Source organism: Drosophila biarmipes, chromosome 2L (assembly GCF_025231255.1).
Source record: "Drosophila biarmipes strain raj3 chromosome 2L, RU_DBia_V1.1, whole genome shotgun sequence".
NCBI lineage: Eukaryota > Metazoa > Arthropoda > Insecta > Diptera > Drosophilidae > Drosophila > Drosophila biarmipes.
The window spans coordinates 2,096,453-2,661,728 of NC_066612.1; the positions used below are offsets into that span (position 1 = coordinate 2,096,453).

Here is a 565,276-nt window from a genome sequence, read left to right on the forward strand (position 1 = left end):
TGGGCTGGAATGCACTGCCGCCCCCTTCTGGGGCTGTGCGCCGGCCATGTCAAATTTATCACTCTACTCCTTCGGCGGCCACTATAAATTGTTGCCTTTTGCCGCTGAAGATGCTGGCTTTGGCATCCTTTTGGCCCGTCCTTCTTTGGGTCCTGGACAGCACCGCAGGCAACATTATTTGACGTAACCAAAGTAATTTTAATTTTCACCGCAGCACTCGCAAAACATCAGCGCCGGGCCGCCCCAGGGGGCAAGGGCAGGCGGCGGAGCCCACCAAGTGGCACTACAATGCACTCCACGGAGTCGGGGGCGGTGGCACTGTACTGTGGGTTGTGGAGGACTGCAAACTGCAAACCGGGGAGTCTGGTTACTTAAGCATATTGCAAATAGACTGCATAATGAGCTGCGTTTTGCTTTCCAAGACACTCAGGTGGAAATCGTGTGAACGAAGGCTAACGAGAAATGGCTGAAAACGCATTGAACCAAAAGCTGGCTGGGGCTCGCTTATAAAAGTGGGCTTTTGTGAAAGTGAAGAGTTGGAACGGAAATTATAAACAGGACTCTTTCTTTTTTAGCCATAAATAAAAGGGTTCAACCTTATCACCACGAGGTGGAACAATTCGTACACTGATATGGAACATTCCTTAAAAGCACTTAAAAATACTGCTAAGCTGCAGATACTAAGTGATGTTTTAAAAATCATTTGGATAAAATACATACCAAATCACTCCTAGAGATTTTCAGCATTCGGTATACACACATTTGCACTGACATAAACTTGCACAGAAATTTGCATAAATTTAGAATGTATTCTGTATTCAGTAACGCCATAATTTAATTTAGTACCGCAATCAAGTGGTTCAAGCCAAAATCGTTTATTTTTTGCGAGAAATGTTTGGAAATTCGAAATGACAAGCGAGGAGGGCAACAAACACACACGTCCGGATGGGATAGTCCTTCAATTTGGGTGATCTGCTCGTAAATTGGTAGCCAAGGCAAACTCTTTCCCTGTATTCAGTCGTAAAGCCAACGTATGCAAATTTCGAATTCACTTTGTCACACATGCACACAAATAGACAAACACACACACACGCAGACACACACACCCATACACGCAGGGATGTCCTTTTATTCGCACTCACACAGGCGCCCTGGCACATCCTTGTGCATTCATCATCAGCCACATCATCATTTATACATTGTATTTGTCTGCTGTTGTTGCTCTTGTTGCCTGCCGGTGGTCTGCAGTACATAAAACTGCTGACATTTGTTGTTTCCAATTTGGGGCAGTGCATCCCGCCCACCGCCCCTCTTTGGAAGAAAAAACCCGAATTTTCGGTTAGAGCTTAACATTAATTGATTTAGAATTTGTGGAATTGAAATTATGTCGAGTTGACAGTTTGGGGATAAAGTCGCACACAAGCGGGCTGATGAATGTGCTTCATCTAAATGGATGAAGGTTGCGCCGGCGGCACTGAGAATTAACAGGGTGAACGTGGGTATGTAGAGGGATGCCTCCAAAAGAACCATTTTATATGGCATTGAAATTAGGGAGCTGTAAATAATAAATGATTTTAAATGGATTTTAATCGATCCCTGCTTTCATCAAATTTAGTTACGTTCAGATTAAACTAAGGGTACCAGTAATATATGGTAAATATTTTTGGTAATGTAAGGTGTACTGGAAAATATAATAATATTTTACTAAAAATATCTTAATGAGAAACTAAAAATTACAGCTCTACTTTCAATTTTAAAACAACGTAAATTCTTTAAATATTCGTACAGCCAAAAGATATGTATATATTTCTTATCTTTGACTGCTGTATAAAAATCAAAGTAATAGCCATTAAAATAATTTATAACTTTTTACTTAATTACATAGTTTTAATCTTTATTTTATAATTTTTCATCGACTACTGTGACAGGCGTAATAAACTTTCTTTTTTACTTGAGATTTACACATATTTAAAAACCAATTCAAGGGGACTCTCCTTACACAAATTTATGTTTTGGTTCTCTTAACATACATCAGTTTCCTTTTATAATTGAGTTTTCCCCCATTGTGATAGTTCGATATAACCTCTGATTAAGTCCCTGAAACCTGGACAAACACTGGGAATTAGTCCACATTCGTAGCACTACTACTTCGTTGCCGCGGCAAGGCTGGCAGGCAATTCCTCAGTCAAAAGGCCACAAGCTGTGCTAATTAGCGCAGACAAAAGGCTCGGAAAACTGAAACAAGCGCCGCGGAGGCGAAACAAGGAGTTGCCAGGGCCCGAAGACCGGAGAGCCCAGAACAAGCCGGGCCGAAAAGAAAGGCCAGAAATGTGTGGGTTTTTTACGGCCACGGGAGTGTGTGGGGCTGCGATATGGCTGGAACGCGGAGGAAAGCAACAGCGGTAGCAGTAGCAATAATTACAACCGTCGGCACACAAAAGACTTCAGCACAAATACACACTGGCAGGCATATGTATGGACAAAAAGTGGAAACATTACGCATACGCCCCGCTGCACGTCTGAACCGCCGCTGCTTCTTCCGCGGCGACTGCTCCTGTTGTTGTTGCCCAAACAAAAGCCCCAGCGCACAGAGATAAAGAACCCCGTTTCCAACTCGTTTTGGACAATACGTCTGCGAGGAGAAAGCGGAGAAAGCCGGCGTGGCGAAAGGGCGGGGAGCTGCCGCTGCGTGGCACGGATAAAAGCTTATTTACAAAGATTGTGTTAATGCAGCCCGCGGCTATGCAGCACGGACTTTAGTGGCGTCATTTCGGCGTCTCCCTGGCGCAGTTTTCCTTTCTCCCTGCTGCAGACACCGACTGCGGGATGGTGAAAAAATATCCCGATAACAAAGCAACTGGATAAAATATGGACAACAGGCGGGGTAGAGTTACCCAGCTGCATCCAGCGATTCAACGATCGGAAAGCAATTTATTTATTAAATATCCATATCCTAATTAAAATATGCTGGGTCTTTATAATCAACTTAGACTCTGACGGCAGCCACATTTATGAGAACTTATTTACGTACCTCTAATGAGCTTATGCTGAGACTAGGGAAGTAAAGAAGCACATTATATTAGTATTTCTACCTATCAATTCAAAATTCCTAATTGTGATTATTACTATTGTATCTTAACGCTTTCTCACCTCAAATACCCATCATCTCCAAGCGATTTCTTGAAGAAAGGTATGTAACTATGGCCCATATCTGGTATATCTGTATTACATCCTCCATTACACCATTTCCGCTCCCGTGCAATCCCTCACCAACTGTTGGCTGCCGCTTGCATTGTGCGTATAAATTATGCACGAGCAGCAAGGAATCCATAGACGAAATCTGATTTTCCTGAATTTGCATTTGCACCTAGGCAAAAATGCGAGATGCGGCACCAAACCAAAGGCGCAGGGCGTCAACGAATCACGTTCCAGAGACAGAAGCAGAACCAGAACCAGAACCAGTCGTGATATAGTGGGCCGAGGTAGGGACACACCTACACCTGCCGATCCCCATCCCCTCCGGCCGTGGGGATGCCTAAGCTTAAGTGCCATTAGGCACTAGCACCAAAGGCTTTTGGCCGATCCCCCCGGTCGGTTTCGGTTCCAAACCTCTGCCTCGGGGCGTGCTACAAATGTACATAATGCATATTTAAAGAGTTGGCTGGCAAGTGCCAGAAATCGAATATTTTAGCCGGGACTTCTGTGGGGCTCTCGGTAGGCAGCAGTAGTACGTAGTGTGTAGCAGCAATTGCCTGCAGCAGGGGAATCTCCCATTGGGATGCGAAAACCTGGCACTTACGGGCAAATGGCGACGTTCCCCCCTCCCGTCCAGCGCTCCCAGTTCGCTGGATTTTAGCATTAAGTTGAAGGTGGCAAATAGTCAGAGAGATTTAAGGTAGTCGTTCAGTGGGTGGATGTAGATGGAGTATCTTGCCGAACTAAAACCGCCCCACAAGTTATGAAAATGAAACATTTATTGACAAGGCTCTATTAAAAAGTGTCTACAGAAAGTGATATTGGGTGCAAAACATGATTCTTAATGTTTTGCTTTGGTGACGATGCTGAAAAACGATGTATGAAAAACTAAAAAAAAACAAAAATGCAGTGAGTCATATAAAAAAATACAAATATGGCAAAAAAAAAATACAAGATGGCAAAACCTTAAAACGCTGCTCTAAACCGCCCCTGGAGTGCACAGAACTTAATAAATACATAGTTTAATATCTATATTCTAATTCCTAGGATACTTATAAGGAAGGAAATCACCAAATATTTGACTTGAGCTTTGCTTAGTCCACCTTGAATCACTTACGGGTGAAGTGTGTTGTCTCAAAGAAGTTAAGGAGAAGTAGTCATAATCCACTAATGAAAAGGCTTCGGCTAAGGTAGATATCTTACATTTTATTTTATTAATCAAAATAATATTTTTCTAATTTCTTAATATATAAACAGGCTCCAGTGAACTCAATGAAAAAGTATTAAGCGCAATTTCCCAATACTTTACTGATAACCTTCTAAATTTCTGAAACAAAGAGTTTTTTTGTTACAATTTTAATGTGCAAAATAATTTTTTAATAATATATAATATTTATTTTTCTTTTATTTCTTAAGTTTGATAGGGAAGTTCGTCCAACATACTTGGTATATTTAGCATTTTATTAATATAACTTTATAGCGTTTTAAGTTCCAAACCGTGTAACAGATATCTGAGTCTGGTGAGGTATCTTTCCTTATCTCTTAAAAATACATGCGACAGTGAAAAATACATTTCAATTATTTCACTTAACTCATTTGTCATTTCGCAATCAACAGTTAAGGAAAACGCACCTCGGCGGGGGAAATAAAATCAAAGAAAATGTCGCATTGTTCTTTCAGATTGTCTGTCCTGCCAGCCGGAGCATCTTCCTTTCGCCGTCCACTGATGATGTTCGTGCTCGTGTTGGACATGAAAGCCGCATGGGAAAAAATAATGTCCGATGGCCATAAGTTGGCCATAAATTCACACAGATATATGCAGGGTAAGCCGCTTGCAGGACTAACTTCTTTCCTGCCGCTTTTTTCGTGGGCCCGCCACTTGAGTAATTAAATTCAGCATGGGGCGGCTGCGGCGGCGGCGGCCAATGGGCGTGGCATTAACTCTTTTGTGGCTTGACATTTTTGCGGTTAAATGAATTTAAAACGCGCAGTGCAGCGCACAACTTCACAGGTGCCAAATGACAACAACAAATTGCCCGATTGCCTTCGCTCCTGGCCAAAGTGTCCTTCGTCCTTTCCGCTGCTGTCGATGAGGATGTCGACATATGGAAATGCTGATGGATGCATTTTGGGCGCGGCCGGGGATGCGACTGGAATCCGCTGCCCATTGATATGCAAATTGAAAAGACAACTGAAACAACATAACGAGCAGAGGCACACGGAAGCGGAAATGCATTTGTGGATGTGCACGATCGAATATTACAAAGTTCTCGGGCTATACGGGTTTTGATGGCTCTGAACTTTCACATAGAAAATATTTTCCTATGGTCTTGAGGTGGTAAAATATTTGTAGAATGATAACCACTATGGCATTCTGATAGTCGGGGAATCCGAAATTCCCTTTGTGGCTTGTAGCTTCTTTCCACCTTTCCCCATATTTTTTATAGGACACTTTTTCAGTTCGCGTAACCCGCATTCGACCTGCTCTGATGAACTTAAACTGACACGACTGGCATTTAATTTTCGCTGTCTACGTACACGTTGCTCTGCCTATTTTAATGTAATTTATTTGCAGTTGTAATTGTTGTCGCGGAAAAAAGTCAAAATAAAAATAAAAATCGTTTAAAATCGTATGCAAATTGTTTCTTTAATTGAATCATTTAAGGGCAGAGACAGTTTTTAACGGTCGCATTTGACATTTAACATTTATTTTCAATAATTTGCGCTTATCGCTGGGATATAATTAAAATAGGACCATAAAAATCCCAATAAAAGTGAGAAATAAATGTATGAATTATTTAGTTCGAGATTATGGCTTATGTAAGCTTAAAAACTTAAAAACATACCTTTATCAGTACAACACTTCTGTAAAATTTAATAAAAGGTTAAGATCAACTATTTATTTTATGGAGCTAAGAAGAGCGAAAAATCTTTTAATACTGACTGAAAGCCAAGAAGGATTAACCAACAATCTTTTGCTCAGTTAGGGCTTAAACCCTCACAATAAACCCGTATTTTCTACCTTGCCAGCCCTTTTAATTTTCCCCACGCAAGGAAATATAAAAAAGACACACTCTTTTTACTACTCCAACCTGCACAAACTAAAAACACAGAAAAGCAAACTAAAAAGCTTTCCGTCGTCAACTTCCTAGGCGAGTTGACTTTGTGCATGATAAATGCGGTTTTTGATGTGTCCATGTGAGATGCAAAGGATTTGCTGACAATGTGTGCGCAAATTGTGTGCGGCTTTTAGGGAGTGACAAAACAAAACGCGAAATGCTTCATTTGCTGGGAAAACAGGAAAAGGACTTGCTTGACTTCAAATCCAACAACCTAAATAGAAAGTTTGTTCACCTGCCCGCTCAGTTTTCAACGCTCAGGACTGTAAGCTCTGTGAGCTCCAACTTCATTGGAAAATTATTACCTAGCAAAGGTGTTATTTTTGTCACAGCACCTAAAATTAAAGATTTTGATTAATTATTTAAAACTAATTTTAAGAAAATTCTAACTATTTTTGTTCCTTTCCCTTTTTTTAGAAATAACTCTAGTTCGGTAAATTTTTTGAAAGGCACCTGGCAAGCATAGTAAGCCCCTCTGCTCCTGGCACTTGTCCCAAATTTCCTAGCCGAAAATTAACACTTAGGTTCTTACAGATTAAACACAAACTAGGACTGTTGCCAATTGTGTTGCCAAGTGTGTAAGCACGATTAACTTTGACAACGTTTTCGGTTATGATCTACAAACTATCTCTTGAATTCTTGTAGCAACATAATAAATATTTTTATATTAATTAAATATGTTAAGTTTTGATTACAATGTTCACCTTTTTTTTAATATTCCATTTTTGATAGAGATAAATCCTGCCGAACATCTACTTAAATATTTAATGTGAGATATATTAGTAGATTTCCTTGAAAATTTCATTTGGTTCACAATATTTAGATCTGGACACATTTTTCCTGGACTAGGGAGCAAACAATTTTACCCATCCCTGCAGTGGAAAGCCAAGATTTGTCCTTTTTTGCTTGTTTGGATTCGAGCCGCTGGCGTGCCTCTATTGCCTTGCGGAACATGTGAGGAGAAACTCATTCGCGTAGTACCAATTATCGTGATACTAGGGCAGTTGTTGCGCTGGAAGTGGATGCGGATGTGGATGTGGATTCGTTGCACTGTTTCCTGCAGTTGCCTCCGGGGTCCTTGTTCTTGTTGTGATTGGGATTGTCACGGCAACTGCGATGGACACACCATCTCCATCACACACTCGCCAGGGCCATGTGACGGGGGTATGGCGATACGGCGATATGACGATATCGCTGCTCGACAAAATCAGGAGCCCCGCCACCAAAACGCTCGCATACGTGGCTCTGGCTTTTCCGATGCTCCTACTCCCAGTTTTTCCTTTGTTTTCACTGCTTGTACATCCTACGTGATGTTAGAATTTCACTTTTGTTACAACGCGCTGCCAGACAATTGCAACATATTGTTGCGCTTCCTTCGGCGTCTCCCCTTCATTTATGGAAGTGTTTTTCACGTTGTTTTCCTTCGCTGCTTTTTCCGATTTTCCGCTGCTGCTTTGTTCTACATTTTGATGTGCTTGTTGACAGTGGTCGAAGGGAATTGAAACAAAGCAGAGGATGTGTGGGATATGGAATAAGGTGTTATGCTCTTAATTGGAAAGCTAATGGGGTCAATTTCAAGAGAATAATCACACGAAAGATGCTAAAAATATGTGCGTTTTATCACCCTTTTTTAGGTTCTTAATTAATTAATAAAACTATTTACTTTTTGATAATAAATCATTACTTTTTTCAAGCTTTAAACACTTGAAAGCCATTCCGTTAAGATTTAACAATAAATTTGAGCCATTTTAAAACTAACTTTCTAACGTTTTACTTCCTTCCGCTGCACACGCCCAACGACAGGGCTTAAAAGTCCCCTATTCTGGCTTTGGAATTCATTTAAAATTTATTAAAAATAAATTCCTCGTCTGGCATTTTCTGCTTCCTGGTTTTCTATCTATCACTCACTAATCTGTCACGTAAATTCGTAACGTTTTCTTGATGAAAATGAGAATGATGAACCAGCATTTATATTTATTCATTCTGCCCACAAAATATATATATAGATCCATTCTGTTATGTAGGGCAGAAACCGAAAAATAAAGTCTACAGAAGCCAAACAAAGCGGAGGTAGGCAAAAGAGAATCAATTTAATTTTACAATATCCGCTTCATACCTGAAAGCGACGACGTGACCAATTTACCCAAGTAACAAATATTCCTGTGTTATTTATACGGCAGCGAAATCAACATTCTCCCTGTGGTTTTCTGCGCAGAGACAAACCTAATAATACCGAGCATCTGTGTCCTTGTGGTAATAGGCGTTTAGGAATAATTAAGTCATAATTTGATTTCCTTTTTTATGTCCTTTTCGGTTTTGTACATATTATAATGGGCTCCTCCGAAGAAAAAGTTTGCAGGTAATAAAAAATGTTTTTACGTTTTTTGTGAGAAGACGTATTTTCCACCATTAAAATTGACAACCCTTAAAAAGAACGAATTTTCTGCACAACATTTTCCCATTTCACAGTAAAAATAAAATTATTTCCTAAATATATTTATTGTTTTTAATATTTTAAACCAGCAACGCACTCAGCGTAAATTGTAGATACGTGGGTTTTTGTATACCCACGTTGAGACGTCTAGACAGTCTGACCTTTTGTGAGGCGAATAAACCGAAAGTGAAAGAAAACAATAAGTACAATTTTGCCTAGCAAAAAATGAAACATTTTCTGGTGTTTTCTGCAGGGAGGCATAAGAAATCTAGAGTGATTGTTTGTCATAAATCCTGGAGAAATCAATGACTTAAAAAGGTCGATTTGTGACTAAGAAAGATTGGCCATTTTACTTTTTACTATTTTTTTCTTTTTTGGATAAGAAGTGAACTCTGAAGTGTGATTGTAGGCAGGGCAAAAAGAGAAAAACCATTTCTGGGTTGTTCATACAGCAAAATGTTGCTGTCACACACTCCTGAAAAGTCCCTTTCCTCCGGCTCAATTAACATGCATCCAGAAGGACACTTTCCTTCTTTTGTCTGCCCCATCGTCTAATCAGCGCCTTTGTTGGCACTTTCACTTGCATCGCTCTTTTCTGTTCCGGGGATCAGTGGGATGCACTCTGCCAAAGGCAATTTCAATGACTCTTCACTGCACATCCCCGGCAAAGGTGAAATTGCAGACCCATTTGGGGGTTGTTAGCCCGCTCCCCCTTCCACAGACCCTTTTTTTGCCCATTTTGCACCTTCTGCTCCTGACTCGAGCTCGACATTGTCAAAAATTCATAATTGAACACTTTCAGCCATCGACGGAGATGATAGAACGGGAATATGCATGAGGATACTACGTATGTACTTGGATGTGCGGGTTGGCCAAGTGCTTTCGCCGAAGAGCAGTTGGCCAACTGAATGTCTTCGTTGTTAATAATTCAAGAGCTTTTAATGCCATGAATATTCATCAAATTTCGAGCATGATTTGATTTTATTGCGTATTTTCTATGACGCGGCAAAAATCATCCCCATTTTCGGGAAGGGGTTAACCACCGCACTTGCCGCAGGGCGCAAAAGGCAAGAGTACATATAAAGCTCAATATAAACAGCGGTTTAGAGTATCTATTACGACCCTACTTTTCTGAGCCATGTAGCCTTCAACAAGTTGGTTTTAATATGTGCTTTATAAATTGGGATTTCCAACAGTTATTTACAAAATAAATATATTTTTAAATAGTTTTTTGTGCTACCAAAATATGGCAAGTAGAGTTACTATCTAAAACTCGATTTTAATAGGTTCCACAATTTAAATGTCTCTTTCACCTATAAATACGAACACTTTTTTAAAACCGAATAAAGTGACCATAGTGACTTGCAATTAATGTTGTTGAAGAAGAATATTTGATTATGTCAAAAGAGTATTTTAATAATACAAAATAATTAAAGTGTATGTATTTATTTTAATGAATATGTATTTATTTCCGGAGCCGGAGCCATGGCCACACGGCCACGATGCAAAAGTAAAACAAAATCTAGGTCAGACAAACCGAAAAACATTTCTGGAATACAATCAAGTTTCAATGGGTGTAAGGAGGACAACCCACACCCATGTACTGGTTTTTATGGCCACACGTGGCTGTCTGTTTTGTCGTCAACCTGGCCAACAATGTAAGCTCCTATTCGAACCCACCCAAGCCCCTTCCAAAGCATTTTTACATCAAAAGTTTCCATTTTGGCGCATCGTAAATTTGTTCGAAAATGCACCATAAAATATATTGATAGATGCGTTTATCGAGTGGGGTGACTTTGGCTGCCCCCGCGCCTTCATCGATTTTCTGAGTATCCAGATCGTGATAAGCGGAGTACAAAAATGAACCCCTTAACCTCATTCGCGGCTAATCACTCTGATTACCTCGACTATTCGGTTCGGCCCATTAAATGGCTATTTGCTTATCAATGCCGTGTCAGCCTACCGGACTTAGCCCACTTCCTTGCCTGTGACCCTTGACACTCACTCATCAATGGCTCCCGCCAGTTGTTTGGCTTGACAATCCCGAATATTTTGGACTTGGCCACCTAAGCCCATCCAGGCACGAGCTACGTGAGACAGGTCTGAATGTTCGTCAAATCAAATGAAATCAAATGATTTGCCGTGCAGCTGATTTATGCCTAATTTATAGAGCATACTCCAGGGGGCAAGGCCTGACCGGCATGCAAATAAATTTCCAGCAGACCCAATCCAATGAAGACATAAACTCTAACTGACACAGAGCGACGCGGCTCACGAGGCCCCAACGTCACTGAGAGGATTTCCGGGAAAGCGAGAGGAATTGGGGGTAAAAGAGAGCCGATTCAGCCATTAGAGAGAAGCAGCTGAATGCGGAGCGCCGGGAAATGTTGACCAAGTTTGTGCTTGCGGTAGGCCAGGGAAACTCGGCTGCCAACGAAGCCAATAAGTGGAGCAACAGCCAGGACAACTGGGCTAAAAGCCGGCACAGCACTCTTCAGGACTCGCCGTATAAGAGAGCGCAAAAGATTTTCGAAGAGAGCCAGCCATTGGTAAAAATGGTATAAATCTAAAACACTAGCAAATTGACATATATTCTAAGCGGCTTAAGCCGCAGGAATTTATTTGGATATTTTATTACAACCTACATTTATTGTTCAAAGGAAATATGTTTTGAGGAAACCTAAAAATTTTACCCATTTGTTTTTTTTTTAATATTTTAATTTTAGTTATGAATGTTTATATTATTATCCCTATTTATTAAATACATTTCTTACGCATTCTATAAGAGTAGATGCTTTTCTAGATCTTAAATAAAAGTAAATTCCTATTCATCATATGCACAAAATATATTTTACATTCTACATTTTACCAACACTTAAATTCGAACAGTTTAATAGTTTGGGCAGCCATATAAAAAACAGAAACTGTTTAGTAAGGTAATTGTTTGTTTTTCTAAATTCCCAAATAAATATTAACTTGTCAATCAGGCGATATTTGCAAATCTAGTGTGCACTCCCTTTTCGACTATTCCCATGACAATTCAAAAATTAAAAAAGGGGAATTCAACGGATCCGGCTCGAATATCTGCACCCGCCCAAGCAGCATCTATTTCAAATAAAATACAAGAGTCGATGGCTGCGATGATTGGGAGGGGAATGTGGGGTGCAGCAAATCAACAGTGCCAAATTCAATTGCAAATAGTGAAACACATTGTTCTCGTGTCTCACTGTTTCGCTGACAAGTTTTTAGTTTTTATTATTTTTCGCCTCGCTTCGATGGAAGATTGGTGGTGGAAGCGAGGAGGGGGCTCGGCTGGGTGGGCAGAAGCTGAGGAGCTCCGTCGACACTGTGGGAATTTATTGAAAATGCTTCGATTTATGTTTAGTGCGATATTTGCATTTTGGCTGACGAACGGAACGGCGACAAATGCAGCAGAAATATGTTTTCAGCTACAATTGTGTTGGCGCAGGGCGAGGAAAATTCGAGGATTCGACAAGTGGGGGATGTCGGGAAATAATGGAAGGTGGGTAGGGGATATGGCAATGGGAATACGATTGGTGGCGATGACAGGACAGATAGAACCTTGAGCTTACTGTTTCCAAAATAGTATTTGGGTTAGGGATGCGCTTAAAAAAATGTAAAATACTTTAGTAAATAATTATTCTTTAAAATCCGCATGGAAGGGTATCTGTATACCATTTTACAGTTTGAAAAAAGGCAAACGGAGGAGCAGCCCCCATAAAAAGCAATTCGACTTTGCGGCTTTTAGGACTGATTGTAAGAGATGCCGCAAACAAATGAAGTTGTCACCAGTGGCTGCATTCATATAGGCAGACCGCGAAAAGCCGCAAGCGGAAAATCGAGCTGGCGAGTGAGAAAAAATACAAAAACAGAGCGGCGACCTGCAGGCAGTCCCACTAACGAATAGTCTTTAATCTTCTTAAGTGAGAGTGCCCTCGCATCGGGCCCAGCTGCTCGGCCAGCGGACGACTGTCATCGGGAGCGAATGCGAGTTGGTAATAAACCAGGCCAAGGAGCCAACAAGTCAAGGAGCTTTCGCATCCTCCTATTCTGGCATTTTTATGTCCCTCCATCTCCTTCCATCTCCCTAAAACATCCTGGCTTGGGTGGCAGAGCCAGCTTATTGCTTCGATTCAAGGCGAGTTTAAGCATTTGATTGATTACCAAAAGTTTCGAAAATTAACCGGATTTCCATGTGGGAATCATTAGAGTTCAGCTTTGTTTTCCTATCTCATTTCATTGGTATGGTTTTCTGCCACGAATTAGTCAGTCAATACACCTACTCAACTGCTGATTTTGACACACTCTCAGCCTGCGAAGTTCCCTTTCCTATAGAGGTGCTCTGATCTTGGTATAAGACACGGTATACATACCACATGTTCTTTAATTAATTTGAGCACCCCGCATACAACTAATTTACCAATCATTCCGCTGACTTCTGCACAAAAGAGGGGCTACTTCTGATCAACGCGCATTCCATAGGACCTTACCTATCCGACTTTCCCTTTTCCTGGACTCTGTTTCGTCTCGAATGGCGCTCGTTTTGCATGAGGAAGGGCAGTGAATGTAATTACTTTAATGCGACCATTTGCCGCTTTAGTTGCCGCTGCTTTGGCCGAGATAAAGATAAACTTTTGCAATTACAAGAGGCGAAAGTAAACGAAGCTGAATCGAGCAGTCGGCTGGGGGGGTGAAGGCGCAACCCGATAGCATCGAATCGAGTTTACTCCCAGTGCGTTTCCCATTGGCATTGGCTAATTAGCTGAAACACCTCCCCGTCTTTGCTCAACCCCGAGTTAAAGACCAAGCCGGACTTAAATTATGCCCACTTAAATGAACTCCGAAGTGCGGCGACTTTAAAAAGTTCTGGCCAGCTTGCAGGCGTTGAAATTTGCTCTGCTAACATATGCAAAACGAGGAAAAAATCTGGAAAATGCTCCGACTTAGGTGGGTCCGCCTCAGAGAACTTTTGATGACTTTTTGAAAGTTTTACGCTTCACCAGAAGTAAAACGCAAATTACACGGACCAGTACTACTCATGGCCCACAATAACAAGAGCAAGAGCATCAACATCCGGAAGGAGCTGCAGGAAAAGATATAAAGTTGCGACCCTCGCTCGCCCACCTCGTCATAACTTGGTGGTCGAGACTCCGGGACTTTTGACCCCCGGCAAGTGAGTGCAACAAATGAGCCAGAATTGCGACTAATTGGGCCACAGTTCGGAGTGGCTCTGGGAGTAATGGGTCAATAGGTGGGATTAAACTGGAGTAGAGTACAAGTGGGCCAAAATAAACGTGCGGAAAACTTAATTTGTTGGCGGAGCTAGGAGGAGTGGCTGAGTTGTTAGCAAACATTTTGTAAGGTATAATAATGAAATTTTACAATGGGTTTCACATTGATTCCTACTCGTGAGTGGATATCTTTACATACTCAGATTCATTTTCATTTAGTTTTCATGCAGCCCTGCCCAGGGCTGAAAAATGTAGTAAAATTCGCCGTTAATGAACCCAAGCTCAGATACACGTTCTTTCATTCAATATTCCACCGCTGGTCTAAGCCGCAGTCGGAAAAACCAACCGGTATACAGAAGATAAACCCCCACCGCAGAGTCACATGCAAAAATTCGTGGGCATTTCGCCGTTTTTTCTGGCTGCTCCGGCTTCGGCTGCCGCTGACCAACCAAACATTTTGTTTGTGCAAAAATTTTGTGTGATTTCCCCACGGAAATTGATGATGGTGTTTGCTGAGTCGCAAACGTGTTGGCGGAGTTAAGCGGGATGAGTTTGCGGGCCAGAACAGAGCCGTCCCATCGCTGGGCCCACCTACGGTGAATTTGTCATTTCCAGTTCTAAACGTGCGGACAAACACTGAATCAGTCGTGCCCGAGGGCCGGCGGATGGGGTGATCGGGGGATTCAGGGGATATGGGAATCGGGATTCGCAGAGGCCGGCCAGCACAGCCAGGAGATGGAGACGGAGACGGAACACGGAAGCCCCAGTCGGGCTGTGCCTGCTCGATGGCGATTCGCTGTGCGTGGGTCCTAGAGATGATGTCGTGCTGCCAGTTGGAGGAGTTAGGACTGAAATATAATCCCAGAGACCTAATCGATAGGTGTCAATTATTCCTTTCTCATAAGTACATTAAATATTTGAGTGTTATATTAATAAGTTGGCTCTTATATTTTCTTTCATATATTCACTTTTTATTTTCTTCAAATATCAAATAGGGAATTTAATGAGTAATCATAACTTATTTTAAATGCTAACATAAATTATCAATAATATTTTTTTATGTTAATAGTTATTGATGTTTTAATAAAGTCCTATAACTCATTTTAAGTTTTATGCTAGAAGACTAGAAAGAATACTTTTTCTAAGACCATCTGCACTTTACTTTAAAATGGGAATAGATACTTAACAAATACATTTTCGAGATCTCCCCTCGGGGAATTTTAATCATTTTTATAGTCACGATCCGATCACTGTTCAATTGAATCGTGAGTCCCGCTCATATTTGGCCTTTTTGCTGGCTTGGTTGTCAGCAGCCCTGCCGAAGGACCGGAGCCTGAACTCGGCTCGAGGACGAGGACGAGAGCGAGGACAAGAGCACAGTGCGTGTCGCTTTAACAAACCGGAAGTTACATGCGATGTAATGAAAAAGGACAGGGCGGAAGTCGCAGTGGTGCTCCGGCTCCCCACTTCGCCAGGGTTGGCGGTGGGCGAGAGGCGAGGGGCCCGGTTCCGAATCAGAACCACGGACTACGGACTACGGCCCTATCCGAATGAGTTTGCTTTAACGCTGCTGGTATTTATAGACAATTGGTTCGTGATTGTTGACAGCGCTCAGCGTCGCGCTGAACTCTCCACGGACCAGCCATCGGCCGTCGACCATATACCATCTCGACCACTCGAATCGAATTGACTCGGCAGGGCCCGGCTCTGGCCTGGCAATTTTTTGCATGCCCCATAAAAATAGTACGAAATATGGTTGGCCGTGGGCAGGGGCGAGTCGGAATGAGAGTCGGGATCAGATGAGTGGGTTTAAGTGAATGGCTGTGCACTTCAGGCAGGAAATAGCGCGCTGCTTCCCGTTTAGGCAATTGAGTTAGGCCCGACAGCCCAGGGCTAAATCAGGGAAATCTGCCAAGGATTTTGGCTGAATAATTTACATTTTACATGGAAAATAAACCTATTAAAAAATGAGTGGGAAAACGTAATACTTCCGCCTAGAACACACATATTCTCAAAAGAAAAAATGTCAGTTTAACAGCAAAAATTGTTTTAAATTCACAAAACATTAGGTCCCTAACAAAATTGTTGTGCGGTAAAATTTTGGTATAGCTTTGGCCAAATTATGACTGAAACGAATGAGAAAAGTGCGAATAGTTCGCTGGCTAACACCGTGCTAAGCGAAGTGGACTCGATTCTTGCTATAAGCAGCAGTTCCTTGGAGGCCATTTCCCAAACAACCAGTTCAGAATTGAGGCAAATTGTGGCAAGGACCTTGGAGGAAATTCAAGCAGATCCCCAATACGCCGACCTCAATGTAAATGAAATACTGGAAGTGGCTCTGCCCAAAATTAAGAGCGAATTATTGAGCTGTGACACGGTCTACAAGGAGGTTCAGCATATCAAAAAACTACTGGAATCCTATGTTCAGCAAGTGCAGGCAGTGGATCATGATATAGCTGAGATATTCCTGGACTTGCACAACATCTACAGAAGGCTGGAAAAACTCGATGGCAGTGGCAGGAAGCTGAGCAGCCCCAAAAAAGCAAAGTTATTAAAGCATGTCAAAGAGTCTGAGGATTTGCTGAGCCGTTCAAGGCATTATCTCACCAACGATCCCAAGGAGATGAGTGCCAGCCTTGTTGGTCCACCCAAAGAAACCCCTTCGAACTCCAAGGTACGTGCTCGTTTATCAGAATCAGCAAACCCAAATAACGATCGGTGTCAAGGGGGCCTGAGCCCACTTGGACCGCCCTGCGGAGGGAAGTATCGCAAGCTTCACAGGAAAAGTACCGAGAAGTGTATCTTTCTCACCAACATGGTAACGTTCAAGAAATCGGACTATTCCATAAACCTCAATCGCTTCAAGACGTACTTCAGAGATGCCAAGCGGGCATTAAATTTGGACTGTAGTTAAAAGTTAAACTTTTGTAATAATATTTTGAATAAAAAGCTGTACCGCACCACTTATTGTAATAGTATTTTGAATAAAAAGCTTTACCCACTCCTTATTCCTTCATTATATTATATCTTGGATAAACAATGATACCATAAATTCTATTTAGATAAAGGAAAATAAGTAGGGCCTTGCAATTTGTGAAGACCTATCCCTGAGTAAGCACTCAGACATTATCCTGATTACCTCACTTAGCTCGGCACAACCTGCCGACCTCACCGCTTCACATTTTTCAATTGCTGGTCTCACTTGCCCCCCATTTCTTTGTTATTTTTCTGTTTGTTCCCTCAATGGCTTTGTAAACAAGGCAAAGTGCAAATTTATGTGGTAAACCACTTGAAATCGAACATTTTTGCCATCAGAGGAGATGCCCTGAATGCAAAGCTTTGATTGTTGCTTAAAATGTATCTTGAACTGTATCTGTATCTCACTTTTTGCCCTCTCCCCACCCGAATCTGAATGTGAATCCAAATCTGAATCCGAGCCCGCAACTGTTGTGCAAATGTAAACGCTGGCAAAGTGGCAAGTCAGGTGGTTGAATGTTACTCTCTTCCATTCCATTAGCCTCAAGTTAAAGCTTTCGGCTAAGCTGATGATTGTTAAAGTAGGAATTTGCATTCGAACTCGGGTCTAAGGACTCGAAAGTGTGTGAAATGCAGTTTAATATTTGTTCGGCTCGCTTTAATCCTGCACCCATCTCGGTTTGATATATGGAGCAGGCATATATAGCCCCTTGTTATTGTTGAGGCGAAACGGGGTTAATTCGATTATCGTCAATCGGCGTGTGGTACTTCTTAATTGATTTGAGCAAGCGCTGCAAACGAGATTAATTGATGAGTGGGGCAGACCAAAGCCCAAATGGGCAATGCCAAAGCCCCAATCTAAGCGGACAACTCAAATGGTCTATGCCCATTCAGAGCTTCGTCCTGAATTGTGTTGTCCTTTTTCTGCAGCAGCAGGTTGTGTGCACTCAAAATAATAGAACAGTAGAGCGAAAATACAACAAAGGGACAAAACGCAAGCTGGAAACGGAAAACTGAATACTTGGGAGGAGGACTCGAGGATTCGAGGATTCGAGGATTCAAGGATCCTGGGATCCCAGGATCTCTGACTGCTGCAGCCTGTGTAATGGCAGCGTTTACTCAATTTAAGTACGTAGTAAACGTATTTCTTTTATGGCCCCGTAGGTTATTTGTGCATCGCTCTGACTCGCTGGCACGGTCTACATTCTACATTCCACATTCCGGGATGCCAGCGTACTCAGACAAACAATTCAGAAGAGATATATATCCCTGACACAATAAACGAAGTTCGTTTCCTGAGTGGCCATTTTACTGCGAGGCCTTTCAGTTGGAGTGCCCCCTATATCATCCCATCCAGCCATCCAGCCGCCCAGCTACTCAACCCCTATCTTGGGGCCAGAACTAAGCAAATATTCGCACACAAATATGATGAAGTATCGGGGGAACGGGCGTTTGGCTGTTTGTATTCCTGCTTCTGGTTTGCTTTTAATTGCTTTCAAGTAAACAGAATGCCCCTTGGTAAATGGGAACATAAATATAATTGCCAGGTTGGCTCGCATTGCTTTAAAATTTCCACTCTCGAGGCCATATGTGCCAGAGTCAAACATTTGCCTGTCCAGAGCTCTGCTTCCTTCCAAATTCTGGCTTGTTCCATTTGGCTCTGTTTGGCACTGCCGAAGGTGTTGTTTAATTTAATTCCATGATTTGACAGATTACATATTTACCACTCTGATTATTGTGGTCGCTGCTGTGGATGGAGCCTTTGATTTGACTACTAAACTGGTTAACACACTTAACCGGAAACCAAATTAAGCGAAACGGGCTTGGATAGGCTTCATATCAGAATATAAGTAGAGGTTAGTTCCCATTCTTTAAGCATAGTACCGTATTTTATTAAAGTGTATTTTAGATATTTTAAAGTTCTCTTAAAAATGCTAATCTCTTATATTAGGACCCCTTTTGAAAAATTTTAAGCACAAATTTAACCGAAACACGAGTGTATAAAAAGTAGAGGTTAGATTCCATTGAGTACAAATGCCTTTTGAACCATTTAAATCACTGAATTATGTTTGAAAAATGAAATTGTATTTGCGGTGGTATTATTATGGGCATATAATGCAAATCACTTATGTTGCATTGTGCTATTTACATATCCGCCAACCCGCAGTGTGAATGATTTTTTCGCATACCAAGCTTTTGGTGTGGAATCGACTTTCGGAGGGTTGGGTTGGTCAAGTGCCAGCTGCATTAGGCCATAAATTTGCCAAAAAGTAAACAGTAAACATTTTATTGTTGCTCTCCGCCGCCCCAGCCCGCCGACCACCCGACTGTTTTAAATAATTATTTAACATTTTACATTGTTTAGCTCGCGTTTTCCGTGTCGAAATGCGGGCGTGCTCGGTGCAGAGGGGCGGCCTTTGTTTGTTGTAAAGATTTGCACGATTTGCATTTGTGCCAAAACGATTCATGAATGATTCATGTGCGCCAGACCAGAAGCAGATGTCGACAATACTCATCCCACTTCGATTTATGCATCGGGCACGTGCCAACTGTTTGGTGCCGATGACGGTGGAGCTTTAAAGGATTCCGAGTGTCGGCAAGGAGGTGGGAGGATGTGAAATTTTAAATCAATTTAAAGGGACTGAATTTGTTTTATAAATTGTGTTTTTTGGAGAAACTAAGAAACACAGTAGGTTTCCCCAAAACATGATCTTTCTGTCAGCAGCCACTACAGTCAGTACAGTTCCTAATTCCATCGCTAGTCACATAACTAATACCCACATAACATCGAAAAATGCCGGTGAGCTTGTAATATTTTATTTTTTTTCGCATTAACTTAACGTTTTCATAACCAGTTGATAGCCAACCAATCCTTGAAGAAGGGGGAAAAGGTGAAAGGTCACAAGTTACAGCAGCCACCATCTTGCAAAGTAAAACATGGCCTCCATCGGAAGACTTCCCTCATAACAATTGGTCAGAAGATGAAGAAGGATCGGAAACACAGGGCACATGAGGAGAACAAAACCACCTGGTTGAATACCAATGGTCAGACAATAGCCGTGGAGATAAAACACATAAAGAATTTGGGAATGGACATGAACAATTTTTTTAAAACAAAGGCCTGGGAAGTCGACCAGTATCCTGGTAATAGTAGCTCGTCGGAAACCAAAGCTTCGGTTATGGTGAATGTATCGCAGGTTCAGACTGAAGATAAGCCCCTCAGGAAAAAGATTGGCGAATTTGAGATGCTTTTGAATCCACAACTTGTAAATCCCATTGGCAAACGCGTTTTGGAAATGGCCAGGAAATCCCCTAGACAACACAGAGAACACTGTAAAGGCAGGGTTGAGAAGCATAATTTCGGGAAAAGGTCAACCAAATCTTTTCTTAAAACCAACAAAAAGACGCATGCCAAAAAGAGCGCAACAAATCGAGAATATGATGATAAAACTCTATACGAGTCCGAAGTCTTAACGCCTTGGAATGATTTCAGCTCTGATACAGAAAATGATGAGATGCACCGCTCGGAAGATGAGCTCAGCATAGAAAATGAATCGCCAGATTTTTTCTTAGAGGGCAGGGTTGAGAAGCATAATTTCGGGAAAAAGTCAACCAAATCTTTTCTTAAAACCAACAAAAAGATGTATTCCAAAAAGAGCGCAACAAATCGAGAATATGATGATAAAACTCTATACGAGTCCGAAGTCTTAACGCCTTGGAATGATTTCAGCTCTGATACAGAAAATGATGAGATGCACCGCTCGGAAGATGAGCTCAGCATAGAAAATGAATCGCCAGATTTTTTCTTAGAGGGCAGGGTTGAGAAGCATAATTTCGGGAAAAAGTCAACCAAATCTTTTCTTAAAACCAACAAAAAGATGTATTCCAAAAAGAGCGCAACAAATCGAGAATATGATGATACAACTCTATACGAGTCCGAAGTCTTAACGCCTTGGAATGATTTCAGCTCTGATACAGAAAATGATGAGATGCACCGCTCGGAAGATGAGTTCAGCATAGAAAATGAATCGCCAGATTTTTTGTTAGAGGAATCTTATTTTACAGAGAATGAGAAGATTACTTTGGACGAGTTTATAATAGACAATAACTATAACTTTGACTTGAATTTGGGAAACGGTGAAACCAGTCCATCAGAAGAAACCATTCCTCCGGAAGAAGAAACGAAGCCGAAAGATTTTCATTTAAGAAAAGAAGAGGCGGAAATACATGAAAAATCGAACTGCTCTCCATTCGGAAGTGAGTTAGAAAAGCCAAATGAGATCCCAGTTGAGGAACATTCCGAGGCGCCCGCAAGTATTAAAGTCAATAAAAAAACGAAGCCGAAAGATTTTCATTTAAAAAAAGAAGAGGCGGGAATACATGAAAAATCGAACTGCACTCCATCCGGAAGTGAGTTAGAAAAGCCGAATGAGATCCCAGTTGAGGAACATTCCGAGCCACCCGCAAGTTTTAAAGTCAATAGTGATCGCAAACCTTTGGGTCGCCCTGAGCTCCCAATTAGGGGAAATTCCAAGCCGCCCGATAATATTAAACTCGAAACTAAAGTCAATACTGATCGCAAGCCATTTGGATACCCTGGGAATGTAGCCGTTGTTAATCCTACTTCAGGTAAACGTAATCCTCTTAAGAAACGACCAGAAAAAAGGTTTGCTAGACCTGTTACCAATGACAATGGAGGCGACGACATCTATCCATCGCCCCCCTATTTAAGAAGACCCAAGATGGGTAGTAAAATGAGTCAGCCAATAAATACTCATAAAAAACGGAAAAACAGGTTTTGTCGCCAGAGGATACTTGAAAGGCTTCAGGTTCCCACAGAAAGAAGGGGGGATCTTTTGTTTTTGGCATCGAACCAATTTTACATTTACTTAGCAATAATTTTAACGGCCCTTTCTATTTTCATTTATTATAAGACCTATATTGGGCGACCTATCCCTAGGACGCTTTGGCAGAACTTTTTGCTTACTTTTCGAATAACCAAATAAATGTTTTCCAAATTAATAACTATGAAAATGAAAAAAAAAACGTAAACATTGGCTTGGAGATTGATTATATTTTATAGCTTAACTCACTGAATGCACCCTTTAATATGCGGAATTTTTTTATGTTTTAAGGATACTCCAAATGGAGCTAGCTGACACGAAATAGTTGCTCATATCATTTCTCATTTATCAAATGAGGTTCGGAAGCCTTTTGTGGCTGCGTCATGGAATGCCTCAGTGTCTCAGAAACAAGTCATTTAAATATTTAGTACCCAGTCGATTACCCCTGCCTTCTCCTTTCCCAAAATCCCCGATTTGAGATGAAGACGGAGATGGCAGGAACAACAGCCTGCCTTACAGCCAATCGCGCCGGCGAACGCTAGCAAATGCAAATTTAATGGTCTATGAAAAAGGTAGCCGGGCAAATGCTTTTAACCACATCCGCTGCTATTAGTTCACCGTCGGAACCGAAGGAACCGTAGGAACCGTCGGGAAAGCGTTGCTGAACAACAAGAGCGACGGATAACAATGGAAAATGACGCCAGTGGAAATGCGAAAATCAATGCGCATTAGTGGATGGTGTTATTTCATCTTGCTCTGCTGGAGAATTGGCAATATCCCCGGCTAACCCTCGCTTAAATTTTACATTTGCCAAGTGGATGTGGGAATCAAAGAGCACCGCAAGAGCATAGCAGTCGATTTAACTTTGAAATCTGAATATCTGATGGCACAAACTTATACACTAAAGAGCTCATTTCATTTGGAATAAAAGTTATAGGGCGTTTTTATGATGAGTTCTAAACAGAAGTTTAATTTTAATTGAAATAACCATGTAGTTCTCTTTCTTTTAGAAACAGGGATGTTTTAACATTATACTACAAGGTTGTCTTGCAAATCTGGAGAATTATTTTTAATCACAAGGGGATTAGGCAATTTCCAGCGAGGTGTGATACCTACCTCAGCCTTCGCCCACCCCTCAAAGAAGGCGCATAGATGGTTTATAGCCGACATTTGCGGTAAGTGTTCTGCTTATTCCCGCATAGATCGCCGAGCTGACAACTGCCAACGACCGCAGTCAAATATGAGCGATGGGCCGGATCGCCTGGGATTGGATCACACGCCCCCAAAAACAAATGCTGACTGGGCGGAGGACTCTCGTTCGTCAAATGCAATCCGCAGGGGGATTTGGGGCTCTTTCTTTTGGCATTTCCTGCCGTGTCCTGCCACTCGTGCATGCAATCCAAAACACACAGATACAAGCACTCACACACTCGCAGCGGCCAGGACAACCACACACGCACACACAAGCAATGCATTCAAGCGCAAATTAAGCTTGACAAGCAAAAATTAAACTGTGTGTATGTGTGTCCGTGTATCGGTGTGGCAGGGTGTATTCCTGGCATTCGTATCTGGCAGATACATTCGGCTCTCGGTGTGTGTTGTTCGCTCGCCATGCTTGTTGGGCAAAATATAATTTCTTCATGTTCAGTTCATTAAACAGAGCAAACCAACTTGGAAAAGCACTTACCATGAATAGATTTTAAGGGGCCCCAACTGCGATACAGTTGACGGAAAGCCAACGCAGGCGACACAAATAGAAAGCAGGAATAGCAATAGCAATGGCAATAGATATGGAAACGGACCCCCTTTCAAATAAATATGCAAATCGCAAACGGGAACCGTACAAATGAATTTGAAATATCACTGCACTCCTTAATGAACTATTTGTGTTTGTCTGCTTTGCTTTTATTTGTTTTATTCGAAGATGCGGAATTGCTTGCTGCTCAAGTAGATTACGTTTTCAATTTATTAGTTGAAAACAATAAAAGCTGCCAAAATATCCATCTCAGCTTTCTTTCAAGGCAAAAAAGTGGTTTATCGAAAAAATTATAGTATGAAAATAAATAAAAGGTATTGATATAAATTTCCATATACATTTTTAAGCTAACTTTAAAAATATATTAGTAAAACTATGTAATTGTACTGACTTTTTTATAAGCGGTGTTCAATAGCCTTAATCAACCTTATATCCAAAAAAGAGCTTCACTTATCTTTGCCTATTTTAAACAATAGTATAAAATATAACTAGTGCATTGAACTACAGCTAAGCATACAAGATAGCAATACAAAACGCAGTGTCGCTGATTATACATTGGCCCATTGGGTAGGAATGCAGATAAGTCGTTGCCCAAATGAACTGAAAACAAAGGAGGCATAAATCCATCACGCCAGAGGAAAAGGCTCTGCAGTGGGATTTTATCTTCGATATACTTTGGGGTTGGCCGAGGAAATGACAAGGCACAAGCCATTGTACCGAGTTAGAGGCGTCAAATCACTTAAACGCCACCCAAACCATGCCCAAATCTGCGGCAAAAAAATCTGAAAAACCGATTGGCATGGCCGAAAGCAATTCCCCACAATGACAGCCGCAAAATGATGAACACTGTTTTTGGGGTCGGTTGTCAAATCACGGACCGCCGCGTATATATATTTGTGTTTCTTATTATAGCAATTTGATACTGCGTCGCATTAACTTTGACATTCGCATGATTATGGCTCTTGAGGATTTCTCCGCCTTTTCCCCGGCTGTCCATGACTTTTGCACTTTGGCCAAGTTGATGAAATTAATATTAGGCAGAAGTTGCAAGCTCACTCGATGCCTCCTTATCAGGGGCGAGCTATTGATAGGCAAACTCAATGCTGAGTGCATGACTCTGAGGCCGATGACGTGGGATGGTTATTTATGGTTTCTACTCGGAAAGTAGGAAAAATAATGGGGACAAGTATGCTCGAAAAAATGGTATAATAAATCCAAGTACTTAGAAATATTTAGGATAACTTAAGTATGACAGTAAGTATAGCATACTTTTTGGGGTGTTTAATAAATTTTTGATGTGTTCCAAAAATCCCTATTGGTTCGATCTTTTCACCGTTCACCTCCATGCCATTCGCCGGTTCTGAATCGCATTGGCCTGATTCCGCCAAGGCAAACATAAAAATTCTCATCTGGTAATATGCCTCGGTAAATACTCACTAGACAAATGCTATCTATATGCAATCAGCAAATATGTGCTCAAAGGACCTCGGCTCGGCGCTACAAAGCCCATAGCGCAGGCATCTCATCCACAGCATCCGAAGCATCCATCCATCTTTTCAATGCATTATGCAGGCACTTTTGCAGGCAAGTGGAAATTATGTCAAAACAAAACGTGCAAGTCAAGTCACTCGTTAGTCTGAGAGGCATTTCAATTAAAGGCTCGCAATGTGCAAGACGGCGAGGGGCGGAACACATCCAGAAAAATACACAGAAATGAGAGCTCGCAGCACAAAAGTTCAACTAATACGATATGCAACGACAGAGGAGTGAAATGTTCAGTTGGGCGGACCAAAGGGCTGGCAGGGTGGAGGAGCAGCACCCGCCTCAAAGACCTCCGGCTGCTATTTATCAGGAACTCGCAATCTGCGAGTCCCAACGCTGAACGATCACTCTTTAATTAACCGAATATGCTGGCTTTGATGGGTATTTGCGGCATGGTTTGTATGGAGCAGGGGTTATTTGGTTAGAAGGGTATTTCATTTAGTAATAAGTTATAAAGAATAATTTGGTAATATGGCGGGTTCTTTTGGTATTTAAAATATGTTAAACGCATCTAAAAGGATATATAATTGAAAATTTGTTAAAATTTATTATTTTTATATATATATTCATGTATATTTAAAAACTTATTATTGAGCAATAAATAAAATGATCATATCGAGTTAGAAGTGAATGTAGCTATTCATATCTCGTCTATAGAGATATTTATTTAGATGACCATTCTGTTTGACTAAATCTGTTCTTGAGAGATCTTAAGAGATATTATTGGCATTGTCTATTTGGACCCTCGATCGCAAATCTTACGTACATATGTTAAAAAAGTATTTGTAAGATAAAGGGCATGTGCGTTCGCGTACGCGTTATTGCAATTTCTGCAGAATCCTCGTCTCGATCTGCATTTGAAACTGAAAGAAAGAAATTTCTTTCAGTTTTTCTGCGCATATGTCTGGGCAGCATTTGTAAGGATTTTCCATGTCTTCCTTTCTTTTGCGATGTGGGTGTGCATGTGGCCGTGTGTGTGCTTTGCGAGTCGACTTCATTCACTCAAAAAAAGTTAATTCATAAATCGCACAAAGCGCGCTGATACGAAAGACGCACACATGGCAACCCTTATAGCTCAGAGCCCCCATGCAAAATGCATTTCACCCCTGTCTCCTGTTCAAATAAAAGATTTCTATCAGGTGGCTCTTCTGGCGCATAAAAGTACTTAAATTTGCTTGACTTTTGGACAGATCTGGGCGGTTAGGATGCCATCGTGAGGCCTGGGATGAGATGGGGCGTGGTCGCTCAGTTGTTTCGCCGCGTTATGCGCAATTTCTAAGGCAGCTCACGACCCTCGCAAGTTGTTTAATTTTTCACCCCTCGCCGAGCACGGCAATGGAAGCGTTTTATTTGCGAATGCGTTTAGCGAGATTGCCGTGCTTCGATATGGGATATGGTTACTAAATCGGAAATGTATAGACGCGGGGATCTCGGCGACTTTATCGAGGGTTGCCGCAAGGAAATTTGGCTGTAAGCGGTTTTTGGATGACCTCAATCTTTAGTGTGATATCTGTGAATGAGTGTCCCTCTTTTCGTTAAAAATGTTTTTTAACCTATTCCGAAACCTCTTTTGTGGTGTCCCAAAATAGTTTTGAAAAAATATATTTAATCGGTGATATATACGAGTATTTAAAATTTAAGAAAAAGTAAAGTTGGTTTAATAACATAAAGGAGTACAAGAGAGATTTAAAAAAATATTAAAACGAGAAAGAGGGAACCGCCAGAGCGCACATGAGTTTTTGTGCAACTTGGAACATTAAGTGCACCTGGAGCCGAACATTACGATTGACCCACGTTGACCCCACCTGCCGGCAGTCAGCCATGAAATTGAACGCCTCCCTGGCGGCATTTTCAATCAGAGGGCGCGGCCAAAAGGGCTGTGGCTAAACACCCGTGAAATGGTGACAAAACCCGCCTCAACTCCGCCGAATGCACTCGGCTCACGGAGCACATGTGACTTTATCAAGTTCTGTAAACTGCTTATTTCTCACCACTTCAGAGGCATCTCAAGTGCCATCCATTGGATAGGGGGGATTTTAGAAGGGCTTTGGGGGCCTAGTGGGGCGGTGGGCGGTGTGCTGCGGGCGGTCGGCGTGCCGAAGTGACGCATCGACAACAACAACGACTCTTCAAGCAGACAACAAAATGGCGCAAACGCTTCCTTTTGTTGGGCGCAAAACTTAAGGCTTAAGCCTTTCTGGAGAGCCCGATGCCTGAGGAGGCAGTACGTGATTTTATCAAAGGGAAAGCGAAATGGGGCCCTGAGCCACCCACTGAACCCCCACCCACCGTGAACGCCACCCCCTCGACGCCCCTGGGCTGCGTCAAAATATGCCGCAATCAAGCTGCAAAACATTTTCATTTATATTTAAATACAAAAAACGCAGAAGAAAAGGCAGCAGCAACAGCAGCAGCAGCAGGGGATTCGGCAATACGGATTTCGGAATGGAAAAGCGGGTGAAAGTTGGGTGAAAGTGGGGGGAGACTGGCGGGCAAAGGAAACGGAAACGCGTTTTCGATTATGTTTAGCCGCTTTTCGGGCAGCTTATCGACGCCCACGCATATGGGCCGTCCTCCCTGCATTCCATATTTATTGCGGACCATGATTTATTATAATTTTATGCATGAATCTCGTTCCGACAGAGCTGTGCGTGTGTGGGCGTCGTGTGCATAGTGGGCGTGGATCCACTCCAGGTGAAACAAGGCTGCTCGATTACGTATCACACTGTCTATCAAAGTGTTGACTCACTCGACCTCTTTTCCAGTGAATTACTCAGTCGCCGAGCAGCAATTCAATCAAACATAGCTATTGGAACATGGCCCAAAAATAAATGCAAAATTTTTGTTATATTTCTGTATTGTTCTGACAAAAGTTAACTTGACATTGAGAAAACGCCCTTAGTATATAATTAAAAAAAAAGGTTTTTTTGAATACCAAATTTTGAATGGTAAAAAATTCATCGAGCAATGATTTCAATTTATGCAGATTCCTGAAATATCCGATTCACCTACTCTTATATTCGAGACTGATGAAATGCCGGCTGGAAAGCTCGGACAAACCATTTGAATGAATGGAAATTGGTCGATGGGTTTCACTCAAAGAGGGAAAATTGGTGCATCATTTAGGGGCCATATGCAGTGCATGAATATTTCAAACGGCCAAAACCGTTTGGCCAAAGTGAAAGGAGAAAAGCGAAAGCGAAACGGCCTACGGATTATCACACTCAATAGTGCCGTTCCGTTCCATCCCAGCCCGATTTCCCCCCTTCCCTCGTGAGTCGCCGACTCACTTTAATGCTCTTCTTGTTGTTGCCGGACGGACCGTCTGCTCATTAATTCATACGATGGCACTTTGCTTCATTGGCAATTCAATTGCAAACGCACAGGAGACACCGGCAAGGAGCAGGGGGGGCAGAGGTTAAGTGCCAACTTGCTCACGTATTTCCCCGGGCCACCCATCGACCTCAATTGACCCCCACCCACGGTCCGCCGAAATGACCATTTTGTTTATGCATGCATAATTGCTTATTTCTGACCGCCATGCGTACACATGCACATCTTGTGATACAAATTTAAGCAATTTAGCGGAACCAGAAAGTAGTAAAATCGTAATTGATTTAATATACACTTTGACCGTTAAGGAAAACCCACCGCGAGTCCGACGAGTTCGTGCCGGTATAATCATGCCTTAACATCTATGAGAACTTTTGACCTAAGGACCAAGGACTTGCTATAAGTAGCCTAGTTTTCAATATGTAATTATACAAATCGTTATAGGTTTTAAAAGAATTCATTTTATCAAAGAATTTCAGACAACGAAAAAAGAAAAAAGACAGATCCTCGTGCATAAATGATTATATGAAACAGAAGAGTCCCGAAAATATAGTTGTTCTCAGACCACTGTTGTAAGAACCATTTCTTGGGAACATTCTCCGACCACAAAAACACTTAATCAATTTCCATTAGAATCAGCGGCACTCAATCTATTCCTCCTTGTGTACATATTATTTAGCAACCTCACACTCGGCACCTCCCACTATTGGCGCATTCCCCATAAATAACCAAAAATAAATATAAATTATCCAACATTAGTTTGGGAACTACAATGGGAAACTGGAAATAGCCGAAGTAAACAGAAGCAGGCGGGGTGGAAAAACAACAGTTCCGTTGACTAATTAGAGGGCATTAGTCACCGCTGGCCGACCGGCAGTTCATTGCCAAATCGAATGTAAAGCCTGCCGATAAGAAACTGGATGGTATTGCAGGGCCTGTAATTCAATTTCGATGAATGGGCTCCAAAAGATACTACAGTAGGTGGTGGAAATGGGGGCGGGGCGCGATTATGAATGATAAGCAAAGAAAATGCACACAATTACGACAATTGCTCATACGACCGGCCACGCCCACAGCCGGAGCGCCCAAATCAAATCCGCCGGAGCCGCAGTAACTAACGGTTGCAATTTAGGAAATTCAATTATGTCCCCACGACCAGACCAAATCGGACAACTTTGTCAATTCCTCGGTCGGCAGTGAAGCGTGCTGGCAGCGGATGAGCCGAAGGATGTGCCGGGTGGCTCGGTGGTTGGGTGGTTTCGTGGTGTTTTCGGCTGGTTCGGCGGGTCAATTGTGCCGGCCGAGGTCCTTCTGCCCACATTGCATGTAATCAAACAGTTTGCGTAGCAATTTTCGATTATCGTTTGACTGATTTCGTGTTAAATCAATTAAGACGTTGCCATCAACGTTCCCACATTGAGCCGTCCGTCCCTCCGTCCATCGTGCTCCGTGGACCCCAAACCGTATATTGAATTCCGTGCCGTGCGCCTATTTATCTAATGTCCTGTCTGCCGACATCCGCATATCCGCACAAACGCAAGGACGCACAATCCAGCTGTCTTGAGCCGCTGCCTTATTGATTTCTGGGCAAAGACAAAGCCAACACAAACTCTCAGGATAGATAGATATTATACTTCTTCTGGTGGGGGGTTCCTTCACTCTCCCCTTTGATTTGGGGACCAGAAATTTGCAATTTTAAATTTATGAAAAATGTTTTGCTTTACTTTTCCGCCAGTCTTGCCAGCTGCCAACTGCAGAAGTTTTTGTGACCAAAAGTAAAGTTTGTCAAAACAAAAAAAAATACCGAAAAATAAAACGGAAACTTTGCTCTGCTTCATTTTGTAGCCGCATAAACACTTTGAAATAGACCAAACTCCGAGTATCGTGGGCGGGGATAGAGGCTGGAAAACTTTGCTCTCCGTAAATGGTCGTTAACAAGCCGAAAAGATTGCAACTGGAAATTTAAATTGAAAATATTTCACCGTTGGAAATACTTGTTTTCCTTTGCCACTTTCTTGCCGAAGTGTGCTGCTCACTTGAGTTGCAAGAAATAAAACTAATGAATTTGGGATGACAAAGTTGATTTAAGGGTTTTCTAATGTCGCAATGTTTTGTAAAAATATTAAAATGCTTGCTCAAGCTTGGGAAGCATTTATTTATGTATTTACCCTAATATTATTAATGTACTCAATTAAAACAATCGAAAATGGTGCGGCTAATTAAGACCTTCACCTTCCCAACAAATGACCATCCACTTGTGGCATGTCAATAAGCTATTTGATGCAGGCTTCGCTTAGTTTCGGAAACATCGCCTCAATGATTTCGTGTTAAATTAATTAAACCCAATGCGTGTCCACGGAGCATTTGGCCAGTGGGTCCGATAGCGAAGTTTGCCGAATTAAATCAGCCATAAATCGGAAGGTCCTTGTAATTGGCCACGACAATATTACGCGGCTCTTTGCGGACCATTCCCACCTTGAGTTCTATATCGGGTTTCAAGTTGCTGGGACTTACATCCCACTTTTCGCAAAAAAAATCTATCAAATGTGCATTACCATTTTATCAAAGAATACCAGTTTATTTATTAGGAAAAACATGTAGAGCATTCAGTAAATTAGGCTTACATTTACCTGCAGGATTATCCAATTTAATAATTTATGCATTCATCTCAATACCGTGTGAAAAACTACTAAAGCTATTTTAAGTTCGAATTGCAATTAAAATTAATTAAGATTGTCGTAAACAAAAAAGTAACCTACTTTTTTGCAGCTCGCCAAACAGAGTATTCTATTTAATTAACTGTGGTTTCACTGCTACAGCTAAAATGGCTCGATTTTGGAAAGTAAACACGTTTAATTGATAAATGGCGATATTTATTTTTGGTCTGGTTAATATAAAATCGGTTTTTAGGATGCGTGCGGTCGACTATCTCCGAGCTGGCCATCCTCATATTTTTGCAAGCCGCTCTCTTGATTGTTTGCTTATTTGCAGCAGCTGTTCAAATTTCTATACCGCGCCGAACGCTTTTTCCATTTGCCCAAACACTCGGCGCACACACTCACCGTTGCCACCATGAATTTTTATAGTTTTCCCAGCCATTGGCGAGTAATTAAATTTAACGCTTAAAACAACAGCGCAAAAAGTGGAGGAATTGACCACGCAAACAGAAAACAGAACTGCAAATGCAATTGTTAACGGCGGCCGCCAGTTGGTTTTGCAAATCGTTTGACAGGCCAGAGGGAAAAAATTGAAAAAACGTATAAATATAGCGGGTATATAGAATAAATATTCTGCGGTCGTGTTTCGCATTGCAAACAAATGATGCGTACAGCGAAAGTATAAGCCGGCTGGCTCCTGGCCTGGGTGAAGGTGGCCCGGTGTTTTTGGATTTAAATTGCTTGTGAATTACGTGCTAAATGCATTCGGTCCGTAGTCTGCAAAGCCTTTCAAAGTTGCGGTCACCGCGAAATGATTATTAATACTATTTGCCCTTTTGTGCGGTGTTTTTGCAGCGCGATTGCCATTAATATTTATTGCAGCTGTCGCCTTTCGACTAAGGGAGCTTACCACTTTGCATTGCCTTAATGACGGGCGTTGCGGTTAATTGGAATTAGCCGCATTAGCGGATTTTCAAAAACGTCATTACAATCAATTGACACTTAATGCGGTTTGGGAATATGAAAAGGCGCTGAATTGGTGGAATGATTTGAAAATTAATTAATCATGCTAAAAATAAAATATAAAATGAAATGTCAAACAGGAACAGATACAAATGGGTTTATCGAGGAAGTTGTCTAACAATTTTTATCAAGTCACTTAAAAAGTGTATAAAAGTATGCAACTAAATATTTGGAGTTACAAAGTTATAACGACTTATTCCAAAATCGAAAATATTTTTTTCTGCTGCATACTTTTAGGCTCATTTTTAAATTGATTTTAAATTTGTTATATCTTCAATATTCATGTTACAATCAGCTACTTAATTAAGAGAGAAAAGTATGGCTTTAATGACCTTAACTTTTTTTATCTGTCCCCAAAATACGAATATTCCAGATTGGTAACGACGGTTCTTTCGGATTGCCGTCTTCCTCCGCTGCGCACTGTCTGCTCGAATTGGTCAAACAATTGCCGCTTTTATTGCACTGCATAAAAATCATTAATTACAACAAGTCTGAATGAAATTTAAATGTCGAAAAAGGAAAAAGCCAAGCAAGCACAAGGAAGAAAGCGGATGACACAAACGACAGGTCGGTGAAAGGGGAAGGAGATGGGTACGAAACACAAATATTGAAGGGCAAATTGAATTTTCATATGCGCAGCGCAAAAGGTAAAATGCGTGTGGGCGTGGCACGGGGTCCTCACACAGGGTCCGAGGCTGGGTGTTATTTTATTCCGGTTTTTATTTTTATTTTCGTGGAGCACAGCACTTTGTGATGGCCCCCTCAAAGCGCCACACTCTCCGCACGGAGAGACTCTCATACTTGCACCTTCAACAGTTTTATTTTATGGTGGGTGGCGGTGGGCCACAGCATTTTTGCTTTTTATGTTCAACAGATTTTCGTGTTAGTATGTGAAACATGCTGATTCCCAGTGATTACAATTGTTGTATTCCTGGACCTAGACCGGCATACCACACCACCTCCCTACCTCCCCACCTTGCATCCAATCCTCGATTTTCCTCGCTGGGTGGCAAAAAGCACAGCACATACAGATACAGATAAATAAAAAGAACAACAAACAGTGAGTTTGGCGTGTGGGTGTAGCAGGCACTGCGAAATTTTCGCACACGAAACCCTGGCAAAATGGAACCAAAAATATTATTGGAAGGGAACCCACCAGAACTATATGATATCCTGTAGATAAAAAAATCCAATCAATTTCTGATACCAAGGATTTTTTCTTTGACTTTATGATTCTATCAGATAAATGGGAATTCAGAGGTCCTATTTATTTACTACATTATCAGCAGTCTCCCGAAGCCGTGTTCGATTTGAGTGCAGTGTACAACAGCCTTTGAGCTGCCCATTGAAAACTACTCAGTTTTCTACAAATAAATATTTTTCCTCTACCATTAACTGGTTTACGAACTAATATACCCCATTTCCCCTCACCTAAGAGGTACCTGAACAAAAAGAGAAAGTTTTTTACGCCGCTCGTTACAATTTTCGTGATGTTCTGCTGACAACTCAACAGAGATCAAGTTATTATATCCGTGTGTGTGGGCTGGTGCAGATATAGCTATGGCTATATATAGATATGCGTAGGGACCAAGTGGCAGAGGGATAATAGAGGGGGATTTTGACGCGGTTCAGGTGGGTTCGGGTCGAGATCGAGCCAGAGCCGGAGCCGGAGCCAGAGCCAGAGACAGTGACCATTGCCGTCCCCTCCCCGCACCGTTGACAATTAAGGTGAATGAATATTTTAATATTGGCAAACAGATTACACATGTGGGCAATGTGCACGGGCAGCCGTGACTCGTATGTCCTCCGACGGATGGAACTGTGGAAATGCGGCAATGGTTGGATGCGGAGTGCGGGAAATACGGGCGAAGGACCAAGGGCTCTTCGAGTAATGGCGTAAAATTTAATTCAATTGAATTGTTGGCACAATGCATCAAAAGCACGTGAAACGACGCATTCGATCAGGTTTTAAAAAATATATTTTTATTATTCACTTTGCCGGCATCAGCAGATATCCAATATATAAGGTATATGCGCGCGGTGGAATGCGATTTCTGTCTTTAATTATGGTTTCACTTTATTTACTCCATTCTCGAATATGTCCATTATTAAACGAGGGCAATACTGACGTGGCGGTTTCTCCGTTTTAAGAGAACAATGATCATTAAAAATGGGATAAGAAAATGTACCCAAAACTTAAAACGAATGGGGACTTCCCACCTCTGGACTTCCGGCCAGGACTTTAAGATCCTCTCCGAATATTTTCTGGTGCCCATCGAATACTAGCCCTGGAATTATGAAAATATCCTTGTCAAAAGCAGGACTGCCTGGCGGGGAGTCCTTTCGAGCCTTCGACAGTTGAGGAAGGAACCCATCGACGACGATGCTGTCGATGCTGATACTGGGACGGAAGTTGCTTTTCAGGGGACGTTAGGAGGTGTGTGTGAAGGGGCAGTGTTCAGCTGGCAGATTAATTTGCACAGAGAAAGAGTGAAGGGGAACGTGCCGAATTTCTAATCAAAATTGCCGCAAAACAGCAGTTGCAGCAGGCAAAAACGGATTGTTTCGGGACTGCACTTTCCAAAAAGTGTGAGGAGGGGCGTGTATCTACATGGTCGCGTGTGTAAGCGTTTGAGGGGAAATCAAAAGCGCTTCGGTTGGCACTAAAACTTGATGGAAATCGATTTTAATTACAAAGTCAATGCGCGTAATTGCTTTGCACCTAGCTCAAGTGGGGCAGCACTTTGATATGATTTTTCCTGCCACTGGACACCGATCGGATTGGTACTAACGAAATGAATTAAAGGCGTAAAAAAAAGGAAGGATGTAAATCATTTAAGGATTGCCTTTGAACCAAATTTGCAAATGTTTTAAGGCATTGGGGGAAAAATAGCATAGGTGCAATCATTATTTCGCTCGCCAATTAATGCTAAACAAGGTAATTGTTTGTATTGAACCCGGTAGCAAATTGATTGCCATAAATTCCAAAGGCAACAGGGCGAATACGCGATATACGCAGCTCCAAAAATTCTGCAATGGGAAAGCACTGAACTGTAAAGGAATTTAAAGCGGTTGTGGTGGCACAATTGGGCTAATAGCACGCATAGTCCACATAAATGGGGTAGCCAAATGTACAGCAGATTAATTGCAGCTTTGCCATTGAAAGTAAGGGTCGAAAGGATATAGGTAAAGCCAAGCTAAACTATTTAACAACTGATAGACAGAAAACAATATATAAAAATACAACATTTTTTTTTTATTTTAACAATTTAAAAACGTTCAATATAATATATAGGTATAAATTTTTAAGTAGGGTTAAATTTGTGAAAACATCAACAAAAAGTTCATATAAGCTTCTGCATTGCAAAAGGCGTCTGCAGCAGTCTTGATTTAAATGAAATTTAACTTTCCGCATATTAAAAAAGTTTCGCATTTTTCATCCGAAATAAGGAAAGTTTTTCGTTTTTTTCGTTCATTGCCTTGCTGGGTGTACATTCTGTAGTGATTTTTATTCCCATAGAGAAACGTCATGACTTTCGTTCGGTTTGAATTAGAGGCGCAGATTTCGATACGAATTTACTTACTTTTGTAAAGCTAAATATAATCGAAAAATGTACTTTGAACTGAGTAGAGTGTTTGTGGCGCAGCAGATGAAGAAAATAAATGTTTGTTAATAAACGTTGTTAATAAAAAATCATAATTTAGACAAAAGAAAATATCCATTGTAGTAATTGTAATTGTAATATGAGGTGTCATTCTTATCAAATTCATATTCTTTTAGTTAATATTCAAAAAGAGAGTATCCATTGAGGAATATTTCTTTTTTGTCACTGCTGGGAAAACTTTGAAAGAAATTACTAATTTTTGTTTCGCAAGAGACGCTTAAATTCAAAATAGCATTGCACCCCGTTGTGTATCTTTGGTTTTCAGCAAAGTTTGCCGAAGCTTTCCAAATGTGAGGCGAAACTAAAGGAACATTTTCCAGCCACTTGCCAAACTGCAGAGCAGTTGGCTCCGGGATTCCCCTTCTGCAGAATCTCCGGTCTGTGCGTTATATTTTATGTTGAATTATGGCGCCTATTGTGTTCGGCTGTGTGTGGATATCTTCTTCGGGGGCGTGCCATTTGCAACGTGTTTTATTTACAGACGAGGGCGTGCAAAAAATTAGCACTACCAGTGGGAGTCGTGGGTGGGTGGGGCTAGGACCAAGGAAACTTGGGAGGGTGGGGAAACGCAGGCCAAGCCAAATGGCTCTGCTCAGGTAGAGGTAAACTAACCAAGTCTGCCGAGAGGCTGTGGTTCCTCCGCTCTGCTCGAACTTGCTTATGAAGATTTATGTGATGTTGTTCTTGCACCGCTGCCTGCGCCAGACAACAACAAAAATAAGCAAAATAAACAAAAAACGAGGGAAAAATCTATCGGCAAGAAAGCACAAAAACTATGGCAAAGCAGCCGTGAAGACGTGAGTGTTGAGCAAATTTCTTGTGGCAGACTTTTTGCTCAATTTCCCTGCTTCGTATTTATTTTCGGTTTTCGGATGAGCATGCAAAATAGGGAAAACGAAGTCGTCTTATTGGCAAATGCATTTGCCACAGTGGGGATTTTAAATTTGTTTCGATTCACCAAACAACCGTTTGTCGAAAAATTTCAAAAATAATTTTCCGATGTATTGTAAAACAAATTAATTATACAAAATCGTAAACAGTTGGGCCTAACAACTCTTTTTATATCAACTCAAATTTCAAATGCTTAAAAATTAAATATTAATTTACTTATTTTAATTATTTACAATTTAATATATAGGTATTTTGTTATTAACTCAAAAATGATAGGTTTTGATTGTGTTCTTTGGGTTTCAGATAAAGCTACGCACACCTACTTATATCATAAAATATTTTATGGTTACCCAAAACGCATTCGGGCTAACACATTTCCACCCATTAAGTGACTGTAAACACCATAAACATTGTCTGATCAAAGGAACAATCAATGAAATGGCCTGGGCCACTTCCCACTGTGCCCGGCGATATCAATTGCAATAAATTCCGAGTCATAAACATGCCCCCAGCCTTGGCTGAGTGCTCCGGCTCTGGCTCTGGTTAGGTGGCCCTCGAAACGGAAACCTGATCGCACTTTTTGTTGGCCCTTTCACACGGAAGTGATTTGCGCTTTTGCCGTTCCCGTTGCCATTTCCATTGCCACTTTCGCCAGCTTTCCGCCTTATTCTTTTCTTGGCTTTTGATAAATCAAATGCGCTGTTGATGTCAACGATGCGTCGCCGTCATTGAGCTCCGCTTCGAGCACAACTCATTGTCGGAGGAGCAAAAAGGAGCCATTGGATCCGGGGACTCCGGGGTTCCCGGGGATCCAGGAGCAGGACCAAGGAGCAGAGGAAGCGGCGCCAAATTGAAGCTCTCATTGGAGCCGCCCGTTGTATTGGCACTCGAAAGCGTGCGATAAGGAAGTCAAATTGTATGGCAGCCCTCAACAATGGGCCGCACACTCCGGCGTTTAGTGCAGCCAAGGAAGAAGGCATTAGCCCCGGCACACGCTCCAGTGCTCGAGTGCACTCGCATCCTGCCACTCCGCCCCCGGGTTTCAAGTCCAGCTGGTAGCCATTTTCAATATCCCTTAACAGGGGACTGCAAGGATGAGAGCCTCTGCCGTCCTCACTACATAACTCCCTCAGCGCCCAAAAGATATGAAGGAAGGAGAAGAATTTGTAATATTAAGCTTATAGATTGTTAACTGGTTTTTAAAATAGGTACACTTTTTTTTCGTTTTATTATTTATTTAATAATTTAATTTTATTAAAATTTAAATAATCTCTTTAACGAACGAATTCGAAATTGTTGCTTTTATAGCTTCTTTTCAGCGAGGAGAAAGAAGGGATCCAAGAAGAGGTTCTAGTGCCCAGTAGGAAACACTAAATCATGGCCGAAAATGTTTGCACTCAAAACGGTTTGTCTCGATTTCCGATGTTTGCGTCATAAATCTACCACTGACTGGCACTTTATTAATTCACGATTAGAGCGGAGAAAGAGGAAGTTGTGCACCGATTGTAATTAACTGCCAAACTAGAATCGATGTCCGCCGTGCCGCCTTGGTGCGCTTTATTCAGCCACCACCCAGATGCACACGACTCGATACGTAAATCATTTTAAATGGCTTTTTGAGCATTCGTAAATGGTCCGAAGCTCTCCCCAGACATATCTGCCCTGCCATCCGACCCTGTCCCTCCCGTCCTGTTATGTCCACTATCACAGCGAATATCTATCAGGCTTTGTTTATTTCAGCGTTTGTTTAGTTCGGCATAATTCAGAAGTCACTACCACATAAAATATACCTTGAGTTGATATACAGACTTCTATATAAAAGAAAGGCTTGGAAGCAAATGATGAATTTGGCGGTAATTGTTGCCTTCACGTTGTAACACTTGGATGTCACAATGTAGCATGAATCAAATTATTTTGGAGCACCACGAGCGTAGGCGGATACGTGATATAATATGCATATAATTATAAAATTAAAATGTGTGCCAAAGTGAGCCAAGTACACACGTTGAAAGCAGTGTCTCACACTTCCTGGAGCAAAACCGAACCACACTTACATGAAGGGGAAAGATGTTTTCCTAGGGGCGTGGACGTGTGGGTGACATAAATTTATTTCCGCCACGCACGCGAGCAAGCAAATTAAATTGCAAATCATGATTAGCTTTTACGCGGAGAAAGCAGCAACAAATCATAGGCTTTGCTAGTGAAAAAGATCCAACAAGATTTTCACACAAAGTACATACAGCTACACAAAGGTTTGCTTTCAATGATTAAATGCCAAACAAAGATATTTTTCGGATTTACATTTACTTAAAACATATACTTGACATAGAGTGTTGTATCTAATACAATTCTCGCAATAAAATACTTATTTATTTATTTATATATTTCAGAAGAAATCAAAGGCTTCTTGGCATTTACTACTGAGGTATAGTATGATCAGATATTCATTTTTCACTTGTATTTATCCTCCACCTCAGGATGAGCTATCTAAATTCTTATCTAAAAAGGTTAACAATTTTACTTTCATCTTAAGCTTACAAATTTCAGATATACCGATGAGCCCAGCCTAAAGCAAAGTTGGTTGAAATTCATAAACAGGTGCTTTTGACGTGCTTCCACCTTACTCCTCTTTTCCTCAGTCTACTAATCAGAACTTATACAAATAATACAAATACATTCCGAATGAATGTCGGCTGGGCAAATTAACATGAAAAAAGCAGCTCGAATGCCTGGCAAAAACTTTCCCCAAATTGAATTAGCGGACACACAAATTTCGGGTCCTGCCCCATTCGCCGAGAGTTGGCCAGATCTTCAGAAGTTGCTACGTCCAAATGGCCGCCGTTCTCAACCTCGGCAAATATTTACCCAGAACCCACTGCCTCTCGGCCTCAGCACTGCTACCTTCGGCCAGCACACGTCTCAGGTAGGGAAAGCATTCTAATTCTATTCAAATCAGGGCCCAGAGCCGGCTCATCTCCGTCTCCAGCCCTATCTGCTGTTCGGGGCATCTTCCGAGCACATTAACATGGGCTGAGCGGCTTTTTGGATATTTTGTTTGCACTCTGTGTCCAGTTATTGAATTCCACTTGTTTAGCCTTATTTTGTTTTTGGCCCTGCTGCCGTTGTGGCTGTAGTGGGTATTGTTGTTTTTGGGGCTGAGTAAACGTTGCAAAAAACTTTTGCGTGTTAACAACATTTTTCAATATAAGTTGGCAAACTTTTTGCGCCCTAGAAGCACCCGCACACGCCCTCATGGAGCCTCCACATGTTTGCCAAAGCCAAAAGTAAAAGTCTATGGAGGCAGCAAGTCAAGGATGTCAGGAGGTCGACTTCCATCCTGAGTCCTGAGTCCTGAGTCCTGAGCCCTTCGTCCTGCTGCCGAGTGTTTGTCTGTCTGTGTGCGCTGCAAGTGGCAGCTAAGATGATCAAATAAAGAAAAACTCTCAAGGGGGTTTTAGTTAAAGAAAATAGAGAAAGGAAAGTAACGCAACGATTCTCTATCTGCGCTCCAGTGCACGAATATCTCTCCCCTTTCAGGTGAAACTTTCGCTTGATGAATTGAATTGTTGACATACGAACGAGCGGCAAAACAGGAGGAAATTGTGTTTATTCAGTCATGTTACACAGGTTACACGGGGTTGCGCCACCTACGCCTACTCCTAATGTGGCCTGATTTTGGCCATGAAATATGTAGTGCCTGCGTACATATACAGTCAGAAAATACTGATAATGTAATTTGGTTCTTTTGAAGTTCAAATATTTTATTCATTTTTGCAACTTTGAAATGTAGACTTAAGCACTGGTATTTTCGCACGGGAAGGATTATACTATTATTGGTGATTGATAGCAATATTTCGAAATTAGAGTTGCCTAATCTATCCTTTTTCGCTGTGGTTAAGCTAAAGTCTTTAACATGTTAACAAAGAATTTCAAATAATTAATACTAAGGTAAAGACACCAACATTTAAAATGACATGCTCTTATTATAAATCGGAAAAGTATAAATTAAATAAAAACGGAAAGAACATATTTTTAGGCTTGTGAGAATGTTTTTATCAAGAAGTACATAGTCATGCTTGCGTCTTGCTGTACTATGCATTTGCTTATCTAGATACTTGTTTGCAATCCCAATTTAATGTACTAAAAGCCAATAGGAACACCGCTTAGTAGCCATTAACATCATTTCTGTAAATAGTGCCCCCTAGGAGCGGCCACCCAACTCCCACAATATTTACCTGCAGTCACTCGAAGCTGTCACAACTTTGCCAGCACATAATCTACCCACTTACAAGCCATACAAATTCCAAAAAATGAGTCAGTGGAGAGGGCTCCTGGACCAACCGCCCAACAAATTGTCTGATGAAGTGCACTTTGCGCCAGGAGTCGCAGTGCTGGGACGAGGATGTTTGCCGGCTGCCCGGAAAAGTAGACTACAAAATATGCTTAAATATGCATTATGCTCTTATGGACCGAACTCCAAATACACGAAACGCTTTCGTGGTCAGTGATGCCTTTTAATCTGGCTTTTTTGAAGGTCAAGGTACTGACTGTGTAGGGTTTTTTTAATGTCTGTCTATCTCTTAAGAAGAACCTTATACATTTATTGCCATAGTCGATGTTTCAAGGCAAGAACTTTTGTTGGTTGACCTAGCATTGTGATTTATCAATCAGTAATCCGGCAGAGAATACGGCTTTGGGATCATAGCATGTAGCCATAGCTACAGTTGGTATCACTGAATGGAGCCGAGCCTGGGAAATCCAAGGGAAAGGGCGAGCAAAAACGGAGTGGAGTGGAGAAAACTCAACTCAAACTCGACTCGATTGCATGTAATGGCACTTAAGCTTACAAACCGGCTGGCTGTGTGTGTTTCAGGCACAGGTGCAAATGTAAATGCATCAAATCTGAATTGGGTGGGGTCACGGACGGAGCGGGGAGGGGCATGGGGGCTAGGGATATGGTACAACCCATGATATTGGACCCAGAGCAGAAACAGGTTCTGAACTCGCCCTGGACTTGCGAGCAGACGAAGCCCTGCGATTTCGTTCTGTTAAAAAGCATTTTCAATTTTCCCCGACACACACAGGCACGCAGTTTTTGCCAACTTCTGGTTCTTTTACTAATATGCCGTGCCATACGATTTCCATTTCCCCAACCATTCTCGACTTTGAAAGCATTTTGCATCGGCAAAATGCAAAACAAAAATTGTGAAAGAAAATTGCAAAGGAAAAAACCGTTGCCAATTGAAGTCCGGCCTGAACTCTCCAGCGTTGTCTTTGTGACCATTGCACTGGGAAACATGAATCCCTACGAAAGCAGAGATTCAGTGAGAACTTAAAAATTAATTGGATTTACAAACCCAAAATACTAATTTCATATAGACTCTCTATTCATCAGCTTACCGGGCGATTGTGTTAAAAAAGACGAAACTTTTTCCTAGTTTTTGTCTGTGTATTTAAGCACTGAGCTTGCCCTTCTTCCACACATTTGAATTTAAATGATATTGATATTGCAACAAAGAACCGATTACTGCTGCTGTATCCCCGGTTATTGGCTTACTCTGTGCCCCAGGACATGACCACGCCATGTGATTAGCAAGGACGTCATGTGGCCAACTTAAAGTCCGACAGGGACACCGGTTAACGCTAAATGAAGCGTTAAAAAATTTAATGTTGGTTAAAAAATTTAATTAAAAACAAAGCTTTCTAAATTTGTAAAAATGCTTTATAAAATAAAGGAGTACAATTTAGAGATTTATTATGTAAGTAAATTAAGATTTAAACACTTTAAAATAACCTTCAGTTAGAAATAGATGTTGCTAATGAAAATTATGAATCGCTATTTCCGAGCTCATCGACCATCCTGCGGTGCTCAGGACCTCTCGACACCCACTCTGCGTCCTTGTAACCACTGCGGCCTCCACTCGTTCGGCGTGTGTGGGTGCTTTGTTATTTTAAGGCATCGTTTTGTTGCATGCAATATTTACACTAACAGTTGTGAAAGTTTGCCAACATGTTGAGCATATTGCGTTCTGCACACATCGGCGCACACATCCACAAATACACCTGCCGGTGGGAAGCCGGAACTTTGGGCGTTCTCCATCTAAATGTTTATCCAGGCGCGGTTGTGTTTGTTTTCGGAAGCGGTCGCCACTGCTGCCCGGCGCAATGCAAATTGCTAGATTTTTTTCAGCCACTATAGGACGAGCAAATATTTTATCGGGGTATACGGCAAATTTATAACTAATTGAATGCTTGAGGTTAGGTCAAGTGGTAATACTCCTATTTGTTACAAATAGATAATACAATAACAGATCTTAGCTAAATATAGAAACTGGTTTTTGAGTAGGCTATTCCAATCATAACTGAAAGAAAAAGGTATGACACAGATCCTAACTGGTTTGTTTTGTTAATTAGGCCAGACAAGAGACTCAATCTCAATTGGAATGGCCTCAGAGTTTACTGGACCGGAATGTTCTACATTGTGTATCCAATCACTTTGCTGACCTCTCGGACGACACTTTCACCCCGAAACAAGAGCCGTCTCTGGCCGAGACACTCCATTATTCCCAGTGAGTACTTCACGCAGGAAACACATAACCTCAGAAGCTGGGAGCATCCACTAAATCGTTTCGGACACTTTAGCCCTCCGACGGGATGACCCCCAAAAAACGCGCCGGAAGAAGGAAGGTGAAGTCGTGCGCTCAGCCCGTAATACCCCGATGGTATGGGGGTGTTTGGGTGGGGTGCTGGTCGCAATTCCACGTATCCGATTCTCCAATTCTATTCCATATGTTTGCACAGACAATTCGGACGGGTGAGCCAGAGGTTGGAGTGGGGGCTGATGTCCTGTGAATTCGATCCCCCGAATCTGAAACTGGGCAGTGCAGCTGGGAGTTTTTCCTCGACCCAACCATCTAACACTCTCTTCAGAAGCAACTACTTGTTTCGGAAACAAGCGAACGTAATGCCAAATTTTTAAGAACTCGACTATTAAATACTTGGGAAATAAATTCAAGAAAATATTGGTATATGATAGGAAGTTTAAATAAAATAACAAAACGTTCTAGAACAATGCTTATATTTTATACTCTTAACGTATGCCAGCAATACCACTTTCTAGTCTGAGGATAGGACTTCCTTACTTTAATATTCCCCTACAATATACCATTTCCTGGGTACAAAAGAAGCGACAAGAACAGGCACAGAGAGATGGCTGCTATTTTCATTTGACCAAAACGTGTTTGGAAAATTAAAACTTGCTCGTAGTCGGAGATAGTGCGGGCATTGAAACCGAAAGTAGAGCAACTTTTTCGGGGTCTCGGGTTGCGTTGCAGAAATAAATACTTCGGTTTGGGCGCTCTGCGAATGCAACTCCCATTGTTTGTTATCATAAACAATAAAACTTATTTTGACAAGTTTGAGAAATGAAACCAGCCAAGGAACGGACACCGGACAAGGAAAGCCCACTGGAACCTGTTACTCTTATTAGTTGGGCTTGTTCTCCGGCCATTTTCAATAATATCACGCATACGCATGGCAGGACGTGAGTGAGTTCGGGGCAGGGGCGGAGCATAAAAGTTTCATAATTTGCATGGCATGCATGGTGGCGCCATCTGCCGCCGCCGTTTGTCATAATGCTGCTGTCCAAACAACTCCAAAGTGCCGACCGTGATTAATTTTGCATCGTGGAGCGGCGGAACAGCTGCTCCATCGCCAGCAAGACACAAACGGTCCGAGGGCAAGGCAAAAACTAATATTTAACTTCCTGCTATCCTGCAAACCCACACAAACCCAAATTTTATTAAAAAATCTATTATTTGTTTGGCCTATAAAATGGGAAACTTTAACCTTCGCTGGAAACAATATAAATGTTGGGGGAACCCTCCTAAAAAGAATATTACAACTGGCAGAGGTTCTTGATTCTTACCCTAATTTTCCTAGCAAAAGCATAGTATCACCAATTCTATTTGTGAAGTTATAAAGTGGAACTAATGATCCCAAATAAATTCCCACATATTTTAATTACTATAAATACATAAGCAAACTACAATTCCAAATCAAATATTTCGCACCTCGATAAAAAATACTTGCACTCACAGAATGGGAAATAATATTTTCATTAGGGGTGCCTTTATTTTTGTAGAGCCATTGCCCCATTTGGGCAGTTCGTAGAGTCGCCCCTGGTAGTTTTTCGCCCTCGTGTTTGCGAAATGGGAAAGGTTCTGGCACGGCAGCGTTGGCGACTCAACGGCCACTCAGTGAGAGAATTATTCACGCAATGCCCGGCATTTTTACGCCGGTCCTCCGCCTCGTAAATTTTTTAGCCAAATATTGAATGGTTGTTGGCAAGCAAAAAACGAATGAAGGACGACGGGTTTTTATTGGTGGATTTGTAAGGAAAAAGTTGCAGTACAAAAAACTATGAATATCGAAATTGGATAGGAGAATAGTGAGACTCTTACTTTTTAAACGTTCGTTGAGAGAGACTGTATACTTTAACTATAATTTTAAGCTTAATACCTTTTATTATTCCAAGGAAAGTTCAATGCAATCAACGAAATGCAATATTTGCCTCAAAAAAGGGCATTTTATTTGCATTAATCACCGAACTCGAACCACTTTTATTTTCACAAATGCCGCTTATAAAAACTGGCTGTTGATGCTTTCGTAGATTTTTTCATTGCGAAGTGGCGAATATAATTAATAGCGCCAGCTGGCAGCGGAACGAACATGTAGTAAATAAAATTGTTCTGCTCTTTAAAGGTCCAACAACATTGATCCCCCTGCCCTCAGCTCCCGATGTTCGAACCGTTCATTCATGGCATCTTTTCACGCTCGATAAATGCATTTGTGCATATAAATTGCTTATTTATTGTTTGGCGACAGCAAATTTTCCCCAGCGCCCATCAGCAGGGGGAGCAATTTTTTTTAATTGCCCTGGAAACTGGCGACGAATAGAGCGGCGAATGGAACCGAGCCCGGGACGGCTTAGGCCCGGAGTCACGCAGTCACAGGAAATTGTATCTAAATTCAATTTGTGACTACCCCACGCACATGTGTGTGCTTTTGGTCCTGGAGCGAGGGTCCTGGGAGCTGGCTGCTGGCTGCCGGGTCCTCCAACCTCTGTCCCGGCATTAGCCGGCGAGTGCCGAGAGCATAGAGCCCCACATTAAAAGTACGTGTCAAATTAAATTCTCCTGCTGCAGAAACAATTGAATATCGTGCCGTGTTCCGTCATCAGAGGTTTCGTCTCCCCGGCCCTCGAACGCAATCCGTGGCGTTTAGACGGCTAGTGGGTTTGTGTGCTGCCTGATTTTATTTTAGCCGGGCTAAATGCCAGAGATTTATGTTTATGGTTGCGGCACGTCACTCGCTCCCCTCCTCGTGTGAGTAGGTGTATTCACTTCCTGTGCGGGTGTCTCGCAAGACCCTCGGGTCTGTCGAGTTCAATTCGCATTGGGTCGCAGTTTTACTTGGATTTATGGAGCATAATTCAGGGGAGCTTTCATTATTCTAATGGTTTTGAAATTTAATATTTGAAAATTAAATCAGAAGAGAGAATTCTGGGAAAAATCTCAAAATGATGATGATTATTCCTATGTGAAGTTCAAAGTCACGAACAGTACTTTCTTGAACGCTAGCCCTTATGTAGGATATTCTTAGTATATTGTTACTGCCAATAAAGGTTAAATGTTCTATTTCATGTTCTGGATGAAAGCTAAAGCCCAAATTATAACCAAATACTTTTTAAAATAACCTCAGAAACTCTCCTCTAAAAGCTTTCAACTTTTGTTTCCAATTTAAAGTGCGACTACTCGAGTTGTCGCAGCCCTTGAATGTCCCAGCTTTTCCGAATCTCAGCCGGTGCTCTCTTTAAGCGGTTTCGAGTGGCCGAAGTGAATGTATTTTTGACAAGTCCTTGCTTGGAAAATACGTTTGCCGATTCCTGATTCCTGGTTCCCGATGACGGAGATGCTCCGCATCCTGCTCCTCGCAGCCCGTCACTCCGTCTGCGGCGAACGTGCCGAACTTTTGTTCGAAAAGTTGTTGATAGATAGTAAACGGGGCCAGGGGACGGGGTCAGGGGTCAGTCGGGAGTAGGGAGTCGGGAGTCGTCGGCGCCACACCAGGTGACATGGGTAATTATCGAGACAATGCTCGCGTCCTTCGTCCTTCGGAGCTCCGGCCCTGCTCCTTCTGGCTCTGCTGTACGTTGTTTTTTGCTGTTTGGCCCGGCCAGGAAGTGCAGTAAATTGTGCGACACAAAAATAGTACCTCCAGCAGGACAATGGCGTCGCAAAATGCGCCATGCAGCGCAGCCCGGGAAAGGAGGTTGGGTGGCTGGGTGGATAGTGGGAGCCAGGCGGCAAGGAGCTGTCCAGAGGACATTCAATATGGGGTGCACTGCGCACAACAGACGCTTGTCAACGGCAGACGTGACTAGACGACAACAACATCGGCGACAAGAACAACAGGAGCGGCAAGACAAAACCCACATATGAGGACATCGGGACTCGGGGTTGGGGTTTACGATGGGACGGGTTGGGCAGTGGGGCCTCGTGGGTTAAGCCAGGGCAATTGCGCATTAAAGTGCTCTAAGCCAGCTGATTCGACTCGACGACGGCCCTACACGAGATAAACGGGTGCAGGGGATGAAGCGGAGTAGGGGCTTCCAAGAAAATATATTTCCTTAGTTGCCCTAGCTAATTTCAAAATTAACTCCTTTAAGAGTTTAACTCCCTACATCTCAGTATTGACTTTCCAAAGAGATGGGAAATGACTTTCCTATGTAATTGAAGACAAATGCGGAAAATGACAGAAAATCTGTAATTAGTTTGAATGGGGGATGAACGGATTATACAAATGAAATGGGGTGCAACAAAGGGATTACTTGGAGGCGTTCAATTACAAGAAACCTTAAACTCAAGAGCATTATTACATTAAAACATCCTTCATACGCTACTCAAATGTCAAATTAGTTTCGAAAATCCTTAGGTGAACTTACAAGTTGAAAGTAATTGAATCCATTAAAGCTCGTTAATGCAGCAATCAGGAAAATGGTTATCAATAAATTTCTAATAATCAAATAACTGAAGCATGAATAATGCACTCCGAGCATTTAAAGTGTTTGGGAGACTGAAAGTTGGCGAAGGTCTGTTGTTCCAAATGGGTGGAATGGCGCGATTTTGGCCTTTGTAATAGCGCGTTGATGCAGAAGATGAATAAAGACAAATGGACGGGCGTTGTCTGAGATTTTAAGCGATTTTTCTTAGTACTTTACTTAAACTCATAGACTCAAAAATATAGTGCAAGTTAAAAATACTAAGCAATTTTCGTTTAATTTTGACTAGCTACTCCCTTTCCTTGGTAAGGTATTTACTATAAACCAAATCAAAATCAAAATCAGTATGGCCAATTATCTTAGTAGATGCATTTAGGTGAGGTCAGTAAGGTTCTATTGGCCATTTTAAAGCCTTTTTAAATTTATTGATCACAATCTAGGCATATAAATGGGTTTTTTTTAATGAAAAGATATGATAGCCCATAAAAGAGGCTTACAAAAATACCTGACAAGGCCGCGTCCCCTCAAGGGGGTTACACTGTATGTACTTTGTACGTACATACATATATGTTTAATGTTGTTTGCGTAGGAAAGTCAATTTAAGCCTGTTTGTGTACTGGCATTTCTCTGTTGTCCCCATATCAAAATCGTAAGCCGATTATAAAGGCAATTTCTATATCATACTCATGTCCCTTACGAGTATGTGTGCACATATTTATGTTTATGTTGTGTGTTGCCCTCCACATATGAACTCTGGCTTCTGTCAGTTTTTATTTTTATTATTCCTGAATTCGGCCTTCCAAAACTGAACACTGAGGGCAAAGCTCTAATTTCCAGTTGCCTTGTTAACATGCTAAATGATTTTTAATGCCAATTTATGAAGAACTGAGTAGGAATTGTAAAGTAACTTTATCTGGCGGGAAATAAACAGGTATTCAAACGAATGTAGTTATCTGAGGCTACAGTGGAAAAACATAGTCAAAGGTTCTTGTTGTATAGAGCTTAAGTTTAGCAATCCGTAGTAGGTACTTTTCATTTAAAATATTTAAGAAAAACGACGAGTTTACAAGATCTTCTTGATATTAGGTTGCCTGCTGAGAAGCTTCGAAATCTGAAATATCTTAACAATGTATGCACGGCACAATGTATTCATAATTATAAAGATCCCAAAATGAGACAAATAGCTCGCTTTGGGGAAGACTGCTCCAGAGTTTTCGCCGTCAGCCATGTCAATGGCGCCACAAAATATGCAGCTTGGACTGATAAGCGGCGAAAATTCCAAAGAGACGACTCCAGGACTACTACTTCTCCAGGAGGATGAGGACGAGAAGGACGAGGACCATTTATAACAAAGCGAGCTGACAGAAAGTGTGCTGAGAGGAGGAGCCTCCTCCTCCTGCTGCTTTTGTGATGCAGGAATTAATGCACCAGACGTGTCGCAGCAGGGGAAGAAGGGGCTGAATTGGAGCTCCTGTCACACACAAAGGACACTGGCTGCCTGCCGGGGCAGAGGGAGGAGCAGGAAGGGGCCCCCACACAAAACAAACGATGTGGTTGCAAATTAGTAGTAAACCACCAACTACATCAAGCGTGAGAGATCCAGGGCTGCAGTGGCTCGGATCCCCAGGATTCCCTGATTCCATGATGCCAGGATCCCAGGAGGGAAGTGGAATAAGTCAGCCAGCCAGTCGGGCGGGAAGAACGCTGCAGCTGGGATCATCAGCACCACCCACGCCGATGAAAGCACGCACACTTAGGACCAAAGGATGCCACGACTAGGACCGGGAAAGGAACTCCACCAGGACGAGGCAGCGGGGAAGGGGGCCGCACACACAAATAGAATTATTCTGTGCGTCCTGCAAACGGATGCATGACAGACAGGAGACGAGGAGCGACTCCAGCAGCCAACTTGAAGGAGTAAGCCGTAAATATCAAGTCTCGATTGCCAGGTCTCACTTTATACACCCTACTGAAATCAATTGGGGGATAAGGTTATAAAGTTGGTAATCAAATTTATTATAAATTCAATGGATAGGTTTGCTTTTCCATTTTTAAAATGGAAAAAAAAGGGGAGACCACTTAACAAATCTTTGGTTTTAAAAAGAAATTGCTTCAGTAATACTCACAGCAAAAAATTATACAAAAAATCCAGGGTATCTCAGACAGCAATGCAACTCCAACCTCTCGGTTCCTCGTAAAGTGAGATGGTCGGTGCTCGAATTCTTGGTGCAACTGCTTTCAGTAGGCAGGAGTTGGCGGGCAGGATAACGTGTGACAAGGCCGCAGGATCCTCGACGAGCGAGTGCGACAGAGCTGGGACCATGTGAGTGTGCAGAGCAGGAAGTACCGGATGTCACCGGATGTGGACCTAGCCGTGTGTGTGTGTGCGAGTTCCATGTCGTGTGACTTTGGTCATGGTTATGACTCCTGGCTCCTTCTCAGGTGTGTGCCTCCGGACTCCTGCCCTTCATGCCTTCGTTTGGATCCCATTCCCACACCTTTTCACACCGGACACGGATTGTCCCTTTGTTCAGCCGCGCTGTCAGTTAAATCCAACAGGATGTGTGGAGCTGTAATAATTTGCAAACTTAGGATCAGTTTGGTTACTTAACGGCTGATAATTACATGAACTAGAGGCTTAGGGCTTATCATGAAGTAATATTTTTATGAATTACTAGAACATAATACCAAGAGAATACTATAGTATTTAAGAAAAATATCTAATGCTCTTTAATATCTAGTACATGCCTCTGGAATTGATTAGAACATCCCATGGCGTCTCGATTTCCACAGCGTATATATTGAGCGGTTTAAAAGCTATCAGCACGACTCAAAACAATAATTAATTAATTATAGGAAATGAAATGCCGCAAAGTTTCTCACCTAGCGAGCGAATTTCCAAAATTCCAATTTCCCACGCCCCGCAAAAATTTCGGCAAATTGCCAAGTGCCACCTGTGTGTGAGTGTGCAGCCCTCTTCCCCCGCTTTCTCTATTATTTTGTCAAATGTATATTTATTACCGGAAATGTAAAACAACACTGTTGGGAGGAAGGCGGCGGGGATGTGGATGAGGACGGTGCTGGCGATGGAGACACGTGAATTGCGACCGAAATGACAACGGTGGCAACAGATGCCAAATGAGGTGGGTTGGTGGTTCGATCGGCGGGTGGAACAGAAACAGAACCTAGAACTCCACCCACTGGCTGCTCTGCCATGGACAGTTTTAATGGGAAATGAATTTAATTGATTTTCGCGTGGCATTTTGTTATTACAACCTAAATGAGATTTCCGTCTCTGAACAAATAATTGTCCTTGCGTTCAATGGGCTTCAAATATTAAAAAATGTATGTGCTTAAATTGGATAGGGTGAGAAAAAACAGCACACTTTTGTTTTGATTGAAAAGAAAATTTAAAAAACCGAGCTTGAAACAACAATGGCTCTGTCAAGCTATACGCTCGAGTATTTATTTGTAAAACCTTATGATGAATACGAATATTAAATGTTTAATATTTTTGCGTTCCAGTACTATTAAATTATGGGATCAAAAACTATTGATTTGGTTTTATTTTTATCTTATTTAATTTTTTCAAGGGAATAGCACTTTAAGTTCCCTCCTCGGAAACCAGAAATTCCATTACAATTTCGGAATGGGCCTGGTGGGGCGAAGCAGCCATCTCCATTTCCGTGTTTTGCTTATTTGTTCAAACAGATGTTGCATTTATAACCAGTTGCCGTTGTTGTTGGCCCTGTTATTTGTTTCAATGTGGTCGCCATTGGTTAGGTTTAGTTTTTGTTGCGAAATGTTTATTTCGGCAAAGGTTCTGGTGGCATAGATTGGTGTCCAATTTGGCGCAAGACTGGTCCACGGTGAATTGACGGGGCGTGGATCCACAGACACGAAACCGCGGAAAATATTTGAAAATTTGCATACTAATGTTGATTAATTTTTTGCCAGCTTGGCGTGCTTACAATCTTATCATGTTTGAAATTACATACAGATTTTTAGCGAACAAATTTAGTAAACAAATATAATTTTTAAGCGAAGAAAGGAAAGAAAAATGTCGGAAATCGCAGATACTTTTTCCCTGCAACATAGACAATTTGCGAGTTCAAATTAACCCTAAAAAGTCCACCTTTAAATGGTATGCAAATAAGTGAGCATATGCAAACTCTATGTAATTAAAATCTAACAATTTGGAATAAATGAACAGCAAACCACGAGAACCTCGCCACTGCCAGAAGTGGTTTACGCGGGGCTGGTATCAGTGTTAAATTTCGACGGCCACCGCAGCCTATTTATAAACATTTACCCCAATTTAACGCACATCCTACGAGGCGAGGGATCCAGATGTACATGTATATATGTATGGCTATTGGCATTTTGGCGTTTTGGCCAGGGGCTGCACATCCGCTTGTGGTGGACCGCAAACGCTGCGGCTGCTCGGCCGCGCCCATGGCTCAACCAATGGATTGTCTTTGTTGCCGTCACCGTCGCCAAAAAACAAAAATGTCAATTACCACGGGCAATCACATTTATCAGACCATCAAAACCATCATTTTTACTGCCTCTACGGCTCCCCGCTGTTCGTTTCGTAATTAAAGGTGGGGTAATCCCGTAGAAAAAGCGTTTGTGTGTCACTTAAATCAGTTCAGCGTGCTTAAAAAGTTAATACAAAGAAATATTGACGTCGCACACTAAAGGCCGTAAATATACTCCCACCAGGGTTTGTCCTTTTCAATCTCCCGCTGTTGTAAATTGTAGCTTGCCCACCGAAAATTGCAATGTACGCGAACATTTTGTAACTTAATTAAATACAACTTTTAGGTGAACTTATAAAGAACTTATAAGTATAAACTCTCTTATAAATCTATAATAATACTTAACACATGGTTTAAGTTTATGTATAAAAGATACTTTTTATGTATAAAAGATACTATTTCCTAAATTTTTTCTAATTTTGCTACATCAATTTCTGTTCTTTCCCCACATCACCTAGTTTTATCAGGATCTCTGGTGGTTGCAAAAGGACAATCAGCGCATTAAAAGCAACCGAATGCCGGGCACAATGCAAACAGCAACGGGCCTGCAAGTCCTGTGTGCTCTGAGCACTATGAAAATTCAATTACTTTATTTTGCTGTATCCTCATCCGATTTTCGCCACCCGCCCATATGTTTGTGCGCCACCTACCGGCCACAAAACAAACACACCGCCCACCCACTTCCGCCCGCCGGACTCGCACACAGACGCGCTGCACCTGTCAGTTACTCTAAACACCAAGCATTTCCAACCTTTTTTCTACACGCTCGCGAAATTACATAGAAATTTTCACCCGCTGCCGAAAGAAATGGCAAAGAGAGCATTTGAAAGGGGCAAGGGAAAAAACGGAAAAAGGACACGAAAAAAGGATACCCTTCCCCGGCCCAGTTCGCAACTTGTGCCCATTGCACACATTTGCGGCTCTTCGCATGAGCGCGCAACTTTACTTGCCAAAAACTCCCAAGAACACACCGAATTTTTTGTTAGTCTCCTCGGTTCCGTTTGCCTTTCCCTGGTCCATTTCTATGCTGGCGTGCTTTTAGCTGGAAATCTCCTTTTTGGCCAGGTTATCTGCGAGCTGGAGTGCGAATGAGTCAGCCAGAACAGCTGCTGGGGATGGGAGCGTGAGCAGAGGAATTGTACGGGTAGATAATGTGTTCAGCGATTACCAAAACTTGGCTACTGCAGATACCTGCTATCCTTAGGATGCAGTGGGTCCAAGAAAAGTTATCTTTATTTCTAAAAGAGTAGGGTGGCGCCTCATTTTTGTTTTGTATTAACAACTGATTGGATTTCTTGAGGAAATTTTTATGAATTAATATAAATATTTATATTAATTATTCCAAGTCTGTGTTGCCTTGACCCTATAAATTATAAATATAATTAGTTAGTCAACAAAAAGTATTAGAAATGTGAAATGCCCTAAATGATTTTATAAGCTAACCTTAACTCACAAGATTAGCAAGAAGAATTTGGCATTATTAACTTGCTTTTTGCGGAACTGCAACCTCTGTTTTTTAGTAACACTTAGTGCGCTACAATTAAATAAAACTACTCAGGGCTGCTCTCCTTGCACTGCCATCCCCAATTGCGGATTAGTTTGGGGCTCTGTATCTCCTTTTTGCTGCATGGCTGCGGGTTTTTCGGCAAGACAAATGCATTTGTGAGCGTAGGCAAGAAACGCGGTCTCGGTCGGGGGCGAATCGGAGCCTGGTCGGTGCTTTTTGCCTTTTAGTTAAATAGAACTCTATTTGGAGACTGCGAGATGCTACCGCCTCATGTGCGAGTTTACTCTAGGATCGCAGTTTGCCCAAGTTTTTGGCACTCGGACTGATTGGCAACATGTCAGCCCTCGCAACAAGCTAAGGCAAAGAAAGATATTTCAAAATCGTTTCGACTCGCTGGAGAATCGGCTTAACTAATTGCATTTGAGCGGAGCGAACTTTTACTGTTTTCGATTTCACTCAAGGATGGTCTCATCTTCATGACGCACTCGTTCTTGAAGTCATGTACTTGGGGCTTGGCTTTCTCTATCTACTGCTGTTGGTCGAAGGAAACAATGAAAATAAGCGTGAGTTCACAAATTACAAAAGAAAAACCCTAATTCCAAACATTTGCAAATGGCATTTTGTATTTTTTTAGTCAGGTGCAAGAAGCGCTTCAGCGTTGATTGCCAACTTAAGAAAATAAAGTGGTTCTACAATCCCACGGCGGTTATGTGTATGCAGAGACTGACTTGTCGCCACGGCTTTTCCTATCGAACGGACTGCGAACGCAGTTGCATTGACCCTCGCAAAAGGGAGAGCGTAGAACCAGGTAAGACGCTTGCGGAAATTCAAAAGATATTGGATCAGCTCAACGAAAGACACAAGAACAAGACGCATAAAGTAACGAAGCCTCCAAGGCAAACTAAGCCAACCAAGGCAACCAAGACAACCGCCAAGAAAACAAAGCCACCCAAGCGTCCACCAATTGCTTCCAAAACAGTTTCTACATTTTTCCAACCGTTTACAACTCCAGTTCCTGAAATGATTATTGTAGAGAACCTTTATGCTTCTGTGGCCCCGGAAGAACTAACAATACAGGACCCACTTGAAAAGTTGGACCCCAATAAGTCAAAATCCCTGCCCAGCAGCGTTACCCCAAAGACTACTAAGATCAGTGAGCAACCCAATGAAAAAGCCCCAGATACCCCAAGCATCCAGAAGAAAACTACGAAATACAAAAGAATTTCCCCAGCTACTCCTCGAACTACTACGCGGAGGAAGAGCCTTCTAGATCGTATTATTGAGAAGCCAAAAAATATATACGATAAATTAACAAAATGGGGTAATAAGGGATAAAAAACAATTGATTCACCTCCAAGATATTAACAAATAAATGCCGCAAAACCTCAATCACTTATGTTAATGGCAGAATTACCTGTAGGAAACGATATATCGGGTCGGTAAAGGCAAGAATGATAGGGGTATATTATCTACATGATACTTTCAAGCTTCAGCAAAGAGTCAAAAGCAATTGGCAATTGCAGCCTTTCAGTTGATCTCTTGTCTTTCCCAGAAAGGTGCTTTGCATACACTGCAAAAGAAGCTATAAAATGAGTTCCTTTCTGGTCGTGAAAAGCCACAAAACTTAATTATGAAGCATTTATAGCGTGAAATAAACCTCCTGTTGCCTCTCAGGATAATTACGGAACGCGGAGCAACAACAACAACACCGAGGGGAGGAGGACAAAACAAAAAATGTCGCCCGGCAACAACAAATAACCGCAACTACTTAGCAACATTATACACTTCCGTGCCAGCATCAGGATCTGAAAAACCCACCCAAAACGTAATTATTGTTGCGGTAAATGCCAGGCCCCCACTGCCACGCCCCCGCCCTCGACCGCAGACCAGGCTTTTTAATTTCTTTATACAAAAAAAGGTAAAAGAGAAGCGAAACACACTATCAACTCAATAATACCCTGTACGGATTTTTAATTAAAATACTGATAAAATAAACGGTTAAAATACATACTTTGAAGCAAGATATTCCATCAAATATACCAGTCTTCAAAAATATAATTACATTTGAAGAAGAGCTTTTGAATGCATATATGTTATCCCAAATAACTAATCTATGAAATTCCAGAAGAAAAACGGTTTATAAAAAGCTTATGCATTATGAACAGAATATTTTTGTAAAGTCCAAAGAAATTACATATTTTGCATAACATTTTAATATTTATTTTATGCCCTAAAAAAGCAGTGTTTTGCTTTCCAAACCGAAGATATAAAACATGTTCATCCTTTATGACTCAACCGTTTCAGGAAAACTAAACAATTGGTCAAAGAAGAACTTTAACCGAAGATGTTGTGGATTGCTAGCTTTGGTTGTTAGCTCTAGGAGTCCGTCCGTCGTCTGCACTTCTTGATTTGGCTGAGTAAATTTAAAATTTGACAAAAAAAATGATTTTAACACAATTAGTAGCGTTTTCAAAGATCCGATATACCTCCACATTAAGCGGTACGAAAAGAGAGTCGGAAAGACAAACGGACTGAGTGGGTGCCATGGAGTGGGTGCGAAAGAGAGGTGTGTATGTCAGCGTGCCGCGAAAATTAATCCATTTGCTGTGACAATGACTTTTATGCGGTTTCCAGCAACGCGACGGTGGCCGCCGCCATCCGGATTCGCCGTCGCCATCGCCATTGCCGGCCAGGAAGCCACTACGCCCAGTTGGCCAGTTGGCAAAGTCAAGCCGCAGGCAGAATGCGGGCCAGGGTGAAAACTTGGTGGGAAATAGGCAAAGGCAAAGGAAAGCCGGGAAAAAATCAGCTGGGTCGCTTCACAATGCTGCGCGACATGTAAATATTTGGCGACATTTATAAAAAATGTTTTCGGACAGCCCCGGGCTCCTCTTTTCGACCGAACGCGAAGCCTTATCAAAGCAATTATCTCTAAGATGGCTCGCCGTCAACCTGCCCCGCCCACTCCCTTGGCCAACAGCTATATTGCACAGTGGTACAAACAGTTAAATATAGGTATAACTTTAAGGGTTTCCAAAAATTTTAAATAATAATAGAAATAATTAATCTCTACTTTACTTTCCTTAAAAGTAACCATTTTTAAAGTGGCAGAGAAATGAAATCCGTAGGTAAGTAATGAGGGACTCCATTTTAAAAAATGTTTTTTGGTATTTAATATTTATATTTTTTTTAATAATTACTATTTGAAGTTCTGCCTAACTGGTTGGATTAAAAATTGAATTTAATTTTATAAACGTTTTTTTCTTAAATACAACTCAAATTTTTGCTCACCTTTTGACCACTGCTCATCGCTGACAATGACAGTGACCGTCGTCCGCTTTTGTGAATTCGACCCTCCGTCGCCGGTTCGCCGCCGCCTTTGTTTGATTTGGAACAGTAACGGAGACAAAGTACATAACATTTCTCTTGATTTGCTCTATCTCTTTCCCGGCCACCATTTCTGCGGCGGATTTGGCAAATGCCGAAAATTGTCAAATGTTGCGGTCAATTTGTGGGGTCAACGAGAAGTGGAGCGAAGCGAGGTTATTTAATAGTGGTTGGCGAGGACCGGGAAACCCTAATCCTTTCTCTTTTGGATATTCCGAGTGCGCTTGAATTGTGTTTCCAGTTAATCAAGGTGATAGAGGAAGTGTGTTACGCTTAAATTATAGGATTACAGAATGAAAGAAAGGGGCATTCACAACTCCATAAAATGTTTCAGTAAGGCAGCAGCACTTTCCTGGTACTTATCAAATTTATTGGCAGACTTAGGATTAAAACAAGATCTTTTAAATTCTTTTCACTTAAAATACAACAGATTATTTACATGAGCTCTTGTTGTTGCTAGGTATGGATCAGCCGAAGATGTTTTGCTTGATGGCAGCCCAAATTCCCCGACCCCGTTTCGGGGTCAGCTCGTTTTCGATTTCCTTGTTGTATTGCTCTCGGAGAAGAGGGTCCATGGGTCCCCAGTTCTTCTTGGGCGTGAAGGCTCCACGGATCTTCGCACCCACAGTTTTGCCAGGATCGCGGATGATTGCCACGATCATCCAAATGGGCAGTTGAAGAATGCCAAAGGCGGTGATCATCCAGCCAATGCCTAAAAATTAAAAATTAGTTTTATAAGGTCCTTTAATTTTTAAGACAAAAACTTACTATAGGCCCAGCTCGGGTAGACAATGTTGTTGTAGGTCAGGGGCTCGTAGGTCGCATAGAAGTAGATCAGAATAACCGTCATGATCAGCGGGGTAAAGATGCTCCAGCAGAGCCTCCAGTAGAGACCCACTTTGCGATTCAGCATGAACTCAATGTCCTTGCAGAGGCGATCCGTGCCATAAATCCAACCTATGGTGTACAGCTCGGCGATTCCGAGGACTAAAGCAATCATCGAGGCGCCAAAAAAGTCCACCAGAGTGAGCATGTACTGGCCACCCTGAAAACACAAAGAGTGTTTAGAACAACATTTAGGATATTGGAGTTTCGACACCCTACCGGCGTTATGTACATCAGACCGATGAAAAAGCTGACCACCGCTATGAGCAGCGAGCACTGCCACTGCTTGAAGTTGGGGAACCGATCCCGAATGGCGGTCACCGAGCAGGAGGTCATGGCAATATTCGATCCTATGCCCAGGACGAAGAGCATCAGGAAGAACAGGACCGAGAAGATCTGTGGCAGCTGCTTGAACTTGGCAATGGCGTCGGGATAGGAGATGAAGGCCAATCCGGCGCCTCCCTTCACCACCGATCCAATATCATCAGTTCCAATCTCGTGGGCCAGATGACCGAGGATGCCGAAGATCGTAAATCCCGCCAGCAGGGAGGTCATGGTGTCCAGACCCGTGACAATGGCCGCATCTCGATGGACATTATGGCCGAACTTGTTGAACGAGGAGTACATGATGATGTTGCCGAAACAGACGGACAGCGAGTAGAAGCACTGGGTCACAGCTGCATACCACACTTTAGGGTCCAGGATCTTGCCCCATTGGGGCTTTATGAAGTAGTAGATGCCGTCTAGGGAGCCAGGCAAAGTGACGGCCCTCACCAAAAGAACTCCCATGATGACGTACGGGAAGAGGGCCAGGAAGTAGGAGGCCTTCCCCGAGCTCTTGACTCCGCGCCGAATGATAAAGAACACACAGGCCCAGGCCACAAAGAGCCCCAGGACCAGCTCCCAATTGGGCAGGCCAATCCCATCCTCAATATTAGGTTTCTCGTGCAGCACTTCCTTACTAGATGGGGAGGCATATTAGTAAGTTAGCAGAGATATCACGGGGTATACACCACCACCAATTAAGTACATTCAGACAAAACCATCACCGATTTTATGTTCAAGCGGATGTGACACTTTCTTCGAAGTTAACCAACTGACTGAGGTCTTAAGTTTTGAATCATACAAAAATTCTTATTAAAGCCAAAACATTTTAATCTACAGTTACAGCCTTGCAGGTTTTCCTCAAAATTACTCATACGCCACCAGAGCCGGAAAGAGCTTGGGCCAAAAAATCTCAAATTTCTATTCTTAGCACCTTGTTTATTTCGTTAAATATTTTTTAAAAATAAAATAGGTGAATGTGATGAAATGCAGATAATTTTCGATCACAGCCAACTCAACGTATGAGTGATAAGGGGACATTATCAATAAATATGTTTAGGCGAGAGTTGGCCGTTAAAAATGTGCATACAATAAAACTGGCTACCAATAAAAAATTTTCCTAGGACCGTGGAACCCCACACTAGTCATAAGTGAACTTCCCAGTGAGTGTCACAACCGCGTAGTTCCAGACTTATAGCACTTACACAAAGTACCATTCCGAACTGGTGATGACCCGATCGTTTTGCGATTTCATTGTGTAATTTTGAGCTCGCCGATCGTCGCTCTCCGCCTGAGACCAATTTCCCGCTTCGGGGGCTGAGCTAATGCAGAGGCTACCCCACTCCGCTCGGCATGTGGCCCAGGGCAGTGGGTCGCGGAATGATTCAATGAAATATCGGCCAATTATCGCCACGAGGGCGGCATAGTAAGTGCTCAGCATGAACACCTGGAACGCCTGGCCGGCTCCAACACCTTTTCCAATCGATTACAAACGAGTTACGGGAAGAAAGAGTTTAAGCACAAATCAAATGAGATAGAAGAGAGTTGTGAGAGCATTCAGATAGTTCGGGGGATGATTATGGGATGATGGGGAAAGAAGGCCTCAAACATGTAGTGGGTTTGTTAGTGATAAGTGGTTCAGTGGGGATAATCTTGTATGGGACTTGCGGGCAGTTAAGGATTTTCTTGATATCATTCAGTTAGGATGAATATTTTTATAACTATTATATCTGGGGTTTCATTTCGAAACTAGAAAGTTAGCAGGTTCGTTTGATTTTATTTTATGGGTTTATTAATTACTTTTATTAATTCATTCTAATACTACAAGGAGCAAAGACTAACACTTAAGTTGGAATCTTATCATTGCCGTGCCCATGTGCACTCACATAATTCAAGTTTAGGTCAAGGCCGGACATTGTCGTGATTGAGTGACTCAATCGGAAATTGGATGCAGATATCGACGCTGGTGATGGCTGTCAATTGAACTGACCAGCGGATGGGAATGGAATCACTTTCTGTTTGGCTGTTGCAATCGCATCGCCCTATTGCAGAGCCACTGGCCCACAATTGATGGCAATGGCAGTGGCCAACGGGCGCCATAATTGCCGGCCCAGGCAGGGGATGCGGGCACTCATTCAATTAGTCGCGTAATAAAGCGGACGTTCCGCGCCTTTGTCGGCCGGGCTCGGGCCATAAACTTGAGTACGCCGCTGTGATTTCGAGTTGCGAGGACCGCGATAAGATTACCCACAGTGCACAATCACCCACACACAACACCACCGACCAGCGAATAACATGCGGCTGCAGCACCACCAACCCATCTACAATCCACAATCCACGACGGGAACAACCACAGAACGAGAACAAACCACTTACAGAAAATACAGCTCCGCGGATGCCACGGGCTGCTGCTGGGGCAGCCTCGCCAACTCCGTGTCCCCGGAAATGGGAGTGACCAGCTGGGAGGTGTTGCCCAGACTGGAGGCCACGCAGAAGGACTGCCACTCCGGCTGGCACTCCGACCAGGGCAACGGCGACCGGAACGAGTCGTACAGATAGCGCAGGGTTATGCCCATTATGGCCACGTAGTAGGTGGTCACCATGGATATGGATATCACCTGGCCGATCCCGACACCTATGGATGCGGTCGCGAATTCGGGACGGGCAGGCGGGTTGATGAACAGAATGACGATGTACTTTCTTCAGTTCGCCGAGGTCATGCTCTTGGTTATAGGGGCTATAGGGGCAACTTAAAGGTTGTCTGAGACCTTATAAAATATTTTGGTAGTTAATATATTTTTAATGGACCACTTATACTCTTGCAGCTTATAAAAAAATATGACATGGGCCTTTGGAATTATTGAATTATATGTTTTAATATTTTAAGACCTTCTATAAAAGTATATATTAGAAATGTTTGTAGATATCTATACATTTTTCTATCGCTTGATTCGTCTGAATTTTTTAAATTTGTATTAACTTTTACTTGTATTAACTTTTCCCCCGAAGAGCATGACAACTTCGAACCTACAATAATGAAAACACGGACGCTTACCTTTCATGGCCGGGCACAAATCGAACACCTTTACCGAGCCGCGACTGGAAAACTGGCCAATTACCATTTCCAGATAGTAAATCGGTTTGCCAATCAGGAACAGCACAATGAGATACGGAATGAGGAAGGCGCCCCCGCCATTATCCAGGGCGGTGAAGGGGAAGCGCCACACGTTGCCCAGGCCCACGGACATGGCGATGCAGGACATGAGGAACTCCACGCCCTTGCCCCAGGTGGCACGCTCCTCGGGCAATTTGCCGCCCGCCTCCTGGTCGTCGGCATTATCTCGCAGGGCGGGATTGTTGGCCTGTGGGACGATGATTAGTTGGTTCATGGATTATGTGGGAAGCGCTTGCAGGCGGAGCATACCGAGATCTCCACTGTGCTGGCCGTGCTGCGTCCGTCGTCGCCCACGAAGGCTGGATTTTGGTGGTTCCTATGCGACGCTTCCATATTGTCGGTGCAAATCCAGCTGGAATTATGCGTTCTGTTAGCAGCGAGTTTTGGACCTCAACTAAGTGGGCTCTCGGCGGGATGTTCTTTGTTGAGGCCGTATAACTGACAATCAGACTAACCCCACTGATCTTGCAGATAAGAAATGATGTCACTGTCACGAGCCAGATAAATTAGATGCTTAGACGGTACTGAGAGGGGGTCGCTGCAGTGCCCTTTAGATACTGAATTATGGCATTCGTCTGGCCTTGATAAGATCTGGAAAGTTAATCCCCAGGAAAGATTGCATGTGGTAAAAGATACCATTCAACAATGTTTCTTCGGTTGTGGAAGAGCAGGAATAAATGCTTAACAAAGGAAACAAAAATAGTAGCAGTCAGTCCAACCGTAAAATAGCTACCAACTCAGACTGTAAATTTGCTTAGAAACTACTTTCTTTGATTTCCCAGGGAAATAAATATTTATAAGATACCAAGACTAAAGATAATGACTTTTATTTGCCGAATCATTTCACATTTACACCTTGTTGGATTTACTGCGCGGAGCTGTTAATTGGTGTGGGTGATAAAGCTGCTATGAGTTTATATTTTATATTTGTTTGGCCACATTCGTGTGCACACAAGATACAGGTATGCCTGACTTGGCGAACCGGTTGACAGCAGGGCGAAATATTGACACGTCTCGTTTGCACTTATGCACAATTATTAATTTGCTGTTAGGTGGCACGTTTTCGATCGCAATTTGGCTTTTCAATTAATACGACTGTAGTTGCCCAAAACATGTCTCAATTCATTAGAACATTTCTGCAAGTATTCAGTACTATGTGCTTTGATTGATCTGTTCTAAATACATTTCGTCACATATTGTGCAAATAAATAAAACGGTTGCCAATTACTTAACGAACTGTTGGGCCAAACGTTTGTCGGTAAATGGAAAACAGAATTTATTTGCAGATGCACAATATCACTTAGAACAACAATGTGGACAGAATGATGAATTGCGTTTAGATAACAGCATTTTAGCGAGCCAAATTAACTTTTATGATTGGCAACAGCAAGAAGAGGCTAGTCCATAAATAAAACACATTGACAGCGGGCAATAATGCAGTTTACAAGGGTTGCATCTTGGTGATAAACAATAAAAATTCCTCTTATAAAAATGACAAAACTAAGTCAGTGAGCAAGGGGACTCCAACAATACCCTTTGAATACCTGGAATAATTATTTATGATTGACGTCTGGGTCCGCAATAAAACATTTGCATTTATTTCGATTTTATTGTGCTCATTATCAAACTGGTTTGGGATTCTGCTTAAAAATATTCTGTTCTTAATGGCAGGCCTCGAGACAAAAAGTGATTTCCCCGTCAGATGAGTCAGACCATCAGAACTCTATTCTGTTGACTTTTTACTTCTTTAAGCAAAACACAGGGAATGGTGGAAGTGACGTCAGAGAGCCGTATTGGTTATAAGCAGTTATTTCTGGTTGGATCTTAATTCAAGAGATTTTGAGACGAAAAGCTGAAGGAATCAAAAAGCAGCCAGCCCAATGATTTGGTTATTTTCCTGTACTTAAGTTATTGTTTCGACTATCTGTTCGTTATTATTTTCCTCCATGGTAAAACGTTTTGCGCCCACATTCAAATGAATGATGGTACAAAACCAATTCAAATTTACCCAGTTCGGATCCCAGACACTTCAATCGACTACCGTCAGGGCATTAGCATGCAAAAACGTGTTTTTATATGGCCAACTTGTTGCGCTCACTGCCAAAACAAACGGACGGTAACGATCGATAGACGAATCACCTTTAAATATGTATGCATTCAGTGTTATGATTTTGTTACCCACGTTGCGTATACGTCATTGTGGAAGCGGTGGCAACGGTGGAAAGGTCAAACGAAGTTGTGCAAATGCAGGTATTACGATCAAACAATGCCGCCAATTGTTGCAGGTAAACAGTTATAAGTAATTTAATTATCATAAAATGTTTTTCAGATACTAATTGGCGCTATAATAACTAAAGTTTGATTGCTATTTATGAGTAGTTCATCATCAACATATTATACCATGGGTTTATATACCTTTTAAGACATGTTTATAAATTTATTGTTCATTTGAACTTGGCTACTGCAAATTTTTTGCATCTTTTATTTTTAGATCTCCGGTTTCTAGACTCGAAGCCACTTTATTTGCATGATCTCCGCTTCCTTGAACTAATTGATGGCGACTTACCCGGTTTTGTTTCAGCGGCTTCTTATGCCCGATATTCTTCTTGCTGGGCTTAACACCTTCACTTCGCTTCAGTTCACCAGGCGACAATTGAGGTTTTTAATGCTGATTTGCAGGTGTTGCTGCTGGCAGTTGGCAGTTGGTTGTTGTTGATGTTGATGTTGGTAAGGTACCAGGCGGCTTTAACTGCTTTGAACTGCTTTGGCTGGAGTTGTGCTTGTTCGTTTAAGAAACTCTTTGCCCAAACCAAGGTTGTATGTTTTACAAATGCTAAAAGTACTCGGTGTTTTACTGCTATTGTTTTGGCGACTCCCCGATTTCAACTGATGGGCGTTTAAAAACACACGATTTTTGGTAAAACTCCGAGCCGAGAGGGTCGCATCCGAGAAACCCGTTATTATTGCAAGAGCCTTTTGCCGCGAAACGCGTTTTCCGATCGATCATGGGGACGAAATCCAAAAAGCCAAAAAGCCAAGCCGAGTGCCAGCAGCCAACTGAATGAGCCAGGGCAAGGTTTCGATGGTTTTATTGTGAACTTGACTCTAGAGCCGCAGTTAGAGCCAGCTATATAGGTGAAAGCTCAGCCTACGGTTTTGGGGCCACTGGGTTCGGGTCTTTGATAGGCGATCTACGCGGCAATTGGTTGTTGGCCTTGCTATTTCGATCATTGGTTCGTGTCTAGAACACTTGATTAATTTAATAATTTAATTTACATTTTGAAACCTTTTTGTTCAGATACTATTTTGAATTGCTGTACTAAAATTTTAATTTTAAATTTAAATTTTGTTTTTACGCAATAAATTCTAAAAATTTCATTGCGTTTACTGAGCAACACATATATAAGAACGTACTATTTTGATGGAATCAGTTTGCACTTTAATGAAGAAGATGTTCAAGAAAACTCTAAAACCAATGTGGGGCAATGTAATTATTAAAAGTGTAAAATATTTACATTTTTTAAGAATACTTAAAAACGTTTTAAAGTGGTTTCAATGCCAGGATCTGGGAACTCCAACTTTAAGCGCCGGACTGTAGCTTTCTTCGAGCCCTGGGCTATGCACTTACACTTTTCTCATTACGCACACCAAATATACACATAGAGCCATTGTTCTTTTCGGGGGAAGGCGGTGGCACGGGGGCAGCAGCTAAGCAAAACAACACAAATTGTTATGATAAAAGTTTTTATCAAGTTTCGCTTCGTTTTTGTGTGTCGTCATCGTCTTGGAGCTGGTCCTAGTCTGGTTTTGGCCATGCCAAGCCGTTGATTTCCCCCATAAGATAGGAGAAGCGAAGGAGAGCGAGCAAGTTCTCCGTTGGCTAGCTGGAAAATGCATAAAACAAAGCCCCCGGGGCATTTGGTCCGAGAAGGTGGTGTGTGTGTGACGGGGTGGTTTGTCTCATAAAATGTTAACTACTTGCAAAAATACTGCTAACTGGTAAAACTTTAAGCCAAAAATCATTAAGTCTGCAAAGAGCATTTTGCCGATGTGCCGGAGAGCGAGACGATGGACCAGGGATTGGGCAGAAGAAGTTGGCTTGTTTTATGCTAGAAAATTGGTTGCATGGCCATTTTGCGGCTTTCTCCGGGCCACTGTGGATTTTCCACATCCAGACGCCCTTCCCAGACTCGATGCAGCAGCCAGGGCTCTTCAGTGGGTCTCGGCTCTTGTCATTATGACTGGGACCTTGGGAGTGACAAAACTGGATCAACTGGCCAACTGTCCAGTCCTCGGAGCCCAACAAATGGCTGTCGCTATGTGTGATCTCCCCCAGTCTCACCCTGGCTCACAACTTTTTAATTGCAATTAAAAACTAAGCAAAAGTCCTGGCTAAGAAATTGTTAAGTCTCTGGCCAGTTGCTGTTGTTGTTTCCAAATTAAATGACGGTGGCCGAGACCGAAAAACTTGCAGATTGCTATTTTTGCTCTAGCTATTTTTTAAATATTGCAACGCCAAGAAAAAGTTGTTGGAACAATCAAGGGTTAAAGTTGAAGAAGGCCAAGGCAGAAAATAACACCAAAAGTAAGCAATTTAAAGTACATTTATTATAGAAGGTCGTCACAAGGTATCAATATTTGTATATGAGAATACAAAACAAAAAGACTTTGGAAGTATTGATTACAAATATGCACAGCAATACTATAATTTGAAATAGGACAGCAATATTTTCCCAACATTTATTTTTCCTTATAAGCATTATACGGATAAGTGTAAGGATATGTTCCATTAAATATTTATTTATATTATACATTATTAAAATACATTTGACACACTTATTATTTTTCCATTGACTAGATTAAAGTTATTTAATCCCTTATTTCTATATTTGTTATATTTCTTTATAAGTAACATGATATAAAATATGATAACACATAATAGCTAAATTTCATTATACACGTTGTACGTTAGAGCAAGCCCCTTTTGATCCCCCTTTGTGGCAAACGCTTAGCACCGAAAGAGCTGAAAAAGTTTCGCTTAAAATTTTTCGACACATTTGAATGTATTTTCTCTGGAGCCCCGGCTCCAACTGTTCAACTTTCTTTGCCGGCAGAGGCTGCAGCAGCATCCTGGATATCCATGTCCGACCGCCTCAAAGGCTCCTTTCGGCTTTTGTGGCCTGGCCAGAAATCATTTCAGTCCTCCGAATCTGAATCTGAGCCTGACTCGACTCCGGCTACTCACATGTTATGTGCAAGGTAATCTCCTTTATTACTGCGGCAACTTTTGCGAGGAGAAATGGGGACGGGGGTGTCGGGCATAAAACAGGATTTCCAGAAGCTCCGCCATCGTTGTCGTTTACAACTTTTGCATAACAGGCACTGGGACAAACTGTGAGCATTACGCAAATGTTTATTTGCGGGCTCAAAAAGCCACGGAGCCATAAAACAAAGTTTTCCTCAAATTATATATTGGACAAATCCCATAAATGTTCCGAGCGGAGCGCTAATTGAAAATGATTCTGGGCCACTTATTTCTGTAGTTCCTTTTTTGGGTGCCATTAAACGTAAATAGCTTGGTAGAAGGGGATGTTTCGCCTCTTAAATGGTTTTTTAAACGAATTTAAACCTACATTAAATCGCATATGCAGGAAAAGTTCGGAAAACTTAAAGAAAACACTCTTTTTTACCAAAGAGGAAATTTTTTTAATCGATAAATATAGGTGGACTCTGTGCCACCTCACTTTCCGTTGAATTCTTATGTTCGTCTTTTTCAATTCGAATTCTTTTTCATCCTCTTATAACTTTTTTTCTTCCTGTCATTTATCTTTAATTGCTCTGTAAGCATACGACTCTGAAGTTAAGCACTTTTCCTTTTTTAATTCATATATAAAATTGTTTTTTTTAATAATATCCTGTTCTATCCTAGCAATTTAAAATATCTACTAAAAATATAAAACTTCATTCCAGTTGTATTATAAATTTCATGAAACAAATAAAGCTTCATTCATTCAAATACTTTAAATTAATAAGACTACCAGCATTCGTCAAAGAAGACATAATGTCATAATTCAGACGACCACAAGCAGCTGGCCACAAAAAATATTAGAGGATAATAAGCACTGCATCAAAAGCGCCCGCGGCTTTCGGAGGAGCAGTAAAAGTGGCAGGCGGAGATGCAGCAGAAAGCCGCCATTTTTCTGGCTTGTTTGACAATTGTTGCGGTGGCAGAATGGAGCATGGAGCATGCAACTCGGAACATGGCCGCCATTCATCGTCCGTTCGTGCGGAGCGCCAGCCGGAAGCTGCACCAGATGCTGGACGTGACCATGACAACGATTCTGGCGAGGCACTGGGAGAAATGGGTCCCAGACGTACGACCTCTAAAACTCAAATCTAAGGTACTAAAGAAACAATTTTTCATATTCTTTTTATTTTAAAGAAATATGGATTTTATTAAGAAATTAACGATTTTGTTATTAATGGACAATCTCAGAAATGGTTTATCCAATATATAGCGCATACGCAGTGTTGCACACCATGATTTCCCACTAGGGAACCATTCCCATTTTTCTATATAGTTTACTTATGAGCTATAGCTATCATATAAGTTTTCCCCCGAATAAACAAAATTCCCCCAGTGCACCTCCGCCTGGGAACCAGAGCCGCCGAACCACTAATGCTGTGCTAGTTGTTATAGCTGTTGTTCGACTCAAAGAGGCATGCAACGCAAGTTGTTATAGTTAGCTGACTCTTGTGGTGCGTGCAGTTCGCAAGTTTGCCGCTGCGAGATGGCGGTTCCTCGAATGCCCGGCGACCAGCTTTGTCAAACGAATTCGAGATATATCGGGGGATACACACCCATAATTTGCCACCTCCTTCCCTGACGCATACCCCTGCAACTCCTCGACACTCGCCACCGAAATTTGAAAGGATTCCCTAAGACAAGGCGGGGGTTTTTGCTTTTTTTGGCTGCTTCCTTTTTAAGGCTGCCTTTCGTTTAATTGTTTTCGGCACGTTGAGTGCGAAAATGGAAATGTGTCTGAAAGGCGTTCAAGTTGTCAAGGGTTAAGGCGCTGGGCGAAATCCGAGCTCGCTCCGATGCATCGCCAGACTTTTGTCCTCTGCCGCCTTTGATGGGGCGCGCCTAATTAGCAGCGGGCCAAAACAAATTGCTTGTTAATTAAATAACGTAGGAACATGAAAAGGATTTCGCCTTTTTGTCGTTTCTTTCACGCAAACTGATTCAAGTGGCATCGAACCCATTGACAGGCACTCGAGGCTCCACTGGAACGGGAGTGAAATCGTTTTGAAGCCGGCTAAACGATGGGAATCCGTCTTGAAAATCATTTATTGCCCGACGATGGTAATGGGAAAATCGAAAAAAGGTAAGGCACACTTTGCCTATGTTTATTTTTAAGGCTTCTTGATTGATTGCATGGGAGTGCCAAGTCAAGATACAAGTTCAAGTGGACATTCCAAAACAGCTTTTTATTTTTAGAAATTATTATTATGTATGTATACATTTATATTTTAGGGATTAAAAAGGGCTATTCTTTAAAACATACAAATTTAAAGGGGGAATTTAGCTTTCTATTATTAAATTTAACTCGTTAAAAATAACTGATTCATTTGATTCTTAAGGTACTTCTATAAAATGAAGTATACGCAGTGTGTAACCAACAATTTTCCTGAACTGTAAATGGGAAACGGAGTTCCAAAATGTCGTTTAAAGAGTCTTGGGTAAAGCGTTTCTAATTATATTTTTGCCAAGTCAAAGGGAAAACTTCTGCCCCTCGCCTGGAAAAGACAGCAAGGTCTGCGTTTGAGTGACCAACTTCCGCTGCCCCTGCGAAAATCAGAACTGCAAACCGATAAACTGCACTGCCCGTCTGCCAACTGGCTTTCGAATGCCCCATCGAGTGGCTTGTGTTTCGGTCGCCTGCGATGGCAATTTTATGTCAGCTGCAGTGCAATATGCAAAAGGAGGCGGTGGCCCGAAATTTCGTAAACGTCCATTGTCGCGGGTCATTAGAGACACGCGATGCCTGCAACTAGTGCGAGGAAATCGTGGCTTCGAAAGCAAAGGAGTGGCCTGGGGGCAGAGAGCCAGGGGCGGGAAAATGCGAAAAAGCAGACCGCAATTTACGGCCAGGAAAATGCGTAGGAAAAGCGGAGGTAAGGGGATACCAATGGGGGTCAAAAATGGCTCATTAATCGGGGTGTGTAGTGCCCCGAAATGGACGTAAATAGGAATTACTTCAATTATAACTTCCATTACCATAACCATTTTCTAAATAAGTGTATACAGCAGTTTACAAATTTTTAAATGTAAATTCAGATAATCTGAAATTGGAAGTTGAACACTTCTGGTATGCTGATTAAATTGAATAGCATCAATAGTTCTGGAAAAAAATATGCAGATTGGAAAAAGTAAATGATTTTATTCTAATTTGATTACAAAATTATGAATTATAAATAATTCATAAAATTGGTGTCTAATATATTCTCCAAGAATTAAATTCAAATGTATTAAGGCTGTTCTTTATAATAGTATTTTTCCATCAGTTCTCCTGCTCGGAATCGAACAACAAAGGATCCCACAATGGGGAAAAATAAGTGCTGCCTCAGATAGTGGCCCCGTAGTTATAAATATTCGATCTGGTTCCATTTCCCGGCAAAACCCCCGCTCTGAGCCACAATACGAGCGTAAGACGCCCTCACTCAACGCCTTTGTTGCACACATCTGTCGCTGTCGTTGCCATGCGGGTTGTGCTGTTATTGCCATTTGCGATGTTGTGGCTGAGAAGCAGCAGGTGCACGGATCTAAACGGTTTGCTATTCACTTTGGCCTAATGCGTGCATGGATGTTGGGCGGGGGGCACGGGACTCAATTCAAAAATACTTAACAAACATTTATTTGAATTTTTCCTCTGCGTCTTCTTTTATTATTTGCAGCTCGCAGTGCGCTCGCAGTTGTTGTAATAAAAATGCAAATAACTCGAACTCGAATGGGTTTTGGCTAGTCGTATGCAAAGTGCCAAGAGCTACGGAAATATCTCTCCCTGCGTATTTTCGGTTTCGCTCTCCAGCATGCACATAATTTTAATGCCAATTCAATTTAATGGTTCATTTCATATGAAAATTGTAAAAAGTCATTGCTGCTGCGGCCGGCAAAAAAAGGGGAGAAACGAAACCCGTTCGAAGTTTCTTCGAATATTTGGTTGCCGCTGCTGTAAATATGGTTGTTGCTGGCACTTTGGCATTTTGTCATGCGTGATTTTTGGGCTGCTGGTTCGGGAGAAAGGTGAGGGTTTTTTCGGGGCTGCGTAGTTTCCTCCATTGTGCTGGTGCATCCTGGGGCCACAACAAATGTTTTGCCTTCTCATATACTTTCTATTTATTTTTATTTAACTCTCCCTAGGGTGCATTTGTGGCTTTAAGTGGGGCAAAGTTCATGGCGGAGAAATAGTTCAAAGCCAAGTCTTTTTAATAAGTATAGGAAAGCTCTATAAAAAATGTTTATGAGTTGTGTTATTTTGGAAATACAATTTATTATCTTGTTGAATACAATTTTCTTAGGGTACTTACCACTTCGAGTCAAAAAATCACCTCCTAATTTTTCCCGCAGTCACGTAATAAATATGCGGACATGCATTTGCATTTTGATTCACCCACAGCATTCAATGCTGGTATTTATGTGTATATAGCCCTTTTCACATCGATCTAAAATCACTCATACATGTATTTCTATTATAGATAAAAGTCCTTGAATGAGAAACGCCCACCCACCCACATCCTCCCACTTCTTTTTGACATATTTGATTTCTTTTTGCATTTATTTGATTTCCATGCCAAATTATATTCAATTATTGTTGCTATGGCAGCGATGTTGGCTCTGACATGTCAAACAGGCATCCTGTAGATAAAGAGTAGCATGGAAGGCAGAAGGAATATAAGTTTTCTCGTGAGATGAACAATAATAGCCTATAATTACAAGTATTGATACTTTCATTGGTATTTTAGTAAAAATAAAAAATCTTTTTGCTTAAATAAAAAACATTTTATTTGCTTATTACCTATTTTACGTTAAAGTAAGCTAAGTTGAATAATATTTCTCGTGCGCTTACTAACCATAACCATGTGCTTAGAGAAAATTAATTTGCCAGACTGCATTGTTAATTTTCTTTGAGCAAATCACTTGTAAAGTGTTCTTTGCACAGAACTTTGTTGGGTTGAATTTTCCAATTTGGTGCAGCCAAACAAACGTTACCCACATTCACTCACTACCCGAGCCCCCTCCATACGCATGTTTTCAGAAAGTTTTTCACTTTTTTGCCAAAAATTCCGGAATGGTCCTGTTTTCTGGGAGTCACCAGCGGTACCGTCACTGCCGTTGCTGGGGTTTCTCAGCAATCTGAATGGTGCATTCTTTTCGCTTTTCGCCTTGCGGGTCTCTGAGGAGGGGACCCAGATCAAAACATCTGGAAACTACATTTCGCTGGTAGTGATTGCGGCATCAAAGCTTTTTTTTTGGAATATGGCCAATCAAAATAAAAACTCAGTGACAGGAGAAGAGGATTCCGTGGAAGCTAGGGTGTGCACAGCCTCCCGACTTGTGAAAAATATTACCTATTTTAAAATGCTAGTTTTGTAAAAAAATAACTTTAATGTACCCGAGAGCAGGAGCGTCTCTGAGTGAATTGATACCCTGCCCCTGGGGCTTAATTCGCCATTTCAATTCTTTTTGATGCACAAAACCCGCTGTTTCACTGCGGCCTTAAAACTTTAAATGGCCTAAGTAGGGAATGGCTGCGAAATATGCGCCGGGCTAATGGATTCTTTTTTCTCTACCCACTTTTATTTTATTTTGGATGGGCTGGCATGGCGGTATTGGGAGCTCGTTGTTGTTGGGGACTAATGGAAGCTCCGACGACGACCTTAAAAATGTAAATAAATGTTTCTCTCGTTTTGTTGTTCACGAGTTGGCTGGCTACCTTGTGCTTAACCCCTTGAAGCCCGCACATCGCCGGCACACAAACACACACCTATTCGTATCACCCCAGGGGCCGCGGGTAGTGGGTTTCGTTTGGCCGCTTTTAATGCCGCGTAAATTTTGCAGGATAATCCAATAAAGAGATTTTCGTTGTGGCTGTTGCCGTAGGGTGCACCCAAAAAATCGCTAAAAAAAGCGAAAACATTTTCACTGGGACACGACCAGCTAACAAAAAAAGTCCTGTCTGTGTGTGCAAAACAATTGAGGCGACTCTCGACGACGGAATTTACAAAAGGGTGGAGGAAAGTGATTTCAGCACCACGGAATGGCTGCTTCAATTTGGGTTTTAGTGGCCTTCCAAATTTGTAATTGCTTTAAAAGGAAAAAAATTCCCTATTGAATAATTATCAAAAAATTATTTACTCTTTTATTCGTGCCTTGCTGTTTTTTTACATTTCTAATTTGAATTACATTAAAGGGTCATAAACTTAATTAACTCTTTTGAAGTTAAGTAAACTAATTATTTATTTAGTACAATTAAAGTAAAATCTCTTTCTCTCATTTAGGATCACAAATAATCGTTTATTTCCTCAGCACTACAGATTTTTTAAATTGACCTGAAAAGGCCCCTGAGTGCACTTCACGTCCACTCGAGTCCCATCCACTGTCAGAAAACTACTTTAAAGTCCACACACATAAATAGTCATGCGGAAAACCAGCAACAAGCACATCAACAAAAATGGGAAAAATCGAAAAAATACATAAAGGAAGCATCGTTTGCACACAAATTGTTTTAAACAACTGAAACGCATTGAGGCGAAAGTACGTCAATATTCATACTATTCATATGCACAGTTAGGCAGGCGAAAAACTACCTTAGTTCAAGACAAAGAGATGCAAACGTTGATCTATCGAATTTCTGCTTCGGGTTTTAATAATTAAAGTTAATTCACTGGAAGCGATTGGAAACAATTTGCTTAATTGATGAAAAATGCCAAGTTTTATTGTTATCGCATGATTTTGTTTACTTGGCGGTGGAGGTTAAATTGTAAACTGAAGTACACAGCTTGCATCACATTTAATTATTACTTGGCCAGTCAACTATTTGTATTGGCTCCCAGCTAACTGACAGTCACGAATTGCACTTAGGCTACAGCTCAGTCACACCTAAACTAAAGTCAAACGCCAGGAGCAAGACCCACTCGCTTTTCCCATTTCATTTCGCATTTCCGCTGGAGAAATCGTACAGTTGCCGATTTCCAAGACAAAACAAATAGCAAACGAAGCGTGTTGAGCGAAAATTCCTGGCGTTCTCCGGGGGAAAAGCGAAAGAAATCAATAAATTTCAAAGGAAATAATTAAGCAAGTAATTGACTTGGATTTCTTTTAGGAATTCCTCCATAAATCTCCTCCAGCTAAGCCAGCTCAGAGCGTATGGAACCTAAAATACGAGGGGGGCATCCTCGCATCCTTGTTAGTTATATGGTGTTTGTGTGAGCAGGCCAAAAAGGATTTCCAGATTAAGCATGTGGGGAAGTGGCACACCGAGTTTCAGAAATATATGACCACTTCTTTAATTACCTTAATATGTAGATTTTTTATCACAAGTCGTAAGGAGTACAATTAGGGGAATTTTAGATTTGAAAAAACATCAAATAATAAAAATGATAATGTTTTTTTAATTAAAGAGTTCGATTTTAGGTATTACTACATCATATAATTTTTAAAACATTTTCTAATGTCTGTCATATTTTTCCAAGCATGGAGGACTTGTATTAAAAAGCATGGATTAAGTTTCGAATGTGTTACTAACTCGGTCATCTTTAGTGTTATTTAATAAAAGGTATAATATTTTTGATGGTCCAGGCTTGGAACCTAGACCTATGACCCGCACTGTAACTATCTGTAAGTTCGTTCGTATGTAACCAGCTGCAATTGCATCTTGGGTGGGCGGCGGAAATGGGGATGGCAGCATCTATTTTACAGTTTCAACACGCCGGGAATGCGCCACACTTACACTTGCCACTAGCTGCTGGCATTCCTTTCAGGGTCCGTGTGTGTGTGTTCTGGGACAGGGATATGGGATATGTATGGGCGGGAGCCCGGGATATAAATAGACAGTATAGGACCCAACGCCTCCGATCCCAAAGACGTCGCCCGAAATTAAAGCCAAAGGCATTTCGGCAAATATGTTTGTTTGGTCAAAGCCGAAAGCCATGGAATATTTGCACACTTTCGCCAGTGTGCGGGTGAGTGGGCCAGTTCCTGACAAGTGTTGATTGTTTGGTCAGAAAGAATTTCCGTTGCAGTCACGGAAAGCGTTTGACTTTCCTCGAGCGGGCTTTAATTGCCACAATTAGGTGTGCAATAAAACACTATTATAATGTATTATACTATAGACTTCTTTACTCAAGAGATGAAGCTGTATTTTTCAATGTTTTAAAACATGAAAATTAACCATGTTCCATTTTACAGTCAAAGCAGTACCTATAAAGTCAATGAATGTTGCGGCTCTTGTTTGAGTTTGTGCTTCACGTGCCGCCCTGGTCAAGAGCCCCACAAATATTACGAAACTCACAAAGGCTTTCAAGTGCTTTGGCATCGTATGTTTATCGCTTGTATTTTTAACGTTTTATATTTTTGGCAGTAGTGCTTCTAAGTTGTGGAACCTGTGAAAACTACGGCAAAATTGTGTGTTTAATTGGGCTCATAAAAGGTAATGAGTACCCAGGGGAACCCGTATGGATCCCGAGCAGCCAGAATCCTTTGCCATATCTTGTCTGCTCTGCCAAATTGTAATTTATACTGGAACACAGGGCTCCGACACCGCCGGCTGGAGCTTAACTTTTACAGTACATCAATAAATTACATTATCCTTAATTTCCCGCGTTTTTCCGGTCAACACAGCACCAGCGACAGCAGCGACATTTAACCCGCCCGCAGCTCTCTGGTCATCGGCTCCTGCTGAGCCAGCAGGGCGAAAATTCCTCGGAGTGGGAGGGCCAGAACTTCACGGGGGAGCAGCCTTTAAGGGGAATTGCAGAAATTAAGTAAAATAAGTTTCATTAAACAGCATTCAGAGAGCACAATGGGGAAAGGAAGGGAAAAGGGTTAAGTCTTGTACTCAACAATCAGGCTTTACTCTTTAAGTTTCTTACTGAAGAATTAGCGCTGACAACAAAATGCTTTGTGTCTAGCCATTGGTCTTAGAACACTCCTATTCAGTTTGAAAAAGATTTAAATTCTCTACATTTTTATAAAATATTTTAAAAATTAAATATACAGTATTTTTTTTATGTTTTAGGTGTATTGCATTGTCTAGGCATATAGATGTTTTTCCTGTGAAATTCTGCTGAAACAGACCTCTTTATTTCATAGTTGGCCATGTCCAGGCCAAGAGCGTCCGTAGTTATGTAAATGGTTGGTTGTCGGTTTACAGCCAATCCGCCAGTAGGGCCATTCTCCCTGACCATTTCGCGATTGTCGAATATTGAATGAATTTCGGGCCCTAGCTCGATTACTTAGCACATAATTTCATTGAGTTGTCTGCGAACATGGGAATGTGTGCATAAGTCCATTCAATTGAATCGGGGATTTGGTATGAATAGTTGGGTGGGATGATGGTGGGTGTAGCTAGCAAACCTTAATTAAGCGACGATGTATTGCGTTTATCTGATGTTGTGGTGTCCGCTTGCTCAGTGGGCCCTTATTGAATATTGGACCAATCGGAAACTCGGACGCTCCTTCAATGCAGGCTGATTTCGGGCTAATGAGTTTATGTTTGCTACCCTGCATTTACGGTGAGGCCCATGGAACTCGACTCAGAACGTAAGCTAGTTGAAAATGTGATTGAATGCCGGCAGGCTCTTCGACTTGTCAAGGAAGGACACCTGTTAACGAGGTTACTATAGAACTTTTATCATCAAAATATATATTAGATATATTTTATAAATAAGAAGATAAATAATATAAACCCTCTTTTTTGCATTGCATTGTAGTTACTGACAAACCAAAATTTCCCTTGCGTTTTCATGACCTTCAGCAGTAAGAATAAAAAACTCCCGATAAAAAATCAATCCCTGAGTTTTAACAAGAAATTAAAAACACTAAAAAAGTCCTTTTGATGGAAATTCTTTATGCGCAAAAGGCAGAAATGTAATATTGCTTTCTGTAAATCTCCTTCCCACCCGGAAAACATACAAAGGCCTGATTGTGTCCTTTGTCCTTGTGAATTTGACTTTTTTATTTTAATGCCGACAACGAAATCAAAATCAACTTGTTATCGATGTCTGCCATTGTGAAATTTCTTTTTGGGGACTGGGGCTCGATGGCATTGTTGCTGGGGCCTTTCGAGGTGGCCGTCCTGGCCCTTCTGCTCATGCTGCCGTTGTCATTCGTCAACGTTTCGCGTGGTTGACTTTTCGGGTTAAATTAATTAAGCGTGTGCGTTTTTATTGTTGATTGAATACCCCGGCATGGGCGTGGCCACCCGAACCGCCCCTCGCAATAACCTTTTTGTATTATGATCAACAGGATGTATTGACTTCTCGGCTAAGTTGGTGGGGCTTGGGCAAAGAACATTGTAATACTCAGTTGAATTTGGCTTGGGAAACTTGGGTATACTCACTGAAAAAAATGGAGTGCTGAAAACAAATATGTGCCTATTAAATTCAGATTAGGCGGTTTTAAAAATATTTCAATCAATGTATTTTTTGTAATAGATGCTAAACATATTTAAATTTAGTCCGAAATCTTTGGATCAAATAGGTTTATTTATCCGTGCAATGATGCAAGTCTAAGTAATTAGGTCACTAAAGGGTTTCTTTAGTTTATTTCAGAAACATAAATTGGGTCTGACTACCTTGCAAGTTGCACTGTTCGCTAGAACGTTAGTTTCGAATAAATAAAATTAGCAAAACCCGTGCAAACATCGCGTTCAAGCCCAGCTAGTTTTATGGCCAAAAAGGCAAACGCAATACATAACCACACCGAACTGGAAATTGCGAAATTAAAACTACCGCATCGCAGGCAGAAAGGACAGCCAGTACTGCGCTGGCGTTTGTTTTTTCAGTGCGAATATTTGACTGCAGCAGAAGTTTGGCATAAAATTTACTAATTTTATAATGTGGCAGGCAGACATTTATTTCGACGCTAATTACAAACATTTAAACTTTTAATTAGTTTTCAAACAAGCAGCGCAAAAATGCAAAACGAACGCAGCGAAAGCCGGGCTAAAGAAAATTCCCCATCGGAAGTGGAAAGCGGTATGATACATACATACATGCGGCGAACTTCTGCAGATCTCTGAACTTATTATTGTTGTTTCTGATTGGGTGGAACGAGGGTTGGGGTTGGGGGCTGGGTATGCAAATGCCAATGTATTTCTATGGCGAATGGAGAGCCAGTCACTGCTCATTCATAGTGGCAAGAGCAAAACAAACAAATAAAAGGGAAGATAATGGAAATAAAAATAAGCATGAAAACACCATAAACAAATCCCGGCTCTGATTGCCACTCAAACTAAAATGGAAATTGGCTACAAGTAAATGGCCATAAGCAGCTACCAAAATGCTGGAGAGATGGCAGGCAAATGGCGTAATGAAGTACAGAGGGGAGTGAAATAAAAAAGTTTTCAGTTTCTGAACCGTCAAAAGTCAGATAAACTGATTCCCCACTTGCCGCAGGCTCAGCTCCCCTATTTTCGACTGCCCATCAAACTAATTGAACACGTAAATAGATGGGGATGACAAACAAGTTCTGAGAATAGGGGCAACTTATGGAAAACGAAAGTGTCTGGGGAGAATATTCACAAGAAAGAGGCAAGGAATATGTTCTGGTATATGTATAATTTAATTTATTTACAGACCACCAAAATATTTCAATACATTGCTTTGACCAATTTCTGATTTAATATCCTATCGAATTCATTACATATGCCGGCCAATTACAGGAATAAATTCGGGGGAAGCCACCCAAAATCTCGAATGGAATGGATATGAATATTTAATGGGGATTTTCGGTGGCACCACCTGACCGCAGATTCCCTGGGCCACAAGTCATGAAAGTATTAATGCCGTTTTAAGTACTTCCGCTGCGAAAACTAAACACACCGCATAGAGAATGTACGTATGCATATGGATGTGAGCAAGTAAGCGAGATAGCGAAAAATGCAAAGCGCACTAATTCTAACTGCAGCATAAATTAAAGCTCTCATGAATAATAATTCAAGGCAGCCGGCCGAGGGAAATAACCTACGGCAGCAGCAAAAACAACTGGAAAAGCAGGAAAAGCAGACGCACAGTATCAAAGAGCCACTTGAGTAAATGCGTCTGTCGTGTGTTCTCGATTACACATTTCACCCGCAAAACCCCTGAATTAGTAAGGTAATGAGATACATAATAAATTACCCGAATCGACACTCCTGAATATTAATTGAGTATTAAAATAATAATACCTACAAACATTATTAACGAGAATTATTTCCATTAATGAGAAATAATCTGATACTGAGTTACGACATTGATATGATCTAACTCTTATCTAAGGTCTAAGAAAGGGATGCTTAATATTGTACCCTTAAAAGAATACTTTTTTATGATATGTTTCTGTGATATCCAATTGAAATAAATTTAAAAATACTATTTTTTATATATTGTGAGAATAAATTAAATGTGTACACGCTGATAAGACTTCTAATTTATTGCCAAAGCCTTTTTTAGATTGTTTTCTCCATCAAACCAAGTAGTTACTTGGATGCATATTTTAACATGCTATCCGATAACCGCAAGACACAAACTAAATATTTGATGTGCAATTCCAATTTTGTAGCTGCCAGCGATTGCAGGAACATGGCTCACTTTTGTGTCTCCGCTTGTGTCGCAAAAAGCCAACAAAATTTTATAGCTGTTGTCATTATTTCATGTGCAGTGCCACATAGTCACGCCCCCGCCAGACCCCTCTCACGCCCCAGCCCCACCCCTGACCTTTTGCCCTGGCTCAGAAAACCCAGCCAAGCCCCCCACCGCCCACCTACACACGTTGATCATACGCAGTGTTGTGCTTAAAAATTTCAAATGCATGGCACTTTGGTTCAGAGACAGCGGCATGGCATCGCATCTCGTGCTCCCTCAGACAGCAAGTGGAAAACATTAACAACACCAACAAGGACACTTTTCCGTGTCTGCCGCCATTGTTGGTGCTGCTGCTGCTGGCTGTTGGTTTTTCTATGCGATTTTCATTTTCATATTTATTTATATGTTTTTACGCTGGCTAAACTATGAGTACAAGTGCACACTTGTCTGGCGCCGAAAAAGGGTGCCAGCCCGGCACTCTCAGTGGGCTGAGGTCGGATTGGGCTTAACGCTCCGCTTGCAAGGGCCTGGAGGCAGGGGTTCCAGTAACCCCTAGTCTCCTCCAGGCTCCTCCCATCCCCTCCAGGGTCGCCAAACTCTCTCCAATTGTCTGTGCATTTATTTAAATGCAGTGTTTGGCTAGCCAATTTAATGGCGAGTCATTAGTTCTTGTCTGCAGCCAGTTGGGCCCTGGGTAAAATGTTGAAAAACATACTGCTTTTAGTTTTAGGAAGCCTAACAGGGGAATTATTTAAAGAGTCATTAAAACGACTTTAAGGACCTTTTCTCGTCTGTAAGTTAAAAATTTTAAATACAAACCTTTTTTTAATGCTTTCTTACAACAATTTTTTAGAAACTTCAATCAACGGTTCCCTAATCCCTGCCATTTTCCTTAATATTCTTACTTCTTTAATAATACTGCCTCACCTCGATCGGGATCTGAAGTTCTCCTTACTTTGTTCTCCACCCCGGCCGTAAAGTTAATCATAGGGCGCTTAAAATTACAAATCACCGCCATCAGCCATCGGGCGCCAAGGACACTGCGATGCTGGCCGCGGCTGCAAGGATAATAACAGACAACCTGCTGCACAAGATGGAATCCCCCTCCCTTCGAACGAGCCCTCTTAACTGTGACCATTTAACGGTAATTATTGCAACACTGTGGCACATTGTAAGTGCTCGAGCGGGAACTTTTCATTCGGCTCGGCCAGTTTGATGGTCACCACATGGCCAGCAGCCAATTGGCCCACCTGGGCCGGCATAAATTTCCGGCTCAGCATTTTACTTAATCCCGTCTATTTTGCGAAAGGATTATCAAGGCAACTTTTTAATTCGCCGCCCAAGTGGCCGGGCAGCAGCGGCGCCATCAGTCGTGATGTCAGCAGTTTTGTGCGGTGGCCTTTTAATGGGTCTCCGGTCTTTCACTCAACCTGCCAGTCCCCGCGGTGCCCATCACGATTTTCAGGCGGAATCGCCGAGGCTCCTTTTAATGCCCATTGAGGGCCCATTTGATGCGTGGCCAACTGAGCGTGCCGGGAACTTGCCAACTTCGCCACCGGGCGAGAAGATAATAATTTGAAATGATGGATTAAAGTAGCCGTTAAATTGAAGGAGGTAAGCTAAATAGAAGGGCGGCTTTGCGGTCCTTGGCGATTGCAAAGTACGAATAGGGAGCGAAATATGCCTGTCAAATAAATCAGTACAATCTTGTCTTTAATCAACGGATGGTACATACATTTTGTTAAGAAATTATTTGGGCATTCGAAGTATCTTATCTACGCCAGTTTTAAATATATAACTTCGACTATATAGAGCACCCTCGCTTAAAATAACAATTAAAATCTAGAATATTTTTAAAATGAACCACAATCGCAGAAAAAATTAAATTTTTGTCCCTCGCTAATAAAAAACGATTGTTATAGAATAAGAGAGAATTCTGCCATAAATTCAAAGAGGTTAAAATTATCCAAGTTAAAATTATCCAAGAAGTGCAGTTTTTGGCTATAAAGCTGGAAGTTCGGAAAAATTGAAGATGAAAATGGGTCAAAATTTGACCCATTTTTTTAATGGAGAATTCTGCAACAAATTCATAGAGGTATCCCACGTCAAGATAGGTTTCCAAATACCCAAGTTATGGTATCTGGAAGTGGAGTTTTTGGCTATAAAGCTTGAAGTACGACAAAATCAAACATGAAAATGGGTCAAAATTTTGACCCTCGCCAATTGAAAAATAATTGATGTATAATAATACAGAATTCTGCCACAAATTCATAGAGGTATCCCACGTCAAGACAGGTTTCCAAATACCCAAGGTATGGTATCTGGAAGTGGAGTTTTTGGCTATAAAGCTGGAACTACGACAAAATCGAACATGAAAATGGGTCAAAATTTTGACCCTCGCTAATAGGAAAATGACTGAAGTATAATAATAAAGAATTCTGCCACAAATTCATAGAGGTATCCCACGTCAAGATAGGTTTCCAAATACCCAAGTTATGGTATCTGGAAGTGGAGTTTTTGGCTATAAAGCTTGAAGTACGACAAAATCAAACATGAAAATGGGTCAAAATTTTGACCCTCGCCAATTGAAAAATAATTGATGTATAATAATAGAGAATTCTGCCACAAATTCATAGAGGTATCCCACGTCAAGACAGGTTTCCAAATACCCAAGGTATGGTATCTGGAAGTGGAGTTTTTGGCTATAAAGCTGGAACTACGACAAAATCGAACATGAAAATGGGTCAAAATTTTGACCCTCGCTAATAGGAAAATGACTGAAGTATAATAATAAAGAATTCTGCCACAAATTCATAGAGGTATCCCACGTCAAGATAGGTTTCCAAATACCCAAGTTATGGTATCTGGAAGTGGAGTTTTTGGCTATAAAGCTGGAACTACGACAAAATCGAACATGAAAATGGGTCAAAATTTTGACCCTCGCTAATAAGAAAACGATTGATATATAATAATAGAGAACTCTGCCACAAATTCATAGAGGTATCCCACGTCAAGACAGGTTTCCAAATACCCAAGGTATGGTATCTGGAAGTGGAGTTTTTGGCTATAAAGCTGGAACTACGACAAAATCGAACATGAAAATGGGTCAAAATTTTGACCCTCGCTAATAAGAAAACGATTGATATATAATAATAGAGAACTCTGCCACAAATTCATAGAGGTATCCCACGTCAAGATAGGTTTCCAAATACCCAAGTTATGGTATCTGGAAGTGGAGTTTTTGGCTATAAAGCTGGAAGTACGACAAAATCGAACATGAAAATGGGTCAAAATTTTGACCCTCGCTAATAGGAAAATGACTGAAGTATAATAATAGAGAATTCTGCCACAAATTCATAGAGGTATCCCACGTCAAGATAGGTTTCCAAATACCCAAGTTATGGTATCTGGAAGTCGAGTTTTTGACTATAAAGCTGGAAGTACGACAAAATCGAACATGAAAATGGGTCAAAATTTTGACCCTCGCTGATAAGAAAATGATTGATGTATAATAATAGAGAATTCTGCCACAAATTCATAGAGGTATCCCACGTCAAGATAGGTTTCCAAATACCCAAGTTATGGTATATGGAAGTGGAGTTTTTGGCTTTAAAGCTGGAAGTACGACAAAATCGAACATGAAAATGGGTCAAAATTTTGACCCTCGCTAATAGGAAAATGACTGAAGTATAATAATAGAGAATTCTGCCACAAATTCATAGAGGTATCCCACGTCAAGATAGGTTTCCAAATACCCAAGTTATGGTATCTGGAAGTCGAGTTTTTGACTATAAAGCTGGAAGTACGACAAAATCGAACATGAAAATGGGTCAAAATTTTGACCCTCGCTGATAAGAAAATGATTGATGTATAATAATAGAGAATTCTGCCACAAATTCATAGAGGTATCCCACGTCAAGATAGGTTTCCAAATACCCAAGGTATGGTATCTGGAAGTGGAGTTTTTGGCTATAAAGCTTGAAGTACGACAAAATCGAACATGAAAATGGGTCAAAATATTGACCTTCGCTAATACGAAAACGATTGATGTATAATAATAGAGAATTCTGCAACCAATTCATAGAGGTGTCCCACGTCAAGATAGGTTTCCAAATACCCAAGTTATGGTATCTGGAAGTGGAGTTTTTGGCTATAAAGCTAGAAGTACGACAAAATCGAACATGAAAATGGGATCAAAATATTGACCCTCGCTAATAAGAATACGATTAATGTATAATAATAGAGAATTTTGCCACAAATTCATAGAGGTATCCCACGTCAAGATAGGTTTCCAAATATCCAAGTTATGGTATCTGGAAATGCAGTTTTAAAAGTGCCATTTTGTGTCCTTTCTGAAACCGGTTGGATTGATTAAAAGTCACAAGCAAGAAAATTTGTTAAGAATTTGGTCTTCTTTTAAAAAAGAAATTTGAATAGTTTTTGTTTTGAGTTCCACCATATACTCAAATGGTATGCCACTTCTAAATCAAGATTCAATTGCCCAGGCTATGAAGTTCAGGAGTGTACACACATCCTCGTATTCCTCATTGCCATTGACTTCAGCCCGAGTTCCTCTCGGTACACAGCATTATTCAAAATGATGGACTTAAGTAGCCGTTAAATTGAAGTGGGTAGAGAAAATAACAGAGCCGAAATGGGGGAAGATAAATGTTTGCTTATGCCGGCGCGTGTGTTTGCGTGGCTTAAGTTTAATACGCCATTCAATCACTTTCTGCACCGCAGCCCCAACAACTGGCAGCCGTATCCTGTCGATGTCCTTCTTTTTCAATATTGTCGTTTGCATTTGCAGGCGAAGAGAATCCAGAATCCAGAGAAACGAGCGCGTCATTATCCTTTCACGCAAACAAAAACGACGGACCTCATTCTCGCACTTCTTTGGCCGGATCCTGGCACCCGTATCCTGGCCAGCGACTCCTCATTTTAAGTCTTTTGTCTGGGCATTTATTTATTTATTTATTGTCATGCTTGTTTATTGTTTCGCCTTTGATTGGCTTCGGCTTTGCTCTCCACTTGCTTTTCTGACCCATGCTCCATCCTTATGGCAAAGGATATGTGCAGTCGCTTAAACATGCTGAAATTTATTAGATTTATGCCGCAATGAGTGTCTCTGAGAGATAAGTACTGTCCTGCTGTCAAAACAAAAAAAGGCAAATTAAGGCAAATAATAAGATTTCTGCCTGTGCTTTTCAGTATATGGAAGTTACAAGTTCCACTTAACTGCAGTACCTCGTTATGTGTAGTCTGCTTTTCTGGGTTTCCAAGGGATTTCGGATTATTGACTTTCTCAGATTTATGTCCTTATGCTCAAATGATTGTTTATTGTTATCCCGTTCATGCCCCTAAAAAGCTGACAAAGGCCGAAAATCCCAAAAACCATCCTCAAACAGCGTCTGCAAAAATGGTAATCAAGTAATACTTCTAAATTCAATCAAATCCATTTTTTATTGCGGGGGCACTCCAAATTCTGGCTGAATACTTTTACTTTTGGTAATTATTTGCAGATTTCCCCGCCTGCACGAAATGCTTTTGAATACGAAACAAATATGTATTTATACCCGGAAATCACATATTTCCGGTGAGCTCTCGGCCGTTCGACGTGCTATTAATGAGCAGCACAATTAAATTTCACTCTCAAAATTACTCGAAAGGATGAACAATAATTTGATGGACGCAGAGTAGACTAGTCGATGCTCTTTCTGCGAAGTTCAATTGTAAAATTGATCAGTTACTCCCAGAAGCAGTGAGTGTAATAAATTGTGTTGTCACATTGGGTAGATTTATTTTGTACTTTACCAAACTCAACAGATTATATCTTCAAAATTTCGGCTGCCCCACGAATACCCGTCATTCTCTATGTATTAAGTGGAATTTATGCAGAATTCAGATTGAACCTACGTGAGCGGATGCGTGCGTTTGTGTGAGGTCCTTTATTTTCCCATGGCATAATATAAAACATCCTGTTGTTGCCCCTCACATGCCTATTGTCATAAATAACCCGTCCTGAAGGTATGTTTGCGCTTGCGTTTGCCAGTGTGTGAGCTCGTCTGGACGGGTTTTGTACACTTTTGTGACTGGCTTAAATTTGTTGCGTTATTTGCGTCATTTCCGAGGCAAATCAAAAATGGGGAAAATGCGAAGGCCAGACAATGTATAGCAAAATAAAAAATAAATATATGGGGTGGAGGAAGAGAGCGACCGTGTGTGGGCGGGCTATGTGTAAAGTGTGTGCTTAATCAGCCAATCAATTTCATATACATATTTTAACACTTGAATGCGCTGGTAAAGAATAAAATTCCAATGCCGCTTGAGTTGAGCCCTCGGGCGGAACAAAATGCCTACCGAAACATTCCGCAGAATACAATAAGCATTGAACTCACAATGCGAAATAGTTCAGTATTATATGGTTATTCGGCGGGCACTCAAATGAATATATTACGCTTCAATTTTTAATTATAGGGAATTAACCTTTTACTTAAATTATTTAAAATTATTTATTAGGTTTGAACAACAACGGGGACGCGAATAATAAATGCGATACATGTTTCCAAGGAAAACTAAATTAAACCCAAATTCTTTAGATTTGGAGAGTGTGATAAATTTTAGTTCTCCATAATGTTCCTGAAAATCCTTTTATAAGCTGTTAAATATTGCTTGCCATCATCAAGTTGCTTAAGTGATTTCAGCTTCGGAAATTTGCCGGTCCGCAGCAGGCTAATATACCTACAGAGATGTTGGCTGCCTCACATGTGAGGACTGAAAAAAGACGTTCCCATAAAGTCAGGCTGCTTAGTGGCGCTTCGGAGGGACCCTGTGGGGCCTGCTAAAGTGCAGCCACTTAGTAGGGCTCCATAGTTGCAGCTGGCATCGCCTAAAACATCGAACGTTAACGTATTTATGGCTGCACTCAGCCTGACAGGCGCCAAACTGCATCGCCCTGCGAAGTGGGTGGCGATGGCAGTTTAAGCCAACGTAACTAAAAGGACGTCTTAAATTTCCATCGCCATGGCGCTCCATTTGGGGCAATTATGTACCGTTTCCTGACTTTGCAGCCCAGCAGGGCGAAAATACATTTGTATTCAATGTTCTTTCATTCGTTTCGCTTCGGTTTTATTTTTACAATTTTCGTAACATTTCCGCCTTTTTGCATTCAATTTAATTTAACATAAACATTTATATGCTTATATTATTATCCAACGCACACGCAGGCTGCGCAGCTGCTGCTGTGCACTGTGCAGAAGGGTTTCATGCTTCAAGTGAGCATACGTAGCGTATACGTAATGTGCAATTTTGTAGCGGACTGAAGGGGTTAATGCAGTTAAAGGGGCCACGAGGGGTAGGTAGTGGGGGCTCACCCCCGGGTTTATGAGGGGAAAAGTATTCACTATAAATTTTGTGTGCGCACCACTTGCAACAACAACGGGCGAACGAGGACGGGAACAACTGCAACAACAACTTAAATCTTAAGTAGCTCAACTTGTTTATTTATCGAGGCAGAAGTTAATGCGGCGGGGGCTGTGGGGGGCGGTTGCATGCTGGTTGGTTGCAAAAATGCAGCAATGAGTCAACTTATTGTTGCTGTCGCCCCACCATTATTTACAGCTGTAATTGCAGGTGCACTTCGTACCGGCGGCTTAAATATTTAAAGGCAACTCGCACGGCACGTTTAATAGAAAACTTCATTTGGGAAAAATGCAGAATACTGTATTACTATTAACCAAAAGAGGGAAAACATTATGAAAATGAAGGAGAGAAGCTCAAACGAAACTTTCAAAACAAATTGTGGCGCCCGGCATATAAAACCGCATGCGATAGCACATTCAAGATAGATACAAGCTGATATGGATACAGGCGACATGATGTGGCCAACCCACACAACCCCTGGGGATGCGAATGAAAGGCTGGGGAGCTGCAGCATCCGAGGCAGTGCTTTTAATTTTCCAAACACGTGCGAGCGGCGTAAACAACAAAACAAGTCCGACATATCAGAGGACAAATAAGCTGAATTTGTTTTGACATCCCTCCTTTTTTGCTGTGGTCTCTACTATGCCCAGTGCTTTCCAGCGGCCAAAGTTGATTGTCCTTAGCCGGAACACTCTCTTCACAAGGGTAAAGATTTAAAAATATTTCAAAAATAGTTGTGCAAGTCTTGAATATAAATATAATGACTTCTAGAGGGTATCTCATCGTTGGTAGAGCCATCTCCCCTTTTGCTGTCTGCATGCTTAGTTTTTAAGTTTTGGCACGCTTCACTTAATGCAATTATTAGGGGAACAGCACAACATCACAGAAGTTTCCCCCTCTTGCGTGCTACGAAAGTCCTCAGCCGATAGACTCCATATTGCAGGGCGGACAGGAAGACAGCCGCCAAAGTTACCATTGACACCGTGACCAGCACCATCGTCGGTTTTTCAAAGTCCAGAAATGTGTATATATAGGAGTTCCCGTTGCTGGAACAAAAATTAAGTCAATATTTTCTTAAAGGAAGCGAGCAACTTCAGTTCCTACTAGTTTAGACCACCCAGCTCATAGTAGGTTAGAGCGAATAGTCCATAGGAAAAACCAAATATCATGGGATACACAAAATGCAGCAGGCGGGCGGGCTGCGCCACTATAAAGTGGTCGACGGTGAAGAGAATCGGGGGCAGAAGGTGTATAAATATGTTGTAGAAATCTGAAACTCGGGTCGGATTAATTGGCATCCGATCGTCGGGATAAATGGCTGTCCAATAGGTAATTGCGATCAAATACTCAATTGTTAAAGTGGTCCAATAGCAGGCCCAATAGGTCTTGACCACGCAACCAGGGGGATCTAGGTGAGATTGGAGCTTAGGATTAAAGTTCAATTATACATTCAAGCTCTAAAAGCTTTATTAAAAAATTCTTATTGCTATAAACTTTAACTAATACAGACTCACTCCACGATTCCGGCTTGCAGTGATAGGCAGTCACCAGTATGGCTCCTGTAAGGCTGGTGATGCCGCACAGGATAAATCCCCAGTTGGTCAAGTAGATGAAAACAGTTCCGCTACGGTAGTACAGAATAATATAGGTGACCAAGCCCGCGTTAAAAAATCCGCCCAGCAACCACCGATAGGCCAAGAAAATAGAAGATTTGGGCTTTGTTTGCCACTACAAATAAATTTGTTATAAAATAACTCGATCGAAAAGTGTGGTTAACCAACTTGGGATCGTAAAAAATCTGAGGGAGTGGGATGACCTAGCCCGAATCTGCGGCAGCGGAACTCTTCCCTCAGAGTCAAGGGTTCCTGAAGATAGCCGGCTGACTCTGGCTCCTTGCCACCGAACATACGATACATTTATAAAAATATTTTGTGTTTAATACTGCAAATCAACTGGAAATTAACACAGAAGTGACTGTTAGTTCAAGGCCCTTATGCGCCCGGGCTTCCGGCGGCAATTAACCCATGGCGCATTCCCCTGGACTTCTTATCTCGCAGAGCACGCGGCCTGCCCTGCATAATTAACAGATATATCCGATTCGGTCGGGGACCCCGGTGCGTGCGATTCGGTGGGGTCTCTCCGGTCGGGGGATCCCCTCACCTCTCGCTTCACGCAAATTACGACATGTGGCTGACATCATTTTCCTTCCTCAGCCATTCAAAGATTACGGCGGGTGACGGCAGGACGAAGGACGAGGAAGGAGGGGCAGGATGTCGTTTTGAGCCAAGCAGACACTTTTAATTGAGAGACACTTGGCTGAGCTGTAGCGTGCAATTAAAATGCCATTACATGTGAAAATAAAGCAGCAGCCAGCACAGTGTGATGGGAAATTATAAAAGTGAACAACAAGAAAGAAGTTTAAAAAAAAAATATAATCTTAAAAATATTTTAAAAGTAACATGAGCTTACTCAATTAAAAGTATTTTATAAACTCAAGTTACTTATTTTGAGTGAAATATGTAACGTATTTAACAACAACCTAATTTAAATAAAAGGAGACATATCTTAACCACTGTGCCGCTTTGCATAGTAAATTACGAGGCAAGGATTTGAGATTCCTTCCAGCTTTCTGCGGAGATGTGGACCCCAGGGAGTTCTTTCTGTGTGAGGAAAAAGAGTGTTTGTCTGGGAGTCTAAGTAGTTAACACCCCTGGGGTTTTCTTGGGGAGAAATCCGTTTTCCGTCGTCCAGACTCTTTCTACATTTCTTCGACAAACTAGTGTTTGCTATCTCGAACAAATCACATCAATAGATTCATATACTCGTATAAATTTGTCATTGACAAGAGGCCCTTGCCCACCTTGCGGCCATTTAGTATGCAAATTTTGAACGTTCACTCGGTTGAGTTTCCCAGAAAATTTCCATCAGTTCGTCGATTTGTCTGTTCTGATTTTATTTTGCTAGTTCTCTTTTTTCCAATTGATTAGCTGATTTCCACATCAATCGAAAGATATATTTTAGGATGTGAGGACAGGAAATTGTTTTGAAAGGCTTGCAATGCTCGATGGATTTTGGATCAAAGACAAAAAGGGACAATTATTGTGGAAACTATTCCTATAAGACTCCAAAGGGAAAGGTATAAAATTGTGTTGATTGATCAGTTAAATATTTGGATTTTTTCCTCTATGCAGATCTTTTTCTTGGCTTACAAACATGTTAAAACAATCGATGTTCCTTTGTTTTAAGTACCAGAATAAAACACCACTGAGTTACTTACTATCGCCGTCGACACATGGGCTTTTGGTGGGAAATAGTACGCAGATTGTGATCGGAGCATTCCTCAAAGTCAAGCCGGGGAAGTGAGGGCTCAATTGAGCTGTGCATGAGCTCGGGGAAAATTAAATTTGCAAACGGCAGGCCCATTGGCGTGCCCCACTTTCCTCGCCCAAGGAGTCAACTCTTTGGCACTCTGCCATCAAGTTGCGCTTTAAAAGTGCGTGCCAGCAGGGTGGCTCGGGGCAGCGGGTGTTGGCAGGGTGTCGGTGTCAAGGGTTAAGTGTTTTAAAGTGAGCCGCCATTCAGGCCATTTCTATGTTATCGCAATTTACCAACCACTCCTGCCGCCCCAGGAGGCGATACCTCACGTGTCATTATCTTAATTTAAGGCAGTCCTGGCCCCGAACCCTCCTGGCCGCCCCGCTGATGGAGCTTCTTTCAGCTCCCATATCTCTTACTTGAATACACAATTATGTGGCATGGGCGTGTGCCAGCGCCGGAGCTTCGCATGTGGCGGGGTGGCTTAAAATTAAATTTCTCATGCTTAGAGTCCCAGGACCTGGGCCGTTGCTCATTATTATATAGTCACGTGGCAGGGGCTGGAAGACGCATAGAAGTACGGACACGACACGGTCGGTGGCTCGTTACTGCGCGGCCATATCACGACTTGAGATTCGTCGAGGGCCCTCCCAGTTCTGGAGCATCACTCAAGCCGGGTAAACTAACTATGTGATAAAGAGCACAAAAGCGGAAGGGGTGCAAAAGTCCTCGGAGAGAAATGAACTTGCAAAAAGGTAACTCGGTCGATCTCAAAAAAAAACGGAGAGGGGTAGATTCTTTATAAAATATTTGTAATACCCTGCCATCAAATAAGTAACAATTGAAGCCAACAAAAATAGTGGGAAATTAAAAATAAGGAATCCAGTTTGTTATCTATGTTCAGGGTAGTTAGAAGAAAACCTAAGGGTATCTTCTTATAATATTTACCAAAAAATACCTACCGGAAGAGGTTATTTATGAAACCATTTTTAATCTTTTTTACAAAATGGTTACGCTAGCCCTAAAATATGAGTGATACCCAATTATATTTGTAATATAATATGGCAAATTCCCATTATACCTCTGCCTCCCAAGAGTTAAAGGGTATCTTCCGCTTCCTTGCCTGTTGTCTGCTCGTTTTTTGCTTTGTTTTGATGTTATTAGACTCTAGGGAATACCACATGCAATTTGCAATCTTTCCTTCTTGCCACCACAGTTCGTATATATTTAGTGTGTAAATCAAATGAGCATATAAGCATTTATATATACTTGGCCAGGGAGTTCGGTGAGCTCGTTTTTGAGTGGGTGGCATAATGAGGACGGTGGCCATAGCTTATACATCCGTTCTATAAAATAATATCAACTTGTGATTGCATTTTAATTTAAATGTAGTGCATTTTGCCAGAGAAATCAACAAAAGCAACACAACTTATGTGTCACGTTCGTGCTAAACCAAATACAAGGCCGTATAAATATACGCAATCCTGTGGAAAACATAATATAATTTTGTATTGATAATCTGCGTGCAAATGTTTTCTTTTTTTATAAAAACACTCTTATTTTTTGGTCAACTATTCATCAAATGGTAAAAACAGCAAAAAAACATTTCATTAAAAAAGTGGATTGCAAAAAACTGCATTAATAAGCTAATCAAATATAATTTTCAAATAATATGAATCAATTCCGTTTCAACTTTAATTCCGCTTAACAGAACTTGTTGATTTTCCAAGAAATGCATTTAAAAGGTCCGCAATTTAATTATTACCCAAGAAAGCGTGAACACAACACGCCAACTTGGCGATGCTCTTTTCTGGGCCTCTGCGGAAATCATTGCATGCCCAATGCATCTGAATCCGAATCTGAATGCATATTGAAAATGTGCATAAATGCTGGCCGGGCTGGAATGGAATGGAATGGAATGGAGGGGCGGGCAATGGGCAGGGGTGGTGACAATGCCGTCTGCTCGGTATTTATGCAACGCGCACACCCACAATCAATTATGCAATATGAAAAGCCAAGGCTTGTCCGAGGAAAACGAAAAATCGAAAAGCATTTGCGGCAATTTCTCAATTCGAAGTGAAGGCAGCTGGCAGGGGGGCTGGTGGTTGGCCCAGAGGCGTCGAAGGGACCCCCTTCGAGGGCAGGCACTGTCAGGGCAGACGGCATCGTAACCGGACCCCCGGGCTGCACGGACGTCTGCATTGCGCCATGCAAACTCGAGCTGCGGCAGCAACAACTCATTTTTCCCATTTTGTATTATTGACAAAGAGGGGACGACTGTCGACTGCCTACTGCCGACTGCTGACTGCCGATTTTCATTGAATATTTTTCGGCCTCGAAACGAGGGCCTGGAGAGGCCTTTTGGAGGCCCGGCCGTCCCCACTCGGAGTCACGGCTTCCAGACTGAGTCGGGAGTTTGTGCCGGGGGCTAGCAAACAGTTTGCACCACCAACAATGCTCGAGACTCTCCAGCCCGACATTCTGCTGACCTCAATATTTGTTCAACTTTTCAGCAACAATTTTCCTATGCGATTTTGGCCCTCTCAGCCCGAAGCAGCCCGCCCACCCACTGGCTGTCATAAATGCCTGCAGTTTTGGCAGTTTGTGCAGTGAAAGTGATTTTCGGATGGGTTCAGTTGGTTTATTGCTTTGATTTGCTGTTGCTAAACTTCTGGGGCTGGGGCTGGGGCTGGGGCTGGGGCTGTCGGTGTGGCTATGGCTTTGGCTTTGGCGTTTTGGCCAGCAATCAGTGCCGGCAAATCAAATTTCATGCCTCAAACAACGATCCACTGGCCGAGCTAAAGGAAGATGGCCAGGTTAAAGAAAGGGTTGGCCACTCCCAGGGTTCCCTGGCCCCGGGGACTCACCCACACTCGGGCCAGGAGGCGGCACACCAGCAGGCCCTGGCACACGGGGCCCACACACAGGATCCCGAGGAGGCGCAGGCCGTGGGCGTGGCTGCTGTCCAGGACCAGCTGACAGATGGCCGAGGAGAAGCAGACGAACATCACGAAGTTGGACACCAGCACCAGGGTGCTAATGAAGGCCAACTTGCAGCGCTGCCGGGAAATATAAGCAGTTTGACCAGCACAAAGACAAAGAGCAATCGCTTCTTACGGGCACCAGGAGAGCCAAATTAAACGGCAACAGCAGGGCCAGGTGGTGCCTGAACAGGACCTCAAAGAACTGCCAGCTGGATGACCTGAGGACCTCGTGCCAACTCTGATGGGATCCCGAGGCCACGTTTTCTTCAAAGACCAGGGGGACATAGTAGAAGGTGTTCACCGGTCCATCGGAGTTAATCGAAGCTGTGCTGATAAAGTTTTAGCTTAAGGGATCGGTATAAGGGCAATGGAACCCACCCTGAGCTAGGTGCTTGAACATGTTGATCACATAGTACAGCATAAAGTTGTGCATGATGAGCAGCAGGGCGTCCTTCTTCAGCGGATTTATGGAGCGCTGATAAGCAGATATCTCAGATTAATTTCGAAGGATTTAACAACCATTTCATAGCTTACAAAAACCAGGAAGATCTGGTAGAGAAATATAATGCACGTCACTATAAGCTCGTGCACATCAGCCATTTTAGCTCACTCTCCTAGAAACTGTTGCTAATTTTGAATAGATTCACCGAAACTAAATGTCCAATTGCTAGACAATAAACTCGTGGGCTTCTAAGAAATTATACAACAAAATATAAAATTAGAAATGAAAATAAACAAATGCCCTTGGTTCACTAAGAGCAGCCTGAGCAAATATGTGTGCCCGAAGTCAAAGGTAAATTACACTATTACTGCTTGAGTTAATTCAAAATGGCCTGGCCAGTTTCCTGATGTCCCTGAAATGTTTCCCTTTTATTTGCAGTATCTCTGGCAATGGCAGGGCCGTTCATCAGGCTGCAAGAACAACTTGACCGAAGGGGTCACCTCAATTATTATGCTTATAATTAAGAGTATCCGGCCGCAGGTATTCTCAGACAGGCTCACATCCTAATGGCCTACAATTACCAATTAACAGATTATTGCATTGACCGAAGTGCTTGATGGAGGGCAGGTGGGCGGAGCCGAGGCCGAGGACCTGCCATAGTCGAGGCAAAACAAAATAATTCAATTTAAATTTCCAGCATGTGCAAATAATGTAAAACATTTCTGCACATTTTAAGTGCTGCTGCAAATTGACTGTCAGTCAGGCAAAGCGGCCACAAACATCAGAGGCTGCAGCGACAACGGCAACAACTTTCGAACAACTACAGCAACGGCAATGAGAGTTGCGAAAACAACGACCGCACAATGGCAACTGCAAGGGAATTTTCGCATATTATACAAACAATAAACATTGTTAATTAATTTACTTCAACTCGAACGAGAACTGCACTTTGGCTTTGGCTCACTCCAGCGAAACGGATGACTTTAAGCTGCTCTGTGTGGCCGAGCTGCGCAAGCAGGTATTCCCAAATGTGTGTCTTTTACTAATATTTAAAGTATGTGCCACACTTTAAGGTACTCATAAATAACCTGGTAGTTGACCAACCATAAATATTTCCAGAAAACTCAACTCAAAACTCCATCTCTTTCAAATATTAAAAATAAATTTGAAATAATATTCGCACTCCAAAAACTCCGCCTACGAAAACCATTTGCAGAACAACCACCGGGGCTCTCGTGGAATTCACTTTTAACGCTTATATGATATGGCGCTTACTTTGGGCTTTTGATAACTTGTGGCATATTTCAGGAGAACTGACTATAATAATGCCTCATGCAAGCGGTATCATTATAAATAATGACTCTGATTAAATATGATGTAATCCTTTGCCAGTGCTGCCATTTCGGGAATTTTTTTAAACGCTGCAAACTTAATTAAACATTAATCATAGGCGGCTGGCGGGGAAACCCGGGCTGAAGGACGAGATAAGGCGATTGGAGGTTGGAACAGACAAGTGCATTAATTAACGGCGCGCTGTCCCTGGTAACTGGCCATAAAGGATTTGCGTTATTAATTGAACGATTTTCGGATCAATATTCTACAATTCTCCCGGGGAACTGCGCACTTTCAGGCCGCTCCATCCGGCTCACTTTATTTTCAGTAATTTGTTCCTTTTGGGCCATTTAGGAATAACTGTCACGTACGTCTGGCCTGCCCACACTTACCATTTCATCAAAGGAAATCGAGCTTGAATTGATTTCGCACACATCTGCCTCCTCCTCGCCAAAAACACACCTTGGCCTGGCCCTAATGTGTGTCATTTGGCCGGCAGTTATCTTAGGGCCAAATGCACAAAGGGGCGGTAATTTTCCGAACATTTCCTATTGCCAAAAAAAACAATGGGCCCCGAGCTTTCTTCTTTTCGGATTTGCTTTCTTGTTAGCTAAGTGAATTTTTATTTGCCATAGCTTTTAGTAAATGTCCATTAAATTTATTCGATTGGCAGACTTTATTAGTGGTGTGTATTTGATTTAGAATTTTTATTTTTTAGACATATTAAAAAGGTAACAATGGTGAAATGTGAACTATACATTATTTGACTGTAATCATTTCTCGAAAATATAGCAGCTCGCAATCTCACTGGTATGTGAATTAAATTGAAAGTGACCCCCAACTGAGTCGAAATTCGGAAAAAATATGGCAGGGCTACAATTTCCGCTGGGAGGCCGCGTTGAAATACACATATCAGCTGCATCTTCAATCAGCGGGAGCAACAAGTTACTGCCGAAAACCAAACCAAGGACTCCAACTCGACCCGTGCATCCATTTCAATTTCACTCGCAGCAGAAGCGAAAAAACCGCGAAAACTGAGACTCATTTACACATTTATGTGGGAAAACGTCAACTCCTGAGTAATTTATGCACACAACGGCATTTAAATGCCTTTTATTTCCTCCTTTTTTCGAACAAGGCTCGTCAGTGTTTCGGGTTCACTTTCATTTTTCACTGCGCAATGTCCCTGTGAGTAAGAGAAATGAGCTGTAATGGGTGCCAAAAGCCAACGACAGGGAAAAGGAGACAGGAGGCCACCAGACAATTTATGCGAGCTCGGGGAATTGTTTCGAAAATTGACAAATTATGGTCGTAAGTGCTGCGATTAGTCGGCTCCCTTCGTTTGCTTTTTTCGCCAACTGTCCCAAGGTTGTCTCCCCAAAACCACAATAATATGCATTGTATACCTACATTCAGAGAAACGGAAGCGGGGCTATAGCATCCGCTGCGTGTTATTAATAATTCAATTTAGCCGTCTCACAACAGGCGCCGGGTCAGAGAACCCTGGGAAGGCTTCGAACACGCAACTGCGATACCTCGACTCCAATCTTCCGCCGAGCAAACCCCATTACCATTTAGCAGTTGCCCGCTCCACCTACCTTTCCACGGTGGTTAGCTCATTATCTATTCATGCAAGTTAAGTGCGAAAGCTCATATGGGGGAATAATAAATGGAATTTTGTCCACGAGCTGGTACAATTGCATAAACAGTCACACGTGCCATGCTGAACCACAAACTATAAACGGTTTACCTCATGTTGCTCTTAGGTCGAACCTTTGAAATTGTAGTCCCAGGTACTTTGTACCCCAATTCTACATTCAGTTACCCTTTCCCAAATGAATTCAACTATTACAGTTGCCAAAATAATATTTTTATTTCGAAAACGACGACGCTCTTTTGAAAGTAAGAACCACAATTTACAGACCGAAAAGGGGCATGACACTGGATACTGGATATTGCTTCAACAGCGTTTGCAGACGCGACGGCGCTTGTGGCGTTCGTTATGGGTAACCTTGCAGGCCTGTGGAAAAAGAAGCCATATAAAATCTTATCGAGGACACCTCAAAATCGATTACCATGCGGCGGTAGCGATCCTTCTTCTCCTCCGGCAGCCTGGACCAGGCCTTGGCGGCCTCCATGATCAGCTCCTGGGGCTTCAGGCCGCAGTGCTTCTTGCGGAAGGAGCGCACGAAGTTCAGGTAACCATTATTGGTCACCGGGCCGGGCTTGCTGCACTTGGGCCTGGAGCCACACTTGTTCTCCCGCTTGGCGCAAGCCGACTTCCTGGGCCTCGCACAAGCCGGTTTCCTGGGCTTGGCGCAAGCCGCCCTCTTGCGCGGCGTGGCACAGGACTTCCTGGGCCTCGCACAGGACTTCATCGGCTTGGCACAGGACTTCTCGGACCTGGGCTTCCTGCCCATGGGATGGTTGCACATGTCACTGGACCTCTGGGGGTCTTCTTCATCAACACACATGGCGTGGTCCTGCAAGGCGCCATCAGCCATATCGCGATAGCTATTCTTCTCCTTCTGGCTCATCTTCTTCCAGGTTCGGGCACACTCCTCGGCGAACTGCATCCAGCTCATGGGGTTGGTCTGCTGGCGCAGTTGACGCATGTAGTTCAGAAAACCATTGGTCGCCCACGACCCCACACTCATGCTCTCGCTTTCCCTGGCTTCGTCTGCCATCTTGAGGTTCAAACTCGATCAGCGTATCAAAATAGGTTCGTATAAGTCTTAGAAAATTATAGAAATTTTCACGAAACCTGCAAGGTAAAAGGAAAAAAGTTAACCAGGGGTTACATAAAACAGTGTAAAACTTCCCGAGAAAAAAGAATTTCTAACGAGTGGTTTATTAGGGACTAACTTGTGCCCAGTTGTTTGCATTGTCCACTATTATATGCGATAAGATTAGTTTGACCTGCCCGCAAGCCAACTGGCCGCCCAGAAGCCGCAGAGTTGTGTCCTGTCGAAAAGTCACTTAATCAGCGAGCAACGAGGAACCCGAGCCCGAGGTTGAAGCCGGACGGAACCAGAAGTGGAGCCTCATCCCATCTCCACCCAGAGGTCCGTAGACCTGAACTGCAGCCGACAGGCGGTTGCAACTGCAACAAAGCCCATAATTAATATCACTTTACAGTTGCAAACTGCCGCACGACAGCCGACAGTTTAGTCACCATGTGTGGGGCACAAGGAAGTGGAAGTGTCGGCTGTGGCCCAAGACCAAGGGGTATTACGAACTGTTTATTTAATTGTCGGGCAAAGTTCCAAGGCCCTTACGGTTTTGTTGTGCAAATTAGTCAGCCCAGGATGGACAAGGGTATGCAGTTAATCTACGAAAAATCGCCATTTCCTAGCGGTTATCACTAAGCGATGGCAGGGATAGGGATAAAACATACAAATCTAGAGGTTAGGATGCATTTACAGTAAACAGAGGTTAAATTTCCTTGAATTTTACATTCCTTAATTAATCAAAGAATACCCATTCAGTAATAAATCCATTTTAAAGCCGAGAAACCGATAAGCTATTCCCCAGATATTTTCATCTAATCTTCAGCTCTTATTAATGACCGCCCGAGTCTCCTCCCAGCTGAGTACTGTGCCCCAAAAATATTAATTCGAAATATTAATTTTGAATCGTAATGGTTATGCATAAATTCCCATTTATAACCAGCTGTGCCATTGGACTGTCTGCGGAGGTCCTTGCTCGTATACTCCCTGAGCCACCACAGTATGACCCCTTTGTACAGGCCTCATTTGTGGCGAATTATGCTGCTACTGCCTTTGCATGCGAACTCCGAATTCATCTTGTGGTCAAATATGAGGGAACAGGAGGAATTCTGTGGAATATTAAATGGCATTATCCGCAGGCTCCCCAGAGCTTATCCTCAAACTAAAAATACTTTCTTTCCCGAGCTCTTCATATTGAATCAGGATAAACCATTTTGATTAAGTGCTAAAATGGCAAAATGGCAAAGCGTCCATAAAAGCCGAAGGGAAGCAGGTGAAACTAAGTAAGGATCGACGGGAGCCGAGGGCGTCGAGTGATTATCATTAGCCGGCAGAGTAGTCGCCATTTAGCACGCACAACGAGATGCACGACAGCAACATCAGCAGCAGCGGCAGCAGCAGTTGCAACAATGTTTGAGTAATTGTTTGCCGTTGCAGCAGCAGCAGCAGCAAGAGGCAGCAACTGCAGATGCAACAAAATTTGCATGCAAACAGAAGGGGGTTCCCGGCCCCACTTGACCCCCCTGCTGCCCCCTGGCCGCACACGTAGCTGAACGGTGGCAACAACTGCAGCAGTAATTGCAACAAACAATTAGCGTCACTTGGATTTATGTTTACGAGCGGCTGCCTCGACGTTTTCGGCCACAATGACAGTGCCCCGTGTGCCTGCTGCCCCTTTATGGTTGTCATCGGGCCAAAAAGTTGATCAATCAGGACGTGTAATTTATTTACGAAAGAATCTCGAGTGCCCCTCTGGATTAACTCCGCAGATCTTTCTTCTTCGAGCTCCGCGCACTATGATTTATGTAATTGCCCGTTGCTTGCAGCCGAGTGTAGTTGCAGCATGTAAATGACGTCATTACAAGGCGTGGGGCGTGGCTAGGTGGTCGCCTGTCGACGGGCTGCCCCCGGCATTAGTTTAGAGCCAGATAGGAGGGCCCGGCCACAGCCACAGCCACAGCCATCCGACATCTAGACAAACACGCGGGCCGCCAAAACGGGCGTGGCCGGCGAGTTTCCGTTTCGACTTGCAACACTTTTGTGCAACACGCCCCACGACCTCGCGTTCGACATTGACTTACTGCGCGAGGAGTAGTCCTACCTTGCCTTTAAATTGGGTACTTGAAATTTAAATCTATTGAAATTTAGGAGCTTTGTGCAGAAATCTACAGCCGACTTTCTGTACACAAAATTTTCAAGGAAATCTTAATTCTTATACGCCAGTTTCTTTAAACACAAATTTTAAAACAGATAGGTCAAGGCTTACTACAAAAAAAAAACTTTGAAAATTTGCGTTTCTTCAACAAAATATAAATTTTGTGAACAAAGATCAAGAAAAATAAAGATCCGCGTAACCTTTACACAAAATCTTGTCGAATAATTCTTCATATGTTTAGTATTTTATTTCACTTACCTTTTCTCGTCGTTATTTTATTAAAAAGAAAACTCTTTTTCACTGAAAATTTTGAAGAGTAAACTGAAAATACCACTACAAATTTTACTGAGAGTTTTGGATGCGAACTGTTTGTGAGCTACACCAAGTTACTACTGAAGTTCCGCCGAGCTGGCTGCCAGATCAAGGCACTACTTCAAAGGCCAGGCCAACTAGATGGGGCAAATTTAGATTTGATCGAATGGCGCCGGCGGATTCGAGTCCTGGGAAACATCCTGCTTTTCCTGGGGTCCACCCCCGTGTTTCCTCGTGCTAAGTTTCCTCCAAGGCGGCATAAATTATGTGAAACCATTTTTATTCCCACTACTCTTTGCGGTTTATTAAAATTTTCCAGCCGCCGGCCAAGGAATTTTCGGGGTGAAAGGGCTTGGGGATTCCGATTGCTTGGACATGTGTGAGGTTTTCTATTATCTGCAAAGTGTTATGATTTATTATGTGCGGGTTCGAGTTGTTGGTGTGGCCATAAATTGCGACCCTTTCGCAGTCTGCGCCTTTAGCGCCGCTTCATCTTTGGTCTCTGCCTTCGCCAGCAGCAGTTAAGTCAATTAATTGGCCCTAGATTTATTAGTTTTTACCCCTCTCGCCCTTATCATGGGTGCCGTGATTTATAGTTTCCGGGAATGCGAAAACAACAAAGGAAAATGCCCCGACTTTGACTTTGGCACGCACGCAGGATGAGTAGTCCAGGTCCAGGTGACAGAGGGGCTCCGCCGCGGCATTTGCATATAAATAGATACGTCAGCCAAAATATGAGCCATATGAGCCGGGTCCTACACAACCTCTACTTTGTTCCCGTCTGCCCGCGGTGAAAATGCCTCCGTCGCGTGTCGCCGCGATAAACACGAATTCAAGTTCTCGGCTCGGACATTTTCCATTAAATTAGTCTTAGTGTCAGGCTCTGACACCAAGACTGATGTGCCGAGGGGCGGGTAAGACACTCATTGTCGCCTAATGGCACGGTACTGAATTATTTACTAGGTCATACGTACAAAAAGTATCTGTGTCCGGATCTTGCGAAACAAACTGTCAAAACTCTGGCATTTAGCTTTCAAGGATATCAGGAGGTTTCGGAGTTGTTGGGGGTAGAAATATAACATTTTGTAGTCCCCAGAGAATGTAAAATACTTTGGGCACCCACAAATATCTTTAAAATAACATATTGCAAGAAAAATCGTTTACCTTAACCGGCTTTCTAAGACACATAACCGTTTTTCTTTTCTTGGGAACCTATCAAGAACCTATCAAGAAATATTTTCCATTTTCTTTATAGTTTTTACTGATTAATTGCAGTTTTTCCTATTTGTATTGGGAATAGTATGATTTTTTTCCTCCTATTTAAAGAAGCAGACAAAATGGCTTTTAATATTTTTTAAATAGAGTGGAAGCCCACATTGCATTGTCTTCAAAAGTAATGTAGGCCCTGCGACTTGTTTCGCATATTTCCTGTTATCCCTTCTTGTGGTATCGATCAGAAATTCCATTTTGTAAACGTGCTTTAAATAAGAAGACCTCTGTAATGCCTTCCACAGAGCCATGCAAATACTCCCCACCCAAGCCGCCCAAGACGAAGAAAGGAAGACGAATTGAATTCCTCACCAGTCATGTTGACAAATTCGGCTGTAGGCCAAGTCCTGCACTCAAGTGCAAGGATCCGCATGTGTGAGTGTCGGCACTGGCACCCCGATTATCATCGCTGCCAGTTCCCATCTTCCTATTTTCCCGCCAGCCCATCCGAACTCACCCGCCTTCCATCACCGGGCCACCGGTGTAATAACTTAAAATCCCATAATAAAGCTACTTACTGCCTCGTCGTCGGCGATGTCCTCGTTGCCCTAACAATAACTATTTTTCTTTGGATTTGTCCTGGCCTGGGCCTGGGCCTGGGATCTGGTATCTGGGATGTGGGATGTGGCTCGAATTGAGTTCCAGAGGCTTTCTGCCACCGCAAATGTGCAAGTCAAGTGCATACGTCACTGGTTCCATTCAGCATTCGGCAGAGCCGTACCTAAGGTCTAAGTGCACGGCATCCATTTCGGTTTGATTTTATTCTTCTCGTTGCCGCACTCTTGTTAGTTACTTTTCTGTCTATAAAAAATATCCTGCCAAGCGACTGGATTAAGATTGAATTTTTCTTGCTTTTGGTTTGATTTTTTAGCCTCTTTTTATTTTTATCAGCTCTTCTGCTGAAGCAGAAATTTTTATCTGGTCTTCGTCAGGTGAGGAGTCGTTTAGATATCCCACACAAAAGGCTGCTAAAAATATTTTCATGTTGAAATAGAAATATTTCTCCATTGAAAATGGAAACGTTTTGCCATTGTGTTTGGCCTGTGTGTGTGGGTGTGTATCTGTGTGTATGCAACCGGATGTTGTACAGTTATTGGAATGTCTCTTCATTTCCACCACCCGTTCTCAAGTATCCCTAGAAACGACGTCGACAATGGACTATTAGTTGGCATTTTTCTAGTATTTTCGTCGTCCTCGTCCTGCTCGTCGTCGACAGGAAATGGTAAACTGATTTCTCTTATTAATTTCAGTTGGCAATTTGTGCAGATAAATCAGCGCAGTTGTTAGTGCCACGTTGGTATTTCCACCCCACCTCCACTCTGACTCCTTTGTACCCCAAGCCAATTCAATTCCCCTGAAAAGTAAGCTAAGCAATTGCTCGCATATTTGTTAAGAATAAGCATTCCGGAATTTTTCAAGTAAATTAACCTTTGCCTGGCACTCGTCCAACCGGAGAAATGAATGGGGATTTGGGGTGATTTTGGGGGATTGCTGGCAGCAGGACCTCCCATACTGGTCATGATGTGGCATTGAAGTCGTAAATGGAATTTTCAACTAGTGCATACAGCTCAGTGCTTAATAAGCAGCAGTTCTATAAGCCATGGCTTTTCGAGCTTTATAGAGTCGAAATGTTGTGCAACGAAGCTCCTTTCTCATCACGTGGCCGCGTGGAGAAGTATGCCGATTGCAACGATATTTTTAATGGTTTCAATTAAGCTGAATGGCCGATTCGAGGCATTATAACAACATTAACAATAATAACAGCAGCGACGTGACTTTTGTGCAAATTGTTAACGTCGCGCTCCTCGCGACTTTGTTGTTGTTGCCCCTGCTGTTGCGCTAAATATTTTAATTAAAGAAATAATTACATTAAATGCATTTCCTACATAACACGTGGATCGCGCTGACAACGCCCACAAGCAGTGCGCATTTTTTTAAAACTTCATTAAGCGAATTTATTGCAAGCAGGCATCGGCGGCCGGCGGACAGTTTTTCGAACAGAATGCAATTTAAATCCGACGCACACGCACCCACAAAAAAATATAAAATCGAATAAAAGTGCAACAAATGAATGTGCAAGTGTCACTTTTGGGTCATCAATGAATTGCGCACCTTCGGCATTTTCCGCGTTTAATTATTTCAATAAAATCAGCATACGAAAATAATCATCAGAGAAACAAGCTTCGAACAAATTATAAGAGGGGCCTCGAAACGCGGTTAACACAATTATAATTTCAATTTGCACGCTCGAACACGGCGTTGCATAATCGAGCCGAAGACCAAAGCATTGGGGCTTAACGAGTGCACGTTCTATAATGAACTGGGGAAGTTTAACCCACAATAAGTGGGGCTTTCAACTTGATTCAATGCTATGCCTTATATTTAAAGCATTTTTCCTAGTGAGCTGTGCCAGGGATCCATCCTACAAAATGGAAAGAGGCTAGACACTCGCTTTGATTCAAGATTGTAAAAAGTTCCCAGGCTTCCTTGTTGCTGTTGTTGCTGTATTCTCGTTTCCATTTGCCGTGGCATATTTAATAACAGCGCATTAAGATGCGACACATTTGCAGTCAAGTCAACAAATTGCCGCCAGCAATGCCACCCCGTGCCGCGCCAACTCGCACCACCCGCGCCACCCAACCACCGCCCCATTTTCGCAACACCCATTTGGCCCCCACTCCAAAATCTTGACGACGTGCGCGCTTTAATCTTGTTTAAAAATGCGCAGCTGTAACAACAACGACAGCGACGAGAAATGCGTGCTGGTGTGCTAAGGTGAACTGACTCGCAGGCCCAAAAGGAAGCCCTTTTCGAGGTCGACGGCTTACATGCTCTTTCCAATTTAACATATTTAACACATTTTTAACATAACTTTTAGCCACTTTGTAAATGGTATTATCATGAAATCCAGAAATTTAATAAATTTAAATTCAGAAATCCAGAATTACTAAAATTTATGTATCTATTTACCAAATAATGGATGATCGAAATTATTATAAAGTATTAAAAATTGCAAAATCAATATATAAATATTAAGCATGATCTTGAACTCCAAATAAAATGATTATAATAATCATTATGTATATATATCCTTTAAACAATCTAATATTTACTACGTAAAATTGTAAAAACATATTAGTACCAAACTGCTTCTAAAACCTTCCTAACCATCCTATAGAGTACCTCAAACTGAGGTGTGCAGAAGGTGCTGTGTGGTTTTGGGAGGCAAAATGCTGGCTGTATTTAGGCGGACGTCTTGTCAAATCTGCGCTGTGAAGCATTCTAATGAGAAGTGCTCTGCTCCAAGTTTTCTGGCTCGCCTTCGTTACAAGGCCCCAAAAAACCAGAAAAAAGAAAACAACAAAGCTGGGCTATCACAGCCACATAATCAAAGGGCGTTGGGCATGGCAGCCACTTTGCCTGCCTTTTTATGCTCACCTTGGAATTTCATGTTTCCTTTTCTTTTTGCGCAGCGCTCTTCTCTGTCTTTTTACGTGCTGTATATAATTTCATATTTTTTAAGATAATTACGTCGATAAGTTGGAAAAAGGTAATGCATGCCGGTAAATAAACCAAAATGGGGATGCCTGGCCCAAGGGTGAAGGTAAAATCGTAAAGGAATAGAAGGGGGTCGTTAAAGAGAAACACAAAAGAGGAGCTTACCAAGTCTCAATAGCCTCAGACGCAGACTTCCACAGAAAGCTTGACAGTTAAAAATAAAATTAACAAATTCAACCTTTATTTAAATATATTTATTTAATTTTGCAAATAAAATTAAAGCTTTAAAATTAAAATTTTAACTTCTTGACTTTAACAGACATTTATTAATTTTTTCCTTACATATTTTTTGGACAGTTTGGGTAATGCAATGTAGATCTCGTTAGATACATATTAGCAAATATCTGGGCCAACATTTTGTATTAACAACAGGCAATTGCCTCTGCTTGCTAAAGTTAATCTAAAAAGGTTACTAGGGAAACTCAACGCCAAGCATTTAGTTCGACAAAAAGGTAACGCGGTTTGTATAAGGTCAGCAAATAATAATGTCTATAAAGAGAGCGATAGCTACCCCTAATTTATTTCACCAAAAATACTTTTTCTGTCTCCCGAATGTATTTCCATGAAAATCCTGTCATCATCCATCCAACTTAATTAGTCTGCCCCATGTCATTGGTGGCACGCACGCCCTCTGGTCGATTTAATCAATAGCTCCAATTATGCGTGCATCGAATATTGCAATTTAGAATGCGGAATAGTTGCTACTGGTCGCAGGATCAGCGGGGAAAACCTCAGCAGCATTTAGCAGCGATGCATAAATCATAGCATACTTAACAGGGCAAACACGCACGCACGCACACCGATGCACCGGCGAACATGGAGGCTGTTCTGTGCGGAGGATACACACCATAGAGCACCATATAGTGTGTATCCGCATCCAGAACGTCCAGCTGGCTCGCGGTTGTTTTGATTTTGTTTGCAACCTTTAATTAGAAATATTGCCACATACTAAATGAGTCGAAAAGTGCGGCCGCGCAAAAGGGGCCGAGCTCGTGGGGTGGAATAACAAATTACATATTGAAAAACGGAATAATAATTATGAGGATGGCATTGAGTGCTGAGAGAGGGAGACCGAAGGTGAGTTAATGCCGGAAAATGCAGTTAACCGCATTCGTACATTTATCTATTCATTTATGCGCAAAATTAACTAATTTAAGTGACATGAAATATTTCGGTTATCATTCGGTTTCCATTGACGAGCGGGCAAACAAAGCTTTATTATCGCATTGATGATGCTGGCAGTGCATTGAATTAGCCACCAATCGAGTTATAATTGAGTTAGTCGGCATTTCTAAATGGCGCTGGCAGGAAATTATACTATTGATCTGATTAGACCAAACAAACGCTTTCGAAAATAATTAATCCAGCAATAATATAATAATCAGTGCTGCTCTAAACAAAAGTTAGTTAATTGAATTGCGCAACTAAACACTAAACAGCTCTGAAAACTTTATCACCACTCGGAATATCCGCTGCCCTCACGCAAATTAAGACGGGATTCCTCCATGAACCGAAGCTCCCGCAGGGACTCCTCCAGCCGAGCTGGGATAAATCTCTTGAGTCTGGCAGTAAATCAAATACAAAATACTGGCACGTGCCGAAAGTCTGCGCGATAACTAGTCACTCGGAGGTGGAGGGAAATTCCTGGCCCCTCTGAACCTGGATGCCAAGAAAAAGTTGGCAGTTCCAAAGGTTAGAGAACTTATGACAAAGCAGTTCGCCAATCCAATTGATAAATTTTTAAACTTAAATATTGTGTAGGTCGGTCACCGCTCCTTGGCCTAGGTCCCATCACTTTGTGTGTCAGCATCGATTATGGGTACGTGTATTTCAGGCCATAAATCACGGGGCAAGGCCAAGATCTCGCCTCGGCTATTGTCTGCCACTCTAATCGCATTAAAACCTAAACGGCAAAATCTTTACTACGTGTTCTTGTTAACTTTTCCTCGGACCGGCACTGCCATCAGGCCATAAGACAACTGCTCGGTGAATTATCCTCTGGGTGCTGACACTTGGCTAAGCCATAAATACTCGAGAAACCGGTTAGCGCTATTGTTATTTCACCTCGGGGACACTCATAAAACTGAGCGAAATGCGATTTCAAATACTTGAAATAAAAAAGAGCTTCTCAGTACTTTCCATTATAATTATAGTCCGTACAAAATTTATTTATTATCCAAATTTCAAGACATATTTGCCCCTAGTCTCTGAAAATTAGGTCAGGTAATTACAAAAAATGCAGAAGTTTAGTACATATCCTATTACATTAATTATATTGTCAGAATTTCCCTAGCCTATTTTATTTATTAATACTTAAAGTATAAAGAGTATTCTGATATGTTCTCTATAAATTTTATATAAATACCTCTATTTGAAATACGGGAAATAATATAGCCTTTTTAAAATGTTTACATTTCATTAAAAGAAAACATATACTCTATATTCTACACTTACTTTATAACTCAGGAGACATACCTATATTATTTAAGACAACAACTTATGTTAGTACTATGTTAGTCCATTAACATCTTTAACTTTTGAAAATGCAGTGCTGAAAAAAAGCACAAACTAAAAGCAAACTGGTGAACCGTATAAAGTTTTTGGCTGCCGAATAGGGCGCAAATTTAATTTAAATTTGTTTCGCTCTCATCGCATTTGTCACAGTTTTGTCAGACAGTTGATGCGGACGTTGAATGGATTTCTTTTTCATTGCCGGACATTTTGCTCCTTGTTGCTGCTGTTGCTGTTTGGCCCGGGTTTTGTTACCAAACTCCCTTTTCATTTTTCCGTTTTCGGGGACCGAGCTGGGTGCCTTGTGGGTTAAGAACTTTGAACTTGTGCTGTAACTTTTTCGACGCTGGGGCTGGATGTGACAACATTTGATTGCTCATGAAATCGATCGATTGTGGAAACGTGTTGATTGTATTGTTGTGAGCTCAAACCCAAAGGTCAAAAGTTTTCAATTCTCTCGTAAAAGTTGCTCTGTCTCCTTTACTGTGGCATATAAAATGAAGTGTCCTCGTTACTGTTGGCTTTTCCGAAAATCATTTAAATACATCTCGGTATCCGCAACGCATTAAAATTGCATGCCGAGGTCCCAGAAGTCAAAAGATGTACGTTCGGGCTGGTAAACCCACATTTGTTTGACTAGATATCAGCTTAAAAGTCGGACACTTCGTGATTAATACGTCAATATGGCTGGAGAAAGAGAGTTGACTTTGCTTTCCAATCATATCGATATGCGACTCGGCACATGATGGATGTAAGTGACCAATCATTTGGCCAGAACCGCGTCCCATTCCCCCTAATTAGAGTCAAACCCGAATGGATATTGGGAAAGCTTTTGTCACATTTTGGATGAGACTGATGGATCGCTTGTTGATTGTTTGACCAAAGGATTTTCCATATTTGATTTTTACTTACTCGAGCTCATCGCTCATTTCGTTCTATAACGAATAACGGACTAGAAGAATCAATTAAAAAATTCCTCATTCCTGGCATTCATAAAAAATGGTTTAGATTACAAAGGTTGCAATCTATTATCTTCCATTTATGCCAGGGTATTTTCCAATTTATTAAAAAATAAATGATTGCTCAAACACATTGCTTTAAAATTAAAGACTGTTTTTATTAAAATGTTGCATGTAAACTTCCGACTTAATGACCAGTTGTTGGGCCATTCTTTCTGCTAATAAACTTTTATTGTAAATTGGCTGCTAAACCATAAATCGCAAATGCGGAAAACAATTTTTGCAACTGTCGTAATATGCAAATAATTCGGTTAACATGTTATTCTATTTGATTGCACATATTTTAATTTGCATAAACATGGTGGAGGGCTGGGCCTTGGAGTCGGGATGAGTAGGGGGTCCCCTTTCGCTATCTACTTACTGCCTCAATGCTCCAGTGCACGGCGCTGCGTGACACGCAAATCCGACACGTAAAATAATAAGCGGAAATGTTGAAAAATTCAAAGCGCTTCCGCACTTCCGCCTGCCTTCGTCCTATAGTCCTGTCATCCTGGCAAAATGAGCACGGCACCTGAAGTCTGAGTGCCATTATCGCATTGATGTTTTGCCGAAAAGTCAAGATTTGTGCGCATTAATGGCCACGATTGAATTTTCAATATCTCAGGCACGTGACTGTCGCGGTCGCATCGATTTCATTGAAACCTGACGTGCTCAACATGTTTAATTGCATCTGGGGAACGGCTGGCGATGGCGACAGCGATGGTGATGGTGACTGTGATGGGTAAATGGCAAATAGATGGGCATGGCATGGGGCTGAGAAGCTAATGCCAATATTGAACTCCGCTGAGAGCGCGAGTTTTCGGGGCGAGCATAGAGGCTGTAGGCCATAAATTCGCACAGCAATAACAGACAAAGTCGAGATAGCAGAGCGTCCATAAACGCTAAAAACTGTAGGATGGGTCTACAAAAAGTACCCTACTTTCAAAGTACCCCTAAAAATGTTTTTTGACTTTTTTCAAATATTTAGAAAATACTAGTTAAGGGTTCTCTTCCCAAAAATTGACTCGACTTTTGGTGTGAATTAATTCAGGAATAAGATAGGGAATATAGGGAACTATAACCATTCGCATATCTTTTCGGTCCCTGGCTGAGCCTCCGCACATCATACGTTAGGCGGAGATTAATAGCCGCACTGAGTGCTTGGCACCTATCAAATTCAATCAGAGGCATTCATCAATTTTCAATTTGGCATTTGCTGGACGGAGGACGCAGGCCGAGGGCCGCAAGAGCGAGCCGAGGAAAACTACGGAAACAGAAAGTTGGCTTGGGTTCGAATCCTCGGCTGACGGTGGCGGCATCGAGGCCAGACATCAAAGGCAAGCCCGAAGGAGCGCAAAAAGTGCTGGAAAATATGAAAAATCGTCGCTGACCGCAGAGCAAACACACACTCGGGCACAGACGCCCGAACACGAGCATAGATTGGGGAAATTGATTCAATGTCATAAATTAGATTTGAAATACTGAAAAGCTTTGCCGACGCCTCGCACAATTCTCGACGCCCGGGAAGGGGGCCATAAAAATGTGTGCGAAACTCGCTTTTGTCGTTTGACATTTCTGCTGGGAATCGAGTCGCGGGGTAAACGCAATGAAGCACCACAAAATAAAGTAAATTATATTTACGTGTATTTTGCATAGCAATTGCGCTGTGATTTTGTGCACCCTGCCCGCTCTTCCCGGCCACGCGGCGTATGCGCAATATTTCTGTTTACACGACACTGCCAAAACAGTTCGATGGCTGCGACGCGTGCCTAATAAATGATGTACAATCAATTAATTTGCGGCCTGTTTACCGAGCGACTTAGAATCGCTGCACCGAGGGTGCTGTTTTGAGGGAAGCGGGGGCAAACACCAAAGTAGCCTTCAAAAAATTATGCTCAATTTGGCAGCAAATGTTGACGGCAGTTGCTCCCGGCATTTATCACACTTGATAGGCAAAGTGTTTTTGTTAATGATGCCCTGTCGGCTGTCATTGCGGGAAGAGCCATTTATTCCGCTTACGGATTGGAATCTGCAAACGAATTTCGTGGGAATAAATTACCATGTATTTAATTAGATAAAATAAACAGGAGAAACTAAGAATTTAGCTTAGTGTTAAGGTAGATAATAAGCGACACATTTAAAAGCACTTAAAAATATACTCAATCGACATATGATTTCCCATATCCCAAAAACACCCAAGACCAATCTAAATATTTGGCCAGCAAACAAAGCGATGAAGATGTCAAAGCGAAAAGAGTTGAAGGATCTGAGACCCGAAAATTCACCTCTTACTCCACATTCAGCGGGCTCCTCGCATAACCCAGCGTTTTTATGACTGCAGTAACTTTGCGCCATAAAATAGGATTTCCTACTGAGCCTATTCACAACTTTTCGCATTAGACTTAAGCGCAAAGCCCGCTGCCAGTCCGCTCCATGCCCCCCTTCCTCATATATCTCCCCTTTCGACCCCCTATTTCGCTTTTGGCTGTTTTTTCGGTGGGAAGCGCGAAGCGTTCGCCTTTTGGCCAGCACAGCACCCAGGGCAATAAAAAACCTATACACATGTGAAATGTGAAATGCTGGCGGGATTTATGGATGCGACGCCTTTCGCTGGGCTGTTTGTTTCCTCTTTTTACCCTGCTGTTGCGCTTTTTTCCCCATTTTTAATAACCAGTCAGACAAACCAACAAAGCCAAAAAACCAACACCCAGCTCCCGGCGTTCATCAGCTTTGCGGTTTTTAAAATAATAAAAAGAAAACACACATTTAAGAAATAATATTTGAAGTGTGTTCAGAAATAGGTGCACTGCAAAAAGCTTCACCAGATGTAAGAATGTAAAAATGTTTTTGAAATCTCCTGTAAATATTATATTTTTCACATCTGTTTTTAGCACTGTTTGATTTACTACTGTAATCATTTTCTTACACCTCTTTCAAGTTTTTGTTTTAGTTCAGCAAACGCAGCTGTGCTGAATTTACAGCCCGGCTTATGGAGTCCTTAATTATTTGGTATTAACTGATTTTCAGTACATAAACGGGGCACTCTCGTATAACCATTATAATAAAAAATGTAGGTTTTTGTTAGTGTACATTTAGGATTACGGCCCCATTCTCACCTTTATGGGCGTCCAAAAACAGCGCGGCATTTTAATTAAATAAAATTCGTGCGAAAACAATTTGAAGAAATAAATATTTTATGCTTCGAGGCGAGGAAAATAAAAACTCCAAACAGTTGAAACGTGTTGTGACCAGCAAATTGAGCGAGAGCCCGGTTAGGAAATCAAAGGCTTTAACCCCAGATATCCTTTTAAACATTGCCAGGAGATGGGCCAACAAAACGGCAACAACAGCCACTGAAACGAAGGGGAAGGCAGGCAAATAAATCAATTCAGATAATATCGTGCGTGTGGCCCTTACCCGTTTTATAATAAAAATGCTTTATATGTTTTGATGGCGGGCCCTGCCGCTTGGCAACTTCCGCTTTTCCCCCCTTGCCACTGCTGGCCTTCAAGAAAATCCCAATAAATTGAAAAACAAAATCATTCAATTCAATGGCAGCAAATCAGGCGAGTAGGCTTGGCATTCGAAAAAGGGTTTGGTTGGGGAATTGGGCGTGGAGCAAATAAGACATCAGCGCTTTAGGGTTTCTGCCTCAGTACTGCCAAAAGAATAATGCGGAAATATATGCAAGATATTTGTTTAAGTACTTGAAGATACATTACCGAAAAAGGGCGTATGTTATTAGTTGTACAGCATAAATAATATTTAGGGAACCCTTAAATTTAAATTAAACATTCATATATCAAGACTGTTTCCCAGAAACTTGGTTTTAAGAAATTTAGTCAAATATATGTTTAAAATATTATATATTAAATATTCAATTTTTTACTTTACATATCTAATATTTAGAAACCTCTCCAAAGCCGTCAAAGTCATTTTTCATGATTGCTTGTTGCTTAAGTATGTGCAAAGTATAAATGTGAGAAACTTATCCTTCATAACAATAATATAATAAATTATTAATTTTTTAAATATCCATTAAATTTTATGTTTTTATTTAACAGTATTCCTTGCATACTTTCTTACCTCCATTTTATTTTTAAAAGCGACAATCTCATCTTCTGCCTGACTGCCATTTGAAAACCTTGTACTTATGTTGAAAATTCCTTTCTAATTTAAAATTCCACAACAGGTTGCTGCAAACTTTTCCCCTTTTTTGTGAGTTTTCCAGCTTTAGGCCGCTGCGTAATGAGAGGTGAAGTCATAAATTAGGGGCAAGTTCGAGAGGCTGTCACAACTTTGACCTTCGTAGACTCCCCAGATTTAATTTAGTTTTAAGCCCCGAAAACGGTAGATGCCCCGGGTGCAAAGGTCATTGTTGTTGGCATAGTGCTTGCTGTTTGTTGTTGGCATTGTGGAAGTTTTCAACTTTGCCATAAAGTTAAGTGGCGAACATTTTAGGCGCTGTCGAAAACAACAAAGAAACTAATTGACTTGGATTAACGCTTTGTGTGTGTGAGAGATGGTGTTGCTGCCACTTCCTCCATAAATCTTTCAGCGCAAACTTTGGACACTAGACAATTTCGTCTCAAGGTTGTCGCGTGGTCGCCATCCCGGCAAGGCCTCGATTCGCTGGCCTTGCCAATATTGCGCATACGCCATGTGTGCCGAGCTGACTATGAGCTTTAACTGCGATCCGAGAAATCCGAGCAGAAAATCAATAGGCAAACCAGCGCACTGACCACGCCCCAAACGGCAACGCCTTACGGACAGCGTCTTCCGCTGATTCCAGCAAACGTTGGCAAAAATTTATTGTGTGTGAAAATGTGTTGACTTCACTCAAAAGTTGCCAGCCCAATGCCAAGTTGGATTTATGTACACACAACACCCCCTTCTGCCCACTTCTATCTGTGCTGTTTGGTCAAGTTGGCGTGTGTGGCTCCTTCACTTCCCCAAACACCCCGATCCGCCCCCATACAACGCACATGCATTGCACTCGCCTCTCCAGTTTCCCTGGATTTATTGCCCGCCTTTGATGTACTCACTTCTCCGCATGGCTGTCTCCATCCGCTGACTGGGCAGAGTTTGGCCCCCAAAGAACGCTTTAAGCCGAATTCGGACCATTTCGAGCCATTTTTATCAAACAAATGATGTAAATGCGGAACTTGAGCTGGGAAACTGTCGCCCGTCGGCTATTAAAAATCACTTTGAGCAGTCGGGCGCAAGGCAACAATTCACTCATGAAAAAATTATGATAAATTGTAGTTTAATCTGCAGGAAATTATGCAAATGCTAGCAATGAAACAAAGGGGCATTAGCGGTAGAGGAAACTAAGCGCGGAATACTCTTTCTAACTTAGAGTCATAAATATAAGTAATAAATACAAATATAAATGGAAAAGGTATATTAAATTTAGCATATGCTTAAAATTAAAGAGTAAAAAAACACTTACTTTTTTACCTAAATATATTCTTTTGTCTTCAATTTTATATGTTTCACCTTAGTATTTTTTATAGTTAACTTTGTGCTATATTTCTATACAAAGAAGAACTTAATTCAAAAATGGTTTCACATAAAACATGCCCCATGAATATAAGAGTATTTCCTCCACAAAAAACGGGTATATGTCCAGCCCCAAAAAGGAAATGTATAAAATGTCAGCGGTCTGCGAAAAGGGTTACCCACAGAGAAGCCCGGACTTAGTCTCATTATTTGAATTTTTCATTTATCATTCCGGATTGATGTAAATGTAATGAAAATTGGATTATGCCGTAATCATTAGGCCAAACCCGTTTCCCAAAACTGGCGCTTAGGTAACAACAAAAAATAGGAAGCGAAATTAAAGGAGCTTGAGGATAGAATGTACTTAAAGAACAGACGACGACGTATTACGTACATTTCGCTGATTTATGGGCTGACCACAGGACACCACAAGGAGCTTTCCTCGCGACTGGCCGGTCTGTCAATAAATCAAGCCCCCAAATGAGGGCCCCGAAAACTGCCGACCAACTGTGCGGCAGGGCGAAAATCTAATTGTAAAGTTTTCAAAAGCGGGACAAGAATTAGTAAACTCCAACAGGCCGCGTCGTCATTATAAACGCAGCGGGGTCCCCGGATCCAGAACGAACCCACAACAAAACCGACAGACGTCGCCGGAGCCACAAAACCACCGCCAGGACCTCCTGCACCCGCTAATCCTGTCCACCACTTCCAAATCCTTGCCCCCTGTCTCGGCCTCCCTCGACCCCTGGTTTGTTTTTCGCCCGTTTGCCTAGCCGCCTTCGGTCTAATTTTAAAGCCATAAATTTGATGGCCTTTTGAGCGCTTAAAGTGTTCTCGGCAATGTCGAATATTTGATATAACAATTATATAAATGCCGCCTGCTTATATGCATCACTGGGCAAGCCGAAGCCGATGTCGAGGCATAAGTCGAAGTCAAGGCCCGGAAAGCAGGAGAAGTCAAGGCTCAAGGGGCCGTCTCCTTAGCCGCCGTCTCAAGAAGAGATAATAGCTGCGGGCATAGAAAAACATGGCCAATTCCTCTAGAACATTTTTATTATATTTTATAAGTCCATCAATGGGAGAGGGAAGTGGAACGGAGTTCAGGGCTGAACAAAAATGTTCTAGCGAGCGAATATGGTATTGAAAATATTAAACGTTCTCTAAAAGAAGTAGAGATAAAAGTAGGATTGAAAAAAAATTACATTCGCTACAAAAATTGAAGAAGAATAAATATATTGATAATGAACAATATTATTTAATATTTATACGATTCAATAAAATGTTATAAAGTGCTCAAAAAGAAATAATTAATTATTATTTATTAAGTTTTTTAAAATTTGAGTAAAAGTGGTTGCAAATATTATAGTCAAATTTATGTAAAAAGTTGGGTTGACTAAAATATAAATTCAGTTTGCTATCTCGAATTTATAAGATATTTCTTTGTGGTTTCTACCATATGATACTTAAAGAGATGTAAATGTGTATGATGGCGTTTTCTTTATGGGATTCCAATACTTTTTTATTAGATATTTTATTTCCATATCAAAAGCGATATAAATTGGAGCGACGGGACTTCCTCTATGGGATACCAATACGATTCTGCAGCCCTGAGAATTGGAGCGGGAATGCGTTAGTCGTGTCCTTGGTAGCCGCCTGCTAAAAATGCGCAGCACAACAAATCCCCAAATCCCCGCTAGCAAATTTATTTTAATTCACTTTTGGACCTGCCTGTCGCTCAGCCCTGTTCCGTTTCGCCTCGTATTCCCCTCTGTTTTTTCGGTACTTGTATACTTTTTCTTTTTTGGTTTTGGCATTGCCAATTTCCTGAGCCCCAAACTGCCACGGCCTTTTGCTGCCCACATCTTGGCCTGACACTGGGCGACATTGAAATGAGCACTTTAGGCAAATAAGCCGAGGGCCAGGGGGAGTTGCTCCGGAATCGGGGATTTGGGGATTGGGGAATCGAGGAGTACCCTGCCCACCCAGCGAACTAAACACCAAAAACAGAAGTCGTCACTGATATCAAATGTATTTTTATGCTCTTTTGATTTTTATGACCACAGCGGCGCAGAGGATCTGCGGGCACTTGATAAGTGAGCTGGGGAATTGTGCTGGCCCCATGGCGAGGGCGATTACCCTGACCCACTGGGCAGCGGGAATAGTTTTACTCCGGGGCTACTTAAAATTAAACAAATTACTGCGCCTCCGACGGCATTGTGTAGCTTATCCGAATGCCTGTCGTCGATTTGTCCCCCTTGTCAGCGATGTTTTTGGGGATATTCCAGTGGCATTTTCTCGTCGGCAGGCGCGTGCTGGAATTAAATGTGCCGTGAAATAAATCCAGCGACGACAAACCCAGAGAGACTGGGCCAAAAGCGCTGCCAAATGTCCTTCACAGCGACTGAATGTCCCTCTGACTGTCTGAATGCCAGGCTGTGTGTGTGTGTCATTAATAGAAACAAAAAGTGAATTGAATCCGAAACCAAACAGCCCAGAGTCGGGGAATTGCTAACAAGCCGAGGCTCCCGGGGGCGGAAAACAAAGATGGAAAACAAAGGAGATGTTCGTACAAGGAGCATAACAATTATGGCCGGCCCGGAACAAAACCGTTCTTTAATGGGGATTAAATCCAAGGAAATTATTCAGCAGATGCTCCAGGATGTGCTGGCAACACAAAACATTTTAACAACGAATAATAATCATGCAATGAGGCAGTTATTATCCCGCGAGGCCATTGTATCGAACAACATCGCTCTCAGTTCGAGTTTAAATATTTACAGAAGGGAAACTAATTCAATTTTCAATTACTATCAATTACGGAATATTTTGTGTTTCGTATGAGATATTAAAGTCTGCTTTCCCTGCTGTAGAAATATCTCATATTAACTCAATGGACACATTACAACAACGTCTGCGATAAGTTGTCTGGCCAACCACCGAGCCAGGGATCCGGCGAACCCTCAAGAATACCTTCCCATCACATCCACTTAACCCATGAGTCCTGGCCAACCGCACGGCGAGCAGCTGGAATCCTTGGCAACAAATGCCGAGGAATTCGGGCAGCCGCAAGGACAACAACATTTATACGGGGCCAAGTGTGTGAGTGTGCGTGTGTATCTGTGTGCGCTTCCTGTGGGCTCCCTCTGCCTTATTTATCTCAACACAAAGATGACATTTGTGTTGAAACAGGCAAATTAGTATTTATTGCCTTTTGCTGCTGCTGACATATTATTTTATTTGTTTAATTAATTTACCAAAAAATGACCACAAAGCAAAACCATCATCCCCCATGTGTGTGTAGGTGTGGGAGTGTGTTTGTGTGGCTCTTCTTCTTCTTTCCTCAGCGCTCTTATGTCATATGGCATATGGCATTCGTAATAAATAAGCAACAGATAACCGAAAAGAACAATTAAAAGAGAGCCAAAACTTCGGGGCTCGTAAATTCTGGGCCGTAGTTTGAGTTGATTTAATGGCTTTCCCCTGCCCTCCCCTTTTCTCACACTTCATCACAGTCGCACACCCCACTCTCCAGGCCACCCCCCACACACACACTGAAGCAGAGTGTGTCCACATAATTAAATCAACTAAATATTTAAGGGGACATTTGTTTGCGCCCCTCGTCCATCGTCCTTTATCCATCGACTCGGATTTTTATTACATTCCAGCGACATTAAGTGGACTTGGGTGGCGGCATTCCAGCAGTTCCTCCCCCATAAATTAACCATCGCCGGCACAAAATTATATTAAGTAAATCATGTGGAGCCAAGGCTTCTGGGGTTTCCTGTTTTGCTCAAGAACTGGGTTTTGTTTCGGGCGAGTTTTGGGTTCCCTCGATCTGAATCACTCGTTAATAATTAAGTGTGTTTGTGGCAATATTAAAGAGAGGTTGTTATCAAAAAATAATTATATCAATCTGGTTGGTAATTATATCAAATGGTTGGTGGTAAGCCTTTGTATCCCACCAAGTGAGTTATGAAGCACTTAAGCAAATACCTCTAAAAGTTTTAAATATCATAGCATACTTTTCGGGGATCTGCGGTAACTTTACTTCACTCCAAGTAATCCTTTTTCAGGGACCTCGACCGCCATAACTAATCGCATCTAAGTGAAAACGAGCGCTTTATATATGGGGGCGTGACTTCTGCCGGATTCCAGGGCGTGGCAGCCATGTCAATTCTCCGGAGCCACTTGCAACTTTGTCACTTTATGGGTCACAAGCGTTTGACTGCATTCGCTGGTGGGTTTCGGTGGCTTGTTGCCTTCTGTTATTGTTATGGCCAGTGTTGCTTGCTGCTCGCGCTGTCCATAATAAAGCAAACATATGACAAGCAAGCAACGAGGGAATTCTTGGGCGAATCGCCAGTGTTTTGCCCGGCAGGCAAGAGCCGGACGAGCAGCCAATAAAGTCGAGGGAAGCCGAACAAAGTCATGAAAAATGTTGCCAAAAAAAATAAACAACAGTCGGGCAAAGGGCCGGGATCTCGGTGGGAATGCCACAACGAGGCGGGAATGTATCTCGGTGTTATTATTATTTTTACTGCAAGGCATTCGCATAAAGGACATAATCATATTTTTCATCAAAGTCAGCAGCAGCGATAAAAACTACAGACACACTCGCTCATACACACAGCTCGCTCATCCTTTTCCACCCGGAGCATATCTATTCTGCAGTTGCTGTCAACATTTTTCATATCATAAACACTTTTAGTGTTGATATTACCAACAATAACTTTTCCCCCCGCACACACACGCTCGCTCCAAGGATATTTGGCATGGGCGACACGCCCACCCGTCGTGTGGCTGCGAAGGTTCATCCTTTCCCGCCTCGAATTTGGGTTTCCGTGCCCCTGACGCGACTCTTGGCCCAGATATCGCAGCCCGAGTGGTGGCCCTGCATGGAAGTAAGCCAAGTTGCGGCTGAGTTCACGCCTGGGACTGGACGACTCTTTAAGAAATTGACAAGGACTTGTAGATCAACCTCCGGTGCATCTTTAGATGTTCAGCAAAAGACTATAGAAATCCTTTTATTTTAAACATTCTTTGAAAAAGATTGGAAGGAGGAAAATATAGAGTAAATGGATTTATAGTAAACTAAATATTAACTGAAAATAAGGATGCTTTTTGTTTTTATATAGCTTCAGTACCATTTGAGGCTACCTTAGTGCAAACTAAAAGCCTTAAGCCAATTTAAAAGATTTAATTAAGGGTCTCTTACAAAAATAGTAATAGGTACCGAAGTGCAGTTGAGATACAAAGACATAACACTTAAGCACAGTAATAACTAAGTGAAATACCCTTAAAGCAAAGACAACGAATTGGCCTTGTAGCTGTTAAATTTCTTTATTTCTGCTCGTGTACCTTTTTTATTTTTATCCTTGGCTTCACGTGCTGTGATGCGGTAACTTTATTTTTTCCGCAGTCAAAGTGAGATACTCTTTTGTGAATTGAGTCCAGAGCAAACTCAATAAGCATTTCAAAATAAACATTGTTATATATTTCACTGACCTTTTTATAACACCAAAAAAATTATAAAGTTCGGCATTAGAGTTGATCGATTTTAAGCTCTCCTATTAATACATATTTTTAATAAGCAGTCTAAAATATATTTTTTTTTTTTTGGGACTGTGATAGTAATGAAATGGCAGACAGTTTTTCAATTTTCTTATCAGTCAATATTAGTTTTGTAAACACAAAACTTTTACTCTGTGGTATTTGAAAAAGCTGTGATAAGTTATAAAGTTTTTTACATTATTAGGAAATAGTGAATACGTTTTTTATTTATTTTATTTTTTTTATGTTAGTTTTAATATAGGTTATTTTAAATAGGGCATATAAGTCGGTCCTGTTCACAGAAATTTCCACATCCCCGCGAATTCTTTTTTATTTAGTGTTTGTTCTCGTACTTTTCATTGTGCTTTTTTCTGGTTTTAGAGAGATAATTACGAAAAATGTTTTGCGTGCCGCGTTCATTGCGCGATGGGCCGGGCATAATTATGACTTCTTTCGGGCGGTTGGGGGTTTATTTCCCACAGGACGCGAGGGGGCAATAAAGGGTTAGTGTGCGGCGCACTCCGCTCTTTACAGTTCAACACAATTTTTTTGCTTCCGCTTGCTTCGTTCCGCCGCTTGCTTTTTATGTGTGGCGCGTGTGTTTTGGGTTGAATTTGTAGCTCCATTTCGAGGAGCAGTCCACGTAGATAAGACATTAAAAAGTGGCAGCTACCGCAGAAGGAGCAACTTAGCAAACGGCACAGATAAGTAGGGAAAATGAGAAGGGCCCGGGCACCGAGGGCAGGGGACAATTGTCAACCTTTTGTAAGCCGGCTGTGCGGCGGAAATCAAGGTTTATGCAAATTTTCAATTTGCTAAGCAAATAGCTCTGCCTGAATCGATTTGTGCTGAATGGACAAACACATGTTGCTGCCCCGACCCGCCCTGGCCAAACTGCAGTTCCACTCCGGAGTTATCCCCCCTGAAACTATCCTTTGCAGGCTTCAGTTCGGGCTCCATCGCCCCTTCTATGCAGCAGTCCAGTCCCCTGCCGATGCGGATCGCCGTCCCTACCTTTGATGGCTTGCCAAACAGTTGGAATATGATTTTTGCAATTTTCGCATGAACTCAACCAAAAAATTAAACTTGACTACACTGCACAAATTGTAAAGTTTTTAATACGTTCGGGGGCGAACGTTTCCCCCTGGCGAGGAGGCAGTTGCTCCTGTCATGCTTGTCAATCTGTGCGCCAGTCAATGGGAGGAAAAAATGTGTGGCTCCTCCACTCCTGCCACTCCGATTCGTTCATATTTGCAGCGCTCCTGTGTTTCTGTGTGCGTTAAACTTTTTCAGCCTGCAAAATATTTGAAAATTATTTTAATTAAGGCATTTTAATTAACACATACACGAGCCCACACACAAGTTTCCCTCCCCCTCTGCTATTGCGTTGGTATATTTGTTTTCCCTTCACTCTTTTTTTGCATAAATTGTTAGGGGGAGTCGACTTGGCAACATCTCACCATGCCGCATGTTGACACAGAATTTAAATTTATTTTTCTTGTTGTTTGCGTGATTATTTTCACAGCCCATTTAAGTAAATCGAGGTATATGCGTTATTCGGCAGTGTTTGTTGTAGGGATGTTAAAGGAGGTTTGGAATCGCTTTTACAGAATTTTTTATTCGTCTCAGACTGCTTAGGATTAAAAAAAGAATATTTCAGATAATATTGATTAATGTATATTCCTTTTAATAAATACGAGGGATACCAAAGAGTGTAACAGTAAGTCCACTTAACCCTTAGCCAAGTTTTTGCTATCAAAATATTAACAGATTAACAGAAAAAATGGCTATGGTAATTATGAAAATAGTTGAATGTAAATAATAATATCACACAGTAAAAACTAGAGGTGGTTTTAGTAAAAATCAATGCGAACACCTGTTTCACACCACAGTATTCCAGCTCGAGATGATTTTTTAAGAACTCCCTTTTTTCGCTGTTATATAACCTACTGCTCGGCAGCCATTAGTTCAACTCGGCTAGGTCGGCGAGACCGAGGCCTCTCGGGGCGACTGTAATTTATCGACGTGTTTCTATGTAACTGGTTTTGCGCCCTATACATATACGTATATGTATATACTTTTGGCCAAACACGAGCGCTTAGCCATAAATTGTTGCGTTGAGCGACGCACGGAAAAGCGGGAAAGAACGGTATAAAAAATATAGAAGCAGCTTCGGAAAAGCCGAAAAACTCAAAACAGAAAAGCATGTGGAAGGAGGCCGTTGCGCTTAATTTCATTTCATGCAGCGCTGCGCTTCCAACGACATCGAGGCGACTCCGCTGGGGTCAAGTTGAAAGTGTAGGCCGAGATTTATGACCCTGCCAGGGGGAGGCCGCCCACGGGCCGCCTTCTCGGCGATTGGGCTGACAAATTTGCAAAATTTGTGCGGTCAAGTCGCGGGTTAATTGAGTTCAAATATGCAATTACATATGCATTTGTTTACGGCGATTATTGCGGCCTGTCGGATGGTGCAATAAATCAAATAATACAGCCCTGATGTTTTAATTAAAATGGCCAGCTGATGAAAAAATGAGCTGGCATACTTTTCCGCGCCCCTGCTCATTAATTTAGCTAACAAAAAGTGCGGTTGGTTTTTAATTAAAAGCCACTAAAAAGCACCGGCATTACAATTCGAGTTATAATAAAAGCCAAATGCTTCAATTATGGCTGTTTGACCTTCGCCCGAGGGATCGCGAAATATGTTTCTATCCGCCACCTTTTTGCACGACGACGTGCGAAGTCATTTGAATGCTAAAAACAAAAACCAATATTAACTTTGAAACTTCCCTCTCGCTCGCGCTGCTAATTGCGTTGACAATGCCGGCACAAAGAGGTCAGAGGGCAAAAATAAGGAGAGCGAACAAAGAAGGCGGCCGGGGCGTGGCTCGCCCTCTGCTAATGAACATCGATTTGGCCTCAGCTGCTCGGAAAACGCTTTTCCCGTAATCGAAATCGGAATTTAAATTGACTCATTAAAACGGAGCAAAAAGCGGGTCGCGCGACAATTAAACAAACGCCCCTCGCCATTCGCTATTCGCCACTCTCCACTCGCCCCATCCGCCGAGTCCCTGCCACACAATCCGGCAAAACCCCCGTCCAGAACTTCGATTCCCTTCTTAGCGCCCCCGCAATCCCCGACACGGGGTCATTAGTTAATTTGGCAAAGCGGCTTCCCTGTGGTAATACTCTGCCGGTGGCTTGGCCTGCAAGTGTTATAACGCTATAACGTCGGGAAGTTCGATAATTGACAAAGAAAGCATCCGGCGGGGAGAGTTGGGATTACCAGTACTTCCCCCGGTCCGAGGGGAATTAATGATACCGAGCGGTATGGAAGTCACTTTTTTTACAATTGTATTTTTTTGTTTAAAACGGATGGGATAATGGCTTTGAAAATATAAATATTTGTACAGGCTGGTAGCCTTAATCTGAATTCTGTTATATTGATAAGTTCCTGAGCCACTTGTAAGGCTTTTCTAGGGATAAGGATACTTAGGGAGATTTCAATATGTTCCAAAAATAAGTCACATAAACTATATTTTAGTGTCCGTTTAGTTTCCTATAAATACCTTAAAACCCAATACAATGTTGAATGCATTTACTTCTTATTATACTATAATAGTAAACATCATTTTTCTTGACTAAGCATACATAAAACTAATTTTTAGAGGATCTCCTGGTGGTTTTTTACAACTCCTGCAGTCCAAATCGTCTTACTATTCCCACTGTCTCACAGCAAACTCTCCAACACAATCATCCCATACTATCCTTAACGGGTCCAAGCTTCTCGGACCACTGACGTCAGTCCGTCACTCCTGCCATGTATTGTGATGCCTATCAAAATTTGGCCACTGTCAAGGACGAGCTTGGTGCCCGTCCAGTAATTTATGATTACCGCCCCCTGAAGGACCCCTCCGCCACTTTTCGTTGCCTTGGTGCGGTGCGTGCCCAGCCGCAATCTGCGGGAGCTATTAGATTTTATTGAGCCGCTGATTTACACAATGCGCTTCAATTCAATTCTCTGGTCGCCTTCGTGGCCCCTGGTGCGGGAAATTAAGCCGGGAAACTCTGGGGCGCGGTGCTAATCGCTAATGGAGGGAAAACTGTAAACGGGAATTTAATTTTCACACATAGTCGGTGTGGTAAAATCGATATGTATCGGTCGAGAACAACAAAAGCATAAATCACGCTCATATTTTCTTTCAATTTTTCCCTTGCTTTTTCTATTAAAGGTTTTTTGTTCTCTCCCCTAGAGGCAATCCATTTATTTACATTTTCTGACCTCGGGGCAATGGTTTTTCCTTGCTTGGCTTTTTCCTTTCTTTTTCCTCAATATTATTGTTGTGTCTGGGTAATTTCTGACACGTGTGAAGAGATATTTATTAGACGATGACATGAAAGCAAATACCAAACAAACAGCCAGGGCATTTTAGGAGTGTTCAAAAGGCACTTGACCGGAAATTCTATAGGTACTTGTAGTACTCACCAGGGATCTGCCTCAAAAAGGTTAATTATTCAAAGTTTATTAATTGCATTATATCATTATAGAGGAATTTCCGGATTTTTTCAACATTAAAAAGGGATAATAATTAATATATTATGACTTACCTTGAGTTCTACACCATATAAGTATATTATTAATTAACTGTCCGCCACTCAATAATGATACCATTATGTTTTCCCCGCCATATAATTAAATGACTGGCTTAAGTTCTTTGTCACAGTTCGAGTTGTGAATAAAGGTTTAGCCGAAGGAATTCAATATAAAATTCCTGCACCCTATTCAGCCTGTCGATTCAACTTAGATCCAAGGTTCCCTTCGGTGAATGGGCCTCCACCACCCACGTACAACTTTGATTTACTAATGAGCCAAGTCCAGCGGAGGGGAAAACAAGGGACGGCAGCATATGAAATTTTAAGTAGTTTTTTCGCCTGGCACTTGCGGTTTGTCTTGCGGGTGTTGGGAATTGTGGTTGCCATGTGGACCGCAGGAACTGGCTGCGCATCCCAGTTTGAGTGGCGATTTAAATTGGCCAACTGGGGCTGCAAAGGATTGCGGACATGTGTCCGCAAAAAAGTGCAAATTAAAATGGAAACCAAGCGAAGTGGTCTCAACTTCCAAATTGGATTCCGAACCAAAATAAGTTTGCGCCGCAAAGGGTTCGCCCAATAATTAATTAACTCTCGTGGCTTTTTTGTAGTTGATCTATATTTACTTTTCGCCCTTTGTTTACATTCCAAATACGCAATTAGTTTTTTTCGCACTATCCTCCGACTTAGCTAAACATATTTATTGATATTTATGCTTAATTCTGTTAGCCTAGCACAGTTTAAACTCTTTCATTTTCTATGATCTATTTTAGCTTAGGTCTAGCGCTTTCCACTCCAAACATTCAACTTCAGTGTTTACTTTAGCTCTAAGCAGGACCATTGGCCGATCAAGACGGCATCTCAAACATAAACCTTGATAAATTTACAATCATCCATTTATTTTATATACAACAACGAAGGGTTTCCGGGTCTGATTAGGGTTCTCTTTATACAATTTACCTATATGTTATGCCACGAATATATCTTATATACAAGTACTCCTATGATACTTACTTCTCGTTCTCGAAATATTTTAGCTACAACATATTTAGCTACTAAATGGTTTGAGTCTTTTTGAAGTTTCCTTAAATTAGAGTGAGTGGTTTAACTGTGTTGTAGAGTGTTTTCGTTTCACTTTTTCCCTTTCCATTCTTTATTCGAAACGAAGACTATTTTTAAGAATCATTTATATGTAAGTTTCCATATCTTTGTCGGGTTTTGCAATTCTTTGAAAATGCTACGCATCGGGGAAAGGTTTCTTGAAGTCAGTTTTGAAATAAACAATGAATGATATTGATATATTTTCTTCCTTTTCGGTTGATATAACAAGGGATATGCTATTAAACCAGCAGATATGACGGGTTTCCTTTAGTTTTTATCGCTTTCTCGGACATTACCTTCCACTTAATATCTAGATTATGTATGCACAGCACCTTAACGAGAAGAAGACAGACCTGGTGCAGTTTTCAAATTCATAAAATCTTTAATTAAATTTTAGAAAGAAATACCGTAAATTATTTAAAAGATTTAAAGTTTATTCTCAAGTTAAAAGCATATTTTTCACCGTTTAAATAGAGTGAAAAAGTAAATAATCCAGCTGATAAAATAAATTCATTTCAATATTTAAATGAATGAGAAAACTGCCACAGACCTGTCCGACATAGATTTATACTCCTACACAATAAACACATATATCCGCCACTTGGGAATCCGGACTTAGACACAGCTCTCGGGCACTCGCTGCGTCATCAGGCAGTCCTTTATGGCATTTATGTTGATGTTGTCGTCCAGATCCTGCGAGGAGTTGCACGAGGTGGTGGCCGTCGTGGTGGACCCCACCGCGCCCAACACGCTGCCGGCGCTGCCCATCAGGAGACTCGAGCCGGAGTGGTGGGCGGCGGACTGCTGGTGGTGCGGGTGGTGGTGGTGCTGCTGCTGCTGGTGGTGGTGCCGGTTCAGGGTGGCGGTGTGGCTGGCCCCGCCTGCCGAACCACCGCCCCCCGGTGGGTGGTGCAGCCGTCCGCTGGCGTACGCATTCATGATGTAACCCCCACCGCTTCCCAGTCCCGGTGGCAAGGTGCCCACTCCGCTGCTGTGCACCGGCTGCAGGTGGGCCGCCAAGGTGGCCGTCGAGGAGAGGGAGGTGGGCGACCCGATGACCGTGCCGCCCATTCCGACCATCCCCACGCCCATGCCCATGCCCATTCCCATGCCCAACGGCTTGCCGAGGCCGCCCAGGATGCTGCTGCTGGGCGAGATTACGGTGCTGCTGCACCCGCCACCCACCGCTGCCACCGCCGCCAGGAGCTGCGCCCGCTGCGCGTTGATCTGATTGTAGGTGACAGTTGCATTCACCGCATCGCCGGACAGCATCGTCGTCGTCACCTGGAAGGCAGAGCAGATGGAGACAACGGTACACTCAGAATCATGGTTTAATTCTATGATAAACATATATAAAAAATGTAGTTTAATAAATGTTATGTTATGTAAATTATCAAACAATATTTTAGAACCATTTCAGTTTTCGTTATAAGATTAATTATATTATTTATATAGTTATTTTTTTTTAAATATTCCCTTAATATTTTTTGTGAGTGTAAACCATTCTTGCATCGGAAGTCATTCGCCTGAAAGCAATTTTTCTCTACTACTCTAGAGTTTTCCAGGCGAACAAAATCAAATTCATAAGTTTGCAGCTACCTGAACAATTTTATGCTCCTACAAAAATGTAACTTCTCTTTTAAAACATCCTTTTACCAATTTAAAAATTTGGTACGCCATAACTTAATTGATATAACGAGATACAAAATGTGTTATGAGAGGGGGAAATAAATAGGCATTTTTCTTTATCACGGTTTTTCAATAAAGGCGTATCGATTTTAATATTTCGCCGTTAAATTAAAAACACAATCTTGTTCTGCCGATTCTCCGCTGTTTGCCATGCAGTGATGTTTGGAACTGCCCCTCCCGGCCGCGCCTCCGCAATCCAATTAGCTCAGATGATTATACCGAAATGCTCGAATTTTGGCTGGAACATCTAAAATGCTGCCGACCAATACTTTGTTATTTGCCCGTTTTTATTTTGCCGGCTGGCAAAGCGAAATGGAATTCTAATTGAAATCTCAATGCAATTTCCAGGTGATGGCAATGGGTTGCGTATTCGGGGACTGGGGAGTGATGGGGCGCTGCGAGCCGGCATGTTCGGCTGTTATGGCTGGCAATATTTAAAATTATTTAATTAACGAATTGAGTTATGCTGCGATTGCCCGCTGGCCGGCCTCGCCGCCCAGCCAACCGCATTTTAAGCCTGCCCGGAATGGTAATTTAAATGTAATTGAAATCTGCGCAGCAAATCCCATTTACAGGCCGAAACAGAACGGCAACAGAAATTCCCTTTCAGCCCCAAACGCCATGTCCGATTTGGGCTCGGAATCGGAATCGGAATCGGATACTTTGTTATCTGGGGGCTCCGAGTGCAGTGCGGGTGGAAAAAACCGCAGCGCTGCCTGATTCCCAACTACTTCTGTTTTTTCAGCATTGCAAATTGGTTGGGAGCCGTCGGGGGGCTGGGAGTCCGCTTTCGGGGCTAATGTTTTTGGCCAGATTAGTGATATGCATACATATATTCGTGGACTGGCAGTCAATTGGTCATGGCCGATGCATATGGCCGCTTCCCGGCTCTAATCTCGTTCGCACAGCTTATGGTAATGGCTTTCGGGGATCTCGGCCGTTGTCAGCGCATAAAGCAGATATATACACATACCCAATATACATGCATATATCTCTGAATATTCAAATGGGCCGTGCGGGGGAGGGCCATAAATAAATTCTAATTGCGAACTTAATGAAATGAAAACAAATGTGTTTTGGCCGACACTCTAATCTCGAATGAATGGCCGGCAAAAAAGCGTATGCAAAAAATATGCAAAAATGTAAAATAAAGTCGGCGTGGTAATAAAATTTATTATATGGAAGGCAATGCCTTGTTTGGGATTTAATTTTTGTGGGAATAATTTACTAAATGATTCAAGAGCTGCCGGGGATCAAGAGAAATCTATTTACTGAATTAAATGAACTTTGGGCATGCCGAATGAAATGCATTTAGATAGATTGGAATCCGGCTTTCCTTGCACCGACCAACCAGCTGCATTGCACACTTCGGCACACCTGTTGCCACTTTAAGAGCCGCCCCATCCATCAGATGGCTGCGAAAAAAGGAAATCTAAAAAATACTTCTCCACGGATTTGGCCATCCAACACGGAAGTTTCGTGCTCAGTACAGATGCAGAGGAAAAATTGATTGATTACGGCCCTCTGAACATGATATATTGTGTTTTAAAAATCTCGCAATTACCTCAGGCCCCACACACAGGCTGCCTGAGGATGAATCCTCCGATTTAGCCAATGGATTTTTATTTATAACCTGAGTGGCAGGGCAAAGAGTGGGAATTTCGAAGGAGCCGTGACAGTTTAAAAGCTTTTTTTAATACGTTCGGGGTGTTGGGGGCGTTTGGGATGGCTTCCGAGGGACTGAGAGGGTGGAGGGCCAACTGCCGGTTGCCAGGGACTCTGATTCTGTTTAGCAATTTGACAATTTGAGTAGTTGATTGCTTTCAGTGCACCGACCAGATTGCCAAGACAAAGGGACAACGGACCACGAAGGCTGGGCCATTGTAGCCCAGTTAATACGAACCGCAACTGACAACTGACAGACGTTAAACGCTCCGACCGGGCTGGCTCGGATTGGATTCATGGACTTTCCGGCAGTCCTGGCCATCCGGACCACCTTTCTCCTCCGAGCGAGACACTCACAGACGGACTGACGGGCGGACTGTTTGCAACAAACCTTGCCAAATCAAATTGCATTACGGAAGTGAGGCAAAGCACTAACGGCAAACGACTTTGTCCAACATTCATTTGCTCTCGCCTTTCCCACAGGAACGGAGGCCCGAGGCGACACGTTTTAATTATTTCACAATCCATCAAAAGTGATGAGAGCCCGGTGCGATTTTCAGTCAATGGATAGTCTTGTCGAAGGTCGAGTGGGATTTCTTTAATCTAAACTTACTTGATGAATAGTACGTTCGTCGTACAATTTCTGGGGATTAAAAATGATTGAGTACCATTTTAACCAATAAAAAAAGATAACCGTGAATAATATTCCTGTTCTATTAAACATTTAAGTTGTTTATTGATAAGTTATACCCATAAGAGCCTACTGAAATTGGAGAAGCTACTGCTATTAGGATTTATATATTTTGGGATAACTTATGATTATTAAGATTGGAAATACCTTAAAATTTAGAGAATTGTAGTTCGAGGCCTTCTTTTGATGTTTTTTAAACGCGGGAAAAACATTGAGTCAATAAATTTTAAATAGGATCTATGACAATTTGACCAACCCTCATATAATGCTTAGCTATGATCTGTAAAAATTTGTGTGTCAAAATCATGTGTAATATAATTTTAAATACAACCCCTTATATTAAGTTTCTCAAAGTAAAAGTGATCTATTACTATTATTTTATTTTATCACAATCCAACACATTAAAGTTTTTAAAAACATTTTATGGGTCATACGGTAAGGCATTTTGTCTCCCTCCAAACACAGTTCAATCCCCGCACTGGGTCTGCCCTGCTCATTTGAGTACTTACATTGCCGTTGGGTGACCACTTGGACACGCCGCCTCCCGCCGCCGCTGCGGCTGATGCAAACTGATGGCCATCTGCGGCAGAGGCTGACTGCGCCGCCCCCGCTGCTCCCGCCAAACCCGATCCTGGTCCGCCCGCCGCTGCGGTGGCCACCGAGGACACCACCGCCGTGGAGGTGCTGCTCCCCGTGGCGGTGCCGGCGGTGGTGCTGCCCACATTGGAGGCGTTGCTGCCGCTGCTGCCCGCGCTGCTGCCGCCGACTGCTTGATTGAAATTTATTGATGAGCAGCCGCGTTTCGGGGTCGTGGCGTGTGTTAGATTGGCGGGTGGCGTCGTTAAAAATATTTACGATTAAAAGAAAATTGCATTGGTTGATTGGATTGGATTGGTTTCGGGTTGGTTTCGGTTCGGCATCCGTCGTATTGTTGTTGTGTTGATGAGATTGATTACGATTGCGGGTCGGGTCGCCAAGAACAATGGGTGTGCAGATAGCGGATTGCCATTGCGATTGCGATTGCGGAACACATGAAAGTAAATGTCGGAAAAGTGGCCATAAAATTTGATTAAAGTTTAATGCTCGAAGTGCACACTATAAAAAGCAGCTATATTCCCGGTTACTTCGGCGGACACTTGACTCGCGCGGTGACATTAAAAAGCGAAACCGAAATTGAGCTATTCGCCCCAGCTGGCCCTGCACTGGGGAAAATGTAGTGAAAGCTTCAGGGGAAAATATATTGCTAGAAAATAAAAAATCTATTAAGACTTAATGACTTACTAAAATCTAAAAATAGTGTTAAAACATGTATAATGGGATCTAAAAATAAAATAATGCAAAAGGTTCCAAAACATTTCCCCTTGTATCTTATAGAACCTTCTTTACACACCCTCCACAAGTCAAGTGCGCCCAGAGTGTCAGGAACTGTTTATAATCTTACCATATTGCGATGGTATTACGTCGGGATCACGTTCGTCCTCAACCAAATCCTCTGATGATTTCGTTTTTATGTCCGTGTGCTGCCAGCGCGGCTTCTCCAGGTTCCCGCCCTGCGAGGGAAGCGTCCAACGAGGAAGTAATACGTACATTAATTGCTCGAAAATCGTCAGGGAATGTGGGCGGCGGGAATGGTGGGTGGGTTTCGGAGTGGGACTCAATGCCGACTCACCTTGAAGACATCGCTGGGCTGGGCGGTCACTCCGGCGGCGGTGGCCTTGCTGCCGTGATGACGATTCCTCCGCAAATTGTGCACAAATGTCACCACGAATATTCGTATCGCGATGGCCACACCAATAATTATGATGGTCAGGACACTGCCGACAATCACCGGCGACAATGTGAGCGTTACATCGTCGTCTGTTTGGTGTTATTCGCGTAATTACAGGTTGACAATCGGCGTTCATAAATCATCATCGGGTTTTAGATAGATTGCCATCAGGCCGTCGCCCATCGCAGTGGTGCCGCATATATCCACACATCAAATTGATTGCCGATGGAAGTGGCAGTTAAGGCATTCGGTTCCATCCGTGGGCGGAGCGTTAAATTTGTCGACATTTGACGGTTTTATTTTTAGCCAAGGAAATTCACATGAAAATGAGACGAGAAGAGCAGAGAGCGCACGTATGCCATGAGTTGTGTGTGGTTTGCATTGAAGGCGTTAGAAGGAGCGATTTATGATTAATTGGTTAGGAAGACAGTGGGCACATCACCACACAAATCAGTGTTTTCATGAGGTATGTTTCCGCTCTTGGGGTTAGTAGGTAGTATTCTAGACTAAAATCGAACATTCTAAAAAAGGAACATATATTCCTGAAGAAGAGAATATCAATCGTATATTCCAGAGGCTTGGTAGTATATATCGCAAGCTGTCCCACTGTTCCAGTTCATGTACGATCCGCCCAAGTCAAAAAGTAATTTTACACATATTTTACGCCATCGCAGGATGACAGCAGGCAGCCTTGGTATGGGGATGCGGATGGGGATGTGCCCTCCAGGCTGGCATGTTGATTGGAGTAAGTACTGCAGATGACTGGCGGAGGAGCCCACCTGTCAAGTGTCACAGGCAGTGGGGCCACGTGGACGCGGGCTTTCGGGGTCGGGCCTGGATTTTGGGATGGAGGCCTATGGCCTGCATGCGATTAATGCAGGCAGGAAAGTCAGTGACTAGGCCAAAGAAGCCGATATAATTCTCCGCATACAGCGTCCGTCAGACGAAAGCTGCCCCCTGCTCACTTGTCAGAAGCACAGGCCCCACCCACGTCCAATCCCGGCATCCAAGGCATCATCCATCCATCAATCAAGGCAAAGGCAAATGTGCTGCTCGTTTTTGGCGGCGCCATCTGGCGGCTGGTAGTGCCACTCACCTGTCTTGTAAGCTGTTGAGCCAATTATGAAATCGGGCAGCAGATAAGCGGCGCTGCGGCCCTTCTGGTTGTACGAGTAGATGCGCAGCCGCAGCGAATTGTTCTCCTGGACCATCATCGAGGTCAGCGTGTCCAGGTTCTCCAGCGAGAAGAGGGCCTCCTCGGCGTTGCTCAAATTGAATCTGTGGGATCAGGACAAAAGGGTTATTGGCAGCAGGAGTGGGAGGGCGGCTCGAGATGATTGCGAATTAAATCAAACGAAATGGCCGGGAAATCAACGGCATTAAGCCCTTAATCAAATGTGCGTGATGGGGGGGCAAAGCCAATGCCGCAAATGCTTTCTGGCAGCCCTTTTCCTTTGGCATTTTTACGGTTTTTCGCTGGCATGTTTTCCTAACCCCACCCCAGCCCACATAGCGAACCCCCTCATAAGATATTCGCTCTTTCCAATCATGACCTCAATTTGAATTTGATGCCCTTGCCAACGAATGCGGCTTTGAGTTGTCTGCCCCGGCAATCCTTTGCTCGCAAACTTCTGAAATATTAGGGTTCTGTGTCTATATATATTTTTGCCAAACATTCGAACATTGATGACGATGTTTGCTGCGTTTTCTTTTCCCGCTTCAGTTTCCCTCCGTTTTCTTTGTCCCGTTTTGACGATGTCTTTGTTTTTAATAACAAAATGTTTATTTGGTTTGCAGAGCAAGCCCGGAAAATATTTGGCATGAATTTATGCGAGGGAAAAACGATCCGAGGACAACCCTCGCATAATGTTATGTGCGCATATGAATTTGATTTCCCCATTTACCATAAACATGTATACGCATTTAATATCCACTATGAATGCAATGGCTTGAGGACCCATTTAAAGACAAACACACAGTGCCCAAGAGCGAGCAGTTTCACGCCTAATTACACACCTACATGGAGTGCTTTGTACATATCTTATTAGGTGAGAGCACTTGAAATACATTTGCCGGAGCCCGGGTCCCCGCCTCTCGACCGAACTATTGTGGAATAAAATCATGCTGGCACATCTGTCTTCGTGGGGTGTCAGGACCAGACATCTTCCTGCGACTGCGGGGTGCGAAGGTGTTCGGCCAAACATGACCATGCATACATAATTATAGGCCCTCCAGCCCGGCCAGGGATTTAAATCGATTATTGTCGGGAATAAGTGGTTGCTCTCGGCGCCGATTATCGAATAAGGTAGTACATAAATTTCACTCTTATGCTGCCTTCTTCTGGACAAGTTATAATAATAATAATAATTTATTCAGCAAACTTAACAAAGTTAGCTAAAGACTAATATTTAGTATTTCTAGAGCCCTAGCAACTTTTCATAGCAAAAGTAAAGCTTCCAAATTAATATCAAATGTTTTCAAATCCAAGAATAAATATAATTAGATAATAGGATAAACAGAAAACCAAAAAAACAGGAAAGAAAACAGATTATTAAGAACTAAAATAAATATACCTTTAAAGCCAGGAGTGAGAAGTACAACCTTACAGCTAATTTAATAAATCAGAAAGCAACGACTTAAAATATAATGCGATTAGAAATCAGTTTAAAATTCCCAACTCAGCAACCCAAACATGTAATTTCCCATGTTCTATTTGATTAAAGCTAGAGCTATTTCCATGGCCCGCCGGAGGGTTAAAGTTTGGGCACAGGCATGAATGCGAAATGTGCTTTCCCGAAACGATATGGAGCCATTTGTTTGACATATGTTCCATATCTGGGCTCCGGGTCAACTTGGACCGGACATAAGCGGCTTAAAAGCAGGCCCCCGAGCGGAAGTGCGGGGCCCAGGCTCGGCCCCTGGCAGCTGTAGTTATAGTTGATTAATATGCTTACCTGGTGATGCCGGTGCGTGTTGAAAACATTTCCAGCACAAATATTTGCGGCAGGCCGCCGTCATAGCCGGGAACGCACTGTATGTCAACACTCAGCTCAGTGCGGTTGAAGACGGTGCAGTTGCTGACGGCATTCGGCAGGGCTGGATTCGAAATCGGAACCAGAATGGGATTTGCAGTCCGCACACATTCGCATCCAGGAATCAGATTTATGTTGGTCCCCGTTACGCAGGAAATTAACAGGCAGCAGCATCGGAAAAAGTCAAAGAGTGGGCATGAGCAGTGGATCTTTTTGGCGAGTGCCATCCCAGTCCCCGAGACCCCGAAATGCACAATGGTCCAAAACTCCGGTTTGCCTGGTTTTCGGTTTTTGGGCACGACCCTCTGTCCTCTGTCTGTTCGCTTTTCCGGTGGCTCTGCCCTCCGGTTCGGAGTGGCAAGTTCAGAGCACTCTGAGGGCCAGTGTTTGCATGCGGCATTAACATGTTAAGGTCAAATTGCACGTAATGAAGCAGCAGCAAACAGAACCGATGGGATAGGAAGAGCCCGGAGCAGCCTGTCGGCGTCTGCACATACGGGGATTTTACTGACATAAGAAAGCCCCGAACGGTGCAGTTTGCTTTTCTACTGCGAAGAAATGTGATGCAATCCCTTGGGATTATCAACAAAAAAAATAATTTGTAATTTGCCCTGTAAACAATTGACCTCAGTGAAAAGGTAAAAATACGTTTTATTAAATCTCTATTAATATTTAGGACTCTCTGGCTTTATGGCACTTCCTAACCTTCTGCTAACTTTCTAAAATTATTTTAAAAGACCATGCCAACCTGAGGAAGATAGTATCTACAGCTTAACAATATTTTATGAATTTGCATATCAAATCAAATTAAGGGAGCCTTGCCTTTTCATAATGACTTTGATTAGCTTGGCAAGGCCACTACAATAAGATATTATAATTTTTATTTTCAATTAGTTTAAATACTTAAGTGTGACTCGAAGAAAACATATTAAGACTAAAAACTGCTAATATTATTTATTTTTTATTATTGTATCTAATTGTATAAAGATGGTATTTAAAAATTCCTACCATCAAGACTAGGCGAAAGCTCTTTAAAAATGTATAGATTTTCGGTTTTCTTAGAAAACTAGTACCCTAAATATTGAGATACCCGCGTACCCGCCGATTGTGGACCATTGACAATTGGTCTGTTCTTCCCCCTGACCGTGGATACTCACCGGCCAGGACCACCTGGAAGAGGCAGGGGTGCTGCTGGGTGCCCACCTCGTTGGAGGCCCAGCACGACAGTGTGCCATAATCCTGCAAATACATATTTATTTATTATTTAAAATGCGGCTCTTGCTTAATTGCCCGGAGCTGACTTCGGTCTCCGCTGTGGACACTCTATATATATTTCGAGGGGGTGGAGCCGGCGTGTTTACCTGATCTGTGACCGGTGTGTACTTTAAAATGCTGCGGCTGCCGTTCACGCTGAAGCGCTCGCTGCCCACGTCCAGAGTTTCGCCCGAGTTGTTGAATTTCCAGCGAAAAGTCCTGCAAAATGTTTGTGCACATGTGTGAGTAAGTTGCGTTGACATTTTGACAGAAGTGTGTGTGTGCAGGAGGCAGGTCGCAGGACGAGTGACATCGGCGAAAAGGACAGGTAAAATGGGTATCGGGAAACGGGGAGCGGAGCACAGGAACCGGCGAGTGAAACATGTTTGCGAAGTTTTCCATTTTTAAAATAGCTTGTTAAAATATTAAAGGTTAAGCGCAGGAAGGCGCGAGCCCAGTCCGCGGACGGAAACTCACACATTTGAAAGCCTTTTAAAAGGTTAATTATCTCTGGCATATTCGGTCGGACGCTTTCGCATCTTGGCAGCGCAAAAATAAACGTAAATCAATAAAAACAGAAATCCATTTAAAATCGACGGCGGGAAGGAAGGTAAGTGAAATCAATAAAAGGCCGAAAATATGCCCGCCGACGAACAGAAAAACTGGATGTCAACAACAATGCCAATATCTTTGATTTATTTCTGGTAATTAATCTTTCGAATTTTTTTACTGAACCATTCGTTAAGGCAAAATCCCGAAGAGTTCGAGTGTTTTTAAATATATGGGAAATACAACTTTTAAAGGGCAGAGGGAGATGCGTTCTTTGTTCTGGCAAAATTTTACCGGCTTGAACTCGTCGGTTTTGGTTGACTCTCAGTAAGCATCTTACCTCTCTTGCTTAATGACTACAAAAAGGATTCATTCGTCTGAAACATATACATTTTAATACATTTTGAAATCAAATAACAATAATCTAAACTTGTTGTGCTGAACTTTTATGTGGAAATTTTTTCTCGACGTAACTTGAGTTCTCCGTGTAATTTCTGCAACAGTTTTGATTAAATTTTAATACATTAACATTCTGTGGTAATACATTTTTTTCTTCCTTGCTTGTCAGGCGTTTAAATGCTGATAAATTAACTTGTCGCCCCGAAGTCCTTCCCCTTGGGGGCCCAGCACCTAAAAGCTCGCAGCAGCTTTTTAACGCTCACGCTACAGCTTCAGCCAGTTTTCCTCCGATATTTTCCAGCTTTTCCAGCAGCAGCCACAACAATTACACGGCGCCGCAGCTGCCTTGGCCGCGGCCTCGCATATTTTCCGCCGGCTAATGATTAATTATTTTAGCATAAAGCGTCAGCACAAGACGCAGCGCAACACAACGGAGCGTTGGAAAAAAATTGAAATTAAATACAAGACAAGACATGGACGGGGGCAGTTCGAGACGGAATGTGAGGGGGTCGGCCCGAGGCCCTCAGACATCTCGGACTGAGCCAGAGTGGCAGCTGGCCGGGCCTCGGTGGTGTGGGCTCATTAAAAAAACATTAAAGTGCGCCACATTCCCGCTGTCCGACGACCAAATCCCAGCTTCAGCGAATGCGATTGCGATGGGTATGGGCATGGGCATGGGCATGGCAGAGCCGGTTGCACATTTAAAATGAATTAAAATCAACAATTTAAAGTCCGGGAAAAGAAATTACAGAAAGAACGACAAACAAAAAACAAACCGGATAAAAGAGAAAATCCCAAGAAGTGAATGCCGAACAAAAAACAAAAAATTGTTAAATTTTCTCACATTTCCTACAAAATAAACAGCATTTTCCGCTACGCACACACGCGCACTCCGGCACACACAATCACAATCATTTGTCAATTTTACAAACTTCCCTTCAACAGGAAACCGGAAGCAATCGCCTACAACACAGCAAAAACCTTCGGAGGGCTGAGTGGGGTGGGAAATGAGGGGAGGGGCCCAGGATACGGTGGATAAGCTTTTCCGATTTTTTTTGTTTGAACTTACCGCGGCGGCGGATCGGCTTGAATCTCGCACACAACCTCCACAGTCTCGTCCTTGGAGGCTCCAATTAATATCACGCGGTCGGAGTGCTTGCAAATGGGCGTGTCTGTAATGAGAAGATTAAGAAAGTCAGTAGGGGAAAAATGCCTCGAGATTATGTTATTTAAAAGGACTTTTCCAGACGAAACCTTATGGTATCGACTACTGCTAATTCGATATATAAGTACATTATATTTGGAGAGCTCTTTATTTTAAGATGAGAAAGAAAATAAAAAATGATTCGGGTAATTTCATTGAAGGACATTGGAAAAAGAAATGTCTGAAGATAATTTTATGAAAAGGTAATTTTTTTAAACAAAAAGAAATGAAAGTTAATATTTTAAAAAGTATTTACCATCAAAGGACAACTCATAAAACAATGAAGATCAACTATAGAATTTAATGTAATGCCTCCCTTAATATTCACCTTTAAAACTCATTTTATTTTAAAGGTAAACATTGGGGTTCCAATCGCTTATCCCTGTGACAAAAGCCTATAAGCATCATTCAAATAAGCTCGTAAAATACTCCTAGCCTATAAATTTTATATAAATCCAATTCGTGCGATTCGAATCCCCTGGAGCCTTGTCTTTGCCAAAAACCACACTCTTTTACTTTATGTCGAGCATTTCCGCTCTCCGACACCTGTTGAATGACAGGTCGGATACCCTATCAGCGGTAGGACATTAAAATGTCCTGAAAATCGTTTGGGAAATGAGCCGAAGTGTTTGGTTTCAGTGGGCGTGACAGGTGAAAAACGCACAAAAGTGATTTAGACAGCGGGGTCCCAAGAACGGAAGAGCGACGCCTTCGCATCGGCCTGTCAGGAAAAGCGCTCGAGAGGTGGGAAAATTCCAGGCGGAAAAGCCGGCTGAGTGGAGAGCCCCTTTTCTCGTTTACGGGAAATTAATTAATGTGGCAACATGATTTAGTACTTCCCAGGTAAATAGGCGTTCCATAAATGTTAAAGGATTATTAGCTGACGGCACACGTGGCGTATGCGTAATTTGCTGTCGTCGCAGGACTGACTTTGCCTTCCTCTTCCGCTCCCCGTTTTCCCATTTTGCCACTTTCTCACACATCCGCTCGCACATTTTTGAAGGCAGCTTGAATTTCTGATGAATTGTTTATCTTCAAAAATGTACACAAAAACCAAGGGGCGTAATTAATTAGCCGGAAAATTACGCCCAATTCGGGTATCCTGCTAATTTTGTTGTTCCCAACTTCGGTGTTATTCATTTAAAGGGCGGCGTTGGGTGAAAAGTATGTGGAGTGATTACTTAGTCGCTTTGCTAATTAAGCTGTACTCGAGCGGCAAGAGGAAAGTTAGCATACTGAGAACTGACCGAAATTATGTGGCAAACTCAATGAAAGCCTTTGTGGGATATTCCCTTGACTCAACAAGTAGTGCCTTCTGCGAACTTTCTTTCTCGACATAAAAGCCAATAGCTATTTAGCCAAATTAAGCCGCATTAAGATTTCTATTTTATCTATGACTTCCCAAAGTCCCTTTTAATTATTTGAACCGAATATGATGTAACTCGTGTAATGATTAATTATAACCGTATGCCTGTAAGGTCTCGGCTGAGACTCGTCAGCCAAGTTATGCATTCAACTGACTTGGGAACTGCGCTCATGTGGCTCAATCAGCACGGAATTTAATCCTAAATTTATAAGGCACTGTGGAAAATTTTACTAAATAATAGGAAATATTTTCGCAGGGTTTTTTTTCAGTTTTTATTACTTAAAATTAATAATTTTAGCCAATAAAATTTTAGAGAAAATTAAAAGTAAGATCCTTCTACATGAATGTTACATAGAGACCGAACAATATGATACAAATGAAAACAAATAAAGCTAAATTTTTCAAGGAAAACACAGTAAAAATTAATACAATTTCTAGATTAGATATGGGGCTTAATTAAGGTAAATATAAATATTCCAAAAAATTTAAACAAACTTTTAATATATTCTATTGAGCCTAGAGAAATTGAGAACAATATCTTATTTATTTTATACATACATGCCCCCACTTTAGAAAGAATTTAATCTGCCAGAACCCAAGATTTATGAATTATATTTTGCAGTGCCGAAAGTGCAGAGGAGACAGTGGCAGTTGGAAAATCCAGCCCTGGGATGGCGGCACACTCCATTTAATTTATGGCCCGCAGCAATGCGCCTGTCAAAACATGAGTGTCTGTGCGCAGTACTTGAGTTGGAGCTGCAATTTGTATGGCTCAGAAGCGGAGAAAAAGCATTGGTATAGCCACACAGCCAGATAGCTACATGTGTATCGCTCAGCAGCGGAATCCAGCCAGACTAAGCCAGTACCAGGAGCAGTACCAGTACCCCCGGCTCATTACGACCATCCTCATCACCATCATCATCCAACTACTGCTCCTCATCAGAGCGGCGTCTCTGTCAAATTGCCTTAATTCGGGGATGGATGTTCGAGAAGGGATGGGGTTGCGGGATTCGGCTTCATAAGTTGCGCGGCAGCAACTTTTCGCGGGCTGTTAAATTGAAGCATAATTCCGCCTGCAGTTGCAGCTGCCATGAAATATGGCCAAAGCCAACGCATGTGGCAAGCATATGAAATTCGCCACAGCGCTCCAGACAAGCGAAGAAGCCAAGCAAAAATGTTGTATTTATGCAAAAAGCGGAATGAGAAATATATATTTTTATTTTTTACCCAGCCTTGACGTGCAACTGCGCCAAGACTGCCGCTCTGAGTTGTAAAATGAAAACGGACGGAGTACACAGTACAAAAACAGGAAAAAAAGCGGGAAAAATGGAGGAAAAATATATAAATAAAAGCAGCCCCGGAGAAGAAAAAGGCAAATTGCAATACATCAAATGAGTCGTGGAAGTTGGGAGAAAAGGGGGCTTAGTCGGGGTATGACAACTGCGACGGCTGCAGCCTGACTTTATGATAAGAAACCAGAGAACAGACGAGCTCCACTCCGAGTGGCACGGAACGAAGGGGCATGAATGCGATGCAGCACTCCCAGATAGATGATGCATTCAAACAAAGTGCCGCTTGCCGCTTGGCAAATTTATGCTTAAAATCGCTGATGCATCACAGTCTCTGTTTAAAGGATTCGCCGGGAGGGGGAAGGATCCGCAAGGACTACTACTCACATTTCACCCGCAGTGGCAGCTGATTGCTGACCGTCTCGCCCTCGTCGTTGATGGCACTGCACGCATAGTTCCCGGCATAGTGCTTCGTAATCTTCTGGAGCACCAGGCTCTGGTTCGAACGGATGACCCGGGCGGACGTATTGTGCTCCAGATGGATGCCCTGGAAATTATGATAGGGCATGTGTAATATTGTACCAAAAAGTAGTTACAAGCGGGCATGATTTCTGGTTAAAGTGTCAACAGTTTTCTGGCATTGTGGCTTGAGAATAAGTATGAATAAGACGAACTTTAGAAATATACCTAGCCGAACCGTAACCAACGGTTAAGCTTTAAATCAATCTGATAAATATACTACCTACAAACTAGGGATTTTTTTTATAAATAACCGGCGGCTATCTCTAAATTAAGTACCAGTTATTCTTAAGCTTCAACAATACATTCTCGCATGTGTATATCGAATTCCCCATTAGCGTAATTGCACACCCTTCAACTGAATTTGAAAGGGCTGTTGAAACAATTACCAAGTGGCCAATCTACGATGCACTAAACAGAATTTCCCTGTTAGCTACTACACAGGGTCTATTGTTTTGAATTTCGAAATCTGTAAATCTATACGTATAACTGAACTAATGCAGCTGCCCAACTATAATCCGTTCTAAAACCACTCGGGTTCGAATTTCAATTTGCCAAAATCCGCTAAGCGCATCCGAAAGGCAAAAATTCCCCCACACACTCGTGCCAACATGGTATCCCAGTGGAGGGGAAGTGGGCTGAGGATGTGGAGGCGGGATGTGGGCACGGGATGTGGATTGTGGGATGGGAACTTGGCCTGAGTGATTGCCAAGCGACTGCGGATTGCAGTTGAGCGACGGCGAAATCAATGCCGCAAATCCCAAAACTATTTTACCCAAAATGGCACCGCCCAGACCCCACTCCTTGGCAAAGAGGCCACGAGAATCGAAATGAGCAAATGCAGATCCATGCATCAGGACATCGTCGGCGGCGGCGCCTAACGGAGGAGCAGCCACCTCAACGCATACGCAACCTGCCATGTTATTGACACTTAACCAGGACCCATTGCCAGGAGCCGGGGGGCCAGGGAGCCAGCCAAGCAGATGCCTTTCGGGGACGGGATGGCATGGTATGCCATTCGGTGGTTTGGGCCGGATCTGCCGCATCTGCCCGCCTGGCCCACTCCTGGACGAACTGGAAATCGAGCTGCGACCTACATTATGCAACCACAACAGTTTCCGCCATTGAGGATTCGATTGTACGTGACACTCGAAGTAAACATCGTCGCCTTCCTTGATATCATCCGGTGTCAAAGTAGAGCCCAGGCGTAACGTCACCAGGGGAGGATCTGCAAAGAGGAGCGGAAGACCAAGTTAATTAGGCATTCAATGGGGTGAGCAGAAAGCAAGGGGTAATAAAAAGGTAATATATACCTAGCCCTGAAAGAAAAAAACATATTTCTAAAAAAAATAGTGTACGCTATTATTAACCTTATTTTTCTATTGCTTAAATATGTAATTAATAAGTTTTTGTAATTGGTTTGCTTAAGATTGAATTATTTTTCAAGGCCTACTTCAATTTTTTTCCCCATTTGTAGTTTCCCAGAAAACACCTCTTATTGATGTTTTCTTTTGTTCATTGGTTACTAATAATCATAGCCATTTATTTAGCACTTAAAAAACTAAATGGATTGTATTTCTTAACCAAGTCCGAAATCCTTTGGGTACCCATCCCCCAAACATGCTGTATTTCTCCGCTTTGCAACCGACTTGTCATCGCCACCAAATCCCGCGCACTGTCGTGATCAAGCTTATTTAATAGTTTTTGCAAATATGAGCGATTTAGAGCAATAAGTGGGACAAAGTGAAGCATCAGCCGGGAGTTATGAGGACAAGGCAACGACATCCCGCCCATCGACCGCTGTTTGCCAACATGTGTTGCCGCTTAAGTCGTTTGAATTTGCTTAACGAGCCACAAACTTTGCGACAAACAGAGGACCGAAAGCGCCAAGGACCCCAGGACTAGGAGCAGGAAAGGAGCAGGACCAGGACCAGCACCAGGACCAGAAATAGGAGCCGTATCGGGACAAGGACAAAAACAGGGAAAGCCGGGTGGAAACTGGGGGACGTGCACGTGCCAACCTTAATATTGTTGAGTTATTGGCGGCCAAAAACCAAACGCCGACAGTCAAGAGTTGGCCAGAACGGAACTCCAGCTCGAGCCCAATACCAAACCCAAAACCAAACACCAAGCCAAAGCCGAAAAGTTCCCTTCCGCCCTGCTGGAAACTTTAGAATGGCCTGGAAAACTTTTGCCCCGGTGCTTGGGTGGCACTTTCCTCGCCGCCCACTTGTGTAGTCTCCCGTTTTCCCCAGATTTCCCACTTTCTCGGCCGGCGTCTGCCAATCAGGCAAAGTGCCCAAAGGGCTGTGAAAACTCTTTCGCTGGAAAAGTCGCGTCGCGCATTTCCGCACACATGTTGCAGGCCATTTTTGTGATTATCATTTACCGTTCCAGCAAGGATACCGTCGCCCTCTAACCCCTTAGCCCCTTCCGCCCACCAACCCATTTCTTGGCCCAAAACGACCATCGATCGATGGCGGAACGGAAGTCAACGGTTGCGCAGAATTTATGTGCCGGCGAAGGCTGTTGTATTACGGCAACTGCCTAGCGGGATTTGCCAAGTCTACAAATATTAAAGATGTTTTGGCCAGGAAACTCAGGAAACTTTTTCGCTGCCTATAGGTCGTAGTCAAAAGCAGTAACCATAATTTAAAGTCGCAATATTCACGTTAAAATTTTATTTTGCACCAAAAATTGGCTACATTTGAATATGTTTTACACGTAAAAAAATTAAATATTACTACAAATTTCAAATGTCACCTACATTTCAGGTAAAGTCGCAAATTTTATATTTGAAAACTATCCAATACCGACATTAGTTTTATAAATTTGGAATAAATATGTTATTAAATATGTCAACCCTAGGCATTTTATTGAAAATGTGTTTTAGGCAAGCAGGCCTTGATTTCACCTCCTTTAAAAGCAGTAAACATAATAGGCTATGAGCATTTGCAAAGCTGACACTACGAAAAATGAAAACTTCCCTCATTCAGTGTGATTACTTCCAACAGTGCACATCGGTGAAAAAAAGGAACAAATTCTTACAAAACTAAAACAAATTTTAAAATAATAAAATCAGTGAGTCCAAATGTAAATATTGTGAGATGCCTCCTAAAAAGAAGTGCGCAAAGACACATGATGATTATGATGTGATACAGCTGCCTGGCGAAATAAAAGGCGGAGGTTGCAGGACCACATCGTCCACAGCGGAACTAGGACGTCGGCAAATGCCAGGTGGAAAACAGGCGATTGCCACGGCTACCGGTACCCCGGAATCCTATGCAAGGTCCAGACGTTGCGGTTCAACAAGAAGCTCTGTTAAGGAAAACTCGGTTTCGGGCCGTTCCTGTACCCAAAAACCCTCGGATAGTTATGCCAGGCCAGCTTCATCTGCAATGTCCACCTCATCGAGGCGCTCAAGCTCAAGACTTGGCAGCTTAGCAAGAAACTCGAAATATATTAATCAAAATTCGACTAAGGGAGAACCCTTAGAAGATTTTGTCAGGCCAGATTCACCTGCAATGTCCACCTCAACGAGACGCTCAGGCTTAAAACGTTGTGGTTCAGCAAGGAACTTGGTTAATAATAAAGGAAATTCAGTAACTGGACGTACCGGTACCCCGGAACCCTCGAAAAATTTCGCCAAGACAGTTTCGCCAGCAGAGTCCACCTCATCGAGGCTTTCAAGATCAAAACGTAGCGGCACAGCAAGAAATTTGTATAACAAAGGAAATTCGGTTAAAGGACGTGCGGGTACCCTAGAACCCTCGGAAAATTATGCCAAGCCGCAAGCTTCACCTGCCCAGTCGAAATCATCGATACGTTCAGGGGCTATACGTAGCGGTGCAGTAAGAAATCAGAACAATTCGGGTAAGTGCCGCATTACGGAAACTATTACCCCAGATCTCTCAGGCAACTATGCCTGGCAATATTCAAGAGCTTTGCAAGATCCTACACATGATGGAGTCAATAAAATCGATGGATCGTACCCGGCTTCACCTTCAAAGTCTACCTCATCGAGGCGTTCAAGACGTTGCGGTTCAGTAAGAAACGTGGCTAGCAAAAAAAAATCAGTTAAGGGGCGTACCGGTACCCCGGAACCCACGGAAAATTATGCCAAGTCGATTTCATCGATACGTTCGGGTTCTATACGTGGCGGTTCGGCAAGCAGCTTAAATAACAAAGTAAATAGACGTACCGGCACCCCAGAGCCCTCGCAAAATTTTGCCAAGCCAGCTTCACCTGAGATGTCCACCAAGTCTAAACGTTTGGGTTCAAAGCGTTGCAGTTCGGCAAGAAACTTAGGTAATGAAAATTCGACTAGGGGACGCACGCGTACTCCAGAACCCTCGGAAAATTACGCCAAGAAAGTTTTGCCTGCAAAGTCCACCTCATCAAGAATTTCAAGTCCAAAACGTAGGGGCTCAGCAAGGAATTTGGGTACTAAAGAAAATTCGCTAAGGGGACGTACCGGCACCCCAGAGCCCTCGGAAAATTATGCCAAGCCGTCTTCACCTGCGAAGTCCATTTCTTCGATGCGTTCAGGTTCAATAAGTAGCGGTAGAACAAAAAACTTGGATTTTTTTAAAGAAAATTCGACTAGGGGACGTACCGGTACCCCAGAGCCCTCAGAAAATTTTGCGCAGCGAGCTTCACCTGCACAGTCCACCCTAGCAATACGTTCCGGTTTTAGACGTTGCGGCTCATCAAAAAACTTGGATTATTGTAAGGAAAATTCGACTAGGGGACGTACCGGTACCCCGGGGCCCTCAGAAAATTTTGCGCAGCGAGCTTCACCTGCACAGTCCACCCTAGCAATACGTTCCGGTTCTAGACGTTGCGGCTCATCAAAAAACTTGGATTATAGTAAGGAAAATTCGACTAGGGGACGTACCGGTACCCCAGAGCCCTCAGAAAATTTTGCGCAGCGAGCTTCACCTGCACAGTCCACCCTAGCAATACGTTCCGGTTCTAGACGTTGCGGCTCATCAAAAAACTTGGATTATAGTAATGAAAATTCGACTAGGGGACGTACCGGTACCCCAGAGCCCTCAGAAAATTTTGCGCAGCGAGCTTCACCTGCACAGTCCACCCTATCAATACCTTCCGGTTCTAGACGTTGCGGCTCATCAAAAAACTTGGATTATTGTATGGAAAATTCGACTAGGGGACGTACCGGTACCCCGGGGCCCTCAGAAAATTTTGCACAGCGAGCTTCACCTGCACAGTCCACCCTATCAATACGCTCCGGTTCTAGAGATTGCGGCTCATCAAAAAACTTGGATTATTGTAAGGAAAATTCGACTAGGGGACGTACCGGTACCCCGGGGCCCTCAGAAAATTTTGCGCAGCGAGCTTCACCTGCACAGTCCACCCTAGCAATACGTTCCGGTTCTAGACGTTGCGGCTCATCAAAAAACTTGGATTATAGTAAGGAAAATTTGACTAGGGGACATACAGGTACCCCCGAACTCTCGGAAAATTATGCCACACCAGCTGCACTCACAAGGTCCACCTCATCCAGGCTTTCAGGTTCAAAAAGAACCTCGGATAATAAAGAAAACTTGTTTAAAGGACGTTCCGCAAACGCTGGTACCCTTGAGCCCTCGGACGATTGGGATCAGAACACTCAGAAACATGGAACGACTGGCTCAACCAATACATCGCTTCTAAGAGCAAAAACCCATGAAATCATTTCACCAAAGAGAGCCAAGCCCAATAAAGAAATAAAGAAATTGGAGGATCAGTCAGATGAAAAAAGTGTACCCTTCGTAAGGGTGGCACAGGAGATAACAAGTTGGAGCATAAATCCTCAGAACAGTTTTCCGACGGAGAAAAAGAATATGCCCTTCATTGAAACGCAAAATGCGATCCCAAAGAATAGCATGGACGGAAACTATCAGGATCCGGAGAATCATTCAGGGATGATCAAAAAGTCAAGTCAAGGTACAGTCGGCACAGTCCCAAATTATCATCCGGCGGAGCAGAATACTCCGGGCTACTCTATGACCTTCACGAAGGTTGCACAGGAGATAATATCGGGTATACATTCCGAGAGCATTTTTCCGACGGACGAAAATAAAAGGGATCAGAGTTCGAAGAATACCTTAATAAGGGTGGACAAGTCATGTCAGAATAGAGACAATACAGTCTGGAATAATCATCAAGAGTATCCCCATAACTCGGCCTTCAACTCTCAAATCAAATCGCAACCCTTTTCTATGGGCAATAACACCGGTGCGAATATGGCGGTAATGGGGGGTAAGCCTGGCACTAGCGTTATAAGACAGGAACAACCTCATCCAAATACAGCCCCAATTACCCAAAATGCCATATATGAACCTTTGAATTTATTGAAACATAATATTCCTAATAACGCTACTCTCCAAATAAATCCTGCATTTAAAGACAGTAATTTTGCTAACTTTCCAGAACGGATTCCCAGATTTGTCTTTGATGGCAATACTATAAATAATACCTTCAATCAATATGAAAATAACTTATTAGGTAACGGATATAATGACGAAGAACAAAAGAACAGACGAATTGATGCTGATCTGGCCCTGATTTTCGAAGGTCTCGATTCACAGTCCTTCCAAGAAGAAACCTCAGTAGAGGGGAATAATCAAGAACAACTTTCAGTTGACGCCAAAGCAAATTTAGACGAAGTGGATGCACGTCTTCAGGCAGAACTGGACGCTCTTCCCATGGTGGAGATTGAGGCTGAGACTGAGCCCCCAAAAACTGAGGCTGCTGTTAGGATTCCTCAGAACACAGTTTATCCAATGCAGAGTCAGCAATTCCATCCTCCACGCCCTGTAGCACCCATTAACCAGATGGCTTACTATAATTCCATGCAGGCTGCAAGGCCCACCGGCTTTCCAATGGTTAATCCCGTGGCCACCACCTCGCATCGCACACTGGCCCAGGTTCCGATAGTCACGCGACTGAAGGGTGCCCAGGGTCAGGATATCTCGGTCAAGTATACGACCGGACCCGATGGACTCATCACAAATGTGCAGATGGACCCGCCTCCGATGGGCTCGGATCAGTCGAAGGGAATGGCAAAGAGCTTTACGGCCCTGGAACTCCACCAGATACTGCAGAGTGGTCAGCCATACTTGCCCATGACGAGCAATGGCTGCCCGGGAGCTATGCTCAAGGAACCACTGATGATTAGGGATGCTCCAGCAGTGTTCCCAGCCGAACAGGCGGTGGAAGACGAGGAGGTGGACTACGAGGAGATCGGAGTGGCGGATACCTTTGCTGCCTACTGGCCCAGCAAGCTGAAGGTGGGCCGTGCCCATCCTGATCCCGTGGTGGAAACGGCTACCTTGTCTTCGGTGGAACTGCCTGATATTACTTACCAACTGGGACTGCCCGCGAAGACCACCGAGTGCCTGAGTGCCCTGCAACTGGAGGCGGTGGTCTATGCCTGCCAGGCCCACGAGCAGATCCTGCCCAGCGGCGAGCGGGCGGGCTTCCTCTTGGGCGATGGAGCCGGTGTGGGCAAGGGTCGCACCATTGCGGGCATCATCTATGACAACTACCTGAAGGGCAGGCGTCGTGCCCTTTGGATTTCCGTGTCCAATGACCTAAAGTTCGATGCGGAGAGGGATCTCTCAGACATTGGAGCCCACGAGAAGGTACGCGTGGTGCCCATCAGCAAGTTCAAGTACAGTCGCATTGACTCGGAGGAAAACGAGAACTTCCGCAGGGGTGTGATATTCTGCACTTACACAGCTCTGATTGGCGAATCCCTGACTGCCAACTCCAAGTACAAGACTCGACTACGCCAGTTGGTCAACTGGCTGGGCAAGAAGTTCGATGGAGTGATTGTGTTCGATGAGTGCCACAAGGCTAAGAACCTCAGTCTGATGAACGTGGGCAAGTCCACCAAGACAGGAACCACTGTGCTGGAGCTGCAGAAGCTGCTGCCCAACGCCAGAGTAGTCTATGCCTCGGCCACGGGAGCCAGCGAGCCCAGGAATATGGCCTACATGGTGAGATTGGGTCTCTGGGGTCCTGGGACATCCTACCCCGAGTTCTACGAGTTTGTCAATGCTGTCGAGAAGCGGGGCATTGGAGCCATGGAAATCGTGGCCATGGATATGAAGCTGAGGGGCACCTACATAGCTCGTCAGCTGAGCTTCAAGGATGTTAGCTTTCGCATCGAGGAGGTGCCCATGGCCAAGGACTTCCGCAAAAGCTACAACTTGGCGGCGGAGCTCTGGGCCGAGATCAACAAGAAGTTCCAGAGGGCCTGCCGCCTGATGTGCATCGAAAACCGGGTCCAGAAGATAATCACCTGCCAATTCTGGTGCGCCCACCAGCGTTTCTTCAAGAACCTGTGCATCGCCTCCAAGGTCAACCATGTGGTCAAGATGACGCGCCAGGCCACGCGAATGGGCAAGGCGGTGGTCATCGGGCTCCAATCCACTGGGGAATCACGCACCCTGGAGCATCTGGAGCGACATCATGGCAAGCTTAATACTTTTGTGTCCACCTCCAAGATGATCATCCAGTCGTTTGTGGAGAAACACTTCCCAGCGCCCAAGCGCGACTCCTTTCACCATCTTCTGAACACTGGAGAGTTCGAGCCGGAAGCCCGATCCCGACCACCAAGAGCCAAGAAGGCCAAGATGAATCCCGACTGGTTCGACGACGACATGGATGCCGAGGCGGGGGAGAGTGACATCGAGATGTACGAGAGCAGCTGGGGGGCAGACGATGAGCGTACCAAATCGGGACGAAAGCGCCGAGGTCGCCCACCCAAGGCGGACAAGGGTAAGTAGATATGTCCTGTTTTATATTCCAGATAATAACTAATAATCCTAAACAGTGGAGAAGATCACCATGCAAGAGCGCATTCTGCAGCACCTTTGCAATAATATGCGGGCCCAGGATAACGATGGCGAACCCACCTACACCTTCGACAATACCAAGCCCCAGAAGGCCAACATCACCGAGCGGGATGTGGAACGTTGCATCAGCTCACGGGAACTGCTGCTGGAGAAGATCGAGATGCTGGGCAAGAAGATGCCGCCCAACACTCTGGACAAACTAATCTCGGAACTGGGGGGAACCAACCTGGTGGCCGAAATGACAGGTCGTCGTGGCAGAGTGGTGCGAACCGAGTACGATGGCTACAAATATGAGCCTCGTTGCGAGAACGACTCGTCGATGGACTTGGTGAACTACCGGGAGAAGCAGCGCTTCATGGAGGGCAGTAAGCACGTGGCCATCATCTCGGAGGCGGCCTCCAGTGGCATTTCCCTGCAGAGCGACAAGAGGGTCTCCAACCAGAGGCGTCGGCTGCACATCACACTGGAACTGCCGTGGAGTGCGGATCGAGCCATCCAGCAGTTCGGACGCACTCATCGTTCCAATCAGGTAAATTCTCCCGAATACGTATTCGTGATCACGGATCTGGCAGGTGAGCGGCGTTTCGCCTCCACGGTGGCCAAAAGGCTGGAGAGCCTGGGGGCCCTGACCCAGGGAGACCGTCGGGCCACCGATGCCCGGGATCTCTCGCAGTTCAACATCGACAACAGCATCGGGCGCAGTGCCCTGGAGAGTGTGATGCAGCAGCTGACCAGGGAGAAGCCCCTGGATCCATCTGAAGTACCCCAATCCTACAAGGGGGACTTCCTCTTCGATTGCAGTGCGTCCATGGCCGGCGTGGGAATGCTCAACGTTCGCGAGGAGAACAAACTGAAGGTGTTCAGCGTGGAGAAGGATAGTAACAACATATCCAAGTTCCTCAACCGCATCCTCGGCTGCCGTGTTGAAATTCAAAATGCCCTGTTCAAATTCTTCCTGGACAAGATGTACTCGCTGATCATGCAAATGAAGCGCACGGGACGCTTCGATCTGGGCATCCTCGACCTGGATGCCCACGGGGCCAGTGTGAAATCTATCAAGCGGGTGAAATTCATTAGGAAGCATGCCACAGGAACTGCGGCCACTGAGCTGCACACTGTGACCGTGGAACGGGGCATGTCCTTTGAAACAGCCCTCGCCAAGTGAGTATGATTTTATAATCTCAGAAGAATACAATTTCCTTGTCACCTTTACTTAATCTTTATCTATATATCTCAAGCATAATTTCGTCAAGAGCAATTCTTCTCGAATAAGTCATATAAGAAGTCTTGCATCCCCATCTCCTTTCTCACTATAAAATCCGAGGAAATTTGTATCTTTATTTTAAGAACGTTTGCAAATCTCGAAAGTATATCTTACTAAGCTATTTAACCCTTTAGATACCGAAAGGAGGGCCAGCACGAGCACGATGGCTTCTACGTTCTCCAGCAATTGCGGCACAACAAGAACTCCTCCATTTTGTGCCTGCAGGCTCAGTCGAATTCCTCGGATGCAACGTCCGGAAAGATAAATCTACAAATCTATCGACCCAACACTGGTCCCCAAGTGCGTTTGGAGACGCTCAGCTCGATTTCATCGCGCTATGTCAAGGTGGAACCGGAGAAAGCCCAGGAGTTCTGGCTGCAGCAGTACGACTTTTGCTTGAACAAGTGCTCCCATGTCTACTGGAGTCGGATCTGCCCGTATCCGACGAGCTGCGAGGTGGGACTGCGGGTGCGCACCTATCACGTGCTTTCCGGCCTGATGCTGCCCATTTGGGACCGGATCGAGCTGATCATCGAGAAGAGCAACCAGAAGATCCAGATCATACGCGTGAAGACCGATGTGAACACCAAGATTGTGGGCACGGTGGTGCCGCATGCCGTCTACGACGCCCTGGTGGCCGATTTGTCCTCGGACTCCATCATGGAGGTGGAGGACCATTAAAATGACACCGCCCCTGTAATATTTACGGTTCAACGCACAATCGCCGCAGTAGCAGCAGCAGCAGAGCGCGCTTCTATTGCCACTTTAAAAATATCAACTCGAATTGTGGCGCTCAAAGCAATACATGTGTGGCGTAAGCTTTCGCTTTTTCCAAATGCCAGGCACGCTCCACCAGCGCCAGCACCGAGGAGGATATGCCCCACCATCCAGGAGGAGCAGCCCGCCGAGGTTCCCGGCCATAAACAATGGCCACAAAAGCACATGCGGCAAGACACTTACAGCTCGTCTGCGTGCGTATGTGATTCATATGTATTGTCTGCAGTGCTGCGGGGTCTGCCACACAAACACTGAGAAAAATAAATGCACACTAACTAAACTAATTTGTATTCCTTTTGAATAGGTGAGGGAGCTAGCCGTGACTTGGGCATAAATCTAATAAGTGATAAAATGGGTAAGCTTGGAAGTAACGTTAGCAAGACCTTGTAGCACTTTTAATATTATTGAATATATTTTTAAAAAACAATTTTATATCTTTATAGTAAATAAATTTGTTATTCAACATCAATAAAATTGGGGCTAAATAATTAATAATTTTTTTTTGAGAGGGTATTTTTTGTAATTGTAATGCGGTTTTGCCTAGCGCTTTTCAAAGTTTTACCTTTCTTTCTTAATAAAAATACTGAAAAATTGACTGTGCTTTCTATGGGGCTTTCTGTGTAATAACTTAGTGCAATTCTCTCAGTGCCATTTCTTTTCCAGCTCCGCCCCCTTGGGGGAATCTGAACAGCGTCTGTGATTGCATTCCATGTTTTGTCTTGTTTCCATTGCTAGGAGACCAATTAAGGCTGCCCCTCTCGGTTACATTATAAATTTTAAAACGAGTCGGTCGCTTACACTGTGGCACACATGCGAGATATAAACAAAATTATACAATGGCAGTTTCGAAGGGGGGATAGGGATTTCGGGTCTGAGATGGGCGACCCGTGGCATAAAGCATGACCAAATGGCCTTCACAAATGTCGTGCCTAAGGAGCCAAACGCAGTTGGCATAATAACTCACGCGTGATGCAGATATTGTATTCCAACAGCACTCGCAACAAAAACAAAGACATAAAGATGCCGGAGCATATAAACTCGGTCTGTACCTAAATTAGAGCAAACCGGAATTTATCTGCTCACATGAAGTGGGGATGAGGATGACTTAAAAGAAGTTATGAGTAGCATTCCTTCAAATTTAAATTCGAAAATTTCCCTGTTATATTGTACTTAAATAAAACAAACAAATTTTTCCTTTCTTTATTAATCAAAAAGAAATCAGCAAGTCATTCATTTTTTTTTGTACATTTTCTTCATCCTTGGTTTTTGCCATTATTTCGTGAGCTCTTTGAAGCTAGAATTTGTGTAAAATTAAAAAGACTATTAGTGAGATTTTTCCAGGGAAAAACACCTTGTGCCCACCACAACATAAGAATTTTCCCGAAAAAACAAACATTGGGTGCACACTCATGTGTGTGTGGCTACGTGCCGATCATAAAGTTTATTTGCGCCAACGTGGCAACAAAAACAACACCGAGCGAAGCACCGTCAATTGCTCTAACGTGAGCAAAAACAAACAAATAAAAAATAATATTCTAAAACATAAAATATGAGCCCGGGAAGTATGTGTGGGGCATAAAAAATATAATCATGTTACGCCTATATACACACATCTGAGCGCGAGTTTTGTTGGGCGTAGCCAAAATATTTTCCCAGATTGAAGTAACGAAAATATTCATATTTTAAGAAATGAAAAGCAAAGAAATGCTATTACGTGATGCCCTTGGAAACGGGAAGGGAAAATGCGAGGGCGAGGGGATGGAAAATTTTGGCCCCGGCCAACATGGCGTATACGTAACGCAATCGAATGAGTAGAATTTCCCCGTCCAACACTTTTGTTTTCAACTTTACGATGTCCGCAGTTCCTTCCTGATGGTTATGCCATACGAATTGGGCTGGCTTAAAGCGGGATTTACAATTATTGTGAGATTTTTCACGAAACTTGCAGGTGAAAAACCATTTCGAATCCCCACTTTGGGGCTACTTTGTGAAAGTTATTTTTTATTTATTTTTATTGAAACGGGGCCGCAGCTAAAGTCCTTCATTTAATTTAAGCGACTGCCATACATTTTGTTAGCCCACATATTTCATTTGTGCCTGGGAGCCCTCCGCTTTCGCAGCGCCACACAGTGTTTTGGCCCCTTGGCAAATTATTCACAATTTGTCATTTGTCTTTGATTTATTTGCATTTTAAAGGCTTTCAACGGCAGCGATGGCGATGGCGACATCGCCGCCGTAATAAATTTCAGCCTGGTCTTGTTCGGGGCCCGGACTGTCTACCTTTTGGTAGCTGTCGGCAAACGCCGGGCCCTTCCCTTTCTCTCCTCCCGGCTCTTCCTGCGGGAAGGACCGTCTTGCCCAGCCCCATTTCCATTTCACTCATACTTTAGACTTAAGCACAATTTGTAATACTTACAAACGACATTCAATTTCCACATGGTCTCCAAATACAGGCCATTCACATTTGGATTTTCCGCACGGCATGTTATCGATTTGCCATCGTCGTCTGTGGTCGGCACAAAGCTCAGCTCGGAGCGTGTCGAGTTCTTTGATATGTCGTCCTGCAAGAAATAAGACGACAAGGAAAAAGTGCACAGAAAATATAAGAAAATGTTTCTGCATTAATTAAGTTTTCCCCAACCGAACGGAGAGCCGCCCACCGGTTTTCCTGCGACTCTCGTCGAGACCTTGCCTCGAGGCAAAGTTTCCTTTCTTTGTGTTTTCTTCGCTTTTTTTGGTTGCAAATTTGTCGAAATATTTTATGTTTGCAATTTAAAATTTATTGGTATGTTTGCTCGGGCTTTATGTGTGCCACGTGTGGGTTGCTGTGTGTGTGTTCTCGGGGTATTATAAATTTAATGGCAGACAGGGACACCAACAAAAGGCGTCACACAATTAGTCGAGCCATATAGTTGGTATGGCCATAAAGTGTTTTACCCCGATTCCTCGCCATGTGTCTCGCTTTGTTAGCAGTTTACACATTGCTCAGAGCGCTCCAAGGCAGGGCCTTTCAGAGAAATGTGATTTGGCGCCGGGCTTATCAGGGGATGGGGGTGTTAAAGTGGTGGCAGTTAGCGGGAGTATAAATCCTTGTCTTTAGGGGCGAAATATGATCGATTGGATTTTAGTCGAAACGGTAGTGGGTCATTGCGGATGGCTGGAAATAAGGGGTTAAGGAGCGACCACTCGGACGATAGATAAAATTATAAATTAATAATATATAGAAAAAATAAATTTAAAAAATAACAATAGGGTAAAGCACTAGAGTGTTGGAATTACGGGTAAATATTAAATTAGGTGCGTAAAAGTATGCACTGAATAATGTTTGGCTCTTATATAAAATATATTGTTGCATACTTTTAGACACCTAAATTTATATTAAATTGATATCAAGCAGGGTTTTATTTTATAGTTAAAAGCTTTCAAGCGGCGTAGGAATAAATTATAAATAAATGGAAGCCGTATACAGGATTTTATTTTGAACAGTCACCGCAGAGGATTTTCTTTACTCAACGCTCTAGGCCTAGGCTATTTCAATTCGCAGGCTAAACTTCTCAATTAGACCGTCTGCGGAGCTTTGATTAATGCCGTTGCCTTCCCTGGCTAAAGCACTCCGCCTGAGCCCACGCCCACCCACAACGTGGCCAAAAGGGGAGGCAGACACAGACATATATTAGAAACCCCAAAGTAGGGTACGAAAAGGCATGTAAAACATGTGGGATGGCAAGACCGAGGACATCATACAAGGACCGGGGCGGCAGGAGAGGACCTATGCCGCATTACGGCAACTTTATGCTACATGAAAACTACTGAAAAACATTTCCGGTCTTTAAAAAACATTGGTCGGTGCCGAGACCCAGGAGCTGGCCAAAACGGCAAAGCAATCAGCGTGTATGCATATAAGCGGATAGACATGGACATAAACAACGGGCCAGCGGACCAAAGAGGCCGGGTCGGGATATAGGGATACAGCTAACCAGGACTCCACTGGAGGTCCCGACACACAAAAATGAATTGCAACAAAATTGCGCCAAAACTCCCATAAATTTGTCCAAAGTTGAGGAGAAAAAAGTGAAAAAGGAAAACAACAAACAGAATAACTAGGTTATAGCACCTTTATTTCGGGATACCCTTACTGCAATAAAACCAATAATGGTGAGACTCCTTATATTTATTGCCCTATTTAATATTTATTAAAACAATTATTGAATATTTTTAAAATTAAATGTATAAACTCAAAAGATTAGTGTAATAAATAAAATGAAATAATAGAAGTAGTTCCTAAAAGTAGAGAAATTAATATTAAAAGTTAAAGAAGCAATTCAAGTTAAAGAAATGAGTTTAATAAGGATATCTTATACTAAATGACCTATGAAAACTGCAAACCTGGTCTTAAAAGAATTCCTAAATATACAAGTATTAGATCTTATAGGTAGGGTGATAACTAAATCAGGCTTTTTGCAGACTTTGCAGACTGCCTTTGAACGGGTGAAAAAAAGGAAATGTGGGTGGGCCAAAGCGAAATGCAAAGCGGACTGGAATCGTTTGTGTATTGTGGAGTTTATATCACATTATCTGTGTTTATTCTAACCGAGTTGTGGGATTGGCCGGGGGCACTGGACTAGGACCCAGCTGCGAGTGTGAACCACGCCCAGGGACAACAAGTGGGTGGATTCCTCGTACTCACTCGTTCTGGTTCTGGTGCTGTCTGTCTCTGTACTACACTATATCTACGTAGGTGCCAGGGATGGGGAAGGTGGGTGGGTCAGGAGTTACGAGCTCCGTTTGTTTGGCATGACTGTGCAAACACAATAAGTTATCGAGCTGAACGTGAGTCAGTCAACAGGAGCAGCAGCATGGAGCCAGCCAAGCCAACTAGCTGCGTCAATTGCGGTCACTCCACTCCATGGAAGCCCCGTGCCGTACCCTATGTACCATATATATACCCACCTTTGTGCGTCGTAATTGCCGTTTTCCCTTGTACCAGGTGATGATGGCATTCGGCCGAGAGCCGGAGGACTCGCAGGACACTTCGTAGCGGCGATCGGCAATCATCGAGCTGGGCGGCTCCAGGATTTTCACCACCAGCGGCTTCACTGTAATTGGACAGGCAGAACATTCAATTCAATGCAATTGTAATTAAAACTGTTTACCATAATATTTCATGGTCTCATAATTGCAGTTCGTTTTGTACGGCAATCATTTCGGACCCCCCATTCAGGCCTGTTTACTGGGGCCTGTGTGTTTATGTGTTTGTTGGCCAGTATCAACAACAATTTGTGTCTATTACGACTCGACAGCTCTCAAGTGCTGCACTTCCTGGCAGGATTATGACTTTGTCCGGCCTTCCGATGCCGTGTCTACTGCTCGTTGATACCGGGCTCCTTGAGCTCCTGGCCCATTGTACTGTTCACGGAGGATGGACTGTGGAGTGGAACGAGGCCACGGCTCTCTAGGAGCACGGAAACTCGAGGGCCTGACATTCGAGAGTTGACGCCCCCCATCGACAATGCTGTTCTCCCCAGTTAGCATATAATTATTTAATGGCCCTTATAATGCTGCATTTAACATTATGGCGAGTGTGCGTTGGCCGGAAAGCCGGGCTAAAGGGTTGCTTGTTTGAAGTTCTGACAAGTCTTCCTCACAAAAAAATTTAATTTTGCTTTTCAACAGTAAATTTTATATTTTTAAAGCTTTAAAGAAGAATATTTAAAATCTACTCTTAAAAGATCCTGTATAAACTTAGACATTTGTTATATTGCTTTAATCCAGATATTCAAATATCAAGAGTTCAATTAAAGTAAGAAAAAAATGAAGCTTGCTAAAATTTTTAAAATCCTATTTACCAAATTTCTTAAATCAAGCTTAAGCAATTAAGATATCTAGAAATAATTTTGTATTTGAAATTAGTTGGCTCTTTTTGCTTAGTTCCAGTTTTTTATATTTTTTTGGATCATCCCTAGATTTTACAAAACCTATAATTAGGAGGAGGTCTTTTGAAGGTTTTCGTAATCAAAACACCTTTTATAAATTCTATATTTTTATTGGTCACCTATCAATATTATAACATCTTAAAGTCATGACTCATGATATCCCAGTTCCCTTTATTTTTGGGCTTCCTATTCTTTCCCCCTTCTGTAATAGATGAGATTCATTTTTCTGAAAACACACCTCAGTCATTCTGTCCTCTTTCCTTGAGGACTTAAGTATCTTACTGGCCTGTGGTTTCAATTCAGTCCACCAGACCTTCGACAAATGTATTAGGGCCATGGGTACGGAGGCTCCACATTCCAATCAACGCTACTTACAGTGCATATCCAGTATGAAGCTTTTCTCCTTGGGCTTATCTAATTGCGTATTCAGTGCCTGACATGTGAATACGGAATTCAAATCGTTGCGCTGCACCGATGGCCACAACAGACGGTTCTCGATAACATCGCCGGAATTGTGCTCGTTTTGATTGTCGACAAGCAGTCCATTTACGAGCCAACGGACCTGCGGTTGCGGCCGACCTATAGGGATCCAAAAAAAAGCGAAAAACCGAAAAAATGGAGTTAGTAAAATGGTAGTAAAAACGAAAAATGGTGCAAATTAAAAAGTCAAGCTTGAAAAAATACCACAAGGCAAGCCGAGGCAGGGCCGAAAGTAGTGAAACCCAAAGCAGACTTTGTGATATTTTCATTTGCAGCACTTTTCCTTGTGCGATGTTTTCCTTGCTTTTGCTTTTTTGCCGGTCAAAGCTTTTAAGGAAATTAACAGGAAATTGTCTAGCCGAGCATACGGATATGGCCAGTGTGAGTGAGTGTGTGCAGTGCAGGGCTATTGGGGTTAAGTTCGTCCTTTGTAGTCAGTCAGCTCAACTTACCGCCCACCACACGACAAGTGATAACGATATCGTCGCCCTCCTGCTTGGGCCCCAATTGGGAGCCGTTCAGCTGACGACCCCAGCGGTCCATGATGATTGGCTGCTCCGGAAGTACTAAAGACAAACACAGGAAGTAGGCAAAAACAAACACACACAGGCAGAGAGATAGATTCGTTTTTCGATGACACTCGTGAATGCGATTCAAATGTCCCACAGTCCTCGTGCGGGGCAATACTCACTTATTACTGACAAATTGAAGCGGAAACTTTGCGTTTGACTGGTGCGAAAATCCACACGACAGCGGTAAATACCCTGATCATGGCGCTTGACATCCTGCAAAAATGGTAGGTTATTACTTGCGGTTCTGAGCTCTGTGATGCAGGTGGCTAGGTAAATGGGAAATTAGCATGCACACACATTGGCCCAGAATACCATATAATTTTCAATTATTGCATGACACTTGAGCTCTTGTGGTTTTCACTCGAGTGCGTTTTAAAACGTTGCTTCTGTGTCACTTCTCCTCAAGAGTCCTTGTGTGATTGTGCAGAATCTGTGTAGTTTTCTATAAATAGGATTTTTCGGGATTGTTCTTTTGGGCTCTTGGCTCCTTCCACTCGAATTTATTCACTTATTTAATAATTCAATTGGGCGAGGCAGGATTTGTAACATTATTATGACATTTTCTGGTTGAACATTGCTCAAAGGCTCAAATCAATCATGTTAATTCGCTTCTAAAATGCTTTTGATTTATTGCTAACATTTTTGTGGATAAAAGGTAGGTACAAATTCAAAAAATACACGGGATTTCCCTGTTTTAAAATATTTAACTCATCATGAGTAATATTCTATATTAATGACAAACTTAGTTCAGGTCTGTCGCCCAATCAAAATAATTTTGGTTCATTTGGCATGATCTTCCGAGGGTCTTTGACCTGCTCTACTAAAGCTCTTTGACAACCTGCTCTTTGAAGTGATATCCATGATATGGGGCGTATCCTTTTGCGACATCCACTCCCAGATACTCGACTCCTGCATTCGCTTGCCACTCATAAACAGCGTCAAGTTAATTGGCTCGCAATTGAAACGCAATTAAAATTAATTTATAAGCTCAGCACCCCCCAAAAGCCCCACCCAGTGCAATTTCAGCACATAACTCATAAGTAATATTTTTACTAGACTCCAAGAGCGTTTTCACCTGGCGGATGTACAACTGCCGCCCCTTCGTGTGCATTTCACATTCATTTCAGAATGCAGCTCGTTAACGAGAACCCCCTGTTTATTGCTTAACTCACTTAAGACCTTAACTAAGTTGGCCTTTAAAAAGTCAAATGCCAGGGCAGGGAAACCCAAGGCGAAGAACTGGAGTAGCAAACACGTTGCATAAGTACGAAGTACGAGCTGCGAAGTACGATGGTATGTATCTATGTATTGCATGACAGAAACGCTAAATCAAGTTATCTGTAAACATGCAAGACATTAATAAACATTTCGCGTGCGCCAGGCAATTTAACAACTTTTGATATCTAAATTTGTTTTCCACATTCCACATTCAGTTTCCTCGGCTCTTCTTAGCCATGTTTTCGCCATTGCTGCTTCCGCTATTGGGTTTTCTGTTTTTAGCCAATTTTCCCGCTTTTTTTGATGTTTTTCTGGTACGCAGTTGGGATTTTCATTTTCATTAAATGTATAACACTCATCGCTTCATTGGATTTGTATCGCAAATTGCATTTGTCGGGGGAAAAAAAGGAATTTAAAAGCTAAATATAAAAGTTTCACCACCGATTTAAATTATTTTAGGCCCACCTGTTTAAATAGGATAGTTTGTGCTATTTTATATACCGCCTTTTTTGCAACATTTTGTATGTATTCATTTAAAATGTGCATTCATGCAAAAGTTTTTTATACAGATAGAAATAGGCATGGCCAGTGGCCCAAAAAAGACTGCGGAGAATGCATCTTTTCAGGTGCATTTCGATTGAATGCATTATTTAATTCCAGGTAATTTGAAATGTTAAATCCGCGCATTTATTTCATTATCCTTCGCCGCACCCCCAGCCAAAATTAATGGATGCTATGGATCCGGGATCCCCACGGGGTAAATCTCACCTTAATTTCCAAGGTTGCTGGCTGCGAGTCAAAGTGGAACTTGGCACGTGAGCCAAAAACCTCCGGGGCTGACCAATGTCGGGGCTGGTTGAGGCTCTCCTTATCGCGCACATCGAAGCTGGGGAAACACAGAGATGGGGAACACACAAAAACATTAAATAACATGAAGCCTTGAAAAATATACCGCCCGCCCATGCCCCATTAATATTTAATGTGGGCGGCTGCCTCGCGAATTAAATCAAGCCCCAAAATTTCGTCCAGCTCGGAAATTAATGAAATCCATAGCCAATATAATTCAGCCACCCCCCACACTCTTTCGCACCGTACGCCTCTGAACTTTTTGCACGAAAATTAGCGTAATTTATTTTGGTTTGCTCATTAGGCGGGGTGGAAAATTCAGTGGTGGCGTGAAGGGGGGCTTTTGTGTGTGTGAAGCCTTGCCAAATGCAATTTATGCGCTGCAGATACGAATTATTTTTTGTTTGCCTTTTAGGCATTTTATTTCTCAAATTGTTCTGCGCATTTAAGCCAGCACTGCATTTAATGGCCTAAGTTTATACTTGCCGAGAGTTTCGAACTTTCCAAGAGCTTTGGGTATTTAAAAGACAATATACTTGGGCATGAAAGCCGGGCAGAGATAACGCAAAATGCAAATAAAAAATGCAAAGTTTAGATTGGCTGCTTTTCTTAATTAAAGTATTTTTAAAGTTGGTGAGGCAAACAAATAAACAGATAAATAAGTGCCAACACCAGAGCCCGAAGGCTGAAAATCCCTCTCATTTGCAGTGATGTATTAATTGTGATTTTATCCACTTAAAGCCAATGACTTTAATGGCAGACAATTAAAATACCAGAAATATTTGCACCTTTACATGGTTTACGCTGAATTTAATTTCATTAAAGCGCACTCCGTCAATTAACATTTTTTCGTTCTGACGGATGCCTGAATTTGAAACCAGACTGAGGTCTCTCAATCAGAGGAGGTGCTTTTCAGCCACTCCGCTGCTGTCTCTCCTCAATGGCACGGCTCTTTCACTTTCCAACAAATTGTTGCTGTTGCAGCCACTTTCGAATGTTGCCGCGGCAGCCGAGGGTTAAGCGCCCTTTTGTATGCAACACACAATAATTTATGCGGGAAGCCGTCGAACTTGCACTCGTTGCAAATGCAACAACTTAATTGCCGCACGGCCAGCAGCCAGTCGACTGAAGTGGAGGGGAATGCTGGTATATAACCCAAATTTTACTCCTCTTATTTTGGTTTTTTTGTGCTCCTTTGCGACGCCGTTTTAATTAAAACCTAAAAAACAGTTGCACTTCGCCTAAATGGCAGCAGCAGCAGCAGCAGAAAGCGAAATTGCGGAGGCACTCGCTCCAACTTAATAATGGTTCTCGGGGATCCGGAGCCTATGCAGCAACTGTTTATGGCTAAATAATACGCAACGAACTCGGCTGCCAGCGAACGCGACTGCATGCAAATTGAGTGTAATAAAAGTGCACCGCCGGCCCAAGGAGGCAGGACTAAAGAGGAAGAGGCTCGCAGGATGGCGGCACAGGAAATAAAGTGCACTGACTGATTGAATTTGGAAATACCCTGAAGGCAAATCGAGTTGGCCTTACTGCAAGCGGCAGAACCAGCAAACTCCATTTATGTGGGCTAAGAGTAAAGGATGTTGCAGGGATTTTATTAAATCCTGTGGTTTTCAAACTGCAAAAAATGTTAAGGTCGAACAGTAAATGTCACTACCAGCCGTAATATATTTTATATATTTTAGAACCTTTAAAAAACGAATAGAGGAGCTTAATATATAACCTGTGTTGATTTTCTTTTATTTAAAAAATAATATTATAATAATAAATATTGGTTAAACTCAATATTTTGAATTACTTTAAAAATTATTTGACTTAGAAAACTTTGATATAAATAATATAATTCTAAAAACATTAGCTGTGCGTGGTTCTTTTGGCTCAAATCCCTTCCTAACTATTGCCAACTGCAATATTCTCAAGCTTTTCCGCACACCCCGAGATACCCTAGGCGAGGGCAAAAGCAATTATGTAGAGGAAAAAATCTTTGGTTGACAACCAAAGGGCGCAACGTGGCGTGAAAACGCCGTGAATGCAATTAGAAGCTAACACAGTGCAGGCTTTCCCAGCCGAGGGCCGTCAATTACGGCCATTTTATAGGGGACCCGGCTTCGGCTGACCCGAGCGGTGTGATCTGACCTGCGTTTACTTGGCCATTCGCCTGTAATTTAATCTTCGCAGCCCGTCGCCGCTCGACTTGAATATTTTCGCCCTGCCCCGGCCACATAATTCCTGTGGTTTGTCATGGCCCCAGGTTAATCACTCCAAATTAGGTAAACATAATTAAGTTAATACCCGGGCGCAGACAGAGGGAAAACAAAAGTCAAACAAAAAAAAAAGGGCGGGAGGGAGAAAAAAAACAGGTGGGGTGGCTAAGCTAAATCACACATCCTGCCAACGCACACACGCAAGGCAAACACACGAGGACACGGGAAATCATAGCATACTTATGTGCGTTGGCGCCCCAAACAATTTAAAAAAGGTAGCAACTCTCGAGACTGCCGTTTGCATTTAATTATATGGGCGCCCGGGCCGAGACAATGGACCAATTGAGAACGGGGAGACCAGTGAGCCCAGGGATACCCCGGGGGGACTCACCTATAGAGCGGAATGCCGGCATTATCGCGGAACCAGAGCACCATATACACATTATCCAGTGGCTCCGTGATGGGGCAGGGCAGCGACACTGATTTCCCCTCGACGGCCTCGATGTCCTTCGTTTTCACTGCGGTTCGAATCGGGTTCCGGGCAAATTATGTTGTCACGGTTTGGTCAGCATCATGAAAATAGAAAATAAATGCGTAAAATTTGTTAATTAAATGTTCCATTTCTGTGCATGCGTGGCTGGCCGGCAGCCCGGCAGCCCGGCTGGCGAGCAAAGCTTTTAGCAATTAAATGTTGATGGTGGCTTAATTCCTACGTAATTACAAATGCGTAAATTTGAGCCGTCCTTTACTTTACGGCCCCCGCTCCCCCCGAACATTGCGCACCCATTGGCTTAGCAACTGCCTGCGGGCGCCGTGTTTATTTATTATGCATGTGCAAATGCGTGCACCAGGGGTTTTTTTCTCTCTTTGGGCTCGACAGGCTTTTAGACCCTTTTATAGGATCAAAACTTGCAAAGCTTAACAGGCAATGTTAAAGTTTATGCCGGGCGAAAAACAACATGCATGGCATTAAAGCAAATACAGCTCCTATTATGGTAATTAATTCGGTTTTGCAATATATCCTTTTCTATATTTTAATATCATTTCTCTGTTACATACATTACGTTTTAGGAACTGCTTGACGCATCTCTGCACTTATTTATCCCGCCTAGTCAGCTGAAATTTAATTGTCTCTCCCTTAAAGTCCCCTATTTTATGGCTCTATGCGTCGTTTTTAGCTGCAACAACCTTTTGGCATTGAATCAAGCCGCGCAACAACAATAGCTGTCACATGTGCTGCGGCTTTTGCCACATCTCTTGCTGCTACTGCCGCTGTCCCGCGTCATCTCATATCAAATGTGTATAGATAAAAGTGTGTATAAATATAAATAAAAATGTCTGCGCTGAAAATATTTCGCATCATATCAAAAGCAAAAGGGGCCATAAAAAATCGCTGTAACATCCTTCAAAACGCCCTCTCCAGCCCCCTAAGCCTACCCCTTCGCGTTTCTCTTTCGGTTTCCCGTTGACTTTATGTGTAAATATGAAAAAATGTCATTTTATTGCCACAATGCGTCGAAATTTTGTGAAAATTTATTGCGCATACGCAACGTTGTACAATAAATATGCGCTTAAATGCCCTCCAAATGTATGGGTATGTGTAGGGGTGGGGGTGTTCGCATGTCAGTGTGTGAGAGTGTGCTTTATGCCTTCCCTGTTTGCTTAGCACTGCCGCCTTTGTGGACAAAGGCTGCCTCACAGCCTCGCAACAGCAGCGATTCGAACAAAAAGCACTCGAAAATCGAAAAACATGCGGCCCGTCTGTGGGATGAAGAATGCCAACGCCTCTGGCAAATTGCTGGCGATTCTTTGCCATATTTCTGGCAGATTTTTGTGCAAAAAAACGTAGCCAGCCTTGCAGAATTTAATATTTAAAATAAGCTGGAAATTGTTTTGGCCATTCAGAAGCACTCGCAAAAGTTTTATATTTTTTATTGTATTAATATTTAAAGTTTCATCAATTTCCTATTAGACTGCATAGCCCCATTACATTTTTAAGACCACTTAATATTTTAGCACTATTTAAAAATAATGTTATTTCAGTTTTGGATTAAATATAACGCCTCTTAACATTTTACGAACCAAAAAATTTATATTTAAATTTAAATTAAAAATTACTTCAATAATAGGTCTATGATTTCTGTGATGCCTTATACAAAAAAATCTCATCTCTTAGAATTTAAGAAACAAAATCCAAATAAGAAACTTAAGAATACAAGTAGTAGCTGCCAAATATTTCCCACAGTAATCCCACGAATTTCCCTGAAATAAGCAACACACATTCGAAGTTAAACCATTTACTTCCAATAAAATCTGCCATTTGAGGGGAAATCCATCACCTTTCGTGACATCCATTAGTCTGGCAATCCCAGCTCCTTGGATTCCAATGCAGTTTCTGGGCGATGCTGATGGTGCATCAAAGGAATGGCAAGGCGAGATGCATAACGTTGGCTGCATTGCTAAACGACTGGAAACTGAAAACCGGAGACCCAACCCTTCCCTGGCAATTTTGAAAATTGTCTACTCTGCTCGGCTGTCGCCCCTTTTGGCTGCATTTTTGTGTCGCCTTTGGTTTTGGCCTTCACTTAACTAAGGCAGCCAGCCCGACAGCTCGTGCATGTTAAAAGCTATTTAAATATGCTCTCTTTGAATGCCTTGATTGGCTTACTTGGGCTCTCGCACTCGCTCTCGCATCTCGGGATGCCATTCCTCCTCGCCTGACCTCCGACCTCTTCTCCACATCTGTGACCTCCCCACCCCGCCTTTGACCGGGCTGCGTTTGCTTTCGCATTTGCCTTTGGCCCGCCTTGACTTGGCTGCTGACAAAAATGGAAAGAAAGCCAAATGAAATAACAACGAACATAGATGGCGATGTGAAGTGCTGGAGCTGCATAACCTTTTTGCATGAATTAACCCCATAACGACCAATGAGCACTGACGGCTTAAGTGATTTTGCCTATCGAGATCAAAGAAGGCGATTATCGCAGCCGTTTTGGGAAAGTTTGCAACCATGCGAAGAGCTGAAAGCAAACTCTCAAAGCCATCGCTTGAATTTTTTATGGCAGTTTTTATATATTTTCCCAGTTTAATATTGAAACTAGCAACCAAACTTTACAGTCATTATATTTTTTATGCAAAAAAAGAACCATTTAAAGAGATTCTAAAGTGGTGCGAAAATATAAAACAAAGATATAGATAAAATCATTTAATATTTCATTGAGCCTAGTGCTTAGACCTGTCCAATTACCCTGTTTCAGTGCATTTAGCGAACCCATCTCTCGCCAGCAAAGTCTGGCTAGTCTAGGGTTAAGCTAACCTCAATCAGTATCAGCTACCGCACACACAGATACACACAGGCACACCAGACGCAACAGCCACCACAAGCCACGCCCCATCGCATACCAGACCGCCCCGCCCACGCCGCCTGCCCGGCCACGCCCACTGGTAACACCCGCACTCAGAAGCTTTCTGGTGATGCAATTTCAAATGCAAAACTTTAATGGAATTTTGCGTTGGCTGTGTGCATGTGTGACAATAGTTTTGCACAACTTGACGCTCTCGCAACTTTTATGTCAAATGCATTTTGCACATATTTTGTTGCGTATTTCGAAGTGCAGGGGCGGTGGGCGGTGCTCCGGGCACGAGGATTAACTTCATGTCAGCCTGTCTAATTGATATTTAACAAGAGGTCTCTAGCCGCCCAGTTATTCCTAGTCGCAGACATAATTGTCGAAGGACCTCGAGGCCCGCAATTACCTTTAATGGTAAACTTAACCATGACGCAACTGCTGGCGCTGCTTACTCCACAGCTCCGCAGGACGAGCATTATATATTTTTTTGGTGACATTAACACGTCACCAGACCGAGGCACTGCGGGAAGGCAGGTAATTGTTTGCACTGGCATTTTTCGATTAATCGTCGGCCTCATTAGCGGTGAAAATTTTTATGATGACCCATGGGGCTTAAGGGCGATTGCAGTGCGAGACGGGGAGTGAGCATGAGATTTATATCCCAGCGCAATATCCGTAGGTCGGGGCGCCAGGGCTTTAGTGAATGCCACATGAGCTCTGGTAATTTTCAGAAATCAAGCAGCTAAGTCCCTTAAATGAATATGAAGAATTTAATTCCATAACTGTACAAAGTCATTGTTAAAATACCACTTAAAGCTGATTTTTCAGACTTTAAAAATCGTAATAAGATATTTTACACAATTATTAAAGTTTATATTTATTTAATTAAAAAGATTAGTATTTTTATTTTTAAGTCTAGTTTAGTATAGTAGTTTTTGTGAATTGGAGTAATCTGCTAAGCGCCTTAAATAAATATAAATAATTTAAAAACAATAATTTATAAAATATTTAAATGATTTAAAAACGTAATTTTTGTTGTAAAGAAATGTTTAAAGAAAGCCAATATTTATTTTAAATATAATCTAATTTTCATAAAATTATGTATCTATTTCATTTATTTTATCTATGGGATGGTTATTAAATATTGTTTAAAGAGGATGTTGTAGAACTGGAACTATTCCCAAATTCTATCAGGTTTTTCCACAGCCCAATGAGGTATTTCAGACCATTACTGTGTGTTTGTACACCAGTTGACTTTTTGAGCCGGTTTTCTGTCTGGTTCCCGTGGTCGGCATTATAAAAATTACGAGTTTTATGGTGGGGCATTAAGTTCGCTGCTGGAAATTAACGTATATCGTGTGGGTCCCGTGGTCGGGCAGTCAGTGGCAGGCAGTTTCGCAAACCACCAATCCCTCTCCCTCTGTGCGGCAGTGGTTATTCATTCTGCCTTTTTCATTGAGTTGGATTATCTGAAGGGATTTCGCTGATATTCACTCTTTCATGGCTCTTATTGTCGGTGACCCACTATCTTTCATCCGTATCAAGCTATTTGGCAAAACTAAAATACGAGGCAATAAAAAGATGAACAGACAGCCAGACAGCAGCAAGATGGAATAAAAAGGTTTTGCTTCTATTATATTATATTTAAAATTTAATCAAATTGAAATTTAGCCAGGACAAAGGATAACGACAAATTGGCAGACAGCCAACGTGAAATAGAATTTAAATAAAATTGGCAAGGCAAAGAGTGGCAAAAAACAACGCGCTGACCGGCAGCTAAAAATATTCAAATCTAATGATATTTTGGCATAAAATTCAATTAAATTTTACCAAAAACCTGTCATTGCATTTGGTACCAGAAATCAAAGTTACTCTAGGGGTATTTTATTGAGACCAGCAATTTTTGTAGTACCTAAACCACACATCACAATTGAATAACATTTTCGTTCCGAAGCTTTGATTAGCAGAGAAATAAAAAGAACCGGTTTCATAGCTGAGTTTATGTGATTTGATTTTTATTTAATTGAAAGCCAACAATTCTCTGTTGTGAAATGAAATGACAATATTTTTGCCGATTTATTACGAAAGGAAAAGGACTCAAAAAGCCAATTGCCCTTTGGCTTAGAGCAGATATAAGGCCATAATCATGAAGAATCTTCACCAGGGGAGAACTGACAGAAAGCAAATGGGATAAGGGTGTTCTGTGGAAAAGTACCCAAGGTGGATATGACGGCAGCAATTCCAGTTGCAGTTGTAGCCAAATCACTTGTGGCAAAATTCAAAATGGAATCACTGCCAATCGGTGTGTCTTGGGTCTGCCAAAATCAATACAGGCAACGGGGGCAGCATCTGCATAAACAGCATCGCCAGGAGCAACAGAGGCAATCGGGAGCAAACAACTAGGCCCAGTTTTATAATAAAGTAACAGAAATCTGTTGGATGGCCTCCACTATCCCCAGCCCCTGGCTTTTTGACCTGACCTGGACCTGGACCTGAACCCCCTCTGAAACTGCAACTTTGAAACAAGGCTTTGGGGTTTCCTGTTGTTGGATAGTTGTGGGCAAATCAAGTCACTTGTCTGCAGGGGCGACAGGGGCTCTTTCAATTTCATGCTAAACGCTATGGCAATGGGGCTCTTTTCTGGCCCGAGGAGGTGGAGAGGTGCGGCGGAGAAAGTTCAAAGGTGTTGACCATGTTGAGGGCAAAAAAGCATAGCGAATATTGAATTTGTTTTAAATGGCAGGCATAATGAGACGACAGGAGCTGGGAGAAAAAGTTTCCGTTGTCTAGTTTTCCCCACGAACAGCCGGGCAGCAGAGTCCTGGGGTTCAGAGAGGTCCTGGTTGTGGCCAGGACGAAGAATTTATGGCTCCTGGGGGGGCTTTAAATGATACCAAAATTTAAATATAATTTGTTTAGTTGACTTTTGTCATGTGAATCGGAAATGGGAAAGATTAAATCTCTGATGGCAAATTTATTGGAAGTTGGGGAAAGATTATTCAACAGTTACAATTTTCTCAGCCTAAAATCGTTTATAAATGGCGACATTAATTATGTCTAAAAAAAAGAAAAATAAAGTACCAAAATAAATGCCTTAAATAAAGTCTTACGACTTTAAAGCCTAACAAACTACGAGGTTCAGCTTAAAATATTCCTGGCTTAAATTCCAATTAAAACTGAAAACTTGCATCAAAGATTTTTTTAAGAAGACTCCTAATATCCTTTGTTTATTGCCGCAACATAAATTTTTTCGAAAGCCTTTTTGGTAAATTATTTCCAAAATATCTTGAACAAGATAAGCTGCGACTTTTCCTCGAATTCTCTTGGCATCACCCAGCCCAGATATCAGTGGTGGATTTTTAACTGGGCCAATACAAATTTTGCGTTCACTGCGCCCCGTATGAGGGCAATAAAGTTTTACGAAACAAACTTAAGTCATCATCTGCCCGAGCTCGTATTCCATCTCAGTCGGGCTTTGGAGCAAAGTCTTTAAGCTGGTCGTCCTGGCTGAGGGAAAATCGACTTAATAACCCAGGCCACCTGCGACCTGTGCCCCAAGGAGAGGTTGTGGAATGGGCCAGAGATTTACATACTAACATACTACAGTGGTGAGCCACAGAATTCACCCAGCTCATAATCTTAAATCTAGGCAATATGATGAGTGAAAGAGAAAGGCCGCAGGAGCGGAGAAGGAGAAGGCGAGAGAGGGTGGCTTGAAAACTATGGGAGTTCGGGATCCTGGAAGGAGAAAAACGAGGCTTTCGGCCCGGCTCTGCTCCTTTTGCCAAACTCACACACATAATGATATGCAAATGTGCATGAATAAGTGTGCTGAAGTGTGCCAAGTGAGCAGACTAACACTTATCCGGCTCACACACACGCAGAGGTGCACAGAGAAAAATAAGATCCATTAAATTAGTTTGTCAAAAAATGTCCGTACGTAAATATAACTAATAAATAGCAAAAAACATTGATTATTATATTATTATTTCATCCATTTTAATACTTTAATATTTAATTTTATATCTCTGATTTTATCCATTTATCTATTTAGATTAAGTTATATCTTTTGGGATACTTTAAGTTATTCTAAAATTTTTTCTGTTCGGTATATTAGCGAGTTCGAAGTCAGGTAACTTAGAAATCCTAAAATTTTTCAGCAGATTTCTGTACGTAATGTACACTAATATTTTTCCCCGTGCACCCACAACATCAAAGCGAAGTCGAAGGCCAAGTCAGCTAGTTAGCAGCTAGTGGAATAGGAAAAGGAACTCCTCCATTGGGTTCGACGTTAATGAAATGTGCAAATGTACCAATTGACCAAACCTCCGGCCCCGAACCACCCGGCCAGGAACCACCCCGACCACAGCCCAGCCAAAGCCAATAGCCTCAAGACGCTCATTTAGTCATTTGCATATTAAAAGCTTTTGTCGCACAAAAGGTTAAATCAAAAGATAAAGCGTAATAATTTTTTGCGCCTTTTGGCTTCCTTTGGTTTTTCTGGCCCGGCTTGGCCCGGTCCTTCGTCCTGTTCCGATCCTGGCCCAGCCACGCCCCCTCCGCCCCAGCCCCCTGTAGTTGTTAACATGCGAATGGAGTCGCGTGGGTGTAGATTGGCTGCAGGGGTGAGATGCGGCTGATGAGATTGGTGGTGTCGGCATGTGCGTGTCGATAAAATATTTCGCTTTGACGCTATGTAAACACTTTTGTGGCATTTCTGTGGAGTTTTTTGTGCGGGCCAGCGCCAGTTATGATTGAAGTACAAATGCGAAAGAGCTGGGGGAATGCGGGCTTTATGGCGGGGGAAAAAGTGGCAGAAATGCGAATCAGAGCACATTTGATGTAGTTGGCAGTTGATTGAGTATATGTGGGTTGAGTTGTTTTTTATGGAGCCAAATTGCATTGAAATATTTCGGGAAATAACTGAGAGTTCTGGCAAGCCAGAGGTTTAAGGGACACAGTTTAAAGTGCTGGTTTGTCAATTTTGAAAATCCGTACGGAAAACTGGATAAAATTTGAAATTAATTTGGATATTCCTTATATGTGTGTAGGCATACTAAAAACATCACTTGTCCTCTTTGGATAGTTTATGCCACTTTAATAGTCATTAAGCGTTATTGTTGCTCACTATTTAACAAGTGAATATGAATCAGTACACACTTTGTCATTCAATAGTAACACGTAACTCATGGGTTATTTCTATAGACCCATCTGTCAAACTGATATTTAGTGCGGGCTTCGCGCCCAGCATAATCTCTCAACGCGGTCAATGTTTTATGTACAATTTGTATCGATTTACTTGGTGTTTTTATGGGCCAATATGAAGGCAACTGGGCTTTTGGAATATTACGAGTACTGTCCACAATGGCTGTGTGTTAAATCTGGCGATGATCTGGGCAGACTTAAAATGCCACAACAATTGCAGACAGCTGCTGCCTCGAAATGCTTAGCTCGGCATAACACAGCGATTGTCAGCACAGGATCCGTACAAATATAAATACGTAGCGGCTTCCATATACTTATATCCCATATCCATTCCCTATGTGTGCACACACTCCCCGCTCTTATGGCCATAAAGTTCAATAGCGCACCATAGACCCACCCACAGGATTTCTGCCGGCAGCTGTGCGAGCTGACATGATGAGCGATTTTAACACTTGTGCGGCGGTACTATATGTTTAAAGGGGCCGGGCAGAAGTATTGCAAATATTCAACCTACTTTCCTGCGCGACCTTACCACGCCAGCAGGCAGCGCACTAGCATCGAAAAGAAAAGCGACAGCAAACACCGATGTGTAGTTATTATGATGGCTTTTGTCCCCCGAACGGCTTATGGCAGGAGGCCAGTGTGGGAAATGCTGCGAAAAAGCCACGCTACACCCGTTCCTATGTGTGCCATTATAAAGGGGGAGGGAAATGCTCTTTCAGTTGGATGGGTATGCTAGTCTATGGAAGCCTATGTCTCATTCACCAAGAGAAAATTTAATACAGGATTTTTAAAACATGTTTTTATAGAGAACAACAAGTGGAAAATCATCTGCATTTTGTATAAAAATGTCTTACTTTGCCAAGACAAACACATATTTTGGCCTGATGACACGTTCTTGTTTTTTAATAAACTAAGCTTCTTATTTAAGTGCATAAAACCTAACTAAATTAAATTAAATTATATGTACAAGCAAGTATCATAATACCTTCCTGTTTTTCTTAAAACGGAATTAGAAAAGATCTTGAACATATTTTCGGTGTTTTTATCATTGCTTCCTCAGCTTGTTTAGGAATTCCTTACTACCCGTCTGCGGTGCTGGGTGCTTATCAAATAATAACAAAAATATAAACGCTTCTATTTTATTGTTATGTGTCAGCAATGTTGTTGCTGGCTGTCGCCGATGCCACCGCTGCTCCTGCGGAGTCGAAAGCCACATAACCAACTGGCAATGACATTTGACAGCCCACACACACATCGCACACACATCCTTACGCACACACAGATGCGAATAAGGACATGTTTACATTTCCAACGGGGAACCAGCGCATACATATAGCACATACATGATAAACAACAATAGCGAAAAAATGAAACCAAACCGTCGTAAAAAAAGATAACAAGTTATGTTTTTTTGCTGTTCGAGTCCTTGGGGATATCCTTCTCAGTGGGCCAATGCCGCGCTGCTCCGAGCGTTGATTTGTTTAGCCCTGCTGGAGCCGCGTATTTGCTCGGAGGACTCCCCGAACACAATTACTTTTAATTTATTTGCGAGCCTTAAATGCGTGCAGGAAATCCTTTTAAAAACTCCCACATCCCCACGCTCGCCGGCAAAAATATAAGCGGAGTGTAATTTAAATTTAATTAACTGTGGAAGCTCTGGGGACAGGGCAAATAATTATAATATACTTAAACTTTAAAGCCAACGCTGAGTGCAGAGCCGTAAAAGAAAGAGTGAAAGAGTGAAATTATATCGTAAAGAAGAGGGTCATCTGCATCTGCTCCATCTTCATCCGAGATCGTAATTGAATCAGCATTAGCCGCTCACAGCCCCCCCAGCTCGTTTATCCCGTACATGTGCTGCTGGCCAAGCAGGATATAATATAGTTGAGAGGTCACGACACTAAAGCCAAACTAGCCGGCACTCTCGCACACATGAGACAGCGACTAACGAGGTCAATTGTAAGTTATTTCCTCTCCACCATCAGCACACAGGATATCACATAAAGGAGCGGCAGCATAGAAGGCAGGCGACAACAGAAAAACAAACGCAAGGATGTGAGGAGCAAGCTGAGGTCCAGACCAGGAAATAGCCCGGCATGAATATCATTAATGGCTAAAGAGCGTTAAAGGTCATTGTTCCTGTTAGCCTTCCGCTTTGCCAAGGGGCAGCAGTCGAGTAGAAGAGCTTAGCCCAGGGAGAAAAAAACTAACTCATTATTATGATTCCTTTCCGGGCTCAGAGATGCTCTGCCAGGATATACGTAGGTGTGGACTAGGCTTAGAGCATACCCTTATGACATCTGCAAGGAGTTACAGAGAAGTGGAACTGCATTTGCATGGCACCCAACAAGCAGTGCTTAAAAAGGATGTACAATTTACAGGATCTTAAATCTTAAACTTCCGAACTTACTAAGCTAAACATAACGTTTCACGCTCCCCTAGACCACAATCTTTAAGTCCTGTCTTCATAAATTCATCTGCTCAAGATCATGACTCAGAACTTCTAAGCTTTTGTGATCCACATACAGTGCTCCAAACAAATCCATTTTCATAAAACAATTTGCACTCTGATGGAGCAATTCTCATTTAAAATACCATCAGAAAAGTGCATTTTAAATTTGCGAAAAACAAAAAAATTAAATGAAGCCTCATGCAAAACTGTGAGTAGAGTGAAATTGTGTCACCTAATTTCACAACAGCTCTTGGCTACGCATCATTGCACAGGACAAATATCACACATACGCCTCGTCTGACAAATTGTTAGAGTTTGTTAGAGGGAGAGAGTGCCACGGAGTGGGAAGGAGCCGGCACGAGGAACCTGAGCTGCAGAACAACAAGAGCAGCATTTGCATGGAATATGAGTTGCAGTTGCACTGTTCCTGCTGTTATTTTACTTCACACGAAAAATGAAATTTCACCTTCCTCTGTCGCTCAGACCAGACGAGGGATATAATTGTATGCATATTTAATAATTCATAACTTTTTCTAGATCACCAGAAATATGAATATTCAGCCAGAACAGGAGTTGACGCAAAGTAGGGTAGAACAAAGGCGAAGTACAGTAGTCATCATAAGTAAGAGACCAAAAGTTATAAGGTATTTGATAGGGAAACAATTAATGTGTCTAAAAGTATGCAACAATAAATTTCTCAATCTGAAACCCAATGATTTAATACTTTTTTCTACAATTAGAGAGTTTGCTGTATACTTTTATCATACTTGCTTTTTTGACTTTCCTGGAACTTCGTGGCAGCCTAATTTTCGTCACCCCTACTTCCCCCTCCCCCGGTGACAGATCCTTTTAAAAGTTTCCCTGTCGTCAACATTGTCGCTGCTCTTCTAGCCATATCTGCAGCCACTATAAAACTATACTATTATTTCATTCTTTTTGAGTTTCAATTGTTTAAATTTGGGTCAATGTGTGCGCTCCTGCTCCCATAGAGGGAGAAATGGAAAGCGGCTGACTGACAGAGATTCCTCTTAGCTTTTGTCTCCGGGCGCCAAACAAACGAGCAACAAAAGGACAAACGGAAGGACAATGGCAACCGAAACATTCCACATACGTGCTTTGTGTATATCAGTGCCAGGTTGAGTCCTACTCAGAGTTGTATGGGAAAAAATGAATAAAACCCACAACGACAAATTTTATTTTATGCAAAATAGTTATGTGTGTGCGCGCCGTGGTACAATATAAAATTTTGTTGTAAATGTTGCACGTTTTTGAGTGGGTTTTTTCATATACCTTTTTTAGTTCGGTTTTTGTTGCTGCTGATATATTGATTTTTGCATTTTTAGGTCGCACGATGTGGGCGGTAAAGTTAGGCGGAGGTGCTGTGTGCGCCACACACGTTTAATGAACACAGATTTATGATACGAGTCACCAAACTTGGCTCCAACACGAATATCCTGGCCAGGGAATTTGGGTTAAGGTGGCCGCCGCTCAGCCCAATTTCGCTTTAAAAATCTTCAAGAGTTTCGCCTTCCTTGCAGCTAATCTAGGGCTTTCAATTTAAATGTCTATCTTATATAATACATTTATTTGTGTACTTCTGCGCTGGCCAATTCAGTTGCTTTGATCTTGAGGCCCCCGTAAAATTTGTCTACAAAACGCCCGTGGTGCTCCTGACCCCATCTATAAGCCGCATAACCCCAAGCGTTGCCTGCTTGCCAGCCTCACAACTCAGCTCTAAGTGAACTTTAAAGCGTAAAAAGGCGGGAGCAGCAACTCTGGTAAACATTAAATAAATTTTTAATAAAGTTTTGCCCTAGAAATTGTTATTTTTAGCTGCAGACGCGGGCAGTGTCAGCGGGAGTAGTTGCGGGAGCAGATAAAATATGACATTTATAGCTGCCTGAATACGTAAAAGTTGAACGCACCCCGAGAGCCTGGAGAGCCGGCAGAGCCAACAGCAAACTGAGTTTTATGTGGCTTATGTAACCCAGCGGGCGGGCGGCAGAATTTGATTGTGGTTGAATATATTATGCAGATATATACACTTTTCAGCGCGCTGCTGGGATGGATTGAGCCAAGTTTGTTTTACGACAAGGTGCAGTAATACGATGATGTATCCCCTGCCAATAGAGAGATGTAACTGGTGTGCGGGGGCATGGGGCGGGGAAATCCGAATCATCGCCTTCAATGCATATTCAGGTGAAGCTACTTATTTGCATAGCCAAGCTCGATCCACGCTTACATAAACATACCCATTGGGCGGGAATCCTGTGAAGTTTTATTAAATTTTTGCCGCCTTGGAAACCCGGCACTTGGATATGTAAATTACACATGAACAAACAGCAGGCATATTATTCGAAGCTTGCAGTCACACAGAGAGAGAAAATCATCTGTGTTCTGTCAAAAACAATGAACGCAACACACTGGAAAAATAGTTCCAAAAATATACTAATAAACTGCAAAATTAAAACCTATCCATCCTTAAAAAAACCTTATAAGCAACAAGATTAAAAAAGCCTTTTAAAACTAGTTTGTAATAAATTTATATACTTTTATTACATTTTTAATCATTTCGAAACATGCTTCAAATTATTTATTTCAATATTTCATCATTAACCTCTTTGTATTTTTTCTCTAAGCGCACACACTGGTAGAGACCTAGCGACAAAGGACATTTATGCCAACACCTTCTAATCAAGCAAAGAGCTTAAAATAAAGTAAAGCCAAAAAGAATGAAATGAAAGATATTATGAAATTTCAAACACACCCTCAGACACATTACCCACACACACTCAAAATACGAAAATAGCAAAAGGCACAAAGGATTTGTGTGTGGGCTGGGGCGGTGGTGTGTGTGTGAACATGTGTGCCAGCTCGGCAAAATGGCAGCCCTTTTTGGCCAAAGCCGAGCACCAAGACAGAGGCAGAGCCAGCGACGGTATAAATATATACAAAGCACACATAACTGTCAACCTATCCTTATCCTATCCCTGCCCTACACGTATGGAACACCCCCAGCAGATCCCATCCTTTCGGTGCGTGTTTGTTAATGAAATGTTTGCCTTTCGCATTTAGTTACGCTACGTTAGACACTTTTGCTTATTAGTGCAAAGCGCAATTTAAACGCTGGCCAAGAAGACAAGAAATAGCACGCTGCCCCTGGCCAAATACGAATTGGAATACCCTAAAAGGATCTTTATCACCTATAGTAAATATACCATATAGGGTTCCTTATACTTAAAACTATTTTATACGAATTTATTAAGTCTTAATTTTATTTATACATTTATATTTTAAATGAATTTGTAAAAGAAAAAATGTTGTATCCTTTCTCATAATATGGGCATATTGCTCTGCAGTTTTTTATAAATTTTTAAAAAGATATTCATAAAGCCCGCAGTAAACAGTAAACAGGGTTATTTATATAAAATATCCGGATCTTAAATCAGGGATTCCTATTTTTACTGAAGAGTATATTTATACATAGCCAACGTTTAGGCGCCGACAGGCGACATCAGCAGCGAAGAAGAGGACGGAGACAATGTCCTTGTATTATGTTACGACAAAAGCCAAAGGCTCTTGTTCATTTCTCCGCTCCTTCTTCACCAACTTTCTCGACTTTTCTCCTTGTTATTCCGACCAGGGTTCAAGGTTATGGACATGTGAGGCCTTGAGTTCGTATTTTTTGCTTGTAGATTTGGCGCAGTGCGATAATTTCCCAGGGTTTCCAAAGAGTTGTGTGTGTATGTGCTCGTTTTTGGGCAATTAAAAATTAAATTGCGCATACATCACGTACAAAAAGGCAGCACAGGAAGGAATGAGACGACGAGCCTGGCAATGACTTTTAAAGTTTAATTGGATTTTGATGGTAGCTTTGGGTGTTCCGAACAATAAAACTGCGCAAGGCATTCAAAGTAATATTTGGTAAAGTGAGTAAACACAAAAGGCAGATAGCAAAATAGTTTATATTCAAGCAGGCAGAAAGGAAATGGAAAATTCATAATTCCACAACTATTAGATCGTAATCTATTGAGGGGAAAAATCAAAGAATTTATTTCAAATGTGGAAGCACGGAAGCAAAAGGGTTTTCAGCTGAGCAAGACACAGGAAATATTTTAAAATAAATTCAGCTAAGTTCGTTGAACTATAGGAATTTCTATGAATACCAAAGGGTATGTTTACTAACCTCTTAATAAATAAGCGCCCACTCCTCAATACAAACTTAATCCCAGATCTTCCGCTGAATCTCCCCCTTCGATTTTCACCTCTATAAGACCTCAGGCCACCTTGGCAATTTCAAGTTTCCTTGGAGGTGGCACTAAAAACGTCTAAACGTCGTTGGTTGCTCGGCTAAGCCGCAGCAGGTCGGAAACACCTGGACTGGCCCATAACCACAACAACCTCTTGGAGCCACCCAGCCAAGCAGCCCGCCCTGTAGTTTATTTAAATTAAACCTTTTTTCACACAGGCATCCGCTCGGCTAGCTTTCCTTCGGTGTATTTTGTTCGCTTTTTTTCAATTAACTTTCTAGGCCAGCCGCAAAACAGCAACGAAATACAAGCAACTAGACAAGCAGCTGTTGATGATAATGATGATGACGACGCTGTTGGCGACGACCGAGAAGAAGTCCAACAAATTGCAAAATCCCCTCCAAGCCAGCCACATCACACCAAGCGTAACACCACGGGCCGGGGCAAACATCTTCGAGCCCTCTGGGCAGGTGGGTTCAACTTGACTATGTACTCGGTGCGTATACTTAACGTAAAACCCTAAACCACTAAAACCACCAAAGGAAAACACGAGGCAACATCACAGCCAGCCAACCAGTATCGTCATCATCATCTAGAGCAATAGCAGTTCGGTTTGCGTGGTTTACTGGCCAACGTAGCGTTTTATTTAAACTGCAGTTAATTTTCACTAAAACATTTTAATTGTATTTTTGCAATCTGTCTCTTACAAGTTTTCCACAGGGTCATTCAGTGTGGATGGAAGACCAAGTGGTAGCAAAAAGCTGAAGGGGCGACAGCAGTCAAGGCACACAGACGAGCACACTGGACAAAGGTTAAGGGTCTCAAGTCAAATGGAATACAGAGGTGTTCTTTAAATAATTTACTTCTATCGCAGATAGAATTAAATCACTAGAGTTACGAATTAATTTACAAAGGTGTCTAAAAGTTGGCAAAACAAAAAAAATAACCTATTTCAGAGGGGTTCTAACAGATAAAAAATGCAGCATACTTTTAGGCATTTAAAAAAAATTCTGAAAAACACTAGTCATTTCAGTTGAGTAAAAATAAAGTGTAGTTCTTTGACCTTTCTTTCTCCACTTTAGTCAAGTTTTCACCCACCTTAGCCCACTGTAAGTGCTTTTTTCGGTTAAGACCAACACCCTGAGGTCTGAGGCCGCAATGGCCAAAGCCACTACCATTTTTAATGCAATAAAAGTCAACTTAAAATATGCAAATTACGGTAGTTTCGAAAAATTTGTGCAGGCTTCGTTGGAACCGCGCTCAGAGGACGGGAGCAACGAAATGGGAGGGTCTGAATCGCAGACCGAGGCTTATACTAAACTCCTTGCTAGTCCACTTCTGTGGCAGTCTGTTGTCATTAACATTTCTCTGGGCCATGGACTTTTAATTGTGTCTACGACTGTGTCTGTGTCTGCCACTGGGTTTTTTGGCCGGGCTGGATCCGTGACCTCAGGCCGTGTCACTTGGGGTGTCCTTTAGCAGTTGGCCCAAGACATTAATGTATATTAGTGTCGCAATAAATTAAAAGCATTTTGCTGTTTCATAGTTACCAGCGCCCCAGCCACACTTAAATCTAATTGCAACGAAGCAGAGCTCTGGAGAAAATGGCATTTAAATGGCCACAACAAGGAGCCTAATCAAATGCTAAAACTCGTTTATGCCAAATCTTTTAATGAGCCAGATGTATACGAAGTACACCTTATGGCAGGGGAATATTGTTCTTTTGAAAATTACGCCTATCAATAAAAAAGGGGTGGCCAATCAACCGAGGGTCACCAACTTTTCACGCTTTCCTAAGCTGCTTAGCCGGGCGAAGGTGTCAAGTTTAGAAATCAATTACTTCAGACTATGCAAATGTACCCACCTCTTCTTTGCCCTCTTTCTTGGCCTTCTAAACAAACTTTTAACGGTGTGGCTTAGACAGCTAAGCAACTGAACTGGAACGGTTTGAAGACCTTTGACGGTTAAATCGATATCTCAGATAGCCCAAATTGATAATGGTTCAAATTATTTTCACGTTGAATGGAATTACAAGGCTTTTCAAAACACTTTTAAAAGTCATTTTAGGTGTCTAATTGTGAATTTGTTATTCGGCCTTCCAAATAAATTCATTGTATTTATGACCTTAAAATATAATTTTGCATATTTTTGGACACCTTAAAAGAAATTTAAAAGCTCAATTAAACTATCCTCATATGCTTCCTTTGATCTTATAATCCGAAGTTGAGCATTTCGTCTCGTCTTTCTAATGTTTAAATATGCTGTTGCATACTTGAGAATTGTGTGAATTCAAAACCCCAGAGATTCGGTGTGGATCCCTCGTTTTATTGAACTCTATTGAACTAGTATCAGATGCTCCCTTTGATCTTTTAATTCGATGTTAAATATTTAGCTGAACAAACATTGCTCGAGCAAAGCTTTGCCGGCACTTCCTGAATAAAACTCGAATGCCCCATTACAAACACATGCCGCAAATGAATGTTTGTGGGGCACATTCAAAGCATATTTTTGAGGCTCCCGGCGCGTGTTTTGCCCGACTTCACAACTTAAATTACGCGGCGAGCACACGCACACAGGCACCCCAAAAGTTTCCTCCCATTCCACGGGAGTTTCATAGCCTTTGATTGATGAAGAGGCAATTCGTTGGCGGAGTCTCGTCGGCCACGCCAGTGTTAAACACTAATGGCAGCTCAAATTAGATTACAGAAGACTCGTTTTGGAGTGCCGAGCATGACCAACGCATTTGCAAGCACTTCCCTACCCTCCTTCCCGAAGCTGGCACTTGTATTTTATGGCGAACATTTTTTCTGCTGCCATTTATTTAAACTATTCTTGCTCAATTCCGGTAATTCGACAAAAGTGAACCCCGCCCGAAAATTCAGCTGGTATCAGAAATCAGCTCATAAAAATCGCACAAAAAGACATAAATAAGATTTATTGTTATAGTGTTCCACCCACCTCTCTCACGGGTTTCAATTGCCATTACGTATACGCAGCGTGTGCGTCCAAATGTCCAGTAACTGCTGCCCCAGCTGTCTGGGCTCTTATACTGGTGTTAAATTTCACGTAAAAATTGCACTAAAAATTAAATATAAATATTTGCTTAGGGCCATTAAAATACCCTTAAAGCAAGTTGTTTAAGTTGTTAATCAAGTTGGGCGAAACTTTTAAGCGGAACTCTCATAGTTCAGCGAGTTACTAACTTACTGTCAATCTTTGGAAACGGTTTAACAAGTTGGTTAAAAAGTTCTCAACGAGTTACTCTACTTTAACCACTTAATAAATCCATGAGCCTGAAAAACTGAAGCGCATCAGTGCTTCGTGGTAAAAAGTGAAATGTTTTTGGATTTTGTTTTGATATCGTGCCAAAGTCAAAACACGAACCGAAATCCTTTATTATGCAGATAGCTGGCCGAGGTTTGGGTGCCCCAAGGAATTTCATGGTTACAAATAGTTAATGTACAGTTAATTATTACATAATCACTGGCCAACACGAAATGAGGCGGAGTGCCCCGATCTGGGCAGCGAAAAGCAGAGCTGGCCTATGGTCAAGTCAAGTACATTGACTCGGTGTATGAATTTATTTGTGTTTCTCATATTTATATTGTTTTATTTCTTCCCATCCCCCCACATTGTCGTATGTTTGCTGCCCATAAATATTAATTATAAAACACGATATCCATTATATAGTTCTTCAGGCACGAAATCATCATCATCATCAGCAGTGGCAACAAACTGAAGGGGTTGTTCGTAGGGGCCGGCAACATTTCCTTTTCCAGGTACTCAATTTGAGTATAAAACTTTTATATAACCTGAAGTCGAGGTAAATTACCTAGTGCTGAACCCTTAAATAGGCTAAGCTCGGAATTGTATGGCTAACAATGTTGGTCCTATTTTTAAATTGCCTTTCGCGGCAGAGAATTCAAAGTATTTTTATTTATTCATCAATGAAATCAAGTCCTAAACGTAAATGTTTCTGGGCGCGGGTAAACGTTGATTGAATTTCTCGGTAAGGTGTAATGGATTTAGGCGTCTAATAAATTTCTGTTGAAGTCATTAAACGGCGGACAATACTATTGTGAGCCCCTCGGGTATGTGAAGGGTACGGCTTGATTGATTTTCTTCAACCACTAATTATTTGTCTTATGTTTTTTAATTCCTTGAAGTTTTTAAATTAAGGATAACGTATTTTTCTTGTACTTCATTAAATTTTGTCCAGCTGAAGCATTTACTCTTTGCCAAGACTTTACCAAGCAAAAATAATATGCTCAATTTTGCTTGTTGCTCTAGCCATTCCTTCTTGGCCACCAGCTTTTCTCCCTTCTCCCCATTTTCTGTGTATTGTGTAATAATAACATAAAATAATTTATGGCAAATGAAAGTCACAAAAATGCGAAGCCAGGCGGCAAGGCAACGGAACCAAAGTTGGTTTCATGGGCCATTCACCAGCCAGTTTTCCCTGCCCCTCTGACTTTCGTAAACCCTTTGCCAAGGCGACTCTTTAGAAATTGGTGAGGTATATTTTTAGGCGAACTAAGACACACAAATACAACCAAAACGGACGCCTGGCCAGGACATGTAAACTTTCATTTTCTCCCCGCTTTTTGGACAAAATTGTGCCCCGAAAATGTCGAGAGAAGGTGAAAGGAGGATGCACGGTGCATGTTTTTCTTGTATCAGGGCTTTTGTGATCTTCCGTCTAGCCTCCCTGCCACGCCCCTCGGTACAACGCCTTTGTCGCCGAAAATCCCTTTTTTTGGAATTTTAGTCAAGGCTTTGTTTTAAAAGCTTTTGTAGCGCATGCTTTGAATTTTTTTTGCCTCGGCTGCTGCTGCATTTTGATGTTCGGCGAAAATTGCGCGACAAAATTCACAAAGGAGCCAAAAATGCAGCAAATGCCCACCCTCATGGAAGCCACCCCATTAGTAGCCACAAAGCCGGGGAATTCGTAGATAAGGGTTCTAAAATTTCACTTTGTCTTAGTATCTTTCTGGGAATCTTCAGAATTTACCGGACACAAAGGTAAACGAATCCCTGCTAAAATATTTACGCCGCCCTCGTATTGAGAGTGACAAAAATAGAAAGTTCGCCCCCTTATTCTTAATTAATTAAAGCCGCAGATTCGTGGGCGTGCTTAAATCCCATCTGTGCTTCTCCTCACCTGTCAACCTGCTGTCAATTCATCCCTTCGAGTAATTAGAAATTCTACGACAACTTTTCCCCACCCCCAAACCGTAAAATTTCCACTCAACGGGTTTGTCACTCACTCAAACTCAAACAATTTAATTGCAGAAAGTATTTTTACCATAAAGCCCAATTTGTGCTTGGTGAGACAAAATGCCTGGAAGTGTTTTGGTTTAGCTTAGCTTTCAGTTTGGGCGGAGTATTAAGTTTCAACAAATTAATTGAAAAATTTAGAAAATTTAGAAAATTGTATAAACTAATATAAGCTATTTTAGCTGTTTCTTTTCTGCATATTAATATGGTAGTGCCTTATTATTAAAGATTTAAAAATATAAATAGCAACAAATAATCAAGGGTATTCTAAAAATGTTTATTTTAAATTCACCTAAACAAAGTGTCGCAAAGTATGCTACAATATATGCAAAGGTAAGAAATCGTGTACTTTTTCACTTTTCTCTGGCAAGATTGTTGCATCTAACGTCATAACATCCGTAAGTAAACCACTACAACTTGAAGTCAACCAAAAAACAGAATTTCAATTTGCAGCCACACAAAGCGATTTTGGCGGTGGAAGGGTTAATCCTTCATCCCGCTCGGGGACACGTTTTCCGGGCGTAACAAAAAGCGTCAATCGCCAGTTCCTTCGCGTGTTTGTTTTCGCAAAAGTGTTCGTTTTTTTCATATTTTTTGTTGGCCAAAACGTGTTGCTAGCCACAAAGTTTGCCAACCGAAAGTGCGGCAAAGGTGCGATGCTCTGCGATGCGATGACTGGCCCCGTCGTCCACATTCTTTTCCGGGATCCCGGTCCCCGGAGCATTTGGTAACTGCTGCACTCAACACGTTGACAAGCTTTCGGGAAATCGTTGGCGGGAAGTTAAGGAGATGGACATTCGTCAGTTAGTCACTGTGTCAGTCGAGTTTGCCAGTCCGTTGCATACTTATGGCCGCCTGTTTAGCCGGAATGCATTAGCTGGGTGGGGAAAAGTGGGGAGAAGGAGGAAAAACCAGAGGATTTTCCCAGCCAGCTTCTTAAAGATTTATTGCGCCTGTCGTTGTTGTTGGCCACTTTCGGGTAGGTTCCGTGTGATAAAATGCTTGACACTTTTCTAAACGGCCAAAACTTTTTGACTGCCAAGAGATTGTCCCTCAGCCCGTTCCCTGCCTTTGCTCCTGTACTTTTTAATGCTCCATAATGCTTGTTCTCCCCCTGTCCCCGTGCCAAACCAAACTCCGGTATATCTTATCCCTTTCCCAGGTCCACAGCCTTTGCAGTTTGTTGACACTGTCTGGCTTAGAGAGCGCATAAAGTGGAAATGATTTACGCAGTTCACCTTGTTTTTGTCCAGGGTGCGTGTGTGTTCCTGCTCCTACATCCTGTGGGCATAATAAATAGCCCCGGCTTTTGCCCCGGCAGTTTTGTCAAATAGCTCTTCGCAGCTCAAAACACCTGAAAGCTGTTTTCTCCCTTTTTTGCTCGGCTGGCCCAAGACTTTGCCGAAGAATCTCCATGAAGAGAGCTTAGCTGGGCTCGGGTGACAACTGCAAAAATCTTGGGAATAAACTTTTCAATCAACAGCGCAAGTTAGCAAGGCTTTGATTTGTGGCGGTCTGTTCTCTCTGCTTTCCTACTTGATAGTTAAAGTTTCAAGTGTTTTATAAGCACTACAATCAAGTATGATTTGGTTTATTAACATTTCACTTGTCATGAAAAGTTCATAAGGATCTGTTAGAACGTTTTTCTCAAAGTAAGATGTAATAAGAACTCAAATGGTTTGAAAAGGGTTAATTTGCAAATGAAAAGTTAACACAACGTTGATTTCGCGGCAAATTCGCTTTGACAAAACCTTTTCTACTGAAAATTTAGCCTGAATATAAGAAATTATAATCACTTACAACTTACTTATAGACCAAAATATGTTTCTGAAAATCAGTTTATCGACCATTGGTAAAGACCATAGTTAAATTTCCCTTAAAACCCATCACTTTTTCTTTGAATTCTAGTACCCTTCGATTTATTAATTCCTAGAAATAAAATATGAATCAAATATGTCCAAACTTGCAGCATCGCTTTACATTAGCTGAGATCGCATTGCTTTAGGGTACGTGTTTTTGACTGCCACCTTGCTTGAACCCTGTTCAAAATTCTATAAGCATTTGCTTGGGTGCTAATGGACAGTTTAGAGAGGCAGCCAAACGAGAAGCTACTCGTTCTGTGGCACTACGCTGCCTGCAGAACTTACAGCGGAGCGGAATGAAATCATAAATGCCAGGACACGTGCCAGGACAACGTGCCTCCAGTTGCAACGAGGTGTTAAAGTTTTTCCCACCCAAAATGCAAGTATTTTTTCTCCTTTCCAGACTTTTTGGCAACTCCCGGCGAGGTGGCAGTCGCGAGTGGTGCCGCATTCCGAATGCAAGTTAGTTAAATATTTAAATTTATTTATTGGACTCTCCAGCCTGGACCCCGAGTGCAGCCACAGCCATTTAAAATAATCAAAAAAAGCGAGGGATAGAGGTGGACTTACCGTGTGAATCCTTCGAGGATGCGCCCCCACTCCCGGATCCTCCTCCGCCAGGACCCATGCTGCTCGATCCGCCGGACATTCCTACGCCGGAAGTGGAATGCAGGCGCGCTAATGTGAGCGGCATTAGCAGTGCCATCGCCAGGAGCAGGGCCATAAAAATTTTCCACATTGTTAACGTGGCCATTTGACTTTTATTGCACTTCATTTCCCCCCTTCTCCTGTCTCTCTCTATATATATATATTTCTTATAATTTTCCTTTCTGCTTTCACCCTTCGCCGGTTGTTGATTTTAATTTGATGTGACTTAAGTTGGATTTGGTTTGCAGATTTGGCGCTGCAGTTTTTCTTTCTTCTCCGCGCCGACCTCTCCAGTTTCTCGTCCTCCTAATGGAAGCACATTTTCGATTTTCTCAACGGTCTCCGCTTTCCCCGTGGCAGCAGCTGCAATTGAGGAAAAAAGAAAGGAAGGCAGGGGGTGAATCCATTGGTTCCATTGGTTTGAGTATTGAAAAGTTTTTAGTTTGGAGGCTAGTTAAAAAGTTGAACAAGTTTCTTTTGCTCTTTTATTCCACTCCGATTTTATATATACCTATATATTTGATTCTTTTTTTTTCGGTAAAGTCAAGTTGAAGCCGCAATTATCGAGTTGTAAGGCGACGCGCCCCGTTAAGACCTCACACAGATGTTCATGTTCACAGGGCTGGGGGAGGGGTTTTGGGGCTGGGGTTGGGGTTGGAAAACTCAATTTCGGGCAGGAAAGTTTCTCAAAGAGAGATGAGCAAGTTCGTCACCTTGCCGGAAAGTTTGGCCCTTTTGAGGGGTGAATCAAAAGGTGGTTTGACAACATTAGTCATGGAATTTAAGGAGAGTAATTATTGAAGCGAGAGGTTGGAATGGAATAATAAAATATTTCGGAAGCGAAAGTTTTAATTTTGTTGGTGGCTTGCATAATGAGCAGAACTTGGTTATTCTTTGGGATTACGCGATATAACACATACAATATGGTTTATGCAAGGTAATTACAATACTAAAATGTGAGCAGCTTTGGCGTAGGATATGATAGAACAATAAGTTACTCTCTTAACTAATCCCCGTGGGGATTATGAGGATTAATGAATATGAATAATGTGATATATGCTTGAAGAATGGTTTTTAGTTAGTTGAGTTAAATTAAAATAAACTAGGTAACTACTGAACTATTTTTTTTAATTTCTCATAAAATGTAATTCCTTGTGTTGTTCTTTCTCTGTTACCTTTAAAATTTAAGTAAAAATGAAACAAACACGTCACTCTTCACAAACCAATTTATTAAAACAGTTTACTGAAGTTAAAGATAAGGCACTGAAGCAAACACAAAAAGTTACCATTTCCGTTCATCAACCCTACCCTTGCCCAACCCCTAAATCTTCCCCCTAACCATCCATAGATTGCCAGCGAACGATAAAATTCGCCATAAGCAATATTCAACAAAGGACGGGAAATATTGTATTTTACCTTAAAAAACAGAATAACTGACATAAAATAAAAGGTAAAAAAATTGGCACACGAGTGGAGAACAAAAGGGCATCTCGTGTATCTCACTTTCGGGAAAAATGTCCCCAGAAAATAATAATGATTTGCAAATAAATAAAGGAGAAATGGGTATGAAAACTTAGAGGTGAGGCGAGAGAACAAAATGCTGACAAAGGAGGAAAAGGCACCGCCAATAAACAGACACAAAAGGTAGCCAAGATACAAAAAATGGACGAAGATGGAGAAGATGTTAACCCTGGGCTGGCATAGACAAAAAAAAGGCAAATCAATAGGCTACAAGGCGCAGGGAAAGTATCAACACAAAGTTGGGTACAAATTTTCCAGCTTCTGGCCCAAGGACTCCCACACTTGGTTTCCTGGTCCTCCGACTCCACCTCCTCCTCCAACCGCCATTGTCATTTTGTCAACGTGTCCGTCGAGTGTCGTCAACTTGGAAAAGGAGTGGAGATAGAGGGGCACCTGCCCTTAATAATGATAAGAGTGTAAGACAGCGCAATAAGCGACCAGAAATATGGCCAAGAGATAAGCAACAAGGGGACGCGAAACTGCCGGAAAGGTGCCAATGTGAGGCAATATAATAATAATAACAAAGGACCTTAAAGCGAAGCCCCACCCCTCGGCGGGAAAATAATAATGATAAAACTAATGGTCCGGCTGGCAATTATAAAAAAACAAATTTTCTTTTACAGTATGCACCACAAAAAACGGCTGGAAATATATAAACTGTGAGGGGGCTCAACTTGAACTACACTTGAGCAATTTGCGCACAGTCGAGTGCGCACATTAACCCACACAAAGAACGCGCACATACACTTCAGAGCAGGCAACAAAAACAACAATGCAGCAATGGCAGAACCAACATGGCGTACAGTGAGCGGAAACGGAAACGTCGGCCGGCCGAGCTAGCGACCAGCAACCAACAACCAGCAACAGAACCATCCGACCAATAGACAAACATCGAGGGGCGGGCTGGGGAGCAGGGGGAGGCATGGGGAAACCGAAAACAAAACAAAAAACATTTCCAGAACTTTGAGTCCGAATAATGTACTCCCTAGGTAGCAAACTATTTTGAAATTGCATGGAACGCGAGATTCATGTGCAAACCTCCAGATACTTGATTTCATGATTAAGAAAAAATATTCACAAATTAGTATCAGTAGTAAGAATAGTTAAAATTAGTTATATTTAATAGTGAAGTTATAAAAATAATCACTGGTATAAAAATAGGATCTTTTAAAAGCTTTTCTACAAACATTTAATATTTGAGCAACATAAAAGTTGGAAATCAAACATTAGTTTTGATGGAAAAATGTTATTTTTAAAATGAATATTAAAGATGGTTAAACTAATAAAATGGATTCTTGAACAACTCACAACATATTTCGAATATCAAATATTTTTATATATTTATTTAACCTTAGAGGGTTCAATTTTTAATTGGTGCTCTATTTTAGATTTTTAATAGATAATATTATGTGGAAGATCTTTTGATTTTAGAACTCAGGATAAAGACCTAAGCCCAGTAAGTCGAAGGGAATATTAAGCATACGAAACGTTGGCGTGAGAATGTAGGGATACGTTTGATAGACACATTTTATTGCATGCAGTCGTCGTCAGTGGCCTGTCGTTGCTGCCATTCAGTGGCAGACTGACTGGGGAACCGAAGTGCCCGTGGCAAGGATCTTCTGCAGTGAGGCCGGGACTCATACACAATAGTTGTGGCACTTTTTCCCCTCCAAGCCCTGCCGCCTCCCCGCCTGTCAATGGCTGCCCGGGCACTTCCTGACCCTCGATTGCCCGCTCACTTTGTGTCTGGCTCGAATGCCTGTTGTAGTTTATTATTCCCGCCAGCCTCATTCTTTTCTATTTGGTCTAAATAAATTTTTATCATGTGCAAAGGGCCGTGGAGAACAAACAATCTCAAACGGACTCTGGCCAGTCCGTCACTCCAATCTGCCATGCACTTGCTACCTCATTCCGACCGCCAGTCACTCATTCGGTTATTCATTCATTCATTCACTCACTTCCTTCCACATCCCCATTACCATGCCAATCCCCATTTCCCATCTCTATCCGCAGGACTCAGCCTGTTTCGCCTGTTTCTTATGGCCTTTGTGGTTATTGAAGCGATCATTTGGAACATGCACAGAATTTTTTCGTTTTTTCCCTCAGTCTCCCCAGTTCCCTTGAAAAGTTATTAATGGCCAAAACGTTTAATATGCGAAAAATTTAAGAAATTGCCTTCGTATTATGACATTAATGGAGGCGCGAACACTACGATTGGCGAAATATCTGATTTTTAGTGTCGTTGAGATTAATGCCTTCGAGTGCAAGTACATTTACACGTACAAATAAATCTGTAACCAAACATATGTGTGTTGAGACAAGCCATGGTTGACACATGGCCAACACTTAAGCCACTGGCTTTATGCCTCAGCGACCGTTGAAATTTATGTCCTCGCACAGGAAATATCTTTTCGTGTATTTCGTATTTCCCCACACACTCGCACATTTATGTATGGACATTTATGGTTTATATGACTTGTGGTCAGCCAAATGCCATCAAGTTGGTTTCGAGGCTCTGGCCTAGTTCGATTAACTTTGATGGTCGAGTTAGTGATAAATATTAACAATGTTTTCGGGCTACTAAGGAAGTACTAAAAGAACATGTATATGCCCTATTAGAATGGAATATTTTTGTACAAAAGGATTTTATTGCTTTCGTATTCCGCTTAGTATATGCAATTTAAGAAAGCTAAAAGAAATTATTAAACATAAACATAAAATAGCCTTCTAAATATGAATGTAGCTCGTAAATGAAATACAATTATTCCCAGATTGTACACTGATATAAAATAATATTATTTAATTTCCTATATCTAACAAAAATTGTTACCTCAACAGATAAATTCCCACTGATCAAATATTTTACCACATTTTATTTTTCCTCTTGATGAGGTATAAAGCGAAGGGAAAAATCAAGAGATGGATTTACGCAAGGCAAAGGCAAAGGCTGCTGCAAAGCCTTCCATATACAAATCAAACAGATGCCTCCTCGAGGAGGGACAGAAAGTCAGAATTAGGGCTGGGAAGACTCCTTCTATGTTTTCCTTCCCTTTGTCAAACATCACCCACCCGATGGCTGTTTCAATAAACTTATGCAAATATTCAATTTGGGGAAGTTTTTTTTGACAAATGATAAGGCCAAACAAAAGGCAGCCAGACAAATAAAGTTTTCACACCCGAAAAAAGGCGAATGAATAAGGGATAAGGAAAGAGATATCCGGCGGTTTGCTCAGCAAAATTAAAATGGGAAGCGCACACATGTACAAACATATATATGGGGATATAGGGGACTAGAAGCGGAAGCGGAAATGCAGAGTTCTAAGCAACTTTTCACCGGGGTTCTCCATCATCTGAGGCACCCACCAATCAAGCTAAACAACTTATTCCTGGCTCACAGAGCACCAATACCCTCTGTCCCTCTGCGAAAGTAAACCGAAGTAAATTTCAATTTAACCTTCATCGAGCAAAACTCATTTATATTTATAAATTCGCCGACAAGGCAGCCGAAAAAAAGAAATAAAATAAAAACAGAGCCATGGAGACTGAGAACGAGACGGAATATGTAACGAGTATAAATAAATGCCGGGCGGAGGGCAAGGGGAGGGAAAACACAATAAATAAAAATGCGTGTGTCTGTAGTGGCATAATAAAATTGCACCAAAAGCAGCCACAATCCAGGAAGAAAATTCAGAGCGGCCCGGAAAAAAGATAGAGGGAAAGGTTAAGGACGAGGAAGCGAATAATAAAAGCGAGGCAAGCCCACACGGCAAGGCGGCCAAAAGGGATAAAAATCCATCAAACTTGCAAATAAGCCACAGGACGAGAAAGATGAGTTTCAGACTCGTAGGACACATATAGAGTAGCCCAAAATGGAGGTCGTGCTGATCCCTCTCGGGGAATTCCCCTGGCCAAAGGCGGACATTGGCATCGTAAAAGGCAAAATATGGCGCAAAATAATGTTTCATTTCGGTAAAATAACACACTCATCATTGAATATACAATATAAATGCAATGAGCAGGTCGGAGCCGGTACTCCACATCCACCTTTAATGGCAGTCCCGGGCCAAAACACTAAAACTGCCAGCCATTTCATTTAACCGCCTAAATTCCACGATTATTTTCACCCATTTATACAGTTTATTCAGAATTCACATTTCGATAATTGTTTATTTACGTAGCCCCTGCGAGGATTAAATAACACCAATCAAATATTAATGGATTTCATTAAAAATAGACCAAATGCCAAAAGTCAAAAGGGTAATCTATCAATAATGATATTTCGGTAAATATGAAATTTAAAATACCTTTTAGGCGTATTATTTCCTCCGCAAATCAATCAATTTAAACAATGCCAGACCACCTATCCAATTGCCATCCCTTGCCAACGACTTCAATTGCATTTTCTTTTCCAGGAACTAAGCCGAACTCCCAAGGGGCTTCGCTACCCACTTAAACATCTCCAACAAAAGGTGAAAATTGTTTTGGAATCATCGCAGCCGCAGACTTTTACCCATCCCCGCCATAAAAGGAAACCCAGAAAACCTCAGAGCAGACATCTGTTTGCGTCTTTTGGCGCGTTTTCGTGCCATGTCAGGTTTGTTTGCTGTTTCTTAATATACAATTTTTTATGCCATTTCATTCTGTTATTGTTCAGATCGATTACGGCTACAAGTGCCAGATACTTGAGCGTGAAATTCGGAGGAGAACGCACGTGTCTACCAGCCGCCCTTTATTCATGTTGCCGTTGCTGTTTTCGTTTGGATAGTCTGTCATTAGGAAGATTGATTTCAAAAGCGTGGAAAATTTTCCCCAAAGCAGCTTTTGTTGTGTGGAAAGCAGCCACACGCAAAGGAGCCCGTGCTTCCTGCTAAATTACGTTAAATTTGTGGGTTTGTTATATCACACGATTACCTTACATTCGGAAAAAGCTAGTTTTACTATTGGATTTATTCCTGCGATTATTTTCGACTGCATAATAAAGCTGGCTGCTTTATTCTTTGTACTTAAACAGAAGTAAACCTAATTTATTAATCCTATTAAGCTTTGTATTCCATAAACTTATAAATGATGTAATAGAGTCATTTTAAATAAATAATGTGTGTGCTATTTACAACATTATTTTTAATTTATTCGGGTAATTTACTGCAAAAGTCAGCACAAGTAAAATGTAAGGATTTACATTTCAATTTGCATTACTGCAGAACCTTGCAGAAGGCAAATAAAAACTTTCTTAATGCGCACATTAAAAAAATGATGAAATTGCATAAAACTTAACTCACTCCTGGCACTCCTGGGCAACGCAGAGCTGCGGGGGCTTTGAAGGACCAAAGGGTTGGGCCGGGAGGGTAAAAAGTACATTAAAATCACATTAACCCGTCAACGGTTAAGGTTGGGTATGCGTAACTTTTGTTTATACGTTTCGGCTTAATGCCTTTTTGAAGTAAGCACAACACACTCTCGTGGAAAATATGTGCTCCTGATAAGCCCCAGGCATACGAAGGTATAGCGCAGCACTGTCAACTAACCCCTAAGTGCGTATCCCTTTGGGGAAATGTATCTCTAGGTTTTTCTGTTTCTATTGGACCCATTGCACGTAATTGACTTTTCGCCATAAATTTGTGCTCTCCCAAATGCAGGCGACCCCTCCCTTCTGGCAGCTCAATTAGCCATTAAGCTTTGGAAATTGTCAAAAATGTTTCTGGGGGGTGGTGGTGGCAGTGCCCAGAGAGCCAATCAAAAATTCAGCCTACGCATTTGTATCTCTCCGTTTGTATCTCTACATTTGTATCTGCCTGTGGCAGCGGACAGCCCGAACTCCGGTCGAAATCCACACACCCCTCCGCTCTTATCTCCCTTTTTGGGGTAGTCGTGCGTGTCCATTTGGCTGTTGACTCATTTGCATATTTTAATTGTCCAAAAATGAGAGGGAATTTCGTTAAATCACTGCAGCAGGACTTAAATATTAACTTGGCCAGCAGTTTGTAATTTCTCACTCTTTCGCTTCCACTTACCGAACTAATTTATTTATTTTCCCCGAAACTAAGCAGTAAATGTACTTGTCCTTGAAGGAGGTGTAGGCGAAAGGCCTGAAGTCTTCACTTTCCCCTAATGAAAGACGGCATGCAAATTTAATAAACAGGCGAAAGGCATGAACATTTCGGTCTTCTCCAGGTGGAAGGTTCACAAGTTGGGCTAAAGCTGTTTTTGTCAGTCCCCCATTACTTAGTAAGACAAAGTTAAACTTTATTTCTAGGTCATAGTAAATTATTTTCAACATATTTTGTTTGAAAGAATTATATCTTTTGCTTTAATACGATAGTAATAAAGTATAAGGAAATAATAAAAGCTTAGAATTTCCACCAAAATATTTAAATAATAATAATTTTAACTTGTATATCAAATAAAAAATGTAAATAACAAAAAAATAGATTTTTTGATTTTATCACATAATGATCAGAACTCCTAGCTGCTACACAAAGTCTTTTCCGGCCTGCAATATTTTCATTTTTCCCACTTTATTTTGCATTGCTAGACAAAGGAATGGAATGAAAAAAGATGAGCAAGGAGAGACTGGTAAAAAACAAGTAAATAAACTTTAGGCAAAGTTTTTGGCAACTTTCTGGCAGTCAGTTGGCGCATTTTAAGTTACGGCAATCGGCACGGCCCAGTGGCGTCGCGGAAAACCGGAGAGGGGGCTCAGATCACGGGGGAATACAAGTTGCGAGCGGCGGGGCAAAGTGAGGAGGCGGCAAAAATGAAAAACTGGCGCATCGAGACAAGAGCTTAAAACCGCGAATTCCCCAACTTCCACACTGAGAAAAGCCCTGGCCAGCAAAAGAAGGTCAAAGGCCACCAAGGAAAAATACAAAAATCAATACCAAAAATGTAACAAATTTAAATGAATTTTGGTTAAGCAAATTATTATGATATACTTCAATATCTAAAAATATCAGCATAATGTTCTTTTCTTTTTGTTACTAACCAGCTAAATACAATTTTGATTATTGAAGGAATTGAACTTTAAGCCATACAAACTGGTATCTAATGTTACAGAAAAGAACAACCGGGAAACAACCTATCATATATAAATTCCTTCTAACTATCCTGGTGTCACTTTCCACCAAGCTGGTAAAAAGAATGCAGCAGGATAGCCAGTTTAATTAATTAATTCATGGAAAGTTACAGGAAACTTAATTCCACCCAGGGTTTTTCTCTCTCTGCAGCAACTGCGGGGGCGGGTGGCAATTTCAACTTCCAGCCGGGCAGGCAAAGTTTCAGGCAAAAAGTCACTCTTAAAGAGCAAAAAGTGGGCTTGTCGTCCTGGCCAACTTACCTGGCGAGCAATTTAAATTTGTCCCACTCAGGATAATCCTTTATTGCACTGGCTGTTACTATTTGCGCTGCGGCTGCTGTCGCCCGTTATTGTTGCTACTGTTGCCGGACCTGTGTCACGCACCAGAAGGCGGTTGTGGGTTAAGCCAACTTTGCACTGACCACGTGACCATCAAAACACAAACAAACTCACACACACTCACCGGGCGGCACGAACACCACGACCACAACGAAGACACTGGGGCACTTGCGAATACTTAGTTGCTGGCTCTAATGCGTGCCCCAAACGAGAACAGGGCAATTAAGCCGCCTAAAAGGAGCCCAAGTGGAGCGTTTTGTGTGTGCAACATGATTTTCGTTCCTATTTTCTGGCTCTCGCAATGCGAAACAGAGCACGCCAAGCTATTTATGCAGTTTTTGCACCACCCCGCAAATATTCTAATTAGCTCCTATTGATTTCGATAATTGGTGGTCCTTTGGCGGTACGAAATTTAGATGTACTCATTCGCGACCCTGCGACCCGAACCCGAGAACTTCGCTAATTCGATGGCTGCCGCGGCGAGCGTCAGCATCCCTGCAAACACGTTCGAAACAGTCCGACGGCTGAGCTTCAACTGAACTCGGACGGCCAGCTCAGGGCCCCACAGGCCCCACAGTCCCCCTCCGGAGGTCGGCGGCCCGAAGTCTGGGCCTCGGCTGCCGAGCCCCACGACGACCCCGTTCCGAGCGGCAGGACAAGAGCCGAGCGCCTCGAAGGATAGCACGAGCGGAAGCCCACGAGCATCCAAAAGTAAAGAGCTGAATTAAGAGAAGGCCGATACCATCCTCAGCTCTCTGTGCCGCAAGTCAGTAAAAATTAAGAAATAATAATATTAATTCCAGAATTTTATAAGGCTTCGAGACAAATTAGATAATTATTAAAAAACGAACACTGTACACAATGTAAAGGATTTGGATATTACTAGATACTTTTTACAAAATGATGTTATATTGTGTAGAAGAATTCAAATTTATCTCTGTTTTCTAATCTCTAAATTGAAAATTAATATTGATGTTTTTGGAATACAAATAAAATGTAAAATGTAATATGTACTATGTACTATACCAATAAAATCCAAAATGAAATATGGACTATACCTTAAATTTTCGATTTTATTTGTGGTACCCTTTATACAGCATTTTTTATTTTCAATTTACACAAGAGCTTAACTCTTTCAAACTTTGAATTACTTTATATTGACCTAAAAAAATGTTTTAAGTTAAACTGCTTTACTTTACTAATTTTGATAAGCTGATCAGGTTTTGTTTTCTCCTAATTTCTTACAAGAGATGGAGAAGTTCCTAACTCTATTGGTGTTATTATCCTTATCTGTTCTATCTCCTTTGTCAAATGATCGGCAATTGTGAGAATTCGCAAATTGTTAAGCAAACAGAGTTGGCTGAATTTGAGGCACAATAAGAGTAACTTGTTTGGTCAGCAAGAAAATATACTCTCTTAAGACTATAGATTGTGAACTTTCTCTTACAGCAAAGGTCTTATACTTACCTCAACTTTGGTATAAATGTGGTTGAGGTCTTGACTTAGTGGAGCCTCAAGCCACTGTGTAGGATGTTAAGTAGAAAACAACTTCGTTACAAAATTGTAATATTTTGAATATTTAAACTATATATATTGTGAAAACGTCCGATTCGGTTATAAGAATGGATTCTATTATTCTTATGAGGTTTAAAACACACATGCTTAGGAAAGCTTTCTTATTATTTCTAAAAATATTTACAATATTTAATGAAGATTTTTTCTTTCAATACTTCTAGATACTTTTTGTTGAGACTGCCAGTCCAGCCAAATCGATTCCTCCGCACCTCTGTCCAGCGAGCCAGCAATTACAGAGCAAACCCAATCAAAGCTACGGACTGTCAGCTAATTAACTCCAGATTTAACCCATCCCCGAGGAGTCCTCCGCTCAATCGTTCCGCCCACTCCTATCACCTCCGAGCCCCGGCAGCCCCCAGCTGCAATCACTCAAAGTAAAAATTGCCATCGAGCTGCGCACAAACTCATGCAAGACGCGTAAAAAATGGCAAGCGAGAAGGGCAGACGGCAAATGAAACCCGAAAATGAATTGCAGCAAAATGCTCAAACACACTCTGCGAAATTGACTTAAATAAATAAATGGCATAAAAACAAAGACAAAACACATGCACACAGCGCAGAACAGCAAGAAAGTGAATCGAGGAGCGGGGGACAACGGCGTGTCCTAGAAACAAAGTGCATTCCCAGCAGGAAAATTGGGTGGCGCATCGAGGGGGAGGGCTGGTCTTCCCGGCTTGTTGCAACATTTTCATTTCATTTTATTCAGTTCAGTCAATGCCGGGCAGCATTCGAATGCAACAACTGCAGGAGTGCAGCAAAGACAACGCTTAGTAGCTCATCCATTTTCATTTGTGTTAAGCAAAAGGCAAGGACATGGCCGAGTTGCCGAGGAATCTCTGTCCCTGTCCGCGCGCGAAGTAAAAGCGTTGGCATTACTCAGCAAATACTTGTTTGCGTGCTGTCTTGACAAAAAGTCTATAACCCCCACCCCCTTGGAGGACCGCCCGGGAAAACCCCCCCGGAAAAACCCCCCTGGAAAAACCCCCTGCATTCCGCCATCTTTCCCCCGGGCTGCTCGTTAGCACAGCTGCCAAGAGAATTTATCTTACTCCCTCGAATGCAACTCGATTTTATTTTATTTGTGCCCTCATTGTTTCTGTTTGGCATATTGGACGTATTGTTAGCCCCACAATGATCGATGCAAATTGATGCGTATTGTTAATGGAATTTTCCTCCATGCGCCGAGCAGTGTATGCAAAAGTATGCAACACAAATTGGGCGGAAAACAAAGCAAGTCAGGAATGGGAAATGTCACAGAGTGTCGCTGAGGTCTCGAGGAAATTTTGAATTGCAGCAGTTAGTTTTCCGACTGGAACAGTAGGTCAAGGTCATGGTTCTGATCTATATGTATATATTATCTTATAACTTAAACCTCCGATTTGAACACACTTAACATGTTTATATAATGTACAAAAGTCTCAAATTTATATGTTTAACGAAGCGAACCTCCCTTGACCTTTCTCCTACCTCTCTCGTTCCCAAGAAAAAACACCCTAAGGATGCCAAAAAGGTAGAGGAAAAAATGTCATAAATAAGAACGTTTGCAATTTGTTTATATTAAAATTGAGAGTCAAAAAGCATCCCAAGGTGGAGGGCGGCGTTCTTGTATCCTGTGCCCAGATTCCCATTGCATTTGGCTCTGCCAACTGCTCCATTCCGCCGCTGCTCCGTTGCCTCAGTATCGCCTGCTGTTTTGTGAATTATGCGCCTTCCGTTGCATGCGGCGGCATTTCCCAGCCCGAGCCCAGGGGCAGGCCAGTACACTGAGAGAAATCAAAAACAAAATATATATACATGCTAAAAAATATCCAATACAGATAATATTAAAAGTATCATGAATGTTAGGCATTCCTATTAAAATATATTTTACTATATTATGTGTTACATTACCATGTTGGACATTTTTTTGTATAAGTGATTTAAGGTATTCATATGTTTATTACATAATCTTATCTTATTATTATAATCTTATTATATAATTTAAAGGGAAACTGCTCTTGTAAATATTTTAAAAGTGTTACTCTTTCTGCTTCAAAATTATCAACTTATTTTCCATCCTTCTAGCTCCTGTTTCTCCCAGTGCTGCTGTAGCTATTGCCGTTTCCAAGGCCCAAGTCCAAATAATGGCTTGACGCGCCCGGCTGCATATTTTTAAAGTCAGCGTAGCTGCAGAGTGTGTGAGCCAACGGGGAGGGGGAGCGGCGCATCGAGTTGGGGAGGAAAGCCGTCCGCCCACACTAACTGCGCTCGTTTCTGTAATAAAAATGTCATAAATCTTGATTCCTTGAACTCTAAACCGAGAAGCGTGCGATAGCGACACAGGAACAGCACGGCGCAGAGCAGGACATCGCCGCGTCCTCGGAGAAGTGCCACTGGGTGGGCAATATAACTGTCTATTTATGCTCGCCTTGCATATGAAGTACATTTTATTTGTTTTTATTTATCTTCACTCGCCTGCGATGCTTTGTTGTGCCCACTCTGCGGAGCAAGTAGCTCTGCCTAGATAATTGATTTATTTGACTAGCTAAGTGGGAATAAGATCTGGTTAGGCGGGCTGGGAAGTGCACACCAAGAAGGGGATTCAACCCTTTAAAGTCCCGGAAATAATAGTAATTTTTGCAATACCTCCCTGGCAACTCTCTTAGAATGCCACATCCCAAAAGTAATAAAACTTGACAGCACTTCAGGTCGTCGTATTTTTTTTCCAATCTTATCGCTTTTAAACATTGTCAAGCTTAAACATATAACTTAAACGGATTTTACACATTTTTCTCAACTTATTCGTTAGACACTGGCATTGAATTCATATTAAAAATAATAAATTACTCATTAAACATAAACAATTCTTCGTCCTTTTAAGGTGATTGTCTGTTTTCGTGTGCGTGTGTGGCAGGATTGTCTTATCACAAATGAACATCACTAAAACACGGTTAACCTAAATTTGATTCGTCGTCCGTTATTGTAAGGTTAGCTTAACATTTAAAATAATTTAATTAAAGTTATCTTTAAGTTTAACATCGTTTTCGTTAGTTCTTTAATCAAAATATGTGATCTGTCAATTACTAAATATCTTCCATCCTATGGTTGTTGAATTGGTTTTAAATTAAGAAATTATCACAAATGGTTTTGTTTTCAAGTTTTGCTTTAAAATTATTTCCAATTAGTCAAGATTTAAGTAAGCCCAATAAAAATGGTCGATTTTTATGGTTTGTCCAATGGCAATCACCAGTGATCCATGTCACGGATTCGCTCCACTGGGGGATTACTGTAAGAAAGGACGTATTCAGTTATTAATATTTATGAAATACATTTTAAAAATTTTTTTAAAAAGTAAAGAGATTTAGAGATTAGAGATTTTTTCTACAAACTCAGAGAGGTATCCCACTTCTTAATCGGAATCCAAATAGCGAAGATATGAAATCTAGAGTAGCAGTTTTGGGATCCCACTGAAAGTCCTTGGAAACCCCAAAAAATGTAACATGAAAACAGGCTAATAATCTAAAATTTTGCCTATCGTTTAAAACAAAAATATAAATGTACATTATTAGAGATTTTTTATACAAACTCAAATACCGATGTTATGAAATCTAGAGTAGCAGTTTTGGGATCCCACTGAAAGTCCTTGGAAAGAAAGAACTTAACATGAAAACAGGCTAAAATATCGACTATGGCTCAAAATACAAATTTTTATGTATATTGTTAGATATTTTTTCTACAAACTCAGAGAGGTATCCCACTCCTTAATTGGAATCCAAATACCGAAGTTATGAAATCTAGGGGAGCACTTTTAGGACCCCATACTGAAAGTCCTTGGAAACCCCAAAAAATTTAACATGAAAACAGGCTAAAATTTCGATCATCGCTTAAAATACATATTTTAATGTAAATTGTTAGAAATTTTTTCTACAAACTCAGAGAGGTATCCCACTTTGAAATCGGAATTCTAGTACTAAAGTTATGAAATCTATAAAACCAGTTTTGGGATCCCATACTGAAAGTCCTAGAAAGTCCTAAAAAGTGCATAATGAAATAAGCTAAAATTTTGCCCATCGTTTAAAACAAAAATATAAATGTACATTATTAGAGATTTTTTATACAAACTCAGAGAGGTATCCCACTTCTTAATCGGAATTCAAATACCGAAGTTATGAAATCTAGAGTAGCAGTTTTGGGATCCCACTGAAAGTCCTTGGAAACCCCAAAGAACTTAACATGAAAACAGGCTAAAATATCGACTATGGCTCAAAATACAAATTTTTATGTATATTGTTAGATATTTTTTCTACAAACTCAGAGAGGTATCCCACTCCTTAATTGGAATCCAAATACCGAAGTTATGAAATCTAGGGGAGCACTTTTAGGACCCCATACTGAAAGTCCTTGGAAACCCCAAAAAATTTAACATGAAAACAGGCTAAAATTTCGACCATCGGTCAAAATAAAAATTTTGATGTATATTATTAGAGATTTCTTCCACAAACTTTTAGAGGTATCCCACTTTGAAATCGGAATTCTAGTACTTATGTTATGAAATCTATAAAACCAGTTTTGGGATCCTAGTCCTAGGAAGTCCTGAAAAATTCATTATGTATAAAGCTAAAATTTTGACCATCGTTTAAAACAAAAATATGAGTGTATATTATTGGAGATTTTTTATACAAACTCAGAGAGGTATCCCACTTCTTAATCAGAATCCAAATACCGAAGTCATGAAATCTAGAGTAGCACTTTTGAGACCCGATACTGAAAGTCCTTGGAAACACCAAAAAATTTAACATGAAAACAGGCTAAAATTTCGACCATCGCTTCAAATACGTATTTTAATGTATTTTGTTAGAGATTTTTTTACAAACTCAGAGAGGTATCCCACTTCTTAATCGGAATCAAAATAACGAAGCTATGAAATCTGGAGTAGCAGTTTTGGGATCCCATACTGAAAGTCCTTGGAAACCCCAAAAAATGTAACACAAAAAACGGCTAAAATTTCAACCATCGCTCAAAATAAAAATTTTGATGTATATTTTAGAGATTTTTTCCAAAAACTTTTAGAGGTATCCCACTTTGAAATCGGAATTCTAGTACTTAAGTTATGAAATCTATAAAACCAGTTTTGGGATCCTAGTCCTAGGAAGTCCTGAAAAATGCATAATGTATAAAGCTAAAATTTTGAACATCGTTTAAAACAAAAATATGAGTGTATTTTATTGTATATTTTTTATAGAAACTCAGAGAGGTATCCCACTTCTTAATCAGAATCCAAATACCGAAGTTATGAAATCTAGAGATGCAATTTTGGGACCCCATACTGAACGTCCTTGGAAAAAACAAAAAATTTAACATGAAAACAGGCTAAAATTTCGACTTTCCTTTAAAATATAAATTTGAATGTAAACTATTAGATATTTTTTCTACAAACTTATAGAGGTATCCCACAATAAAATCCGGATCCTATTACGCAAGTTATTAAATCTAGAAGAGCCTTTTTGAGTTCACATTGTGAGAGCTTTGAAAATATAAAACACCTGCCAAAATCTGGTCATAAGGCTCGAGATAAAAAATAAAATAGGAGCAAACACAGGCTGAAAAATGTTGTTTTGTAAACTGATGTTATTGGTAGGAACTAACACGCAATAATTTTTGTAGTTTCTTTTCTGGTTTTTTAAGGCATTAGAAAAATGTATGTTTTCGTCGGTTATTAATGAAAACGTGATTTTATGTAAAACTGGTAACTTACGGCAGCATTCGCGCCAAAGCATGCTTGTGCAGCGGGGAGATTTGCACGGCCGCCGAGGCGATGCTGGATCCCGAGTCCTGCGACATGGTGCGCTGCATGTGGTGCATGGGGTGCTGCTGCACCACAGGGCCGCCCACGAACTGCAACTGCTGCTGGTGGTGGTGCTGATGATGCTGCTGCAGCGGATGCTGATGCAGCGAATGCGAGTGCTGCTGCTGCGTCATTTGCTGCGACCTTCGGAAGGGATAGCGCCAGGGACTCTTCGGTGCATCCGACTGGAATCCCTTGTTCTCCACTCCCCCGCTGCTTGACACTCCAGCAGGACTATCTCGTCGCGGTGCCGTGCCCGGCTGCAGGTCCCGAGCCTTCGAGCTGAGGCGTCGCAGGATGCGGGAGCCCAGTCCCGGGGGATCCTCCAAGCTGCGACTGTTGCGCGGCTTGCGGTACCGCACATCACTGGACTCCTCCAGGATGACATGGCGATCGTATGGGGTGCCGTAGTACACCTCCAGCACCGTGGAGAAGGTGTGCGGCCACACCAGGTCGATAATGGAGATCAGAACACCCGCAATGAAGCAGAGAATGCCTGAGAAATATAACATATATAAATAATGTGTGAGTAATCTTCGCCGTTGGTAGTTTAATTTCCTAAAAATATATTGCAGTATTACTTTAAATTGGCAACTATACCAAGGAAATTGCAGAAAACTTTCAAAATAACAACTTATAATACTGTTTTAAGCAATGTTCACCTTTATTAAAATTGGTTTATTGCATAGAATTGACTGATTAATAAATTTAATATTTCTTTGGTAATTTTTCAGAAAAACTTTACGATTTACTTCATGTCAATAAGTTGGTTTCCATTAAGCAACACCTACAAGCTGAAATTGATACATTTGATAGCCACTTGCTCACCTGCCACCAAAACCAGCCAGTAGCACCAGCCGAAGTGGAACTCCAGGCGTCCGCCCTCGAGGTAAATGCACAAAGGTCGCTTTGGGAGCAGGCAATGATAGCCCACCGTGGTGCAGACCAGCAGGGCCCCGGTCAGGGCCTTCATATAGGCCCCGTACCGGGGCACGGCTATCAGCAGCAGGTTCATCAGGAGCCACGAGGCGAGCGAGGCCCAGAGCATGATGCTGGCAAAGTATCCGGCGGCCCGGTACTGTCCACCCCAGGAAAATCCCTCGCGGCCCAAACTGAAGTACTCGGCCACGGTCAAAATGGGAAAGGGCAGTCCGCGCTGCAGGGCGTGGCGGTAGTTGGCGCTCATGTCGTTGGCCCCCTCCCAGGTGAAGCGCTCGTTGTAGTCAATGTCCGGTGGGGTCCAGTTGCCAATGGGAATCGCTGTTGATACAGTAAATATAATAAAAAACAACTTAATATCATAAACCGAACAGTTGAAACTATGGGATAAAATGAAATGTAATCGAAACTGTATAACAAGTATGTTGTTTTTTATGGGGAAATATTGAAGAAATACAACATACTAAGGGTGTTTTAGGTATTCAAGTTAACAGCCTTTGTTTATATTTTATATCCTTATTTTTAATATATATTTTTGTTATTTCTTTATTTATTTTGTTGTTTAAAATCACTGAAAATAAATCATTTTTTAAGTAGTGTACAAGATTTTCGTTTTATAAATCGCTTTTATCTACAATCCAAAATCTGCCTTTTGTTCTTGCTCTGTAAAACAAAAAATGCACCCAAAAGCACTCAGACTCGCTCACTTGACGATCACTAGGCGATGTAAACGTGTCTGAAGTCGAGTCGGGCCTAAGCCATTTGATAGGCAGAACCTTTTTTATGGATCGGACAAATGCCAACTGGCAACACCTTCGAATTGCACTCGATCACCTAACCTTCACGGCAATTACGGGCAGAAAAACTGGCAAAAAATGGCAAAAATAAAACGATCACTTCCTGTGGCAGGCGGAAGTGTTTGGCTGCAGTTGCGCCTGGCTCGCGCCACACTGCGTATGCGTAATATGCTGATTTCCAGCCGCTCCTCTCACTCGGCTGGCAATTCATTGTCAATGGCTTAGGCGCGCTAACCTTACACAAGCCGCAAGACTCGAGTGAGCGGCTCAAAAAGTGCAGCAAATCGCATAATAAATGTGCAACAAGTGCCTGCACTTTTCCTTCGTTTTTTGTGTTTGCATATTTTATTAAGATTCGTCAAAACACTTTTCCGGTTAACAGCGCACGCGCTTTTGGCCCGGTTTGCATTTTGTTTATTTGCTTTGCCCACTCCTCGGGCAAGTTTAAAAGTTTGAAAGAGAGTGAGCGAGAAAAAACGCTCGGCAAATAGGCAAACTCATTTGCATAATTTATAGACAACTTTGCACACCTCTCGAGCGGCCAAACAACTTAACCATCCGATTCCGCATTGGTTAATTCCATTAAAAAATACAACGAGCTAAAGGTATGTAGAATTGTATGACGCATGTGGACATTAGGAACGAACTTTGACTAATCGACATTTGTTTGGAATTTTTTGTGAATGGAGGAGAAACTCAAGAGTGGTTTCCTTTCCGAAATCCATAAGACACTAAAAGGAACACAATGCAAATTGAAGTCTCTGCCCACCATAATCGGCTATATTGGCGACTTTAAATTCTAAAAGCTTTTTAACATTTATGCATACAAAATCATTAATCTCTTATTTTCGCTTTGCTTTGAACAGCTAAAAGGGGTCTTCATCGGCAAGAAATTAAAAATGATATATGATTTGTAAGGCACGGAGCTGATCACGTTGCCACGGAGTCTGGCACCGAGTGACAAAATATGCAAATAATCCTAAAATCGATAGATAAATAAATAAAGTCTCCAGACCAAAGCGAACTTAAAAGCTGTTCAGGAATTTTTAATTAAAAGCTTAAGAATTAATCTTTGAAAATCAATAAAGGCTATGACAAAAATGTTGTTATAAAAAATCAGGAAAATATGGCTAGAGAATAAAGCGTTAAAATAAGGAAAAAATCAGGTAGGCCAGCGTTACAGAATCTTAAGGTTAACTAATGATATTATTAGTTAATATTCAATTTTTGTAACTTCCCTAAATTTGTTATAAATGCCAGAAACGGACTATATATACAAATATTCCCACGCTCCATACTATTTTAAGGCTTTACCCAACAGAATGACTCATGGGAGCGACGTAAGCCGGCAAGCGGTCTGAATCTATGCCCAAAATTGGCTACCCGCAGTCGAGTAAGCTTACAAATTACAAACTCAGCGCCACGGAAAAAATGTAAATAAATTACATAAATCGTCAAAAGTTGTCATATAATATATGCTTTGGGGCCTGGCCTTCGACTCGGGACAAGGTTTTGGCCTGGCCTCCGGTTTCCCCCCGCATCGCGATTAAAACTGCACCGAAAATGGCAACCCCGACCTAAGCCAAGTCCACCAGTCCACCAGTCCACGAGTCCACATAGTCTATAAGTCTACGCACCGTCTACGCACTTTGTGGATCGATGTGGACGGCGGAGTCATTAAACTGACAATCGTTATGATTTCCCACTTGGTGGTGACCGGACTGACTTGTTTCTCCGCGGGTCTCGTGAACGTGGAAATGCTGCGAGTTGAACCGGTTCAATTCACTTTGACCATTTGAAATGGTAATTGCTGAGCTCTTTTGATTTAAACGTGGCTTATGGCCGAAGTGATACAGATCTAACAACTCTAACAAAGGTGGAAGTAAGAGTCGGTTGCTTTGGAAAAATACAAGCAATAAAATGCTAGATTGGGCAAGGGGCTAATAAAATATTTGCAATCACTGGTGCACCCTAGATAAATTAGTTTTGGGGCAACCGAGAAATAAAGGAAGGGAAAATCAACTAATTTTAGCTAGCTAAAGCTTAATAGTTCTTCTAGTTAAAGCATTGAACAATTAACCGAAAATTGCTTTAAAAATATATATAATATTTCCGTTTAGTATTTTCTTTAACGACCATTACATTTTTTTAAATAAATATTTTAAATTTAAATTGATAACTGCTAAAACCTTATCATAGTATAGTATAATTTACCATCTTGGTTCACTGGCTAACATATGATAATTACCCTCGCTAAAGCTTTCAATAACTATTAAAAGTGTTATAATATAAATCCTTAGTAATTTGGATTAATACTGTTATTATAACCTTTGTAGCAAAATATTTATTTTGTAAATTTCGGCCATTTTAATTGCAAGTTTTTAAGTTTTATTAATGATCCGGAAAATTTTTTTAGCTAAAACCCACATATTTAATGGTATTTTTAGCTATTTTTTTCATTCCCATAACTAAGTATCATTAAACCACTTGGTTCATTAACAACTTACAATGCCCCATTGTTGCTAGCGCCCAGAACGAAAATAAACTTCCGCAAACTTCAAACTTCTTCCACGGATCCCAAAGTTGTTGTATCGAAAATAAAGCGTTAAAGCAACAATAGCAACATTAAAAAATTACCATATCTACGCATACGAAATTGATGTTTCCCTACGCGATACTCGAGACGGATGACGATGATGTTGGGTAGCTCGCGCTTAAGTACGGGCATCCGCAGCAGCAGCAACAAAAAGATAAATAAATTTAACCATTTTTATGCCTTTTCATAATTTTAAGTGATGATTATGCTGATTTTCGTGTTTACTTTGCAGCGAGAGGAGGAGAGAAGTGTGGTGTTGATGGGGCTGAAAACAATTTGGCAGCAGTAGCGGCTGGCGAAGAGGAAAACCTAAATTAATCATGACTTTACAATAGACAAAGGCACACGACACACGAAAACCCACAGCAAAGAGACAATGAGTGAGCCGAACTGACACTTTTTGACCAAATTGTTTACTCCTCAAACCCCCACTGTCTGCAAAGGCAAATGAATGTTCCATTTCTGTCATTTTTGTAGACTGAACAACGCTAGACAAGTAGACCATGTCCATCTCCATTAAGAAATAACGAGAAATATGTATAAAAGATGTTCACAAATTAATTATTTTAGAAACAGAATGGACGCAGTAATTTGAGAGCTTGATGGGCAGTGACATATAAAAGGGTAGGTATCTGGGTTACAGGCCTCTATTCTTCTATTCTAACATTTGAATGGCCATATCTTGTTGTTCTCTCACGTTTCCAATCGGTTGCAAACTATTGAATGCATTGTTAATTATAATAAAGCCAATCACAATTATATGCAACACCTGGCACCCTTAGTTCCCAACCACTTCCCATGATGGCTAGGCTAAACGCCGCAGTTAATTGAGCTTACTGCACACACCCACACTATATATAAGTTATGAACACATATCAATAAAATACATCGTAACCTATTCAAAAGAGTTGAATGAATGCCAGACCGCAACGAGAAATATGCAATGCAAATGGAAGTGCACAAAAGTCATAATGATACACAATTAAGTGCACAAAAGTCACCGCAGATTGGCCCAAAAAGATCACAAAAAGAGGCTTTAACGAAAAGTAAGTAATCATCATTGTAAAGAGATCATCATGATGGGGCTGAATAAAGCAGCGGCACTCAAATTTTGACACCCGAATTTGACATTTGCCTGACTTTGATTTGGCAATGGAAAACGCTTCGGATCACAATTGAAAAACCACACGAGAAGTAACTTAAAACCATACTCATAACGAGTGCAACAATTAAGTTGTCAGGCCAAAGACTAAGCCGTACACGTCCAATCCAACTACCACTCACCCATTGACATGCGCAATTATCATATTCAAAATCGAAATTCATACCAGGAAAAAGCGTACGGCAAGCAAGAAATACTCGTAGAGCAGCAGCTGTCAACTTGAGGCAGCGTTTGCCCTTTTACCATCGAACACAAACGCCCACCCTCTGGGGGGGATACATATACACCCGACCAACAATGAAAACACGTGAATCACTTTTGGCAAGCGTCATTCACTGCACTTTCGAGGGGTTGTGTTTGGTTGGCTGGGAAAACGCTACCGAATAAAACACTCTCACGATTCGGGGAAAGGGCAGGGGCAGCACTCCACAAATCTGTATTAGTCAAAACCAATATGGCAACCGACATAATGCCCACAGCCAACAGCTGAAGAGGCGGCAGGGCAAATATATATTAATGCATACACATATGTGTATTCCCAGAGTATCTGCACACAGCTCTTCATGTGTTTTACACTAAGAAAAAAGTTTGTTATATTTGGTATATAATATTCTGAAAATAGATTATTAAGATATTCATATAGCTAATGCTATGTGTTATAAAGCTCAGCTAAAAGTACAATTTTTCTTTGGCTTGTAACTATGTTTTAAGTTTTTTTCACAGGGCATCTCATGAATATGTACACTGCTTGTGTGGCGGCACAGAAAGGGCATAGCTTATCGTTATGTTTTACAAAGCTCAGATAGAACCAACATTTTTCTTTGGCTTGTAAACATGTTATAGGTTATTTTCACGGGGCAACCCATGAATGTGTACACTGTTCGTGTGGCGGCACAGAAAGGGTGATATATTTTATCGTAGAGTTATCCTTATAACTCGTTTTATATATGCATTTTTACTGGGATTAAACTAATTTATCTTTACCATAAGTAAATTAAATTAAGGGCATAGGAAGCCAAAATCCCCAGATGTTATATCAAAGACCGAACGTTTTATAAATCCAATTAGCCTACTGCCAGAGCCACTTGCTCTGCAAATGCTTAGATTTCAATGCACAAATCGGTTGCCCTCGAAGGGCAACATAAACTTTAATCTCCCAATACGGCAAACAAAAAATTATTGCGACTGGGCCAAACAACTCCGACTTGGCTTCGAGTTCAGCTTGGTAAGTGGGGGGCCAGAGGATGGGGCTTGATGGGATTGGATGGTTCGCTCGGATTATTCGAGCTCGAGCTGACTTGGAACTGGCATTCCGATTGATTCAGCTGGGGTCTAAGGTAGCCCCGGCTCGAGCACAAAAGCATTTCACCTTTTCGATGAGCCCGAGTAGTGAGTAGTGAGTGAAGCAAGCAAACAATCAAACAAGCCGGCGAATATATGTTTGGATAGATATATAAACATATGTGTGTCGGGAGGCCTCCTCGAGGAGCATTTGCCAGCGGAATCGAATATTTCCGCAGGTGTCGAGCTGAGCGCGAGTCGAGTGGCATTTCAATTTGTTGTTGCCATTGTTGCCGCTGCCGCTGCCGTTGCTTTTGGCCACTATTGTTGCCAAGAATCGTGACATGCAACTTGACTTGGCACTTGGCAGGAGCCAACAAACAAAGCGGCAGCAACAGCCGCCGCTGACGTCACCGCCCACACTGCGTTTTGATTTTGATAGTCAAACAAAAGCGAACGGCTCCGAAAACTATCGCCAAAAGATCTAAGCCAAAGTTTTGAAATCAATTAGCCGGTAGTTGAGCCCTAAAATGCAAGTGCTTCCAAAAAGCGCAGAGATTTTAATTAAAATTTATTCATGCAGGCAGCACTGAAATCTTAAATGAAAATTGCTCAATTGTTTCGTCGACGTTCGTTTTTATCTCCCATCGGGGTTTGCCTCGAAAAACGGGGGCGTGCACGACACTGCCTTTAAAAAATAAAATTCAACATAAAAAACTTTGACGATCGGGTATTATTTTGCCTAACGAATTTAAAACGCTGTTGGACATGCATAAACATATGCAAAATCTACACAAAAGCTATTCAATCAGTGGATCTGGGAAAGGCTGGGAAAAAGTTTATTGATGGGCAGATATATATTTTATAAGAAGCATTTGAAAGACTTCAAATAATTGAATAGTATTTTACCTTTTTTTTTATTTGTTAGGAAAGACTGCTTAACTTTTTGAGATACTGATAGATCCTAGGTTGATGATAATTCATATCTTTTCAGCCTTCTGCGCGAGTGACTAGTCTTAAATATATTTCTGAGGCATATTTTCGATGAGCTCCCGTATTTATGAGAACTCAAAAAAGTATCTAAAACTTAAAATCCCTCAGGGCACCGGAGACGCCGATATAATCAAAGATGACAACCCATTCACCCGTGGCAGAAGTGCCTACTTGTCGGCGGATTGGAGGGGATTGGATCGCATTGGCTCCGATGGGCTGGGGCTGGGGTTGGGACCGAGATAGGGATTGGATTGGATTGGATTGGATTGGAGTGGCAAACTTACCCGTCAGCGTCACATTGACGTGCATGAGGCCAATGTGGGTGCCGATGCGCGCTGGGAGCTTCTCGCGTGAGAAGGCTTTGTACGGCGCGATGATGGTTGCATGTGCCACATGCCACGCGGAGCCCAGCCGGGTGACTGTCGGATAGAGACGTGAGACGTTAGCGATTCCCAGGTTGGATGCAAATCAACTGCAATACTGTGCTAATTGAAGGTCACCATACTCACTTAGTATGACTAGGCCCACGAAGAGGCTCAGTGTGACGGTCGAAAACGTTGTGAACTTCTGTGAACGAGAAGATATTCGAAAAACATTTAAATCAAAGTTAAATAAATGCCAAGCCAGTGCTCCAATAGAGCCAACAAGCCGATGGAGACCAACAGACGGGAAAAAAGGGCGCGCCCATTGAAAACGGGTTCGCTCATGGGTCTCTCATTAGAGGCTTGTATGTACATTGGCTATAAGATTTATCTGACTTCTGTTGGAAACGTGCCGGCGATTACGGCGATGCCGAGCAGTTGGCACAATTCAATTAAAAAGTCCAGCTGGCAACAGCGTGAGAAAATTTATACGAGTCTGACTAGCCTATGATACGGCCATAAATACACAATTGCTTTGCATACAGTAAAGTGTATTTACTCAATTGATCTAACGATCCTTTTCGACATTTATGAGCCATAATTTACATCATATTTAATTTAAATTTGCCTATAAAAGTCAAAGCGATGAAAGTTGGGCACTAAAGCTTTAAGTCAACATTAATTTAGGTTTAACTTTGTATATAATAGGCCGGACACATTAGATAAAATAATTCTTAAAAATGAAAAGGAAAGAACTGATTATATAAAATCGATGTATCTTAATCAATTTAAGATGGATAGCAAGCTATTTCTAAATTGGTTTCCAAACATTTTCAAAATCGAACGACTCACCTGTTTTCTCACACCCGGGAAGATGACTAAAAACGCCACATAGAATGTGGCAAATAGTACTGAGACGGCTACTATGGAGACATCTCCGGTGACGGGCGTTCGATTTGAGAAGGAATATAGCGTTGGTCCCCCATCGTCTCGAAACGCGTCGAACCAGCCTTTCATGCTGGTCGCTGTTGCTGATGTCGGGGCTTGGGATCTAAAAAAATATATAAAAAATAAGACATCACATAATACAGGTATAAAAACGCCGAATTAATATGATGGATATGTTTTGCAAGAGCACTCAATTAAAAAGATTTGCATTGCAAAATCATGCGAAACTCGGCGCAACTGATCTCATCGCATCTGCAGATACCATGTATCCGCAATTCGTGACTAAGCTTTTAGGTAGCAGATACTTCGACGTCAAGTGACAGGCAGGCAGCTCAATGCGAAATTAGTTTGGTAAACAGCGGAAAAATGCAAATATTTTTTAAAGTGCATTGGCAGTGTGGAACGATGAGCACCCGGAAATGTAAAAATCAAAATAGACAAGTAAGCTACACGAGATACGTTCTTCTTGAAAACTGAAACAAAGGAACTTAATTTGGCCGCTCTACAAAATTTTGTTTGAAGCTCAGAAAAGTGAGCAAACCAGAAACGAGACCTAGAACCGGATCCAAAGGCAAACAAATTAACAATAAAATGCTACGTCGAGATCCCGAGATGCCATGTGGGGGGCTTGAACAATTAAGAAACCGAAACAGCAACTGAAACCGGCGAGACCATCATCAGCTTGGCCTGCTGACTTCTGCTTCTGAAGCAATGACGTAGGCAAAAGTTATAATTAAGTGCCGATAAAATTGAATGACTTAAGCACAATGGCAACGCGATCATGGCGATTTTGTAAATACCCTAGCAGGAGGTGACTTTAAAATGCTAATGACAGTCTTACCGAGTGGCACAAGCGTCACGAATCAATCGAAATATTTTTTTTAAATATTTTAATTGGTTTTAAAATATGCATTTTCAACTCAAGAGATTTAGGAAATATTTTACTTCATTTTCATAATATTATATTTTATTTCTTTTTTCATTCAATCTAAAGTAAGCCTCTGAAATTTTTAATATCTTTGGGTATATCCCCTTGTATCTTCACGAATCTCGGGTTTTCCCGAGTCGTTAATGTATCATCATATTCCGTAGATGATCTCCAGTGGTTTGAGCGTTAATAGTACCCTCATTATACCTCTTGACTGAAGGAGTATGGGAATCGCGCATACGCAACGTGTTACGTGCAGCGGCACGCGGATGTAAGTTGGAACCACAGACATTGAGCTCACCCTCTAGGCACTTCAGCTGGGTTTTCCCACTCAGCACGGGTTCTGGGTTGTGAAAGTTGAGTGGCCCCAGGGGCAAGAAAAGAATTATACAAAGATCGCTGCCTCTGGGCTATCAAGTTGGCCAGTTCCGCAATGATTTTATTGTTCCTATTTTTAAATTCGTTTGCTAGACCATTATTCCTTCATTAGCAGGCGTTTGTTGCGGCTACAAATCATACAACATTGGTTTTACGATTCGGTCCCATTCATCAAGTCCTAAAGTTCACTTACCAAACTTGTCAAGAAGAAACCGGCATACAAAATAATTGTTATTAACTTTTCGTGTTCACTTTGTTGTATTTTTGTTATTTATTTTTTGTAATCCAATTTCGATGTCCAATTTATGGCTTCGAGTTAGCCGCTAAGCCAAATCTAAACAATCAAGAAATTTGCATTTTTGATTAATGAATAAAATAATGAAGCCAGGCGCAAATTTTACACACAGATCGATTAGGCCGTTGAAATATTTTGCTGAAAAGTATTCTTGTCTTCACAGCTGCAGACAAGTATTTTATAATTTGATTTTAAACGGTTTGATTCGTTATAAGTATATTTTATTTTAGTTATTCTTATTGTTATTTTTCAGCATATGTTATATTTTATAACTTGTTTGGTTTATTTGAAATGCATTTTTTGATTTAGTTTATTTGTTTAATAAATTGAGGTCTTTGATTTTTTAAGATTTTTTATTTGTTAATTTATATTATTCTATATTAAGTTAAGAATTTTTATTACTTATCTTATTTTATATTGCTTTTATAAGAAAAGAGAGCACAAACAAATAAAACAAAACATATATCTGTTTAAATTCACCTGAGCCTTTTCAAAAATCATATTTTTTCCCCATACCCTGCTTTCCTTTTTTTTTTAATAAAATTTAACTTGTTGTAAATTTTCCTAATTGTTATAAATATTTGCCGCCATTCCTCGGACGACATAAAATGTTTTTCCTAGCAGTTGCAATTTGCTGTTGCCGACTGGCCAGTTGCACCCCCATCGAGTCGACGGTTCTCGCTTTTGCTGCTGCTGGCAGGCAACCGGTTTAACTAGTCAAGTCCGCCGCCGCCAGACTTTGCACATAAATTGCATTTTATTTTTAAAAACCCGGTAATAAATTGTTTCATTTATAATTAGAATTTTTCGCCAAGCTGACAGCCCGTAAAAGCCAAGTCGGCGCATGTGGACTAGGTGCGAATACTACTCGGCATCATAGTATTTGAAAATCGATTTGGGGGAGTTCTCGACGCCTTTGTTGTGTGTTCGATACCTCGATACTGCTGGTTGACCTTCGCATATTTTTCGGACAGGAATTTGTAAGGCGCTATGATTCGCGTCGGTTTATTAGCTCAATCGCCTGCAAAAACAATAAACGTCGACGGCGACGTCGACGGCGCCGTCGCCGATGGACTTGGCACCAAAACGTAAGGCGCGACGCATTGCATGTGGAAATCGCCGAGCACATTACGTTATTACGTTACAAGCGCAAGACAAAAGCGACAGCCAACAACAATCGGACAATGGGAAAAACAGACGTTACTGTTACAAAACGAAACGGAAAATATGCGGCGAAGCAGCACACAAAAGCTGCCGGCGAACAGTGGAAATGGTGTTTGAGTTGTGGTATCACAATGCAGATGTAAGATGATTTATAGTATTTCCTTTTACAGTACATATTTTATCGAATAATATTTAACTTTATTTATTTATTTTTATTAGTCGAGAATATTTATCTATTCTCCATTTTTTAACTTCTAACCTTTAAAATAAATATTCCACCTTCAATCAAATAATATTTAAAATAGGAGCTTGCTCTATAAACGTCCCTAAAATAATTTGCTGGTAACTAATACATTTTTTAAAAAACAATTTTGACGTTTTTTGTGGCAGTTTAAAGTTCAACTCGGCTTACATGACGTATGATTAATATTGGATACCCAAAATTTACATATGGGTGCGTAAATGATTTTTCATCTAATTTCCAAATTAATTTATTAATAGGTTGAAACGTATTATTAATGTTAATTATAAAAAATATAATATCTAGAATCAGAACAAGTGATATTTAGATTTCGCGGCCCACTGTGCAGCAACGCCCCACAAAGCAAGTGACGCAGCAGCAGCATCCAAGTACCGTATGCACCCCACTTGCTGTGCGTACTCTCACTCTCACCTGCTCTCTTTCCAGCCCCACCCTCCTCCCTCCTGCTCCACTATCCCCCACTCTCTCACTCTCCGGCAAACAAGACTGCAGCTTTTATTTTCAAGTCCAACGAAAGTGAAATTGCTGCCGCTCCCCTGTCCGCTCACTACCGCTGTCGCTCTCTCTCCGCGCCTCCCTTTCTCGCTTACACCTTTACCGGTGTGTTGAGGAAATGAAGCAAACATGAAATTGACATAATCAACACGCAGCTGGAAACTCTGCAAATGTCTTTTGACGAGACAGGGACGGCAAGAGGGCCCCAAGAGCTACAACAACAGGTTTCGGTGTCGCCTTGCTGCTTTTGCTTTCGGTGCTCTTGTTGTATTGTAATGCACAGAGAGAAAAAGCTACACGTTTTTTTGTTCCTTTTATTGTTTAATTTGATACACGTGCCTTAAAAATATATAAGAATTTTTTAACTATATATATTGTTTAACTTTAGCTAATAACAGAAAAGTTAAAAAAAAATAATACATTGTTAGATTTTTGTATATATCACTTTCGAAAAGATCTGTTTACCCCGAATTTAAATTCTAAGGAGTTTTAACTACAAATCTAAATAACAAAATGGTATTTTAAATGAAAAATTAAAAAAAATTCCCTATTTAGAAGAGGTGTTTGGAAAAGCTATCCGCCCTATTACCATCTTTCATCGTAAAAAATATTTGTATTCAATCTTAATACAAAAAGTATCTTAACAATGTTTAATCTTTTAAAGTAAACATTTTTCCCTGTTTATAACTTTGTTGTTGCTGCAGGCGGCGTGTGTTCAATGAGCGCTGGTGCGTGTAAATATGTAAGAGTTGCCTTCAACCGGCTTTTTGGTGCAATTTTTTTTTCCTTTTTTCTGTTAGCTGTAGTTTGTGTTTTTATTTTGCGCTGGTCAGTTTGACGTTGAATCATCTGGCCATATAGGAAATGAAACGCCAGATGAAGTAATCCCAGCTGCCTGACATGGAAATTACAGAGTCAAAACGCATCTCTAAAATCAACCTGATGCACACACGTCATACAAATTCGTCGACAAGCAAAAGGGCGGGCGAGAAAAGCCCAAGGGGGGAAATGGGGAGGGATATACCGAAATTTGTATATCCTTTTGGTGGCCTTTGACCTTTTATGTGACAGCTCAACTACATAGTTATAGGAAATTAAAAAAAAATCTTTTTCAAAATCAAAAAATATCTCTAAAAAAATAATTTCGTGCCAATAGATAAATATAGTTTATTCAAATAAACGCTTTATGCTGATCAAGAATGTAAATATTTATTTTAAGGACTGTATTATTTACTAAAGCGAAACTGATATCGAAATTAATGTACCCCCTGTTAGGGTATTAAAAGCAGGGTGTTGATGTGCATTAGAAATTACCAACACGATTTTCCCGCCACCACCCACACACACTCGCCCCTCACACACACACTCTTATGTAATGGCGGCTCTCTTCAGAAGTTTGAGAGTTCTTTTTGTGCTTCATTAATTTTTATTTTTGAATTTCGGTTTATTTTAGGTTTTGGCAATCGTTTTGATGGATCTCTGACACTTATGGTTGGCTAAGGAAATAAATTATTTATGATCCCATTGTTCAGCATTCTATTTTTGCTTGATGAGTGGACAGAATTATACAATTATTTCTTTCCACATTTTTGTTGGTTATTTTCCATTAAATTTTTGGTGCTTGTTGTTAATATTATTATTTTTATCACATTTTTGTTTGGTTTACAAATTATTTATTTAATTTTTCCCTCAACAATGATGGCGAAACTTGAATTTGCATTGCCTCAGAGAAACTTATTTATTTTAATTATTTGCAAGGTTTAGTGCACCGAATATTTCGCACTTCGGCTGGGCAAATATCAAATTGCAACATTTAATAGCAGCCCAGTTGATTTACTTTTTTACGTTTATGGCCAAAATTTGCTGGCTTTAATTATATTTTATGAGCCCACTTTGCTTGTTTTATATTTTATTATTATTTATGCCGAAACCCACGAGGAGCAGGGCCTAAATGCAAATAACCAGATGAGCTTCAAACTTTACACCGTTATTCGCGTTAGTATAACGCGGCTTTTGCGGTTTCTTTTTGTTTTGGCCAACTTATTTCGGCTGATTTTCGATTTTTGATTTTTCTCCACTTTTACGAGCACGGGGGTTTTGTGCATGGCATAACACACACCAAACAAAAGCAGACAAATAAAAACACAATGCGATTTCGTCTTCGCTGCCCGTTTTTTCTGTTTGCCACTGACTTGAGCTGCGCATGCGCGGCGGCTACTCACGAATTGCGTCCGCTTCGAAAGCTTGTCGTCGAATAACTGATCGCTGGAGAGCGCCGAGCGCGCGACCAAACCTCCCCAAGCCGCGCGAAGAGAGGGCGGGAGAGAAAAAGCTCGGAGACAGGAGCTTTTGCCCCACCGCTAATTGCAGGCTTAAGTGAGTGCGAATTTACGGAGCAGTCAAGTGGGGAAGTCGGAAATTCAGAAAACCTCAGATCCGACAGGCAACTGGAGACACTGCTATACCAGGGCTATTCCTGATCAGGGACCTTGTCGGCTCTAGGCTGCCACACTTTCGAAACTGGTTCATCTTGGGCCTGGCCCCACACCACATAAACAATCGAGCTGCAAATTATTACTTTAATCAGCCGGGCGTGAGTAGCCAAGCACCTGTCACGAGGGGAAAAACTACACAGCTGCGGGCGACATAATATTAGTGTTCGCAATATGTTAAAAAACGAGGTATTGTAGATATTTTAAGATTTACTTGATTTAGAAAGAGCTTAGAAAAACCTTTTTCTTTCTTAAGTGTTGAATATTTCCCAAATTTAATTACTATTTATTTTGTACTTCAAACAATTTGAAAATCGATATTCTTACTTCAAAGGTATTTTAAAACAGGTGAAAATACACATTTTGTATACTTAAATGTATCTAAATTCATTTTCATAAACCTATATAATACAGAATTTGTCTCTTACAATTTAAGAACAGTTAAAATACATATTTATACATTTAAAATCATCCTCAATGATTCTTTATAAAAATGTATATATTTTTCAGCTGTCTTATAAATGTATATCAAAACAAAATGGTTTAATTTGTTATACGTTTAATTAAATAATTTATTTTATTTAATTTTACTTTCATGTATTTCTTTTTTAAGCCAAAACGTAAGCATTTAAAAGAAGAAAAACACATATTTTTAGCCATACCTTTAGTGGGATAATTTTATATCCCATTTGCCGGATTACGCAAGAAGCTTTTAAGTATTTCTGTAAACAAATATTAGGTGCTAAAATTAAATAACTTTTGGCTTCGAAATAAAAATAAAAATCCACAATCCGCAACATTCCACCTAGCAAGCCCCCACACCTATACTAACTTTTTAAGCTATTTGCAGCTGAGCAGCTGCTGATACTGCTAATCGAATTAGCATCGAGACCCGGCTGGTAATTAATATTTAATTTGCTAATTGAATTTTTACTAGCGACTACCGTGCCACGCACCGACGCCAGGCCAAAGCACCAAGTTAGCCTCCGTGATCTCTGTTTATGTCCAGTCAATCCACTCCGGCGGCGATCCCGTCTCGGGGATCTTGACAGTTGCAAATTTGGCTGGTCAACACCGAAACCACTTCTCTTCTCAGCTGCATTTTTATGATGTGTCAAATTAGCCATAAAACACACAAGCACAGAAGAACAAATATTGGTTGCTGGTTCAGTAATAAAAGGAACGTTATAGCATAATCAAGACTCTATCAAATCTCTTTAATAAAATTGCACATCAATTTTTAAAAGATGTGTAACGTTTTATTATTTTTATTCGTTAGGAGAATTCATAAGAATTCAGTAATACTTTAAGAGGAAGATTATAGCATAAAATACTCATAAAATATTCAAAGATTTGTATACCTTAAGGAAATAAACATTTTCTTAACTTATAAAATATTTCTTTAAAACCACTAAATATCTAATAAACTTCCGCTTTGCCTCCCAATGATTCACGGCTACCATAAACCACCTCTTTCAACTGCTCTCACAATAAATTCGGTCGCATGCTTACTCAGCTCAAGTTCGTCGCCAAAGTCTTTTGTTCTAGCGCCATTTATATGCAAACCCCTCACCTTGGTGGGCGATAAAACCAGAAAATCTGAAAACATGCCCCACAGCATCCCGGACCAGTGGTTAGCCGACCACTGACCACAAATTAAATTAACGAAAATTCGCCAAGCAAGGTCAGACCAAAACGGTCAACGACTGCAGCTGCTCGGGCATCGAAATGCCCTTTTGCGAACGGCGAAAATTCTTGTTCGCAGGCGGTTTATAAAAATTAAACAGCAATAAAAGCGAGGCAAAATTAAAATTAATCACTTGGCAAAAGAAGGGAGCTGCTGAGCTACGCAAAAGCAGCTACCGTTTGGGAGAGCAAAACCGAAAGATACGGATGTATATCAAGTTGAAGTTAGAACGCCTAGATCGAGGACGGTCGTTGGTCCCTGGGCCAAAGAATCGCCCAGCAAAAAAAACTACGAATGAAGTACGTGTCCCACATCAGGAATGCAGGCCAGTCGTACTTTATATGAATGTTTTCGGAACTCGACTCAGTTTCTGCGAAGCCTGCGCTAAAAGCATTCATAACTCAACTGCCAGCTTTCAGCGGCAGAAACGCCGGCGGTTCGTAAGCCCCGAAAAGGGAAAGGGCAGTGTAATGGAAAATTATACTGCACCCATGCTTAAAATGAATATAAAGCGGGTTGCTGATGCTCTCGTACTTTGCAATCGCCCCAAGTTCAAGGTCGCTGGATTCCGCTGTTCAGGGCGATGAGAGTGCACTAAGTGCGATTGTTTGTCTGCCGATGGAATGGTAATTGAAGTGTGATTATAATGGAAGACCCAATGAATGCGATGGCAAATGAGCGGATCGCTTTGGTTAATTATTCCCAAGATTTATGGGACCTGTGGGTAAGCCGAGATTATGAAAAACTTGATTGAAATACACTAAATACAGTGAAATAAATATTGTCGAAAATTTTGGCGACTTGGTATTTGAACGGTATATTTTTTAAACATAACATAGAATATTTTATTTTTTATTTTCTGTAATTTTAAAGTATCACTACATTTTCTGATATTTAAATTATTTACTTTATGCTGCAAAAAAGCTTTGTGAAAACCCCAAACTCCCCTCCGCTTTCATGCTCCCAAAGGTTTTCCCATGTAAAGCAGACTATGCGTCACTGAAAATGAGCTAAAACCAAATAAGGAAGTAATCAACTTGAATGTCAATTACACTCACAAACGCACTCGCAGTAATAAATTAATCGCGTTGCGCATACGCCATGTAAGCCGGCCAGTCTCCGAAACTCAATTCAGCCGATTCACTCGCCTTGATTTCAGCCCGACAAACTATAAACAAGCGAGAGCGACAAAAAAGATACATACGTTACGCACAAATTAAATTCGTGAAGTTCAACATCAGAAATTCCAGCAGAAACAGTGGCTAACGAATTACGCGGCCTGCATACCGCCTTTCAGCCCCCGAATTCCCCTTTTTTTGGTTTTTGGATTTTGGATTTTTGGTTTTTTGCCTTTTATTTTTGGTCCGACCACTCGCAACCGGGAAGGTCAAGTGCACGCGCCAAATGTGTTTTATATTGTTTTTCACATTAGTCTCGGCTTTTTGTTTAATTAATTTTTAATATAATTTTTTTCGGTGGCTTGTACTTTGTTGTTTGACGAGCGCGTTGATGGTGTGACAGGCGGCACACACAACTTGGGTGGTTCTGGAGGCTAATCGTGGCAGTTGATGGAAAGGGGCACTTCTCGGACCTTGATGGAGGAGCCGAGCAAGAGATTTTTATGTATTTAAAAACAGAGGGGCTAATTATTATCGGGTTTCTTATGGCCTGAGTCTATTTTAATCATGGTATTGGATTAAAAGATATTAAATTATGTTATTATCATAATAAAAAACATGTTTTTAAATTTTTAACTCTTCCCTTTTTAACACATTGTTCACTTAATCATCTTGTTATTATTGTTTTTTTAAGCTTAACACCCTTTATATTTACATTTAAATATGATTGAATTTCTGAAATACTCAAGCATTTTAAACACAACTTTTCTTAAAAAATATCTTTACCTGATTAATTTTAATATTTTTAAAAACTTCGTTTCAAATCAGAGAGTAGTAAAATCATTAGATTCCTTTATCGATTCGATTTTCCCATATCCACTGACCTCGGTGCGCTACACTTGCTACTAGTTCACAGAACCTCAATAAAATAATTACATAGCACCCATTGACCGCCACACTCATTGTTATCGAATGCTTAAAATCGAATTTAATTACTTCCACCCACTAACAACTTCCGAGGCACACTTCGCGCGGAAGCCTTGGCTGTGGGTTTAATAATAAGCCAGCCGGTATAAAGATCCATTGGAAACGCCACATACCCGCCTGTATGGAAATATATTGACAAACTGGAGTTTTATTGTCAATCATTGTCAATCAGCCACCGAACAGGGGCCACCCAGAAAGAAACCTGCGAATTCGACACTGAGTCTTCGAGAGACCGCTGGCAAACCTTTAAAGTTCAGTCAACTGACAGACACAAGAGACTTAATCACCTGCTCTTCTGGAGGGCTTATAGAGCGATACCGATCGGCTATCATATTTTATCAAAACCGCTGAAAGGCACAAGGAAGTGGAAACAGGCCGAGTCACAACAGAGCCCCAATTGAATCAAATTATGTGTGTTTAGTGCCCAAAATCCAGCCTGATCCAATACGAGACCGCTTCGGAGTCGTGGCTCGTGTCTCGAGGTTAGCCTTGCCCATGGCACACAAAGTTGAAAATTGATTTTGGCTTATATTTTAGGTCTCTCGTCAGGTTCAAAACTATTAGCGCCCGCATGCAAAAAAAGAAAAAGCAGGGCCCAATAGAGCAATCAAAATTGGAACAATGTGCATGAGCGAAAAACAAACAAGCTTGCGAGAAATACAGCAGGGAATATTTCCACAGGGATATTTCTAAGTTATTTTAAAATTTTCTAATATTAGTAGATATTTTATTTCAGTTGTGGATATTACAAAACAAGAGAATCAGTTAAAAAAGGTTTTTAATTGCTTTTCTAAATATTTTATCGATATAATTACAACAGATGCTTACATTTTGGTTTTAGTAATATTCGGTTTTATTTAATATTCTATAAACTAGAAATATTCCATAAATAAGTAATATTTTATAATGTCATGAAGGTATACAACATTTAGAATAACTTATAATTTGATTTTAGATATATAACATTCTCCATTTTTTAAAGGCTAGAGTTATTTTAATGGCATTAATTAATTATGTACATCATTAATATTTGGTTTTATTTATCATTCCTAATTTCGGTTACTAAAAATTTATACTATGCCTTTGAAGAGCCCCCGCTACAACTATTTTAATTACCCTAATAATATATCTTTTTGTTATTATTACAATGGTCAAGAAGCTATTTAGTTGTAGTGCCCCACGAAAGCCCATTAGAATGTGATTCATTGTGTGCGCATAGGTCAGGTGTCATTGGCTCAGCAGTGTGATTTACGACTATGTGCCGCACTGTAGCCGCTGTTGTCAGCAGTGTTGTTGCTGCCGTTGTCGTGCGTTGCTCTCTGACAGTTTACTCTCTACTGGTTTTGCTTTTTCGTGTACCCAACGGGGGCCACTTGAGATTTGATTTTGATCGATTTTGGCAAAGAAAAATACAGAGACAGCAACAATCAGAGACAGGCAATCGTTGCTTAATGCGAACTCAGCCTCGGGCCGGAGTTAATGTTTTAATTAGCACAACTTGGCCAATCTGAGGCCGCTTTGGGGCGCAGAAACAAGCTGCAGCGTGCCACGCCCATCCGAGCACATCGAAAGGGGGCTGTGGGTGGGCGAAGAAAACACATAATTTGTATTATAAATATGCGCCACATCAAAAGCGCATTCACAGCTCAAGCATTGGCAACTCGACAAAAGAAAACCCCTCCCCCACTCGCAGCCACTCAGCTACTGTCATTGTCAGACAATCGCTAGTTGGTTCTTGAACTCGGCTTTTGAACCGAGCTCCCCAGCTCCGCGGCTAATCGCGGCCACTCGTCTCGCGCTGGGATCTTGACATGAGGAAGCCATTTGGTCGCCACAAGTACAGTAATGACTGTAATTAGTCGAAGCCGAAAAGTGTCCGGCCCAGGGAGAGGCAGAATTTTGAGCACATACCTAATATGCTTAGTAGTTCTAATGTCCAACGGACAGTTTTCATGTCACACGATTATAGGAAATTTCATTATGTCACATTACCTAGGCGTTCTCGGAAATAAAAAGTTTAAATTAAACTCATTTATGTACCTTAACCATTAGAAATAAAAATGTAAGGAACTTATAAGTTCGTAAAGCCACTAGAAAGTGTAGATACATTGTAAACATTGTGATAAAACACTTAGAAACAATTTCGGAAAGTGCTTAAGAACTAAAAATAGATACAATTTTAACGTTATTAATTTAATAAAACATATTTAAATTATATTAAATTGAAAACAATTGTGGGGAACAACCAATATAATTTACAATATTTTTAAGTGTATATCCCATTTATCCCAATTTAAGCTAATGATAAAATAAAATTTGAAAAATTCCAAACGCATTTTTTACATTTGTTTTATGTTTATGTTGTTATCAATTGTTTTTATAATTTTCAAATATATTTAAATACAAATATATTTATTTACAAGCAAACAAGTTCAAGAAAATGGAAACAAAAAGATTTATTTATTTTAACTTAAATAATTTGAATAGAGTTATACCAATCATCCAACTTGGGCGGCCATTTATGGGCAACGACTTGCACTCGGCAAAGGTCCTTGAATTGCTCGCATAATGACCACATTCCGAGTACCTGATAGCCACCTTTGTTCTGTCAATCCGAGCATCGGCGCACACTTGTGTAGCTGCACTCACAAGCATGGGCATTTATCTACGAATTGCAGTTGCAGGTACACTTTATCGATTGAAACAAAAGACTTGAACAAAAAACTTGTTTCACTTGCCGCCGACGACTGCTGAGTTTATTTTTTGTGCTTTTCCAGTCGACTTGGGGACCTCCATGCAAAAAGTGAAAATATTATGCAACGATCTCCGTCGCCCTCTTTCACTCCACCTCACCTTGGGCGCCACAAGTCCAGCAAATGCATTTTCTCAATTTTTCGCTAATTGCAATTAATTTCGTTTGTCGTTTCGCCTTCATTGTTGCATTACTATAACTCAGCCGTTCTTGGCCCCAGCGCAGTTGTGTATGTAGACTATTTGCAATTATTCAATTAAACATGACATGACTTCGACTCGCACTCGAACTGGATAGCACTGGCATTGTTTTAGTCTCAGCTTAATTTCCATTTATTAATTATGCGAATTATGTGATCCAGTGCCGCCGGTTTTCTCTCGCGGAAAGCAATTAAAAAATTGTAAGGCAGCAAAAACCTCAAGATCAATCCGATCGTGAGCGATTGTTTCGGGGCGGACGGATGTTTGGAGTGCGTGTTTCTTGATCTTGATTAGCTGGGCATTTAATAACAATGAATTTCCAGCAACAACAGCGGCCACTCGCACAACAACAGCCAATTATCAAGGTCGCGGATGAGTTGGCTATTGTAAATATTTACATAGCTCGCGGCCCTCCTCCGTGGACCGTCAAGGTCGAATTGTGGCAGAAGGGTTTCATCGAGCGTTGTGTTGGACTAGTGTAAGGCAAACACTTGACTACACGTTCTACGGAGTCAAGACCCCCGGGGCCTTGGACTTCTAATTGATGGGAGAGAAAGTTACAAGACTTGAAAATAATATGAACAAATCTAGAGGTTACGAGGAATACCTTGATTCTTTTTCGGTTCTTAATGACTGACTGTTGATTAATGGGTATTGTTGATAATGTAATTGTAGCAACCAAAAAGTTAAGAGCTTTTTCAAGGAATGTGGAGTTTAGGGGCAGACTATATTGTATTTAAAATTCCAAAAACCATCTTGAAATAATATATAAAAAATGAACCTTTTTCATAATACCTAAAACCTTAAAATTGTCTCCACGGAGGAGGACTTTATTGTATTTAAAATTCCAAAGACTATCCTGAAATAATATATATAAAATGTAGCTATTTTTAATACCTAAAACCCTAAAATTACGTTGATTTAAAAACTCATAAGCAACTTAATTAATAACCGATTCTTCGCCACTTCCCCCTGCTGAAAGACTAACTCAACAATAGACACAATTTAAAGAACCGAAATGAAACAAATTGGAACCATTTGTTTGATCAGCATAATCGAGAGTTGTTTGTGTGCACAACTCAATTAATCTCCAAACATTATTCAAGTTCAAGTTTATTAACCTTAGGTTCAAAAGTGCAAACAGCAAACAGATTAATAGATTTCGAAGCGGTTTTTCACGCTCGAAGGTCGAACGATTTCTGTTCTCTGCTTTTGGCGGATTCTTCAAAGCGCCCAGAAGACTGGCACAATTGTGTGCAATAATTGGTATAGAAAAGCATTAATGGCAAAGTTCAGATAGCTCAAGCTAGGAAGGAATTTAAGAGTGAAAATTAAATTAAAGAGCATCAATCTGTTGGATTTTCAGGGCAACCATGAAGAGGGAATTTTCCTTAATTCAATGAATGATGTGAAACTGCTTTTAAAAAATATTAAAATAAATAGAAAGAATGCTATTAAAAGGAAAGAAACTTTTAAACATTTTAGAACATCTCTTAAATTATTTTTTAGTGTATTTAATAATTTACATTCTGAGAGCATAATGCAATACCAAACGGACAAACATAATGGATTACCATATGAATGGGCGGGCGGATTTCTACAAAAGGCGGAGAGCCAAACGAAGAAAAAAGTATTACAATAAGGCAAACATAAAAAAATCAAAATACCTACTATGATTAGCCGGAGTTCCCGCCTCGAGGGGCATTCGAGCGTGCCTTGTGAAGGTTATCGCAGTCCATGGGGCTGGGCCTGGCGATTATTAAAGAGCATTAATTGGAACATCGCTGGAGCGTTGGACAGCGGGAAGTTAATATTATTATTATATATTTATTGCGGAAGGTCGCTGCGCCGATGGGAGGCGGTTGAGTTTGGCTGCGTTTCTGGCCGCCAGCTGTGAGCTCAATTATCTGTGAAGAGCAGCTGTCTAATCTGCATCGTGATTGCTGCATTTACTTTGTATATACACGGTTATATGGCGAAAAGTTCAGGGTCATTGTGGGTTAAACACCTGCGTTTTCCATGCACCCGCCAAGGCAGCTTGTAATTTGAAGACCTCGCGTGCGTCTAATTAATAATTAGTGAGTTGTAATGAAGAATGCAGTTCTCTGCTCTGAAAATGCAATATCACTGAACAGTAAAAATAAAACATTTTAAATTTGTCGGGCTGTGCGGCTGCCTTTACATGGTTGATGTCTAGGCTAGCCGCACAATAGGTGTTTTTTGGCATTTTGATGCTGTGCACTTTTGGCCATACTAAACAGCTGGCAAATATTTTGCAAATTGAAAATATTCGTATATTTTAGTAAAATTGCTGATAAAACTGCAGTTAAGCCATGGAAATTGCGGACACCTACTACAGTAAGGACGAATACGTGGAGACGGCAAGTAATCCCAGTTTCTCCTCATGGGGACTCAAAGTTTCCCCGAGATGACCTCATCGTGACCAAAACTTTTGTTTACAGGCCTCCGGCAACAAAGTCAGTCGGCACACGGTGCTCTGCGGCTCCCAGAACATCGTGCTCAACGGCAAGGTGATCGTCCAGAGCGGCGCCATCATCCGTGGCGATCTGGCCAACGTCCGCACGGGAAGGTTCTGCGTGATCGGCAGGGACTCCGTCATCCGGCCGCCCTATAAGCAGTTCAGCAAGGGCATCGCCTTCTTCCCCATGCACATCGGAGACCATGTTTTCGTGGGCGAGGGAGCCGTCGTCTCGGCGGCCACCATCGGGTCCTGTGTTTACATCGGCAAGAATGCCATTATTGTAAGCCACACGTCAAAACTGATCTTATTTATGCTCATGCTTTGACTTCATCTCATTTCAGGGTCGCCGCTGTGTTCTCAAAGACTGCTGTGTGATCGAGGATGGAGCTGTCCTGCCACCGGAGACTACGGTGTCCAGCTACATGCGGTACACGGCCAAGGGAACCATCGAGGGCGGCCAGGGGAACCCGTACTTCGTGCCCGCCGCCATGCAGGACGAGATGATCAACTACACAAAGTCATTCTATGAGCACTTCGTGCGAGCTCCAGCACCGGCCAGCTGAAAACTATAGGTACTACTTTTGATGGCATAGATATTATAGATATGAGTAATAATTACATTACCCCCCTCTCAAATGCATATTCCTATGTGGGAACCCCCTTAGGATGTTGTTTAACATTCGTCCAAGCGGCAAATTAGTTTTTATACATATTTATAGTTGGTTTAATCAGATAAAATGAATAACTGCCTTCTCACATTTCTCACAATATCACTGGAAATCCAGATTCTCAAATCTTACACTTTTGTTTGATGCTTTTCTGTTTCCTACTACACTTTAATGTAGATTTTTATTACAATATTTTATTTAAGTAACACACAAAGAGCTTTTGATTCTCGTAGCTTTGAGTACTTCAGCACTCTTTCTCATCTGATTCGCAAATATCGCTAATCTTCGAGTTGATGGAGTAGAATTCGGTGGCCCTTCTGCTCGGTTCATAGTAATCGTATACAACCACCGAGGATGGTTTCTGGTCGGCCACCGAATGCGTCCTGTGGGCCTCGATAGGAATGGATTTGCTGTCGTCCCTCGACAGATTCTCGAAGTAGACAACCACCACGGAGTCGCCATCCTTGGTCTCCACCAACTGCAAAGAGAGTAATACAAATGTTACTTATACTTAGAAGTGAAATACGTTTAGTTAGTCCCACAACTTACCCGCACACGCTCGACCTCTCGGATTTCCTTGAAGCTTTCCTCATAGGCAGTGTACCCGGAGGGCAGGGAAACCTCCAGTATGGCCATGTTCGACTCGTTGGCGTGGTCCTCCTCCACGTAGTCCACGCAAACGCTCAACTCGAGTTTGTCCTTCAAAGTCTTTGGCAAGACGGTGGTCTCAACCTTGAAACTTGGCTTCGGCTCCTTCTCCACCACATTATACTGACAGCTAATCTGGACGAGGGCAGCGCCTGAGCCCTTGGCCTCGAACTCCAAGGAATTGGTGCCCAGCGGGAACTCAACAGTTTGGAGCACCAGCCCATTCTCCCCCGACATAGATAGTCTCTGGGTCTTTTCGCGCTTGCCCCTATTGGAAACGGTCACCTCCCAATTGGCTGCCTGATAGCCCATCTTTTTGGCGAACTTAGTCAGGGCGGTAAGACCCACCACTGTGACCTGGCTGGACGCAAATCCTCCCAAACTGTTACGCTGGGCCACCAGCCAGCGTACTGTACTCAAAGCAGTGTCGGCCGTCTCCTGCTCTGATTCCAGGAGAGAAAGCAGGGCGTAAGAGGTGATCTCCACATCATGGCTCCCACCCAAACTGGAGGCGGTCCACCAAGTGCGGTCCATCTCGTTTTGTGCCAGAGATTCTAGGCTGGCCACCAGTTTGCCGGCTCCTGGAGCCTTGGCCCTTTGCAGAGCATAGATAGCTATGAACCGGGGCAGCAGCACTACGGATTCCGCCGTATTTGAACTGAGGAAGGACACAGCTTTGTCGATGGCCGCCTGGTCGGGTCTCTCTTCCTCCAGCAGAGCCAAGAGGCAACTTGCGGTGATGGTCAGAGGAGATCGCTGGGAGCCATAGAAGATTTCTCCCTCATCCCGAAAGCTTCCATTTTCCGCCTGGCGGCTGAGGAGGAACTCGTAGCCCCGGGTCAGAAGCTTCTCGTCCACATCAACGATATGCTTGATCTTGCTGAATGTACGCAGCACATAAGCTGTTAGCCAGGTGGATCCCACGCGTTCCGAATCCCCGGTTCTCCACACCTGGTGTCCGAAGGAGCTGAAGCTGCCGTTGTCGTGGCGATAGCGCAACATATTCTGACAGCCAATTGATAGGTTCCTCTTGATGCGAGTGTCCAAAGCAGGCGTCAGTTTCTTGATGCTCTTCAGGTAATCCCAGACCAGATAGTTGGGCACCAGATTCGACATGGTCTGCTCCCCGCAGCCGATGGGCAATCGCAGAAGGTTGTCCAGGTTCTTCTCCACAGGACCTAGGAGACCACCCACCAGTCCGAACTCCACGCGCTCCGAACCGGGAACCACTTCATCGGGAACTTTCAAGTCGAAAGTGTTCTTGTATTCACCCGCCTCTTTGAGACTGACGAAGAAGGCCCTGTTCCAGTACTGGGTGATTCCCTCGGGAATCACCTTGAGCGTTTTGTGCACAGTATCACCAGCCAGCGGTGAGATGGCCTTGAATTTCAGTAGAATATTGCCAATGACCTTGGGTCGGATCAGGAATGAGGCGCCCCTTGCTGCGTCCGAGCCCACCTGGATTCTCAGCGAACGCTTTTGGTCGCCAATAACCTCATCCGAGGCATCCACAAAGTCGTACTCGTCGTCCTCATTGTACAGGGTCAGTTCAACGTCCAGATTCTTCGACAAATAGTTAAAGACCAGGACTGGCACGCTGAGCACCTCTCCGTGTTTCACGGAGAAGGGCAGGCGAACGGAGACGAAGAATGGCTGGAATGTCCTGATCCTCACCTGCTCATCGGTGACACCCAATCCCTTCACGGGATGCAGCGAAAAGCCGGTGAGCACCCAGTTGGTGATCGTCTCGGGTATGGTCTTCACCCACTTGAAGACCGCCTCCTCCGTGCTATCAATGTCGTCGAAAATCCAGGTCTCACGAAAGTTCCTTCGCACAGGAGGGGGTAAGGCTACCGGACCATCAAGTGCCTCTGCTGACATGATCATCATGTCCTCCTCGCCACTGAGTTCTAAAAACGTACACCTTCGCATGTGGCAAGGAAAGGGGCCATTGTAGAAATAGGCATTGGTCATCGTCACCACGTCACTGGACACTCGGGGTAAGCCGATGTTTAGTATCCGCCGGAAAGTGGGAGTCCGCCAGTCCCAGGAGCGCTTGTCCCAGTCGTTGTTGCTGCCCAGCAGGAGCACACTCTGATCGACGGCCAGCAGGCCGACAAAGGACTTTGGCGGCGTCTTTATCACCAGCTCAACTTCGCTACCTGGCTTCACCTCCTCGGGAGCCTCGATTTCGATCCTGTTCTGCAGCTCCATCTCCACGGAGAATGTCACCTCCGCATAGTGGAATTCTCCAGTCTCGTCCACGTAGTAGAAGAACAGACAACCGTGCGGAGCAGTAAGAAAAGTTGGCTTCAGGGTGATGTTGACGGTGTTCTGGGGCTCGACCAGCTCGACTCGCTTCGTTTCCAGGACGTTTTCGCGTCCGAAGATGTTGTACACAAAGTAATTCAGAGGACGACTGGAGTCGAGGGTTACTTGATACTCCCGATTCATTTTTAGCCTGCAAGACAAGCGAGGACCTACTCTTTTGAATACTCTTTTTATACGGATAGTTACTTACACCGTAGAGTCCTTGGACAACTGCACTTTAGCCTCGAACCACTCCTTCTCCCTTCTTAATGACCTGGAAGGTTCAATCTGGGATTCCCTAGGGGTGTAAGTATCGTAGAGCACGCACGTCTCGCCGTCGAACTCCAGCGCCATTCTATAGTAACTTCTAAACCGGGCGACGTCGGGCAAACTGGGAAGAGTCACCTTGAAAACCGCCACTCCCAACTCGTTCAAATGGCTCTCGAAGGTCAACGTTTTCCCCTCAATCTTGGGAAGTTCTGACTCAGAATACCGCATCCGATGGCTGCGCTTATTTCGAATTCCCTCGGTATACGTTGCCTTCAGATTAAAAAGGGGGTGTTAGTAAGCCAAGGGAGTCCTTGAAGGATAGTCATCACACCTTCACCACCGACTTGGTGTCCGTAACCGGAGTGCCATCCAAGAACGTAATCGTGCAGGCTACTTCGTGTTCCTTGTCGGGCTCGAACCGGAAACTGGGATGGTCGAGGGTGGACATCTTATAACGATAGGCATACAGTTGGATATCACACGATTCGCTGATCCTCACGCCGGTGAACTCCTCCTTGACGGTGGCCGTAACCCGGCCATAATACGTTTTTTTCCCGTCCGTCACAGCCCTGGCAAGCTGCCTCAGATCCATGGTGAGCTTGGCCGTGCCCCGGACCATGTCGGCGGTGCCAATAACCGAGTCTCCCTGCGGGAAGTACTCGCGCACCCTCGTGCCATCCGATGTCACAATGATTCGGGGTTCTAGCAGGTTTACATTTACCAAAACAGTGCCGCTTACAGGCTGTCCATAGGTATAGCTGTGGGGTTAACCTCGTATTAGAACCACCTGGTAAAAGCTAGCTCAGGGGCTTACTTACCTGGCCTTCACGTAAACGTTTAGCTCTCCATCTTTCGCGGAAACTTGCTTCGTGGCCTCCAATTTAACCGAGTACTTTGGCAGGACGTACTTTTCCACCTTGAACGTGCTCTTATCGCACCCACGGCTATTATAGCAGAACCAATCTTCGCCTGACTGCTGCTCGCCATTCTGAACCAGCAAGGACCAAGTTCCCTGTGTGGCAAGCTCGGAGAGCTCCAATTTCCCAGTGAAAACTCCACTGGCGGTCTTGATGTGCTTCTCCTCCTTGATGCGACTCCCTTTGGAGTCCTCGAACCAGATCACCACTTCGTCCACCGCTGTTTCCGGCAGCAAGTCCTCGTTGAGAAATATCACTCGGTAGTTGATCGTATCGCCGGGCTTGTACGTGCCCTTGTCGGTCTGGATTCGGATGAACGGCTTGAAATACATCCATGACAACTTCATGGAGTCCTTGAACTCCAGCCCCTTGACACCCTCGGCGACCAGACTATAGTCACCCTGCTCCAGGGGCGGCAGCTTAAAGGTGATCTGCCGGAACTCAGCGCAACTGGCCAACTCAACGGTCTGGAATTCCTCGAATGAGGGCCCTAGGATGCCCACTTTCAAGGCAACTGGCTCCGAGATGTGATGAACAGCCACGGCCACGTTGTAATCTCGATGGGAGTGGATGGCGCCTGAACCCACAACGGTGTACTTGGGACTAGGGAAATACATTATTATTACTTTTCGTACTGGTTAAAATATTTGTAAAGTGTATATTTAATCTCGTCAAATCTTATATTACCTATTTTCAAGTAATTAACTATTTCACTACTACTTGATACTTCCGATCATATAAAATATTGAAAATTGTCTTACCCCCTAGTCTTCGGCAGTGTATTAAATGGCACCATGATGAATCTGCAGGGGAAGTCAAATTGTAGGAATGTCTTATTCCAACGTGACTTCAGCTGGCGGTGGTCAGGTTCATTCTACGGGTCTCTCATTGCATCGGTGCCAAAAATGAGTCAGACGCAATCGTAAGAACAGATAAACAATTCATTTTTTGGTACTGGCAGTGTGAGTGAGTTTATAGCCGCTTGTACTTATGCACGGGGCAGAAGATTAATAAATTCAGTAGTAGCAGACTGGCAGGTTTCAATGCTAGTAACGATACAATAAACAGAAGAGGCTTACCGATTCCACAAAAAGTAATCGGGGTTATTAATGAAATAAACATATATATTAGATATTCTATAAGTAAGAACAGGCTGTTTGGCAGTTAATCTATCAGTCCCGTTTCGCAGTCGTAGGCCTCGTGGTCGGACTCGAAGATGGGGAAGCTCATGCCGGTGCGCCGGGCGATCACAGAGGCCACTTCCTCGGAGTTGTTCTCCTTGCGAGGCAGTATGTTGCGGTCCAGCAGCAGCACTGTGGCCGTGTTCCGGCAGTTGGAAACGGTGGCCGTGATGTGGAGCGGCGTCTGCTTGCCCTCCGATTCGGCATTTACATCGGCGCCGAATTGCAGCAGTAGATGGGCACAGTCCGCGTTGTTCCACTTGCAGGCGGAGTGCAGCGGTGTCCAGCCCAGCTCCGTGCGGGCATTGGGATCGGCCCTGTATTGCAGCAGCAACTTGGCCATGTCCACGAAGTTGTTGTAGGCTGCCCGATGGAGTGGGGTGTACCCATCGTTGTCCCTGGCGTTCACGGTGTCCGCATCCAGGCTCAGGATCTCGCGCACCTCGTTGATCCGGTTCTCATTGACCGCCCACAGGATCATGCGCTCAATGCTGGCTAAGTGGGGGCAAAGCACACATCATCCAGGAACATACGCATATGTTACCATCCCACGGGGGAATCACTCACATTGCGGGTCCTTGTCCTCCTCGATCAGCTCGTCGGCATCGTCGTCCCAGCCGCTCACGAACATCCCGCGGGGTACTTTGGCGTGGCGCAGCTTCTCCACTTGGGACTTCTCGTCATCTGAGTCGTAGTCCCCCATTACGAGGCTATAATTCAATAATTTGGCTTAGAATTTTAGGATTGGTTTGTTTTCTTTTCCTAGAGTGACCTTTTCTGGACCGCTAAAAAAATACTTTCGCTCATATGAAAAGTACTAAATATACCGTAGGTATACAGCCCAGTTCAGGAAAATAGTAACATTTATACATATTTTTCAACAAAATTTTTTAAAACCTTCAAATTCATAAATTGTTTAAAAGGTACTTTTCGCATCTATGTTAAGTTGATCATTTAAATTTGGTGAATATAGCCATCTTTAAAACAAAAAAAACTTTTGTTGACTAGGCATTTTTGTGTTGGCAGTGAAAGGTCACTCTACCACCCACACATACTGCACTACATTTGGAAAACATCGCGAGTCGCGAGGAAAACAACTGCTTCCAACTTTGTTTACGTTCTCCAAAACCCTCGAAGCCATGTCGAATCCGCAGGAGGAGCTGCTGCCGCCCAGCGCCGAGGACGACGAGCTGACCCTGCCGCGGGCCAGCATCAACAAGATCATCAAGGAGCTGGTGCCCACGGTGCGGGTGGCCAACGAGAGTCGCGAACTCATCCTGAACTGCTGCTCCGAGTTCATCCACCTGATCAGCTCGGAGGCCAACGAGGTGTGCAACCTGCGCAACAAGAAGACGATCAACGCGGAGCACGTCCTGGAGGCGCTGGAGCGGCTGGGCTTCCACGACTACAAGCAGGAGGCGGAGGCCGTCCTGCACGACTGCAAGGAGGTGGCCGCCAAGCGAAGGCGGCAGAGCACGCGCCTGGAGAACCTGGGCATTCCCGAGGAGGAGCTGCTGCGCCAGCAACAGGAGCTGTTCGCCAAGGCACGCGAGGAGCAGGCGCGCGAGGAGCAGCAGCAGTGGATGAGCATGCAGGCGGCGGCCATGGTGCAGCGACCGCCGCAGGCCGACGGCTCCGTGGCGAGCAAACCAAGTGAGGACGACGAGGACGAGGACGACGACGACTACTAGTAGAAGCGTGTGTCTTTCTATGAGCTTAGTGTAGTTTTAATCTTAAAATATATGCCATAAGTTCAACTGTCAGCCATCATTAAGTCTCGATCTTGGCTTTCTCCCAAGGCAGTCCGTTTTAATCATATAATATATTGCCGTAAGTTCCACTATCAGCTTATCCCGGCCAGATTCTGCGGCTCCTCCGCCTCATTGTCCACTCGCTTGGCATTCAGCTGCAACTCCACCAGTCTGGGCAGTCCCTGTGGGGCGTTAAAGGTGCCCGGCACGTATTTGCCCAAGATCTCCGTGTGCTCCTTCCAGAACTGCGAGGAAATCAGATCCTCGTGCAGCGGCACCACCGCCTGCCTGCTCTTGTCACCCACAGTGACTCGCTTCCTGAGCAGGATCGTGCCCTTTCTGTACATGGCCGGCAGGGTGTTGTAGTTTATGCCAAACTCCTGGAAGAGCAGCTCGTTCTTGTCCGCCGAGAAGGTGCCTCGCAGCTTCTCCTCCGCCTGCTGGTTCGTCAGACCCCTCTCCAAGACCAGTTTCCAAAAGGCGGTGTTGTAGAGGTTGTTGACATGCACATCCGCTTGCCGCCAGCTGAGATAGTCCCTGAGGTTCTGCTCCGAGGGATACAGGACCACCCGGCCGTCGAAACAGGGCGCGTAGGCCAGGGGAATGTTCATCCACTTGGACCACTGCATCACGTAGCTGGTGGAGAACAGGCTGGTGACGTAGGTCAGCAGTTTGGCGGATCGTCGCTTGAAGGCAGTCGTCTCCTTGCGGAACACAAAGGAGTACTCGTCACTCTGGCCGTAAGCCAGGACAATATCCCGGAACTCCTGCATCACAGTCGTGGCGGCCGCGTTCATCACATTGAGGGCTGTGGGAGGGGATTTACAGAATCAATATGTGCAGGAATTATGGAAAAATAAGGTACCATTCTCATCGTTGGGCTTCTCGAAGTCGTGCGCCTTGGAGAACTTGTGGAACTTTTTGCCGTCGATCCGTATGACTATCCACACATTGGGCAATATGCTGTCGTCCTGCTCGAAGGATTTGACGTACTCGAATCTGCTGCAGGCCATGCTGCGTTGGGGGACCTCCTGGACAAGGGCACGATTCAATAAATTACCGAATTTGATAAAAGTTCGAAGAAACCGCATTTAAAAGTTTTTTTTTAAACCCATGAGTTTGTCAACAGCTGTTCGCTGTTATTAATTAACAGCACTGTTAACTAACGCGTCACAGCGAAGTGATTTTTGTAGATGTGATGGGAACATTTAACAGCTTTCAACAGTTATTACATAAAAAACTGTATAAAAACCAAAAGTTTTAGCAAATGCTTAGTATCGACTTCTGTAATTAATCTACATGGAAAAGCGCACAATTTGGTCTTTCCGAAGTCACCTTTTTCCGCATCCATTTTCCCGCCAAATCACGGTGACCTCTTACGTTACAACGTTACGTTTCTGGCACTTACGTTCGCGGTGAAAACATCACGGTATAAATATTTATTTTTACTCAGATATTTTGATTTTTTCCCATCACCTCGCTCAACAGAAAATAAAGTGGAAATTTGGAAACTATGAGCGTGAATTACGAACAAAGTGCGGCGGATGAGCAGTTCGCGAGGGCGCACAAGGCAGTCAGTCTGTCGGACGACGAGGAGGAGGGCGAGGGCCCGGCGGAGATCACATCCCTGCAAGAAGATGGACCACCTGCCGCCAAGCGGGCCCGGGAGTTCTACGAGGAGCCGGGCGGGAAAGGTGAAGGAGGAGCCAGTGGCGATGGAAGTGAGCCGGATGAGCAGGAGCAGCCGGAGGCGGAGGCTGCCGGAGGAGCGGCGAACACACATGTGGTGGCCCACCACTACAACGAGCTGAAGGAGGCCGGCCGCAAGGACCGCCAGAAGTCGAAGATCTTCTTCATGCGCAACTTCAACAACTGGATCAAGAGCCAGCTGATCAACGAGTACATGTCGCAGATCAAGGACCAGAAGCGCATGGGCGATGCTCTGCGGGTGCTGGACATGTGCTGCGGCAAGGGCGGCGACCTGCTCAAGTGGGAGAAGGCGGCCATCTCGCACCTCATCTGCACGGACATCGCAGAGGTGTCCGTGGAGCAGTGCCAGCGGCGGTACCAGGACATCCTGCAGCGCGCCGAGAAGTCCAAGTTCGCCAATAAGTTCACCGCCGAGTTCTTTGCCTGCGATTCCACGTTGGTGCGCCTGAGGGAGCGCTACAAGGACCCCTCGCTGCAGCTGAATCTCGTGTCCTGCCAGTTTGCCTTTCACTATTGCTTCGAGTCCATGGCGCAGGCGGATTGCATGATGCGCAATGCAGCCGAGTGTCTGAAGCCGGGTGGCTTCTTCATAGCCACCATGCCGGATGCCTACGAGATCGTGCGGAGGCTAAGGGCAGCTGGCCCGGATGCCACTCGCTTCGGCAACGATGTCTACAGCATCGAGTTTGACTGCGAAACGGATCCGCTGCCCTTCTTCGGGGCTAAGTATCAGTTTCACCTGGAGGGCGTCGTAGACTGCCCCGAGTTCCTGGTGCACTTCCCCACGCTTGTAAAGCTGGGCAGGAAGTACGGCCTGCAGCTGATCAGGAAGTCCACATTCGCGGACTACTACAAGGAGAGCCTGCCCCATGGTCGGCATCTCCTGCAGCGCATGTCCGGTCTGGAGACGGTGCAGGCACAGCGCTGTGAAAATGATGAGCAGTTCGCGCACGTGAAGAACTTCCAGGGAGCACAGCGCGGAAGGCCTCTGGGCACCCTCTCCAAGTCGGAATGGGAAGCAGCAAGTAAGCAGTCCATAACGCTTTTCTGAACATCCAAACCTAAATGTATACTCATTTCCAGCTCTTTATCTGGTTTGTGCCTTCAAGAAATGCAAAAACACGTGGGACACCAATGGCAAACCTTTGTTTGAATTCGACGACTGAATATTGCCAAAAACTTGAGCATCATAGGTTATTTTTCTGTACGCGTGGCCCAACATTTTTAAAATCTATATTATACTCGAAAGCATGAACAGATTATTGCTGGCTGAAAAGTTTAGCTCGTAAGTGGAATTTGTAAGGTACGTTCGTTTTGTGTTCATAGGATTCAATTTATATTTACTATTCAATTTTACAACATCCAAAAACTTGATTGTTCATTTTAGCTTAAATATAACAAATAACAAGATCAACACTGGATTTATTGAAGGAACTTGACAAGAAGTTTTTATATTCAAAAAACCTACGAATACGTCTAATAATCCAAGTTTATTCTTAGAAAATATCTTAATTCACTACATCTTTCGTTTTGCCTAGTTTGTTGTGTCGTCTGTGAACCGTAGTTAGAGAGCAGTTGTAAAATATTTTAAATATTTTCTTAATGCAAATGCAGGATTGGAAAAACAGATATGAATTTCAAAACGCTTTGAAAAAACACATTTTTCAAGAAGCCTTAAGATATAGTTTGTTAAAATAAAGTAACTAATCTGGTATTCAAAATCTAATTTAACTAGGGGCATTTAATAAATTGTACTTTGACAATTAAAACACTATTTTTTATTTCGAACATTAATGTGTTTTAGTGAATACTAGGACATCGACTTAAAATAGCTTAATAGACTTTCAAAATCGGTTACAAATTCTTTTTTAAAACCTTAAATAAATTGCTGATGTTAAACACACAAATATAAACGAAATATGCAGGCCATGATCGTTTTTTATTATAAATAAAAAATCTAGGGTTTAAAGTAACCCTTTAAGTGACCCTCGTTGGGGCGGCCTTTCGGTGCGCCCTCGTCGAAAGCTTTGATAAGAAGGCTTTGGCCGAGTTCGAAACTGGAAGCCAGGTGGCAAGGAGCTTCGGGGAACGAAGCTCCGGGCTGAGAGAGCGCACAGCTGTTGCTTTCACAGCGACGGCGCCTTTGAAGGACATCGGGCAAAGGTTAGTCCTGACGTTTACGTTGCCGGGTCGCTGGCAGGCACGACCCAACCTGTTCAGTTGTGCTCCGGAGCGACCCCAGAGAGTCGAAGGCGGCGAGGAGGAGCGTGTCGTGCCAGGCGCCCGATGCATCAATGAATTATTGTAGCTGAAGTGTAAATAAATATTTGATAACGGGCCGAAAGTATGGGTGGTGCGGCCTGGTTCGGTTCCCTGGCTGGGGAGGGGGTGGCACTGGAGCAAATAACGGCATAAATTACGCCATTGATTGGTTTCGAAGCGTTTTGCAAACTTTATATTGGCCCAATCAGTTAGCTCTTCCTTTCATTATCGCTCGGGGCTCGGGGCTCGGCGGCCGGGACTCGGGGCCCACTCCTTGGCCTTCTCTCGGCCACTCTTGCCAACTTCTTGTCAGATAATTTCATTATTTAAAGTTTTGCTCATAAAAATCAACTTTGTGTGTAAAGTTTAAATTTGTTTTGCACATACTGATGCACAAACAAGGCGGGCAGGCGGCGGCCAGGCACGTGTACGCTGTGGACGGGTTCTGGGAGGTGGGAGCTGGGAGCTGGGATCCGGGATGGGTGGCCCTCCTCCGTCTCCCCTCCGCCTTTGTTTAAAGTAGAGCGTGCGTATTTATATGGCAAACAACAGAGCCAGGGCTGCCCTGCCCGAGCTGTTTACGTTTACACACACGGCTTGCCCTGAGCCACCTCCCCGCCGCCTCCCGCCCCGACCACCCTAACCAGCCGAGCGTCAACCCACCGCTTTTGGCCAGGTCCTTCGCCACTCCGCATGTCCTTCGCCACGACTCGCTTTGCACTGATTGGCCCTAATGAATCTTTTTGTTACCTTCTCCATGCGGCCGCCTGCGCATTGTACCATGCGGTCTATGTAAATTAGTTCACTTTTAACCCAAACATTGGGGAACACCAGAATACCACCCCCGCCAGCCAGCAAATTAACGTTTTAAACTTTCCTGCCACTTTCATGAAATTATAAGTTTGATGGCCTCAAAGAAGATATCGGATTTCGGGAAATTAGTTTAATCTTTTGATATTGTTAGTTTGAGGGTCAGCGAAGTGGCTTTGGGCGTTCATTAGTTGAAATTAACAAAATTTACAAGTTTTGCCTTGAAAAACATGCGCTATGTATTTCAGAAAAATACTAATTACTATGAAAATTAATTTTAATTTGAATTTTTTAAATGATATTTGCATTCGTGGATGATTTTTGTAGAGTTCAAAGAAAAGAATTCGTTGTAATTTGCAAATGGTACAGCTTTATTTGGAATATTATTTAAAAAACCGCGATAAGCGGAGTGCTCTTCAGAGTTGCATCCTTTCATAGGTGCACTCGTACTTGGACTTGGCCAGCTTCAGAAAGCGATCCATCATGCAGTGAGCTACCACTCCCTGACGATCCAAATATCTTTTGAGGACGTCGTTGAACTCAGCTTTGGTTGAGGCTGGAGCCCTCGCATGGTGTTGAGCATTTTGAAGGCATCTCGGGACATTAGCTGATCGAATTTCGCTATCTCAGTTGTAGACACTCCGGTATTCGGGATTGCCACTGTAGCGCCCATTACAAAGTATCATTTTCTTGTAGTTGCAACGGAAATTCAAAAGAAACTTTATCTTCGTTTCGGTATCGGCGATTGACAACCCAACGAGATTGTCGTTTATGAATTTTCCAAAGTTTGAATTGCTTGCCAACTTTTTTATGACTTTTTCACCGACATCCAAGGCTTTTCTTGTTAAAGTGTCTGCCAAAGAAAGTCGATCATCCTCAACGCCTTCGAGAAAATCGCGGACTTTTCCTTGTCCGCCTCAGTAGCCAATCCTCTGGCTAGGCCCTTTGAGAGAAAATGCATTAAGTAACTTCTTTATTATTTTGTATACTTATAATGAGTTCCTACCAGCAAAGCCAAAGCCAGAGCAGTCAGCAGGGAAGAACGCATCTTGTTTGGTGATTGAAGACGTACTATAACTAGCTGGACCGATTTCCGCTCTTTTTATAGCTCCCATGCTTACAAAGTTTTTCCAACGTAGTGGAAATCGTTTTTCATGTTAAAAATCGGTCTTCAATGCCAAAGACTGTGTTTCTTCATCCACATCATTTCATATTTACGAGTGTACGAGTACAAAGCTTATCTCATACAGTGATTTTCTTTTATTATTTCTTGGCATTATATTATCACTTCCCCTTGTAGGAAACAGAATTTCAATTATTATTATTATATTATTATTAATAAATACGTCTTTTTACAACTTTTCAGTTGAATAAAAATGTGGATCCCTAGGGATCCCAAGACTACGAAAAATGTTACCTGTATACTAATTTTGAGGTCGCATGCTCAAAAGTATGCTTTACAAAATTTCTCTTATAGCTCCCACCCAAATCCTTTAACCGCTGCTGATCGTAGCATACTTTTTGACGTCTCTTGGAGAGTTTTGCGTTTTTTAAACCCTTTAAGAGCTAATAAAATATGGAAGCCTCGAAAGGGTTAAGGCCTGTGGCGCGATGGTTGGCCACGTTGTGTTGAGTAATGTGCATACGTGACTGCAATGTGTTCGTGTGGAAGGACCTGCGTCAGTGTGTTGGTGCCGCTGGGCACTGACAAAACGCAGGTAGGAAATGTAAGGCCCCGCAGTACGTATACGCAGTGTGTACAAACAGAAAACATGCCGCAATGTTTGTTTTGTAAGCCTGTCGAGGCAAGCGAGCGAATAAGTGTCTGTGTCGCTCTCTCTCTCTCCCCTCTCCTCTCTGCGTCCTCTCCCCAGCAGATCATGAAATGCATGTGTGTTCGTAGTTGTGTGCGTGCCTTTTGACGGCGCGGCTGTGTGTGTGCGTGTGCGTGTGCGGCTTGTGTTTATTCAACCGCATGAAACAATGTGAAAAACGCATGCCAGGCGTGCGACAGTGTTGGTGGCTCTGTGTGAATGGCTGCGAGCATGTCTGCGTGCGCCTTCTGCTATGCTAAACTTTTTACAAGGATTGCCCCCGGAGCTGGTTGGCTTGGTTAACGCAACAATTTAACACAAAAACCGAAAAAAGAAGGTAAAACGAGCCCAAAGTAGAAAGAATATGCAGAAAAAAAGCAGGGAGAAAATGAAACGTTCCACACATACATCTGTGCATACCGCCCATACACGTGTATGCCCAAGGACTTAGCGGCGCCCATTGAAAGGATGTGAAGATGATGAGCTGCAGCTCATCGCCTGGTAATCTTTTGTGGTTCTTTCCTGGCCAAAGAGAAACTTGAACTCTGCCCGAGTGTTGCCACATTCTCCGTGGCAGTCACTCCTGCCTCGGTTGGCTGCGTTTGTGCAGCACGGCAGTCGGCCTGCTCCTTCGCCCTGCCTAAGGTCGAATGTTGGCTCGGTAATTACATTTATTTCTGGCTTTGGCAGGGTTTTGCAAAAATATTCTATGCATACACCTTTCAAATAAAATGTCAAGTCTTTGTGCGTGATACAAAAGGGGGAGCCTGTTATTTATTTGTTTTATTTCAACGTAAAGTTCTTCCGGAAGATTTACAACAGGCTTTCGAAATATGAATAATGTCAATTCATAAAAATAAAATATCATATCCGTATGGTCTGTGTAAATGGTTTAAGCAGGTCATTTACTTCTTGGATATCTAAAATATTTTATTATCCAGTATACTTTTCGTTTACAACGATATGAATGTTTAAAAAGTTTAAATCTTTTGTATACATTTATATTTCGATCTAAAACTTGCAGAAGACTTCTAAAACGATTTCCTACAATGCCATATATCGACCCTGCTATTCTCATTCCCCGAGCCAAGCTATAAACATTTCTCGGAAATAGAACAAGATTAACTCAGTGATATGAAAAGCTTTTTCGATAGTTCCCTTACTGAAGTAACAGCCTTCATTATTGATCGCTGTTCACAAGCCAGTTCAATCAATTTCATCACTTTTCACTCCCCATATTTGGCGACTTGTGTTTGCCAACTTATTGTTGGAAGGATTCGCCTTAATCAGAGCACATTCCGACCCAATTGACTTCGGAATCAGTTGCAAAGCCAAACAACAAATGAATATTATAACCACTTTCGACAGAGCCCATAACCCGGCCCCTAACCCGTGCCCTTGTATTCACGCATCTGGAAATTATTTAATCCGTTCAACAGCTTCGTTTACCATTTATTCCCTGGCAGCCTTCAAGACAGTGCATTTCAGCAAGCCCGCATTCCGCATGCAGATATAAATATTTGAGTAATTGATTTCCCCAGTCGACCTGCGAACGGTGTAGGTTGCCAGCTCTTGGCTCGAATACTTTTGGGCCAGGCAAATACCCGGGCTACTGCTGACCGCAGAATCCTTCGACTTGAGCGGACAGTTGAGGTTGTCAAACTAATTGCACAATTGCCAATGATTTATTCAGTTGGCAATTAAGGTGCCAACTAACGGTGTGGCGACGGCCATATCGATTCGAAAATATTCAATAAGCCCCGAGCCTTGATAAGCTCATCTAACATGCACACGGCCATCCTGGGGGTAAGTTTGTTTTTAGAGCTGAGTGGGCGGGGGGAGGTTTTTCAGGGTTTCTTTTTCGGCGGAGGGAGGGGTACGGGCAGATTTAAGGGGATCAAGCTCAAGGCGTGGCGGTTGGGCATTAGGTGTTTCGTACACGACAACCGGGCTGGCAACCAAACAAAGGTCAACTCGACAAGTGAGTTAAATGACAAGGACCTCACCTTGCCGGGCTTCCTTGGCCCGTGCGTGTTTGCATGTTCGACTCGGCGGGCCAGGCGACCCGACCCCAAAAATGAAACTCAACTTTGGCTTCGAATGTGGCGTGCAGCCGTTATGGCCTTTCGCTTTCAAAACAAAGCCCCCGACTTTCCTGTTTCCTGGTGCCGTGGCTCCCCCCGGTAGTTGCCCTTGGCCAATTGCGAGTGAATTTTGATGTTTTGACTGGCCGTTCCTGGGGCCATTTGACAACTCTATAAAACCGGTGTCCTTAAACCCGCCCTCGTCCTTGCCCAGGCTCTGTGGGCTCTAACCACCCCCCGTCATAATGGCCGTAATTGCCCGGAGAGTTTCGCGACTTTCGACTTGGCCACCAAACTGAAAAAGCGAAACTTCAAAGACCCGACTTGGCAACTGGAAGTGGAAAAGCGGCAGCACGAGCTTTGCCTCGGAAAAGCTCCTGGCCGCCAAGCTTTCGTCCTGGCGAGGCGAGCATGTAAATGTCAGTCATGGAGTTCCAGTCGTCGGATACATGTGGAACACAACGAGCACTGGAGCAGCCTCTCGCGTCCCATCCCCCGAGCACAGTGCGAAAAAGTCTGTACAAAAAATAGACACCACACGAAAAAACGGAGCCCCCCGTGCATATAATAATACTACCCGACAAAAAATGGTATAGCCACACGGCGAACGCGGAGAAACCTGCAAAAAATGAGGTGTTAAACGGAATTACGGTGCGGTATTCGAAAGAGTGAAGTGTGCCGAGGCCGAAAACTGGGCCTGAAGTGAAATCTAACGAATACATTAATTATTCAGGGCTGCCCCAGCCACCAGCTTACTAGTTTGATAAGAAATTTAACGAAAATCTCACGGAGTATCTGCACATGCACGGTACAAAAGATGGTATAGCTATAGGGTAGCGCCAACCGCAAAAACGAAAATCAAACAAAGTTGACAAAAAGCTCACGCCCCTCTCTCACGTCCTTTTGGTTTTCGCGTATTATTTGGTGAAAGTGCAACAAACACGTAGAAAAGGAGAAAGGAGAAAGGGAGAGGAGCAGAGAGCAGTGGCAGAGCAGGTCCTGCAAAGGAATTGCCGTCATTAGGGGATTACGGATTTATCGGGATCCGTTCTCATTAAAATGGGTTTAGGCCCATGCCGAAGTGCTGAGCTGCATTTGTGCATGGGATTATCGATTGTAATGCGCAGTCATCAAATTATGTTTGAACAACGCCGCCGCAACAGCGACAGCAGCCAGGACAACAACAGCACCGCCAGCAGGGGCAGCCACAAACACTGAATTGGCCCGAACCCTTTTGGCCCCCCTCGAACTCCACGCACGCCGCCCACGCCCCTGGCCGGCCGAAGGGAGCAGCGAAAAGAAGGAGCGTCTTATGAAACAATTGGAGCACCGGCCAAAGGAGCAAGGGAGCAGCCAAAGACAGGGACACAAGCGACGGCAAAGGCCAGGGCGGAGGCCGAGCGGGAGCAGCGGCCCAGGAGACGACAACAACAACATCGCATTTTTAAACGGCAATACGCAAAGTAAGTGAAGTGTGAAGTGCGCGAGAGGGCGATGGCGAGGTGTGGAGTGCCGCACAGGGGAGCGGGGGTACACTGTGAGAAGCAGGGTGTCCCAGGGATATCTCGAAAGTGAATTTAATGTCTCTTAGTTTCTCGGTTGGTGGAGGGGAAAGGAAGAAATAAAATAATTAAATAGAATTAAATAGAATTAAAGTACCTAGATACTTATAGGATATAAATTCGCTTTTAGAAATGGATTACTATAATGTTTATCCTCGTATGGGCAATAATCATATAAAGTTATGGTGATATATTCGTTAAAAACAATCGCTTACTGAAGGACAAATATATATATAAGCTATATGCTATACTTTAATGATCTTACCATAAATATAACAAGAATTTAAAAATTTTTATCTTAAAAAATGTAAAACTTGGTGGAGAAAAGGTAGATTCATACATACCTTTTTGTAACCCCACGTTGTAAGCTCTTTAATAGTCATTCGTCAATAGTCATTTTCTACACCCTTCGCGCACCCGTAGCACCCAAAACAGTACAAAGCTAATTAGAGAACCGATCATTGTCTAGGATATTTTTTGCCTTGTGTAGCGGAGGTGAGCAGGTGAGGCAGCCAAGTGAAGTGAAGCATTTGTCGCATTTTGTGCAGAATTCCCGGCGTAATTAATGTTTTGAGTCTGTGCGCGTGCAGGGGGGTTTGTAAACTAGGTCACTAGGAAGTTAGCCCTTAGCGCCCGTCCCCCTCGAGTTCCTCTTCAGCGGCAACTCTGCGTCAGAGGTGTCAACTCGCCAAATCTGCAACCGCACCTTAGTTAAGTAAGCCAACCCCTGGTCGCGCCGCTGAACCACCCACTAAGCACGCCACCCCAACCCCAAAACACCGCCATGATTAACGCGCCTCAGTGCGATTAACTGGCAAACAAATTTGGAGTGGTTGCGGCGGTGTGTGTTTGCGCCAGCCCACAGCATTTCCATTCAATAACCCACGGTGCTCGTATGCAAACACTGGAAAAAGGTTGTGGAAAAAAAATTCACCGCATTTGGGCAGGAAAAAATGTCATTCATCAACCAACCAACGCTGAGCGTAAAGCGTTTCAAAGAAGGCAAAAAACTATATTTGATTTTTGACTTGCATCTCATTCATCATCCACTTAAAGTCAAACAATGACCCAGAAACACGTATACGCAATGTTGTCCGCTGGTTGGATATTTTATACACAAAAGTAATAAAAACTATCTCAAACTTATAGCTAGGGTTGTCTTATGATTAAAAAATATTTATACAAAATGATTATTTTTCTTTTATGATTGTGGTTTTAAAAATAGATTATAAAAAATAAGATATATCTGATAAATAGTATTTTATACAGAATGAGATGTATCTGATAGATAGCCTTGGTTTAAGCGGTCGTATACGTAATTTAACTCCCTTACAAGCAGATTCAATCAGGGCCTTCACATAACCTCAGAACTAGGCTGGAATTAAATATTTTTAGAACCATAATAAATTATAAAACGTGCTGACGATAAAAGGCATGTTACAATTCATACTTTAAAGTATTTTTTGTTGCCCCTATATCTTTATACCGCTGTGAGCAGGCGAGTGTGTACCTCGCACACGCAGGACAGCAGAGATAAAGAGGCTTCCCCCCACATAAAAGTTCTTTCTTTTTTATAGAAAAAAGAATCGGTGGCAGGAGTTTAGAACACTGCCAAAGGGGCTGCGGACAGAAGAGGCGGGGGTGTGGCGAGTGAAAGCCATAAAACTCAGGCGCCGAAGCGCAAAATGCCCTTGCCAGTAGGAGAAAAAGTGGAAATCAACAACAAAATCAGGACAACCCAAAAAAACCGAGGGCACAACGGCGAATAAATAGAAACTGCTTATTTATTTATTTGTTTCGACAAATCTCAATTGAAACAAAGCTTAAAAGCTTTGGAATCAAAACTTAAATAGAAACCGCACAGACAGCCAGACGAATAAAACCGAGAACGATAGAGCGTGAGACAAAGAGACAATTACTATTAAATCCAAGTTCAATTCGGTCGGCAAACAATTGAATTTGTTGCAGATTTGATTTGGCTTCATGTGGCTTGCGATAACTATTTTCCGGGATTAGTGCGGATTGCCCTGGCCGCAATTTGCTTCCTAATGAGATTTGCTTAATTAAAACAAAATTCTTTCACCGAGTTTAAATGTTAGGGAAAATTGAATTCGTGTTTCTGCGGCTTAGGTGGTTAGGTGGAGGCTCATAAAAAGCATTCGGCTTGTGTTTTTTATGTATTTATTCCGTTTGATTAGTCAGCAAGGTCGAATCGAACCTGACCTAAGCTAATGCAAACGGACATTTTCGGGCAGTAACATTTACATTCGAAAAACCAGGCCACTTTATACCAATACTGTCTTTGGATATCTTCCGTTCTTTCTCTAGAATGCATAGTTTACTACCATAAATTAGTTCATATTTATCACATAGCATATGAAAAGGCAGTTTTATTTAAAACGGATGACTAATAAGCTCAAGCCAAAATAAAAATACCAAAACTGTGTATTAAAGACGCATGAAACTCATTTCAATTTTAATAATGGATTTGCTGGCCTGCCAGCTTATTCGGCTCCAAGTTTGTTTATTTTCTTTGGAAATGTTTGCATACATTAAGACGAACACAAAAACAGGCTTTGCCAACAATCTCTTAAACCTTTAAAACGTTATACGCATATACTTATGTACGAACAAATGAGGGAAAATCTCAAGCCTAATCCGGCATCAAGCTACAACCGGAAGCACAACCCAAAAGTATGCAACGAAAATACAACTTATAATGCACGCATTTTATGGAGTGGATTATAAGGACTGGATGCTTATTGTTACGATATTTGGCAGGATTTATTGTCAGGAAACCATTGAGTTTGCTAATCATATAGTGGCCAGAGGAGTTTTTAGCACAAAATGCTTTAGATAAAGAGCTTGCATACCATGATGGCTGCATAAATTCTATTTGTGACATATAATAGTATTACTAAACAAATGAACATAATGCTTCAACTACATAGACAAAGAATATAAACATAGATTTTAAATCTTGTCATCTACTTTACATTTTTATTTTATACAAACATGGTTAAATATTTTATTTTTTTTTAATTTTATTGACTTTATTTTTATAAAATTTCAAAATCTGCACTTTTAAATAATATCTAAATCTTTCACTTTGTTTTTTTTATATACCTCATATACAGAAATATCTTGAAGTGAATATATTTATATTTATAACCATAGAACACATCTGGTGTTCTCCATTTTTTATTTCATTTTAATAAAATATAAAATGACGAATTGGTTCCGTATAGTATACCCCACCTGCAAAAATTCGTCGAAGTGTATACTACGTTTATTTGTTTTCGCTGACCTTATATCTGATAGACCTCTATATCCTGTAAAAAAATATAAAAAATATAAAATTTTCCTGCATTAAATCAAATATACTTAATCTGCAGCAATCCAAAGAAGTGCATCATATTTTTAGGTCCTTCCGCTAACCTTTATTTTTTAAGGAACCAATTTTATGTTAAATAAAATGTCGCAGACATGTTCTAAATCTTCAAATATAAATCATACTTTTTATTACGGAATCCCCCACCGTATCGAGTATACCCATCTGCAGGAACACACCGAAGTGTATAAATTGCTTACGTTTGCCCATGTAGTCATAAAAATTGCTTTGGCACATAAAACGAAGCTTGACGCTCGCTTTTGGTTTTGGTTTGGTTTCATTTCGCCCCTCGCCGTTTTTGTTTCGAAGGTTGCCGTCGCCGGTGGGCTTGTTTTTTGCGGGGTCCTTCTTATATTTCTGATTCTATTTGTATTGCTGTTTGTATTTGTATTCCCCGATTTGTATTTTGTGCGCTCGCCAATTCGGTAATCACATTTCAAGCGTTTTATTCGATGCCCCCGTCCCCACTGCGAGGACGAATCCGAATCCGAATCCGAATCCCATTGCGATACTGATTGTGGTCCTTTCTTGCAGGATATGACAAGTGATGGTGCTGTTACGTTTTGGATATTTTTGCTTTGTTTGATCGCCTCGCCGCACCTGAAAGGGGGCGTGGCCGGGAGGCCCGATGAGCTGCACATCGGCGGCATCTTTCCGATAGCCGGCAAGGGAGGATGGCAGGGCGGGCAGGCGTGCATGCCTGCCGCAAGACTGGCGTTGGATGATGTCAACAAGCAGCCGAATCTGCTGCCGGGCTTCAAGCTCATCCTGCACAGCAATGACAGCGAGGTGAGTCCTGGCAACCCACACCACACCATCATTATGAAAGCGCACTGAAAAAAATGTTAAACAAGTGAATTTTTAATATTCTTATAATATTGCTATAGAAAATTAATTTCTATTAATGTCTTATAAGCTCCTAAACTATGTAACTATAAGGTTTACTTACTTACCTACTTACCTACTCATTCGTTTGATTTTGAAGTATTTCCAAGGGCAGGAAATAAAAGGAGTTGGATAGTTATTTGAATATTTGAAATCCTTTAGTGCGATAAACCATTTTTAAGAGGATGTTTGTTAATTTTAATCTTAAGTTTAAGTGTTTTTTATGTTATATTTTCCTCAACTGGCAGGCTTAGTTTTAAATGAAAATTAAGGATAAATTTTAACCTTTTCAGAAACTAATCATATCATATTAGAAGATAAAATGTATGGGGTTAATGAATCAATTATATTTGAACATTATTGATAAATGCGCTCCAAGCGGCATCCTTTTATCCTGTAAAGCATAATTAGAACCCTGTCTTTTTAGAGCATTTTTCCTCTGTGCAGCAGTGAGTTTGAAACGCGATAAGCCCTACTTATATGCAGCACGGCAGGCTCCTCTGGTGTCCTGTCACATACCCTTGGGTGCCACTTATTTTGTTTCGTTTTGTTTCTGTTCACTGATGACTGGAGTGCTGGCTGAGCTCTGGCATTCATTAGCATATTTCTCCAGGGGCTCCTGGGTTGGGGTCTGCCCTGTTAACAAAGGACAAACAGTTTTATTGTGCCGCATTAAAGGGTATTGCCACGCATGTGTTCCACAAATTGAATTCGCCGCACAATCCAGCAATCCAACAATCCAGCAATCCAACAATCCACCACACCAGCAATCCGCCGTGTCCGACAATATTTGGCAATGTCTCGGGCTTAATGACCGCCCATAAATTGTAATTGAGGTTCGGCTGAAGCACGTTCGATACGTTGCCAGCAGCAATTATATCGGTAGAGTTCGGTTAATCGGGTTTTTATGTGCGTGATTTGTAATTGATAAAAGGTATTTAACATCAAGAAAAATGTGTGTGTATATCCGGACAAGGTCACCCCATAAATGTCGCTTAATGGTCATTAAATCGTAAAGAGTTCGGATTATTCTTGTAGTAGATATTGGTGGCACTGCAATGCTGGGATTGTAATTTGTTGGATATGAATTTATTGCTCAATGCATTTCGTTAATAAAAAAATACCTATGGGGTAAAGTTTTCCATGAGAGTTCTTAGTGAGAAGTTTTCGTATTATTAATACACTAATTTTGCACTCTATTTTTAAATACCAAGTATTGTTTTGCAGTTGAAGAGCAAGTATTGTAAGGGTACCAGTTATGTATCCGACAATTTTTTATAAAGTGAAAAACACCAACAGTAATCTGAGCAAATGTATCTAAACACCCAGCAACGAATCAACTTCAAAAAGTATCCATTTCAGTGGATTGTCTAACTTTTGTTAGTCAATAGAAGAGGCTATTAAACAAATACGCGCCGTCCCAACAGCCATGTATCACAATAATGGCCAGTAACCGACGTAGTTTCCGGTTTTCAGTTCCCAGTTCCCAACCAACTGGCGCTATCAATGCCCCTCGGCGCGTCCTAGTGCCATATAGAAAAACTGAACTATTTTTATTCATTTTCATATTTTGCACATATTTTTTCGCATTTCGGTGGGCTTTCCATTTTAAGGGTCTGCGGTACAGTTGTTGCGGTTTCGACTTTAGGTTTCGGCGGCCGTTTGGCCCCGCCTATTTATAAGCGCGAACCTCATTAGTTTTAAGTGAGCGAAAGCTTAACTACTTGTTTTGAGTTTTGAATGAGGTCACTTTGCCCCGGCCCAAGCCGTGGCTCATCATTTGAGTTATTTTTATTCAAGGCTGCCAGGAGGGACAGACACTATGGTATACTATATCCTAGGACCTAGGCCACACACACACCACACGCCCATTTACGAGGCAGATACGGACGTACAGATAGGGACGGAGCCGGAGAGGTAAGCCCAGTCCGAGTCCTGTCCCTGCCCATATCTGAACCTCTGGTCTGGTCTGGTTAGTTCAGCTCAGTTCGCTTCGCTGGACTGGGCCCAGGCGCGCTATGTTTGTGGCTTAGGCAAACAGCTTCCGTTAAATGCTGCATAATTAGTTGCCATCTCCAGGTCCCGCAGTGGAACCAAAGGCACCTACCCAGCGCCCAGCGCCCATCCCCATCCTCGTTCACGTCACTTGGCAAGCGACAAGGGGCAAAGGTCGCACGCAATGTTTGCCTTTGCCGCTGCCTTTTGCTTGACCTACTTTGATGTGTGAAATGTCCCAAAGAAGCCTGCACAAAGCACAGAAAAAGGACATAAACAAGGCGGGATGGTTATCCCCTGGAAGCCGAAGCCTCTAACGCCCTTCCGGTGGCCTCAGAGATGTCAGGAAATCACTACCTTAGCTCCCAGGGATTACCGAAATATTGCATCGATTTTTTAAGTGCTGAAAAGTGTAACAGCCGAACTGGCGTAGCTGACACTTTATTTTAGTTTAAGTGCCTTTACCTGTACCGCTTGGACGGGTTTAAATAGCTGTCAAAACTTCAGCTAAATAAACAGGAAATTAGTTATGGTATGAATGGTGGGAGTGGGTGCTGCGAAAACGTTTTTGTTTTTCTTTAATTAAGCCTGGTAGAAAAGAAATAGTTTTCTTTTATTAGCTGGCTATTTTTATATTGAACGAGAAGCAATTGTATTTTTAAAAAAAGAAAAAACAATGTAGTACCATTTTCAGTAACAATTTAAAGCTATTTATGTAATACTGACACTCGATGTGTCGTTTTTGAACAATTTATACACTTTCTAAAGGAAAACATCCATTATCATTACGGCGTATAAGTCCTTATATCAAAAGGCCTTTAATCTTCAGTAGTGAAAGTCCTATAAAACTTCATTAATTTCTTACTAACCCGTAGGATTTTGTTTTGAAAGAAAGTAAACTAAAGATAAGAGGATAGAGCCACCATTTTATAAATTTATAAATTAAATCAAGATGGGCTTGTCATAATGCCTTTAAAATTATACCCATAATTATTTTGACTTGTGATTCTTATCAGTAGATCAGGTTTTGATTATAAAAGCAGTTTATAATTATTTATTTTTTTAAGGCTGCAATTACTAGTAAAATTTATTTAGTTTCCCATAAGTTTAGTATACCTTCTGCTAGGGGAGAACAAAAGCGAAACTATTAAACTAGAGCGAGCGCTTATAATGTGGCATGCCTCGAGACCTAAGCCCCACACCTAAGTAGATGGGGGAGTACGTACAGGATAATACTTATGCATAAACAGGGACTGGACATGAAAAGCAGAGGAAAAAAAAACAATTAGAATGGTTGTTTACACGCAAACCGAGTAAGAAATATGAAAATTGTCGTCAGAAGCAGGAAGACACGGGGGTCTGGGAAAAATGGAAAGGAAACGACAAGCAGCGAAAACGAGTTTGCCATGTAAATGAATGAATGGAGGAATGTATAACTGAATGAGTGAATCATTTATATGGTCAGCGTGGATACACGTATGTATATGTCCCAACTTCAGCCCCCACATGAGGGTGGAAGCGCCCAAGGGCACACCTTCTTGAATAATTCATTGTCATGAATGAATCTTGTTTAATTGATAAATGCCGTGGCAGGGGGATTAATAAAAAGAAAATATGGAAAAATATCGCCCAGGTGGAGACATAAATTAGCAAGGGATTGGGTATGGAAATAAGGTAAAGTAGATTACTAAAAATGGTATAAAAAATCAAGCAATAAAAACCGTATCTACTTATTAATAAATATTTTGAATTAACATTAAACAGAATTCTCGACCCTTATAAGTTACTGAAATAAATAAGTATTTATATTAGAAATAAAATGTATCTTAAGAACCGATAACCCATCAAATCAAGTGTCCTTTTCGGTCATTAAATTCAATTGCACAGCCACACCAACGCCTCAAATGCCGCGCGTGAATCACAAAGCAAATTAATCATTTCGATAATTATCTTCGAATGAAGACAGACACATAAATTACAGGAAATTCGCTATTAATAACTCCTCAAGGGTCCTTGCTTAGCATAAGCATAATCAATACTTCCCGTCGGCCATCGAGCGAGGCCAAAATATGTATATGAATATTTGTCGAGGAGTGACGGGCAATATAATTTTCTTGGCAACTGGCTAATTCCACTTCCCTAACCCCCCACCATTCCATTTCCCATCGGCAGTGCGAGCCCGGCTTGGGCGCCAGCGTGATGTACAATCTGCTCTACAACAGACCGCAAAAGCTGATGCTGTTGGCTGGATGCAGCACGGTCTGCACAACTGTGGCCGAGGCTGCCAAAATGTGGAATCTAATTGTGGTAAGTGGCCGTTGCATAATGCTAGCGCACAAGACCAAGGCATTCGTTTTCTCCGAATACCTTTCGCAGCTCTGCTACGGGGCCTCGAGTCCGGCTCTGTCGGATCGCAAACGGTTTCCCACTCTGTTCCGCACCCATCCGTCGGCCACGGTGCACAACCCCACACGCATCAAGCTGATGAAGAAGTTCGGCTGGTCCCGGGTGGCCATCCTGCAGCAGGCCGAGGAGGTCTTTATATCGGTATGTGATAGATAATCCATCCCAAGATATGTACTGATTGCATTACCCCTTGAACAGACCGTGGAGGATCTCGAGAATCGATGCATGGAGGCTGGCGTTGAAATCGTAACTAGACAATCATTTCTTTCCGATCCAACAGACGCCGTGCGCAACTTGCGACGCCAGGATGCACGCATCATCGTGGGACTCTTCTACGTGGTGGCCGCCAGACGGGTTCTCTGCGAGATGTACAAGCAGCAGCTCTATGGTCGGGCCCATGTATGGTTCTTCATTGGTGAGTTCCAAAAACTCTCACTTAAATGATATTGCTTCCAAAATAAAAAATATTTGAGAGGAAATGTTCTTGAAATCAAGACGAAAGAACTCTTGGAATTACTTTTGAAATGATCTTAAACAACAAGAATTCATTAGAAACCACTGAGGTTCTTGTATCTAATATGTGTTTAACTTTTTCCTTAGGCTGGTACGAAGACAATTGGTACGAGGTCAACCTTAAGGCAGAGGGCATCACCTGCACTGTGGAGCAAATGCGGATAGCTGCCGAGGGACATCTGACGACAGAGGCTCTCATGTGGAATCAGAACAATCAGACAACTATATCCGGAATGACCGCAGAGGAATTTCGGTGAGTTCAAAAACCAAAACAATTATTGGGAAATATTCTAAATATAATTAACTATTTCCTACAGACACCGACTGAATCAGGCGTTAATCGAGGAGGGCTACGACATCAATCACGATCGCTATCCGGAGGGTTACCAAGAGGCCCCCCTAGCCTACGATGCCGTATGGAGCGTGGCTCTAGCTTTCAACAAGACTATGGATCGATTGACGAGCGCCAAGAAGTCGCTGAGAGACTTCACCTATACGGACAAGGAAATTGCCGATGAAATCTACGCCGCCATGAACTCCACACAATTTCTGGGAGTCTCAGTAAGCTTGTGAAATCAATAAGATTTCAAAAAAATTTGTAAAATATCCCGGTTCTTAGGGAGTGGTGGCCTTCAGCTCTCAGGGCGATCGTATTGCTCTCACTCAGATCGAGCAAATGGTGGACGGGAAGTACGAGAAGTTGGGCTACTACGACACCCAGTTGGATAACCTATCCTGGTTGAACACTGAACAGTGGATTGGCGGCAAGGTAAGCACAAAAGAGAGCGTTGGATTATCATTCAACACATTATTGTCAGTAAAATGTCTGACGAAGAGCAAAAACAAGAAAAATCTAGGGATGCTTCAACTGGTACCGAAAAGATTAAAAAACCCTCTAAGGATGGAGCTAGTACTGAAAGACCCTCAGTTACTTTTCATCAAAGAGAAGACGAAACCAAAGAGCCGCCATCTTCTTCTATAAGTCTGAAACCAGGTCCCAAAGTAGCGCCAAAACCGAAGAAGTCGTCGATAAGTAGATCAAGTTCCCAAGATGGAAATTACGAAGTATCTGCAGACGCATATGAAAAGCCATTTTTTAAAGCATCTGCTAAAAAAGCTATTGGAAAAGAGGCAGTATCCCAAGGAGATGCAGATGAAAAACCAGGGTTTTCCAGATCATTCGAAAAGGGAACTATAGGAGGTCTGACAATTACAGAAGGTGAGCCAAGCAGTAAAAAAGGGATTGAAGAGGAACATTCGGTGACATTAGTAGAGTCTGTACCCGGGAAAGTTCTTCTTACAGAAGCGGAAACTGAAAAGCCCCTAACTTCAAGCGGTAGAGTAGATGAAAACCCCCCAACAAGGCGAGTTCGAGAGCCATTTGATTCATTTAATAGGGAAGAATACTTGTCTGGTTTGATAGATTACGATCGCTCATCAGAAGATAAGCCTGAGAAAAGGCAGAACTGGGAGCCAGACAGTATTCTTCGGCGACGTCTTCCCAACAATCACGAGCTTAACTCAAGTTCAAGTCTTTACGGCGAGGAGGAAGACATTGATTCAGTTGGATCTGCCACCATGCGAGGCAGCTATCGAGATCGATCCCAGAAGGCCGACGACGAAGCTGTCCTCCTAGCTGAAGTAATCAATATGGGGAAGTTAAAGGAGCTGAAGGACGAGCGTGACTCAAGTACAGGGTTTCTTAAGCAACCTAGGGTGGATAGAACCATCGATGAGATAAAAGGTTCCAAAACCACAGGAACGAGTAAACGTCATGTTGAAGAAGTTAAATACAAGGAGAACTCAAGTGATGATGATAGTACTGGGCCAGTAAGAAACAAAGCCACCATTACGAAATTGTTTTGTCTTACTCAGAGAAGGGTGGAAGACAAGGAAATTCCCAAGGAAGATGAAGAACCGAAAGAAAAGGAAGAGAAGAAACCTCCTCCGGAACCAGAAGTGCAGTTGGCGGCAAAGAAACCCTGGAGTTTCCCTATAACAGAGACATTTTCTGATATTCCTGGAGAGGATCAGCCACTGCGAGAAAACCAAAAGGTTAAATTAGGGAGAAGAAATAAGAAGTTCAGGGCTATAGGAATCAATACGGATATAAGCAGAAAACCCGCAAGAATGAAGGTCCCTACTGATGCTACGGAAAACGACATGGGAGTTTACCATGACCATGGAAGACTGCGAGATATAGGCCAAGTTACTGATAGACTGTCCAAGAATCGGAAAAACTATAAACATAAGACTGAACCAGATGATAATCCCATTGATGTAGGACCCTCCGATGATCGGAAAAGGGATATTGGAGTTAATACTAAGGTCCTACCGAAATCCAAAACTCCACTCATATCCGCTATGCACACTCGTAATGGAGGACAACTAAGGGACGTTGGAACTAACACAGATAAGCCCTTTTTGCCTATGGACGATGGAACCAAGGTTATCTACATGGAGCCCATTAAGTCTGACGCAAAGAAACTGAATAAACTAATTGTGGACCCACCACAGGACAAAGGACCCTACAAGATGCCCACAAAGGAAGAAAGGAGAGCTTATTACGAGGGCTGTGAATATCATTTCCCAGGCAGAACTGGATGGCGACGACTTTTCTACAATGGAAAATATGAAATACGCCGCTTTAGGCACTGGGTTTATACCCTGATCTTTGCCATACTATACATTTCATTTGTCCTGCTTTTTTCGATGGCCTGGTTCGATTATGTCACAGATGAAGCTCCCAGAAAGGCTCCGAATAAAAAGATGACTCAACCAACTATTACTTTCGCTCCCATTGGACCTCGAACTAATCCCAAAACAATCGCCTTCGATCCACGAAATGATACTGAGGTGATGGAAAAGTACGCTGGTATAATGGCTCTCTTGGAAAAATATGGTGACTCTGGACATAACCCTCGGTTTGGAACTTGCACCGCCTCCGAAAAGTTTGGTTATTCTAGTGGTAAACCGTGTGTTTTCCTTAAGGTGAACCGCATTATTGGTTTCAGGACCGAACCATACACAAGTTCCGATGAGCTCGTTAATGCCAAACTTGATGAGAGCGACTTTGCGGCTTTGAAGAGCCTTCTAGAGAACAGCACCTCAAAGGAAAATCGCCAGAACCGTACCTGGATTACTTGCCGAACAGGTACAGACAAAAGTGTTGAGATTGAATTTCATCCTGAACCAGCTTTAAGAACGGAATACACAGATATTGAGGAAAAAATAGAGTTTGTCATGGACAAAGGAAAGAAATCTTTCTTCAGCCCAACTAATGTTAATCGAATAGTGGCTCTTCAGATCAAAAACCTAAGGGCAAACGAACGAGTCCACGTGAATTGCAAAATGTGGGCTCACAATATCCATCATAAGCAACAGGGTCATGGTCAAGTGTCTTTCTATGTTTTATTGGCTACTGATAAAAACCGGAAAAGGGTGGAGAAAGTTCTCAGGCACCATGATTCATTGTAAAGAATGTTTGACAATTGTGTAAATAAAATATAAAAAATACAATGTTATTAGTTATACTTTAATAATTCATGGTTATATTCCTAACTCTAGGTTCCTCAAGATCGCACAATAGTCACTCATGTTCTACGCACCGTATCCTTGCCATTGTTTGTGTGCATGTGCACCATCTCCAGTTGCGGCATCTTTGTTGCCTTCGCCTTGATCATCTTTAATATATGGAATAAGCATAGAAGGTAGATCATTGCTAGGTCCGTAGAACCCAGTGATTACTCAGTTTTTTACAATTCCAGAGTAATACAATCCTCGCACCCCGTCTGCAATACTATCATGTTGTTCGGTGTCATCATCTGTCTAATATCTGTCATCTTACTGGGCATCGACGGGCGCTTCGTCAGCCCCGAGGAGTATCCAAAGGTGAGAGTTTTTGCCTTCGACTTAGGGAACCCATTAACCCATTAACCCCTTTCCCTTTCTCCCCATCAGATATGTCAAGCTCGAGCTTGGTTACTATCCACCGGTTTTACACTAGCATACGGCGCTATGTTCAGCAAGGTCTGGCGTGTGCACCGATTTACAACAAAAGCAAAAACTGACCCGAAGGTGGGATCGTCTTAAATGTATCATAAAGGTTTAGTTAACCCATCTCGTATTTGCAGAAAAAAGTGGAACCTTGGAAGCTATACACCATGGTTTCGGGACTCTTATCAATAGATTTAGTGATATTACTCTCATGGCAGATCTTTGATCCGCTGCAGCGTTATCTCGAAACATTCCCACTCGAAGATCCAGTATCTACTACTGATGATATTAAAATACGTCCAGAGCTTGAGCATTGTGAAAGTCAACGCAACTCCATGTGGTTGGGTAGGTCTTACATATAAATCTTTAAGAGCCGAACTAATAGTAATATTACTTGTGTTTTCAGGTCTCGTCTACGGCTTCAAGGGGCTGATCCTGGTGTTCGGCCTGTTCTTGGCCTACGAGACACGATCCATTAAAGTGAAACAGATCAACGATTCGCGTTATGTGGGCATGAGCATCTATAACGTGGTGGTTCTCTGTCTGATAACAGCTCCGGTGGGCATGGTCATTGCATCGCAGCAGGACGCGTCCTTCGCCTTCGTTGCTCTAGCTGTGATATTCTGTTGTTTCCTAAGCATGCTGCTGATATTTGTGCCAAAGGTTGGTCCTTATTCATCACTCGACTATAAATAGTCTGACTTATCTTTCCTTGTACAGGTCATTGAGGTCATACGTCATCCCAAGGATAAGGCCGAGTCGAAATACAATCCCGATTCGGCCATATCAAAGGAGGATGAAGAACGCTATCAGAAACTTGTTACCGAAAACGAGGAATTGCAACGATTAATAACACAGGTAAGTGTAAGGAACTCAGTCATATCTCTCATATAAAACTTGAATCTATAGCGAACTGTATATTTTATATTTTCATATCTTTTTTCGAGTCTCAATCTAAGAGAACTTTGGCCTTATCATAGTTTGAACAAAAGTAAAAGAGTAATATTTCCATTGACCCCAGTGGAAATCATGTAGAGAATACGTTTCGCCTTCTTTGTAATACAGTCCATAAGCGAGCTATAATAACAAGTATTTATAATTAGGACTTTCTTGTAAGTTATTTTAAGTGAGCTTACCTTGACAAACAAGAGTGAAACCACCAACCACCGCCATGCTCCGCTGCGCAATCTTTCAAAGGTCGAGAACTTTTTATCTTTGTGGTTCTTAAGGGAGTCTCCCGCCGTTCCAAAGAATTTTCCCACCCTTTCCAACTTATACAAATCTTTTTCACTGCCTATCTTGAAATCATCATAGTTAGCATAAAAGGTGTCGCCATCGATATGCTTTAATTGAGTGAAAAGATCGTGTAGTTGCTCTGTGATCATAAGATGATCTGCAGGCCGATAAAGAATTCTCCTTGGATATATCCAAAGCTGGCCTTATAATAAGTACAGAATTGGTTGAAATTAACACTTACAGCAAGTCGTCTTTGAATGACTGTCCAACTTGTTGCCTCCAGTTTGCATTGGGTTACTTGGAAAGGTTCTTCCCCTGGTTACCTTATTTGAGATATTCCATTTGGACTACCACTAGGACAAGTGCCTGGATTCTGAGGGTTAATTTTTTTATCGCCAAGATCTATTTATGCTTTTGAGCCTTCTAAACAAACAATAAAAAACAATTTCATTATGTTGAGCATGCGAACAGAAAGACTTTAGATTGTGTACTAATGTACATGTACTTGATAACGAGTTTTGTCTGGGTTCACATGGACAATAGCTGACAAAGGTGTCAAGAAGATTAGGTCCCATCTTATATGTAATATATTTTTGGTTCATGATTAGAGGCCGATGCACGAATATTACAATGTGCACAGTAGACTCTGGACATGATTAAGTTCTGTATAATTTTTAACTTAGTCATTGAAACAAACTAAATGCTTTTTCTACAGAGTTTTCTAAATTTTATTGTTCCAAGGGTTTCTTACTTGATTTGCAATTTTCAATTTCAACTTAACATTATTAACGGTCAAAATGTGTGATCGCTTTTTTGAGTGTAGTAAATGCAATTCACTGACTAAAATTTAAATGTTCCCCTTTCAGAAGGAGGAGAAGATACGAGTCCTGCGACAACGGCTGGTGGAGCGGGGCGACGCCAAGGGCACAGAACTGAATGGTGCAACAGGTGCCGCCTCCGCCTCCGCCGCCGTCGCGTCAACTTCGCAGCCCGCTTCCCTCATCAACTCATCCGCACATGCCACACCTGCAGCCACACTCGCAATCACACAAGGTGAGTAGGTCCACACAGACTTCTAAAATTCCCATTAGCCAATCGCATGTACTCGGTATTAGCATCGTTGGTTAGCTTGCCGTTCATAATCGTAATCGTTCTCAATTTCAATTAGAAATTTTAGCTATTTTCGTGGGCATTGACACAATTGATTAGGAACAACAGTATGAATGGAGTTCAAAGGTTATTTGTTTTTGTAAATGCTATGTGAATGCACTGTCGCACTTCTTATCTTGAAAGCAAATGCAACCTATCAGTTTATGTATCTCAAAGTGTGCTACTACTTTATACACCTGTGATAATTTTGATATTACTGTTTATAGCACATTTTTAATAGTCGTTAATCTCCCTAAAATTTCAAAAATTTCTAACTCTGAATACATTTATCTTCCAGATACTCATGAGCATCGTACATGAAAAAACTTGTCAATTTCCTTTGCGTGATAGGTGAATTATACAGAAAACATGAAATGCAAATAACGAAGCGAACGGAAGATGGATTTAATAAAGCGCGTACTTAATAAACTTTGTATCAACTTTAAGCTGAGCTAAATAAGTGAATTGGTAGCAGCAATTTTGTAGAATAATGAAATATGTATTGTACCTTAAACGTGTTTAGAATTAATATTAAAACGAAATACTTTTAACTTAAAACCAAACCGGAAAACAAAACCAAATCGACATTAGCATCTGAACTAAGCGAATTGTTAGGCTTTAAAGTTGAAACATGAAAACCAAAAACCTAGTAAGTCAAGAGAATACCTAAGAAATCATGTTAAAGTTAGTAATTTTTAAACGCAAGAAGGGAAAACCTCTGTTGTTTTTAGTAAATACTGTTCTTGTTTCTTTCTAAGCCTATGTTGCTCAGTCCTGTCTCCTAGAGCTCCTTAAAATAGATCTGCATAGATGAAAACCCTTTAATGGCGGCCTTCTCCATTCTTCTCACTTTTGATTTACGTGTCTTTTCCGAACCAGGTCGCGGCAATACAACCAAACTCCTAGACTCCGGGAATCAAACTACGGAACGCTGTCCCTCTAGACAGGATATCCGGTTTGGTTCCCACCATGTTAGCTAAGTTAGCTTTAGGCACTTTGTATAGGATCCCCTGTGTGTGTGTGACGTGTAAGTGTGCACTCGACAAAGTTTTAATAGTTTACATTTCAGCAAATCGTAAATAGCACAAATCGAATGAAACTCTAGCAAATATTAGATAATGAAAGGATATGTATACAGTTAGCTTAGACTAGAGTAGCATCAAATGTTAATATATTACGTATTATGGGTGGGTTAAGTGCTCAAGAAACGTTTTAATTTTTATGTACTGTTACACATAGACAAATTAAATGGTAATGAGAAATTTTTGAACCTACTGTAAGTTCTAAAATTGCATTTATAAAGTATATATATTATACACAGGAAATGGGAGGAGACCGAGCATAATTGAGGGCGTCGTTATATAGGAATTGACTTTGTTTAAACTAAAGCTAAACTGAAACCTATTGACAAATTGATTAACTCACTTGCATAACACACATTCTACGTATCACTCAACCCACTCACCCTTCAACGATACGGAACCGTTTAGATTCAGTCACTCTCGCATTCAATTAAACACTATAGGTAAAAATCCATCACGAAAAGTGCTATAAGAAACACACATAGACAACATCAAATTCCTACGAAATGAAAGACTTTAAAATCTAAGCCGTTGAATAAATGCAAACCAAGCAAATGAAATGAATACTATACACTCGATAAACAATGATTATATATAAATATTGAAGTATATGAAATTTACACTTGGCAAAGAACATCTCTAGTACATTGATATTTGTTAAGGATCGTTGGAATTTGTAGTTTAATCGGATTGTACTTCACATACGACTAGGGAACGCTCTTAGGGTAGCCGTGTAACTCGAGATCATGTATATTGTATATAGAGCATTAGCTGCGCCTCCTGACACCACAGAAGAATTACAGCCACGACAGCAACCAAATCTACAAGTGCAACAGGTGACCGACCTTTGTTCTCGGATCCGAATCAATTATTTGCTTTGTCCTCGAATCACAGCCGAAAGAAGAACTCCTAGTCACGTAAGACACAGTTTAGCCAAGCTAATTGTTGTATAAATACGAGTAAATAGAAGCAAAGTAAAGTAAATCCAGATTTATTTCAATGAACACGCAAGAAGCGGACTTCTACTGTTAGTGACAAATTAAATATGAACCACAAAATGGTAGCAATATGCAGGAAAACAAAAGGTCAAAGTAATGAAAACTCGGTATGTTCTTATGAATGTAACATTAACGAATTAATTTAAAGTTTAATAAAGCGGAATAAATGAGAATTTTACTGAATAAAAAACACAAAACAGAATCGAACAAAAATCTCAGTTTTCTCGAGAGGGCCGTACTATGCTGGGAATATATTGTGATACATTATGACACTTTTAATGCACTTCTATTTATAAGGCACAGGTAATATGTTTAAATTACAAGTTCATTTGCTTTTAAATTTTCGGACTTCATAACTTCCACAAGTTTTGTTTCTTGAAATGCAAATCGCTCTTAAAAGCAAACATTTCACATTTGCGCCCACTCGTGCTGCATATTAAATGAGGGAATCAATAACCTTTATTCATTAAATCAGCGTTTGAATTCTTTATGCAATTTCAATAAGCATTACTTTTGGATTATTTAAAAGTTTGATGATAAGAAATAAGGATGCATAATTACAGAAAGTATTATATTTCGGATCCATTCGTGTTGGTTTACCCACTTCAAAGCACTTATTGACCCATTAGTGGTCGAGTTCACCGCTCGGTTAATTTATTCCAGCCTTATAGGCGGGGATCAGGGTATTTTTAAGGTATTACCAAGTACATTCCACAGCATCTTCCTTCCGCTTATGTTGCTAATTTTAAGCCCCGGCCCCGTATCCATTAACACCACAGCTGGGACTCGGTATAACAGATTATAACACTAGGGATCTCCGATCTTGATCTCTGAGTGCTAAGCTTTAAGCTCGCTCTTCTGGCATCCAAGCCAACATATTAAGCCCGACGTCGAGCCAAGCTCTTGCAGTTAGCGCACTCAACTCGACTCGAACGGAGGTCCCAAGGAAACAGTTGAGATCCCAGAAAACCAGGCTGCAAACCGAAATTCCACAATGAACCCCCTGGGAGTAGTGAGTCTGGGCCTGATCTTGTGCCTGGCCGGGGCCCAAGCCAAGCTGGAGGAGAAGTTCTCGTGGAAGCAGCTGGCCTTCGATTGGCCCACCCCGGAGGCCGAGGCGGAGGCCAAGACGAATGGCCACTACATCGAGGAGAACAACCTGCCACTGGGCGTGGAGCGCTGGCAAAACAGAATCTTTGTCACTGTGCCAAGGTGAGTTACCCCATATTCACAGCCGAAAAACGATTGCCTCTTGTTAGCTTTTCTTATTTTCATTAAATATTTACCTTTTTTGTTGGCTTCGATAGTAATTAAATGTCAGGCTAGACTTGCAAAATCATCGAGCGTCAAGAGGGGAAACCGGTTTCCCCGCTGGCTAGTTAACTCTAGCATTTTTTTCCCTTGTGTCTGTCTATTTTGCATTTCAAATAGTGGTTTCTAAATGCAAATCCGAGCATTAGGTTAATTAAAATTTAATAAGAGAAAACACACACGACCGGAAAATTCTATGGAAAATAACTGATCCATTGAGGCAGAACTTTTTGAAAACTAGTAAACAAAATCTCTGTGTGACGTCATCTCTTCTGGGGATTTACGTACGATGCGCTTCATAACGAAAAAGACCCGAACCAAATTTACAATTTCGGGAGATACAGATGAGTAATCAAATAATAAAAATAACAAACAACTCTTATCGCTTACGCACATGCCAAAGGTTTTAAAAACTTTTCAATTATAGATTTCTTTTTAATACAATGTTTGTATAATACTACCTTCTATAAATAATTATTTGAATAAATTATTTCAGGAATAGTAAGGTACTAATACCCCGGGAAGTTTCTGAGGAAATGGCCAGTAATTAACTAAGCACAGCAATTGATTAACGAGAAATGTTCTATAGAGATAGGCCCTAATTGTAACTCAATGGTTAACTTTTATACAATGTCCGATCAGTTTTTATTATAGCAGAGGTATTAAAAATCTAGTTTATAAAAGTTTAATTTAAACTAGTTGAGTTAGGAATGATTGCCAATTCCTTTTGAATTAGTTAAGATAAGTCTCTGTAGGTAATGAAATTGAAATAGAGTTCTTTAATAGAACTTATAACTTAAAAAATTTAGTTATTTCCTTTCCTAATTTAGTTATCCTTATAAATTTTAGATGGAAGGCTGGTGTTGCCGCCACCCTCAACTACATCGATCTCAACTCGACGGAGAAGTCGCCAAAACTGCACCCGTATCCCAGCTGGGAGGCCAACAAGCTGCCCATCGATGTGAAGCCCCAGGAACAGAAGACTCCATCGGGCGGACGTCTGGATGCTGACAAGGCTCAGGATGCCGGCATTCAGCTGAAGGACAACTCCACCATCATTTCCACCTTCCGCATCCAAGTGGACGTTTGCGATCGCCTGTGGGTCCTCGATACCGGTTTGGCCGACATCCTGGGCAGTCCCCAGCAGATCACACCGAACTCTATCCTGGTCTTCGACCTGAAAACCGACACCTTGGTGCGTCGCTTCACCATTCCTGATGACCAGAAGAAGGAGGACTCGTTCTTTGCCAATATTGTAAGTGAACAAAAGCTGAGGCTTTGAATTCCAAACTAAGAAACTTATTTCCTTCCTAGGTTGTGGATGCCGACCGCTCGGAGTGCCAGGATGCCTTCGCCTATGTCCCCGACCTGGGTGCCTACGGTGTGATTGTCTACTCCTTGAGGAACGACAAGTCCTACCGCGTCAAGCACAACTTTTTCCACTTTGACCCTCTTCAGGGCGATTTCAATGTGGGCGGCGTGAACTTCCAGTGGACGGACGGCGTCTTTGGCCTCGCAGTGGGTCCCATGAACCCGGATCACTCCAAGGACATCTACTTCCATGCCCTGGCCAGCACCAAGGAGTTCAAGGTCTCCAACCGAGTGCTGCAGAACGAATCGCACGTGACCGGCGGCGATTCGTACTACGACTTTAAGTACGTGGGTGACCGTGGCATGAATGGTCAGTCCACCGCCGAGGTCTTTGACCCCGAGACCGGCGTCATCTTCTACACGCAGGTGAACAAAGACGCCATCGCCTGCTGGAACATCAAGCGTCCCTACACTCCGGACACCCAGGGACTGATCGACTCCGATTCGCACACTCTGGTCTTCCCGAACGACTTGAAGATCGACAACGAGGGCACTGTCTGGGTGCTGTCCGACAAGATGCCCACGTATTTGTACAAGGAACTCGATCCCTCGGCCGTCAACTATCGCATTTTGACGGGCCAGAACCGCGATCTCATCAAGGGTACACCATGCGAAATGTGAGCAGTTGGACATTCGAATCGACATGCTGTTCGTGAAGCGGTGCATTTTTGTATTTACAATATGAAATTATTGTTTGTTAGTAAGTCGGCTTAATAAACTATTTGAAATGTGATTGCTTGATTGGGTGTTTCATGGTGGGCTTAAGCTAGAGGTCGGATTTCAGGAGGTTGCCTCCCAGTTGCACCTTCTCGCCGGGCTTGAAGGCGGGCATGCCGAGGTAGGGGCAAGTGGAGCAGCGGAAGGCGTCGCCCAGATAGCACTGTTTGAACGAGAAATCCAATATAAAGGGAAAGGCTAGGTATGTTATATAATCTTACATTGCCGCAGCTCGACTTGGCGTTCTCGGTGGCCTTCTGGCTCTGCTTTTCAGTCTCCAACTCCTCGGCCAAGCCGCAGGAGCAGTTCTTGCAGGCCTTGCGCTTTCCGGTGGTGCTGCAGACACGCAGGCCAGCCGGATCCGGCTTCTGTTTGTCCTCCTCGTCCAGCAGCTCCTCCTCGTCGATCAGCTCCTCGTCATCGCCGCTGATCTTCCACACATTCACGGCACTGGCGTTCTTCTTGGCAAAGGACAGCCTGGCCGAGGATCCCGTCTCGTAGCCGGGCTTCTCGGCGGTCAGGGCATCCTGTGAGTCCTCGCGGCAGTTGATGAACCCGGATAGCTTCACCTCCTGCAGCAGACTGCTCGCCGGCCCGATGTAGGACACCAAGTGGAGTTTGCCACTGGGTTTGAGCATGTGCAGCAGCTTTACGTAATTGTCCGTCAGCTGGGCGCATTCGATCACAATCAGGTCGAAACTGGAGTTGGCATAGGAGGCTGGAAAAGCAAACAATCCATTAAATTGACCCAATTCTGCTGACTCACCGGCTAGACAAAAAGAAAAACAGACAACTTACAAAACGACAGGCGGTGCACATTTTCCAGGGCCACCTCGCCGCCGGTAGCTGCTTTCAGGGCCTCCAAGCGCTTGTCCAGGTCGGCGCTATCCGTCCATATGTACAGGGATTTCTGCAGGCCCTTGAATTGCTCCATTTTCTCTGGGTTTCTAGAATATTTTTAAAGTTCAAGCACCGCACCGACCGATTTTTGATTTCACAATTTAGATATGGCAAGGTGGTTATCGGCGGTATCGATTAGCCAGTCAATCGAATAGGTGATATTCAGTGATCAGTGACTTTTCACTGCTCTGTTCCTCTAAACTGCTACTAATTGAATATCAATATTGCGCATGGCGGTTCCTCCAATGTGTGCCAAGTTCTATTTAATTTATGGTATTGTGTAAGTGCTTGCACCTACCACTTAACTATTAGGCCACGTTTACTAGCATTTGCCTTTAAGTTCCAAGGCCCTTAATATTCAGGCATGTGCGTATTCCCACGTCCTGTTTTAAAAATGCACGGGTCAGTCGATACGAGGTCAGTAGCTCTGGTCTGGAATTTTAAATGGAATCGATATCTTGCAGGGCTAATAGAAAAATCGATGACAGACGTTTGTCCTGACTTGATATAGTGATGAAGAGATAAAAAGATGTCATTTTTAGTGAGTTACTTCACATGTACAAAACTGTGTACCAAAAACTACTTTGCTCACAAAAAATTCAAATTCCTAGCCAGCCTGGCTACAAAAAAGTCAGATGGCCACTGCTAGCCAAGCCCACCGGCAGTGTTGAGCAACCCCCACCGTATCGCCGGTAGCCAGCGACTATCGTAAATAAGCGCCTATCGGACTATCGATACAACATCAACATCCTCAGTCGCTTTTTTAGTTGTAGCATATTATAAATATAACCCGAGCTCTATTTGCGGCGTTAAACAGAAGCCAGCCGCTAAGACCGCTAGTCGCTAGTCAAGATCAGCCGATTAGGGAGTATGTGCGATTAGTGGGCACCGCAGTAGCCAAGTCCAGAGCCCGGAGCAGCGGCAGCAACAACAACAAAGCCAATCCGCGACTAAGAGGAAGAGAGTGCGTGAGAGAAACGACAGCTGCTCTGCGTGTGTGTGGGTGCTCGCAGCAGGATAACAAAATACAAAACAGCAACAACAACGAGCAGTGTCCAAAGTGCCAAACGAATTTGCCAAATAACCGAGAAACCGAAAACGGAAAACCAGAGTCGCCTAAGCAAATAAGCCGAATGCAAGAGACATGTGCATAAATGAAGAGCTACAGCCAATTTAATTTAAACGCCGCCGCCCCGCCCGCCATTGCCTACGACAGTGCAGTTGTGAATCCCAACGGCTCGCCGCTCGATCCCCTCCAGCAACAGCAGCACCAGCCGCAGCAGCAGCAACAGCAGCGCCAGGACATGCCGCACTTCGGGCTTCCGGGTCCTCAGCCGCCGCCGCCGACGTCGCAGCAGCAGCAGCTGCAAGTGCACCACCAGCAGCAACAGCAGCACCAGCAGCAGCAACAAATGCAGATGTCCTTGCTACCCGGCCCCTACCGGCCGCACATCGAGGAGAAGAAGCTGACGCGCGACGCCATGGAGAAGTACATGCGCGAGCGCAACGACATGGTCATAGTGATCCTGCATGCCAAGGTACGGGTAACCCACGGGGCAGAGCACTTCCAAACTAAGTGAGCCTTGGATCTCGAGAGGTGGATTGTGTGGGGATTGTTTTTATTGCAAAGACAGCTGCTATATTAAACTACAATAAGTTGTGAACAGGTAAATAGGTAATCCTCAGGCCATTTAATCCTTTGAAAACCACTTAGGAGTTTTACATAGAGAGGTCCTTTGTTTTAGTCTTTCTTCAGGGAAAAATTATAATTAATTCAGAACTATTTTGTCTTTTTTAAACATAAATCATAATAAATGTATAGTAGTGCCTTCATGTAAAGTTGGAAGCCTAGATAGACTAAAGTATTATTTTTTAATTTCTTATCAGGACATAAAATGAAAAAACGTACAATTTAAGGACACCAGATCAGACAGTAAAATTGCGAATGGAATCATGAACTCAACTATCTTAACAGGACATAAAACCCCATCATTATAAACCCTTCTTCCTTATAGTGCTAGTTCAATTTCTATAATCCTTCCAGGCCAATTTTATTTTTCAAAATTAAACTAACTAATCGGTCTATCCGACCCCACAAACCGCACTCCCCTTCAGAGGTGCTAGTGTTTCTATTGTCCACTTTAAAGTGTTACATTTTTGCGGTTTCTGACCAAGGCGGACGGAAAAAATGGAATAAAATTGTCGCGGTTGCTTTTGGCGGTGGCGATCTTCAAGCGGCGACTGCCGCCAAATGCGAATCCTTCACACTCGACTGCCCGCAAATTGAGCAACGCGAGCCCGGTCCAGTCCGCGATGAAAATAATTGAAATTAATTACAGAAAATTAACAAAGCTGCATTGCTTGCGGTTTTGATATGATTTGCCGATAATCTGGACGCCAATTTGTGCTAATTGAATTTCCCTGCATTGTCTGTGTGTGTATTCCAGGTGGCCCAGAAGTCCTACGGCAACGAGAAGCGCTTCTTCTGCCCGCCGCCGTGCATTTACCTCTTCGGGAGCGGCTGGCGTCGGCGGTACGAGGAGATGTTGCAGCAGGGCGAGGGCGAGCAGGGGGCGCAGCTGTGCGCCTTCATCGGAATCGGGAGCAGCGACCAGGACATGCAGCAGTTGGATCTCAATGGCAAGCAGTACTGTGCGGCCAAGACGCTCTTCATCTCCGACTCGGACAAGCGAAAGCACTTCATGCTGTCGGTGAAGATGTTCTACGGCAATGGCCACGACATCGGGGTCTTCAACTCGAAGCGCATCAAGGTGATATCGAAGCCGTCCAAGAAAAAACAGTCGCTGAAGAATGCCGACCTGTGCATAGCCAGCGGCACCAATGTTGCCCTCTTCAATCGCCTGCGTTCCCAGACCGTCTCCACCCGCTATCTGCACGTGGAGAACGGACACTTCCATGCCTCGTCGACGCAATGGGGTGCCTTCACGATACACCTGTTGGATGACAACGAGTCCGAGTCGGAGGAGTTTCAGGTGCGCGACGGCTACATTCATTACGGAGCCACGGTCAAGCTGGTGTGCTCCGTGACGGGCATGGCGCTGCCTCGTCTGATCATCCGGAAGGTGGACAAGCAGATGGCCTTGCTAGAGGCCGACGATCCTGTCTCCCAGCTGCACAAGTGTGCCTTCTACATGAAGGACACGGACCGCATGTATCTCTGCCTCTCGCAGGAGAAGATAATCCAGTTCCAGGCGACGCCCTGCCCCAAGGAGCCCAACAAGGAGATGATCAATGACGGCGCCTGCTGGACCATCATCTCCACGGACAAGGCCGAGTACCAGTTCTACGAGGGCATGGGTCCTGTGGCGTAAGTTGAGCTCATCTACCCGTCAAACTATAGGTTTTCATGGAAGCTTTCCATTTTAGTTCGCCAGTCACTCCAGTGCCAATTGTAAATTCCCTGAATCTCAATGGCGGCGGCGATGTGGCCATGCTAGAGCTCAGTGGCGACAACTTTACGCCGCATCTGCAGGTGTGGTTCGGCGACGTGGAGGCGGAGACCATGTACCGCTGCACGGAGACGCTGCTTTGCGTGGTGCCCGAGATTTCCCAGTTCCGCGGCGAATGGCTTTGGGTGCGTTTCAAATGGAAATTCACTTAGTACCCACTATAAATTGGATTTTTATATCCTTCGCAGGTCCGACAACCCACACAGGTGCCCATTTCGCTGGTGCGCAATGACGGCATTATTTATGCCACCGGTCTGACCTTCACATATACACCTGAGCCGGGTCCGCGGCCCCATTGCAACACCCAGGCCGAGGATGTGATGCGGACGCGACAGAACAACAACAATAACAACATCACTAGCATTAGCAACAATAACAACAGCAACAATGCGGGATCCCCGGCCGACGGCAGTATGCAACAACAGCAGCCGCAGCAGCAGCATCAGGCGCTGCCCTCCATCTCAGAAGTGCAATGGAATAGTCATGGTAGCGGCTTGTCCTGAGTGCAGGACTATTGCATCGCACACATATGTATCCTAAGTTATTTATAGTTTTTACTGGAGACCTTAGTTTGTAGATTGACAATTTTTCTCATACTGATTTTCCACCTCTCATGACGCGAACCAAAATGTGTGCCCCTCCTCTCTAAAGTGAATCATCCTTTGCATATGTATCTAGTGCTAGTTTGGAACCAATAGATTTGTAAATGCAACATATAACTCTGTACATAACTCGAAACAAAAGCTCACTGACATATATATTATATATTTGTATGTGCATGAATATATACATCTACACAGAACATGTAATGCTAGTTAAATATACAATTGATGTAAGTTTATAGAAGATTTTTAGCTGCGGTTGAAATATTCATGATTTTCTTTGCCACGAATTTCCAAAGCCTGCCAAAGGGAAAAAGTACTTCGAAATACACCAGAAAACGCGAGCCTAGCAAGTAGCCATGCTACACAAAAACATTCCACTTCGCCCTTAAACTTCTTACAAAGTCCAAGACAAAGTCAAAGGGAAACTTTTTCTGTAAATAAGGTTTTGTTGGATTTTTTTAGTTAGCCAAATCTTTGGAAATTCGTAGCACGAAAAGCCAGAAATAATATTTTGTAAAAATCGCCACAAGACAAAACTGCGGTTTATTTAAGTGTAAGCGAAAGGCCCGACATGAATAAAAAAAGAAGGAAATCCGAAATTATGACAAAGAAAAAGAAAACCAAATCATGTCAGCTTATGTTTTTGATTTAGCGTGGTTATTCCTGTCCACCAATTTCGGTTGGACTGAGGGGGAGGATTGGTGGCCTTAAATTGCTGTGGGAATCCGGCCCAGTATCGTGTGAATATTTTTAAACAAAACAAGTGCAGCTCTTCCCACGATGCCCTGCCGCAACCCCCTTGGCGGTGCTGGGCCGACTTTAATTATAGTTTGGTCTGGAATTGCTGAACGCCACGTTAAGAAGCAAATACATAGATATATAACACTACTATTGTTTCCGCTTTGGCCAGGTTAAGGAGCAGAATTTTCTCACAGCCCAAAAAGACGGCGCTGGGCGGCTGTGAGAAATTTTACTGCCTTTGTTGAATATTTATGCACTCGGTTGCTGCCGTCTTTACAGATTTACAAATTAAGATTCGCAGTTTTGAATTAATTATCGCCCACTTCCGCTCGGCGGAATCAGAAGGTGAGCGCCCAGCGCCGGCCAAGAAACGTAAACACTCATCTCGCAGTTGGTGGACACATTCTTATCAGAGGCAGCCAATGGGAACTTGGTTGCAACCCCTAAGATTTTACTGCAGCGCGAGCGATGGGAACGAAAGACTCAAACGACGAACTCGGGTTGCGTGAGGAAAACTGGAGATGGAATGGAAAAACCACCACCAAAAGTTCAGAGGCTCGTCTGGCAATTGGAAGTGCAACCTCTTAAGGTCGTCGCCGTCTTATAAGAAGCTGAATATGAAATTAGTTAGGAATTTTTAATGTACAATTCCCCCGACCGCCCTCCTCGCCCGTCGTTTGGACAGGTGAGTGCGATGATTGCGGTCGTTTTTAGAAAGGGGGGAGACAGCAATTTCTAAAAAGTTCTCAGGACTGCTACACAACTTCGTAGCCACTACTAAAAAAGTTAATTATCTTGAAAAATCTAAGTCTGCCCGCTGTCTTCAGCCGTTTGCTGCCTGCCGACCGCTGCCGTTTTTCACACGCTGGGGAAAAATGGAAATTCTCGCAAAATACAATGCGTGGGAGATCGCTGGCGTGGGAGTCAGCCAAGGAAATCAAGGGAAACTATATGTGCAAGCCCTATATAAATTTGTATTCACAAGACTTTGGACACGTACTCCGATTTATGGCCAGGTGCGAAACCCAAAGCCGTAGGTCAAGATTGGTTTATCGATCGCAAACGTTATTGACGATCCGGAACAAGTATTGCCAGTCCCTGATTTTATAAACATTAAATTACACATATATTAGTCTATGGATTAATATATATGTTATTTAAAATTACAGATTATATTATTGAATAATTTAGTTTTTTGCTTAATTGCTAGGAAGTCAGCCGATTCGTCAAATATTCAGTTGTTGCATTGCTTTGGGTAAAAAATTTTAAATAAATAAAAAGAAATTAACAATATTTTGTTTATCAATCTTAATGATCTTCTAAGTGCATAGGTTGCTACTCATAACTAAAATAATAAAAATTTTTAAGATACATTTATTGACCGAAGTCTCTTGTACCAGTTGATACAAGTATCATAATTTTATTTATTGAAGAAAGTATCTTAAAGATTTTCTATATTTAAAAGATAAAACCTAAAACAAACCATATCGTTTTATTTAATTTGAAGGCAGTATTTGTGTGAAAATTGCCCCTAATATCTTCATGATTCTCCTTTTCAAATAATAAATATTTATCTTCTGAGATTATTCCATAACTCGAAACTCTTTGCATCCCCAATGCTAAAAATTAATAAAGATTTCCATTGCTCCTAACCATCCCATTAAAAATGCAAGATTAATTGTATATAATTTATTAAATAATTGAACATTTCTATGTATTTGATACAAAACGTCATCAGTACAGATATGCAGTTAGGATATACAAAGAGACAGATGCAAAATGCGTAGATACAAATGCTTATCTATGGATATGCAAGACCTTTTCTTCATACAGAACATTGTATTTAATAATTTAACCGGAATGTGCCATAAGAATACCTAAGTGAGTAATTGCAAAATTTATACAAAAAACGAATACTAAAAACAAAACAAGAGTGGTAAATTGGTTTGGTATAATCGATAGCTGGAACAAGACCAAAACTGGAATGGATTCTCAGAAAGGGGGAATGCAATTAGAGCGAAGGGTGGTGGGCGTAGGGAATGACTTACGACTATAAAGTACTAGGCTTGTATAAGTTATTGCAATCGTATTTTATAATTATTATAAATATTTGCGGTAATCGTAGGTTTTACTAGTTGGCTCGGATGGTTCGATTTTTGTTCATATTGGTCAACATCAACGAGATATATGAAGTCAGCAGATCGTCCATCTTGTAGCCGAGCGACGTTTCGCATAACAGTTTCGAGCCCCTCACCAGATTTCCGATGGTCATGTGGAAGTACGTATTGCCCGAGGACCAATTCGAGATGCGTGTGAACGGGTGCGTGACCAAAATGTCCTATAAATAAACATTAATTTAATATATATGAGTACCTTTATATTAAACAATCATAAAACTTTATGTTCCTAAAATAATAATTTTTATAGGGTTAAATATATGCGATCTTACCTTGGTCACTGGATGGATGAGACTCACGCCGTGTTTGTTAATGGCTATTAATAGCATTTCGGGATAATTCGGTTCGGTGGTTTGTTTCACCTCAAAGAAAGCGGAGCCAAAAGTTGGCCATCTGTTTGAAGAATGAAATATGTAAGGAAACATTTGTACTAATTTAAACCTATTGGTACCCACCTATATACAATCTTCAAGAAGGCCACCTTGGCATCTTCGGAAGTCATGCCGCCGTCCTGGTTGTAGGAGGCCACAATCGATCGTTTCCATTCGCTAGTGCTCTGCATTTTCATGATATCCGATGGAATAAGTTCCCTCAGCATTTGCCTAAAGAATATCACATAGTTAACCGAAGTCTGTAGTAGAAATACCAATCTTAACTTACGGTATGGCCTGTAGCTCTTGTTTGTTTTCACCAAATCGAACGCGGAATACGAGGGCAGCCAGCTTGGCCGCCTCCTCCCGGGAACACTTGTGGTAGCCGCGCAACAGCTTGGGCAACTCCTGGTGATAGTGGAAGATGAGATCGGCGTTGCGATCCTTGCCTGGCACTGTGTTCGTCCACAGCTTCTTCATGAAGAAGACCTGGTAGGTGAACTGCGGGTTGGCTCCATCTCGTATGGGCCGCGCCTTTTTAATCCAGTCGGTCAGATGGCGAACAAAGTCGAAGAAGAAATCACCCTCGGGCACCGAGATGACCTTGTCGGCAATCTTCACAAACAGGGAGAAGCCCTCGCTGGTGCGTAGGGATAGGCGTTGCGAGATGTTGTTGCAGAAGTCCTTGGCCCGCGTGGAGCTGTCCACCTCGAAGGCCTCGTCCGTGTCGTCCGGAAAGTAGACCTTGTGGAAGATCTGCGTGGTCTTGTGCTGTATGGCCTCCACTTCCACCTGGTGCGGCGGATACTTGCGTTGTCCATGGCGAATGGTCTTCTGCAGGCGATGCATTGAATCCTGCAATAATAATTAAAGATTGAGTTAAATAAATCTAGTTAAATTTGTTCAGATAGATTACCTGAGAGATGGGATGACGCCGGGTGCGCAGGAACAAGAGCAGTTCCTTGAGCAAAGCCTGCGAGCAGGCAAACAGTCCCGTGGCCAACCACATTAGCTCCCAACCCCTCTCCTCAGACATCCGGTTGCGGTTGTCCGTCAGCTGCTTCATCAGCTGGCAGTAGATCTCATCCCGCAAAATCTCATGCTTGAGCGGTCCGTCAAATATGTGGTCCGTGATCTCGTTGCCCATCCGCGGCCGCTTGGAGGGCAGATCCCCCATGTACTTCAGTATGGCGGCAAAGGCGAAGCAGGCCTCCTCGGCGAACTCCTCTTTGCTTTGCAACTTGCGTAGCAGGGGTGCCTTGATGGGATCCCGGGCGTAGCGCCACAGCTCCTCACTGCGTTTCGAGCTTAGGGTGAGGGTTTTCGACATTGTTCGTTTTGGCGGTAAACGGAAGTGATCCAGGGCGTATTCCATCAACGTATGCGGTCGATCCCTTGGCTCCACAGCCCCACCATTGGAAGCCATACTCAGGCGTCGCCCATGGTGAGCCTCCTCGATGTTAAACAGGGCCAAAATATCCTGCGGCGGTTTGCTCAGCGTGGGCAGAACATAGACGGTTTCGGCAGGAAAGTCACCACGTTCCTGGGATCGATCGCAGCGTCCAATGCACCAGCCATTGTTTAGTACGGATTCCCCGCAAGACTCGTCCTCTAATATGATAAGGTCGCCTTTGAAAAATGACAGGAAACTCGTTCCATCCGAAGGAGCACGATAGTCCTGCAGGGCTATAACAAATTTCGAGCTGAAGATATGAATAAAATGGTTAATTAGATAGGTTTTTGATATAGTATCTCTTAACCACTCACCGCTTTTTCAAACCATCCAGGAAGTACACAACTAGATCTCGAATATCCTCAGCATTGGGACTCTGGAACGTGAACTCCTCGCCTCGAACAGTGGACAGACTGAAGGTCTGAGTGAACACTTTGTTGGTCTTCTGACTGGAGACGGCAGTGATCTCGGGGAAGCTTAGCTCCAGCAGGACCTGCTCCTGATCGTCCACCACATAGACGCCCGTCCAGTTGACCGCTATGATGACGTCGTTCTTGGGTAAATTCGGACCTGAGTTGCGATAGGCCTCGTAGAAACGGGAGAAGAGCAGGGGCCACTTGTACTTGGCATAGCTGACGATATCCTCCTTGATCTTCAGCGGCGCAATCTTGTCCTTGACGTAGTAGGATTTCTTATAGGCCTGCAGGACCAAAGCGGCCCAACGTTCGATGGCCTTGTCCACGCCACTGAGGCAAAAGTCGGGTATAAAGTTTGGCAGAAGAGTAAACAGCCTCTCCATCGACATATCGGTGGAGTACTCGATAAAGTACTGCTGCGCAGCAATCATGGCCAGGTCCTCCTCCTTGTCGCAGCGATACTCGCCAAACTTGACACCCCTGACCACCTGCTGGTAAATGAGGTTGGTAGCCACCTGATCGTGGGTGGGCTCATGCCAGGGGGCGAAGATCTCCTTGCGGAAGAACAGACGCCAAGGGGCATTCCGTTCCTGGGCGCCCTGCTCCTTGGCATACTGCTCACACTGCGAGATGGCGTCCATCACATGGTCGCCGCCACTGCCCAAGGAGCTGACCTTGTCGAACAAAGCTATGTACAGTGAAAATCCAAACTGATCTTTGAGCGATATCTTATCCGACAGTTGGTTGCACAGCTCGCGGGCCGTCGTGGCGGAATCGGCCAACAGAGTCTTGGTGTTGCCATCCATAAACGTAATGGGCAGCATGATTGGCTTCTTCGACTTGGTCGCCTGCAGCTCCAGCCACGAGGGCGGTTGATTCCGGGTGCCATTGTTGAAGGTTCGCTTCAGTCGCTCCTCGCAGTACGGCGCATATCCCGGAGGACCCTCGCGGATGAAGGCTCTCAGATAGTTGACAAACTTCTCCGACGGAGCAAAGCAACCCACACACAGGGAGAGCAGAATCCAACCCCTGGCATGCGAAGACTTTAGGGGATTGTTTGTCAGCTGCTTGCAGATCTGGCAGTATATCTCGTCCCGCAGCTCAGCCCGAAGGATGCCATGGCCAATGATAAAGTGCAGCTTCTCAAGATTGGAGGTGGGACGTGATTGCAACCAAGATTGGTAGCTATCCGCCGTGTACTCATCGTCCTGCAGACGCCGACGCACATCTTCGCCCAGTTTGTTCTTTCGCTTAAGTGTTAGGGATACGAGTTTGTGGCGGATCGAGCGAGGCTTTTGCTTCAGGAAAGCATCGGGATCCAGGCCCATCAGCTGAGCCTCTTGGAATTCCTGTAAGAGTAAGCGAAATATGTAACTTTGAACTTAGTATGGCATTCAAATAATCTCAACCCACCTTACTCCTGATGAAATTGCGTCCCAGGGTGGCCGTCACCTTGGACATGACGGAAGTTGTGTCCATTCGATCCATGGTGTGATACTTTGGCTCGGGCATATCACCTGTGAACCTGAGAATAGTGATCCACAAGGCCTGGGCGGCAAGTTGATCGCCTTGCGTGTGAAGCGGAAGTAGAGGATGCTTTAAAGCCTTCTTCGCATACTGATGATTTACATTGCCCTGGAAGTAGGTGGCGGCGAACTTCTGGAACTTGAACTCCGACAGATCCTCCTCATCCTCGGAGATATGAATGGGTGCAATAATATCTTCCTGGTTGACGTTTTGCGCATGGGGCAAATCATTGAACACGGAGGTTTCCCTTCCACCATGCGGTGTTGGCGCATCGCTACTGGAATCGGGTAGAAAGTCGAACATGGCCTCCACCAGTTTGCCATCATCCACCGGCTCCTCCTGTTTGCGGGCCGCATCATTTATAATATTCATGTTGACCTCAACCCGCCGGCGATTCTCCAATTGCTCCTGAATCTCCCGACGCTCCAGCTCGTGCAAACGATCCCGGTAATGCTGCTCGGCAATTTCCCGGGCATGCTTGTTGCCTCGATGCAACAGCTCCTGCTCCTCCAGCTTGCGCAGCTGAAGCACTTCGGCGAACTGTTTGTGCTCCAAGCGCAGTTTTCGGTAGCGACGCATGGCAATCATTCGTCGCACATGGGACTGGATCTTGATGACAGCCCACATCTTGTGACCATACTCCCGTCTCACCAAGTAGCCCCGGGCATGGGCCTGGAGACCGACAATGTGACCCCTTAGGTGGCGGAAGCGATGTGACAGGACCCGGGAACGAATCAAGGCCTGCAAACGCATGTATCCCACTCGCATGTTCCTATAGCGCTTGCGCTGGGCATAGCCCTTCCAGAATCTCTGCACGGTGATGGCAGCGGCTCGCAGTCTCAGGAACCGTCGTCGGTACACCCATCCCCGGATGCTGCGCTGTAGGATGAGAATCTTCCGCGTCAGTACTCGATCCCGCTCTTGCTCCAGGAACAGATCGTGTGCGTCCTTCAAGAAGACCTTGGTGTGGCCCAGCTGATAGTCGGACTTTCCCAGAACCACAGCACATATCCTCGAAGTGGCCGCCTGGCAATCAGTGCGATGTGCTGGCGGCACTCCAGGTATCAGGAAGCGATAGCGCTCCACGAACTCACGGAAGCCATGTCGGATGGGGTATCCAGCTCGACGAATGCGGATCGTCTCCATCATGCCCGAGTATCGCAACTGACGGCAGCACAAACCACGATCGAACATCATGGGCTTCTTCAGCTCGTTCGGCTTGATGCAACGAATGAAGAATGGCTGGCAACTGCAGAGCGTCTTCATCAGAGCGTCAAGCGATTTCCGGAACTGAGTGGAGAGCGTGGGCGTTCGCTTCCTCGTCTCAGCACCCATTTCAATGTCCTGAGCAAAGATTTGACGGAGGAACTTGTTGCCACTCTGGCTAACCAAATGAAGAAGGTCGGGACTGAAGGTATCCCGGTTTTTGTCCAGGAATCCACGCGTGTCATAGAACACAACGCCGGCAAAGTGGTTCAGACCAAAGCTAGTGTTGATATCCGACTTGGGCTTCAGATAGTTCTTGTGCGCTCCATGGGTTTTGTGCAGTTTGGCCAGCATCGTTTGATCCGTGCCCTTGGGAAACCGGGCCTCCTCATCAATTAGAGCCATGATATTCAGCTGCTTGATAGCTATCAGATCGAGAGCATCCTGGTTGTCCACGAACTCGATGTGCTGCCAGTTGATGGCCTCGTGGTTGTACTCCTCCTGCTCTAGCTTGAAAATGTGCTGCACGAAGAACTGCTGCAGATTCTCATTGGCGTAGTTGATGCAAAACTGCTCGAAGCTGTTCTGATCGAAGTTCTCAAAACCAAAGATGTCGAGGACTCCAATAGCATTCCTAGAAGTGCCGCGCGGCTTGAAGATGGCCGTGTTGATCTTGCGAACGATGTGCACAAACATTCGTCCGTAAATTCCCTTTACGAAGGCATCCCGCACATCCACCGATTGATCTCGCGACAGGGTGGACACCACAGTCTCTCCATGAGCAAAGAGCGTTCGCCGCGTTAGGGCATCAATCAGAGGCTGAATGGGCAAACCTAGAAGCCCCGCCACACGCTCCACATTTATGTGTTCCGGTATCTCGGTGGCATCTAGGTTATCCACCACAGTCGCCTTGTACTTGATGTTGCCGCAGTGGAGCAGGGCAGCCAGAAGCTTAATGATCTCCCAGATTTCCTGATCGGAGAAGAGCAAGACCTTCATGGCGGATCGTATGTCGGAGAACTCGGCGGCGTCGTCACGTCCCTCGCAGGTTATGCTATTGCCACCAGTCAGATATCTGTAAATAGTTTAATATTAATATAAATTCCAAGTAGTATCAGTTTGTGTGAACTAGCTTACTTATAATCAGCTGCCATGCCAAGATCCAGGCGACTCTTCTCCTCCGCCGAAAGTCCCGCCAAAATGCAGTAAAAGACATGATAATTGCGTTCGCTGTGATTTTGGGACACGATTCGTGACTTCTCCAGCAGGTATTGTTCGATTTTGGCGCCTTCGATCACGCCATTGGCGCTAAAGTGAATGTCTATGTATTTGCCAAACCTGTATAGAGAAGCATTTAGTTAATAGAAGATCAGGTGATGAATTATGACTATAGTATTTACCGCGATGAGTTGTCATTGCGTATGGTCTTGGCATTTCCGAATGCTTCTAGAATCGGATTTGCCTCGAGAATTTGCTGCTCTATCCATGAGTGCTTGCCGCTAATCGCAGCCAGATACTGCAGGATCAGCTTTGTGCTCTCGGTTTTCCCCGCTCCTGACTCTCCAGAAATCACGATGCACTGATCCTGGCGATATCGTTTCATGTGCGCATAGGCATTGTCCCCGATCGCAAAGATGTGCGGCGGGAGCTCGCCGATTTTACGCTCCTTGTAGAGCTTGATCTGATCGGCCGTGTAGATGGGCAGGATCTGGTAGGGATTGACGGCAACCAATATGGAGCCGGTGTATGTCTGAAAGTAAGGAGAACCAAAGCGTTTTTGTTATAAAATATACTTAATAAATTAACTCTTATTATGTTAATTCTAAAATTATTCTTGTCAAACTTAGAAATACATAATTTTCTGGCCTTCATTTAGAATTCATTTGAGTAGAGCAAGATAACGAATATGGGTATCAATAACTGAAAACAGCTCAATATTGAATTACCAAGATAAGAATTTATATCTAAACTTCAATGAGTTATTGCCCAGCATAATTGAATCTTAACGAAGCTTCTTTTTAATGAAATTAGTTCGGTAAAATTTCAGGGAATTGTTTTTAAATGATGTTTAAAGATAGATACAAGTATGGTATTTGAATTTGAAGTTTGTCTTTGACAATAACTAATGTAGTTACTATAGTATACTCACGTAGATCAGATTCTCCTTGTACCGAATGAGCAGGTTCCGCAGGATGCCCGCCTCGTGCAGATCACCCAGGGATATCATGTCCTCCACTCCCTGGACGGAGGACGCGTGCATGGCCTTGATGCGGCGCTCCGGCGCCAGCCACACCTCGTCGCCATCGTCATCGCGCACCTGGATGCGACGACCCTCCGCGGAGACGACACGTGCTCCAATGGCCACATCGAATTCTCGCCCCGAGGCGGGCTCTATCCAGATGTAGTCACCCTGTCGATTAGAGGCGTAATTACAATTTTCCAATTTTTGACCATTTTTGCTATTTTACGATTTAACAATTTGACATTCGGGTATTTACGAGGCTGCCGCATTCGGTTGCCATGGACATGGGGGCCACAAAGACCGTGTGCTGTTCCCTGTAAGACTCACTTGAGCGGAACGCAACGAAAATGTGATACCAGGGACAGACATGAGCAGTGCACAGTGGTGGGCGGAAATATGTAGGTGAGCAGGAGGCATTACCAAGGTTTTGCAACAGAACAAGGCTAAGATCAAGGTAGGTATTACGACTTTAATGAAAAGCAACCATGGGAAAGGTATTTAATTACGAAATAATTATAAGAAATTAACAAATACCCGAAGTTTTAGGATTCGTATTTTAATTTATAAAGGAACTAAGAATAGATCAATGTAGTTTTTTTAGTTTTAGTCATTATTATGACTAGATTCCAGGGAATAGAACCTCAGAAGTTGCCAAACAGTTTGAAGAACCTGTTGCATTGGGCAACCTGTTGTTACACCCTCTGCTACTTTTCCAACCACCACTGTGCGAGAGTAATGGGAGTTGAAGTGAGGCATGGCGAGGAACTTCCGCTTTTTGCCCCTGTTGGTCGGTGTGGGGCTCATGGCAGGGGGGAAAGTGAGATAGATGGAGTGGCCGGATAAGGAGTGATACGCCCACTGCTCGCTGGCTAATAGGGAATGAAATACTTACACGTGTTACAATCACCATGTTCGTCGTCCTTCATTTACCGATCCTGGGTTGGCATCCAGAGACAAAGGCCCGTTCCTCTTCGCTGCCGCCGCCTCTCGAATTACTCTGCTGTTCCAAAAGAAAAACCAGTGGAAGAGTTGGCCATGAGCAACAATAACAAAATACGAGTTAGCGCCTGCGGCAAATAAAACCGGCTTGGCAGAAAAGAAAAAATTAAGGTGAAGTTTACGGTAAATTGAAAGAATTCACAACTTGTCGCTGTCTTCGTTTGTGGTCCGTCGTCTCTTTGTTGTTCTTGTCGCTATCACAGCGCTTTCCTAGCTCGAGGTAAACGTCTTTCTTTCCTCGATTCGGCCAACTTGAGTCTCAATCCAAAGTGGCAACTCATTAGGCAAACAAAAACAACAACGAATTAGTCACCCGTCTTAAATACACATCCATAAAATCATACTTTCGATACTTCTTTCTTCTCTCCTAGAAACTGGGGAAACCAAAAGCTACCCAAAACAATCCCCTACGTGACCGAAGATCTTATAGACCTCTAAACCTTTAGACATGCAAAAAAGGCCATCGAGCTATTTTCACTTTTCAACTTCAGTCGCCCCGAACAATCGATTCGATACGAGAACCAGCCGAAAAAGAGGCTCTAACCGAAATCGAAGGTCTCAATGAGCTGTGTTTGTTATGCAAATCAATTGTTTTCATTGAAAAAATTTACTTTCATTACCTTTTAGGCATGACAGCAATTTAACTATATTTTCGATTTAGGCAGTAGAAAACAGCACCATCTGCAGTTGGAAAGGTGTTGACATTGACGAATTCTCACCATTAAATGCATTTTTTTGTGAAAATAGCAAGCTTTGGAAACTACAACTACCAAATATTTGTAATTTTTAATGAAACATGTACAACTTGTTAATACAAAAAGATCAAATTTAAATCTTAATTTTTACCAAGCACCGAACACAAGCCGGCGAGTTTAGCCGGTAAAATGGTGCCTGACTATCATGGAGTAAAAGAAAGTTAACTACCCATGCTGACTAATTTTTAATCGAGACTATTTTTAACCCCACGAAATCAAGTTTTAAGATGGTCTATAATCAATCCAATTTATCTTTATAAAAGATGCATTTGATCAGCCGAAACCCGCAGGAATTCTCATCTAATCAACATGTAGATCGGCTTTTAACTCAACTGCTTCATTTTCCGAGCCAGCTATGAATCAGAGTTTCAAACTGGCGTCATTTCCCAGTCGGTTACCATCGAAACCGCCTTTTGAATTGGACACCCCATCCATCATTTAACACATGGACTAACGGCCGCCGCCGCGGAGTATGGTATCAGCGGTAGTGTAAGGTAGTGTAGTATAGTTACTCATTTGGAGGCGGCTCTCCGCTTCCTCTCCATCACCATCGTAATTGCAACATGCCAGACAAAAAAGCAGCAACAGCAACAGCAAGAGCAACCAAATTTAGTGGCACACGGCGGCACGTATACTAGCACACATACCAGTCTGGTTACGCTCCGCCGGTCAAAATACGAGTCCAATGCATGTGGGGAACCCAACTACCCGCGATCCTCACTCAAACAGAGCAACACACTGTACTATATAGCAACCTGAATTGTTGGCCAGAGTTCAAGCAGTTATCTGGTACATACAAAGGTGGAATATTAAGTAATATTGCCCAATACTAGTTGTCTCCTTATCTATTTGATAGTATAAGTCTTCTAAAGCCATGAATAAAGTGGGTTCTACTTGGAATAACTCAGGAAAACCAGGAAATGGTATGGTTTTTTGAATGATAAAAGTAATATTTCATGGTCGTTCTGCTTAGTTGTTTAAAAATGGTTAAATGTCTTAATTCTTAGTAGGCTTCTTACAAGTATAATTCCCTGACTGTCTTTCAACCACATGATAAAATTCGGTTCCACTTGAAATAACTCTGTAAAACTCGGAAGTAATTACGGATTATTTAAATATGATTTCAGAACAAAAACGAGTGATATAAATCATAATAAATCAATTTAATTATTTTCAAAGTTTTAATAACTGGTATTTTTATAAAAATATAATCTTCTCTATTCCATATATGATGTATCAGATATTCCAAGGTCTAACTGAATGGTTCTCCAATTCAAGAGACCACTTTGGCTAAACACAGTCATAGCCGAATTATTTAAAAATGATTGCTTAATGCCCATTCAGCTGTTATCGTAGCTCGCCGGAGTGCAGGCAGAGATAAGTAAAAAACATTAAACAAGGTGTAAATGCGAGGGGAGAGGCAGACATGACCGAAAACGATTAAGAATCGTAAGAATCGGGCGCAGAGCGTCTAAGAATTTCCGTCTCTGCAGATTTCGCCTCGGATAGTGCCTCCAATGACACACGATTGGCACGTATCTAAGTGCATATATCTGCCAGATACAAGTGAGTGACTGCGAGTGCGTTTCGAGGGGAGTGAGTGGAGTTGTGAGCGATCCAAAAGTTCATCGGGAGTCATTAGTGAAAGTTCGTGTGTGGCTGCCACGTACAATTACGGTTTATGTTTATGCCTTCCACTCTACATAAAGACACATATCTACTACATATACTCGTATGTTTCTCGCTAATACGAATTGTTCAATGTACCCTCTTTTTGTTCACTTTGACTTTGACACTTGACACCATGTCGTTGTCATTTTTTGAGCAATCTGTGGTATAACAGCAGTACAATGTGTAGTAGGGAGGTTCGTCTGAGTCGACACACACGAACTGATAACCTAATCTGAGTTTCATTCAGATAGTTCAATGGTTTTATTTATTGGGGTTATTGGACATGCTTATTTTTAGCATAATTATTTTATGGGACTAGTGATTTAGTATTCCATGTATGAAAAGTAATGTTTACATTGCAGGAAAAGGAGTTGTATAAGTGATCAACCATCAAAAATAAAAATTGAAATTACATTTTATTACCTCCAATTATTTTTTTAACAATTTATTTTACAAAACAATGCATACTTTCAATGCAATCTTTTTCTATCCACAATTTTTCCATTGACCACAAAATTCTTTTTCGCAAAGCTTGATATCTTTTCACACAATTTGTTTCTGGTTTTACAACTCGAAATCTTCTAAAAAACTAACGACTCACCGACAACAGCAAAAAACTGGGCAAAGTATTATGTTCATTTTTTATTATGTATTTAGAGAAGACCTTAAAAAGTTTCACCAAACAAACAGAAAGTCGCTGCGTGCGCGAAAGCCCCAGCAACAGCAACAAAAACCACAACAGCAGCAACAGCAACACAACATTAGTGGAACCCAACAACCCAAATGGAAACGCAAAGGTTCGGCTGGGAGAGGAGACACAAAACCGGCTAATGAAAAGCGTTTATTTGAAAAAGGGTTTTCCAATTGTCCACACACTAAATGTCCCGTTGTGCAACAGCAAAAACAACAAACCGGACAAACAAGTGTGCCTGCGGAGTGTTGTTATTGTCAATTCGAGAATTCTTGACCGCTGCACAGGGAGAAAATTTGAAACTATGTGACAAGGTGATCGAAAGTCAGTGTTGATATTAAAACAATGTTTTAAAAAATAAATAAAAAAAATTAGCAGGAAAAGAAAAAAATATGTTTTTAAAGTCCCACAAATAAAAATAATAAGCGAAATATAAAAATTAACAAATACAAAAGATTAGTTTTTGCTCCAAAAAACATTTATCGTTTCACTTTTTTAACAATTATCAAAAATAACAGTTTTATAAAAAAGTTTTTCTAATTTTTTGAGCGTACTTAAAAATGGAACTTAATCTTTTTCTACGAAAACACATATATGAGTTTTATCCACATTTCATAGCTTTTCTCACAATAATAATCTTATAGATTAATTTGCAATCATATCACATAGTCAGAAATCTTTAATTGAGGTATCAAGATGAAACGAACGTAAAAGTGAAAGTTAGACATTTCACAAATCAAAAAGATTTTAAGTTTGTATACAAATACAAAGGCAAATCCAAGGCACTTCCGCTTCACATGCATCTCATTTCTCTCAGTGTGGCAGCCTGGTTCAAGCTCAAGGAGAGAGAACTTGGAAGAGAGAGCGCTGCGGCGAGGGGGTGGAAAGGGGCACGGCACGGCACGGGCACCCATGAATGTGTTGCACTGTGAGCCGCTCTTCACGCATCTGCCCTCTCGCTCGCGCCGCCGTTCTTCGGCAGGTGTACCTGTACCTGTGTGCGGCCGTGTGTGAGTGCGAGAGAGTGGGGCTGCGCTGGTAGTTGGCCGTGTGCATGTTAGTACCGTTCTAGCCAACGAAACCTGAAGCGTAGCTATTTAATTTGGTCAGTCGCCTAAAGCAATAAAAATGCAATGCAGCCACGTCTTCGCCTCGTTCTAGACCCGAGCGGAGGCCTCTGAAAACGGCCATAAAATCGATGATTCCCAAGCTGCGATGCTGTGACCCTTGTCATTTCGTTTTCCCTTGCTGGCTTTTCCAGCCCCAACACACACTCACACACACACACGGTCTGGCAGGGTTAATGCACTCTTTTCATTTCCAATCACTCTCTACCTTAATTGTGGCCTCAGAATTGGCACTCTTCGCGTTTTTCGCAGCCGAACCGAACCGAGCCGCGGGATTCAGCCAGAAGTTGCCGTTCAATTAACACTCCTTTCGGGCCACTGGAAAGCGGGATATTCTTTTCGAAAACAGGTTACATAAATAGGTCACGCACCAGCAATCGCTGGAAATCGCAGCGCGCGCCGAGGTCCGCTTTTCCGCACAGGGCGCCGAGCAACAGGTCAATCGCACGCACTACAGGCTCCTGGCCATCTCGGCCCTTTACCACTTGCTTATTGGCCGCGGCGATCGGAGGCGAATCAAGTCGAATCAAGTCGAACTTTGCGCGAGAAAACAGCCGAAAACGATCGTATTTGGGGCAGTGTGGCCAGGCAACTGTCTGTTGGTTAGCCAGGGAAGAGTTTGTATTTTATTCAAAATGTTCAAGGCGGTCACTCTGAATAGTCGATTCCAAGTGAAAATGGTCTATCGATTATATTCTGGGCCATCTCTAATTGCTGGTTGCCGCGTTAATTCAAATTACTTTCATTTTATTTTCCCAAAATAACAAAAATATGCAGCTGAGTTCGAAGTCCTCTATTAACTCATTAGAAAGCTTTATTGTGTATTTAAATTCTGTTGCTAAACCAGGCAAAAAGTTGTCAATTACACCTAAATCAGATGTTTGTGCTTTATTATTTAGTTATTAAAAACCAATTAAGCATTGTTGGGCTAATACTAAGGTAAACAAAAACTGTATTATAATGGGCCTGCATTGAATAAAATATTTAGTGCATTCGAGCTGATAGCAGCCATGAGGTTTCTCCTGTGGACCTGGGTCCTTTTGATTGGCGAGTCCCACGAGTACGTGCGCCTCACCAATCTCAAGTGCGAGAGCTTTGACAAGAGCTACATGGACTTCCCCGAGTGCCGACTGAAGGTCCTCGGAAGGGGCATTATAGCCGCCAACGTGCATGTGAAAGTCCTGAAGTTACCACTGAACCGGATGGTAACCAGATTTGCCACCTATCGGAAACTCAACGGCTACCACCCGTTTCTATTCAATGTTTCCAAAGAGCTCTGTTGGTCACTGAAGCACCCAAATCGCCTGGATGTCTTCTACTGGTTCTACACCGCTTTTATGCCGTACTCCAACCTGAATCATACTTGTCCCTTCAATGTGAGTAGTTTTAACCTTGTTGATCTCTAGTTCTTGTTTTAAATAATGTACACGATTTAGAATGATATTTACGTGAGGAACTGCACCTTGAACGATGGCATGTTTGTGAAGGTTCCATTGCCAAAGGGAACCTACAAGCTCACACTCAATATGGACGACGGCAACGAGACGTGGGTTTCCATTATATCAATATACTTTGATATTGATGTGGACTAAACAGCGAAACTATACTATACAATTATTCTAAGACTTGTGATGGTTAATCTATAAGATGTGACGTACTATGATAATGGGTTAAATTTAATTTACAATAAAAAGAACGTCGTATAAACTTAATGCAATAGATTTAAAATATTTTCTGTATGAAGTACCTTTTCTACTACTGTCCTTATTCACGCGGGAACTCAAATGGGTTTTCTTTTTAAGGCCTTTAAAGTTGTATTTTAAAGGAATCTCTTCAGTATATCAGCATTAGTTTTCAAGCTATCTATATATATTTAAAAAACTAACCATTTTCTTTATGTTTTTACGTTTGAATATTTCCCAAGACCTTTAAAATTCGATAGAAAAGAGTTCGGAATTTCAGTGCTGGAAAGCGAGGCGTCAGTTTGAACTGTCAGAAGGCGAAAGTGGATTTTCTACTATATTTTGCTTAATTAACACAAAAAATAAAATATTGCGTGTCCATTAAAACAAAAAGAGAGAAGGAAAATCTAAAAATTAAAACAGCTCGTAAGAAAACCATTAAATTAAAATACAAATATTTCCTCAAAATTGTATTTAATTTTATTGAAATTTGTAATTTTTTTTAATGCTGAGCTCACTACAACCTAAGAGTTTCAAATCTCGATATAAAACCACACTCAAGCTCTACTCTACTACCACAAAACCACTGCTTTCAAAAGCACTGCCGCGTTATCAGCGGCATGGCGTTATCACCGGCGTTTGCAAAGGCAGAAAACCGGTGGCGTGTCTCCGTTTTATCAATAGTTAATGTTTATTGAAATTATTTCTCTTGGGTTTAGGTGGTCAGAGTAGGCGCCTCCGCGGTCGGGCAGCAGATACAAAATGTGTTCTCGCGTGTCTCGTGTCTTTACAATGTGTATAAGAATATGAAGGGGTGTGTGAGGTGTGCTCGGGCTCGCTGGGCAGCTCCGGCGGCAGTTAGCAGAACTTCCACCGGTTGCCGCACTCGTTGCACATGACGAAGGTGGTCATGGGCTCGTCGGCGGAGCGGGTCTGCAGCTGGTTGTAGGTGCAGTTGCGCTTCTTGCACTTGGCGCACTTGAGGAGATCGGTCTTGGTGCCCTGCACGGTGGCCAGCTGGGCGTCGTTGATGGCCTCCTTGACGAACTTCTCGCGCAGCTTCTTCATCTCGTCGCTGGCCATCTCCTCGGGCGTCATCTTGGCCAGCTGCTTGGCAGTCACGGCGCCGCACATGAAGTTGCCCCGCAGGCCGGGGTTCTTCGGGTCCTTCAGGTTGGCCACGCGCGACCTGATGCGGTTCTTGTACTTCATGTCGGTGTTCTTGAACTCCGAGTAGATGGCGTCCTCCAGCTCGGCGGCCATCTCCTCGGGCTCCCCGCACCCCTCGGGCACTTCGCCGATCTTCAGGGCGGCCGCCAGCATCTCGCGGCACTTGATGCGCACCGCATCCGTCATGCCGCCGGAGGGAAACGATGACTGTGAGGAGGACGAGGAGGCCTTCTTCTCCTTGTCCTTGGAGGAGCTGCTGCCGCCGCCGCTGCTGGACTTGTCCTTGCCCGAGGCCGACGACGAGGACGACTTGGCGGCGCTCGAGGACTTGGCGGCACTGCTGTTGTTGGAGGAGCCCTCCTTGGCGGAGCTGTGGTTGGGCGTCGTGGGCGCCGGGCTGGCCAGGAAGCGCTTCCAGTTCTTGATCAGGGTCTTGGCCAGGGCGATCACCTCGTCGTCCTTGCTGCTCTTGCGCAGCTCGTTCACCGTCATGCCGATCCGCGTCTTGGTCAGGATGTCCAGGTTGATGTTCAGCGTCTGCAGGGCCTTCAGCAGGTCCAGGGCCTGCTCCTGTCCCTGTTCAATGGATAGCGTGATATAATGCCTGGCTGGCCCACCTGGTTAACCCCCAACTCACTGTCCCGTCGCTGGCCATCGAAATCTTGCTCATCTTCTTCTGGATCCGAAACACTTCCTCCTCCACGCTCATGTTGGGCAGCTGTATCTCTGGGGGCAGAGGTTAGGTTAGCTGTCGTCGGCAATCGGCTGTGTTGTTTACTCTGCTGGTGTCACCGTCTGCGGGTGGCCAGCGAGCTATTACCTCTTTTCCCTCCAATAAAAGTTGTTTACTATTTTTTTCGTTTCTGTATTCGCAGAACGAGTTGGGAGAATAGCCCTAACGCGTTTTGGTGGGACCGCACGGAGGCTTGTCGGGAAATACCAGCCGGACGGCGGCCCTTCCAGCATATTTTAACAGCGTTGGAAATCGCTGGAAAGCAGCGCCACTGTGGCGGAAAGGGGAACTGGTTCGGGAAAGAGGAGCGCCGTTGGGATTTCTGGCATGTTGTCCCGGATTTGGCGGGGCTTGTGGGCCTGGGAAACTGGGAGTGAGTTGTGAATATTCCGGACTGGTTAATTAAAAAAACATCTCTACTAAAAAAACAGACTGGCGAAACAAGTGTTTCGGCGGAGTCGCCGCGCCGCTGCTAGATTTTAATGCATCTCAACAGCGCTGTTAAAATTTAAAAAGTGTTTAGAGAGACCAGACCGAAAGAAGAGGAAAACACCGAATTTTAGTGTTGTCGTTTGCGAAAATCCCCGATTTTAGTTTTCCTTTTTGCGCCCTGCTCCTCGTTTTCCTTCCTTCTTTTCTTCTTCTTTTCGTTTTGCGTTTGCGCGGAGTGCTTTCTTGCCGTTTAATTTGTGAAATAACTTAAAATAACTTCAAAGTGGTTCTAAAATAAAGGGATCTCGCAGGAATCTCGCGGAAGTACAAGGTAAGCGTGGGGAACTTCAGTTTGCTATTATTTTTAGAAATTCGGAGACGAAATTCGTTTCTAAGGAAAAAAAGTTAAAAAGTTGTGTGGAAAGATTGCAATCCCATTAAAAGTTGTAATTGCTTAATTAAAAGTGTCAAAAATGTGTTTCTTCTTGATATTTTAAGGATATTAGGTAAAAACTAGACCATTTAATGTTCTCTTCTGGGTATTAGGCCCAATAAAAAAGGATTGTTAGCCTTCAGGCACATAAAAATCAAAATGCCTTTAAAAGTAGCTTATAATTTCCATTAAGAATTTTCCATTTCCCAGAAAAATCTTTGCAAGTTTCTTTTGAGTCCATTCGTTTGGCGTCCATTTTTCGCTTTCCTTTTTCTAGTCACCGTTATGTTTATGGTTGTCGAAGCGCCAAATTATCTGAGGCACGCTTTCGAACAAGTTGGCAGTCCCAAAGTTTTCCTATTCCTTTTGAATTAAATTCTACTTTATCTTCGCTGGCAAAAAGAAAATCCAAACGTGAAAATGTATAAATGTTTAATTTCAGAATCTATTTGTGAAAAATCATATCATATCATATACCCAATAGGTATAAAAATAAGACAACAAAAGTGGTAGGGATAAAATGAATTGTTTTAAAATTTATCAGTTGATCAAGAATATGCTGTTTAAAATTACTAAGAACGTTAGAGATTGTTATTTAGTTTAAGTTTTTTAGCAATTCGTTGGTGAAGATAAAATCGTGTTTAATTTGAGAATCCATTTATGAAAAGTATTTACTTAGGAGGTATACAAATTACACAAAAAGTAGTGGTAATAATAAATGTTTCTTTGAAGTTCTACTTATTGTGCTAAAAATACAGAAAATGCTGTTTAAAATTCCCCTAAAAGATGCCGACTGTAATTTACTTTAAATATAAAAACAGATCATCTAGATTAAAGCGCGCCTTTTGAGTTCTCGAAATTTCTCTTGTTTTTACTTCACTAATTCTCCAAATTTGTTGGGCCTACGTCCTTAATTTTCATCATTTTTCTCTTTAATTTTAATTTTTACATATAATTTTTTTTTGCTTTGGCTTGTGATTTTGTTTAGTACAACGTATTTGTTATATTGTTAAAAACTCGAAACTTCTTTTATTTCTTTTTGTCCTTTGTTATTCTCCTTTTTTGGCATTCTGACGTTGATTTTCATCTGTTTTAGTTGTTGTTTTCTTTCAGTGCTTTTTTCTTTGGCGTGTAATTCATTCTTCTTTTTAGTACAAGGTATATTACTACGTTAAAAGCATATTAGTACGTTAAAAAATGTATTCTTAGAAAAGCATTCTCTTAGAAAAAACGTATTCAAAGAAATATAAAACAAAAAATAGTGGATCTTTACTAGATATTCCAAAACGGTTTCTATATTTGCGCCAATTTTCGCTTCCCGCCGTTTTCCTGTGCCTTTAATTTTCTATTTTTTTCCTTTACTTATTTTTATAACTTTTACATTTCTAAATTAATTTCAATTTTAAACAGCAGAAATGCTGCAATGTAATAATGCTACATTGGTCTCCAATGAAATTTAAAAGGCTCAGAATGTTTCCCAAACCTTAGGACTCCTACCACTCGCTTCAAATTACACACCCCGAGAATTATAGTTTTCCACTCTTGCTCTTCGGCCCAATTCCCATTAAATCCCCAATTCCAAGTGCTTTTTGTTTCTTTATTTTATCAAATAAATTTTCTGGTTTTATGTTTAAACGAGTTGCTCAACATTTGGTTGCTGTTGAATGGTTTGTTTCTTTGGGTCAAAATACAATACAATATTTCAAAAAATGTCGTATTCATCTACGGGTTCCTTCCCTTCCTTACTTCGCTGCTACTCTTTTGTTTTGTGTGTTTTGTTCGCCGTCATAAAATTGAGTTTACCAAGTACGAATATATATCTCCTATAATTTATACAGTTTCTAGTTAATAGAAGCAAACGATCTTACAGGGATCTTCGTACTATCGTTCCTAGGAGTGGTTCCTATCATCTGGCTTCCTCCGGCCTCCGCCAACTGTAAATCTACTTATTAAGGGTTTATAATTTGCTCCAATAGTTAATCGGTATTTTGTTTTATTTCTTTAATAATGCTTAAATTAATATTGTTTTTTTTTTGTATTTCAGTGTGTGTGTGTTCAGTTAGGTTTGTATAATTAAAAGTAGTATATATGACGCATAGGTTGCTTTATAATTATTAAATTTAAATGTTTAATTATAGAACTTGCATCGAAGAAACACATTACAAAGGTTTTAACACTTACTACTCTTTCGGCTTGGGTTTCTCTTTCCAACTACTGATTTTAATATTTGCCCACTTGTTTTTCTTTATTTTAAATAAAAGTTAACATAGTAAAAATAATAAAACGTACATTTCGCTACGAAAATGTGAGTCGTAATAGAACAAAAAGTCATATGAGTAATGAAAATGCTTTACTGTTCTCGCGGCGAAAACAAACTATTGTAATGTAGTGTATTTTGCTTCTTTTATCGAAGAATTTGTCAGGCCGTGATGTTGCATATTATATATTTATCTTTAGCTTTCGTTTTATTCGCCTTGTTCACTGGTAGCGACTGCAATTGGTTTTCTCTTAGATAGGATGATTTTGATTAAGTGATTGGTAATAACATAAAAAAACAACTTTACATCTGGATTTGGTTGATGCAATAAAACAATCTCTATGTCCGCCCATGCCGCTTTTTATATAGAAAATCTCGAAACGAATCTCGTCGACTGGTGAACAGACACTAGATGTAAAATCCCTAACGAGGATGACTTAGCCTGACTCTGACTAGTTCACACGAGGTCACTTGCTTGATCGCGATTTTATCGGGTAAAATCTGATTAGTTGGCCACGCATAAACTAAATTGCTTGTCGTGTGTTCTGGTCATATATTCAAATATGTTTATATAATTTATTATCAATTTTTGCTTAGCTTTGTTGGTTGGTATTTTTGTTGCTTTTGGCTTATATGGCGGCTACAATTGTTTCATCTTCGGTTCCCCTCTTGGTTTTGTTGTTAAAAAGTTTCTTGTCTGTGATATACGTAATTTATAAGATTTCATTTTGGTAACTTGCTGATCTCCTCTTCTCTATCCCATCAGTCACCAAAACTGCAGTTTGAGGAGCGACCTCCTGCCCGAATCCTCTCGTGACTTAAGCCAGCGTGGGGAACTGACGCTCATCGTTCACCTTGGGAGCCGTGTTCTGTTGTCGCTCGAAGCGCTTGTTCTGTCCTGGGCCGCTGTTGTTCTGATTGTTGTTCTGGTTGTTGCCCGGACCGCGACGCTCGATGGGCGGCCTCTGGTTCTGGGCGGACGGAGCACCGCCCTCGTTATTATGCTGCTCCTGCCGGCCAGACTGACCATCCCGTGGGCCACCGCGGTTTCCGCCCTCGCGGTTGTTTCCGCCTTCACGGTTGCCGCCCTCGCGGTTGCCTCCCTCGCTGCGTGGTCCGCCGAATCCGCCACCTGGTCGAGGACCTCCACGGCCACCACGTCCTCCGAAGCCTCCGGGTCCACCGCGACGACCGTCGTTGAAGTTGAACTGGATGTCCAGAACGCGCTGCTGCCGGCCCACGCGCTGAGGATACAGGGCGGGATCGTATTCGAGCTCCTCTTCGCTGTCGTTCTCCTTCTTTTTGTTGCTAGTCAAGACGACCATTTTCTTCCATTGTGTGGTGTCCTCGCCTGAAGGTAAAAGTATTGTTAGCTTTGGTTTTTATGATTTATAAAGAGGGTTAGTCTGGTCATTTAGGATAATCATGTTTAATTATAGTAGATTTTAGAGAATAAAGTGGATTAGTCTGTCCCTTGAGAATAGGTTGTGAAATTTAACTTGCTGAATTTAGCTTAACATGAATATTATAGATAGCAATTGACTTCCTCATAGCTGTCATAATTGATTATCCCAAAACTGTAATAAAGGGAGACTACTCCAGTTTAAAAAATGTTTAAATTATATCTAAATTCAAATGGTAAGCCATTGGTTTCCATTGCCCACACACCTTCTCCAGCCTTGCGGATGTTGAAGGTTGGCTTGATGCGTTGTCCCTGCTGTGCCTTCCACTCGTCCAGGGTCAGCTCCTTGGCCTCCTCCTCGGCGGCAGCCTGCGCCTCGGTCTGTGCCTCAGTGCCCGACTCGTCGGCCTTGGCTCCCTCGGCAGTGCTCACATTGGTCTCGCTTTCGTTCTTGTTCACATCGTCGATAGCCTCTTTGACCGATCCCCAGTTGTGGGAACCAGCTCCATCCCGCTTGTCAATTGATTTCACACCTGAAGTTGATGAAAATTACAATATTTATTAATGATTTGTATTATGTTTATTTACAGCGAAGCCAGAAGTAAGGAAAAGCTGAGCTATCTCGAAAGTAACCAAAGCGGTCAAGCTATAAGTATGTAAGCATATCCTTAATGTATACTATTTATCTAATTCAAATTTATTTCCTCACAGGGAGCTCAAGGAGATTGTTTTATTTCTTGACTAAATCGGTGAGCAAAGATCGTAATTTAAGTCACATTTCCGGATCATTCTATTATGAATAACATACTTAGGGACTTGACCTAGAGTGTGTCTATTTGCTTTTAGTTTTATGGTAACCTGTACTCTTAATGGACTCCAATGCACACACTATTTTTCTATGCGTAGCCCCTATCAATACGACGCTAATTGGGTCAATTGTAGTCGGGAATCACCTTGCCCGTTGAAGTCTAACCACGTTGGGCCTTTCACTGCCCTCGCATGGTGACAGATAAGCCGACAGCACCCGTTCGCTGTAATCAGATTCAGGGGGGGAACTGTTCCCCATTTGTGCCTGCAAAGGCCTCCTACAAGCACTTGCGTTAGACGGGAATGCCGCCATGAAGATGGGCAAACTATTTTTAACACATTTTCTTTTTCGATTTGTGTGCTGTAGTGCTTCTTCTGTTCGGTTGCTGCCGATGTGATTATTATAATTTTGGATATTCCAAAAATGAAACAGTCTGAGAGGCAGTGAATAACGAAAAATGCGAGGAAGCTGATTTTATTTGGTGGAAGGAAGTGTGATGTGAAGCTAGCGGGTTGTTGATTTCTGTCTGACCATTAGTATTGATTCGACTGATCCACCACGTGAGCGACAGACTTCCTGGGTTGTTTCCCTGTAGCCCACATGTTTATGGGGGTTTGTTGTGCCACAAATGGTTTACACCCTGCCATGCAACATTTAATCTAGGATTGCCCAATATTTTCTCAAAGTTGCTTATTAGATTTATGAGTATCAAATTATTTTTTTGAGCGTTTATGTACCGATTGTTTAATAATAGATGAATTCTTAAATACCCCTGCTCTTAAGAGCAGCAAGCTCATTGAATACCAAAAATATGCAACTTTTTAATGATTATATTAAGTACGATGGCCATAGCAAAGAAAATACTTCTAAAAATGCATAATAATCGATCATGATTAGTTTTATATGATTATATTTCAAGATTTTAGTGCCCATTTAAGGAAAAGTTCCCTCAAATTATTAGAAATCCATTTGCTTCAAGTAACATAATTATTATTCTGGATTATTGGTTAATATCAATTGAGTTAAAGAAATTTCTAAGCAATATTGGCTGAAGACGTCTATATTTTCACATGTATATAAACAAAAGCGTGATTATGGTTTGCGTGTAAACTTTGGATGGAATGTGTTTTTCCTGCCTGCTGAGTTCGCTTTTCTGGTTGTCATGGAGCGTTGTTTTTGTTTTATTTCTTAATTTTTCTTTCGGGTGGGCGGGCTTGCTCATTTTGTGGTTATGTGTGCCGTGCCCCATGATGGTTTAAATTAAAGTTTTTTAAATCTCACATTTAGAACAAATGACAGTTTTATACCATAAATATCTTAGATATTGTCTAGGATTATAGTTTAATCTTAAAAATATCAAAATGATATTTATTGAGGTAATAAACATTTAAATTTATGGTTCAGTCGGTGGGATATGAATACCTTAATACCTGATTTACCTGTAATCTAGTTAATTCTGACGTTGTTTAATTTAAATCCTATCTTTCTGATTTGTAATAGAAACCTAGACTTATAGAGGGTAAACTACTTATTTTATTCTACAACCTATGTGTAACCAAAAGCATTAGATTATTCTGTAAAAAACGCCTATTGTTTCTCTGTTAGCAGATGGATATATCTTCTGGTTTGGTCCACTCACCGGTTCTATCGGAGCCCGACTGGCGGTCGAACTCGCGCTTCCTGTTCTGGCCATCGTAGTTCCTGTTCTGGCGCTGCGGGCGATCTCCTCCAGCACCGCCTTGGCCGCCTGGACCGCGGTAGGGACGCGACTGCTGCTGGCCATCGGGAGCTCCTCCGTTCTCGCGGACGTTGCGGCGGTTGTTGCGCTGCTCGCGGGACTCCACATTGTTGCCATTGCCGTTCTGCTGGCGGAAGTTGACGCTGCGCTGCTGACCCTGTCCACCTTGACCCTGTCCTTGACCGCTGCCGAACTCACGTGTTCGGTTGGCGCCACCTGGCCGTGGAGCACCCTGCTGCTGTTTGTTGTTGAACTGTGGTTTGTCGGCACTTGGGGCAAACTTCTTGCCATCGGTCTTGCTCAAGGCGTTGTTCGGCTTGTTCTCCTTCTCGGCCTGGTTCGGTTTCTTGGCATTGGGTCCGCCGAGCTGGGATCCTGCGGCCGCCTTGTTGTTGTTGTTGCTCACCTTGGCGCTCGTTTTGGTGGCCGCTGCACCAGCTGACGGCTGCTTCTTCTTGCCAGCGGCGGCTGCTGCGGCAGAGGCAGCGGCGGCCGTCGGCGCCACAAGATTATCTAATGGATCGCTGACATCGTCGTCCATGAACAAGAGTTCATAACGATTTTTACCGGCGCTGTCCATGATTTTATGGATGGGTGTGTTGTTTGTTTTCACTTTCGCTAGCTGGCTGCCCTTCTTTTCTTGCCCGTTTTCCTGCCAAAGAGAATTTGAACACACAGTTTTTAGGGGGAATTGATTGATTTTCCTTTTTCGCCCGCGCCTCACACCCTGTCGAGATTTCCGAGGTTTTCTTTGGTATTTTTGTGTGACAAACTGTGATGAAATGGGTTGGATTTTCCGGTAACTTGTGATTTATACTGAGGGGAACTCGACTGACTCGAATTTTCGCAATTTTTTCGAGCCCTTTGGGGGGATTTTTCTTACTTTTCTGCTGGCTGTTTGGTGGCTGCTGCTCTCTAACCTTAATTTTCAGCGTTTCTTCTTCGCCTCGCTGCTAGTATTACCTACCCACACTGGCGCACGCGATTCCTCACGCACATGGGCCAGTTCACGCAGACAGGGGCGCCCACATGTGTTCTTGGTATACATAGAAAAACAGAAACTCACGTTTTTCCACGCGATTCGGGTGAATGGTCAGGTTCCCTTCGAATGGCAGCTGTGTTTAGTGGCCTCTAGCTTTGGCGGGCTCAGGTTTTCAGTTTGAAAAACTCATGTCATCGGCGGGTAGGTCTGTAATGAAAGCGGTAAGGGTGTTATAAAGTCGGTGAGCATATTACATGAGTTAAAAAAAACGTTTTGGCTTTGGTTTCTTCAGCACGAGCTGTGTTTAGCACTAAGCATTCTTACTGATTGGGCGCCACTTTCATCTTTTGCTGACAGTTCTCTAAAAAGTAATTTAAATTTGTAAAGTATAGGATTTTATATATTGTAGAGGGAACAACAACAATAAAAATAAAAAGGGTTGTTAGATCACTAAATCTAAGTAACATGCTGAATATTTAGTAAGATAATACATCATTTCATATTTTTAAGAAGCACCTTAGACAACCCTTACATGTGAGAGTGTTCATAAGTACAATTCATATTAATTATTAATTGTTATATTTTTTCAGCCTATTTAAAATCCAACAATATGTCAGACTGGGGAGATGAGGTAGGTATGAACTCAAACAACAATTTTAATAATACTAAACTGAGTTTGTTTTAGTCCTCTGAGCCAATCACCACCACTACCAAGGAAGTGTCCGGTTGGAGCGATGATGAGGACACTGGCAAGAACTCCAGTGGAGGTGTTGGCGGCAGGGGAGGCGGCTATAACAAGGGAGGAGATCGGGATGGAGACGGCGATGGAGGTGGTTACCGCGGAGGTCGCCGTGAAGGAGGTGGCGGCGGGGGATTCCGAGGTCGTCGCGACGACAACGAGGACGGTAAGTACATTTTCTGAATTGCCACTTGGATTTAAATATTAAAACTAAGACCAAGAGCTCATAAAAATTGGTAATTTATGTCTCTGTTTAACTCTGTGTTTGTGCAATGTTTTGTCATGTAGTTTGTTTTCTCGTTTTGTGTTCCCGAATTCGAACAACTTGGTGGGTTTGCCCACTGTAGCTATAGAGCTGCCACCGATCCCGTCCAGCTTGGATAAGGATGTGGTGGGCGACTTCATCGATCAGCTGGATCTGGTTAAGTACACAAGCAGCCTGGCAAGCATTCGGGAATTACGTAACTATTTGTTGAAGGCCTTCAAGGATTTGGTGAACAAAGAGTGGGTTTCCCTGGAAAAACTTGATCAAGAAAAGCGTGCTCAAAAAGCGCTTCAAATACGCGAGACAAAGGCCATGATGGATCGCTTCATAGAGAACATGGATCGATTGCTCATCGACCCTCAAGGCGCACAGGAGCCAAATGTTTTAAGACAGTTTCAGGACATAAGTGTAGATTGGAGAGCAAACATGTCGCAAGTCGAACTGAATTCGCCCCAGTTTGTGATGCCCCAACCGTCGGAGATCAGGGCAAGAAGACCTGATGGCGGTCGACCAAGAGGAGCAACAGAAACAGTCGAGATTGGGCTTGCATCCCAGGAGCTGCAACAGTTTGAGAATATTTCTCCGAATCCGCTGTCTGCTGGCGGTGCTGGACAATCGGAAGAAGAACGGAGCCGAAGGGCTGATCTTACATATGGCGCTTCCAGATTCCGCCACTGGTTGAGTGAGGAGTACATCGTTCGCCACGAAATAAGAAAAGTATCTTTTCACAGTCCCCGCGAGTTGCGTCACACTTTGTCTTGGCCCAATCTCCCCAAGCCGGTTTGGGAGGGCAACGCGAGGTGTCAAAATGCAATCGGCATTTTTGTCGCACTTCCCAGGACAATGTTGGTAGCTACTGTTGAGACTGATGGAAGCAGGGCGGACAACTCTAGCATTGTGCAGGCCAGTAGCTTGGTGAACATGGCACGACAAAATCGGTCCCAGAATCAGAATACACCCGTCAGTCGCTACGAATCGAATCAGGGAACCCCCTTATCCGCAGCTGGACTCTCCGACAGGGTAGCTATGCGTGCCTCGAGCACGCCACTTGGACAAAACAGCGACCAAGGGTATTTTAATCAAATTACTAGTAATATCCTTTCTTTTCTTACCATCTGTGGGTGCTCCGATGCTCCTTCTGCCAACACGCGGTAGTTTATCAAGGGGGGAAATCTCGAACATTTAAAATTTACAAAAAATATACAAAATTTAGGTGATCACCGAAATTTTGAATACACACATTGAGGTGTTTTATTTTGGCAGTTTGATTATTGATATTTTTGTTTGTCCTCGAAATGAACCTGGCATGCTCTTCTATATCTCTGTCCTTTTACTGCTCCTTGCTTCACTTTCCAATGGTACATAAGCTTAGTAATATGCGTTTCACAGCTTGTCATTTATACGCAATCTGACCTACGATGATGGGGCCATTCCATTGTCGGTACCAGGAGGAGCAGCATCGACGCCTATTGCACCATCGCTCCCAGTACAACATTCATTGGAGTTGGAACTGGAGAGCGGCACCTTGGTGCTGCCGACGGATGGCGATGAAACCGCCGCAATGGGACAGGCTGGTGTATCAGTAGGGCGTTCTCGACTCGGAGGCACACCATCATTGACTCCCTTTCCGTCGTTCCAACCCAGACTGCCGGTGATCGACGAGGAGCACCATCGTCCCCTTACCCTCACCAGAGTTTCACGAGAGCTGCAGATGACATTGCAACCGGAGGAAGAAGCCAACGGGGTCGTATTGGAGGAACCTGCGGCAGCTCTAGAGGTTGCTTTGCCAGTTGCACTGCCAGTGACGCCTCCTTTGAGTCCGCGAAACTGGACTTGTGTTTTCCGCCCTCGGGATGACTTGGTTAACTATGTCGAAGGGCCAGCTCCCAGACGAGCAGCCCGGGGCCGTCGTCCCGGGCGTCCCCGGGCACGAGCCCCTCCTCGCACTGTTGCAGTCCCCACTCCGCCATCGACACCAGAACCACCAATCCGGAACGATGAAGCAATGCGAAGCAATCGCCATATTGCCACTATTTTTATGTCCGACTTCCTGCAGAATGCTGCTGGAGTAGTGGACCCTTCACGCCTGACGGAGGTGGCGCCACCTCCACTCGAAATAAAGTCTCCTGGACTACCACAGATAGAAGCAGGCGTATCAGCAACCAACTCAATGGAGTTGGCTCAGAATCTGCAAAAGTTGTCCGATTCTGGGGCCAGTATGCCATCGAAAGCTGTTTTCCAGGATCTTGCAGAGGCTCCTTTGGATATTTCTCTTAATGCTCAAGATCAGTTGGCTCCGTTTGATTCGACTGCTACCTTATTACCTTCGATAAATTCTACTCCCATCGCTCAGGATCCAAATAAGATTATAGGACCTACGAATGCACCTCAAATGAAATCCGAAATGGTGGACAAGTCTAACCTGTTGAAAACGTCGGAACAACTTAAGTCATTGGAAAATACATCGCTACAACTTATGACCATGGAAAATACATCGGCACATCTAATGACAGTGCCGATGGTAAATACATCAGACCAACTTATGCCGATGGAAAATACGTCAGTACAACTAATGCCCATGGATGTTGAGGACGCCCCGCTGCAAATTTCGAGCACATTGGCTGATATTAGCGATCATGCTTATGTGACTGATGTGCAGGTACTGCCAATGCTGGAGATTCAATCTATTAATATCGCTAGCATGGATGTCGATGCTAGCCGAAAAAAGATGGATTCCACAGCAACATCAACAGAATGTCCTGGAACGCAAAGCGAGCCCATAACAGCAACGCAAAATCCACTACATCGGGTGTCGATTGAGGACTTGGCTTTTATTTCGCAACACGCTAGTATACTGCGCCTAATGGTGGATCGTCACAAGCAACTCAGTGTGGAGGGCAAGTCGCGGTTGCTGTTCAGTCAGGAAGGCTCGTTTAGTTACTATACCATGCCTGCTGTTAAAGTCTACGATCCTAAGATCATTATAAACATGGACAAGGACAAGATTCGCCTTGTCCATGGCTTGTTTGACGTCCTCATCAGACAGCCTCAGGTGGATATGCAGAATGCACCTTTTATTCGTAATCGAAGGGATGCGGTGATCACATGCCGCTTTTTACTTGAGCTGAAGACAGCCAATTTCATAAATCTCAGTTCCGATGGGAGATTCTTTTCCCTTCGTTAAAGGGACAAGCAAAACATTTAACTTGGAAGTATAATAATAGTTTTTAAGTTATGAAAATCGTTTTTGATTTAGAGAAACTATTTTTAATACCATAATGAAAAGTTTTTGGTTTATAAAAATCTCGAAAGAAGAGAGTTTAACAGTAAATAACTGAAAATAATTATACATTTTTTATTTCCCCTGAAAATTGATTTTAATTTAATTTCATCTTTAAGTGGACATTTTAATTTATTTAAATGTCGAACGAAATTATATTTTATTTGATTTAAGCAAAGTCAGTAATCTGAAACTTTTAATTTATAATCTAATTTTGTTATTAAATAAATGTTAAAATAAAATTCACCAAAATTGAAGTGCTTTCTTATTTAATTCTAGAATTTAGACCAACTGTATTGCGTTTACCAATTTATATATTATGATTATGGTCAGGAAATGTTGATGTTATGCTATTCCATAAACAAATAATCACTTTTTATTTAGGCGGGGAACATCGTGGAGGTCGCTTCAATCGGGAGCGTGGCGAAAGAGGAGAGCGTGGAGAACGCGGCGAGAAAGGCGAAGGCGGTTTTGAGAGGCGCCGTCGCAACGATGATGATGTGAACAACAACAATGAAGTCGGCGAAAATGGCGACAAGCCGCGTGAATTTTATATTCCGCCGGAGCCGACTAACGACGAAGCGGAGATCTTCAGCAGTGGCATCACTTCGGGCATTAACTTCTCCAAGTATGACAACATTCCCGTGAAGGTAACAATATAATCACCAAATCTGAAACCTATATGAAGTCTAACGGCCGCTTTATATTGCTTAGGTGAGCGGCGAAAATGTGCCCAGGGCCATTAAGAACTTTGAGCACGCCGAATTGCGCGGCATTGTCGGAGAGAACGTGACCAAATCGGGTTACAAGGTTCCGACGCCAATCCAGAAGGTATCTATACCGGTGATAGCTGCCGGTCGTGATTTGATGGCTTGTGCCCAGACTGGCTCGGGAAAAACGGCTGCTTTCCTGTTGCCGATCCTCAGCAAATTGTTGGATGATCCCCAGGACTTGGAGATTGGAAAGCCGCAGGCCGTGATCGTATCCCCGACTCGGGAGCTGGCCATTCAGATCTTCAGCGAGGCGAGGAAGTTTGCCTACGGTTCTTATCTGAAGATCAGCATTGTTTACGGTGGCACCTCGTTCAAGCATCAGAACGAGTGCATTACCAAGGGCTGCCATGTCCTGATCGCCACTCCGGGACGTCTGATGGACTTTGTGGAGCGTACTTTCATTACCTTCAACGACACTCGGTTTGTTGTGCTGGACGAGGCCGATCGCATGTTGGACATGGGTTTCTCGGAAACCATGCGCAAATTCATGAACCACCCGACAATGCGGCCGGAGCACCAAACTCTGATGTTCTCGGCCACTTTCCCAGAGGAAATCCAGCGCCTGGCGGGAGAGTTTTTGAAGAACTATATCTTCGTTACTATCGGCGTGGTTGGAGGAGCCTGTTCCGATGTTTCGCAGACCATTTACGAGGTTAACAAGTTCGCTAAGCGAAACAAGCTGATGGTGGGTCCGATGCTCCGAAAACTTTAGTAATAGTTTTTAATATCCTGGTTTCTTCTGATATTCTAGGAAATCCTTCACGAGCAAGCAGATGGTACTATCGTCTTTGTGGAGACAAAGCGTGGGGCTGACTTCTTGGCTTCGTTCTTGTCGGAAACAGAATTTCCCACCACTTCGATCCATGGCGATCGTCTCCAGAGCCAACGCGAGCAGGCCTTGCGTGACTTCAAAAACGGTTCAATGAAGGTTATCATTGCCACTTCGGTGGCTTCTCGTGGTCTTGGTAGGAGCTGCTGAAGCCTAATTTACTGACCTGTTATTTAACACATTTTTGCCTTGCTAGATATCAAGAACATCAAGCATGTGATCAACTTTGATATGCCCAACAATATCGATGATTATGTGCATCGCATTGGACGCACTGGCCGTGTCGGCAATAATGGTCGTGCCACCTCGTTCTTTGATCCTGACCAGGACCGCGCACTCGCTGGAGACTTGATTAAGATCCTTGAGGGAGCTAATCAGACTGTTCCGGCCTTCCTGCGTGATATCGGCGGCGGCGGTGTTGGTTGTGGGGGCTACTCCAACAAGAAGTTTGGTGGCGTGGATGTCCGTGGAGGCGTGAGTTTACCCACAGAACTTTTTACCATATGAAATTACTGATCTATGATTCTTATACACAGGGAAGTACTTTCTCCGACATAACCAACGCCGAGGATAACGAGGATTGGGACTAAGACACTCAAACTTGAGTAGTAGATGTTAAGATGATTTAACCTAACGAATTAAGTTTGACCGAGTCCACCACGCGTTAACATTCGAATGGTATAGGCGATATATAATAACTATATAGTAGCCTTAACGTTATAAAAGTGCATCTCAAGAGAATTTGCGTACGAATTAATATTTAATTTTCCTATGCGACGTATTACCTAAATAAGAATACATTTCATTAAAAGAAAGTTCCAAAAAGTAGCTTTTTTTATTTATTTGTTTATACAAGGGTTTCAAAGGTTATCTGCATAGTAAAAAAGTAATTATAAATTAAATTGACAGGAGAGATTTGGAAATTTTTAGTAGATTTACAGTCTGTAATTGCAAGGTTTTCAGCATAGTGTAGAAAAGTGGATACAAATGAAATAGGAGAGATTTGAACATTGAGTATTGTAAGAAGCTATACGGTTTATAATTTAAAGATGTTTATGGTTAGGAAAAATAATGGATACTTGTTAGCTTTACTGCTTATAATAACTGAAGGGTGTTCCTGGCATGTAAAAATTAATGGATTCTTAGCATATCCCTTTAGCTCCTTACACCGGTCATAATAATGTGTTTGTTTATATGTACTTTGCTCTTCCTTCGTGCTTCACTGTTTGTTGTTTGCCTTGCCGTCTGTGGGCTCTCTCGCTCTCCGTGGAAGCCGGCTTTTTGAACGATGCCTCGCCCTGCGTGTAACAGGCCTCCCCCAAAAACGCAATCCGACCCACAAATGTTGCCCTTTTGCGTTTGCTGTCTTTGCAGAACAAAATCAATAACTGAGAAACCCACCACGCTGCTGCTCTTCGAGTTGGGTTTTCACTCCCGCAGCCAAGTGAAAGACATTTCAGTCTGTGACGGCATTTCCCAGCGAGCAAACACCTTTTCGACGCGCGTTTCCCATGACATATTTCCAAATAGAAGGAAAAAGTAATGTTGTTTAACTGTTTTTAAATAAAACAAGTAGTTGGCTTTCCCTGCTAAGTGTTTCGTGCTGAAAAAAATACATTTATTTGGCCTTCTGGCTAGTGTTTACTTAAGCCGTGCTCTTGTTGTCTCGAAGATTGTTTAACCTAAATGCAAGAAACGATTATGAAATAAGAAAACCATTGAGCTTCTTTTTGCTTTTCACAAAGGTTACTCCGTTCACTCTCGATGGAGGCTACTTGTCTGGAAAAGCTACTTGGCGGTTCTGCGTTTTGAAAACGCATTTGGGATCACTCCTGGGGTTGTGCGTAGTGTCTGAACCCACCCTTTGTAACTTGGTCATGCACCAACACAGACCAACCCACTTTTACAAGACGTCCATAAAACAACAAAACAGAAAGGTCTTTCAAGCCGGCACCGTCTTGGTTTTAATACTTTAACCAGCGAATGGCGTGCTACTAGGTTTTGCCTCGAATCACGCACCGAATTGGAGCATTTCCTTCGATTAAGTAATTCGTAATTGTGGCCAAAACCCTTGCTTCCTATTGCGTTGCCTACTTATTCGCGTCGCCTGATTAATTTAAATTCAATTCAACATTGTTTATGTGTAAGAAAGCTAGAAGTGAGATCGACTGCTTATTCGGAAACGATTTCACCTGATTAACTTAGGGAGTAACTGTGGTACGCTGTAAGTGTGCCGGCAGAGGCTAAGCAGCACTATTCCCCATGCCCGCTTACTGATGTTGATTCACTTGAACATAGTTTATGAGCATGCCGAAAGTGAGATCGAGTGCTTATTTGTAACCGATTTTTCCTTAATATTTTAAAGAGTAACTGTGGTACGCTGTACGTGTGCCGGCAGACTTAATTAATTATAGGTTTTAAGTAAACATGCTAAAAGTGAGATCGAGTACCAATTTCTAAACGGAAACACTGAACGCGTCGCAGCGAAGACAAATAAAATATCAATCAGCTGGAACTAATAAAATATAAAACAAATCAAAGGCGAATTTTGGCACAGCATGAGCCAAAGTTTTAAAAGTCCAATGCACGGCGGAGGCGGCGAAGGCGATGCAGCTTCCCTCTCGGAGCGTCAGTCCTCGGAGGATGTGCCGGACTCCACGACAACAACGACGGCGACTACAACAGCCGGCGACGCTGGCGGCGGCGGTGGAGGAGCTCCAAGGGATGGCGGCGAGGATGATTTCACCGATGACAACAATTTCGAATCAAATTTGCGACGTCGCAAAGGAAAAATAATATCCTGTGCCAAGGAGACCATCGAAAATGGTGAGTGCCAAGAGCAGCACAACAAAACCATCCCACCTTCCGATTCCCCTCGATTTTTGTGAATCGTCGTGTATGTGCCCCGCCAGTCTTTCTATTTCCGTAGGATTGGCAAGTCTATCCGTATGAATATTTGGGTGCTGTTTGAGTTCAGCTCTCCACGGCAGAGACGTGTGAAAAACAAACTTTTAACCAGCTCATTTGTCTCGTAGATAAACAAGAGGAAATTTCAGGTTGAGAATAGTAAAGAGGAGGAGCAAAAGCACTGGTAATTGTGAAAACTTCTCCAGGATACCAAATTTTGTAAAACTTGATAGCACCATGTTAGAAATTTGAAATTGTAAAGACGTTTTCTTGTTGGAGTGGGGATAAAGCCAGATAATTGGAAATTATAATGTCGAGATATACGCTTCATGATCTATAATCTAATATTTTATGTCGGAACTATTTGTTAAATAATAATAACATTCCTCAGTCGTGTACATAAACTCCCTAACTTCTTTAAATATTTACAAAGCAGTTAAAATATAACTGTGTCAATATAGTCATCATTATTATCCACTAAGTTTCAAGTTCAAATCGATTTTAAATTCTCTATTCGCCTGGGCTTGTCTGCCCTCGTGACTGACAACCAAGTTTTTTAATGGGCTGCGTTTTCGCACGACCCGAGCAACTATCCAATTACGCTGAAATTACTTTCAGATTGCCGCACTTCCTGTCAGCAATAGACAAATAAAAGAAACTTTTCCATGCATTTCCCTCCGAAGGCGGTGTGTTGTGTGTGCTGACGGAGGGTGCAGGAGGCCCTCTGCCATTGTCCCAGGCGGGTCCTTTGTGCAGCGGAGCTATTGAAAAGCGTCGTCGCGTCTGAAGGAAGGCGCTATTTGAGTTATTTATGCGGAAGATGACAAAGGAAATGCACTTCGAGCTTTGCATGTCCTGACGGGTATTCCCCATTGGATTACTCTTTAATTGATGGGGCGCCCTGCTGGCTAATTTTGCACTTGCCTATCCTAGCCCCAAATCGATTGTCTTTTCCTCTCCCCTTCCACAAACCCCACAAATGGATTAACTGGCTCAAGTGCTGGTCTGTATTGTCCCACATATGAAGAGTCCTGCCACTTGGCTGGGCCTATGTTTACTCACGACGACTTCCTTGAGGGTGGTTAATTAAATTCATTAGCTTTTATGGGTCAAGGTTGTGCTGCGTGTGTGTGCTGTATGTGCTGTATGTGCTGTCTAGATGGGATTGATGGCCAAAAGACATTTGCTATTACAAAGAGAATGGTATCGTGCTACAATATGGCTTGGTATTGAAGGGGTTGGTTTTTATACTGTCGTGACTTGTAGGATCCATTTGATGGAGGTTTTTGGGGGTTACTATTGTGAAATATGAATATTAGTAAGCAATTTCTATATTTTTTCCATATTTGTGAGTTGTTTATTATAATTCTCTGTTAAACACCGGGTAATCTTCCAGTTTACAGATTATAATAACATTTTGGCTTTTATTTGTGTGAGGAAACGATGTGTGTGAAGACTGCTGGTGTACACTGTACATGTGCCGGCAGAGACTGAGCAGATCTACTCCCTAAGACTACTTAGACTACTTATTTATATAAATGGTAAACACTGTCTGGTATTTAATCCCGAAATGTATTTTGCCTTTACATTTTAAACTTATGCAATCTTCAATCTTGTGAAACATTCCCAGCAATTTGCCGCCCCAACAAAAGTACTGCTTCCGCTGAATTTCTAATAGAATTCCACGGTCTCCCACTTCGTTAGCTGTGAAAATTGCACAACAAATTTAGCAGCGTGTTGTGGCGTTTTTCGCGCTAAGCTTATGTAGAGGGTCTGTCTCTACCTATCGCCCCCATCCTGCTGACCCGATTGGCCACCCACTTGGCTCTCATCGAGGGTGTTTCCAGGAAGTGCGCGGATTTACGTGTTGCCAAAATGTCAGACATGACTTTTAAACTTTACTGGCAATCTGGTACGGGCGAGTGACGTGGCCAACTTACTCACGCTTCTCCCACATCGCCAACGACCAGCCCCCCTCCCCCAGCAATTTTCCATTAGCAGTCAACCCCTTTTCCCGTGGAAAACTAGAAAACTGCATTGCGTGCGTTAGGAATTAGAAGAAAATTTGGCGAGCAGCGCTGGGAAAAGCCAATCGATATTCGCTGGGTCGACTTCGCTGTGCATAACGTCTGCTAATGGAATTGAATCATTCTCGTACTCCCATCAGATCCCATATCCACGGCTGGCTTTTGTGCGACGGCCCCTTTCTTTGCTCGGGGGTTTTGAACCTCCTCCGTTGTCTAACTGTCTCTGTTTGCATTCCCATTTTTGTTTGCCTTTGTTGAGGATTGTTTTGTTGTCATTTTTATTTGCGTTGGCTTCAGGGCATAGCCTGCGAATTTGTTGGCCCGGCTGCCATCGGCATTGACAGCTCCGCTGAATGTTCGGGGGCTTGTAGGTGGTTTCGTATTGATGCGCCATGATTCTGACAGTTAACCCCTTTTATGGCATTGTTGTCGGGGGTTCAAGTGGGAAATAAATTTGCCCTAGCCCGCAGTCGTTTTCGAATTATTCTGCGATGTTTATTATTTATTGCAGCCTATGAATAAATAAAAGTTACCATGGAACATACAAGCGTCTAGTTCGGTTCGTTTTTAGTTTTTAAAATGATGTATATGCTTTCTATCAGTTCCTTTGTTTTGTTTTATGGTTAGAAAATCAGCTTAAGTTTACTGACAGACTAAGAGACTAAATAAGTATCGATATTAACTTTTAACATAATAGATGTTCAACAGGTTCCTATTTTAAGGACCCAGCAGTACTGTAATCTTAAAGACAATTTTTTAAATTCCAAAATAATGTCTGCTTGAAGGTCAAAATAACAAATCTGGTTTTGAGTTGAAAACATTCCCCTTTTATATTCAGTTGAAATACATTTTTTTCTGGGTATTGCCTGAATCTATTTATTTTTCATTTCCCAAGGCATTATGTATGATATCGTTTTCAATGTTGCTTAAGTAAGCATTAGGAAGATTGGGTTCTTTTCCATATCCCACATCGTATGTGTATCGCGAGCCAAGCAGCTTCAATCAAACAAAGCCCAGCGAAATGTTTGTATAGTCGACTTTTTTCCGAGATTTTTCCCTCAACTTTGTTTTTATATTAATGTTTTCTGTAAGGAAGCTTACGGCCTAGTAAGGAGCCCACACATAAAGCCAGGGATATAAAAGCTTTATTTGTGTCAGATTTGCAGTTTTCTTTTTGGTCTCTTGTAAGAGAAAGGCTAAGGGGGTATAAAGACATTGCCTGTGCTACTTTGCAGCTGCACTTGAATTTTGTGGGATATTCAAAAAGAGGTCGTTTTAAGTCCAACGATGGCAAATTGAACTATTACTTTGCCTTTTACTTCGTCGCTGAACTTTGTCGAAAACGGAAAACTGATTTCTAAAATCAAAAATTTAATGGCGCCTTCATTGTTTGTGTTGCATACTTTATGGCGCGCAAGTGCGCATTGCAGCTGCATTTCCTTTTCTTCCGTTTCCTCTGAAAAATTAATGGCTGTCCTCAAGTACATGAAGAGAAAATTGAGTGCTTAGGAAATGTGACCCACTTTTTTTTGATAAATAAAACTATAAATCAAAATGGTTTTCATATTTAAAGATATGTGAGCTTAGGGTATGGTTTTTACTACCTATTGTGAACATTATTTCAATACAAAAGATCAAAAATATTATAGTTTATGAACTTCGCAGCTTGAATAACCGCACGAAAGACTTGTGAAACTGCTTATCGAGCAAATCTCCCCTTGTAGCGTTTTTTTTAAACCCAGTTCTGTGGGGCTAAGCCACAATTCAGCGGCAAATCTTGATATGTAAATGCGTGGCAAGTTGTGTGCACTTGCGGCCATTGGGTTACACACGAGTGTATCCTCCGCACAGCAACCTGATTCTCCTTGCGCCAATCTCGCCTGCCGGCTGTCTGAATTTTCCTGCCCTGCCCCTGTGCAGGTTTCAGACAGCCGGATGTTTCTGGGTATATTCCCATCCGTTGCATAGTTACAATATGCTTGCGAAATCCTGCCTAAAACGCTGGCTGACTGACAGCTGATGTGGGATATTTGCAGGCAAAGGAGCTGAGGTTGCACTCACCGGCAATCCAGCCACATTTCGGTTTGCATTTGATGTTTTAAATTGTTAAAGTCATCCTGGGGAAACAGCTTCGTTGCTTTTCCGTGCTGTGTTGGCATTGAGAGCAGCTTAATTTCCGTGGAAATCCCGCCTCGTCAGTTGGTTGTCTGGCGAAACGGGTACATTTTCATTTGCGTATGTGTGCGCCAGTCTGGCTTATAGCTTTGATTGGCTGCTAATCTGATTGGTTTTGCCCACGCTTTCCACCTTTAACCTCTGACATACTGCCACACATCCAATTATTCAAAGCGCAAAAAGCTGAAAAGTTTTAGAGAATATTTAAATACGGATATGCTTCCATGGGAAAATGTAAAATAATTAAAGGTGACACAGAAATCGAAAGAGCACCTTTTAGATGCCTAAAAGTATGCAATGAATAAAGATTTTAATGGGTTTGTTGGTCTTGTAAGTCTAAAATATATTCTTGCATACTTTTAGTCACATTAAAATTGAATATACAAAGGGATTTTAAAATCCTATTTTTCTTTGTCTTTAAGGTATTATAAGTAAGTCTTGGGCTATAAATACTATATGGATATTTATTCAAATGCTTAAAAGGTTTTCGTTTCACTGAGAGTCTTTAGTTCGTGGAGTACTTTTTACAATTTTCCGTATCGTAAATCTACTTGTGTTAACTGTGTGCAACATTCCTCGGCTCTCAAACTAGATTTGGAGCACTGACCTGAGTTCCGCACAAGCAAAGTCCGATTGCAGACAGTCTGAAAATGCCAAAAGAGATGTAGTAACTGAGGAGAGTTACCACACTTAGGTGGTTCGAATGAAAAGCCTCTACTATCTGCCAATCTTGCCTGCATTCCCGATGCGCACAACATTGTTGTCTTGATGATGCTCATGTCCGGATGGCCTAGCCGAAAGCGTAACCCGCTTTGCAGGAAACAATAGCCAGTGCACAAAACCCAATTCCAAGGGAAAGGAAGTCCTGCTCCTGCTCCCCAACGGCGACTCCATCCTGGCAGACTTTACTATCACCTCTTCGACCGACGTGCTTCTGCCCAAGTTTAGTTGAATCGCCAACGGCATTGCTCTTCGTTTGCTACTCAGCCAAAAAATTGCCCCCGAAAAAGAAAATGAATACAAAAACAATCTGGGTGTGCTCTTTGTATTTATATTGCATGTGCTTGGTTTTCGCCACGGGTCTTGGCTTGGGTCCAACCTACAGAGCTGTAGGAACCTTTCAGAGGATACACTGCCCGCCAATTGATCCACAACTTTAAATTGATACCGTAAAAATATAATGTTGCAGAAGGCGTTAAATTTAAATAGTATGGATAAGTCCATATCATGAATGTAATTAGGTCTTGCTTAAAAATTGTCTAACGTGGACACCTTAAAAACAAATAAGTAAATATAAAATCTAACATTTTATGCCTGGGAAGGATAGTACTTTTTTTCGCTCTGTGTATATATACATATTTACGAAAGTCGTGCCGCAAGTGCACTCTGAAATTCTGCCGAAAACGACAAAAATAGAAATTGAAAAATCAATGAGGCCAAGTTGAAGTTGAATGTGTTTACTGTCTAGAGGAGAACTTTATTAGATGCGGTTCCCGACTATAAGAAGCCCTTAATATGGGCATAAGCTAAAATGAGGACGCTATTTATGTATTCGGCCTTGGAAATGGTGTTATCTTTTTTAAGTACTTTATGTTTACTACCCCTAAAAAGCCGGTCTGGAAAAAGCAAGGTCAGCTTTTTGCCCAAATAAGTATGCTTCTATTTTTAAACATTTCGCTTACATTAAGGAGTGCTGCAACTAAAGGTGGTCATAAATAACCTTTGACATTGCTTCTGTTGGCGATTGAAAATGTTTTCATATAAATCACAATTCGCGCCGCGTTTATGCAACATTTCTGCAACAAAATATATTTTAATTCAATGCTCTTTCCACTACATTAAATTGATGCTGTTTTTATCAGGATTTCCTTTACGTATTTGTTGTACGAGTATAAAATATGTATCATATACTGAATGTTTTTTGAACGATTGGCTGGAAATTGTGCCCCGTTGATGTGAGCATTTTAGTTATTTAATTTACATCAGCGTAAAATCAATTTCCGTTTACTCGGGCTATGCAGCAGAACTGGCGAAGGAGCGGAAAATTGCTGTCAGAGTCAGGCAAGTCATAATGTTTATTTAATAAAATGACGGATAGTTGCGGACAGTTATGGGGCTTCCCTATAATGGAAACCTGAGACGAGTTTAGTCAAGAGCTAGGCTGCTCCTGGCATACATAACTTTCCCATTTCAAGTGGGAACATACAATATTCGGAAATATAGTTGTCTAGTACGAAATTTAATTTCCTGGAAAAGCATGATATGATGGTTAAAATATAGAAAGAAACTTTGTTGATTTGGGACCATTTATCTCTAAGTAGAAAATGTGTATTAAAAATAAAATATTTATGATCAAAATCTCTACATCTTGTACTAACGAAGTACCACTGTAGACAAAGAATATTAGTTCTGTATAATCCTCCGGTCATCAGTCGGTCCTTAAGTGCTGTTTCTTTGCGTGTTCTTGTTAAACATCTTGTTTGCAGAGTTCCTGTTTAGCAGATGTCCAAGTACCAGTAAATCAATTAAGTTTATATATACTGTAAGTAAATATATGATCGTATCATAGATTTCCACTGGTTTACCTTAAGTGCTTGTGCTGGGGTCAAGGATTCCCTGCGGTTTTCCTGTTCGCCTCTTCGGATAAGCCCCTCTTGTCGGTTTAAATGGTTTGCATATAGAAGAGGGCGTATGTCTGGTTCGTAACACATACGTGTGTGCCACTAATGAGGCAAAATGTGCTTTCGGGTACGAAATCCGTCCTATTTCTACGGCTCTGCATTGATGAAACTATGCTAGCCAAGCTTTACTCGCCTCAAACCGTGATTTCTTGGTCGTTAAAAGTGGTGATCAATCATGTTTACCCATTTCACTGCCACTTTTCGTTTTTTCACATAAACGAGGCTGAAACAACAAGCCAGACACGAAAATTTATGCCCGATGAGTAGTACAGCAATTAATCAAAAATCTCCGTTTCAAGGGTTATTAGTCATTTAAAAGGCGGGATTGATGATTTTTTAAAGGATTTTTGAAAGAAAGGGAAAAGGTGAAAAGTTTTGTTAATTAGTCAAGTAGAAATTAAAAAAAAAAGGAATCCATACTTTTTGCAAGGATAATTGACTTCTAAAGCTAAAAAGCATAACACTAAAATATTAATAAACACATGTGCTTTCTTAAAATTTAAAATTTCACTTTCCGTTGACTGTTTCCTAGCTTTAAACTGGGAACCAACCACATGACAAAATGTAGACATGACAGCAACTGGCAGACTTAGGCCACATTACGTATACGCCATGGGAGCCAGAAAATTATGGCTGACGCGCACATTGAGGATTTCGCTGGCTTTAAACTTAATTACCAACGTTTAACATTTTTCAGCCTCAAGTAAATTTAAACCAATTAAAAATATTAAAGCTGCGACGAGTTTTTGTAGTGGCCTGCTTATAAAAGCCATTAAAATGTTGCATATTATCCTGACAGCCTGTCCGTTCTCGTGTGTATGTGGCTGGGTCTTTCGCGTTATAACATGGCATCGCTGCCAACTAGACAGTGTTCGACATGGGGTGGGCATGGGAGTTTTCCTCCCCTTGTCCTTGGCTTTTCCTGGCTGTCTGGCTTACTGCCTGCTCGCCTGTTGTTATCTCGCACCTTGCGTTTCCCTCCTTGTTCGACTCTGCCCTGACCTAAGTGGATTTTCATTATAGACATAAGCAAGATTTATGATTTAATTTGCGCACATAACTCGTAATTATGTCCGCAGGAATTTACTTTTTGACAGCACTTCTAACCTATTAAAGAAGTGATTGGAATGGTTGGGAACCAGAATATAAAGAAATTAAAAAGGGTGATAAAATATTATATATCAAGATATAGTAAATATTATATGTGTTCTTCTTAATACATTCTTCATTGCTTATTATAAAAATAATCTTTAAAAATCTAAAAGTTGCAGAAAGAATTTTCCTCACTTGTGGAAATTAAATACTGGAATCCCTTCTAAGAGCGGCCTTCACAGTTGTCACTTGAGACTCAAGGGGATGGGAAAAGTGAGTTGTAAACTTTTCAAATTGTCGCCGTTGGCCCTCATTAACTTTTTCCTCGGCCAACTGAGCAGAACACAAGTTCTTTCATCTGATATCCCCAAGCAGTTTTAGTTAAGGTCTACGCTTAGAACTTGTCACTTGTCTATTTCATTTATATAATATTTACGCTGCTTATGGGATTAAAGCCTAAATGCTATTTTGCTTGCCTCTAAACATTTTGATTTTCAATTGGTCGCTTTCAATTATATATGCAGATTCAATCAATATAGTCAGAGCTCGCTCAAGAACTCGTTTAGCTCGAGAGCCCGTAACGTTCAGCGCCATTTTTCCAATTTCCCCCCAGTCCTTTTTGCTGGGCATTTTGACAGTTTGAGTGGTTTTGGTTGTCAGTTATAGCATTTGAGGGAAAAAAGACTGGAAAAGCTTGTCTATGAAGAGAATCCCTTTGCATTAAAAATTATCGCTGACTGAAAAGTATCGAGATGTAGATGATATGGGTTATGATTTCAGAGCATTCGTGTTATTGCTAAGCGTTGGTAAAATATTTATTTAGTTTGAAATCATCCCACACACTGTGCTGGCGATTAAATAGCACTAGACTGACCACTTTCACTTAACATGATTAAAACTCAATTAAAGACTTGGCACTATAATGCCCTTAAGCCACTCGCACACATGGGCACGTCGAAGATAAAGTTCCTCCGCTTTGGTGCCATATATCCTGGCGCTTGTGTCCCATACACAAATGCAATTAATTTATGCTGACCAAGCTTGGGTCCTTGAATGTTCCCAGTGTCCTGTCTGTCAGCCACTTCGGCAGCAAAAGTTGCAGATAAGCTGTGGAGGGGGAGGACTCCTGGATACGATTAAGAGGAATCGAGTTTGGGGTACATTAATCACTGCCAGGTCTGAGTGCATCAATAAAATTGTGTCCCTACATATATGCAGGCCATTGTAAAGGATCACAATACAGCCAAAAAATGCGGCAGAAAGTGCAACTTTCGGTTGACCGGGTTTAATGCACTCGTGTGTAAAATTCCCACTGTTAAATATTTTATATCAAAAGGTTCTTAGCAAGGATGCGTATGTCAGGCATATTAACTCCATTTAAGCGAGAGTCATTAAGAGCCATTTGAAGCGGGGTGGAATATGCAATTAAACTGAACAATAAAGAGACTGAATACGAGTCATTAAGCATCTGCCTGCAGTCCCATCGTCATAACAATTAGAGTGGTTACTGCAGAGGATATTTCGATGTGTTGCGTTTCCCCTGTGATAATTGAGCTCTGAGTTATGGGCAAACAAAAGCGAATGTCCTGGTTCCATTCCTTGGGTTTAACCTACTTGATTTTGCATACTGTGCGTGTGGCGGCTGAAAATGGGAAGTACCAAAATAAGTCCACTTTAATACCGTATTGTTTAAGTTTAAAGGTTTAATATTTAGTTGTATTTGTGTAAGTATTCTATTCACTACACTATAGCATACTGTGCGTGTGGCAAAAGTGAATGGGCAGATCTTTTATGTTTCTAAGAAAAATCCCCTTTGCTTACGTTGGCTTATATTCGGTAGGGTGCACCAGCATTTTGTCACCTTGGACGTGGGTGACTTCATCGGGATACAATAAGCCAAACCCACTTGTCTTTCTCGAACATCTCACATGAAGCTGGACGTCGTGTCAACTGGCCAAGTGTTTACTCCCGCAAACGGGCTACCTGACTTGACTCGCCGATGATTGGATGATGATGGTGGTGGAGACAGGATGTCCTCCTCTATCGATGGTGCAGCTGAATTGACGGAGTGGCCCATCATCAAAATTACATCATCTAATTTCAATTAGACGCAATTCAAGCCCGAGTCAATTAAGTCCAGCATTTAGCGGAGAGTGTTGAAGGTTTGCTAATGAGCTTTTCTAGATCCTCTCGTCGGGTTCCCCCGTCACCGGCAAGGTTAATTAAAACATAAACTGTTTTAACTGAATGCTCGTTGGGAATAAGTGGACGGACGGAGACAGGCTGCAGCCATCAGACACGAATCTGCTGATTAAATTTGAGCCATCACACTCCTTCAGCCCGCTTATGCAACAAATTATGCGTTGCTGTGGTTCGGTCTGAGTTCTGGTTTCATTTTGGCGCCCAACGGGGGGCGTGCTGGTGTGGGCGTGGTCCGCCCCAAAGCCGATTTCATTAATTATTCAACGCACAGTTCGCCCCTTTAGGGCCCCACGGCTGCTGATTTAACAGCCGAAAGCATTAGCTGGCACTTTCCTCCTCCAAGAGGAGTCGAGTTGAATCGAGTCGAGTCGTCCTCGTCCTCGGTGTCAACTTAAGCATGTGCGGACTGTATAATGAATTGTGTAGTTCAAGCTGATGGAGGGAATTTCTGCTGTTCTGTTCCTGATGTCGTGTATTACTCACCGAAATTGCTCTGAATTGGATTGGATTAGGATGTGTGGCTCGATTGCACTTTCCCTGCTTTGGTTGCCGAAAATGAATTGGTATTATTTGTTTGTTTATTAACTTAGGGAATTATTATGGGAAGTCTATAAGAAGATGTTATTATTTTTAGTATGTTACTTTTTAATTAAATTTACAAAATGATGTTAAGGGTTCATAAACCCTCTACTTTATGTTGTGCTAAGAGCACATTTATCTGATATTCGATTAGGCTCACATACTTCATAGTTTCTGAGAGGAAGCTTTTTATAAAACCTTTTCACGTAATCCAAAAGGGTTAACTCACATCCGTGGAATAATAGGGCCAACATTAAATGAACCCGTAGATTGCTTTATATCTTATTTGTTGGTATTTTATACCGATAAAATTTACTTGGGGAAAAAGAAAGAAAAACAATATTTGCAATATTTCGTATTTATTATTTTAATTATTTAAAAATAATGTTATTTTTATAATACTCGTATCTTGACCACCTCGTTTTTATAAACAACCCATTGTTGTTACCTATGTATATAAGCATATGCCATCCTAGACCGACAATAAAGTGTTTTCAGCCCTTGGCTAGGTTTTTATTACTCACCAGCTTTAGATTTATCCATAATCCCTCGGGGTATAAAAATACGATGCACAACGCGTGTCCTTTCCCCAGAGTTCCTTCTTCTCCATCCTGATCCATTCTTTTGTCACAGTTTTATGGGCAAAGCGTGAGGGTTCCCGTGGCCAAACACATTTGTGTGTTTTGCATATCAAAATGGCAATCGCACACCGGTTACATTGATTGCGTATGAGTTTATAATCCTCCGGGCCCCGACGCCGTTCCAGGTTTTGGGCCAGAGATTTGCGATGGAATTTACCACAGACTAATTCACAGCTCATTTGCCATGCAACAGCACCGAAATCGATCTATTCGCTGCTGGTTGAGGCATGGACTCTACGATGTTACTGCTTTATTTATGGAATTAATTACGAAATTCCACATTACGTGATTTATTCAGCTGCCCAAGTATGCACACATCGGTTCGAGCTGCTGTTGCGGTTTGTTCTTGTCGTGTATAATTAGTTTTGTAAATGTATCGACACACAGAGAGATATTCTAAATATATTTACAATTCGTTGGCTCTAAGCTCTTTCGCTCTTCGTGGGCACCCTAATTAGGTTCGCCTTTGTTTCCAAGCTATAGAATTAAGTTTGTTACATAAATATCTAAATATTATGATGAGTCGGGTGGAGTGGCTTACGATGTGTAATTAATGATGAGAAATTTCGCTTGTGCAAAAGCAGGCTAAATAAGTCATTACCGAATTGCGGTCTATTTTAGTTGACGAAAGCTCTCTGGGCATTAGGGGGATTTTGAGTGTTCTAAGGTTGCCTGTTTAAGAATTCAATTTTGAATAAGAGTTTTTATGGTGATTAAGGACTTATGAAAATATCATTTGTTATTGCTTTTTATGGAGTATAATAAGCCATGTATTGGAAGGAAATAATTGGGCTAACTTCTTATTTAAATAATGTATTTGAAATGTCAATTACATTAGAAACTTAAAGAAAGGTGGGGAAACGTTGGAACTTATTTAACAAAATTTTATTATAACTAATTTTTAAGATTCCACCTCGTCCTTTGGTACTTAGAATACACAAATCGTTTTTTTCTGACCTTCCCAAGTACTTATTTACAACCTTATCGCCTTAATGGCGAAACACATTCTGAGTCCCGGTAATGAGCTTGGTGAACTTAAACGAACCATTTTTATTATTCTTATCAAGTGAAAACATTGGCAACGAACCAACCCAGCACTTGAGGTCACTGCAAGTGGCATTTGTCATTAGCCAAATTTGAAGTGAAAGCTGTTGATAGTCACAAGGACCTGAACGGTGGCAGGAAGTCCTCGCCCGCTATCAATTTTAGCGCAGCGCTGGCTTTTCATTTTTCCTCGCTGCAGTTTTGTCTGCCCATGGAAAAATCACTTTTGCGCTGGTGCAAATAAGTTCATAATTAATTACCACCCAGCGAACCTCTACCAAGTTTTCGTTGAACTTTATTGCCAACAAACTTTGGCAGCAATCGTCACCGCCACCTTGTACTAAGAGCCAGTTATTACATTTTAAAAATAATACTGTGGGTGATGGTATAAAATAAGTTTTTTCTGGGAGTATTTCTTGTACAATTCACTTTATAGTGGTCTTTCTGTGTAACTAACACGAACTTTTTTAGTTTGACCCATTCATTAAAACAGTTTTACCTGATTTTAGTCATTGTTTTAGTGGCTGTTTTTTGGTCAAAGGCGGCTTTTCTCTTGACATTCTGTGATTCCTGGTAAAGGAGAAGTCCAAGTTTCTTGGATGTGTTTTCCCTTCACCCGTTGGCTTTTGGCTTGGTTGCTGTTGCAACCTTTTCTAATTAAAAGTTCTGGTAAATGTTTTTTGTTTATGCTTGAACCATGTCAGGTTAGCTTATTTGTGGTTTGTATTTTGTTTTTCCTTTGAGCCGCTCTGGTATGCATCTGCTTTGTTCCTCTGGGTTATTTTACTGCAAGTATGCCTTCAAGGAGCATTCCATTGCGGTTATTGGTATTTCTTGACATTTCAATTTAAAATCTGATTTATAACAAGAATATCATTATAAAACGCACACTTGAAATAAATACAAAGGGGGAAATGCATTGTTGTTGGAATCATTGAGTTAAATGGTATCTCAAAACCTTTCTTAAACTTCTTCCAGCTTCCCGCCAATTACGACGCAAAGTGCCCTACGCCGGCCATTTGATGACGCCTCGACGCCTCTGGCTCAATAAAATTCCCACACAATGTGACGTGGTTATTGAATTTCCCGAGGATGCGCCAGACGAGGCGCTCCGCTGGCTCCTGGCCCGCATCCGCTCCCAACCGCCGGCTGGTCTGGGTCTCCTGGTCCAGGTCAAGGCCCACGAGAGCACGCGAAGGAATGCCTTCTATGTCAGTGCTCCGGTTAATGTGTAAGTGAAATCCTCTGCCTAAAGTAACTTTAATTAAAATGTTTTTTATAACGTTGTTCTTTATATGAACGTTATAACATGTAAAACTATATATAATTCATGTAAGCCCAAAGCGCTACTTTATAAATCACTACTCTTAGTCTTTTTAGAGCCGCCGAGGAAGCCCGCCTGCCCAAGCGTTTACGACCGGATTTGGGCGGTGCTCTGAGGGAGTTTACCACCCGCGAGAGTCATTGCTTTCAGCAGTTGCGCGGCGACGTGGGTAGCACAGCACTTTTCACCTCCCAGGAGCGACAGTGGCTGGTCCTTCAGGTGCTACAGGGTCTAAGAGCCGGCTGCAGTGACATCGATGCCCTACATGGGAGGGCGGCCGTCGCCGAGGGTCAGAGCATCGTGGCCGCCTGGCAGGAGTCCGGCCTGATCACACAGGTCTTCCCGCTGCACGAGCCCAGTTCGCTGACCCAGCTCCAGACGCACTGGGTTAAGCAGATATTCGCCCCGCAACCCTTGGGTACGTAAGATTCTTCCAAAGAAGAACGAAGATTTAAATATAATGTGATATATTACAATAGGGGTGGTTTTCTCGAGTGCCAGCTAACATTCTGTCGAAAAACTAAAAACCTAAAGTCCTAGATATCATCTGTCGCTGATTCCTGAATCCCAAACATTATATGTGTATTGGCACTCGAGAAAATTGCACTAAAACATCCTTTTAAAGCGTACATAAACAAAACAAATTTCCTATATTTATTTTTCCAGCTGAATGCACCACTTCAGCTTTGTGTACGATATCCTGAGGCCTAACAATATTCTCTTTTCAGATGACATTGCTGCCTATTTCGGCGTAAAGGTTGCCTTGTACTTTGCCTGGCTGGGCCATTACACCTGCGCTCTGGGCGTTCCCGCTGTTTTTGGCACTATTCTCTACTTCATTCTGTGGGGCAAGGGACAAACGGCCCAGGACATGGGACACGTGCTGTTCTCCCTGTTCAACGTGGCCTGGGCTTCACTGTATCTGGAAGCCTGGAAGCGTTATTCCGTGGAGTTGGCCTTTCGGTGGGGCACTTTATCAACGCCGCCGGAGCTGCTGGAACCACCGAGACCCTTGTATAAGGTAGGAGAACAGAAGTTATTGACAATTTGTTTGATTAATCGTATATCTGGGATCGCTGCTTCAGGGTCCTTTGGAGGAGAACAATGTGACGGGTCGTTTGGAGCCAAAGGAGGCGCCGGCTTGGCAGCGTCGCGCGTTTCGCTATCTGGTCAGCTTTCCCATTATCGGATGTTGCCTGTGCGTGGTCTTCGCTGTGATGTTCCTCATGTTGCGCTTTCAGGTGAGCAGGGCCAAATTTATCAATGTTTTTTATGACTTAATACGTGTGTGTGTGTAGAACTAACCCGGGAAACCCTTGCAAATATAAAGTTTCATGGAAAAAACTTACGCTTTATATAATGTGTTTAAACTGACTGAATAAATAGGATTTTTTTAAATTATGGAATGGTAATTAAAAATGTAAAACAAAGTTTATATTTCTCCAAATAATTCATAAAAATAAATGAAGAGAATATTTAATTTTTTTCTCAAACTAAATCTAGTATTTATTCCTAGTGTAGAAAATGTCATTATTATATTAATATGATTTTATGGGCCATCAAAATGTATTTCAAGTGCCTGACAAATCCATAAAGCTTTATGATTATTTGCAAGGGTATATGCAAAGCACTTTCCGATCACGGCATTCGTGCGGAAACCGAAGTCGTACCACAGTGCGTATAATTAATATTGTTTTCACGTTAAGCGATATACCAATTTGCGTGTGCGCGTGTGTGGGTGTTCGTGTGTAGCCTGCTTATCGGTATTTGTTGATTTTCCGTTATTTTTCTTCACGCTTTTCGGGAATCAGCTGAACACACTCACACACGCGCGCATTTTGAAACTGCCTTGCACACACGCACACTAACACTGGTTCGGTTTCCGGTTGCAACTGCTCCTACTTCCGGTTCCTGAACGCACTATTTTTCTAAGTTGGTTTTCTTTTCGCCTGCGGGTTATTTTCTCAAACAAAACCATAAAAGAGTTAGGGCCAAAGTAAAATAAGTTTATCACTCATCACACATCATTGAATTGTTTCTACAATTTCTTTTTCGTTTCCGCTTTGGTTTCTTTCTATTTTGCTTTCTTCTTTTTTGTATACTTCACAGGATTGGCTGGATCACCATAACATACCTGACAAAGGAATTGCTCAATGCATGTATAATTTGCACAAGGTTCTTATTCATTTTTAACTTGCATTTAAATTATTTAGTATTGTTGAACCAAAAATCCACGAGTTTGTGTTGTAGTCGTCATCTGCAATCATTGGGATGGGTTCTTAAAAAAATAATAAGTAGTTCTTAAATTACTTTAGTCTTCATCATACGTATGCCAGTTAGTTAACCACATTCATCAGCTCATTTAACTTGTTACTAAAATTTATTTATATCAAAAAGCAGGTCAATTAATTATATAAAGAACTAGTTTCTTAACCTCAACTGGTTTCTTAAATGGTTGCCATAGAAAAGCCTTGCAGTCTATATTCTGTATTTGATCAAAACATTTTCACAAAGGGAATTGTTACGGTTTTCCTCTTCCCGGCACTGTTAACAAAGCGTTTTTTTCATTAAAACTTTTTTTCACACATATGCACTTCGGTCGAAGTATTTTTGCAATGGCTTGGGGCCATCATTTTGCATACGCAATTTTTGTTCTCCCTTTTCCAACCCAAGCTGACGTTAATTAAAATGCTCAGCTGGCGAAAAATAAACTGCCTTTGGGAAACTGAAGATAGAAACGAAAGTGAAACGCGTACTGGAAAAGTGACGACGTTGATAAAATACTAAAAAACTTTGGTTGACATTAGCAAATTTTACGCATAATTGAAAGCGTAAAACTATAGCAACGCTATAAAGTGAATAAAAATAATGATCAAACATTCTTAGAATCTTAGAAGTAGTAATCTACCATATATTTTGAAACTCGTTTATAAGCCTAGTTGAAATCCTTTGGAGACCACATTTCTGAAGGAATCATCTGAGTAAAAATGAATGGTTCCAATTAGTCTTTGAATATTAAACATCTATTCATTAGGAACGAGTTAAATAGTTTTTATTCGATCAAGTACCAGGTTCGATATAAAGTATTTGCTAACCATTTCTATAGAAGCTCTGACCTTTGCCCCCTTGCATACATTTCTCTTTCATCTGCTCCAAGTCATTAAAAAAGTTAAAAAGCTGCCAACGCAGTGGACAGGCTTCACATCACTAATCTGAGAATGGACCATTTAGTAGTTGTTGTTTGGCTGTTGGCTACCATTCGGTGTTTGCAGGTAGTTCATGTGGCTAAATGCGCACCTGGAGCCAGGGGACAATGGCATTTTTGGCTCGGTTCGCCCCTCTTTAGTGCTCAACCGAGCACCTAAATGTTGTCGCAATGAAGCGTACACTGGAGATGGGGCATCAAGGGTACGGGCTTGTACGTGTGCTCTAGTGCGGTTATCGTGGTATTTGTCAAAAGCAGACTTTTGCGGTTAAAGGACTTGGTTACCTGAAGGATGTGGGGTACACAAACATAATATTGAATGTATCAAATGGGTTGGGAAACTACAACCCCTTTATTTTTAACAACTTTACAGTAGGATACAGGAACCTAGGGAACATATGACAACTGAACACAAAAATAATATTAGATACATAAAATGATTTGAGAAACTCTCAGTAGGATACAATTAAATTGCATACAAAGTTAATGTGTTAAACAGCCTCTGGGGGAAAAGTTAACAATTAAATTTTACCAGCTACCAAATTAATTACCTGGTTGAAAGTGCGGTTAATTAAGTTTGCGAAAATTGTGCAACACAATAAAAAGCAGGATCTTTTGTTCTGCAGTTCAACAAAAGCCCGTAAAATGGAGCAATGACGTATAACATTTTAAAACTGAGGCGGACCAAAATCCAGAATCCAGATCGTCGCCAAAAGTGTTGTTAATCCTCGGAAATCATTCGTAATGTAATCAAATGGCGTAAACACTCAATACGCCTTTCATTAGCAGGGAAGAGCGGGGATCCAAGGGCACGAGGTCAGTGGCGGAATGAATAATAATGACAGGTTAATTAAGGAAAACTCTGGCAGGGGTAGCTGAAATTGATGGAAAACTCGAGTGAGAGTGGGTAGTGCTGATTAATTTCGATGTTTACACTCGGGTTGTGTGTGTCAGCTAATGAGAAGCTATTTACAATAAATGTGTTAAAACTATGTGTTTTATTTTTACCATCCGCACAGGACTGGTGGGACTCCAAGTTGCCGGAGGACAGTGTTTTGTGCTGTCTGAGTGTCATACCAAAAGTCCTGCTGGCAGGAGCCATTACCTTGATGGACGAGGCCTACTTCAAGCTGGCCGTTTGGCTAAATGATCGGGGTAATATGGGAAAAACTAGTTATAAACTAGTAGCTAAATTAACCTGTTGATTTTATACGCAGAAAACTATCGCCTGCAGTCGAAATACGAGAACCATCTGATAGCCAAAGTGGCGCTTTTCCAGTTTGTGAACTCCTTCTTATCCCTCTTCTATATAGCATTTTATTTGAGGGATGAGGAGAAGCTCAAAGAGGTGAGTTTTTCAGGAGTACTACAAAATATTATGGTTATAATAATATTAACTTATATATTTAGCAACTGGCTGGTCTGCTCATCTCCCGCCAAATCATTGGAAACCTGCGCGAGTCGGCACTCCCCTACTTCGTTGAGCAATGGAAGCTGGCCAAGCTGAGCTTCAATATGTGGGGTGCCCTTAGCCCTACCCAAAATGTGACCCGCAGCCTGGCCGAGGAGCTGGCCACCGCAGAGGCGGAACTAAAAGCAGAGGCCACTGGCACACCCACCAAAACCCATCAGCCGGAGTCGTCGAGTAAGAGGAATATTGGTCAGGCCGAAATAGAGAGCTCGTTGTACAAGGTGACTGACGCACTTCAAGTGCCCGAGTTCTTTATTGACTTTTGGACTTTCTTTTTTCTACCAGTATGATGGCACTTTTTCGGACCATTTGGAGATGCTCGTTCAAATGGGCTATGTGGTGCTCTTCTCGGCCGCCTTTCCCCTGGCTGGAGTTTGTGCTCTGATTAATAACCTGATGGAGATTCGCTCGGATGCCTTTAAGCTGGCCCATGTTCATCAGCGTCCGTTTGGGCAGCGAGTGGCCAACATTGGCACCTGGCAAAATGCCCTGAGCATCCTGTCGCTCGCCGCCGTCATCGTGAATTGCGCTCTGATTGGCCTCTCTGGACAGGTGTCGAGGCTGTGGCCAGGATTGACCACCGCGCAGACAATCATTTTGATTGTCACCCTCGAGGTGAGTTCAGTAGAAGGAGTGCCTAATCAAGAGAGATCACCTAGCTCCGGTGCTTCACTCAGAAAGAAAACTGTTCTTAACTTTCAAGACCAATTTACTCTCAAGTTCTTAACAAAGGAAATATAATGTGTGCAAGACTCCTTTTTTCTCGATAAGCAAATTAGAGAGCACTTTAATCATTATTTTAAAGTCGCTATACGTAAAAAAAACAAATTTGAGAAGAGTTTGGTCTTGATTTCAAGAACCATTCTCCTCGAATAAATAAGAAGAGCTGAAGTGTTCCTGGTTTGCTAGACTTCTTTTCCCTCGAATAACTAAATCGACTGTATTTAAAAATTTGGGAACACTTTCTTCTTGATATTAAGAACTATTCTTCTCGAAAAAAATAAGATGGCGAAATCTTAAATCTAGATTTTCACAAGTTCTCTTGGTTGGTGTGTTAATGAAACACTTGGTTTTCCACAGCACATAATGCTGGGTCTGCGGCAGGCACTCACTTGGCTCCTGCCGGAGTTGCCCTCGTGGCTGGCGGCGGAAATCGCACGCGCCGAGCATTGCCGCCGGGAAATGCAGTGCAAGGGCACCTCGCCACGGCCCACACCACCTACCCCGCAGTCGACCACGTCCACGCAGCCGGAACAGGAGGGTCCCGGCGGACTGCAAATGGAGAGCGGGGCGAACACCACCCGAGATCAGTCCATGGAGAGTCAGGTGGCCGAGGATTTGCTGCTCTATGGACAGGAGTTCGCTGGCTATGGCCGTAATATCGAGGCGGATGTTAATATTTATGAGAACCGTGATTCGTCACCCGACTCGCCTCCCTCACAGGTGTGTAAATACACCGAGGAGCTTTAATTTACATATGCATTTACGTTCTGTACTTCACTTTTCAGACAAGCACCATACTGATAAGACCGCTGCATGAGTCAACACCGCCGCATGGAGGAGCCTCCCTGACCAGTCTGCATCAGGACGGTAATGGCGGGTGAGTTCCACTTCCATTAAAATAATAAAACCGAAGTGTGGCTCTGGACAACTTAAGTATTTCGCTCACGCCAAGGTGCCGGGGGGACCTCTAATGGTCACCCATCGTCCCATGAACTTAATAACCATGCACTCAAAGTCTCCATTTCACCAGAAAGTTATGAACAATTTCTTTTACAAACTCTTTCTAATTACTTAACACATCAGCTTTTTTATTTTTATATTATACCCAAATCGTTTTGGCTCCTTTCAATTAAGCTAAATAAAATTGTTCTTTGATAGAGCCTATCAGAGTTGTGTTAGAAAATCGAAAATTTGTATACCGGAAATTCCGCCATATCTCGGATATTCAGTGCGAAATTTAACCACTTTCCCTGGTAACAACCCAAAAACGCAACAACGCCAGAAGCTACAAAGCGGGTAAATTATGGTTATGGTTAGATAGTTGTTGGTTAGATAGATCGATGTGTATTTTCGAAAACTGTTATAGATGCTTTCCATGCTGTAATATTCAGGATCCAATGCTGACTTCGGTACATCCGAATTTTCCATTAGATCTGCTTTCTTTCTGTATGTTGACCTTTCCGAGCCTATACAAAATTGTGCAATGAAAACTTCTATAAATTGGCCAAACTGCTCTGTCCTAGTTGATGTACCCTATGTAATAATAATATTGCTATCTATTTTCCACCGCTCTTACACACTTTTTTACATTTTGTACTTTTTTCTCTCTCTTCCGCTTTATGTGTGGCACACAGAGCTTCCGCCAGCACGCTAGCGCTGAACTCGGCCTTATACGCAGCCCGCATGCAGTCCATGCATATTCAAGAAATACCGCCCTTCCGAAAGAAGTCTACCGACTCGGCCGAGCACACCGGCAGCAGCGCCAGCAGCAGTCCCCAGCGAACCACGATGCGACAGCTGTCGGCGCAGAGGGATCCCCAGCAGACGATCCCCGAGATACCACCGTTCAAGACGCGCAAGATATCTGCGGAGAGCGCCATGCATCTGAATATGAGCGTAAGATCCCTGGGGGAAAGACTTTATAATCGTATACCTCCCTACAAAGCAGGAGTTTTCCCCTTTCACAAAAGTTTCCCTAGTCAAATGACGTACTGCGTCTGTAGCTACTCTATGTACTTTGTGTGTCCGTAGACTCTTGCATCAACTTTCTAAAGCCTCGATACTGGTCGTCTTACTAGTAGTCTGTAGTGCTCCCAAATCACCGCTCTACTTGACTTCCTAACAATTCAAACAATAAACACATGGGAATTTTCAATACAACATAACAGATTACAAGAAAAAATGTTTTAAGGGATCTTTGATGATATTTTGACAATAATATTGTACTTGTATTTAGTTAGTTCCAAAATCTCTTGTACGATAATGATAGTAACATAAAATTTTAGGGATTTCTAAAGTTATTTTATGTATGCATTTTGATGGCTATTTTATATCATGGTCATAAGAAGTAAAGAAGATTTCTTAGTTATGATCTTAGACGTCCCAGTGGAGTTAAAATACAGTCAGCATTGGAATATATGTAAAGTGAAAGAACCAGCTTTTTGAATAGTTTTCATCTCATTAGACATTAGGGATATACTTTTGAAGAACATAGGAAAATATACTAAAGCACTGCCCTAGTCTTTATGCCACTACTTACCAAACCGAATCGCAAATAAAATACTCACCTAACCTAAATCCCCGCTCGAATTTTGCCGTTTAAAGGACAAGCTACACATAAAACTTCATGCACCAGAATGGATGTCACGTTTAAAAGTCAACGACAATGCAAATCTGCATAGAAGCATAGATTGTATCTCAAAGGTAGTGAAGAGAAACATACCTACTATATATAAGCATATATCAAAACGGATGTTTGTTACTCGATGTGTGTTGTTGGTGTTTTCCTCTTGGAAATCGCAGGCTCCGTAGAAATGTATTAATAGTAGAAATCATACTGTTGAAACCTTGTTAATAAATCGCTTTTATTGGATCCGATGTTGGGGTGGGGAGAACAAAATACCAAATTTGATTGGGCATGGCAGAAGCTTTCATACACACAACCCCACGCTGGCTTCTACTATATATCACTCACAAATTCAATCACTAACCAATGGCATGGATTTCTAGCATCATACACGAATCCTAGTTTAACCCCTCATAAGCTTTTGGTGTCTATATCTCTTAAGTTTTATCATATTTTCGTAGAATTAAAACACTAATGTTATCGGTTTATTTCTGATAAATCTCAAGGAACTCGGAAAAACGGCAGATACAGCGGATGTTCTGAAGCCAGCCCCGTCCTGGTGCAATGTGGCCATGAGGCCGGGAGCACCTGGCAACAATTTGGCCACCCCACCAGCCTCCCAGCACCAGCAGCAAATAGTGGCCTCATCATCCTCGTCCTCCGGCGGTGGCGGCAGTGTCTTTAGTCCCAGTGGCGCAGGACCCACTGTAGCATCCGGCGTTGGGATCAGTAATTCCCAGTCAAGACCCAGTGTGGGTGCACTATCGAACTCCTCATCCAGTTCATCCCATAAACAGCAACTGAAGCAGCAGGCCAAGGAGGAGAAGCAGCAGGCGAAGGAGGAAAAGCAGCAGGCCAAGGAGGAGAAGAAGCGGGAAAGGGAGGAGGAGAAAGAAAGGGAGAAGGAAAGGGAAAAAGAGAAAAAGGAAGAAAAAAATAAGGACGCCCAGGGAGCAGCGGCATCATCCTCTACAGCCACTACTGATGACGAAGCTAAGGGTAAGATAAATATACGGGGTGTCACAAAAATCTCTAGGGGTGTGAAATCACTCCTGAATGTCATTTTAGGTGTCTAAAAGTATGCAACAGTATGTTTAAAGCACAGAGGAACGATGAACTCATTCAGAAAGACAGCTGTCCTTTGCTCGCTGCATACTTTTAGGACCTTAGCATTACATTCAAGATTTAATTAATATGAATATATGAGCTGGTTGAGCTGGATGAGTAGTAATGTTTACAAGCGTTAGAGCAGAAACTGGGCGGGGAAAAACCTTATCTTCCTTAAACAGCTTTCTCCGAACAATGTTTGTTTCTTCCTTGCTTTTCAGCTGCTGAATTGGCCGCCAAGAAATCGCGTCTTAAGCAAAAACTGGTGAAGAGTGCGAGGTCCGTGGCCATTTTTTCACTTAAGCTAAAGGAGCGCAGGCAGCGGGAGGCGGAGAAGGCAGCCACCATAGCAGTGGAGCATGCCAAGGTATGCCAAAGCAGATAATAAATTCAACTGAAACTGAATCCGAATTCCTCCTTTTCAGGCTCTGGCCAAGCTTCCGATGCCGCAGCCCGTGGGCGGCGAACTGTCCCTAATACCCATCGAACACCTCATTCAAATCGAGGATATCATTCCTGCGATGAAAGCGGCGAGCTCCTCGGCAGCACCCACATCCTCCAGCCAAGCCGGCCCATCGACGTATCACCATCAGCAGCAGCAGCAGCAGCATTACCATCCACCTTCAAATGCACATCCGCACACGGATAATTAGGCTTCTAACTATTAAGATTGATAACCACCCTGTCGCACACTTTGTAAATAGTTTTCTATGCACCCGCCCCCATCTAGCCGAGATTTTATCAAAGTTACTGATGATATATGAGCAAATTTGCTGAATGTGTGTCTTGTCCAGAGTTGGAAGCAACTAATTAAACTATACATATAGTGGTTATCGTATAGCGAAATTAAGTCACTCAATTAACTAATACGAACAGGTTTTTCGTATATCATTTATCAGGTTTTGTATGCAAGGAGTTCAATTGAAAATGTTGATGGCAAAAGGGAAACCGGGTACTACATCCACAGAAATCGTAGTCAGCATACAAAACGATAAGTTTTAAGAGTTGTGAAACGAATTTTGGTTTAGCGTTTTAGCTGTTAATGTGTTTTTGGTAGTCATTGTTGCTTAGCGTTAGCCGTAAAAACCAATTTGTTACTTGAAAAGTGTTGAAAAAGTTGCATTTGCATTTATGTTGCCAGTGAACGAATATTGAATAATTACGAATATTGATTAAACGAACACAATCAAACACTCTCACACGAGAATCAAAAGCAGACAACACAACGACACGCATAACTGTGAGATAATATCGTCCATTGTTCCTTCCATATACAAGGATATCGCCTTCGCACTCGCTTTTAGCTATGGTACAACAGATCGTATTCGGATAGAGAACTATTACTAATTGCAGCTTGCTGTCAGCGGAGAACTACTCATTCTTTGCTGCAAATAGTTTCCTCGTTTTACTATGTATTGTGCTAGCTTGATCCAAAACAAAAGGAAAGAATTTCACCCGCTATCGACAGTCTAGTCAGAAGCTCTACACTTTACCATAGATGCACCCTAACACAAAGGATATTTGTAAATATACTGTAGCCCATAAGTGTAATTTAAATGAGGTATACAAACTATACTGATGTAATGATTATATGTGCTCTTGTGTTGAATGAATTCAAAGTAAAGACATTCATTAAAAGAGAAGTGATTTAACTGCTTATTGGGTGCTTAACTTGACTGAAGAACTGTGGGAATATTGAGGAGAATACTTTTGGGATGATACATTATTTTCTAGGGGGTGCATTGTAATAGATGCCACTTTCAAGGATTTAGGGATATGATTAAGGATTGGTTAGAACTATATAGATGCGTTTTCTTATCATGGCTGATTTATAGATTTTTTTATTTTATTATATTCAGATGAAAACCATATATATTAAGCACCGACTTTTGGAACTATACTGTACATACGTTTTTACTTTTTTTGTATGATTGCAAAGAGCAAATAATTATTTAAAGAACTTTATTTCAAAAAATGAAAACAACAGTTTTTTTTTGCTTCTTGTCATTGCTATAAAAATTCCTTTCCCTTTACAACCTTTATATCATTCCTTGTAACACTCATGTAGAACTGTGAAATATGTAAGTCTTGTCCACGTCGCAGATAGAGCACTCACTTTAATTAACAGGGTCAAGGATAATGGATGGTTTGGGGTCAGCTGCGAAACTTTTCCAGAACTGATTGCACTTGCCTCCGTCTGGCTGTGGTTTAATCATTACGTTTAAATCGGATAGAACCACTGCCCTCACCACAGACAGCACTCGATGGGTACAAGTGTTCCAGCGTACGATTTCATTCGCCTGTGGCGACTCTTTTTTTTGCAACAACATTTTTCATTTTGTTTTATAGCCAGGCTTAACGAATGCTGGACACGGGTCAAGTCGAGCTCGACACACATGGGTCTCTCGCAATTCCACGTACAGATCTCCAACCTCGGACCCCATGCCTCGTCCATCGTCATCGCCATCAACACTTGTCATTGTTGCAGGTGAGCTGCCTGTAACTGATTTCACTGGGCTGATAAAATTTCTGAGCCGGGCAGTCGCTGGCCATTTGCCTGCTTGACAAACGCACTCCTCACGTACGGCTAATTAACGCGCGTTTTAAGGCCTCGCTCCCGTAATCCCCAGTCCTCCTAGCCCCAGCCCCCACTGCGGTATCGCAGCTCCCCATCTGGCTAAGGTAGCTCCTCCTTTGTCCCAAAAGGCACGAGTCGCATTACGAGTGCATTATGGTGAGGGGCTGGCCAGAGTGTCGAACCTACAGATGAAGTGGCGTATGTCTTATAAGTTCAAGTACTGGTAGAATCAATTATTTATCAGGCCTGTTCTGATCTTGATTTTCCAGCAGTTTTGTTCTTTTCAATTGGTCTATGGATCAGTTTTATAGGGGATAAAAACTTTTGGGTATCGTCATATATGTTATAGATATAGTACAATTCAAATATTTATAATAATTACATTTTTTGGCAATCTTTAATTCGTTATTTATTTAAATAATGCACAGTGGGGGACCGAAAACTGGAATTATTCACAGAAATCCCTTTTAAATGATATAAATATATATTTTTTTTAAAGTCAAAGAGTTATAAGTACTTAAGACCAAGAGAAACCTAACAAATGTTGATACTATCTTTGATCAGTTCAGAAAAAAAGATGTACTATCAAATCATACTATTAAATAAGAGTAGTTGCAAGGAGTTGGTTTTCCCATTATTTTCGAACATCGTTTAAAATGTTGATAATTTTTTATTAGTACAGTATTTAGTATCTTAAAAAAGTGTAGTTCCATTTCATGGAATAGAGATTAGGTGGCATTCAAAGCAGTTCAAGAATTTTAAACCCTAGAAAAGTGTTTTTAAATTCCTTTCAACATGAAGTATTTCAAAGTGGACTTTATTTATTGTATTTACGGATATAACAATGCTTGCCAAATAATCCAAGCCCATTTACAATGCGAATTTGCTGAAAACACATATTAAAATAAAACTAAACAAACGAAAAAACCTCAAGAAGAGGTTACCAATCAAAATGTCCGACTTAAAACCAATCTGCGCAACACCCAAACGAGAAGTAACACCGAAATAATGGCACAGAGGCGGTCTGAGGAAAGAGGTAGTTATGTAGGAAACCATAACGAGCTGAAGTTGCTATATGTACTTGTGTTCAGCGGAGATCGCGAAGGTTGGCCAGATGATGATGATGGTGGGGCTGGGGCTGGGGATGGGGATGAAACAGAAAACAGACAACGCTTTATGGGCGATATTACCGTAAGATAATGGTCGAAACAGGCAGAGCCAAGACTTTTTGGGGCGTTGTCGAGAGATACAGGTTGGTGAAATCTCTGGGGACTTGGATGCGGAGTCTGGGTCTCTGGGCACCTGACCCGAAAATGTTTCACATTGCGCGAGTTACAGTTAAACGCCATCTTTTCCATTGAAATGTGGCTGTGGCTTTTTCTGAAGATCTCTTGTTACGGCGAGAAAGCAAGGTGCCGAAGGGCTTGGGGAGCTGGGATCCCCAGTCCCATCCAGTAGCCGGCAATTTGTTTGTCCGAAATGGCTGGTCGGGCCATTAATATGGCCACAAAGACATGGGGAGAAAAGTCGGCGGAGGATGCCCTCGAAATAAAATAAAATGAAACGAAAGAAACGGCCACGCCTCGGGGGCGCAACGGTAAATGGCCCCCAAGACGGGGCTTTGGGGAGTCGCCTCTTTCAACCGACATTTTTGGGTAGTTTAGTCGAGAGTGGCGATTGCCTGACCCATGGTTTATTCACCTGTGCTCATAGCCACCGTGAGGCTAAATTAAAATTTAAATTGCTATAACACTCGCTTGTTGCTGTTCGTTGTTGTTTATCTTAATGAAACTTTTTAAATCACTTTTAAGAGCGTCGGTCGGCTTGTCGGTTTGTCGGTTTTTTCGGTCGCTCGGCGGCGACTATTAAAGCTACCTATAAAGCTCACACTCTCTCGGATCGCTTTGATTTAAATGCATTTAATTTTGAGGCATGTGAAAATTAATTACATTTAATTAGCCTGGCCCTCGTACCGTTCAGTTGCCGTTGCCTGCTTTTAATGGTTTGATAATTTCAATTTTCGTTTAACCAATACTGAAAACACCCGGTAACGTGGAAACTAATAAAACTTTTAACTCCTGCTCATCCAGTAGCTCCGGCTTTATGGCCCCTTCCCAAAAAACACCGAAAAGTAGAGAGTAGAACGATCTTGAGTTTGCATTTGGGAAGGTCGCACGACTCTTTAATTGAATTTCAAACGAAATGTACTTCGGCATCGGCGGGTCGGTTTCTTTTTCATAGCTCACCGAGTTAAACGGAAGCAATGTTCTATTTTGTTTCTGTTTTATAAGTATTTAAATCCCAGTTCACCGCAAACCAATCTGCGAGACTGCGTTTTAATTTGTATCCAACTCAATTAAGGTCAAGACCTAGGGTGGCAGACTTCCCAATCTAGACCAAGGAAATCTGCTTCCAGGAGAATCTGAGAAAAAGGTAAAGGTATTTATTTGGGCATGTCAATCAAGAAATTTCTATTACCTTCGATTGGGGTTGGTACTATCATTGATCTTTAAAATTGTCTAGATCTTTAAAATTAGTCTAGATCTTATAATTTAAACTAAATCTCCATTTCCTCTAATACTACTTTAACTAGAGACTTGTATATCCTAAGATTCTTAAGGAATGCATTTATAAAACTTAATAAATGGTATAGAGTCTATCCTTTATTTTGGAAGATCATGCCCAAGATTCTTTCATTAGTAGTATAAAAACGAATTCTCCTTTCGTATAACACTATTTTCGGATCTTGAATAACACAAAAGTAACATGAAAGTAAACAAAGTTCTTTCCATTAGCTCAGTTTAAAGAGCCAAGCTGTATATTACTGTGCTTAAAAAACTATAAAGTCGTTTCGTTCATTATAATGTTCTATTAGAACTCTCCATAAATTCGCCACTCAGACACCTGTCATTCGCCATAAAGAGACGATTCTATTCTGAACGAGCCATGTGACACACAGAAAAGCTCGCCCCTAGGGTTAATGTCTATCATCTGACTTTTGCCGAATGACAATTACTTTTTGTACTCGAACCACTCGAAATGGAACTTGTTTGAGTGGAGGAGCCAACACCAAGAATGCTTTGATGTGTAATTAAAGTAAATTTAATTAAACAGCAAGCGGTGAACAGTAAGTGCCAGTCCAGTGCCTCCTAGATCTCATCTAGTGACAATATTTATGGCACAGTTTGGCATTCGTATAGCCAAAACGTGGTCCATCCAACCGGAGGGGACTAGATTTTTGAGATCGCCAGGAGCGCCAAGATCTCTTCATTTGCGGCACGCTGAAAACTGTCAACAATTTTGATGAAAATAATTGGCCAGCAGCTGTGGGCGAGGACGGCTCCAACTATGGGCTACTGGGGGCGATAAAATGCGTACGTGTTCATAAATATTGTCAATTAGCGAGGGGCCAGCGATCGATGATGGGCAGAAGATGTAGCAGAACCGCAAGGAGCCGGAGACAGGGCTAATTGCGAGCAGCAAAACCGCAAAACTGGAAACAAGTTACGCAACAATCATCAATGGGGATTGAGTTACATTTACGATCGCTGAGTTGGAGCTGGAGTGGCGGCGGCCGGGTTGATTGATCAAACGGTGACAATATGGCACTTACGGGTGCAATCAAAACGAGGATGGATCGGACCGATGCGCCCGCAATACGCGATCGAGGGATCTCTGAGAGGCCACAGCTCCCAGCTCCCAGCCCCATCCCCATCCTCATGCTCATCCGATCATTATTTTATAAAGCGTGCTGACTGCATAGCAAAGCGTGGCCATTGCCCGAATGCCGCCTGATTAGCCCCCGGCTAGGAGGCTATGGCTCCCAATTGGTTTTTAGCTCCGATTGATGGGCACCTCGGGCTGCCACACATAACATTCCTCCCCCCGGACATTTTCGGTCTCGGCAGTTAATCCTTGAGTTAATTAAATTAATTAAACGTTGCGATTGCTGCTTGGGGATTTGAATGGCGCTAGGGAGCTCACAGGGTCGGTGGGTAAATTATTGGTATGGGAGTGCATAAAACTGAATGGAGTGTTTCCTAATTTATTGGGTCACAATGAAACAGGAAAAAAGTTAAGAGATATAAGGAAGACCCTTTGATATGTAGGTCAGTAGTAATGGGAGTTGAGCTGCTGGAATATGGGAAAATATTTCTAGGTTTTAGTTTTTTAGAACCGATCTTTTTATAATATAAGGTACTTTTTGGTTATATTGATAGATCATATAATAGAAACCAAAAGAAAATATGCCGAACATTAACATTTCTGAAAGCCAGCCCCATAAATGCACCCCACCTGGGGGACGGCTTTAGTTCCGGCTACTCAGGCGGCAAAAACGTATTAAATAACTAAGTCAAATAACAGAACCATAAAAGAGACCCGAAGACAACCGCTTCTGAGAGCTGAAGATGGGTGTTAATCAATTATACGTCACTGGAAGTTCGGAATTCGAAGCTCGGAGCCTGCGACAATGGCCCAGCTTTGTGCCCAAACAGACCGTGGCTGTGTTTTTGCCCAGAGAAACGGTAGCTTTTCGATCAAATGAAATATTGCTACACAATATTCGAAGATATGCTGTGCTTTTTTAATTTTATGGGCTGCTAATGAAAACGTCGATTGCATTGTTCGGCCAAGAGAGGGCCGTAAAACATGAATAAATAAATTTGAGACTCGTGACATTTGTAAAATATTTTAGCGGCCCCATAAACCCAATTTCACAGCTACTAGTGCGAGCACACTGGGACCACCATCGACCTGGGAAAAGAGATATATATTCGTGACGATGAGTGCCGGTTAATTGCGGCACAGGCCCGAAGATCGAAGAATGAGGCAGGACTGCGATTTTGCAGAGGCCTTTTGTCGGTTCCGCATTTTCTGAGCCAGGCGCCCGCTGATTGACGGCGAAAATGTAACCGTCACTGGCTACATATGAGCAGCAGCGACTTGAAGAAACTGACTGACAGACAGATCTCGGCTCCTCCGGATGTGGAGCCGTGAGGATGTTGACGTTTAACTGTGTCGCTAATTGGGCGGTTTCAGCTGGCTTTTTGTTGGTCCGCTCCCCTCGTGCCAGTCGTCCGCCTCCCCAACCTTTTGACAAATGACAATCAGCCGTGAGACGCCGTCCACATCCACGTCCGCCAGACAGAGGCTGACTTCCTCTGGAGGTTCGCGGAGCCTGCTCCAGCGGTTCAATAGGAATGTAGGTCGCATTAAACAGCACTAATTAATGTCGAAACGCTGGGCTCATAGCATTAGCTGTTTCAGCTCATTAAAATGGCTAAGTAAATGTGTTTTATTGGAAAAATGACGGCTTCTAACGGGGCAAGACATATATCAAATATTCGGAATGTTTAAAAGTAATAAATATTTTTCCAGTTTTATAAATTCCCTCTATGCATTGCTTAAAAAATCATCTTAACAAAAAAATGAATATCTTTCTTAAGATTCCAAGTCCTGACAAAGGATGCTATTAGTGATAGCTTAAAAAACGATGAGTCCTAACTTGATAGCGTAAAGAAATTTGCCCAAATTAGTTATTTTTAAGGGTTATTTTTAAGTCTACTTAGCAGCTTTCAAAACAATGTGTATAAGTAACTATGTCCCCCAACTTACTGGAGGAATCCTCTCCCTTCACTTATGAACTACTTACCTAACTTATTCATGCGAACTTCTACAAAGAATTTGCGACAGCATATTTCGCTAAGCGGTTTCCAGAAATAACCAAAAGCAAAAACCTTTTCCTTTCATCAGGCTGTGGCCTCCTCTGAACCCGGCTCTCTTATGATTGACATGAAAATGCCTAAAGTTTACCTTAAAACAATGATAGAAATGTGGACTAGATGCCTGCGCCCGACGCCAGAGTCACTTTTGCTCGGAGACCTGGTCTTCGTCTGGGGTCTATAACCCAGAGTTATCCAGCACCTGCTGTTGTGCTGTCCCCCGTCTGGTTCATTACACGAAATCTCGGCTTCTGGCTAAAACATTTCTTAATAAATATTATAAAATGGAAGCTGTCGGTGGCGGTAAGAAAAAAAAACACCTTACAGCAAAAATCGTTTACAAGAAAAGCAATTAAACAAAAAAGACAATGCGCTGACTGAGAAACGCAGCTAAAGACCCTAAAAAATGTCAACTGTCTTTGTTTTTTATGCCGCTTTTCGAAGCTGCTGTCGTCTGTGATTCCAAGTCGGATTCGGATCCAATCCCCGTGCAAGCTGGCATCCATGGGCTACACAGACCGAAACCGAGCTGGAGTGGCCTCCTGGCCAGGCGGTCCAGGCCTGTCATAAAACAATTAAGTTTAATTTTGTCACCGTGCCCGGGCCTGGGCCCCAAGTAGCACCCATATCCCGGTCTCGGCCGCAGTCTCTGGCAATTAACGCATGTTTCATAGTTGTTATTGCCGCTGTGGCCCAGGTAATTGTGCACCTGTTGCCGCCTTTTGTTACAGGCGAAGGGGTGGAGGGACCACTTCTAAACAGTCCACTACTATGATTTTCATTGAGAATTGCTCCTTTGTAATGGTGTATAAAGCCATAAAGCACCACAAAATAGTATACTTGACTAGTCTTTATTACAATCGATTTAATTTGATATCCTAACATTTCATTAATTGTTTTCATTCATAACAATGTAGTCAGGGATTACGAAAACGACGAAAAAAGCACAAATTTCTAGATCTATTTTAATAAAATTTAAATAATGATATTTTTTTTACTTAAATATCTACTAAGATTCCATTTCTATTCTAAAAATAGAAAAAAAAACCTGTAAACTATCTTTTATACCATTTATAACAATATAATTGCTTAGCAACATAAGAACAGCGCATTTTTATCATGTAAATAATTAGTAAAGCTTCTTTTATAATTCCTTAATAAAAATTTATTTTAAAAACTCAGGAAATTTAAAAGATGCCTTGGTTTGTGCTGACATTTAACATAGTAGAGCCGGGGATTGCCTAGATCTTCCTTTCCCCAGGGGAAAGACTTCCTAACCATAGCTCGGTGCAACTGCGGCCACCTATTAACTTTTTACGATCCTTTTTAGTTGGGTGTTTTTTATCATTTGTTGATAATAATTATGGTCATTTGTGATAATTGTGGGCTATTGTGTCATGTCTCGCAGGAGCCGGAGTTTTATTTCTCTTTTTTCGTCTGTCTTGACGCGCACTTAGTAATAATTGTCATTAAGATAATTAGTTGACTGGTGCGGAATGCCGCTGGCCCCTGGTCTTTGGAGGAGTTTTCAGTTTATTAAATGAAAAGCTATGACGAAACACGGAGGCAGTGGCGATCCACAGATTTACGATGCCAGATTAGAGAGCGTTTAGCCTGAGAAAGTGAAAATCCTTTTCGGAAAAGGTCGTAAAACGCGGGCCACCGGCATACCCGCAGATCGTAAAAGTGGCAGCAACGATTTGATAATACCCCTTTAATTGTGTGAAAATTGGGGAAATTATGAAACAGATCATCACTCTTCTTCAAGATTCATTCCGAGAACCGCCAAATGGAGGGGACAACCGAGAGAGAGGCAAGACAACTTCCTGATGGATGGCGATTCGAAAGCCATAAATCGCGATTGAAGTGCTCGTTCATCTTATCGCGATTGAGCCGAGCACCACCCAAATAGTTTCCACAAAGAACTCTCATAATTAAATTATGCAAATCTCGCACTCTCCGTTCGTCGGCGCCATCAAAGACGGCCATAAACCACCAAAATCGAGTGAGGTCCAAAAATATAGTTTGCTTTTTTGGCAGCTAGTGGCTTTGACTGACTTTGGGCGTATTCCTTTCAGCAGATATGGCAGCTATAGAGACTTGTTAGCCTGTCACATCGTTAAAGGTTTGATTGATTTTGCTCACCTGGGCGGTCGCCACGAGATCTTAATGAGTAAATAATGTAGCGCATTTAAATGTGTGGCGGGACCACTGAGGTTTATTGCCAAAAATTGTTTGCTTTGTTTTTGAAAAGGCTGCACTGAAAGAAATCGCGTAGGGGCCAATGATTATTTAATATTAAATTTAATTTGAAATATATATGATCTATTGCCTTTATGAGCGACAGATGGACTTGAAAAATACAGAATCTATCAGTATTTCGATCATTTAAATAGCTAGTCTTATAAGAAGGAACCTTTTTCTTTTTCAGCTATTTTATAAAACAATTAAAATATTTCAAAGAAAATTAAATGCACTATTTAATGGTATATTTTGTGTCACAAAATTTAAAAAATTACAAAAAAAATTCTATATCTTTTTTTATTCTTCTAGTTTATAAACTAGTTTCTTAACATGTTAATGTTAAAGAGAAATGTAATGCACTTTTTTGGCAATATTTTTTGGGTCTTTAAAGATCAACCTGGTTATGCTCCTTTTCCAGTGCCTTTCCTAGCTTAATCTATCCTCAAATTTGTATTAAATCGTTCAATTTCGAACACACGGGCAACAACAACGGCAGCCACAGACAACACAGCAAACAACCTGTTCGCGTTGGCGACAACTTTGCATTCCCCCTGACGAGGAGTCATTTATTGCCCGTTGGGTTCGGTTTTGGATTTGGTCTGGGTTGTTGTTCCTCTGAAAGATTTATCACTATGCTCCACACAATTTCTCAATAAGCAGATCGGTCGGCGCTCTCGCTCGCACCCCAATCGCCATCCCGCTCGCCCATGGGATTCCAATGAAATGTGTTTTCGAATAAAAATGGTCCATGCGATGCGATCGAATTTAAATTGAAAAATTTGATTTTAATTCTTGCATTTGAAATGTGTTTTCATTAACATAATTAACGTCCGATTAAATGTTTAGTGTCGCCCCCTCTCGCTTTCCGCCCCAGGCTCCCTCTATAAGGTCTACTAGTTTGTTTTTCGGCTGAATTGGTGTAAAAATAAAATAAATTACACTTTAAGAGCAAGGAAAGTTCCCTTTGAAGACGTTGACAGCTATTCGTCAGTCCATTAAACTTGGGTTTTTCAGGTGGGTTCGTGTTTTTAGGATGCACTAAAAGTCAAACGATCTCGGGCGTGTTCGTTTCCTCACTTTCGAGTGTCTTTCGATCTGGGGGGTCCGTTGGGGGGCACTCAAGATGTTGAACGGGGTCGAGGGGCCGCCCCCCTGATTTATGCTTGTGGCTCATTTATATTGAAATTTGATATATTCGAGCGCACGCGGTTCATTTTGCAAAAGCCGCCGTCCCCACTTGGTATTTTATATTCGAATTAATTGAAATGATTGTGATCTACAACATCGCATTCGTGTATATAGTGAGCCACTCGGATCTGTTTATATATAGGCGTGCATATATAATTCATGAGCCTCAGCGCTCCTTTGTCTCTGTCTCGTTTTCAGCGAACTTTTATTCCGTCCATATAAATTATATCTGGGCTAGACAAGAGTGTAACACCTCCTAAACGCTGTTGTTAGGGCTTGAGTTAGGTTTTATTGCCGAGGCCTGACAAATACATAAATGTTGTAGGGCGTTTAGCTCATTTTAGGGTCTTTGGAGGTGGGAGTCGTCATAGAATTGGCAGTCCGATTTTGACATATCTTTGGGACTTGAAAGAAGCCGATAAAGCGAAATATTTATTAGAGATTTCTCTGTTAGGCTTAGGCTTTCATTAGCCGTTAGAAATAGATATATTATACTTAATATTTGTACTTCCCGTGTGTTTGGATTTTTATTTTGAAACAAAAACTTTGAAATTGTATTTTGCACCTTATTTTCACCTTGAGAAATCCGCAACCCCAAAAAGGTCGTTCAATCTTAGTGCCAAAATGCTGGGCCCACCATCGCTGGAAACAAACTTGGCAAATCAACACATTTGTCAAGCTACACATAACCAGGCGCTGCGGAGAGGGTCTGCGGATCCAAAGAACCCAGAGGAAAAAGAACAAAAGTCGAACCCACCAAGGCAATTAAACGGAATCCGAAAGGAGGAGAGCCCAGGGGGAAATCCACCGGCAATGTTGATCACCCGCTGACAGAAAATCACTTGGCAACGCGGCTGATCATTAACCGATAACACATGACATTAAAGAGGCCCACAAAGAAGTTTTAAACGCACACAAAATAAGATAAATGCCGACCACCCCAAGCCCCAGCGAGGAGATTGCCCAGCCGACCAGCCGAACTCAGAGTCCCCACAACAACGAGCGGAAAATTAATAGTGTGAACCAAGAAGAAGGACCGGGAACGGGGGATCGTCTTGAGATCTGGGCATCTGAGATAGGTATCAGCTTACATTGGAGCCGGCCCCATAAGACGACGGCAGTAGTGAGGAGTTGGGAATTTGTCAAAGTGTCAACGGGTGAAACAGTTTTGGAGCGGCTGGAGCTTCGTTGGGATTTTCGTTTGGCTTGGACTGGGGAACTTCGCATGGGGCAACCACGTAGCTTTTGTAAAACAAACCATTAGCAGCTAATAAACATTAGTCATGCGACAAAGCAACAGTCTCTCCTGGAGACTGGAGTTCGGAGTTTGAGCTCGGAGTCCGGAGAGGCCCGATGATTTAGTGAGTGTAATTAAAACTTAAGTTTCCTTCGCTTCGCATATGTAAATAATCTGGCGGAATTCCACGAAACGCCAGCCGAGCCCAAAAACGAAATACGAAAAAAGAGTTTTTCAACTAAGGTTGAACAAGTTTGGTGGTGTCCCTCATATATATAATTATAATGAATCGCCTGTTTAATCGAAATTTATGCGGATGGTGGACAACCGAAGCGAGCAGCGCGTGTTGACAGTCAAACCATTATCAATCACTGGGCCAGAGGATTCTTGGGCAGTTGGCCACTGTTCTTGGGGCTCTGTAAGGTGGCCACCGCACGATAAGATCGTTTTGTAAGTGATCGCGGACAAATCGTGTACAAGATTGTGCCCTGGGGACCATTAGAAACTCTATTCGGTAATTGGCAATTAGGAGCAACCCTCATCCTGGTGAGTCAGCAGAGCAGCTCCATTTTACCATGCCCATGTAGCTGTAAAAGAATACCACTTCATTTGTTTCGAGAGCTCCTCTGAGTTCTGGCTGTGTGTCACCATCTTTCGAACCACCTCTGCGGATCCTCGGAGTCCTCGGCTGGATCGCTTGTTATTTATGATCCTTTCGGCCAATCACAAATCACCGGGGCTCGAGCATTTTGTTTTGCACATTTTTATAGTCGCTACTGATGCTATGCAAGTCGAAAAAGTTGGCCTGGTCTGAGTTGCAATGGGGCTGGATTTAATGGGCCGGGTTTAAAGGAAGGGGTTTCAAGTATTGAATGACGCTGGACTGCAAGGAATACTATTTATAGGTCTTGAGAAGCTATTGAAGTCTAAACTTAACCAAATATAAGAACAATTGTTACTCAATTATACCTCTTAGTTGACATCTAATCTAACATACCTTTTGGTTTCTTTTCGAAGAACGTTACTTCAGAAAATCTCTTAAAGAAATCTATTATTAATAATCAACGATTAATAAATAAACACAAAATGATTGATAAAATAATCCGTACTTGGAAGACCCAAGAATATAACATAATAGATCTTCAAGTAATGTAGGATTTGATAGAGGACTTCTTCTTCGCTTTAACAGCCCTACTAAAAACCGTTTTTAATATCCCTAAGAAAAAGACCTGACATCCTGCTTCCCGGTTTGGCCATGCCAAGCGGTTATGTCATCTTATCTTTAGACCATAGCTTCAGCTCCTTCCCACACTCACACAAAGCCCAGAGACACACTGCCGTGACGCGACGAGTCACCTCGAAAGATGATCGCTGCGCATGCGCATAACCGTAAGATTCACACATGCCTGGGAAACGGAATCGGGCGAGGACGTGGACGTGGATCTGCGCTGGATGCGGACGAGGAACAAGGGAAATACATTTTGAAAATTTAACGATGCGCACATTTTATTACGGCAATTAATTACAAAAACAACGCGGCCAAAACGAAATCTTAGTCACTTTATCAGGAGAGGCCCGGAGAACGGCAGAAGAAAGAGCGAGGAGCGGGGTGCAAGAGAGATCCCAGCGATCCGAGGGCTGCGATAAGGCTTATGATAGATGTGACTAGTAGAGCGCTACTACCAAATGGTTCTGGGCCTGCAGATTGCAGCTCCGCTCGTAATTGGAGGCGCGACAGTTTGTCTCCAGCAGTCAAACCTGGTTAGTTGGAGAGCCCAGGTCTCCGGGAGAGCGAGCGAGAGATCGGCGGAAACCTGTTTCTCGACCAATTAAATTCGAGAGCGGGAGCGCAAGCCTGGCTTTAGGCCCGGCCAGAAGACGATGACGGCCCACAGCAGCCGTGAGTCCAAGACATTTCGAGTTCCGACGCGTAACGCGACAGTTCCCCTGCGAAGCCTCTCCGTAGACAACGAAAACACCCATCCAAATCGGTGCCCCCCAGCGGTCTATGAGTGACACTTCGGCGCGTAGAAGAATGGGTTTCAAGCACGCCATGCTGCAGCGCAGTTACGACCTGTCGCCCTCGCCGGCACGCACTTCGCCCACCCACAATGGAGCCCAGAACCTGGCAGCTGGCCCCCAAATGCCACCCGTTCAGGTCACCGACTTTAGCATTAGTAAGATCCTGGGAAAGGACCGCAAGCCAGCTCAGGATACGAGCACGAGCATACTGGATCTCTCCAAGAGCAGCAGTCTTAGCCTTAGGAGTCCTCCAACTGGAGGAAGTGGAACTGCACCTGGAACTGGGTTAGCAATGTCAGCTCCCTATGGAGGCTACTCCATGCTGCCCCCCGATCTGGTGGCCATGGCCAACGCCACCAAGTTCTATGCCCAGTTCTTCCCGCATCTACTGCCCGCCTATGCGGCTGCTGCAGCGGCTGCAGGATTGAGTACACCACCCACTTCGCCCTATCCACAGCATCATCACCCTCAGCAGACTCTACCGAGCCAGCAGAAGCGCTTCTTTGCCCCCTATGTGATCAATGCACAGGCTCAGGCGCCCCAGCAGCCCCTCATCCGGCCAAAGAGCACCGCCTGCACTCGACCAGACTGCCTGGAGTGCCTGGACTACTACCAGAGATTGCAGGCCGGAGGTGGCTACAAGCAGGCCACGCCCCTAATCTCGCCCGCCGCCTCCTCCGTCAGCAGCTCCAGTGGTTCCGTGCGTCCCGTCAGGGATCTGATCATGAGTGCCGCCGGAGGAGCCGCCGCCGCCACAAGCATCTCACTGACCACCGTGACCAATCTGAGCCTCAGCTCGGTTCAGACTTCAGCCGTCGGGTTGATGCCCAAAATGGCCGGCGGAGGACTGGTCAGCACAGCCGTCGGCAGTGGTAATGGAATCGGAGGCGTTGCTGGCTACAATCCAACTTCCCCCGAGGAGATCAGCTACAAGTGCAGGATTTGCGAGAAGGTCTTCGGATGCTCTGAAACTTTGCAGGTGAGATTTAAATACTAACTATTTTTTTTAACCAAAATAGTATAAAGGACTTTTAATTAAAAATACTATGTTTTGGATTCAGTTCTATAGCATATTCACTACATGTGGGTACAAATATTAAAGTAAATATAAAAGTAGGTTTGAAACATAAAAATAATTTCTAAGGCGTCGAAGGAATTTCTAAAATATTCTCATTACTGTCATAAGTTTTGGAAAAATACTTTGTATCTTTACAAGCCAAGATACATTTTTGCAGGCTTTTAAATTAAAAATTAAATTCCCTCTCAAGTACTAACACTGAAGGCTTTTGTAGCTACAGCAAAGACAAATGTGTTTTTTCCAATATTTATAACAACGTGAAACGAGATTATGGAAACATTTAATGTATTACTGCCGATCTAAATTGCTTACACCAATTTAGGTATTATTAATGCTCTTGCTGTTAAACATTTAAAAATCGAATTCCTTTCAAGACAAAATGTATTTCAAGAACAGCATTAACCTTTCATATAGCCATACATCAAATGAAATATCGTTCACCCAGTCCTCAAAGTCAAGAGGCTTCGAGATCCTCCCAAAACGGGTTTGTTGGCCAACCGAGATACCACCTGGAGTGGGGCGGGGCTTGAGAAAGGGAGAAACAGAGATCGCTGGGAGGGCGGAGCTCCCAAGAGAAAGGTTTTATATTCGAGTTGAGTGGTGAAGAGAGCAGCGGAGAATCGGGGCCTTATGCAAATCAAACCTCCAAAGCGATCCGTTCAAAATGGAGTCGGCCGAAAACAGAAGCGCGGCTTTAAACTGGTTTTACGCATGGGTGCAGCTACCAGATACGTTAGACAGAGAGGCTCGGGCAAGCGAGAGGCATTCACAAAATGGCCACGGAGAGAAAAAACAATCAAAAATGCTCTAAAAATGTGTTTTAATGTATATTTAAATTGCTGAAATACTTTACTAGCCCTAAGGATAACTCTAAAAAGTATAAAACTTAAGTAAAAACTTTTATCCAATTCAAACGTTAGTATTTTATTTTCTTATAACTTTACCCATTTTGCTCAGTAAATTTCACATTATTTATTTAATAACTGAATACCTTTTTGAAAAACAATTCTTAAATTTTTTTAAAATAAATTAATTGTAACTGAAACTTCAGTCTATTTCAAAAGACATTTTTTTTTTGTATTCCGACTAAAAAATATATTGGTATCTCAAAAATAAACGTTGATCTTAGATTTATTATAATCCGAATATTCAAATTAAAAAAATTAATTTGTATTATTTTTGCTCCCATTTCCAGGCTCACGAAAAGACGCATAAGTCCCCGCGTTACGAGTGTGCGGATTGCGGCAAGGGCTTCTCGCAGCTGCGGAACTACAAGTACCACCTGTCCGTCCACCGGGGAACCAAGGAGTTCGCGGCCGAGTGTCCCGAGTGCGGCAAGACGTTCAACGACAAGGGATACCTCAGTAGCCACCTCAAGATCCACCGGAATCGCAAGGAGTACGAGTGTCCGTACTGCCCCAAGTCCTTCAACCAGCGAGTGGCCTTCAATATGCACGTGCGGATTCACACGGGAGTAAAACCGCACAAGTGCAACGAATGCGGAAAGCGGTTTTCCAGGAAAATGCTCCTGAAACAGCACATGAGGACCCACAGTGGCGAGAAACCCTACCAATGCTCGGTGTGCGGCAAGTCCTTTGCCGATCGCAGCAACATGACCCTGCACCATCGCCTCCACTCGGGAATCAAGCCCTTCAGCTGCCCCCTGTGCCCCAAGGCCTTCACCAAGAAGCACCACCTGAAGACCCACCTGAACTACCACACGGGATGCAAGCCCTACGTCTGCCCCCATCCCAACTGCAATCAGGCCTTCACCCAGTCGAGCAACATGCGAACCCATGCCAAAAAGTGCCAGTACCGTCCGCTGGATGGAGTCACCTCCTCCGCACCTCCTGCTCCTGGAAAGGGTCCCCAACCGGTGCCACCATCCACCCTGGCTCTGGCCATGGCTCCGAGCTTTGCGATGCCTCCGCCTCCTTTGCCAGCCGGACCTTCTCAGCCGCCCACTCAGCAAACCCTGCTCAGCAACCTCAGGACATTCTGAACCGAAGGATCTTCAGTGTAACCCCAAGCAGTATCTACCAAATTGTAGCACTTACCAAGCATAGTTCTTCCATTGTTGTTATTCAGTTTAGGTTTAGTGTCAATAAAAGTGTTAGTAAAGAAAACATGTTTAAGTATTAAAAACTGTGCAAACAGCTTTGTCGCAGACTGTAAGAACTATAAAAAAATATATTTTTTACTTAAAAAAAATTGTTATACACAAATTTATTAAAAAAAAATTATATGTCTATCAACTTCTGTGACACTATAAAAATTCTTTTTTTAAATAACTAGAAATTTAAATTTTCATCGCAAACCCGAAATTGTTAAATATTTTAAAAGTGAATCTTGCCTTAACATTTAAATAGTAAAAATTTAAGAATTTTAAAAATAAGTAAATAAATGTATTAAAATACAAATTAAACCTTTTGAATTGGAATTATATTTTTTCTTTGTTTCAGATTTGTCGACCTAAAAACATTTATAATCTACTGAAGCAGTGAAATATTTGTATTTTATTTGAAAAAACAATCTAGTATTCAATTCAGTTTTACTACTGTCAGACTTTAGGCTTTACATTTAAAAGTAAAACAACAGTTTAAGCACTATATAGAAGAGCGATCTCATTGAAGTAAATATAAAGATTTTATTTTTAAAATAATTGCAAAACTTTCTTTTTAAGTTCGTTCCTAGCAGCAAAATGGAAGGTGTTCCTTCAACGAAGAATGGAACGGGTGCCCTAGACGTGATGGGGCTCATCGAAGGCTTGCAGCTGAGGGAATCAAGCGAGTTACCTTCGACCCTGGATCGCAATCCACCATACGCGCCATTCTATGGGGTGATGGGCGTCGTTTTCTCCAGTGTGCTGACCTCCGCTGGAGCCGCTTATGGAACTGCTGTTTCCGGAAGCGGAATCGCAGCCACAGCCGTAATGCGCCCGGAACTGGTGATGAAGTCGATTATTCCGGTGATTATGGCGGGAATCATAGCCATCTACGGCCTGGTGGTGTCCGTGCTGCTCTCTGGCGAGCTGGGACCTTCTCTCAAGTACTCGCTGCCCAATGGATATGTTCACCTGGCCGCCGGGTTGTCCGTGGGATTCGCCGGACTGGCTGCCGGATATGCCGTGGGCGAGGTGGGCGACGTTGGGGTGCGACACATCGCCCAGCAGCCACGCCTCTTCATCGGCATGATTCTGATCCTGATCTTCGCCGAGGTTCTGGGGCTCTACGGCCTGATCATCGGCATATATTTGTACACGGTGAACATCAAGGAGTAAATAAATGTCTCATTTCCAATTTAAAATAAAGTATGAACAGAAAATAGAAAAGATTTGTAAGTTTTTAGATGCTTGAAAATAGTCTTGTTTGATTCCTTTCTGTTTATCTGTCCTCTAAATATGTTGGGCCTTGCAATTAAGTAAATTTGCTTTGATTTGCTTTTTAACATTTAATTTAAATTTAACGCTTTTTTGAAAAAAGCCAATGTTGCCAGACTGTTTTTATTGCTGGTGCACAGTAGCGGAGACACCCACCATGCATAGCGGAGACACTTTCCAGGCACATCAGCAGGTTATCGCCTATCGATATCAGGGCTCTGCTACCGCTAATCGATTGTAGACCGAGCAGGCATCGATATTCTTATCGGTGTTTCTCCACCTCTAGAAGAAATTTGTTAGCAATTATTAAATTTAAGCGAAAATACGCAGGAAGCGCCCAAAACCAGTTGAGAAGTGCCCGCGCACACAGGCGGCGTGGCGACCAGTTGACCGGCAACAGGCAACCCCCCAATCCGAGCGATCGGAGCTTTCGGCTCGGCCAATTTCGCCATCGGGCTCAATTTCATCACTGCACACGTGTCTGGAGCTTCGCTGGCCGTCGGACTCCTCCTCCGTGGGTTGCGGACAAGCCCGGAGTTGAGCTGGGAAATGCCCAGCGGTCGGAGGCGCGCAAGCAGAGACCGAGACCTCTCCGGCGGAGAAGAGCAGGCAGGAGCAGAGCAAGGAGCAGCAGTTCACCACCGGACCAGCCATGGCTGAATACTGGCAACAGTTGACCAACGGCGGCGGCGGAGCAGGACAGGGCAATGAGTCACCGGCCCTGGTCGCCGCCAGCAACGGAGGTCACGAGGCGCCCGGAGTGGGTGGCCACAGCAGCGGCCACGGCAACAACAACTATGTGAACTTCAATCAGTTCATCATGCAGCACAATCTGGGCGGAGGAGCCTCCCCCAATGCCTCCTCCGCAGGCACCATGCAACACCCGCTGAGCAGCAGTGGTAGCAACAGTAACTTCTCCCTCGGCGGCGGCGGAGGAGCCTTCGGACTGAATCCACCAGCGGCAGGCACAAACTCCAACAACTTTGCGAATGTGAGTCATCGGGCGTTCATACATTTCGAACTGACAGGCGGGGCATTTCATAATTAGACTTTTCCTAGCCCATGAGGTAGATTAAATCTTGATCAGCTTCATTGGAAATGAGATAAAGATATGCCCGATTTGCACGCCCTGTTCAAGTGATAGTCGTACTTTCCAAATATTTGGTCGTATGTTAACACACCAAGTTTTGTAACTTACTATAAGTTTTCGAACTAATGGTTTCTGTTTCATTAAATTGTTTAAAAGCTGATGTCAGAATAAATGTGAAATAATTCTGCCACTATCTTTTGTCGTTATAAGAGAAAGTTTTCACATAGTCTCTTATCAATAGATTTTTTATCAACCTCCTGAGAAAAATAATTTCCTCTTTTTCCACAGTTTTACTCGCAGCCCATATTCCCATCGTATCAAAATGGCGATGGCATCGCTAGCGCCGCCTTTACCAACAGCTACGGATCGAGCCATCCGAGCAGCAGCAGCAACTTTTCGAGTCTTTACACACCGTTTGGCATGAATCCGTTCGACTTCAGCGCTTCCAAGCTGCAGGCCTCGGCGCCCGAATTCGTGCCCAGTCTGGCCAAGCTGAGTCTAGATGATGCGACTCCGGCGGCCACGACGAACGGCAACAGCACTGCCAGCCAAGAGACTGCCATAAATGAGCCGATGCCCAGGACAATGCAGGCCGAGGGAGCAGCCGAGAGAGGAGGCAACAACCACCGCTCGAACCAGAACTACGAAAGGGAGCGGGACAGGGACTCGAGACCCGGAAGTACGCGTCAGCAGCGCCGCTCTGACTACCGCGACGAGCGGGAGGATCGTAGGGAGAGAGAAGATCGCTACGAGCGGAACGACCGCAGGAGGCCGCAGAAGCAGCAACGCTACGACAATCATCGCAGCAACAAGCGCAGGGATGACTGGAATCGCAACAGGGACCGCATCAACGGCTTTCCTCGGGCCGTTGACGACCTGGACACGAGCAACGAGAGTGCCCAACCGTCACCCGAGAAGCAGTCGCAACAGCAGCAGATTTCCCCACGCAGAGCTCCGCCGCCGCCGGCTGCGGATAATGAGAAGCTATCGCAGCGGGAGAAACTGATTCGCGACATCGAGCAGCGGCGATTGGAGTGCCTGGTGTGCGTGGAGGCAATCAAGGCGCATCAGCCTACCTGGTCGTGCCAGAACTGCTACCACCTGCTCCACCTCAAGTGCACCATCACTTGGGCGAGCAGCTCCAAATCCGATGTCGGATGGCGTTGCCCTGCTTGCCAAAATGTACTGCAGGAGCTGCCCCGGGAGTACCTCTGCTTCTGCGGAAAGCTGAAGAACCCGCCGGTGTCACGAACCGAGTTAGCCCATAGTTGCGGGGAGGTCTGCTGCCGGATCGAGGGATGCAGCCACGCCTGCACTCTGCTGTGTCACCCGGGCCCTTGCCCGCCGTGCCAGGCCAACGTGGTGCGCAGTTGTGGCTGTGGGCGCAGCTCCAAGACGATGCAGTGCGCCATGAAGGAGGAGCTCCTGTGCGGGGAGATCTGCGACAAGCCGCTCAATTGCGGCGAGCATCGCTGCCGGGCCGAGTGCCACTCGGGCAAGTGCGCCGCGTGTCCCGAGCAGGTGGAGCAGCACTGCCACTGCGGCAAGCAGGAGCGCCAGGTGCAGTGCACGCGCGAGAACCAGGATAAACGCAGCTATTCCTGCAAGGAGAGCTGCGGCAAGCCGCTGCCCTGCGGCAATCACAAGTGCAAGGATTCCTGCCACGCTGGCAGCTGTAGGTGAGCATAAACATATTGTTAAGAACCATATTTTCTTATACATTGATTTTGAATCGAAATTTTTACCATATTTAGTACAATTGATCTATTTTGTTCAAATTAAACTACGTTTTGGAAAAGGCTCAAGCGTTTCCAATCTAATCTCAGTTAAGAATATAAATTTAATAAATAACTTTGTAGTATTATTCGTAGAACTTAAAAAAAAGTAATACTTATTTTTTTGCCGCACAGAATATTGTTTTTTCCATTCTCTAACAAAAAACCGCACCATTATTTACATATGTCAATTGTATGCTAAAATATTCAAAGTTCATGCGGCTAGCTTTCTACTGTTTCTTGTTTTGTGCGATAAAATAAAACCCATTTAACTAATGATGCCTTCTCTTTCAGACCCTGCAAGCTCAGTCCCGAGCAGATAACCAGTTGTCCTTGCGGCAAGATGCCAGTACCGGCTGCTCAGCGTTCCAGCTGCCTGGATCCAATACCCACCTGCGAGGGCATCTGCTCCAGGACGCTGCGCTGCGGAAAGCCAGCGCATCCGCATCAGTGCGGCAGCAAGTGCCACCTGGGCCAGTGTCCCCCGTGTCCCAAGCAGACGGCGGTGAAGTGTCGTTGCGGCCACATGGACCAGATGATCAAATGCCGGCAGCTGTCCAGCCGGGCGGACGATGCCCGCTGCAAGCGTCGTTGCACCAAGAAACGCAGCTGCGGCAAGCACAAGTGCAATGCCGAGTGCTGCATCGACATCGACCACGCTTGTCCGCTGCCCTGCAACCGAACCTTGAGCTGTGGCAAGCACAAGTGCGACCAGCCGTGCCATCGTGGCAACTGTCCGCCATGTTACCGCAGCAGCTTCGAGGAGCTCTACTGCGAGTGTGGCGCTGAAGTGATCTATCCGCCGGTGCCGTGCGGCACCAAGAAGCCAATTTGTAAGCGTCCCTGCTCGCGCTCCCATCCGTGCGAGCACCCTCCGCAACACAACTGCCATTCGGCGGCCACCTGTCCGCCCTGTATGATGTTCACCACGAAGTTCTGCCACGGCAACCATGAGCAACGCAAGACCATTCCCTGCTCGCAGCCCAACTTCAGCTGCGGCCTGGCCTGTGGCAAGCCGTTGCCGTGTGGTCGCCACAAGTGCATCAAGCCGTGCCACGAGGGCGCCTGTCAGTCGGCCGGCGAGATCTGCCGCCAGAGCTGCACTAAGCCGCGATCAAACTGTGGTCACAAGTGTGCTGCAGCATGCCACGAGGGAGCCTGTCCGGAGACGCCTTGCAAGGAGCTGGTGGAGGTGCAGTGCGAGTGCGGCCACCGGAAGCAGAGCCGCAGCTGCCAGGAGCTGGCCAGGGAGCACAGCCGCATAGCCACCGCCCAGCTGGCCTCATCCATGGCGGAAATGTCGCGCGGCAATTACATGGAGCTTAGCGAGATCTTGGCCCCAGCCAAGGCCAACAAGTCCAATAGAACGTGAGTTGATATGACCTCAATGATATATTGAATATGGTAACTGATATTATTATCCTGCAGTTTGGATTGCAACGATGAATGCCGTTTGTTGGAGAGGAATCGTCGTCTGGCTGTGGCCCTGTCCTCAGGAAATCCCGATACAAAGCAAAAATCCCTGACCAAGTACTCGGAATTCGTGCGTGGCTTCGCCAAGAGGAACCCGGCGCTGACCAAGAGCGTTTACGAGACGCTGACTGATCTGGTGAAGCTGGCCAAGGAGAGCAAGCAGCGCTCGAGGAGCCACTCCTTCCCCACGATGAACCGCGAGAAGAGGCAGCTGGTGCACGAGTTGTGCGAGATATTTGGCATAGAGTCGGTCTCCTACGACAAGGAGCCCAATCGCAATGTGGTGGCTACGGCCCACAAGGAAAGGGTAGGTTATACATGATACATCTGACATAAATGTGCTCACCCGGCTTGTTTTAACGCAGTGCTGGTTTCCTGCAACGAGCATCATGGAGGTGCTGGCTCGCGAGTCCGGGCAACGCCGTGTCCCGGTGCCCAGCAACAATGCCTGGGGCTTGAAGAAATAGATCTGATATTTGTATACAGAGATATTCTATATGTTTAATCGTTGGCGCTGGAAAATAATACTTTAAAATGGATGCTAGGGATGAAGAGTATGCAGAGGAAGCAGAGGAAGGAGCCTGGATGAATCGTTGATCGGATGCGCTGCGAGGACAATACACCATTGCCGTTATCACATATATTTTGTAAATTATAACGAATGTTAGTTGAACCATAGATTGCTAAATGTTGAATACTGAATGGAGCGAACTGGATGCGCAGGCACAAATATGAAGAATGCTGTTAACCAATCTGTTGTACGATGAATTTATCCAAATTGAAACCTTCTGACCACGTTGCATCTAATCAAATAAAAAAGAAATAGATCAGAGGGATAAATAAACGAGTAAATAGAGCAGAGGGCAAATGCGGTGTTTTAATAAATTTATCTTAAATATAAAAAATAAGATGTAATTTGTGATTCCCCTGAAACATTTAACAGTGTTTATAGATACCTCTTGGTTTTTCAAATTCGAAAGTGAAATCCTGATATTGTAGCAAACATCTTCAGTCAGCTAGACTATTAACATTATGTTGCATCAATTAGCTTTTAGCAGTTCAAATTTAGTGCTGCAAGTCGTTGTTTTATAACGATTTTTTAAAAAGTATTGCCTATGAGGGGACAAGAGCTAAAAAGTCTTAGAATTTGAAATGATAACATGATATAACTGAGTGCATGGGACATATGAAGTGGGTCTCGTTTCGGCATTAGAAGATTAAGCTGGCAGAGCAGGGAAATTAACCCAAAACAGAGGGCTCCAGGGATGCTCACCTGCTCCTCCGCAGTCGCGGAAACTAGAAAATACCCCCTGGAACTGCCCACAAGCCCAGCTCGTTTCCATCTCGTTTCGGGCGATGGGCACACGCTTCTAATTTGTTGCCATTGCCGTTGCCATTTTCACGAAAAACAATAAGCGGCGCCTGGGGAATAATGCCAGAATAAAGATGAAATGTTACGACAAGCCGGAGTGGCTGCGGATTCCCCGGGATCTGGATGCGAACGCGCCGTACTCACGCACTCAGCGGAACGGGCGGAGGCGGCGGATGGGGACGCGGGGGCTGCGAAGGCAAAAGGCAAGTCGTATATGAATATAGACCTGACATAATGAGCAGCCTATAAGCGAAATGGCCGCCCAGCCCCTCAAGATGTGTGCGTAATTTGAATTTAGTCTGCCGGGGAGTTTATTAACAAATACAAAGAAATCCGGACGGTGCGGGGGCTGAAATGGGCGAAAAGGAAGGAACGCCTTCGAGGAGAAACGGGCTCTTAGGAGGGCTTTTGGGGTCTGAGTGGGTGCGGGGTTCGGGGCTCGAAGGGGGGGAGAATAATTCCAGGGAGATTAAATTGTGGTTGGCATCTTCGGGCTGGGGTTTTGGCCAAAGGCCCGCGAGATTTCCAGGGGAAAGAGTTCATTTTGGGTCAATTGTAACCACTGAAAGTGCGTGTGTGCGGTGGGTTGCACTCCATATACTCGTATGTATCCGAGCACATCTGAAATGTGTGTAATTTTAATTATGTGTTATGGCAAGAAAAAAGCACAGGCGGAATGGCAAATGTGTGTGCTGTGCCACCATCGAATGATACTTGAGCTCTTCAGCATTCCTGCAATTACGAAATTAATGCAGTTATTTATTTTAAATTTAAATTTTAAACCAACACGAAATTTTTAATTGTTTGAAATTACTTTCTGCGGTTAGATAAGTGTGGATTTAAATTATTTCCGTAAGCCGACTTTGATGGTGTGTTAAATTATGGGCTGTTATCATTAGCTGTCAATTTTGAGTGGTAATGAAATAAAACCAATTAAACCGCTGTGGGCGTTATCTACGATTGTGGCAATGCGGAAAGCTTAACATGTTTAAATTACTCATTTCAGTGCAAATAGTTTTACTCAACAGGATGGCTGACGTAAGGATATTGATTTCGAGTTGATTTATGAAATAATTTAAACGGCTTCAAGACGAACATAAGCATATATAAGTCTAACTAGGACACATGTATTTTAGTCTTCAGGTGAAGCTGCTCCTTCTTCCCCAGATTATCATTGAGAAAGTAATGGGTGGGTTCAGTTACTCCACGAGAATGAACTTTGGCCTTTTGGCTAGCCCAAAAAATACGTAGTAACCTGGCAAACATTTGATGCTCATTTGCGACATTCGTCCTGGACGAACTTTCATACATCCATGCATATAGCATACAACATATGCAGTGGCTGGTAATATGAAAGCTGTCCTTAAAATATTCATTAAGTCTGAGTGCAGTGGCTGAAATTATGCCTGCGTGCGGCCCCTGGCATAGCACATCCACCTCTGCAGGCCCCCAGAAGAATGTCCTGCGTCCTGCGAGCACGTGACCCCGAGCGAAAAAGACTGGGGCGACCACAGAATTCATTTCTAGAGGGCTAGAGGACTCAAGCGATGGGCTGGGCCGGCGAGTCGCTTTCAATTTGCGCATTTTGGCATTTTTAAAAATGCATTAAAGGAGCAGCCTCATCCGCAGCCTGAGACCCCATCAAGGCGCACAAATAACGTGCCCAAAAAGATCTGCAGACAGCACGGCGAGAATGCGAAAAGAAAAAGTTGCGATGAAAGCGCGAAAATTACTTCCTAAATAGCCGCCTGACTGCCTGCCAAGACTTCTCGGCAAAGGCGGCTCTTGGGAGGGGGGCTTTCGGGGAAAATGGCCTCCACGACGTCGACGACGACCATGTCCTGGGCTCAATAAAGGAGTCACAGGCACACTAGCACACATAGGTACGCCATGCAAAGCGGGCAGGGAGTTGGGAGCCAGGAGACGGGACCTGGGCGACAGGAGACAGGAAGAGGTCACAGGCAGACTCGAATTCAAATTGCAAATTCGCCGCAGATTTTTTATGCACTTTTCCCTAGCCAAAATTAAGCCAAGCGAACGCTGCGCTCCGGAACGATTTCCAGACGGGTTCCAAGACCAGGACAGGAACAGGACTACACCAGGGGCAGGACGGGACTAGGGCGAGGATGGGGCCGAGTAAGAGGACGTCATTGCTGACGTTTTGACAGCGAAATAAAAAAGAAATAGACTGCAACAGGAATGGTAATGGAGGGCGGAGTTCGAGGCAGGCAGGCCCAACTGAATGCAAATATTATCGTATCTGTATGCGAGGACGGAGCCGCGGGGGAATATCGGGGTAATCGCGGAGAGAAGCTACACCGGGAGAATCTTAGGGAACTAGAGGGTTTATATAAATTTTTTAATTTTAAACAACTTTGATTGGATTTTTAGTTCGTTAAAATAGACTTATGATCTTACCATTATAAAGGATTGAATGTCATAGAAGGAACCAGATTGTAGTATTATTATTATATTATATTTCACAAATTAACAAATATCTAATAAAGTAATATATTATCATTAAATCTATTTATAATTCTTATCACCTAAGATGAGTTTCTAAACAATTTTATTTTCAAAATTTATAAGCTTATGCCCTTTTAAGAATTTGAATAATAATTTTTGGTTATTCCTGATTAATAACTTTATGTGAAATATGTTGATATATTATCAGATCGAAATATAATTTTTAAAAAACAAACAAACATTTTTCCCAGTGCCTGTGAATTGCAGGAAAAAGGGAAAAATCCCCTTGAACGAGTACGACGACGAGTCTCGTCTTTCTATAAGACCTTTTCTATAGCGAAAAGGTGACAAACTGGTCGAGCCACTTGTGAGTGGTGGGGGAGTGGGCACTGCCAGGGCCCTGCAGAGATATTACCCCCAGAAACCCAGCCCACCGACTATCTGTCGCTGCTACCACCACCCACTTTAGACTCCCTTCCGCCTTCCAACTAAATGCATTTCGGTTTTTATTCATATTTTATTCAAATGTGGCAACCAAAATGGCACAAACACTGCGCAGTTATTTATGTAATTCGTTCTTTTTTCCTGCCGCCATCCTTGTTGCACTGGAGATGCAATAGGAGAACTTGGAAACGAACCAAATACGAAGTACGTAAATTTTTCGCGCAGGAGACGAAAATTTGGTGGGTCACCGAACCTATTCCTGTCATTATTTGGGATCTTTTTGGAATTTAGATCTCAAGGTAAAACGAAATTTGCACCAACAAGAAGTAGATTTATGAGTGGAATAAATAAACCTTTGTGTAGAAACGTATTTGGTAGATTTATACACAAATATCAAAATGATGAGGATGAACATATATAAAAATATTTAATTAATTTTTTTTACGATATTATCCATTGTGTAAAACATGTTAGAAATACAATACTGTAATAAATCTTTAAATATGCTTAGGTGCTAGAAATTTAAATAATAAAAAACTATAATTTTTCAAATCGATAGAAATATATATTTTTAAAATTTTGTAATGAAAAACTTAATATTAAAACAATGTTTATGGTGTATTTGTATATTCGATAGACATATACATACCATATCTAAGATATAATCGTGATTATTTGCTTACCTTCCAAGTGTCCTGTAAAACGGTTCCTAGTTATGTAAGCATTAACTGCTGATCACTTTAGCTAGAAGCGGGGCAGGTGGAATTTTATAATTCCCATTGTTCAAGGCTGTGGGTGGTCGCGATGGGTTGCTTATAAATAAAGCCACGAGACATCAGCTTGCCATGAATTGCATTTTCGCTTCGCCTTCGCTCATCTGTTTCTCCACTGGCTCTGCCCTTTTTCTACCAATATTCCGTTGCTGCCCCGCCTGACGAAGCCTTTGCCTTTTTGCCATAAACTTGTCATCATTTTAATATTGGCAGCTTATAAAGCCACGATAGATGGGCGGTGGAAAGCTGGTGGGCGGGTTCTTCAGACCCGATTCGAACCGTGGAAAATGGAGGCGGAGCGGGACGGCGACCCAAAGCCAATGTCAAGCCAAGTCAAGACAAGCCAACTCAGCAGCGGATTATCTGCGACAGGAGCATGGAGAGCGTCGACACGGCTGGTGGGTGGCGAGAGGTCACAGGACGTGGGGGGCAGCACCCAGCCACCAGGAACAGGTCTATCCAGCTAGCTAGCTAGTTTGTGTGTTGCTGAAACTCACTGTAAAATACAATTTCCCGCTTTTATAGCTCATTTCCAACAACATTTGCTTAGCCGCCGTCACCAGCATCGTCTATGGGAAAACAATTTTTATTGCATTTCACTGCCAATAAGGAAAATGAGCGGCGAGGAAAAGTCAGAGGTGGTCGGGGCAGTCAGGGATGCGTGGTGGCTGGGCTGCGAGATGAATGGCGAATGTCGAACGGTGTGGGAGTAAGTAAATATTACTTCTTTTCCCTCCACTTCCTCCCCGTCTGCTTACTCGTTTTTTAAACACTCGGCATTAAGTGCAACAGCTGGGGACGGGAAGCGGTGGCCAGTCAGCCAGCGTTTCCTGCGTTAGTTGTGCGCTCCAAGATTCAATTATAATGCAATAAAGCGCGAATCAGAGCTACAATAAAAATAACAAAAATGAGCTGCTCTAAGGGACGCGGACGCACTCCCTGCAAAAAACACACGGATGGCAAACGAGGATACAGTAGTGCACACATATACCAGGAGACTCAGGGGGTCCTTGGACCCAAGTCGATATCGCAGGGTGTTCCAGATAGTGCAGTTGGAAAATGGATGTTCCGAGCCTGCGATCAAAAATCTGCAATGAGTAATTAAAGAATGCATACTTACAAGGGGAAAATGGAACTGATTGGGGCATCAATTATGAGAACATATGTTCCCTTAAAATTTAAATTTGTTGAAAGACTTAATGTATCAAGACATACACACAACATCATCATATTTTATGTTTCCAATGTGTATTAATAATCAAAAATTGTTATAAAATGAACCTGTTCTATATTTTAGTTTTTATAAGAACAAAGTAAGGTATGGTATATGAAATTACTATAATACGATTACATATTCAAATCATAAAAAATCATTAGGCTTATAAACTTTATCCATCTCTGACTCAAACTTAATTAAAATCCCATCGGCAAATTTTCAAAGCCCAAGTCAGAAGTAAATGGGAAACGAAATGAACAACAGAATAGGAAAATTGATAAAACGAAGACTCCAAGCGATTTCCAGCTTCGGGTGGGAAATTCCGGGGAATCGCTTTTCTGGAACGTGCTTGGAATATGCAACCCCGGGAAGAGCGGGACTGGGCTGATAACCCTCTGCGCCAATCGAGGGGAGTGGATGGGTTGGGATGGCTAAGTGCTTAAGTGTTCTAATGTTGTTCCCGTTCCCTTTCATCTACTCACCACCCACCCACTTGAGTTGCAATTTGCAAGGCGCCCAGCTTTCCATGTAATTTTCCCCTCCAGAAGAATCCCAGCCTCATTTTAATGTAATTATTGTTGCTGTCTGGCGCTTATTATGAAAATTATCAACTTGTTGTTACACCACCAAAAACAAACTTTAAAACGGGCAAACCAAAACAGACTTAATGCCAAAAATTTTCCACTAAAAACAATCAAGTGATGAAAGAATTTGGAGAATATATATGCCATCAAGTTGGCTTGGGGCACTTTAATTATCCGGCAAAGCCAACAAAATGCTAAACAGCAACGGTAACAATAATTCCCGGCAGAATTCAATTAAAAATGGAATCCCCGGAAATTCCTTGTAGCCGCCCAAAATGTCGAAAAGCCATATTGTCAAAAAATAAAATGGAAAAACAAAAAAAGGAAGGCAACGGAAAATTCTTCAACTCACGAAGGTGGCTGGCGAAACATGTGGCCAATAAATTTGGCCAAGACCGGGCCTAAAAAAAGAATCAACAAAATACGGGCGAGCCGGGGCCAAAGAGAAGACAAATCTGCTCCCCCGTAATCCCAACTTAAGTATGTAAATTGCCGCACGTTCATTTTTTGATTTTCCAGCATGAAATCAGTATAATCTGTTCTGCAGGCCTCCCGAGCCCCGCTCACCTCTCGGCTGACCAGTTGGGCAAGTCCACGTTGTCGCTGAGAGCAAAATCAACTGGCCCCGTGCGATACACAATGAAAAAGTATTTAGATTGGGGATTACTATGTATCTTAAACCCCTGTTTCATACATCAGTGGTGCCTCGTAAATAATAATAACAAAATAATATTACTACGTGAACGTAAATGTATTTCATTATGGGTAATAAATGCACCTACGTGTACTAAAGGTCAACGGATTAAGATAAGTAAAATAATACATAAATGTATCTCAAAAATAATCAGTCTTACTTATAAAATCAGAGTAAATTCAAATAGTTTAGTAACGGAATCAATAAAAAGATATTTATATCAAAAATAATTATACATTTACATCTACACCATTTGTAATATATCATGTTCTACTAGTGTCTCATAAATTGTCAAGATTACATAATTAATTAAACAAAACGATTATGATATATTATTACAACGAAATCGTTTAAATCTATTAGTCTGAAAATGATGTATGTATATATGAAATCAAGGGATTGGGATTTCATTAGGAAAAAAAGAAAGACAGGTTTTATCTGTAGACTTTATTTTTTTATCTTTAGATTCCAAAACTGTCTGTTTTTGCTCGCATTAAATCCAAAATATTCAGTCTATTTATGTGTAAAATTTTTTACCTAAAGCTCTGCTAGTTTTTTAACCAGCAGTACCCTTAATCAGTTAGATTATCAGGAGCCTGGCTGTCCTTTTCAGCTAATTTAACCAAGTTAACGCGTTTTTTCGTGTGCAGTCCCAGCAGCCCCAGCAGCCCAAGCAGCCCCGATGTCCTTTGGTCCTGCCGTCCTGCCCAGGAGCGCTGATTAACGCACTCGAGCGCAATCTGCCTCACTTCACTTTTATGTAAACACAAAACAGAAATATAAAGGCATGAAGCGAAATAAAATAGAGCTCGTGGCCCTCCAACTGTCTGCCTTTCTTTCGGGCCTATCTAGATGGCAGCGTGAAAATGCTGCCTGCCGGTGGAAAAACAGAGCTCCGCCCTCCCCCTTTCCTCGCCTCCGTTCGACTGTCTGCCTTTTCACATTAAAGGTAATTTTCATATTTCTGCAAATGGCAGCCAGACTCGATCTCTCGCTGTTCTGTTTGTCCTGGCTCGTTCTTCTTTTGCCTCGGCACACGGGCAATTCAATCATTTAAATTCAAAAATACACATAAATATATATAATTTATATGCATGTACATAAGTGGGAAAAAGGAAGGTGGGCCGGTCGCCAGGTAGCCGGAATATATTGCCAGCATAAGCCAACGACCGCCGTTTCAGTGCGGAAAGTGAAATAGGTGAAACGGCACGAGTATGCAGCTTATCGAAGAGGTGATGAAATGCCTGATACTCTTGTTATTTCCCCGAACCACTCCGAACCCACTGCTCGATGTTGGGGCAGCTCTGCTCACTTGGAAAGGAGTCGGGGAAACTGTTGGCATCTGAAGTGAACTCGTGGGCTTAATTGGCCATATTCTATACATGTATGTGAGTGTGCCGAGTCCTTGGGGCCATAGTTAATTATATTAAGATTTCAAGGACCACGACCCACTTAATGGTAACACTATTATTGACAAGGATTTTTTACCTTCTGGAGAACGGATTGTACTGGATTTCTTCATAGCACTTGAAAACTTAATCACTTAATTTTAATATTTTTTGAAGAACAAGTTGGTCTAAGATATTGGTTTTATTTTATTTTATTTTTTTCATTGAATTAAGATAACAATATTATTACAATTTAACTATAAGATATATCTTTTGGAAGCACTGCAAATTAGGTTATTTATATGATAATACTATAATGTGGTATACGATATTACATTTTAGTTTATTATAATAGTAATAATTATTTATTTATAATATTTGTTTTTCAATTGTATCTGGATGACACTGCCTTCCTGCTAAGATAATGCTACCCATTCCACCACACAGAGCATCGGGGAAAAGCAACTAAAAAATCTTTGGAAAAAATGGAAATGTTTTTTAAGCTGAAGCAGCTAAAGTGGCGCAGCAAAAAATATTTATTACTTTCTCCCGACTGCATGCAGTGGCTATGTGTGTGTCTGCGGCTGTGTGCCTAGTGGGAGATTGTTTGCCCTCAAGGTGAAAATATGCTAAGTAACAAATAAAAGCAGGATCTCTATCGGAGCCGCCCTTTCAGACCCCGGCCATTCCCCTGCCTTTCTCCTGCCTTTCCCCTGCCTCCCCACTCCCTTAACCTCCATTTGGGGCTGCAAATGTTGCAAACGAGTCGACGTCGAGTCTTTGGCTTTTTACATATTTTTGAGGTTTTCCAAACCGGCACGGGAGGGGCTGGGCGGTGCGGAAAATCGAGAAAGATGAACGGCCAAAGGAAAAGCCGAAAGCAGAGCTTGTAAACAAATTAAGAGATTGCTTTTGGGCAGGCGACCGTCAAAAGCGTTAAGCTTGAAGGCCGAACAAATGGCCAGAACAGAGCCGAAGAGTCGGCGGAACAGACCGGTTGGAGGCGTTACAACTTTGCCAAAGATTTGAAAGGGGCGTTTCTAATCAAATCAGTTTGGCTGCATCCTATAAATTTCCCAGCCGAGAGTAGAAAAATATATAAGCAAATGAAAACACTTTGCGGTTGATGGAACGACTTTTTGTATTCGAAAATATTTGTTTACAAGTTTCGCTTATTTATCTCAACGGAGGAATAGATTGAATAGACACAACCTAAATTCGCCTGAGGCAATGGAATATTTACATAGTTCTCTTGACCTTCCTTTATCCCCTCTCCGCAGTCTTTATTGGATTTTCTTGGCCTAGTAATGGTACCTAGCATTTAGTCAAAAATAACATTAGCTTTCAATGAAAAATTCGGCATTCCGATGAAAATCAAAGCTTAAATAAAGTACTATTTTAAAATTAAATACTCCCTGAAACCTTTCTAAACGGAAATAAATAGGTAATCCTCTCCATGAATAATACCAAAATTAGGTTATATTTGTCTGTCCCCAGAGATTTATATTTAACGAAAACAACTATTTTGAGTACAAACAATATTCATAACATGGCTGGGGAAAATTCTAATTAAATGTGACTCGCCAGCAAGTTTGCGAGTTGGGCTGCAGTTCAAAAGTTGAGGAAAGCGGCGCAGCTCGCGGAATAGTTTTCTAATTAACTGTGAACTATGCGTTGCGAACTGAGCAGCCAAAAAGTGAGATGGAGATACAGATAGGGATAGCAATGGAGAAGGGAACAATATAGAGCAGGTGGGAGGAAAGCGAAGTCGGTGAGATAAACCGTGAAATCTCATGAATTAACTGAGCCAACTTTTGACTCCGGAGCTGCGAAAGAAACAAATAGAGAAGTGAAAACTATTTGGAAACAAAAGACAATTGCAGCAGAGTCCCAATGCGAGTGGGAGGGGGTTTGGGAAGGTGTTTGGAAGGGGTGTGGATATGGGTGGTGAAACGGTTTAGCCAGGACGGAAAGCGAAACGTCGCCAGCAAACAACTTGGAGTGCGGGGCTTTCCCTCCATTGTTACCGCCATTGTACCGGAAATGCCGCACAAATGAGAAGTGGAAGGAAGTTGACAAGCCAGCGGGCTAGGGCAGGAAGGGGCTTGGAAGGACTTGGAAGGGGTTCTGGAAGGGGTGGAGATGGAGAAGGGGTTTGCGCCCTGCCAAGTGTGAAGGCAGTTGACTGCAGGGCAACTGCAATGTGCAACAGCAACTTGCAACACCGATGGGCAACGGCAACAGCAACGTGAGAGGCGTCAACAAGGAATCCCGTACACATGACAGGTCGGAGGAGCGACTGCGGATGCGGGATGTCCGGGGTTAAAGGCGCCGGGAGATGGGAGATGGCGCCGGCGTCGCTGGGGTCACTCCTCTAATTAGCTGCCGTAATGGTGTGTCAACAAGGAGGAAGGAGGAAGCAGCTAGGGGTGACAGGCCAAGCTGCAGCCTGCGCCAGCAGCAGGCACAACTCGGGTCCCTAAGACAACAGTAGTCCTTGTTCGGTCCTGTACAAACTAAGCAGTCTCCTGTAACTATAACTATGCCACTGCTGCCACTGCTGCCGCTGCTGCCACTGTTGCCGCTGCTGCCAACTGCTGCAACCAGAGCCCAAGGAAGTGCAAAGGATGGCGAAAAGGACCTGGTCACGTGGGACAGGGCAGGACGACAACCCGACGGAGATGAGATGAACCAAAGTAAATGCCGGGCTGAGAGTGCAGCCAAGTCTCTTAACCCATTTAGCCCAGACGGAACCCGGCTCTAGATGTAGCATTTGAAAGGACTGCAGTTGGTCCCCCTCGAATTTCTTTCAATCACTGGCATTGGCTTTCAGCGCACATAAATAGTTAACCGGCATTCTAGGAACACTTCTTGGGTGATGTGCCAGCAGAGCTGAGTTATACAACAATTGGTTACATAAACTAATGCACTGCATAGAATTAATTGGGTACTGGCTTGGCAACAATACTCATTTATTGCACTAGAATAGGGACATAAGGTTTAAGGAAGATGCTCGTCAATTTGATTGATTATGTTGCTTATTATCTGCTTCCTACAAGGTTCCCAACAGAATATATTTCTACATAAATGCACTTAAGTGTAACTCTATCAGGAGCTTATCACATTTTGAACTGGTGACTGGTTCTAAATAAATGAAGACTGATACTGATAGCATTCTTGGTAAAGCTGCTCTTGAAGGGTATATAAAAGTATAAAAGAAGCTAGCATTCAATAAAATTATTCAAACTAGAGGCACGCATTCGCTTTAAGTAAAACTTAGGAAATGAAGCGTAAGTTTTCATATAATAAAAGTAAGATTTATATTTTCTCACTTATAATATTTTATAGTAATTATTTTCTTGAGTTGTTTGTTAATGTGCGCCTACGTATATGGATTACCGCCTGGAATCAACACTGTTGTAGCTGGAATAAAAGTGCACAACTTATTAGCTCCCTGCAATCCCAACCATGCTCCAAATACTTTTAACTATGGATCAAGCTATGAGTGTTCCACGAAGTGTCCTGGACACTGTGCAGCCTGCAATTCAACTTGCATTTTCGGAAATCGATGTGTTTGCGGAACAGATACTTACTGCATGGTGGATACGGATTTATTTGGTGTGGCACCAGGACAGCCGCTGCGACAAAAATGCTACCACGTCTCCGATTTAGTTTATGGAAATTAAAAATATATGTTATCTTACTGAAAAATGTAAAAAAATGGTCTAGAAAAATATATAATTGTAAAAGCAAATGTATATATTCGGATTCATAATATATAATTGGCTACAAAAAAGGTTTAAATTTATGAGTATTATAAGAATTTAAACCATTTAAGCTTCAACTTTTTCGTTTTTCCTCGTGCTTAGTACCTTGTATTAGGGATTCCAGAAATCATCCGAGCAAAATCTGTGCCAAGCATTCGACGTCTTTTCCGCCGGCAAGCGGCCGAATCTTGGCCCAATTCTAATTTGGCTGACTTTTAAAATTTTTTCTTTGCCTGACACAAATAATTGGCGCATAATGAGCATAACTTAAAGGAAATTACGAGTTGGGAGCGTGTGCTTCGAACCCTGAGCAGGGGGCGGAGAGGGCGTGCCCTTGGGGCTGGGTGGGTTGCTAGGAAGGGGGGAAGGTGGTGTTGGGATCCGACCCCACGACCCCTCTGCACGCTGGACTTGTGCATATTTCAAAGCAAACTTTAGAAAATATGTCCCGGCGCCGGTTTCTGCAGCTCTGCGGTTTCTTTTTTTGCCCATTTCTTCAGCTCTCCTTTTAAGCTCCGCCAACGTTTTTCTTTAATTATTCAAAAGATAATTACACTAAAAAATTGTTTGTCGCTAACTGGCTGCCAGCAGCCCAATCCCAAGTTACTGGGCCAAATCTATAGACTCGCGGTGCCATCTCCAAGGCAAGGAAACTTTGAGTTTGCAAGGTTTTTTTCTTGTTTTTCTGGCTGGAAGGGGAGCGAAACTGGCTGCTAAAAATGTTATTTTTATTTTTACTTTTCCTCATAATTGCCAGCCAAGTGAACTGAGCATATATACGAAGGAGGGAGCAACCGGAAGCGAGCGGAAAGTTAAAGGAAACACAGCCCAGATACGAAGCACAAGCGGCTTGGCACATAAGAAGATACAGATACAGATACGGATGAAGATGGGGAATGGTAACTGGATGGCACATATGCCATCTCTCAGGAGGAGTTAAGGAGGAGAGAAAAGATGTAAATCGGACGAAGCCTGGAAGTCTGCCAGATCCCTGCCACTTTTTAAAAGTGTCTCGAACGCTTTTTGTTTTATTTTCCAGCCTTGCCATCCTTTTTGGTTGCCTTAATTAATTAAATTTATTTTAAGTGATGCAATAAAACGAGGCGAGCTGGAGATTTATCGGTATGGATTTTTGCAACTTGACCGAGAGCGTCTACTTTTATTAAAGGAAATATTTGTGCATGGGGTGACACATTCGGTTTAATTGATATAATCGATATTTATTTATTTTAAGTGAAAGGGTGAACAGAGTTTGGTGTTTTAATAGTATTTGAGTAATTAAGAAAGGTTTTAATCAATGAAAAATGTATCACATAAATTTACTAAAACAATTACCTCTAACAAGAAGGCAAGTGTTTAATGAATATTTAAATCTACCCTCGAAACCTAAATTGGTATTGATTTTCGCAAGCTTACCTCATTCTTTATTAAAAGAAATATTTGTGCAGGGACTGACACGTTCAATATAATTGATATATATTTGAGATCTATTTATCTTGCGGAATGGGTTAGAGGTATAAGTTTTGCCACTTGTGATTAAAGTTTTTATTAGTTTAAGGTGGAGCAGATAAATTAACTGAAATATTTACCCCTGTGAAGGCTGGCCTGTGTTTAATCAATACTTAAAGCTTCCCTCGACGGAACGCACATATGGTTTTATGGCGTCCTGCCTGCCTACATAAAAGGCATCTGTATTGACCATTTCGATTTGGCCCACTCAATGTGCATTTAAGCATCTGGCCAACCGACGCGGCGACCACAGGCAGTTGGGCTTTGACCGCCGATGCAGGTCGAGCAAGAGCTCGATAATTATCGAGACATATTTAATAATAACAAATAATAATAAAGGTCCCACGGACAGTCCGTTGCAATTTGGTGTGGTCCCCCATATAAATATTTATGCGCTCTATACATTCATTCATATATCTCTTGAAACTTTTTATAAATAAATGTGAAGCGCGCATAATTGCCAGAAATTAACGTGAGCGTACAATCAATATTTATCGTCTCTCCATATATGCAGGGCTTTCCGTACAAATATATGTGAACTTTATGCGTTTATGGGCGCTGTGTGTAGTAATTTGCCTTGCGCTGCGTTGGCATTTTAATTTAAATTCAAGTTGGTAACTGCAAAAGTGCTCAATATTTTTTTTGCCCGGCTCGTTTGTTGATTTTGTCCATCAACATACAAAAATGGCACGCAAATTATGAACCGCAAATGTGCGTGCCAGTGCAAATGGCGAAGTAGGGGTGGGTTTTTTCCCCACTGGGGGTGGCAGGGCCGCCCAGGGGGCGTGGCAATTGAAAGAGCCGAGCCCAACTGCACTGCACATTTGCATGTCCAGCAGCTGACGAGCCTGGCCGGGAGTTCACTGCCACACAACGGCCACACATCTATTTTTAATGGACATATTTTCATATGCAGGGCCATTTTTATTCGACCACCACCCCACCCAGTTTTGCCATTTTTTCGCCGTGTGGGGAAAACAACAGTGGGGGCGAAAAAAGAACGATGATAAAATTTATTTACGCAAACATTGCGGAGCTTATCTATGGTCATGGTTGGTTTAATGGCGGGGAAATGGTCGCGGCTTGATGATTTTTTTATTGACGTCCATGTCGAGGTCGCGATTCGTTGAGCTTTGTCAAGTTTGCCGGGAATGTTTTTGGGAATGTCAAATAGGATCTAAAACTGTTTATTAAAAAAGCAATTACTTTCTCTTTCCCAAAAGAAAAGTAAATTATAAACGATGCTTTTCAATAATTACACATGAATAAATTCGATATAATATATGCAAGAACCCCTTGCAATATACCCTTTAGGAGCTGTTGTTTTTGGATAAAATATGTATTTAAGTTACTGAAATATGAATATATATAAAGCTTTAAATACTTAGTTTATATTCCTTAATAAAATATTAAAAACATTATTATATAGTTAGCTGTATTACTGTACTGACTCAAAATGCACTTAATTATTCCGCAAAATCACTTGTCGATGTTAACAAAAAGAACTATTAAAACACGTGTCCCTCTGCCAGGTGTGGGGTTCGAACCCACGCTCTCTCTCGAGAACCAGAGCTTAAATCTGGCGCCTTAGACCGCTCGGCCAACCTGGCTGTGGGTAAACAGACGCCCAATGTAGCATTTGCACACAGGAAAATAGGCAACATAAAATCATTAAAGGACCTGTGGCACTATCTTGATTTTTGACTAACTGAATGGATTTGTTTTAAAAGGTCATAACAGCAAACGCATAATTTTAGATACAAATTCATAAAATTTAAAGCTGTTGCAAGGACTCTTTAAATTAAATCCATTTACTTGGTCAAAAATCAGGCTAGAGTCAGAAGGCTTTTAAGCAGCTTTGACCCTTTACGGTTGAACATTTTCCTTCTTTAGTACATTTTGCCTCTGTTTTATTACTAATTTAGTTTTAAAGATTTTTTACAATATTTAGTGTATTAAAAAGGGGATCTGGGCGTCCACTGAGCTGTGCAGCTCGGCAGCTTGGCAGCTCGACAGCAAACACAATCCACAAATGGAAGTTGAATCAAATTACTGCCTCACCTGACTGGAACTTTGCCTGGCTTACTTTCCAACACTAATTGCTTTATACTTCAATGAACTTTATATCGCACAAATGTGTCCCCCGCACTTTCAGTACAACCTCTCCGAGTCCCAGTATCCCAGAGGTGCAGTTTTATCTAAAGGCTGCGTCAACTTTTTGACCAGAACTTCAACAACTTGGCAGTAACTCATCAACGGCTGCTGAAGAGGCAGCTGCAGCTGCAGCCACTGCACTGCCGAAAACCCACCGACCACACATGTCTGTTGTTGCCACTTGCCAGTGAAAATGGAAAATGGAAAATGAGAAATGGAAAATGTGAAGCGGGAAATGGGCGAGCGGAAAGTGGCAAGTGGCAGACGCAACTGGTGGCCTTTGCGTGCCTATTTGCACTTGCCAAGTGCCAAGTGGGCAAGTTTACATTAAATACAATAAATACCTGCCACAATTTATGCAACGCCAATGGGGTGGCACGGTGCGCTGCGATAATGCGGCTCGAATGGGTGATGTACATATTTTATGGCCTCCGGAAGCAATTCAAACTGCATACAAGATTCGGTTCAATCTATCTTAGATCGAAGGGATTAAGGCGAAATGTGTGCTAAATATTCAGATAGTTGTGCAGCACGGCTCGTTTAAGTGCATCGACTTAACACCAGATTAATCTGAAAATACGTATATACTTAAAAGCCATTTACTAGCGGGGTAAAAACACTATTGACTTTACTAATATTATTTAAAATGATGCATGACTAATAATTAAAGGACTTTAACAATTAACATTCACAGGAAATCGATAAGCAATTTATAAATAGTATGAAAATAAGTTAGCCATTTAGCATTCATTTATGTGGTATTTATATCTTTAAAAAAATGTATTTGTGAAGACTAAACTTTATTGAAAGTCACTCAACTCGTTTTTACATGATCATGCAGCTCATGGTTGGGAAAACGAATTCATTCCTTTGATGAATTCAGCTTTGGCCAGAAAAAAGCAAAGCACACCCAGAAATTGAAAATAAATTCCATAAACGTATATAAGAGGCATGCAATATTCATGAAGTCCTTAACAACTTTACGCTTTGGCAAAGGATTCGACTCACATATCATAAACATGTTTCACACGTTCCCTGGCCGAATTCCCGTCCTGGCCCGAATTCCGCCCATTTTAACCATTTACGTTTCCATTTCGGGGTGGCCGCAAACCCTGCCCGTCATCGCTGACTGTTTATCGATGATGTGCAAATTAAATTTTCCAGTGCACGGGCGGCTCTGCAAAGTGGGGGCGTGGCTGTCCGTCCGGAAAGGACTAAGGACGGAACGGACAGCCGCCGGCCGACGACCAACAACAGCATTGATGATGGATACGATGCGCACGTGTCATAGACCGCAATCGAAAATATTTTTACACTTCAAAATTATGGGGACTGGCAGTGGACAAACAAACAAATAAATAAATAGAGCTAACGGAAAATTGTGGCTGCCACAGAAGGTTGTGGCCAAAAGGTTGGGGCTGTGGGAGCATGAGTTGCTAAATTTCCCGAAAGTTGTCTAAATTTATAAAGCTGCAAAATGGAGAAATGGTAGAGTGCCATACGGATGTATAAGCACCTTTATGTGGGGCAAAAACGAAGCCAACCAAATATAAAACTAAAATGCAACTAATTTCTAGGGCCACATATGGTGGGCGGTTTAAGCCAGGAGGAGGCGTGTAGGTGTTTGTTAAATGTTGGCAGTGTTTTTCTTGTCGAGCTTTTGTTATGCGTTCTGCTGCTCACTTTGACGTACACTGACCTTTAAGGGGGTGATATAAGATTGTGTATTATATTTGGACATAATTTTAATGCACCTATATATCTGAAAAATATTAAAGACTTGCGAGTGTAATAAATAAGGCATCATTTAGTTCAACTTATAAATGAACTTCATGTTTGACTTCATGTTTTATCCTCTGTGAATAAATAACTGAATCTGTGTTATATAACTAGATATATAACTAAATATCAACACAGATTGAAACTTTTTCATAAATTTGTTTCAGGACTCTTTGTATACCATAATGAAAATATTTAATAATCATGTACACATGCTTGCATAGCTAAAGAGTAATCTATATATCACAAGTATATTTATTATTACATTTTTATTGCAAGACTTAGCGATCTGTCCCTTAAAAAAGATTAATAATATTTTGATAGTCGTTCCCTTTAATAATGTAAATGTCCCGATACATTAAAAGAAGTTCTGGTTCTATGGCAATTGATTTGGAGAACCCCTGGAATCGCGGGGAGTGGATACCGGAAACCGGGTGCCGACCTGACCAGATCGGCTGCCATTATGCTGTTGACTTGCCTCTGCCCAGTTTTTCCATGCGCAACTTTTGTTTGCCTAAGCCACGCTTAGGCATTTGGCCTGTGCGTGTGGCAAGCAGTATTAGCATCCAGCATCCGTTGCTGGGTTTCTGCCTTGGGTTTCCTACTGCGTGCTTGTTGGCTGGCTGGCTGGTTGGTTGGTTTGCTGGTGCGTTTGTTTGTGGCTGGCTTAATCCTTTCATTTTCATAACTCGTCATAGAATGTAAACAAGATTAAGTTAGTTTTCTGTGCTGCTCAAGTGGCTTTGGTCGCCCCAAGTGCCAGGATGTGGAAGGGGCCCGTGTCGGGACATAAGGATATGCAATATGCCGTGCTCTGGGCTGTGAACTCGGGGTTCGGCTCTGTCGTCCTGCCCACAACAAGTCCACCAAGTGACTGTTGCAATTGCTTTCGGAGCTCCGTTGCTGTTGTAGTCCTTGCCATTCTGCTAAGCTCGGTAAAAGTTTTCGTATTAAAAAGTTGGACGTAAGGATTTCACAAAAGCTTCCGCCGCATTATATTGAGAGCTGATTTTGAGGATGCCCTTGCCTTGGCCACCGCTCAACCGCTGGCCAAGCTCCTCCGCAGGCCCCGAGTCCCCCAAACCGGCCAGTCAGCCAACTATCCCACCACCAACGCCCTCGTCTTAGCCTTGGTTTTCTCGTTTGATTGCCCAAAGTGACATTGCAGTTGTTGTTCTTGTTGTTCTCAGCGTAGTTGGCAGCACTAATAGTAATTAAAGTTATAGCAAACATAAATTTATATGCAGATTGGAGATTCGAGGGCGGCCACAGCCCGGCACCAGCCATCAATAAGCAACTGAAGTGGCGAGGAAAAGGTCCTAATTAGTGCATGATAATTAAGTAAGCTAAATTTAATAGCTTTGCCAGGCTTTGGGTTGTTTAATTTGATTAAAAAATGTAATTATACAAATACCCTTGATATTAATATTACTTGATATTTCGTTTCTGGTAATAAACAAATATTTCCTATGACTTTGGCCCTGGTACCCTGCCCTAAAATCAAATTATAAGTTATTTAGAATGTTATTTTTAAAGCCACAAACAAGGCCTTAAATGTTGATTACAAATAACCCAAGATGGCAAAGAGAATTATTTGACAATGCGAACCAATTAAACTGAGTCAAAGGGACTCGGCCATAACTCCGAGCTAGTTATTTCATCAAATGCAACCCGTATCCTGGAGCAGAACTCATTCGGTTAACACCTCGACCCACTTGTCGCACATAAATATACGTATCCGCCCGCATGCTCAAAGTCAAAACTGTAATTAAACTTATTAGAATTTCATTTTAAGCACATTCGAGCTGCAGGACGGGAGTTAATCAATAAATTAAACACACGGTAGGCTGGGAAGTCTTTGCGACGCTCTTGCATAATTGCGAAGGCGTAATGTTTGCTTAGTTCAATTTGCAAAATATGTACAGTGTACACTTGCATGTTTAAATAGGGATATTTAATGCAAATCCCGGGCATAAGTGAACAGAAACCTCGCCGTAGACCGCACCAAATAATCAAGTTTTGTTTTGCCGCTCGATTGCGATTTACCGCAGGGACCCCAGAGCCTGGTAAACCCCATTCGAGTCGCAATCCCATCGTGAATCCCCACTTCCACTTGCCACCGAGCTCATCATCTGCGTAGAGCGCCGGCTGCCACGCCCACTTACAGCAATTTGTGCACATCGGCATACATATGTGAATTTCCTGTAATAGATCTTGCGGCAAACATAAACTGCATGTTAAATGCTTTTGCCTCGAGGACGACGACTAAGCTTTCGAGGAGGGGCATTCAGCAGGAGGAAGTATCCGCCTGATGAGCTCAATGGTTTAATGCATTTGAATATATGTGCACTGGGAGAAAATATAGTAGTTTAAGGGATTTTATTCAATTTAAAAAGCAAAGAACTTTCAAACATTTTACATTCTATTTAAAAAACAATAAAGTTACAAAGACTTTATGTACATTTTGAAAAACAAAGAACAATGGTTTTTCGAAGTTCACCGCTCTGATGACGCTAAAATTCCCAACCAGGTATAGCTTTACACACTACGATCGACAATTTTTTAAGTAAATATGACTAAAATCATATTTAATGTTTTCTACGCTACCGTGAATATTTTTGGTTTAACCTACCTTTTTGTACTGAGCAAATATTTTTTATCTAGTTTTTACCATATTTTGTTCAGTGTATGGCAGGGGTGGCGTGGGCGGAGTGTGTGCGTCATGCTCAAATGATAAATTGCTTCTGCCAGGCGGAGGAGTCGAGGACGGGGATGAGGTGGCGCTGTTGTGATAGCCAGGGATAACACACAATGCACAGTTGATGCCACACAATTTACACATATTAAGTAATGCTCCCGGTAACTAGTCTATCAGTGCGTGCATCAACTGGAGATGCCTCCGAAGTGGGTGGTCTCCGTGTGTGTGTGGCGCATTTCCCATTGATAGGAGGCCATTGTGCTTCGTGCACCCATGGACAAATTGCAACAAGATGGCTGAAATATCTTTGGCCAGGCAAAAGATATCCTTGGCATATCTTCGAACTACCAAAATTGGTCACTGGCGTGCAGCAAATTAGTTAGTACTACGGTTAGCTGGGAGGCATTTCAAGTGTTTTTGATTAAACATTGTAGAACATAATCGTATCTGGGAGATTTCTCGGCTTATGGGGCTTTGGCAGTTGTTGTATGATGCCTAACTATGGTGCATTTATTTGCACTACAGCTGCAGGATTTGGGACTGTGTCTTTTGCTCTTTATTTAGGCTACTATTGAAATTATTAAACTTAATCAATGAGGAGAGAAATCCAAATTTCATATTCAAAACTTATTAGACTTGAATACATTTTGATGATGCGGCTAAGATCATAGATTAGGTAACGAAAATGTGTCTTAATTGCTGAATAACTTTAAATATTGAATTAGCTATTCGTTTTTTTGTGCAAGTGGATTGTATTTTTGGGGTAAAAATATATTATTGCATACTTTTAGACACCTACAAAGATTTGAAAAGGGGATTTGATTGACATCCCAGAAACTTTTTATACGCTTTTATATAAGCTTAATCTTGAATCTTAACTTAGGCTCTCCACTGGATCATACCGACAAAGAAAAAATCAATTAAAAATCTGCCAAAAGAAACGTAAAACCCCTTTATCAAACCCACTTACGGTGATGTGTCCACCTTTAACTTCAGTTTTCATTTTACATATGCCTCGGCTGCACTCTTCTCCACTCTTGTTTGCTGCCTATAAATTGTGGCATTCTTTGTGGGGCAGCCGGAAATGTATTTTTGATTTAAAATGCGTAAAGCACTGGCCACGTTGCGTATACGCAATGTGTGTCCGTGTGCGTCCCACTTTGTCTCATCCTTTTATGGGGAATATTTCATTCCTGTTCGCCTGCATATGCACAGCCCGCAAGTGGGAGTTGATCCGAGTGGGGTTTCTTCGCCTCCTCCACGTTCCTGGGGCGATTCATGTCAAGTGGAAAATTAAGATTGATTACGGGAGATAAGCCGTTGAATTTACAACGAATTTAATTGATTGCATGTACGGTGTGTACACCCGCTTGTGTGCGAGTGCGGGAGCTTGTGTTTGTATGTACGACACGTCAGCCTTCAAGTGCAACCTGTCAATAGCTTAGATGCAATGCATGCCCCAGAAGCAAGCCAGTGCAATTTAATTGCTTGGCCAGGGAAAATCGAACAGTAAGCTGCTTTCTTTGCCTCGCCCAAAAGGTCCTTCAACCGCGCTCAAGCCAGTTGACACGCCGCCAATAGTTCGTTAGCGAAAACTACAACTCGCAACTCACAAAGGAGGGGTTGTGGTAATAAGCCGAAGATGATGATGGTGTGCCAGCCAAGCGTCGCAGCAATTTTCCAAACTGCAACTCCAAACTGCCAACTTTCGCTGCGGCGGAAAAAGCAGCAGAGGCAGCTGAGGCAGCAACAGCAGCGCCACCGAAAGAAGAAAGCAGCATTTGCAGCAGCATCGGCAATGCGCAGCTACAGAATTTGTGGTTCCAAATGCGGTTTTGTACCCTAAACTCCACGAAAGGTAGCCTTCAAGGCTTAGAAAGACTACCAACATTGCTTCAAAACGGAACAAAATGTTAAGGAAATACTTTACTTTTCATCGAATTTCAAAATATAAGTGTAATAGTAGTTTAGAACTGCAATTTATTTTTCTTAAATAAGGTTAAATAGGTTACTTGATCTTTTAAAATACTTTAATATGTTTTTAATAACTCATTTCCTACTTAAATTTTATTTCTAAATGTAGGTATACATTTTTGAAATAACAAATTGGAAAATATTATGCTTTATTTTAATGCATTAAATTCACATTGCTCGTTCCTAATATTTTAAGGAACTTTTTATTTTTATGTGAAACCATAATATCTGCAATGCCATTATTTTCGAAAAGAATGAAATAAAATTATAAATTCGAGTTTCAAATTACGTAGATATTCAGGCGCTTTTTGGTAGTTGGAGTCACCTCTTTTTAAACCAAATTCAAAAGATTTAAATTAATTTTTTGTAATGGTTTATGAACTCCAAGCCCCTACATATATTCAAAAAATGTGCATTATTCTATTTTCATCTGCCTATTATACCGAACAGGCTAATGATAACAGAACTCGGAAATAATTTGGCATTCGAGTGTTATGTTACAGGGACATCATTACGGGGCTTACAAGGGATCCACTCCCAGTTGCCCCATCTGCAGGCTAATAGGGTATTGTTAGACTCGATATACTGCCAATCGGCACTCCTTATGAGCGGTTTTCGCCGAAACTCCCCCTGCCAAACAGCTGGATGTCGTTGCTTTTGTGTGGCTTGCTGCTTGTTATGCCATTTTATACTTGGCGTGTTGGAGCAAATGTTTATGTTTGTTTACTTATGCATGCGTGCGAGTGTCAACCTCGCCCCCACGCCCATACACTTGCGATATCTGCAGTTGTATCTATGTGCTGCTCGTTGTGTGTGCCGACTCATTTCAATAACAAAACCAGCTCAGCTCACTTGTTACCACAACTGACGCACTAAACTGAAAATATTATGCAGAAGACACAACAAGGCGGAAACTGAGAATTGCGACCACAATTGTTCGCTCCAGGACCTCCAGCTGCCCCCCAGGTCCTTGCCACACGAGACTTTCCACCCAGTTTCACTCAAGTGCACAATGACAGCTAATCAGGGCTGTGATAGGCCGCCCGTCTCAGCATTGACAGGCTAATGCAAATATTGTGCGAGCATCTCGAATCAATTGGTATTAAAATTCACACAGAGGGCTTAAAGTTTGGCAATTATGTTTGACCAGGCCGAAAGGCGGTGTTTTGTGGGGCGGAGTGGTGGAGTGGACTTTCAGTCTTATCTTGGCCAAGCAAAAGTTTGCCCCTGGAAAGCACTTTGTACCTGCATTTGTCACAGAATTTATGATGTCCATGTGCGCTGGCTCTACGGGGCGGCTGAAAGGACTAAGGACGACGCCCGGGAGTCCTTGTAAAATAGGAGCAGTCGGATGTTAAATGGTATGGGGCGACAAACGATGCCGCTGCAAATTTTCGCTCGTTCGTTCGTTGGCTGCTCACTGGTCTCTATCTAATAAAATCTGGAGTGTTTAATCCTTTGCACTCGGCTGCCGTTGTTAGATATTCAGAATGGCCGCATTCCGAATTTTGCTGCTACCTTCGCAGCCGAAACTCCTTCCTAGCCTTGCAGGAGCATTCGAATGTCCTTTGGAGCATCCCGATTTGGGTGTACCAGCCTTGGTATTCTTATTTACAGGGTATAGGAAAGCATACCAGAAAATAAATACATATTGTTCAGGAACTTTACAATTATGACTTGATTTAATAGTAATAAGCATGAATAATAAGGATTTTGTAATTCAACAAAATTACCAAATGTTATATACCAAAATATACTTGCTTACATATTTAACTGTGTTTTTCCAAACCATTATTATAAAAACACCTCCAAAAAGGTTGTATTTTTATCGAAGCTTAACTAAACTATGGAAAAAAATGAAGAATTTCTTAGGGCTTATAATTTTTTATATTTCGTAAATATTTTGAAAAATAGAGTATCTATCAAGTTATGATACAGAACTATAGTTATACCAAACTGCAAGAATAATCGAATGCGGTTCATCCTCTAGAAACCCACTTAATTACATATTCATCCCCCTGAAAGTGGTGTCTTCATAAGCTAACCTCCAAGTGGAGCCCTACTCCTTCCTTGTCCGCTTATAGTTCTTGACGAAAGTGCTTGCTGATCGAAAATCTCTTGGGTTCAAGTCCCCTTCAGCCAGTCGGCTGATAACCCCGGCAATCGCATCGCTTTCAGCCATCTTGGCAGAGCCTGTAATTCAAGTTCAGTCAGAGGCAGGTCCTCGAGAGCATTCGGTCGTCTCGTCCTTCACTGGCCTCCAATGCCGACTCCCTTGTGCCTGCCATCTTCTGAAAATTCATTTCGCCAATGGACAAAGAGCTGGCTCAAAGAGAATAGCGTTTTGCAGTTTCAGTTGGGAGTAGGGAGTCGGAAATCTAGAAACTACGAGCTGGAAGGCGGATTCCTAACCCACTCGATCAAATTACTTATTGTAGCTGCGCCGCAGGATGCAAAAGAGCCATTAATACAAATAGAGTGGCACAAATACGGGGGAGCCGAGAATAGTGAGTCCGCGGGAAATGCCTTTGGCCAGGTGGGCAAAGGCCGCCATGGAAGCTATCGCCTCGCTCGGTCGCCTGCCGCGCTTTATGCCTCGCTCCTCTCGAATGCCATAACTTTGGCGCCCGGCAATCCTGCAGATTTGGCCAAGTGGAAGACTAATCTCTGAATCCACGCTCGCGGGGCACGCGGAGGTGTGAGTGATGGTTGGCTGGGAAAAACTTTGAACAATGGGCTGGAAAAGTTTTCTCTCTTTTTTTTGTTTCCACCAGAAACTAGTCCCTTTGGCTGGTGAGCTTGTCAACTGCGAGGAAGAACAACGAAAGGCATTTCGCTAGCCAGCGGGTGGTGTGTCCTTGTGAAGCCCACCTATTCATGCCCAGAGTCTCGGCAACGAGGCGTGAAAACAGCAGGCCAGAAATAGAAAATAGAAGCAGTTCAAGTGGAATTAGGCGAGGGAGCAGGCCCACCTCCTCCTCCGACTCATTTTCCAGGCGCGTTGATAGATTTTTCTGGCTCTTCTGAACGATTTGCATCTCAGCGTTTAAAGGACACCCCTGACCAGACAAATAGCCCGGCGAATAACCAAAGCGAAGGTCAACCAGGGGGCGTGTGAACCCTGGGCCGAGCTCAGCCCAACTGGCCGGCTGTCCTTGGACGTCCGGCTCGAGCTGAGTTTACTCGCTGCCCCATAAAGTGTCTGAAGAGGGTAGATTAGCCAGAACTGTCTGGGTGGGACAGCCCCATGGAGGGGGCTAACATGCTGAGCCAGCCAAATTAAATCGGGAGCAAGGAAAGGACGCAATTTCTTTAAAAGGGTTCCCCGAGTCCAGTAGATAAGCAAGTTAATGAAAAATCCCATTGACTCATACATTTCGCTTTCTTATTATTTAGAGGAAAGGGAAATAATGTATTTTTAAAGTAAGTAACAAACGTTTTAGCCACTGCAGTGTTGATATTAATTATTGTATTCTTTTGCGTTTCAAAAGGTATTTAAAATCTGAGATAAGTAACAAAATAAATAACCAATAGCCTATGTATCATATTTATCTTTTAATCATAGTAAAAAAAAATTAAATATATTTCTTAACTAAAAATAAAACAGCAACAAAATCTTATTTAATTTCCAAGGGATTTATAAATACTTTTGTAAGAAAAATAAATAACACATCTCTTATTTGTTTCCGAAATACCTACCATTCTTGTGGGACTTTACATAATTATTTATTGCTTCTTTCCTTGCTAACGTTCTCCTAGAGAAAAGGCAATAACCGAGCTTATATGTAGGCAACATATCATATTCTTTTTCCCATTTCCCTGGCCTCTGTGTGTTACTAAGCTCATTGCCGTCGAAATCGTAATCGCAATAGCAATCGCAATCGCAATTCGCCATCCGCCATCCCATCGCCAGATCCTGATTGCCCCATCTGCACATGTCACCCTGCAGGCTCGGCACAGCCTCCTGTGGCCCGTGCCCTCTGCCCTCTGTCCTTTGCCCCCTGACCCCAGCCCAATCCGCAGCTCAGTCCTGCCGAGACCCCGCAACGATGTCCCCAATCCAATAAATTTACAATATGCTGGCATTTAAGTTTGTTTTGTACTCTAACCCCGGGAGAGAGGAGCGGCAGCTTCTGCTTTCTGATGATTCTTAATTTGCCTTTTGACGGGCAATGAAGTGGAAACTTATGGGGAGTCCTTGGAGGTGGTGAATTAAACAATAGATCAGAGATAGGAGGTAATTAGGTGGTTAAACAGGAATTTTGATTGATTGAGTTGTAGTTAAGATCTTTATCTTTTAACCTGCTTTATATTTTTTGCGCTCCTTTGATGCAAATAACTTAATAATGTAAATAACTTAATAAAGTAATTATTATTATTTATTTGTATTAAAAATAATTTTAAAGTAAAGTAATTCTTAGCATATGTTAAATCTAATTTTTTGCGAAATATTTTTAAAAAACCCTTATAAGATGTGTTGTAAAGTGATTAAGATAAGATATCCTTTTTCGACCATCAAGAAATATTCTAAAGGTTTCAGATTCACTCTTAATAATAAAAAAGGTTTGGCTTCGAATGTATTTTTTTGAAATATTATTTCTTCGGTAGAATGATATATTCATGTTTCAAATTTCAAAAATTTTTGGAGTGATATCCCAAATATCTTCAAAAAAGGTTTCGCTCTTAATTTTTTTTTCTTTCTTCCTTTTTCTTTCTAATTTTTTTTGGGCTGAAAGATATATGCATATCCAAAATATCTTATCAATATTATAAGGAAGGCCAGAGAAGAGCTAGTTCTTTTCCGCTTGTTAACAAACACACAGCTCTGGTGATTAATACCCTGATCATTAATTACGCCCGGCGTCTGGTAAGAGTATCGAAGGTTCGTCGGGGTCATTAATTTTTCTCGATTTTCATGTTGTTGCTTTCGCTTTGCTGCTGCTGTCGATATTTTACAGCCCGTGGCGCAGAAATTTATGTTTGCGCCTTTGCGCCAAGTCAATGAATTGCAACAAATTTCGCTTGACTCCCCTTAACTACCATTGGCCCCCGCCCCTGCCCTGACCCCCCCGTGCGGCCCTGATCCACCTTGCGGCTTGTTAGGCGGCATTTATTTATTTATTTATCGCGCGTTGCCTTGACAGTGTAATAAAGACACAAATGTGGGGCTTGGCTGGGGAGGTCAGGTGTCGCCTGTTTGTCCTAACCCCCCTTTACTCGCCGCCTCTGTGTGTGGTTAAAATTTTTAACTCCATTGGCGGGGAGGTCCTGGAAACGCTGCCTCATTCGGATTTATGTTGTGTTACGGATTTTTGTGGCCTATAAATCGTAATTACTTTAACGCGGCTAAATGAGTTTTGGCCAGAAGGCATTAGGCTTCATTCGTGCCATTATTGTAGCTACATCTTCCTCTTGTGCCTCTGCTCTCTCAGTGTTTTTGTTGTAATGGCCGTAATTAAAATTGGTTGCCTTCATAATGTGATTGGCTTGGCTGAGCGCCGCAATAAGAGCCTCCGCAGTTGTATTTTAATAAAACGCCATATATCACGAAGAAAAACCGTCGAACGTCTTGGGATTTATAGCCCTAACAGCTGTCAGTGTGGGGGTGGGCGAAAAGGGGGGTCGCTTTGGAAAATGGAGTGTCGTTGGCCAGGTCAGCCCAGGTGAGTGAGTTGGAAAAACTTTTGCTCCACTGCTCTTTGCCAAACTGCCATCCACTCTGCTCCCTTCCACCACTCCCCTCAGATCCACTTGCCACTAAACAAATTCACACGACACGAAACATTGCACACGACCAGGGGCTCAAAGGGGGGCCCCATGATTGGGGGTGATTCCCCCAGAAAGGGGGAGGGAAACACTTCAAACCACTCAACTCGTCATAGACTAAATACTTGTGAAGCCATTCGGCGGCGGGGATGAGTGGCGTTCGAGGGGAGTTCAGAGTTCAGAGGGGCGATTGCTCGGTCATGAGGTGGCGCCCCTGGCAAATAACATTTTGCAAAATCGGCCGCAATTGCCAAACTAGCCAAATTAGAGAATATGCAAATGCAAGCAACATTCACACGATGTGACTGGCTGACGGCAGTCTGCCGGTCGGGGGAGTAGGGGCTACAATTCGAGATGGAAGGCCCAGAGATGGTCAGAGCAACCGGGCTCTGCCAGTGTGACTTTAACTGTGAAGGAGTGACTGTTTATTTGGGAAGGATATTACTTCCTGTTACTTTCGTTTAGAGAGTGAACAGTGATTTTCTAAGGCATATAATAAGCATAAGTAAGCGTGTTATGATAGTATGACAACAGTATAATAACTGTATGATAATAGTATAATAGCAATATGATAACCCTTTCATAACTGTATGATAACCGAAAGATACCTTTATGATAACCGTATAATAACCGCAGGATAAAAGTAACATAGTAGATTAATAAAAGTATCAATAGTATGATAACCCCAAGATAACCATAAGATAAAATTATGATAGCAGTATGGTAATGGTATGGAATATGATAATACGAAGTCCGTAACAATAATAAACTGACTTCCATATGAGTATTTATAATTAAAGTATATGCAATCAATGCTGTGATAACAATAATCCAGAAATATTTGTTTGTATGCCAAAGATAGGTATATTTAATGCCGATCTGCAGTTTATAATTCTGAACAAAAGCATTTAAATTAAAACTAAAAGCTGCAGATTTCACACGTTTCAGCTCTCACTCATCTCTATCCGGCAGATTAAGCATTGTTGCTGTCGTAATCATAGTCACAGTCGTCGGAGAGCCCATCATCGTCGCCATAATCATCATCACCAGCCATCGTAATCGACAGACGGCATCTCATCGACCTTTCCCCCTGGACGACAAACTGGACAAATAGTTGGCAGCTCGGAGGAGCACCAGGCTGATGGACAGTTGGATAGACGGACAGACGTGAAGGATGGCGGAGAGAGGCCGAATTGAATGCAAGGATTGGGGGATTCTGGATTCAGGATTCAGGACTCAGGATTCTGCAGACCAGAACCGTCATCAAAATCCGCACGGAGCCAAAGGTTTATAACTGGCTGCTGTGGTTCGTTTGTCGTCTTAATCGAGAGACGGCAAACCGAGTGAACTTTCCCCAACCCGCATCAGCTTGGACGGCTTCTACTTGGCCCGGCTGCTTTCTGCTGTTGACGTGTCGGCCAACCGAGACTAACTAAAACAGCAAACATATTGACTAGTCATTAAATTGAAGCGACGTCCTCGCCAAGTTGCGCAATTAAAACCCAATTGAGTTGGGCGATTTTAGCCAAGACTAATTTTGACCGAAATTGATACCAGACCGCAGTAGAAAGTTGTTGCAATCCTAAAAAAGAAATTTTGCATTTTGTGGGTGGAGTTGATACAAGTTTAAGCCAGCTTAAAAACACTTACTCATCATAAGGGAGTAAGACAGAGATGGAGATATGCATGCAAGAAATGTGCTGTTTCTGCGATTGCACTCTTAATTGCTTATAACTTTTTAAGTAATGGTCCGATTTAAACAAGTTTTGGTATGTGGATAGGTATTTATAAACACAGAACCCACTTCCACTCAACGAGTAACGTGTATAATAATAATTACAGAGAAGAACGAATACCACAAGATGCTGTACTATCCAAGAAATAAAAACAGAACACAGACAGTTTTGTGTTAGTAAATCCCTCAATTTAAAGGCGAAAATTACAGTTTGCATTCCGTATGCTAATTTAAATACCTGCCACCCAAGTCTGTCAAAATGGTTTTGGTCTCTGTGAGTGAAATCCCTTTAATTGTTAGTTGCGGCATTTTTTCAGCGACTTTAGAACCGCATTCGGTTCTCTCCTTTTTTTCTATTTTCCCCTTCAACCAGCTTGCGGCGCAACGGCTTAAACAAAAGACTCGGGGACAGTTGTAGGGCTGCATACGTTTGGGTCGGCAGAAGTGGGTGTTGGGGGTAAATCGGTTTACCCCCACATAAATCCCTGGCTCGTGGCCCTGGCCTTTGGGGTGCCTCTGGAAAAGGGGCCAGCGGGGGAGTTTTGAAGCGAACACAACCACCAACAGACAGGCGATTGCATTTGGGTATTGGGGATTAACGTTGCTGAAAATGTTAAAACGAAATCCGTTCGCATGCTGCCGCTATGCTCGTTGAGACCCTTGTTCAAACTGTCGCTGCTTACAACACCACAAACAGATGGCAGAAGGAGGCGCAGTGGAAGGATGAGGACGGAAGCCCCGTGGAACACAGAGTGTAAAAAATGACAAAAAGGCATTTGTAGCCATAAAAACACTGCAATTTGTATTTGAAATTGCCGCAAAATCCCAGCAGCAGTAGCAGCGAAAGCGGCGGCAAATCGCAGCCAAAGTCCTCGCCCAGGACCGAGAACCCAGAAACCAGCCCAGTCCCAATCCCAGATCCCAGTGCCCGAAAACCCAGCCCAATCCCCATCCAAATCGCAGGCCCAGTCGACACATCAGTTCACTTGAGTTCCAGCCAGTTGAATATGTATGGCATCGGCGTTGTCGCTGCTGTTTCTTTGCCTGTTCGGGGCCCGTGGAGCAACTGCAGCATCAGCAAATCCACTGGGCGTTGTTTTTCGATGAGACGCTGCGCCGCGCGGGGAATGGGAGCCGGGAAACACGGGTTTTGGAGCGCCGATGCCTGCGGTTTGCGTGCGTGCGCGGGATTCTGAGGTGAGGTGCCGACTTAACCCCTAGGGGCAATCTTGGATTTTATAGGACCTAAAGGTCAGATCAATATTTTTTATAAAAAATGTGCATTAAAAGGAATTTAAATTGTAAGTTATCCCAATATTTTGTTTATTTAAAAAGGTTATATTTTTATTTCTTTGAAATGTAATGAGTAACATTATTTTGGACTTATTAAATAAGCCTATACTAACACAATTCAGAAAATCTATTATACGACTATTTATATCTAGAAAATTAGATGATATAAGTAAAATAAAATGTAGTCAGAAACTCCTTAAGAACCCAAAAGAATCCTAGAATCAATAATCTGGTTACCCACTGACACGAAAACATCTAAAGCCCGACAGTGGCTGGTAAGACCCCATTAGCCGCTCAAGGGTTAATCGCACAATATCTGATTGTTGCTATCAAAATTTGAGTTGGATTTGACGCTCCAGTCGCCCAGCTGCTGGACTTTTTTGGGGCTCCCAGTGCTCCTGCAAGTGCGGCTGCTGTTCGAAAATAAAAACCGCAAACAATAAGCTGATCCATTGCAGCGGGCGAGGATTGGAATTGGAGTGGAGTTTGGATGGGGCAGAGATGGCACGGAAGCCTGACACGCATGTTGAGCATTAGAAAAGCGCACGGGGATGGCTTAGAGATGCTCGGAGAAGGCGATATGGAAGGGGTGTGGGAGGGATATGGAGGGGTGTGCCGGCAGACCGCAATCAATATTTTATCAAAGCGAAAGACGCAGTGAAAGCTCAAACTGCACAGACGCTGTTCCCCACAAATTTCAACATGCCACTATTTTTGTATAGGTACCTGGTATTCAAAAGGCGGTGGAGAATGTTGTCGAGGAATATCGCAGGAGCTACAAAGGATGCAGTACTTAGACCCAGGGAATACATATGGTAAGTAGAGCTGGAATATACAAACTTAAAAAAGGAAAATAATATTTTATATATATCTTAAACTACTTTGAACCTTTATATCATTTTCAATTTATTTCGCAAAATATTAAGTCGAAATTCATGGGAAACCTGAGATTCTCGGACAACTACCAACCTAAAAATGCAGTACTGGGTAATCCCGAGTCGTGCCTCTCGAGCATTCCCCCACGCTTCTCCTAAGAGCTGATGGCGGGGTGATGTGGGGAAAGTCGGTGCTATTTACTATTCATGCTAAGCCGTGGCGTGTGCAAAAGAAAAACTGCAAACAATGAAAAGCGAAGCGGAGGAAAAGCCGAAGCCAAAGAAGCGGAGCCACGAACTGGCAGCATGAATAATACAGAAATCAAAGCCCGTCCCTGAAAAACCAAGCCCAAAGTCATAAACGGATTCGGGGCGAGAGTATCGGGGGCATCTGGGGGAGTCCCGGAAAGAAAGAACTCAAGGTCCGAGAATTGGAGCCGCAGACAGACAGAATCGTTGGGCAAACTTTCATTAAGCTGCTTGAGCAGATTCGTTAATAAATGATGGCGAAACGCAGTCTGGCAATGTCATCAATCATATTGCAATCAATTAATTTGCCCTGCGGCAGGACACAGGACACAGGACTCAGGACTCGGGACTCGGCATGGGAAACAGAGCGGGGAGTCCCTCGAATCCTTGGAATTTCCCATGCACGTCCAAGTCAATTGCATTGATTCGTTTCTAATTCGGGTTCGTGTTCTCTGCTGTACAAGCACCACAGCAAACCAGCTCAGCAAAATGTCCCCAATAAAACCAAAAAAAAAGGAGAAAATAGGAAATAGTAGGAAAAAGAGGGAAACTGAAAGCAGGGAAACCGGGCAGTTGGAGTCTGGACACTCTAGCCTGTCATTTGCAGCACATAACAAAGCGTCAATAAACAACTTTGACAAAAAGGAGGGATCCGGAGTTCGAGAGACGGATGCAGGGCCAAACTGTGCCTGGTCCGGCCATATATGCTATATAGTGCCCCATTCGGTGGCACAGACCACGTCGCCCTGGTTACCTTTTTGTTTTGGGGGGGCGAAGTTGGAGCCGGGAGTTGATTAAGTCTTTGGTGCAAGGTGTCGTACTTCCTGCAAACCAATGCCTATTCAGTACTCCAGGAGCACGCCTCTGGAGGCAGTGCTCGGCCTGCCTGCAGGACTGATTCTGATTTTCCGCCCTGACAGATCGAGAGATGGAAAGTGGGCAACAAAGGTGCACTTACCGAACTCAAACTCCGATTTGGCCTGCTCCATGGCAACTTTTAATTGGCAATGTAGCAGCTATATGTGGACAGTTGATAAGTCTGCTTTCTGAATGTTCATGAATGTTCCATGAATGTTGATAACTCAGTCCTTGAGCAGTGAAAATGAATAGAGCCATAAATTCTAAAAGAGAACTCTGTTTAAAGTTGAGGAATTTCGGGTAATTCAAAAAGGGTGCAACAAAATTTATGTTCGAAATTCCCTCTTTAATAAGGTAAATCCCTTAGGTGTAAAGAATTAAGATACTTAAAGAAACCCCCTCTTCCTGTTTCCAATCCCCTTTTATTCAACCACCCTAAAATAAACCAACCAAATTAGCTGAGGGAGGGTAAGGGTAAACTTTTCCCCACAATTGCTAAACTTTCCCATTTCGCAAATCAGATTTGAAAACTGTGACTGCCTGATAATCCGCTCCAGCACCCGCTCTCGATCCCGACCACAACCATGGCATTACCCGGGTCATCTCCTGGAATTTCCTGGCGGATGGCGGACGACGAATGCTGGATGGTCTGGAACCACTAACCAATTCGCCGGCTTGTTGACCTGTCCGCTTTTGTTTAGCCCCCGAAAGGCAGGGCCTCTCCACTCGGACCCTTACCGAGAACCGCAAAAGTTTTAAGCCCAGTTTTGGCTGTGAAAATTATAACTGCCGGGCTGACTGCTGAACTGCTGAACTGAACTGCCACAACGTCCTCAACCTCGGCCGGCTTAGCCCCCCAACACACACACATGGCCACTTGGAGGCCAAAAATTCAGAGAGAGAGACCCTTCTCGTACCCGAAAAAGGGAAAAAAGTAGGCTAATGCCACTTTCGAGTAGTTCGGCCGCAGAGTCTAGCTTGTGAAGTGTGTTGGCTGCAAGTGCACTTGTTACCAATTAAGCTAATCCGTCAGATAATTAGTAACATAACACACACACATACACAGCGAGGAAAGGACCCTCCTCGTGGTCCTGCTGCTTCTGCTGCTCCTGCTGCCTGCACTTCCTCTGCAGCCTCGGCACATGCAATTTATAGCCGCACGTGGTTGTTGCATGTATCACGTGACACTTGATTTCCGGCGCAGTTGGTTTGCCTTTGCCCCTTCTGCCCCCAAAAACCCTTCCCCCTCATCCGGCCACGCCCCTGCCCCTCAGCCGGCTCTACGCCTGCTGCTGTTTGCATTGCCTTTCTTTGCGACTTTTCTAATTTGGACGTTGGCACAACATGCAATGCGATGCCATCGTCAACGTCGTCGCGAAAATTTGTGGCTGCCACCTTATTAAAAGCGCCCAGCAGCTGAGGCTCAGTCTCCGCCAGACAGCACACAGGGCCGAATGCACTGCGAGGAAATACCAGGGAGTCATTGATACTTTTTCCTGAGAAAAGGGTCTGAGGATAATCAATTGCCTATTAGAGATTCATTAGCTTTTTAGGGTTTATGGCTTACATTTATCTTAATGGAATTTTAGAAATAATTATTTTAAATGAAACTATGTTTAGTATCGTCCTTTTTTTTAGAATTTTAAATTATATATTAATTTAAGTTATTTTTTATAATATTTGTTTTCAGTTTATTGTTATGGTATTCATAAAATTGTAGCTACCAAAAATTTTCTTGGCTTTAGATTTCATGAGAAAAATGTACTTAATATTCTCAACTTTAGCTTAGTTGTCATAAATTAAATTTTATAGTATATAAAGCCATCATTATTTAATAAGAAAGAATTTATGATTATTTTAATTTTAATTTTACAAAAATGTAGGTAAAAAAAGAATACACATTTGTATTTTTTATTCGATTTGTTAGGAATTTAAATGTTATATTATTATGATAGAAAATTCGAATACACTTTAGTTGAAAATCTATATTTATTTATTAAAGTATTTTTTCCAATTCTTTTCTAATTAAACACATATTCCCTCGCTTGGCTGGCCAAAATTATGGGCTCTGCGAGCTTGCTAATTTGCGGACAAATCCAGGGGTTACAAATGGTTGCCAGTGAGAGTTCTGGGAGTGCCGAATGCACTTCGCAGCCCTTTCTCCATGTGTGTGCGATTTCCGGCCTCTTGTTACCCAGTTACCAGGCCGCAGCCAGAGCCAGAGCTGCAGCTACCAATATTACCCATCCCGCCAGCCTCTGTGAGTTCCAGGGCCACTTTTCGTCTTCGTCAACCGCTCTGCTGCAGTTGCAAATTGGCTGGCAAATGTCGTTGGCTGCTTTTAGGCTGGCTTATTAAAATTTCAACGTGTTCATTTGCCTGCAAGTCAGCGGCTGTGGGGTAGGTGCAGGTCCCTGGGATTACTCTTGCAACAACTAGTTAATGTTTGATTCGCCTGGCTGCCACACATGGTGGATTTTCGGTACGGCAAGCCCAATCCCAGCCAAATCCAACCCTATTCCTTTCAAGCTCTCAGCGCAGCGCCCGCCTCGAATTGCAATTTGTTAACTTGAGCAGTGTGTCGCCACATGAAAGGGAAGCGTCAAATTATGGCGGATGGAATCCCTCTTGCAGGTGCAAGAATGAAAACTCCTGACAAGTTTAGGGAGCTCTGAAATATTTCGAAAAGTTTTTAATGTGTCTCGCTAGAAAATGAGATAAATTAAGAGAAGGAAATCTAGATTCCTACTAAGTATAAATAGGGTGTATTAAGGTGATATTAAAAGCGCCCTAGGAAAGTAAAGTATTAGGACTATGATATAATAATATCTATAGGTTAATTATGATTTTTAAGCAATTAGTAACTACGATCAATCTGGATTCGATTACCTCCGAAATAAAATCAAGGCAGAAAACCAAGCGAATAAAAATCCCCTTACAAAGTTCCGACCTCAACAATGCTTTTCCTCCTCCACTTGCTCCAAGGAGTTGACAATACTTCGTCGGCCACCCCGTGCCACCCCCTAATTACCCTAACTGTTTCAACTCTGGCTTATCCAACCTCTTCGGCCCACTCAGAGAGCATTGCTCTAATTTGTTTCTAAGTGGACCCCGCTGCTCAGCCCCGTCTCCACATAATGGCTAATTAAATCGCTTGAATTACAAGCCAACAATATTAAAATATTACAATATAAACTTTTCTTCTCCGAACAGATTTTTGGCCAGGCAAGAACAACAATGCAAATTAGTCTGCTGTGGAACTGAAGAAAGGGGCCCCGCCCCCAAAAATATTTCCAGCAGAAACTTTTCACATTAAATAAAATACAAAATGCCCATTAACAGTTCGAGTGGATAAACTCGGTTTTGCATTTCCACACACACAGATACACACTCACTCACTCACACACAGCAACCGGAAAAGCCCCAAACAAAAATTGAATTTTCGGTTCGAGGCTCAAACTCAAAAACTCGCGCATGGGAGGGGGGCGTTTCCAGGGGCTGGGGGCGGGGGAAAATGATCGAGGGGGGTGAAAGCGTCGAAGGCGAATGCCACAAGAGCATTGTTAGTATTGCCGGCTATTGTTGCTTTTGTTGTTAGCTGGTTGGCATACAATAAAATACGAACGAACGACAACAAAGAAGTACAAATTAAATCCCAATTGGAGTTGACCGCAAAATGGAAAAGACCACAAAATTATAACCACAACGATGTGGGCGAAGGAGCAGGGGCGTCCTGGGAGCTGGGAACGTTGCCAAGGGGGCGAATCGAAGCTGCAGATAAGCAGGAGGAGCTTTCAACTTGTTTGGTTTGAGGGCCTTGTGGCCCGCTGGGTGGTTTTGGGGGGCCGCAACACATAGTTACCGCGCATCGTTTCATTTGGCCAATTGATCTGGCAATCGCCGTGGCTGCCATTTAGTTTTGGCCCTTTATTTCGGCCCCCCCTGCCCCGGCGAAATTGATATTTATATATTTAACCCAGAGCCAAAATTAAGCCGGGGCCATTTCCATTGGCTCGCAGGCCATCGCAGGGCACACCGATGGCCGATAGCCCATAGCCACACAGGGCGTATGCTTAATGTGGCTAAATGACGTTGTGGATTTCAATTGATTGGGTGGAGGAGGAAGTGGGCGTGGGAGGTGGGTAGTGGGTAGTGGGCAGAGTATCCCACAGATACGGTTGTTCTCTTGTAGGCGGCGAGGCTTGAATTGAGTTGTTTGCCTATTTTTAGATTACAGGCAGCAAGTCAACCGAGAACTTCAGCCGGTGGATGTGATTATGCCACGCTGCTGGGGCGGATATTGCCCTAAGGATGATTTTATCCGGTGAGTGTCCCCCCGGGGGAAGGGGACATCTTTAGATGGCATTACAGCCGGGCCTGGGAGAACATCTTTCGATACAAAAATATATTTTCTGGGGCTTCAAAGGGAATCAATAACAGTATTGGCCTTATTTTAAATGGATCAAATCCTGTTTGTTTGGTAATTGCACAAAAAATATTTTTATTAAATATGTAATTTTAAATAAAAGAAAATGGAATTAAGGAAACTTAAGAATTTGCTTTGTTTAAAAAGAAACAAATTACTTAATATCTTAAAAAGATCCATGAGTACATATTTTAAATGTATTTATACTATTATTGGAACTGTTATCTAAAAAATCTTACAAATAAGATATATTAGTTTGAAAAAGTGCAGTACCCCTTTCAGTTATTTCTTGAGTAAAAGCAAATAAATATCTTAAAGAAAACGGCGCGTGAAAACTTAAGCACTTAACCAGAATTTATGGCTTTCCCCAGCAGACCCTTAAGTGATAAATGAGTCTCTAAAAATAGCCATCCATCAAGAGGCGGATGCATCTATGCTAATAATGTGCTCCAAAAATAGCCTTATCAGGAGCATATTTAATGGTGAGTCGGCAATTAGTAGTGTGACGAGTGCGCACCATTGCCACAATCTGAAGCCACCCGAAACCGTCGGCTGCGTGTGCCACATTTATAATTAGCCCAAAACAACAATGGCAGCGGCCAGAGCAATTGCAATACAGACAAGTGCGACGCCTCGTATGGCAGCGTCAAACTTTGGCCTATAAATCGTAGCGCCGAAATTTAAATTAAAACCAAATAAATTAAACGCCTTTCATTGAAGATTAATGGCCTCAAGGCTGGCGTGCGCTTTGTTCCCAGTCGGAAGTGGTCATGGCAGTGCAGGGGGTTAGTTTTGGGCGGCTGAAGGGGGCCTGCGAGCCCCTCCACCCCCACCACCCTAGCAGCCTCCTGCTCTTTGTACGCTTGACTGCGAATTTCACGGTTGATGGACTTTCAGTTTCAAATCCTGAGCCAACGAATTCGGTCTTTAATGCTCAGGCTGGCCTTTCCCCAGGTCCTGCGGCTCGGAACGAGTGCTTTAAGATTGGGGCTGCCGACGACAATTACCACACGTACTCAATTCAATTTTATTCTTAGTGAATTCAAACGGGTTCCCTTGATCACGTGCTGGCAGTCGGGGCACCACACGAACCTGCGGCTTCAGACATTTATGGGGCTACTTTTCGGGGAGCATAAGACTATCTTCAAGTAATGTTCGACATTAGCGGAAGCCAGGAAATGTCTTTGTTATGTTCCTCAAAGGTCGGGCAACTGGGCAAAACAATTTAAGTATTTTTAAATTTAATGTTGTCCTTCGAAAGTTGCCTTGTAAGTTCAGCAACAGAATTCTATGTTCAACTAAAGTAATATAAGAATGCTTCAAATTACATAAGTGTTCAAGTCCTTGTCCAATAAAAGTCACAATCTCATTCTATTTTATTACCGTTCATGTATTTAGCCAATAACATTTCACTGAAATTATTGCACTGTTCCCTGCAAAATGAGTCAATTAAAGAGCTTTAAACAAAGTGCAGCCAGGCTAGTTTACAAAATTTTATTCATTTAACCGCCTGGGGGAAACATACCGACACAAATGCGCTAACAAATTTTTGCAGATTTTCAACAAGAATTCCCTTGGCAATTTTGGTTTATCTGAAATGCGAACAAAACGGCCACCGACAAGTGCAGAGCAATTGTGAATTGCCATTAAATGAAAAAATGTATTGTGTGGTCCTCTTGAAAATGTAACATTTAATATAAATTGAATTTGAATATAACATGTTAAAGTTCTGTTTGATTTCCCCTGTTTGCCCCAATGGACTTGCGTCGATTTTTGTGCCGAACTTTCGGGCATGAGGTTGGAAAAATTCGAAAAAGATCCACATGAACTCTGTGCTGCCCCAACTAATCTCTTAAGTAAACCTACTTTCTGTGGTATCAATATTCAAAGAACAATGTACTTCTTAAAAATAGATTGCCAACCCATTAAGTTTTGCATCCGAGCTGCCGGAGCATAATCCACCCGCGCTCAAAATAGATGGTGGGGTTTGGGGGGTGGGGGTGGAAAATTTCGCTCAACTTTTCCACACAGAGTTATGTGTGCGAAAAAGTACCGAAAATCTTTAGCGACTTTTGCCTCCGTGGAGCAGCTGCTGTTGCTTTTGCTTTTGCTGTTTTTGGCTGCAAGCAAATTCTCAAGTTGCGGTTGCGCCTTTGAATTATGCAGAGGGAAGGGGAAAAAGAAGGTGGTAAGGAAGGCGTAAGGAAGGGGTTGGGAAGGGGTTCTGAGGAAGGGAGAAGCTGGTGGCACCGGCATCTTTTAACACAACACGGAAGAGAGTTGGGGCTTTCGGCAGTGGAACAGAGGGGTGTTGGGTTGCTAAATTTATATGCAGCTTAGTTGCAACCCAAAAATTCTACAAATTTTAATAATAATGAGCTGCTGTTCTGTGTGTGTGTGTGTGTGTGTAGACATGTGCTGCTAAAATAATAAAGCACCGGCACACACACTCACACTCTGACATTGTTCGGGCTGGAAATTGGATTGCAGCAGATGGCGCCCAGGCGGAAAAAACCACCCACCCGCTCCTCCTCCTGGCAGCCTCGCCTCATAATAATATTATGTTGCAGCTGCCAAGGCGCAGAGCGAGATCACTGCAGCAACTGTTTGCACAGTCTGAAGGAGGAGCACGGCGAAGGACGAGGACTAGGACGAGGACGAAGGACTCGGACGAGGTGAATGTGGCGACGTGTGGTCGCAAATGATATTAACAATTCATTAATTAACCTCATTTCGTTAGGGTTATGATGAGGCAGGACCGAACCGGGCCACAGCGACGGCACAGAGATTGTCCGGGCCCTATACCACAGCTATGTCATACCTAAAGCCTTCTTTCGGAGGGCAGGGAAGGAGCGACGGTTCCCTCATATCCGGTGCCGGTGCCCCTGTCATCGTTCCGGCTCCAAATTCTGGGTCCGCTCGACTTAGCCATTCAGTCAGTCCATGTGCATATTAAGATAGTTAGTAAGGTTGGGCCGGTCCCTGCATTCCGCCAGGTAACTCTTTTTCAGTTGGTCATAGAACTCAGCTATTCGGGCTATCACATTTTTGGAAGTTTTAAACATTAAATTAAATTTATTTAATTAATATTGCTGAGCTAGACAGAAACAAAATCAAGGAGGTGTTCTCGTCATACTTCAGTATTTCCAATTGAGTTATCCATGTTAAATGAAATAAAATTATCCATGTCCTTCCATTTTGTGTCATTTTGTTCAATTAAATCCAAAACAAAGATTATATTTACCATGTTCATATTTCTCATTGTCACGCAGTTCTCCTTGAATTGAATCAAATTTTAGCCTTAAACTATAATTTACATTTATACTTAAAATACTTAATTACCTACTCCAACTAATGTTATTTACAAAATGATGTATTAAAAACTAGGCTGTTCTTCGAGGTTGTCAGGATGACTACATTAAACGAAACCGATGGTCTTGAAATAGAAACGAATTGAGATGAAACCATTTCAGACTGCAGATTTCGGCCGAACCGTCGCTTTGTTATTCCAACTGCCATTTGCCATTCGCCCACTAAAATTATTCTCTGGCCAAGCCCGGCCACCGCCGCCGCCCTCCGTGGGTCTGGCCTGCTTCCATTCTCATCATCTTTCTGCCTAGCTGCTACTCTGACATTTTAAATAATTAATGTATAATGCATACCAGATGGCAGGGGGCTGGGGATGGCGAGCAGCCACCGAAAATGCTGCCACTGCTTAACAAAAATAAAGCGGAGAGATGGAAAGCTGGAGCTCAACTTTTAGCACGGGATCCCCAGAACGGAGGACCCAGCACGCAGAGCCGAGAGGCGAGGGACCTCCCTAATAAATAAAAGATATTTTAATGTTTTTACGTAATTATATGGCGAAGCAATTAAATATTAAACAGCCCAGCGCTAACTAGTTTTGCGGCCCACCGCCACTGCCAAACTATGCGGCAGTTGAAAATTCAGCGGGATGCAGGGCTTTTAAGTTGGAGTTCCAAGAGGGGTCGAGGGTCAAGAGGTGACAAATCAATCAGCAAATCACTTGGCGTAATAAACTGAAGGCAGGTCAGCAAATCAAGCCAGACAGACGGCAATTTCCGCTTTGCAATTGGCATTTGCCATGGCGGAAGAGGGGTGGCTCGGGGTGAGTGACAGCTCCGGGTGGGCGGATGGGGCCACGGGGGCGTGGCATAATAAAATGCCAGATGTACGATAAAGCGAGGAGACCAGGCTGCTTAAAAGCACCCGGAGCACAGACACCCGGCCCACTCTGGAACTGAAACTCAAACTCGAAGCCGAACTCACTCACACATTGTGGGGAGCTTTGGAGCTTCCAATTGAATGCACAGCGGGAAAAGGATGATGTACAGGACGGTCGGATGCCGGGGAGGTCGGATGGGGCGGTGGACGCCGTTGGGACGCCACCGGGAATCCAGCGGGGAGCATTCCGAGAGCTCTCGTGAGCTTGATATTATCACTTCCTGGACATTATTCGGTGCCATAGGCCAAAAAAGACTTAAGCTCTGCCAAAGCATCTCAAAGATGCAATTTGTATGTGCCTGCATCTATAGATGGATCAGGCGGGGGTGTGCTATGAAAGTTACTCAGATTGGGGTCACAAAAGGAAGATAGTAAGCCAAATGGGGTCTAGAAGTTTAAAAATCACAAAATGGTCTAACTTTAGCATATGAAAAAATATCATTATTTCGTTTTTATTATTACATTAAGAATTGGAAAATAAAGTAATTGGTTTAAGTTCAGAAACAGATATACCTCTAACATATCCAAGGCTTTTTATTCGTAATCAAGAACTTCTACTAACAATATTATAGCACTCGGTTCCCCAAATACCAAGCTCCTTAATATTCCTAGGCCAATACAAAGATGCTTAAAAGTTTACCAAAGAGCTCTTGGCAACACACTTGTAAGCTAACCAGTTGTCGAACACTCTTGTTTTATTTTTAGTCATACATGGCTTGGCTTCTCTTGCGAACCGTCGAGAGGCCCTCGCACATGTGTATTTTTCGAAGCTGGCAAACTTTCTAAAGAAATTGCACTTTGACTCATGCTTATTACAATAAGCGACGTTCTCTGGTTTGTTGGCACCTGCCAAGTCAAAAGTGGATGCGATTCCCTTGCAAGGACCGAAGTCCTCCACTCCTTGCCACTCCACCCCACTCCACTCCACTCCCCTGTAATCTCGATGCGTCTGAGCTCGAGTTCGAGCCTTGGTAACAAACGTAACGAACGGAAACGGATATTGCATACTTATGCCGAGTGCAAAATGGCAGCCCGCAGGGAAGCGGGGAAAGGTCAGGAGTCAGACACTGTCCATGGCTCCGCCTCTCCCCTCCCAGCGACAGGTATATATAGCTATATAGTAATACACACATCGGTACGGGGCGACACGACGAGGAGCGCCAGCCACCGGCAAACTTTGTGAAAAGGACTTGTAAAATCAAAAGCCGATTAGATTCCATTTCAATGAGCAGCAAGCTGGTTGGTCATTTCACTGGGCGTTCGGTATACGTACTTCAAAGGGGCCGGCAAGGCTCTGAATCTGATTCCGATTCCGATTTCGATTCCCGCCCTGGCAATGCATATGAAGTACGAGCCGGCAGTTGGACTCCAAAACGGTCCATATTATTGCTGTTTTGGCCGCACAAAATCAGGAAATCCGAGCCAGAAAACAGCTTCACGGCGGTGGAATCCCCGTTGCTACGCGATTTTGAGGGTACCAATTTCCCCCCTCAAAGCGGGGAAAGTGCAGCCGCATGCATGCATATATATCTGCAGGCCCGGCACTTGATTAGCTCTCAAATTAAACTAAGCAACGGGCTCTGCCAAATGCTCACGGGCCCGTAAACCGAGCTGCGTTCTGCCGGGGATCGAATTGCAGTGATTTGGGTGGAATAACTGGCTCTCCGAATGGCGGGAATCCAATTGAAGTGTCGGCATTTGCCGGTTATTAAAGTTGGGCAGGGTTCTTATATGAAATCATAAATTGTTCGCTAAGCTGGCTTGGAATCTGGAAACTAATTCTCTGAACAAATAGCTAAGTGCATATTTTGAAACTGTAACTAATAATATGAAACCAGCCAAAAACAAATAAAACCAATTAATAATTAGTAGTAAGCTGAAATGTCAATAAAACTGACAGTATATGCTAATTTGGAATTATTTTTGTTTAGGTTTTTTTCCCCTAACTTACATTTGTTTTTTCTATATTTATAGTGCCTCTTTTTCCTGTTGTTACTTACATATTTCCTAATTGTCCTTTTTGCCTTATCAATTATCAAAAATCAATTAGTAGAAGTAAGTGAAGTCTCACCTTTCGTTGCCTAAAATTAAAAATCAATTTCATGGCCGACAAGTGCTCTGCTTCTCTGATTGATGAGTTCCACTCCTTTAGTGTGTGTCTAAAAATGAACTGATTGAAACTGTGATTTAATTTCCACCTTCAAGGGTCCTTCTCTCAAGCAGCTGCGGAATTTACCACTCAGAAATCACATAATTGCTCTCTGGCCTGTCCGGAGCCGCCTCTTGCCATTATCCTGGTCCTCCGACGTCGTCCTCGTCGAGATGAACGTCATGGTCTCGATATCCTGCCATCCATCCACTCCGCTCCTCTTTCATCTCTTTGTGCCGGGCTCACATGACGCCCCTCCCGTCGAATCATCTGCATTGCTCAGTCATGTATGCTCTGCCAACTGATTTGATCCGGAGTTAGAGGTCCCGCTGGGGGAATCACCGGAATGGGATGGGGAGTGGGATTCGGTGCCGGTGTCGGTGTCGGTATCGAAGGTAGCCACTCTCCTTGGACTGCCTGTATTTGCCTTAATCAGTCTAGTCGAGCGGCCAGCTAATCGTTTATGATTTGGTTTTGATTCGCTGGCCGAAATGGCCATAAATCGGATGAAGCACCGGTGCAGCAGATCCGCACTCCGCAGCTATAAGCCCGACTGTATCTAGATGGTGGCTACGCTGCAGACCACATGGGAAGCCCAGTGAAACCGCTGCTCTGTGTGTTTTCGACTATAAAATTAAATTGCGATGTGGTGGAAAAGTTAGAGCAATGCCCAGTGCAACAACTGGAACAACAACAGCAGCAAACTGTTCCTTACTGCCCCACATTTGGTCAAAAGCACACAGATACCGAAAGTGGGTTAGAAACGGGGTGGTTCGGCCAATGGTGAGGGGGCTTGGGAAAAAAGTGCAGCAGTGAACAATTGTTCAGTGCATATCATTTGGTTAAAAGGATTCGTTTTACTCTTCCGTGTGGTTCGGACTCCAGTTGCACCCCGTCCTCCGCCCCCCGTATGTGTGCGAGTGTGTACAAATCAACTAATCTGCTCCCCACGGCAAAGTTACGAGAAGACCGACAATTATATCCGCTCTCTGCTCACAATTTTTGCATGTCGTAAAGTTTCTAGTGGTGCACAGCTCCAATTCGCTCCCCTCCCTCTCGGCCCACCTCCCCTTTTCCACCCGTACATACGGTAGGTGGGTTCGTATATGTACATGACTGCAGTTTGGCCCTAACCGACGTTCTAACGGAACTGAACTGGCAACTAACACACGTTAGCTGAATTTTTTGAATGCCCTTTCTCCGGTTTTATGTTCCTTCTGGGGAAATGCCAGGGTATTCGCTGTGACGCAGGAAGCAATTGGATGGATGTCCCCTGGGTGGCGAGAAAGTAATACCGTGGAAACTATAAAAGCTTTAAGGCCTTGAAGGTCGAAAGATATTACGGAACAACCAAACTTATATAAGTACCATGTAGTAATTTATATTCCTATGCCTTAGCCTCTCTTGCTTATGAGATTTATTCAAATAAATGTGTTTTAGGTACTAACATCTTAAAAGTGTAATGCAAATAATATATATAAAAAAATTGATCACACAAACATAAATAATCATTATTATATTTAACAAAAATAAAACATTTTTATCAGAAAAGAAAGAAAAAGAAAACCCCTTTTCTACCTGTGAGTCTGATATGATTTTTAAAGTAAATAAAAATTGATCAACAAAATAAAATATAGTTATTAACTTATTATATTATATATACTAAAGAGCTTAAGGTGAAAATGTTTTAAAAATAAATTACCTAGTTACATTCCATTTTAGCATTGCAATTTAAATATATATTAGAAGATTTCTTTTTTCAGTTATCCAAAGGATTCCTTGCCACCAAAGAGCATCTAAATTTCATCAATACCATTTCATTTTTACCACTTCCAATGCTGTTGCATACTTTCAGGAGCAGTAAGCTGCACAGCACATGGATGTGTATCTTGGCCTGGCTCTGCGTCTGTATTGGTGTCTATGTCTGTATCTGTATCTTTATCTGCGTCTGTGCCTGCATCTGTGTCCGTGCATCCTTGCTGCCAGGACTATTGTGCCGAGTGTGAATCTGCCCTGGCATTACTGTTTGTATTGCAAAAGTTGTTGTAACTTCGTTAAAATAAGCACTCTGTTAGTTTGCCCGCTGGCGCGACGGGAAGCGTCCCCTCCTCCGAGTTTCCCAATCTCCCAGTCTCCCAGCCCCCGGTTTTCCCCCAAACACCTTCTTTCCTGAAATTGGTGGATAGCTTGTGGGACGGCAATGCAGCAGATTTGTCGGCGGTTTTTGCCATTACTGCTGTGCCGGCTAGTCCTCCTGGCCACTCCCCCCACCGCCCCTAAGCCCCTTTCAGCCCCACGCCTCTGGACGCCCTGATAGTTGGCACATCTGCATTAGTAATGGTGAGTGGCGGCGAGTGCCAGGCAAATTGGGTGGATTTGGATTTACCTGCTCGTCGCCGGCTTTGACAGCCCAGTGTGCTCCGCTCAGAGCCCCCATTCGCAACGCCCCTGCCCCTCTTTGCAAACCCCCTTTCCATTTACCCCATGTGTGGCAACACGCCTGCGAGGCAAACTTAACGTTTAGTTTTTCGGGCGTCAGCTCCTTGGTGGCTATTAAATTGCTGCAACTCCTAATGGCGCTCCCCAAGCAGCGCACTTCCTTTCACTTTCGGCTGAGATGTGGCTGAAACAATATCGATACTTGTTAGCTGGGGAACAGGTAAAACAGTAAGTAGCCGTATGCACTTCCAACGGAAGCGGCAACTGCAGTATGTGTGCACTGAAATAAAATGCCGCACAAAACGGATTTGCCTTAAAATGTTAGAGGTTTAAAAACAAAAACAATTTCCCTTGGGGGTCAATTTCTCAATGTGGGGTTAAACTTTTTGATTGGGGTTTTGAGCAGAGTCAGTTTATTATTATCATGCAAAGATCTATGCGATTGGGAACTCAAAACTACAGGTAGTGCTATCTTGAGTTAACATTTATCGTATGATAACAGGTTTTTCGTTTCATTAAAAACCACCTTGGAAAAACAATGTTTTCTTAACTTATAATTTATCTTCATGTTAGCTTCCTTTCAGAGAGTGCACTGAGAAATCAGTCCTATGTAAATTAAGCAGGGAATCGTAAAAATAAATATGTACTGCTAGGCAATTGGCTTTTAAAATATATTCTCAAGGGCAATTTTTAAAAATTAATTTTCTTAGATATAAGCGTTTTTTTGGGATAAATAAGTGAATATAAATAGTTTTTCTGATTGTTTTCTGGTTTTAAAAAATATTCTTAGCTTGTCAACATACATTTCTCGCTGTGTGGCAATTTTTAATAGCTGGTGCAGTTGCCGCTGCAGCTGCAGTGCAATCCCCCCCGACAACTTGTACTTAGTGCCGCTTCCTTCCGCCCAACACGCAGAATGGCGAGGGGAAAACTGCAAAAGGCGAGCGGAGAGCAGCCAAAGGAGAGGGCCTTATGTGAAAGCGGGAAATGGGAAAGCCGGGAAAGCGGGCAAAGCGGGCGAGCAGCTCGTCGGCAGGACTGTCTGAAATGCAATTAAGTCGCATCGACATGCAATCTCCGGCATGGGGAGGCCGGGCCGCATGAAGGACTCCGCAGGAACAACAAGAACAACCACAGGGACCACCATTCGCGGCCGTACCCACTCGCGGGGAGCAGGGAGGGGGAAAGCCTTAAAAGCGCTGAAAGGTTTCAGTTAACCCCTAAAAAAACACAACACACACGCACTCGAACCAGAAGGAACGCCGCACACAAGCTGAAAAGGGAATCCGGCTTGACGAGCCTGCAAATACCCTCAAAGGAGTCTCGGTGGTCGGGATTATTTATAGGGCAGCCTCCAGGGCGGTGAGAATGCTCTACGACTCGGCGGACGAAAGTATTTGCATTCGTGATTGTTTTAATGAATATGAAAGCGCAACAACTTTTTATGGAGAGTTGTACCCAACACTTTCTTTGGAACTTACTTTTCTTTTTGGGAATGGCAGAAAAGGTTGTAGTAAAAGTGTTAAGATACATGTTTACAACTCTGCGTTGAGGAAAATCAGGTATTCGTTTAATTATCAATATTTTAAAGCTATTATTGTAAGTGTTTCTTAAACACAGATAGTCATTTATTATTTATTATTATCCATAAGAAAAAGAAAAAACCCAATTTTAGTATTGGATATATTTATTTTTCTTCTTATAAGTCAGAAATTCAGTCAAATTTTTACGTGAAATTTGTGTTTCCAAAGTTTATTTTTGGTTTACAAAAGCCAATTATCTGCAACTAAAGAGTATCCATAAATTCCATCCGACAATCCTTGCAACGTCATTCCACCGGGCTGGCCAGCAAGATCTGGTTGCAATGGAATGCACTCATTGAAACACTTTTGAGCGCCGATAATCCAATTATGGCCTGACCAGGGGTTCTTCCTGCCTGTCCGCCTCGGATCCTGCTTCTTGTTCCTGCTCCTTTGGTCCTTGTAAATTCGCTGCTCGTTTCCTCGCTCCACGTGCTGTTTTTATGTGAGACAGCAGGGGAAAGTGCTACAAGTTGGCGGGCGAGGCGAGGCGAGAGTCGTGCCACCTGGGGCAGCCGCGCTTCCCGCACATAATTTGCCCCAACTTATTTTGCCCCGAGTCGAGTTTCACACTAAAATGTGTAAAAGGGTCAACAGCTGCAGGGCAGCCGTATCCGGAGTTGCAGCACGAGTCCTTATTGGGGGCTAATCTCTGGGGCCTGCGGCTGATAGGGGTTAAACAGGAAAAGAAGCAAACAAAATCATCTCACGAGGTGACATTTTCTGAGACCAAGCCGAAAGCAATTCCCACTCCCGCGACAGACACAAAAGGGTTAATATTTCTAGCATTTTATCTTTATTTCATATTCAATTTCTGTATCGATATTCATTTGCAGTTTTTCATTCACTACTTTAACTTCTCCTTTTGTTTAAATTTCGTATTTTTTAGCCGCTGTGTATTAAATGAAAAAATAATTGGAAATAAACGCTGGCTTGAATAAACATAATGAACATTCCATTCCGCTTGCTATATATGTACAATATTATTTGATAAAAATTCCATTTGGGGTTTTGTTTTGTTTTTGGAACCGGGCTGCTTGTTGGGTAAAAATTAAATATTGGTTTGGTACACAAAAAAATGCAATACCAGCAGCTTTTTCAGAGTGTTTGTTTTGCCATAATTCATTTGTCCACTTTGTCTCATTCAATAGTTTATTTATCAATATCATTATTATTATTATTTTACTTGTGCATTTTGCATCATCGTCGTGTAAACAACTACAATTAGTATCACGATTGTCATTGTTGTAACCGAAATAATATAAAAAGGTGGAAAACACAAAAAGTCCAATGAAATGGTGAGTAATGAACGGAGAAAAAACAGGGAAACGTTTTTATTTCGTAATTTATTCCTCTCAGTTAAATTGCTTGGAGTTGTGTATGTCTGTATGTGACACGATTATGCTTTTCATTATTTTACCATTATTATCATTTTTTGCCAACTGATATGTACTTATATATGTCTGTGGTGTGTTGTTAAAATTCGACTGCCCGCAATGTTTGCGAACCGTTCTCTAGTTTTGCTGTAGTTGTGCAATGTCCGCTACTCTTGCTTAAAAAACAATTAATAATTGCTATCCCAAATGGTTCATATTATTAGTATATATCGTTCTTTATATATATCTCGATTTATCTAGGTGTGTATTTATATTAGTATTTATGTTAAATGTACTTATTGGCCTTGTCTAAACTGGAAATTATAGGCAAATAAACTAGACTTTCGTATTGTTAGTTCGCGAATTCTCTTTAAAAATAGTCATACAACTATTATTAACAACTTATGCTTCTAGGTTGATCTATGAGATGCAAAACTGTTTATTAACTAGGCTCTAAGTGTGTGAGTGTGTTAGGAATCATCATATGTTCGCTGGTGTGTGTGGTTCTGTGTAGGTAATCAATTGCATTAATTACTTTAAATGTTGGCCAAGACACAAGGCCATGCATTGGGCAATAGGGGCAGGGATACTGAGTAAAAGAAGGAATAAGTTCGGGTTTTAGACAACTGCAAGTTTAACTTTTTGCTGGAAGTTTATGAGCGGAAGAAATTACTTTGGTGACGAGCCTCGCAAATTTTCTCAATGAAAATCAAAGTCAGCAGTTGGAAGAAACTTAAAGGCAGAACTGAGGAGGAGAAAGCCCAGCACATGACTTGTTCCACTACTTATAAATACACTTTGTTCGTATGCATATAAAACTTATCTATTACGAGTGGACATAAACCGATTTGCTGTCTTTCATTAACTGTATCTTTATTGTTACGGGCCGCCTCTCACAATTAGCTAAATCCCAAAAATTCGTAGCTACCGATAGTGTAAGTTGTTCTCGATTTTATATATATTTATATATGTACATATCATACAGGCAACCATCCGTTGAGTGTCTTCAGCAGTTCGCCACAGGAGCGGAGTTGGCAGTTAGGACGGCCACCTCCTCCGGTTCGGTGTGTAGAAAACTTACTTCGCCGGCAACTAAAGCCAACATCAGAGGGTCATGGTCGTCATCACGATGGGTATCAGCAGGGCCATGGCGAAGGACAGCAGGAATATCCGCTGGCCCGAACTGCTCAGCGCACTCGCCTGGCAGAGCAGGTCCTCCGGGAAGATCTCCAGGATGGGCAGGTGCCGACCCGAAGTGGGATCGTGGCAGGTGTTGGCACGGGCTCGCTGGGGATAGCAAAGGGGATTTAGTTAGGATATATTCACTAGAGATTAGGTGCTATATACTTCGAATCACCGAAGTTTGGATATCATTGCAAAGCTATTTGAAGTTTCCATATATAAAATACATTTACTACAACTATCTAAATTTCAAGTATTGTACTTTGTTTTAAATCACAAACTGATCCAAAAAGTTAACTCTGAAATAGTTTTTGTTACATTTTAAAGCTTTAAATATTTAAATTAATATAAAATTATGACTTCAGCTGTACGTCTTACAAAGATGTTTTATTATACCACACACACATCTGGTTATCCTTATACTTTGCATAGATATCTTCAAAAAAGGCATAAACGGTATAAAACACATAAAGCTTACGCGCATATCGGCAATCGATAGGGGTAACTTTGGGTCAAAAAACAAAATGTAAACAAGGTTAAAACAGAATATTAGTGAGGGAAGGTCTCTTAGATCCACTTACCTGGACCATGCGCTTGAGGTCGTCCTTCTGGATGACCTTGATCTGGGCGGACTCCCTCAGCCACCGCCGCAGCCAGTGGCCGAACCACACCAGGCCGCACTCGCATTCCAGGGGATTGTGCGAGGTGATGAGGCCACCCATGATGCTCCTCGTGCCCACCGCATCCCAGTAGCTCTTGTTGGGATAGAAGCTGTCGGCCGCCAGGGCGTTGATGCGATTGTGCGAGATGTCGATGGACAGGTGGGGCACCTCCCGCAGGGCGTAGAAGATGCCAGGTGGCAAATCAGAGATGCGGGTGTGCGAGATCTTCACCTGGAGGCGCTGGCTCCTCGACAATCCGCTGAAGACATCCGGGGCGATGGTCTGGACATTGCTGCCGTAAAGCTCGAGTAGCCGGATTTTCGTATTGTTGGCCAGCTTGGCGAACAGCTGCTGGTTAATATTCGGCTCCAGGCAGTGGACCCTCAGCTGCTGCAGACCCGGCAGCCTGGCCACAATCTCGCCCAGGTTCGCATGCGAACTGGCATGCAGTTTCCTCAGCGAACGCAGCTTGGAGAAGGCCTGCGGATTGGCCACCTTCACGTCCAGGATATTCAGTTCGGCCAAATGCCGCAAACTGGCCAAATCGTGCAGGGTGATCCTGCGCAGCGGATTGTGGGCCAGGTCGAGGACCCTCACCGAGGGGGGCAAGTGCTCGGCCGCACAGCTGGCATTCGTGAGTTTGTTGTGCGAGACATTGACGTGACGCAGGTGACGCAGGGAGCCCAGTGGCGACAGCTCCTGCAGATAGTTGCCACTCACGTCGAGGTAGGAGAGCAGGGGCAGCTTCAGCGGCGGCAGGACATACAGGCCCATGTGGTGGAGGCTCAGCTGCCGCAGCCGCGGGGTGTGGACGAACACCTCCCGCAGGTTGGTCGTCACCAGGGGATTCTGCGAGAGGTCCAGATTGGTCAGATTGTTCAGGAAACTGAACGTGTTGTCCGGCAGTATGGTGATGCGGTTGCGGGCCAAGCCGATGTCGTACAGGAACTGCGAGTTGATGAACATCGAGGCATCCAGGTACTCCAGGTTGTTGTGCGACATCTGGATGGAGCGCAGGGTGAACCCGATGTCGTTGAAGGCCGGCACAGGCCACACACTCAACTGGTTCTCGGCTATGTCCAGGAATTCCAGCCGCGTGTTCATGAACACCTCTCTTGGCAGAGCCCTCAGTCTATTGGAATTAATCCGCAGGATTCTCAGCTTCCTCAGGTTCGAGAACTGTTCCACCTGCAGCTGATCCAGCTGGTTGTGACTCAAATCCAGCTCCTGCAGACTATTCAGGCCCTGAAAACTGCGACGCCTCAGCGAGGTGAGGTTGTTGTGGGCCACGTTAAGGATCTCCAGGAACTCCAAGTCCCCAAAGGCATGGCTCTGCAGGGAGCCCAGCTGGTTGTGGGCCAGGTTAAGGAACCTCAGCGTATTGGCCAGATTCGTAAAGCTATCCGATTTGGACACATGATTGTGGCTGATGTCCAGTTGGTAGATGTACATATAGCTGCTCAGCTCATCATAGAAACTGGCTATATGATTGTGACTCACATTGAGGCGCAGTGGCGTTGTGGTGTTGGAAACATAGAGGAAGGACTTCAAGGACAACGAGCACAGCTGATTGTGCATCAGATCCAGGGCAGCCAGATTGGGCAGCACTGTGAAGGCTCCATGGGAGATATTGACCAGGCGATTGTGGGACAAATCCAAGTAGCGTAGGAACTCCAGATTGTGAAAGGCGTGACGGGCTATCGTTCTCAGGCGATTCGATTGCAGATTGAGTGTCTGCAGGTCCCCCAGGCTGTGAAATGTCTCCGCCTCCAGTCGCTCCAGGCCATTGTAGGACAAATCAATTTCCACCAGATGGCTGTGAACATCGGACTGAAAGAGTCCGCGGGGCAGTGTCTTCAGTTGATTGAAGCTCAAATTTATGTAGCTTAACTCTCTCATCTGTGCGAAGGATTCATTGGAGACTTGCTTCAGGTTATTGTTGTCCAGTCCCAGCCAAATGAGCTGAGAAAGCGGCAGCAAGGCATCCAATGGATCCAGGCTCTCCAGGCTTCTGGCGGGAAAGACTGCAAATGATAGTTCCAGAATCTTCAGGGTTCGCGAGACATTCTCAAAGACCAGCGGATGATGTATGGTGATATCGTTGAAGCTCAAACTTATCTCCTGAATCTGGTCCAAGCCCGCAAAGGAGCCAAGGTGAAGATGGGTTATCTTGTTGTTCCTGAGGAGTATAGTTTGCAGATTGCTGCCCCAGGAATCCACAGCAAAAATGCCCTCTGGAATGTCTGTGATAGAGTTGTAACCCATGTTCAAGTAGGATAGTTGGGTATAGTTCTTCAATCCTAGAACTGGGATCATCGTAAAGTTATTGCCACTTAAGCTAAGGACACGTAGGTTTTCCGTGAACGAGGGAAGATTGCTCAGCTGACTTATCTGGTTTGAAGTAAGGTAAAGGTATTTCAGACGATGCAGGGAGGAAAGGGCCACGGGAACCGTGGTGAGTCGATTCCTCTCGAGATCCAGATACTCCAGAGTCTCAGTTAGACCCTCGAAGGCCGCAGGATGCACTCGACTGATCGCATTGAAGGCCAGTACCAGATGGGCTATGCCCGTGGCCTTAAAAACCGCCTCCGGCAGCTGGGTCACGAAGTTCTGTTCCAGATTCAGGGCCCTCAAATGGACATCAGAGTAGTTCTGCTGGAAGTAGTCCGACTCCAGGCTCTCTATGCAATTCTGGCCCAGATCCAGGCGTTCCAGGTGCATTCGCAATGGCCTCACTTGCAGCTCCTTCCACTGAACACTTCTTATGAGGTTATCCCTCAAGCTGACGATTCGCAGCTCGGGAAGTTGTTCGAAAAGTTGCTGGGGGAAGACCGTGAGAAGATTACTGGACAAGTCCATGGTCACCAGCGAACGAGGAAGATAGTTGCCAGCCACATGGTAGATGCGATTGTTGGACAGGTCCAGCCACAGGAGCTTTTGCAGCTGCTCGAAGGGGCGACCTCCCGTCGTCCTGTCTCCGGAGCTGGGTGAAGGCGGATAGAGGGAATTACTGGTCTCCAACCTCGTTTGCACGGCGGCTAAGCTCGAGGGCTGGGAACTATTGTCATTCTGGGAGATCACCTCAATGGACCCGCCTCCCGGCGCCACTTCCGTAATATCGTTGTCGGATAAATGCAGGGATCGCAGGGTGTCATGCTGGGCATCCCAGTTGCCATCCAAGGTGGTAATGTGGTTTCTGGGAGAGAAGATATGTTTTGGGTTAAACGTGGAATATCAAGATGGGAGTTTATAGGTTTTCAGAGAAAGTAAAGTAAGCCTGAGGCTTTAAAGACTAAATAAACTTATTCTTTAAGCAGGTAGTAACTTTGCAAGAGTTAATTTATCCATATTACAATTAAAGAGCATTTATGGCACCCCTGATCCCTGAAATCTTCAGACTCACCTTTGCGCCACCAGTCGCGATAGGGAGTGCAATCGCTGCAGTGCATCCAGCGGCAGGTGCTGCATCTTGTTGCCAGATATATCCAGTGTCATGAGCGAGTGTGTCATCGTGCTGCAAAGGGAGATACCAGATGAGAGCGAGGCCGAACGAGGCGGTTGACTATATTCATATTATCTAAATCATTCCACACGAAGTGCAGGGGTGCGGGACTAGTTATCAAAAATATATAATGGTTAAAACTTTCGCTAAAACTTTTGCTCCCAACTATCAACAGTTTCCGCTTGGGTAGCCTACATCCCCCCATCAACATCCCTATCTACGCTCCCCATCCCCTGGCTCATATAAATTGACGTGCTGCCTGCCTTTTGACATATCCTACACACAAGTCGGAAAACAAATATTTAAACTTAATTAACGCGTAGCAACGGCGACCCGGGCGACCCCAGCTGCCACCCCGTGCGCCCATGTCCCATGCCCCATTCCCCATCCCAAGTCCCACTTCCTCTCTGGGCCCCATTAATAGTTATACACACGCACCGCAAACCCACCCAGACACACACTTGTGCCAGGGAGTGGACCACACTGGAATTTAAAGTTTGGTAGGGGTTTTTATAAGGAGCTTTTAGTGCCTATAAGGCGTGCTTGAAAAAAATAAAGTTTTGAAATGGCTTTTCATGCCTGCAAGATGGTTATAAAGTTTGTCACGCGTACGCACTGTTTAGAAACTTTATTTATAAGCAGGACCTTGTTGAAATGGAATATTAGGGCAAATAAAGCTATTACTTTTTTAATGCTAAGAGGTTATTGGCATTTGGAGTCTGAAGTTTTAATTGGCTTACGTGTCGTATGGGTATTATTTCCCATAACTCATACGCAGCGTTGGCAAAATGCGTTCCAAATAAAAGTAAGTTGCAACGTTAAAACAAAGTCTTTCACTAGCTGGACACCTAAGCTTCAAAATATGGTAGTATGTTACACATTTTTTTGGTACTTAGTAATAGTTTCCACTAAGGTCCACCCTTGCTTTCATAGCAGGCAGCTGCAAGGCGAAAAGCAAACAGTGTTCGGGAAAACAGCGACCTCAATTATGAAAACCACGAGGTTTTCCAAACAAGCTTCAGCCTCCTTAGCGGCAGCAAAAACAACTAGGAAAACAACAACAAGTGCAGCGGCATCCCTTTGTAGTCCTTGGTGTTTTGGTTGTTGTTAGTGTCCCGGCTTGTTGTTTATGCGACGAAGAATCAAACGCAAAACCAAATTTTTGCGGCTCCTTTTCAACCACTTCGGCTTTCGCTCTGCCTCTCTTTTCCGCTTTCTCTTTGTTTCCGGCTTTCTTTGGCCCTTTTGCCGGTAGTTGTTGCTATTTCAGCTATCCTGGTTTCTTTGCGGCCAACATTTCGGGTTGCGTGTGTGCGTGATTCGGTCCCTGCGAGCGTGTTTGTCATCAAAGGACTTCCAAAAACCTATTGGTAACGATTTGGGCCTATAGCCGACTTTCGAGGGCTGCTCAATCAGTACGCCACTCAAGATAGCTTAAGTAATCCTTTTTGATTTCGTTTGAGATTTGGGATTTAGCAGTTTTTATAGTTGAGGAATGTTTATTATGGTTCCTGTTTTAAAACTAGTAACTCAGTCATTAAAGTTTTCTTTGCAGAGGCAGACTATTAAAGGAATATTAAGCTATGAGTTAAGTGAAGAATTAAATTAGTCTAATTTTTATGTATGTTAAACGAATTAAATTACCTTAGTATCTAAATTAAGCCTTTAAGAATTAAGTATTCTAAACAGTTTTTTATCACCTTCTCCTTTCCTAGTAACTTTCTCTCCTTTTCAATTTCCCTGAAAACCCTCCGTTGGCATGTCACTGGGGAATGCCATGTGTACCCCGTACCTGGAATACCGGAGGAGTGCGCATTTATCGGCACTTTGCAACTGAACACGCAACCAATACTAGGTAGCACACAACAAACAAACCAATCCATAAACAAATCCCACTCAGCTAGTAACACGTAACTATTTATGTGTGCGTGTGCCTAATTTAGCAATGTTGCACTGTAAATTATTAATGAGCAATTTTTGAAATACATAAGTGCTTAAATATTGATGAGAACCTTTACATATGGCATCGCAGCCCGCAACCGAAACGAATCAAGTTTTCTCGTGAGTGCTCCTTTGTGGGTATTATAAAGCTACACAAATGCACATACGTAGTGGAGAGTTTGTAATGTATATATAATATATTTGATTGTAGGTACATGCGAATGAAACTTTAACTGACCGCACATGCGGTCAAGAGCGGGCAACTGCTCAAACACGGGTTGTTTAAGGTCAACACAAGTAAATACAGTTGGGAGGGTACATATTTGAGTATGTGCCAATATTTGTATTTAAAAGCAAACTGATGGTTTTAATTAAAATATATTATTAAAAAGTAAAGCAAGTAATAAGTCATTGCAAAATAAATATTTTATTTATTTTTTTTATTATAGAATAACAAGTTATGGTATGTGGTTTTTTTCAGTGCAAATATATTTCAAGTTTAAAGCTCTATTAAAACTAAACTAAAAGGTTTTTAAAAGTAAAGATCAAATAAATACAAATACATTTATATCCAAAGCAGACAATACATTTAATTGAAAACTAATCAATAAAGCTATTTAAGAATACTTATTGGCACAGCCTAGTTATACTATATTATACCCACTATCTACTAGACTATTTTCGGAGGCATTTCCATTACCCCCTACCTAAATTTCCTTCTAATTGACATTACGGCAGGAGTACATTATGAAGAGAATTATAGGGGGTAGAGTGAAAGCAGGGGAGAAAGCCGCACACATATAGAAAAAGAAGAGGTAGACTGTAACCACATTTGCCAGCCTTATGAGCATTAATTAGTTTGATTTAAATTCTTAATGCCATCGGAGTGTGTAACTGTGTCTTTGGCTGGCTCCCCCGCCCATCACCCCCCTATGGGGGATAAGCTCTCCTTTCTGCCCGGAAAACTGCACACAGCCGTTAACTGTGGGCATCCATTTAACTTTAGCAGCTTAATGTGTGTGCGGGTGGGCGGTCGCCTGCGGTTAAGGGGCGTGACCCCAACTCTGGTTATCCTTTGTGCTCGTTAAAAAATTTTCGCGTTTCATTTCATGGCAACAAAAAGCGTATAAGATGAAGAGCAGAAAAAAAATGAGAAAAAAACGAAAAAGGCTGGCAAATGCGGTCGACTCTTTCCCACGATCTCTGCATTTCCCCATTTCCCCCTTCTACACACACAAAATAAGGTGGTAAAAAGGGGGTGGCGAACGGAAGTTGCAGCTCCAGTCGAATGTGTGATGTGTAATGCGAACCGAATCACAAAATGCTGACGAAATAAGAGCCGGTATTCACTGTACTACAGTCAGCACAACAAGCACATTTTTCCGCATGCATGTATGCTCCCTTTTCCCCATTTGATGGATTGCTCTTTAAAGGAGCTTTGCAAATTGGTAATCGGAAATAAATTGAAATCTTAAAGTATGTCACATTTTATAATGGTTATACATTCAGGTAATAACCTAAAGCATGGTTATAAATAACATTATTTGAGGGTTAAGATATTAAAAAAATTATTTAACAAATTATCTTTTCTCTCTTTTACAAAGAATTCTTTAGAACTTTACCCATATATCTTAATATTTTTACAAGACTTTTTTTAAGACTTTGTTACAAATGCCATTATATAAAGAGTAAGTCATTTAAATCTTACACAAATCATATTTATCTCCTTTACAAACAATTTTTGAATATTTTATCCCCACATCTCAACGTTTTGACAGATTTAAGACTGTTTTTTTGGTAATGTTTTATTTAAGACCTGTTAGTACGGCTCACTACTTTTTCCGCAAAGAGCATTATTTCTTCGGTTTTAAACCTACAAATTCCCCTTTTCCCACACCCTCTGCTCTCCTCGTCTCTTTTGTGATTATTTACACTCAAACAAATAGCGCTTGAAAGTTTTCCATTTTCTCTGGATTTTTGCGTTTCGCGCTGCGTGTGTGAGTTTGCATTTCCCGCTTGCATTTTCAGCCTGAGTGCCCCGCTGAAAACGCGACGCCACCGCCCCGCCTCGCTTTGTTAAACTTAATTTTACGCCTTTTTTACAACTTGCAGGTTTATGTTGTAAAAGCACACAAAGCACTCTTCACCGGCTGACACACGCAGGCACATACCTTGGCAGAAACAAACATATGTACATCCTACGCGCCCAGGTGAAAAGGGGTCATGTAAATAGGCCGGCCAGCCAACTGTCCTGTCATCATTTCCCCTGGCAGCTGTGCCTCTGGGTCACCATCCATCCCTTCTGCCATCTCCCCAGGTGACTCGCCACTTTCCCCCAAGGGGGAGAAGCACTCACCTGAAGCTCCGCTCGGAGATATCCTGCAGTTCGTTGTCGATTAGCTTCAGTGTCTTAAGTCGCAGGCCCTGGAAGGTCTCATCGTCGACACTTTGCAGGTGGGTGTTGGACATTTCGATGTAGCGCACGCTGCTGTGCATGAACTCTGCGGGGGAACAAGGAATCAGAGATTAAACACATTAGAAGGGGGATTGCATAGGGAAGGATTTGGGAAATATAGCCCATCAGTGTGCCAAGAAAATTTACTTTACCAGAATTTAGATTAAAAAGGCAGTGGAAAGTACAACTTTTTAAGAAGGAATACCTTAACTTTAAGGACTATGGTAGTCCTATCTTAATTGCCCATCCAAAATACATTTAAATTTAAGCTTATTTGCATAACTCAAAGTAATATAGCTTAAGGTCTCTCATAAAATGATTAGCCTTGTTCTATACATCAGAAGAATTATCTCCAAAGAAAAATATACAATTTAAAGTTAGTTTCCTAAATCGAAGACACATTTTTCGAAAATTAAATAAAAATGTTTTTTTTAACTTTCGATTTATTTTTTTTATTGGTTACAAAATGTTTTTGTTAATACTATTACATATTTTAAACATAATGTAATTATGGTATTCTAAAAATAATTTATCCAGTCCAAGATTGCGGTAAAATGAACAGGATTTGCGATAAGTTCATCCATATTTATGCTTATAATACAGAGTTCTATCCTAGTTCCCTACAACTATTTTTCGCTGTGTGCCTTGAAAATTGGTTTGATATTGGATGTCCTGGAGCATCCGAGTCGCTCCGCAAAGTGAGAGACCTCGCCGCGATGGCGGCCATCAGTTCATCATTCAAATTGATTTTAAACGCCATTCGGAGCGTTTACCATAAACGAGGGAATATGCCCGGGCGGCCATCGACGATTCCCAGCGCCGCCCGATGCATAGATGTCTCCCCACGTCTAACGATGATGGCTTTTGTTTTGGCACTTTTGATCGCCGGCGCGTTAAGGCAAATGGGTCATCAGCGTGCCATCAGACAATGGACCCCCCAGTTGCGACGGACCAGAGGACCGGGTCCGTGGGCCATGGCCCAAACCAGCTCCCCGCAGGCGGCGAAGCCACGCTCTCGGTTTTTGTGCGCGCTTTCCGGTTGGTCCAGGGGCAGAATATCCGGGCTCAGTGCCTCCAGAACGGGGCAGGAATCGCCTAACCAGCCACCAAAAAAGGCAACAAATTTCGCTTTATGGCCGTGCCAAAGACAGGACAGTGACATCTTGGCCGGGTATAACAATGAATCGCAGCGAACCCGCTTCTATGGGGCAAATCGATTAGGGGAGTTAACCGAAATATATTTAACTGCACATACAATTGAAAAACATGAATTTTTAAGAGCACATTTAAGGCGCAACAAAAAGCCGAAATGAAACTGCGGCATGTCAAGGTTGATTTAATTATCTTGAAAAACAGAGATAAACAAAGAACGCTTTCGCTTATTCGGAACGAAAAAAGTGCAGTTGAGCGATTTACAATTTTCAAAAGTTTTTCCCCGAACGATTTCATGCATTTTGCATATTTTTTTGCGAGCTTAATTCCCTGCCAGTCAAACCTCAACAAAGTTTCATCGGGAATCAGTGCGTTTTCACTTATTAAATATTCCGTGGCGCAGGAAAATACAAAAAATAGGCAAACATAGAGCGATTGATTTTTGCACTCTCCGGCGCATTGAATATTTATAAGAAACAATCAATTGTTGGTCAGTTTTCGTTTTATGCGGTATTTTTTCTCTTTGCCTAGGATGCTTTGATATTCTCCATTTTTTCCCCCCGGTTTGAACTCATCAAATTGATGTTTAATTATTTCGCTCGGCAGTTTGCTCGGTTTTTCCGTTTTTTGTTAATTTCTGCCAAAACGTTGATGGTCAAGTCAATCTCTGACAATCTGGGATTAGTCGCGATTTTCGCTTTGACTTTAATTCAGAAACTCACACTGGAACGCTGGGAACATGCGAAATGCATAGCAAATGTGGTGGAAAATTGGTTGAATAAAAATAGAAACGCCTCCGTTTTGGCCCGCCGTGGCCCCGGTCTAAAAAAGCCCAAAAATGACAATACACAAAACAGCGTACCGAACCGAAGAGCGGAGGAAATTTTTCAATTAAAAGCGAAAAGTGCATTTTCATGTTGCACGTCAGTGGCTCTGTGTGGAAATCCTAGGAGTGAAAGGGGGAAGCGGGAAAAAGACACGCCACTCGACCGAAAAATATTCGCCATGACGGCGGACGGGTTGAGGTTGTGGGTGGCTTTTCTCTGCTATTTCCAGCCCCTCCGGCCCGCCCCTTCCCGGCGAATGCTTAAGGTAAGGTCAGGCCATAATTTAAGTTGACAAGCATGACATGGAAATTCCCTTTGGTCTAAAGCAGCCGCCGTTACCATAATCAGGCTAAAACACATGGTCACCCCGCACTTTCCCCACTTTCACCGCTCCTTCCCCGCATCCCGCACCTGTCCCATTAGGCGTGTGTGTGTTTGTCAGGAGCTCCAGTTCCATGCGAGAGTCGCCCGGGTGACCATCTCCTTTGAGAGCGGCGTCCTTTCGCCCCTCGGGCACTCCGAGGACCTCGTCCTGCCCCGCTGCTCCTGTTTAATTAACACATGCTCAACGAATCGTAATTTAATTGCGGCTTTGATGTCTCCCCCGAGCTGCCTCTGAGTCACACAAAAATTGAAGACACTAAAAGGGGATTCGGGAGCAGCTCGCCGGAAGCAAGGAAAGATCGTTGGGAAACTCATGGAAACTCGTTAGAGGGAATAACCCTTAAATGTTTAATATCTTGTGATTCAATCATGAATTTATTAAAAGTTTTTATACGTAACGTGGTTGGAGGGCTCGAAAATATATAAAAATGCATACTGTCATTTACCACGTTAATTCACAACGTTTATAGCTTGAAAAATTTTGTACTTTAAAATAAATATCAAGGGAAAATATTTAAATGGGTTATGAAATGAATGGATTTAATTTGTTTTTATTGGTTAATTTTTTTCCACCGTTTTAAAGCTTTTTTGTAATTTATATGTTTTCATTCTTTCGACTTAAACAATAAATAAAGTCATATTATTTCCATAAATTTGATTATAAGCCGCGCAACCTATTAAAATTGATGAGTTAGAATAAAGTCATCATTTTAGAATATGAAATTCAATTAAATGGCATTAGCTGTGGAGTCAAAAGTGACGCATGCAATAATCTTTTAATTGGCAGTATAATTTTCAATAATGCCCCATCCAATGTTGTCCAAATTAAATTGTTGGCTCTGGGTGCACAAATTTAAGCAAGCCCCGATCAAGATCATATCGCAGATACGTTTAGATTGTTGTTTATTCCAATACAGTGTACAGATACAGTACAGTGTGCAGTGCCCACGCAGATGTGCGTGGTACGGGCACCTACAAGCAGGAATAGTAATATAAGCACAGAGCAGCTTACATCTTAATTACATATCGCATATTAATACAATATTAATCATACGCCCTGTTGACACGCGTGCGCCCCCTGACCGAGCAGCAAACACGTGGCCAAGTAAAGTCCGGCGCATTTCTCATGCAGGGCCAACTACATATCCACAATATATACACCCCATATGTGTGCTATAGTGTGTGTATGGTGTGTGTGCGGGGGCGTGTGCATATCTAAGCTATGGCCAGTGTTTTGTTATGAGTGGACAAACCAGCGGCAACGGCAACAACACATATGGCGTTAATAAACTTCTAGCCTGTGCCTGGGGGTCCAACAACTGAAATGAACTCGGGGAACGAACTGGGGAATGGGATTGGAGACTGGGGAATGGGGAGTGGGGGTTGGGAGCTGGAGGATGTGGATACGGGAGTCCTGGACGGGTGGACTCCTTCTAGAAGCGTCCGGCGTACGTTGTTGGCTTGTGCTTTATGGCCGCAAGTCAATTCTCTGACAAAATGCCAAGCATATTTATTTATTTACTTTTGCTTCCAGGCAGCCCACCTAAGACCGCTCCCAACTTCCCATCCACCCATCCCCCCAGCTGTTTGTATTCTCCACGTCCACGTCCAACGCTCTCGTCTCGTTTTGCGTCACTTGGCAAGTGTTTATTCAACTCGCCCCACCGAGTATATGAAAAAACAAAATGAAGCACAAATAACAAAGTGTCGGTTTGAAGGAGGGCAGCACTGGACTCCCCGAGAAGCGCAGAATTAACTCAACCAAGGCCACCGAAATTTCTCTGACTTTCCTCAAACTTCGGCAAAAACGTACAAAAACTTTTCCAAAAAGATTCATTAATTTTATGTGTATTAAAAATAGTTTTAGTACTATTATATTTAAATGGTGCCTTTACTAACAAACTTTAAAAACATACAAAATATAAAATAGTTAAGCAAGGAAAATTGGAATCATTTTGTGACAAGACAAATCATTATCCATTTAAATCACAAAAATGGTTTCAATTGGACCTTTTAATGAAAAGTTATAAACAAATAAAGTATAAAACTCAGAAACAGCTGATTTGCTGCATGCATATCTCCATCTCCGTCGCACTCTAGGCAAAGCAAAGGGTAACGTTAATTCTTGTTAATATTGCTAAATAAAAGGGCTTCATAACGTCCATTGAAAAATAAGTTCTCCTCTGCAATATTTACTACAGCAACCCAATGGGAAGACAAAACCCCATTAAAACAAAGTGCTGAGTATTTTGTAATCTTGTATATGCTAAACCAAAATACAAGATTCCGAAGACCACATGCACTTAGCTCCAGATCTATTGTAAACTCGGCTGAGGGCAAAGCCATTTTAAGTGATACGACAAAATCTACGACAAGGCTTCTGTATAGACCTGAATTTCAACTGGACCAATGCGGCAATTTGTGTGTTCTAAGGCCCAACTAAAGCTGCCTCAAAACTCGGTGGCAATCTGCTGCCCACCGACCAATCCAAACCGAGATGCCTCGGAGCCTGTGCGTCCGTGTGTTGATGAAGATTACGTCAGCTGAAAAGTTATTGTTTTGCCCCGGCATTCAGGAAGGCAACTAAAGACAGGAACCGAGTGGGAGGCCAGAGCTACCATTTATATCCATATAGTTTGTGTCCTGCGACGGGGCAATAGCAAAAAATAACAAAAAATATATATGGAGGAGGACCAGGCAGGAAACGTGCGGCATGTGGGCAAACTGTCGTCTTTCATTTTGGTTTTTCGGTCGCTCCCCAAATAGTTTCGGCATGAAAATTGCGGCCGAATCGAACAAGGATGCTGCTATCTGGCCAAAAACTGTCTCTGGCCAGGCGTGAAAGTGACCACCAGGAGGGGAAAACCCGAAAATGAAACATTAAAAATAAATCTAAATTGTAGCTGCAGAATTTTCCTCCTTGTTCCCCATGCAGCATATACCCGATAGACAATGGAAATTCAACATTAAATTACCGACATAAAAGTGCCACTGCTGCATGTTCCCAACGCACTAGGAATTTTGAGATATTAAATGAATTTGCAACTGGTCTTCTGGGTCCCCAGTTACAGTTGTCAAATCCTCTTCTCCAGGCAAATGCTCCCTGCCCCTCGTCCACTTTTAAAATGTTCGGGGTGCATACTTTTGGTTATTTTTTCTTTTTTCGAGGGATCTCCTCGACCACATGGTGACATGCCAGCCAGCCAGGAAGTCGATTCGATGAGGGGCCCGGGGCGGTGGAGCAGCTCCTGGAGCAGGGGGCGTGGCACGCAATTAGCCAGGCTGTCAACCAAAGTGTTTTCTCTTCCTTTTTTCTCGCATCTGCTGGCTTCTGTGTGTCCGTTTGCATTAGAATTGCTAATTGCCAAAAGTTTTCCAGCTGCAACATTTCTTCTGCTGCTCGAATGCAATCGTTGTCGCTAACATCCCCATCAACGTCATACATACACACGCATCTAGAATAAAATTTATCTGCAGATACATATTTTCGGGGGATAGTCCTAGAAGTGAGACATCTGCTTGGAGTGCAACGCTTTAAGCAGTAAGACACACACTTTACTTTCCTTTGATGCGAGAAGTAAATGAAATACGGAAGTAGAATTGGGATAAGCTTGTTCTGCGTGCCGTTCGTTTTTATTCGATTAGTCGTAATATTTTAAAGTTTTTCATTAAGCCAAAAGCCAATGCAGATGCAATTGGAAAGTTTTGCATAAGAAACGAAGGATAAATTGCCAATGCGGAGTGGCCATTTCCCATTTTCCCCCGCTCGAAACCCGAGGGAAAACCACCGAGCAGGAGACAAACTTTTCAATAGCATTCCTGGCTCCTCTATTCCCGCTGCTGCCAATGTCTGGCCAATTTTTGTGTGTTTTGCCAGTCAACAACTTTGTTTATTATTTTGTTTCCTTTATTTCTTTTATTTCCATTTTTTGCAACTTTATGCGGCAACTTTTGGCCAAAAAGGCGACTCTGTGGGCGTGTCCCAGTTGTTAACGAAGAAGAGGCGGGGTGTGGAGTGGTAATATTTTCAACACAAGTCTCAAAATATACCGTACACAAAGCGGGGAGAAAAGAAGCCACCGCAATGAGAGACATTTTCCGCTCGCAATGGAAATGGAAAATGACAATGGAGCTATGGAAACTTGCCATTCATTCATTACTTAAAAAGGGGAGCACACTTCTTGCTGGGCATGGGTCGACTGTAAAATACCCACTGAAGGATGGCTCGCAGAGCTGTAAACTTTTTAATGAAGTTGGGAAGTGAGCTTAAAAACCCTTCTGTGGAGTCAGAAAGTCCCCAAAAAAAGTATATTCTCTACTTTTCAACAACAATGGTTTCTTTTAACTACTTCTTGTTAGTGGTATACCACCCTTCCCGCCCCTTAAAAAATATCAGAAACAATCCTTACCTTTTTTTATCCTTCTCCAAAGGCATAAAGTACATATTACACGCCATAAAACAATCTACCCCTGCACTCAATAAATGCCAGGTATGAAAACTACCAAAATTTGCGTGGAATTTGCCACAGCAATCGTTATAAAACTTTTCCCAAAGCAACGGAAAAGAAAAGCGGGGGGAGGACAGGGAGGAGAAAACAAAATAAAATAAAATGAAAGGAAACTTTATTTTTACAACTAATTGGCAAACTTAAATGTAAGATTTCATTTTATTTGTGGGCCGCGACAAAGCTGTTTGAGGCTTCATTAAAAAATTACATTTTTTCAGCTGCAGGCGACAGGAGGACAAAGACCCGAGGGCGGTTCGGGATGGTCAGGGAAATGGGAAAAGGTTAATGTAATGGGAAAATGGGAGAAGGAAGAAGTCCTTGCCGTGTGATGTGGCCAAGGCAATTTATGACCAACTGGCAATGAAAATATTTGCCACATAAATAAAGCGTGACAAGCTGGAAGGACACATTGACAGGCGATGCAGGAGCTATATCCGAGGAGGCTATAGAGGGTCACCTACCTGGAAACTTGTACAGGGCCACCTCGTTGCAATTAATCTCAATCAGGGTGCTTGTCTCGTTGGGCAGGCCGGCGCACTGGCACATGGAGTTGAGTGGACAGGCGTAGAGGACGTCCTGCTGCTGGGAGCCCAGCAGGGCGGCGGATCCCCGGCCTCCGGCTGGCGGAGGACTTCTGCCCGCGTTCCTGGTCCGCCGATGAGATCCACTGCCACCTCCTCCGTCGAACTGCCAGCAGTGTGAGGAGCTCACCAGGCACGAAATCAGCACGAAGAACAGGTGCATCCTGCAAAGCAGAGAAGAAAGAGGTTTTCTATCAGCTGAGTGGCGATCTGTAGATAGTATCTCATAATCTAGTGGGCCTCCATGCGACCTCCCTTCACTTTAGCACTTTGGCTCTCATAAATCCACCTCATAGAGACACCTTGGCCGGGGGCATTTGTTTATTCGCTGCTGCTTTGCATAAATCACACGTTTGGAAAGCGAAAGCAAATGAAATGGCATAAAATTAACGTTAGTCCACACGCGTTGAAGTCGCACAGTGGGACAAAATAAAAATTTAAAAAAAATTACTCAGAAATACCTTATAAAATATAGTTTTAAAGCTGAACACCAAAGTTAATATTTGGTGATATAATATGAATGACTGGCACTCGAATTTCATGAACCAACCAAGTTTTAATTAAGTTTCAGAACAATTTGTACTCCCCAAAGCACTTTCAAGAATCGTGCGAGTCCTTAAAATCTCAAAAATCTCGGCTTGCCAGACAGCCGGGTAAAAACAATTAACTTGATTTAATTGTTTTCGCAATACTTTTGAACCAATGTTGATATTTTGGCTTAAGCGAACGCCCCTCGCTTCCCCCACTCATCAGGCGAAAGCGACAAACGACAACGGAGGAAGTTTTCGACTAAAAGCCTGCGACAACTCATGCAAATGAGCCGCAGTCGTGTGACACAGTCCTCTTTTCCCCTAACTCGCATCCATGGCCATGCAATCTTTCATACACATGGCAAATGCCTAGCCTAAAAAGGAAAAGTGCACTGGGGAAAAACTTGCCTAAAATAAAAAAAATATAAATATTATGAAATATTTGTGCTCTATAACTAAGGGTTAAAAGTCCCTAAAACATTTTGTGCAAACCCCTTAATTTTAGAATTTTTTAAAACAAGATCTATCCCATTTCTATCCCACTTCTTTCTCTGCTGGCCTGAAAGCTAGAAGAAAGTGCGCAACCACAACACGTAGGGGCCTCAACAGCCGCAGAGAAGTCGCATATAAAACATGTTTCATGTACGCTAGATGTGTGATGTTTATTTGACACGCCAAAGTATATAATAACAAATAAAAACTTTCGGCTCCGCCATGGAACCCCGCCATTTACCATTCCAGACGACGGCGACAAGGACGAGTACGGGCCATTAGCACGATTGTTGAGCTTTAAGACTCCCGACGGTTGCCTTGAGTGTGCCGGAGTGTGTGTGCCTTCGAGGGGGTGTGTGGGGGTACCTACCTGCGCACATTACGACCAGCCATAAAACTAGGGGCCAGAAAAAAGTAGCTCAGAGCCGGCAGACTGGCACTCAATCCCGTTTCCACTCGCCTAAGTCTGTAAGTTATTTCCAGTCAGCCCAAAAGCTACGGATAATTCATATATATTTCATACATAATGAAATATGGACAAAATTATGTGATGTGCGGGGTCCGGATAACAGAATTTATACGGCTTAGGTCTGAGATTGACTTGAAAGCACCAGAAATCAAAAGATGTTGGCCAAAGAAATCGTTAAGATATTATTTTCTCGTGGAAACTGACTTTACGTAATATCGCCTTATCTTGCAAAAAATATAATTGCGTGAGGGAATAAGTTTTATTTAATAATCTTATTTACTTCCTTTCAAAAATCTTACATACAGATTTTACAGAAATTATAAAGTACCTAAATAAATATTCTAGAAAGTCTATTGGAGTTTTTGGAAATGTCCTTTAATATATATTTAGCTCTTTTCTCTCTAGTTCTTTTTTTGAAAATCCAAAACAAATAATTGTAATTAATTATTGTTAATTTTTACTCAATATGGTTCGTATTTATAAGGAATGTCCTAATAGGTAGTTTGCCCGAGAATCTGACATTCTGATGTCACACTCAGAAAAGTCGTTCATTTAGAAGGCCAGCCGCTTATCCATCCATCTTCCGCTTCGATTTGATAAATACATTCTAATTTAATAAATCCAATCTCGTGAGGCAAATCGCCAACTGTTTACCTAATCTTCCGACTGTCATTTGCCATATGCACCTAGCATTAAATTGCGACCACGCAGCGAGAGGAAAAGCAATCAGAAAAGCTTCAGTTTGCCGCCCGGCACTTCTGCTGATTGTTTTTCATTACGCTGATGGTGACAAATCGAAGTCTTTTTCCTCGCTCGGACCATGTAAAACAAATGATACATCACACAGTTGAGTGCGTATATATAAGTAGTATCAACCTTTATGCACCTATCCTACGGATACGTATACACACGGCACATGCGAAGAAGTCAGGATGTTGGACGACGGGCGGCAGAATAAAAACGAAAAAGATAAATATGTCGTAAAAGTTTTTTATTTGCGTTTTATTTTTTTGATACCGAAAATGACTAACTTGTTGGCTGACAGACAAGCAGCAAACAGGCATCGCTTTGGGCCAAGAACAACTGGGGGTCAGAGGTGGGGAGTGGGGGCTCTTGGGTGGTGGGTGGTTGGCTAGCTAGAGACGTCTGTCACGCACACACGCCCTCCTTTTCGCCCCAGTTGGACTCTGCAGATGCGGGCATTGCCTCATCTGACCCTCAACCTTGTAGGACCCAACTTTTAAAAACAAGCCAACAAAATTAAAGGACGAAAAGTGCGAAAGCCTGGAGAATTGCAGATGCTCTATAACAACTTAGAAAAATATTTTTACTGTTAAAAAATAAGAAGTGCTCTTAGTGCTCTCTTTTTAGACATTTTACTTCCTGCAAGACCCTTTCCATATCATTACTCATTCATGTGAGACCTTTCGTACCCTTTCCGCACTGTAAGAGCAGGCCAGAGAGCAACTATACAATAAAGTGTCAATCCCCCACAAGCACTCCGCTGTCGCTGGGAAATCCTTTGCCGCCATCATCTTCCTTTGAGGAGAAGGACGAATGCCACGAAAAGGTCAACAGGAGGCAGGCTGCCAGGACACCGGGCTGCCTGGCTGCCAGGCGAACCGCAAGTTTTTATTACGCATATAATGCCAGCGATTTGGCCCAGGGAGGAGTCCACGGGCCAGAGGAGTAAGTGGGTGGATCACAGAGGTCTGCATCATTTTTATACTTTTAATTTTTTATGCCGGTGACACAGTGACATGAAATGTCAACGAGCTGCAAAACAAACAGCGGCGGAGGCGGCAGGAGCAGCGGGAAAGTCCTGGCCAAGCACCAGGATAAATATGATGAGCGTCCGCTGGGGATGATGTCCTGCTAGTTGGCGCCGACGCCGGCAGCGCCGCCGACTGCGCAGCGCATCATGAAAAATGCTGGAAAACGTAGCATACATTTGGGAGTCGTTGGCTCGCAGTTCGCCGCTCGTTGGCTGCACTCCGCTCCGCTCTATCTCTGTCGAGAATTTGCGAGTTTGTGCGATAATAACATATGTAAGTTGCCTCCCCGCACACAGGGCATGCATATGTGAGCATGTCGGTTTTAAACTCAGCCCCATAAGCCGCTCCCATTTATGCTTTCCACCAAAGCTTTTCCACCAAAAAAAAAGGAGGAAAACTCATATACAGGCAAAAAAACTGATTTTAAAGCCGTCGCTCAGATGGGGATCAGAACTTTAAATGAACTTAACAAACTGTGAGCGTGTATTTAACGCAGCCAAACATGAAAAAGGTTCTTGGGTGCGCGATTACGTGCCCGAGAGCTGCAGGTGTGGGTGCGCCCTTTGTGTATGCAGGTGTGCGCCTTATACATATTATATCCTCAAGATACATTACAGTTAATCGGCATCAAGTCAATTAAGGGTACGGCAAAGTTTGCCCGGCCCTTTCTGGCTGGGTCCTTGAGATACTGTATGGGTTATTTAGCCTAGCTGGGGTTAAGTTACTGTGCTAAAGTGTTTGTACTACTACAGTGTTTGAGCTCCTATTACTTTCTACCGAAAATATTTCTATATCCCAGTTTTAATAGTTATATTCTTTACATATCTTATTAACTTCCTATGTGGTGCCTTCTGTTCTCATATTTGTTTGTCACAATCTTATTTTCCCTACCCCTATATCATCTCATTTATCTCTATTTAGGCTACCTAAATGACGACTCTCCCCTTGATATATTCCTTATTCCTCATATCTCGCCTTCTGGCCAAAGATTCCTGTGCCACTTTCCCACTTTGTAGCCATCCATTCAACTAGTTCGGATTCTGGGCCATTTCTCACACCTTGACAGATGCAAAGCGATCCATCTTCGGCACTCGACCTGCACATATGCACTGGGTTTTATGAAACCATTAGCAGAGCGGCGCAAACTTTAAGATACATTCATCTTGCCGAGCATTTTAAAAAGAAACTTAGCTTTGGCTCGGCACCGATTCCTCGGCCCATATAAATCACATCGGCAGAGACAGAACCCCACATCCAAGCATCCCCATCCTCAGTTTAGTCGGTTCATTCAAGTGTCGTTTATCGCTTTGCTATTTTGGCAGCGGCTTCCGTGAAAATGCTCCTGGTCATAAATATGCCAATTTGGCAGAGCTGCCCCCGAAAACCCCCTTGTAACAAGGTGATTCCTCGAGCGGTACTCGAAAAAGCAGAAAGCAGCCAGTCAGTCAGTCAGCCGGAGTCAGTCAGAACAATAAAAACGAAATTTATTACTCAAAGTTTATGGCATAGCAATAAATGTATCTTTTCTGCTGAGTATCCCAGTATCTGTATCCATAAATATGCACCCATTCGCACCTAAGGGGTGCCACATGTGGCGCAGGCCACCCACGCTCCAAATTATTATGTTGCCCACCCACACCCACTTTTCACCCCAAACCCGAACCCTTGATTCGAATCCCATAAAGTTGTCGAGTGGCTGTTGCTGTGATAGTTCCTTCCACTGGCCATTTCATGTTGGTCGGAGCTGTTCGGCAATTGCCGCATCATTAATCTTACTCACGGAAACGGCGCTTGGGTCAAAGTTTTGAGTTTGGGTAATTTATCTTCGACTTGCCGCAATTATGTGCCAGCCGGAGTGGGGAAACGGGAAAGCGCCATGGGGATAGGTGTACGGAAAAAACTAGACAATTTCGCACCGTATGCTGACACCTCCGTTAATCCCAGTCCCGCTGGCAATCAGCGCCGCACCTGAACTTGAAACAGGAGGCCGGGACTCGCAGGACTCACAGGACGCGCAGCATAGAGCCTCGCTCCCGAAAGGGTTGCTCTAATAATTCTTTGCCTAAATTATTTAGCAGCAATTTCGCGCCCGCGGCACTAAAATTAAATTGAAGTGTTTACGGAAAACACATGAATTGCTTATGAACGACAGCGCCAAACTATCCAAGGCCGTAGGGGGGGCGGTTCCAAAGGGGGTGCTGGGGCAGGCTTACGGCCGGAGGCCTCAGGCGTGTCATGTTGTGCGGTGGGCGTGGTCGGTGCTGCGATGTGTGCCGCAGCGCTTTGGATATACGTATTCCATGCTTATCGAGCAAATGGCAGTGCACAATGGAAACAGAAAGTACAGGCCGACAAACGAGTGATGACCAAGCAATCCTATCGCCCGTATGCACAGTGGCTTCAGGTGACATAAATAGTAATTCTACAAATTAAGAAAGTACCCAGGAAAATCTAAGAGATTACAGCTATTTCAAAAATCGCAGATATAAATGTAACATCCTGCAAGTTAACAAAGTATTCAAGAATCTAAAAATGATCACATCAAACTTCAAACCCCTTTCGACAATGGACCTTTAATAATTAACTTAGAACCACCCCAAAGATCATGTTGTATACATTTTGTACCCAGACAATTCAAATTTAAAAGTTCTTAAATTTCAAGATTTTCTTAAGTATAGATTGTAAATATTATAAAGTCACTAACCAAACATTAATACATTTCTCACTAAGAAAGCTTTTGAATTTTTTCAAAATATATAATTTTTGAAATATAGTTTTTTTAAAAGATTTATTTAAAATGTATAAATCTAATTGTTGGTTTTGCTTGCTTGAGGTATTTAATTTCTAAAATACTCATACTTTTCTAAACTTGTATAATAACAGATAACATTTATGTTGAAGTCCCAAAAGACTGCCCCTCGATAAGAGCACTGGCAGCGCAGTGAAGCAAATGTAGGGTTTTTATTTGACTTACTTAACATAGGATTAAAGTGAATGTCCTAAAAGGACCTTAAATCCCTGTTTCGGGCCACTGTTCCAGGCTGTTGTTGTTATTCTGCCGGCACACAGCCGCACAATTAATTGCGTAAACAAAACGCGACGGACGGGCGGGCATGAGCATTGAATTATTCAAATCATCTATAATTACAGCTGGCAACTCGCTCGATTGCCCCCCGATTGCCCCTCGCAGCCGTGCCACGCCCCCTTTCAGCCCAACGCATTTATCAATTAAATGCGAGCGCAGCAGCAGCAAATCCAGCAATTGCAACAATAATACCAGGCGGCAGTGGCAATGAGGACTTTGCTGGGCCAGCAATTAAATTATTAAAACTTTGTCATAAATAAAGTGAGGCACTTGACAATTATTAAAATGAATTACGTTCGAGGGGGCTTGGGAAGGGGAGGGGAGCCTAAATGATTGGCCCCAGGATCGATGGGGGCGCCAAAAGGATTGACTAAGGGAAAGCCAAGCGATATATACGAGCTTTTAAATTTATGTCCCGCCTTTATGGCTCTGCTGTGCAGTATGTGCGTGTGCGGGTGGGCGACCTCTGGGTTTATGAAATGCCAAGCGGCTGTTTTCATTCTTATTTTTTCAACTGTTTAATCTCAATTACCAGTGCGAAATATGCAATAAATCTGTTATTGTTTGCCTTTATAACCGATACGCGGGGTATGCCGAGCTGAATTCGGGCATCCGATTTTGTAGAGGAAAACTGCGAAAGCGCCGAGGAAACAACAAACAGAAACGGAAAACTGAAAGACCTGATTATCTCATCCGAATAAAATGGCTATCGAAAAGAATTTCATGATTGGGAATTTTAAAAAGCTTTCCCATGGAATGGGAACAGAAAAAGTTTTAAGATAAATATCATATGAGATTATATGAACTACAGATATTTTTGGTACCTTTCTAGAATTTGTGAAAACCTTTTAGTTTAAGAAATAAGAAATGAAAAAAAAGCAAAGTAGCAGATTATAATTTTAAAATCTATTATTTTTGAAAAGATTTAAAAAATACCTAATATAGAATTACAATATATATTTTTTTGAAATTCTTTCTTGTAATGTTAATATTTGTATAGTTTTCTTTGAAGAACATTCAGGATATTATGTGGTACTATACTTTATAGTATATATATAGTATTTTTAGTATATTATGGTATAAAGTAGTATATTATAATACATTTTAGTATATTTTGAAGTATTATAGTGTAGTATTTTTGTACTCTTTATTTCTTAACTTCGCACAACTTTCCTTAAATTGAAATGGATGTAAACTGTTTTTTTTGGAATACTTCCTTTTCCTCTATAAAAATGGGTTCCTTGACGCCTCGCAAGGGTATAAGATGATCGATCAGTTGGGGTTATCTCAGTCCGGTTGTTGCTGCATGTGTCATGGTATGTCAGCGGCGTTTTATGCCGCTCTCTCAAGTGCCCCCGACACAGTTGTTGCAAATGGCAAATGGCGGGCGAACCGCCATCCTTCAGCTCTCGATTTGCCACCTTGCCCGAGCTCCTCCATCCGCTAACGCTTTGTTTTTTATATTTTGTTTCATGTGTGGAGCAATAAAAACACAAATAATGGCGGCAGTCGGATAAAAAAGGAGGAAATGTGTGTGCTGGGTACTGTTGGGGAAGGGATTTAAACATACGCAATTTGTGCTGCGTTTGGGGATTGTTGCTGGATTGTTACATTTCTGTTTTCGGCCTGTTGTTGTGTGTTTTGCTCTGGTTTCTGCCCTTTTTTATTGTTCGCCCGTTCGGTTTGTTAGGCTGAACTTAAGCCTTTAAGCACATAATTTCAATTGCTGTACATAACACAAAACGGATTAATTTTGATTTTGACGTATGACCCGTGTGCGAGTGTGTGTTCCTGTGATTTTGAGTGCAAATTACCCGGAGCCATGAATGCCTCACGCAGATTTTCCCCATTTTTTCTCAGCCCCAGTCTTTGGCAATCAAATTGCAAACGGAAGGCTGGCAGGAAAATCCAAAACCAAAACCAGAACCCGAAGCAGAACCAGAAAAATCCTCAAACGCATCTCCACAACTCAAAGGATTAGTGAAAGGAGCCCGGCCTTAAATTTTCGATTCACAATTTGAAAGGTAAAATGTTGCCCCGAGTAAAATATGTGTTCATGTGCAAGTAAACGAGGTCAGGCCACTTTTTGCAAACGAAACGTTTCCTTCCCAACTGCAAAACGAGCAAATTATTTGGCTAGGCTTTTGCTTAAGTCCTTAGGTGGGTTTTTGCCTTCCTGAGTTTCAATTGAAATTAAGGTGGCAATCCATTTAAACATATTTAAAGGGGGGAATGTGAATGCATTTTATTAAAATGCTTACAAGTTATTCAAGTTTAATAAACGTTTAATTTAGTAATTTAAAAGTAGCCACATTTTATTTGTCGATGTTAGCCAAGCGCAAGCAAAATAAATTAAAGCTGGACCTAATTAATTAGGAGCTGGGAAAATCACAAGTCGGCTGTAAATTTATCTGCGGTTCTTATAGCCCCTTGAAGCATCAACCACTCCAACCGCAAAAGAGACTTTCGCCGTACTTTTCTATTTATAAGCTGGTGTATATATAAGGCCGAAGCCAGAAATCAGGTTGGCGACACTTTGCTAACTGAATGGCTTCATTAGGAAATTTAGGCGACAAGGGCTGAAAAACGTGGAGGGCAGAAAATGAGTGGGAAATCCTCGGGCGTACAGGTTGAAATTTATGAATTTTTGGCATGATTCAAGCTAATCACGTGGCTGCCATTACCCAAAATTATTTCGCATATAAGCCAGCGAACGGGCAGGAAGGCGAAAACATTATTTAAATATCTTAATGCGTTAAATTTACGAGTCCTGGCCATGTGAATGGCCACGCGTGAACCACAAGGCGTGTGCTCCAACGTGAGTGCCATGGGCGGGATATTCAAATTCGGCCAGGTGTATAATTAAATTGGAAATTGTGAGCGCACGCACAGGCGAAATACTTGGGATTTGGAATATTTAAACGACTGGGCCCATCGTCGCCTTGTTATGCCGGCCACTTGACCGCCACTTAGGCCCTGGCCAAAAGGTCAGAGTAGGGAACTTTCAATGGAAATCTATGAAAATAGGGGACCTCTCGCCACACTGATGGATGATCACACTGTTGGCTTCTTTAAACAAGTAAAATATTACTATAGGCTGATTTATTTAATCCTTGAACTAAAGGAGATTAAAGGCATTTATTATGTTAGAGAAGAGTTCGGTGATAACCCAGTGCTTTGAACTCGCAGTCCCATCCTTCATTCACCCTTGGCCAATTTGACGGCCAGCAATATCCCGATGAAATGTGTGCCAATGACTCCCCAGGGCTCGGGACCCCGAGGAACGCGCCAGATGATATGAGGCTTGGGGGCGTCGTTATAAACCTAATGAATGCATTAAAGTTGCAGGTGCGATGAATGTTAGCTCATCAGTGAGGGCCCTAGGGGCTGTTGGTGGAAGTGGAAGTTTCGATTATCTCATAATCTCGTTCAAGGAACTGGCTTCAGTTAGAGAGTAAATAAGATTAAATAAATGCAGAAAGTGTCGAGGTGTACAGAGTAATAATAATACCCAAATACCATATAAATCAATTTTTTTAGGCACATGATATGAGAGAAACGCTGTTATAATTATGAAAAAACTTTTTTGTCAAAGCTTCCCCATATCACGGACCCAAATAGCTATGAGTTAGAAGTCCAACATATTCAATAGATAGAAGAGAACCGACCTAATAATGTACCTAAATATTACATAAAGGCAAATTGCATGATTTCTAAGTATTTTTTTTAAATTCCGTATGTACTAATTGGTCTACATAAATAATGAAAACAGGTTATGCTGTTTATTTTAGGAGCTTGCGGTTTATTTAAGAGGCGCCCAGTATTTATGTCCCCGCATGCAAGTGAGTGTGTCACGTTGCGAGGCGCTTTTCTGATTAAATGCGGAAATTTAATTGCCTGGCCTGCGACACGTGGCGTATAATTAATGACGTGCGTCAGAGCAACTCCGCTGGCAACTCAGCCGAAGACGAGTGAGGCAGGGACCTCAAACTCAAACCGAACATCAACTGAATAAGTCATAGGGTTTTGGCTTTTCAAAGGCAGGGACGGGGCGAGGGGTCGGGGCCAACATCCGTAGGACACAAATAAGCCATATCATTCGCATTTCGTGTATTGACTGGCAGTTAACATGGCTTGGCAAAAAGTTTGCAACGACTTGTGCAATTGTCCTCCATGCATACCGAAATCCCCCATCCAAAAGTACAATTGCAACTGTCATACGCACGCATTCCCCCGGGGGCAGGGGCAAGTTGCTGGCAGAAATTGAGGTGGAGAGCCCTCTGCCCGCTGCTCCTCCCGGCACATATATGCTTCCCCCCGCACATATACTATATGTATTTGGCAACAATTTATAAGGGCAATACGTGCAGGGCATATGCCCGGGTTAGGTTAGACTTCCTGTCGAGGACAACTATGCGAGGTCCACGCGTGTGCATACCAATGTCCTGACCAAGCAGCCAAGGACCCCGGGCGACGTCGGATCGCATCGGAGCGGACCAGTCCTGGCCAGGGCAATGCAATCCGGGCAATCGCAGCAAACATTTCAAGAACGGGGCTGAGGAGGAGCCCCAGCAAACAAGGCAACTCTGAGAAACGGAAGGAAACGAGTGGCAACGGATAGCTTAGGGCCAGGAGCTGCAATACCCTGGTCGTTTTTATACTTCGAAGACGCTTTAATTAATTTAAGGCAGTTAAAGTGCCTTTAAAACCCGATTAAATACAATTGATCCTTAAAAATTCTTACAGTTGAAGTGGGGTATCTTTGGTTTTCAAAATAATTGCAATGTGTTGCATAACAAATCTACAATTGTATTTTTTAAAAGGGGTTGATAAATCCTCATTTAATTTTAAACGAATGCAGAAGAGGTGCCTTAAATTTAGGGGATTTCCTTTTGCATGACTTAACTATGGGTTATGCAATTTGAAAGTGGAATTAGGTATACAAAAGTGTACAGTTTGATGTTGACTTGCAGCTGAAACATTCAAAATTCTTAAAAAAATTAGGTAATCCCATTTGCTTGATAGATAATTTTCCAACCAGACCCCAGTTGCGCACAGGGTATCGAGGAAAAGCGGAAGTTACGACTGAATTCAGCTTGGAGTGTTTGGAACTGCTCGCACTGCGCCGTCATGTCCTCGGCCCTCCAGCCCGATTTTCCCTCCGGCCCTGGTTTTGCCAATTCGATAATAAATATTACAAGCTAGACAACAAAAGAAGAAGCAAAAGCATATCTATGGGTATGTGAGTGTCTGCGTATTGAAAACGAATTCAACAAGAAAACGAGAAAGTTGCTTGCACAAAACGAGCGAAAAACAAATAAAATTCGGTTTGTCGTTCCCATTTCTTTTTTCCCCTACTCACCCCAAGTTTTCCCCTGCAACACAAATTTTTTTAGCAATTACGTGGCGGGGCGGGGGGGCCAGGGGTGCTTTTTGGGGTGGCAAGTGGGGGGCAGGTGGATTTTGCGAAGGCTGCACGAAGTCAACGATTTGCATAAGTTGGGCGTGGCATTGCTGGGGCGTTGTCGCATTGATTACAAGCGTGAAAATGAATTTCGATTATGCGCCGAAGGCAAGGACGAGGGTTCGTTGACAATGTTTTCGTTGCTTTCCGCCAGGACCCATTGTCAGTCCAGGCCAGGCGCCGCCAGGTATGCTATGATTTCTGACTCCGATACTGCTGGCTGGCGCTGGGCTGATCAGATCTGGTTAAATTCGCTCGACTTGCGCCCTGCATACGGAAATGTAATCAAAGGCAATGCTGGCTTCTAGCAGACACGATTTCCCATCGATAAATATCTGAGGGGGCCCAGCAAAGCAAAAGCAATCGCATATGCAATTGCACTTCGGGTGCCAAGGCCACTGATCAAATTCGGTTCGTTTGCCTAGCCAATTTAATGCGGACTAAGAAAATATGTTTGCGTCCTGGCCAACGAGCAAAAATATTTTATTTATTTTATTGATTTACCAGCAAACATCAAAAAATGTGCTCAGCTATTTTTGGGTAAATATTATATACCAAAAAGTAGAAATTCCAGGGAATTTTCAAACCGTGGTGAAAGATTAAACAATGGAAATGAACATACCATTTGTTTGGTTTAATAATTATTTTATAAAGCCGGGTATCCTAAAAAAAGAAATATTTGTTGCCCAAATATTTGACCAAGCTTAAATGTCAACAGATGTTTGTCTAAGAGGAAAGTATTTGTGAAAATAGATATTTTTATTGACAAAGAGTTGTTCCTTTATTTTTTTTTTTAGATTTGAAACACCGGTAAATAAAATATAAATGAATAATTATTATAAAAGTTGAAGTCCCAACTACCAAGGATAGTGCACATGCATTGCTGTTCAAGGGATATTAAAGATGGGATAAAAGCGCTTTTATTATTCCATTCATCTTTCGCGAATCCACTTATACTTATGGCTTCTTTTTTCGTATTACTTATTTTTTGATCTATTCGTGTTGTTGCTGGATTCGCAGTCGTCTTGAAAAATTTACTTTTTATGCTTCATTACGTGGCGTCTTCCTGTTGTCAGTTTTTCTTTACATTTCGTTTAACATTTGTCACTTTTATAGCCGCATGTGTGTGAGTCTGTCAGTCCGACTGAGTGTGTGAGTGTGCTGGAAAATGCCTCGCAGCTGCCCATCTTCATTTTGGTATGTTTTTCCCTACTTTTCCTTTTTCCCTTCCTTTTTTACGCCGTTGTGAAGCTCTAGTTGTTGGTGTTGATATTGTTGCCGTCGTTTCATCAACAGCTGCTGCTGCACAGAAAAAAACACTCAAGCCTAACTCCCTATTTTTTTTATAATGCAGAACCACTTAGCCAGACTTTAACCTGTGGTTAGTTTTCCCAAAAGAGCTCAGTGCATTGCGTAAGCAAATAAACTAGTTATTTTACCAGTCTAAGCCTCCCACATTTGTTATTTTATTTGTTAAATATGGTCACTGATTTAAGATCCCAGCAAATAAATATTGTTGTTTATTTTTCTCCGAGTGGCGCTGGCAAGAGACTCCCCAAACACTTTGGCCCAGCCTCTTTACAACTTGATTTAAGGTTCAGTGGATATGGCGCCTCGTCTCGCTTCCACGGACCCCCTGGTAAGCCATCCTCCAACATTCTCGCTTTCCCATGTGTTTGTCTCCTGACAAATGTCATGTTCAAATTGCAGACTGAACTTTTGACTTTTGACAACGACAGAGAATCAACGACGCGATGCCTTGATAGATATGAAGTGGATTTCCCGAGGAGTCAAGGTCGTACAGAAATGAAGGATAGCTCTGAGGCGTACCTTCAGATTACGTATACGTAATATGTATCCCCTTAAATGGTGTACTGATTTTTAAAATTTAATTTATAATTTATTTCTCGTTGGCGCGTACTTAAACAATCATTTATGGCAAACAAACTGGTTGCAATCCATTATTTGACTTTAATTAACATTTAATTTTCGAGCTCTGCCCATTTTTAATGCATGTAATCCGGTCTGTTCATAATAAATACCTGTTAATGGGGTGTCACGAACCTAATTTAAAGCGTTTTGGTAATGCATTAACTGAATCTAAGCAAGAGATTTAATAACATAAGCATTTATTTTGATTGGTTGGATTTTTAAAGGGCTTAAATAAAAGTTGATAGAACGGAAGTGTGTAACTTATTCCTTGTTCCCTTAATTACTATGCCACTTTGACGGTAATAAGACGTTTGGCCGTCCCATTTACGTGTCACACTTGGGCCATTTGTTGCGATAAATACATTGATCTATCACCGAATGCTGCGGAGGCAGAGCCCTCGGCATTCGGGCTCAATCACATTAGCGTGCTAAACTACTTAACATGGCGAAAGCCCAGACCAACCTGAGTTCTGCCGGAGGAGGCTCCGAGGCAGGATTGAACGGGCCTAATGCCGAAGCAGATTGAAGGGGCGTGCCACATTACAACTGATTGAATTAATCAGCTTCATTATTTCACTAGTACTGGGGGATTTAATGCATTTGCAAGCCATGTTTCAATTAGGCCACAGCCAAGGACCTTGACGCCCAGCTACATAAATTGTCCAAACGAACCGAACCGAATCGAACCGAGGCGAATGGTATTGAACTGAATGGAATGTTTAATGTATATGCATAAAGAAAGGAGCTTGCAGCTTGAATGCGGGAATTTATGTGGCTACGTGCGGGGCATTTGGCAGTCGAAAGAAGATGTCTCACCACCCCATTGCCAAACGGAGCTCCCAGCAGCAGGGAAAGCCCCGACTGGTAGTAGGCATATTTAATGACACCCAGGCCCATTATTGGAATTGGTTAGCCGTAACAAAAGGCGAGCGTAAACAGAACTAACTGGCAAACAAACGTGTGAGCAAACAAGTTAACAAAACCTTTTCCCTTCTTCACAATGCCCAAAACTCTCGAGCCAAATGCCTATAAAATACACTCTTATTATTAGGCAAACAGCATGAAGTATTGATGCAATCATATATTTGTTTGGTAGTTTAATCAAAAAGTTTTCATTTCATACTTTCGAATGAATCACCGCCGGATTACAATTGGAACGACGATGATGATGATTTCGCAATCAATGTCCCAAAAGTGCCGAAGCCCCGACAGGTGACAAGCTTACACAGAGCCCCACATCTGGCTATACATCTACAAGATACTTGGCACAATGAGGAAGACAACAGAGGAAGATATATTACGTACAGCCAGGCATCCTCACTTATCCCACACACGAATATTGTATTATTTTCAATAAGCGGGCGACGTATTGATAACAAAGCTTTGAAATATATACAAGCCCCGCTGCTCCGCCGCTCCGCCGCCCCGATGTCCCGATCCTTGATTTCAATGGCTGGAAAATATTGAATATGTCCCTCTACCCCAACCCCAAAAGCGACCCTCCCTTATCCGCACAAAAGGAGCGATGACAGGAGGAGGTGGCATCGAAGCGCAAAGCAGTTTGTGCCAAAAAAGAAAGAAATATTGTATGGTCATGTCATTGTATTCGTATGGGTTATAAATGTATGCAGCGAAGTGGGGATTAGACTACTGCTGCTGGAAGTCGGATTTCTATTATGTCCTCCACTCTTAGGCAGCGGTGATGCCGGAATGATGATATGAGTGCAATGACAGAGGAACCGCAAAACCAACAGAGTCGGAACGAAAGCTGGGGCAGCTGGCAAAGCATTTAAAAATGGCAGACAGCAGAAGATGCAAATGAGAATCGGTTTCTGCCTCCTGCAACTGCTGCTCCACACACTCGAAACTTAACATGCAAGCCCGCAGGACTGGAGGTCCACCCCCTCCGGAGTCAGTCAATCACTCCCGCTTCGATTACAGCAGAGGGAGTGACATTTTTAGTTGCACCAGCTCAGCAGAAATACAGAAAAACTGGGAGGGGAACCCGCAAAATGAATGAAAAGCCAAGTTGGGAGAGGAAAAATCCCAACTACACACCCTTTTCAGGCAGCGTCTGCTGCTGTCACATAATCCCCTTTTTCAATAAGATTTAAATTTGCATTTGACACATATTGGACGAGGACAGCCCGGCCAAGACGAGGGCACCGACAACAGCCCAATCCTGGCCAGCAAGCCGGGAAACGATGGTGTCGACAACACCTCGCCAGCCCGGAATAGGAAGCTATATGCATATAGTACAGCTGCACATAAATATTTCTTCAAGTACCTGTGTGCGTTAAAACTTTTGTGAAATAAGAGTGACGCACCAAGGATAACATGACCCATAAATGTTTGTCATCCGGAATTGGCTGGGGAGCACATATACGGTCTTAGGCCTTGTCATTTTCATATTTTGGAAAGATGGCAGAAATAAGGAATAACATCCCTAGATACTTTAGAAGATACTTTAATAAATACATGTAATCCCAATGCTTTTCATTCTTACGTCCCTTTGTATTTTTTATTTTAAAGCGGAAGGTGGGGACCAATTAACTTGTGTAATTGATACCAAAAATTGAAATAAATGAGCGACCGCTTCTGCGAAACTGGACCATCATATTGTTGCCCAACAATGATGATGTATTGATTTTAACAATATTTAAAGACACACGTTTTTTTCTGTGACCCAATAAAAACGATATGATTTGCCAACTGGTCTCAACTCAGGCACAAATATTGACTGCTTGTGCTGGCGAAACCATAAGCAGATCTTAAATATTCCACTCTTTTCAGACCTATCCCCACGCCGCCCACTTAGCCAACCACATTAGCATAGGCTCCACAACAGAACATATATTTAACCTCGGCGCATGCATAACACAGTGGAATGCAGTGGGATGGTCGAGAAAAAGCAGCAGAAGAAGGGCATGGGCGTGGGCTTGGGGTCGGGGGTTTCACGGGGACAGGTGACAGCTTTCGGGAGGAAAAAGGGGTCGTCGTCAGAGGTTGAAATAGTGCAAGAGGTAGTTTACAATAGAGGAAACTGCGCGTCATTAGCATAGCTAAGGGAATTGTTTTAGTGGGTTTCAGTTCGTTTGGTGGGCTGGTTTGGCTGGATTGGATGGTTTGGACGTGGTGAATGGCTGGGTGTGGTACTCTAGGGGGGTTGGGTGGTACGCTGGCCAACATGCCTGACATGTTATGTGATTTGATTTGGATTCCCCCACTCTTCTGCCCGCCTCTGTGCCGGCCTGGTCTGCGGCAATCGGGGGTAAGTACGTTTTGGTTTGGAAACCTCATTAGTTTGACATTCCAATATGTCAGATTGTGGCTACTGGTAACTGCGGCAAAACCAATAAAAGAGCGCCAGCAATGGCAGAGAGAATTGATAGCATCAAAACAAGTGATAAATGTTACTTGAAAATCAATTATGTAGCTTTTATCAGCTTTCCGGTTTGTAACTTTGATTTCCCTTTTTTTTATATCTAAAAGAGTACCCAAAATTGTCATGTGAACATGACATTACTTGTTATTTCTATTTGCTGTCTGGTTAGCTGATCCTTAAAGATAAAATATCCAAAAATGTTAAATAAAAGTACCCTCCGATATTTTTAGGCAATCGATGTTCGAACACCTTAACCCAACCCATTTGAAACAACGTTGTGTAACCCCTTTTAAGCTGACATCAATGAAACCCCTTCAGTTTGATATGCTGCCATTAGTACCAATTACCCCAAGGGACACAGAACCGTGTCGTCCGACTAACAATGCATAATATGGCATTATCATCCTCCATTTACGCTCTATCTAATTGCATCTCATCTAGCATTTCAATTCTCGTTGCCGTTGTCTGTCAATAAGCTGGCAGTTTCTCAATGGCCAGACACCCACTTACTCCTTCCGACATATGCTCATCCATTTATCATAGTCGCTATAGCGATTGTGTGGGATTCCCCCTTCCTTTCGGGTTGGGTATCGCATCGTATCGTCCTTAGCTCGCTTCATTAAAAAGTAAGCCCTTTTAAATTGGCCCCTTCCTACTCCATTTCTAGCTCCACACCATACCATTCCTCTTGCCAAGAACCATGCCATCCGGCCAACAACCAATTGACATTCATAGAAAGCAACGAGACTGCGTTCTTTTCTGCTTTCTCCGTGCTTCCTTCACTAGTTTCCCCTCCATATTCAATTTTTTTCGGATCCTTCTCAAATCGTTTTGGCCTGTTCATCTTTTTCCCGACTGGCTGGGCGTGTGTGTGTGTCTGTGTTTGCCTTTCAATTTGCTGACTGCTGCGTGTGTGCCCAGTTAGAGAAACATAATCGGGCAATACTTTTCCAGCTATTTGCGTGGCAAATATTTTTGCGGAGCCCGGAGAAAAACCAACGAGCCATCGAAGCGTAGGCAGCAACAAAATTGTCAAAGGGTTCGTCGCACGGCGAGATACCAGTTTCCATGTGCGGCCTGTCCTGGTTTTTGGTTTAGATTCTCCAGCTCCGGCTCTGGCTTTGGGCCTGTTTGTCATCAGCTCCATATCTGCCGGCCAATTTACATTTACGAGTCGGCAGTCGGGGCCAGCCGTCAAATATGTTAAATAACGAACTATTTTGCATTTTTATTTTATTTTTTCTCGCCCTGCTCATATTGAACATGGAAATGTGGGGCAGCAAAGGGGTTCGACTCGGGCTCGGGCTGGGTTTTCCAGGGAAGAATGCCTTCAACGCCGAGAATTTGTGTGCGGCTTTCAATGAGGAATGTGTGTGAGCCTCTCCGTCTGTTTCTGCTTTTGTGTCTGCCTCTGGTATCCTCCTCCCCGGTCTGTTTACACAACCATGTCAATTTAAATCTATGTCAAAACACACGACTTAGTTGAGGTTTATTTATGTCGGTCTGTCCCAGGCCCCGCGTTTCCCTACTACCCTCCGTTTGCAATTCAATAAAAAAATATAAAGGAGGAAAAAAACGGAAAGCGGTTTTTTCCACCTTTTTATTTGCATTTCCGAGTCACGTAAATGGATCTTCGGCACTATCTGGATAATATTCGATTTCCACGCGCTCCCCATTTCAATGCCCTTCGCTTTGTGCCAATACCTTTTAAATTGGTCTGGCTGACAACGCCTCCCCCAATAAATATCTAATTTCCGTCATATGTGTGTTCATACATTGTATTCGAATTAAAGTGGGAAGTGCTCTCTCTTTTTAGTGGCCCTTTAAGTGGGGGCGTGGCCGGGCTTAAGCCCATCAAGCGTATGATTAGCGTCAATCAGTGAAATCGTGGACGTTTAATTAAAAATCAATCAGTTGCTCTGACATAAAACCGAATGGTTCGATAAACAGTTTATGTATGTAGCCAAGGTTTACTATAGGGAGGTCCCTAGGAAAATCTGGTTTGGGGCTTAAATGGAACGCAGTATTCCGGGGAAAAGGGGGTGTGGCCGGCCAGGGCGATACATTGAAAATTTTGTAGTGGACATCAATCATTTTGTTGCACGGCCTGGCCAAAGTTTCGTGTTAATCAGGAAAACACCCATAGCATGATAGATTGACTTTGATTTTGTGTGTGCCTAAGGTTAGGTCCTAGTAATTAGGGGCTTGGGCTGGAAAATTGTAGACGTCAGGAAATTGTCAGTGGTTTGACTTTCAACTTGAACTTTTTGGCTTGTGACGGATTATTTTCATATCTAGTCTTTAATTCTGGAAATTTTGAAATTCTCTTTTGGGTTTCATAGAATATTTAAGACTATTTATAAAAAACAGTGCATACCTAATTACCGGAAATCCAAGTTAGATAATGAATTTAAATAAACGCCTTGGGGTGCTTATTTTATTTATTAAGCTCATTACATTTTATTGGAAAAAATCCCACCGAAAGTCGATCAGTCAATCAATCAGGCGACAAGGCCGTAAGGCTACCAAATAATTTAATCGACAGCGTGATATGTACTTTGTGTGCTCTATGAACCGGGGGTCCATAATGAGTTGATTAAAAACCAGAGTAAACTTTCTATCAACGTCCGAGGCCCCCGGTCAAGGTAAATTAACTCGGAGTGCGAACTGAGGGTGGGAGGATGGAGTGGACCTTGCTTATGATTGCTTTCACGCCTGTCTGGTCATTAACCTAGGCACAACTTTGGCCCGAAAAAACACATTTGCGGTCCCCGCATCTCTAGCATTCTTTTTTTTGCATTTTTATTAGTCCACAAATAAAACTTTTTTTGTTTGTCTATCCATGATGAGGGTCGTCCAGAGTTTGGTGGGGGGGACAGTCGTCTGGGGTCAGGGGACAGAGGCCCCAAAGCATAAACAGATCAATAAAACAAGACGAAGAAGAAAAGCCGAGACGTCGGCCGCAAAACTAGCAAGGAATCCGGCCGAAAGAGCCCAAGAAACAACAACAGCGGCAACTGGCGCAGTTCCCATGCAAATTTCACCCAGACCTATCCTACATACAACACCCCTTCTTAGAGACCCCAGAGAACCCCATAGAGCCCAAAGAACCCATAGAACCCAGAGGCACCTCGAGGACGACACTCTACACTGCCATTAACTGTTGCCCGTCTATTTGTTTGTACAAATAATGTGTAAGCAGGCATATTTTTGTCAACGAGGCTAATTTCTGTCACAGATTTACGTGACAATGGCCCAGGCAAGAAGCCAGGGCCCAGAAGCGCTCGGAAAGCCAAAGAAATCCGCAACAACACGCATACACAGAATAAAAACACAACAATTACAAAACAGGTTTCATCAAAGGGGATGGATGGTGGGTGGGTGCTCCTCGGGGGTGGGATTCGGCCAAGTCTGGCAGTTTTTGGTCGAAATATTTTTGTTTCTTCTGCTGTCAGTAAGGCTCCATCTCGGCGTCGTAGTCGTCGTTTTGCGGGCAGTCCGTAAAAGCCATAAAAAGAGAAATATACCAAGCAGCAGGCAGGAAAAAAAGAGGCCCAAAACAAAACTGAGCCGTGAAGAACTGAGCGTCGAAAAAAACTGGGTTAGCCTGGGTACTTCTCCCCGTCTTTCCCCATTTTCCCCACCTCCGTGTCATTGTTGATTTTCCTTGTTTCTTTTTTTTAGCACCTATGCACTGTTTTTGCTCTTTCTGAACGATGCGCCCTGCTCCGGTCCGTCTTGGTTATTGTTGTCCAAGGAACTCAATGGGTGACACATATGCAGTCGGCGCTCCTCATGCCTCAACACAACGCCCACTCCTGCAGCACTCGTTCCCCAGATTTCGCTGCTCCGTTCCACTTTTCCTTGGCAACGTCTTGAGGAGCAGAGCGTCGGGCAAGGGAGTGCAGCTTATGGCAAAAGTTTGGGACTCTTCAAGAATATTTATTGTAACACAATCGCTTTTTAGAAATTTATATTGAGCAGACTCAGCATGTGACTTCTGAATATAGGAGCTTTTGTAGCGTTACAAATAATATTTCTTATTCAACAGGCAAAAACCTAACTCGTAAAGTAATCACTAAAAAAGGGTCTTCGAAAATATTGTTTAGGGGTAATTATTTTCCTGGAAAAACCCACTTAAATTGTGGGTTAAATGCGAACCCTCTAATAACATGTTGTTTAAACATTCTCCTCTTGATAAATATCACATCTATTGATTATTCATTTGATTTATATAAATGATTTATTATTATAATCAAGGATTAGATTTTTTTTTTAATTTATAATGTTAAAAAAACATAACGGTTGTACTTTTGCTGCAGCAAATGTGTTTTGAGTCTTTAAATTGAAACCCCAGAAATACTTCAATCCATGCTGCAACTAATTAATGTTTGATTGAGCAAATTTAGAGATAAATGCACTTGGCTTCCGAGGCCCAATGGCTGATACTTTAATAATAGCTTTCAGGAATCATAGTGTAACTGTAGTGCCCAATGAAGACCTAAACCATATCCAATCGAATGTTCCCTCAGGTCCTCGAGAGCAATGCAAATAGCCCCTCAAGTGAGATGCCTCGTCAGATCAAGACTGGATGCATCAGAATCGGTGATTGACGCTGAACTGTTTGCCACATATAATTGGAGGTGGGGGTGGGGGAGTTCAACCTCCCACCCCACACCACCCACCGCCCCCGCCGAGGTTGTTTATTGGCTGACAAGTGCTGCACATCCGGGCTGCGTTTGCGGAAATGAGCAAATGACTAATGACTGACCAGGGCGAAGGCGCCCCAGGCGACGAGTGACCCTTGCCCACTCTGTTTTCTGTTTTCTGCTTTCTGTTTCTTGTTTACTGTGCGCTTCAATTAAAGCATCTTGCAGGAAATTGAACTTTTAGTCAAGTGGCTGGTGGGTTGAAGGGGGGGCCAAGTGGGTGGCTGCCCCAAGATGTGGAGACGATGGGGACTGCCTCATCAATCTGTTACGTACTTGACTTGTGGGTGGACTCGTGGGTCGGCGGCTGTTCAGGGCTTGAGCTGCGTATCCGTTGTATCCTGTTGTTGCATGTGCCTAAGTCACTCTTTTCCTCCTCCCTCTCTTGCCACTTGAGTTTTGATTACTGATCACTTCACTTGCAATCACCGCTTGATTACTTTTGCCCCATGGCAACCGCACTTTCTGAAATCTCAACCGATCGATCTCTGGTAGAATACTCCTCTCTCTCGGCCCGCGAAGCCTATCTATTTGTGGTCACCATTTCGCGATTCGCAGCTGGACCGGCTATCTTCGAGAGGTTGCCGCTTCACCAGCAACACCACAGTACGAACTGCCACTCCAAGAGCCCCAGCGATACTTCCGCTCGATGCTGACGCGCCAAGTAACCAACGTGCACTGGCACATCCGTGCCACATTATGCGCATTTTATGGCACGTTGGCGACCTCGACACCCGCTTCGTTTTAGATCACCCGAGTGCCGAGCAACATGCAACGCGGAAATTGTTGTCCTAGGCGCAACAGACCCTCCAGCCGAAGACCCCAAGCACCCGAGACCAGATGGAACGAGCCCCGCTGGAGAGAGTCCACAACCCGAAGAACCCCGACTGCCGGAGTATCTGAGCATGCGTGGTGCCTGAGCCGGAATTAATTTGCCACCTGGCAATGCCCGTCGTTTCAGGCGCAGTATTCAAAGAAACTCTAGACTGGACAGTGATTTGATGGGGGCCGAACGACGAAGATGGATGTACTACGGGGGGCTGAGAGATTCAAGTTCAGGTTGCCCTTTGACCACAAAATACCGGCTGCCGGCTAATAAACTCCAGAGGCAACCAAATTTGTTCTTCGAATTTATTGTGGAACATTCTTTTCATAGGACCAACCCAAAAACTAAGACTGATAAATGGCCACGCACACTGGCAATTTGCAAGTTCCCGACAGTTTAGAGCACTCAGCCGACCCCAAAAGTTTTATATCCCCCATTTCGGTGCCTCTCCCCGAAGAACATCTCCTCTTGCTGTTTTTAATATACAATATTAGCCGGTAGTGATGTTTCAATTAATTTTTAAGGTGCACCCCACTGCCCACTGCCACGGCTCCAGCTCGAAACCCAAGGAGTCCGGAGATGGTTAAGGATATAGATGGGCGACGGGGTCTCTAAGATGCAGAAAGGGGACGAAGGCAGAACCGCATGCTAAGATATGATGGCAGATGCCAAGCAGGATGAATAAATGGCTTGGATGCAAAGTTTAAATTTTTCATAGTTGGGTGGCTCGGTTCGCTTCGGTTTGTGGGACCGGGGTGGGGATCCGAGTCCACCTCATCTTTGTCTTCTTGTGGTTTTCCCTGGTCAAACTGGGGAGCAATTGGACTTTAAGCTGCGGCAGTAGATTATTGCACTTCGTAGCAGTTTGCTTTGTTTAGGAAAAAATGTTTTTAAATTTTTATTTTGAGCAGGCTTGAGAGTTTTATTCTGGAGAAACAATACTTTACTGGAGATTTTGCGTGAAACATTTTAATTCACGGTTAAGTTTAGATGTCATAAGATTGGAAATCATTTCGTTTTATATTTTACACTTCCTAACCCCTTCCTCGCAGAATCCCGATTCGGTTTTTATGAATGCTTTGGGAAATGTAAAATGTATATTAAGGGTTTCTTAAGTGCTTAAGACTAAACTTACGTGGAAGTTTTTTCATCTTTCGCCGGCACTTCTCATTATCCAGGGCACAGGCGCTGGATCCCTCAAAGTAGCATTTGCCATCAAAGTTGCAGGTGGGCAAGATGCAAGGTCCGCATTTCTTTTTGCATTTCTGGGCCCATACAAAACCGACTAACATAAAAGCTGATCTTTGCAAACTATTAATGTTAAGATATCTAACAAGTCCATATCAATACAAAGGGCTTACCCAGAAGCGAAAGCATAAATAACTTCATATTTGGAGCAGCTACTTGGAACTGACTCTTTTTTTCCTAAATGTTTAATGCATTTTGAAAGCATAACCATATTAACCATATCTAAATTATATTGGCCGTGAACTAATTTATATTTCTTTATTCACACACGCGTAGCGAACAGCTTTCTGTTGTATTTCTTGACAAAATCATTTTTTACCGGCAGTACACTGGATGAAACCATTGGAATGCAAGGTCTCGCTCGCTTTGGATAGCTCTGTTTTAGGCAGTATCCCGGCTTCTTTTTAATAAAATCTATTTAAAATATCAGTTTAATTGTAATATAGGAAAGTCATCTATTAACTCACCTGGCTTATTATAGGCCTTTCTCATGCACTTCTCGATTTCAACGTGGCAATTGTTTTCTGCTTCAAAGTAGCAGAATTTATCAAAGGAACACGATACGTCAAACACATCTACTGGGCACGTTTTAAGGCATCGCAGTCCCTTCTTATTGCCCAGAGTTGCGGAAACTAATTGGGAATTAGAGTCGACTGAAGAATACTCAAAGTATTTAAGTCTTACCTAGAAAAAGAACTAGGAGTAGCTGCATTTCGAGCGATGGAGATCGGGTATAAAACTGAGAGCAAAGCTGAAGCCATTTGGGTATGGCCGATCGATTCGATTGACTTCGATAACCCTTATCCTATAATCTTGTTCAGAAATTCTGAAAAACTAGTTGTGCTACTTTTATTTAAAACTTCCAATACAATAAGGTATTCAGATTCTCCAACATTTACTCCTCATCATCACCTGTTGTGGCGAATAAGTTTGGATTCCAGACAGGCATGTGTCCAATGTCATTAGGCAGAGTTATTGTTGGATCCATGGGCTCACAAGGCCTTGCTTTCTTGGGATAGTGCTTCCTTATGCAATATCCATCTCTCTTTTTAACAAATCCTATTAAAAAGGTATCTTGTTGTGGTATAACGAAAAACTAGTTTTGGTACTCACGTGGCTTGAGGTAAGCTTTACGCAAACAGGTCTCCATCTCAAGAATACATTCGGTTTCTGCTTCATAGTAACAAACTCTATCCCAGGAACAGGATACCTCGTACTCGTCTGGAGGGCAGTTTTTTATGCACTTTCTGGCCAGCTCATTAGCCAGAGTTACGGCAGCTAATCAGGAACTTGAACTTCTTCTAAAATCATTTTGGGGAACTTGCAACTTACCAAAGAGAAGGAAAGTGAGCCACCTCATGCATATCTTTTGAACAGAGGCGTAGAACTAAAATGTGTAGCTAAAAGTGCAAGTGAAACATATCGATTAAAGGGACACAAATAAACCCACTATAACTAAACGATGTATTATTAAGCTGAAAGAAAATAAACATAAAAGCGTCGATAAGCTTTGCCACTTTCTTGAAAATCGTTATGGTAATTTAGTTTAAACCGTACCGGCTAATCCCAAAAAATGCATTTACAAATGTCTTCGTGGTGCTCGGCGCTCAACGCGCTGTACATTTACAAACAATTTTCAGTCAATTGTGTCAGAACACTCCCCATTTCGATTCAATACCTACAGTAGTTCAGAGTTCCACTCGGTTCTGCGGGGTTCTGCTCGGTCCTGCTCATCCTAGTCCTCGTCCTGATCCGCATCCTCGCCTCTGCATCTTGTTCTTGTTGTGGTTTAATGGATTTGCAGTTTGCAGTTCCTTAACAATTCCATGTTATTCTCGCTTTTTGCGTTTCCTTTCTCGCGCTTGCCCTTTTCGTGTTGGAGTTGAATTTTCGCAATCTCCCCCTTTATTTTTTGTATTTGGTTCGGTTTTTTCTGGTCCCATTTCTGTACTATTTTTGTATTTTCCGATTTTGTTGTATTTTTTGTATTTTGGTAATTGCTTGCCATTGTTGCTGGTGCTGCAGCGATTGCAGGGCGAACTTTCCCCAGCGGAGTTGGCAATCGTTGAGCATTGTGCGACTAAAGTAAACTCTTTAAATATCCCCCGATCGGGAGGCCCCGGCAGTTATCAATCGAAGACAAATCAAGGATAAGTTTTCTTGTTCTGGCGCGCTGGGAAGGGGGAAATCTGTGCCTTCAAATTAACTTGTACCCAACACGTATCTAATTTCATTTTCACTACATGTGTGGCACATAAAAAAACTAATTCAAAGCGCTCAATATAATTTATATCCTATCTGGACAACAAACAAACAAAGGGACCAGGGAAGACCCAGCAGGAAAGGACGAAAGGAAACGCCAGGGGACCTGGGAAATGGGACCAGGACCAGGACCAAAAAAAAAACACAGAAAAACCAACGATGCTCAATCGCACACAGCAATCAGCCCAGAAAGGCAAGCGAAATTTTTTGTAATTTTTATGACCCCAAAAGACGCATCAATTCCGAAGGGCAGATCTCCGAACAAAGGACCCCAATACACACCCAATAAGGGGGCGGCCAGAGCAAACCTATTTAAAGATGTAAGCGCAATAAAATAAAATAATAAAAATACAACTTTTCACCCATCCTCAGAGCCCACCCAAGCGTCCTCGACATTTGTGGGCCTGCTGAGTGGAGAGCAGGGGCACTCTTCGTCCCCGACTATAAACTGTTCCAAGTTATCTAAAGTGTTAAATCACCTGATGCCGTCAGCATGAAATTTACGCACATAAATCTTTCGGGGCAAGCCCAAGTCCGAAACTGAGCATGGGCCCGCAAAAAAACATAAACCAAACATAAGCAGGACCCCTTGGCCAATGGGAAAACAGGACACGAACAACAACTCAAAAGGCTAGGAAAGCGAGAGTGGGTCGAAGGGTTTCCGAAAAATCGGATACTATGTTACGGTCTTTGACTTTGGAGGTGCCAAAAAGGTCTTATAGATTACGAAGATTATTTTCATTTAATAATCCGATTAGTAATGTGGGGTTGGTGGTGGTTCCTTGTCAAAATAAATAAACAATACAATCTGTTAAAATATTTTTTTTATATTTAAAGAAAAATTTGTTTGGTATCTCAGAGTTTTTTATTATATCTTGAGTTGCGGCTAACCAATCCATCCTTATTTCTTAGTTCCAACTGGGCTAACTTAAAAAATGTGAAGTCTTAGAATTACATTGGGAGCTTTTACCTTAGAGATGTAAAATATTATGAAAAGGAGTTGCCTTTTATCGAGGAGTAACCTTATACTTCTGTTGATCTTATCCTTAGTTATACTGCTTAAATGTAAAGTTCTCAACCACTTCTCTCCCTGTAGTTGTTTAAAAGGTTGCCCAAGCAGGCCGTTGACAGTCTAAGGTCCCAGACTGTGGACCATCCCAACCCCTCCCCATTTTAACCCATTCCCGCCCAGTCCCCCGTGGCGAGAATAAAACGTGTGCCAGTGCGTGGAGCCCGACCTTTGAGTTAGTTTGTGTATATTTTATGGCTTTATAAAAACGCTCCGACCTGTCGAAGTTGAGCGGGGTCAGCGATGAGATGCAGGGGCTCCAAGTGCCTGGATTTCTTTCGGGGATGGGGCTATCATATGCCCATTGATTGATGCGGGTGATTGGTCTTCGAGGGGATGTTGGGTCGAACCGGAAAGCTGTTAAATAGTTAAGCCAACTAAGCAACTATGGAAAAGCCCTTGTTTTCGCTTTAGTCGCCGATGATTCTTGTGATGTTTTTAACGACAAAAGCGTTAAACTTTCGCCCGTCCACCTGGCCAGGTGAGTGGATTAGCGGGCTCACAGGGGGTTGTCGCATCAGTGGCAGCATCGCAAAACTGGAAAATCAACAAACGCCGCAGTAAAACAGTTGCAAAGGCAGCGAAAAGGGAGAAAAAATAAAATAACAGCAGTAACTGGCATAATAATACAAACAAACAGAAAAAGCAGGTAAACGATGCGCATTGCGGCGGGTGGCGAAACAGGAAAAGCGGTGGGGAGTTGGCAACTTGAATGCTTTGGCAAACGGTTAATGTAATGAAAATGGCAGCGACATAAAAACAACATTCGACGTGTGCAGGAATATAGTTTTTCCGTTTGAGCCCCGACAATCGACAAGTTGTTTTTCTCTTGCTTTCTGCTCGAATCGAAGGACAGGGCTTTTCAATGCAGGGCTCTTGTCGGACGGGGCTTCAGATTGGCCACAGCATCAGCACCTGTTTATTGTTATCGAAATAACTCACGGTTGAGTACGGCTTTCAACATGATTTTGTTGAACTCTTATTGAGCTTTCCTCTTTGGAAAACAGTTTTAAAGGACATAAGAATTAGGTATATATATTGCAAGGTTAAGTATACTTTCAATACACAGTACAATGTTGTTTTGTTTTGTGTAGTCTTAACCGGCAGTTTATCGACCGCTGTTGTACACTGTACGTGTTGCGGTAGAGCGCGAACAGAGATATTAATAATTCCTATATTCAAGAGTCCTTTTATATTTAACCTTTAAAGTCTGAAAAATGTAATGTAATATATAAAACTATTCAACCTTTGTAAATCCAGTTTAATTAATATATTTTATGAAAACTTGTTGGGAACCGGAGTAGATAAAGTGCCCAAAAACCAATGTTATTTGAATAGCGTTTCACTGATATCTATCTATCCAGAGCGATCGTTGCCAGTCTGTTACCATCCACAGAGCCAAAAGCGAGCACGTCGGCCGGGCTCCTTTAGAGGCTAAAAGATTTCGCCTCAGTTGTTCTGGTTCAGCTATCTTGTTTGGAATGTTACCCCAGAGGCCTTCAACCAAACTGAAATTGAACGGCGAGGAGTGGGGGTAAACAAAAGAAGCAGAGCCAAGTTGCCTGTGAATTACCTTGGAAAACTTGCCGACAAGTTTGTGCATTTGCCCCTGGAAGCCCCTGCCCCAGACCCTCGGAGCTGCCTCCGAACCCCCCGGTGAACTCGATGATCCCCCCAACTGTGTGCAACAAGGTAGGGCCAATAATGAAAAACTACTTCAACATGCAATAAAGCAAAGTGGCAGGTTTTTCGAAAGCAGAATACGAATAATAATGAATTAATTGATTACAGTTAAATGGGAATAGCTACCAGCCAAAGGTTGTTCCACAGAGATGATGGCCCGGGGTGGCAAACTACCGAATGCCAAATACCACAGAGCACTGGAAATGCTTTCGAAAGCGGAACAAACAGTCGAGGAAAACAAATTAAAGCGCACACATCAAGGGTATAATAGCACGAAAGCCCCGAAATGAACTTTCGCCAATTAAAGGTATTTCGATATATAACTAGAAATATACATGGGCTCTGCTCTCTGTGAAGCTCTGCCTCTGACTCCCCTCCCGTGGCACTTGCCTGGATGGAAATAGAAGAGGCAGGCTAATTAAAATTTAATTGCACATCTAAATGAAATTTACAACAAACAAGTGAGGAAGGCTCACCCACTCAGACAAACAAACAAACAAGAGCGCTTATTTAGCGAATGTGAAAAGATAGACAGCCGAATATCACGCATACGCCGCATTGTTCACAAATAATGAATCCTATTCGGCGTGAGTGACGGGAAAAAAACAGCAGTCATCTGATAAAGCCTATAAATAGTACTTGAGTGTGATGATGGTTGGGGGTCTTAGTTCTGGGTTGTTTTCAGTTGGTAAGGATCATGTGGGTGTGGTGGAAATTATGCGGAAAGAAAATAAATTATTTATGAAGTTTAAATACGATTATTATTAGAATTAGTTAGTTTTTTTCCAACTATACTAGGATTTATTGGCGAAAAATGAAATTCTTCTTAGACCCTTTTTGGTGAAACTTGGTCAAAAATGGTCCAAAACGTAATAAATGCATTGTTTTGAACAGCTAGCATGATAGATAAATTGATCGCAGTCATTTTCTGCCTTATCTTAAAAACTAATTTTTTTTTTAATTTTGACCTTTTTACAAGGGATGGCATCGTCTTTTCTTGCAAAAACAGGTAAAAAATAAAATTTTCTAGGTGTGAATGCCAATCGATTGGAAATTGTATTACGAGCTTAACAAGGTATGGCATTCCATTTTTGGACAACTACTTTTATTGCTTCAACAAAAATACAGATTTTTTTGGTTGGAAATCAAGACCTTAGTATTCGGTATAATATCGATATTTTTATTGAACCTTTTTTGATGTAACTTGGAAAAAAATGGTCCGATACCTAAAAATCGCACTGTTTTGGGAAGCTAACAAGGCAAATAATTGAACGAATTCATGTTTTGACTGATTCGAAAAACTAAAAAATTTCGCAAATTTTGAATTTTTTACAAGGGGTAGCATCGTCATTTTTTGCGAAATTTGGTCAAAATTAAAATATTTAAGGTGTGAATGCAAATTGATTGGAAATTTTATTACGAGTTTAACAAGGTACGGCATTCCATTTTCATACCATTACTTTTATTGTTTCGACCAAAATACTGATTTTTACTGTGCTGAAAATAAACCCTTATTTTTTGGCACAAAAATGACTATTTTTATTCCACATTTTATGGTGTAACTTGGTCAAAAATGGTCAGATACCTAGCAATCGCACTGTTTTGGACAGCAAATAAGATAAATAATTGATTGCAATCATTTTGTAGCTGATTCAAAAAACTAAAAAATTTCGCAAATTTTGAATTTTTTACAAGGGGTAGCATCGTCATTTTTTGTGAAATTTGGTCAAAATTTAAATATTTAAGGTGTGAATGCCAATTGATTGAAAATTTTATTACGAGTTTAACAAGGTACGGCATTCCATTTTTGGACCATTACTTTTATTGTTTCGACCAAAAAAACTTTTATTTTTTGGCGGGAAAATAAGCACCTCGTTTTTGGCCGTAAAAGGGATATTTTTCTTTGAAGTTTTTTTTTGGTAACTTGGTCATAAGTGGTTTCAAACCTAACAAACCGCACTGTTTTGAACAGCAAAGAAGATAGATAATTTATTAAATTAATTTCTTCTATCTGATTCTTAAAAGTAAAAATTTGTAACAGTAATTTAGAAAATGGTTAAGAGTATATAACTTTCCTGCCTTACTATTATTACTGACAATTAGAATGGTACTCAAGTTCAAAGTTGTCCATATATTACTTCTTTAAAACTGTGCATTTCCTTTCTAGGCAACGATAAATTACTTAAGACCCATTATTGGGCCCCTACACCTGGCAATTCAATAGGTGTCGCCGCTGCCATTATTTTGATTTAAAATTCAATTGCATAATGCAACAATCGACTGGCTGCCGAATGGCAAACAACTCTTCGCCACGCCCACAAATATGTACACATTAGGCGGAGGACCGTCGGAGGACGGGCAAATGAACAAACCATTTGGCTAAAATATTTTTCCAACACAAAATCTAACCGACAACACACTGCGTCCGTGTAGTAGTTCATAGAAAACTCTCTGCCAAAAACTATTCTTTACATAATTTATACAAAATTTCGCACTAATTGCAATAGTTAATGCAGATTTCAACCGCATTTGAATTTGTACGTGCCTCGTCGCCCACCCACGCTGCCGGACCGCAAAATATCTCATTTACATACAACGCAGAAGGACATGCAGCACATCCCCAGCCCCATCCACATCCACATCCCATCCTGGCACACTCACTCCGTTTGGGAGCCCATCCTTTCGAGAGTCCTGTGCGCTGACCAAAGGCGAACAGCTGTGGACCGCTCATGTGAATTGCATGAAGTGCCGCCACGTGCTCCTCCCGCTCCCGTTTCCGCCCCCGATCCTGCTGCCCGGAGCCACCTCTACGGCCAGTCCCACTCCCCTGGATCCTGCTCCAGCAGAGGAGCGGTGGCCAGTGAACCAAATAGTTACACGAACAACCGCAATTGATTTTCGAGGGCTGCGCGGCCAGGGGAGCGTGGCATATCATGTTTGCCGAATAACTGCACTTTTACCACTTTATTAAATTACATGTTCTGCCCGAAAAACAATGAAATTAAAACTACTCGAACAGCGTAAATGCAAGACACATGTAATAAATTTAGATGCGTATCTGAATGGGCCAAGTGGAGTGCAACATCTAGTGGGTTTTGTAGATACTTTCCAGATTATATGGCGGCTTTTGTTCAAAAGTGCCTCTATTGCCAATTTAACTCTTCCATATTACTTTTACCTCTATGAATATATAAAAAAGGTGCCTTTCGTAATGATACATGACTTCACTGCGCCTTAAACTTGTTATTGTTGAGGTCACTTTTCTTGATTCATAAAAAATACATACCTCTTTTTAGGAGAAACCTTAGAGTTAATGGAGTGAGCAATCGATTTCTACTCAAATATGCCAGGCATACGACCGATAAGTGTATTAAGTGCTTTATTAAATGCATGTGATAATCTTAATTGAAATTGCACAGTCGCTTTTGGCCACAGACACTTGGCAGGCGGCCTGGTCAGTTGAGCTGCTGTTGCTGTTAAGCAGCCAATTAGCTGGACAACAGAACGGAACCGGAAGTGGCAGTGGAAGTGGACTGGGAAGGGGAAGAGGAAGCGGCATAAAACGCAGCCGTAACGGAAATCAGGCCGCCCCGGGTCAAATTGGACTTGGAGCTGAAGTGGTGTGCTGGCCATATAGACACACTTGGCAGGGAAATGGATTACGACGGCTAAATCACTGGGGCTAAATAGACAGCCAAAAAGACGTCCGAGCCACAGTAACATCAATTGGCAAGCAGATGCACTTGCACACTGGCCGAATGGACAAACGGACAAGTGGACAAACCTACCAGCCCACCAGCCGACCTGCAGACGGACAACAATTGTCCGGGGACATGTTGCTCTTGTTGGAATAAACAGCCGGCAGCCAGACAGATATGAGCTGGGAGTAACTCGGGCGGGCCAGAAGGGGCAATCAGGATTATTATTGTTTGGGGGAAGCAGGGCCAAGAGCAGCCACTGCTGGCCCTTGGAGCACCCGTTTCGCACACTTTAACTTCAACTCATTCACATTTATGTCACTCCATCCGAGCCCCAGCCACTCGTGCTCAAACCCTCGAAGAACAAACAGAACATTCGGTGGAATTGCTGGGCGTGGCTTGCCTAAAGGACCATTCAATGCATTGTTGGTGTTTCAGCTCACCAAAACGATAGTTAAACAGAAAAACCAAACAAATTTTTATGTTTTATTAGCTCTTGTTTGCGTTAACAATTAAGAACTGCGCGGGGAAGGCAAAAATTGCACATGAACCACAGTTTGCGTACCCTCTGTTTGCTCAAAACCAGCCGGAAATAAACGAACTAAGTATTAGGACCTAAAAAACAGAAATCAAATCGGTTTTATAATACAAATAGAAGAGCGCAGCGTCATAGAAAGCAATTTAAGCCTAATCATATTATATTTAATCAAGTTCTTAAGCCAATTATATTGTTCTAGTTATGGCACAGCAATGATATTATTGCGAAGATGCCGATAATAGCAGTTCGCTTAGTTTAATAGCATTTAAACTTAGGTTCCACTCTTGTTTACTAAATAATTGTATAGTAACTTTTAAAGCAGACTGTTTTTAAATAGGCCACACAATATGTATTTAAAATCTAGCAAACTGCTCTGTTGCTCGACCATATCATTTGAAGTATATTTTACCTACCTGAGTTATTATTGTCACCGATTTGTGGAAAATATTCAGCTTCAGCATGCAATATTTGTGTTTGGCCAACCGCCCACATAGAGTGATGTGAAAAGTAACGAAATACACACATTTTTATCCTGCTCCTGGCGAGTATTGGAGTGTGTGCGACCCTTTGTGTGCAGGACACTCTCGGATAATGCTGTCCAACTGAAAATATGGAGTACATACTTGTGTACGACATGGTTTTCCATTTGAGGCCTTTGAATAATTAATACCACTCAAAATGTTTGTTTCCCCATTGATATATCTTATGTGACACAGCATTATAATACTGTGCCACGTCCACTTGTCAAACGTTCGTGTGTGGAAAGTCAGTCGGAGGATGAGAGGCAAATGACCCTTTTCATTAGAAAAAATAAATAACAATTTCAGAATGTTAGTAACAAAATGGGGCAATAAAATAGACACTAAAAGAAAACAAACCATGAGAATACAAATCTGTTTCTACAAGTAATTTGACTATAAGGATAAAGATTTACTTCCTTAGAGTTTGAAAAATTTAAAACAGATTCAAGGGTAGTGAACAACAGTTTAAGTATATACTATTATGTTATACCCTTTTGAAAGGGTACACAAAAGCCTTCGCATCCACTTACTTATGCACTCTTGCGGCAAACTTTAATTGTCCATTTGTTTAGTTTATTCTGCCTTTGATCATCGGACCTATCTGCAGGACAATTCAATTTATGCGAGATGCTTACATTTTATGTGGCTGTCGATAGCTGACAATGGAGCGCATAAACAGTGGCTGAGGAACAAAGAGATGGGGGGAAAAAATGGTTAAGTGTTCTCGTTAGTATATAAAGAATATGCGGCCTAATCTCTGGACGTTGCTCGCTCGGCTCCATGACAAATCGTCCTTATCACTGGGCCACATAAACATACAAACAAACCAGGGGAGCCATTCACACGCACCAACAATGCGGGCGAAAAGCTGATAAAGATGTTTTTCTAGCAGCTTCTGGTGTTGTCTTTGCTTTTTTTACGACTTCAATTAACTCCGCTCTGCCGTGTCCTTGGACTGCGATATCCTGCCCGGGATTGCCGAGCTGTGGATGAGGGGATTTGCGTTCATAATTTTTAATCTGCCCAGCTTAAGTTGTCCGCGTTGTTGTACTCCACATTGTTGGCCCTGCTTGTTGTTATTACGCTTGTTGTTGTCTGCGGCATGCATCATTAGTTAGCCTAATGTACTGTATGGAATCGCAGTAGCAGGCCACGCCCCTCAAGGACCAGGTGCCCAGTCCAACTCCTGAAGTGGGCCGTCGATTGAACGGAGTGGGACGGGGATGAGGACGTGGATGCGGACGGTGCTGGTCATCAGCAGGAACAATAACGCCGGCGTAGCCATGGATATAGATAGCAATCACGGTTCGCACACACTCCCGGCACATACACGGCAATACACAAGAGAGAAATTTCCCGCCGAAGAAAAACGGCAATCAATTGCCAAAATAGAACCGTCTTAACGTCTCGCTGCTTTCCGAGCTCGTTGTGCACGGTAGACACTCGATAAGCACGCTGATTTTACATTTTTAATGCATGTTTTTAAAGAATTTTTAAATTAAATACTTATTTATTTCATAATTATTACAAAAATGAAACTCAGATTATTTAGTTATTTTAGGGTAAAACACGAAGTTACACTGTGTATCCTGCTTAAAAGGGCTTTAAAGATAGAAAATTAATTAAGAGATTATTATCTTTAAAATGTAAGATCAATCTAACAATAATAATGATCTAAGAAAGATTAAAAAGGGTTTGTTTTACGTACGGCTGAACCGCTCGCTGGAAAGTATGCTATGATTTTTGTATATTCTAGTCCAAGGGCTCTTGGACATTTCTAAAGGCTTTTTAAATGTTTAAACTTTGTTTTGGGGCTTCAACATTTTTGTCTTCACTTCTAAAAAAGATTGCTATTAGCGAGAGCCGCTTGTATTTATCCAGGAAAGATAATCGCAGCTAGAACGGCCATTTAGACGGCAGCCCCTGCTTACGACTTTCCCAGAGCCTAGTAGTTCCATGGCTGCACTCCAGCTCGATTACCTATACTCCTCCATGGGGATACCACCCCACCCCCAACTTTCCCCACTTCGCGGACGGCCTTTGTGTGTTTGACGTTTATGTTAACATGTGTGTTGTCTGCCGGCGCGTGTCTCTGCGGTGGGCCCTGCCGGTGTATGAGTGCCATGGTCGTTGTGTGCGTGCCCGGCCATGTGTGCGTGGGTGGCTGAGCATCTGCGGCGTGCCAGGAGCCCAAAGTCTGGGATCTGGGTTCTGGGATCGGGGACCTGGAGCCCGAGCCGGAGCCGGAGAATCCCCATCCCTGCGACCCACTCGCCATCCGGCTTATGCTGCGTCTCTCGCGCGCGGCTAAATCGCTTTTGTGTGCGTCGCACAGTGGGGCAAATGGTGTGGAAAATCGGATGAACAATCAGAGTCTCATAATTTAATGGATGACAAAATATTATCTTCATCGAAATAAAGACATTTATCCACAATGGAAGCAACGCAAACAATTCATTTTTTCTTAAACAGGTTTTTAAAACGGAATATATTTTTTAAGGATACATTTAACATTTTAAATTAATCCTTTAAAATATATATATATATATATATTTATAGCTCTAGCTTACCATTAACTAGGTATCTGTGTTTGGTTTAATCAAGACAAGGTATTAATGGTGTCGTGCTTTGCTTTGATGATATTAGGAAATTATGGTAAAGGTTTATAGGTACAGAATAAAAATTAAAATATTCAGATAATCCGCACTTCTCTGATAATCCCGTTCACTGTGCTTTTATGGCCTTTGTTTAACTTGGCTCCTTATAGATGCTTGTTGCTGTCTTTTGTTGTTGTTTTGTTTTGGTTAGCAGTTGAAAAGGCGGGAAGATACCAGTACAAGGGGGAAGGGGAGGGCTCGAACCCTGATATAAGGGTGGTAAGACAGGGACGGGGGAATTCCCATAAAAAAGCGCTCGAGGTTGTTAAATTGACAACGTTAAACACTTTGTTTGGCATTTTCTGCATTATTAGGCCAACTGCCGCCGCTTGTCGCTGTAATTGATGCCAGAACCCCGGCAAGTCCGCCCCTTGGCCTCCCCCCACTCGATCCCCATCGAAACAGTGATTTAAATGGCTCAAAAGTTAAGTTTTCGTAATGCGTAAGCGGCTTAGAGGGGTCCTGCATATACATATGAACGATTGGGCCAAAACCCTGCCGACGACCCACGAGCCGTGCGAACAAACATTTCAGTGTTTCAGCCTCGTCAGTTGATTTCACTGTCAATTTAAAATGACATTATTATATTGAAAAGTTTTTAATCCCTTTAAGTGGCTGCCACCGAGCGGAAGGATGAAAAGCGGTGAGTTGACTGGATCAAAGCGATGGAGCGCGGCGGGGAGCGAGGAATTGCTATTTTATGCATAAAATTCGATTAAATGCCAGAAAGGTTAAGAACAAAAATCTCTGACTCTGACATCCTGCGCATCCTGATGCGCTACTTTATCCTTAAATTAGGCACGAGCGCACGTAAATCTGTTGAATGTCATGTCAAAAGGGCAAAAAGCCAAAGCTCGTAAAGTCTGCCACTTCCTTTCCTTTCTTATTTTTTTTTTTATTTTCGGCTTTATGACAAAAGGCAAAAAGGATTATACACCAACCAACCAAGCGGGCACGGGCCCCCAAACTTCTCTCAAGCAAATCGCATAAAATGCAAAAACGTATTAAAATTGACAATAAAGCGAATTTTTTATGTTTATGTGCTGAAGGAGAGAGCGCGGCTCTGGATAAGGGGAATCGTTTAAATTTTTTAAAATGCCGAACCACTTTAAAGCTCGTTATGCATTTTTTATGCCGCCTCAAAGGGCCGAACAAGCGGAAAAATAAGCATGAGCACAAGCGAAACCAAAGGAATAAGGCAAGTAAGGTTCTGTTTATTTGCCACTTAATTTGCCTCAGTCTGTTTGCAGCTTTGTTCAGCCCTGGCCAACCCTGCCACGCTGCCACCACCCACTGCAGCTCCACTCGAGTACAAAATATCTGCTCAGCTGCAACTTATGAGGCACCTGCCCCGAGCCCCACTTCCTTTTCCATATGCATAAGCACGACGCCCCAACATCCAGCCATTCCCGGTTCAAGTTTTCGCCTTTTTGTGCAGCCCTTAAGGATCTACCCTATGTACATGGTGTTTCTCAAGACAAGGTGTCAAAAACAAAGTACACAGTGTTTAAAAAATTCTATTCAACTTGTATTAGTTAAAATCTTTTTTTAAATATCTAAAAATACAATAACATCCGTTTATTGTGTCTCTTCCTTCATTTCTCATATTATTTTGATAATTTTATGTTAAGACAAGCAAAACATATATTAAATATTTTTTAGCCTAATGAAAATAGTCTTTTTTGTTTTTCCTCTAAAAGCAACATTTGCATAAAGCTCAATCAAATGTAAACTCCATAATTCATAAATATTGTGACAATTTCTTTTATTAAGAGCGCCCTCATTATTATTTCACCAGCTTTAATCAAATTAAAATACTAAATTACATTTGAATGCAGGCCAATGCATGGTATAAATGCAAATGACGATAATTTTTTTACATACCGCATTCACTTACAAAGGGATTTGAAAAAATTTGCACTTTGTAAATACTAGCGCTCACTTTAGTGTTCATTTATAATTTATTCATTGCAACACTTGTTTGAATTTATATTTTTTACGCAAACCCTAGAGCATTTATGCATCGGCGTGTTGCTTTTGTGGCTACTGCCAATTTTGCACCCTTCTTTTTGTGTTGGAGTTATTACAGAAAGTTGGGAAGCATAAAAATTTCTTACTACTTGTCTGCAACGAACCGTAAAAACTTATGACTTGTCTGTTGGACGCACACAGCCATGCCATATAGGTGAAACGGTGGGGGTTTCGGGAGGGGAACCGGAAACTGACCTGGGAGACGCGGTGCGGAGATCTATATCCGCTTTGTCTGCCTGTAGCAGACCTTGGATGATATTGTTGTTGCTCCTGGGCCGCCGCTGCCGCTGCACTTGGTTGTTTGTTTGTTTGTGCCGGTAATATTTCCTTAAATCGAGTAAACAAGTGGAGTTCAACAAAGCGGAAACGGAAGCACAATGCGTAGCCTTCGCACACACTCACACACTAGAGCACACTGTAACACACACGAGAGCGAGTGTTGCTTCCTTCACGTAAGGAGCTCCCCAAATACGAGGGATATTGTCTCAAAATATGGCGGCAAATATATTTTCGCTCAGCTGCAACAACATCCCGTCTCCTCCCTGCTTAGACATCCTTTTGTTTTTCTTGGAAATTGCTGTTAAAAATAACAAAAACCCCGTCGTGAGTTGCTCTTGCCGGCTTGCTTGCCAAGTTACATCCTTCCTTTCGCTGCTCGGCTGTTGTTTATCTTAGTTCCACCTACTCCGCCGTGTCCTCCGTGCGCCTCGCTTCCTCCGTGGAGGATATCCACATCCTCCGGCCCTCCTCATTTTCCCACTCAATTGAAATCGAGACCCACACAAAGCGGCAATTGTATTTATTTGCACTGCCAAATGGCATAATCGAAGGCAACTCGGGTCAAGGACTGCCAAATGTTCCCGGGGCCAATTCCCCACGGATCCCTGATTCGCCGCCTTTGTTGTCGTCTTGTCTCAATTGCAATGGATCTTGGCCTGGTTTTAACATCCCATTTTAGGCACTTCAGATTGACACTCTTTGGGGTTTCTGTAATCAAATCAGGGAGAAGGTTCTGTTAATTACTGTTAATTACCACTTATTTTATTTTAATTACTATGGAGATATTACCAAATGGCTTTGCATCAGTAATCTATTTTTTATCAAGACCCTGCCAATAGATTCCTAGCAAATGTTTTATACAAGGGTGCCACAGAAATAAGTAGGATTTCGAAATCAGCTATAAATGTAATTAACATGTGCCTAAAAGTATACAACAATATATATTAACTTACAAGAACATATAATTCACTCAGAAAAAATATTCGCTGCATACTTTTGGGCAAGTAATTTCAGTGGAATTCATAGGGCCCCCGCTTTCTCATTAAAACTCTTTCTATAGATTCCCAGAAATTTAAGATGACCGTTAAATGTATTTCTCTAAGATCTTATTAACTTTTCTTAATTAGTGATAATCGATAAACAAACATCTTAGTTGGGTTCCCAGCACCCCAAAATGGTTGACAGATTTTCCTCCTCACGTTTTAGGGGCTTCCTGAGTTCTTGATGTTGACTAAGAAGAAACCGAAGAATAACTTCAAAGTAATGTTAGGTAAAGTTAAAAAGGGAACATTTATTAAATTCCACTTAACTTCCCTGACGGTCTTTAGTCGCTCCACTCTACTATAGTCAGTCAGCCGGGGGAAAATTCTCAGGAAAAGAGCAGGGAAAGCCAACTAAGAAGTTTCAGCTGCTGTTGATGTTTTCGCTGGCATATTTCCCGTGCCTTTTCATCTCTTCAAAACTGCCAACATAGCCGGTCGGTCGCCAAAGGGACGAAGTTCAAGAGTTTGCCGGCAATAACTTTGAATAGGAGAGACACATCTAGCTACCAAATTGTTTGTCATCAAATTATGTATATGGTCGATTGTTTTCGGTTCTCGGCTTTTTGTAGGTATTCGGTGGGGCGAAAACCACGACGACAGGGTGGAAAGCAAAAAACGGGCATCATTAAAATGCTGTTACCGAGCCTCTGGTCTCCGAATTCTGGATTCTGGACACTGGGCTGCGGACTTTGGGCAATGCCAGGGCTTGACCCCGAAACTCTTCTGTGTCGACAGAGGGCAACCGCAACCAAGATTGCTCAGGCATATACCCTTTTTTAATTTGCAACATGTCATTGGCAGAAAGACAAGTAAAAGGGGGGATGTCCCCTGCCACGCCCCCCGTCAGCTCACGCTTTGTTGCGCCTTTTGTTGCTGGGCCTTCTCTCGGTTTTTCCCAACGCTCCTTTTTTGCGCTTTGGCCAAATAACCCAAGCAAAAACAGAATTAGCAGCAACGCCGACGACAGCGACGGGAAAAACACAAGATGAAGCGCAGGCAAAACAGGACACGGCCGAAATTCACGGCGAGGGGTGGACTGAAAGTTGTTCGTTAGTCCTAGAGATCTGTAGGAATTCACCAAAACTCCATTAAAGGTGCCTTTAAGTATGCAACAATATATTTTGAAACAACAAGTCCCTTGAATTTATTTTTACTGCATACTTTCAGGCACAACAAATTTTTTAGGAGTAGTGCTCAGCAGGAGGTAACTGTTTTTCAAATCAATATATGAAGACTATTCAATTTTTACATTGAAGCAAACTTGTGTTTTTCACGTATTGCACACATCTGTGTGATTTATTTCCCAAGTTTCCATTTTGTAATCAATTCTTGCGGGAAAATCTTTCAATCGACCTACGATGGTCACCGCAAAAACATATACAGTGTGATAGACGATGGGAAATGACCAAAAAAAAAGAAAAGGCAAAAGAGAAAGGTAGGTGGTTCGGGGGAAAAAGGGAAAACAAAAGAAGGAAGGAAAAGGGAAGATTTGGGAGCAAGTGGGACAGCAGATACAATGTCATACAAATGACCCATATTAAATTTATTACGGCACCGGGAACAGCACAATGAAATTCAATAGCCCAGGGAGGAGAAGACCTAATGGCAGGCAAAACAAATCAGCAACGCCTAAACCGGTAGACTTATGTTCACATAGGAATATATATTGGGCTATATATAGGAAGTGGTTTTGGAGGGGGAAAGGGGAATGCAAATCAGCTTAAAGTCGATTTTTGGGTAAACTTTTCCTCTCACCTTCCGTTTTTCGATTATATTTTGTTTCCCCTACTTCTTGGTTACTCCTGGCCGGCTTCCCAAATTGATTTATAATCCTGTCTCGAATTTCCCCCCTTTCATTCGAGCGCCGTGGCTGTGTATTTTTAAAGAAAGTTTTGTCCCTGCAGCGCAACACTCAGGTTTTAATGAAATATTTCAATTACTTTGCGATTAATTGGGAAAACATTTTCCAGCAGCGTATTCAAGGTGACGCGTCGCTGCGATTCGTGCTCAGTGGCACCGAATTTTCTTTTTGTTTACCTGCGACATGTGCACGAAGCCCATTATCCTGCAGCTAATTAAGAAACGTGAGACAAATGACAAGCGACAGGATAAAGTGTGGCATGCGACAGTCTCGAAAGAGACATGTGCGAATAAAAATGAAAGACAGCAGTACTCTGGCAAGATATTGATGGAATGTATGAACGAGATTAGGAATACTCAGGGTACTCCCATACTCAATGGCAAACTGGTATGGTACAAAATACAGCAGATAAATATCCTACATCACAAGACTTTTTTGGCGAACTATTGACCTAGAGTAAAGTCAACTTTTAATAATATTGCTAAAACATTTTGATATAGTTATTTTATAGTAAGCAATGGCATCCATTTTTTTTGTAGAGCTAACTACATCTTTCCCTTTCTTAGGGATTGATGGTTTTATATGAAGTTTTTAAATTGCTAAATATGTTTTTAAATATTTATATTTTAGGCCGATTTTATAATTATGCAAATTAGTTTCAATTTTAAGTTTCTATGACTTCCATAACTTTTCTATTATGTATATCACAGCTCAATTATCGTGTCCAAGGACCAAACATACCCGACTTTGTACCCCAATGTAAAGCAAATAAAACACATAAGCCGAGAAACACATACCCGGCCAATACATAAGTACATAAAACAGAGCCAAAGCGTGCTGGGCTTAGGACTGTAGCAAGAAATTTATTAATTATCAACTGGCCGAGGTTGAGATTGTAGACATTCTGCCACTTGGCCTCGAAGGGTCGATGGAGGAGGTCCGCCGGCCCGACCGACCCCACCCAAACACACAGACAATCACAGCAAAGTCCTGATTGGCATTTAAAGCTCTTTAGGATAGCTCTCCGAGCCATCCATCGAATCGAAGGATCTTAGGAGGGTTGTGGGGCAGGCCGAGGAGAAGTCGAGGAGGCTGACAGCAAAAATCGAAGTGGAGTGACTACATTGAGCCTCAGCTGAGCTGCTTAACGTTGCCAGAGTTCTGACGTAATCCATGCAATTGTAAATTAAATAAGGCCAGCAGAAAAGGGGCAACGGGCAACAGGCGTGGCCCTGGGATTTGTTGTCGTGGTGTTCCATCTCGAGACAGTGAGGAGTCGAGCCAATTAAGCGGTCCGAGGGCTGTGGTCATGGGCTTTAAGAAATTAGCCAGGAAGACTCTCAAGCGCCCAAGTGCACTGCCAGGAGCTTGAAAACTTAAGCCAATTCCTCTTGTGGGGATTCCCTCGGTGCAGGAGTTATGGAAAATATGCAGGAACGGTTTTGAGAAACCTGAGATTAGGTTAAACGAGCAGATTTTAAATATCACATATCCTTCGTAAAAATACCAACATATCCTTCAGTTTTAGAGAGGGTTTAAGAAACCCCCTTTAAATGATATCACGATGACTTAGTTTGTTACTTCAGAGTTTGCAAGCGAAGCAAGAAAAATATGTGGATGAGAAATGCAAACGATTTTCTATAAAAAAAAATAACAAGAAAGGCTGATACATAATTTATAGGATTTTCAATAGATGCCACAACAAAAAAAAAAGACAGCATCATGACATCAGTAACTGAGAAAGCCGTATGCTTAAAGCTAGTAGAATTTAGTGTGATGGACAACACGGAGAAATCGGCTAAGACCTTTGCAGAAGATATGCTCTCGAATATGGATCTCTTTTGGGGTGGAAAACTGGTGGACGGCCTTCTGGGCTATTTGAAGCACCCAACGTTTTTGAGGCAGCCCCGTCAATGTGTGAGGTCCTTGAGGGTCCTCCATGGTATGACCAACCACTGCACCAAAGAGGACTTAAGCCGTCTGGCTTTGGGTACGAATATCCTTGATTTACTAAAAGATATCCTGGAAACCCCGAACACCAGAGAACTGATTGTGCGCACCTCGCTGGATTTGATCAGCACTCTAGTTCTTTCTGGTTGGCAAACTCGTGATGCCATTATCGAATCGGGAGTTCTCGAGGCACTGCTCAAGCTCATGAATCCCCACCGAAAGGACCCACGAAAGTACAAGGCCTTGCTGGCTCAGATACTATGGTTGCTCTATCAGATGCTTGGCTACAAAGTGCCGGGTCCCAAGAAGGTTGCTCTCGTTGCAATAGCCGTAGCCCTGGAGAAACGCCTGCTGCCCAATAGAGATGTGAATGTAATCCTGCCCCTTCTAGGACTGGCTCGTCTTATCTCGGAATACAACTCGGTGACGATGCCAGCAATGATTCACTCGGGTCTCTTTGGAAGAGTGGCTCCTTTCGTCCTGAGTCCTGTGACGGAGATCAAGCGGGAAGCCATCTTCGTGCTGGCCAACACCTGTTTCCAGGATCCCAAGAGAAGAAAGGTTTCACTGTATAGGTTTCCCAAGATGATTATTCTCTATATCAACGATATGTTTCTTTCGGGAACCGTGGAAATACGCGTCCTGATCCATCAGCTGCTGGGTGTTATCATCGATAGTCGGTGCACTAGGACGGAAATGATGCTGCGCCTCATCCCAAAGGTGATTTGGTGTGCCAGTAACAGGGAACCGGAGTTGGAAGTCCGACGGGCAGCTGGATGGACCCTGGCCAGCCTGGCTATGTACTTGCAGCCCAGAGACATTTCACTTTTTATCAAGTTCGGTGGCTATCATGTGCTCTGCCAGGTGCTGCACAGCGATCCACCGGTCCAACTTTTGCAAAACATCCTGTCTGTTTTTGTAAGGCTCGTCAAATCCTATCCCGCCATGAAGACCTTTTTTATAAGTTTGTTGCGGCACTGCGGTGCTTGGCTAATTCTTCAGAAGTTGAGGGATAGTAAGAACGCAGCACTCAAGAGGTTAGCCAATGTACTGTGCCCTTATGGAGATGTGTGGTGTTGAGTGGATGAGTTAGTTACGAAACAAGATACTTTTCCAAATTTTGCATTCCATACTGTTAATATTTTTTTATCCTTTAAATACATTAGTTTCATTTTGTTCTCTGTTTAAAACTATTTTTATGGTGTCCATATCGTAGTCTAATACTTAAGGATATAACAATCCCATGAATATTTATAATGAAAATATTATATTTATTACTCGCCATATGTCAACACTAACACAAGTTTCACATCTAAAATTATTTGCATAAATTTATTACTTACCCCAAAAAAACCGCTAAAATCAAATTTATTTGCACGCTTTGAGAGGGCTAAAAAAGCTTTTAACCGTCACATGGCCAAGTGAAACCCTTATTAAAATGTCTCCCAATTTTATGTCAAACAACGCACACATTTTCAGTTTATTTTGGGCTGCAAACGATTCAATTATTATTACACACGCTAATTGAATGGCTACCAATCTATGCTAATACATATATTATTTCTGCATTTTTCCGAAAATTTGTTTTCCTTCGCATTGTTGTTGGGTTACATTTGCGAGGAGAAAACCATAAAAGTTGCTCCGCTGCTGCCGCTTTGCCATTTCAATTTGTTTGTTGATTTTTTTGTGTGTTTCAACTTTTTTCGTTGCGGTTGTCGTTGCCCTGTGTGAGTGTTTGTGCGAATTTACATTTTCGTTTTTGCGCAAAAATTTCACAAACTAATTGTATGTAAATATGTCAAATGTATGTCGTCAACACCTGCATATTTGTGTGCGTGCGGCAATGGGGTGTGTTTGTATTGCATATTGACAATTTCATAAATGCGGTAACATTTTCAATTAAATATGCGCAGCACCGGCAAACACAGCTGCACAAATCGCCACACACACATTTTTCTGCCACGCCCCGCCCACGCCTCCATGGAGAAAGTCCCCCCGACTCCCCGTATGTGCCATCAATCCTCGGAAAGTCGATTGATACGGTATGTACATTGTACATATGTGCAGGTGTGCAGCTTTTGGTCGGTTACAAATTGCAAATCAATCAATAAATAATTGAAATGAAAATCATTTTGCTGGTTTCAACTTATCTTCTGCAGACTCTTGCTCCGCACTTGCCCCTGCGATGCGTTTCCATTCGTTTCGATTCGGTTTGGCTGGGTTTGGCTTGACTACGTATGCAAATGGGCAAAATTGTGTACATCTATCACTCGGATCGCATCAGAGCCCAAATCGAAATGGCCCAGACAGAACCGGGAAGCTGGGAAGCTGGGAATCTGGGGAACTGGGCGGAAAGGCGACAGACAGGCCAGGAGCAGGGAATAAATTGCGAGTCCTTCGCCAGGTGTGCGGAGTTAGTGATGACCTAAACTTTGGTGATATCTTCTCTTTCAGCCCACTCAAAGCGGTACAATTATTCAAAACAAAAGTTAATGTGTTAACAAACCTTTCTATGATAATTTGGCTTAAAAAAGTATCAATATTTCCAGACTGTCCGTATAAGTTGTGTCCGTATCAGTTCTCAGATCTATTTGGAACAATTCTTGTATCATTACTTTACTTTTTTTACGTTTATCAAATTTTTTATCAGAGTTATTCTATTTGGTGATTCGGGATTGAGATTCAACTAAAGGAAGCTTAAGGAACAGTAGTTTTCTTCAATTGTTGTCAAAGCCAGGACATCAATCTTGAATCAATCGAATACCAAAATAAATATACCCTCAGGACCCTCATCCCTAAAATATTTAGTTCTTAATAAATTCCGATTGCCTTATGCCTCACATTTGTGTTTTAATTGTCTAACAAAAGTACTTATTTATTTGGCTCAAAAACCAATTTTAAAAAATTCGTTCTGGCTTTTTATTTTATTGGAAATAATGCCGATAACCGATTTGGCGCCTGCCCAAGCCAAAATATTTGTCATTTTCAATTTGGAAATTCTGTCAAAATCTGGCCATGTGGGCGGGGCTAGGTGGGCGGTGGGGTGGGGGCTGCCACTTGGCTCAACTTGTGTGCCGGGGGAAAATTCGCTTAGCCAGCCACTCCAGTGAGCTGCTGCATCTACGGGTTAAATTTAATTTCCAAAAAGTTCCCATTTTGTTTCTCCTTTTTCTTGTCGCTTTTTTGCTTTATTTTCCCATTTTTTTGTTATTCGCGACGCTTTGTTTTTGTCGTTATGCCAAAATCCCGCACAAATCCTTTGAGCCAGCACACGAACAGCTGCTTTTGGCCAGAGTCATATGGTTGTTGGCCCGCCGCTTTTGTTGTTTTAAGCGTTGCTGCTTTGGTTGCAGATTTACGCACCAACAAATCGTTGAATTTTATTTTGCACCAGAATAGGACGCAATTCTTCCGGAAGAAGGGCAGGGAAAAGGGGGCAGACCCAAAGGGCGCGACATTTTCAATTTCGCCCGTGCACTTCGGCCCTCTGTGCACAGCCCATGCCCATCGATCCGATCTTGATTGCATTTTGTAAATACAAACAGCATAGGCTAGACAAAACGCACACATATCGCACAATATCCACCCGCTGCGGCGACAACTCAATCAATTTGGACGCCTGACAGGTGAGTTCAGGTGACAATTCTCAGCAGGTCTCTCTGCCTGCTTATTTGCCTTGAATCAACGTAAATATTTTACATGGAGAGCTGTTCATTGTCCATGAGATGACTGCTCATAATCAATTAATTTGTCTTATCAAGTGAGAAAATCCACAAATAATTATGCTTGCCTGCTGTGCTCTTAGGCAAAAGCCCACATTGCGTATGCTTAATTTTTGCAGTACAAATATTGAACGCATTGGATTTTTGCCTGCCCCTGTTGACAAATTGTTTTTAAACTTACCTTAAGGAACACATGTTGTCTAAATTAATTGCATACTACAAATATTCTCTTACATCCATGATTTTTTAGAAGGAAAGTATAAGCAAGCATTTTTGCGTGCATTGACATTGGCTGTGGCTTTTGAGATTTGGAACCACATTGCGTATGATTAATTTCTGTAAGCATAATTATTTTTAACTAATATTATTATTAAGTTCTCAAACCGACAAGCAAATAAGAATTTTAAATAAAATATTTACAAAAATATTAAGAAGCGTGGTTGGTTATCTCCATTACCAATAATGCCAGTCTGTCTGATTTTAATCATCTTCGTTAATGGCCTTAATAGCCTGGCCCATATACGTATATATAGATATTTAGCAAGTAATTTATTCCTCAGTAACCGTAATTTCAAGGACCTTTCATGAGGCTCGAAACGTTTTTAATTTCTAAATAAACTTTGCGGCTGTGCCAAGGCAGCCGTGTTGGCGATGGCGTGTCAAGAGCAGTCCCTGCGGCCAGGGGACTGGGATGAGGGGCAGCACCTCCTCTGCGGGCCATCACACAGAGCCTTGCAATCTAAATAAAGCTGATGCCGAAAAATAACCCGAAAAACCCTTGAACCGAACTTTTCCCACTTGCAGCGGCGCAAATGAAGTGCCACATGAGCAAATGCGAATGGGAGTGTGAGTGTGAGTGCGGATGCGGGTGCGGGAATGAGTGTAAAAGCGAGTGCAAGTGCATTTGAGCGAGTGCGAGGGCGAGTGTGATTGTGATTGTGCAAGTGTTTTTATTAAAACCGAATGACAAAGTTTTCCCTCGAACAGAAGCTGCCGTTTCCACCAGTTTTCCAGCCGGAGAGCCAGGGCCAGAGCCAGGGCCCAAAACCCAACAACGTCAACAACAGCCAAAAGCTAATTTACACTTTTGTTGTTTCGGCTACTTTATAGACGGCATCGTATGTTCCTCACTCTGTGTGTGCCTGTGTGTGGAGCGCCATAATGGAAAAACTATTTTGCGAGGAACAAATGTTGTCAAAAAATTTGTGAATGCTAAAAAACAGTCAAGTGACTGTGTGAATAAAGGGGGCGGGGTCCTGCGGTTCATGGAAAACAAAAAACGAGGCGGAGAAACCAAAATAAAGAGGAATGGCTATAAAAATGAAAAACGGAAGAAAAAAACAAATCAAATGTGTGAACTTTAACACTATTTACCGCCCAAAAAGAGTGTGCAGCGGAAAAGTTTATTCATTTAGCTCAACGAGCGCAGACGGCAACAGCCATCCGCCAATCCAGAGCCACGCCCCCGGTCTCCAGCGCCCTCCACTCGATCCGCAGAGCGCTTCGAGCTCATTTTGCACAGAAGTGGTCCCAATTTAAATTACGTATGCCGTGTAAGCTCATTAGACCTGATACCGATACGGATACGGATACATTTACCAACATTTTCCATGTATTTATATTCGAGGTACTCCTTGTCTGAGAACAGCTCTGGCATTCGTCTGGCAAAAAGGATACGTCTCAATTAAAACGTATTTTTAAAACCTTCATATTTTCACTTGGTTTAGCGAAAAGAAAATGTATTGCTTAAAATGCTTAACCAAAGAAAAGGCAATGTATCTATAAGGTAAATATTATATCTTGTATCTTATTTCCCTGAGTAAAAGAATATAAATAGATATAATAAATTACTTAATAAATTGAAGATATTAAAATTAAAGATTATTAAAGGTATTACATTTATTTATTCTCAGTTATCTTCTTTGCCTCTGCTTATCTTAAAATGTATTTTTATAACCTTCATACTTGCTTATTTGCTTAATTTTTCTCTTTTTGAACTTTACCTAAAATTGTTCCAAAAGTAACTTTAATTATGATATGATTTTTATATATTATTGTTGATCAAAAGATAATGTGCTATTATGATATTGTTGAGATAAATATGATGTGATTTGAGGAAAAATGAACTATTTTTCTGATGAAAAATGATAGAGTAATAAATCATCCTACATTTTATATTACTAGGTACATATAGATACAGACATTTTCAGCCGATCTTCTACCTTTTAATCATAGTTCTAGATATATCTCGGGAGCTAATTCACATCCATCTCCGCCCCTAAGTATATGCCCCTAAAACAGGTCTGCGACACTGGTCGTGTCGTTGGCACCCTGTCAGCGGTGAAAAATTTATGTGGATGTGAGTGAAAAGAAAACCAGCCACCTACCAGGAGAATGGAAACAGGGGAAATGCTACAAGCCGGCCAGCGGTGCAAAAAGAGCCTGCTGTCCAGGAAAATGGCCGGAGAAAAAAGCGCGAAAATCTGTGGCGAGTCAATGTGGGTGACCAACTCTTTCGCCATTTTTTCGCCAGCACACTAAATTGGTTAAGGTGTGGGCGTTGGTGGTCATAGTTATTCTGGCGGTTCTAGTTGTCCTGATTCAACTCGCCTGGGTTAATTGTTTTTATTTCGCTAACTCGTCGCGGCAAGCGTGAAAAAATTCAACGAAACGGAACCCAGACCACCGCAGAGCTTTGAATAACTTTCAGCTGCCGCAAAATATTGGCTTAACGTGCCGGGCGTTATATTTTCGGTTAGCATGCAAAAAAAGAAAGCCAAGAAAAAACAGTGGCAAACAAAGGGAATATAAGTAAGAGTGGAAGAAAGGACCCGTGGCTAAGCTGGAATATGCGGTGTGGCCAAAGAGCAGGTCTCTAAAAACCACCCATTTTCCCCACTCGGCCCAAGTTCATTTGCAGTTTTTCTCCGCTAAACCGAGTACAACACAAATAATGTTTAGGCTTCTTGGGGAAGGTGGCTTGCAGCAAAGTTGGCAGAAAGTTATGAATGGCCTGAATGCGAGTGATGAACGATGTGGAACTGCGGACTGATCCAAAGCCAATAGCTTCCGTGAATGATAAATGTAAAAGCTGCGACATAAAAAGTGTCTCACGGCGCTTTTAAGCCATTCAAATTGGGTTCGAGGCAAGAAGCCTAAGCCGAGTTCCAAAAAAATGTATGTTAAGCCGCAGGCTTTTTTTAACCCATTCATAAACAAATTAAATATTTGTAAAAGTTTATTATACCATAGAAATATACAAACCTTTTGTACTATTTTAAAACAAATTACACATTTTAAGTTGTTTAATTTGATATTTATTTCAATGCCATACAACATATTTCACTCTTTAAAAACAAATTGAATATATATCCACTTGTTTATTTTGATACCTATTTCAATACCATACCAAAAGTACTACTTAAAAAACCTTTTTGTATTTAAAATTTGATTTTAATATTTTTTAAGCCCTACCCCACAGTTCTATTGATACACTCTCGTTTTTGCACGGCTTCAATTCGTATCGGATCGTGTTTCTAATTAAATATTATAGGTTGTTCAGACAAAAACACGCCGGCCATGGGCACCCATATCAGTTAAAGTAGTCCTTTTAATCTTTTTAACAACTTACCCTTTATTGACTTAAATGTATTTATTTTGAGGCCTTTTGTTTGGCTGGCTGTTGTTCCTGGTTGTTCAGCGCAATTACACAGTCGCCTATGTAGTTAAACCCTTTTTATTTCCTTGGGTTTTTGTGTGCTTGTGTTTTGCTTGCATTTCCCTCGTTTTTCAACTTCTCCATTGCAATGGCAACAATTGCTGTTTGCTGCCCCTGTGGTTGTTGGCCATTTCTCCCCTTCGCCCTCCCCCCAGGGCGCATGTATTCCCTATAAATTTTTTACGATTTTATGCAATTGTATAGTTTGCGAAAAGTTTGTTGCAGCCATTTTTCGGTGCCGCCGTCGTGGCATTGTTTTTAACAAAAACAACAATGGCGACTACAATGCACCAGTCGACCCAGAGCGACACGCCCACTGACCGCCCACCGCCCAACGCCCCCCTAACATCCTTTAACCATGGGACGCCGCAAAACGCGGCGAACAAATGAACTCGAATGTCCTTTATATGCGTTCAGTGTTTATTGTGCCATTTCTAGGCCCTGCGCTAGAAAACTTGGCAACAATTTGCTGGAGCTTCTGCTTTTGCCTCTGCTGGCGGGTAAAAGAATGCCAGTGCATCTTCAAGGCCCCACTGGCGGCCAACACAGGCCCACATCGATCCGTTTCGCAAAAGCTTTCGGATTAAATTCTACATAATTCATGGCTATTCTTGCATCCCAAGGAACAAAATAAACGGAGAACCAAGCAAAATTCTAGACTTTAATGCGGCCAAGTCCTAGATGAGTTCGGCCGGAAGTTGGAAGTTAGCGGAAAAGTTTGTGACACATTGTATCCCTTCTTGTTTGCTGACAAAAAGTGACTGCCTGAACTACTAAACATTTTGGCTGTTTGTATTGGCCTGAGTTGTTTTGACTCGAACGGAAAGAAATGTTTCTTGTCATTAAATAAGTCTGGAAATAGTTGCTGCATCTTCAAGTTACTTAAGTACATTATTCTTTTAGTTTAATACTTAAAATGTCTTTTTCTATCTATATTGCATCTTTAAAAATATAGTCTTTAGCTTTCCCACTGGCATTTTTCATTGAAGTAAAAGCCGTGGACCCCCTGATCTTTTCACTTCTTCGCTGTAAAATACGCATTTTTTGTTTGGAACTAAAAAAATACAGCATTCTGCCCCATCCATCAATTAAATATTTCGCTTGTTCAGCTATGGGCCTTGGGGTCTATGGCTTGGCTATGGCATTTTTTAAAGCTTTATTAAGCAACTGCAATGCATCCGATGTGGAATTATATTGGCACTGCCAGACCCCTGAACCCCTTACCCCAACAGCCAGTTGTCGCGGCTTCCTTTCATAGACAAATATTGCACTGGCAGATGCCCTGCAGCGGACCTTCTGCACTTTCCCCATGAACAGGCACGTACTTCCTTACCCTTGCGGGGGACATTACAGCTCCACTCAGATGGTTCGTAAAGCAGACAGCTGAGCCCCTACAACGTCGAATGAGCAGGATTATTTATTGCTTGCCAACACATTTATTGCTATTTTGGATAGTTAATAATTAGTACCGAGTTTGCTAATATGTACCAACTGAAATGTTTAAGGGATTTATGTATTTCAAATAATATATTTTAATATCAATACTGTCAGTTGTTTATGACTTATAAATATCAAACGTTCGTTGCACTGAAAAGTAAATTATAACTTAATTGTATTGTCCTTATATTTTATGAATATTTTTATATAGGTCATTATCTTTTTCGAATAATAAAATATTATACATATTATGCATCTTTGTAAGACTAAAATGGTATTCTGGCACACACTTTGACACCAAAGCAATATGAAATGAGAGTAGATACCTTTAGGTAATTTAAAATATAAAACTAATAAGATCGATCCATACATCATGGGTCGAAATCTTTGTTGGACAGTAGGGTACTTTTGAACTTTTTTATTTTTAAAGAACCTTGATATTTTTAGGATCCAGCACAACAGTCAGGGCCAAAAGAGAATGGATACCTGTACGGTATTTAAGGGTATTAAAACTTTGACTCTCGGAGGCAAGCCCACTGCCTCGTTTTTTTAAATGTAGCTTTCAACGATCTGTGGAGCCGGCTCACATGCCCCGCCCGGCGCAGGCCGCCTTTTCCGAGGGCTCAGGCCCACCCCCCTTACACGGCGTGGAAATGTCGCGGCTTCTGCTTTCCCCTGCTTTTATTTCAGCTGATTTTTTACCACGGCTCTTTTTGTTTTGCCGCGCCGCTGTTGTATTGCCATTGCATTGCCGTTGTTGTCCTGTTCCCGGCCCGGTGGTCAGTTACGGCCACGATGGCCGCGGAGAACGGCCGGTTTATATTGAAAAATTTGAATGCTAGTAAAAAGTTTTAATTGTCGCCGCCACGGCTGTCACATGTTGGCCTGCGCGGCGGGGTCATTTAAAAATGCAGCCGCCACCGATGCCTGTTATTGTTAACAATATTTTTCAATACAATTTTCCCTTGATTAAAATATGCAATGCACTTGTTTTCCGCCGGGGCATTCGGCCAATCTATGCCGGCTTAAAGTCGCCGTCATAGCGGCCTATTTGGTGCCCCATATAAGACGCATTAAAATAAGTTTGTGCGTATATTTACAAAAAATAGAGCCGGGTATATTTTTTCCATCCGCTCCAGTTTCATGTTGCAAAAATAAAATATCTCGCGCCCTTTTCGTTTACTTTGTGCATTTATAATTTACACTCTTCGCCTTGTCTTGCTGGTTGTTTATCTCCCGGCTCGAAAAGTTCGAACTGGCTAAAAGTTTTTAATGAGCAACGACGTTGGACGTCATCGTCTTGGCCCGAAACCCCCTGAAACCCCTGAACCCGCCTTAAAATTGCACGAGGAATTTCTTGCTGAAATTTGTTGTGCATCTTCGCGAAATGTTGAAGCGAAATCGTGACAGAAAGTTGGGTGACTTAGTGGGGGGACAAACAATTATCAAAAGCTTTAAGTTTTCTCCGAAATGTTATATTTTAATCAAAAGCTTATCCAATAACGTTTCAGCCAGAAACTTGGCCAACCTGGATCAAGGCAATTTATTCTTACAGAAGAAAAATAGTTAAGGTCAACCATTAATTTCTGAAGGAAATCCAAGGGATTCAACACAATTACCAGTGGATTATTCAAATTGTACTCTATATAATATTATTTTTTTATAACACTTACCATTTATCATACTTACCCTAAAATTACCCTGTTACCAATGTATTATAAATATTGTAAATAAATTAAAGATTCAAAACCATATATCTTCGATACTCGACCTTGTAGATACTTAAATTTTACTGGGCGCACATTTCCGCAATCAGCTTATGATGCACAGCCCCTCCAGCTTTGTTCGAACCTCTCAGGATGATTTTCCTCACTTATCCCGCCGACTCAACATTTAATCTTTCGCTTTTCAAACGGCTGGCAGCAGACCGTATTTATTATGGATGTGGCCGCTGCATGTTAATCTCTTAAAGTGTGGCTCCGCATCCTTCTGGCGGCGGGGGCGAAGTGCATTCGGTTCCAAGTGCAGGTCAAGTGGCCGCCAAAGAAAAGCCGCAACGTGAGCACATGGACATGGAAAACAAACGTCTCTCCCTCGTCACGGGAGGCTGCTCTTTTTAGACCACCTTTCTAGAACAAACGCAGCTGCGCAGGCGCAAGGAGTGCGGGCCGTGGGCCGTGGGCTCTGGCCACTTTGGGGGATTACTGGCACTCGGGGACTCCCCGGCCGCAGTCTTTGGTCTTCACTTCAACGGAAATTTGCGGCATTTGTTCAAGGTGACGGTTGGCTGTCGGTGGGATCCTTGTTCGCTGTGAGCCACATGCAAATCTGTCAGCAAATTGGCGGCGATTAGGCGCCGACTGTTAGACACGGGCACTCCCGACTGTCCCGACACCCCACAACTCCCACCGGCTTGCCGGTCAACAATTTAGACATAATTTGAAAGCGTCGCTCCGCTCCGCACGCAATGTCGCTTACGCAATGGCCACACATCCAAATTATGCATAATGGCGCTGCCCAGTGGGTCAGGTAAGCCGCCGCCGCCGCCGCCGCCAGGTGGGCTGGCTAGGGAGTCACATCCCCCACCGCCGCCCCCATAAATTGGCATTAGTTTCGGGGCGCGGTGGCCATTTTTGGGTGCAACATCGCCCGTGGCAGCCATCGGCAGCTTAATAACTTTTATGCGTGTTTGCATATCGCTCATGCATCGAGTTTGATGGAAAATACGCATACGTACGAGTAGCTTCCCACAGGGAATCGTGAACAAATTGCAGGCAAAAAAACGGAGTGACTGCCATCGGGGAATTCGATTAAAAATTGTAACCAATGAATTTCGACGGAGTTGATTGGTGTCCTCCACCGCTGGCAATCACTTTAATCCGAAATCCATTCCTTTTTCGCTTTTAGAGTGGCTTTATGTCTCTATCCCCCAGCAGTCGAAGCACTTTTAAGAAGCGCTTGCAAGAGCTTGAAAAATGCAGCGTTTTCCGCATTATTCAGATTATAATGTGAGTGATATTTATTACCAGCTTGCAGCACATTCTGTCACCAGCTCATGATGAAGTGGGCGCTATGAGGGGAATATGTTAAACAACTCCAGGTGTTTGACACGTTGTGAGGGGTACATGTAAATGCAGCACCTATTAATCGACTCTCAGGTGTTGGCTATGAACTGATAAACAGTTGGGCATATATTTAGCGGCTGGTTTGTTTGGGGAATTTGTTTACTCATTACGGGGAGGGAGGGACAGACAGGGAGTCGCAAAAATAAATATTGAATATACATCGAATTATATTATCATATTCTCTGGGGTATCTGGCATACAGGTAGTCTACTTCTCGGGCACACTGCACTGCTGGCAGTTCTCCATTTGGCTGGTATAGTCCTCGATTTGGATGGTGGTCTCGAAGAAGTTGTACCGCAAGTGAACCGCCGAGGTGGCTGCATCCAGGATCTTCTTTGGATTGGCATTGGCAGCTGTTCGGGGGAGGAGATGGGAAACGATTAGGACATCGTAGGATAACACTAATGGAGGGCACCAACTCCATGGCTGGCTCTATCAAAAGTGTCCACGCTTAAAAAGCCATTTCAAAAATAATTAAGCTAATTGCTCACTGCCTGCCCATGGACACGGACATGGACATGGCCATGAAGCAGTACCAGCAGGGGGATCAGCTTGAAACAACAACAAATCCATTGGGATAATTACCCACCATGCCCAAAAGCGCGACCCCACAGACCACCCAGCCGCCCATTCGGACAAACACATGCATCAGGGCCAAAGGCCACCCCACGACCTTTCTGGTCTGATTCGGTTTGGTCTGGTCTCTGGTCTCCGCCTCTGGCCAGTTCTGCTCTGGCCAGCTCTGTTCTGGCCGAAACGGCCGGGGCAACTACTTACCAATGGCCAAATGGGCTGATAGCGCCACTTTATTAATGCTCAGCGCCCAGATGCGCAAATTGTGCACCCGCTCAACGCCCTCGATGGCTTGGAAAATCTGCAGCACCTCGGCGTAGTGCATGTAGTTCGGGGTTCCCTCCATGAGCACCTGGGGGAGAGGCCAAAGGGGAGAAGCGTTTACAAGCAATCCGATAAATCACGGTAAGTACTCAGCTCAAATAGAAAAAATGCAATCTTATGGATCGTTTAGTAAAGGTTTACGGAAAGGATGATATCGTAATATGGTAATGGTAACTATTACAATACATTATATAAGTTAATAAAGAAATTCAAATTTATTTGCTATGATTATTAACGTTCTATAAAAAATTATTAACTTTAATCTGGCAGATTTTTGTGTTCAAACCACGTAAGAGTGATAAGCTCTGAAACCAATGGGCGTGTAAAAGTAGGTTTTAAAAAGGGGTACGAAAATGTTTTCCACTATAACACAAAAATATAAAACAATATTTTAAAGTTATTCAAATAAAAATAAATCCAGCTAGTTATTTATAACAAAAAGTAAATAAAGATCTTCAACTCACCAGCAGGGCATCCTTCATGATTGTGAACGTGGTGAAGAGCACGATGATGGAGAACACAAAAGTGCAAATGGGATCCACGATGGAGTACTCCGGCCAGAAGTAGATTACGCCCGCGGCGACGAACACTCCGACGCTCTGGATGACATCGCCGATCACGTGGATGAGGGCTGCCCGGACATTCATGTTGACGGCCTCGCGTCCCACGGGTCCACCATGGTGATGGGATCCAGGAGCAGTCTCGGCCAGAACGGCGGCGATTTCCAGATCCAATGCGGGATCCACCAGCTTGGCGTTCTGGTAGGAGAACGAGGGAAGTCCGCCCCCGGGCAATTCGGCATCTTCGGGAGCAAAGGCCACTCCGCCCTCAATTCGCTGGTTGGGCGAGGCGGAGCAGGGCGTGGACGTGGCATGGGCGTGCGAGGGGACGGCAGTGGGGACGCTCTTCTTCGTCTGCTTCTTGGAGCCACCGTGGCTGTGGCCATGGCCACCACTTCCTCCGCCCAGGCCATGCGAATGACCGTGCTGCAGCTGGACGCCCATTCTGACCGAGTTGGAGAGAGAAATTGGAAACGTTATCACAAATATTTAATATGCTTGAAAATGTTGCAAGCTATTTTGTGCCGGTTCTGTGGAGCCACGGCCCCTGCCCCCACCCATCCCCAGACAGGGGGGCACGTTAGCCTGTCCTGGCCACAGTATGAAAACAAAAACGCACCCAAAATGTTTCTGTTTTTTTGTGTGTTTTCCTTGCTGGAAAATGGGGAAACGGGGAGGGCTTTTCCAACGGTATGCGGGCAACGCTTTTGCATTGTTTGGCATTTTATTTCAGCATTTTAATGCACCAACAACAGTCGCACCGCACAGTCAAACAAACACACTCAGGTCACGGACAGTGGAGCCGAACGGCCGAGCAAGTCCCCAAATGGAATTAAACTGCAGGAAGCGACAATCTTTGAATGAAATTTAAAGCGGGAATTGTCAGTGGTTGCACCATCGCCGGGATGCCAGAGATTACTGAGCATTTCAATTTCGAAAGTGACATTCCGCTGTACCGATAAGATCCAGGATGGTCTTTCCGGTATATTTTCGCCACATAAAAAATAAGTGGTCAATAAAAATATCATTACTCCACAAAACAGTAAAAAATTTTTAAATAATTTATAGTATATTATTTAAAAAGGCGATCTTTGTAAATACCAAAATTTGTAAATTGAATGGTTCCCAGTCCTTAACATTTGTGAAACCCTTTAAAATTGTTTGGTTTTAAGATAACGTTACCTAATGGAGCATCGAAAAAAAGCTAAAGTTTTAAATACATTTTCTCTATTTAATAACCCCATAAATTGCAATTTATAAAAAGCTATTTTTATTCTTGCCCAACCAATTTGTTTTACAAAAACTGATTGCTTATAAAAATATAGACAACACTAAATTACAAGCTTTTTAAACTTTTATTTTGCCGCCCATATTTTTTCGAACCCCTTAACTAGACTTTATAGGTTGTGCAGTCATTTCCATAAATCAATTACACTTTTCTTTTGAAAATAAATAATTTTAGGCACTGTACAGTGCGACCCCTCCTCCCCTGGTGTGGATGCACCGTGCTGCATTCTGAATCCTGGGTTCAGTGCTCACTGCTCACTGTGTTGCTGCTCTGTGCACCGGAAGGTGTGTGCCAGGGGTTCCTCCGAGTCTCCAAACCTCCCAGCCAGAGCAGCCAAACTAACCGCTCCTGTCCGATGATTCCGACCGACCCCGGGCCCATCTGGGCTGCTCCAGTTCAGTACGTCCGGACACACATTGCCGCATGCAAATACAAATGTATTGTCGAAAATGGCAACCGGTTGACCAGGCCAGGCCGCCCCCATTCCAAAACTGCTGCTCCCACTCCTCCCCAGCTCACGGCATGGATCGGCAGTTAATAGCTCGGCACATTGACTTTTTATTCATTTTAAATGCTCCGACATTGCAGATTTATGGCTTTTCTATTTGGGGAAAAAGGCCATGGTCGACCAAGCGACCGACAGACCGACAGGCCAAAAGACCGGCTCTTTCTGTCCGTCGCCGCCGGCTGCACTTAGCCGGCTTTTTGGGAAACAATGCAGTGCCGGGCATCAATAAATAAACTCGCATAAATTACGCACAACCATTGGCAGGAGCCCACACAAAGCACAAAGTGAGCAGCCACGGAGCGGAACCATCTACCATCCTCCGTCTAACCACCTCCGTCCCCACAGACCAGGCCAAGTCCCTGCCCCCAGGAGGGAAGCTCTGCGGCTGCAATGTCGATCGACTAATTGACGTACTCAATTGATGACTCAAAGACATTGAGATGGTCTTAAAGAGACTTTACGCTGGGTGGTTACAGCAAAGTCCGTTGTATTGATGGCTTAATTCATTTAGCAACGTGGCATTTACGTTCTATAAAAGATACATTTTGGCAAAGTATTAATAAAGTGGCGTTATAGCAAATAGATGAAAATGTCATAGCTTCTTAAACGCTTCTATTGTTTATGGAGAAATTCAAAATATCAACTTGAATACCTTAAAATACCAGAAATAAAATGAAGTAAGTGATCAGAAGGAAACATTTTTATTTGACAATCAAAAATTGAAATATATTTTATATAAATGAATATGAAAGTCATGAAGTACCTATAATAATGTGCCACATTAATTCAAATTGAAATTGAATAGAATAATCCTACTAATATATATTTTTAAGTAAGCTAATTTTGCGAAAACTTTCTTACTAAAAAAAAACCTAGCGACATTTCGGGCCTACCTTCTCTTCTGTATTTTTAAAAAATCGGAAAAATAACGAACCACTTTTGGCACTATGACATTACATAATTAATAAATTCCCAGGCTAATAACTGACTCCCAATGGCCCCAAATATTTATTTCCAAGCGAGCTTTCCGGGAAAATTTACTACGACTGTCTCGGAATCAGGGCTAGTCAAATAAATACCAGCTCTGGGTGAAAAATGCGCGTTACGATGAGTGCAATAAACGTGTCCCGTTGTCGTTGTCCGTGGTTCTGGCTCCGTGTCCCGGCTCCTTGGCTCCCTGAACCGACAGCTTAACGAGCTGCTCATCCGGGTGACAGACCACACCGAGACCAGGATCAGGACCCTCCACACATGCCCCAAGACATCCTTAGTGGCTGCAAATCCTGGCAACAGTCACATACGCGACCAAAGCCAAAGCCAAAGCCCAAGCTGAAGCCCAGGGAAAGCCAAGGCGAGCTGAGTCAAGATATGCGCTAATATTTATGTTCCTGTCAATTAAATCAGGACATGGCATATACGCCGCACAGCCGGAGCTCTTTTCCCTGGGTCGCAGGACCTGGCTGCTGGTTCCTAACTCCCAGCTCCCTGCCACCAGCTAGCAACTCCCAGCGATTCCCGACTTTCCCGAGTCCTGGTGTTGTCATGGCTGCTGTCGTTTGTTGGCCACTAACGAGGCGAGTAAAGATGCCGCAAAATCAAGGGGAAATGCTTCATTGCGCGCTACAAATTACAGCGCCACAGTTGGAACAACAATGCCTGGGCATCCAGGGGGAAATGGGGAAAATGGCGAAGTGTGGGGCTTTGCTGATGGTCGGGGAATGTCGCTCGCATTGGCATTTTTTGCGCTCGAGGACACACAGTGCAGGAGGGGATCAGAGGAGGTGGACGACTAGGAGCAGGAGCAGGGGAGGAGGAGGAGTGGCCGTGGTAATGCCTCGGCAATCGGATGTTCAAAGTCGAAAAGCGTATGTGCTCGGCGTGGAATCCCTGGCGCCAGCATGGTCCACCACCACTGACCACAAGGCCACGCTGGTTAGGAACTAGTTGGAGGTAGCTCCAAAAATCTGTGATATTTTTGGGCTATTCAAGGTTATTATAGAGGGAACAAAATCTATCTATAAGATGCGTTTTCTAATTTGGAAATTTTTAACATTTTATTTTAATTTCTATGTTCAACTTAGTGCAGTAGTTTAGTTAAGTTTAGCAGTTTGGACTATGCATTTTAATGTTATAGAGGTAGCCAATATCGTGTCTAAATAAACCGATTTAAAACTGGCAGACTAGAAAGCATAGAAAATATGCAAGCGCCCCATCCTTATTGACCCCCCTTAAGTGCTGACCAGGAATATGAATACATAAATATTTATGGGTCGTTCGAGGATAATGAAATCGGTGTTTCCCAGTGATTACTGTTTTTATACCGGAAAAGGCTGATTTGGCAGCTCTGACTCCGGCAACTGGAGAACTGGAACTGGTGCTCTGTACAATTTATTTAGTGCCCATTAACGCGATGCCCCGCACGAGGCGGCAGAAGAAGCGCTTCTCCTTCTTCATCACCGTTTATATTTATTTCCTCCTTGTGTTTCTCTCCTGGCGTCTCCTGTTTTTTCAGCTTTTCTCTGCTTTTTTGCTGTTTGACAAATTATGGCCACATTTGGCCTGGTAACTTCTTCGAACCGAGCTGGCTGCGCCATCACAGCGTGGTCTTAAGAAATTGAAAATGAAATTGAGTTGTCAGGCTAACAAGCTTTCGGCCAGCTTCGGTCTCAAGTGGCTGGCCAGGCTGGAGGAAAGCCAGGACAGAAGGCGACCAGGCTCGATACTCACATGGTGAACACTAAGCATAAACAAGAAGCAAAAATATATCAAGTGGAAGAAGCGAATTCATAAGAGAGATTCAGGGACAACAATAGTTTTAGTTACTTTATGGCTGCAAATTGTGGCAGGCCCTTTAAAATTGTAACTGAAAATGTAACTTGTAGAAAATGGGTTTTCAATCAAGAACAATGCAAACTATCTTAGTCATCTGAGTTTTTTGCCTATTATCCAGATAAGGTAAGTCTTTAAAGATGTGTTATAATTGTAGTGAACAAATACGATTCCGAATCTATATGTACTTGGATTCGATTTAAATTTAGATTGCACTTTTCACTTGCCAGTGCCACGAAAACACAATCTGCTTCGTATCAAATTTATTTGATTGCTTTAAAGAAATTTCGTTGTGCATTCATCCATCTGTCCTAACTGCCATTCCCATTGCTAAGCGCCTTCATCTCCACACCCTGCTTGTAATTGCTTTAGCACCTCGCTGGCCCAGCACTTCCCTCCGCCCTGCCCACCAGTATAAACCTCTCATATTTCACTGGCATTTGCTCTCGCTAATGTCCCACTTGCAGTTTAAGGTCGGGCCCTATGGGAGTTGGTACAGTGGGACCACTCTACGAGGGTTTTTTGATGTCTTTATTGATAATATATGTATAAAAATGTATTGATAGTTAGCTCTCAATCAGTGTTAAAATGAGATTGAGATGTATTGCCATATTACCTGATATTTTATGTTTTTGGTACTTTAACTTCATATATATAGTACAATATAAATATACCTATGTAGGTAATAAAAACAATATTTCGATATTGCATGGTACTTAAGTATTACTTTCAAATAATCGTTTTATCTCACCTAATATTTGTATCTTTATCATCATTTGTGTAAGGTAAGAAACCCAAATTTTTAATACTTCCTTGTAGTTTTGTGTTTGGAACTAGTATTCTTCAGGAAACCCAAACTATTTGAGGATCAATACCGCTGTTCTCCGGGTGTTATATTACAGTACTTGGGTGATTTCACTCTCTCTTCTTATATTTCTCGTTCTGTTGCCCCATTTTCCCCGCTTTTGGCCCTAATGGGCGTTTTAACGATGTGAAGTCGACGGACGTCGTTGCCGCCACTCAAAAGTTAACCCAACAACAACACACAAAGCGAATCCGGAAAATTCAGTGCGTACATGTGTGTGTGCTTTCCAGCCATTTTCGGCATTGTGCTAATTGAACTAAAACTGGCAAAAAATAAAATCCAGAGAGTGCTCAACAACTAAATGAAACTAAGTAAAAAGCCTTCAATAACAACGAGAGCAAACCGGACTCTGAAAATAGTTGAAACTTGCTGCAAGCTCGTTTGCCCCAACGCATAACGGTAAAAGGTGGCCATTTAATTCCGTTGTTCGAACACAGGTCAAAGGTGCACCGAAAGAAAAGTACGGTGTGTTTCAGTCATTAAATCGAATTTCCTTGTTTGCCAAAAACAAGGTAGGAACTTTTCTTTAACAAAAATACAAAGACAAAGAATTTGGTATAATGTGGTACGAGATTGAAGTAGGTTCTGTATTATAATGTCCGTGTTTTTCCTGTGTAGAAAATTCCGCAGGAAGGGGCAGCATTGACTTGACTTAACTTCCTACTTTTATGGCAGCCTCCAAAGATGGACTTAGCCGCGCCCCCCGACCCCCGCCCATCTGCCCCGTGTCCGGCCGTCTTCTTCTCCTCTTTCTTCTTGGCCGTATCTGTAAGCCAGGAGAGTTGCTTCTGCTGCACGTTTTTCACAATCAATTCACGTAATCAAACAATTCAAGTGGCAAACACTGAAAATGCCAACGTCAACTGGAAAATTTTTGCGCTACCGCCCGACTTCCAACAACAAGACCGACAACAACAGCTGCAGCAACACTCGTGCAGGAAAATAGGTGAGCTGAGGTGGACGTGGCATGGGCTGGGGGTGGCGAGTGGGGGGAAGGTGGTTGCAAACATAACGTGTGTGTGAGCTCGGCATTGAACGTTGCGATTTATGCGCCAAAAACTATGCTTCGACAGCCACATGAATGAGCATCAATGGGGGCAAGGAGGCGCCGGAAGAGGGGGCGTGGCAGGTCTTAAGGGGAGAGGGGGAGGCAGATGCTTGCAGGTTTTGCACTCGACGAAATCAAAACAAGCGAAGCGATTAGTAAATAATCACGCGAACACAGAATGCACTTTCAAAGAGCACTGAAAATTTAATTTTTTAAAAAGTTTTTTTAAGCTTTAAGCTAATTAATTTAGAAGAGCTAGTGGCATAAAAATTATAGTTTTAGTTTTAACCCAAAATCTTTGTTTTCTAAACGGTTTAAAGCTGCTCACCTTATCAGTAGTACTAAAATGCGGGTCTTGTGTTCTTAAAATATTTTCTATTAAAATGCGGTTAATACATTTTAAAGCTATGGTGCAAGAACAGTTTTAAGTGCTTTTAATAAAAACCATCCAAGTAAGTAATAACAACACACTGAGTCCCTGCATTACTTCAGCTCAATTGAGGCTTTCCCGGAAAACGTGTAAAAATAAATTGAAAAATTACAATTAAATTAAATAAAGCGTTAAACTTTGCCGGCCTGAGTTTATTTTTAGCTTGCCGAAGTTGAAAGAAATCCAATGGCTAGAGCAGGAGACTCCCTACTGGCCGCCGTTTGGAGCATTATCGAAACCCTCTTCGATGGCACGTTACCCCATACCGCCTAGAGAATTTTCCACCTTTGGGGCTGGCCAACACAAACACCAGCAAACTCCTCGTCGACGCCGCTTTTGGCTTTTGTTGACGCAGGGGGAAAAGTAGAAAAAAATGAAAAAAGGAGGGTAAAAATAGAACGAGAAGAAATTCTAAACTTGTGGAAAAAGTTGTCGCTAAAATGTGGAGAAAGTTGCCGCAACAACTGGCGGATACGTAGGGGAATGCCATCCTGGAATCGCAGTTGGCCTGGGACTGGGATCGGGAGACATTTGGAGTGTGCACTGTGTTGACCCATTTGGTGGCCCATGCCCGGGACAAGTTGATTGCGGCAATTGCAATTGGAAAACTGCCCAGGGGAAAACAGGGGACAAAACTTTGCAGTCGCACGGGCGACGTTCGGCAATCAAAGATCTGCATATCGGGGGAAAATAATGCTCTTTTTGGTACTCACATGACATTCACCAGTATGGCCAGGCCCGAGGTGATCAGCATGATCTTGGCATTCACCTCGTAGTCGCCGCTAATGAGTCGTCCGACGGCCAGCCAGACGAGGATGCCCGTGATGACCCAGATCATGAAGACGGAGGCCATGGCGCCAATAACCTCGGCCCGATACCAGCCGAAGGACATCCTGTCAGAGATAGAAAGAAAGGGAGTGTGCTTAATTAATGTGAAGGCAGGTGAAGATAATGAGGCACGATGGAGAGGAGAGCAGTTTCCACTTGCCACACGATAACGTTGGCGAAACTTTGTTAGTTTGGCATGGCAATAACTTGGCGAACTAACAAGCTACGTATTAAATGCAAACAATTATTGCACTTTAAGTGCAGCCGCATGTTTCTTTTTATCTTCATTTTTTAAAGTTTATGTTATCATTTAACTGCCAGTAAAGCATTTCTCATATATTTTCCTCTCCAAGGCATCCTTTTAAACTACCAGAGTGAGTCGCCCTCAATAAAGTGATATATGCCTCATAAAACCCCAAGGCAGAGGGGATGTCAAAAACTGGACTTCTTGGCCGCAAAGCGAAACACAAATTGCTGATGACATGAAGAGTGGCCGGGTGAGGGGTTAAAAATTAACATGAGTTGATAAATGTGACCAAAATTTGTCAAATGCTATTTTAATTTGAGTTCGCTTTGGGGCGCGGCTTCCTCCCCGGATGATAATTTTTGGGGTGGGGAAGGAGTGGGGTGTGTTCCCGAATTTCCCTGATGTAATGAGCGCTTTGCATGTGCGCCCCTCTGCTTATACTCCGTGTATTACTTTATTTTATTTCTGTTTTTTGTTGGGTCAAAGTCAACACCTGAACGGCGGCGGCGGCGACCAACTCGAGGGTCGTTCAATTAAAGCCCAACCCAGACCAGAAACAAGCCAGGCCACATCAGGAACCGGACCTGTGCCAGGAGCAGGAGCAGGACCAGCCAGTAACCGACAGGTGGATGGGGAGGGACTACCACTCTCGTTATAAAATTGAAATAATGGCAAAAGGCAACAATTTTGCCAGCCTGCTAACTAATGCGATGCCAGAAGGCAGCCGGCAGCTACAGCAACGAATGTCTCGCCATAATAATACAATTTAATTTCCAGCAAACATCCGTCGTATCCTCACTCCTCGAACCCTACAAGGACCCCTGAAAACCCCTCCCCTCCTGGGCACTGTCAATGTATGGCGGAGCTTTCTATGTGAATGTATACAAATATATATGCGCAAGTTGGGGCCTTGCAGTTGGCGTTGCAAGTGCAGCCATTTGCTTAATGACCGCCTGCTGCTGGCGGCCCTCCCCCGTCCTCCGGCCCTTTCTATCCCCCATGGAGGGGCAGCTACGTCGCTACCTCAACGGCGGTTCCGGGCACACTGGGACCGGGAGCGATAATTAAAAGAAAGTAGCCAAAACACTTAATTGGGATTAGCGATAATGAAAAACGGTAGTGTGTTATGCCAAACAAACTTTTTGGCAGGCAACAAAAATTTAATACAGAGAGTGCAAGATAAAACCAAAGCTGAATAGAGCAAGCAAAGATTACATGTGCTAACCGATTCTATTTTTATGACTTAAGTATCTTTTTAAAGAAAACGGATTAATTAAAACATAGAAAATTAAGGATAAGAAGCTAAGATCTAAGAAATGGCCTTCTCACTTTTTTGGGAAGAAACGTTCTTGATATTTACCCAAAAGAACTCTTCAGCTTGTTTCTCAAGAATAAGCTTTCTTATTTTGGAGATGCAAGGAGTACTGATTTTGTTATTCGAGACAAATGAAGCTTCTCAAACTGGTAACATATCTTCTTAATTTGAAATACTAAGTTGCAATCGTTCTTAGCTTACTTTTGAGATAAGATTGCTTTTAATATCGGGTTTCTTTTCAGGTTTATTTGAATGCTTGAATATGCTACATACTAATTACCCCTTATATGGAAGCACTCCAAAAAAGTGGAGGTTTAATTAACGAACCAATGCTGCTGCCATTTCCACACCGCAGGTTATAATTGAATCATTTCACTGTGCCGTGCTTAGTTTCTCCCCGCTTTTGCATTTCGTTTTCTGCGTTTGCCTTTGCAATTGTGCAAATGTGTTTTGTTTTGATAAATTAGGCTTGTCAACTCGGCAACGCCAGCTCGAGCGCCAAAATGGGTGGTTCTGGGGGGCGAAAGTGGGGGCCGGAGCCAGAGCTAGAGCCAAAAATAAGGTAGAAGGCTGCGAACCGCACTGAAACCAAGCCCGGCCAGAGGACCAGGCCCAAAGAGAGAGGCATTCCGCCAGACTGAGACTGGGACTGCTGCAACATGCAGCAGCAACAGCAGCAGCAGCAACAGCAGCAACATGCAGCAACAAGAGCAACTGGAACAGAAACAGCAACTGAAACAGAGGCAGCATCAACGCACAGGAGACGCAGAAGAAGGAACCCGAGCCTGAGAGCCTGCGAGTCTGGTGGCAGGAGCGAAATTTACAAAATTACCATGCAACACGCTTGAAATTGCAAAAGTTTTTCATTATTCACTTTGTGGCTGCAGTCGAGTCGTCGAGTGAGTGAGATTTTTGCATGAATGAGCAGAACGTGCCGTTTGCCTCCCTCCTTCTAGTTGAGCCCAAGATGGATGCTGTGGTGGCGGGGGCAGCAGGAGGGGCTGCTCCCAGGGTGGAGGCACCGAGGGGTGCTCCCAAAGACCAATTGAAAAATGTGCATCGGCCGAGTGTACAGTGCGCAGCAGCAACAGCAGCCAACAGTGCTGCCGTACACCCAAATCAAAAACTAACACTACATCAAAAAACTAAAAAAACTACAATTTATAATAGTATTTTAATTTGTACCATCTAAAAACTTTATAATGATTCAGACCTGATTATATGTAACTCCTTTTTCAGTGGAAACTCAAAAAAATCCTACAGATAATACTTTTTGTTTAGAAAACAGAGGTTTAATTTAACAAAATATTTTCATCCTTATCAGGTATACACATTTTTTATATTTTAAACTAACATAAACCAAGCAATTAGGTTAAACTACAAGAAAGATATTTTTTTAGGAATTTTAACTATTAAGCTATAAAAAGATAGATAAGCCGGCAGCACTGTGAGAAATAAAGCTATAACAACAACAGCGGCCACAGACGCTAGAGGAAGGCACTGAAAATTTGGGAACAGGCTTTTCGCCTAATTAGACGATGGCGAATGGGAAATGCAGGCAGCAGCGGAGGATATGGAAAATAGCCAAGTCGAGCGACAGAAATTATGGTGGTGGAGCAGCCATATAAGAGTGGAATATAAATTGCAGGCCAATGCAGATACACTCGTTAGAGAGGGCGCCTTAGCAAGGAAATGGTATATACTTATAAAAGAAAACTGATTTTCTTTCTATTCTTCCTTGAAGTAATACTGCTTACTATAGATCTATAAGAAGAGGTCCTATAACCATTAATACCCTTAGATTACTTAGATTTTCTTCTACTTAATACGGAGCATCCTACAACAGATATACCCCTTTCATAGTTAGGATTCTTAAAGAATAGTTTGTCGGGGTTTCCCTGAGCAGGGTGCCGAGTCCCCCAGTTCGGTGACAAAGGAGGACGCACATGACCCATCGCAAGGGAGTTGGCAGCAGCCAGCGACAAAAAGAAATGCGGATAAGATTGAAACTTTACGTTTTATTGATTTCCCTTCCCGACTCGCAGAACGACTTCTGGCTTCATTGGGCAGGGAGTACTTACCGCTGCGTAGATGGGCGTCCGGCAATCCAGATGGCAAACAACGAGATCATAAAACTGGCGAAATCGGTGAGCAAATGGGCGGCGTCTGTTGCGATGGCCAGACTGTTGGATAGGACGCCACCTGTTCCGGGGATCCGGGTGAAAGTAAATAAATGTGCAAAAAATTAACTCGGCAATCTGTGGGACTTGTGGATGTCGATTGGGGGGGAGGGTTTCGGGGGCTAAGAAGACAGGGTGACAATCCCCGCCGGCTTCAGACGGAAAAACATTAAAAGGGAGGGGCTGGGATCCCGCTTTCTCTCTATTTTCCATTATCGCAACAAGAACAATTTCGATTTGAAAGCGAAAGAAAAGCGCAAAGCGAGGGCTGCAAGAATGAAATCCTTTCCTGGGAACTGGGAGCTGGGAATTGGAAGCCTCCTCTCAGTCGACCTGGTCGTCCTTCGTCCTTGCCCGACCGAACATTGTAGGTAATTGCAAAGCGATTAACGGCAACAGCCGTCGAAGCCCCGACGACATCGTCGCCACTCGAAAATTAAATGTTTATTGTATAACCAACCCCAGTGCCGTCATAAATGGAGGAGGGTTGACGGCAGACAGTAAGCCCTTCCGGTCGCCATATTGTTGCACTTCCGGTCCTCAGTTTTTAATCGTCTCGCCGTCGTCGTTCTCGTCTCCTTCGTGTCCTTTTCCCTTTTCCCCGCTGCCCGCATTGTTTGGCTTTGCCCTTTTCATTTTTTCCTCGCTTTTCACTCTTTACGTTTTGTTTATTTGTTGGCTCAGATTCTCAGAGGTGAGCAAAATTAGTTTGGGAATTGAGAGGCAGACGGAGGGAAGAATGGCAGAAAGGAATCGAACGGGAAGAGTCCTTTGTGGGGATGGACTCTGAACGGATGCTGCCCTTCCATGAATATTAACTCGACTCACCCACGATTTCGGCAATCATGAAGACCAGGCACAAAACGCTGGCTATGATCAGTTTCCGGCGCGCCTTCACGTCCACGCCCTCGCTGCGGGCTCGGTGGCAATGATCCCGGACTGAAAGTATCAAAATATATCATTAAACACTCAACCAAAATGAAAAATATGAAGTTTGAATTAAAAACACAGCAGTTATATTTAAGATTGATTATATCAGTTCCACATCTGGAAGATTTTTGAAACTTTATTGATGTCTTTATTACACCAGATGACACCTATTGAATATAGTAGTACTTTTCTAATGAAACTCATAAGATGCACCCAAATCTATCAATCTGTAAATCTATCTATCTATCTTTCTACCTATCTGTCTCTAGAATCAAAGAAAAAAATTGTTATAATACCTTAACATTGCTCATCAAGATAGTTCTGACTCAGTCTAGCGATTTGTTTTAAATAAATACTTTATTATCATTATGATGCATTTTGTGTTACCTAAGGTACGATATAAAATGAAATATTAATTATTTCAATGCTACAGGAAAACTTCAATACATATTTTCTCCATAATTGCACTCACAATTTGCAAGCTGGCAACTCAACATTGATGAATAACAAGGGGAAAGTGGTTTTCTTATGCCTTTCGCCAACTTCCTCGGAGCTTAATTATTCGTTATTGTTAACACAGGGTATTAACGCACTCGCTGCTTGAATAAATTGTATGATTTTCTTAAGCCCCGCTTAAGACCGTAAACTTTTTATTTTCGCAAAAGTGTTAAATTAACAATGTGCCACTGCAAACATGCGGTGCGCTTTGGCCTGCCTTCGGGGAATGAGTCTCCCTTCGCCCATCTGTTATGCCGCCGAGCATGCAATACATATTTACAAAACAGGCATTTAAATTTATTTAACGTGGTACGTGAATAATGACCACCAGCCCAGCTCCAGCTCCAGCTCCAGCTCCAGCGCCAGCGCCAGCTCCCGATCCTGCCACGCCCCTCCCATATGGAAGCGGTATATGGCCCATTTCCGGGGGTCTGTCCGCTTGTTTTTTATGTTATTCGCAGCCCCCTCTCCGGGTTTTATTCATTTCGGGTGTCAGTGACAGAGGCGAAAGTTGGTAGTTGGTAGTTGCTTGGCTCGGTCGGGTTGCCTGTTCGCCAGTTGGCTGGTTGGTGCTCCTGCTCTTGGTCGGCTAGGAGCAGTCTATTAAATACTTTATTGCATTTGTCGCAGCCGTATTTCATGCTTTGTCATTTCCGCTGCATTTTCTTTGCACTTGGCCTGGTCGCCGCCACCCACTCCTCGAACTTTCCTCGCAGTGCAGCCTTACATTGTCCGGAGCGGGAAAAGCTACCGGAGCTACATACTCGTACATGTGCATATGCTCCGCTGGGGGAAGCCATAGAGATGAGCTCGTGCCCAAAAATTTGAATTTTGATATTTTAATAATAAATTAAATTAACTAAGAACTATATTTAAAACTAAAGGAGGGGTCGCTTACTGATTTAAAGAATACTTGATATGGCAAAAAGGAAGAAACCGCGAATTCTTTAGAGCTCCAGCTTCAACGGGATATTTTCTAATTTTACATCTATATATTAACATATTTATAAACAATATGAATTAATGTATAACCCTGTCAAAAACCACTTCTTCACCCTTAACAGATTTATATTTCCCTATTTTGCTGGCATAAATAATTTGTGATTAGTAAGCAATATTTTTTTACTGATCAATGAGCAGAGATGTTTTCTAAATTTCTACTTTTATCGTCCTTTGCCCATTTAAAATTTCTTATTAATGATATTTAAGAATCCTCGTACTTAAACGGAAAGAAAAAAGGATATGACTATAAACAGACTAATAAATATACCTTGATCATTTAAATAAGCTTGTTGGCTTTTTCTGATATTATATACTATACTTTGTAAGTTAAACTACTCTTTTATCAAATTATGGTTTTTCATGCATGTCACCCAACATGTGGGGCCTCTCATCTCTGACATGGTGGCGCTGTGAACGCGGTTTCTTCATTTGAATCCAGCACAAGGCCACCGACGCCTGGCCTGCGTCTGCTTCCTGCTCCTGATCCTGCCACCTCCGCATCCCCCACATCCTCCGCGTCCCCCACATCCCCTGCATCCCCCGCACTCACACAATGGCAGTAACATTGCCGGCAGCGAAATTAAATTCCTGTGCATAACCAAGGCTTGGTTCTCTGGAGGAGCGACTGCCGGTGCAACTGCGACTGCAGCGACGATTGTGGCACGTGGAAATTTCACCTATTAGACCCGCATCCAGTCCCCCGCCCGGCAGAGCAGCCAGTGCCACCAGCTGATGCATAAGAATCGTCATACTTGCAATTTAAACAACTCCAATCCATCTGCATCTTTAATTGGTCGCCTTGGACCGCTCCGTTCGCCTTGTTTGTTTGCGCAATGCGGAAAGTATGTTGGATTCCCGAGGAGCTGAGGTTAATGTCGGATACAAGGAGGTTGTTGGGTAGATGGTGGATGGGAGGACGGGTGTTCGGATGCTGGATATGTGCTGTTTCCTCTCCTTCACATCATCGCATATCTGGTTCTGCCATGGCAACAATGGTGCTGTGCCGTGTATTGTGTACTTGTACTTATAAATAATTAATGGAGCCGGGGCGAGGGCATCGGCTGGGCGAGTGCAGGCGCACAGGCATTAATTGGATAGAAATAAATACGCGACAAAAGGCATTCCATTATGTGCAAATATCAATGACAATAACTCGACAGGTGCCAAGAATGTTAGTCAACCGAGATCTAAAGAAGACTATGGAAACACACATGCACTCCTTAATTGTGCAAAAGTTACACAGGGAAAAATGTATTGTATTTTATAAATTTAAGGTTGTGAACAGGGTCAAATTGATACGAAATAGCTTCCCCTTGCACTCAAAAATGTATAAGTTTCAAAATATATACAAAAAAATGTATGAAAAATTATAATTGTATCCATAAGATACATGTTTATATATATACAAGCCACATACAATTATTCCTCCTTTTATTTGTCAAACACAACATATGTAATGAGCACATAATATCCCAGCTTAATATCCGATTTCAAAGAAATTTTATCATTATCCAACAAGCATAAAATTCATTCTTTGATTTAAGCTCAGAAGTTACCCTAAGAAAACCTAATAAGGCGCTCGGTAACTTAATAATAACTCCGCCGTATCATCTTTAAACCCAATTAGCAAGTTACCATTGCTTAGTTCCGCCTTCCTGAGCTCGGGCACATCCATAACCCGGAATCGGAGTCCGGAGCACGCGGCGATAACAATGAGGAGCTTCACCCGGGGGAACAATTAACACGGACCTGAGTACCTATTCGAACTGCTTAGTATGCCAGCATTTGCAAGTGGTCCCATCTGGAGCGCGTTTAACGAACGACTAACTACGGCCAGCGCAAATCAAAGCAGCTGCATCGGACTGCACTTGGCTAGTCAACCCATCTAATGGGAGTTAGTAACTCAAACTATGATTGAATGCACCGAGCGCCCCAAGACGATTGCATAATGTACATCTATCTATCTAAGTATATATGTATCTGTGTGTGGCAGTGTGCATCTCGGCTCTCAGCAGCGGATCCACCTCGTCTAGACGCCAGTTAATTTCATTTCGGGCCCGCTCGTCTGCCAATAAATCGAATCATCGCCAAAAAAGAGAAATAAATAGGGATTCTTTATTGGAGGTTCGCGACTAACGGATGCCCATTACTGGTTTTTAGGTTCTAAGCTAATCTGAAATGCTTTGACAGGTAGTTTGCTACTTAAAAAACTTGGAAAATTAATTGAACTCCCTATCTTAACCTGTTAGTCGTAAATATCACTCAGAAAGTATTTATAATTTAGAAACAAATAAAACTTTACTTAAAATCAAAAACTAATAAAAATTTAATTTTTTTAAAGGTCCTTTTAAATAGAGGTTTCAAATATGAATTATTCTTGGTGGGGTATTGGTATCTTATTTTCACCTCATTTTTGAGACCCTTTTATAGACTGTTGTAAGATCGGCCTTAGCGGATTTTCGAAGAGTGTGAAAGGTATGCCTCCAGTCCTGATAGGACACATTCCCTCTAAACTATCAGAAGAGGATGTTTCCCAAAAGTTGAAAAAGTAGCCCCTAGCAGACTCCGCAGAGGAAATTAAAATATAAACTTGGCATTGCCACATCGATTTCTCGGCTCCTCGACCCTACGCAGCAGACGCATTCTCACCGGAGGAGGGAACAAAAAATGATCCAACATTTATTCGGTCCATCGACGATGTCGTACGTAAATTATGGCGAGCGGTACACTGGCTCCTCCGGCGATTTATGACACATGGTCGAAGGGGGAGTGGATCTGGGATGCGGCTGCTCCGAGCAGCGGTGTGTCAGCAAAGAGCATAAATTTTGATTATACCGCAGATGCTGTGGGTGGCTCGGGAGCTCGGGAGCTCGGGGGCTGGAGGGGCAGCTTGGAGCGTGGCCAGCCCAGTTCCACCATAATTTGGTTTGCCAACCTCGGGAATCATCATCAGCTGATTGATGACAGAGGGGCAGTTAAATGTGGCTGGGTGGAAACAAGGCCTCGAGTAGGTGGTAAGTTGTTTGCTCACCATATTCGTGCAGCATTTCCAAGCGGCATTTATCCAGCGAAGTCGCCGCCGCCGCCGCCGCCGCCGCCGCCTTCCTATAGAGCCGGGCATCATTCATTTCCGACGATTTCCGTGCCGTCTGCCAATTAGCGAGCGTTTACCCGATATTACAGCTCCTCAGTCACCCATACATCGGAATGCACGGGTGAATTGCACAGAATTTTCGATTTTTCCCAAAAAAAAAACAGGTGGGTACAGCAAAAACAAAGAGGGAAGGCAAACAACTAACGCTTAAGAACAATCAAACGCCCAGATACACATGGGGAACACGAAAATAACAATGTGAAAACTAATTTGGTTGATTCTCGTCGTTGCCGAATTTGATTTGTTTGCATTTGACTTTTAGTGCAAATGCCGCTGCCTGCTGCGTTTTCTTGATAATTTATGAATGACTGCAAATTGCTGCGAGGCAGTCCGCCCTGATTGAAAGCGACACGAAAGTGCCCCGCAGTTTGTCACAGTCAGCAGGCAGCCCCCGGAAAACCCCTTCTCAAGCCCCCCACTTACCTTCCAGGTTGTTGGACCGCCCGTGCAAACAAAAAATTTGCGCAGGTGTTGAGGGCGTTGCCGGGTGATTGTTGTTGCCATTGCCAATGCCGGCGTTCGCACCTGGTTGTCCCTGCTCCAGCAGGTGGAACGAGGGCGCCGTGCCGTAGTTGCTGCGCCGCGAGCGATCCGAGTTGCGCCTGCGGGAAAAGAAGGGGCTTAGTCTGTGGAACAACCAGGATCCTCCGGAAAATACTTTGCAGGCACAAGAAAATTTTTCAAGAGATAGTGAAGTTAAAAAACTCCGAATAACCCATAGCCTGTTACTCCTTCTACCAAGACGAAGTGTTTTAAAAATAAAGCATGCTTTCTTGTACATTTCTGCGCCACCTGTTGGAATATTTTAAAAGCACGAAAGAAGGAGCATGAATTGTGCTTTAAAAAGACAAAAATTGTAATGCTTTACTTTTTAGGTTTATACACAGGCCTTAATATTATCATTTCTTATTTAAAAAGTGTTTTTCTGTCATTATTTAGTGTTCCAAATTTAATAAAAATTATTTTACATTTTTAAAAGTAACATAAATGAAGTGCATCGAAATTTAGAATGCTATTTTTGTATGTCTTAAAACCAACTTTTTATCCATTTCTGCAAGACACTCAAACTCCAGAAAGACCTCAAAACTATTTCAGCTATTTCACAACTAATTCTTTAATTAAAATGTGCCATTCGTTGGGTTTTTTAGCCAAGTTTCTATAGAAATGTACTTGTTTCCACGGTAAACAAGTGAAAGAAGCTCGGAGAGAACGAGAAGTAAATGCAGCCGCAGCGGGAAAAGTTTTTGGGGAAGCTCCGAGCTCCGAGCTCCGACTCGAAAAACCCCAGCAGAGAATTAAAACGTAGCGTTGCCGGTGCCAACAAAACACTGCGGCATTTAAGCAGACACATTGTATGGTCGGCTATTGCCCCCGAAAACCCCCGACCCCACTGCGAAACACCTCTGAAAAGCGTCCATCAGCAGGCAGTTCCCACTGTAATGAGCTGATGCTTCGGAAAGCGAGGTGCAACGCTCGAAAAGGGTTTTTTTGATAGGTGCTAAAATGAAAAGTGCTGCGAAAAATTCAATTTGAAGTTTTGTTACTTAACGCAAACTACGATGACTACTTAAGGCCACGCCCACTCCGCCGCCGCCGCCTCCGCCGCCCTCATCAGCAGCACGTGTGTGTGCGTGTGATGTGCCCGTTGATAAGTTTTCCACGTGTGTGTGTGAGTGGGGGTGTCGGTGGGTGTGCCAGAGCAAGTGCGCGTAATTTTTACTACGAAAAGTGCAAATGGCGCTAAACTACTTGCTCTGCAACTTTCCAACGCAATTGCACAGAAGGAAAAAATCCAAAAAAATAAGTTAAAAAAATAGCAAAATACGTTAGCCGTCGCCCTTTAAGCTCTCTATCCAACTTTTCGAGGCCTCCGCGCACCTAGAAAATCCCAAGACCCCAGAAACGTCAGTTGTCGTCGGTCCCACGCGGTCCGCTCTTACGCCTATTTAACAAATCAGCAGCTCATTTGGCGCTTTATGTTAATTTCGTCCAAAAGAGATTTTATTTTCGGCCAACTTTTTGCTCGGCGCAACTTTTGTGGAAGAAGTCAGACGATAAACCGCCTCTCCCCACCCCGCAACTCACTTGGCAATCGGTGTATCCTCGTTTTTGGACATTATTTCCGAATACTTATTTATTTAATATTTTCTCCAACAGTTAAAGACACAAACAGCACGTTACAACACAAGATCCGAGCGACAAGTGTTTCTTATACGACCGCATATGCTCCACTGCTCCAGAGGCTGCGGGTGATAAGATCCGAGCAAATACCAGATAAGCCCCATAAACTTACAACTTTCGGATCGGAGAGAGCCGAGTGCAATGCATGTGTTTGTTCTTCGAGCGGGAGATGGGATGAGGTGGATCAATCTGGAAGGTAAGCAAAGCAAGAGTAGAAGGTACACAAGCAAAAAATTTAAAAAAAAGAGTCCTATATCATTAAAAATTAAATATAATATAATTGTCATTATTAGTATCACATTAAAGATACTAAATTGTATTTCAATAATTACCCTTGTAGTTTTTGAATACGAATACATTTTTTATTTGTTTCTTGACGTTACATTATAATATTTTAAAAACCCCCTTATATCTTTTTAATATTTTTTAAAACTCACATTTTTATATGGGAACTTAATACTATCCTTTTTATTTGATTTCTATTCGATTTGATCCTATGTTATTTAATTGTATCAACATTTCTCTGCGTGCAAAGGCAATGGGGAAGATGAGGATAGATGCCCATTCTTATCAACAGGGTCTGTCAACTGTGAACATAGCACACGGTCCGTTCAATGATGGTAACGTGCGGTAAGACAGCCAGCGGGATTTGTTTGCTTTTTGAGAGAAGGCTTACCGGCCGGTAGATAAGAATTCGAATGGAAAAAGCCCTCTCCAGAAGTTGGAACTTGGCGCCTTTCATAGTGCTGCCAGATGAATGGAAAAGGTTGAATTTGGTAGATTCTCGGTATCCGTAAGGGTTGAAAATGGAAGTCACGATAGACTGTGGCAAGTGCTATACGGGTGTGACACTTACAGAACAGCCTTTGGGGTGGTTCTTCGCAGGAAGCTTAAAAGTTAGAAAAAAAATTAAAATAATAAATGAATACTAATAAGCAGGTAGGTTTAAATCTTTAAAGGTATTAAAAATAAGTGTTGTATATTTCTTTAATAATCGATATTAAACTATAGATTAGCAGAACCAACATAAGTATTTTCAATTTAGTTTATTTATAGAAATCTAAATAAATAATTTGACATTTAGACTAAAACTATTTTCATGACAATGCTTAAGAGATAATTTATGAAATTTTCTGGGAAGGGTTTTTATGAAACATTAAACTATATTTAATATTTTTGGGAAACTAATAAAATACCAGTTAAGTTTAAGTGTTAAAAAATGTTTTAATATTTTAAAAAAGGATCTCTTCAAGTGCCATCCCCCACAATAACGGGAGCTCTGGGAGTCCACCCCTATGCGATTAGGCCGTTACGACTGGCCCATCGCTAGGGCGAAAGGCGATGTTTAAAAAAATCAATATGAAGGCCACAACGTGCGGGAGTTCGTGAAAGTTTAGCAATCGTTATTAGTCAATGATGTCGGGGCGTTGTGCACTCGAATTGAAAGCCAATAACTCGCCAGGACTGCCGCCGCGGCAGTGACAAGATGGCCAACTGAAAGGCTCGAAAGCGCGAGACCCGAAAAAAGCGAGCCAAAAGCAGCAACCAGCCACCAAGTGATGGCCTCCTCCACATCCTCTGCGCGTGTGAACAGCAAAGCAGCCACAGCCGCCATCGGCGCCGCCACCACCACCGCTCCCGCTGCCTCCTCCTCATCTCCTCCCGTTTCCGGTTCCGCCTCCTTGGGAGGAGCTGGCTCTCCCGCTCCTTCTGCCACTTCCGCCGCGCCAGCTGTGACCCTCAGCGAACTGATTGGCCAGCAGCTGAAGCACCTGAATCCCGATGAGCTGCTCCACAAGGACGAGCTGCAGCTGCTCGTGCTCCTAACGCCCGTGCAGCGCCAGAAGTTGAGCCGCGATCTGGAGGATGTCGAGCTGGGGGCCAGCACTTCGTCGGCGGCGCCACTTTCCCGTCCCGAAAACGGCGAGGAGGACGAGGACCTGATTGGGGCGGTGGGCGGACTGGGGATTTCGTCACCACCCGCGACCAAGGAGCCACTGCTGGAATTTAGGTGAACAAAACGCTGGTTACGCTTGTGGCCATTAACCCATTTGTGGTTCCATCTACCGATTGCTATGATATGTGAAAATGCGCTTGCGAGGTTAAGGAATTTTGATTATAGATAACTAGGAAAATCAGAGGTTTGGAATATTGATATTACGATTGATATTAGGATTGGTTGTGTTCAGGAAGCGTTCTTTAAATTGTTGTTATTTAAAAGTATGTACAGTTACCAAACAATGAATATAGCAGCGTTGTTTAAATTAGAAAAGATATTTATATTATTTCATTCAAAAAAAGATGTCTATATAATTGTTTTTTGAAACTTTGTTTGTATGTAATCAAACTCAGATATTTACCATTTATTATATAACATAAATAATTGTAGAACATGTTTGTAGATACTTTTTATAACCAGAATGTAGTACATTTTTTTGTATTTTCCCAATGCTTTCATTTACGTCGCCTACCGCCCTCAGACGTGATTGCCCAACATATTCGAAACATGTTCAAAACGCATGGTCGCTTGCCGACCAGTGACCTTATATGGGTTAAGTGCCAGGGCGGCCTTTCAAGCCATTATGCAAATCCATAATTACCCCATGAAATTAATTTAATTTGTGGGAGTTGATTTTGCACCCCGGCACACTGGGTCAGCTGTACGACTTTAAAGGCCTAGTTGCAAATACGTTTATGACACATATATCTACCCCAGTTATAGATGACAAAACTATTTTTATCCCGCCAAAAATGAAAAAAATAATATTTTTTTTAAATTCAGATCTATGTTGCGTTTATGTTCCCTATTACAGCGGATTTATTTCGTGTTCTTACAACATTGTAGCCTGGCCCAGTGTGGCCTGAACGATTGCATGCACTCGTACGTTTAGGTTAAGGAGCATTGTTTGCCGTCGAACTCGGAATTTGGGTCACTTCGTTTTGACATTTGCCGTGAATAATTAACCAAGCACCCTCCTTGCCTTTTTCCGCACCGCACAGGCCACACGTACTCAAATGGTTTCAACATCTGCGCCACCAATCGGGCCACTTCAAGTCGGAGGAGGAGTCGCGTCGTCTGCGGGAGGCTGGCAACGACTCGTACCGCAAGGAGCGGCACCCGCTCAAGGCCAGCGATCTCTTCACGGAGGCCATCTTCCTGGCCCCCGCCCGGAACACGCTGGCAGCCGCCCTGGCCCACGCCAATCGCTCCCTGGTCCTCTTCGATTGCGGCCTTTACGCGGTGAGAAGAGAGTCCTTAAGAAAGCTTCTATCTGGAATTTACCAGATTGTTAAGCTTCATTTACAATATAAAGATATAAATCTAGCTTGAATTCAACATTTTAATTACGAATATGTATGTATATGTATGAATACCTATGAATAACTGTCTGGTATGACATGTAATTAAGGTGTGACATGTAAAGATCCTTTTAGATAAGCTAGCTGTTCTTAATTCCGTAAAATATCAGCGTCCTAAAATTTCGGAATAAATTATATAACTTTTCAGAATAATGATCTAACTCATAGGTTGCCTTGAGTAAATATATTTTTAACAAAGTTCTTAATGATCCCCACCAGGAATCCTACGACGACTGCCTGTGCGCCCTGGACCTGGGCTACCCGGAGGAGTACTTGCCATTGATTAAGCTGCGCCAAGCCGCCTGTGCCTTAAAACTGCGCAACTTTGCGCTCTGCGAGGAGCATCTGCACGAGCTCCTGCACATCGAACTGAACCAGGTGTTCGAAGCGAGGACCCACGAGCTGTGGCACCAGTGCGAGGTGCTCAAGGTGGAGCGCTTCGAGATGGCCGTGCAAACGGGCGACGACCTGGATACCAACGATTCGAAAGCCTTCGAAATGTGAGTGCACCTATCTCTTAAGCTACCAAAAATAATCCCATAATCCCAAATTATCCCATCCAGTGCCTGGTTGGACAACTCATCCTCGCTGCACACCACCCGGGCGTTGGCCAAGAATGCCCTGATCTTCGAGTCCGAGGCGGTGGCCATGGTGCCCAGCGGCAATTGCCGGGTGTGCGACCACTGCGGGATCACCCAGTTCATTCCTTTCCCCTGCATTTACTGCTCCAACCGCCAGGTGGTCTACTGCTCCCGCCAGTGCCGCTTCAAGCACGCCGCCATCCACGCGGTGGAGTGCTTTGGCCACCAGATCGAGCTGTTCGAGTCCTTCGGCGAGGTCTTTGCGATGCCGCGACTCCTGCAGCTGGCCTTCCGGATGCTGATCAGCGGGCTGCCGGAGATGCTGGGCCACTGCCGCAAGAAGCCCACGCTGAGCAAGCTCTGGGCGGCCATCAATGGTGGGCTGCAGGATCGGCCGGACATCGCCTACAGTGCCGTCCTCCGGTTGGAACGATTGAAGGAGGAGCGGCCCACGGACACGGTGATTGCCCTGGCCCTCTCCTGCCACATCCTGGCCATTTACCTGAGCAAGTGCACCAAGTTCTTCGAGCAGCTGGAGAAGAGCCTGCCCACGGCCTCCCGCATGTCCAGCGCCGAGTGGGAGCTGCTCTGCGCCGCCCTGCTGATGCGGCACATTGGCCAGTTGCGCCACAGATCGCTCACCGCCTGCCGATCCTTTGTCCTGCCCGCTGATCCCCACGTCTTCTCGCCGCTGAACGAGTTCCAGCTGTGGGCCGCTCCCATGCGCCTCCAGGAGGGCCACCTCCATCTGCTAGCCGGCGAGGTGGCCGTCGTCTCGTACGCCGTCTACCCGGACACCATGAGCTTGTGCCGCCACAGCTGCTCCTCCACAATCTGCGCCAAGTTCTCCGGCCGCAAGGTGACCGCGCTGGCCCTGCTGGATCTGCCGGCGGGATCGGGGATCTACAACTGCTTCGCCGGCGGCAACTTCCAGCAGTTGTCGCGGGAGGAGCGCAGCAAGCAGCTCCAGGAGCGCGGCATCAGGTGCCACTGCAACGCCTGCCAGATGGCGAACGCGGAAGATGAGTTCGTAAGTCACATTTAACTTAACAAAATAGTATAAATATAAGATGTAAGATCTTGTATTTACCCTTTGCCCTAATCCCTCAGCACAAGTTTCATCGCTACCGTTGTGATAACCCAAAGTGCATGGAAATCTTCACTCCCAAGGCGCTGCCGCACGCCCCAAATCTGCGCTGGTGGCTCTCCGAGGAGTACACCCAGCCGGAGTTCAATGGCGCCGAGCTGATCCAGTGTCCCCACTGCGGGGAGTTCCAGAAACTGGAGTGGTACTGGGCCTTCACCACGTCCCTGATCGACTGCGAGCTCATCGAGGAGCGCTGCAAGCTGTACGCGGCCATCGAGCGGGCCGAGAACCAACTGATGGATCTGCACGAGTGCAAGACGGCTTTGGCCAGGCTCCTGCTGGAGCAGTGCCTCATGGTGCACCGTGGTAAGTCCTCGGAAATGAAAAGCCATTGCAACTCATGTGACTTTCGGTCATTGCCAGCTCACGTTTCCCTCTTGGTTGCGCACTACTTTCGCTATACGATCCTAATTTTCATTTTACTCATCCTGGCTAAAGGGATTACATACCACTAGGCAGTGCTAGGTATATAATCAGCTAGGTAATGTTTCGCAGTGAAACTTAGCTTTTGAAGAAGTGCATTTATTATTTCGTTATTAACCTTCTTATAAGGATTACTACTTCTAGAACTCTAAAGAGTTTGGAAACACTTTGAATTGGAACTAAACTCTTTAGTTCTTATATAGGGGTTACATATCACTAGGTTGTGCTGGCCTTTCAAACACCTTTGGAATACTTTGCTTGGCAAGCTAGGCTTAGAACTATTAATTTCCTAATGTAGTTACAAATAAAAATTTTTTTTATTTGCCTTACAAATTGATAGATAGAATAGATAGAGAGATAGACATACTATAGCTCTATGAAAAAAAATAGTTAAGTAAAATAAACTAGATGATTAAGAGCAGGTAGCTTTGAAAAACCCTTAATGGTGCATATTCTCCCCAGACTTTACAGTGGAAACACCTAGGAATGTTCCTTCTTACCCCTGAAATCTATCTCTTTTGATCTCTCTTTCTCTGTCTGCTCCTCCTACCTCTAAACTCCGGCAACCATCAGAGGGGGCCACCGTGCTGGACGACTGGGAGTTCAACAAGCTGGGCTCCATCCTGCGGTCCGTACTGCCCGGGGTCATGGCCCAGTTCGGGGGCCAGTCGATCGAGTACGTGAAGTACTTCTCGTACTTCTGGGACGTGATGGCCCTGAGCAACTACAAGTGCAACGACCGCGAGCTGATGCAAATGCTTAACGCCTTGGAGTTCATCGCCGACGAGTTCAAGGACATATTCATCAACTACTACGAGGACTATATTGCGCCCAAATTCGCCGAAGAGTCCTATGGCAGCGTCGTAGATACGCAAGTTTAGAGCAAACGAGCAAACCGAAACAATGAAACCGAGCAAGTTAAATAAACTTAGATATATTTTACCCTGTAGCGAAATGAAAAGAGCAGAAAACGAAAAACACCCACAAAAACTTCTAGGAAAATTCTATTGTTGACCCATACAAAACCATAAATGCATATATACTTTGTGCTATTATTAAAAAAAATGGTGCTGAGATATTAAATTGTACGAAACGAATGTTACATTCATTTAGGTGATTAAGTCAAGGCGAATAGCGTGCGAGAGAAATCAAACGATCATATTAGTAGAGTCATATCATGCACACATTATGTTCATATCACACCTAGGAAATGATTAACTGATTGATTATATAGCAAATGACTTTTTCATTATGCATTGCGAGCAATATTTATGAATTAACAAAGCTAAAGTGGAACCCTCTGGAGTGCCCACTGTGTGGCTATCTAGGATAAGGATAACTAAAATTTAGTCAAATTGAAATCGAACCCCGAACCCATGATCCTAGTGGTCTATACAGTGAGCACTGCCGAAGTGGGAAGCTTGATCGGTAGATAGGCCGAAGCAAGTCTAAGTGTAAGCAATAATTTAGCTTCTGAGAAGCTTCTACCTAAGTGTAGCCACTGATCTCGATTGTTTGCCAGGAACACGACGAATTGTTTTATCCACTGAAGAGCCCCTACTCAATCACCTACATACATACAGTGGCTCGCAGCTTATTTCGTGCAGTTACCTAAAAAAAGTTTAAGTCGTTATTCCAGCTAAACTATAAGAGATAACAGAAAAATTTTAATGCAGAATCTTATTAGGGAATATTAACTTATTTATTAAATGAAAGCGATTTTCTTAATCATAAAAACAAAAATAATTATTTAATAAAAACAAAATGTACAGGCTTTTTCCATGCCGCAGCTTATTTCGTGCAGTAGCTTCTACGTAACTTAATATTTGTAATTTAACCGCTAATATTTAGTGTGTCCTCCTTTCTGGTTCAGGACGACTTTGAGACGATTTTTCATGGATGAAACTAGCTTTTTAGTTGTTTCCACTGGAATTTTTTGCCATTCTTCCATAAGAACAGTTTTTAGGTCGTTTTTGTTCGAAATCTTCCTCTTCCTTATAGCAATGTCCAATATTTCCCATAAATTTTCAATCACATTCAAATCTGGAGACTGTGCTGGCGTTATAACGACATGAGGGCAATTCCAGATAAGCCAAGACTTCGCAATTTCTGCTGAATGCTTCTGATCGTTGTCCTGGTAAAATCGAAAACGATCGCGCATGCCGAGTTTTTCAGCAGTTTCCAGTAGGTTATCCTTTAAAATGTTTAAGTACATTTTGGCATCCATGATGCCATCAATAAAAATGAGGTTACCGACGCCAGAGGCTGCCATACAGGCCCAAACCATGACGTGACCCCCGCCATGCTTGACCGTAGGTTTCAGGTGCTTATTTTCCAACTCTGTATTTGGTTGCCGCCACACATACTGTCGTCCATCTGAACCAAAAATGTTAAATTTTGACTCATCAGCAAAGATAACATCATCCCAGAACGAAATCGGTAAATGTATGTGTTGCTTTGTAAACTTTAGCCGAGCAGCAATATTTTTCTTGCTGATAAAGGGCTTCTTCCGTGCTACTCGACCATTGAAGTTATGATCGTGCAGCACACGACGCACCGTATCAGGACTACACTTCTTGCCCATTTCGTCCTCGACCTCTGAAGCTATTTTTGGGGCCGATAGCTTGGGGTTTTCCTTAATTTTCCGGACAATACGGCGCTCTTCATGATCGTTGAAAATTTTATTAGGAGCTTTTCGGCCTTTATCTTCAATGCGGTTCTCTCGGACAAACCATTGGATGATGTATTGTACAGTACTGGGACTTAGGGACACCATTTCTCCAATGACCCGCTGACTTTTTCCACTTATAAAGTGTTTAAGCACAAGTTCTCGCTGCTCAATGGTTGTGCGTGGTGCCATTTCGGTAATTCCCCTGTATCTCTTTATTCAAGTGTGACCAAGCTCAAAATTTCATAAAATATGTATTTGTTAGTATTTTAAATAATCAAATAATAAAAAAAAACTGTGATTTTTAAGACTAAATATTAAATGTTTTGGCTTTAAACATACTGCACGAAATAAGCTGCGGCATGGAAAAAGTCTGTACATTTTGTTTTTATTAAATAATTATTTTTGTTTTTATGATTAAGAGAATCGCTTTCGTTTAATAAACAAGTTAATATTCCCTATTAAGATACTGCATTTAAATTTTTCTGTTATCTTTTTTAGTTTAGCCAGAATAACGACTTAAACTTTTTTTAGGTAACTGCACGAAATAAGCTGCGAGCCACTGTATGTATTTGCTTGCCATCGGGCAGCCTGACTGTAAGCTTTTAATGCTTAAAAATCAGATAGGAATCAAACGCAATCACTGCAGAAACCAAAAAACAAAGAGGAAAACCACAAGACAACAAACGAACAAATGAACAACTTAAATTAATGGATACTCGAGTTATATGAACGAACAAGTGTTTTTCAAACCTCGCCTTAATTTTTTAAAGTGTTTTGAAGTACGGTAAAGATAACGAAGTCAGAAAACAGAAAAACAACAGCAACACGCACTGATACTACAGCATAGGCAGGCAAAATTCACACCGACACGCCCACACACACGGACACACAATCAGACACGCGATTCTATATAAATAACTAAATACAAATTACAACAAGATACTCAAACAACTTCTAGCAGCTATAAACAAATGCAATAAATTCTTTTTAACAACAAACCGACTTGTGTCTTTAATGGTTATTAGGTATAAGAGATTTTTTAGGATTACATCTGCTTTTAAACAGCAAAAAATAAAGTTTCTTGGAGGTCAACAAAAACATTTTGAAGTAAGTATTTTAACAAACTTTTAAAGAAATTATGTTGATGATCTTTTAAAAAAGTGAAGGATGTATAAATTTTCAGTACTATGACTCCTCGACCTTTTATTTTATACTTGTTTATGTTCTTTTTTCTTTTCTGTTTCTAGAACAGTCAACATTTTCATTGGCATAAATAAATGTATTAAGAACAAAAAAGTTCCTTTCTTAATGCTTAATCTTTAGAACAAACTCTTCCATGCATTTGACTACTTCTTAGTTAAAAAGCTCATGATGCCGGCTTGCTTGGTTTTGGGCGCATCCTTTCCAGCCTTGCCAGCTGAAGCCGGCGACCTCTTTTTGCTGGCAGGGGCTGCGGCCTTGGGGGAAACCTTTTTCTTGGCGGGTTGCGCCTTGACCGGCTTTCTCTGCGTGATGACGAAGCCATCCTCGTCCAGATACGTTTCGTTGGCCGGCTCCGTGTCCATTTCCTCATCCACTGCGATTACTTCCTGCTCGGCGGCCTTCTTGGGCGGCTGCTCTTCGTCCTCGGAGTCGCTGATGCGTCGCCGCTTGGAGGTCGAGGGCTTCTCCACATCGGATTCGTTGTCTGAGCCAATCACATTGCGTCGCAGCTTGTCCAGCTTCTCCTCCTCGTCGGAGGATTCGGCGCTCTCCTCGTCGAAGAGTTGCACAGAGGTGTTTGCATTTTTTATGGGACTGGGAGACTTCTTCGCGGCTTCCTTTTTTGCTGCAGCCGGTGCAGCTTTCTTGGTTTCTTCTGCTTTTTCTGTTGGCGACTTCTGGGCTCCTGGTGGCTGCTTCTTTAAGAAGTTAGCCATGGTGCCGCCAGCTGTTTTGCTGGGCGTGGCCTTGACCTCCTTGGGTTTGCTACCCGCCGCTGTAAGGAAACTGTTGATGCTGCCCTTTTTGGCTGCTGCTGGTTTGGCTTTGGAAGCCTGATCTTTGGGTGAGGTCTTCTTGCTCTCCGGCGAGGGTTTTCCCTTGCCAACTGGTAGTTTATCTGCATCTGTCTCTGTTTTTATGGAGGATTTGGATGGCTCCACCTTAACAGATGGCTTGGAAGCCTCTGACTTAATGCCCTGCGTCTTGGCGGGCTCACTTTTAACTCCATTGGTTGCTGGGCCACCGTTTGCAGTGGGAACCGGCTTACCTACTCCAGGACGCTGCTCAATCTTGGCCAGCTTGACCTCCAAATGCTGCATGGGCTTGAAAGTCGCAGCCGGCGATTTGGTGCCCCCGGCGATTTTGACACTATAGAGCTGCGATTCTGCATCCTGGACCTTGGCCATCCAGTCCTTCAGCTTGCTCTCGAGCACCACGGAGTACAGATCCTCGCCGGCAGCGGATCCTTGGGGTTTCTTCTTGCCATGCACCAAAAACCTCTTCTCGAACTTTGTGGCGGGCTCCTGGCTTTTGATGTAGGCTTCCAGCACATCGTTCACCTCCTTGTAGGACAGCTTGTACTCCTCCAGGAGGTCGGTGACCAGCACACAGCGATCGAAGTCGATCATGCAGTCGTCGAGAGCCTGTTTAAGCGACATTTCTGCAAATTGCTGAAAATAGCGCGAAAACAAAATATGTGGTGCAGTGCTGCCAACTCGGGGGAGTTCTACGGGGGGAGTTCACCACGGCTAGCAGGGACACGAACCACTCTGGTGAATAGACTAAAGTGAGGAGAGAAAGCCGCCTATTCTAAAAAATCCAAAAATATACAATAAAATATATATTTCACCATCAGCAACATAATATATAGCAATTTAACATTTTCAATTGTAAAAAAAACAGAAGTTTTTGTGAACAAAAAAAATATAACTTGAAACAACATTCTCTATTCTACCGAAATCTGTCTATAATACAATTTTATTATTAATAATAATATTTTATACTTTGCAGCAAACCTAACCTAATTTGTAATACATTATTTTGTTATTTAATTTGTTTAAAAATTAAATGTGTTTTTTATAATACTAAGAAAAGCTAGGGATCCTTAAATATAGCCAAGTTTCCAGCCCTACCGTCTATCGATAACAGGTTGCCGCACTTGTAGAGTGAACAAGAAGAAGCAAAACGTTAACAAAAAGTTGAGTTTTGCGGTTTTTCTTATTTTGATGTTTTTATTACACCTAAAATGCAAATAAAGCCAAAAAGCAGCACAGAAGTCCACCCGATGCAGGAGTAAGTAATGAGTTACCAAGAGAACCCTCCAAATCTCCGAAATCCCGCAGGCAGGATGCAAATCAGGCGCAGATCACGCGGATTGAGGAGTTCATCAACGAGGTGCTGAAGGAGGATCTCCGGCAGCTGGAAAAGTGCATCGACCAGTTCAACGAGGAGATCATGGAGTACGTCCAGCTGAAGAACACCCTCCAGACCTTCGACACCCACCTGCCCGAGGGCTACAAGACGCAGGTCAACATCGGGAGCAACATATTCATGCAGGCGCGCGTGCGCAAAATGGACAGCATTCTGGTCAATGTGGGCAAGGATGTGTACCTGGAGATGTCCATTCCGGAGGCGGAACGCTTCAGCGACACCCGCGTCAAGATCCTCACCAAGCAATCCGACGTCCTGCGCGAGGAGAGCGTCAAGAAAAGAGCCCAAATCAAAATGGCCCTCATAGCAATCAGCGAAAGAGCCAAACTCATTCAGGATGTTTAGATTGAACAGAACAAGAATTAAGGTATTCTTCCAGAGCTATAATAACCACTGTTATTAGAACCTTTTAAGTAGGTACTTACAATAAACCCCTAAAAGCTTTAGGCCTTCCCCAGGATTGTCCATTAAAATATCATTATTATAGTCCTATAGCGACAAGAATCCTTTTCCAAGACAACATCTACACAAGCACTTGGGTTTATTCCTTTTCTACCACAATTTACAAAGATAATTTACAAATTACGCGCCTCGAAAGTAATGTTGGCCTAGGGATTTTGGGTGAAAACATAGATAAAATGGACGGAGGGAGTGGGAAGTCCTGGTAATACATCCTGTCTTACGACAAATCATTCGAGGATCCTGTAGCAGGCCTCAACGTGGACTGGGCCACCGGGCGACCTATTCCTGACGGGCTCCGGGAACTCAAGGGGTTGCAGAGCTGTTCGTTCAGAGTCCGGTTCTGGTTGGAAATACGCTGGGAGGTGCTGGTCAAGCTCTGCAGCCGCCTGTCCATCTGAGGGATTTACAGGATAGGTTAGACATCTCATGGAAAATTCTATAAAAATCCGCTTTTAGAGGTCCTACGATATCCAATTTGTGACAATTTTGAAAAGACATTCGAAATAGTAATGCGATTTAGTTCTGGTATAATATTTCCTTACTGATATTCATATTTCTAACCCACTCACATCGTTTTCCGCCTCGGCATTCGTCCGTCTACCGCTCGCCTGCGGCGGACAGGCCAACGAGGAGCTGGGCGCATAGTTGACCGCCTGCTTGACCCGGTAAATCTCCGTCTCCAGGAGCGTGTGGTCGCGAAAGAGGCTGCGATAGTCCTCGGCCAGCGCCTGGTTTTCCTCCAGCAGCATGTGAATGTGCTCCTCGGCCCTCTTGGCGCACTGGCGCATCGCATCGTCGGCCCTGACCTGGGCGTCCTTCCACTTGCGAAACGAGCCGATGATCTGCTCCTGCTGCTGGTTGACCTCGGTCTGCTGCCTAGCGGAAGGAGAGAAGAAGGCGGCTGCTCTTATATGGATGCACTCCATCCCGGACGGACTACCTACTTCAGACGGGTCAGTGCTTGCTGGTGCTTGGTGGCTGAGTCGCAAATCTCCTTCTTCATGGACCCGACGACCTCCTCCATCTGCCGTTGGCTGTCGTGGAATCGGGATTCCTCCAGGCGCAGTTGTGTATGCAGCTCGCGAATCGTTTGGCGCTGCTTCTCCACCTCCAGATGAAAGTTTTTCTGTTGGTCTTGAAGTGCTCGCTCGCGTCCGGCTGAAACGGCTTCCTTCTCCTTCAGGGCGATCACCTCCTCTCGCAGCATTTTACGCTGAAAATGTCAAGTTTATTCACCTGTTTTGAGAAGGTGCAAAACCGAAACCCACCTCTGTTCTCATCTCACCCTGCAGCTGCTCCAGCTGGTCCAGCTTCCCCTGCAGGCTCTGCACTCTTCTATTGGCTGCCTTAAGCTCCTGGCACTGATCCTCGAAGCTGTTCACCAGGTTGCCGTACTTGGTGCACAGCTCCACGCGTTGCTCCTCTTGGTTGCTCAGCAGGGTAGCCATTTCGCGCACCTGACGAGACAGGTCACCTGGAAAAGGATATGAGATTAGAATATAATAGAAGAATTCTAGCAGCTATCCCTGTTATTCCGAAAACTCACAGTTTTTCTGCTTGAGTTCGTGTATCTCCCCTTTGAGTCGGTTGTTTTCGCTGAAGTCGGAGTAGCTCCTGATCATGGACTGCAGCTGGTCGATCTGACTGTCTCGATCCTTCAGATTGTCCTGCAGTCCTTCGATTTGGCAGGCAAGGTGTTCGTTCTGGGCGGGGAAAGGTGGGAAGAAAGCAGATATTAATGTTAAGATCCGTTTTAAAACCGCTTTGAAGTGTGGGGCCAACTTGTATTTCTAGTTCGCAGTTGATGCGCGGGTGATCCACGCTGTGCAGCTCTGGCTCTGGACAGGATTGGCTGGTGTGCGGGCCCTGCTGCAGGCGCTGCTGCTGCTCCACCTGCTCGGTCAGCTCCTCGAGGTCCCGCTTGAACTCATCGATGATGCTGAGGTAATTGTCCCGCGTGGCCTGCAGGAGCTCCGACTGGGTCTGGCAGTGGAGGAGCGTGTGCTCCAGCTGCTGGCGATGGGGGCAATCGGGGGAGCTGGCGTTCTCCGCGTTCTACAAATGCAAATGCCGAAATGGATGTGGAAGTGGCGCAGAGACAGCTGGCTTACCATGGCAAGTCAGAAATCTGTAACTAATTGCCTGCAAGTCCGCGCACGGAATCACCTGTCAGTTGTCAATTGTCGATTGCAGATACGAGCGGATATCTCTGTACCCAAATCGCTTTCGGTGTCGAATGGTCGGGAGCGGAGCCTTCGTGTCGGCGGCCACAGAAATATATCTCGCATAACCCAGACGAATTTCGACTTCATTACCGTTTCATTTCATTTCAATAATATTGCTATTAAAAGTTTGTCACGAAAATAAAACCAATTCGAGCCGTAGGTGGCAAGGCTTCGGTTTCGGGTTTCAAAGTTTCGCTTCTCTGGCACTTTGGCAACACAAGTTCTGCTGGGGGTGGATGGGCCCCCGTTTTATAGATATTATTATTTGCGCGGCCCGACTGTTTGACACGATTTGAAAATAAAGTTGCCGAGCGGGCGGCAGCAAATAATATCGTCTGTCTGACTCGTGGATGGGCTATACTTATAGTTATTTATTGGCAGGGGCTGAGTTCTGGGGGCAAGCGTGGCTCGGCGCACTTAAAACACTTTTAAAGGCGTATTATATTGGGGAGCGGGAGGGAGTTCGAATTCGATAGCCCGGGGAAATGTGAAAATCGATTAAGACGGGGGCAATGAATTGTTATGATTCCTTGTCTGTCATTAAACCCATTTAGGGCCCCCCACACCTCGGTTTTCCACACCTTTCCGCCGACTCAATTTGCACATTTACAGTTTGCACGCTGTTCGCCATTTTCCACCCCCTCTCAAAACACTCGAAAACAATTTGCACTTTTGGCCAACTTTCGCCTTGCGTTTTCAGCGGAAAACTTCCTGGCTAATTGCACGCTTTTCCTTTCGTTTTTCGCGCCGAAAGTACGAAAATCCAAATTGGTTTACCAGGCGCGTGGGCCACTAATTAGGGATCGTAAATCGTGTGTTTTATGTGGAGTATATCGCCCGAAATTCCCGATTCCTGGCGCTTCCTTGATTTGCTTCACGCGACTAAACAGCAACCGCCGACGGATGACAGGATTCTGAAGCGAACTACTCCGGTTCCCAGCGCCGACGACCCCTTGACTGGGGCTTCCTGCCGAGTTGTTTGATTTTGTGCCCAGCAGTTCGCCAGGGAGGTGATCGCGTGAGGGTTATAATATTTTTCAAAAATTGCCCAAAATCAAAATTGGAAAATGTTGTAAATTTTTAAACTTATCATTGCAAAAAGTTATCAATTTAGTAAAATATATTTGAAAGTCTGGGGATCCTTAAACACCTCTTAGTCTAATACTCATAGTCTAATACTCTATTGCAGGATTGCCATATCCAGCTTTTTTCAGGAAAGATATATTAGTTTTTTTAGAGATAAAGCCAAAACAACTCTGTTATATTATATTATTATATTTTATTTTTCGGTATATTCAACATCTTTCCTTATTTATGGAAGCACTGGGCGTCATTTTATTTATATTAAAAAATAAGTTGGTTTGGGATCTAGGATTTTTCATTTTATCCCTAGTTCCTACTCACGAGGATCACGAGCAGCCTCGTCACTCGAATCCCTGCCCAATCCAATCCCCGCGGCTCTCATCGATATGCATATCACGGCTCGCCTGCCTCGCGTGTCGATTGTGGGTAAATAAATAACACGAAACCTATTTCCGATTCGCCAGTTCCTGGGGAGCAGGGTCTGAGTGGAGGGCAGGAGGACATGCAGTTGAACATACAGCCGAGTTTCCACAATAAACACATTCGCGAGCGATTTGTATTTGTCGAATGTAGACAAAAACCCGAAAGGGGAGTGAAATGGATCTCCTGCTGCTTATATATGGGAAAATAAATCAGAGGACTCGAATGGCAACAGCGTTTGTTGTCATTCCAACCGGGATATGTACCTTGAAAGTATATAAGTGGCTTCCCTTGCGAAGGCGAATGTCACTTACCACATAAGAGGAATATCATAAGTCAGAGGCATGGTCTTAGATTTGAGAAGTATATTAAAGGATACAAGATTTCACGTACTAAGATAAAAGTAGGATGACATTAAACATTTCTGCAAGCTGAGATTACCTAAGTTTAAATTTTAATCTGAAAGGCAATAGGGTTTTTCCCCTTTTCACTAAGCTCCTGGCTTCTTATTGCCCCAAAGACTTCAGTTGATTTGTGTACATAAACAAACGTTTTTCCTTCTTTTAGGTTTTTGGCGGGAACTACTTCGATGATAAATAACTTCACAACTCTGACGAACTTTAAGCTATACTAACTACCTAACTTGGCTTAGCTTAGGCTAAATGTTAAGGAGGGTCAACAAGTGACATAGTTACTTGGGGGTCCTCGATTTTGTCGCTGTTCTCGTTGTTATAGTTTTAGTTGTCGTTGGCTTAGTTGAAGGTTTAGTGGTTGACTTTGTTTTCGCCGTGGCTGTGGGGATTTTGGTGGCTTTGCTGGGCTCCCTTGTGTTTGTTTGGGAAGGTGTTTTCGCATCGCCTTTCTGCATTTGGTATGACAAGCGGTGTTATTGGAATCGCCTAATTGCGGGGTAATCGAAACCGTCAGATACTCACACATGCCATTTGCTTGCGCTCCTCCTCGGATCTCTGCTCGATTATTTCCTTGATGGCCGCACAGAAGGGGTTTTCCGTCGAGGATTCCTCGTAGATTTCGTTGTAGGAGAACTCCACAGAACCCTGAATGGAAAGAAGTTTAATTAAGATTAAGATCTGTATAATTGTATCGGTCGAATAAGTCTTCCCATTAAGGAATTTTAGAACTTTCTTTCTATGATTGTATTTGTCATACAACTAGATTACTCATATATAGTGTAATCTCACCAGTTTGCAAATCATTTCGGCGATCTCCTTTAGAATTTCACTGTTCCTCTGACTGAACCCGCTTTCCGATTCAATCCTGGCCTGCAGCTCTGAAATTTTGACTTTATCCGAGGTTATAGCGAAACGTCAACGTATCGCAGGTCAGGAATACGCACTTTTTGACTCGGTATCCAGGCGCTGGTACTTCCCGTGCAACTCCCGGTTACTTTGGGCGAGGTTGTGCATCCGTCTTCGTAGGGCCTCCAGCATCTGGGTGTCAGGATCACCGGGGCCTGTCCGCGAACTAACTGAGTTTAGCCAGGATTGGTCTATGTCCGATTGAAGGATCCTCAGATGACTGCGAATGCTCTCCAGTTTCCTCACGGTATCATCACGCTCAGATGTCTGGGAAAGAAAGTTTATGGATGGTATAGTATATAATAAAAGGCTGAAGTCTTCGGATCCCCTACCAACTTTTCGAAGAAGCAGGAGAGACGTTTCCGGCTGCACTCCATGGCCTGGTAGTCCTGTTTGTGGTGCAATTCGAAGACCTCGTTGAGTTCCCTGTTCAGCATCCGGAGCATCTCGCTCTCCTGGGAGTCCTGCATCGTAAGGTTCTCCAGCATGTTGTTCGTGATCGTATCGCCGGTCAGCGTATCACTGGCGGTCTCCTCCAGCTTCGCCTGATCCTGTCCCAAATCCCCGCAGGAGTTCACATTTGTAGAGGGACCCATGCATTTCGTGTGCTCCGACATGGTGGCAAAGCACTCAGTGATCTCTTGCAGCTTTTTTTGGGATGTTCGGAAATCAAATGGTGTGGGTAAGGAATTTCTGAGTCTTTTGAGTTGAGTACACTGAGAATTTCCTATGAACTAGACATTACACTAAAACGTAAACTGATCGGGTTTCCGATCGGGCGTCACAACAGACGATCAAGCGATAAGAAAGTTTTCCAATTAGTCTATTAATAAATTCAGAGCCGTCACTAGCTCTCCTGATAGATCTTTAAAACTGATTTATTGTAACATTAATTATAAACTCAATATCAAGCGACAGATGGGGACTATGTTTGTTTTATTTTAGTTGCGTCACAAAACACGATTCAACGTTGGGATGATTAAATGATAATACAAATAATAGATCACATGAAAGTCCCACAAAACTGATGGTTTTTACTACTTCTCCTAATGTTTATGTTACTAATCCTAGCTAATTGTATTTACTATTATCTATCTAAAATTATCTAAAGTTAACATTTTTTAATATTTAAATATTTAGAAAAGAAGCAATGATATATTAATGATGTATGTGGGGCACCTCACCTGCTGATTGAGCTGGGCTATGCACTGATCCTTGAGGAGCAGCTTCTGCCTGGCCGTGAGGATCACTTCGTCCAGGGCGCCGATCTGGGACTTCAGGTGGCAGAGCTCGTCGTGCTTGGCGGCCATCTCGCTGACCAGAGACTTCATACACTCGGCCATCTGCAACAGAATAAAACTCCAATGAAAACCAGGCTCAACGGGCTTGACGAACACAATATAATAATTTATTAAACAGTAGAAGATCAACGAATTCAATGGTGACAACATCGTGTGGCGTTCCCGGCTCTACGGGACTTGCTCTTGAAATCGCCGTTTCCCCTTTCCCTCAGGGGTATTTGGCCTACCTTCTCGCTCTCGCTCTCCGGCAGCGGCTCATCCGCGCCCACGCCCATCAGCTCCTTCACGGTCATGGTCTCCAGCGACAGCCCCTTCAGGTCCCAAGTGCCGTGATGATGGGCAGTCTGCACTAGTTTTATGAGGGCGCAAATGTCCTTCTGCAGCTTGCGGTTCACTTCCAGCGCCTGTTGCTGCTCACCCTGGACCGACTGAACGCAGTCCATGATCTTGCCGTAGGCCTCCTCCTCCAAGTCGGACATGTTGCCCAGGACTACGTTGTTCACGTGCAGCAGGATGTCCACCCACTCCTGATAGGTGACCAGACGCAGCTGCGAGGTGTACTGGAGGTGAAGGAAAAATATTTAATATTAAAGAGGATTTCAGAATATTTTTAATGTAATAATACAAGGATATTCTTAATAAGACCTAGTGCTCACAGTGTTTCCTGAGAAACTAAACCCTGCTAACTAATATACTAGACTATTTTTAGATGTCAATTCTTTCCTTTTCCTTTGACCACCTTGGACTGTCTGTCCGCTCACCATTGCGTCACCTCCCTGCCCATCCAGGCAGTCAATCTCGTCCAGCCGCTTGAGGAATATATTGTTCAGCTCGAAGCTCATTTTGCCGGCGTCGCCGGTGGCATCCCGCAGCTTTTGGAGCAGGCAGCGGTAATAATCGGTGGAAATAGACTCCGTGCTGGAACTGCTCTGAACCTGGGTCGAGGTTTCCAGGGAGGATTCCTCCGCCGCCCGGGCATCCAGCTGGGAGGCATTGCTCTGCTGCGACTCCTGACATCTGAAAGTGGCAGCTGCCGGTGATGGTGATGGCGGTCTCGAGGTACTCAGGTTCATGGACTTGGCGTCCAGGACGAATCCAGCTTGTCGCGAGCTCATGATATCGATCCAAAACTACTTCCTCCTTCCGTGCCAACTGGAGCAGCGGGCTAGCATTAAGTTAGTCGGGTTCCTGAGCTGCCGATTCAAGGCTGATTTGGTCTGGCTGGGATTAGCTTGTGTAGTTAGACATGTGTATAAGGTTTCCACGTCGGAACGTTCACTTGGCGAGCGGCAATCTCAAGGCACTGCTGATCGGAAAGATCGGCGGAGAGCCAGGGGCCGCGAATGCAGTTCTCCTCCCCTTGAGGTGCACGCAAATCGCTTGGCAAAGTCACACAAGCCCACAGGAAAAAATCAAATCACAACCGCGTTGTAAGTTGTAAACTTATCAGAAACAACCCAGAAATGGGCGAAAAAAAAACGGGGCAAAAATATAATATCTGATTCGAACCTTGGCGGCGACGTCAGCGCTGCGTTCATATCTTTTGTTTGTAGTCTTCTGACGTAGCAATGTAGTTTTGTTTATTTATATTTTCTTGTTTTTTGAGCTACACACACGCGTATTAAGTATACGGTTTCAGCTTGTTGTTTTTATTTCTTTCCCCCGCTGCGATACGATCCGAATTCTGCGACTTGGGCGCACAGAACAACCTTTCGCCTGGGGACCGTGGCAAAAACTGAAACCGTCTCTGAAAACCGAATCTCGATCGCCAGCCAAACTGGCGAACTGAGCGCTTCGCATCCGCTCCCCAGGCCCAGGCCCAGAGAACGCCTCTCTTTATCGGGGAACTGGAACCCGACTCTCTGCTTATCAGTGCGTCGGATCGCATCGAATTGGATCGCTCCGTGTTTGCCCAAGAACTTAGCGCTGCCCAGTTTCTGCTCCCGATATAACCCACTATATGGTATCCGTATCCGCAAGTCACCGCTGTTTGCCAAAGTTGCGGTTTCGGCTCGGCCAATTTCACATAATTGTAGCCCATTCGGTGGGGTATTTGCCAATGGATAAGTTTGTTTGGCCGGATTGATAACTCCGATGTGGGATTGGTAGTGGTGCCCGATAGGCTGAGCGTTCTGAAAAGTTACACAACCTCGAAGAAAAAGCCTAGAAAATATCAATACCTCCTCGACGACTAAGAAAACTATTCAACCTTTCGAAATTCCGATAAGAAACGTTGGAATTTCTTCTAAAAAATATTATTTTTAGCTGAAAAACTTTAAAAATACGTCAAAATACTCAACACGTTATCAAAGACTGAATATCTCAAATTAAAATGTAAATTTCAATACTATTTTGGAATAACTTTCATCACAACATAATAAAATCAAAATATATGGCACATGAAAAGTATCTTTACTCAAAATGTATCTCTCAGTACTATATTATAACTAATTCTATCTATAAAATGAATACAAAGACTGAAAAGCCTAACTCAAAACGTATCTTTTACCACCATAATAGAATCCCACCCCAACTTCAGTCATCTAGCTCAAACACCAATTGAAAACAAAATTGGTTGTGGATAAAAAATGTTACCAAATTAGTTTTATTTTACAGGCGAATAAAAGCATTCCATTGAAAGTGTTTTAAAATCCTTTTTAAAAGATAGACAACAACTGTGTTAAATGTTAACGCTCATTATACGTTTTATTTATATCGATTTTTCATAAGTGAGAACAAAAATGTATTTACAATTTTCAGATCGCGCTTGCTTTCGTTTTTCATGCGTTTTGCTTGTTCGGCGTTAGTGTTTTATGCAAAATGAATTCTTTGTGTCCTACTTAACTCAAATCCATTACAGAACTGTTGCCTATATACTCGGAATCGATTCCACATATCAACTAATAGATAAAACAACTTTCATACAGATTATCGTAATCATAAACACTTGCTTTGGGCGCACACAAAAGTAAAGTTAGGATAACCATTGCGATCTCTAGGTTCTGTTCACATGAATCTCAAAACGTGGCTTGAATGTTTTTAGCAGAGGGATTAGGATCTGGATTCGGGTCAGACGTATAAATGTACATCAAACGCTCACTAAAATTAATAATTCTTTTATAATTTTATTACTTTAGCTATATTTATAGTTATTAATATTCTTTTTGCTTAGATTTCTGTTGTTGCTTCTCTGTACCTTTTACTCAGCTGCTTACAATTAGGGCTTGCATTATGCATTATTTCTCTTATCTGGCATTACGTACGAATCTTGTGGGTGGATGTGGCGTGGGTGTGGCTCTGAATGGGAGGTGCGTTGTGTGGCTTGGGCTTACTGCTATACACTTGTTATGCGCAAAGAAATGACCATAAACAGTATTTAGAGAATATCAAGTAATATATTAGGGGGATAATAAGTATGGTGGTTGTGTGCCTCATCCAATAGCATTTTTAACTGATCAATTTTGAATGTCAGGCTTACAAAAGGGGTTGCGAAACGAAATTTCACAATTGTTTATGCTTTCGGGCTATTGGCTGGCGGTCATCTATAATCGTGGTCAAAAATATCAATGCTGCTCTCGTGTGCTCAGCTCAGCGCGCCTGCCGTCGGAGCTGCGGATTTCTTTTCAGTGTACTAGCCCTGGCGATTTGAAGATGAGTGTGATCCGGATTCTGCACAAGTTGCTCTTGCTGCTCCGCCTGCGTCGCTTAGGCCAAGTAGTTGTAAACCTTGCGATCCTCGGGCGATCGTTGCAGATACTCGCGCTCGATGAGGCCCTCAATGCGCTTCTTAATAAACACGGGCGAGGGCAAGAAGCGCGACTTCAGCTGCGACGTCACGTCCGACACTAGCAAGTTGTGCTGGAAAGTAAATAAATAGATAAGAAATATGTTTGATAATGGCACATAATATATAACACTCACAGCCATGCGCTTGCGCGCCTTCATGATGCGCACAATGGCCGCCTCGATCTCGTGCTTGCGGTCCTCGTCGACCTTGCCGCGCGTCTCCTTGCGTTCCGGCTCCGATTCGCCCTTGGCAGCCACCGTCTGGATCTTCACCCTGTTTTAATATGATTTAATGTTTATGAAACAGTTTCATCTTAGGCTGCCGACTATGCTCACCTGTGAAACTTGGAGACAAAGGCATCGTTCACATAGAACTCATCCGAGGGCTCAATTTCCTTGGTTTTCGTCTTGGAATTTCGCACCAGCAAGCGCTGAGCGGGTTTGCCCATGGACAGCGATTGCAGAGCTCGGACAAGCTCTCGTTCTGGTATGTCCGTCTCCTGGTGGATGTCATCATAGGTGAGCACGTCGCGGTTGTTGAATAGCAGCAGTACGCACATCTGTTGGGGACAATAAATATATGTTTAAATTTTTAATGGTACATAAAATTAGACAAACTCACCTGGTAGGTGGACACTTGCAGAATGTGCTTGCGCGTGGTGGTGGGCACTGCACATCCGTTTGAACTGGAGCTGGGTGCATCCTTGTCCTTTTCACTTTCGGCTGCTTTGCGGCCATAAAACACAGCATTGATATAGGCGGTTCCTGTCCAAAAAAATCATTTTAAGTACACGTAACGAATATTAACGTATATAAAACATACCCATTTGTGGCTGTAACGTCAGCTGACGTCCTGAGTGCTTATTCAGATAGAAATTCTTGAAAATGTCGAAGGCTTCGCGAGGTGCGGCGGGTATATTGCAGTTGGGAGTTGCTGTCTGTTGGGGCATACAATACCGTTTAACATGTTTTAACTCAAAAGGGAATTTTTGGACTTACCTGAGTGGGCCAGAAGCCAGTGGTTAGTATGCGTACCGTTAATTCCACACCGCCCAGGGATAAATTGTTATTATTTACATAGTTCTTAAACTCATCCATGATCGTATTGGAGACTGACATGTCTTTAAACATGCCCTCGAGCTTCGAGGTGAATTGACAGCCGCATTCAGTCTGCAACAAGAAACAAAAATTATAAATAATGACTTGGAATCAAGTTAGTCAACCCACCTTTAGTTTGGATATCATGTTCTTCTCGAAATCATCAGAGACTGATTTGTTCAGCAGCAATCTCTTGGCTAAATGCGTCTTGTAATAGCGCTCAAAGACATCTTTCTCCAATAGAAAACGGAAGAGCACCATTGTCTTATCCAGAATGGACTCGATTTCCTGCTCGCTCATCTGGAAAAAATAATGGGAAACATTTATATGTGTCACTAAGTCTTTGGTAAATGGAACACTCACTCCCTTGCCGCCCTTCTTGAGTTTGTCATCGATGAATAGCGATAGATACTCCGGCGATTTGTTGTTCAGATTCAAGAAGTGCTCAAAATCGGACGAGATGACGTTCTTGAAGATACGGTCGTTCGCGAACGAGTGCACCAGAAACTGGTCGAAGCGATCCTTGAGATCCAGCAAGTTCTGCACGAATGTGATGGGATTCGTGTTGCCGTTTTCCTCCTCCTTGACCAACATGCGTCCCTGCTCGCGCAGATATGCCGACATGGTGTCCGCTATCACCTTGAGGCCCTCCTCCTTCAGGCGCGAGAAGAGCTTGTATGTGCAGGCCAGGTCCTCGGTCTTTGAGTTCTTGATCATGTACACCACGCCCGAGTTCTCCATTTCGACAATGGGGCGCATGTGCTTCTTGATCAGCTCCTCCTCGACCACGCGCACAATGCGCGGCTCGGTGTCCTTGTCCAGATAGAGCGCTGCCCGGGAGGACTCCTCCGTGATGCGCGCCTCCACTTTCTTGATGTAAACGCCAGCGTTGTTCTCGGCAAGAAAGTTCTGCGACTCGAATTTGTAAAACGCCGCCGACTGGGCAAGGAAGGGCTTCTCAAAGTCCTCCTCGTAGACAGTGCGCGAATTGATACCCAGTGTGATCAGCATGCTGCAAGCGTTCTTGATGGCCAAATGGTTGATGGCCTCGCCGTGTCGCTCCTCCATCACCATGCCCAGCAACTTTTCGCGCAGTGCTTTTTGGATCTCCGAGTAGCGAACCACCTGGTGGATAAGAGGGGCTTATAATATTACCAATTGAGAATTAAATGTTATCCTTGCCTGATCCCTGAACAAAATCAATCCCAGATTGTAGACGTTGTCCACCTCGCGCTGCTGCACATAGACCCTGTCCATGTACATGAGTATGTCGCGTATCATCACCATGGATGTCTGGTGGTCCGTCCAGGCCTGGTTCAGCTTGGGCAGAAAGTTGCTGTGCAGCGCCTCCAACACGTCCGCTCGCACCTTGTGCTCCAGGTGCTCGGAGACGACCTCCCGCAGGCCGTAGTACAGCCTGTTGCCGTGCTTGTGCAGCACCATGTTGTACGCATTCCGGTAGAGCTGCTCAAACGACAGTCCGGAGTTGTTCTTCTTCTGTATCTCCTGAATAGCATTCTTCAAACTGGCCCAAATGGTCTCCACGTACTTCTCGTCCATGGAGGCCTGCAAAGAGATGGTGTGAGTTCATTAGTTAATAAATGGCAATAGGTCTTTTGGTTTTTAGGGGTTGAAACGAGTTGATACCGGGTTTGATACCGGTATTAAATTTACGATTTTGACCTATATCTATTTAATTACATGAAAACTTTCTCTTATTCGAGGTCTCTATTCTATAACCTGTTTTTAAATCCTACCATTTACACTTTTACTAAAACCTAATCGTAATTCTAAAATTATGTATAGAGATAATCATTAAATTTTAAGATTGAACGGCTAATTGCTTAAGACCCTGAGTGTTTAAAAAGTAGGCTAACATTGAAGGCCTTCCGCTTGTACTCCGGCAGCCAGAGCGGATAGATCCTTCCGACTTCCTTGATCCGCACTCCCGTATCTTCGTCGGTCTCTGGAGCAGCGGCTTGTGAAGCGGTGGGCATAGCATTAGATGTAGTCTTAACAGGAACGGGAGCGGCAGGAACAGGAGCTGGCGTGGGAATGAGCGTTGGAGTTGGCATGGACATGGAAGTGTACGCGGATGTGGATGTAGATGGGTAAGCAGTGGTAGTAGTTGGGGTAGTTCTGCTCTCCATCCGCAGTCGTCCAGATCGTCCAGATCCGCCGGAAAGGTGGTAAGCACGCTGTCGGACAGCACTCAATCCCTGCGAGTATAAGCGTTGCTGGGACTGCTGGTGATGATGCTGCGCCGAGGAGACGGTGGGTACATTGATGTTCATGTTGCGCGCCTGTTGCTGGCCAAGAACCGTTGGCCTGGCCACCCGAATGGCTGCACCAGTGTCCAATCCGCCCCCGTTTGCGCCATTGAAGTTGTTGGAGCCGGCCACCATGCGACTGTGGTAGCGGCCATTGGCGTTGAGGTTGTTCAGTGGCTCCGGCTGCTGGTGGCGGGGATCGCGGCCGTGCATGAGATGGCTACGCTGCTCCAGCTCCCCCGTCCTGTCCCGGTGGTGGGTCCTCTGATCGCTGATCTCGCTGAACCCCAGAGAGCGACGGCCCGCTGCTGAGGCTGGTGCCTTGCGGGACCGACTTTGGTTTGACGACCTAATGGTGACGGCTTCTGTGCCACATCCGCCGCGCGGTGCTCCTCGTCCGCTGCTCCTCCTCCTCCTCTGTGCTCCGTACTCCGGCCAGAGTTCTACTCGCGATTCGGGTCTCGCCCTTCACCCTGCTCTCCACATACAGGTGTTCACAGACTTTTTGTGTGTGCTGTTAGGGAACAATAATTTCTCGAAAACTACGATTGAATTCGTTGTAACTTAAAAACTAAACTGTGTTTGAAAATTCCCCTGACCCCGGTTAAGTGTTTTGATGTTTTTATTTGTTCCGGTCTGTTTTTGGTTTGCTTTTCTTGTCGCCTGACATTTTTTCAGGTGAAATCTTGGGGGTCCTGGGGGCTAGGGGTGAACCCTTGAAGACGGGCGGTTCAGAACATTAAATCTACATTTACTGGCTTTCGCTAGCCCCTGGAGGGCAAAGTACGCGGCAGTCCTCGCAACTATCTTATCGGAAAATTTTGCTTGTTCACGCTGCGATCGACAGATTTTTCAGGTGAACCCAAACTGTCATCTAAAGTCAATGTTATAGAACTGCAAAAGCAACCGATGTCGTAATTAATGTTTGTTAGGTTACTTAATACTTTCGCAAAATGCGATTAGGACTATGGAATGTAATGCAAACAACTTAAGAGATTACAAGTTAAAGTGTTTGCTGCTATCAAAGTTTAAAACAGTAAACACTAGGGTCGGACTTAAAGAAATAAAGCCCTAAGCTCCTAAAATATATACTTAGGATGGAGTTAGGGTACCTTACACCCTACATAAACCTGACCTTTACCTTTCGAGGCTCTATAGTACCTTACTCTATATACCTTAAATTAATAATAATTTAGGTAATTAATGGAAATAATCATTTCCTTTCATTATCCATATTTTTGGTACCCATCAATATATTTTTTCAATTACTATAATAATGGTCTTGTATTTAACCTTTGTTGTTAACCTTTTTTTGTAAATTATAGGTATATTTTTAGGGCTACTCATAAGTTATGGGATTTGAAGACCCTTAAGGACTAGTTTTTTGGGGGACTCCCCTAACTCCCTGTGCGGTCCTTACCGGAAAGGCGCGAATGCGCATTTTGCCCTCCTTCTTGGGAGGATTTCCCCGTAGATTCATGCTTTGCAAGCGTCGGCACTGCTCCTCCACTTTATTGGCGGTCCGGACTCCGGAGCAGGGAGCTGCGGGAAAAGCAGGTGCTCTTCCGACTTGTCCGACGACGGAACCCTCTCTCCTCGCGCGTAAACAATGTTCCCCCAGGCGAGGCACACTTCCCAGTGGTTATTCAGGCGGTCCTAGAAGGCAGAGAGAGGTGGGGGGATTAGATGCAGCCCAGATTCCCTGGGTTGTTTATAGGGTAATCCCGGTAGGGTGGCCCCAGCTAGGTTCGCCGCCTTTCTTTTTGTTGTATTTATGCAAACATTCCACGCAAATGTTAGGGTGTCAAGCGCGATACACATGCACACAGGCGCACATACATATGCCTGTGTATGTATGTCTATTTGGGGAAGCGGCGGCGGCGGCGGCGGCGGATTTATTCGCGAATAGTTGGCAATTGCGAGGGTCCCGGGATCCCGGGGGCGGCCACCCGGATCGGCGAACTGCGCCGTCACTTCCTTTGTCGCAGATATCGGGATGCGTGCCTATAGCTCGGGATATATATCGCTGGCCAGCCGATCTCTCCGCGCAAGAGAAACGGTGAAAAAAGAAAGAACTCACACGGCGACAGTGTAATTGTTATGTACATATACGTGCAATTAATACAGGAACCGTTGTTTCGCACGCACGCCCGACCGATGACCGATAAACGTACATCCCAATCCCAAATGGACCTCTGCAAGGGCCAGACGGGCCAGACGTTGGCACTCCAGTACTTTTATTTCTCGATTTGTTGCTTTCTTTATTTTCCTTACGTTTCTTCTATTTCACTTTGTCATGGAAAAGACGGGCTGCGTGTGTGTGGGTGCCTGCGTGTGAGTGTGGCTGCCCGTCGCTCTGTGTCGCGCACTTGTGTGTGTATGTTTTTGTACCTGGCCTTTCCCAGCGGCTTTCCACGGCGTCTCTCAACAATTTTCACTCTCCAAAGGTGTATTTCACTTGCGCTAACGCACTAATATTGTCACTGCTTCTATTTGGCTCGATTTGTTGCTGTTTTCCACATTTACTTGCATTGCATATTGATTGTAGTTCGTAATAGGGATGGGCGATAGTCGTTGTTTTGTTGTTGCTCCCCGCGGCGAATGGCGATGCCTATCGATAGGCTTCCCTCGTCTTACCGATAGTCCCATTCCCTCTTCTAGTCCTGCATTATAAAATACTTAATTTGCTCTACAAAATCTTTATAAAATACAATATAAATACAGGAAATATTTGACTATTTCTCTGTTCTTTTAACCTTATATATTCAGTTTTAGATAATCGTATCAACTCCCATCACTAGTTAAGAGTGCTGCACAATGACAAAAGTTTTGGGTGAATGCCAGTGTTGTTCAATGTCATCCCTAAAAGTATGCTCTACTGCCAAATAGGCGCGAAATTCAAATTTTCAAAATTATTATGACTTGTTTAAACAGTCATTTAATACCATTATACTGTAGCACCATCTGTAACTATTTGCTTCTCAATAACAACTTGGATTCTGTAAAGACAATGACCTTTTAAAGTTGTATTTTTTATGATAGGATAAGCTATATCTTATTCAATCTTGGGGATCAAAAGCATAAGTGCCAGCAAGTGAAAGCTCCGTTTAACAACTAATTACCTTGCGGCAAGGCCCCGCAATCCGGATAATATTTTAATTATGACAACTTGCAACTGGCCAAAAACAGATGTAAACGGATATCCAGCGTCGGCCACCGCATGCGGCTTTCTTAATTGGCCACCGAGACCCACTGCCTTGGCTGATAAGCAAATTGGTAAAAATGTACAACAGAATTGTGAGTTGAATTTGGGCATAAGCCCCAAGCCCGTGCGTGTAAATTATGCGCACTTTCACCGCTCCAGAGGATCGGGTCCCTTTTCGGCTTCATTTGTCGTGCGTCGAAATTAATTAGTCGCACTTCAAGTTCCCTTCTGCGTAGGTGTTCGTCCGCCGTCGTCAATTCAGGCGTATTTATTACCATTTATGCACGACCGTCTCTTTTGGCTGATGCGCCGCGAATTCATTACACTGTGGGGCACATCAACATGGATGTTGCACTCTGCGGGTGCAACAATATCACAAAGCGCTGCTGAAAAATGAATGGCTAGCTAGCCAGTCGGTTTGGTGGAAATAGTCGCGACCACATAACCATTATAAGCACCATATAATCGTGCCGCATCGCAACCACTCATATTCACACCAGGCACTCGCTGCAACAAGGACAATAAATCATCCCAAAGGCAGCCGAGTGCAGACAAATTCACTGAAATTTAAATAAAAATCAAAACAAATGCTAGACAAAACACGAGTCCGGGAGTCGGGGTCCGTAAAAGGCGAAAAGAGCCTGAAAGGCAGCCGCATCAATATGGAGCATACATGGAGGAAAATAAGGGTAACTGAAGTAAACACTTTATATCTTTTATAAAAAATGCGGCATAAAAATAACTATGGTGTTTATATAGCTTATAAAAGTTTCTAAAAGTATGCCAGGAAATAGAATACATCATTTTATTTGAAATTAATAATTGCATACTTTGAGACACCTTTCATGTGATATTTATATTTCTTTCTAAGTATTTTGAAATCATTTATTATATCGTATCGTTTCATTAGAGGATGGTTTTAAGATTTGTCTACCCATAAGTATATTAAAATATTTTTTTCTGTTTAGCCATCATCTCAAGCAACAGCAACAACAATTCAACGTCGGCATTATGAATAACTTTTAAATTTGAATGTGAAATAAACGCTTTGTCTAAGCGGGCTACCGTTAGCAACATGCTGCTCTTGCAACTGCTGCTGCTGCTGCCGCCGCAGTTGCTGTTGCCAGTGATTTATGCAGCAACATTTGATGAAATATAATACAAAAGGCGCACAGCAGCCGCTGCAACAACAAAGATAAATTGCCGCACGCTAAATTGTAAACTATATAAGGTTTAAATGCAAAGTGTGTTGTCCGTTGCCTGTTGCACGTTGCATGTTGCATGTTGCTAGTTGCCGTTTACATAACGCCGGGCAACAAATGTTGCTTTTATGACTTCATTTGGTAAGAGTGTTGGTTTCTACGGCACTTATACTACCTTTAATTTGTGGAATATGTATCATAAAATATTTAAAAACAAAAAAATATTAAAACCTTAACGAATTGGTGGGGTATTTACCAAACAACACCATTTTTGATTTGTAACAATGTTTTATTTAATTATTTTTCACAGTTTACTGGGCATTAGTTGCTATTGCACGGTCTTGGTTTCCACGGATCCGGTCAAGGCGATGCACTCGATCTCCACAAGAGCGTCCATGGGCAACTTGGCCACCTGGAAACAGCTGCGGGCCGGGAAATCCTTATTGAACACTGAAACGGCAGATAAGCAAACATAAAGCATACGGTTTGTTTTTGGAAATACAACAAGAATAATACGAGAAACGCTCTCATAAAATGTTTATAGTGACCAATAAATAGGGCGATAAGAAGCTAACGATGCCGATTGCCTTATCAGGCGACAACGATCAAAAGGCAAGTCTACAGTAGGTATTGCCATATAACCAAAATTAATGGTAAGGCACTATTAAAAATAGATTTTACAATATACCAACAATGTGTATTTAAAGGTAGGGAGGTGCCTAACAAGCATTTGACTAATTAAAAAAAATATGAAAGTATAAATTTAATAGAACAGTACTCACCCTTCTTGTACACCTCATTGACGGCCCCGAAATCGTTGAGATCCTTCAAGAAGACCGTGTTCTTCACCACTTTGTCCACTCCTGAATCGGCTGCCTTGAGTATAGCCTGCAGATTTTCCAGGGCCTTTTCCGTTTGCTCAGTCGGTCCTCCGGGAACCAACTGCATGGTGTCCTTGTCCAGACCCAGACATCCAGACACATAGACAGTGCGGTCGGCAACCACAGCCTGACTATATAATAAAATAGCAATTAAATATATAAGATAGGTAGGTGGTTAGGGTCTTCTATATGCTATTCTTACTTGTAGGGAGCCACCGGCTTGGCTGCATTTACTGTGCTGATAAGTTTCCTCACAATCGTCGACATTTTGATCTGGGATACTATATACTGAGAAAACGTAAAGACAAGTGCAGCTGCTCAGGGTAAACTGATCGAAAGCTTTGTTTTTCGTTCAACAAGTGGCTTTTCTTATCAGCTTTTGCCTTTCACAAGCTCATTCGCTTTTTTCTCCCGCGCAAACAGGTGCTCTCAGCTGTTTTACTGAACAGCTGACCTATGGATCTGTTAATATAATGTTAGGTTGATAGACAAGATATGGTATTTATTTTGCTAAAAATCTATTATTATATATATACTATAAATAATATAGTATACCAAAATATTTTAATATCATAACTTGATTTAGAGTTGTAAATATTTTTAGGTACACTTAAAATTATATAACCAATCTTTAAGTAAATGATAAAATAACACCAACGTGAATATCACCATTATTCATGTGAAACCTGACGGTAATTTCGATAAATTAAGTCAACTCAACTGCTTTTTTAACATCTTAATTAACATTTTTTCTGTGGAATTATTAATTCCCGAGATCCGGAAATTTGGGTCGCCCGCTTTCTCTAGCTGGCGGAATTTTTTGGCCAGCCGATATTTGATTTAACGCCATGAAAAATGCATGCCACGTCACTTAGCCACGCCCATCTGGGCCGCCCCGACTAATTATTTATTATTTGGCAATTGCTGTCTGTCAGCCGCTGTCAGACGGCCAAAAAGGTAAAAAGAAAGCCCGGCCGCCGAGTTCCCGTTTCAGAATCTTTACGCATGCCAAAAAATACCGAAAAGAGGAGAACACTCTGTAATTATATGAAGAAGATGCGGGATCCTGAAATGTGGCAAAGGGTCTTAATCCCGGCCTGAGTGCTGCACCCAACTGCTGCATCCAGCGTAGGTGCAACCTCAGAGCAAAGAGAACACGCCCAGCAAAACGCCGCCTCAAGATTGATTGCAGACGCTTTGTTGTTTCTGTGGTTAAAGCAGTGGAAACAATTTTTAAATACATTTCCCTTAATCCAAAAGTATTGGTTATTAAAGTAACTATTTTTGATTCTTAAGAACTTTTAGGATTCATTATATCTTAGTAGGTAAATAAAACAATTTTTAAAACTCTTGCTAGCAACAATAAATGTTTTAATTATCTAAGAATTATAAATCAATTCTATCAGAATGTCCTTTATATGGCTTAAGATATATGTCAAAAATATTCCTTTTCCTTTAAAAACTTGATCGTGCACTACCGTTTTTTCTTCGAGTGCATTGCTGGTGGTGCAGGCAACCCACGAAGCTGCAACGAAAAGCTGAAAGAAATTTCTTTCGGCCTTCCCTGCCCCAAGCGTTTTGATGTCGCATTTTAGTGCATTAATTACTTTATGATCCACTTTATGTGCATAAAATATGCAAGTCCCAAAATCGCAGGAAAAGCAATTTCACAAGAGGCATCTTCGTGGGTGTTGCAGGCATTTTGTTCGAGGTTTCTTGCGAGTCAGCAAAATCAACATTGATATTAATTAGCCGCAGCCGGTATTGATTTATACACACAATTTACTTTGTTTAATGATGGCCCCTGGCCTGGGCAAACAATTTTACATTAAATGCTTTAATAAATAAAGCTCTAAATAAGCCAAACAGCAACGAGAAGATGCCATATAATTATTCGGCAATAACAAATTGCCTCTGAGTTGCAGCACTGCCAAGGTGTGCATTAAGAAAGGGCCGGACCAGAACCAGATTTCGAGACCGATCTCGAACCCTTAAGGATCCCAGAACACCGGAGACATGGGAACAAGTTGCTGGTTCTTCAATATTTATGGCACTTGTTGAAGGAGTTGCTAAAGCCCCAATCCCATGATTGCGCTCATGTCGATGTGATTGCCAACAGGTGCGGATTTTTTTCAAAGGGGTAAGGGTAAAGAGGTAGGAATTAACGAAGTTGTTTGGGGTTTTTGAACTTGCTAACAAACCTGGCTTTATTTAAAAAAGTCAAAATTAATAACCATAATCTATTTTTGGCTTTGTTTAAGTAGTGACAAAACGCCGCGTTTGCATACTACCCAAATACTACAATTTCATTTCATTTCAAATGTTACAATAAAACAACAATTTTGGTGGACAATTTTTAATTTAAATGTAAACCTTAAAAACCAATATTATTAACAAACAAAACACCGAACCGCACCTGAGTATGAAAGATCCTCCCCTTCCGACCCAACAAACTTTCCCTTTCCGCTTGACATACTCCTGAGGATGCGATGGCTCCCCATCATTTTGTGGCTGCCATTTTTTATTGGCTCAAATAACTTCATTTGTTTAAGGCTTTATTGGAGCGCCGCTGGCCAAAAGCGATGCTGGGACAGGTCTCTCCGTGGCGCAAATTACAACAATTTCTCAGCCGGCCAAGGAGCTGCGGCTACTGCCACTTGGCGGTCTGGTTATTGGATACTCTATAATTTGCATGTGATTTTTATGGCTTGCTCGATTTTCATGCTAAGTTATTTGATTTTAATTTGCTGCGTAATTGCCGGGCTGCGGCCTCAGCTTGAGCAGGAGGAGCTCCGCCAACTGGTAGCCAAGTTGTCTAGGTCCACCTCCCTGCCCATTAACCCCTAGATTTATGTTTATGGCACTATTGACGCGACTAATCCGAGACACGATGTCGGGCCCCTCGATTGCCCAGAAATAGAATGGAAGCCGTTTATTCCAAAGGGGGTGGACCGAACCGAATCGATCGAACTTCAAGGACGATCCGTGAAGAAACGCACCTAGCAATTAGTGGTGTAATTGTAAGGGCCCCGTAGATGAAATATATGGACTGTAACTTATATCTGGCACCTGGGTTTTGTGGTCTAAGTGTAAAGGGAAGGTAGCTTTGGTGAAAGTTGGGTAGGTTTTCACAACGCTTAAGTGTAAGTGCACCTGTTGTTGATTTGACTGAGCCTTGATTTATTAGTTTTTTGTTAGGTCTGGTCATAAAAGATAAATGTAAATAAAGTTTTTATTTCATATATAGTACTTCCTCCTGCACTCAACTTTGAATTTCTTATGTTTATATTCAAATGTAGTACTAATAAATATAGACCTATAAATTATTTTTTATGTGAATGCTATTACTTGTGAATTTCCCAGCCCCATTGCTACCTTTCTATTGCTATTTTGGGCAGTCGAACCTCTCATATCCACAACGCCCACGATGGAAAATCTGTCAGGGGTGACTCTCGCCTGGCTTTAATTACCGCCGACCCAACTCCGCCCCGGAATCCGCCTCTATTTTCTCTCGATCCGCAGCCAAAACTCCACGGGATATGGAAAACGGAGTTGCAGTTGACATGCAACTGCCAAAACGATGCTCAGGTAAAGGCTGTGGTCGCGCAAGTGAAAATTGCACTTTTAGTGTGTGTGTGCCTGCCTTATTTTTGTTAATTTGCAATGCAAAATAGCTGCACGATCCCGATCCACGGCACACGCCCTAAACGCCACAAATGAAAACTAATGATTTTCACTTTATAACTTCGACGGAAGGGAGGAGGCCAGTGGAGCTTTGGAGTCCGACTCACGCAAAACCCGCCGCACGGAAGCGAATGGGATTGCGGGCTTGGGCTTGAGTGGATTTGGGCTTGCATGGAAAATTTGAAATTTAATCGCTGGCAATTAATTTGCTCCAAATGCAGTGAAAAGCGTTTCCGTGGAGGGGAGGGAGGCGCAGTGGAGAGGGGCTGGGAGTGGGTGGGGCTAGGACTGGCGCCCCCACAGTTGCAGCAGCTGCACCGCCCGCTGAGCGTCGAGGTGGGTCAGTCGCATGTCCACCTGTATCGATTGGGAGCAGCAGCCGCCACGGGAGCAGGTGCACTGAAAACAAAGTGGCATTTATTACTAAAAACAACTCTACAAAATTAAGTTAGTTTCGTTATGGATTTTATAAAGATATTTTTGACTGGAAAGACTTTTTTTACATTGAGTAATTCCCAAATTTCAAATGACGTGTGGTGCTATTCAAATAAAGTAAATAAGAAATGTAATAAAATTGAAAAATGACGTCATAAAATTAGCAACATATTGTATGCGAATTAAAATAATCACATTTTTAGGGGTTTGTGAAGAGGTTGTGCACTGAAGATTTTAAAGATATAATTGTGTATCTGCGGTTCTTTCGATATATACCTAAACTTTCTTACCCTTCACATAAATATTTTTTTATTGACAAGATAAATATTACCTCAAAATGTACAATGTAAAATTTGTATTGAAAATAAGATATTTAAACACAATATATTACAAATGGTTCCTTTTTTCATTGTATTTAGCAAGTGATTTTCCACGGTGCACCCCAGCCCAGTTGGAGCGGCGTCTGTGTGGTCTTAGGGGTCCATCGGGCCTGAAGTCTATGTCTTGAGTCTTGGGTCTCCCCGGCTCGATGACAAACGAACGTTCAGCATCCAGCATTCGGCACCGGACATTCAACATTCGCATTCGGCATCCAGCACCCAACATCCAGTACCCAGCATTCGACATTTGGCAAGTGGTCAACCGCTCAACGTCGCGGTCGGTGGGCAGGAAAATTGAAAAATTAACAAGTATGAAATGTGCAATTAAAGTGGGCTAGTCCCGTCCCCACATTACCCGTGGGTAATTCGAGTCGCTCCGTACCCCGTCTGTATCTGGCCCCTTAAAGGCCGGGAAAGTGAGGATGACAACGACATCGACAACGTTGTCTACACCTGAGCTGCTCCTCGGAGCCCACAGAAGGAGGCGCGTTATTAATCTAGTTTTAATTGCAGCCACCCGGAGGAGCTCCTTAGTCTGGGCACTGGGCACTAGGTACTTGTTGTGGCACTTGGCTCCTCCCCGAAGATCGGGCCCGTTGATTAATGTGCGCCAATTGTGAAAAAAATGCCTCCCTGCCCAAAGCCCCCTCGCTACCTAATTGAATTATTGGCAGGGGCAAATTTGTGGCAGACACATATTCATATACGTAAAGTGGGGCGTGGCAGCTGCCTTATTGATTGTTGTTTGCTCAAAGGCGGAGTGCTTAAAAAATATTATTGGGGCTGGAAGAGGAGGGAGACGCGTGCGAGATATGAAATCTGCAAAAGATGTTAATGGCTGGCACAATTTTTCAAGAACTTTAAACGGATTCTGTTGGGTTGGAATATCAGAGCTTCCCCAGTATTTTTTCCTCTGTGCCGCAAAAATAAGAAAACATTTGTAAGGCCCGAAGAAAATAACTGCTCCCAAAACAGGCCACATCACGTGTGACCCACCTGGCCGAAACCCATTAGTCTTAGTACCTCGTAGCACAGCCCACGAGATTGCATCACATGACCCAATTCGATCATATTTTCCAACACAAATATTGACTTATTTGCCATTTTTCTGGCTTTTCACCCACTTTGCCTTTGGCCTCGACATGGTCTCGGCGGCCAAAGTGGCACACTTGGAGTTGTTTCTGCCGTTTCCAACTGGGAAATGCAATTGCAGCAAATTGGCCAGGCAGCGACCACAATGGCCAACAAGGTACAACGAGGTCAGTCTAGGGCGATGGCGATGGCGTCGATGTCGATGGGTCCATGGGATGCGAGTCGCCAGTTCTGCAGTTGCTCCTCCTGGCCATGTTCTCCCTAATGTCAACTCATATTGGCCGCGGTGGGTGGAGGGCGGTGCTGCTTTTGGCCTACTTGGCGGGAATAAGCAGACACACTGAGGAAACATACTATAAAATATGTACTTAGAAATATGATGTGTTTTTGCGGGGAGGCAGAGGTACTCCTTATGCCCTGAATAAGAGGCTGCCGACCTGTGATTACAAATTCAAAAGATTCACCATATATATATATATTTTGTATAATTTTTTTCCAGTGCCAAACCAACTATATTCGCATTGTTCGGAGGTGGTGTCACTGGGCAAGCAGACACGAACTTTGCATTTGGTTCTCCTCTGCTCAATTTGGCAGTCTTCCCAAAATGTTATAAACTTGACCATAAACAATTGAATGGGCCGCGGTTGAAGGACAGAACAAATGCATATACCGGATGGAAGCGGCCATTCAGGGCGTGGCCAGGGCTGTAGCTGGAAATTGCGGTCCCTGGTCATGGTATTCCCGCCCAACTCCCCCCGATGGCCGATTGATAACACCCGAAAATAAAAGCAGACTCGAGGCCCCGAGGGCGACATGCATCTGCAGTTGTCCCCAGAGCAAGCCCATGGTATCCCCAGACTTCCCGCCTTCGAGTTGGCCAAAGGCCTCTTGTAGCTGTCACTGGGTGCAGAAAAAGAAAACGACGGCGAAAAAATTCATTAAATTGAAAAAAGGGTACCAAGTGCAAAAGGTTACAGGTAGAGCCAGCACACAAAAAAACAAACGAGCCGAAGAAAGGGATAGGAAATAAAAATCACAATAAACCAAATGAAGTAAGCAGGAAAATTATTGGATCTGTGGGGGAAATTTTCATGCCCTTTCATACAAATGTATTTCATTATAAAATAATTCAATTATTAAAATAATAATAATTTTTACATACTACACGTATGTGTAATGATGCACTTTAAAACTGTATTTTTATTTTAACAAGAAGTTATACAATTACCATAAAAGATGGGGTTTTCTTTTCAGGAGCTTTTTACAGCAATAGAAAAATTGTTAATTAAGAAAAAAAATATTATGATAATACATTTTATACCATAAAATCTTAATGGGCTTTATTAAGAATAATAAAATGGTTAGAAGACCTTAAATATATCAAGGGAAATCCCATCCTTTTTTTAATCAATATGACGTATGGACCCTGAACCAAAGAGTATGCAAATAGTGTACACTATGCAGCTTGGCCGAAACAACAACAGCAGCAGCAGCAGTAAAAAGAAACACCAACGAAACCGAGAAATAAATCTGACAAAAGTTTTTCAGCCGCAGCTTTGACTTTAGAATGGCCCGATGTCCGATGATGAAGTGATTTCCAGGGGCGGGGGCGCTGGTTTCTTCCCTGGGGGATTCCAGGGGGCTGAGAGGACCTGGGGGAGCCAACTCCAAGCCGGTGGAGCGACTTTAATGCGCACGCGCTGCCTGCCACTTAACGAGCGGAGGCCACAAGGAAAGAAAGCTCCTGCTGCCTTCGAGGGCGTTGTAAGATCTCCTCGACTGCCGCAAAAAAACCTCGAAAAAAGGGAAAAAGAGGTGACAAAGTCACGAAATTCTTGTCAATTTTCAACTACAGACCAATTTGTTTGTCTTCTCCTGGCTGGCAGAAAAGCAAAAAAAAAAAAACACAGAAAAAACCGCCGAACCGCAAGGAACCGAGAAAAAAAGCATCGTGACAAATCAAGCTACCAAAATTGGAAGCCAACTCCGCGGCGGCTAGAAGAGTCCGCAGTCGGGTGCCCCGGGGCAACCGACCCATATTAATAACTTTTTCCCAGCCCAATTCTTCTCCGCAGCTGCCTCAGTTTTCTCACATGGCCGATTTTGGTCGGCCATAAAGCCAAATGAAATCGTCCCGGCTAAGTGTTTTCCCCAGTCGCAGCCATATATAGTCGATTGATTGCTCCACTAAGCGACGATTCTTGCCCCATGGCGGCAAAGCACTCTTGGATCTCCGATCTGGAATGGGCTGCGGGATATGGGGTCTATCCCTCGGCCATATCAAACAAAATAATTTGAGCAACACTTGCGGCCCAATAAATTTCAATTACAAACGTTTTAGGCCACTTTTACTGCCACCAGAATTTGATGTTGATGTAATGGTTACTGCCCCAGTGCGGGAGGTGTGAATGGCTATGAATTTCGGTACCAAATATGGCTAAAAACCTTTGTTGGCCTCAGTTTTACAAAAATATTTGGCATTTTTCAAACACTTAGCCAAAGAGAGCAACCGAAAATAAATGTTTAATATTTTTAAATCGTATTTAACATACATATCTCTTTGGTTCCTTAAGAATTACACATTTTTTATTGATTTTTTGGATGTGTAAAAAATATATTTGTAAAAAGTATCCATGAAAAGAAGTAATGTATGATTTTTCCAGTGCCCATTGCCATTTTGATGAGTGTGCGAGAGGCCAAGTGAAATATTTTTTAGAAAGTCCCCAACTGACCCCAGAGAGGCTTCCACTTTGCCGGGAACACGAAAAATCAATCATGTCAGGATGGGAATAAGATGTTGACAACGGGCCAGATCAAAAGCCGTATCGCGAACATTATGGCTGCATTGTGTAAGTCGGTTGGCCGACTGTTGGGCCGGCTGGCTAAGAAAATGCGTAACGAATTTATGGGCCCAGATGGGGATGACAAATCCACCAAATCCGAACCGATTCTGGGCACATATCACAGCGGCGACCACACCCGAGATCCCAGTACCCACACCATTCCCAATCCCAGACCCAATCCCAGTCGGCCCACTTGATCCTGGCTGGAAAACTGCAAGCGCCACATGTTCGTGCCTTGTTTTGATTTACTCTGGCGGCTGGTTTATTTATAGACGCCTGCTATGGGCTCCCTGTTGCGTCATCTGGGGGCGGCGGTGGGTGGCTTGCGACTCACAATCCGCAACTCTCGATCTCGAAACCACCCAAAACCCCCAGCTGCCCCCCAAAGAAAAACCTTCTCGGAGCCGCCGTCGCTGTCGCTTTTTAATTTGGCAAATTTATACACACCACGCGGCCACAGAAGTTGCTTGTTACTTCTGGGCAATTGGTTTATTGTGCCCAGCACAGTGGGAAAGTGTTCCAGGAAAATCATTAAGTATTGTGGAAATAATAGTAATAATATTGTGGAAACAACAATGAAAAAGAGAACCTTAAAAAACTGATTAGTTACAGGATCATCATAAATATGTTAACTATTTTATAGTATTTTATATTTATTTGTAATATTTATGTCGTAGAATTTAGATTAACATATTTTTTCATAAATATATGAGATCTTACTTATTCTGCCCCACTGTTCTGCCAGTTGATTCATTCAGCCGAAAAACCGTTTCCAATCCGGACCACCCACTGTCTTAAATTTCAGCAAATCCACTTCGGAAACCGAGACCAGACTCTCGACTTGAACGGGTCATATTTATCAAATTGTGCCGAGCAAAAAGGAAATCGCAACAGATGCTAAACAAATGTCGGCTTAATTAATAGATTTATTGGTTTTGTCTTGCATATTACAGCGGCGAAAAATTGTTAACGAATTAATCCTTTCAAGGCGTGCAAATTTCGGGGCATTACTCATACGCCCCGATGTGCCCCCGAATGCACTAATGAGCCACCGGCTGCTTGGATGGCTCGCCTCCCTTGGGTCCTGGGTACATAAAAATGGCTAAAAACTGCATTGGCCGAATGGCCAAATATGGTGGGCCAACTCGCTGGCGCATCTCTCGCGGATATTTAAAATTTATGTGAGCCACCGAAAGGTTTTGTGCCAGTTCCAGTGAACACCGATCGCCGAGCAGCTCACAGCGGACAAAAAAGAGCAGCCATTCAGGGGCACTCGTAGTCTTAGACTCGAGGACGTGGCCAAAACTGTGGGTCGCGTTCCGGCTGAGTCTTCGACAGGCAACACATGTTCGGCCAGAGCCTCCTCCTCACTGGGCCCAGCTTGCGTTTATCATGCCCCAGTCAACATGATGACGACGGCGGCGGATGACTATGGGCTCTACGCTGCGCCAAAAAATTAAGGAGTCCACGAATATTAGAACGTCCTTGTATTTCTGTTTTTTTAAGTTTTTGAGGAGATGTATAAAAGGGACTCTGCAGTCTCATCATCTGAGAATGCTGCTTATCTCAGAACTCAAGAATTTTCTACGTCTATACTTAAGCTATTTTAAGGTTCTCTGAACTAAATAGTAATGTTTCAGTCAGAAATATTGACAGCTCAAGACTAATAACTAAAGGTTACTTAGGAATATGAAAGAAAAGGAAGTTTAAGGTCAACATAAATGAACTAGGGGTTAGTTTACAGAGTTTAGTATAGAAAATTTATACCATTGCTTAAAAAAAAAGTAAAGGCTAGAAATAAGTACAAGTTAGAAATAAAACATTTTAAGATTAATGAACAGTTTTTTTGGAAACTCTTAGTAAAACTATAGGGTAAAAACATTTATCATTTTTACATGTTTTGGGAAGCCTTTCGTTGAACGTTTTTCCCAGTGCAGTTGCACTCTGCTACTGTTCTCTGGTCTAGGGACTGGCACTTCCACTTCAACTGCAACTGCTACTGTGCGCAAAACTGTCAAAAAGCGAGGGAACAACTGATGCTGGTCGCATGGCCCGAACTCCATGTGGGCTTGATTTAGTGCTACGTTCTCTGACTGCTGATGCCGCGAATGAAGATCAGGATGGGGATCGGGCAGGGATCGGGGTGGGGGTGGAGAGGATTGCTGAGTTATGACTTGAACTCTGCTGCTTTGCTCTTGACTCCGGGTTACGGACCTTGATCCGCGTGGAATTTCTGCAGCCCAGCCGTTTGTGGGTCAATAACAATTCGAGTGTCAGTGCCAGTTACCTCGATTCGGGGCTTTCATAACTACCAACGCAAAATAGTGCAGGCCTCCCTGCTAACCGTAATGATTAGTATTTGCCAATTGATTAGGCTCTTATCAGTCAAAAAGGCTTTTCACTTAGAGGGCTCTTGAAGAAGGAGCTTAAGTATTTGAATAAGCTATACATTAAAGGTGGTATTCCCTAATTACTATTTTAAAAAATTCTCCGTTTTAATTAAATAACTTCGTTTATATAAAAAACATTGGCTTTAGTGGTTTTCTGTAAGTTAGCTTTACATATTCTAACAAGTGTAAAATCTATAGCAATGATTATTACTTTAATACTTCATTTTTTTACTCCTTTTAAGTACAGATATGGCAAGAAGTTGTTGTATAACAAAGGAGTTTTGTAACAATAATTTATAGTCCACGTGTTGTGATTACCTCGAAGCCTAGCCAATTGAGTGGGTTCTTATCAGAAGCAAAAGACTTTCGCAATGCGAATCGCTGCTTATCACTTGGAAAATAAACACTCAATTTTCCGCATATAAAAAGTGGGCCCATCAACCAGCCAATAGTCACAAATCAACAGAATTTCATAATGGCAGTATCTACAAAATTGGCCCTAGTCTCCCTAGTTTTTTGGGTCTTTCTCCTCGTTGGAGTTCTAGCCATAAAGCCTACTCGACAGGAGGCGGAGGAGAACATGTCCAGGTTCATGAGTGTCCTTCGCCAGGAGCAGCTGAGCGCCGGTTCACCTCGCTTCAATGATGTGCTGGGCAACGCCAGGACGATAATCGAGTACCAGGAGTCGGGATTCATTGGGGTTCGCAGCATTTTCCAGTGGATGACCAGCCCGAATCCCCGCAACGATGGCGTCTACAACTTCCTGCAGTTCTACACCACCGAATCGAGTGGCTACATAGGATTGCAGAACTACGACAAGAGCTCGAAGTATACGGTTCTGTTTTCCGTTTGGGATGCCACAAGTGCGAGTCCAGGTGATAACTTCGAATGCAGCACCTTCGGAGGAGAGGGCATCGGGTACAAGTGCTTCAACTACACTTTCCCGCTGATCAGCAATGCCATTTACTTCCTGGATGTGCAGATCGAGGGTTCTACCTTCAGGGGATACATCTCGGAGCCGCAGGAGAATCTGGACAGTGTGACCAGCAATCAGGTGACACGCCACTTGATCGGCGAGATCACCACCCCCCACGAGAAGCTGACCAACCTGATACCCTTTGGCTACTACAATGAGAACTACCGCGACAAGGACACCTGCAGGGAGGCCTTCGAACTGGTGACCGTCAACCAGGCTCCTCATCAGTATACGCACTATGGCCATGCCAACACCAAGTTCACCGAGGCCTATCTCTACAATTCCGAGTGCGAGGTGGAGAATATATTGGTGGCCCTCACGGCGGACAAGAAGAGCACCATCTACTTCACGAGGCCCACAGCTTTGGATCTATGAAAGGAGCATATTTTTTATTAGTTACTAGATTGAGAGTCCTGGCTTACATTTTTTTTTATTTTTTTTAAATACATATAAGAAAGAACTAATTGTGAAATTCGAAGAATAAATATTTATTGAATTATTGAAACTACTTTTGTGTTTGTATGGTTGCTACTGTAAAATCACAATAAACTAGTTCTTAAAAAAGCAAACTATTTATCTTGTAGCAGCATCTTTGTTTATCCCCCGCTCTTACAACTCCCATAGATCATAGCGTTTTTACACACAACCCAGGCTCACTTGTTCCTCGCCTAAATCTGTTTTCAGGAAACTTATCTTGACCACACTTCGCTGGCAGCTCCTTTTTGCTAGTCCCATTTCGGCTCATTAAGACCGATCCCTGGCCCAACGCGTTCTCGTTTTTTGCATGTCCTACGCAGTCCGGCACTAACTTTTTATTGTCTGCGCGGGCAGGCGGACAAAGAGCGGCCGAGGAGCGAAAAAAATAAATGAAATGCTCCATTGTCTTCTGGGATTAGGGCTCCTCGGGAGCCCGGCCGTGCCTATAGCTTCTGGTTGGAGGAGCCGGGACTTCTGCGCCGATGGTGGGTGATAGATGTTGAGAGGCGAGCGGCGGCACTGGCACAGACTCCATTGAAATTAGTTATTCACGCGGATCGTTTAAGGCAATCCAACACCAGAAGACACAAACTTGGTAGCTGCCTGCTGCTCCACTGCTGTATTTATTTAGGATACCCTGTAGTTAGAGGGACGAAAGAGGGTAAGGTACTTGCAGAAATACTGGAAGTTGGAAGGAAATAGAGGATAGGTATAAAAATAAATTATAAATAAGTATTTTATGTATTCGAAAAGTTTAAAAATTATTAGTTTAATACTTCAGAAACATTTTTGGTTTTCAACGTTTTTCTCATTAAAATTCAATTTCAATATTACAAAAATGTAGAGATCAGGATGATTTTTTTTAAATTTAAAAAAGATGTATTTCTTTCTATTTTGCACTTTAAAATTCTGGCAAGCTGTGGAATTGTAACTAAAAGCAGGAATAACTTTGATGTGTCTATATAGGTCACAAAAATATATTTTAAAAAATAAGGGTGGTATAATATCATGCACTCCGCAATTTTAGGCTTATAGAGGACCTTTTTCGAATATTTTATACCCACTAGAAGTGCTCTAAATACCAGGTATCTGCGAGTCGAAACCCCTCGAAAAGCCCACCCCTTCTTTGTTGGCCATTGCTCTTGGTCATGGCTTGTCAGTGATGGCTCCGCGGCTGCCGCTTTTGTTTTAATGATCGTGCCCGGGATGCTCATTTACCGCTGCAGTCGGCCAACTGCAAACTGCAAACGGCAAACGGGATGACTCCCTGGCTTTGTGTCTCTTATCAGTGCAACATTTTGCATGTTGGCCAGGAAAGCGCAGTGGCCAGAGGCACGTCCTCCTCCTCGGGCTTGAGCATTTGTCACAGTCCTTCCCCCGCCGGCGAATAAGGCCCAAGCACACACACTCACTCGTAACATGTGTCTTTTTATGTGTGCTTTTAGCCAGTTTTATCGCCGGCTTTTGGCTACTGCGGCGCTCCATCGCCTCTCGGAGTCCCCTCCTCTAATGGCTCATTTCCTCGAGCGGCCAACAACAACGGTAATTAACCTGTGCATGTTAATGAACTTCAAACTGCAAACTCCTACTCCAAGGCACTGAGCGAAAAAAATAACACTTTTATTATAAAAGATATAGATTTAACATCCTTTTGAATCTCATTTATAAAAGTATTTAGGTATTAATCTACACTTACATTATAAAATATATAAAAATATATATTAGGGAACTTGGTTAAACCCTTAATTAAATTGCCTCCAATTTTTAAAAGTAAGAAGAAATTAAATATATAAGATTTTTTTAGGTGTAGGTAAAGAAAAAAAACATAATATTAGTACTAAGGACTACTACTTAAATTTTTCCCAGTGCCTTCCCGACCAACTGTCCAAAGTTTATGTAGATTTTTGTCTTCTCTCCTCACGTTGGCGCTAATGCAAATGTGAAAAGGCATTTTGTGAGCCAAAATGAGGTTGTTGTCGTGCCGCTGACAATCTAATTAGAATACAAAATGCTTTTAGAGGCAACTGCAACCTCGGCTTAAGGCTCCTGCTCCTTGGCTCCAGGTCCACTGGGTCTTCGGTGGGTTTCAAGTTCATGGTGTTGACATATGTAGTCGGCAGTTGGGTAACCCCGTATATATAGTGCCTGATTGAATAACATTTTGACAGCGCACTCACCGCGATTTGATTTCACCGACTAGGACATTATTGTGATGAGATGGCTGAAAGTCGGGAAAGTCGGAGTCACTTGATGGCCGCAATTGAGATGCTGCCATCGATGAACTGCGGGCCAAGATTGTCAGCTTACATTCATAATGAGTGGAAAGTCGAGGCAGCCAGGAAAAGTAATACTGCAGCTGGATTATCTTTGCTTTTAATGGAAAATTAAAGCAGGTTAGAGTTTTGGGAAGTGGCTATTAATTTACAATAGTTTCCAAGCTTTGACCTTTTGAAATGAGGGTTTCATATGTTGAACTGATAGGTTTTATTGACTTGATTAATTTAATAGATTTTTTTTAGATTTTTTTTCGAATGAAATTTACCCCCCACCCCAAATGCAACATGCGTCACGTAGCGTGCCCCATCTGCTCCACCTTGTACAACAAGTTTCAACTTTGAACTTCTCCAATCGATTCGATGTGCCCACTCATGCCTGCCCAAGTGGTCTTTGTACCAGGAACTGACATTACGGGTTACCATGAGGTATATGGTAGATCACAGCACGTGCAGGGAGTCAACAAGGCAGACACACATATCGGGCTAATTAAGCAGACTTCAAATGAAAGCCAACAAAAGAAGAGATTCGATCGTGGGCCAGGCGACACCACCTGGAGCCGAGTCCCGGGATGGAGCTGCGGCTGGAGCAGAGGGTCGCACAGAGCACCCACAGAGATTGGAGCACCCATGGCACGCGATAATCAATCAAAACCCATTAAAGCCAAGCGTTTCAGCCGCGAGACAAAGACAATCGGCGCGGAGTAGAAAGCATTTCGCTGGAACGAAGAGAAGGCGGAGAAAATGCGGGGCAGACGCGGCGGGTGGGTGTGGCAAAATCAAATATGCGTCAAGACAAGTTAAAGATCAAAATCAAGATCAAATGGAGCACGGTGGGGAAAAGAGCAGTTGCAGCGCATGATTGACGGAATTAGAATAGGAAATCGTGAGCGGTGCGGGGGAGTCCCAGGCCTGGAGTGCCGGGTGCCGAGACCCCTCTTTGCGATTACGAGTATTATTAAATGACCCAATTGCGGCTAAACGGTTTTTTGTTCGGCCCAAGAAAAGTGAATGGAGAAGAATGTCGCCTGTCTGGGCTTTGGTTTCGATTCCCCTCCGATCCGCCCAGTTCCCCCGGCCAAATGTCGCTCAGAGTTGGCAAATGCAAATTAAACCCCACCGCCACATCGACTTCCCAGTGCAACTTTCTAAATGAAATTCCGATCGCACTAGGTCCATTTTCCCCGGCCCCCTCGAAAATCCCCCTGCTTTTCCCCGCTCATGTGTGCGCAAAATTAAGGAAATAATTTCGGGTAAAAATATACCAGCTGATTGTCACCTGGCAGGCGAGCAAAAGTGGAGAGCCTTCGCGAGTCCGACTAAATCAAAGCCATGACATCTAAGACGCCTTTCTAAAACCGTTTCGGTTAATTTACATAGGCAAATGCACCTGGATGTTAGGGTTTTTACAAAAATAGGGTACGAAGGTAGGGGGAAAATATATATCAATAGTTCCATTCCTCATTTTGGAATAACAAAATGAAGTAGCCATTAAACTTTCCTGAAAAATGTGCAACCTGATGGCATTTCCCATTGCTTCTATGTTTATTTATTGTAACAAAAAGGTTCGATTGGACACCTTACACCATACATTTGCCGCAGTGTACAATTGTCTCGCCAGTGTGCTCAATTAGAGACGCATTCGCAAATTGCCTTGCACTTTTATTGTCACCAATCGCGCGACTCTTGCATTTGAGTGCGGTGGCATTTTGTCGCGACGCCTGCGAGTACGTCTGGGTCCCATCATCAGTCACTCCTGGACAGGTCCAGGTCCAGGTCCAGGTAATTGCCCCCGACAAGCTGCGGCAGCCCGGGTCCAATCCCCGACCACTTGTAGGCATTTTGTTTGACTTGGATTATCGCTAAGTGCATGGGTTTAACATTCCGCGGATGTCCAGCTAAACGACGGATTAAGCGGGACTACTTGTTGGGCGCTGTGTTCAGGTCGATCCCGACCTTGCATTACAAGGAATTATTGAGAGCAGGCTCTGGGAAAGAGGCTCCACTTTAAAGTCACTGGGAATTTAATTAAAGGTACTTGATACCTACAAAATTTTCATAATTTTGGGGCAGTTAAAAATACTGTAAGCATTTTACAGACTGGCAAATAATAACAGATAAGTTTTAGAAATTATTTTAAGAGGGGAAATGAAATTTTTAATGCATATTTTTTTATAACACGATTTCAACTGATTCACATTTATTTTAGATTTTTAATTTTGGATAATGCTTATTTTGAATGTCATGGCCATTTTGAGAAAAAACCGCTAATAAGATGAAGCCTGAAAAAATCATGATTCCTTAATATTCCTTACTTACTTTCTGTTCTATGCTAACTTTTTCTAACCTTTCACCACCGACCTTAAGACTGAGCATTATACTCTCCTTTCTGGGTCTGCTCCGAATAACTCACCCACAGCAACAGTTTAAGGCCAATCTATCGGCACATTCACACCGCGCTCATGATCCCCGTAAACGGAGTACCCGCATCCCATGCCAAGTGCCCATTAAGCCGCATATATAAATCACCATTAATTTGACAGTGGAGTTTTACATAACTCAGGCCAACAGGTGAAAGCGAAAAGCGCACAGCTGCCGGAGGACAGTGGAGAGATCATGGAGTGTCATGGAAAACTCGCCACTTGCACTCGTGGAAATTGACTGGTTCCCCGGAGACCCTACTCTTGGTCCTCCTCCCACTGCCAATCCCCATCCTGCTCCCCGAGGTTGGCATGCAAAATCGAATTGTGTGCTAATATTTGGCCGAAATGCAAAGAGCCCGCGGTTATCGCCGCACCACGAACATGACGAAGTGGCTCCAGGTGGGGGAAGTTTTCAATGTTGCCGCTGCAGTAATAAAAATCATTACTTTCAAGCCCAAATTGGCAAATGTTTTCAGGGGAGGATGCGGGAATTTCGCCTGATCGACATGCAATGTCAGCGAAACGGCTGTCAAATGGCTAAAAGTTGGGATGTACACTCAAGAAAAAGCTTATAGGCTATCGGATATATCTATCATTATATATTATTATCTACCAAAATACCATTTTATTATGTATTCATAAGTAAAAATTCCGGGTTAGGACCCAAGTTCTTTGTCATCTACTTATAACTTATGCAACTACTCATGTTACTTTTAATATTGGCTATTTGGAGTTATTTTTTGTGATTCTGCTGTGAAAACGATCAAGGGAAAGACAACCGGCATCAAACCCTTTTAAACCCTTTTCAGAGATGCCACAGAAGAAAGCTCACACATGACAAACGTCTCGAAAAATAGCTATGGAAAAACTGTGCGTGGAAAAACACGGCTTTTGTTTTAGCCCTAACCGCAGACAAGATGTCCCAGCTAAAAGCTTTTCCCGACCAAATTCCAGACCCGTATTCCCCTTGCCACCAAGTGACCGGCACAATTTCTCAAATAGTTTTGAGGCAAATAAAGAAATCTTTTACTTTCACTGACGACGCACATTCTTCGAGCGCGGAGTGACCGGGTCTCCAGGTGTTTCTGCGTTGAGGAAGGCGGCTGCCTCGCGATCCCGCTTCCAGTCCTCATCCGTATACTGATGCCGCCAGTGGCCACGTCCTCCGCCCAAGCGGCTCACCAAATCCTTTCGCTGGTTGAGGAACAGCGAGGTGTGCGACTTGGGCACCACCAGCATGTTGACCAGGTGCATCTGCAGGTCGTAGTAGAGCTCCTTGGTGGTATTCCGTACCGCCTGCACCTGATCCCTCCGCAGATGCAGCCCTGAAGCGGTAGACTCTTCGGAGGAAGTTAAGTTAAGAGGATCCAAATCAGAGCTCGACTTGATGGGGAGTGATACAGGGGATGTGGGAGCCTTCAAGACAGAGGGCTTGCACTTTATGAGCTTTCTATTCTGATTGATCAGGATGGGCACCCACTTCTGCAGTGCCACCATACCACTCGCTAGGGTGTCCAAACGGGCCTCCAACTTGGTCAAAACCATGCTGGGCGTCAGCTTCTCCGGCTTTCCATAGTTCGGGGCAAAGGAAAGCCTTACCCTGTCAGCTAGTTTCTTCACGGTGGGATCCCTGACCCAAAGCTCTACCATCGAGTCCTTGACCTTCTTTTTCTCCCTCTTAACCAGTGCTATTTTCTTCTGGGACTTTGGTTTGGCTTTGGGAGAAATGGTCATTGAATTGGGCTCTACTATAGGACCCTCCGCTAATCCTTCGGTGCGTCGCCTGATCTCCAAAGGAACGGGTTGTGTGCACGTGGAGGCCGCTCCTCGTTGGGCTTCCCTGCTGTCGCCCACAAACTCCACCTCTCGACGATTGCCCGGCGGAGTTCGGTACTCATTCCCATGGGTTATTATGTCCTCCATCAGCTCCACTGAGAGTGGCACTGGGCGCTTGTTAGGAGATGCTTTCAGGGGCCACATCTTACCACTCTTGTGTTTTATACTTTCAATTTTGATATAAATGATGGTGCCAAACTACAATCTATCTGGTTATACAAAGTATGAGAATGACACCCTACATTTTTGATTGATTCAAAAGGGATCTAGATTTAAGGTATCCTTTACATTTATTTTTTGCAGTTTCCCAAATTGGCCAAAGAAAAAAATCGACTCTATCACCTTTATTACACATAATTGTTACGGTCGTCCCCTAAGTCTTGTCTTTCCTTATTTGTAAATCGATTTAATGAAACTATATGTTCGTTGTTCTGAGAGTTTTTTATTAAGATGCTTTTTAAATGTTGTCAATTATTTTCTCAACTTATTAATTTGTACACAAAACACACAAGGAGGTGCTGGTTTTCCCACACTTCTTTTTTTACTTTAACTGATCAAAAGGATTCCTTTCGAAAAATTGTCAAATGTCGTAGAAAATTCGAGTACCTGACTACAGCAATGGAGCCCAAAAGTTCCACAGCCAAAGATCGTTAGAATTGTCAAGTGAGTAAGTATCTTTATTTTAAGAAATCCCTTTTGCTAACGAGTTTCTACCGATTTCAGGATACCAATAATGAAAAAGTTTTGCTGTTGTCTTAGCTTACGAACCGGTGCCCTTTCGATTGCGTATTCAGGCATTACCGTCGATGTTTTCGAATCAATATGGAATATTATAAGTAAAGATCAGTTCTGTGGTGACATTTTAGTTATCTGGATTATTTCTGCCTTTTGGAACATCCTTTCGGATATGGTTCTTTTCATTGCGATTTATAGGGTAAGGGATAAGGAGATAGATACACTGAGTAATGAGCCAAGATGGATTTATTCCCAAGGTTTCAATATGGTGGGAAAGTGTTTTCTGTTTGCGAAAGTACTTTCGTCTCAATGAATAAAATACACATTAGTTTTGTCTCTATTTCAAGAATTCTTCATCTCATAAAACAAATTTAAGGTTACTTTGTTCTCAAAAAATTAGATCGACACTTATTTGATCTCAATGTCAAGACCGCTTTGACTCAGAAAACAAATTTAAGAGTATTTTGGTCTCGATTTCGAGTTCGTTTCTTGAAGTCTTTAAGAAGAGTTTATTGTTCTTATCTGAGCGTAGTGCCTTCTTTCAGGAAAATCCCCACCTGCTGCCCGTCCACCTGGTGACCTGCCTTGCCGGCCTGATGCTAGAGATGGTTAGTCACATGGTGATCGCCGCCATCGGCATGGCTGACTACTACTTGGTGGGCTTTGCCTTCTTCAAGATCGGCTGTAAGTATCCCTTCCCGTGAAATGCCTCCTCCCCCTGCACCGCCTCGATCCTCCACAGACACCACCGCGGACCTGGTGATCGTGCTGAGCTACTACCACTCGGAGGTTTAGTGGACCGCTCCGATTACCCATTAACCCAGGCGACTGGGGCGCAGCGTGTAGCATTTTGTGGTGGCCGCGATTAGGCGCGAAAATTTATTTGGAAAACGTTGCGCAACCGGGTACGTGCATAAATCGTGGCCAATTGTCACCAGCGGACTGGAGTGGATTGGCAACCGAACTCCAGCGACCTGCGTTTAATTATCGCCCCGCCAGCGCCCGGCGCGCTACATGCGTGCTAATTGACCGGCTCAGGCTCAGCTCCAATCCGAATCCGCCTCTGAATCCGACTCCGACTCCGAATCCCAGTTCCAGTCCAGTCCAAGTGTCCAAATGATAACCGCGACGATGAAAACGCATGCTGAGCCAAATGAAAATTATGTTGCAATCGGCGAGCGTGGTGCCCGCTGGCTGGTCACTGAACCACTCGGCTACCATCCATCCACGGGCCTTAATTAATTTCCTTGATTAATTGAAAGTGCGCCTTGCTCGCAGTGTTTTCATTTTCTTACTGGTTTTCTGCCTTTATTTTCTGGGCCCTGGTGCACATTTTTGGCAGTGCAAAGTTGAAGGCAATAAGAAAAATCGCCCCGGATTCGATTCGGTAGTATGTGATGGGCGTCGCCCTGGCCAACCCTTGGCCATTACTCTTGGCCCGATGCGCTCCTTTCCTTTTCCCCGGCGCTGGTACTCGATTATGGCTGAAATTATGGGCCCTCGAAGGGAGGATATTCTGTTATTGCTTCGGGATGCTCTGTAAATGTAAGGAAATATCAGAGGTACTCCACATTTCAAAGCCCAACTATGGCAAATCAGTAGTTCTCTATAAATTTCTTCATAACGCAACTGATTATCCCCCTACGAAATTCCTAAAAATAAATGTCTCTATAGAAGACCATTCAGGTCACTGAACATAAGCAATTCCCATACATCACAGCAAATCGAAACCATAATCTTTGACCTTGTCAACCCACTGAGACCGGCAAGTACATCAAGATAAATTAAGCCTCAATTGCGGATTCAGCATCGGGCCAACTAACATCCATCATGCCACTTTTATGGCCGCACAATAGAACCCAGGCCCGAACCCGAACCCGAACCCGAAACCGAATACCCAGCCAGTCAACTAAGTTGCAACGCTCACCGAATATTCACTGATTTCATAAAATATTACGATAAATGTCGCTTTCAACGTTTATAAGCCAGAAGGATTTTAATACTTTATTGCTTATAACCGCAAAGCGACAGTAAACGCTCCTGCTTAAAGAAACAAAATGCAATCGCATCGAAGGGAATCGAAAATAAGGAAAACAAGAAAAATGAATTGTCTTCATTTTGTAATTTAATGGTATTTTATTGAATTTCTGATGTGCCTGGGCAGGGACAAGGCGGATTGCCCCCATCCTTGGCTTCCTTTTGCTCGCTTTGGGATCATATCGGATCGGTATCTGTATCGGGATGGCATGGGGATGCCGGCCCATTCCATCCTGTTGACATTTAAAATATGGCCGCGTGTCAATGCGACTGCCCTACGCCCATTTCGGTTTCGATTTTTAATTCGCCACTCGAACGGAGTCGCGAAATCCCAGCGTAAATTCAATTTGAAGGTCCGAAGGCCTGCAGAAAAATGTGCTTTCACTTGACCCGCAATGCTGCGTAAATAAATTTTATCGCTCCGCTGACACGTGCGCGTAATATTTCATTAAATTCAGAAACTGCGGCAGAAACCCAGAAAATAAAAAGTGGCAAAAAAATATGAAAATAAAAATAAATATAATTGCGTTCGGTTCAAAACGGCAGCATAAACAAATCGGCGATTGCATCGTAACTTCGTTTTCAATTTGGTAAGTTTGACACTTGGCCAGTTAGTGAGTGTCCCCCGATCCCCGCCAGGCATTCCGAGTGTCCAAGCCAAGTGCCACCTACGTTGGCTGAAAGTTAGTCCAACTCCACGTCCAACTGCAGCTCCCGATGGGGACTACCTGTCGTGGTTATTTTCGCCTGCCATTCACTTGCCGGCAGTGCGTGCTGCAGTTGCTCCTGTTCCCGGCTGCTCCTTCTCCGCCTGGCTGCTCTGATTGCAACTGCCAATTGTTGGCGAAGCAGCAGTTACAGCTTGCCAATGTTTGTGATGGCCCATAATTTGTTTGCCCATGGCTAGGCTCATAAAGCCAAAGGGGAAAAGCCTGGCTAATAACCAAAGTAAATAGTGCATAAGTTGGGAATTGATTTAGGTCTATGAATGTTCCTTCTTCAAGGTAATTAATTTTTTACATTTGTAGTTCAATTTTACATATATTTAAATATACTCTATTTTTTTTTTAATATAACACAGTATTTATTTTGTAAGATATTATGAAAATGGATACGTATCAATAACGGATACTTATTTTGACTTAAGACCTTACATTTCTTATGAATTTTAATAACATCCTCAATCAGCACTTTTAACAATAATGCAAAATAAGTCATTTTATTTGGCTAAGATATTATAATAAAATTTATATTAAGTCTTATATCTTAAAATCCGGATGGTCAAACTAAGAAAATATGTGAACATGTAAGTTATTATTTAAAAAAATAAATTATAGTCTTTATTTTTAAGAAATTACACATCCTACATCATATATTTCACACATCAAAGAATCAAATTTCATGTATTTATTTAAAATTCCTTCTTTAAACAGTGCAACTTTGAGAGTTTTGTAGCTCTGCAACATGGCCAGGTGCTCGTAAATAAGAAAACTTGACTAAGCGAACGCCCACAAAGACGCGCTGTGCACCTCCCCAGAGTGATCTACGCCTATTGTGAAGAGTTTTTAAAGACTGCCAAGAACCCCATAAACATATGGCCATTATGCTGAACGCTTTGGCTAATGGCCCGCCTGCCACTAAGCCCACTGAGGTGAGGAATATGCACACATGCCATATGTTTCGGCTGTTCCCCTGCCAGAGCTGCGGTTCCAATGAGCTCGTAAAATCTTAGAGCTTCTTTCGGTGCTTAGTGATGTCTTAGAAGCAACTACAAGTGCTGCTCCCGCTGGTCATTAGGCGACATGGCGGCACGCACCCAGTGGTTTGGAGCCCGGTCATTTGTGCCGACGAATGGGGCGTCACTTAGGCCGATGCTAATTTCCATAATGCACGCCTTGATGGCAGCCAACAGGTTCCCAACTCGGCAAAAAAACAGTGGGGGTTAGCATTATGGTTCTAGGTCTCATAGTCGTAGAATAGTTAAGCCTACATAAAATTGTAAAATTATAAGTATATTCAGAAGATTAATATTTTAAAAATAATATTTTATAATATTTATTAATTAACCTGAACCTATAATACTTTATTTCTTTATCCTCCATTGTACATTTCTGTAAAAAAAGAAGTGACCAGGTAATCTCGGAAGTTTAGCTTTAGGAATGACAACGCGACACGTCAAGTGCGGGCGGGTAATATCCTGAAATATATAAAATGAGTATTTCGCAATCAAATGAAAGCCAAAATCCAATTTAAGATCACCTCCAGTTGACACCTCTCGGCGATCAGCTCGGCGGCCTAGAGCCTCCACTTGCTCTGGCTATGGCTCTGGCGTTGGCCCTGGCCCTGGCGATTTAATGGCTTCGCGATTGGCCTGACCCATCTCTTGGCCAACTGCCAGGTGATCGTGGCCAGTGGACTGCGCATCGTGGAGCCTTTTCGCTGTCCCCGGCAACATGAGTATGATTTATTGAAGTTTATGTGGCCGGAGCAGCTTCTGCCCGCAGTTCGTGATGGCTTCGCTTGGCTTCGTTAGTCGGTCCTGGGATCTGCATGCTTCAGCATACCCTTTATATAGGTATTTTGAAGTTTAGTTTAAATACAATAAAATATAAAAATTATATAATTTAATTTCAAGATAACTGAATACTTTATAGCATTGATATTATACTCCGAAGATAGATAAGTTACAAGTAATCCAATAACTTTTATATAAGTAAAAAATATAAATCTCATAAAAAAGGTTTCTTGATCTATTATATAACATTAGCAGATATTAATTAGATATGACTTGTTTTTTTAAGCTATCTTACCCTAGATTTTAAAGAGTATTACGATCCACAACCTTTACATTTCTTCGTTTTTCGTGTGCTGATCCTGCACTTGGCCGTCCTTATGTGTATCATTTTTCTTGGCCAGCGGCCGGGACTCTACGTTATTGTATTTTTATATTATTTGTGCTTAATTTGCGGAGCACCCATAGGTAGGAGCAGTGGGAGCCGTGCACCTGATTCCGCGAGTGTTGTGACTTTCGTGGCCGCTGGACAAGTTCGTTGATTTGCGGCAGGCAAATGACCATATACTCCTCACTTTTTGTGGGCAGGAGCACTTGGGCTATTAGCCTGATTTTCTTCCACCTCCTCGTGGACTTCTTGCTCCTCCGCCCCTTCAGCGGTCTTTCCTTTGTCAATTCCCAGAGACATTTGCCTGGGCAAAGAACGAGATTTATGTTAGTCGGGTGTCACTTTAAGTTAATGGGTTATACTCCCCAACCAGTTTTTTAAACTTCTTTATAGATGAGCCTTTTTTGTGCGTCTTATTTTTCCACTTTTTGCAGTTTTTCACAGTTTTCATTTTTTTCTACATTTTCTTCGCCAGCTGCAGGTGAATTTCCTTAAATTTATGACTGTAGCTTTTAAATTGCTTTATGGCAATTTCCGTGGCACCCACACAAGGCAGACAATAATTTATCAGAAAACTTCACATTCAGGTTTTGTTTGATTTTACAGGTTTTAGAGGGTGTCTAAAAAATTCGTTTTGAAATAAAATATTTGGGTTAAATAAAATTGGATGGATTTTTTTTATTTTTTTAATATAATTTAAAAAAGAAATATTTGAACAGCACTCTTGTGCTGTTTCCAAATAAGACTTTGAAATAAATATGATTTAATCTGATTGAGGCATATACAAATTTTATGAAATTATAGGTATAAGCTGTTTTTTACAATGAGAAGTATGCCATGTATTTCCGGAGATAAGATTAATCGGTTAAGCTGTTATCGAATAATCAGGGATATTAAGTGTTGGAAAACGTGGTTTTAACATAATTTTGGCGAACAAAGTATTGCAAAGCGACAACCGTCACGTGTGTCATTTCTCGAAATTCCCGAAAATTTCAGAATAAGCTCTGAGTTTTATACAAATCCTGAGACACGATGAAGCGCCATATCCCCAAGGTCGTGGATGACCAGTCGTCCAGTTCGCCCAGCCCGTCCCCCATCGTGTCGCCAATGTCCTCGCCGGAATCTTCGCCAACCAGTCGATTTCCCATCCTCTACGTGGACGTGGTGAAAAAAAATCAGCCCAACCTGGAGATGCTGCCACCACCTCCACGACCCCAGGTCCCTGCGCCGGAATTCAGCATTTTCCGGGAGGATTTTCCGGCTCTGCCGGGAACTGCGACCGTGCGCTCGGTTCCCGCAGTTCCCGACGACTGGACCGCCATGTTGAGTGACGGTGAGCAAGTGGAACCGGGCAGGTTCCGCGACATAGTCATAGACAGCGAAGCGAACGTCAATGTAGGCTGTAGCGAGGCCTTCCTCCCGAAAAACCAGAACCCGGAGCTGCAGCAGGACATGGAGTTTCTGCCCCAAGTGTACGGCTACGCGGCCAATCCACCCCGCTTCGATGTGAGCCTGATCTTTGGCAAGCAGTTCCTGCACGAAGGTGTCCGTCAGAGGGCCATAAATTCGGCCCACAAGGCTTCGGTCCCGCATAGAAGTACCAGTGGGTTCCATCCGCCTCCCGGTTTCGAGGAATCGAAAATCTTTGCCCGCCTAAAGACCACCAATTCGGGCATGCCGCTGGGAGGGGTCAACTTGGAGCTGGGATCTTCGCTCTATGACAGGGTTTGGCAAATGAACTTCACACCCCCCGGCGCCGCCGTGGAAGGATCCTTCGGGATGCTGGGCCTGGCCAGGCGCCTAGGATCGGCCCAGCGTAATCCCCAACTGATGACCCATATTTTCGGCAGTGATGTTCCGCCCAACGTCGGACCCGGAGGCGCCACAAACGATGCGCACTCCACCTTCGCTGGGCCCTTCGAAGGAGGCCGCCTGAACCCCCACGAAATAAGCCACAATGTGCCGTTGAACTATCTCTTGGCTGGAAGGTTGAACCTGCAGCACCCTAAGACAGAGGAGATGCAGGTGGAGCTGTTGTTCTTCTTCTTCTATACCTTCACGGGCGACTTGATGCAGATGCTCGCGGCGGCGGAGCTGGCGGAACGCGGCTGGCGCTACCACAAGTTCGAGCGCCTGTGGATCAAGCGGCAGGAGGACAATCCCAACTACACGTTTAGGGGCTTCCAGGAGGCCGGCGAGTACAACTACTTCAACATGTGCCAGTGGAAGATCCTGCCGCGCCACTTCCAACTGGAGCCGGACCAGCTGGAGCGGACCCTGTCCAAGGAGGAGCTGTACGAGCTGCACGGATACCATCCCCAGATGACGGGCCTGTAGACGGATGTCTGTCCTCATCCATATCCCAGTGATTATGTGGTCATTCAAATTCTACCGTCGCTGTTGAATCTTTTTTTTATGAAACCAAAGCTTTAAAAGCCCGTTTAAGCTATAAGAATTTTTTGTAAACCTAGATTAGCGTTTTATAAAAATTCAAAGCTGTAAACGCGTATTAGAACCAATAAGAGTTTTTTGTGAACATTGTTTAGTGTTTTATTAAATTAGGCACGGATCATATGGACTAAGTTCTAACAGGGCTTATAAGGTAAATGATCTACAAGTCAACCACAAAACCATTATTTTCCTTCTAATTTTTTCTTGATAAATTTAATTTAATCTATTTAACTTCGGTATAATAATTGGAAAATTTTAAAAAGGTAATGCTTATAAATTTGTCAATTTTATAAAAATGCTTTAAATACATTCCCTTCTTTTTTAGCTAAATTTCATGGGCAAAATTGATTTTTCTTGAGCTGTATCATGAAAATAAACCTGCAGATCTAAGCCCCACATGGATGGCCAACCCAAGCAACATTGTCACCTTGCAGCTACCACTGACCCACCGCCGAAAATCTAGGCGGCCACACCCGCCGAATGCCTTCGCAGCGAACAGCACACAAAACCACTGAGTACCCAGTGCCACCTCTTAGCCAAGCCCCAAGATACGAGCAAAATCGCGGCGCTCATTAGCAAAATGGAGCAGAGGCAGACGGACAGCCGGACAGCCGGACACTTGGACATTTCGGCACTTGGAGTCGCAGCTTTCCGCCCAGGCACGATCTCTTGGCCAAGTGTCGCCGTCATTTAGCCCGCTAATTGCCACGTAAATTTGCAACCATTTTTGGCAGCTCATTAAATTTATTATTAAAACAAAGGCTGGAGCGGAGCCAAGTTAATTGCCATCAAATTGACATGCGAGCCGAGCCGGTTGGAGACGGACGACAACACCCGCCTGGAATGGCAGCTTGGGATTGGGTTCGGGGACTGGCGGCCCGGGACTACTAGTGCTCGCCGGTGCTCGCAACTCTGCGCATGCGTATTAATTGCCATGGAAACTTCATAATTTCATGTGGAAAAATGTGAACGTTAGGCGTGCTCGGCCATTATATATAGAGCCAGGCGCAAGTACAATGTGTAATTTAAGCGAGGGAGACTTAAAAAGATTGGAGTGGAACCGGGTTTTGGATCTGTCCACTTGGCGGCTTATTTATGGCACGGCGAAGTTTGATTGAAATGTGTTGTCTGAGGAATTGACAACTTGGGTGAGATTTGCACGGCTTACAGCTGGATCGGTCTCGGCTTTGGATTCGCTATTTGGTTTCGCTCGCTGGTTGGGCACTGGGAACATTTTTATAAGAGGTCTATTATATTTTAGATTAAATTATAATCAAAAAAGGGTTTTCAAATATGTATCAATGAAAGCACCTCTCTAAGCTGGTTTAAAAATATACCATAATTAGAGAGTTGACTTACAATATTTGGCAATTCTTACTTTTATGAGCTAATGAGTTCAATGTGTTAAACATAGAACCTAAATGCAATCAAAATATATTATTTTAAGCTACTTTAGGATACTATAATAAGAAAGTTCTTCTGGATGCAAAATATATTAAAAAAAAATATTTTGTTCTAAACTTTGAATTGGAAATCCTGATACTTAAGAACTTAAAAGTTCAATGTGTCAATGTGTCATAAATCACATATTGAAGCACCTCAGGATCTTACAAATTTTGATTTATAAAGAATTTAATTTTAAGTAGTACCCTTTTTCTTGCAGTGTGGCTATCTGGAGCCAATTAAGCATGAATCATGCCCGAAAGACTCGTGGCAGGAGCGCTGGGTTGTGCAACGAACGCTCTGATTAATAAGCCGCCCGCACATGGCCAGGAGCAGGCCGGGAATTAACCCCGAACCCGAAGCCCCGATCCCGGAGAGCTGCAGTGCGGGGATAATACGATCGCGGGGCATAACCCCGGCGCACGCATGCGCAACTGCAATTACCGTTATCCACGACGGAGGAGCGAGACAGGTAGGGTGTCAACACGGTCGTAACTTGCAATCAACTTAAGATGACAGTGGAAATGAAGCATTGACGCCTCGCACGTACCACGTATGAAGCCGCCGAGGAAAGTGCAGCCCAGGCAACCGACCACCTCTCGTCCCATGGTCCTCCGTGGTGGTGGGCTGGCGGAATAAAAATAAATATAAAATGGCTCTGCTGCAATCAGGTTTCTGCTTCTTTTCGCTGCCTTTCTTGACCACTCGAGTGGGTACCAAATTAGACACATTTTATTATTAAAATCCACTTGTGTTGAAATAAAACACGACTTTCTGTGTCGCACATAATGAAAATATATGGCAAGTTAATGTCAGAATTTATTTATCAGCACGAGGGCCCTGTGGGAAGATGGTCTTTGGAGTGGCAGGATAGGTTGGTGCAGAACCTGAAAATGTTTGTGTTGCATTGTATTGTTAATTCTTATAACATGATAGCAAATTTAGATAGTATGGACTTGGACTGCAATTTAAGTATTCCGGAATGGTAGAGTATCCTGTAATATATATTAAGAACTACTATATAACAACGTTGTTTTAAAATATTATATTGTATTCCCATTTCGGTACTAGGTACTAGGGAGCAATCCCTGCCTCAAATGCCTTGGAATATCTCCTGAACCTCCCAGGCCGCTCTACAGAATCTCTTTTTCGTGGTGGCTGCAACTTGGGAACTCCGACTTGGCAACAGCCTCTGGAGATGCAAGAGCGGAGATCAATGAACGCTGCGATCAAGGATTTTGTCATCGGGGAGCGCTTTCATTCAAGTCACGTAGCCGTCTTTATGCATATCAATCCGGCAAAGAACCTAGCGATGCTAATTGCCGGAGCCAGAAGAGGCGTCTTCCTTTGGCCCAACGCTGGGCGATGCGAGGGCGAATTTGTAATTTTAATTAGTGGCCGTCGAGGGGGAGAACCACACCATCCCCATTTGCATGCGAAGATCGCGTCAGGTATATTTCGATTTTGGCTGGTATTTGCTTATTTATTGATTTATCCCTCGGCTTTTTCGGCGTTCGGCGGCTGCTGCCAGCGGCCAGGCCAGCGGGTTCGTTGTCTCATTCATCAGAGACGTCTGAGTGTCTGGCGACTTCGCTGGGCATTATGCCATAGCCAAACCCACGGCTATAGCCATAGCCATAGCCCTGGCAGGGAGTTCAAAGACACAACGGGACATTCAACCTGGACGGGGGAAGCGACAAGGCCACGCCAACGACACCACGCTCCACACCCACGTGTGTCCAGCGGCTGGGGAGTCGTTGACCAGCGGGTTGACTGAACTGGAGCTTCAACGGGCACTGGGAGAAAACACGGGAGGCGTGGGAGGGGTCAACAAGGTTCAGGGGTTAAAAGATATTTAATAACAAGAAAATTACACATAGATATCTTTAATTGTTTAGACTAATTCTCTTCCTATCACATCCCTTTAAACTCTATTGCCGTCTTTACCCAAGAAACCTCTTGAATGGCTCTCAAAAAAGGGGTTTAAATACAGGCTTATTTATAACATCTCTTTTAAGGAAGATACATTTGTCAAAGTCGAAAACTACCAAAGCAAAAAGGAGATGGCTCCTCCATTTTTGAAAACAATTTCAAGTGACTCGCATTTCTCGCAGTGTGGAAAACGGAAAACATCCCGCGAAGAACTGTTGTTGCTGCCTGCCCCAACAAACGGCAAATTGCAGCAGTGAGAACTATGGGCCTGATTTGCAATTCAGCAGTAGAACAATGGTCCCAGCATCCGCATCGACCGCGGAACGGTGATCTGTGATCGCAGATCGTCTTCCCGTAACAATTTCCCTTCTGCTTTATGCAGCATGCACGGAATTAACGGGTTCCGACCGATCCGATTTGATCTGAGCCGATCTGAACCGATCCGACACAATCCATACTACACAATCCGTTCCGGCGATCCCTCCAGAGCTGGCCACTGAACTGCAGCGGAGAAATCGATCGATCGGATCGGATCGGATCGGATCGAGCAAAGCGAGCAACACAAATGTAGGTGGTGTGCATATCAATAAAGCGAAAGTGCAAGAACCACAAGACAGCCGTTCATTGTGCCACAATGGAGTGCACCACCCCCACGGAACCACCCCAGGCCCAACCTCACACCCCTCAGATTTTACGCCAACATCTTGGCTGCATAATCGAGTTGCTACATTTCCACGCGTTATATCTATGCCGGCATCGATATCTGTATCTGACCGGCTTATCTAAGCATTTTACATTTTTCTGCACACTCGAAATTTGTCAAAACAAAATCTGAATCGAATTTGTCAAGGCATACGGTCCATGTACCCGAACCGCAAGGATATTATGTAAGTTTAATTAGCATAAATGTGATTGATCCCCCAGACTCGGCATGTTTTCTCGTATTATTTGATTTTTATTGATCTTTTTTCCCGAATGAAATGCAAAAAAATGCAATTGCATTTTTCCGTTTTTGTTTTTCCCTCCCATGCTTTTTGTTGTTATGAATGCTGAACGTAACTATAGTTTGAAAACTAAGCTCTAGAGGCCAAGTGCTTACCCTCTCTCTGTATCCCAAAGATATCTACCGAGAATCTCTAAAGAACTGGGTAGGATAATCCATAATGTAGGTGATAGTGGTTTTTAAGGATAAAGATTTACTAGATAAAGTATTTGTTGTAAGTATTTATGCTAGTCGTACCACTGTAAATCCATTGAAGTACGTTTTCATTACTTTGAACCAATCTTTTTTTCCATTCAAAAACATTTGTTACCTTTTTTATGAATGCAATTAAATCGCTTCCATTCAAGCCTTCGAATGGGAACAATGAACTCCCCATTGATCATTGACGGCTCCGCGGTCTGATGGGTATTGCCAGTGTCCATAACTTCAAAGACATCCATCTATTGTTTAGATTTCCATACCATGCCATGCACATATTTAATAGCCATTCTGCATATGACAAAATATGCAAGCCCCCTCGGAAAGCCAAAGCCCAATCCTCGGTGCAGGTGAAATTTGCATGGTCATATCTATGACTTTATACGAGGTCATGGGGGAGATGAACTCGCGGCCAGACATGAGAAAAGAACAGCAACTTGGTATTCCATCTGTGCATTATGCTAAATTAAGAAGGAGCCGGGCCTAACAAATCATTTAATAGTTAAATTTTTGATCTCTGATCTGGTTTGTAATGAGGAAGATGGTTTGTTTGATGTAAAACAGGTATTGTGTTGGAAAAGATATTATTTTAAATAGAACAAACTTTTACGAATCATAAATCATGCCCTTTTTAAAAACTCTAATTAATGCGAGCTTTTCTAACTTAACGCGAACAGTTGTAGCTCTCTAAAGTCGTTTGACTGTCATCACCGTTCATCAATTTTAAAATCCTATCTTTTTCAGACAATGATCCTCCACCAAAGCAATGCGTAATCCGAATCTGCCGGCGAATCGTCTTCACGACAAGCCTGATGGCTCCGGTGGCCTCATCAAAATCCTCATTAGAATCAATGCCAGCCTGGGGGCCAGGTTCCCAAGTGCATATAAAAATTAATCAGGCAAAAGGCTCCCCGCCGCAAAAGAGCGACAAATTAACGAAACGAGCCCGAAAACGGCAGCAGAACAAGCAATAAAATCAAACTCAAACTCAAGCCGAGCTCAAAGTAACCACAACAATGCCACAAGTTGCAAATGCGAGTGGGGCAGCAAACAAATCTCCCCAGCGACAAAGCAAATGAGACCCACTGCGCATTGCACTGGAAAAATATAAGAATAATAAATATTTTAAATTAAAAAGGAACCTTTTAAGAAGTGATGTAACGTTTTTTATAAATTAATTGGAGATTTACCACAGTAAATGTGATATACAATACTGCTTGTACTCTAAAATTAAGATTTATCAATAAAAATATTATGTCAGAAATGTAACCTTTTTATTGGCTTTTTTAAAAATTCACTGCATTTTTTTATTCTAAAATTCTTTGAAAATGTACTTAACTTAAATTAACTTTTATGTATGATGAAATACGAACACTAAGGAGTGAATGAAGCTTTGCGTGGGCTTAAGATATACTGTTGCATACTTTTTGACATATATAAATTGATTTAAACGTGATTTCAAAACAGTTTATTTTTCGAAAAGTGCTCTAAAACAACATATAAACTTTTACAAAAACTATTTTTCTCTCTGTGTAGGAGAAGGCGCAGAGTCTTCAGTCGGGCTCGAGGTAGGAGTCGGAGTTGGAGCTGGAGCTGGAGCAGCAGGCCAGTGGGACAGTTGGCCAAAACCGGCCGTCGCCGGAGCGAAGTTGGGTCCCTCGCACAGGCCAACGCTGTTGCAACATGTCAAAATAAATCAATTGATTGATCTTGTTTTATTTATGTCCAATTCAATTTCGATCAATGAGCAGCGCACACGAAGGCAGCATGTTAAGCGGCCGGCCAAGATGCCCCGATCCCTGCCAGCCGCGGAGGAGGAGGACGAGGAGTGGCTAGGGAGTTGGAGGAGGCCTGTTAGCCCGGCCCAAAGTGGACCCAACTGGCGCTTAGCCTGGACCGCAACCTGGCCCGCGGGGCGCGTGCGTAAAATTATGTGGCCAGCGGAAAGTGGCCCGAACTTCGTTTTGGCCAGGAGCAGATAAGGCTCGGGAGGCGTGTGCGATGCTACGGGCGATAAGCCCGCTTGGTGTTTGCACCGATCGCGAAAAGCGAGCTGTACTTAAGTGTCGATTATGCTTGCGTAGTAAATTAATTAGGGGAGTGCAATGGTGGGTAAAGTTAAGCTTGGAGTGTGTTTAGATCAGAGAGATTTATTTTATTGATAATGTTAAATCTAAAAAATATTAATACTCCTTCAATCATTTTACTTAACATGTTACTTTCATCACCTTTTCACTTCAACTGCATGTGCAATGCTATGTTGAAAATGTACTGTATCAAAATTCAATGAAGCTCAGCTCTCCCTTTACCTTCGACTTGAACCATGCATTATGCATGACACCTCCTCCAGCAGTTTATCCCATCACAAAGATGGAGAAAGAGCTGGGAGCCCATGACGACCTTAATTGCCTCACATGTTCTGCCACCCACATGTGAGCAATTGGCGTTTGGAAATAGTTTTCACCGATCCGAGATCCGAAGCCCAGATCGAGACCCTACCTTCCGCTGAGGCAATCGAAAGTGCGGCGTGCATCTGTTCAGATTAATTGTCAGCTTTCTATGCGCGCGCAACTGTTTAGGCAGTTTCCCGTTTTCCCATTTCCATTTTCCACTTCCCCGTTTCCCCACTGCCGGGCTGCCGCATCACGTGTCACAATTAAAGGCAGGGAAAATGGATTGTGTGGAAGGTGAAGGGCTGCAATTTTTATGTATTTTTGAACTTCCGTCGAGCACTTGAAGAAATGCTTATTACTTATAATTACTATAATGATTTGATATAATATTTGAGTTAATAATTAAATTAAACTGTATTTATGCATGTAGAATTTAAAATGGTGTTATTAGGATGCATTGTTAACTTTTAAACTATTATTATAAATGTTGAAGTATTTATAATGTGGTAATGAAAACCATCAGAACTCCGTTTTGGGAGACCTCTAAGAACCAGGAGTAAGCGTACATTTTTGAGAGTGCAGGAAAACAGACGTAGAACCGTCTCTACAGCGCTGACTGGCGGAGAAAGTGCATCAATTTCGGCTTTCCTCCTCTCGAAAATGATAAATTAGCTTAGAAAAGTCACGAGTGTCAGGGCGTGAGTGCGCGAGAGAACTGGAGTCGGGAACAGAGTGGGTTAGCCGGACCTGCGTGTGTGGGGACTTGATTAATGCACTTGCACTCGGGCCCGACTCCAAGCCTCAGACGGTACTGGGTACGAGTACGTATATCCATATATCCACGACACGCCTTGCACGGCCCACGGCCCGAGCCTAATAAAGTAATTTACTCCGCTAAATAGTTGCCGGCAGCCAATTTTAAAGCCTCCTTTATATTTTCGGGGGCCGCCTAACAAGCTGCTGGTCCCTCAGTCCGTTCCATTGCAAAATTAGCATTTTAATTGAAATGTCACGCCAAATGCCGACTGCCGACTGCCAAGTGCCTTTAGTCACAAGTATTTCCATTTTATTTCCCAGACACGACACGCACTTTTTCATATGGGCATTAACAAATTTATAAACTGATGTTTTCATTAGCTTTTCGGCTGACGAATGGCATTTCGGTAAATTTGGCAAAAGAAACTTGTTCGGCTTGTAAAACGGCAGTCAGTTTTTAGATATGCCAATTCAGCGCTATTTTATTTGGTTTTATTTGGAGAGTGGTGAATTGATGATGATGAATGACATGTGTCGAAATTGGAGCAGTGTTAGTGTGCTGCATTTGAGGGATATAGAACATTCGATGCCCTGTTTTCACGGGAACCTGGGAAAATTCCCACCTATGTATATGCCAATTGGAAACATTTGTTTTATCTTGTGCACCCACCTTTGGGGCAGCGCTGATTGGGATTTTCCCAGGCTTATGCCATTCTAGTGAGGAAAACGAAATCCAATTGATTGGATATTTCATAAATAAGAAGCACATCCCCCGAAAACGCAAATGGGGGAAAGTCAAAGTCGGGCGAAAGGTGACAGTCCTGAGAAACAAATTTGAAAGCCATCCATGTCGTAGTTTCCCTTTCGCCTCTCCCTCCAGCTGCATCTCTAATCGCTTTCCAGCTACCGCAGATGCACTTTCCTCTGCCCCAATGACAGAGTCTACCGCATGTGGCTGCCATAATTATTGTTTATAAATAATACAGTGCTCACGTGTTGAGGCTAAATCTCCGTTTTTCACCCGCACGCACCCCTCAGATGAGTTATGATCGAACTTCCTGCAACTCCACTTTCCTCATACAGAGAAAATACGGTGCTATATTTTATAATCTTTATTTATAATAAACTGAACAAATATTTCGCAGGCAAACGTATTTCTCGGATTTTTAGCCAGAAATTTTTCTCACTGCACCCATGCCTGATTTAAAATCAACTTCATCTTGCACAGCCACCGCGTTTGGCTACTTGCCGCGTTAATAAATTTAAGCATTTTGTGCATAAATTATACCGATTGCATATTAATTTTGGGGTTACGATACGGTAGCAGTGTATTGCAGTTCATAAGTGATAGGGTTTCGGCTTACCCGAAAACTTCTGCCATGTAGGTGACATTATTTATGGGTTTACACGTGTTATGATGGCACCCCTGGGGCCAAGTGGCGTTACAAGACCCGAAAATGTTTGTATTAGGGCCTCAGTAGAAGCGGGATTAATTTCAAAATTATTTGGGGAAGAAAGTGGAGCAACTATCGAGTGGCTTTCTCAGCCGTCCGACTGTGAATATGATTGAACATCCTCACACCCTGCGATATCATTTATCGCCCCATGGAAATACTTAACACCGATAAATCAACGCCAAGTGTGCCAGCCGTGAGTTATTCTGGATTTATTCTATAGGTACTGTCCGAAATCGATTTGATGCGCCGAGCCATAAAAGTGAGTTATGCCGTGCGTGTGGCACATGCCGTTTAGGATTATCACGCGGATTCTATTGAAATTCTGGACAAATCGAGAGTGTCATTAGCATTTGAAAGTGGCCAGTTTTCTCCGCTAAAGAGCGGTTTCTTTGTCTCGCTTCTGGCCCTTGTTTATTACATCAACAATTGTTGCAGGTGAGCCGAGTGAGTCTTATATGGTCATTGTTTACCAAAACCCAAAAATATATTATCAAAAGGTATAACTTTTATTTCTATTGTGTGGCATTGCGGGTGAAAGTACCACACAAGCGGATTAGTACACTGAAATAAGTTTTCTATATTGAAAAGATACAATATCTAACTCGCTGGATAAGTATGACGTATTTTTGGGTTTTTAAATTTATAACTGATTAGTAATCAAATACCCAGAAAATATTTTTATCTCAGCTTTGATCAATATTTTTCAAGTGTATCCTGCTGTGGTGTCATTATTAACCCATTGAGCGGTGTATTGTGAAAAATGTGTTAATTTGGCGGGCAAAACAATTGCCAAATTACATCATCGCCAATCCGAGAAATACGTACGAGCCCCAGCCTCATTTGAATATGCCTCCAAATGGCGTCGCCGACTTCCGCCAAATGCGTTTTAGTGCAACTTTATTTCGATTGCGAAATTTGTACAATTGTGGCCACAACAAACAAGCGAGCACTACAAAGGCCCATGTCCATATTTGCGTTATGTGTAGCGAGCACAACGCATTTGCGGCCAATTCCCCGATTTCAATTCCAATTCCAATTCCAATTCGGTATTTATAGCTTGACATTTGCGCCAACATTGTTGCCAATCCTCCGCCCCCCAGGTTTCCATTCCGCTCACCTGGCCTATGTGCCTAACATGTGTTTACCTGCACCTGCACGGCACCAGCCCCCCACACCGCCCACTGCATGAGGCCCAAAATTTACAATGCCAGCCATTTTTGGCTCTGGGCCAAGATGAAGATGTCGTTGCCGCTCGTTGCTTTGGTCTGAAAGTGAAATGTTCAGCGTTTTGTGGGGCCTCGAGTGGTGGCTAAATACCCGAGTCCGTTTTGACTCCGCTGCCAGGCTATGGAGGTCAACTGGCCATCGTGAGATTCTCGGAAGAGAAGCTATAACATTGTACCGGGTTCAGAAAACAGTTCGGGCTGGCCATAAAGCGCCAAACGGCCGGCGGAAGACAAGTCAAGAACTCTTCAGTTTTAGATGATTGAGCAAAGGAAAGATCTAAATACTCTTTCATGAGTTTATTGCAAATTCTAGCACAAGTTTGAGACTTAAAGTGTGCGTTTTGAGAAATGTTATTGTTTTCAATCCATTTTTTACTTTAATAAATAAAACTGGTAAGTGTTTTTTGTACTCTGCACACTTTTCAAATTTTCAAAAATTGTATTACTTATGTAAAAACTAACAAAAAATGTCAACTGTAAACGAAAGATACATCTGCAACACTATTTGTTAAACCTATTTAGTAAGTTTTTGTTTTTCCAGATTTTATAACAAAGTTTTTATTATAATAGGTACCATAACTATTGATTATAAGCCACCTTATTCTACTTTTCAAGCACCATTCTGCATTCTACGTACCCCAATCACTGCCGTATCCCCCAGATATCACCCAAGAGAGCGACACGCACCATTTCAGAGTTCAAAAGGAAACAAGCTGCACGAAGCAGAGAGCCGAGAAACAAAGCATGAAAGAAGTAAATTTCGTTTTACAAGCGTACAAATTAAAAATGCCCAAAGTCTGCGCTTTAATTAGTCAAACTCGCGCCAAAGCCACAAAAGCGG

General features: G+C 42.8%; 45 protein-coding genes and 1 non-coding gene across 87 annotated transcripts; 23 read left to right on the top strand and 23 right to left on the bottom strand.

Annotated features, from left to right (window-relative positions):
• The first annotated feature begins 16,006 nt into the window (after positions 1 to 16,006).
• On the top strand, positions 16,007 to 16,967 carry LOC108029024 (uncharacterized). The gene is made up of 2 exons (XM_017101071.3): positions 16,007 to 16,674; positions 16,727 to 16,967. The coding sequence occupies exons 1-2, from the start codon at positions 16,123 to 16,125 to the stop codon at positions 16,733 to 16,735; spliced, it is 561 nt and encodes a 186-aa protein (XP_016956560.1). The 5' UTR covers positions 16,007 to 16,122; the 3' UTR covers positions 16,736 to 16,967.
• Positions 16,968 to 19,663: 2,696 nt separating this feature from the next.
• Positions 19,664 to 22,877, top strand: LOC108028968 (uncharacterized). The gene is made up of 2 exons (XM_017101008.3): positions 19,664 to 19,776; positions 19,832 to 22,877. Exons 1-2 carry the CDS (start codon positions 19,771 to 19,773, stop codon positions 21,980 to 21,982), a joined length of 2,157 nt encoding a protein of 718 aa, XP_016956497.3. The 5' UTR covers positions 19,664 to 19,770; the 3' UTR covers positions 21,983 to 22,877.
• A 31,389-nt stretch (positions 22,878 to 54,266) lies between these two features.
• LOC108029022 (histone H3.v1) lies at positions 54,267 to 55,186 on the top strand. Its single transcript, XM_044094050.2, has 2 exons — positions 54,267 to 54,360; positions 54,432 to 55,186. Exons 1-2 carry the CDS (start codon positions 54,297 to 54,299, stop codon positions 55,130 to 55,132), a joined length of 765 nt encoding a protein of 254 aa, XP_043949985.2. The 5' UTR covers positions 54,267 to 54,296; the 3' UTR covers positions 55,133 to 55,186.
• A 2,326-nt stretch (positions 55,187 to 57,512) lies between these two features.
• On the bottom strand, positions 57,513 to 64,615 carry LOC108029190 (sodium-dependent nutrient amino acid transporter 1). 3 transcript variants are annotated; one of them, XM_017101363.3, is made up of 7 exons: positions 64,135 to 64,615; positions 61,818 to 61,920; positions 61,449 to 61,755; positions 59,599 to 59,866; positions 58,289 to 59,030; positions 57,953 to 58,229; positions 57,513 to 57,896 (listed from the first exon to the last, which is right to left on the bottom strand). In XM_017101363.3, the coding sequence occupies exons 2-7, from the start codon at positions 61,899 to 61,901 to the stop codon at positions 57,652 to 57,654; spliced, it is 1,923 nt and encodes a 640-aa protein (XP_016956852.1). In that variant the 5' UTR covers positions 61,902 to 61,920; positions 64,135 to 64,615; the 3' UTR covers positions 57,513 to 57,651. The 3 variants fall into 3 exon arrangements, with proteins under 3 accessions (XP_016956852.1, XP_016956855.1, XP_050741417.1); XM_017101366.3 differs by lacking the exon at positions 59,599 to 59,866 and adding an exon at positions 60,770 to 61,028; XM_050885460.1 differs by having other exon boundaries at positions 61,818 to 62,159.
• A 22,728-nt stretch (positions 64,616 to 87,343) lies between these two features.
• Positions 87,344 to 88,811, bottom strand: LOC108029029 (protein rolling stone). Of its 2 annotated transcripts, XM_017101077.3 has the most exons (4): positions 88,619 to 88,808; positions 88,352 to 88,565; positions 87,942 to 88,245; positions 87,344 to 87,883 (listed from the first exon to the last, which is right to left on the bottom strand). In XM_017101077.3, the coding sequence occupies exons 1-4, from the start codon at positions 88,751 to 88,753 to the stop codon at positions 87,718 to 87,720; spliced, it is 819 nt and encodes a 272-aa protein (XP_016956566.1). In that variant the 5' UTR covers positions 88,754 to 88,808; the 3' UTR covers positions 87,344 to 87,717. The 2 variants fall into 2 exon arrangements, with proteins under 2 accessions (XP_016956566.1, XP_016956565.1); XM_017101076.3 differs by lacking the exon at positions 87,942 to 88,245 and having other exon boundaries at positions 87,785 to 87,883; positions 88,619 to 88,811.
• Positions 88,812 to 92,759: 3,948 nt separating this feature from the next.
• Positions 92,760 to 93,826, bottom strand: LOC108029025 (uncharacterized). 2 transcript variants are annotated; one of them, XM_017101073.3, is made up of 5 exons: positions 93,671 to 93,826; positions 93,515 to 93,611; positions 93,270 to 93,460; positions 93,020 to 93,211; positions 92,760 to 92,950 (listed from the first exon to the last, which is right to left on the bottom strand). In XM_017101073.3, the coding sequence occupies exons 1-5, from the start codon at positions 93,734 to 93,736 to the stop codon at positions 92,927 to 92,929; spliced, it is 570 nt and encodes a 189-aa protein (XP_016956562.1). In that variant the 5' UTR covers positions 93,737 to 93,826; the 3' UTR covers positions 92,760 to 92,926. The 2 variants fall into 2 exon arrangements, with proteins under 2 accessions (XP_016956562.1, XP_050741420.1); XM_050885463.1 differs by having other exon boundaries at positions 92,772 to 93,211.
• A 2,932-nt stretch (positions 93,827 to 96,758) lies between these two features.
• LOC108028993 (protamine-like protein 99C) lies at positions 96,759 to 100,216 on the bottom strand. Its single transcript, XM_017101034.3, has 3 exons — positions 100,053 to 100,216; positions 96,986 to 97,674; positions 96,759 to 96,930 (listed from the first exon to the last, which is right to left on the bottom strand). Exons 2-3 carry the CDS (start codon positions 97,595 to 97,597, stop codon positions 96,871 to 96,873), a joined length of 672 nt encoding a protein of 223 aa, XP_016956523.1. The 5' UTR covers positions 97,598 to 97,674; positions 100,053 to 100,216; the 3' UTR covers positions 96,759 to 96,870.
• A 24,466-nt stretch (positions 100,217 to 124,682) lies between these two features.
• On the bottom strand, positions 124,683 to 195,271 carry LOC108029147 (neural cell adhesion molecule 1). Its single transcript, XM_017101276.3, has 20 exons — positions 194,679 to 195,271; positions 185,747 to 186,187; positions 163,169 to 163,295; positions 160,487 to 160,604; positions 158,620 to 158,713; positions 158,381 to 158,494; positions 157,824 to 158,027; positions 156,466 to 156,611; positions 153,932 to 154,076; positions 141,705 to 141,835; positions 140,476 to 140,635; positions 137,299 to 137,401; positions 135,389 to 135,500; positions 135,185 to 135,266; positions 133,950 to 134,091; positions 132,092 to 132,273; positions 130,897 to 131,084; positions 130,669 to 130,777; positions 129,737 to 129,993; positions 124,683 to 126,466 (listed from the first exon to the last, which is right to left on the bottom strand). Exons 2-20 carry the CDS (start codon positions 185,949 to 185,951, stop codon positions 125,798 to 125,800), a joined length of 3,288 nt encoding a protein of 1,095 aa, XP_016956765.1. The 5' UTR covers positions 185,952 to 186,187; positions 194,679 to 195,271; the 3' UTR covers positions 124,683 to 125,797.
• On the top strand, positions 143,618 to 151,795 carry LOC108029146 (protein strawberry notch homolog 1). 3 transcript variants are annotated; one of them, XM_050885458.1, is made up of 4 exons: positions 143,618 to 145,587; positions 145,870 to 149,397; positions 149,453 to 150,635; positions 150,873 to 151,795. In XM_050885458.1, the coding sequence occupies exons 1-4, from the start codon at positions 143,715 to 143,717 to the stop codon at positions 151,417 to 151,419; spliced, it is 7,131 nt and encodes a 2,376-aa protein (XP_050741415.1). In that variant the 5' UTR covers positions 143,618 to 143,714; the 3' UTR covers positions 151,420 to 151,795. The 3 variants fall into 3 exon arrangements, with proteins under 3 accessions (XP_050741415.1, XP_050741416.1, XP_016956764.3); XM_050885459.1 differs by having other exon boundaries at positions 143,618 to 145,446; XM_017101275.3 differs by having other exon boundaries at positions 143,618 to 149,397.
• A 3,742-nt stretch (positions 195,272 to 199,013) lies between the features above and the next one.
• On the bottom strand, positions 199,014 to 217,031 carry LOC108029171 (dual oxidase maturation factor 1). 6 transcript variants are annotated; one of them, XM_017101316.2, is made up of 8 exons: positions 216,978 to 217,031; positions 212,733 to 212,873; positions 211,138 to 211,336; positions 210,433 to 210,490; positions 210,208 to 210,342; positions 202,984 to 203,415; positions 202,066 to 202,651; positions 199,014 to 199,596 (listed from the first exon to the last, which is right to left on the bottom strand). In XM_017101316.2, the coding sequence occupies exons 3-8, from the start codon at positions 211,300 to 211,302 to the stop codon at positions 199,554 to 199,556; spliced, it is 1,419 nt and encodes a 472-aa protein (XP_016956805.1). In that variant the 5' UTR covers positions 211,303 to 211,336; positions 212,733 to 212,873; positions 216,978 to 217,031; the 3' UTR covers positions 199,014 to 199,553. The 6 variants fall into 6 exon arrangements, with proteins under 6 accessions (XP_016956805.1, XP_016956807.1, XP_050741043.1 ...); XM_017101318.1 differs by lacking the exon at positions 216,978 to 217,031 and adding an exon at positions 216,948 to 216,966; XM_050885086.1 differs by lacking the exon at positions 216,978 to 217,031 and adding an exon at positions 216,875 to 216,939.
• A 9,182-nt stretch (positions 217,032 to 226,213) lies between these two features.
• Positions 226,214 to 227,109, top strand: LOC108028981 (dynactin subunit 5). The gene is made up of 3 exons (XM_017101021.3): positions 226,214 to 226,372; positions 226,454 to 226,753; positions 226,815 to 227,109. The coding sequence occupies exons 1-3, from the start codon at positions 226,325 to 226,327 to the stop codon at positions 227,034 to 227,036; spliced, it is 570 nt and encodes a 189-aa protein (XP_016956510.1). The 5' UTR covers positions 226,214 to 226,324; the 3' UTR covers positions 227,037 to 227,109.
• A 235-nt stretch (positions 227,110 to 227,344) lies between these two features.
• Positions 227,345 to 232,243, bottom strand: LOC108028927 (alpha-2-macroglobulin). The gene is made up of 6 exons (XM_017100946.3): positions 232,048 to 232,243; positions 231,188 to 231,889; positions 230,701 to 231,127; positions 230,311 to 230,639; positions 227,691 to 230,250; positions 227,345 to 227,619 (listed from the first exon to the last, which is right to left on the bottom strand). Exons 1-6 carry the CDS (start codon positions 232,080 to 232,082, stop codon positions 227,386 to 227,388), a joined length of 4,287 nt encoding a protein of 1,428 aa, XP_016956435.1. The 5' UTR covers positions 232,083 to 232,243; the 3' UTR covers positions 227,345 to 227,385.
• Positions 232,244 to 232,389: 146 nt separating this feature from the next.
• Positions 232,390 to 233,342, bottom strand: LOC108029249 (ankyrin repeat domain-containing protein 49). Its single transcript, XM_017101443.3, has 2 exons — positions 233,035 to 233,342; positions 232,390 to 232,962 (listed from the first exon to the last, which is right to left on the bottom strand). Exons 1-2 carry the CDS (start codon positions 233,168 to 233,170, stop codon positions 232,451 to 232,453), a joined length of 648 nt encoding a protein of 215 aa, XP_016956932.1. The 5' UTR covers positions 233,171 to 233,342; the 3' UTR covers positions 232,390 to 232,450.
• A 102-nt stretch (positions 233,343 to 233,444) lies between these two features.
• On the top strand, positions 233,445 to 234,230 carry LOC108029287 (protein Dr1). Its single transcript, XM_017101486.3, has one exon. It carries the CDS (start codon positions 233,607 to 233,609, stop codon positions 234,156 to 234,158), a length of 552 nt encoding a protein of 183 aa, XP_016956975.1. The 5' UTR covers positions 233,445 to 233,606; the 3' UTR covers positions 234,159 to 234,230.
• Positions 234,231 to 234,242: 12 nt separating this feature from the next.
• On the bottom strand, positions 234,243 to 235,349 carry LOC108029286 (probable tRNA(His) guanylyltransferase). The gene is made up of 2 exons (XM_017101485.3): positions 235,084 to 235,349; positions 234,243 to 235,026 (listed from the first exon to the last, which is right to left on the bottom strand). Exons 1-2 carry the CDS (start codon positions 235,307 to 235,309, stop codon positions 234,311 to 234,313), a joined length of 942 nt encoding a protein of 313 aa, XP_016956974.1. The 5' UTR covers positions 235,310 to 235,349; the 3' UTR covers positions 234,243 to 234,310.
• A 283-nt stretch (positions 235,350 to 235,632) lies between these two features.
• Positions 235,633 to 237,342, top strand: LOC108029271 (mRNA cap guanine-N7 methyltransferase). Of its 2 annotated transcripts, none has more exons than XM_050885298.1 (3): positions 235,633 to 235,647; positions 235,707 to 236,953; positions 237,012 to 237,342. In XM_050885298.1, the coding sequence occupies exons 2-3, from the start codon at positions 235,732 to 235,734 to the stop codon at positions 237,092 to 237,094; spliced, it is 1,305 nt and encodes a 434-aa protein (XP_050741255.1). In that variant the 5' UTR covers positions 235,633 to 235,647; positions 235,707 to 235,731; the 3' UTR covers positions 237,095 to 237,342. The 2 variants fall into 2 exon arrangements, 1 of the variants encoding a protein (XP_050741255.1); XR_001768429.3 differs by lacking the exon at positions 235,633 to 235,647 and having other exon boundaries at positions 235,658 to 236,953; positions 237,012 to 237,231; positions 237,316 to 237,342.
• Positions 237,343 to 243,335: 5,993 nt separating this feature from the next.
• Positions 243,336 to 262,313, top strand: LOC108029152 (gamma-aminobutyric acid type B receptor subunit 1). 2 transcript variants are annotated; one of them, XM_017101285.3, is made up of 17 exons: positions 243,336 to 244,361; positions 248,386 to 248,640; positions 252,904 to 253,038; positions 253,108 to 253,278; positions 253,336 to 253,552; positions 253,738 to 253,903; positions 253,968 to 254,211; positions 254,270 to 254,419; positions 257,218 to 257,360; positions 257,418 to 257,541; positions 257,611 to 257,727; positions 257,784 to 257,991; positions 258,053 to 258,309; positions 258,367 to 258,504; positions 259,749 to 259,935; positions 260,051 to 260,118; positions 260,330 to 260,395. In XM_017101285.3, exons 2-16 carry the CDS (start codon positions 248,389 to 248,391, stop codon positions 260,089 to 260,091), a joined length of 2,550 nt encoding a protein of 849 aa, XP_016956774.1. In that variant the 5' UTR covers positions 243,336 to 244,361; positions 248,386 to 248,388; the 3' UTR covers positions 260,092 to 260,118; positions 260,330 to 260,395. The 2 variants fall into 2 exon arrangements, with proteins under 2 accessions (XP_016956774.1, XP_016956775.1); XM_017101286.3 differs by lacking the exon at positions 260,051 to 260,118 and having other exon boundaries at positions 260,330 to 262,313.
• LOC108029151 (uncharacterized) lies at positions 254,438 to 257,169 on the top strand. The gene has a single exon (XM_017101284.3). It carries the CDS (start codon positions 254,473 to 254,475, stop codon positions 257,125 to 257,127), a length of 2,655 nt encoding a protein of 884 aa, XP_016956773.1. The 5' UTR covers positions 254,438 to 254,472; the 3' UTR covers positions 257,128 to 257,169.
• LOC108028911 (angiopoietin-related protein 6) lies at positions 258,601 to 259,536 on the bottom strand. Its single transcript, XM_017100930.1, is given in 6 exon segments — positions 258,601 to 258,716; positions 258,719 to 258,723; positions 258,783 to 258,833; positions 258,835 to 259,039; positions 259,042 to 259,255; positions 259,528 to 259,536. Coding segments are annotated over 6 exon segments (600 nt in total).
• A 692-nt stretch (positions 262,314 to 263,005) lies between the features above and the next one.
• Positions 263,006 to 265,526, top strand: LOC108029212 (protein yellow). The gene is made up of 3 exons (XM_017101403.3): positions 263,006 to 263,323; positions 264,272 to 264,677; positions 264,737 to 265,526. Exons 1-3 carry the CDS (start codon positions 263,106 to 263,108, stop codon positions 265,412 to 265,414), a joined length of 1,302 nt encoding a protein of 433 aa, XP_016956892.1. The 5' UTR covers positions 263,006 to 263,105; the 3' UTR covers positions 265,415 to 265,526.
• On the bottom strand, positions 265,443 to 266,532 carry LOC108029213 (anamorsin homolog). The gene is made up of 3 exons (XM_017101404.3): positions 266,309 to 266,532; positions 265,732 to 266,228; positions 265,443 to 265,673 (listed from the first exon to the last, which is right to left on the bottom strand). Exons 1-3 carry the CDS (start codon positions 266,442 to 266,444, stop codon positions 265,560 to 265,562), a joined length of 747 nt encoding a protein of 248 aa, XP_016956893.1. The 5' UTR covers positions 266,445 to 266,532; the 3' UTR covers positions 265,443 to 265,559.
• Positions 266,533 to 267,139: 607 nt separating this feature from the next.
• LOC108029259 (suppressor of hairless protein) lies at positions 267,140 to 270,726 on the top strand. The gene is made up of 4 exons (XM_017101454.3): positions 267,140 to 267,948; positions 268,858 to 269,738; positions 269,798 to 270,005; positions 270,069 to 270,726. Exons 1-4 carry the CDS (start codon positions 267,565 to 267,567, stop codon positions 270,381 to 270,383), a joined length of 1,788 nt encoding a protein of 595 aa, XP_016956943.1. The 5' UTR covers positions 267,140 to 267,564; the 3' UTR covers positions 270,384 to 270,726.
• Positions 270,727 to 272,900: 2,174 nt separating this feature from the next.
• LOC108029102 (myosin-VIIa) lies at positions 272,901 to 286,442 on the bottom strand. Of its 4 annotated transcripts, none has more exons than XM_050884811.1 (12): positions 286,233 to 286,442; positions 281,511 to 281,615; positions 280,526 to 280,786; positions 279,777 to 280,126; positions 279,514 to 279,714; positions 277,057 to 279,451; positions 275,542 to 276,992; positions 274,691 to 275,477; positions 274,064 to 274,629; positions 273,859 to 274,005; positions 273,676 to 273,796; positions 272,901 to 273,564 (listed from the first exon to the last, which is right to left on the bottom strand). In XM_050884811.1, the coding sequence occupies exons 2-12, from the start codon at positions 281,526 to 281,528 to the stop codon at positions 273,358 to 273,360; spliced, it is 6,504 nt and encodes a 2,167-aa protein (XP_050740768.1). In that variant the 5' UTR covers positions 281,529 to 281,615; positions 286,233 to 286,442; the 3' UTR covers positions 272,901 to 273,357. The 4 variants fall into 4 exon arrangements, with proteins under 4 accessions (XP_050740768.1, XP_050740767.1, XP_016956688.1 ...); XM_050884810.1 differs by having other exon boundaries at positions 281,511 to 281,618; XM_017101199.3 differs by having other exon boundaries at positions 286,070 to 286,442.
• Positions 286,443 to 286,867: 425 nt separating this feature from the next.
• LOC108029053 (uncharacterized) lies at positions 286,868 to 287,573 on the top strand. Its single transcript, XM_017101115.3, has 2 exons — positions 286,868 to 287,237; positions 287,298 to 287,573. Exons 1-2 carry the CDS (start codon positions 286,872 to 286,874, stop codon positions 287,451 to 287,453), a joined length of 522 nt encoding a protein of 173 aa, XP_016956604.1. The 5' UTR covers positions 286,868 to 286,871; the 3' UTR covers positions 287,454 to 287,573.
• Positions 287,574 to 288,211: 638 nt separating this feature from the next.
• On the bottom strand, positions 288,212 to 289,686 carry LOC108029282 (transcription elongation factor S-II). 2 transcript variants are annotated; one of them, XM_017101481.3, is made up of 3 exons: positions 289,534 to 289,686; positions 289,351 to 289,439; positions 288,212 to 289,289 (listed from the first exon to the last, which is right to left on the bottom strand). In XM_017101481.3, exons 2-3 carry the CDS (start codon positions 289,420 to 289,422, stop codon positions 288,402 to 288,404), a joined length of 960 nt encoding a protein of 319 aa, XP_016956970.1. In that variant the 5' UTR covers positions 289,423 to 289,439; positions 289,534 to 289,686; the 3' UTR covers positions 288,212 to 288,401. The 2 variants fall into 2 exon arrangements, with proteins under 2 accessions (XP_016956970.1, XP_043950360.1); XM_044094425.1 differs by having other exon boundaries at positions 289,351 to 289,647.
• A 362-nt stretch (positions 289,687 to 290,048) lies between these two features.
• Positions 290,049 to 304,212, top strand: LOC108029100 (ATP-dependent RNA helicase vasa). The gene is made up of 10 exons (XM_017101193.3): positions 290,049 to 290,209; positions 294,561 to 294,622; positions 294,682 to 294,719; positions 298,089 to 298,129; positions 298,184 to 298,403; positions 302,167 to 302,432; positions 302,497 to 303,240; positions 303,307 to 303,520; positions 303,581 to 303,858; positions 303,921 to 304,212. The coding sequence occupies exons 4-10, from the start codon at positions 298,109 to 298,111 to the stop codon at positions 303,972 to 303,974; spliced, it is 1,797 nt and encodes a 598-aa protein (XP_016956682.1). The 5' UTR covers positions 290,049 to 290,209; positions 294,561 to 294,622; positions 294,682 to 294,719; positions 298,089 to 298,108; the 3' UTR covers positions 303,975 to 304,212.
• On the bottom strand, positions 291,895 to 299,781 carry LOC108029101 (plasminogen activator inhibitor 1 RNA-binding protein). Of its 2 annotated transcripts, XM_017101196.3 has the most exons (5): positions 299,615 to 299,781; positions 297,583 to 297,705; positions 296,418 to 297,168; positions 294,237 to 294,503; positions 291,895 to 293,919 (listed from the first exon to the last, which is right to left on the bottom strand). In XM_017101196.3, exons 3-5 carry the CDS (start codon positions 297,094 to 297,096, stop codon positions 293,387 to 293,389), a joined length of 1,479 nt encoding a protein of 492 aa, XP_016956685.1. In that variant the 5' UTR covers positions 297,097 to 297,168; positions 297,583 to 297,705; positions 299,615 to 299,781; the 3' UTR covers positions 291,895 to 293,386. The 2 variants fall into 2 exon arrangements, with proteins under 2 accessions (XP_016956685.1, XP_016956683.1); XM_017101194.3 differs by lacking the exons at positions 297,583 to 297,705; positions 299,615 to 299,781 and adding an exon at positions 297,400 to 297,537.
• Positions 304,213 to 305,783: 1,571 nt separating the features above from the next.
• Positions 305,784 to 330,831, top strand: LOC108029230 (anoctamin-8). Of its 6 annotated transcripts, XM_044094266.2 has the most exons (17): positions 305,784 to 306,210; positions 319,711 to 319,963; positions 320,104 to 320,474; positions 320,785 to 321,077; positions 321,142 to 321,297; positions 324,281 to 324,416; positions 324,479 to 324,609; positions 324,672 to 324,953; positions 325,018 to 325,347; positions 325,813 to 326,175; positions 326,241 to 326,332; positions 326,614 to 326,751; positions 327,090 to 327,351; positions 328,060 to 328,158; positions 328,588 to 329,080; positions 329,410 to 329,555; positions 329,614 to 330,831. In XM_044094266.2, exons 1-17 carry the CDS (start codon positions 305,943 to 305,945, stop codon positions 329,839 to 329,841), a joined length of 4,041 nt encoding a protein of 1,346 aa, XP_043950201.1. In that variant the 5' UTR covers positions 305,784 to 305,942; the 3' UTR covers positions 329,842 to 330,831. The 6 variants fall into 6 exon arrangements, with proteins under 6 accessions (XP_043950201.1, XP_050741081.1, XP_050741079.1 ...); XM_050885124.1 differs by lacking the exons at positions 326,614 to 326,751; positions 328,060 to 328,158 and adding an exon at positions 322,166 to 322,231; XM_050885122.1 differs by lacking the exon at positions 328,060 to 328,158.
• A 355-nt stretch (positions 330,832 to 331,186) lies between these two features.
• Positions 331,187 to 347,394, top strand: LOC108029307 (gastrula zinc finger protein XlCGF8.2DB). Of its 6 annotated transcripts, none has more exons than XM_050885386.1 (4): positions 331,187 to 331,269; positions 331,317 to 331,472; positions 331,542 to 331,676; positions 346,454 to 347,394. In XM_050885386.1, exons 3-4 carry the CDS (start codon positions 331,551 to 331,553, stop codon positions 347,258 to 347,260), a joined length of 933 nt encoding a protein of 310 aa, XP_050741343.1. In that variant the 5' UTR covers positions 331,187 to 331,269; positions 331,317 to 331,472; positions 331,542 to 331,550; the 3' UTR covers positions 347,261 to 347,394. The 6 variants fall into 6 exon arrangements, with proteins under 6 accessions (XP_050741343.1, XP_050741344.1, XP_050741341.1 ...); XM_050885387.1 differs by having other exon boundaries at positions 331,317 to 331,456; positions 331,538 to 331,676; XM_050885384.1 differs by having other exon boundaries at positions 331,538 to 331,676; positions 346,454 to 347,393.
• Positions 347,395 to 347,796: 402 nt separating this feature from the next.
• LOC108029008 (V-type proton ATPase 16 kDa proteolipid subunit c) lies at positions 347,797 to 348,591 on the top strand. The gene is made up of 2 exons (XM_017101052.2): positions 347,797 to 347,890; positions 347,942 to 348,591. Exon 2 carries the CDS (start codon positions 347,960 to 347,962, stop codon positions 348,536 to 348,538), a length of 579 nt encoding a protein of 192 aa, XP_016956541.1. The 5' UTR covers positions 347,797 to 347,890; positions 347,942 to 347,959; the 3' UTR covers positions 348,539 to 348,591.
• Positions 348,592 to 348,895: 304 nt separating this feature from the next.
• Positions 348,896 to 353,843, top strand: LOC108029167 (protein shuttle craft). Its single transcript, XM_017101312.3, has 5 exons — positions 348,896 to 349,628; positions 350,016 to 351,406; positions 351,797 to 352,870; positions 352,931 to 353,282; positions 353,341 to 353,843. Exons 1-5 carry the CDS (start codon positions 349,290 to 349,292, stop codon positions 353,440 to 353,442), a joined length of 3,258 nt encoding a protein of 1,085 aa, XP_016956801.1. The 5' UTR covers positions 348,896 to 349,289; the 3' UTR covers positions 353,443 to 353,843.
• Positions 353,844 to 368,714: 14,871 nt separating this feature from the next.
• Positions 368,715 to 368,798, bottom strand: Trnal-uaa (transfer RNA leucine (anticodon UAA)). Its single transcript has one exon. It is a non-coding gene; the product is annotated as a tRNA-Leu (tRNA).
• A 33,393-nt stretch (positions 368,799 to 402,191) lies between these two features.
• On the bottom strand, positions 402,192 to 442,473 carry LOC108029202 (chaoptin). Of its 2 annotated transcripts, XM_017101379.3 has the most exons (7): positions 442,096 to 442,473; positions 419,859 to 420,142; positions 412,428 to 412,572; positions 408,032 to 408,142; positions 404,548 to 407,824; positions 404,445 to 404,471; positions 402,192 to 404,071 (listed from the first exon to the last, which is right to left on the bottom strand). In XM_017101379.3, exons 2-7 carry the CDS (start codon positions 420,139 to 420,141, stop codon positions 403,889 to 403,891), a joined length of 4,026 nt encoding a protein of 1,341 aa, XP_016956868.1. In that variant the 5' UTR covers position 420,142; positions 442,096 to 442,473; the 3' UTR covers positions 402,192 to 403,888. The 2 variants fall into 2 exon arrangements, with proteins under 2 accessions (XP_016956868.1, XP_016956869.1); XM_017101380.3 differs by lacking the exon at positions 404,445 to 404,471.
• A 1,036-nt stretch (positions 442,474 to 443,509) lies between these two features.
• Positions 443,510 to 444,688, bottom strand: LOC108029006 (U-Kazal-Dg21.2). 2 transcript variants are annotated; one of them, XM_050884976.1, is made up of 5 exons: positions 444,578 to 444,688; positions 444,361 to 444,525; positions 444,007 to 444,307; positions 443,781 to 443,942; positions 443,510 to 443,722 (listed from the first exon to the last, which is right to left on the bottom strand). In XM_050884976.1, exons 3-5 carry the CDS (start codon positions 444,032 to 444,034, stop codon positions 443,664 to 443,666), a joined length of 249 nt encoding a protein of 82 aa, XP_050740933.1. In that variant the 5' UTR covers positions 444,035 to 444,307; positions 444,361 to 444,525; positions 444,578 to 444,688; the 3' UTR covers positions 443,510 to 443,663. The 2 variants fall into 2 exon arrangements, with proteins under 2 accessions (XP_050740933.1, XP_016956539.1); XM_017101050.3 differs by lacking the exons at positions 443,510 to 443,722; positions 443,781 to 443,942 and having other exon boundaries at positions 444,138 to 444,307; positions 444,578 to 444,682.
• An 18,454-nt stretch (positions 444,689 to 463,142) lies between these two features.
• LOC108028926 (uncharacterized) lies at positions 463,143 to 464,660 on the top strand. Its single transcript, XM_017100945.3, has one exon. The coding sequence runs from the start codon at positions 463,258 to 463,260 to the stop codon at positions 464,563 to 464,565; it is 1,308 nt and encodes a 435-aa protein (XP_016956434.1). The 5' UTR covers positions 463,143 to 463,257; the 3' UTR covers positions 464,566 to 464,660.
• Positions 464,661 to 475,523: 10,863 nt separating this feature from the next.
• Positions 475,524 to 496,315, bottom strand: LOC108029263 (zinc transporter 2). Of its 3 annotated transcripts, XM_017101459.2 has the most exons (8): positions 496,152 to 496,315; positions 494,490 to 494,668; positions 489,311 to 489,421; positions 488,384 to 488,504; positions 484,626 to 484,805; positions 476,849 to 477,389; positions 476,265 to 476,412; positions 475,524 to 475,840 (listed from the first exon to the last, which is right to left on the bottom strand). In XM_017101459.2, the coding sequence occupies exons 1-8, from the start codon at positions 496,181 to 496,183 to the stop codon at positions 475,695 to 475,697; spliced, it is 1,458 nt and encodes a 485-aa protein (XP_016956948.1). In that variant the 5' UTR covers positions 496,184 to 496,315; the 3' UTR covers positions 475,524 to 475,694. The 3 variants fall into 3 exon arrangements, with proteins under 3 accessions (XP_016956948.1, XP_016956950.1, XP_016956951.1); XM_017101461.3 differs by lacking the exons at positions 494,490 to 494,668; positions 496,152 to 496,315 and adding an exon at positions 493,944 to 494,308; XM_017101462.3 differs by lacking the exons at positions 494,490 to 494,668; positions 496,152 to 496,315 and adding an exon at positions 492,548 to 492,704.
• A 1,297-nt stretch (positions 496,316 to 497,612) lies between these two features.
• LOC108029204 (uncharacterized) lies at positions 497,613 to 505,427 on the top strand. The gene is made up of 6 exons (XM_017101381.3): positions 497,613 to 498,258; positions 499,248 to 499,488; positions 499,827 to 500,107; positions 500,171 to 501,218; positions 501,299 to 501,641; positions 502,332 to 505,427. Exons 1-6 carry the CDS (start codon positions 497,807 to 497,809, stop codon positions 502,637 to 502,639), a joined length of 2,673 nt encoding a protein of 890 aa, XP_016956870.1. The 5' UTR covers positions 497,613 to 497,806; the 3' UTR covers positions 502,640 to 505,427.
• On the bottom strand, positions 505,411 to 507,134 carry LOC108029205 (DNA polymerase delta subunit 3). Its single transcript, XM_017101382.3, has one exon. The coding sequence runs from the start codon at positions 507,069 to 507,071 to the stop codon at positions 505,776 to 505,778; it is 1,296 nt and encodes a 431-aa protein (XP_016956871.1). The 5' UTR covers positions 507,072 to 507,134; the 3' UTR covers positions 505,411 to 505,775.
• A 418-nt stretch (positions 507,135 to 507,552) lies between these two features.
• LOC108029012 (protein UXT homolog) lies at positions 507,553 to 514,625 on the top strand. Of its 2 annotated transcripts, XM_050884902.1 has the most exons (3): positions 507,553 to 507,705; positions 507,756 to 508,210; positions 514,493 to 514,625. In XM_050884902.1, the coding sequence occupies exons 1-2, from the start codon at positions 507,659 to 507,661 to the stop codon at positions 508,186 to 508,188; spliced, it is 480 nt and encodes a 159-aa protein (XP_050740859.1). In that variant the 5' UTR covers positions 507,553 to 507,658; the 3' UTR covers positions 508,189 to 508,210; positions 514,493 to 514,625. The 2 variants fall into 2 exon arrangements, with proteins under 2 accessions (XP_050740859.1, XP_016956547.1); XM_017101058.3 differs by lacking the exon at positions 514,493 to 514,625 and having other exon boundaries at positions 507,756 to 508,303.
• On the bottom strand, positions 508,368 to 516,382 carry LOC108029209 (early endosome antigen 1). 6 transcript variants are annotated; one of them, XM_017101391.2, is made up of 12 exons: positions 516,163 to 516,382; positions 514,881 to 515,213; positions 514,537 to 514,695; positions 513,685 to 514,068; positions 513,391 to 513,619; positions 513,236 to 513,336; positions 512,969 to 513,091; positions 509,852 to 510,008; positions 509,574 to 509,779; positions 509,250 to 509,518; positions 508,875 to 509,181; positions 508,368 to 508,699 (listed from the first exon to the last, which is right to left on the bottom strand). In XM_017101391.2, the coding sequence occupies exons 2-12, from the start codon at positions 515,130 to 515,132 to the stop codon at positions 508,523 to 508,525; spliced, it is 2,364 nt and encodes a 787-aa protein (XP_016956880.1). In that variant the 5' UTR covers positions 515,133 to 515,213; positions 516,163 to 516,382; the 3' UTR covers positions 508,368 to 508,522. The 6 variants fall into 6 exon arrangements, with proteins under 6 accessions (XP_016956880.1, XP_016956878.1, XP_016956879.1 ...); XM_017101389.3 differs by lacking the exon at positions 516,163 to 516,382 and adding an exon at positions 515,415 to 515,958; XM_017101390.3 differs by lacking the exon at positions 516,163 to 516,382 and adding an exon at positions 515,415 to 515,955 and having other exon boundaries at positions 513,685 to 513,999.
• A 947-nt stretch (positions 516,383 to 517,329) lies between these two features.
• LOC108029173 (cullin-3-A) lies at positions 517,330 to 524,378 on the bottom strand. Of its 3 annotated transcripts, none has more exons than XM_017101321.3 (11): positions 524,199 to 524,378; positions 523,228 to 523,463; positions 520,720 to 521,103; positions 519,901 to 520,662; positions 519,667 to 519,837; positions 519,439 to 519,609; positions 519,263 to 519,377; positions 519,062 to 519,204; positions 518,776 to 518,999; positions 518,575 to 518,713; positions 517,330 to 518,511 (listed from the first exon to the last, which is right to left on the bottom strand). In XM_017101321.3, exons 2-11 carry the CDS (start codon positions 523,285 to 523,287, stop codon positions 518,359 to 518,361), a joined length of 2,322 nt encoding a protein of 773 aa, XP_016956810.1. In that variant the 5' UTR covers positions 523,288 to 523,463; positions 524,199 to 524,378; the 3' UTR covers positions 517,330 to 518,358. The 3 variants fall into 3 exon arrangements, with proteins under 3 accessions (XP_016956810.1, XP_016956811.1, XP_016956809.1); XM_017101322.3 differs by lacking the exon at positions 524,199 to 524,378 and adding an exon at positions 524,082 to 524,098; XM_017101320.3 differs by lacking the exons at positions 523,228 to 523,463; positions 524,199 to 524,378 and adding an exon at positions 521,415 to 522,406.
• Positions 524,379 to 526,482: 2,104 nt separating this feature from the next.
• On the bottom strand, positions 526,483 to 527,463 carry LOC108029018 (rutC family protein UK114). Its single transcript, XM_017101063.3, has 3 exons — positions 527,298 to 527,463; positions 526,997 to 527,226; positions 526,483 to 526,664 (listed from the first exon to the last, which is right to left on the bottom strand). Exons 1-3 carry the CDS (start codon positions 527,360 to 527,362, stop codon positions 526,543 to 526,545), a joined length of 417 nt encoding a protein of 138 aa, XP_016956552.1. The 5' UTR covers positions 527,363 to 527,463; the 3' UTR covers positions 526,483 to 526,542.
• Positions 527,464 to 538,390: 10,927 nt separating this feature from the next.
• LOC108028925 (uncharacterized) lies at positions 538,391 to 539,394 on the top strand. The gene has a single exon (XM_017100944.2). The coding sequence runs from the start codon at positions 538,395 to 538,397 to the stop codon at positions 539,268 to 539,270; it is 876 nt and encodes a 291-aa protein (XP_016956433.1). The 5' UTR covers positions 538,391 to 538,394; the 3' UTR covers positions 539,271 to 539,394.
• A 5,673-nt stretch (positions 539,395 to 545,067) lies between these two features.
• Positions 545,068 to 546,151, bottom strand: LOC108029016 (uncharacterized). Its single transcript, XM_017101062.3, has one exon. The coding sequence runs from the start codon at positions 546,046 to 546,048 to the stop codon at positions 545,101 to 545,103; it is 948 nt and encodes a 315-aa protein (XP_016956551.1). The 5' UTR covers positions 546,049 to 546,151; the 3' UTR covers positions 545,068 to 545,100.
• Positions 546,152 to 546,388: 237 nt separating this feature from the next.
• LOC108028998 (uncharacterized) lies at positions 546,389 to 548,746 on the top strand. Of its 2 annotated transcripts, none has more exons than XM_017101042.2 (4): positions 546,389 to 546,571; positions 546,628 to 546,838; positions 547,185 to 547,323; positions 547,382 to 548,746. In XM_017101042.2, the coding sequence occupies exons 2-4, from the start codon at positions 546,638 to 546,640 to the stop codon at positions 547,432 to 547,434; spliced, it is 393 nt and encodes a 130-aa protein (XP_016956531.1). In that variant the 5' UTR covers positions 546,389 to 546,571; positions 546,628 to 546,637; the 3' UTR covers positions 547,435 to 548,746. The 2 variants fall into 2 exon arrangements, with proteins under 2 accessions (XP_016956531.1, XP_016956530.1); XM_017101041.3 differs by having other exon boundaries at positions 546,389 to 546,567.
• A 3,630-nt stretch (positions 548,747 to 552,376) lies between these two features.
• Positions 552,377 to 554,110, top strand: LOC108029005 (uncharacterized). Its single transcript, XM_017101049.3, has one exon. The coding sequence runs from the start codon at positions 552,609 to 552,611 to the stop codon at positions 553,911 to 553,913; it is 1,305 nt and encodes a 434-aa protein (XP_016956538.1). The 5' UTR covers positions 552,377 to 552,608; the 3' UTR covers positions 553,914 to 554,110.
• Positions 554,111 to 565,276: the final 11,166 nt, after the last annotated feature.

Excerpts from the sequence above, each read along its gene's own strand:
- LOC108029024 (XM_017101071.3), top strand. The coding sequence starts at position 16,123 with ATGACTGAAACGAATGAGAAAAGTGCGAATAGTTCGCTGGCTAACACC.
- LOC108029022 (XM_044094050.2), top strand. The coding sequence starts at position 54,297 with ATGTACTTGGGGCTTGGCTTTCTCTATCTACTGCTGTTGGTCGAAGGA. Across the intron at positions 54,361-54,431 it reads AGGAAACAATGAAAATAAGC|TCAGGTGCAAGAAGCGCTTC; the intron begins GTGAGTTCACAA and ends GTATTTTTTTAG.
- LOC108029190 (XM_017101363.3), bottom strand. The coding sequence starts at position 61,901 with ATGGAAGCGTCGCATAGGAACCACCAAAATCCAGCCTTCGTGGGCGAC. Across the intron at positions 58,230-58,288 it reads GTCTGATGTACATAACGCCG|GGTGGCCAGTACATGCTCAC; the intron begins GTAGGGTGTCGA and ends TTGTGTTTTCAG. Across the intron at positions 57,897-57,952 it reads CTACCCGAGCTGGGCCTATA|GCATTGGCTGGATGATCACC; the intron begins GTAAGTTTTTGT and ends TTTAATTTTTAG.
- LOC108029029 (XM_017101077.3), bottom strand. The coding sequence starts at position 88,753 with ATGTATCGTATGTTCGGTGGCAAGGAGCCAGAGTCAGCCGGCTATCTT. Across the intron at positions 88,566-88,618 it reads CAGATTTTTTACGATCCCAA|TGGCAAACAAAGCCCAAATC; the intron begins GTTGGTTAACCA and ends ATTTATTTGTAG. Across the intron at positions 88,246-88,351 it reads CTGCAAGCCGGAATCGTGGA|ATCCCCCTGGTTGCGTGGTC; the intron begins GTGAGTCTGTAT and ends AATCTCACCTAG.
- LOC108029025 (XM_050885463.1), bottom strand. The coding sequence starts at position 93,736 with ATGGCTGATGTGCACGAGCTTATAGTGACGTGCATTATATTTCTCTAC. Across the intron at positions 93,612-93,670 it reads ACCAGATCTTCCTGGTTTTT|CGCTCCATAAATCCGCTGAA; the intron begins GTAAGCTATGAA and ends TCTGCTTATCAG. Across the intron at positions 93,212-93,269 it reads ATTTGGCTCTCCTGGTGCCC|CGCTGCAAGTTGGCCTTCAT; the intron begins GTAAGAAGCGAT and ends ATTTCCCGGCAG.
- LOC108028993 (XM_017101034.3), bottom strand. The coding sequence starts at position 97,597 with ATGGCAGACGAAGCCAGGGAAAGCGAGAGCATGAGTGTGGGGTCGTGG. Across the intron at positions 96,931-96,985 it reads AGGATCGCTACCGCCGCATG|GCCTGCAAGGTTACCCATAA; the intron begins GTAATCGATTTT and ends CTTTTTCCACAG.
- LOC108029146 (XM_017101275.3), top strand. The coding sequence starts at position 143,715 with ATGCCTCCTAAAAAGAAGTGCGCAAAGACACATGATGATTATGATGTG. Across the intron at positions 149,398-149,452 it reads CCCACCCAAGGCGGACAAGG|TGGAGAAGATCACCATGCAA; the intron begins GTAAGTAGATAT and ends AATCCTAAACAG. Across the intron at positions 150,636-150,872 it reads TTTGAAACAGCCCTCGCCAA|ATACCGAAAGGAGGGCCAGC; the intron begins GTGAGTATGATT and ends TTAACCCTTTAG.
- LOC108029147 (XM_017101276.3), bottom strand. The coding sequence starts at position 185,951 with ATGAAGTGCAATAAAAGTCAAATGGCCACGTTAACAATGTGGAAAATT. Across the intron at positions 158,495-158,619 it reads CTTCAATTTGTCAGTAATAA|TACTTCCGGAGCAGCCAATC; the intron begins GTGAGTATTGCC and ends GTTTGTCTTTAG. Across the intron at positions 131,085-132,091 it reads CTCAACAGCTTACAAGACAG|ACGACGATGTAACGCTCACA; the intron begins GTGAGTGGCACT and ends AACACCAAACAG.
- LOC108029171 (XM_017101316.2), bottom strand. The coding sequence starts at position 211,302 with ATGAAAGGCTGGTTCGACGCGTTTCGAGACGATGGGGGACCAACGCTA. Across the intron at positions 202,652-202,983 it reads CTGGCTGGTTTTGGTGGCAG|GCATTCTCTGCTTCATTGCG; the intron begins GTGAGCAAGTGG and ends TATATTTCTCAG. Across the intron at positions 199,597-202,065 it reads GCTTTGGCGCGAATGCTGCC|TAATCCCCCAGTGGAGCGAA; the intron begins GTAAGTTACCAG and ends CCTTTCTTACAG.
- LOC108028981 (XM_017101021.3), top strand. The coding sequence starts at position 226,325 with ATGGAAATTGCGGACACCTACTACAGTAAGGACGAATACGTGGAGACG. Across the intron at positions 226,373-226,453 it reads AGGACGAATACGTGGAGACG|GCCTCCGGCAACAAAGTCAG; the intron begins GCAAGTAATCCC and ends TTTTGTTTACAG. Across the intron at positions 226,754-226,814 it reads TCGGCAAGAATGCCATTATT|GGTCGCCGCTGTGTTCTCAA; the intron begins GTAAGCCACACG and ends ATCTCATTTCAG.
- LOC108028927 (XM_017100946.3), bottom strand. The coding sequence starts at position 232,082 with ATGGTGCCATTTAATACACTGCCGAAGACTAGGGG. Across the intron at positions 231,890-232,047 it reads ACACTGCCGAAGACTAGGGG|TCCCAAGTACACCGTTGTGG; the intron begins GTAAGACAATTT and ends GTATTTCCCTAG. Across the intron at positions 230,251-230,310 it reads TTGTCCAAGGACTCTACGGT|GCTAAAAATGAATCGGGAGT; the intron begins GTAAGTAACTAT and ends CTTGTCTTGCAG.
- LOC108029249 (XM_017101443.3), bottom strand. The coding sequence starts at position 233,170 with ATGGGGGACTACGACTCAGATGACGAGAAGTCCCAAGTGGAGAAGCTG. Across the intron at positions 232,963-233,034 it reads GGAGGACAAGGACCCGCAAT|CCAGCATTGAGCGCATGATC; the intron begins GTGAGTGATTCC and ends GCCCCCACTTAG.
- LOC108029287 (XM_017101486.3), top strand. The coding sequence starts at position 233,607 with ATGTCGAATCCGCAGGAGGAGCTGCTGCCGCCCAGCGCCGAGGACGAC.
- LOC108029286 (XM_017101485.3), bottom strand. The coding sequence starts at position 235,309 with ATGCGGTTTCTTCGAACTTTTATCAAATTCGGTAATTTATTGAATCGT. Across the intron at positions 235,027-235,083 it reads GAAGCCCAACGATGAGAATG|CCCTCAATGTGATGAACGCG; the intron begins GTACCTTATTTT and ends CCCCTCCCACAG.
- LOC108029271 (XM_050885298.1), top strand. The coding sequence starts at position 235,732 with ATGAGCGTGAATTACGAACAAAGTGCGGCGGATGAGCAGTTCGCGAGG. Across the intron at positions 236,954-237,011 it reads GTCGGAATGGGAAGCAGCAA|CTCTTTATCTGGTTTGTGCC; the intron begins GTAAGCAGTCCA and ends ACTCATTTCCAG.
- LOC108029152 (XM_017101285.3), top strand. The coding sequence starts at position 248,389 with ATGACAAGTGATGGTGCTGTTACGTTTTGGATATTTTTGCTTTGTTTG. Across the intron at positions 253,553-253,737 it reads CCATGTATGGTTCTTCATTG|GCTGGTACGAAGACAATTGG; the intron begins GTGAGTTCCAAA and ends CTTTTTCCTTAG. Across the intron at positions 257,542-257,610 it reads GCCCCGAGGAGTATCCAAAG|ATATGTCAAGCTCGAGCTTG; the intron begins GTGAGAGTTTTT and ends TCTCCCCATCAG.
- LOC108029151 (XM_017101284.3), top strand. The coding sequence starts at position 254,473 with ATGTCTGACGAAGAGCAAAAACAAGAAAAATCTAGGGATGCTTCAACT.
- LOC108029212 (XM_017101403.3), top strand. The coding sequence starts at position 263,106 with ATGAACCCCCTGGGAGTAGTGAGTCTGGGCCTGATCTTGTGCCTGGCC. Across the intron at positions 263,324-264,271 it reads ATCTTTGTCACTGTGCCAAG|ATGGAAGGCTGGTGTTGCCG; the intron begins GTGAGTTACCCC and ends TATAAATTTTAG. Across the intron at positions 264,678-264,736 it reads ACTCGTTCTTTGCCAATATT|GTTGTGGATGCCGACCGCTC; the intron begins GTAAGTGAACAA and ends TTTCCTTCCTAG.
- LOC108029213 (XM_017101404.3), bottom strand. The coding sequence starts at position 266,444 with ATGGAGCAATTCAAGGGCCTGCAGAAATCCCTGTACATATGGACGGAT. Across the intron at positions 266,229-266,308 it reads TGTGCACCGCCTGTCGTTTT|CCTCCTATGCCAACTCCAGT; the intron begins GTAAGTTGTCTG and ends TTGCTTTTCCAG. Across the intron at positions 265,674-265,731 it reads CCAAGTCGAGCTGCGGCAAT|TGCTATCTGGGCGACGCCTT; the intron begins GTAAGATTATAT and ends TCGTTCAAACAG.
- LOC108029259 (XM_017101454.3), top strand. The coding sequence starts at position 267,565 with ATGAAGAGCTACAGCCAATTTAATTTAAACGCCGCCGCCCCGCCCGCC. Across the intron at positions 267,949-268,857 it reads TAGTGATCCTGCATGCCAAG|GTGGCCCAGAAGTCCTACGG; the intron begins GTACGGGTAACC and ends TGTGTATTCCAG. Across the intron at positions 269,739-269,797 it reads GAGGGCATGGGTCCTGTGGC|TTCGCCAGTCACTCCAGTGC; the intron begins GTAAGTTGAGCT and ends TTTCCATTTTAG.
- LOC108029102 (XM_050884811.1), bottom strand. Across the intron at positions 274,630-274,690 it reads GGCGTCATCCCATCTCTCAG|GATTCAATGCATCGCCTGCA; the intron begins GTAATCTATCTG and ends TTATTATTGCAG. Across the intron at positions 273,797-273,858 it reads TTCTTGAAGATTGTATATAG|ATGGCCAACTTTTGGCTCCG; the intron begins GTGGGTACCAAT and ends TTCTTCAAACAG.
- LOC108029053 (XM_017101115.3), top strand. The coding sequence starts at position 286,872 with ATGAGGTTTCTCCTGTGGACCTGGGTCCTTTTGATTGGCGAGTCCCAC. Across the intron at positions 287,238-287,297 it reads ATCATACTTGTCCCTTCAAT|AATGATATTTACGTGAGGAA; the intron begins GTGAGTAGTTTT and ends TACACGATTTAG.
- LOC108029282 (XM_017101481.3), bottom strand. The coding sequence starts at position 289,422 with ATGAGCGTGGAGGAGGAAGTGTTTCGGATCCAGAAGAAGATGAGCAAG. Across the intron at positions 289,290-289,350 it reads CGATGGCCAGCGACGGGACA|GGACAGGAGCAGGCCCTGGA; the intron begins GTGAGTTGGGGG and ends TCCATTGAACAG.
- LOC108029101 (XM_017101196.3), bottom strand. The coding sequence starts at position 297,096 with ATGGACAGCGCCGGTAAAAATCGTTATGAACTCTTGTTCATGGACGAC. Across the intron at positions 294,504-296,417 it reads GTCGGGCTCCGATAGAACCG|GTGTGAAATCAATTGACAAG; the intron begins GTGAGTGGACCA and ends CATCAACTTCAG. Across the intron at positions 293,920-294,236 it reads CATCCGCAAGGCTGGAGAAG|GCGAGGACACCACACAATGG; the intron begins GTGTGTGGGCAA and ends TTTTACCTTCAG.
- LOC108029100 (XM_017101193.3), top strand. The coding sequence starts at position 298,109 with ATGTCAGACTGGGGAGATGAG. Across the intron at positions 298,404-302,166 it reads TCGCGACGACAACGAGGACG|GCGGGGAACATCGTGGAGGT; the intron begins GTAAGTACATTT and ends CTTTTTATTTAG. Across the intron at positions 303,859-303,920 it reads GCGTGGATGTCCGTGGAGGC|GGAAGTACTTTCTCCGACAT; the intron begins GTGAGTTTACCC and ends TCTTATACACAG.
- LOC108029230 (XM_044094266.2), top strand. The coding sequence starts at position 305,943 with ATGAGCCAAAGTTTTAAAAGTCCAATGCACGGCGGAGGCGGCGAAGGC. Across the intron at positions 326,176-326,240 it reads CCGACTCGCCTCCCTCACAG|ACAAGCACCATACTGATAAG; the intron begins GTGTGTAAATAC and ends TTCACTTTTCAG. Across the intron at positions 329,556-329,613 it reads TAGCAGTGGAGCATGCCAAG|GCTCTGGCCAAGCTTCCGAT; the intron begins GTATGCCAAAGC and ends CCTCCTTTTCAG.
- LOC108029307 (XM_050885382.1), top strand. The coding sequence starts at position 344,167 with ATGAGTGACACTTCGGCGCGTAGAAGAATGGGTTTCAAGCACGCCATG. Across the intron at positions 345,160-346,453 it reads GATGCTCTGAAACTTTGCAG|GCTCACGAAAAGACGCATAA; the intron begins GTGAGATTTAAA and ends TCCCATTTCCAG.
- LOC108029008 (XM_017101052.2), top strand. The coding sequence starts at position 347,960 with ATGGAAGGTGTTCCTTCAACGAAGAATGGAACGGGTGCCCTAGACGTG.
- LOC108029167 (XM_017101312.3), top strand. The coding sequence starts at position 349,290 with ATGGCTGAATACTGGCAACAGTTGACCAACGGCGGCGGCGGAGCAGGA. Across the intron at positions 349,629-350,015 it reads ACTCCAACAACTTTGCGAAT|TTTTACTCGCAGCCCATATT; the intron begins GTGAGTCATCGG and ends CTTTTTCCACAG. Across the intron at positions 353,283-353,340 it reads CTACGGCCCACAAGGAAAGG|TGCTGGTTTCCTGCAACGAG; the intron begins GTAGGTTATACA and ends GTTTTAACGCAG.
- LOC108029202 (XM_017101379.3), bottom strand. The coding sequence starts at position 420,141 with ATGCACCTGTTCTTCGTGCTGATTTCGTGCCTGGTGAGCTCCTCACAC. Across the intron at positions 412,573-419,858 it reads GGCCCTGTACAAGTTTCCAG|AGTTCATGCACAGCAGCGTG; the intron begins GTAGGTGACCCT and ends GTTCCCCCGCAG. Across the intron at positions 404,072-404,444 it reads TATCGATTGCCGATATGCGC|CGAGCCCGTGCCAACACCTG; the intron begins GTAAGCTTTATG and ends TGCTATCCCCAG.
- LOC108029006 (XM_017101050.3), bottom strand. The coding sequence starts at position 444,605 with ATGCAGCTACTCCTAGTTCTTTTTCTAG. Across the intron at positions 444,526-444,577 it reads ACTCCTAGTTCTTTTTCTAG|TTTCCGCAACTCTGGGCAAT; the intron begins GTAAGACTTAAA and ends ATTCCCAATTAG. Across the intron at positions 444,308-444,360 it reads AAAGGCCTATAATAAGCCAG|ATTTTATTAAAAAGAAGCCG; the intron begins GTGAGTTAATAG and ends TATTTTAAATAG.
- LOC108028926 (XM_017100945.3), top strand. The coding sequence starts at position 463,258 with ATGACATCAGTAACTGAGAAAGCCGTATGCTTAAAGCTAGTAGAATTT.
- LOC108029263 (XM_017101459.2), bottom strand. The coding sequence starts at position 496,183 with ATGTCCAAAAACGAGGATACACCGATTGCCAA. Across the intron at positions 494,669-496,151 it reads GAGGATACACCGATTGCCAA|GCGCAACTCGGATCGCTCGC; the intron begins GTGAGTTGCGGG and ends CTTTTCCCGCAG. Across the intron at positions 484,806-488,383 it reads GGACGCCCATCTACGCAGCG|GATGTCCTTCGGCTGGTATC; the intron begins GTAAGTACTCCC and ends TATCTCTGACAG.
- LOC108029204 (XM_017101381.3), top strand. The coding sequence starts at position 497,807 with ATGGCCTCCTCCACATCCTCTGCGCGTGTGAACAGCAAAGCAGCCACA. Across the intron at positions 500,108-500,170 it reads GATTCGAAAGCCTTCGAAAT|TGCCTGGTTGGACAACTCAT; the intron begins GTGAGTGCACCT and ends TATCCCATCCAG. Across the intron at positions 501,642-502,331 it reads GTGCCTCATGGTGCACCGTG|AGGGGGCCACCGTGCTGGAC; the intron begins GTAAGTCCTCGG and ends GGCAACCATCAG.
- LOC108029205 (XM_017101382.3), bottom strand. The coding sequence starts at position 507,071 with ATGTCGCTTAAACAGGCTCTCGACGACTGCATGATCGACTTCGATCGC.
- LOC108029012 (XM_050884902.1), top strand. The coding sequence starts at position 507,659 with ATGCAAATAAAGCCAAAAAGCAGCACAGAAGTCCACCCGATGCAGGA. Across the intron at positions 507,706-507,755 it reads GAAGTCCACCCGATGCAGGA|GCAGGATGCAAATCAGGCGC; the intron begins GTAAGTAATGAG and ends GAAATCCCGCAG.
- LOC108029209 (XM_017101389.3), bottom strand. The coding sequence starts at position 515,768 with ATGAGCTCGCGACAAGCTGGATTCGTCCTGGACGCCAAGTCCATGAAC. Across the intron at positions 510,009-512,968 it reads AGCGCAAGCAAATGGCATGT|AACGAACACCTTGCCTGCCA; the intron begins GTGAGTATCTGA and ends TTCCCCGCCCAG. Across the intron at positions 509,780-509,851 it reads CGAACTCAAGCAGAAAAACT|GTGACCTGTCTCGTCAGGTG; the intron begins GTGAGTTTTCGG and ends ATCCTTTTCCAG.
- LOC108029173 (XM_017101320.3), bottom strand. The coding sequence starts at position 522,020 with ATGCACGGCCGCGATCCCCGCCACCAGCAGCCGGAGCCACTGAACAAC. Across the intron at positions 520,663-520,719 it reads TGATTTTGTTCAGGGATCAG|GTGGTTCGCTACTCGGAGAT; the intron begins GCAAGGATAACA and ends CTTATCCACCAG. Across the intron at positions 519,378-519,438 it reads CTGGCTTCTGGCCCACTCAG|ACAGCAACTCCCAACTGCAA; the intron begins GTAAGTCCAAAA and ends ATGCCCCAACAG.
- LOC108029018 (XM_017101063.3), bottom strand. The coding sequence starts at position 527,362 with ATGTCGACGATTGTGAGGAAACTTATCAGCACAGTAAATGCAGCCAAG. Across the intron at positions 527,227-527,297 it reads AAGCCGGTGGCTCCCTACAA|TCAGGCTGTGGTTGCCGACC; the intron begins GTAAGAATAGCA and ends TTTATTATATAG. Across the intron at positions 526,665-526,996 it reads CAATGAGGTGTACAAGAAGG|TGTTCAATAAGGATTTCCCG; the intron begins GTGAGTACTGTT and ends CTGCCGTTTCAG.
- LOC108028925 (XM_017100944.2), top strand. The coding sequence starts at position 538,395 with ATGGCAGTATCTACAAAATTGGCCCTAGTCTCCCTAGTTTTTTGGGTC.
- LOC108029016 (XM_017101062.3), bottom strand. The coding sequence starts at position 546,048 with ATGTGGCCCCTGAAAGCATCTCCTAACAAGCGCCCAGTGCCACTCTCA.
- LOC108028998 (XM_017101042.2), top strand. The coding sequence starts at position 546,638 with ATGAAAAAGTTTTGCTGTTGTCTTAGCTTACGAACCGGTGCCCTTTCG. Across the intron at positions 546,839-547,184 it reads TTTTCATTGCGATTTATAGG|GAAAATCCCCACCTGCTGCC; the intron begins GTAAGGGATAAG and ends GCCTTCTTTCAG. Across the intron at positions 547,324-547,381 it reads TGCCTTCTTCAAGATCGGCT|ACACCACCGCGGACCTGGTG; the intron begins GTAAGTATCCCT and ends GATCCTCCACAG.
- LOC108029005 (XM_017101049.3), top strand. The coding sequence starts at position 552,609 with ATGAAGCGCCATATCCCCAAGGTCGTGGATGACCAGTCGTCCAGTTCG.